Source organism: Stenella coeruleoalba (genome assembly GCF_951394435.1).
Source record: "Stenella coeruleoalba genome assembly, chromosome: X".
Lineage (NCBI taxonomy): Eukaryota > Metazoa > Chordata > Mammalia > Artiodactyla > Delphinidae > Stenella > Stenella coeruleoalba.
Genome location: NC_137152.1, coordinates 15,536,799 through 16,113,514, shown reverse-complemented (window position 1 = coordinate 16,113,514; position 576,716 = coordinate 15,536,799). Strand labels below are relative to the sequence as shown.

Genomic DNA, 576,716 nt, shown 5'->3' with positions numbered 1-576,716 from the left:
GGGGATAGAAACACTGCCTTGAAGATGAAGGAATTGATATCTGTAAAGCAGTGCTTGACACACAGTAAATGCTGAAGCTGGTTAGCCATTGTCCCTTCTGTTAGATGATTGGCTTGAGGGCGAGGCCTGGTGCAGAGGGTGACTGGATGGTCATCCTACTCCCCCTCAGAGGTTTTTGTCTTTGTTTTTGCGGTACGCGGGCCTCTCACTGTTGTGGCCTCTCCCGCTGTGGAGCACAGGCTCCGGACGCGCAGGCTCAGCGGCCACGGCTCACGGGCCCAGCCGCTCCGCGGCATGTGGGATCTTCCCGGACCGGGGCACGAACCCGTGTCCCCTGCATCGGCAGGCGGACTCTCGACCACTGCGCCACCAGGGAAGCCCCCTCCTCACAGTTCTTTCACGCAACAGGTGTGTAACTGATGTTTGGCAATTGCATTATGCTGGGAGCAGCTCCACTGGGTTGAGGAAATACTCGTGAGTTGGATTAAAGAAGTGTGTCGGTGGAGGAGCTTGAGATAGTGGAATTACAAAGCATGTTTCCTGAGGCTTGTTGAACTTTCCAGTGCTTTCTGCAGGTAAATACTGTTTACTGAGTTCAATCCATTTGCCCATGGTTCCCTGGTAAGGAGGGAATTGCTTTGAGTTGAGACGAGGTTCCCTGCTGTCCTTCCATCTGCCTGTCTTCCATCCCCCATCCTAGATCAGGAGAATGGAGGAGTGCAGACTGGAAGTTCAGGAGAGCCTCCCCCCAGGGGCCACAGTAGGGAAAAGGAAAGGCTGAGAGTAGGGCCCCAAGAAATCAGAGTTCTTCATCCTTTCTCAAAAACCATTCTTTTTTTTTTTTTTTTTTTTTTGCCACACTGCACGCCTTGTGGGATCTTAGTTCCCCGACCAGGGACTGAACCCGGGCCCTCAGCAATGAAAGCGCGGCGTCCTAACCACTGGACCACCAGGGAAGTCCCTAAAACCATTATTGACCACTGTCATCGTAGAGCTGTTTGGACCAAGAGGAGCAACTTGAGCTTGTGCGTGTGTCCTAACGTTGCAAGTCCCTTCGGCAGTGAGAAGGGCCAAGGTCAGGAGCGAAAGAAAGTTGTATTTGATCTGGGGCTTCTGGCTTTGTGGAGTTATGGCACTGAAGGACTCGGACCTGGCAGGACCTTCAGGGCAAATTCCTGAAAGTCTGACCATCAACTGTTTCTTTTCTGATGTACTGACCCTAGTGACCCGACTGGTCAAATTCTGTCATTTCTATCTCTATCCCTTCTCCCTCTCCACAATTAAAGGATGTTTTCCTCTCATTCAGATGCCCCATCTTCTGCCATGGTTCACTTTTTAAAAGAACATCTTGCCTTCTGTAGTAGCTATACTGATTGACTTATAACACAGTAGGATTTGCAGGGTTGCTTTGGGCAGACGAGAGATGTGGTTTTCTGGGGGATGCTGGTCAATAGTCTAGTGGGCTTTGTTGGGAGGATTTAACAAGGTAGAACTCATAATGGCTCAGCATAGTAGGTGCTCACAGGGCAGGTAGTCTGATGATGCTTATGATGGTATTGCCCAGTTCCGGGGGGTGGGGGAGGGAGGGTTCGCAGGCAGAGCTGACTCTGGCAGCAGTCTGATAATTTGAAAACTTTCCGTGGCCCTGCCCTCTAGGCTCTTTTGAACGAATTACACCAGAAGAAGGAAGAGGCAGTGGTCCAGGGTGGCTGCCCTTGGGGCGCCGTGGCCCAGGAGGGATTGCTCACCGCCCGGCTCATGTCTGAGGTGACCGCTTTCCAATGAGGAGTCTGCCGGCTAGGCACCTGAGGCTCCGGGGCACGCTGGGCCTCGGGATCCCCTTCATCCGCCTCTGAGCTCTGTCTCAATGTAGGCCTCCGTCTGCTTCTCTCTTGGGGAGCGGTAGCTTTCCTCTTGCCATTTAAAATGCCCAATTCAGTGGTTGTCAGTATATTCACAGAATTGTACAGCTATCACCACAGTCAATTTCAGAACATGTTCGTCACCCCGCAGAGAAACCCCATAACCATTAGCTGTCATTCCCCATTCCCCCTCACCCGTCATCCACTCCCCAGGTCCTGGCAGCCACCCATCTACACTGTCTCCATGGAGACCTCTAGGCTTCAGCCCTTGATGTGCGCACATATTGTGGTTGCCCGGAAGTTCTCGGGTGGCTCTCCATGCATCAGGGATTTAAAAACCATCGTTCTGCACGCTGCGTTCTTCAGGTCCAATACTTGCGTTCACCGCAAAGCCTTGTCTTTTCACCTCCTGGGCATTCCTCTGCTCGGGGCCTGCAGGGCCCTGAGAACCTGAATGGAACCTCCCAAGTAGTCTGCAGTCATATATTGCACATGTGTTCATTTTAGCTCCTCAAATAGTAACAGCTGCTAATTGTTGAGCACTTAGGTCCCAAGCACCGTTATAAGCACTTGTCATACGTTATTTACTTTATTCCTCATAGCCATCCTTTATACTGTTTTTATTCTCATTTTAGAGATTTGTAATTTTCTATTCCTGTGTAGCGAAACACTCCAAACTTACTATTTCTCACCATTCAGGGGGTTGGTTGGGCTCAGTTGAGTGGTTCTCCTGCTGCCTGTGCTGTCAGCTGGGAGCTCAGTGGGGTTGAAATGTTCAAGATGGCCTCTCATGGTCCGGGTGTCTCAAATTACACAAGGAGTCTGTCCTGGCCTTCCTCACAGTGTGGCAGCTGTTCTTCAAGAGCCAGGAAGTGCAGGTTGCCAGTTCTCTTATGGCCCAGACTTGAAAGTCCCAGAATGTCCCTTCTGCTGCATTTGGTGGTCAAAGCAAGTCACAAAGCCAGCCCAGATTCAAGGGGCGGGGAAATAGACTCCACCTCTTGAGGTGAGGCATGGTAAGTGCCTACTAGGAGAGGAGGAATCTCCCTTTTCGGAGATTCTCTACTGTAACAGCTAAGTACATTGACAGTAAGAGAAGTTAAGTAAGGGAATTCCCTGACTCAGCCCTTTCACTGCCAGGGCCCAGGTTTGATCCCTGGTCAGGAAACTAAGATCCTGCATGCTGTGTGGCACGGCAAAAAAAAAAAAAAAAAAAAAAAGAGAGAGGTTCAATAAGTTGGTCAAGGTCACACAGTAAGTGTGTTTGACTCTAGAGTTAAGTATTTTTAATCTCCATGCCTCTGTGCCATTCCAGATAGATTATAACAAATTCCTTTTGCACATGGGTCATGCCTCCCGCATTTTCTGTACCCCTCTCAAGCTCTAGCTCAGTACTATCGATATACATTTTATAAGGATTTTGTGTACCTTTTTTTATAGTATACAGTTGTTTTTCTCTACAGAGGTGATGAGGACCTTCATTTCTTAGAATTACAGCAAAAGTTTTATCAACAAAAATGCTTAGAGGAAGAGAAGTTTCATTTAACAGAATTTCTTATTTGCCAGGAATTAAGCCCCCATCCCCTCTGTGCCAGCCTTTATGTTGGGGTCTGGAAGATCTCCTTAGTATGCTTTCCTGTCTTAGAGCACTGCATTGGCTGTGACTGAGGACTGCGGCTCTTAGGTCATCACTCTGGAAGGCCCACGGAAGATTCTCTTATACTCTAGCCCAGTGTGTCTCTAACTCTTAAATACAATTTAAAGGACTTACTAGAAACAAAATATAAAGCACATGTAAAATACAGGTCCCAATTTTAAAATATCAGATTAGATACCAGATTCCAAGATATCAATGGGTATCACATTACTTTGTCAAATTGCTATGAATGTTTCTAAATACGTGCTCTCAATTTATGTCCTTATTGTGGACGATAATGAACAATAAGGAGGCTGGCATCTGTCCACAGGCCACACTCTGAGTAGCTCTGTCCTGGGCCAGCATTTCCCAAAGGGTGTTGTACCTAAGAGGGTTTAGGTTACACGTGGACAAACTTATCTTCTCAATTTTAGATTAATGGTCCTGTGGATTCTTTAATTGTGTTGTAAAAATACAACTAATACATCAAACCGTAATTTCATGAATATTTTCAAACTGTAATTTCACGAATATTTTCAGAATGATTAAAAAAATGAACAAAATTCAGTTTAAAGAAAACTACTAAATAATGGTATAGGTTGGTGCTGGCTAATACCAATAGAATGCTAGTCACATATGTACTCCTAAATTTTCTAATAACTGCATTGAAAAAGCAAAAAGAAACGGGAAATTAATATAATAATACAATTTATTTAATTCAGTATATCTAAAATATTGTCATTTCAACATGTAATCAGTGTAAAGAATTATTAATGAGATATCTGACATTCTGTTCTTTGCACCAAGTCTTCCAAAACCAGTGGAAGACTTTATGCTTCAGCACATCTCTACGTGGACTAGTCACAGTTCAGCTGCCCAGTAGCCAGCTGTGGCTAGTGGCTCGCATATTGGACGCGGTGATCTAGAACATTTTCCTCATGGCAGAAAGTTCTGTTGGTCACATAGGGCACCACGGTATTGAGTGTGGTATGAAGAACAGGATGTATGCTGCGGTATTCAGTCTATCTTAGATCTCTTGTGTGGAACTCAAAAGATGCTTTGATAAAACGGTCTCCCCTACAATAAGCAAAACCTCCCTGGACCCTCAGGCTCTGGAGGAGAGAAGCTGCTTTTGCTTTCCCCAGGGTGGGCAAGTGCCGAGGCCCTGGCACGGATTGTCTCGGGGACCTGGCAGGCTGTGGAAAGGGAGTGGGCTCGGCTTTGTGGTAAATGTTGGGCTGTTACGGAGGGAAAGCATGGTGTGATACTGATGGAACAGTGGGAGGAGAACGGTATTAGCCAGCGCAGGCTCTCCCAGGTTCAGTGTCGGGTCCGGTGGGGAACCCCGTCTGCGGGGTGGGGTCTGCTGGGCTGGGTCAGGATGGGCTCTGTGAGGGCAGGTCTGGTCATTTCGCCCCAGGGCTAGTGATGTGCTTTCCTAGTTCCTGTTCACAGAAGCCACACTCTGATTATGATCAACAAGTTCTGGTTGGCTGACAGGACAGACCCCCTAACTCTGGAGACCCCATAATTGGACAGTTCCAGTGAATTCAGGGGCTTGTCCCGCCTCCCGCGTCCTAGGTTTGATGATGTGGCAGAGCTGGCACTGGCTATAGGGGGACTTACTGGGCAGGGCCACTTAACCCGAATTCGCTTTCAGGGCCTGAAGGACAAGTCCCTGCCCAGACCAAGTTGTCCCCCTCCTGAGCAGTTGGTCTGTCTTTGCCTTTGACACCGAGTCTTTAAGAGTTAACGGTTGGTGGGGCTTCCCTGGTGGCGCAGTGGTTAAGAATCCTCCTGCCAGTGCAGGGGACACGGGTTCGAGCCCTGGTCCGGGAAGATCCCACATGCCGCGGAGCAACTAAGCCCGTGCGCCACAACTACTGAACCTGCGCTCTAGAGCCCGCGAGCCACAACTACTGAAGCCCGCGTGCCACAGCTGCTGAAGCCCACACACCTAGAGCCCGTGCTCCGCAACAAGAGAAGCCACTGCCATGAGAAGCCCGCGCACCGCCACGAAGAGTAGCCCCCTCTTGCCGCAACTAGAGAAAGCCTGCACGCAGCAACGAAGACCCAACACAGCCAAAAATAAAAATAAATAAATTTTTTTAAAAATTAAAAAAAAAAAGGGCTTCCCTGGTGGCGCAGTGGTTGAGGGTCCACCTGCCGATGCAGGGGACATGGGTTCGTGCCCTGGTCCAGGAAGATCCCACATGCTGCGGAGCAGCTGGGCCCGTGAGCCATGGCCGCTGAGCCTGCGCGTCCGGAGCCTGTGCTCCGCAATGGGAGAGGCCACAACAGTGAGAGGCCCGCATACCGAAAAAAAAAAAATTAAAAAAAAAAAAGAGTTAACTGTTGGTTTAGCAGGTCAACCAGTGTGCAACCCCAATTGCTATGGTCGAGCTATTGGATTAACTTCCTTCTTAGCTCCATTTTTCTATCCCACTCTTGTTTTTCTCTTTCTCACACTTTTCACATTCATTTCTGCTGTATTTTATATAAGCAGAAGGAGGGAGAGAGGAGTGCATAAATGAATACCTGAAATTAATAAATACAGAGCAGGAAATGCCCCTGCAGCTTGAATTTTTCACCAGGCACCAAAAGTCCTTTATTAAGTAGTGCTCTGTGTCTTTGTTTCACAACACCACCTTAATATTTGCCCTTAACTTGAAATAACCATCTGAATCATAAACTGGGCAAAACAGGATTCTCCTGCTGTGCTTATTTTTAAAAAGACCCCACACCACACACACACACACAAGATTCCCCTATGTTCTCCTCCCTTAGCACCTAGGCATGCATTTTCAGCATTCCATTGACTAGAGAGGCAAACGTCCCTGTGCATGGGGGCCAGGTCTCCTCTTAGGAGAATTTCCTCTTCTCTACCTTATTAACTGTGTGTGTTCGGTTCTCTTGAGCACCAGTCAGGGGTGACAAATGGTGGTGAAATATTATGACAGCCTTCAGTGGAAGCTTTCCTTGCACGTGGGTAAATTTTCCCCCAGTGTAGATATGTGTTATGAACAAAATTTCGTTCATTTCCATCAGCTAGGTAACCAGTATTATTGAAGCAGATTTAGTTACATCTTCAGATGAAAAGCCCTCTAAAAAATTACTGATTGTGGGGCTTCCCTGGTGGTGCAGTGGTTAAAAATCCACCTAACAATGCAGGGGACACGGGTTCGAGCTCTGGTCCGGGAAGATCCCACATGCCGCGGAGCAACTAAGCCCGTTATCCACAATTATAAAACGCTCTAGAGCACGTGAGCCACAACTACTGAAGCCCGCGTGCCACAACTACTGAGCCTGTGCTCTAGAGCCCGCGAGCCACAGCTACTGAAGCCAGCACGCCTAGAGCCCGTGCTCCGCAACAAGAGAAGCCACCGCAATGAGAAGCCCGTGCACCACAACGAAGAGTAGCCCCTGCTCGCCGCAACTAGAGAAAGCCCGCGCGCAGCAATGAAGATCCAACGCAGCCAAAAATAAATAAATAAATAAATACAATCTTTCAAAAAAAGGTATAAGGAATGAAATTGCACTTAACTGCAATTACAATAAGTAATTTTTTTTCTTACTGCAAAACATGTTCCTGCTCTCCTTTTTTCCCCTCCTCACCCACCTAAGTTTCCACTTCACTTGACTTTGTTTTTGTCAGTCACGAATTATTTCTAAAGAATAATTGCTTCTTATTAATGGTCCATTAATTTCTACATATCCCTAATCTTCTGGGGTGAGATTAACTCTTTTTATAGCAGAACAGTCAAGGGAGTGAAATGGACTGTTTCACTCTACCCTGTTCAGCTTTCATTTCTCTTACTTGTCTTTTACTTTCTCTCTGTTTCGACTGAACGACCCAAGAAGACATGGTGCCTTTCTACTAAGGAATGTAGACTGTCCTTTGTGGTACATAATTTTATCTTTATTAGTTAAAAATTAAAAGGATTCTTACCCCCTTTTTTAAAGGTGTGTAAAGATGACATGTAAAGGTGTGTGAAGGTGACTTCAGAATGAGTGCCTCTTATGATCAGGCCAATTCAAGCAGGAGATACTCTACGCAGCACTGTCCAATAGAACTTTCTTTTCTGTTCTACGTCTGTTCCAAATGGTAGCCGCTCGCCACATGTGGCTATTGAGCCCTGAGGAACTGACTTTTTAATTGTGTCTGATTTTAAATAATTTAAATAGCCACATGTGGTAGTGGCTCCTGAATTGGATTGTGCAGTTAACTAGATGTTCACTGACCTTGCCAGGTTAGAAATAGTGTGTTGGGCTTCCCTGGTGGAGCAGTGGTTAAGAATCCGCCTGCCAATGCAGGGGACACGGGTTCGAGCCCTGATCCAGGACGGTCCCACATGCCATGGAGCAACTAAGCCCGTGCGCCACAACTGCTGAGCCTGTGTTCTAGAGCCCGCGAGCCGTAATTACTGAAGCTGATGAGCCACAGCTACTGAAGCCCACAAGCCTAGAGCCCGTGCTCCACAACAAGAGAAGCCACCGCAATGAGAAGCCCGCACACGGCAACAAAGAGTAGCCCCCGCTCGCTGCAACTAGAGAAAGACCGCACGCAGCAGCGAAGACCCAATGCAGCCAAAAATAATAAATAAGTAAAATAAATAAATTTATTTTAAAAAGAAATAAGTAGTGTGTTTCGGGCCTCAAACAAGTTCCTTCATACCCATCTATTTTTTTTTAATTTTTATTTTATTTTGGAGTATATAGTTGGTTTACAGTGTTGTGTTAGTTTCAAGTGTACAGCAAAGTGAATAAGTTATACATATATGCATTCTTTTTCAGATTCTTTTCCCATATAGGTTATTACGGAATATTGAATAGAGTTCCCTGTGCTATACAGTGGGTCCTTGTTGATTACCTATTTTATATATAGTAGTGTGTGTGTGTGTTCATCCCAAGCTCCTCATTTATCCCATCTATTTTTGGTTTCTCCTCTACAAGCTCTGGTATTTGGTACTTGTCGTTCAGACCCTCTCAGATGTGCACAGGCCACCAAGAACAGAACTGGTACTTAGCTCCTGTGGTTCACATCAGGTCTGTAGGGCCATGATAGAACGTACTAGCCAAGACGTATCTCTGGCTCCTGGGGGCCCTGGGGTGCCTTCTCCGTCCCTGCCTCAGTTTGGGTTACACAGCATGGCTGGAGGAGAAACCAGGTTGACTTATAAGGCATTATCAGATCATGAGATGAAGCCATGAGCTATGCAGGGTATGGATGGGCTGTGGGGAGAACTTTTACAGGGGGATGTTGGCAGGGACTGAGACCGAGGCGAGGCTGGCGAGGGCATTGGGGAGCCGTGAGCAGCACAGCTGAAGGAATCAGTTCCTTCTTCTCCAGGACTGTTCACTGAAGTAGATGAGCCTTAGCTCTCTCGACCAGCTTGCTCCGCACACTGTGGCCTTGTGCTGGCCTCGGCGAAGAACTTGGTCGCTTGTGAGTGCACTGGCACACTAGGTCATCTGACTAATGCTTTCCAACTCTGACATACTGTGATCCTCCACTGCCAGCCCAGGAGGCAGGGGAAAGGGTAGTCTGGTCTTCTCCCCTCTGGTTAGCGGGATCACCAGCCACTTAACCAGCTGGTGGGCTTAACCAGCAGACTTCCCAGCCTTCCCCTCTTCCACTCCCACTACAGCCAAGGCAGGGGGCTCTGCCTCCATCTCTCACGACCCTGTCCCCATTGCCAGTGCCTGGGTCAGACCCTGTCATCTAGGTCCCGACTGTAATCACAAGAGCCTTAGGGGTCTCTGTCCAGGTCCCCCTCCCTGTCATGGATTCATCACATCGCAGTCTTGTTTGATCTCCTCTGACATCAGCCTGGCATAAGCACAGTCCAGACTGCTACTGGGGTTTCCCAGGTTGGGTGTGTTGGGATGGGACTCCCTCTTACCCCTCCAGCCCCCCTTCTCTGGCCAGTGATCACCCCCAGCTGGTAGTGTCTGGCACATTCTGCATGCACCTCGCCGCCCACGCACATGCTCTTCCCTCTGTCCAGAATGCCTTCCTGTCTGTGTCTACCATGTTCACCCTTCAGTACTTGGCTCACATCTCACCTCTTCCCTGAAGCCTTCCCTGACTACACACACTTCTGGTGGGTTTTTCTTTTCTCTTCCATTTCCATTACAGTGTTGATAACACGAATTCAGGTAAATCAAATCATGTGCAAATAAACTTGGGGTTGGCATTTGGAAACTAAAGTGCACAGATCTTAAGCATACAGTCTGATGAACGTTTACATATACACCCATGTAACCAACACCCAGATCAAGAAACTAAATATTTCCAGTACCCTGTGTCTCCTTCTAGACAGTATCCCCTAAAGGTGACCATTGTTCTTACCTCTTTTCACTAGAGATTAGTTTTGCTTGTTTTTGAGCTTTGTAAAAGTAGACTCGTAGTATGTACATTTTTATTGTAGCAAAATATACATAACATAAAATTTACCATTTTAGCCATTTTTAACGTACAGTTCGGTGGCATTAAGTGCATTCATATTGTTGTACAATCATCACCACCATCCATCTCCAGAACTTTTTCTTCAAGTATATACTTTTGTTGTGTCTGGTTTTTTCCACTCCAAATTGTGTGTGTAAGATTCATCCGTGATGTTGCAGACATCAGTGGTTCATTTCTTTTCTTTTTTAAAAAATTATTATTTACTTATTTTGGCTATGCCAGGTCTTAGTTGCGGCATGCATGTGGGATCTAGTTCCCCGACCAGGGATCGAACCCAGGCCCCCTGCATTGGGAGTGTAGATTCTTAACCCACTGGACCACCAGGGAAATCCCAGTGGTTCATTTCCTTTTATTTTTGGGTAGTATTACATTGTGTGACTAGACATACTACAATTCGGTTTATCCATTCTCTTGCTGATAGACAATTGGGTTATTTTCAGTTTTCTATTCTTTTGACTAAAACTGCTGTGAACATGCTTGCACACATCTCTTGGTGCCCATATACATGCATTTCTGTTGTGTGCATACCTAGGAGTTGAATTACTGGGTCAGAAGGTAGGCATATGTTCAGCTTTTGCATATAGTGCCAAACTGTTTTCCAAACAGTTGGAAGTAGTTCCCTATTGCTGCTGTAACCAATTACTGCAAATTTAATGGCTTATAGCAACATGAATTCATTATCTTACAATTCTGGACATCAGAAGTGCTAAAGTGAAGGTGTCAGCAAAGCCTTACTGGAGGCTCTAAGGGAGAATCTGTTCCCTTGCCCTTTCCAGCTGCTAGAGGCTGCCCACATCCCTTGAGTCGTGGCCCCTTCCTCCATCACCAAGGCTAGCAGCATAGCATCTTCCAGTCTTTTTCTGTCCAACTTCTGCTTCCATTGTCACATCTCCTCTCTCTCACTCTAGCTTTCCTACGTCCCTTGTGATTACATGGGGGCCACCTGAAAAATCCTGGGTAATCTCCCCATCTTAAGAGCCTTAACTTAATCTGCAAAGGCCTTTTGTCATAAAAGGTAACATTTTCACGGGTCCAGGGCTTAGAACCTGGACATCTCTGGGGGCCTGTTACTCTGCCTACCATTTTGTATTCCCACCAGGAAGGAATGAAAGTTCCAGTTCTTCCACATCTTTGTCAGTACCCGATCTTGTCAGTCTTTTTAATTGTAGTCATTCTGGAGGGGATATGGGGGGCACATCCACAGCTCCCACCCACAGGCAGTGTGTCCTCCTTTGCTCTGATACAGATTTATTGCAACTTATCAGTATTGTAAATATTTTTTTACATGCCTGTGTCTTGGTCAAACTGTACACTTTTTCATGAGACAAGTCGTAGAGTAGCTGGTTCAATAAGTGCTCCTTGGATGGTAAGAAATGGCTGAGGGCAGGGCTTCCCTGGTGGCACAGTGGTTAAGAATCCGCCTGCCAATACAGGGGACACGGGTTCGAGCCCTGGTCCAGGAAGATCCCACATGCCGCAGAGCAACTAAGCCCGTGCGCCACAACTACTGAGCCCGTGTGCTACAACTAATGAAGCTCGCGCCTCTAGAGCCCGTGCTCCGCAACAAGAGAAGCCACTGCCATGAGAAGCCCTCGCACCGCAACGAAGAGTAGCCCCCGCTCGCCGCAACTAGAGAAAGCCCGTGCACAGCAACGAAGACCCAGTGCAACCAAAAAGATAAAAAGAAAAAAAAATTAACCAAATCTTAAAAAAAAAAAAAAAAGAAAGAAATGGCTGAGGGCAGTTTTCAGCAGAGAAGCAAGCAGAGCTAAAGATGTAAATGAAAGCCTGTGCTTACAGTCCCATCTCTGGCTGCAGGTAGGTTTTCTCCCAAGTGAAAACAGGACCAGAGCGAAGAACCTGGTTTCTAGCTTCTACACACTGTTCTTTCCCAAGGTAGTTAATCTATAAGTGAGTAATGCCCTGGAAGGGGATGTGGGCCTCAACTCATGAGGGCGTTGGTTGGAAATGACTTCACCGTGTATGTAAATGAGAGAGGGCAATGCAGTTCCACAGGCCGCCTTCTGGGGAGTATGAACTTGGACCTTTCGCACAGACTCGGGTTTTCCTTCTCCCTGGACTCTGTTCATGTAGCAGCACGCTGCAGCTTCTCGCCTGCAGAAGGAAGACCTTCCAAGGTAAGTCAGGCGTCCTTGATCTCAGGAAATGTCGCGTGTGTAGGCCGAAACCCGCCTTGGAAACTGGAGGCCAGGATTTCCGAGGAAGGCGACGGCTGAGTAGGAACGAAGTTGTGATGCCCCTGGACGCGGCGGGGTGGGTGCAGAGGTCCTGCGCCGGGGGCTGGGTCTGGAAGGCAGGGCAGTTAGACCAAGGCGAGTGTTAGACAAAGGCAGCCAGGGTTGTGGCTCCCTTGGGAGCGTGCGGACGCAAGCGTCGCTTCCTGTGCTCAGGTCGTGCCTGCTCCCCTTGGCTGGGCGCGCACCTGGTTTCAGGAGGGCGCTCACGTTTCGAGGCCTGAGGCTTATCTTTCCAGGTGCTGGGGTGTTGGCAGTGGGCCTGTGGCTTGGCGTTACTTTGACCCTCTGGGGTGTGGCGTGTGTGTGAGGAACCTTGCCGTCCACATGGCAGAGGACTTTTCCAGCCCTTGTGGGAAGACCTGTGTGTCACTGAAGGAGTCGGTCTTCTGAGAAAAATATTATCTCAGGGTAGGAGCTCCTGGGATGGGCCAAGCAGGGCTGGGGCTGGGCGTTTGTGGTGCCGGTGACTTCCTGGATGTCTGCCGCTCTGCCTACTGTACTCAGGTGGTGGAGAAACTCGGGTGCCTGCGTTCCTGCTGAGACCTGTCCTTCTAGGACTCAGACCCTGATCCCTCTTTGCTCTTCGTCATCCTGGACCAAGGAGGCCGAGAGCCTGGCCTCTTGGAGTTGCCCTGTACAGACTCCAGGTCGGGGGGACCTGCAGAGAGCACGTGGGCTGAGCTGCCCCTGTCAGCAGGTGCGCGTTAACTTTTGTCAGGACAGAGAGTGGACCTTCACTCCATGTCCTCTGAGGCTGGAGGGGCACCCTCTCCCCGGGGCAAGAAGTCCTTTCTGTTCATACAAACACCTCTCCTCTAAATGCCTCTCCTCTTGCTGTGGCCTCTGTGGACAGGCAGAACACCCTCCCGGCACCCTTTCCACAAAACCTCCTGGTCTCCATAAAGAGACCTGGGACCTTCTACGGGACTCAGTTCCATCTACCCTCCTAATGTGACTCCTTGTCTGGCGCTTACTCCTGGGTGTTGGTGTCTCCCTTCTCTAACTTTCTGCACCAGTCGCCCATAGAGTAGCCTCTTCACCTCTTTCTTCAGCTAAGAGTTCACCAATGAGATATCACCTCACACCTGTCAGGATGGCTGTTATCAAAAAAACAGAAGACAACAAATGCTGGTGAAGATGTGGAGAAATTGAAACCTCTGTGCACTGTTGATGGGACTGCAAAATGGGGCAGCCACTATGGAAAACAGTGTGGAGGTTCCTCAAGAAACTAAAATAAAACTATCATATGATCCAGCAATCCTACTTTTGGGCATTTATCCAAAAGAATTGAAATCAGGATCTCAAAGAGATATTAACACTCTTCACAGTAGCTAAACCGTGGAAACAACCTAAATGTCCACGGACAAATGAAGGGATAAAGAAAATGTGGTATGCACATGCAGTGGAGTATTATTCAGCCTTATAAAACAAGGAAATTCTGCAATATGTGACATGGATGAGCCTTGAGGACCTTATGATAAGTGAAATAAGCCAGCCACAGAAAGACAAATACTGCATGATTCCACTTACATGAGGGTACCCAAAAGAGTCAGATTCATAGCATCGAAGAGTGTAATGGTGGTTGCCAGGGGCTGAGGGGAAATGGAGAGTTACTCCTCAATGGGCATAAAGTTTCAGTTAAACAAGATTAATAAGGTCTAGATATCTGCTGTACAATATGGTACTGAGAGTCAGTACCATATTGTACATGTAAAACTTTAAGAGTGTAAATATCATGTTAAGTGTTCCTACCACAATAAAGTAAAACTTTAAAAAAATTTTAAGAATTTACCACTTAAGACCTTCATCTGATCAGGTACTGGTGTGGCCACTAACTAGCTGTGGAGCCGTGAGTTAGTTTCTTGTCTGTTCCAGTCTCAGCTTCTTATAAGAAGAGGATAGCAACAGATTCCTCGCAGGGTCAACAGGAGGACTATATGAGGTAGTGCATGGAAAGTGCTGAGCACGGTGTCTTGCACATACATAGCTGTGCTCCACGAGGTCAGGGGCGTCACTGTCATCCTCTGTGTATTGAGTACAAGACGACTATGAGCATATATTTATATACAAAAAAATATATTTTTGTATATAATGTACTTATATTGATATATACTGGTGTTGCCTTTCAAGGACCTAGTGACCTACTGAGCTATGCATTTTCTAACTTACCTATAATCCAAGTCTAACACTGAAAAGTACCGTAAATGGAAGTATGAAAATGGACCATGAAGCCATAGATGAGCAAACAGTTAAATCTGGCTGGAGGACTGGAGACAATCTTCGTGCACATGGGAGTCACCACGGTCACTTACACTTAGGTGCCCCATGGTTAGCAGGAAAGCACTGCCAGGTACTCAGCAAATAATTACTTGGGGCCCGTTTCGGCCATGCTCTCGAGCTTCTGCACAGGAATGGTGCTGCTTTTTCTCCCACTCAGAGCTTAATTTACATATTGAATTTATTTATTTATTTATTTATTTAATTTTTGGCTGCATTGGGTCTTTGTTGCTGCACGCAGGCTTTTCTCTAGTTGTGGCGAGCAGGGGCTACTCTCCATTTGCGGTGCGCAGGCTTCTCTTCATTGTGGTGCGTGTGCTTCTCATCGCGGTGGCTTCTCTTGTTGCGGAGCACGGGCTTTAGGTGCCCGGGCTCAGTAGATGTGGCGCGTGGGCTTATTTGCTCCGCGGCATGTGGGATCTTCCCGGACCCGTGTCCCCTGCATTGGCAGGCGGATTCTTAATCACTGCGCCACCAGGGAAGTCCCAAAAGGGTGTTCACTTTCTGAAGTCTTTTTTGTACTACCTTATTACCTTGAAGCAGATATCAAGTTCTTAGATGTGAGGGCTCTGACTTTTGTGGGGTTTTTTGTTTTTTGTGGGTTTTTTTGGCTGCGTTGGGTCTTCGTTGCTGCACGCAGGTTTTCTGGCTTTCTCTAGTTGTGGCGAGTGGGGGCCACTCTTCGTTGCAGTGCGCGGACTTCTCATTGCAGTGGCTTCTCTCGTTGCGGAGCACGGGCTCTAGGCCTGTGGGCTTCAGTAGTTGTGGCATGCAGGCTCGGTAGTTGTGGCACGTGGGCTCTAGAGTGTAGGCTCATTAGTTGTGGCGCACGGACTTAGTTGCTCTGCGGCACGTGGGATCTTCCCGGGCCAGGGATCGAACCCGTGTACCCTGCAGTGGCAGGCGGATTCTTAACCACTGTACCACCAGGGAAGTCCCAAGGGCTCTGACTTTTTAAAATTATGTTTTTATTGTAGTAAAATATACATCACATAAACTTTGACATTTTAACCATTTTTAAGTGTACAATTCAGTGACGTTAAGTGCATTTACAATGTTGTCTAACCATTGCCATTATCTATCTCTAGAACTTTTTCATCATTTTAGACAGAAACTCGGTAACCATTAAATAATAACTCCCCATTACCCCGTCCCCCTAGTCCCTGGTAACCAGTATTTTATTTTCTGTCTCTATACATTTGCCTATCCTGGATACCTCCTCCCATAAGTAGAATCATACAGTATTTATCCTTTCGTGATTAGCTTATTTCACTAAGCATGATGTCCTCAAGGTTCATCCATTGTCATAACATGTATCTGAATTTCATTCCTTTTTAGGGCAGAATAATATTTCCTTGTATGTATAAACCACATTCTGTTTATCTGTTCATCTGTTGATGGACACGTGGGTTGCTGCCACCGTTTGGCTGTTGTGAATAGCACTGCTGTGAACATGGGTGTACAGATATCTTTTTGAGACCCTGCTTTTAATTCTTTGGGCTATATACCCAGAAGTGGAATTGCTGGGTCATACGGTAATTCTGTGTTTTGCCCTGATTTTTTAAACAGCTTAAAAATTATTTTGAGGTATTAGTCATATTACATAAATTTCAGCCTTGTGAAGTGTACAGTTCAGTGGGTTTTAGAATATTCACAAGGTTGTGCAATCATCCCCACTAGTCACTGATTTTTATGACCTCTTAGGAACCAGAGAGGGAAAGAGAGTACCTTGAAGGTGGCTTGGGAGTAAGGAAGGGAGCTTTCAGGATTAGTATGAGACTCTTTAAAAAAGAAGGATCATTGTACCAAATCCTTGAAATGCCACTCAGGCTTTAGCAAGAATACTCTACCCACTGCAAGGCTTTAGGACCGAAATTCAGAAAGGCTCCCCTGCTACCTGACATATTTTCAGCTACTGATGAGGCCTCGTTTTATGGAACAGGATGTTGAATAACCTCACAAATGGGTCACCCTTATCAGGAATGCTCTGGAAGCCTGGTTGCGTAGAATGAGGCAGGCTTTTACGCGGCTTCTTGCTGCTCTGTCGCACCTCCCGTGTTTGCTTTGTCAGATGTCCTTCCCTGGCTTGGAACCGGTTCTCTTCCTTCTCTAGTTCTGATCCCATATTCTGCAACTACTTGTGTTTCCAAACATGAAACAGATTGTTTACAATAAATGCCTTAAATGTTTGATTTTTAGATTTCAGATTTGCTGTGCTTTGAAGCAAACAATACAACTCATGCACTTTTGTTATTACACACCATTCATACACACCAGGGTGCTCTGATTTTCACTCGTTCTGGTTGTGTACTTGTGGTTTTTAACATTTTATGCTTTAGGGATGGTTTTATTGTGATTTTCTGGTAGTTTGACAGCTTTCTTTCTTTTTTGGGGGGGGGCGTATACCCTACAGTTCGCCCATTCAAAGTGTACAATTCAGTGGGGTTTTTTTTAGTGTATTCACAGAGTTGTGCAATGTACAACCAATATACCACAATCAATTCCAGAATAGTTTTATCACCCCAAAAGAAATCGCACACCTATTGGCAGTCACTCCCCATTTCCTCCCAACCCCCAGCCCTAGGGAGCCAAGCCACTAATGTGCTCTGTCTCTACAGATTTGGGGCCAGCTTTCTTAGATCCTTGTTTAACAGTGATTTTCCCCCTGAAATTATAGTATAAGCCACCCATTCTGCTTTCCTTCCCTGTTGCATTCTTGTCATCTCCCTTCCCTTCCCTTCCCTTCCCTTCCCTTCCCTTCCCTTCCCTTCCCTTCCCTTCCCTTCTCCTCCCCTCCACCCCCCTCCCCTTGCTTTTCTTTGGCCTCCCTCCCTCCCTCCCTTCCTTACTTCCTTCCTTCCTTGCTTCCTTCCTTCCTTTCCTCTTCTTCTATTAGCAGGTTAGCTGTAAATCCTTCTTAAGTAGCTCTCAAAGTGGATGAGTTGGTAGATGGGGCACAGCTACAGGAATTCATCCGACAGATGGACAAACAGCCATTGTTAAGCCTTGGAATGCCCTTCTAAGTCACCTGCCTTCATTCTGTCACTGTGAGGCTGGATTTCTTTTTTTTTCCCCCAGTTTTATTGAGAAATAGTTGACGTACATCACTCTATAAGTTTAAGGCATATAGCATGGTGGTTTGATGTACATACATAATGAAACGATTACCACAGTAGTTTCATCTAACATCCATCTTCTCATGTAGATACAATAAAAACAAATAAAAAAGGGAAAAAGGAAAGAAATGTAATCCTTGTAATGACAACTTATAGGACTTATTACTCTCATAGCAACTTTCCTGTGTATTGTGCAGCGGTGTTAGCTACAGCCATCGTGTTGTATGTTACATCCCTCGTACTTCTTTATCTTGTAACTGGAAGTTTGTACCTTTTGACCCCCTTCCTCCAATTCCCCCTCCCAGGTTGGCTTGCTTTTCTCTGGCTGGGCTGCAAGGACCTTGAGAGCCAGGCCAGTCAGAGCCACAGGGCCGGAAGCTGCTCTGGGTTGGATCGGCCTTGCTGTGTGAACAAGTGCTGAGACTGAAATCAAATGCGCAGTTTCTAGATGTGTAAATTCAGTCACTTGCTTCTTCTCTAACAGAAACAGTATTTAATAGTCACTAATGGTAGAGCAGTCTCAAAATCTGCAAATACCATTGACCCTTGAACAAGGCAGGGGTTAGAGGCGCTCACCTCTCCACAGTCGAAAATCCGAGTGTAACTTGTAGTCGACGCTCTGTATACATGGTTCCTCCTTTCAGGCAGTTCTTCCGTACACGCAGTTCCGCATCCGCAGATTCAACCAACGTGGTATCATAGTACCATAGTATTTAATAGTGAAAAAGAAAATCCGTGTGTAAGTGGATCTGCACAGTTCAAACTCGTGTTGTCCAGGGTCAACTGTATCAGTGTGTAACATGCTAATCACTGTTGCTGCTGGTGAGAAAATATTGGTTGCACTTGGACATAAGTAGTCTGCATTCAGCATAGCTTTTTGCTCGCTTTTTTAGCCAGATGCCCTGGGTTTGAATCCTGGTTCTGCTCCCTTTATTACCTAGGTGAGCTTGAGCAAGTCCGTTCACCTTCCTGGAAGCCTCCTCTCCTCCTCTGTGGAAGGGGAGAATAATAAATCCAACTGCGTAGCTTGTTGTGAGATTTAAACGAGAGAATGTGCGCACAGCATTTAACACGATGCCTGGCCGAGAGTGAGAGCTCTGTAAATGTTAGCTGTATTGTGCGCCTGCTGTATACAAGGTACCAGGTTAGGTTTTGCAAGAAATAAGCCAAAGCCTTGTGAATGGAATCTGAGCCCTGTTGAGGTTACAGTCATGCCCAGATGGGCAGGCAGGGCAAGCCGTCTTGCTCAGAACGAATAACCTCGACAGAAGAGGGTAGTCAGGGTCCTACTTAATGAATCTGCTAGTGGTGTTTGGTGCTTGGTACCAGCAGCAGTGTCCGTCCTCAGGCTTGCTGTTATCTGTCTCCCGTTCCGTCCCATCTCCTACTGCTGCGACGGAGCGAGTACTAGCAGGCCCTCTCTGTGGAATTTCTGAGCCACGTGAGAGAGAGTGTGGTGTACCCTTAGAACAAGACCTGTCCTGCCTTTCCTGTGCACTTTGGTTGAGAGAAATAGTATAAGCTCCTGTTTGGGGGGTTGCTTAGTTTTTAAAACAGAAAGTGGTGATCATTCTGATGGCAGAGGTTTTGTATCAGTTTTAGCCTGGAGACCACTTTTCAGCTGGCTCTACATGTCAGACTCAGCTGGAGACTGCAGGCTCATCCTTCAGACCCCCAGGAGGACAGGGGCCAGGAGCCAGGCGTTACAGCACCTCCCAGAGGCATCTTTACACATAACCTCAGCCCCTTGTGTTGTCTTGGAAAAAAATCTTTCAGGCCCTCACTTTCCTGTCAGTAAAATGGGATGAATGACACCTGCTTGTTAGGGTTGTATTAAGGATTATAAAAATACATCTGGGACTTCTCTGGTGGCGCAGTGGTTAAGAATCCGCCTGCCAATGCAGGGGACACGGGTTCAAGCCCTGCTCTGGGAAGATCCTACAGGCCCTGGAGCAACTAAGCCCGTGCACCACAACTACTGAGCCTGTGCTCTACAGCCCGTGAGCCACAACTACTGAGCCTGTGTGCCACAACTACTGAAGCCCGTGAGCCACAACTACTGAGCCTGCGTGCCACAATGACTGAAGCCCGTGCACCTAGAGCCCGTGCTCCACAAGAGAAGCCACTGCGATGAGAAGCCTGCGCACCTCAACGAAGAGTAGCCCCTGCTCACCGCAACTAGAGAAAGCCCGCACGCAGCAACAAAGACCCAACACAGCCAAAAAATGAATAAATGAATAAAAAATTTTAAATAAATATTTTAAAAAATACATCTGAAGCACATAGCACGCTGCCTTCCATGGGTCAGAGCTGTTGCGTAGCCATTCTATGCCGGGAAAAGACTGGTGAGTTTGGTTTGTGGCCCCTTCAAATGACCACAAAGACCAGGCCAGTCCATTTCTTTTTCTTTCCTTTTTGTTTTTGTTTTTTTGGCCGTATCGTGTGACATGTGGGCTCTTAGCTCCCTGAGCAGGGATCACACCTGTGCCCCCCTGCAATGGAAGCATGGAGTCTTAACCACTGGACCACTAGGGAGGTCCCAGGCAATTTCTTTTGGCCAAAATAACATCCCTCAGTTATTTCATCCAGGGAGAGAAGAAACGTGTGACACGTATGCTGACACTCCTGTATCCCGTCTGCCCCATGCCACACTCAAGTCACCACCTGATCCCATGCTCCAGGCAGACAGCTGCCAGTCGGTCAAGGTCAGTAGGAGAGACACAGTCGGGTTGTCACCCCTGCAGCATGTCGTGTGGGCGAGGCTGCTGACCTGCACCCCCCTCCTCCATGGCAGTGCCTTTTGAATGTCCTGTCTAAACCCAAGCCCAGCTGAATCACAACCTGGTAACACTCTTTGCTCTATTTTTATAGCAGCTAGTCTTTTCTGCTTGTCATCTATGTTAGTCCTCGTTTCCTTCTAGCTTCTATTTCAGCAGCATCTCTTTTAGTGTAAAAATCCCCAGAAGGTATTTCTACAAACAGCCTTTACAGAATCTAAGGACAGCACTTAAAAGCAGCTCTTGGCCCACTGCACAGACATTTATGCGTGCCTGACGTGTGCCGGCCTGTGATGTGTGACAGAGAGCCGACACAGCCCTAGTTTTCCAGAGCTCAGTCTGAAAAAGAAAAAAGTGGACAGACCATTTTTTTATGTAGTTCTTCCCTCCGCCCTGTGGCAAAGGCAGGACTAGTCTCAATTTACAAGGAAAAAGGAGGCCGAGAGAGCTGTTTCAGTTTATTCAGCAGCTGGTGCCCGGGACCAGGTTCGCTCTCAGCAGCATGCTGGTCCAGGCTTTGTTTGGGGACACCACTGGCTGGCGGCGGGGCATCCACACAGGAGGATGAACAGCGGGCCAGGCTGTTGACTGCCTTCCCAAGAGCTATACCTTCTTTCTTCAGAGCTGGGGTGTTGGGGTAGTCAGCCCCAGGGCCAGGCCTTGAGTCACCTCAAGCCTGAGTCGTTCTTGGTGGTTCCATTCCCCTTTGCCATGTATTCACTCTCCTGGCCTCCCTTGCAGCCATGGAACCCAGTACCAGCCAAGGAGACTTAAAGGGAAGACCGCTGGAGATCTTCCTGGCATCCAAGAGAAATGAGCATGAGGAGGGAGCCTCTTCCTCCCTGCTTTGATTCTTCCCCTCTCCATTCCGCCTTGCCCGGTCTCCTGCGAGAAGATAATGCTGGTGCCGTGGCGGCATCTTGTGATCAGGAGGGGAGACACACTGCAGATGGCTGAATGGAAAAGCAAAAGGATCTCGGATCCTTCATATTCCAAGCACTGAAGTCTTCCGACCAAGACTTTTCCTAAATACCTCTTGATAAACGAGATCACAAATGTCTTTGTGGTTAAAGCGTTTTAAGACTGGGCTTCTCAAGAGTGTGGTGCATGGAGGGTGACATCATCATCACCTGGGGGCTTGTCTGAAGTGCAAATTCCTGGGCTGGACCCCAGTCCTACTGAATCAGGATCTCTGGGTGTGGGGTCTAGCATTTTTGTTTTTACACGCCCTGCAGGTGATTCTGATGCAACTCAAGTTTGAGAGCCACTGGTTTAAGCCCTTGTAGCTTTCCTAAAACTGATCCCAGCGGGGTCGATAAGGGAAGGGCTGCCATTACCAGTCAGTTCTCCGTGTCCCGATGATGAGGTCCAAGTTTGTCTCCACTGGCAGCCAGTGGCTGTGACACAGATCTGTTGGCTCAGTGGCTTTAATGATGCTTTTTCTAGGTGGGGCCCAGTCAGACCTGCCTGGTTCTGGGGTGTCAGTGTCCGGATCTGCCACTCCCTGAAGAGCCCCGGAAGTATTTTGCCCTCAGAACCAAATGTGACAAATATAGGTATTTTATTGTTCTCCCTGAGTAAAAGAATTCTTTTATTCACCAAGTAGAGGATGATGGAGAAGACACCAGACTTAAGGGGCTCACACATGTGTGAATGGATTGATATCTGAGGTGTTCAGACAACAGATACCTTCTGGGAGCCTGCTCTGGGCTGAGTGCTGGGAAGACAGTGGTAGAGAAAATAAAAGGGTGCGTGGAGCTGGAGTACCACAGCTGCAAAGATGAAGAGGGATGGGGCTGTGAAGGCATGTAGAATTGTCCCTCCTGGGATACCCGGGTAGATCAGGGAAGGCTTCCTGCAGGAAGTAGCTACTCATCTGACAATACTGTGTGTGTGCTGGGGTCGGGGAGAGAGCGTTCCAGGCTGGGGGCAGGGCTTGTGCGAAGACCTGGAGGTGAGAGAGACCAGGAGATCGGTGTGGCAGGAAGGCAGAGTCACCTGGGAAACAGTCCTGTTCAAGCTCTCAGACCCAGGGACGCATCTGAGAAGCAGGTTGAGATGTAGACAGAATGATATTTAAATGATTTACTAAAGTGAACTGGCCTCTTACTGTCTTAAATGGAAATAATTTACTTACTGCTTTTTATTATGGCCCATTAAATGCTGCTCGGAGGAAGCAGGCCGTGTCGACCCCTGCTCTCACCTCCCCTCCCTGTCCTGCCCTGTTCCCTCTTCGTTTTATTGATATATACTCATTCCTGGGAGCAGAGGCACTCACTAACTATTTATTTGGGACCTTCATGTCACTAGGCCTCCCTTTCCTGCCCCCATGAAGCGGACTAAAGTGGTATTTCCCTCTGTTGTCCGACCCTAGGAACCATCTGGGCAGCTTGTTACAAATTCAGGTTCTCTGCCTCCTCCTGGGAGATGCCAGTTCGCCAGGTCTGAAGAGGAGTTTGGGAACCTGTATGTTTTAAGTTAGTTTTATTGAGTAGATATATATTTATTATACATAGATTTGTGTGTATACTTGACATACAAAGAAAATGCACCTGTTTTAAGTGTACTGATAGCTGTGCTTTAACGAATGTATACACTTCTCACTATCACAGCCCCTTGCAGACACGCTTCACCCTCAGCCCCAGGCAGCCTCTGATCTGCTTTCTGTGACCGGAGATTCGTTTTGCCGCTTTTAACATTTCATATCAATGGAGTCATGTACAGTGTACTCTTTTCTCTCTGGCTTCTTTCACTTAGTATGTTTTTGAGATTCGTCCATGTTGTGTGTATATATAAGTAATTCATTCCTTTTATTGCTGAAGAGTCGTTCTCTCACTGAGGATGTACCGGTGTTTTTGCTGCATTGCCACTTCAGCCATTCTCTTGCTGACGCACAGTTGTTTTGTTTCCAGTTTCGGGGTCATTATGGACAGAGATACTGTGAACATTCAGGTACAGACTGCTTTGTGGACACATGTTTGCATTTGTCTTGGGTAAATCCCCAGGAGTGGGCTTGCTGGGCCATGTGAATACATGAATGCTCTAACTGGGAAAGGAGCTGCCAAACGTTTCCTAGGTGCTTGTACCAGTTGACATTCTCACCTACGGTGTAGGAGAGGGCTAGTTGCTTTGCATCCTTGCAGCCACTTGGTATGGTCAATTTTTTGCTGGATTAAAATTTTTTTTTGCCATCCCAGTGGTTGTATAGTGATTTGTCACTGTGGTTTTACTTTGCATTTTCCTGCTGATTGAAGATTGAGCAGCTTTTCATGTGCTTCTTGGCATGTGAAATGTCTGTTCACATCTTTTGCCCATTTTTTTTAATTGTTTGCTTATTTAGCTGTAAGAAATTTTTGTTTGCTTATATTTTATTTCAGAATTATACATGTTTATTCACAAGTAAGATTGGTCAGTAGTTTTCTTTTTTATGTTAAATTCGGGTGTTCTTAAAAATAATTTTTCATTATATTCTGGGTATAAGTTCTTGTCACACATCTGTACTGTGAATATTTTCTCTTTGTCTGGTCTGCCTTTGCATTTTCTTAATGGTGTCTTTTGAAGAGCAGAAGACTTAAATTTTGATGAAGTTTGATTTATCAATTTTTTTCTTTTATAGTTTGAGCTTTTTGTGTGTTCTAAGAAATCTTTGCCTACCCTAAGGTCATGAAGATTTTCTCCTATGTTTTCTTCTAGAAGTTTTATAGGTCCATTTTGAGTTTTTATATATGACGCAAGGTATGGATCAAGGTTCATTGTTTTGCATATGGTTGTCCACTGGTTCCAGCACCATTTGTTGAAAAGACTGTTCTTTTCCCATTGCATTACCTTGACACCTTTGTCAACTATTCAGCTGTTCGTGTATGTGTTGGTCTATTTATGGACTCTCTGTCGTATCCTGTTGATCTATGTGTCTGTCCTTATGCCAATGCCAATACCACACTGTCTTGATTACAGGAATCTGTATTTTTAAAAAGAATCTCTAGACGGTTCTCATGATCATGTCCATTCGGGAAACATGTATTAGATTTTTCTAAGGATCCTTCTGGTGATGACAGTCTTAAGTCTGTGTATTCCTGCCAGCACAGCCTCAATTTGTATCCCAACTCCTTGCTACTCAGAGTGGGGTCTGCAGACAAGCAGCGTCAGCAACACCCAGGAGCCTGTTCAAGATGCGGACTGTGGCCTTGTCCCAGACCTACTGAGTAGAACTTGCATTGTAACGAGATCCCTGGGGTTCCCATCAAGGTTACACAGCACTTTTCCAGGTGTCACTACCCTGAAGCAGGGCTTTACAGATTTTTAGATCACGAATGACTCCACAGTTAGAAACACGTATAACAACGTACATGTCAGTGTAGCTGAAACAGGTCTTTACAAAAGAATGCTTACTCTTCCTCCCTGGTGGTTGCTTTTCTGTTCCTTTCCTCTCCGGCCCTATTCCTCCCTCCCTCCCTTTCTTCCTGTTATAGCTTTCTTGAGGTGTAATTTATGTACTGTAAACGTCCCCCATTGTCACTGAACAGTTTGCGTTTATATGGTTGTGCAGCTCTTTCCGCAATCAAGTTTTAGAATACTTTCATCATCCCCAAAGATTCCCTTTTGCCTCTTTACAGTCAATTCTACGCTATTTGAAATACTGGTAGCTACCTACAGTTTGCAAAGAGTCCCAGACTTGAGTTGGACCAGCCGTGCAGCAGCAGTGCTCAGACTTGGCTAGAAGTGTCCTCTTATTGGGCTTCCAAACGCAGAGCTACTTTGACACGGGACGTTATTTTTAGTATATTTCTGTCACATAATAATGCATCGTATATGTACACTAGCTTTAATGTGTAGAAATTAGTTGCTGAATCCATAAGTTTAAAGAACCTTGACCTTCTTAAACCCTTGAGTTGATTTATTCTACGTATGTCTGAGCCTGGACTAGCTGGTTGTGGGTTAAACCGTGACGGTTTGCAGAGAGGTGAAAAGATTCCTCGAGTATTTTGCTCAGCAGTGGTTAGTCACATGTGTCTGAAATATTGTAATTTCTGAAAATACAGAGGGCTAGCTTTCTGGTTTTCTTGTCTGAGGCAGGTTCTGAAGGTCCTTTCCTTAGGTGAGTTAGAAGCTCAGAGTTGAGTACGCGTTGTAGGTTTCTGTTGTGAATGTGGAATATATTTTCCTCTGCGTTCAGTGCCTTTAAGGCAGTGCCTTGCCTTTCACCTCTAGGCAGCTATCAAGCCCCCTGTCTGTACTTCTAGAGTCAGACGGCTTGAGTTTGCATCTCACCTCTGCCATTTACCAGTTGTGTGACCCCAGAAAGGTGTTTAACCTCTCAATTACTCCACCTGGAAAACTGGGTCAATAATAGTACTCACCTCATAGATTTGTTGGGAAAGTTAAATGAGCTTAGAATGTAACGTATTTAGGACTGGGCCTAGCACCACTGATGTCGTTTATCATCATCGTCGTCGTCATTGTCATCACCATCGTTAGTCTCCTTAGCTATTTTCTAAGCTCCCCAGATTCCTTTACGACCAAACTTACCACTTGCTATTTCTATCACCGATGCCTGTTTGTGTAGCATCTACCTCTTTGGGCTAGAACGCATTCTCCCCTTTCCGTTCCGCTCCTGTTCATATCCCCATGAACCCTCATCTGGATTATTCATTCACGGTGTAGCTCACATGGGGGGACAGGGTTTCTGTGCGTCAGGCCCTGGACCCACCTGGGTGGGCTGGGAGGACAGGACTGGGTACAGGGATGGCCTCAGCGGTGTGAAGGTCAGGGCAAAAGGGCAGTGTGCAGAGGGCTCCAAGAAGGACCAGGCTGTACCACAGGGCTCCCCTGTACTTGAACTGCCTTTAGCTTTTACATGTTCCCAGTGGACGCCTCTCTGCAAAGAGTGAAGGTCTGAGAGCCAGATGGACCGAATGCCTTGTCATCAGCTTGAATGATCACCTGGACGAAAACTTCAGAAAGTGTTTTACCCGATACCTGCTCTTTGACCTTGTTTCTTATGTTTGGTACCCATCTCAGCTGTGGTGTGGGGGGGACCTTCATACCCTGTCCTAGGCAGAGAACTCCAATTTTGAAACGTCAGAAGATTGATACTGTGCTCCATGAAAGTGCTCGGTGCCGTATTGATGAGTGAAACCTTGGGTTGCCTTGGGAACAGAGACGTCCTTCCTGTTACTATAAAAAGGGACACAGTGGCTGCAGTCGTGAGGCAACCTACATTTTACTGATTCTTTATGGTAAAAAAGTGCCCAAAGTGAAATGCTGTATTTTTAAAATAACTTTGATGAAATACGTAAGATTTCCTTTTAGTGCTGATCAAGTCAAGCAAACCCACTTTTCAAATGCGTATGGGATTTAACAGGAATCAGAGCTGCTTCATCCATCTCTCTTTCCCCCCTCTTCTCTGATCCCCCCCATAAGGGCAGGATATTTGTTGTAATTATATTGCCTTTGCCTCTCTTGTGGATTAGCACCGTGGTTTCACTGTGCTGCCGTCCAGGAAAGAGGCACTGGGACACTTTGTTCCATGATGACTGTTACAAAACCCTTACCGCTGCTATTAATGCCTTTAGCCTACCTAGGGGAACAAGTTGTGCCTGTTGCTGCTGTCAAACACCTGTAAGATATTTATGCTCTATTTTTGGAGAAGAATTTAAAAAATACAGTGGATATTACTATAAATTGCTATGGTTTTTAACAAACTTGCCCAAGTGAGAATCATGTTTATTCTGTATATATCATTTTCTAGTTTTTTTCATATTGATGTGGCAGGAACCAAGCTGTATTCAGTGTAGAGGAGGTTTTTCTACTTCCTACAGGCAGCGCAGCTTACCAGAGCAGGGTTTCTCAAACTCGGCACGACTGACATTTTGGGCTGGGTAACTCTTTAGTGTGTATGTCAGGGCAGCATCCCTGGCCTCAATGTACTAGATGCCAGTAGCATGCCTCCCCCCAGTTCGTGACAACCCAGAATGTCTCTGGACATCTCCAAGTGTTTCCTAGAAGACATGATCACCCCTGGTTGAGAACCCCTGTACTAGAGTGTAAGGACCATATAGCATGCTGTTTTTAAAGGCAGTGGTCACGTAAGCACTGGTTTGGAGTCAGCTGTAATAGAAATGTGTGTAGTGACCTTTAAAGTGTGACAATCTGGCTAATTTTAAATAATGTGAGGGGCTTTCCTGGTGGCGCAGTGGTTAAGAATCCACCTGCCAGTGCAGGGAACACAGGTTCGTGCCCTGGTCCGGGAAGATCCCACATGCCGTGGAGCAACTCAGCCCGTGCGCCACAACTACTGAGCCTGCGCTCTAGAGCCTGTGCTCCGCAGCAAGAGAAGCCACCGCAACGAGAAGAAGCCTGTGCACCGCGATGAAGAGTAGCCCCCGCTCGCCGCAACTAGAGAAAGCCCGCACGCAGCAACAAAGACCCAAGAGAGCCGAAAACAAAAATGAAATAAAATAATTTTTTCAAAAAAGCTTTAAAATAATGTGAATCCAAAACTGGGTTGCTGTGATGGGCTACCATGCTTAAATAGGATTTGAAAATACATGTATGTTTCTATCTTCCCGCCATGAGAAAGGAGAGAAACAGTGACAGCCACAGCAGGCAAGGCAGCCACGCTCAGACACAGCTGTAGAGCACAAAAGGGCATTTGTCGGGCGTTGTCTTGAATGGCAGGGGCCTCTTCCGTGAACAACCCAAAGAGAAGCCTGCACATAGCCGCAAACCTTGGGACTTCACCTCTGCAGGCCTTGTTGTTTTACTCTGCAGAACTCATTCCCAGAAACAAAGAGCAAGATTCACGTTTTGCCTTTTCTCTTGTGAGCCTCACAATCTGCAGTCTTACTGTTTTCAAAATAAACTTGTCCGCCAGCAGCAATAAGTAGAACTTTAAGATTTATGGGCCTTTTGGTTTTCTGAAGAGGTATTTAGATGGGGTGAAGTGGGGTAGATTTAATTAGCAAGCTGGAAGTCTGCAAGGCCGTTAGAAAGGCACGCCAGACTGCACTGCACGACGACATTGAGTGAGGGCACACATTTCGCTCTGCCCTTGCGACTTGAAAAGAATCTAGTTGAGCCAGGAAGCTGTTTCTGCCTCAAGGCCTCAAAGTGCCCTTGAAGATGGTCCTCGTGTAAGGACGCCAGATGCAGGGCCTGTAGGTTGGGACGGAGCCAAGCAACCCTGCTAGGCGTGCTTTTCTGGGAGAAAAGGAACAGGAGGTTCCTTTCAAAATTCAACTTGCAAAATTCTTAATATGCCTTCAAATTGTTTGCACTACAAAGAGTGATGGTTTTTTTCTAGCCTCTTTATTTCCCCTTTGTATTTTGTTGTAAACTGAGGGATCTTTTCGGAGCCACAGCCTCGAGCACCGCACTGATGCCTCTGGTTCGGTTCCGGTAGCCCTGTCAGTGGCCCCTTGTGCTGGCATAACTGGGGCCATCTCCGACGTGGGGCTGAGCCGCCCAGAGCTGAGACTGCGAATAGAGGGGTCTGCAGCGGGAGGAGGGTTCACTTGGGATGCTTGCGTTGCTCAGGAGTGGTAAAGTTCAGGTCTGGACCCTAGTGAGGTGACCGAGGAGAAGCAGGCAGCCGGGGGACAAGGTGCTGTCCTCTTGCGGGGGCCTGAAGACTCCTGCCAACCCTGTAACAGGGAGGGTGGAGAGACCCCCAACACCTGGCGCATATCAGTGTGGGAAACACTCTGGAAACAAGGACAGAATAAGGGGTTTTCTGGCCTGCCTCGCTCATGCACAAGGGCGGAGCTCTTCTCACAGTAGGGACTCGGGATCTGATGGGCACCTGGGCCAGGAGTGGCATGAAGATTGGCCAGAAGGGTCTCCAGTGACCCGTTGAGATCCTTTACACATGTTTTACTTTCATCATCATTAAGCATACACGCCACCCTGAAGAGAACATCAAATGGCAGTACTAATAATGGGAATGCTACAGTTAGTTAATTTCCCTTTACCAGCTTTTACCTGCTGGATTCAGTCCACAGTTTCAGAGAAGTTTTTAAGTTTCTTGTACTTTGTTGCTGAAAAAAGCAAATAAGAAGAGTGATCTTTTTTCCCCCGTGTCTGGCGCTCTTTGCAGATGTCCAAGGCCTTTCTGAGTCCCCAATGTAAACAACCACTTCCCCTGTGGTGTGCAACCCCAGAACCCGCCTCTGCCCACCACTGAAGGACAGTCCTGGGTTAGGCTTAGGAATAGTGATGCCTGACCTTTACTGAGCACAGCAGGCGGCGTTCTGAGCGCAGTGCGTGCGCACACACCCTCTGTCTCCGTCTCTGTCTCTGTCTCTCCCGCCCTCCTCCCTCCTCCCCCGTTTCCCTCCTTTCCCCCTCCATCTCCCTCTCCATGGTGCTCCAGGATGTCTGTGGGAGTGGAACCTGAGCCCGCCTGGTTCCAGAGCACTCACGCTCGCTCAGGCACTGAACCCAGCTTCTTCTCCATACTTGCTGGGGGATAGGAGGGCTTTTCAAAGGTCATTCTGTCTGCAGATTGGAGCCTTACCCCTTGATTGGAGCAGGTTAGCCTCTGGATGCTCATGCCAAAGCTCCCTGTGTCAGAGCTTCTCAATCTCTAAAGGACCCTGAGGCCAACCTCAGACGCCTGGTCCTGCGTGCCCCGTCCATGGGAGAAACCTCTACGCTTGCTCTGCTGTCCGTGTTCGCACCCTTTTCCGCTGCCAGTCCCCACTTCCCTCTTTCTGGGTCATCACCCTGGACTGGATGGGTTGAGTCCACATGCCTGTGGCTACAGGTGGTTCTGTGATGATGAGAGGCACACAGAGCAGGGGAGCCTGGAGGTGGAGGAGAGGAGGTTGGGAGTTTGGCCCTTAGCATGGAGCCACCCAGCTACCTCGGCGAGCCCCGCTCTTGGCTGGTGAAGGGGCGCAGGATACGCCACCCAAAATATCCTCTTTGGCATAGGGTTATTCTGAGAAACTACAGACACCAGAGAAGCTCTGAAAACAGTAAAAGTTACCGTTTTTGTAAAGGAAATCTGCATTAGCAAGTGGGGGCCTGTACTAGGAAGACAGCTATCTGAGAGAATTATCTGCATTGCAGGGCAACCTGTGTTTACCAGACACTTCCTCCTCTCACCTTCCATGAATTCCACCCCACACACACATCTTCCCTTTGTCTTTAGCTGCAGATGGTATTTAAGGTGGTGGTTCGGGCCGTCTTGGAGCGTGTTATTGTTTTCCTGAGAATCTCCTATGTGTACATGACGTATATATTTAATAAACTTCTGTCTGTATTACAGGGGGTCCCAGCCAAGAACCAGAAGGGCAGAGGAGAAATTATGTAGGTTTCATTTAACTAACGAGTCATGTTGTGAACAGAGTGTGATGTGCATATTGGGTCCTTTTGAAATGATACATATGTGTATTACGTTTATTGTAGAAACACAGGAGTCCAGGTAACTCCTGCTTCCCAGATGAGGAGACAGGGTGGGAGGGAAGTTGTGCATCTCGGTGCTCAGTAGATAATCAATCGAGTTGAATTTTTCTAGCTGTCGGTTGCCTTCTTTTAGCTACCTTTGGCTTTGTTCACCTCACCTTCTGAGTGAATTGGCAGCCCAGCAGAGCAAGTCTTAGAATGGAAACTGGGACCTCTTAGGAAGCTGTGGGGGGTTCCTGGGGGAATTTTGTGGGGTGCTTGGGGAGACTGAAGGGTGGAGCTTCAGATTCCGTGGCCTGGGGCCCGGGGCCCAGTGCGTGGCTGCCACAGCTTGTTTGGTCTGTGTCCTCATGTATCATCAGGAGAAGGGAGCCAACTGCCAACTGTGACTCCCGCTGCTGAGTGTTTTCACAGCGCCCCCCTGCCCGCTGCAACCGCAACCCTGGGAAGTAGGTGGTGATGCTCCTGTTTGTAGAGGAGGAGCCCGAAGCTCTGAGATGCGAAGCGATTACTCCAGTTCCCTTGACTGCGGCACTATTGGACAGGCCACACAGATGGAGCCTCCGAGAAGCATCCAGGACGGAGCTTTACATGTGAATGGGGAAGTGATCCAAATGGAGACAGTTCTTCTGGTGGCTGAAGAAAGAGGCAGGCCTCTTTGCACAGTGGTAGCTGGGATCTGGTGTAGGGTGGAGACAGTTAAAGGCATGAGAATGGCAGGTAAGGTGACCCTGGAAGAGAACGGCTGTCACGGCAGGGTCTAGAACTAAGGAGCTGGCTTGTTAGACCCCTTCTCTCCGAAATCACCAGGTGCTCTCGAAGAGCCCTGCAGCTCGAGCCGGTCCCTGGGCCTTTGCAGGTGACTTCCGTTCCCACGCCAGCCCTGCTGAGGTGTACCTCCTGTCTCCCATCCCATGCTGCCCTTGGAGTCCAAGTCCTCTCACCCCTTCACGGAGCTGCAGTGAGGATGCGGTTGCCTGGGAGATCCAGGGTTGTTCTTTGCAGCCTTGGGCACTAATGAAATGTGGCAGGTCAGCCAGCACTGAATTTTTGCCTTTTCTGTGTGTTGTTGCCATGGTTGTAGCGTTAAAAACAGGTATCATACACTAAAACGCACACCTTTCAGGTGTGCCATCAGGTAAGGTTAACAAATGCATACGTTGTCTTGGCCCAGGCTCCCCCTCATTAGCACGGTAGTCCTCCAACAGTCAGGGGCCCAGCCTGCCTGGGAGGGCTCGGGGCAAGCTGCAGACTGCTGATTTGAAAGCAGGATTTAAAGATCAGGGAGATCGGGGCTAGTTCTGGACTGTAGTAGTAGCCGTGCTGGTGGATGGGGGGATGGTGACAATGATACCGATGAACACTAATGCTTTCTGAGAGCTTAATATGCCCTAAGCACTTGTATTTACAGTTTCACCTAAGGGCCATATCTAGACCAATGATGACGACGATGGTGATACCGTTAGCTAATATTTATTAGGCATTTAGTATGTGCGAAGAGCTTTACAGATATTCTCCTTTAAGCTTCACATTACCCTATGACACATGTACTATTATTATCCCTATTTAATCTGTGAGAAAACTGAGGCTTGGACGCTTCCCCAGTGGTCACACTATTAAGTGCCTGCTAGGCAGGGATTTGACAGAATCCAGGCAGAGCTCCTTTTCTTACCACGCTCCTTTGTGCATCCCGGTAAGAACAGCTCCCAGTTTCTGGGCACCTAGATCCCTAGGTCAGTGCTCTTTCCTTCAGGTGGCCTTCCCTCTCAGTATTGAGTTGATGAGTGTCAGCTTGGGAGTCAGCCAGACTGGCCTCAAATCCAAGCACTGCTACTCAGCAGCTGTGACTTTGGACAGAGGTCTTAACCTCTGTGGGTCTTACTTTCTTCATCTGCAAAATGGGGGTATGTCTCACCTCCTAGGATTATTGTGAACATGAAATAACATTTGGAGAGTGTAATGCCAGGCAGGAGATAGGTGCTTAATAAATGGTACCTTTAGAAGAAAACAGGCTAGCCCATGAACATTTGTACAGTTCCCCAAACTGGGTGCACTTGAATTTTATAACTTGGCGTGTTTTCATTTGCTTCTGGGATTTTGAGTTGCTGTGGCAGGAGTTCCTGGGTTGGCTGATTACGTGTATATGAATATAACTAGGCAGTTTACTGTTGAAATGGTGAAGAACAGCGTCATCATATGCCGCCTTCACAATTAGTGTTTGTGAAATGTCATCTATGTATTCTTTTTTTAGTAAGAAGTTACTTGTCCTACTAAAGACAGGATCTCATTTCTACTGAATTACCGGAAGGGGCATGTCTGCATGTGTAGACATAAATAATGGTTGGTAACTTATAACCTTTGCAGAAGATGAGAAATCAACGGCATGTATACCTGTTTCTAGTGTAATTTTTATAGAAAAGGAATGCTGACCGTGGTTTTAGCCTGGTAGCGTTGCATGCGCTCTGTCTCATCACCCACGTTAGGAAAGGTAGTGTGGTTGGTTTTCAGGCCTGTGTGCAGGAGACCTCATTAGCAGAAGAGGGAGAGCAGTAACTAGGGACAGGCAGGCTAGACTAGCTTGATTTGCTCTGCTCCTGCTGTGTGCTAGATACGGTTCAGCAGTGCCTGCCTGTGAGCTTTTATTGCATCGTCACTGTAAGAAAGGCACTGCTGTTTCTCCATCTTGCAGAGGAGGAGTCTTAGAGCAGTTGCTATAGGACTTCGCTGTTGTGCTTTCCTTCTTCCAGTAACCCTATGAAATTGGTGTGGATTGGTGACGATTATGTGCCAGGTTCCAGGTTCCAGGGCGAGGAGGATGCGATCCGAGATCCATTATTGTTTGACCCAGTGTCAAAGTGCTATACTCTTCGTGATTGTTTGGACTTCACCCAATTCTGCACTTTAAAAAACAAAAACAAAAAACTGGCCATTCTCTGGGACTTCCCTGGTGGTTCGGTGGTTAAGACTGCGCTCCCAATGCAGGGCGCCTGGGTTTGACCCCTGGTCCAGGAACTAGATCCCACATGCATGCTACTACTAAGAGTTTGCATGCCACAACTAAGGAGCCGGTGAGCCACAACTAAGGAGCCCGCCTGCCGCAACTAAGACCCGATGCAACCAAATAAATAAATAAATATTTTAAGAAAAACAACTGGCCATTCTCATAGCTGTGCAGTTGTGATTTAAGAAAATCATTCAGGAAGCATTTAAATCATTTAGTAATACTCTTATCACATCTACATTTTTCTGGGAAATTTAATTCAGTTAGTTGTTTTAAAGGAAACTTCTAGGAATTTAGCGTATTTTATAAAAACATAACAGCAGCTTAGATTTGTGTATATTCTTATGTAGTTCCCTATTTCTCCACTTTTCTTTTCAAGGACTTTTTGGTATCTGTATACATTTTTTTTTAAGAAGATGTTGGGGGTAGGAGTTTATTAATTAATTGATTTATTTTTGCTGTGTTGGGTCTTCGTTTCCGTGCGAGGGCTTTCTCTAGTTGTGGCAAGCGGGGGCCAGTCTTCATCGCGGTGCGTGGGCCTCTCACTATCGCGGCCTCTCGTTGTGGAGCACAGGCTCCAGACGCGCAGGCTCAGTAGTTGTGGCTCACGGGCCTAGTTGCTCCGCGGCATGTGGGATCCTCCCAGACCAGGGCTCAAACCCGTGTCCCCTGCATTAGCAGGCAGATTCTAAACCACTGCGCCACCAGGGAAGCCCTGTATACATTTTTTTTAATGTATTTTGATACCTGGGTATCTACATCTTTATCCTATAATAGTCAATGGCTCTTGAACATAAATGCTAGTTCCAGGCCTGCCTCTTTACGAAGTATAAATTATGACATCATCCTTGAAAGAGGCACATTGGAAGTAATGGATTTGATGGTGATAGGGTAATAGTGACTTTTTCTCTCCAATGAAAAGAGAACTTAAGCCAATTCAGAAGATTATAGTAGGTGAGAAATGGATTAGATCAGTGGTTCTCAAAGGATGGTCCCGGGAAAAGTAGCATCAGCATCACCTGGGAACTTATTAGAAATACAGATTTTCAGGCCCCATCCAGACCCACTGAATCAGAAGCTCTTGGGGTGGGACCCAGCAACTTTTTTTTTTAATTTATTTTTTGCGGTATGCGGGCCTCTCACTGTTGCGGCCTCTTCCGTCGCGGAGCACAGGCTCCGGACGCGCAGGCTCAGCGGCCATGGCTGACGGGCCCAGCCGCTCTGCGGCACGTGGGATCTTCCCGGACCGGGGCACGAACCCGCGTCCCCTGCATCGGCAGGTGGACTCGTAACCGCTGCGCCACCACGGAAGCCCCCAGCAACCTTTTTTAAATAAGCCCTCCAGGGAATTCTTTGGATATGTGCTAAAGCTTGAGCATCCCTGAATTCATGCTCCCTACTCTGCCCCCCACCAAAAATTCTCAGGTAAGCTACTGGGAGAAATGACATCTTCCCAAACCGCAAGTTGCAGTTGAAGCCACCTAGTTCTGCTCTCATCAGAGACAGAAAATGGAATAAATGGCCACTGAAGGGTCTCTGTAACCTTGCAATTATCTTGGGGTTAGTTCCTGCCTAGGTATTTGTTTCTAAAATAAATATCCCAAATAAATACTAGAACGCCATGTGGTAGCCAAAGAAAAAGAAGTCAGTAGTCAAAAAAGAACAAAAGCAATTCAGATCTTTACGGGAGATTAGAAAAGTGTCAGAGGATTGAATTCTAACCTACAGCTCTTTGCCTATTCCCGCGCGCGCGCACACACACACACACACACACACACACACACACACACACACCACACACACACACACACACACACACACACACACACACACACACACACACACACCCTTCTGAGAGTCTCCGAAACCCTTCCTGTGCTCACCTTCCAGGCACAATTCTCCCCAGACGCAGCCTAACATGGCTCCAGACTCCCTTGTCCCCCATCTCTCAGTTCCTTCTCTCATTTGCCCCCTCATGCAGCTTTTGCTCCCCTTTCCAATGTCGACGTATCAAACCTGATTCGCTTCTTGAAGTCCTGAAACCCTTTCTGCCTACATACTTCATCTGTATAACAAAAGCCCAAGAACTGATCCACCATGTTGGATGGCAGAATGGAGGAAGCTGAGAGGATAAAGATGATTCTCTTTCCGGTGGAGGAGAAAAAGCAAACCCATCTCTCTGTCTTGAAGCAAGTAGAGGGTTGAATTGGACCCCTGAGAGCTCTTCCACCCGAAATTCCATGATTTGGGATTTTGAAAGTGCCAATCATGCATTAAACTTACTTTTTAGGGTTTTTTGAGCATCATACACTGGTATGATTAAGCCCTGGTTTTAACAGTATTGAGGATTGATTTATTAATATTCTCAGAGAGTGCCTTTAATGGTTTTGAACTTCATTTTGGAGAAAAATCACGTTTCCAGATAAGAATGTTCTTGACCTGTTAGTGCTGTGGCTTTTCATCACAGTTCACTGCATTACAGCAGTCATCCTGAAGTACGGATGGATGCCAACAGGACCTACTAGGAATGGAGATTTAGCTCCACAGTGAAAGAAATTTAAATGGAAAGTTTAGTGACCCTATGGGATTGTAACTGGTTTTGAGATTTTAATTGGAAAATATGAGGCAGGAATATGTGACACTTTCTGAACAAAAACAATATACCATTATGCAAAGATGAAAAAGGTTCTAGGTTCTGTCAACTGATTTTCAGTTCCCATTTGTAGGATTGCACTTCAGTGAGATTTCAGACTTTACCTCTTATTTTTCTAACATATTTTTGCATATACCATTACCATTACCCCTGCCTGGAGTTTCTACCTTCCTGCCCTTCGTTGATCTCAATCTGATCCTGCCTCCCCTCCCCCAGGAGAAGAGCAGAGTCTAGGAGAAATCACAGTGGATTAAGGGTCAGAGAGATAAGGAGAATCTGCCCACTGAATATGACAGTGGCTGGGTCACTTGACGTTTTTGAGTCTCCGTTTCTTTAATCTCGAAGTATAACCCCCCTCCTAAAAATAATGGCCGTGAATATTTAATGAGCATTTATTACAATGGAAAGTTCTTCACATACATTATTTCATGTAATCACAATAACAGTTTATCACAACACATTATTTATTGACAAATTTTTTTCATCCCCTCCCCCCCTTTTTCTTCACAAACAGCAGACTTGTCAACATTCATTTTTGCTTCCCAGTTTTACACAATATAACAAAGCTCTTGAGATGGTGTGGCAAAGACACTTTATGGGGATATAGATGATTTTTACATAGTCAAATGAACCACTTGTATTTATGTTACATTAAAACTGCTGGGGCTTCCTGGTGGTGCAGTGGTTAAAAGAATCTGCCCGCCAATGCAGGGAACCCGGGTTCGAGCCCTGGTCCCGGAAGATCCCACATGCCGCAGAGCAGCTAAGCCCGTGCGCCACAGCTGCTGAGCCTGAGCTCTAGAGCCCGCGAGCCACAACTACTGAGCCCACTTGCCACAACTACTGAAGCCCGTGTGCCTGGAGCCCGTGCTCCACAATGAGAGAAGCCCGCGCACCACGGCGAAGAGTAGGCCCCGCTCGCCGCAACTAGAGAAAGCCCGCGTGCAGCAACGAAGACCCAACGCAGCCAAAAAAATAAATAAATTTATTTGAAAAAAGCTGCTTTCTTGGAACCAGATATATCATCTGAATATTTGAGAGGAAAAAGTAAAACCAGTAACCTGGGAGACTTGGAAGAAGGCCACAGATGAGATTAACTAGGCTATGGATTTTAAACCCTGTTGCTGAACGCTGAGGTGGTTTTGTCTTTTTCTCTTTGAAAATTTCTTATTGCAGTATAATTCACATAACATAGCATAACATTCACCATTTTGAAGTGTGAACTTCAGTGGGTTGGGTCTTAGTACATGTGGTGTAACTGTCGCCACTGTTTAATACCAGAACACTGCGGTCATTACTGTGAATAATGCTGCCGTGAACGTTCGTGTTCAGTTTCCCTCCATTTCTACATGTACCGATGCTTTCCTGAGGGGAATGCCTCCACCGAGCTGGGGCGAGGAAAGGGGATGAGCCGTGGGAGAAACGGGGGGAAATGAAAGGTGCCACATCGTCAAGCTGACCGTGGCTGTGCAGCCAAACACGGTTGGGTGCTCGGACCCACGGGCCGTGTCCAGAGAGGGCGCGTGGCTCCCTGTGGCTCGGAGTATGTCACTGGCAGAGAGAAGGGCAGACAGTTCCTCTGTTGTCGCCTTCCTGTCTCAGTCAGAGCGAGCGCCTCGGGGCTCGCCCCTTTGTCCTCTGGATCATGTTTCCTGGCCTTGGTGGGCAGCCTCTGCAGGTCTGGCCTGGTTACCGTCCAGGTGCTGGGGTCGCTCCTTGTCGCCCGCTGCTGTTGGGGCAGTGGCGGAAGCCACTCTGGGGTGTGGTGACCGAGGGAAGCACACAGGCCGTCACTGGGACACTTCTGGCTGAGGCTCGGGTGGCTGGCTGAGGGCCAGGGTCGCGAGCAGGAGAGACTGAGCCAACTAGTCTGGGGCGTCATCTGGGTCCCACATGCTGAGAGATCAGAAAGTGCTGCTTGTTGGCTTGTGGTTCATCAGTGGACTGGTTTTCCGGCTCCATCGCTGTGTAACTAATCACACCAACACTCAGCGGTCTCGAATGCCGCCTTCTCTCTCAGGGATCTGTGTGCTGCCTGGGCTTGGCTGGGTGGTCCTCGCCTGAGATCTCTCCTGAGAGGGCAGCTGGAGGGCCACAGTGCGCACTCCGAGGCTGGCCCTTGATGCTGATGTTGGCTTGGAACTCTGCTGCACCTGATTGATGGGAGCCGTTCCCCAGGACCTGCTGTGGGACTTGGCATTCTCACAGCGTGGTGATGTGTTCCGAGAGGATGATTCCCCCAAGCTAGAGTCCTGTGTCCCTTGGAAGTGTAGGAAACCGAGGCTTCTGAAGTTTAAATAGTGGGTCAGGTGATACAGAGGCTGTGGGAGTGATTGTCCTTGACCTGATGCTGTCATAGGATTGTGGGAAATAAGCAAATATGTGTCTTAACACTCAGACTTGGCACACAGTAGGTGCTCGTGACCTCCACGTTTATTGAGTACTTAATGTGTACAGAATACTGTGCTAGGCTCTTTTTTTTTTCACACACACACACTGTATTTTATTTTTACAAGAGATAAACTGACACCAAGTATTGTAAATGGATGACCACAACAAAAGCAACAATGATTGCAATTACCAAACACGAAACATGATGTCATAATATTGACATTCAGTCCAGTAATCCTCCACTGTAACAGCTCCTTTACTCTGCAGTGAAAATTGATTTGTATATTTTTTGCCTCTGAGTCCTTGTGGGATTTTTTTTTATTCAAACAGAAAGTCACAAAAATTATAATCATCCTCATCAGTTCACTCAGTCCCATGTAATTAATTTTTTTATCTTGATCTTTTGTTAGCACTTTTATGAGTTCATCAGTTTCCCATTAGAGTTCTGAAAATGCTTATTCATTCAGTTCAGCAGTATAGTCAGTTACCAGAAACCTGTACTTGTCAGAGTCTTTTCCATGAATTCCTTGAAGATGAAACCCTTTCACACTAACATTTTTGCAAAAGCGTCAGAGTACACCCAGAACTGTCTGTAAGTGACAAAAGACTTAAAACTGACCACAGTTAAAGTTTTGATGAAAGTTCATAATAATGCAGTTGACAAGGAAATTTAGTTATTTCTGAGATATACATTTTAAAGTAATAACTAGAATTATGACTTATAACATTATACCAGAACATATAAGATTTTTAGAAATTTCATGTAGTGTCTGAAACATTTATATTAACGTATTTCCATACAAATAACCCAAAGAAAGTTTAGTATTAGTTGTTTTTTGTTTGTTTATACTGCAGGTTCTTATTAGTCATCAATTTTATACACATCAGTGTATACATGTCAATCCCAATCGCCCAATTCAGCACACCACCATCCCCACCCCACCGCAGTTTTCCCCCCTTAGTGTCCATACGTTTGTTCTCTACATCTGTGTCTCAACTTCTGCCTTGCAAACCGGTTCATCTGTACCATTTTTCTAGGTTCCACATACATGCGTTAATATACGATATTTGTTTTCCTCTTTCTGACTTACTTCACTCTGTATGACAGTCTCTACATCCATCCACGTCTCAACAAATGACTCAATTTCGTTCCTTTTTATGGCTGAGTAATATTCCATTGTATATATGTACCACATCTTCTTTGTCCATTCGTCTGTCCATGGGCATTTAGGTTGCTTCCATGACCTGGCTATTGTAAATAGTGCTGCAATGAACATTGGGGTGCATGTGTCTTTTTAAATTATGGTTTTCTCTGGGTATATGCTCAGTAGTGGGATTGCTGGATCATACGGTAATTCTATTTTTACTTTTTTAAGGAACCTCCATACTGTTCTCCATAGTGGCTCTATCAATTTACATTCCCACCAACAGTGCAAGAGGGTTCCCTTTTCTCCACACCCTCTCCAGCATTTGTTGTTTGTAGATTTTCTGATGATGCCCATTCTAACTGGTGTGAGGTGATACCTCATTGTAGTTTTGATTTGCATTTCTCTAATAATTAGTGATGTTGAGTAGCTTTTCATGTGCTTCTGGGCCATCTGTATGTCTTCTCTGGAGAAATGTCTGTTTAGGTCTTCTGCCCATTTTTGGATTGGGTTGTTTCTTTAACATTGAGCTGCATGAGCTGTTTATATATTTTGGACATTAATCCTTTGTCCATTGATTCGTTTGCAAATATTTTATCCCATTCTGAGGGTTGTCTTTTCGTCTTGTTTATGGTTTCCTTGGCTGTGCAAAAGCTTTGAAGTTTCATTTGGTCCCATTTGTTTATTTTTGTTTTTATTTCCATTACTCTAGGAGGTGGATCAAAAAAGATCTTGCTGTGACTTATGTCAAAGAGTGTTCTTCCTATGTTTTCCTCTAAGACTTTTATAGTGTCCGGTCTTACATTTAGGTCTCTAAGCCATTTTGAGTTTATTTTTGTGTATGGTGTTAGGGAGTGTTCTAATTTCATTCTTTTACATGTAGCTGTCCAGTTTTCCCAGCACCACTATTGAAGAGACTGTCTTTTCTCCATTGTATATCTTTGCCTCCTTTGTCATAGATTAGTTGACCATAGGTGCGTGGGTTTATCTCTGGGCTTTCTATCTTGTTCCATTGATCTGTGTTCCTGGTTTTGTGCCAGTACCATATTGTCTTGCTTACTGTAGCTTTGTAGTATAGTCTGAAGTCAGGGAGTCTGATTCCTCCAGCTCCGTTTCTTTCCCTCAAGACTGCTTTGACTATTCGGGGTCTTTTGTGTCTCCATACAAATTTTAAGATGATTTGTTCTAGTTCTGTAAAAAATGCCATTGGTGGGCTTCCCTGGTGGCGCAGTGGTTGAGAGTCTGCCTGCCAATGCAGGGGACACAGGTTCAGGCCCTGGTCTGGGAGGATCCCACATGCCGCGGAGCAACTAGGCCCGTGAGCCACAATTACTGAGCCTGCATGTCTGGAGCCTGTGCTCCGCAACAAGAGAGGCCGCGATAGTGAGAGGCCCGCGCACCACGATGAAGAGTGGCCCCCGCTTGCCACAACTAGAGAAAGCCTTCGCACAGAAACGAAGACCCAACACAGCCATAAATAAATAAATTAATTTTTAAAAATGCCATTGGTAATTTGATAGGGATTGCATTGAATCTGTAGATTGCTTTGGGTAGTAGAGTCATTTTCACAGTATTGATTCTTCCAGTCCAGGAACATGGTATATCTCTCCATCTGTTGGTACCATCTTTAATTTCTTTCATCAGTGTCTTATAGTTTTCTGCATACAGGTCTTTTGTCTCCCTAGGTAGGTTTATTCCTAGGTATTTTCTTCTTTTTGTTGCAATGGTAAATGGGAGTGTTTCCTTAATTTCCCTTTCAGATTTTTCATCGTTAGTGTATAGGACTGCAAGGGATTTCTGTGCATTAATTGTGCATCCTGCTACTTTACCAAATTCATTGATTAGCTCTAGTAGTTTTCTGGTAGCATCTTTAGGATTCTCTATGTATAGTATCGCGTCATCTGCAAACAGTGACAGTTTTACTTCTTCTTTTCCACGTGCTAGGCTCTTTGAGGGCTACAAGAAGAAATGGGACATTCATGGGCCCTGCTGTCGAGAGGCTAATATCCTAATTGGACTGGAAAGGGAGGCCATGAGAGAGGGCCTATAAGGGTGGAGCTTCCTGTGCTTGAGGACCATGAACTAGAGAGGGAAGGACCCCAGAGCAGTGATGGAATTTAAAGGAAAGATTCACTTCAGCTTCAGTGGGGGTGGGGCGTGTGGGGAGCTGCCTTCCTTTCTTTACCTTTGAATTTCCTGCACAGATTCAGCAAGATAATGTCTGCAAAGATGTTTTAAAATATTCCTTGTTTTTTTTAAAATAAACTTATTTATTATTTATTTATTTTTTGGCTGCATTGGGTCTTCAATCCTGCGTGCAGGCTTTCTCTAGTTGCGGCGAGCAGGGGCTACTCTTTGTTGCGTTGTGCGGGCTTCTCATTGCGGTGGCTTCTCTTGTTGCAGAGCATGGGCTCTAGGCACGCGGGCTCAGTAGTTGTGGCTCGTGGGCTCAGTAGTTGTGGCTCGCGGGCTCTAGAGCACAGGCTCAGTAGTTGTGGCTCACGGGCTTAGTTGCTCTGCCGCATGTGGGATCTTCCTGGACCAGGAGTCGAACCCGTGTCCCCTGCATTGGCAGGTGGGTTCTTAACCACTGCGCCACGAGGGAAGTCCTCCTTGTTTTTAAGGACACTTCTGATACATGGTTAAATGCTCTACAAATGGGGAGGTTTCCATCAATGGGACGTAATATTCATGGCCATTCATTCAGCAAACATTTGAATACCCTGTGCAAGGTGCTGAGGATTCGAGGGCAAGGAGCAGATGAACAGGCTCAGATAGTAGCATGTGGAGCAGTAACAACCATGGCAAACGCTGTGTGTGTGTGGGGTGCAGGCAGGTGGCCGATCTTTCCTTCTGCAGACATGTTTTGGGGCCCACTCTTTGAGCCAACACTTAGCAGAGCTCTGGATATCCAGAGAGGAGCCACAGGCAGGGCCTTGCCCTGCAGAATCAGCATAGTCTAGAACAGCGGCTCTCAAGGTGTGGGCCCTGGACAACATTCTCTGGCCGGCCCCAGGCCCGCTCCATGAAACACTCTGGGGGTGGGTGCCGTCCAGCAGTCTGGGTTCACAAGCCTTCTGGGTGGTTCTGACCCACGTTCCAGTGGGAGGAGCATCAGGCTAGGGGCGTTCTCAGTCCTGCTGCTGCACATGAGCATCACACGGGAGCTTTCAGAGCACCAGCACCCTGGCCACACCTGAGACGACAAGGCCAGTCTCTGGGAGGGAGGCACAGGCACCTGTAGTTGTTAAAGCTCCCCAGGTGATTGCATTGCGTAGCCACAGTTGAGAAGCAGTGGTCTCCATGCCCTAGACAGATCATCACAGCACAAACGAGTCACCGTGGAGGTGTGAATGCATCCCTGCCTGCCGGCCCATGGAAGGACAGGCACCCCAGAGGAGGGGGCTGGCAGGCATTGGACTTCCTATTTGATGAGCTCTTCATTCCCGGTTCCCTTTCTTTTGTCTGGACGTTGCAGTTGCATGGATGTGAGTTGTGATTGGGGACGTTACTTTAAAATTCATTTAATGCAATCAATTTTTAAAAGTTGAAAACAGCTGGCTTCCCCTAAAAACCTTGTATTTCGATAATGGTTATTACATACCATGAATAATTGACTAATATCAGCTCATTAATATTCTAGTGGGAGAGTACCCCAGGCTAATAAAATTCATTTTTAAATTAGTTTTTAAAAAATGTGTTGCCACAGCCCAAGGATAACGGGAAGTTACTCCAAGCCAGAGCAGTTCAGTGAAGTATGAAATTTTATGCTGTTCTGTTCACATAAAATAGTTGTTTGGCTGCTCAGTATCCTGTTTGATTCTCATTTCCTGTAGGGGTGAATTGCCCAGGAAAAGGCCTCCGTTTCCGGGGTGCACACTACCTGAGCGCTGTTGCCCTGGGAAGCATTACTACATCAAGACTGGGCCAGGGGTGGCTCTGACATGGGTTCCCCTTGTGCTTCTGGTAGGTAGGACACCTCTGGGAACATGTCCCTTGTTCCCCCTTTGTCTTTGGGTCCCTCCCAGGGCTTTACACTTGGGCCAGAGTTTTAAACATTAAACTTTCTACTTTGAGGTCATTGCAGAGAGACCCCGTGTGCCCTCTACCCAGTTTCCCCCAGTGGTACTAACGTGCAGCACTGTAGTCCACTCTCACAGCTAGGGTTGCAGACGCCGGCACAGTCGTCACTGCAAGGCCCCTTCGTGATGCCCTTTTGTAGCCACCACTTCCCTTCTGCCCCTCTTCCCTAACCCCTGGCAAGCACTGATCTCTTCTCCATCTGTTCTCATGGGGTTCAAGGGTAAAATGGATCTCTGGTTTAATAACAGAGAGACAATACATGTGCACATGTAATACAAGGGACAAAGGACGACTGGGTACAACACTAGGATTTCGGGCCATACAGAAAGAAGACTGCCTTGTGAGTCGAATTCAGCATTAACTCTTGACTCTACCATGTCTTTAGAGGAGGTCTCCTGGTATTGTTAGCATTTGTGTATTAAGGTCAGTTGCCCTGGGTCTGTTAATCATAGTCTACCTTGATTTCTCTGGCTGCGTTGTTGTAGTGGTAATAACAGGTCAGGTCCACGCCCTCTAACACATAGGGAATGTTTGGTTTGTGCTCTACCCTTTCTTCCTTCGGGATAAGCCCAGGGCCTCTTGGCAGGGGTCCCTGGAGGGTCATCAGGGATCACAAGGTGGAAGTTGGAGATGTAAGTTAATTATTTGGCTTCTCTTCAAATGGATGTTCTGGAAATGATTGCTTGATAGTTCTCTTTTAATCAGGAGAGGCAGATGCTGTGTGGGGGAAGGAGGCCTTACCCCGGCCTTACTCACCCAGCAAAACTCAACCCTGTTTGGACTCTGAGAGTTTCCTTATTCATCTGTGTCCCAGAGCAGTTACGTGTGAAGGGTGAGAATCACAAGAGTGAGCCTGGAGGCTCCTGGTCCAGTACTGTTCAGTACGGTAGCCACCAGCCTCATGTGGCTAGTGAGTGCTTGAAATGGGCCCAGTGTGATGGAGGAACTGAACTGTTCATTGCATTTAATTTTCATTATCTTAAATTTAAACAGACACACATGGCTTGTGGCTGCCATATGACGGCATAGACTCCAGGTTACCCACCTTGGGCTGTTTGGGTCACTCCACCCCACTCAGTGGGGCTAAAAAAGAATGGCTTGGCCCTGTTGCCCCCAGGGCCATCTGGCTACCCCCTTTCCCTACCCAGCGCCCAAACATTTCCAAACCATCAGTTTGAAGGGGAAGCAAATAATTAGCACATCTGTGCCCAGCTGGCCAGTGCCTGGCTCACAGTAGTGCCTACTTGGTACTTCTCTAATGAGTTGGACTTGCACTTCTCTCCAAATTTGCATGCACATTCCTGGGACAAGGATGGGACTTGTTCCCGGCGTACAGTACTGGGTCTCAGAAAGCCATGAAGGTTTCATTCATGGGTGCTAAGGTAGAGCTGTTAGTTTCCTCCTTTGCCAGAGAGCCGCATGGGAAAGCAGTAATTAAGAGTGTGTGTGGGTCCTGGAGTCAGGTTCTTAGGTTGGAATCTGGCGTCTCCACTTTCTGATGGTGTGGCCTTGAACAAGTTAACCTCTGTGCCTCCCTTTCTGTACCTATAAGATGAGGATCATAATAGTATCTCCGTCATCATGGGGTGATGGGGCCGAGTAAATTCAAGCAATGGACTTGGTTCGTAGATTGTAGCCTCCCGTTATGACGAAGCAGGTGATGACTAAGGAGCCTGATAATGAAGATTTTCTGGAAAGGAAATGATTTGAAGGTATGACTCTTACAAGTGCCCACAAGGGGGCAGCCTAAAATCATGCATGTCCCTGGAACAAACAGCCTTCTGTTAGTAAAGCCTCAAGGCAACATGGCCAGTTTCAAATGTGCTTGGCCCTTTTCCCTCAGTTTTTCTTTCTTTCTTCTGTTTGAACAACACTTTCGGTGGTTCTCAGGCAGTATCTTAGATCTAGAGGGTGACAGGTCATGCTTGAGCCGAGGAGTTGATGTGGGTGCTGATGTCAGCATCTGTCCAGGTGGCCTAGGCTTCTCTTTGTAGCTTTTCACACAGAACAAATCCTTATTAATCAAACGCTTAAGGTAGAGACTAGAGCTTGAAAATGTTTAGAGGATCATTGAAGAGAAACCTGGTTTTGTCTCCCTGCTCCCCTTCCGCTGCCCACGTGGCTGCCTTTGGGCTTTGTGTGTGCACCTTGAGGCCTGTGGGGGTGGGATGTGGCCCGAGCGGGCGACCCAGAGATGCACACCCGCCCTTGGTTCGGGAGCCCTTCCCTCCCTGCAGGGAGACTGAGAGCGCTCTGCAGCCAAGCAGAATGAACTTAGGGTTCCGCCAGCCAGAAACCGTGGGGTCTTGAAGGTGAGTGGGGTTTAAAAAGGTGCGAGGCAGGGAGATCAGCTCTGTGCTTTGTGACTGCCTGGAGGGGTGGGATAGGGAGGATGGGAGGGAGGGAGACGCAAGAGGGAAGAGATATGGGAACATATGTATATGTATAACTGATTCACGTTGTTATAAAGCAGAAACTAACACACCATTGTAAAGCAATTATACCCCAATAAAGATGTTAAAAAAAACCCTCATTCTAGTAGCCCCCTTGAATAAAGTCTTCCTTACTATCTTTAAAAAATAAAAAGGTGCAAGGGATGTGGGGAAAAGGGGTCAGATTGGGGAGGCCAGCATTGATGAGTTGAGAAATTGGGCCTTTAAATTCTTGATGCTGTTCATGTCGTCGGTAGCATTGTAATGATTAAGTGTTGACAAAACCCAAATGAACTTATTTACAAAACAGAAATAGACTCACAGACATAGAAAACAAACTTATGATAACCAAAAGTGATGGGGGGAGGGATAAATTAGGAGTTTGGGATTAACAGATACACACTACTATACATAAAATAGATAAATAACAAGGACCTACTGTATAGCACAGGGAACTATATTCAGTATCTTGTAATAACTATAATGGAAAAGAATATGGAACAGAATATATATATATATATATATAAATAAAACTGAATCACTTTGCTGTACACCTGAAACTAACACAACATTGTAAATTAACTATACTTCAGTTTAAACAAAAAAGAGTTGACTAAAAACAAACGTGGGGAGTGGCACTTGTAGTCAGGTTTATTTTCCAGGACTTCTCTCTTGAGCTTTAATATACCTGCTGCATCATCCAGGCTGCAAAATTAGATGCTCGTGGGGAATCGTGACAAGCCATTGTTTATCACGTGCATCCTCATCTGCATTCCTGCTGCCTGCACTGCGGTCCAAGCCTCCAGGTCCCTCTCCTGGGCAGTGGCAGGAACATCCCTAACAAGGGCACAGCTCACTGTGGCAGCGAGGCACACTATGAAGTCAGCTGTGACACTACCACGGAGGAGGGCCCAGGCGCTGGGAAGGTGAATCCAGTTGTAGTAACACTAAAGCTGATTTCTCCAGAATGCGGTCCTTGACCATTATATAAGTAATACGCATGAATGACCAGTTGTGACCAAGTGCAATAAATTATTTTTAATCCTAAAACTGCCATGAAGGTCATTTAATCTTTGATTCAGAAAGCACTTTAGGGTCCTGTAGAAGATGGGTGGAGATGCGGAGCTCCTGGGATGTTTCCCGGACTTGGGGGGAATTGCCATTTGTTCCATTTTATTTGTTGTGGATATTTAAGTAACAAGTACAGTAAGTCTCCTACATACGAACCTTCAAGTTACGAACTTTCAAAGTTGTGAACGTGCGTTCCATCAACGTCAGGCGTGAGTGAAATTGCAGCTTGCCCTCCGTCTCCTATTACTGGTGATCCTTCAGCTCTACCACCTCCCACCTCCTCTCCCTCCTCCAGTCAGTAACTCTTCCTGCGTCTTCACTCGATGCCAGCCGCTGTATGCCAGCTGTTGTACTGTACTACTGTACTTTTCAAGGTACTGTACTGTAAGATTAAAAAGGTTTTCTTTACTTCTTGTGTTTGTTTTTTATGTATTATTTGTGTGAAAAGTATTATAAACCTGTTACAGTATGGTACTATATAGCCGATTGTGTTAGTTGGGTACCTAGGCTAACTTTGTTGGATTTATGAACAAATTGGACTTACGAACGTGCTCTCGGAACAGAACTCGTTCGTATGTAGGGGACTTACTGTAAACAGGAGTACGTTATATTCCTTCTTTGTGATTCTAAAATGCTAAGACTGATATGGGAGCAAACTTAGCGGAAACGAAATCAAACTTGAGTGTTGTATTTTCTCAGTGTTCACCTGAGGAGCTCATACATGTCCCTCAGCAGTTGGCTCCTTCCAGAAAGTCAGATAATCTGTCTGTGTAATAATCGTGTCTACTTTTGTGCTTCTGCCTTCCCCTGGGAGCCGGATGGGGGGAGGCCCAGTGGGTTCTCTGCACATTGCCAGACCTGTCACTTATTGCACCTTCTGACCCCTGTGAGGCTAGGCCTGGGGACGGAGGACTAGGGAGAGGGTTGGTTCTCTGGGGCTGGCATTGGGCCACTACCAGCCCAGCTTGGTGGGGGAGCCACTGCCCCTCGGCTCTCAGGATCGGGCCGTGTGTGTGGTACGGAGCACTGCTGTTGGATGATGTGTGCGTGCGGCCAGACCCAGGGTGCAGGCCAAGGGGGTCCCTGGCACTCAGCGGACGGGGAGAGTGAAGTCTTTCATCGTGTTTTCTCTCTTGTAGGCATGGATGGATTTTTAAAATCTGATGAGAGACAACGACTAGCTAAAGAAAGACGAGAAGAAAGGGAAAAATGTCTTGGTAAGTTGTGCACTTTGGCTGTTTAGGTCTAAGGGAGTGGAGATGTGATGATGTCTTTTCTCAAGACCCTTAGAAATTTGTGACTGAATGGGAAGAGAACTGGGACAGTTGCTAGGTGAACGTGGAAAACTGGGAGCAAACCCGCACTGCCACTGGCCCGTTCACAGTTGTTATATAATTCTCAGGACAGTTGATTTACTCCCTGAGCATGCGTTGAACCTCTGTTACTGGCACTGCGCTAGAGCTGTGGGTAGGATGCTGGAGAACGAGACAGTCACCGCCCCCGGCCGCTCAGGCGGCCTCTTCCCAGGGCAGCTAGAAGGGCCATGCTCGGGGAAATGGAGGAAATCGGCACCGAAGGCCATTTCTGTATTAGGACAGGGAACCCATTGAGAAAGGCTGTCATACCTCTTGCAGGCTATAGACAGATTCGTCCAACCTGTTCCCCACAGGGTGCCACGAGGAAGGTGGAGTGGCTTCCCCAGGGCACTGAGACAGATGAGGAGCTTTCAAATCCTACTCCTTGAGTGCCTCCTGCTGGTCGGCCCAGACATTGCATCCTCCAGGGAACCCTTGCCTGCCTGGCCAGGTGGAGTTAAGGCCCTTAGTAAATGTCTCAGGAAGGAGGCCGGCCGATCCTGTTCATCGTCTTCTGTTTACCCTCAGCCAGCTCAGCGTCTGGTGCGTGGTGTGTGTACAGCTAACGTGTCCCGAGTGAAGATACCCTGATAGCTCTCATTTCTCAATCCTGCGTGTGGCCTAGCCATTGGGATGAGTCTGACTTGATGGCAATGACAGGCAGAGCTCCCACGTGCAGGGGCAGTGAGTGGCCACTTTCCGTGCATTGTCTCATTCGGTCTCCACAACACTGTGATGTTGCACATGTGACATCTCCACTTCACAGAGGAGGAAACTGAGGCAGAGAGATGACGTGGTTAATATGTCCAGGGTCACCCAGCTAGTGGCGGAGGCGCCAGAACGCTTCATCTCAGTCACTTCAGCCTACGATCCCACCGGGCTCTTTTTTGGGGGTCACTCTTCTGCGTTTTTGGTATTAATCCAAATGGTGTGGAGTGCTCTGGTAATGACACCTCTCTTCTGCCTTCCTTCCCCCAGCTGCCCGGGAGCAGCAGATCCTGGAGAAACAGAAGAGAGCCAAGCTCCAGTACGAAAAGCAAATTGAGGAGAGGTGGCGGAAGCTGGAAGAGCAGCGGCAGCGAGAGGCGCAGAAGAGGGCCGCCGTGGAGGAGAAGAGGAAGCAGAAGCTCCGGGAGGAGGAGGTGAGGGCTGGGCCCCAGCCGGCTCCGCAGTTCACGCTAGAACAGGAACAAAGAGACAGATCCATTCAACTTAGCTGGGGAGTCTGTGCTTCCGGGACAGACACGAGGCTGGAGGACGGGCTGTGAGGGTGGAGGATAACATGACCTTGTATTCACTGCTGGAAAATCAAATAGTCTACCTTCCGATACAGACATGCTAGTCTGTTTATATTTTAATGCATATTCTTGCTTTAATCATCCTTTCTCTCCAGTTATCTTTTAAAAAAGAAATGGAATGTAATTATCCCGACAGAGTCCTTTATTACTAAACTCTGAAAATATATTTAGAAAGCATATTTGGGGTACAGATTTTCTTAACAAGTGTATTTTAAGGGTGTAATCATAGCCTTGTATCAGGTGATGATCATTTTTTATTCATAAAGTATAGTGACTCATTTATTTTTATTTTTTTACCACTTGTAAAAGCATAAATGTATTGCAAATTTTAATACATGATTAGTAAGCAAAAAGGTAAATATTTATTGTAAGTAATAATAGATGGGAATGATATTTGAATGAATTACCCTTGAATGAAGGATTTGTTTAATTTTTTTTAATTTTCTAATTTTTTTTTTTTTTTTTTTTTTGCGGTACACGGGCCTCCCACTGCTGTGGCCTCTCCCATTGCGGAGCACAGGCTACGGACGCGCAGGCTCAGCGGCCATGGCCCACGGGCCCAGCCGCTCCGCGGCATGTGGGATCCTCCCGGACCGGGGTACGAACCTGTGTCCCCTGCATCGGCAGGCGGACTCCCAACCACTGCTCCACCAGGGAAGCCCCTTTAACTGTATATTTTTTAATTCTTTTTTTAAATTGGAGTACAGTTGATTTACAATGCTGTGTTAGTTTCAGGTATACAACAAAGTGATTCAGTTATACATATACATATATTCATTCTTTTTTAGATTTTTTTTCCTTTTTTAAAATCTTACTAAATTTTTAAATTTTATTTTTTTAACATCTTTATTGGAGTATAATTGCTTTACAATGTTGTGTTAGTTTCTGCTGTATAACAAACTGTGACTCATCATTTAGTATGAACAATATAGAGGTTTGTTAATCGCCAACACTATAAGATACAGAGATGTTGGTATAAATTCAGTATTTTTTAAATCTATGAATTGTTATCACTGTCTTTACCCTTTTGTCTTTTTTTAATTGAAAAAAAAACACAAAAATGCTCACATACACAGAATTAGACCCATCTTTGCCCACAGAGCACAGGCTTAAGTGGCGGCTTCTTTGTTCCTCTTAGTGAATGGAGGCCTGAGCCAGGGTCTTAGCCACAGTCGCTGTTGCTCTCGCAGCCCGATCACTGTCTGCCTTTGTCAGCTCCTGGTGCAAATCCTAGCCCTCCCACTAAGCAGCTGGCAGCCAGGGCCAAGTCTCAGACCCCTCTAGCTCGGTCTCCTCAGCCCAAAACAGAGGTGGTCATAGGAGTTAAAAGAGGTGACTTCTGAAAGTGCCAGCAAAGCACCTAGCACAGAGTAGTCGCTCAGAAATGTTAGCTTCCCTTCAGTGTCTTCAGCTGACCCCGGCTGAAGCAAGGTCAAGAGAGAGCTACCCAGGAAAGATTATGGCACAGAGTGTAGAGACCAAGAGAAAAGCCACAGTGCGTTGGGGCTGTTTCAGTGACGGGGCGGATCTCTCCTTTCTCAGCCTGGGTATTTGTCGTGAGTGCTGGACTTGCCCCTTAACTTCCCATTCTCCCTTCCTTGACTCACAGCTTCTCTCTTTTCTCCCTGCTCTCTCCATTTCCACTCCTGACCTCCTGCAGGATTGCTGATTGCAGGGAATGTGTGTCACTGCCTTTTCTAGGAAGGGGTGCTGTGAAGTCACGGGAGACGCTTCCTGAGCCTCTGCCACACCTGACAGTGTCACACGGGTCCACCTTTGAGGGACCCGTGTGACAGATGAGGGGATGTCATGCCAGGTGATTGGTCCTGATGCAGCTGACTCGTTAGTGGCTGTGCTTCGGACAATTTCCTGTTTGCTTTGTGTGCTCCCTTTCACCCCTGGTGTGGTGATGGTGGGGAGTGGGGCAGGCTGCCTGCCCGTGGTCAGCACGAACACAGATCGAGCTTGCGCCCCTCTTCTCCCCACACACGGCAGAGCAGGGCTGAGAGCTGGGCCTCCCATGGGTGTAGAGCAACCGGAGGAAGCAGTGGGCTCCCTCCACCACCTGCTCCTGCCCTCTGAGCCCCCGGAGACCCAGGTGGAGCTTAGGGACTCTCGCCATGCAGGCTGGCCTGTTAATCACCTCATCATCAGTGCTCTGCTAGTGCAGAGGTCCGATTGGCATTCTCATGGGTGATCTTTGGAGAGGACAGATAGGTCTCTGCTGCGGGAGCCCTTTCCAAAGGAAAGCCTTTGCATTTGCCCCCGTGGTTCGCTGGAGATCTTTGGGAGGGCTGCTACCTGCTTGGCACATGGCTGTGGAGACTCTCCATCCTCTTCTTAGTGCCAGATTTAAGTCCTTTTTGTCAGGGCCTGTCTCTGTCAACCAGGGAGAAGCCTCCGCAGGAAGATGGTTTGTCCCATTTTGCTTCTGTAGCTTGTTGGAAAGTGTTTGCATTGCCCACAAACTCCTGCCTCTGTGGGTCTGATATTAGGAGCTCATAAGAAGCGTGTTGACCCCTCAACCCCCCACCAGCCCTGCCCTGGCTCCATGTGCCTAGGACTGTTTCCATGATGTCGCTCTTGGTAACGCCCCACATCTGTGTGGGTGAGCCCCAGACTCGGCCTGGAGGCCTCCTCTCCACCAACACAGAAGTGGGCATCACAGCTGGCCTAGCTCCCAGAGGTGTCGAGGGCTGGAAGCTGGTCAGGCCTGTCCTTGCGAAGGAGGAGTCCAGTGTCCACTTGACACTCTGACCTTGAGCTCATTCTCGCTGGAGGCCCGCCTTCTCCTACAGGTGGGTTCTTCCAATCTTCACATGCCACACAGCTCCCAAGAATCAAGCTTCTGGAACAAGCTTTTGTCATCTGCCTGGGTTAAGGCTGACAGCACAATGCGCTTACCCCTTCTCCACTCAGGGAAGTATAGCTTCGTGACTAGGGGCCCTGGAAAATGGTATTTGGTGAAGCCACCTCCATGTTCCTCACGCAAAACAGAAGACCAGGAAAGACCTCTTTCAAAGAGCACCTTCATCTCTGTAAGTTACTTGAACACATCACAACTTCTCATATTCTTCTTGCTTGATACCTAACAAAACCCACCAGGCTGGGTGTAAAAATGAGAACTTTCTGAACTCAACTAAGCGAAAACTTCACTAAGCCGAGAGCTGACTGCTCTCAGAGGGCATTGGCTGGCATGGGGCATGGTGATTACGTGGCTTTCTGGCCAGATGTGGACGTCTGTTTGCAGGGAGAAGGGCCCTCCACGGAGCCCTGCTTAGGACCATTTGGGGGCTTGTCCCCGTGCTGTCATCCCCAGAACACATGTAGTAAGGGCAGTGGGAAAGGCACAGTCAGCCCTCCACTCCTGCCTGAGACAGTTGTCTGGGTAACAGTGGCCAGGCCAAGCCCTGCTGGAGGCCTTTCATACTGCTCGGCCAGCTCAGTGCATTACCTTGGTCGTGGATCTCCTCTCACTTCATCCAGGCAGGTCTAGGGCCAGAGCTCAAGGGGTCAAGGGTGAGTTGCCCTCATTCCTTCCTTCCACTAAGCCCCACCCAACAGAGGATATTCTAGGGACAATAATCTGCGTTGCCCTTTCCCCCTCCTCTGTTGATCATCACATGATCCTCAGGAGAGCCAGAACTTGGCAGGAATTGCAGTATGCAGCTGTGATATTTATTAACACCGTTCTTCTGATGTGATTGAACTTTCTCGCACACGCTCTCTGACGCTCAGCCTTTCCTCTAACCAGTGGTTCTCAGCACCATCCCAGCACCAGCAGCGCCCGCATCTCCTGGGAACTTACGAGGACTGCATTGTCAGCACGTTCACCTCAGACCCGCTGACTCAGAAACTTTGGGGGCGGGGCTCAGCAACTGGTGATTTAACAAACCCTCCAGGTGATTCTGATGCAGACTCACTCCCATTTGAGAACTAGTGCTCTAAACTGCCATGTTAGCAATCCTCCTCTTCAAACCTAGATTCAGTTAGCACTGGTTAAGGACTTACTATGCTAGTTGTTATCTTGTCGACTTGAATGATCTGTAATATAGGTAATATCATACCCATTTTATAGACAGGGGAACCAATGCCCAAGGATGACATTAAACGATTAACTCAGGGTCATGGGACTAAGTAGCAGGCAGAAGTGGGATTTGAATTCACATCTGCTGATCCCAAACTAGAATTCTTTGCATTCCATCACATGAAGGAACAGAAAGATACACACACATGCTAGGTAATACGGGACTATATGGGACTAACCTCTAATAAGAGTGAAGTGAACCAGTTTTGGTTTTGACATGTTTGAAACATCCCATTCTGACAGCTTGGGTTTTATAAGTTCCCTTACCGTAGAGCTTGGTTACCACCTATTTTTAATCATCTCTCCAAAAGTGGGTGACACAGAGTGACTGTGTCTTCTCTCAGGGATAGCATCATTTTCGTAAGTCTACGTACAGTTCAAAGGAATAAATCTCTAATGGTAGAATTTGGAGCAGCTCAGTGGGTTAGGGGTAGATGACAGAGGTATTTTTTCTAAAGGTAACCGAAAGGCTCAGGAGTAGGTCTGGCTTTGGATGAACATTCCCTTAAAACTATGCCCCTAGATAGCTATTCAGTGATTCGGTTGGCCATGAGTCTTGGTGTTCTTTGTTCTCATTGCCTCCTAGTAGATGAAGGACTTTTTTTTTTTAATAAATTTATTTTTTATTTATTTATTTTTGGCTGCATTGGGTCTTCGTTGCTGTGAGCGGGCTTTCTCTAGTTGCGGCGAGCCGGGGCTACTCTTCATTGCGGTGCGTGGGCTTCTCATTGCAGTGGCTTCTCTTGTTGCATGCAGAGCATGGGCTCTAGGCACACGGGCTTCAGTAGCTGTGACACGTGGGCTCAGTAGTTGTGGCCCGTGGGCTCTAGAGCACAGGCTCAGTAGTTGTGGCACACAGGCTTAGTTGCTCTGTGGCATGTGGGATCTTCCCGGACCAGGGCTCGAACCCATGTCCCCTGCATTGGCAGGCGGATTCTTAACCACTGCGCCACCAGGGAAGCCCAAGGACTGTCTTGTGAGGTCTTTCTGACATGTAGGCAATCTCCCATAACCCACTCAATACTAAATTCACTCTGAGGTGAAAGATTTCAACACTTAAATTAGGTCATTGGTGGGAGGGAGGGGATATGGGGATATATGTATATGTATAGCTGATTCAGTTTGTTGTACAGCAGAAGCTAATACAACATTGTAAAGCAATTATACTCCAATGAAGATATAAAAAAATCAGGTCATTGGTTAAATAATTGATGTTAAATCCATATAAAGGAATACTATCGAGCCCCAGTCTTGAGTGATCAGACTTCAGTCCTCAAATAGTCAAGAAGTTCTAGTTCCTCCAAGCCCTCATCTTTTCTCAGACAAACCGCTGGGGCTGGCTGTCAGAATTTAATGGGCCAGGGTCTTGAGAACAGGATTCTGCCAGGACGTGCACACTCATGATTGTAGAGTCTCAACCAAAAACTAGAGCGCAGTTAATAGCAAATACAAACCCGAGACTTACAGGAGGAAAGAAATCCCCTTTCTGCTCACAGGTCCCTGGAGAAGCTGTCTTTTAGCAAAGCGCTATTCGGAGGAAAAATTATGCAGAGGCAGCTGAGATGTGGAGAATGCTCATCTCATCCCTCTGGTGTGGACAAAAGGGATAGATCCAGGCACCTCCTAAGTGACCTTTTTGTGTTTCTAGTGAGTGAAATAAAGGAGCCTTTCCCCGATCCTTAAGTCACGGTCATTCGGTTGGTGCTGCCCTAAATTAATTTTGCTTGCTTGTTTATTTAAGCCATGAGAAAATAGCATCTTTTTGTTTTGAAGTTGGGCTAGGATTAGCCCAGTTCCTGCAGCACCTCAGGATGGGGTTTTATGAGGGTGAAAAGGTGTCTGTGTAACCGCTTACCCTGTGGGGCTTCTCCAATGGAGGCAGGGAGCGGATTTGGTATTTGCAGTGTCATTGCAGTGCCAGGGAAAGACTTGCCAGCCGTCAGGCCCAACTTTATGAAAAGAACAATTTGGTGAATACAGGGGAGTGCTTTTGATAAATGCTCTGTTAGGAGAGAAGCCTGGTGGTTTTTCTCTTCTGGCTAAAAAACTGTTTAGTTCTTCCTCCCTCCCCCCGCCCCCCCGCGTCTAGCTCTGAGAATGCATAGATGCTTGATTTTGTGGACAGAAGTTTCTCTACTTTTCTCTCTTGAATTTTGAAATATGCAGTATTATCCCCAGATACTACGTAGCAGAAAAGTGTTATAATGTAGAAAACAATTAATTCCCCTTTAAGACGTTCTAAGAGGAAAATGGGACTTTGCAAAATGGACTTCAAAGTCATGGTGTATCCCCCCAAAGAGTTATGCTTAAGGCTATTAAAATTCAAATTATATTTCGGTTTACTCAAATCATAGTCCTTGATGCTTGTCAACAAGAGAGGATGCAGTTGGTTCTAGAGCACAATTCCAGTTCTACTGGATGGGACAGGCCTCAAGGAGTTAATGCTTGTCTGGCATTATTCTTAAACAAATCAAGGCCTGGCTGCGGCAGCAGCCTCTCCCCTGAGAGGGAAGAGGTGCTGGGGCTGGGAGCCAGCGCTAGCCGCCTTGTTTACTCTCCGCCCACTAAGAAGGCGCTGGCGTGGTGGGGAGAGCACAAGTGCCTGGGTTTTGGATGCTGAGCAGAGAGACCCGTCTGGTGACTCACCTCCCCACCCCCACCCCGCGCGGAGGTGCAGCAGTGCCGCGGGGCTGGGTGGTTAATCTCGCTCTCTCTTGCGTGAACCGGGCAGGAGCGGCTGGAGGCGATGATGCGCAGGTCCCTGGAGCGCACACAGCAGCTGGAGCTGAAGAAGAAGTGCTCGTGGGGAGCATCACTGGCCGCAGGGCCCGGAGGACGCGATGGTGAGTGAAGGGCTGTCCCTGCATCGCAGGGCCCGGTGGGGAGATCTTGGGGCAGGAGGGAGATCACGGGCAGACTGGCACCCGCAGGATCTGGGGATGCTTTGTAGCGATCTGCAGGTACCTTTTTCGGATGTGATGTTTAAAGCTGCCAAGCTTCCTGTGTATGCATTTCTTGCGAAGGGGATCTGTTCATTCTTCTTGCTCACAAACAGCAGTTGATACAGTAACTGGGCTTTGAGGTAAAACAAAAGAAAAACAAAGAAAATGAATGTAGAGCCTGGTTAACCGGATCCACCTAGCAAGCCCAGAGGTAACCTAATTTCAGGGAAGGTCAATGACAGTAGGCTCAGTCATGGCTGCAGCATGACGGGGAAAGGCTGAGCAGCAGTAACCCCCCTAAAAGGAGCTGGGGTTCTTCCCTCCACATTATTTATTTTTGTTGCTCTTTCCGTTTTGTTTTAAGGTGACTGATTTATTTCATTATCCAGTTCATACTCATCTTTAAATTTTCAAATGTTTAATGTATGGATTGTTACCAGTCCCTGGGTGGTCTTGCCCTCTTTTTAGTGTCTTTTCTGTGTCTGCCATTCTGTTATGCGGGAGCTGTACACCAGCTCTTTCTGAGAGCAAATGGGTTTGCATGAGTGGTACAGTTTCTTGACTTTGCTGTATTGTGCTTTTAACCTTTTGTCAGTGAATATACTTTTCTTTTCTTTTTTTTTTTTTTTGAGACGTCAACAACCCATCTCAGTTACTTTTTCTAATTTCCTAATAGAAACTAGAGTCAACCAGCAATTGGGACTTTTTTCTTTTACCTGTCTTTGCTCTGATTTTTTTTTTTTGCTGTGTAGGTGAATCAGGAAATACCCCACCCCCTCCTCTAGGTTTAGCAGCCAGCACCCTCCCTCCGGACCCAGGGACCACTGCCGCCGCTGCTGAGTCCACCAACGGTATATCCGAGCATCACTGTGCCATGGCATTTTGTGATGACTGTCCCGGTCACCCTCCTCCATCACTGTGTGTGTCTCAAGCACTTTTACAATTGATTTCTTAGTCTGACCCCTTAGAACTTTTTTCTAGAAAGTGAATGACATGCCCATATTTCTTTGTTCGTCATCGTGGAGCGTGCATGCCTTCCATCCTAGTGCCCTGGAGACATTTCATCTTTAGCTCGCTAACTCCTGCCTTGAAAATCTTGTCAGTGTTTGACTTCTGTGCATTTAGATCTTCAGCGCTCTCATGTAGCATTGGTTTTTAGGCATTAAGTAGTAGGGTATTTCAATCACTTCTGGTTACCAGAACCTATAATTACACGGAGTTCTGGGTATTAATGTGATGGATTCCTGGAGAGGTGTTGGAGTTTACCAGTACTAACACTGTGAATCCAAACAAGGAGATAAATTGGCTTTGTTCTTGACTTCCTCTCTCTAATAGGCTCTCTGTTTCGTATACAGGCCTGGGAAAGTCTTAGGGTCTAGGTCAAGAATAGAACTAGCAAAACCTTGTTCCCATTTAATAGTGACTTTAGAAATTCAACCCATCTTTGACTGGTAAAGAAAAAACAAGATGTAAAAGGGATACGATATTTCCCAGCCACCCAGAGGGTCAAATTATAGCATTAGGAATAAATATCCTTGGTCTCCAGCATTTCTTTGACAAAGAATAATTTTTATTGGTGTTACTGAGTAGCAGAGACTTTGCCGCCTGGGCCGCGTTCACTGTCATATGGGCACTGGCCGTCCCCCAACAGAGAGGGGCAGGTAGAGTTGATAATGACACCTTGGGAATCGCACCCAGGGCCCTGGGACAGGGTGAGGTGAGTGTGGTACTCGACTGGAGCACTTAGTTGAAGGGAGTGGCAGAAATCTCAGTGATCAAGATAAAAGAATATTTTAATCAAAATTAATGAAGAACAATCTGTGATGAACAAAATATTGAATTTGCAAAGACCAGTACCGTGCTGAGCCATATCGGAGCCTGAGGCAAAGGGGGAAATGTGTACCCCTAGAGACATGGTTTTATGTAATTTCTAATGGTTATTTTTCCCAGAACATTAAAATACTCAAACTGAAACATTGAAAAGTAGGTGTATGAAACCTCATACCATTTTAAGTTTAAATATTTTATTTATACCCAAACAGACTGTCTGATAATTTTACTTCAGTCTAAGTTATTTAAAAATTATTTAGGGTCATCACTTGGTCAGGAGAAATTGTCAAACATGACACTTCTCTCATTTGAAAACAAGGTGAGTAGAAGAGTAGATTTTGAAAATATTGTTGATGAGTTTGCTGCCTTTAGAGCTGGGGCCACACATCTTTCCTTTTGCCTCAAGCTCGGTTGTGGCTTGGCTGTCACTCTCGGTGGGGAATTAAGAGTACCAAACCCAGGACCACATTTTAAAATCCTAACCATAAACAGTCATAGCCTTTGAGAAAGGGCCATTGTGACCCCATCTCGTGATAAAAGGAAGAAACCAACTGCTAAAGGTTGTTCTGCTTTAAATACAGCTCCTTGCTTTACAAATTACTTCTCTCTGCAACCTGAGCTCTAGATAACCTCAGAAAAAGTCCGGTTTCAGCTCCCCCAGTCTCAGTCAGATCGTAGAACATTTTGCAGTGGTGCTTTGTCTCTGGGTCCAGGTTGGTTTTGTTTTTGTGTGGTCTGAATTGACTTAAAAGTCCCTGGACACAAGGAAAGGGTTGGCTGGTGGGATTAGCATGGCTTTAGTTGAACAGCTGAGTGAGGTTGAACATTTGGAATCAAAGAGAAACACAAAGTTGAGCAATAGAAGAGAAGAACTTGCTTCAGATGGATGGCTGCTGTGGCCCGGGCGTTCCCAGACGTGCCAAGTGGAGGGCAGGGAGCTGGAAGCAGTGTGCTGTGCCACAGTGGTTTTGGAGGCGTGTGGATGAGGACAGGAAGAACACTTTGGGAAATGTGTTTCTTAGTCTAGAGTGGTGTGAATACCAATGTCTTTAATGCATTTCTCTGCAGCATGTGACAAACTTTCAACATCAACCATGAATTTGCCAAAGCAGACGGAGCCTCCCATGAGTAAGCGCCTGTCTTCATCCACCGCGACAATGTCCTATTCCCCAGACCGAGGCAAGTGAACGTGTAGACCTGGTCTCTCCAGTTTTCTTCTTTCTAGTGTGAGCGTGTTAACGTCGGTCTTTGGGAGAGCCCCTCTTGAGCCTTCTGCAAATAGCCCCATTCTCCTAGCCTTGCGATCTGTGTGTGGGAGCCCCAGGGCCTCACTAATGGGACTTTGGAAAGTGGCAACGCGCTCTTCACAACCAGGTCATTGTTGAATAGGGACAGGAGTTCATGCTATGCTCCCAGTCTGAAAGAGATTTCCATTTTCCACAGTGCATGTAGACGTTATCCTGGCCTGGGGTTAATTGACCAGTGGGCAGATGTGACTGTTAAAAAAGTAACTGCCCAGTTATTGGTGCGATATTGTTGATTAGCCAGAAACAGCGGGATTGATGAGGCAGAGGTACGTGGGAGACTTAGATGTGTGGAAAAAATGGGGCTCTGCTCTTGTCTGTGGTTTGTAAGCCTGCCTGTTTCTCTTTTGAAAACAGAAGTTCAGAACTAATATGAAATCTTTAAAAGGGCAAAAGGATGGGTGGCCTTTTCTGGCGCTCTGTTTTGAGGTGAGAGATGGTATGTATAGGACGGGTGCCAGTTCCAGAAACTGAATAGATATAAAACCAGCCGTGTTCTAATGGAGGCTCAGAGAAGGCACTAAAAGTCTGAATTGCTACCTTTCAGAGTCTGTAGGTTAAGGAAGGGAGGGAAGCTCTCCATGCATTAAATGCGTATCTTAAAGCATCACTGAAGAAGTGTCAGGTGCCAGTGGAGTATTTAACACATCGAGTCATCACCGGGGGTGAGCAGGAGGATGTTTGTGACTCTGAAGAGGCCAGTGTGCGTTCCTGGTCTTTTGCCACTGGCTTTGACCTTGCACCTCCAGCACAGAGGTCTGTCATGTGTGTCAGAGACCCCATAAGTGTCAGTGTTGAAGCTCGCTGATGCAGTTCATGGGTAAGCGCTGGAAACCTTGAATTAACTAGGAGCTGAATGAGAAAACATCTGCATGCTTTTAATTCTGTATAGCTGTTCCATCTGTGAGTATATCCCATAGGTTTTCATTAATTCATATGGTTACAAGTTGATGTTAAATTCATATTTGCATTGATTAATGTGTAGAGATAATCAGTATGTTATTATATATTGTTGGCAACTGAATTATCTGCTTGTGGATTAGTAGTTGAAAATTTGAAATTCCCAAGCCATTTACTGGCTAGTGGATACCCAAAGAAGACGAAGTCATTGAAAAGTTAATCCATTATCATATAATATGTTCCGAAACCATCAAAATAACATTTCAGTCACTGAATTTTAGATTATGGATACTGCTACTTCCATTAAAGCAGATAATTAGTTGGCTATTTTTTTTAATGTTTCTGATTTAATTTTTGCCCTTACTTGCTTGGGAAAAGTATGAAAGGATGCATATCTCTACATTAACAAAATCAGTGTGTTATGAAATATTTCCTAACAGAGGGCCTAAAACAAGTGTTTTGTAGGAGTAATCTTTTTTTCCAATGTTAGATCTACTTGGTGAGTAAATGGTTTCTTGAGTCCATATGACATCTTGGAATACGGGCTAATTCTCTTCGGGTGATACAGGTGATACGCTAATTCTGTAACAGCATGTTGAATGAATTCTGGCACCCCAAGAGAAGTAACACACTCTCCCAAGCTCTAAATGACACAGCGTCTGTTTTCTTTTACTATGACAAGCTCCAAAGCCATCCTTTGCTACAATATTTTTTTCTTTCCACATTCGTTCTGCCACCCAAAAGTTGATTTGCATCATGCACTGTGTTGTTTTAGGCATTTTATTTTGTTTTGTTTTAATTTCGCTTTTTAAAATTTTCATTTGATTCCGTCCCTCAGCTCATCGCACGCACCTTAGTCCCATGGAAACCTTTCTTGTTATGCGACTGTTGACACCCACACAGGCTTCTTTAGCCAGAAGCAGAAGTGCACTCATGCTCTCTGAGCAGGCCAGTCACTCAGGTAAAAGAGGCCAAGCTGGTGACACTGAGGAAAATGCCCCAAATGGTATTGGTTGGCCTTTGAGTTATTCCTGAACTTTTGTATCTTGCTTCACATTTGTTGGCTTCATGAAATGTCTTCTGTGGTTAATAACGTTTCCTACCCACCACTGTTTTATTGTTGCTATATTTCTTTTCTCTCAAGTGTCACGGAGGTGAGTAAATTATTTTATGAGTGAGGGCCTGTGGATTAGGGGAAAAAAATCCATCTCATGAGCTATGGCGGTTAGTAGACTTTTTTAAAAAGACGGTTTGGTAAAATAGCCTATAAACTGCAATCTCAGAAGTCCCATAACCAGCTCTACCTCTTACTAGCTCTTACCACTTTGGGTGAGTTAATTAACCTCTCTAAGCCTCAGTTTCCTCATCTCTAAAGTGGACTTATTTTAAATTGTCATGAGGATTAAATGAGATAGCACAATGATGGACACAGAACAGGTATCTAGAGCCTCACTACTCAAGGGGTGGTCCATGGACCAACAGCGTTGGTATTACCTGGGAGCTTGTAGGAGGGTGGACTCTCAGGCCCCGCCAGACCTACACACTGAAGTCCAAGCAACAGTGGGCCACACCGTCAAAAGCCTTCCTTGACCAAAGCAGATCAAACCATCATGGCAAGTTTAATGGGGACCAAAAAAAAAAAAAAAATTAATGGGCACTAGTTTTCCCTGTGAGTTTTGCAAGGGAGTAATGCCGTGTCCACATTAGGGCATGTCTGGTCTCCGTGTCAGTTCCCAAGATATAGTGTATTCAGTGAGATAACATATAGATGACATATTGTCCTCTACCTAGTTATATCTGTTTCCAAGTAGTTGTGCTGTTTCTGCAGAGAATATATACAATATATATGGCCAATAAGCGCATGACAAGATGCTGAACATCCTTAGTCATTAGAGAAACGCAAATCAAAACCATAATGAGATACTACTTCCCACTACTAGGATGGCTAAAATTCAAAGAAAAAAAGGATAATACAGTTGACTCTTGAACAATTTAGGGGTTGGGGGTACCAGCCCGCCTCAGTCAAAAATCTGCATTTAACTTTATAATCAGCCCTCTGTATACTTGGTTCCCTATCCGCAGATTCAACCAGCCACAAATAGTACCGTAGTATTTACTATTGAATAAAATCTGCGTGTAAGTGGACCCGTGCGGTTCAAACCTGTGTTGTTCAAGAGTCAACTGTAATATGTATTGGCGAGGATGTGGGAGAAATTGTAACCTTTATACACTGCTGGTGGGAACGTAAAATGTGCAGCTGCCTTGGAAAACAGTCTGACAAGTTTTTCAAAATGTTAGAGTTACCACATGAACCAGCAATTCTGCTCTTTGGTATAGAGTCAGGGAAATTGAAAACATACACAATGAAGTACACAAGTATTCTCAGCAGCATTATTCAGATTAGCCACAATGTGGAAACAGCCCAGATATCCAACAGCAGATGAATGGATAAACAAAATGTGTTTATCCGTAAAGTGGAATATTATTCAGCTATAAAAAGGAATGAATTACTGATACATGCTACATGATGAACCTTGAAAACATTACGTTCAGTGAAAGAAGCCAGGCAGAAAATGCCACAAGTTTTATGATTCCATTTTTATGAAATGTCTGGAATAGACAAATCCAGAGAGACAGTAAATAAGTGGTTACTAGGCACTAGGGGAGGGGGAAGAGGAGTGAGTGCTTAATGGGAACAGGGTTTCTTTTGGGGGTGTTGAAAATGTTCTGGAATTAGACTGTAGTTATGGTTGCACAACCTTGTAAATATGCTAAAAACCACTAAATTGTACACCTTTATGGTGTATGAATTCTATCTCAAACAAATACAAAATTCCTGGCAAGTAGGAAGTATCCCCATTTTGAGAATGAGAAATGTGGCAGGAGGAGCTCTCCCAGGCTCGATGATTCTCCAGGAGAGCTCAGAGCTATGATTTATTACAGCAAAAAGCTGCAGAGCAAAATCAGCGAAGGGAAAGGGTACATGGAACAAAGTCCAGAGAAGACCGGGCACAGGCTCCCGGCGTCCTCTCCCAGTGGAGTCACACAGGACACGTTCCCCCAGCAATGAATTAGCACATGTATGAAGTGTTGCCAACCACAGAAGCCCATTAGAGACACAGTGCCCAGAGTTTGTAGTGGGGGCTGGTCACGTGCGCACCCCCTGCCAGGTACGTACCCAAATTCCAAACTCAGAAGGAAAGCAGGTGTTCAGCGTAAGTCATGTTGTTTGTACAAACAGCTTAGGCACAGTGAGCCACTCTTACCAGTTAACGGTGGGAACTCTGCCCAAATCCAAGTTCCCCGATGCCGGGGCCAGCGTGGTAAGCAGGCCTTTCCAGGGAAAGCAGTTAGGCCTGCTGTGTTTTTTCTGTTATTCTCTGCACAGTTCACCCCCTTGGTCCTTGGCCACGGTGTCTTTACAGCAGAATTATTACCAATAGGAGCTCGTATAGCAGGCTGAGGCCAACCTACCGTGTGGATCTCACTTATGCCATGTAGGGGTGCTGGACTTAGACAGTTAAGACACAGACCAGTCACCATCAAGGTCTGTCTTAGAAAGCCAGCTGGCTTCCTCTGTAAGTTTCCATATGAACCTCTTCTACCTGGCCTGAGGCATCAATTCAGGCCCAGCCAGCGCTGGGCAGTAAGATGAAGCTGGCCCAAAGCCATCCAGGGCTGAGGCAGTGTCGTGATGGTACAAGTACAGTCCCCGAGAGCACACATGTCCCCTGGAAACAGAGTTTATGATGTTCGGGCACCCCACGCAGGATGTGCATTGGGCAGGCAGTCCAGGCTCACAGGGCCCCCAGCTCTCAGTCCTTGCTTTCAGAGGCACTGCCTGATGCAGTCCATTCTAAACAGTTCTGCAAGCGACACTGGCTTCATCTCCGGCCGAGCGTGGACTGTGTGTGGAGGTGTTGAGTGGGGACTGCGCAGGAGCTGGCCTGCCCCTGCCGTCTCAGGTCACGCTGTCACCTGCAATCTGTGTGAATCTGAAGCGCTGGCAGCAGCTTGCAAAGGCAGTGTGGTTTTCCTTCAGCAAGAAGGGAGAGTTCCCAGAAACAGTTCTGGAAGAGAAAGATTGTGAATGCCCCTCCCCTGGCCCTCCCCTGCACCACTCCAGTGGGGCTGGGTTTTGTTGTTTTTCTCCATTGTTATCAGCATGCCCCTTTCCATGATCACAACTTTACATTTTCTCAGTCTTCCTCTAGCATGGACCTTTCATCTGGAAGGGTTGAATGCAAGAAGGACAAGAGCATTTTTATTTTAAAAGAATGTGTCCAACTTAAGCAGAATGACACATCATGCTCAGAAACTGGGACAAAATCCTGAACTTTCAAAAAATTTCAAACTAGGTTTGCATCACCCCCTGTCTCTTCCATCCTCTTCATTTATCCAGTGAGCAGCCTAGAAAAGATCAGTCCCTTTTCAGGGACAGGTGCATTGAACAAGTTGCCTTTCTGAGGTGTGCGTAGCAGGAGAAGGGCAAGGGAAGTAGAGTCAGGCTCTCGGTCCGTTGTTAACAAACCGTAGCCAATCTGGAAAGTCAAACACCAGACGTCTTGTCTCGTCAGCAGTGGTGCATCCCCCAGAGTGGGTTGAGCCTGCTCGTCGAGGTGGACGGAGGGGTCACACTCCCTTGAGTGCCCTTTCCCAGCTTGCAGCTCTGGCAGGAATTACAAGTTAGAAATGCAGTCAGGCTCCACATCAGAAGTCGAGAGCCCACCAGCAGTTCCGTGTCGGATGGTCCCATCAGAGAACGAGCCCTTTCCTGTGTGCATTTGTCTGTGACCCGGATGGTCCAGCCAGCATCTGTGATGTTTTCTCAGGTTAGGGCCCCACGGAGGGGTGTTCTGTATCTACAGTGGTTCCGGGTTGATTTTTAAAACTTCAAAAGTGTGTTTCTGTCTGGAGATTGCCTCTCTCTTTACAACTCCCTTTTCCCAGAGGCTCCATTATGCAAAAATCACCAGGCATGGAGGCTTGTTCTGGTTCCACTACTCAGAATTTAAATTCCAGCCAAGCCACTGGTGGTAAAAAAAACAAGGAGGTTGTGTCCCACTTCCACTTGGAGGAGAAAGTGAAAACTAAAGGCATCACCTGGGCTGCACTCTTCCCCTCACTTAAGCCAGCATGGCCAAAAGCAGCCGGAGGACGGAGCAAGCCAGCACTTGGAGTTCCACGGGTCATCTTCAGATGGCTGCGGTTTCCTCTGGCGGGGGCTCCGTAGCCAGCAGGCATCAGTGGGTCGTCATCCTCCACCCCTTTCTCCTTCCTTTTACCAAACATCAGGGAATCAGGGTCTTTCTCAGGATTCCTGCTTCTGACGCCAATTGTGTCAGGGGTCCCCAAGACCACCCCGGGTTCAGTGATTCGCTAGGAGGATTCAGAGGACTCAGCATGTGGTGGCGCTCGTAGCTGAGATGTTCCAGCGGAAGGCCGCACAGCACGATCAGCACGGGGAATTGGCGCACGGGCGAGTCCAGAGGACACCAGGTGCAGCTTTCCAAGAGTCCCCTCCCAGTGGAGTCACACAGGATGTGCCTGAGTCCCCCAGCAACGAGCTGCGACAACACGCGTGAAATGTTGCCAACCAGGGAGGCTCGTTAGAGACTCAGCGCCCAGCGCTGGTCACGTAGGCACCCCCTGCCAGGCACATACCACACTCCAGACTCAGAGCAAGAAAGCAAGATCAGTCATGTTGTTTGTACAGACAGCTTAGGCGCAGTGAGCTACTCATCAGTTAATGGTGAGAACCCTCCTGAAATCCAAGCTTCCAGATGCTTACAAGGGTCAACCTTGTGAACATGCCCTTCCAAGGACAGCAGTCAGGTCTGCTATGTTAACTGTCTCCTGTACAAGGAAATTGACGTTTAGAGAGGTTAAGTCACCTACCCAAGGTGATCCAGCTATTAGGTGATGGTGCTAGGTCCATCTGGCTCCAAAGCCCAGATTTTGAACTCCTGAAATGAACTGGACTCTTGAGCATTGAGTATGGGGGTCTTTTAAGATACGGTCTATTCTGTGTACACTAGAAAAAGTGTGGTGGTATTTTGAGAATGTGGATTGCCCGTGTCACATTTTAACAGAAATGTGGTGTTCTTCCCAACCCTCTGTTCCCCCTACTTTTTCCGTCTATGCTCCCTGTGTCTCTGGGTTTTATACTGTAACTCTCTAGTATCCCATGCCTGTCCTCGTGTAGCTCCTGCTGGCCCCCTTAAATCTTCCTACAAGTCTTCTCCCACTCGAAATGCCGAGAAGAAGAAGACGACATCTACATCTGGCGTAGGAGATGCTGGGAAAGGAGCCCCTGCAGGAGCGGAGGCCTCTCCGGTAGGTTTATACCCACTCGCCCCTCAGGACTGGTTTATCTGACAGTGTGATTACTCCCTGCACTTGACCTGGGGTCTATTTCCATCTATCTCCAGGGACTGCTCAAGGGGCAGATTTGGTTTAAAACTGCACCCAACCTTTGAAAATCATTTAACTTTTTGCACCCTCCTAAATCTTAGTGCCTTGGAACAGATTCCTAAAGCCCTTGTCCTCATTATAGCCTGTCCTCCAGAGGACGGGCGTCAGAAGGAATGTTCCGAGTGCCCTTTCTCTGCTTCTTTAAGGATGTCTGATTCTGGGCCAGTCTTGCCTCTACAGGCAACTAGAACTGAAGTTCTAGGTCAACCTTCATCCACAGCAGTGGGCTTTAAACATTTTTGTCGTCATGGTAACACTATCAGTAAGGCAGATGTTGAGCAGGTGCCCCCGATTGTGTAGATTTGTTTAGAAGTTATACATGCCATACTACTTCCGTTAGTTACACTTGCTATGTAACAAATTACCCCAAACCTTAGCAGCTTAAAGCCAATGTTTATTACCTCACTGGTTCTTTGGGTCAGAAATTGAGGATGGCTTAGCTGGGTGCTTCTGGTTCAGGGTCTCTCATGAGGGTGTGGTCAGGATGGCAGCCAGGGCTGCAGTCGTCAGAAAGCTTGGCTGGGGCTCTTCCAGGACAGCTCACTCACGTGGCCGTTGGCAGGAGGCCCTGGTTCCTTACTGCATGGACCTCTCCAGACAGCTGCTTGAGTGTCCAGATAACATGGCAGCTGGCTTCCCCTAGAGCAAGAGATCAGAGAGAGAGAGAGAGACCAAACCCACGCTTGAGGAGAAGGGAACTGAGCTCCACCTGTTAAAGCAAGGAGCATCAAATGACATCCGGACTCATTTTAAACACCACATTACCATTGGGCATTTATTTTATAACACCATATTTATTTTTTTAATCCAGTGTGATCCCAAGGTTCTCACAGGAGAAGTGAATGTTTCAGACCCTAGGGTTTTACTGCTGGGTGGATTCCTGTGGAAGGGGCTAATGTATGTAGGCATGGGGGCTGCGTGAAGATTTGCTGCGGAAAATCACAATAGGGAGAGAAGGGGACCACCGTTGCAGACTGCCTGCCGCGGGCCAGTCACAGAGGCCCATGTGAGGCAGGCCATGGGGAAGACATAGAGGGATGGAGGGGTTGCAGTCCCCGTTAAACTGCGTACACTGTTAGGGTCCCCAGCTCCCTGTCTTGCACCCACCTATAGCTTTTTTTTTTTTTTAATAGTGATTGTATATCTTGGTACTCGTTCCAGCTTCTATATGTCCAGGACCATAATCTGGTTCCATTGTTAGCTTTTTGTAAGATAACAAGGAGAAGGCGGTCTTTATGTTTTAAGGCTGAGGGGTTTTTTGGTTTTTTTTTTTAGCTGAATGACCTAAATATGATGACCCCCTGGTGCTTCTCTGCAAAGATTCCCATTGTGAGAAGCAGTATAGCTCCGTATGGTTCCTTCTGAAAGAAAGCTGTACATTGCTTCTATCTGCGGTATTTTTAGAAATTGTAGAAGTAATGGCAGTCATGGGCCATGGACGTCCTATTCTGTGTCCCCTACAGACGGAGAAGATGAAGAGGGGGCCAAAAACAACAACTTCCGTTCCCAGCGTGGGCCTCATGTCTCCTCTGAGAAGATGCGATTTTCCAGCAGGCGTTTCTAAGAGGTCGTCTTCTCCTGTGACACCCAAGTAAGCATCTTTCCCCTTCTCCATAGTCGGATGGTTAAAGCAGTTTGGGGGGCTCTGCGCCGTGTGCCTCTAGCTCCCCCACGAGGTGTGGCCAGCCCGCCGAGGTGCGCTGTGTATCTTCTAGATAAATGTTGTGCTCTTGAGGGCTTTGCTGCCTGGTAAATACTGGACTCTGATTTACCAAGATGAACCCATTCGGCGTGTTTTCTTCAGGTCCATTAGTCCCATTCTACTTTTCTGGCATTCCCCTTCTTTCTCCTTCAGCTGCATCTGGAGTGAAGTGACTGCACTGCGCTTGGGCTCTGGAGCCCCTGTGCTTCACACTCGCTCTCAGGCCCTCTCTCATTTTTTTTTTTTTTTTTTCAGTATGCGGGCCTCTCACTGCTGTGGCCTCTCCTGTTGCGGAGCACAGGCTCCGGACGCGCAGGCTCAGAGGCCATGGCTCATGGGCCCAGCCGCTGCACGGCATGCGGGATCTTCCCGGACCGGGGCACGAACCCGCCTCGGCAGGCAGACTCTCAACCACTGTGCCACCAGGGAAGCCCCCCTCTCTCATTTTGTCTCTTTAACAGAGAGACAATAATAACTTCTCAGTCACCATCAGCTGTATGTTTTCCTAATGAAGCCAGTGAAAAACTGTGTAACTGGAAAACGAATTTACACTGTGTGACCACTGACTTAAGTCTTTAAAACATTTTACTGCTAGTAACTGACAAGAATGACTCAGTAAATAACTCATTCCAGCAGTAGAATGGAAACATGTTCAGTAGTACTGAGAGAGAAAGAGAAATATGATTTTAATTTGGAAAAAAGGAAACTATATAGAGAGAATCATATAAAACTTGTTTGGTGCATCAGTTTGGTTCAGAGAACATAGGATAATACACAGATTTAATGAACACTTGGGAATTTTTTTTCTTTTCTTTAACATTTCTTTTTCTTTTGTTTAATTTTTGAATTTTATTTTATTTATTTTTTTATACAGCAGGTTCTTATTAGTCATCAATTTTATACACATCAGTGTATACATCTCAATCCCAAACTGCCAATTCATCTCCCCGCCCCCCCTTCCCCCTTGGTGTCCATATATTTGTTCTCTACATCTGTGTCACTATTTTTGCCTTGCAAAGTGGTTCATCTGTACCATTTTTCTAGGTTCCACATATGTGCATTAATATACGATATTTGTTTTTCTCTTTCTGACTTACTTCACTCTGTATGACAGTCTCTAGATCCATCCACGTCTCAACAAATGACCCAATTTTGTTCCTTTTTAATGGCTGAGTAATATTCCATTGTATATATGTACCCCAACTTCTTTATCCATTCGTCTGTCAGTGGGCATTTAGGTTGCTTTCATTACCTGGCTATTGTAAATACTGCTGCAATGAACATTGGGGTGCATGTGTCTTTCTGAATTATGCCTTTCTCTGGGTATATGCCCAGTAGTGGGATTGCTGGATCATATGGTAATTCTATTTTTAGTTTTCTAAGGAACCTTCATATTGTTCTCCATAGTGGCTGTATCAATTTACATTCCCACCAACAGTGCAAGAGGGTTCCCTTTTCTCCACACCCTCTCCAGCATTTGCTGTTTGTAGATTTTCTGATGATGCCCATTCTAACTGGTGTGAGGTGATACCTCATTGTACTTTTGATTTGCATTTCTCTAATAATTAGTGATGTTGAGTAGCTTTTCATGTGCTTCTGGGCCATCTGTATGTCTTCTCTGGAGAAATGTCTATTTAGGTCTTCTGCCCATTTTTGGATTGGGTTGTTTGTTTTTTTAATATTGAGCTGTGTGAGCTGTTTATATATTTTGGAGATTAATCCTTTGTCCGTTGATTCATTTGCAAATATTTTCTCCCATTCTGAAGGTTGTCTTGTCATCTTGTTTATGGTTTCCTTGGCTGTGCAAAAAGCTTTGACATTTCATTAGGTCCCATTTGTTTATTTTTGTTTTTATTTCCATTAATCTAGGAGGTGGATCAAAAAAGATCTTGCTGTGATTTATGTTAGAGTGTTCTTCTTATGTTTTCCTCTAAGAGTTTTATAGTGTCTGGTCTTACATTTAGGTCTCTAATCCATTTTGAGGTTTTTTTTGTGTATGGTGTTAGGGAGTGTTCTAATTTCATTCTTTTACATGTAGCTGTCCAGTTTTCCCAGCACCACTTATTGAAGAGACTGTCCTTTCTCCATTGTGTATCCTTGCCTCCTTTGTCATAGATTAGTTGACCATAGGTGCGTGGGTTTATTTCTGGGCTTTCTATCTTGTTCCATTGATCTCTGTTTCTGTTTTTGTGCCAGTACCATATTGTGTTGATTACTGTAGCTTTGTAGTATAGTCTGAAGTCAGGGAGTCTGATTCCTCCAGCTCCGTTTTTTTCCCTCAAGACTGCTTTGGCTATTCGGGGTCTTTTGTGTCTCCATATAAATTTTAAGATTTTTTGTTCTAGTTCCATAAAAAATGCCACTGGTAATTTGATAGGGATTGCATTGAATCTGTAAATGGCTTTGGGTAGTATAGTCATTTTCACAATGTTGATTCTTCCAATCCAAGAACATGGTATATCTCTCCATCTGTTGGTATCATCTTTAATTTCTTTCATCAGTGTCTTATAGTTTTCTGCCTACAGGTCTTTTGTCTCCCTAGGTAGGTTTATTCCTAGGTATTTTATTCTTTTTGTTGCAATGGTAAATGGGAGCGTTTCCTTAATTTCTCTTTCAGATTTTTCATCATTAGTGTATAGGAATGCAAGAGATTTCTGTGCATTAATTGTGTATCCTGCTACTTTACCAAATTCATTGATTAGCTCTAGTAGTTTTCTGGTGGCATCTTTAGGATTCTCTATATATGTCATCTGCAAACAGTGACAGTTTTACTTCTTCTTTTCCAATTTGTATTCCTTTTATTTCTTTTTCTTCTCTGATTGCCGTGGCTAAGACTTCCAAAACTGTGTTGAATAATAGTGGTGAGAGTGGACATCCTTGTCTTGTTCCTGATCTTCGTGGAAATGCTTTCAGTTTTTCACCATTGAGAATTATGTTTGCTGTGGGTTTGACGTATGTGGCCTTTATTATGTTGAAGTAGGTTCCCTCTATGCCCACTTTCTGGAGAGTTTTTATCATAAATGGTGTTGAATTTTGTCAAAAGCTTTTTCTGCATCTATTGAGATGATCATATGGTTTTTCTCCTTCAATTTGTTAATATGGTGTATCACATTGATTTGCGTATATTGAAGAATCCTTGCATCCCTGGGATAAATCCCACTTGATCATGGTGTATGATCCTTTTAATGTGTTGTTGGATCCTGTTTGCTAGTATTTTGTTGAGGATTTTCGCATCTATATTCATCAGTGATATTGGTGTGTAATTGTCTTTTTTTGTCATATCTTTGTCTGGTTTTGGTATCAGGGTGATGGTGGTCTCATAGAATGAGTTTGGGAGTGTTCCTTCCTCTGAAATTTTTTGGAAGAGTTTGAGAAGGATGGGTGTTAGCTCTTCTCTAAATGTTTGATAGAATTCACCTGTGAAGCCATCTGGTCCTGGATTTTTGTTTGTTGGAAGATTTTTAATCACAGTTTCAATTTCATTACTTGTGATTGGTCTGTTCATATTTTCCTTTTCTTCCTGGTTCAGTCTTGGAAGGTTATACCTTTCTAAGAATTTGTCCATTTCTTCCAGGTTGTCCATTTTATTGGCATAGAGTTGCTTGTAGTAGTCTCTTAGGATGCTTTGTATTTCTGCGGTGTCTGCTGTAACTTCTCCGTTTTTGTTTCTAATTTTATTGATTTGAGTTCTCTCCCTCTTTTTCTTGATGAGTCTGGCTAATGGTTTATCAATTTAGTTTATCTTTTCAAAGAACCAGCTTTTAGTTTTATTGATCTTTGCTATTGTTTTCTTTGTTTCTATTTCATTTATTTCTGCTCTGATCTTTATGATTTCTTTCCTTCTGCTAACTTGGGTTTTGTTTGTTCTTCTTTCTCTGGTTCCTTTAGGTGTAAGGTTAGATTGTTTATTTGAGATTCTTCTTGTTTCTTGAGGTAGGCTTGTATAGCTATAAACTTCCCTATTAGAACTGCTTTTCCGCATCCCATAGGTTTTGGATCGTCGTGTTTTCATTGACATTTGTCTCTAGGTATTTTTTGATTTCCTCTGATTTCTTCAGTGATCTCTTGGTTATTTAGTAACGTATTGTTTAGCCTCCATGTGTTTGTGCTTTTTACGTTTTTTTCCCTGTAATTGATTTCTAATCTCATAGTGCTGTGGTCAGAAAAGATGCTTGATATGATTTCAATTTTCTTAAATTTACTGAAGCTTGACTTGTGACCCAAGATGTGATCTATCCTGGAGAATATTCTGTGCGCACTTGAGAAGAAAATGTAATCTTCTGTTTTTGGATGGAATGTCCTATAAATAACAATGAAATTTATCTGGTCTATTGTGTCATTTAAAGCTTGTGTTTCCTTATTAATTTTCTGTCTGGATGATCTGTCTATTGGTGTAAGTGAGGTGTTAAAAGTTCCCCACTATTACTGTGTTACTGTCGATTTCCTGTTTTATAGCTGTTAGCAGTTGCCTTATGTATTGAGGTGCTCCTATGTTGGTACATATATATTTATAATTGTTATATCTTCTTGGATTGATCCCTTGGTCATTATGTAGTGTCCTTCGTTGTCTCTTGTAACATTCTTTATTTTAAAGTCTATTTTATGTGATATGAGTATTGCTACTCCAGCTTTCTTCTGATTTCCATTTGCATGGAATATCTTTTTCCATCCCCTCACTTTCAGTCTGTATGTGTCCCTAGGTCTGAAGTGGGTCTCTTGTAGACAGCATATATATGGGTCTTGTTTTTGTATCCATTCAGCAAGCCTGTGTCTTTTGGTTGGAGCATTTAATCCATTCATGTTTAAGGTAATTATCGATATGTATGTTCCTATGACCATTTTCTTAATTGTTTCAGGTTTGTTTTGTAGGTCCTTTTCTTCTCTTGTGTTTCCCACTTAGAGAAGTTCCTTTAGCACTTGTTGTAAAGCTGGTTTGGTGGTGCTGAATTCTCTTAGCTTTTGCTTGCCTGTAAAGCTTTTGATTTCTCCATTGATTCTGAATGAGATCCTTGCCGGGCAGAGTAATCTTGGTTGTAGGTTCTTCCCTTTCATCACTTTAAGTATATCATGCCACTCCCTTCTGGACTGTAGAGTTTCTGCTGAGAAATCAGCTGTTAACCTTATGGGAGTTCCCTTGTATGTTATTTGTCATTTTTCCCTTGCTGCTTTCAATAATTTTTCTTTGTCTTTAATTTTTGCCAGTTTGATTACTATGTGTCTCGGTGTGTTTCTCCTTGGGTTTATCCTGTATGGGACTCTCTGCGCTTCCTGGACTTGGGTGGCTATTTCCTTTCCCATGTTAGGGAAGTTTTCGACTATAATCTCTTCAAATATTTTCTCGGGTCCTTTCTCTCTCTCTTCTCCTTCTGGGACCCCTATAATGCGAATGTTGTTGCATTAAATGTTGTCCCAGAGGTCTTCATTTCTTTTCATTCTTTTTCCTTTATTCTGTTCTGTGGCAGTGAATTCCACCATTCTGTCTTCCAGGTCACTTATCTGTTCTTCTGCCTCAGTTATTCTGCTATTGCTTCCTTCTAGTGTAGTTTTCATTTCAGTTATTGTACTGTTCATCTCTGTTTGTTTCTTCTTTAATTCTTCTAGGTCTTTGTTAAACATTTCTTGCATCTTCTCGATCTTTGCCTCCATTCTTTTTCCGAGGTCCTGGATCATCTTCACTATCATTATTCTGAATTCTTTTTCTGGAAGGTTGCCTATCTCCACTTCATTTAGTTGTTTTTCTGGGGTTTTATCTTGTTCCTTCATCTGGTACATAGCCCTCTGCCTTTTCATCTTGTCTGTCTTTCTGTGAATGTGGTTTTTGTTCCACAGGCTGCAGGATTGTAGTTCTTCTTGCTTCTGCTGTCTGCCCTCTAACACTTGGGAATTTTTAAAAAATGTTTCGAGATGAGAGAAGCACTTATATCTGATTTTTTGCTTCCTAACAGAGACTTTTTCGCTAATATGGTTTTGCTCAGAGATTGCTATGGTTTTTATAAACTACTACTACTGGTTATCGATGTATGTGCTTTCCATAAAGAAAATCTTTCTGTAGCGCATTACTGAATTAATAGCATCTTGGGTTTTTTTTTTCTTAAGTCCATTGCATTCTTTCTGTGCCTGTATTGCCTGTCTTTGGTTATTGTATTGCTTTCTCGCAAACTCCAAATCCATTAGGTGAGCTGTGAGGTCTCTGTTTGTCTTTGTCTTATTTCTGAGCCTTCCATTTGCATGTCAGTACTCTCCTGTCAGTTTGGGACGTTGACATTAGCAGAGAGAAAAGCCTATTTGTCCTGTTTTTTTTCCAGATTCTACCCTCTTTCCTGGGTCTTGACTCATGGTCCTTGCATCATCATTGTAAATTTCATCTTTGTGAACCAAGAGGGTTGTTGCCTTCTATAGAGATGACAATTCAGTTTTTGGAAGCAAGCTTGCAGTGGGCTCTGTGCTATTTCTTTGAAGTTGAAAATCTTGAAGGTTGTGATTCAAGAACTATTTTATATTTTTAAGGACATATCATCCGAGCTTTAAAAAGCTCTCTCTGACCAAAGATACTCAAACACAATCCCAGACTTTTAAAAATGCAGTTCAATTTAGAGAAATATTTAAAATTTCTACTCTATCTAGAACAGTAATGGGCACCTAGTAGAAGTTTTATAAGTATTCATGGAATGAATGAATGCAAGTCACTGTGCCGGATGCTCCAGAGAATCCCCAAACGAATGAAAATAGTCTCCACTTGGACGGGCCCCAGGAGAGGTGGGAGGGAGATGTGGACCCAGATGAGGACAGTTCCAGGCCTGCTCCAAAGAGAGAGCTGCCCACCTTGTACTGCTCATCCCTCAGGACTCAGCTCAGCTGTCCTCCTGTCCAGAGCTAGCCAAAGCTGACTTCGCCCCCTTCGCTGTGCTGACAGAACGTAGCTGTGTCAGTCATTCGTTTATCCAGCACCCGTAGAGCACCTACTCTGTGTCCAGTGCTCTTCTCAGCCTTCGTGGAGCTTGCCTGACAGTGAACAACAAATATAGTATCAGGTGGTGATAAGTGCTGTGAAGAAAAATGAGTCCGGGTCAGACGGCGGAGGATGGTGGAGGGGCGGAGCTAGATCGGGTGGTCAGAAAAGGCTTCTCTGAGGAGGTGACATTTGAGCAGAGCGCCCTGCATGAGGTGAGGGAGCAGGCCGAATTGATCTGTGCCTCATTGTACTTGATTATCTCCTGCTAGGCTGCCGCAAGGGCGGGGGGCTGACTCAGTTTATTGTTGCACAGTCTGCGCGCAGCATGAGTCTGTGGGACGCTAGCCAGGGGGGAAAGGCGGGCCTGGAGAGCAGAGTGGTCTGGGCAGGTCTGGGCAATGCTGGGGCCAAACCTACCTGAGGACTGAGGCCCTTTGCCTCCTCGTTCCTTCCGGGACATTCAACAGTTTATTCTCCCACTGATCAGTTTCTTAAACATTCTCTTTTCTGTGCTGTATATTTCACTTGGGGAATTTTTTTAACGATGAGGGATGCTGGTTTCTGTACCGTGCTGCACGGTATTCCTGCCACTTTCAACAAAGAGAAGTTAATGGACTGGCTTTTATTTTTAGAGCCCCATACATGTTGTGTCTAACACAGGCAGGAAAAATAGCGCATACTAACACAGCTGGACTGCCTGTGTACTGTCAAACTCCAGAATCCTTCTCTCTTTATGAGGTGCCCCGGGAATAGAAGTTGCTCAGGCACCTCTAAATCAGAATTACCAAGTTGACAGGTCTAAGGAATAGCAATCGTTTCTTGATTTTTAAAATGTTCAGAAAGAAATTTCGTTTCTCCCTGGGGTGAAAATTAGCGGCTGAACCACACTGGGTATGGGCCAGGTCTGAGAAATGTGAAAAGTCAAGTAGACTGTAAGTATATTCTGAAAATCCAACCAAACTATACAGCAGTGAAAAAGTGGATTGCAGCTGCCCGCAGCCAGTGGGTGGATCTCAGGAACGTAGCGTCGAGAAGGATGTTGTAGAAGAGTGTCAGCAGTTTGATTGCATGTATACTGAGTTCCTAGATGTTGCAAAACCAGTGTGTTTTTAAGAATATAAATGTGGTAAAATGATTTTAAGAAAATGGAAAACATAAAATGCAGAGTGATGATGGCCTCTGAGTGGGAAGTTGGGGACAGGCTCAGGGAGGGGCACATGGGAGATCCTGGCATAGTATGTCTTTCCCTTGAGCTGGTTGGTGCATGTGTGAACATTTGTTTTATCATTCTTCATACCTTTCGTATTTTATAAAAATTCTTTTGTGTACTCAATATTAAAGAAAGATGAAAAAGAAACACTTGGTTTTTAAAATGGTGTCACACAAAATAAGCCCCAAGCAAAGTGGCATTTTCAACTTTCCCTCTGTGCAGACCAAGCTTGTGATCTTTAAAGCACACTGGAAGTGACGTGGCTTTGAATGGCCTGGGGCGGGGGGCTAGCCACTTTGAACTCCCATCCAGAAATCCAGCCGGGCCATGTGATGAATGGCTCTGACAGCGCATTGTTCCCCTCCCGGATCTCAGATCAATTAAGTCACTGTAGGCGGCTGTGCATATTAATGGCTTTGCTCTTTTAAATGTTCAAGTTTATTTTCATTGTTGGTTGGCATTGTCCGGTACTTGTATGGGTTTTAAAAAACTAGCTTCAGCTAGACTCTCAAAGATGTGGATGGAGCATATCTTTCTTCTTGTAACCTAGAGAAAGGAAATCAAGTGTGGTCAAGTGCATTTACCCAGCCTGTCTCTGCCCTCTGTGTGTAGGTGCTGCCTGTACCCCTAGTTCTTCAATGTGAAATGTTCTCTCATGGTTTCAGGTTCTTAGAAATGTATTCTAAGTTAGTTTGATCGTTATGATGGGGAATGTGTCCATTATCCCTTGGTGCTGTAATAGACTGTCTAAAATTTACTAGCATAAAACAACGATTTGTTATTAATTCTCACAGCTCTGTGACTTGGGCTTACCGGAAGGGTCTCTCTTAGGGTCTTTTGTGTGGTGGTTCTGTGGCTTGACATGGGCTCACTGGGAAGTTCTCACGTCTGGGGCCTCCGTGCAATTACGGTTCAATGTCATCTGGTGCTACAGTTAAATTACAACCTAGGGCTCGACTAAGCTTAAGGTCCAAGACGGCCCATTAAGGATGATGGCCCATTAACCCCAGTTAAGGACTATGCCCCGAGTTGGCACAGCGTTCCTTCTCTGCTGTATTTTCTTGGTCAAAGCAGTGGGACCACCTCAGATTCAATGGGATGGAAAAAATAAACTCAAGAAGATCATGTGGGATGGGAGGAGATATTATTGTGGCCATCTGTGGAAAATATAATCTGCCAAAGATAATGACTTTCAGAGATAGCTTACCTGAGATCAATTTTGTGTCAGGAATCTAGGTTAATTTCATTTTATCATGCATTAGAAACAAAACAGGTAGTCCGCATGAGGGAAAAAATGAAGGCAAAGTTGTATGGACGGCCCCAAATAAGCACCTCCCTCTCAGAATCACAGGCTCCTGGAGCCAGCCTGTTTCTCTGATGGTTGAGGACATTTAATCAATCCTTGCCGAGCACCATTCTCATAGGCTTCTCTGGTAGATGGGTGGCATGGTATTCCCTGCCCACAGATGAGCATCTACAGTGGATCAGGGCTCCCTGCAGTGACAATTTAACTATTGTTTGTGTTACCACCATCCTTCTCAAATAGGCTTTTACATTCTTACCTGAAAATTTTCTTGAAAAGGATAATTGAAAATGTTAAGTTATACCCCCTCCTCACAGCCATACTTAGCTGCTCACCCAGTCCTTGTCCTGTATTTGTCCGTCTTAGTAGAGGATAATTTGAGTTTAGACCGATTTTTAAGAACCTTTTTATCTTGAAATCATTTCAACCCTACAGAAGAGTTGCAAGACTAGAACTCGACTCATCCTGTTAGCATTTAGCCACACTTGCTTCATCATTCCCATCCCCTACTCACTCTCATATAGTCTCCATAGACACACACACACACACACACACACACACACACACACACACACACACACACACACATTTTCCAAGAACCATTTGAGAATCAGTTGCAGACATCATGACCCTTTATACCTAAGAATGAAGACATTCTTTTGTATAACCACAGTACAAGTGTGAAAAATCAGAAAAGTTAACATTTGACATGATGTTGTTACTTAATTTACAGACTTAATTTACAGACCGTGTGCAACTTCTGCCTGTTGTCCCAGTGCGATCCTCTGGAACAGTTTTTTTCCTGGTCCGGAATCCAAGCCAGCGTCCCACATTGCAATTAGTTGTCTTGCCTCCTTAGTCTGCGTTAACTTGCAACAGTTCTTCAGCCTTTCTTTATGACCCTGACATTTTTAAAGAGCACAGACCGGTTTTCTGTTTTGTTTTTTTTTTTTTGAGGACTGTCCTTCGTTTGAGTCAGTCTGCTGTTTCCTCATGATTAGACTCAGGTTATACATTTGGGGCAGGAATCCCATGGAAGGGATGTTGGTTCCTTCTCAGCACATCTTATCAGGAGGCCATGATGTCAAGTTGTTTCATTACTGGTGATGGTAACTTTCATCACTGGGTTAAGGTGGTATCCACAGGTCTCTGTGGTATAAAATTGCTCTTTTTCTCTCTGGAAAGTAAATAGTAAAATGGGACCATTGACAAATAGACTTCTCAGAATGTTGGCCAAGCTGTGCTGACGAGGCCACAGACCCCTCCCATCCTGTGGGTGGGCTGTGTTCACTGTGCCTGGAGTCAAGTGGCTTTGGAAAAAATAGAACTAGATTGCAAGATGTGGAGTGAAAAAAGTCCTTTGGGGATCTGCTTTGCAGTAAACTCACGTTCAGAAGCATGACAACCCTCTCCGGAGAGTTCCTCTTGCCGCTCTACTTACAGAGGTGTTTGTTCATATTTCCTACCAGTCATGGAACCTCAAAAGGTTATATAATCCTGCCTTGTGCGTCAGGAAGGCCTATCTCTACCACCCCAACAAAATTTGTGAATTCCCTTTGTTAGATGTCTAATCACTGGAAGTATTGAACTTTTAAAACTTGGAGTGGAAAACCTATAAAAAAGCAAGATGAAAAATCAAGTGACGTGGCTCTCTCATCTGTTTACACCTCTTGGGAAAGGTCATTTAAGCACTTAGGATTTGGGCTTTCTTATCTAAAATATGGTTAATAGTAATTTCCTACCTACCTCACTGGGTTATTGTGGTGACCAAATAGACCCTTATTAGATAGACGAGACGGTACTTAAAAACAAAACTCTATGAAAGCACAGTGAGTTCCCTGATTAATTTGTGTTTAATTTCTTTCATCAGCCAAGATATCTATTTCTAGGAAATTGGGGAAACAGTAGCTTTGCCAGACTTCATTTGGCTTGCAGTAAGTGGTGTGAGCAGGAGACCAGAGAGCCTCGGAGTCTGCCAGACAGACCAGCATTGCCCGGTTCACGCTTCCCACGCTCAGCAGCTCTTGCGGGCAAGGTGCTACATCCACGTAGGGAAGTAGTGAGGCAGGCTGAGCAGGAAACTCTATGGATCTGGAGATAAAATAGGGAACTTCTAAGACTGTATTCTGTAGTTTGGTCATTCGCTGTTAAAAAAATCAATGATTTACCTACACTTCTCTAATTTGAAGGTCGTGTTTGTATTGTGCGTACGAGGAGTGTGTGTGTGTGCGTTCTCATTTATTTTGTTTATTGGGCAAGAGCTGGGGTAGAGGAATGTAGATAGACTCCTTAGTATGTTGAGTTTTATCCCAAATAATTCACCCTTACTTATCAGGTAGCAATTATTTTTAGATGTGTGCTCGTGGATAATTGGCCCAGTATTATTTAGAACAGAACCTTACAGTCTGTGGTGTGAACAGAACCTACGCGTGACTGTTCTCTTAAAGCAAGTTGAAGCAAGGCTGAGCAGGGCTGAGTAGGTCTGAGGCTGTCAGAACCTCTCACACCCAGGGCAGACCAGCTTTTTCCCCGTGGGATTGTAGTCCTGCCCTGCATGTCCCTCTTACAGGCTCCGGGCACACTGACTGAGGGTGTGACTGTCATCGGGCTCATTCCCTTCCGTGAGTGAGCCATTTAGACCAGACCCTGGGTTCGTGTTGGGATCCAGGTGCTGGCATTCTGCTACTAAGGCAAGACTATAGAATGAAGTGGGCCTGCAGCCAGTGCAGGCCTCTTACCCACTCCCCATAGTCCAGCCCCGGGGACCCTCCTGGTGGGAGTGGGGTCTGCAGAAGAGGTCCTCGCATGTCTGCCCATGCGCAGCAGAGGCGCCTGCACCAGGACCCCGGGGGGAACCCACCTCTCAGGCACCACTGAGGGAAGCTCAGATGTGCGCTCGCTGCAGGCAGGTGCCCGAGAGAACTCAAATGGACTGGGCGGTGGGTGCCCAGCACCTCTGCTCTGTCTCACCAAGCAGAGAAGTCATGCCTCACTCCTTGGGGAGGAGGTTGAGGGCAAGGAAGAAGAGCAAATGGCTTTTTGCCAGTCCTTACTATAGCAGAAGTTCCTATTTAATGAGTCAAGATAGGAATGCTTACGGAAGGAGAAGGTGTTTCTGTCTGCGTCATCTACCGTGAAATAGCAGTCTTTCCTATTGCCTCTCTCTCCAAATCCCACATCCAGGAGTAATTGTTTGCCATTGCCTGTCCCTGCACAGGGGTTGGACCGGAGCTGCACAGAGCATGCACTTGACATTCTAGGGAGTAAGTGACGTGTTTTGATCACCTCGGTGCATTAGACCAGGTCCTTTAAGACACTCTCCTGGTGGTTATAGCAGCAGTATGGCCCTAGACGACAGCATGGAAGGAGAGTGTTGCCAAGCAGAAGATCCCCTGCTGTACGGTAGTACAGGCTGTTTGAACCTAAATGCAGGTTTTTGCAGCTGATTGGAAAACGATGCTTAATGGAGCGCTGTCATCATGAGGTAGCAGGGCTTGTGGTTTCCCCCGTTTTATTTCTTCCTCCTGCTTTTGGTTCGTTCTTGTCTGTGAGGATAATTCGGATTTTTATTTTATATGTTTCACTAACACCCGATATCTAACATCTGTTGTGTGCTTACTCTGTGCCAGGTCTAAAATGAACATCTGGGGATCGTGGTGACCCCAAGCTCTGGCTTAGCCACCATTGCGACACAGGGAGTAGGGCCAAGTTGGAAGAAGTGGAGTCAGGGAGTCGTGGGCACAGACTGCGGTTCCGCGGCTTACTTAACCTCTCTAAGCCCGCTTCCTCCTCCATAAAGTGACCCTAATAATAGTACCTGTGTCATACCAGTTTTTGACAACTAAAAGAGACATACACGTATACACACATACATACACAACTACACTTAGCAGCACAGGGGCTGGTGTGCAGACAGCCCTCAGGAAGCGTGGACACAGTTTTGGAGGGTGCTAGAGGGAGTGTGAGCTCCAGATCACTGGGGGAGGGATCCAGGTGCGACCCTGGCTGTCTGAACACAGAAGGCTCTGATGATTCCCTCTCAAGCCAGGGCTCTCAGGAGACTCATAGGCGGGCCTCGGGGGGCGTGGGGATTAGGATACTACCCCTCAACCAGAGCAGCACCACTTTTACCTGCTTTATACAGATAGAAGGGGCGTGGGGGGGGGCGCTATATGTATGTCTCACCTCAGTGGTTCTCAGCTGGGGGTGGTCTTGCCCCTGCAGGGACATTTGACAATGTCTGCAGACATTTTTGATTGTCATAACCTGGGGTGGGTTGCGGGGAGTGGAGATTGCTACTGGCATCTAGCGGGTTGAGGCCAGGGATGCTGCGAAACAGTGCACAGAATAGCTCCACAGCAAGGAATGATTCAGCACCAAATGTCATGGCAGGATTGAGAAACCCTGGTACATATGCATACGTATATCGAAGAAGCAAGAGGATTCTGTGCCTGGCTTTTATGTGGTTAGGGTCTAGGAACAAAAGTAGAAAACCAAGGTTATATAGAAATGCCTGCTTGTCAAGAGGTCCCTCGGGAATGGTGGGGCCTGAGTTGGCTGAGCCCCAGGGCAGAGGGAGAACGGTCTGCAAAGAGGAGGCACCGTCCACGTGGACGAGGTGTCACGGGGGTTCTGTGTGGCTCCAGGCCTAACAGAATGGTGGCACAAGGGAAGTCGGTGTGGCGACTATGAAGTGATTCTTTCTGGGGTCACAGTGGTCCAGCTACGGAGCAGACTGCCAGAGAGGGGTGGACAGACCACCATGGAAGTGGGATCTGGACTGATTCCATATCAGTAAAATGGTTGATGCTGAAATAACTGAATTTTAAAAATTCAGATCACGTTCAAGTCGTATTCATGGGGTCATTGTGTGGCCCTCAGCCTGGCATTAACTGAGAAAACGTGTTCTCCTTGGCACCCGGAGCTGGGCTTTTACCATGAGAGCATCATTGGAAAACTGGTCTGCATCTTTTCCAGTCCACGTACCCCTTGAGGATTATTTTCCAGCTCAAGACCAAGTTTAATGTTGGTCTGATTATATTTTTTCCTTACCACCAGGATCTGATTAGGAAACCCTTTAGGTCTCTGGTGAGAAATTGGCCTTTAATATTATGTTGAGTTGCCATTTTTATTGCTGTTTTTATAGATCAAAAATGGTTGACCATTAGCACTTTCGTATGGTTCAGCCTGCTACAGGGTTGAGAGTGACGGTGTGTGATGCACGAACAGATTACTTTATGCTCTTCTAAAAGTACTCTGTACAAATGTCACACCCCTGTGCGAACTTTGGGTGCACTCGGCAACTAAAGCTAGGCTGTTATCTACGTCACCAGCAGCCAGTGGTCACCAGGAGCCAGGCCTAGGCCAGCACACCTGTAATGGACCTTCTTCCAACAGATGCAGAGGGAAATAAGCCGGACACAAAAGGGCAAATACTGTATGATTCCACTTCTGTGAGGTATGCGGAATTGTCAAATTCCTGGAGACAGAAAGTGGAAAGGTGGTTGCCAGGGCCTGGGGAGAGGCGGGAGTATGGAGTTAGCGTTTAAAGAGTACAGAGTTCTGGAGATGGACGATGGGGATGGTTGTACCACAGTGTGAATGTACTTAAGGCCACTGAACTGTACACTTCAAAGTGGTTAAGATGGTAAAGTTCATGTTGTTTGTATTTTGCCATAATAGAAAAAAATGGGAGCAGGGTCGTTCGTTGCCATATGCTGAAGCCAGATGCAACCCTGGTGCTCCTCTAAAAAGAGGAGGTAGGAAAATGCCTAACACTTTATTCTTACGTTGTCGTCAAACTTAAGTGAAATTCAGACATGACGTCATTGGCTGGGCTTCCTAAAACATTGTCCCTTCCACCAGAGACATGTTCTAGATACCATATGTTCCTGTTAGGGTGATAATACTTCAGGGACTTCTTATTTATTTATTTATTTTTGGCTGTGTTGGGTCTTCGTTGCTGCGCGCAGGCTTTTTCTAGTTGCGGCGAGCGGGGGCTACTCTTCGTTGTGGTGCGCGGGCTTCTCGTTGCGGTGGCTTCTCTTGTTGCAGAGCACGGGCTCTAGGTGCGTGGGCTTCAGTAGTTGTGGCGTGCGGGCTTAGTTGCTCCGCAGCATGTGGGATCTTCCCGGACCAGGGCTTGAACCTGTGTCCCCTGCATTGGCAGGCGGATTCTTATCCACTGCACCACCAGGGAAGTCCTACTTCAGGGACTTCTGAGTGTGTGCTCCGCCTTGCGTTTGTTTGCCTTGAAGGATGAAATTGTTCAACTTTTTGGAACCAGGTGTCTTTGGAACAGAGGGTTCTGTGGTCAGGCCCGGTAATCATCTTCTGGCGTGGTTTTGGTTTTCCAGGGCAACTTCAAAAGCATATCCGCAGTCTCCAAAGAACGTGAAGCCGCCATACCCAGGGTCTCCAGTGAAGTACCGCCTCCCCGCCTTTTCCGGCCAGGAAACTCCCAAGAAGAAAGCAGAGAAAGAGAAGAGCAACAAGGAAAGGGAGGGCTCCCTGGCTCAGCAGGCAGCCGGCCCACCTGGGGAGGAGGCCCCAGAGAAGCACGTGGCAGACAGACACGCCACCGAGAAGCATGAGGCCGCAGCAGGGAAGGCCGAGGGCGGTGGAGGTAGGCCCTCCTCGCCCAGCCGGTTCTCCCTCTGACTCCATGCACGCGGGAGTCTCGGGTATGGGGGAGAGACGGGAATTTTTCCCGGAGACAACTCCATGCCCTCGTGCCACTTTCTCAGGCTTGCATGTTGCCCCGAGTCCTTCCCCTCGCTCTCCTGAGGGTCTCCTGGCAGAGGAGGCTGAGGGGCTGACGCTGCTCCTAGCTGTGGAAGCCCACGGGGGTGGTCAGCTGCATCCAGCCAGCATCTGCCTTTCCCACAGAGAGGGTCTTCCTTTAGTCCTTGAAGCTTCCGTGACAGCTGCGGTGAGTTCATCCAGATAGGCGCAGCAGTGGTGGCTGCCTTGGGACTTGCTGGTGACCCTGTCTCTCCTTGTCGCCTCTCCACTGCCCTCCATGGTGGAATGCATCCAGGGTCACAGCCAGCCTGTTGCAGCCTCTCTGCTTGGTGGCTGATGGTGCTGGTCCTGGCAGCATTTCCCATCACCCACTGGGTTGGATTTTTCAATCCCAAGTGGTAGCTGCCGTGTGAGTGCAGTCACTGTTTCATTTCCCTTGATCTTTTCCTCCAATGCAGCCTCGTGGAAGCCCACAGCGGGCACCACTGATGCAGGAGAGGCCACAAAGATGCTGGCCGAAAAGAGACGACAGGCCCGGCTGCAGAAGGAACAGGAGCAGCAAGAACGTCTGGAGAAGGAAGAGCAAGACAGGTATGGGGGTGCTCAGGCCTTCTGAGACCGCGGAAACTCCCAGCTCCTGGATATCGGTGTTACCGACAGCCCCTGTTCTCGGCATACACTCTAGGACCAGCCAGGCCTCGTAGAGCTATCAAAGGAGTTTGAGTTTTGTTTATAGAGTGAGGTTCTCCCTGAAAAGACAGGCGGTTCCGGATGTAGACATCTTGATTCTGCTTCCTGAATCGTGTTTTTTTTCCCCCAAATTATTCTAACTTTCACCCCCAGGTAAGAGAAAGGAGGGTTGAGCAGAGGCTCCTAGCTGGGGCTGAAGCCGACCTCATAGGCCATGAGACACGAGGTACGGGGACTCCCATCCTGGAGCACGAAAGAAGATGTCATGGCAGTGGTCCCTAAAGTTTGGAGGGTGTCAGAGTCAGTCAGGGGTTGCGGTGAAAATACACAGGCCCAGGCCGTGTCCCGCTTCAGTAGCTCACCAGACTTTGAGAACCACTGCATTGACCCCTGGGGCACTTGGTCAAAATACAGACGGTTCTGCCTATTCTGGTCTTAGTATTCAGAGAGAAATGCATGTTGAAGGGCAAGGAAGATTTTATCATTAAATTGATAAAGGCAGCTCTTAGGATAATCACAGAGTACAGTCCAGTACTGTTGAGAGGATTTAACGTGACAGGGAGCCAGCCACGTTGCCGTGTTTCACTCAGCTATGGCGCTGAGTTTAATCAGTAATAGAATATTCTTCATCAAGTGACCTTGGCAAGTCTGTTGTGGTCTGTCATTACACTTCTGCTGATTTATTTCTTTGAAGGAGGAGGGGGGAGGTCTGGCTGGTTCCTTCTTCGAACTCTGGACTTCTCTGATGATTTTCCCACCTCCAACCTTTTGGTTAACAGCAGCAGGTCTTTTTACTGAGTGGTGTGTTTGGGCTGGGTTGGGTGGGCCGCAGGATGTGTGAAGGGAGGTCCCAGGAGAGGAGGATGAGTCGCAGGACCTCAGTGACAGGGCTTGGGATGTGCGGGCCCTGAGCAGGTGAGTCGCGTGCCTGTAGCTTGTGCTAAGGAAGGTGCAGCTCTCTGCCTTCCAGCCAGCACCCTCTCCCGTTTCCTTCACAGCGCAGCTCCTCAAAGAATTGACTGTACTGCCTGTCTCTATTTCCTCTACTCACACTCAGTCTGCAGACCTCACACTCACCATTCCTCCTAATTGCCGGACTCCTAATCCATTTCTTGGTTGGCTTTGACCGTGTCGCGCTTGCCCTTGCTTCTCTTGCCTCTCCTTCTCAGTCTCCTCTGTCTCCCGCTCAGCCCCTCACGCATCACCTGGGCTCCCAGCCCTCAGTCCTTGGCCAGCTTCACCTGACAAGCCCTTCCCGAGCAGCGCTGCGCCCTCCTGCCTGGCCCGCGCCCCCAATGCGCTGCCAGCTTCCTCTGGCTTCAAAAGTTTGGGGCTCGCATTTCACACAGCGTCCTCATGCTCAGCATTTGGGGTGCTAACCCAACTCTGCTCTCATCTCCCTTTCTACCCTCATCTTTTCTTTGCCTTGTTTTACCATCTATTTCTGAAGCCAATTTCATCTTGCTCTGTAAACCTTCAATACTTTCTGGTACAAGGGAGGCATTAAATCACACATGGGTACTGATGCCTCCTGAGCCTGTGCTGTCCAGTACCACCGCCTCTAGTCCCAGGTGGCCACCGAAATGGAAATACACTAAGATCAAGTCCAATTCAGTTCCCCAGCCGTATGGCCACATTTCAAGTGCTCAGTAGCTACGTGGCTAGTGGCTACCATATCGGACTACACAAATCTCTAGAACGTTTCCCTCATCACAGAAAGGTCTGTTGGCTAGCACTGGTCTAGAACCTGCAGGCAGTATTACCAACTGCTTTATGCTTTCCTTTAAGTGTGTCCCACACACATCTCAAATTGAGCATTTCCAAAGCAGACCTTACTGTCTTTCTCGCAGACTTGCTTTTCCTTTCACAAGCTCAGTCCTCCATGTCTCCAGGCAACCAGATCAGATGTGTCCGAGCCAGCTCTCAACTTCCCCTCTCCTTCCTCGTCAGTGTCCCGTCCCCTGTCAGGTCTGTCTCGGCCGCCTCTAGCATCTCTCTCGTCTCCCTTCCCCTCCAGCCCCTTCTCCCCTCCTGAGCTCTGGCCCCTGTGGTCTCTGACCTGGACTGTGTCTGTGACGTCCGCACTGAGCTCCCCGCTCTAGGTCTCGCGGAGCTCATCCACTGTCCACGCTGTGTCCCCAGTGCCTGTTCTCAGATAAGTGTCATTGTCCTGCTCCTGTCCTTTAACAAGCCGGTGACTCCCCTGCCCACAGGAGGCCTGCCACGGCCTGAGCACCCCTGTGTCCTGCAGGTCCACACCTCCTCATCTGCTTTCACGCTGCCTCCCGTGGCCTCGAGCTCCTTGTCAGCAGACACATTTTCCATTGTCCGACTCGGGTCAAGCACTGCTCCCTGTCTGCAAGCCTTTCCAGCCCTGCCCCTGGGAGAGAACAGACCTCTCCCCCTCTTCGCCCGCCCAGCCTGGCTGGTCGGCTGATCACAGAGCCTCCTCATTTGTTCACAGGCCTACTTCCCCCAACTAAGCACCTTGGCCGGGGTACAGTCTTTGGATCACTGGTGCTGGCGCTCAGTGAACATACAGGAAAGGTAGAGAAGTAGGAAGAGGCCCAAATGAGAAGCCATTGCAATCGTGGGTTAAGAGAAGGCAGCGCAGTGTGGTGGAGCTCGAGCTGGAGGAGTGAAGGCGGGTTCAACAGAAATGGGCCCATTCAAAGTCGACGCCAAGGTTTGATTCTAAGCATAGGAGAATGGTACACCCAATGACAGATAAAGGAAGGACAGAAGGAATTGATTTTAGAGGGTAAAAACAAGCCATTTGATTGTAGATAAACTAAGTTTAAGGTGCCTGCAAGATATCCAGGTGATTAGAAATGGAATTGAAGCCTGGGGCCTAGGCAAAAATGAGAGCAATACCCTTGACCCAAAATCAGCTTTCCTCTCTCTTGCCAGAATATGAAGCTTTGCTAGCACCACGTGGGAGGTGAGAAAGTACAGTACCACACAACCAGGGCCTGGAACACAGCGGACACCTCTTGGGATAAGATCATCCTCGCTCCTGTTTTGTGCTTAAGAGTCAGTGGTTGAAGCCACACAAATGTAGTTGCCAGATGAGAGAATATAGAGAAAATAAAGATACTTGAGCCAGACCGTGGAAAGCCAATCACTGTGACAAACTGGTGAGGAAAACGCCATCCGAGTCAGGGATGAGACTGCTCAGAGCAGAAGGGCTGACAAGGTGCCCAGACAGCTGGGCCCGGAAGAAGAGCAAACGCTGGTCCAGTCCCCGCTAGCAGTGACCCTGGGGCTCTCCTGGAAGCATGCAGAACAGGGCACAGTGCCTGGGCTCGTGGATGGCCCAAGATAGAAATCAGGATTCTTGGAGCAAGAAACCCTAGACCCTGGGTCCGCCCCAGGGAAGGCACTGGCAGAAACTAGAAGCAAAGAGATCTTACTGGGATTGCAAAATGAGTCATGTTAAGAAGTTAAGATAGCTGCTGTGGGCCCAAGTGGAAAGATAGTTGAGTTAGGCACCCTCCATCAGCAGGGTCACATAGCCAGGCTGCAGCTCAGTATCTGTGCGAGAGTTGGCCTGGGCCCGGCCCTTCCGGCAGAGGTCCTGGTGCCGCTCAGCCCTGGCAGCTCGTCGGTTGAGCCTCTGGGTGGTGGACTGTCGGGGTAAGAGCTGGGCAGGCAGGGCCCGTCTGGCGCGGGGGGTGGCGGCCGAGTCAGGAAGGGAGAGCCAGGCCCTCACAGGAGGGAAGTCGAATGCCGCTTGCACCTGCGAGACGTGTCGAGGCTGAGGAAAGGCCGTTGGTCTTGGGGTTTAGGACACGAATGGAGGTTTGGGGGGAAATCATGGAGAGGGGTGGAGACAGAAGCAGCTTGACAGAGGTGAGATGGCAGAGGCCCTGAGCATCAGCAGAATGCAGGGGAGAGGGGACAGAGGAGAGTTGTTTGGGATCCCTGAGGCCTGAGTGTTTTGCAGGCCGTGGGAAGGTCCGTGTAGAAGGACAAAGCGATGGAAGGAAGAGAGGGGGACGGTGGAAGGAACTCGGGTGCGGGGCTGTGTGTGGAATTAATAGTGTGGTTGGTGGCATTTATAATCCTTTGCATCTAAGCAGAAAAAAGGGGGCATTTTCTGAGCAGGAATGCTGTAGAGGAGTGAAGTTTAGGAAGCCCAGATCAGGTGGCCCCGGTCTTCTCTGGAAAGTGGTTGATGATGCCATCGACTAAAGAGGATGTGGAAGACGGTGGAAAAGTGGAGGTTTGGACTGTTCCCCTGGGGGTCTGGGAGGTGAGGATGGATGGCTGGCGTGGCGGCTGAGGTCCAGGGAAAGATGACCAGTCAGCCTTGTCTGGGCCTTACTTCAACCACTGTTGACAACCCAGGAGGGCCCAGAGTGGCCCCCATGCCATCCCACAGATGCTCAGTGGCTGGGCAGCCTGGGCGCCCTGAGAGAAGAGGGAGCGGATGCAGGGACGGCACAGAGCTGCCCGGGGCCGGTCAGGAGAGAAGGCGGCGAGGGACGGGTGAGGGCAGATCAAAGAAGGGGAAGGTTAGAACATTGAAGGTTAAGCTTTTTTAAATGAAAACTTTTAAGCACGTAAGGAAGGGAGAAAGTGAAACCCACATACTCATCCGGAGATTGAATGAGTCGAGACTGAACATGTGTCAGGGACATGGTGCAAATGTGAGAGGGTGGGACGAGAGGGGGCCGGCGTCTGGAGCTTGAGAGATGGGGGTCGTTACACAGAAGACCCTCACCGGTGGCCGGGAACGGGGATGAGGGACGTATCCACTGAATGATGACTACAGTGCACAGTTTTCTGGTACTTTCTATCTGGTGAGGAAGGGGGGTAGGTTTGGGGTGGGTGGCAGGAGCAAGGACGGGCGGGGGTGACAGAAGTACACGTGGGTCTGGTGAGCTCCGGAGGGAGCCGGTAATGACGGTAAGGGCAGTGGGGTCGGGCTGCCTGCAGCAGAGGGGCGCTGGGGAAATGACACTGCCATGTCCTCTCTGGTTCGTTAAGCAGGGAGAGAAAGAGTGTTTATTCTTGGAGAGGATTTTGAGAGACTTGGTTTCACACAGGGAAAGCCAGTTTTTAGCTACTTTGGGGGAAGCAGAGTGTGGTTAAATGGAGGGAATTTTGTCTGTAGGGGCTTACGGGCCTGTGGGGAGGAATTTATGTTGTGGGTGATGACTTGGATTATGGAGACCTAGGGGCTAAGAGGATGTGTTACTGCATAGCTATGCATCGGGCACCTCTGAAGTCCTCCTGGTAAAACGGAAGAAACCGAGTGGCTTTTCAGATCCTAAGGATGAAGTAGCTTGTGGGTTAATTTATATACGTATCCTTCGTGTATTAACTTCTCTGAGACAGTCACAACTGGCTCCTTAAAAGAGAGAGAAATACTAAAACAGTGCTCTGATTAACCTTGGGAGAAGTTTTGTTATTGACACATCCGGTTTTTACAATCCTGTGTTGGGCATCCTAGTCTTTCATTGAGGAAACTAAGAACTGGTGAGTTTCTTTCTGACTAGGCCCCATAATGCTCTTCTCCAAAGTTCTCCAGAATATTTGTTAGTAATTTCAGTTGTTCCAGCTTTTAGGCACTGCACCCTCTGTGAACATAGAATACATTGTCATGTCCCATTGTAGTTTTAGGCTAATGTCTTTGTGTATTTTTTTACCTTTTAAAATATTTCTTTGGTAGCACATAGGCTAATTGCCTCCGTGATTCCTAAAGCCAACCGTTAGGGTGGAAGGATGTTCTTTTTAAGTCTTGATCATTTATAACAATATACCAGCGCCCCAGTAAGTCAGTGGTACCTGCTTCCAAATAAAGATAATTTCTGAAAAACATACACATTTACAGATGCGCTTAAAAGGACACTGGGAATTGAAGAGAGCGTTCATTTTAAATTGTAAAACACACTAGCATTTGAGAATCTGCCCAGGACCAGGCATTGTGCTAAGTGCTTCCCATTATCTCATTTATTCCCACAGTGATGTCGAGGAGCCAGTAATATAGCTATTCCCATTTTTTTAAAATGGTCAGAAATGTTGAGTGACTTTCCAAGGAAGGGTCACACAGCAAGTGGCACAATCAGAATGCAGTCTTGGTCTTGCCCATGGGGCACATTGCCAGTCAGTAACTCGCTGCAAAATGAGTATAGTTATCCACATTTTTTCATAGAAGAGGAAAGTGACACGCATGAGCAGGAAGAACGTTAGAAATGTAAAAACAAGCACTTAGACTTTACAGAGTTTTCCCTCACTGCTTAAGCTCTTTATCGTTACATCGCTGACCATTCATCTGTGGATGAAAAATGTCTAAATGCCATTTAATTTTCATTTAGCAAAGAATAAAAGCTAAAATTTTTTTAAAGAATGCCAAGATAAATGGAAAATAGATGCTTTAATTCCTTAAATGTCAAGTTTCTGTTGAGCATTTTCTTCCATTTGCTGCTTCAGAAGTCACATACTAATTAAAACCAAAGTGAACTTTTTGAGCTCCTAGTCACTGCTCTCAAATTGCTGACTGGCACAGATGTGAGAGTCACTGAGACACTTCGAGGTTTTTTTTCTTTTTTTTTTTCTAGCTTAAGTTGTTTTTTTTTTAACATCTTTATTGGAGTATAATTGTTTTACAATGGTGTGTTAGTTTCTGCTGTATAACAAAGTGAATCAGCTATACCGTATACATAGATCCCCTTATCCCCTCCCTCTTGCGTCTCCCTCCCACCGCCCCTATCCCACCCCTCTAGGTGGTCACAAAGCACCGAGCTGATCTCCCTGTGCTATGCAGCTGCTTCCCACTAACTACCTATTTTACATTTGGTAGTGCATTTAAGTTGGTTTTAAATATTTATCCTACTCAGTTTTTAAGGAATTCTCATTCAGTAAGAATGATGGGGGCTTCCCTGGTGGCGCAGTGGTTGAGAGTCCGCCTGCCGATGCAGGGGACACGGGTTCGTGCCCCGGTCCGGGAAGATCCCACATGCCGCGGGGCGGCTGGGCCCGTGAGCCATGGCCGCTGAGCCTGCGCGTCCGGAGCCTGTGCTCCGCAACGGGAGAGGCCACAGCAGTGAGAGGCCCGCGTACCGCAAAAAAAAAAAAAAAAAAAAAAAAAAAAAAGAATGATGGGCCTGTGGTCATTTGTAAATTGGCTAGGGAACATCTGTGTCTTCATTACAGTCTATTCACAAATCAATACATTATTACTCTGGGTATCACAGAATTTAAAGTCCACTTTGCTTATTATTTTTTTTGGTAACGTTATGGACTGGAGTGGCTTTCTGAGAAGGATGTGAGTCATTTTCTTAAGTGGATGCTAACTCATATGCATGTGTCTGTGACAGTGGCAAGTGTTATGCTCTACTGTTGGCACATAGCTCTTGGTAGTTTACCTTTTGGGCACGTCGTCGTTGTCTTCTAACATCATTTATGTTCTCAAAAGGCTGGAGAGAGAGGAATTGCAAAGAAAGGCAGAGGGGGAAAGACTTCGCCTAGAAGAAGCAGCCCGTAAGCAGGAAGAGGAAAAGAAGCGGCAGGAGGAAGAAGAGAAAAGGAAGGCGGCAGAGGAGGCCAAGCGGAGGGCCAAGGAGGAGCTGCTGTTGAAAGAAGAGCAAGAAAAGGAAAAGCAAGAAAAAGAAAAGCAGGAAAAGGCCATGATTGAAAAGCAGGTACTGTGCAAATCCTTATATAGACTTTCCTTAAGGGCCTTAGTTAGTATTAGGTAAAATTAGTTAAATTTGGATGACTCATAATGTTTACTTGAAGTTTTTCTTTAACTGGGCTAGTTAATAAATATGAGTTACTTTGGGCAACAGAAGTGAAGTTGGTAGTATTTGCTGTATGTCCGTTTGGGTTCCCCCGAAGGCAGACCCTGGATGAGAACTTGGGTGCCAGTAGTTTATTTGGGAGATGATCGCAGGAAGCTGGTAGGGGAGTGAGAGGAAAGCACATTGGTGAGTGGGTTACTGTGGGCAGCTGGAACTTGCTCACTATGGAACTCTCTGAGAGACTGTGGACCATGCCTTAGGATTATCCCCTTGAGTGGTGAGGAAACTAGGTTGTCTTCCAAGTCCTGCCCCTTATGGTTGCAGGTCACTGAGGGGAAATTAACTTCCTGAAATTTCTAGCCACATGCATACTTATGGCCAGAGACTACCCTCAGACACAGAAAGACCTTGACCTTGTACGCAGAATGTCTGCAGGTGATTTGCATGGTGGACCGAGGTCATATGAGTGAGACCCAACCATGTCTGCTGTGTCGTAGAGCAGGCTGTGTAAATCCACATTGAATATTCGAGCAGCACCCACTTTTCGGTCGATGATGAGGTGGAGGAATATAGGTGCAAACCCCAGGGAATTAACTAGCGTTTTCTTCAGCTTAGTAAAGCCTATCCCTTCTTTTACGTGTTTCTACCAGAAGGAAGCAGCAGAAGCAAAGGCCCAGGAGGCAGCTAAACAGATGCGTCTAGAAAGAGAGCAGATCATGCTGCAGATTGAACAGGAGCGACTGGAGAGGAAGAAGGTAAGGGCTAAGGGATCAGGAGTACTTAGGGTGAGGCAGGGACAGGAAGTGAGTCCAGTTATGTTCTGCAGTTGTTGGGTACGGTGCTCTTAGAATTGTTATTTAGGTTGATTTCGTTGATCATACTGTTGTGTCTTTATTAGTTTTCTGTCATCTTGTTCTTTCATTTACTGAGAGAGGGGTATTGAAAGCTCCATCTGTGATTATGGATTTCTCCACTACTCCTTCCAGTTCTATACATTTTTGTTTTTATATACATAATTTGAAGCTCTACTGTTAGGTGGATTTATATTTCAAATTATTAAATTTTCCCATTGAATTACCCTTTTATCATTATGAAACGTCCTTCTTTTTTTTTTTTTTTTTTTTTGCGGTACGCGGGCCTCTCACTGTTGTGGCCTCTCCCGTTGCGGAGCACAGGCTCCTGACGCGCAGGCTCAGCGGCCATGGCTCACGGGCCCAGCCGCTCTGCGGCACGTGGGATCATCCCGGACCGGGGCACGAACCCATGTCCCCTGCATCGGCAGGTGGACTCTCAACCACTGCGCCACCAGGGAAGCCCTGAAACGTCCTTCTTTATCTCTAGTAATATTTCTTAAAGTCTACTTTGTCAGCCTTTTTGTGATTAGCACCTGCATGATAAATTTTTTCACTTTGAACCTATGTGTCCTTATAAATGTGCCTCTTATAAACAGCATATGGTCAGGATTTGTTATTTTAATCCAGTTTGACAGTTTTTGTCTTTTAATTGGGGTGTTTAGGCCATTTAATTACGGGTAAAGGGTTTAAGGAGGCTGATTATGAAGGTCCATTCTCATGGTGTCCAATCTGTGGCCTCCCCTTCTGCACCTCAGCTTGGCTTTCTTTAGGGTGGTCCTCTTGAATGGCAGGTAGTGATGTGTTGCTTTCTAGGTAACTTAAGGAGAGGAAGGAGAAAGATGGGATATAAATTGTTGATTCTAGATACTTAACTGGTTCACTCCTTAAGCATTTGACCGTGTTCGTATGGCAGAGGTGTATGTCTGCAAAATCAATGGAAAAACCTTTCTATACACATTATCCTCTGCTGATGTTTCTTTTTTACAAATTTTGTGAGGAATGTGAAATTGCATATAGACCCGGCTTACTTGTATATGTACCTGCTTCTTTTTGGTTCCCAGAGAATAGATGAAATTATGAAGAGAACAAGGAAGAGTGATGTGTCTCTGGAAGTGAAGGTAGGCATTCAGAGTACCATTTTCATAATTCATGTTCTGAGAAGAACAGAATGGTGGAATATATTCAGTGACATTGTAGGTCTCAGAGAGGATTAACCAGAAAAAAATAGGCTCTTCCTTGCTTTGTTCCTGGCTAGATTAAGGAGGCTGTAGGTCCCTGAAAGGAAAGAGGAGTCTAAGAGAGGGATTTCAGAGATGGGGTGATAACAAAAAATGTCCTCAGGGAAATGGGGGTAGGGATGCAGAGAGAAGCATTATAGTCCACAGATCAAAAAAGAGAATGGTGGCATATTGATAAGGGAAACATAGCTGATTTGTAATAACCTCAGAAAATTCAAAGAATTACCGTGGAGCAGACAGTTGGCCCAGCATGGTTCCAAATATCCTCTGATACTTTTCAAAAGCACTTACCTTTCTACATAAAGCCAACCTTCCCTCTATTTGTTTTCAGAAAGAAGACCCGAAAGTGGAGCTTCAGCCTGCTGTGTGTGTGGAAAATAAGACAAAACCAGTTGTCCCCAACAAAATAGGTGAGCGTGAGGTCTGGTTCTTAGGTTCTTCCTTTCAGGAGGTGAGGGCTCATGGCGCTTCCTGTGGGAGACTAGCACCCACGGGTCCTAAGAGCTTTATTAGTGGAAGGGGCCTGTGCACTTTCCCCTCCCTTGTGGAGTTTCCATCTCCAGCACAGTTCTGTCAGGTCCGCTTGGAAACCGGCGGGTTCCTCTGTTACTCTAATAATCCCAGTGCCGGAGCCAGGCCATCTGCTGGCCGGGCTGCTTTCCGGGAAGCTTAATTGCTGGTCAGGTTCTATTAAGAACTGACTCTGTTGTTCTACGGCAGTTTCTTCTGCCTTCCAGAGTTCTAGATAGTCCAGCTCTTTTCTATCATGTACTTAAAGCTCCTCAGGTTGGACTATTTCGTGGCAGCCAAAGTCAGAAAACGCATACCCATCTCAGAGTCACTCTTCACATTTCTCTTTAGCCTTGTGGCTCGAGTCCGGGGACCTGTACAGCATGTGACACCAAGCCTCCCGGGTGGGTCATGAGCCCTGCACAGACACTGATGATGTCATTTGTCATCTCTTCCCGGTGGGAAGGTGACTACATGGGGTTCTTTTTACAAAAGGTATTGCATTGTTGGTAAAGTAGAGGATTCATTGCCTCTATAGATATTTCCCCTGTTATTTCATCGTTTGGGATATTTTATGACTGACAGAATGACTTTGTGTTCTCCATCAGAAATCAATGGCTTGAACACCTGCCAGGAAGTTAATGGTGTGGAACGTGCTGCCCCAGAGACTTTCCCCCAAGATGTTTTCACTAACGGACTTAAACCAGTTGGGGGACTTGTTCACCTGGACGCCCTTGATGGGAAATCAAACAGTCTGGATGATTCAACCGAAGAAGTTCAGTCTATGGATGTGAGGTAGGTCCACTGCTTTTGCATTTGAGCCTCATCTCTTCCCCAGATACCTCTACCACCTCTTAGTTGATTTCTTCATCTTTTCCACACCCAAATCTTTCTACACACCTATAGTAGATACGGTTGCCATTCAGGAAAGCTAACAGTGGTAAATTAATATCCATGTTTTGGGTTGAGTTCCCTAGAAACAGAGCCTGGGACAGGGATTCTAGGGCATGGGATTTATCAGAAGAGAGTTCTCAGGAGAAAGGGAAGGGAGGGAAGCAGGATTGGGCAGGGGGAGTCACTAAGCAAGGATCTGGTCTCAGCTGGTCCCAGTGGAACTCTGGAGGATGGATTTCCACCAGAGAGCGCTCTGACTGCGGTAAGGGAGGCGGCCTTCATGGCACTGTGTTTGTCAGCCATCGACTGTGGAGCACCCAGGGTGGGGATGCTCCCATCAGCCAAAGGCAGTTGTCCAGAGGAAGGGCAGCAGCTGTGAGCCCATAGCAGCTGGGGGGTGGGTGCAACCACAGGCAAAGGGGATCTGGGTGGGCCACCAAAAGGGCGCACTCACTGTGTCCAGTGTCTCATGTTTAAGTAAACTTGTCATTGGAAACTTGATAAAGGAACTAATTTGCTTTCAGATCCTAACAACTTAAGGAATTCTTAACTGGTATATGTTTGTGGATAACATTGCCTGGCAAATTAATCCTGGACCAAAGGGGGGCTCAGTTAGCCCGGGGTTGGGGCAGAGGCGCTGGAACAATGCAGTGCAGGGCAGTTGGGCTGGGGGTCCTCTCTGTGACAGGAGGGAATGCCAGTATTTTGTACAAGCTCTGCCAGAGCTCCAGCCTGCCGGAGCCTACACTTATCTCCTTGCCTGTGAATACTCAGCCTCAGTCTGGGGGGAGGCAGGTGGGGAGCAGAGCCTTTCCCAGGGCACACTGACTGTAAATATCCCAGCTCGTGCACCCTGGCCTTGAGCCAGATATGGGAAAACCCAGGGTCCAGCCGCCCTGTCACCAGGAGAGCGAGTCCTGCGCAGCCTGAGAGTACGGCCTCGTCAGGCCTTGCCACCACCCGCCACCGTCATGGCAGACTTCCTGTAAGTGGTGCCACTCTGCCCCCGGGGGGGCAGGGAACTGCTGGGGCATCTTAAAGGATAACACAATACCTCCCGCCGCCGTGTCGAGGCAGTTGTGCTTATTCTTTCTGCCTCTGGGTGGGGGGGCGGGACGAGACCTGGCACTGGCCATGGTTCAAGGAAGTGAAGGAGCTTTGTGTGTGCACTGCGTTCTTGGTGTGGCCACCTCTGCATTGGAGAATGGTGACTCCTGGGGGCAGCGCCTAAGCTTGTGGCGCCATTCTGTCCTCCGCCTGCTCTGACCAGCTGTTCAAACCCTGGGAATGGAGGTGGGCAAGGCGGAGATGGGGCGGGTGTTCCCACTAATGAAGCAGTTTGCCCAGGCTCCGGGCCACCAGAAGTGGCGTCAGGTCAGCTGCTGCCCCTTAACTAGGCTCAGTGTGAGGGAGACAGATCATCTGAGCTTCTGCAGTTCAACTTGTTTTTCTAGATTCTTCTCTAAGCTCTTACGGAGGAAGAAAAAAAACCAGACAAACCTGACAGCAGCCCTACTCTGGCTGTTCAGAGAGACTCCTGGTGAGGGGACCTCAGATCCCGGCCCACCACTTATCTGAGCTAGGCCTCTGGTTCCTCCTTCCTCCTTCCACCTCTAGGGAGAGGAGAGAGAGAGAGACAAGGCCCGTGGTGGGGAGGGGGGGCGGGGGAGTGGAAGTCTCACTTTAGCGAGGGTGCTGTGGGAGAGATCGGCTCTGCAGGTGGCCGGGTGGGTGGCGGGGGTCCTTGCTAACGAGGTTCCGGGCCTGAGCACGGCCTCCAGGTGGCTCCGGCAAAGTCTTCCCCACGTGGTCGCCTGGGGGGAGAAACGCTTGTTGATTGCATTTTGCAGCGGAGGAAAGTGAGGTCTGGGGAGGGAAAGCTGCTCCCCAGAGGCGGTGCTGCTAGAGAGAGGCTGCACCAAGGCACCCCGTGGTGATTAGACAGCCCCCCCGCCCCCTCCCCCACCGCCGTTCAGCTCACCTTCAGCTTCTGGCATTGGCTCTGTTTGCGTTTCCCATTTTAAGGGTTTCGGAAGTGCTTGGCTTCTCTGGAGTAGTGCGCTGGTGCCTGCGGGTTTTTACTTTCTTCCCATGGGCAGCGTGACCTTGGCCTTCACAGCCCTGCTCAATCTGAAACCACACACCTCAGATGGGACTTGAACCCACGGGCTGGGACTCAAACCCACTGTCTTTTAATTGAAATCGCACACCTGGTCTCAGGACTTAATGAAGCTCAGGTTCTTTATGTCTCAGCGCAGGAGGAATTCAGCGAGAGGCAAAGTGATAGGCAAGAAGTAGATTTATTAATATAGAATGCTTGTGAGGGATACAAGTGTGCAGACAAGGGGGCTCTGCCCCAAGAAGTAAGTGGGAAAGCCAGTTTATTTAGGGAGATACACACTCCAGAGACAGAGCGCAGGCCATCTCAGAAGGTGAGAGGCCCTGGGAGATGCACGTTCCATAGACAGAATACGGTCAGTCTCAAAAGGCGAGAGTGACCCTGAAATATGGCGTGGTTGGTTTTTATGCGCTGGGTAATTTCATTCGCTAACAAGTGTGAGGATTATTCCAACTCTTTTGGAGAGGGGGCGGGGATTTCCAGGAATTGGGCCACTGCCTACTTTTTGGCCTTTTATGGTCAGCCTCGGAACTCTCATGGCGCCTGTGGGTTGTCCTTTAGCATATGCTAATGCATTATAATGAGGGTATAATGAGGCTCAGGGTCTAAGGGAAGTCGAATCTTCCACCATCTTGGGTCTGATCGGTTCTAACCAGTTTTTGTATCCTCAAAGGCTATGTCATTGTTTTAAAGGTTGTGCCCTGCCCCCTTCCCTCCCGTCTCAAATCCGTTTCCCTTCTGTCAGCGTCTCAGACTTAAACTAACTTGTATCTTTTATGATGTGTTACACACAAGCTCTGGCTCTAAATCCGTCTTCTCTAGAAAAGAAGAGTAGTATAACAAAATATGACAAATAGAATTAATAGTTTGTCTATCTCTCCATCTCTCTCTCTCCCTCCCTCTCTCCCTCTCCCCCTCCAGTCCTGTTTCAAAAGAAGAGCTTATCTCTATCCCAGAATTTTCACCAGTGAGTGAAATGATTCCTGGGGTATCTCTGGACCAAAATGGAACTGGTAATGCCCGAGCACTTCAAGATCTCTTAGATTTCACTGGCCCCCCCATTTTCCCCAAGAGATCCAGTGAAAATCTCAGCCTGGATGACTGTAACAAAAACCTGATCGAAGGATTTAACAGTCCTGGCCAAGAAAATACTCTGAACACCTTCTGTTGACAAATACAACATCTCTTTAATGAAAGGTACAGTCTTTTGATGATAGTCTAAATCTGTAACTCTCCAGCTGGGGTTTGTGAAGATGAGATAAACGTCACTCAGCCTCCTAGTCAGTTTTATTTTTACAAAAAGCAAACAAATGTGGACTCATGGTATGTACAAGAACTGAGATGGATTTCAAGTGAATCCTCATCTGAGAGCTTTCTGCGCCACCCCAGCATGCCCACCCCTGCTGTTCGGGGCCGGGGGGTGGGATGCGTGTAGAAGCACTGGCTAAAAGTTTGGCCAGCCATCTGTCTCAAGTAGCAACTTTTTACAGACACTGAGAGAATGCTGTAATAGTGGTGCAAAGTAGTGTTAATAAAATGAATTTCCCCCCTGGTTTTATTCAGTGACATCCCACATCCTATCTAGAATCACTTGTATACATTGGTGAGTGTTGGGCTAAATGGTTTGCTGTCCTGTTGACTCCTCTGTTCTTGGATCATACCTGAAGGAGTAAGGGGGGAAAGAACTGAAGTTTGTGCCCTGAAGCATTCCCCGCCTTTGGCCTTTTTTTCTTGCCGAAGTGCTTCTAGAAACACTGGATTTGTGTGTACTTAGTTATACTCACCTCACATTGGATTTACTTCAGTTTGGGGCTTTTTTTTTTTTTTTTTTTTTTGGCGGTACACGGGCCTCTCACTGTTGTGGCCTCTCCCGTCGCAGAGCACAGGCTCTGGACGTGCAGGCTCAGCGGCCATGACTCACGGGCCCAGCCGCTCTGCGGCATGTGGGATCCTCCCGGACCGGGGCACGAACCCGTGTCCCCTGCATGGGCAGGTGGACTCTCAACCACTGTGCCACCAGGGAAGTCCGGGGCTTATTTTTGAATGATGAAAAACATAATTAGAATGTGTCATCAAATACTTTCATAACTTAATTCCAATTGCTCCTCCCATTTTAGACTGAAATTTTTCTATTCTCAGCATTATCTCAGTCACCTTATTTTTTATGATATTCCACTCGTATAACAGAACTTCAGTAACTGATATGATTTAGTCCAACCTTTCTATTTCTCAAATGAGGAAACAGGTTGGGGAGGCCACACGGCTGAGGTCACAGTGTCTCGCATACTTATTTCTACCTGACCTCAGCTGTTGGCTGTAGACAGTGCATTTTGGAGTTTGCTTCTCTTGGCCCTTGGGGAAGCGGTTGTGGTCCTTTCACACATGAGAGGGAATGCATGACAGGCAGTTTTTAGAATAAACCATATCCCTGGTTTGGAAGAGCAGCTGCCTTCTTGGACACTTTAAAAAATTCACCTGAGCATTCTCTTTCCCTGACAGTTACATGGATTAATATTTAGTAAGAGATTTCTCTTGTTATTAGCATACCTTGCACCCTTCGGTTCACTGACCTCACTATCAGTTAAGGACCAGAAAATCCACAAAACTTAGAAGAGTGTTCATGGCTTCTCAAATCTATTTCCTACATTTCTAACTAAAAGAAGTGCAAAATCCTTGTCCCAAAAAAGTCTTGGCTAAATAATTGTATTCATACTGCTTGTATGTTTTCATCTGTCATATAATTCTAGTTATCAAATTCTTCTCAGCCAGAGGTGGCAACGCCCCTGCTGGAAATGTGTTTGGAAAGGTGTTGGGGGTGGCTGTCACAGTGGCTGGAGGCAGCACTGGGATTTGTGACATTAAACGTCCTGCAGGTTTTAGGACAGTCCCGCGAAAGAAAATTTGACCCCCTAAAAGAATAGTCCTACACAAAATGCTGCAGCACTTCCGTTGAGAGACTATAAGCCAAGGAAAATGCAATTACCAAGAAGGTAGAAAGTCCCACACTGCGATCATTTCAGTGAGAGAGAATAGATGCTACAACTTGCAAAATACTGTCTCTCCATTGGTTTCACCTGATTTTGGTTTTGAATTGCCACAGGTGGCGTTTGGAGAACCCATGAAGCTGCTGGTAGTCAAATCTGAGCTGCCGGCCCTCTGAAGAAGCTTCTGTCGTCCTTAACCGCTGGATTCCAAACTATTAAATCAAAATGTAACTGTATTCCTACTTAGTATGTCAAACGCTGGCCACTCTCAGTAGATCCTTGAGACGTTGGCCTTCTCGGGCTTTAGCAGAGTTCCATGTTACATTTCTATTTATGAGCTTCAGCTGCTGATAAAGCACTTCCTGTACTCTTATTAGCATAGTGATCCTCTGAATAACCCGTGTGATTTCGGCTTGGAAAGTCACCTTAGAACCATTCTTATCCCCAGACTTGGAGCATATAAACATTTAGATGTCTTTTCTTGTAAATATTCTAGACATTTACCCAGACTCTACTTAAACATATACTGAAAACTTGGGTTGCATATCTCCCTGTCTGTGTTTAGAAGGAGAAGAAATTCTGGAACATTTCCCCCATCTCTGGGGTTTCTTTGTTGGAAGTTACTATCAAGAAGCCGTGTTTCATTATTAAACTTAGCTACCTGCAAAATGTGTTGCCCCCCATTGCTCCTTGGGCGGCTAGTGGAGTGAGTCTGGCTGAGTAAGGGAGCCATTGAACAGCGTGGAAGGCCGTCTGCTCCATTAGGCATATTCCTCCAGACTTGGGCATCTGAATCTCCAAGGACCTTTTCATGTTGTACCTGAAATCCTCCAAGCTGTAGTCACTCCAGACCCTCAAGTGGCTTCTGGACTGAATGAATCGTGCACCTCCTGCCCAGGTGGTTGCTTTTCATGTTGTAGCTGTTGTTTTTCTCTTGGGTCTTGGGGCTTTTGTTTGTTTGTTTACTCAACTCTAATAAAACCAGGTACAAATGAAAAGCATAGTGCTCTGAGACAGGGGCCCCTGAACTGGACCTAATATGTCACTTTAACAGGCTTGAACATAAAAACATCTGGGCGGGGGACAAATGACGGTAGAATGTATACTTTACACGTTTTGTGCCATATAATAATGTGTTTTCTTCATTTCTTGTGGTGAAATGTGACTTTCAGATTAAAATAACCTTTTCTTCTTTGAAACCTTTTTTTTTGTCTTGTACAATAAAGAGTTTGGAAAGATCCATAATTCTGACTGAGGTTTGCAACCAGGAGATACAAAAAAGTCTCCAAAGTAATCTTGTTATGTGCTCTTAAAACCAGCTACAGTGTAAGACTGTATTAGGTATGGAAACTGTGTACGTTTGTGTATGTGTATATACTAAATAAAATACATGCCTCCAACAATACAGTGCCATAGATCTTGATGAATATCGGGGGAAAATCCCTTTTATGACAAGCACATAGAAAATGATAGCATGGTCTGACTTTCCAAAAAACGCCTTGCCATCTTTCTTATAGCCCTGTTTTGCTAAATGTCTGTTTTCTTGCAATCTGTTGTACCTCACAGCACCATTGTGATCCTGGTGATGCCTCATTTGCACGATGTGTACCTTGTGTTACCGTGAAATACATTTTCATTGAAGAGTCTGATGGTGTGCTAGTGCTTTGTTTGCTTCTGTAGGCTCGATAAAAAAAATGTGCTGAAACCAAACCAGATACCAGATTTTTGAAAACCTATTTGGAAAAAAAAAATGAAAAATCCTGTGTGGGTGTCCTTTCCCTGTCTAACTCATTAAAATTCCTCTATTGCCAGTTCCAAGTGAAACCAACTGTGGAAATAAGCTTCAGAGATGAGCTGTCCCAGGACATGATGAACTTGTAAGTATAGTAAAGTTGCTGTACGTTCATACCACTGATGCGAGGGATTGCTAGCTAGCTAAGATGCAGTTAACCTTAGTGTAATCTCCAAAAACATTCCATAGAACAATCTGGCATTTCAACAAAATTATAATGGGAATGGTGACCCCTGTTTTCCAGTAAGCTGAAACCCACACCAACTTTTTTTTTGTATCTAAATCATGGCTTGTCTACTGACTGGGAGACAATACCAGCCAAGACCAGGAGACAGGAGGGCCAGGACTGGAATGGGGATGTCGGATCCTTGTGGTAACTGCTGGGCTGCCACCTCCAAAGCCGAGGGCCCAGTTAACGCAGCTCTCCCCAGCTCTGATGACAAAGCCTCTGGTGAGGGCACACGAGTGGACATCCTCATTTTTTCCATGTGCTGGCCTTTGACAGCAGCATTATAAGTAGCTTCTGTCATCATGAGCTCTGGCCAGAGGGTCGTAGTGACGTCTAGTCACTCCTAAGAGCAATTTCTACTTTGTGAACATTCTAAATTTTTCTTAATATATACAGATTTCCTATTAGTCAAATGCTTTTGTAATTTTTTTTTCATTTGGAAAGCAAGTGTAAAGAACTAGCTTGTTTCTAGAGTTGTTATACCCATCCCCACTCCTGAGCATCACTCAGGAAGCACAATTATATAAGAAAATGGAGCGAGAGCTCTTAGGAACATTAGAAAAGAGAAAACTTTACAGATAGTCTTTTTGTGGGGAATCCATGAGAAACAACTGGGGAACTCAGAATAGTTCCACAGGGGCGCTAACTACTAAGTGAAGGAAAATCAATAGTTTTCTTACACATTAAAAGTAAACAGAAAAATGGATCCTAAAAAACTCATAAAATTCCTAGAAAGAACAAGCTTCGTCTAAAACTTGACCAGGGGACATTAGAATAAATGTAAATGGAAAGACATGCCATGCCCCCTGAATGGGAAAACCTACACACCCGAAGAAGAGTAGGTGACCCACCCTCACATTTGTGTAAATTAAATGAAGTTCCACTCCATGGGATTTCTGTTTTGCAACTTGAAAATATAACTGTACAGGGAATTCCCTGGCAGTCCAGTGGTTAGACTCAGTGCTTTCACCGCTGAGGGCCCAAGTTTGATCCCTGGTCAGGGAACTAAGATCCCACAAGCTGTGCTACGTGACCAAAAAAAAAAAAAAAGATGTAATTGTACAGTTCATGTAAGAAAATGAATACAAAGCTAAGAAACTTCTAGAGTGAGTTTTTTAAAAGGGAGGCTTCCCCCAACAAACAGTCAAATGTATGGTAAAACTTCCATAATTAAAACAGTATAGTGGTTTTTTTTTGGCCTTGCCCCGCAGCTTGTGGGACCTCAGTTCCCCGACCAGGGATTGAACCCAGGCCACGGCAGTGAAAGCACGGAATCCTAACCACTAGGCCACGAGGGAACTCCCTAAAACAGTGTAGTCTGATAGAGAAATAGAATTTGGAATAGAAATAGAGATCACTGACACATCCAAGAGAGGTGAGAATTTAGTGCATGATGGGACCGGGGTGGGTTAATCATTTGTTCCTGGAGAGAGAGAGCACGTGGTTTAGTGTCTCCTGAGGGTCAGCCAAGTTCAGTGTCTCTGATGGGCTGGGGATAAGGACCCAGAAGTTAGTGAGGAAATGATAAAGTCAGGAGCGGGGTCCAAGGTGTGGGTGCCAATTATGGTTCAGGGTTTAAGTCGGGGAAATTTAGACACGAGCCTGCAAAGACCTCCAACTGATGCCTCCCCCTCCTCGGGATATGCTGTGATCTCAGGAGGTGGGAAGCAGTGGCCTCTACTCGCCATGGTTTAAGCTTCTCCTGCAGGAATGAACCTTAACAGTCAGCACGTCCTGAGATCCTGATGTACGCGAGGTGGTCCTAAGACTTGTCCAGGATGTGAGGTAGGTAGGAGAGGGTTACTTTCCCAAGGACACACAGCTGGAACTTGGCAGAGCTGGGGTTGACCCTGGGGCCACAGCTTTGGTGCCCCCAGGGGAGCTGACAGGCTCTCCTGCCCCTGAGAGCAGAAGTGTTTTGCTAGAGCAGGTGCTTATAGTGGAGAAGGGCCAGAAGCCCCATGGAGAATTGTAGTTCTGCTTCTTTTTATTTAAAAAAACTATTGAGGTATCATTCACATACCATAAAAATTCCTTCCTTTTAAAGTATACAACTCTGTCTTTGACTTCTTCACAGTCATGCAACCATCACCACTATCTAATTCTAGAACCTTTTCATCTGAGCTCGCTTTTGCAAGGGTTATTATCCATATGTCTACTCACAGCAGCAGAGCTTGGCTTTACTGTTGGTTCAAGTTCCCATCATACCTGGAAGCAAGACCATGGGATTTGAAAATAGTATCCCCTAAACCAGTTGCTCCCCTTTTCCCCCTAGTCTCCAACAGGCCAGATTAAGGTGGTGTTTATCTAACTCAGTCCATGCCGGCTGTTTTGTGTTGTTTCACATTCTGTGTGCATAAATACTGGATCAGATGCCAAACATGGGCTTTCTATCAGATGCCCAACGTGGGCCTTTTAGGCCGATGAGAGACATGGAGTGGTGAGCGCCTTCAGCTCCGTGGTAAGTAAGTGAGAAGTTTCTGTGCAGTAGTTAGGAAATGCCAAGTTTCATTCTTCTGGTTGGCCCTGGGGGATGGTTGAGTGCTAGGGGCAAGGTCTAAAGCAGCCAGCCTTCTGGACTTCCAAGAAAGCATTAAGGCAAGCTTTCCCCATCTCACGAAATGCAAAATGTAAGGAATAGAGTCCCAAGGAATTAAACTTTTGCTTAAAGGAACTTTGTTTTCGAATCAGAGCCCACAGCTCTCTGTTGGTTGTACTTGTCTTTGAACCGCATTTTCCTAGTAGCGCGTGCAGGCTTATCTTTGAGACAATCAGAAAGTTGTCACTACAGAGGTGATAGCTAGGAAGGCACTAGGTCCTGCACAGAGGTGATAGCTAGGAAGGCACTAGGTCCTGCACAGTAGATGTTCGAAGAGCTTGTGGGGTTGAATGCAGCCCCCGCAGTGGGTCTTCATGGTTGTTTTAGAACAAACTGAATCTTGCTGGCATCACTGGGAGGAAAGAAGCGACTCCCATTTGCTCAGTGGAACTGGCCTTCTGGAAGCTTCTCAGGGGCCACCCCTGTATGGTGACAGCTCCGATGGCTGGTATGAGGTGTTCAATGTTCACCAATGGTAAGAAATTATCCAGAACGTGGAAATAAGGCCGAAAGATAACAGTGTGCCCTTACAAAGCCCTGTGACAGCATGGTCTCAACAAAGCAGCCCAAGGGGCCACTGAGTCTCAGGGGATGTGACTTCCTATGACTGCCTGTGTGCTGTGACCTAGAACCCAGTCTCCAGAGTTATTCACCTGTAGACAGAAAGTTGCAGATGACTTTTGTCCTATAGAAAAGCTACCTCCACAGGTTATTCCTGTTTGTCCCTGTAGAGCACTAAGCAATTTTGTATCTAACTTTGCAGTCTTCTCCAGCATTCTTTGCTCCACTAAGTATATGTGTGTGTTGCTGTGTGTATACTTACATCCAAGTGTGTGTCTCAATCGGTTCTGTATCCTCCCTGATCCGGCTTTGTCATCCTGCTCGTTAATGAGTTAAACACAGTCGGGGAGGAAGAAAATTTACCTCTACCCTTAACAGCTTCTTCTGGCTGATCTAAGAATTAAATCGACGTGAGACAGACTAACAGGAGAAAGTCAACTTTAATTTCATCTATATGGGAACTCCACATACATGAGAGGGTCAGAGACCCCACATTTATGAAAGGTTCGAAGACAGAAAGGTAAACTGAGGCCCCTGTGCCATCCGAGCTGAGGAGTGGGAGAGCGGCTGGGGGCTTCCCAGGACAGGAGCGTTGCCCAAAGAATGATAAGAAGAGCAGCTGTTTGGTATCAATAATTAGATGTTTGTCCTGCCATATAGATGGAGGTACTTAGATAAAATTTATTTCTGCTAATAACTCTTCTCTGGTCAAGAGAAAACAGCAACAATTTAAATTCTTCTAGGTAGTCAAAGGAGGGCAGTAGTTTCTCTTGAATCCGCAGGGTCTCAGTGACCTTTAGCTGAAAATAATCCTCGTGCGAATGTGGCACATTTGGGGGAGGCTCGCTCTGAACCTCAACAACACATTTTTGCCACCTGCTCACTGTACATTTACGTCGCAAGTATGCTTTTAACCTTTGCGAAGTTGTACTTTGACAGTGAGGATGCCTGAAGTCCTCAGCAAGCTTTGGGATAGTTTAAGCAGCTGCTCTAATGGCTTTAAAGGTTCGTATTAAATGCTAGTGTCATGGATGTCATGGTGTGCCACCTACACGGCCCTCCCTTTTAGGACTGAGGTATTTGTCTTTCGGGATGTCTCCTTCCGGATGCTGGAGGTACAGTTTGCTGAGGTTTGTTGGTGGAGTTCCTTTCTAAGAATTGCCCTTGACTGAAGGAGGCTGCCTCACCAAGGTTAAATCCCCTCACTTGGACAGCCAATGGATAGGCTGGATCCTGACTGGATTGCTCAGGTATATGAAGACCCTTGCCTCAAGGTAGGACAACTCAGAAGGGTTGTCCCAGCTTCAGAGCTCCCTGTGGGTTCACCCGAGGCCTTTGTTGAGAACGTATTGCAGCCCAAGTTCTGGCTGCTGCTTCCTTCACTCCCCTGCCCCCCTCCCCCAGCACTCCCCATGCCCTTCCTGTGTGCAACTGGTCTCAGAGCCTGTTCCTGGAGAACCGGACCCGAGCCAGCTAGGCAGTGTGCTAAGAGCTTTCCACGCATTCTCTCCCTTAGCCTTCAGAAGGGCTTTCTGAGATAAGCACTGCTGTTGCCATGTTCACTTTACCATGAGGGCCAAGACAGGTGAAGTCCCGTCATGTACAGCCAGGAAGTACGCAGCTGGGCTCCAAACCCAAGGTTTCCTTTGGAGCCTGTGCTTGCCCTGGCCCACCATACTTCCAAGTTCCTGCCTGGGAAATCACACAGGCTTATCCCCTAGAGGCTCTTGCCAGTCGACACATCTCCTAGTTATATTTGCAGGTTTCCCAATTGAGCTCAACCAGCTTCCCTCGCCAGCAGTTGTTGCTGATTTTGCAAATCCCTGGGCATCTTCTGCTGAGGGGATTTGGTCTGTCTGTTGCTCAGTTCCAGCAGAATACCTGCACCCTCCATCTGGGAACATGGACAGTTGGTAGGATAGTTTTTTTTTCCTCATCCAGGAGGAAAGCCATGTCATAAATGCTCACTTATTAAGCACGTATGTGTGAATACCTACTCCCTACTCTGTGCCAAGCAGTTTGCTAAGGATGAGGATAGAGCAGAGAACGAGACCAGATATTGTCCCCACCTTCCTGGAGCCCATAGTCTAGCAGGGAAGAGAGACAGTAGACAATTTAACAAGTTCTTATTTGCAGTTGTGATGGGTGATGAGGTCAGGTTTGCTGTTACACATTTTCATATTATTACAGTTTGCGATGAGACATTTATTTGTGTGATTCTTGGAGTAATGTCTTGTCTATCTCCCTCACTGTAAGCCTCCTGATAGCAGGGCTGCCATATTCCTACTACCTAACACAGGTATTCAGTAAATATTTGTGAGTGAGTAAACACAGTTGTTACTGAGAAAAGTTTTGGATTCAAATCCATGGCCTCTGATCTACATATCCTTCTGCCAGACCCACATTCTATCATGAGATGACAGTCTCAAGGATCCTGGTTTTTGTCTCTGCATTGGATCCTCAGCACCTAGAATGGCACCTGCCACAGACGAGCCCCACGATAAATCTTTGCTGAATGAATTTTTTAAAATTGAGAATAAGTGTACTAGTTTTGATCATTCCACTATACACGACGCAAAGTAGCTTCAATATTAAGGTTATTTAGGAATCACACGTAATATGTAAGAAGCTCCAAAGACAGCTAAATGACATCAGGATTCTGGGGCAGCACTTTTTTGAGTTTCTTGCCTCTTAGGAAGGCTGCTGTGGCACCAGCATCCCATCCTCAATGCCACTGTGTCAAAGTTGTGAAAAAGTTAGTGGCAGGCTGCCCTTTCTACTGCTTCCTCCTTCTATCAGGGAGGAAGCTCTTTCCCGGAAGCTCCCAGAAGATTTCTGCTTCCCTTTGGCCAGTACTAGGTCTTACATCGACCCCTAAGCTAATCACTGGCCGAAGGGAAGGAGATGACCACGTGTATTAGTGAAGGTAATGCTGGCTTCTATAACAACCCCACCCTCCCCGCAAGATGCACGATGTCCCAAATACAATAGAACTTTTTTCTCCCTCCTGGGAAGTCCAAAACAGATATCCTTTATTTATTTTATTTATTTAAAAAAAATTTTTTTTTTTTTTTTTGCGGTACGTGGGTCTCTCACTGTTGTGGCCTCTCCCGTTGCGGAGCACAGGCTCTGGACGCACAGGCTCATCGGCCATGGCTCATGGGCCCAGCCGCTCCGCGGCATGTGGGATCTTCCCGGACCGGGGCACGTACCCGTGTCCCCTGCATCGGCAGGGGACAACCACTGCGCCACCAGGGAAGCCCCAGATATCCTTTATTACAACTCTCTTTTGAGTGGTAATTCAGGGACTAGGCCCCTTCCGTCCTGTAGCTCCCTCATCTTCCAATTTTGTCATGTTTTTCTGCATTAAGCTGACAGAATAGGGAAAGAGAATGGAGAAGACACACTGCTTTCCAACCACCTTGGCCTCTAAGGGACATGTATCATTTCCACTCACATTTCATTGATAAGAACTAGTCACGTGGCCCCACTTAGATGCAAGGGATGCTGGGAAGTATAGTCCCTGGCTGCTTTGTTTCTTACCAGGGATAGTACTATTCTGTGTAAGGGAGAGCACCAGTACTGGGTTGGCCAAAAAGTTCGTTTGGGTTTTTCCATAAGCTCTTATGGAAAAAGCAGAAGAAACTTTTTGGCCAACCCAATATTTTGGTGGCTAGTTAGTTGTCTCTGCTATGCCATGACTGGCTGAGACCAGAGCCGTCCAATGGAAATATAGTGGGATCCACATTTGTCATTTTCAGTTTTCAAGTAGAGGGCCTGGGAAGAGAGGAGCAATAAATATTTTGACTGTATTATTATGAAATCTACCACAGGGTCCATTATGTTCTCTTTCCCTACCAGTCTAAGGGAGAGTGAAAATTGGTGTGAACATTTAAGAAGAAGTTGTGGAGTACCTAACAAATATGGAGTTAAACAAAGCAAATTTATCAGGCAGATGAAAGGTTTGAGAGCTCAGTGACTTTTGAACTGGTGTCTGGGTTGTGCCGGGACACAAAACCAGACCTGCTTATGGTAGAAAAGATATGTGAACTGAATCCATCAAGGATCTGGGCAAGAGCTTCCGGGGGAACACTAAAGATTTAAATAAGGTGAGTAATGAACTTTTAAACAATTAATCTTATTTTGCAGTAAGATTACGTTTTAAACCTACCCTCACCATTCCTTTTTTGCCTTGCATCAATGTAGGTAGTTCACATCAATCAAAAAAAGCTTTTTTCAAAATAATTGCTGACTTGTGACACCTTGTTTTAAAACCACAAATATTGTATTGCTTTCAGAACCGGGGCCAAGCTGCTTCACATACTGCATTACAAAAGAGTTCATCAGAAATAATTTATGGAACCAGAGGGCTGGTAGCAGCTACCAAATCTTGCTTAGGAATTTGTCCTCCATCTCAGTAGGAAAACAGACATAAAGGCAGTGACTAGAATGAGCAAAAAGGAATCTGCAGCATAAGCCTGTCTAAAAACATTTTCTTCCAAATAATATAAATCATTTCTGTCTGTGCTCCACTGTTGACAAAGCCCTTTAAAAAGTAAAGGTAAGGAAAGGACAGTGACCACAAAAAAGTGCCTGTATCATGGGATGGAAGAAAAAGAGGAGGGATCAGGGCCAGCTAAGCATTATACATCAAATTTCACTGACAGTATTAAGCAACATAGCCAAAGTCAGATACTTAAGGAAAGAGAAAATTCACCTGGTCTGTCAGTCCTGACTTATAAACACTAATGTAGATGCTGAAGCCATGACCAACACAATACAAACCATCTAGACAAAAACTATGAGAAAAATCTGGGCCAACAGCATTGTCAAGGGATGAGAAAGCTATTCGTCCTACTTCTTCCTAATTATCTTATTCTCACATCAGCATTTAAAAAAGAAGGCTATACAGAAGGATGGCTGGAGATACATATCAGGGCAGCTGGCAGGTTTCCCCAGAAAACAGTGTCCCTCCAAAAAATGACAATAGGCACTTGATCTAAGTCTGTATCAACGCATGATATTCATTCTCTCTCTCTCTTGCTCTTTTAATATGACTTTTTTTTCTGGTTTAAGAATTAGTAGTTTAAAAACTACTCAATTTTATCAAGTCTCTATGTCCATCTTCTGGTTTACAGGAAATACAAGCCATAGAGAAGTGGTTCTCAAACTTGAGCATGCTTCAGAATCTCCTGGAGGGCTTGTTGAAACTATGCTGGGCCCCACCCCCAGAATTGCTGATTCAGCTTTAAAGCAGAAGCTTTAAGATCCAATGTATGGTCCCACTGTTGCTCCTTTTCTTCTGGTATGACACCAGTAATGTCTCAGATAGCATCAATTTCTTCACCCTGGGTCCCAGACAGAAGAACCAAAGCTGACCCATGATGGACTTGAAATATAAGTGAAAAATAAGCATTCGTTGCTATAAGCCACTGAGATTTGGGGTTTGTTATCATAGCGTAATTTATTCTTACTAATATAGAGCCCTTGTATTAAGCATACTTGGCATTCTAGAGCAGGTTTGGCTTTGCATGAAAATCAAAGAAAAAATAAATGGAAAGGCAGATAATATTTCATTTCTCTTAGGCTTGTTCTGCCTCTGTATGTGTGTGTGCTATTCATATACATAATCAAGAGCTATGAAACCTTATGCAAACTACTTAACCTCTCTGTCCACAGAAGCAGCATGTAGGGCGAGGGCCATCTCCTTGTGCTTATTATTAACCAGTAATAAGTCTGAACAAAAATCACCTTGTTCAAAGATGAATCAAGAGAATGTATTGAGATATATATATATATTTTGTATACTTCATTATATATGTGTGTGTATGTATGTGTGTGTATATATATATATATATTTGTGAAATATAAAACCTAATCGTGGAAGAGAAAGAAGAGCATACTTATGAAAATGAATGACTACGGAATCCAAAAGAGGAATTTTATGACCGGTTTACCATCCTTTTGCAGGAAGGTAGGCTTTCTATAAAACCAGAACAGAAATTCATAAGGAAATGAAACGGTGAGATGGAAAGTCAATAGGATGAGTTGAAAGAGAAGGATGGGGTGGGGGGGAGAGAAGGAAATGACGGAAGGAAACAAAATTATCAATAATAGAAATTGAGTAAAAACAGAGGCAGAAATAATGCTTTTGGAAATCTTATCGGTAACACTGAAAGCAGATTGGAGGTCTACCAGAATGCTGAAAAACGGTAAACAGATGAAAACGATAAAACAGATGTTTACCACAAATAATTGCTCTTCCTAAAAGAGAGACCAGAACAAATGGAGCAAAAACAATTCTTGAAAGTAGAATGGAAGAAAACCTTCCTGAACTGAAGCAGATTAAAAGGTCCCACACCTTTTAACCAGACAGAAGGGATAACATGTGCAATGGAGTATTCATCTTAAACAGCAAACATTTCAGTATAGCCAGGGCATTGAGCGCAAAGAGGAGAGAAGTTAGAGAGGTAAGTATGAACCAGATAATCAAAGGCCTCATATACTATGCTGGGGAATTTCTCTCTGCAAAACAGGAAGCAAAAATCATGTATGAAGAGAGGGAAATGATCACTGGTATGGGGCTTAAAGAGAGTGGTAAGGGTTAGTAACAGCAATTACTGGAAATGAGAGTGGTCACATAAAAGGATTCCTAAGAGGCACCAAGGCTGTCCACTGCGGTGAGTCTCCATAAATTTGTAGTGGTATCATTCTATTATAGTTGTGTGGCTTTTTCCTCCCAAGTAGTGCTTGGAAACATAGACGTGGGTATGGAAAATGCAGATAACTGGAATGTTTCAAGGTGGTGGTTTGATGTTGAGACGTATCAAAGGGCAATTCAAGGGGCTCTGCCTACAAGAGTGGTTGAAGTCAAAGGCCATGGGCTTCAGTCAGGTAGAAGGTTCAGGGGATGTGAGAGCTCTGTGGTTTTTGAAGAACAAGTATATTGGGACTAAGGGAGAGATAGGACTACGAGGATGAGGATTGAGTCCAAATAAATGGGGTTGGTAAACTTAAGGTTTTAGCCATGAAGCAGTATAAAGTGATGGATGTCTAGATTTTATAGAATGGGTACCTGGGAATGTGTGGATTAAGTAGAGGTAAAGTCATTTGGACCGAGGAAGTTAAGGAAACATGGCTTAGTCATGGGTGTTGGTTTCATCAGGATGATGGCAGTAATTCAGATGGAGAGGAAAACTAATGCAGTCAGTAGACGACAGTGACAAGGGAGGGTAGAAGGTCCACCAGATGGGGTGGACCCTGAAAGAGAAATCTTGCAAGGGGTAAAAAGAACATCAAAGTGTCAAGTGAGAAAGCTCCAAGAGTGAGGATATGCTACCTTTGGGGTGATGGATGGAGTGTGGGAGGAGAGAAATCAAAAGAGCAGGTAAGGGCTTCCCTGGTGGCGCAGTGGTTGAAAGTCCGCCTGCCAATGCAGGGGACGCGGGTTCGTGCCCCGGTCCGGGAAGATCCCACATGCCGCGGAGCGGCTGGGCCCGTGAGCCATGGCCACTGAGCCTGCACGTCCGGAGCCTGTGCTCCACAGCAGGAGAGGCCACAGCAGTGAGAGGCCCGCGTACCAAAAAAAAAAAAAAGAGCAGGTAAAAATGAGTATTTTGAATTGCACGGTGGAGGGATGTTGGTACCATTAACCTATTTGGGAGGTACAGAGGGGAGGTTTTGTTTTCTGGGTACAAGCTTGATTTGAGGCCATGGGGAATAGTTAGAGATTGAGTAGGCAGGAGAGAGGCCACAGCCTTGCTGGTTCAGATAGGCTGGCTCTGGAAGGGCCTTGAGGGACAAGCCAGGGGCTGGAAGGCTGTGGCTTATCTGCTCCGCTCATCTGCACAACGCTGGAAGGCCCACGGCACCAAGCTCCTGCCTCTGACTGAGGGGTGAACTCCGATCTCTGACCCTTAACCCCGAGGATCCATGGACCAGTACGCCCAGTGTGTTCTTTCCTTCCCGGCGGGCGGGCGGCAGATGGCGCATGCGCCCTGGACAGAGAGGCAGAGGTGGGAACGGCCGGCAGAGGGCGCAGGCGCTCTTGGCCGGAGCCTCCCGGGCGGGGCAACCCTCGCTGGGAAAGAGTTGAGAGCAGAGGTCGGTGGGAAAGCGGGCTCCGCGCTGGGCAGCGGGCAGTGGGCGTGGCTAGGACGGGGGCGGGCCGAGGCGGTTCCGGAAGGAAGTGGTTCCGGGTCCCGCGGCCCAGCTGCGGGAGCTGTGGTGCGGCTCCTGTGTGAGGCGGCGGCCGTGTGAGGGGCGAGGCCTGAGGGTTCGGCGGCGGCGGCGGCGGCGGCGGCAGCGGCGGCGGCGGCGGCTGCGGGAACTTCTCGGTCGGGTGAGCGGCCCTGGGGGGCGGGCGGCGCGAGGAGGTCCCGGCCTGCGGGGAGGGCGTGTCCGTCGCATGGGAGGGGCGGTTCTTGGGTGGCGGGTGGGGCGGCGGGGAGGATGCGGAGGCCCAGCTCGGGATCTCGGGGGACTGCTCCCCTGCCCCTGCCTCTGGCCACCGGACCGGTGCCCTATTTTAGACGTGGCGACCCGGGCACCTGCTGCCGAGGCTCCCGATCCTCGCCCATTGTCCGCAGGCTTCTGTCCCCGGCGATTTGGAGTGTCTGTCATGGAGCCGGGGGGAGGGCGGGGCGGTGTCCAGGGACGGTGCCCTTTTCCCAGAGGCGGCTCTGGACGCATCGCCTGCGGGACCCGAGCCGAGGAGCCCCCGCTTTGTCCTTCTCCGGAGGTTCTCCTGCCGCGCAGCGGCATCTTCTCCGGTAACGTCCAGAATGAGTAGTGAAGGCTGCTCTTTATCCTGCATTGTAAAGTAAAACTTGTCTTTTTAGAAACGTATACTGAAAATTGGCGCATCTCCTGTGCTTCTTTAGGGTGTATTAGGAAACTGGGCCGGCCACTGTCAGGATTGTCCTGTCGGTAGGTCGGGAGGGAAAGAAACGTGAGAGAAACTTATCCTCCCAAATATTTTCCTGCCGAGGTGCTTTTCGAGCTGCCTCTTAGGTGACTGCTTTTCTTTTCTGGAATAAAGTAAAAACTACAGGTAGAAATCAAGAAAGTCTCTCATACTTCTGGCCAGGCAACCTTTTTAACGTTTTTCTGTATGCGAACTGGTACGAATGAAAGACTGGAATTTGAAAAGAAAAGGTTTTGATGTGGATTCATGGTGAGTGCTTTATTTTTCAATGGTGTTTTAATGATAACGGTATAGAATGCTTTATTTTTTCATGTGGTATTTTTTAAAATGGCTGCTAAAATGTTCATTTGAAAGCCCTGCCCTTGCACACCCTCCCCAGAAGCCTTTAAAATGTCTGATTAGAAACATTTAGTCATATTTATATACAAAATTTCTAAAATATGCAAAACCACGGTGAAGAAGGTGCACTCTTTAACCATTCAAGTATCCATTGTGAATATAGGTACACTGAGGATGCCCCTCCAGTCTTTTTCCATGCAGAGACGAATGCATGAATTTTTCTAAAGTGGATTCTTTTTGGTAACTGTTTTTCTTTTCCTGGCTACGTAGCATGCCATTATTTGGCTGCAGTAATTTATTTAGTCGGTTTTTTTATTCTCAGTTTTTCACTACTTAAACACATTGTTGGTGAATTGTAAAACCTGCACGTCCGTGATTACTTCCTTAGTGTACATTCCTAGATGATAGAATTGTTGGGTTTTTTAATGTGAATTTCCCTCTGGAAAGGATGTGCTATTTTGCACTCCCACCAACAATCTGTGAGTGTCCTTTTCCCCACCCTAGCAAAAGGCAACATTTAAAGGATTTCTATAAGAACACTTTGGGGCCACTTATATTCTTCTCCAACCAAGTACAGGTATCCTTCTCTGGCTATCACCTCTTTTTTTTTTCCTTCTTATTTGTTGATGGCAATTTGGTTTCTCATCTTCTATTTCACCTTTACCAGTTTAGTAAAGAAGGGTTATCTAAGTGGGGCAAAGGCATTATAAAGTGAACAGATTTGAAGTCCGGGCTTCCTTGAATTCCAGTATATCTGATTACCTTGAACATGTCACTTACCTTTTCTAAGGGACTATTTCCTCAACTCTGAATTAGAGATTATAGTGCCTTTGCCTTACCTTTCTTACAGGGTGATTTTAAGGGTCAAATGAGACATTTATGGAGAGTATATTTAAACATACTTTGTCTCATTGCTAATTATTGCCATCTTGTAAAAATTTCAGAGCACATAAGCATCTTGATTTTTTAATGTAAATTTCTGAATTCAGAAAGCTGTTCTGGGCTTCCCTGGTGGCGCAGTGGTTGAGAGTCCGCCTGCCGATGCAGGGGACACGGGTTCGTGCCCCGGTCCTGGAAGAACCCACGTGCCGCGGAGCGGCTGGGCCCGTGAGCCATGGCCGCTGAGCCTGCGTGTCCGGAGCCTGTGCTCCGCAACGGGAGAGGCCACAACAGTGAGAGTCCCGCGTACCACACACACAAAAAAAGCTGTTCTGTGATACCCTTTGCCCCCACTCACCCCTTAAATTTGAAGTATTATAATGCTGCCCTAGATTATATTGAAAATGATATCAGAGTTATGAAATTAGGTGAATGAATGAATCCACACATGTTGAAGGAGAAAATATTTAAAGGCACTATATATAAAGCTGAGGGGGACAGATAAAAAGCTAAATAAAACACAATCCTTGGGATCATGATAAATAAAACATAGTCTTTGTGCCCTACAGGCTACAGAATATCCAGGCAGCTAGGGAGCATAAAAGCTGCTTTCCAGATTTAGATGGCAATTTTAGATGTGTTGCAGGATGTCAACTATTCTCAAGTGTGCTAAAGTCCAATTCTGCTGACCGAGCATCTACGCAAATGACCAGGCAGTCTCTTCAGAGTCATCTTTATGAAGGTAGGAGTTGCAAGGTGGGGAAGTGTTAGTATTGGAGTCTGAGAACCTGGATGCTGATTTTACGTCTTTCTCTTGGGGCAGGTTGGTTAACTTTTATGAGGATTGGTCTCTTCACCTGTGAAATGGAGGTAATTCCAGCTTCCTCAAAGGCTTCTGAGGATTAAAGGCTTGAGATAGTGTTTGCAAAACACTTAGTGAACTAGGAAGTACTGATACTCATGTGATCCTTCTTAGCTAGTGAAGACTGAGCTTCTCTAGTGAAGAAACTAGGACTCTTCCAACTTTGTGTGGCTTGCCTCTAGCAGTCACTGGCACTCAGCAATGTTTGCCAAATTAACATAAAATGTGACCGCTGATAAAAATTCAGTCTGGACCTTTGAAGAAGGTAATATGTAAATGTGGAATATTGGGAGAGGTTGACTACATTATTTGGAGTTGATATTAGGAATCAAAGGAAACATTGAACTAATTGGACCTAGACTCATTCCTACTATGACTGTCATTCTACATTATGTCCCCAATGCCATGCACATAGTCTCTCCTTAACAACATTAAACCTGCTCAAGTTGCTCCCATTTCAAAACCTCTTCCCTAGACCCCTGTCACCCAGCTGCAACCCAGTTTCTCTCCTCCCATGCCAGACAAACTTGTTAGAAGGCGTTGGTATTAATTGGCTTTCTCAGTTTCCTTACCTTCCACTTAGTCCTCAAGCCATGTATTAACACTTTTCATTTCTTTTATTGGGTCTCTATGCAGCTGTTGCCATAAAAGTCTTCTATTTTTTTTTTTTTTTTTTTTTGCGGTATGCGGGCCTCTCACTGCTGTGGCTTCTCCCGTTGTGGAGCACAGGCTCCGGACGTGCAGGCTCAGCGGCCATGGCTCAGGGGCCCAGCCGCTCCGCGGCATGTGGGATCTTCCTGGACCGGGGCACGAACCCATGTCCCCTGCATCGGCAGGCGGACTCTCAACCACTGCGCCACCAGGGAAGCCCAAAAGTCTCCTTTCTTGAAACATCCTTCTATGCTCTGGGGTTCCCTCCTTCCTCAGAGGATGTTCTTTCTCAGTCTTCTTGGCTGGTTCATCTCCTTGAAAGGTTGATGTTTCTGTAGGCTTGATCCTTCTAGTGATATACCAGCTCTGGAATAATTTATAGAGCATTGAGGCAATCTGATGTTTGAAGGTTTGGTAGAATTCCCCTGTGAAACGATCTGGGCCTGATGCTTTTTTATGGGATATTTCCTTAATAACTTTCTCTGTTTCTTTTATGGAAGTTGGTCCGTTTAAGCTTTTTAATGCAGTCAGTTTTAGTAATCTCTATTTTTCTAACAAATTATCCCTTACATCTGGGCTTTTAGATTTATTGGATATAATCTCTTACGATTCAAAATTTTTCTTCTATTTCAGTGGTTATTTCCCCTTTGCTCTTTCTTATTTTGTGTACTTGTGCTTTCTCTCTTTTTTCCTAGGCAAGTTATATAAGTTATTTAGTGGTTTATCCATTTTAATTTTTCCAAAAACTACAGAATTTTGAATTATTACTTAGATCTAGTTTTCTATTCTCTTCCTCTACTTTTGTTTTTATTGTTTCCTTCCTTGTGCTTTGTTATTTTTTAGTTTCTTTTTTTTTACCTTGGAAATAAATTTATTTACTTTTATTCTTTCATTTTTATTGATAAATATGTTTAGTGCAATGAATTTTCCTTTGATCACTGCTTTAAATGCATCCCATAGAATCTGATATGTAGTGCTTTTATTGTCATTATTTCTTTAAAAATTTACCTTAGAGTACCCAGGAGTTGTTTAATAAGAGGTTTTAAAATTTCTAAGTGGAATTTCTCTTTTTTGTTTTTATTAGTAGATTCTAGTTTTATTGCATTATGATCAGAGAGTATTGCTTGTAATAGTTCTATTATGTGGAGGTTACTGATGTTTTCTTTGTGACCTAATATATGATTATTTTTGGTGATGTGGTGTGGGCACTTCAGAAGAGTATTCTCTAGTATCAGAGTGTAGAGTTTGATAAATATCCTTAAGATTTACCCTGTTGATCATGCTGTTTAGATCTTCTATCTCATTTTTGGCTTACCTAATCTGTCTAATATACCACTGAAAGTGGTATATGAAAGTCTCCTATTATTAGTGTTTCTATCTGTGTCTCCTTGCATCTGTTGTAGTGTTTGCTTCATAAAGGTGGTTGCACTGTTATATTCATGTAAATATGTGTATTTTTATTTGTTCTCTCTTCATCGAGGATTGTGGCTTTTAGCATTAAAAAGTGTCTTTCTTTGGCATGATGAATGCTTTGGGGCTTGAACTGTGCTTTTGCCTGATTCTAGGTTTGCCACCCCTGCTCTCTGTTTCCATTTGCCTTGTATAATTTGGCCATCCTTTTATTTTTAACTTTTCACAATCACTTTGTTTTAGATATGTTTCTTATACAACTCCTTGTTTTGTGAGCCAAATTGTACCTGTTTATTTTAGTAGATGAGTTAATAAGCCCACCACATTTATTGTTAGGACTGATATATTTGGTCTATCGTAATATTTTATAATCATGTGTATTTTGTTATATTTGCTATTTCTTTTTGCTATGAGGTGTAGTTTTTGCTCTTTTATTTTAAAAAGAGGAAGGTTTTTATTTTTGTTCTAATGGTTAACCTTTGTACTTACACCTTTTAAAATGCCCTTACTCCCCTGTTTATTTAGCCTGTTCTGTGTGTGAGAGAAATACACTTCATCGATGAAATCAAAGTAGACTAATGGTAGGCAACAGTGGGGTTCTGTATCCACTTCCAGCTCCTCACTACTGAGGAACTGTGACAGCATCCAGCCACTGTGGCTGGGAGAATAAGTCATGCCCTGCTCTCCTGAGGTCTGGCTTCCTCTGAACTGCTGATCGCCCTCTTGTTCTGTGGGCTCTAACTTGGTCCCGTACTGTGCTGCCAGTGTGGCGTCTTTGTTGTAAGGGCTTTCCTGGGCAATTCTTTGCATTTGTAAATGCTGAACTCACATTTAGTATGGGATCTCTGTCAGTTGATTTTTCTTTTTTTTGGTAACAGCTTTACTGAGATATAATTAACATACCACACAATTTACCCATTTAAAAGTCTACAATTCAGTGTTTTTTTAGTATATTCACAGAGTTGTGTAACCATCATCACAGTCTAGTTTTAGAACATATTCATCCCACCAAAAAGAAACCCTGTGCCCACTCCCCCCAATGCCCCCCTCCCCCCACCGCACCTAGGCAACCACCAATCTACTTTCTGTCTCTATGGATTTGCCTATTCTGGACGTTTCATATAAAGCAATCATACAATATGTGGTCTTTTGCAACTAGCTTCTTTCCCTTAGCATAATGATTTCAAGGTTCATCCCTGTTTGACTGTGTGTCAGTACTTCATTCCTTTTTATGGCCAGATAATATTCCATTGTACAGGGATACTACATTTTGTTTATTCATTCATCTCTCAATGAACATTTGAGTTGTTTCTACATTTTGGCTCTTGTGAATAATGCTGTTATGAGCATTTGTGTACAAGTTTTTATGCAGACATATATTTTTATTTCTTTTGGGTATATACCTAGGATTTGAATTTCTGGGTCATATGGTAACTCTATGTTTAATTTTTTAAGGAACTGCCAGACTGTTTTCCAAAGTGGCTGCATCATTTCTTTTGAGTTTATTTTCCCCTGGGCACCTTGTAATTTATTCTTCACTTCTGAGAAAATTTAGTCTTTTTCTCCCATTCTTTCCCCTTAGTTTGATTATTTTTTTTTCTGTCATATCACTATGTTTTTTTGGTATGTTTCTGTTCTTAGTTTTTAAATTTCTGATTCAAGGTGCGTTTTTTAAAATATATATTCCTAAATGCTTTTGGATATATTTAATTCTGTTTAGAGTATACAGTTAGAGTTTTCTTCTGCTTCATGTTTTTTTGGGGGGAGGAATTTTCCTCAGTTGAGAAATTCTCTTTTTCCACTTTCTTGTAAACACATGGGGATCATCAGACTAAAATTTTTGCAAATCTAATGAGTATGAAATGGTATCTCTTCGTTTTAATTTTATCTTCCTAGTAGGTAGTGTTGAATATCTTTTTGTATGTTTATTGGACAGTTATGTTTCCTCTTTGTTGAAAACTCTAAGGATAGAGTTGCCATTTATTGAGGTGGAACAGACCTTGGGAGGAGCAGATTTCGGAGGAAGGTCAGGAGTTTGCTCTTGGACATGTTTACAGCATCCAATAGGCTTTTGGATGTGGAAGAGTGCAACACAGAGGATAGGTGAGGGCTGGAGATGTCAATTTGGGGGTTGTTAGTATATAGAGAGTATTTAAAGCCATGAGACTGAAGGAAAGTGCAGACTGGGAAGAGAGTGTAGACAATGAGAAGTCAAAGACTGAAGTCACTATTTAGAGGAAGACTGTGTTCACTATTTAGGGGTCAGGCTGCTGAGGGGGGAGGTGAGGAAAAACCAGCAAAGGAGACAGAAAGCATTGTTAGGGGTAGGAGGAAAACCAGGAAAGTGTAGTATTCTGGAATCCAAGTGAAGAAAATGTTTCTGGGAGGAAGGTGTGATTGACCATCAAGTGCTGCTGGTAGATCCAGGAGAAGGAGGGAAAATAGCCATTGGATTTAGTAACATGGATTTCGTTAGTGATCTTGACTGGAGCAGTTTGGTGGAGTGGAAAGCTAGATTGGTGAGGGGCCAAGTAGAATGGGGGGAGAAGAATGGGAGAGAATGACTGTGGTAAACAGTCAGCCCTTTGAGGAATTTGGTTGTAAATGGAGAGAGAGGTAGTAGGGTGATGGGAGGGACCTAATGGAGAGGGGGAAGTGATGTCATGGAGGAGGAGAATTGCTTTCAGCTGGGTGAGCGTATGTGTCCAGTGCAGTCCTGGTTGGGGTGGCCTTTTTTGACACCAGCATCCCCTTCAGCATCCTCCTGGGAGTGGATGCCCCTGCTGTCCATTCATCTTTCCATGTCCAAGGGCACACAAATTCACTCACTGCCCCTACACAGTTCACTCCAAAGGAGCAGTATAAATGAATTTCTCTTTTGTAATTGGCATCTCCTTCGCCCCAGTCACAAACGCTGCTGGTGTTTCTGCCTTTTCTTTTTTTTTTTTTCTCGCCCTCTCTGTCTTAAAGCATCCTTTGATTAACTTTGCTAGTCACAAGTAAGTTAGTTTAAATCAGGGATCAGCAATCTTTTTTGTAAAGGACCAGATAGTAAATATTTTAGACTTTGTGGGCCACATACAGTCTCTGTTGCATATTCTTCTTTTTAAACAACACTTAAAAAATGTAAAAACCGGGCTTCCCTGGTGGCGCAGTGGTTGAGAGTCCGCCTGCCGATGCAGGGGACACGGGTTCGTGCCCCGGTCTGGGAGGATCCCACATGCCTCGGAGCGGCTGGGCCCGTGAGCCATGGCCGCTGAGCCTGCATGTCTGGAGCCTGTGCTCCGCAATGGGAGAGGCCACAACAGTGAGAGGCCCACATACCACAAAAAAAAAAAAAGAAAAAAAAAATGTAAAAACCATCTTAGCTCAGACTCTAGGATTTAAATTAACTCTCCTGTCTTATGCATTAAGCCCCTGAGCTACTACTGTTCATTACTAGCTGATGCACCCAAAAAAGCAAATGCAAATAAAGTTAACTTTAAAACAAAAGCTTTATTGAGATATATTTTACAGGTTTAAAATGTACAATTCAGTGATTTTTGGTACATTTGCAGAGTTGTGCAACCATCTCCATAATATCTGCTCTAATCTTACAGCACTTACATCACCCCAAAGGTAACGTTTTTACAGCTTTGAGGTGTAATTTATATGCAAAAAAATGCACCCATTTTTGAGTGAATAGTTTGAATTTTTTTTTCTTGTTAGTCATCCATTTTATGCACATCAGTGTATACATGTCAATCCCAATCTCCCAATTCATCCCACCACAACCCCCACCCTCTACCGCTTTCCACTCTTGGTGTCCATTCGTTTTTTTCTCTACTTCGGTGTCTCAATTTCTGCTCTGCAAACCGGTTCATCTATACCATTTTCTAGATTCCACATATATGTGTTAATATATGATATTTGTTTTTCTCTTTCTGACTTCACTCTGTATGACAGTCTCTAGATGGATCCACATCTCTACAAATGAACCAATTTCGTTCCTTTTTATGCCTGAGTAATAGTCCATTGTATATATGTACCACAACTTCTTTATCCATTCGTCTGTGGATGGGCATTTAGGTTGTTTCCATGACCTGGCTATTATAAATACTGCTGCAATGAACATTGGGGTGCATGTGTCTTTTTGAATTATGGTTTTCTCTGGGTATATGCCCAGTAGTGGGATTGCTGGGTCATATAGTAATTCTGTTTCTACTTCTTTAAGGAACCTCCGTACTGTTCTCCATAGTGGCTGTATCAATTTACATTCCCACCAACAGTGCAAGAGGGTTCCCTTTTCTCCACACCCTCTCCAGCATTTGTTGTTTGTAGATTTTCTGATGATGCCCATTCTAACTGGTGTGAGGTGATACCTCATTGTACTTTTGATTTGCATTTCTCTAGTAATTAGTGATGTTGAGCAGCTTTTCATGTGCTTCTTGGCCATCTGTATGTCTTCTTTGGAGAAATGTCTATTTAGGTCTTCTGTCCATTTTTGGATTGGGTTGTTTGTTTTTTTAATATTGAGCTGTGTGAGCTGTTTATATATTTTGGAGATTAATCCTTTGTCCGTTGATTCATTTGCAAGGAGACAACCCATTCTGAGGGTTGTCTATTCGTCTTGTTTATGGTTTCCTTTGCTGTGCAAAAGCTTTGAAGTTTCATTAGGTCCCATTTGTTTATTTTTGTTTTTATTTCCATTACTCTAGGAGGTGTATCAAAACAGATCTTGCTGTGATTTATGTCAAAGAGCGTTCTTCCTATGTTTTCCTCTAAGAGTTTTATAGTGTGAGGTCTTACATTTAGGTCTCTAATCCATTTTGAGTTTATTTTTGTGTATGGTGTTAGGGAGTGTTCTAATTTCATTCTTTTACATGTAGCTGTCCAGTTTTCCCAGCACCACTTATTGAAGAGACTGTCTTTTCTCCATTGTATATCCTTGCCTCCTTTGTCATAGATTAGTTGACCACAGGTGTGTGTGTTTATCTCTGGGCTTTCTATCCTGTTCCATTGATCTCTGTTTCTGTGCCAGTACCATATTGTGTTGATTACTGTAGCTTTGTAGTATAGTCTGAAGTCAGGGAGTCTGATTCCTCCAGCTCCGTTTTTTTCCCTCAAGACTGCTTTGGCTATTCGGGATCTTTTGTGTCTCCACACAAATTTTAAGATTTTTTGTTCTAGTTCTTTAAAAAAATGCCACTGGTAATTTGATAGGGATTGCATTGAATCTGTAAATGGCTTTGGGTAGTATAGTCATTTTCACAATATTGATTCTTCCAATCCAAGAACATGGTATATCTCTCCATCTGTTGGTATCATCTTTAATTTTTTTCATCAGTGTCTTATAGTTTTCTGCCTACAGGTCTTTTGTCTCCCTAGGTAGGTTTTTTCCTAGGTATTTTATTCTTTTTGTTGCAGCGGTAAATGGGAGTGTTTCCTTAATTTCTCTTTCAGATTTTTCATCATTAGTGTATAGGAATGCAAGAGATTGCTGTGCATTAATTGTGTATCCTGCTACTGTACCAAATTCATTGATTAGCTCTAGTAGTTTTCTGGTAGCATCTTTAGGATTCTCTATGTATAGTAACATGTCATCTGCAAACAGTGACAGTTTTACTTCTTCTTTTCCAATTTGTATTCCTTTTATTTCTCTTTCTTCTCTGATTGACATGGCTAGGACTTCCAAAACTATGTTGAATAATAGTGGTGAGAGTGGACATCCTTGTCTTGTTCCTGATCTTCGTGGAAATGCTTTCAGTTTTTCACCATTGAGAATTATGTTTGCTATGGGTTTGGCGTATGTGGCCTTTATTATGTTGAAGTAGGTTCCCTCTATGCCCACTTTCTGGAGAGTTTTTATCATAAATGGTGTTGAATTTTGTCAAAAGCTTTTTCTGCATCTATTGAGATGATCATATGGTTTTTCTCCTTCAATTTGTTAATATGGTGTATCACATTGATTTGCGTATATTGAAGAATCCTTGCATCCCTGGGATAAATCCCACTTGATCATGGTGTATGATCCTTTTAATGTGTTGTTGGATCCTGTTTGCTAGTATTTTGTTGAGGATTTTCGCATCTATATTCATCAGTGATATTGGTGTGTAATTTTCTTTTTTTGTCGTATCTTTGTCTGGTTTTGGTATCAGGGTGATGGTGGCCTCATAGAATGAGTTTGGGAGTGTTCCTTCCTCTGAAATTTTTTGGAAGAGTTTGAGAAGGATGGGTGTTAGCTCTTCTCTAAATGTTTGATAGAATTCACCTGTGAAGCCATCTGGTCCTGGATTTTTGTTTGTTGGAAGATTTTTAATCACAGTTTCAATTTCATTACGTGTGATTGGTCTGTTCATATTTTCTCTTTCTTCCTGGTTCAGTCTTGGAAGGTTATACCTTTCTAAGAATTTGTCCATTTCTTCCAGGTTGTCCATTTTATTGGCATAGAGTTGCTTGTAGTAGTCTCTTAGGATGCTTTGTATTTCTGCGGTGTCTGCTGTAACTTCTCCATTTTTGTTTCTAATTTTATTGATTTGAGTCCTCTCCCTCTTTTTCTTGATGAGTCTGGCTAATGGTTTATCAATTTAGTTTATCTTTTCAAAGAACCAGCTTTTAGTTTTATTTATCTTTGCTATTGTTTTGTTTGTTTCTATTTCATTTTTTTCTGCTCTGATCATTATGATTTCTTTCCTTCTGCTAACTTTGGGTTTTGTTTGTTCTTCTTTCTCTAGTTCCTTTAGGTGTAAGTTTAGATTGTTTATTTGAGATTTTTCTTGTTTCTTAAGGTAGGTTTGTATAGCTATAAACTTCCCTCTTAGAACTGCTTTTGCTGCCTCCCCGTAGGTTTTGGATCGTCGTGTTTTCATTGTCTTTTGTTTCTAGGTATTTTTTGATTTCCTCTTTGATTTCTTCAGTGATCTCTTGGTTATTTAGTAATAAATAGCCTCCATGTGTTTAGCCTCCATGTGTTTTGTGTTTTTTACGTTTTTTTCCCTGAAGTTGTTTTCTAATCTCATAGTGCTGAGGTCAGAAAAGATGCTTGATATGATTTCAATTTTCTTAAATTTACTGAGGCTTGATTTGTGACCCAAGATGTGATCTATTCTGGAGAATGTTCTGTGCGCACTTGAGAAGAAAGTGTAATTTGCTGTTTTTGGTTGGAATGTCCTATAAATATCAATTAAATCTATCTGGTCTATTGTGTCATTTAAAGCTTGTGTTTCCTTATTGATTTTCTGTTTGGATGATCTGTCCATTGGTGTAAGTGAGGTGTTAAAGTCCCCCACTATTATGGTGTTACTTTCAATGTCCTCTGTTACAATTCTTAGCAGTTGCCTTATGTATTGAGGCGCTCCTATGTTGGGTGCATATATATTTATAATTGTTATATCTTCTTGGATTGATCCCTTCATCATTACGTAGTGTCCTTCTTTGTCTCTTGTAACATTCTTTATTTTAAAGTCTATTTCATCTGATAGGAGTACTGCTACTCCAGCTTTCTTCTGATTTCCATTTGCATGGAATATCTTTTTCCATCCCCTCACTTTCAGTCTGTATGTGTCCCTAGGTCTGAAGTGGGTCTCTTGTAGACAGCATATATATGGGTCTTGTTTTTGCATCCATTCCGCAAGCCTGTGTCTTTTGGTTGGAGCATTTAATCCATTCACGTTTAAGGTAGTTATCAATATGTATGTTCCTATGACCATTTTCTTAATTGTTTTGGGTTTGTTTTTGTAAGTGTTTTTCTTTTCTTGTGTTTCCTTAGAGAAGTTCCTTTAGCATTTGTTGTAGAACTGGTTTGGTGGTGCTGAATTCTCTTAGGTTTTGCTTGTCTGTAAAGCTTTTGATTTCTCCATCGAATCTGAATGAGTTCCTTGCCAGGTAGAGTAATCTTGGTTGTAGGTTCTTCCCTTTCATCACTTTAAGTATATCATGCCACTCCCTTCTGGCTTGTAGAGTTTCTGCTGAGAAATCAGCTGTTAACCTTATGGGAGTTCCCTTGTATGTTATTTGTCGTTTTTCCCTTGCTGCTTTCAATAATTTTTCTTTGTCTTTGATTTTTGTCAGTTTGATTACTATGTGTCTTGGCGTGTTTCTCCTTGGGTTTATACTGTATGGGACTCTCTGCGCTTCCTGGACTTGGGTGGCTATTTCCTTTCCCATGTTAGGGATTTTTCCGACTGTAATCTCTTCAGATATTTTCTTGGGTCCTTTCTCTCTCTCTTCTCCTTCTGGGACCCCTAAAATGTGAATGTTGTTGTGTTTAATGTTGTCCCATAGGTGTCTTAGGCTGTCTTCATTTCTTTTCGTTCTTTTTTCTTTATTCTGTTCTGCAGCAGTGAATTCCACCATTCTGTCTTCCAGGTCACTTATCCATTCTTCTGCCTCAGTTATTCTGCTATTGATTCCTTCTAGTGTAGTTTTCATTTCAGTTATTGTATTGTTCATCTCTGTTTGTTCTTTAATTCTTCTAGATCTTTGTTAAACATTTCTCACGTCTTCTCGATCTTTGCCTCCATTCCTTTTCCGAGGTCCTGGATCATCTTCACTATCATTATTCTGAATTCTTTTTCTGGAAGGTTGCCTATCTCCACTTCGTTTAGTTGTTTTTCTGGGGTTTTATCTTGTTCCTTCATCTGGTACATAGCCCTCTGCCTTTTCATCTCGTCTACCTTTCTGTGAATGTGTTGTTTTTTTTTTTTCCTTTGCGGTACGCGGGCCTCTCACCGCTGTGGCCTCTCCTGTTGCAGAGCACAGGCTCCGGATGCGCCGGCCCAGCAACCATGGCTCCCAGGCCCAGCCGTTCCGCGGCATGTCAGATCTTCCCAGACCAGGGCACGAACCCGTGTCCCCTGCATCAGCAGGCGGACTCTCAACCACTGCGCCACCAGGGAAGCCCCGAATGTGGTTTTTGTTCTACAGGCTGCAGGATTGTAATTCTTCTCGCTTCTGCTGTCTTCCCTCTGGTTGATGAGGCTATCTACTAGTTTGAATTTTAATAAAGATAATGTTAATATTAGCAGAGGAAAATATTCTAAGTAATACTTTTTTTCTCACATAACCAGTAAATCTCACTTGTAAACATTTTCTCCCAAGTGACCTACACCTTTCTCTTTAAATCAGTAGTTTTATAGTCCTGGGGCCAGCAGAATCCGCATCACCTGGGAACTTGCTAGAAGTGGGGCCACCCCAGAAGAGAACCCAGCATTGTGTGTTGTAACCAGCTTTTCAGGTAATTCTGCCGTGCACTAAAGTTGGAGAACCACCACTCTAAGGTCTATCCCTTAGTGGAACTGCTGGGTCATAGGATATGAGCGTGTTCAAGTTTAACGGGTACTGCCAACCCCTTCCAAAGTGGTTATACATGTGTATACTCACCTGCTTAGCAGTATACGAGAGTCCCCATCTTGTTCCCATCTTTCCACAGCCTCACCAATACTCTGGAATATGCAACTTCAGGGCTTTTTGGTTTGTTTGTTTTTTGTCATTCTGACAGGTGTGGCATGGTTATGATCTGAATTGGTATTTCCTCAATTACTACTGAGGTTGAACGTCTCAGATGTCCATAGGTCATTTGAGTTTTCTGTTCTGTAATGTGCTGTTTGGTGTCTTTTGCCTGTTGAAATAAATACAATTATGTAAACAAATAATCACAATGTATTGAAATAATTGCAGAATAAACTCAGAATTCCCAAGAAGAAAGAAACTCAGGGGGAAAGAAAGAAAGTTAAAGAAAGAATTTCAGGGGAGATTATGGTCAAACAGTCCTGAAAGCATAGGGATTTGTCAGGCAGAGTGAGGGAAAGCCATCTATGTGATATGAACAGAACAGCCTGATCAGGGAAAAGCAAGTAGTTTGCTGTGGTGGACGAATAGGATATATGGAGGAAAAGACATATGTAAGGCTAGGAGAAAGGTAGGGAGTGACTAGACACATGTATTTTAAATTTGTTTAATCTTTTACTGATTGTTGGGCATTTGGGTTATAACTAGTTTGGATGGATTTTTTTCTTTCCTATTATAAATGAAGCTTATATAAACATCTTAGTATATATAGCTGCTTTTTTCTTTTAAATTATTACCTTAGAATAATACATTTAAACTGAAATTATTAGTTTAAAGGAAAGTAGGCATGATTAGTTTCATAATTTCTTACATATTTCAAGGTTACCTATCATTAGGGAAATGCAAATCAAAACTGTGGTGAGGAACCACTTCACGCCCACTAGGATAGCTATAATTGAAGAGACAGACAATAACAAATGTTATTGGGGATGTGGAAAAATTGGAACCTTCATACATTGCTGATGGGAATGTAAAATGATGTAGCTGCTTTGGAAAAGTTTGGCAGTCTCCCAAGAAGTTAAACGTAGAGTTATTGTATGACCCAGCATTTCTACTCCTAGGTTTATACCCAAGAGAGACGAAAAACTGTGTCTACACAAAAACTTGTACACAAATGTTCATAGCAGCATTATTCATAATAACCAAAAAAATAGAAACAACCCAAATGTCCATTGAGAGATCAATGAATCTCAAAATGTGGTGTACCCATACAATGGAGTATTATTCAGCCGTAAAAAGGATGAACTAGTGATACATGGTAAAACCCTTGAAAACATTATGCTAAGGGAAAGAAGCCAGTCACAAAGGATCACATATTTGTGTGATTCCGTTTGTATGAAAGGTACAGAGTAGGTAAATACATAGGAACCGAAAGTAGATTAGTGGTTCTCAGAGGCTAATCTAAGGAGGAGAGGAATGGGGAGTGACTGCTAATGGGGTTTCTTTTAGTGGGGATGAAAATATTCCAAAATTAGATTGTGGTGATGGTTATGCATCCCTGTGAATATACTAAAAACATTGAACTGTACACTTAAATAGGTGAGTTGTACGGTAATGTGAATTATGTTTCAGTAAGTGTTCTTCAAAAAATAAAATGGATAAAAAAATTACCCTCTGGGAAAGATATACTTTTTCATCATCACCAACAGTATTTGGTGTCTCTCGCACAACCTTTGGGTTTATTATATTTGTTCAATTTAATAGGTATATGCCCAAAGCTTCTTTAATTAAATTATAAGTTCCCTCAGTAGAATGTAAGCTCCAGGAGGGCAGGAATTTTTGCCTGTTTCTCTTCACTGCTGTCTCCCCAGAACAGTGCCAGGCAAATAATAGGTACTCAGTAGCATTTGTTAAATGAATACTTTTTTTTTAACATTTTTATTGGAGTATAATTGCTTTACAATGGTGTGTTAGTTTCTGCTTTATAATGAAGTGAATCAGTTATACATATACATATATCCCCATATCTCTTCCCTCTTGCGTCTCCCTCCCTCCCACCCTCCCTATCCCACCCTTCTAGCTGGTCACAAAGCACCAAGCTGATCTCCCTGTGCTATGCAGATGCTTCCCACTAGCTATCTATTTTACATTTGGTAGTGCATATATGTCCATGTGTCCTCCCCGTGTCCTCAAGTCCATTTTCTAGTAGGTCTGTGTCTTTATTCCTGTCTTGCCCCTAGGTTCTTCATTACCTCTTTTTTTTTTTTTTTTTTAGATTTCATATATATGTGTTAGCATACGGTATTTGTTTTTCTCTTTCTGACTTACTTCACTCTGTAGGACAGACTCTAGGTCCATCCACCTCACTACAAGTAACTCAATTTCGTTCCTTTTTATTGCTGAGTAATATTCCATTGTATATATGTGCCACATCTTCTTTATCCATTCATCTGTCGATGGACACTTAGGTTGCTTCCATGTCCTGGCTATTGTAAATAGAGCTGCAATGAACATTTTTTTATTTTTAGTTACTAAGAAAACACTTTCCCCTTTACTGTCTTAATTTCATAGTACATCTGAACTAATTGTTCTTCCTAGCCTCACATTCTTTTTGGAAAGAAGCAGTGTGTAACTAAATGAATTGAATTGAATGTACTTCTGGTGAGTGATCTAGTTCAAGTCCTTTGATCTTATATGCTATTACTTCCTTCTGAAATTTATTATAATAGTAGTTTTCAAATGTTTGACTATGAGGACTCCCTTTTCAAACCAATGCCCACATAGTTATAGTTGTACTTTTTGTATCAGTCAGTGGAAAAACTACGTAGTGACAAGAAGCCATTTATATTTTAACAGTGGCCATAGTATCTTCAGAAATTTGCAAAATAGAGGTTCTAATATATGAGACATATACTTATTCATTCTACAGTCTGTGTATGGTGGCTGTATGTATTATTCATGGGCCCATGGCAGTAATTTTGAAAGCCATCAGGGGTTTGGAGACAGTAAGTTGGGCACTATGTAATTATAGTATCAAAACCGAGGAAGACTACTGAAATGTAAATAATAGTATGAAAGTTTATACCCAAATCATATTTTTTTAATTCAGCTCCTAAACCTATCAGTTTCTTTTAAAGACTGAAAAATATTTTAAAAATCAAGTTTATATATCTTTTAAAATTTACTTATTTGACATTATTTGTTTTAGCAAAAAATCAGAAGCAAACTAAATGTCTAATCATGCTTAATTAAGTTTTGGTATGTTTATCTGATAGAAGTTAGGTGGCAATTGAGTATGATTATTAGGCATTGTAATTCTTATTATCTGACAGTTTTAAAAGTAGGATATATCATCAAGTATTCCTAAAGATGTTGACTGTGATTATATGAACGTAACTCCGATTATATGTACATAACCAACAGCGGAAGTTGGGAAGGGGTAGTAGTGGTTGTGCTCAGATAGAGGAATTCTGGGGAAGTTTTTCCTCTTTTTGAAACACTTATTTATCAGTTGCTGTGTGCCAGGCAATATTCTAAGCTCTTTTCATGCCTTAACTCAGGGATCATGAAACTACAACGCATTTGGAGCCCTTTGGGGCCTGTTTTTTGTGGCCCAAATGGTTTTTATATTTTTTAAGCATTTTTTTAAAAAGAAGAAGATAATGTGATAGAGACCTTATATGGCCTGCAAAACCAAAAATAGTTACTCTCTGGCCCTTTACAGAAGAAGCTTGCTGACCCTTGATCTAATTCATTTTATCCTTACAAGATTCCAGTAAGGTGGGTCCTATGAGGAAACTGAGGCACAGAGGGCTTAAATTACTTTTTGTCAGTGGCGTTCACTGTTTTTAGAGCGGGTTGCAGGCCATTTCTACAAACTTGCTAATATTGTGTTTCTTTGCAGTGTAAAAAGTGGATAGTGGCTCACATGTCAAAGGATGGCACGGTCACGCTCTAGATCCCCCAGGTGGAGGCACAGGTGAGCAGTCCTTAGTTTAGCAGCGTAAGCATGGGTTTGGGATGTGCTTCGACTTTCAAATTCACCAGTATTGTTAAGAACCTATTTTAATAAGCTCGTGGACTTGGTTATTCACAGTAGCTGCTTCATAGTGATCGACCTTATATTTCTAGATTCTAGGACCTGACAGCTTTCTTTAATTATGGCTGGCAGCTAGAATTAATCCATAATAAAAGAAATGCAATGGCCACAGAAAGGAAGACTGAGAAACACCTTTGAGAGTGTTATATATTTTGCATCAGTAAGTGGTTTAGAACTCTTCAGTGTATATTCAGTTTAATTATTTTCATAATCAATATGTTTGAAGAAATTGGGAGTTTCCTATGTCTTCTTCTTCATGGCAGAGTAATAGAATTTTGAACAACTCAATTATAAATCAACTCTCCTCTTTGCTTGTTGGTAGTATCAATAGTATATATAATTAGATTGGAACAATTTAACCAGTTTTTACTGTATACCTGCTATAGGCAGGTTCTGGGGCTACAAAGGCAAATTTGTGTACAGGGCCTCAGCAAGCACGCAGCCTGACTGGGCAGATTGACACCATAGGCAACTATGATACTGTAGGAAAAGTGTTGTGCTACTACTGACTGGGACAAGGTATTCTGGATCCACAGGGAGGGAATAGTTCTGCTTTTGTGGAGGGGAAGGAGAGATACCAAGAAAGTCTTCAAAGAAGAGATGAGATTTAAGGATGGGTAGAATTTTTTTTTCTTTTTTTTGGCCTCATCGTGTAGCTTGTGCACTCTTAGTTCCCCGACCAGGAACTGAACCTGGGCCCTTGGCAGTGAGAGTGCGGAGTCCTAACCACTGGACTGCCAGGGAATTCTCAATGATGGGTAGAATTTTTAAATGCAGAAAGAGAGAAGAAAAGTATTCCAGTTAAGGGGATGACAAGAGCAAAGGTGCAGAGCTGTGAAAGTGACTAGTACATTTTAGAACTTTAAAGAGGACCACAATTACATACGCAAAAGACAGATCAAGATTTTTCATGTTAATACGGCTTGGTCATGATGCTTGTTCATTATGATTCTCCAATGACTAATCAATCATTTCTTCAACAGTTTTCATTTTGTAGTTCACAAGACCAAATTGTAATGGGGAGGAACTTCAGAAAGAAAAGGGAATGCAAAGAAGCAAATGGCTTGAACATGGAGGGCCTCACAGAGGTCATTTTGTTTCACCCTTTTGTGGTAGGCTCTGGTGAAGGGACGCAAAAGACCCTGCCAAGCTAGTGCCTGATTTCTGGATGCCTTCTCAGGACTCTTTGTCACCAACTGTAAAGGGTCTGATATCTTACCCGACTTGCAAGCTAGCACATTAGTGTGTCACAAGGCACTTTTGGATCAGAGACAAAGGCCTTTATTACTCATATGCAGCAGGCGACTTGAGCTTCGTGTTCCTGTGCTCCCCTTACCTCTAATCCCCTGAGGGTGGGCGATGCTGACATAGCTGAGGAACCCGAGCCCCATTAGGGACAGCAAGCAACCCTGCCCAGCCTTTGCCTTGGAGGAGACATTATCTTGTTATCCTGGACAGCAAGCACATTGGCCCTCTGCCCCTTAGGGAAGCCCTATCCCCATCTTCCCAGGCAGTTTGCCTTGGAACAAAAGCTCAGGAGGCATGCAGAGCACAAGACATCCAAGGAGAATTGTCTCCCAACAGACTCTTTGGGTCTCTTTTGTCCCTTTAGGAGAACTAAAAATAATAGCCACCATTCCAGCAATCTCCTTCAGAAGAAAGGGGCTCTGTACAATAGAACCCTGAGATGAAATATAATATCAAAGCAGTATTCCATGTGAGGTAAGGATTAAAGTAAGAGATTGAGTTTTTCATCAGTCTGGAAGACCTCAGCCTCTGGCTGCCAGCTTTTCTCCTTAGCAGTGGAAGAGATGAAGTCTTCCAGGAAGTCCTCGGAGGCTCCAGTTGCTTCTTCCTGTGAAGAGGTGCAGCCAGCTGGATGACGGAGTTTCTACTTCAGCTAAATAATGCACTTGCCAGTACCTCTAGCTTGGTGACTCTAAAGGGAGATATTGGCAAGTCCAGTGTATAAATCCCAGTATGTACGTGAGGAAGATAAATCAGCCTCGTTTCTCGTAGGAAGGACCCAGACATGTCACCAAAAGGAAAGGCTTTTGCTCCTGGTTACTCCAACTCCGTGGCAGCTGCTGCAGAGGGGGCGATAACAAAAGCTGCAAGGGTAGCTGCCTCATTGGTTAGAAGACATTAAACCCTCAGGGAGGAAATTGGAAGATTGGACAGGTCAGATGGGAGGAAAGGTCCCCAGGTGCCAATTTGAACTTTGTTGTGTTCCAGATAGTGTCACTCCTCTCTCTTAACCTGAAGTCTGGGTAACTCAGGCTGTTTCCCCAGATACTCCTAGGAGCCTTCCTCCTCAGTTGGAATGAAAGGCTCCATGTTGGCAATGCTGAGGTATTGGAGAAGGTAGTTACAGAAAGGATGTGCTGTCCCTGGAGAGCATTATAGCTGCATTAAAGCACACATTCACCAAAGTTACAATCTCTGGTTCAACAGCACACCTTTCATTTTATATGTAAGGGGACAGGTCTGGGAAAGAAAACTTATTTATGTTAGTAGTATTTACGGAGGGACTAAGCATGAGGTCCATGTCTTTTTTTTTTTTTTTTACATCTTTATTGGAGTATAATTGCTTTACAATGGTGTGTTAGTTTCTGCTTTACAACAAAGTGAATCAGTCATACATATACATATGTTCCCATATCTCCTCCCTCTTGCATCTCCCTCCCTCCCACCCTCCCTATCCCACCCCTCCAGGTCACAAAGCACCGAGCTGATCTCCCTGTGCTATGTGGCTGCTTCCCACTAGCTATTTACCTTACGTTTGGTAGTGTATATATGTCCATGCCTCTTTCTCGCTTTGTCACAGCTTACCCTTCCCCCTCCCCATATCCTCAAGTCCATTCTCTAGTAGGTCTGTGTCTTTATTCCTGTCTTACCCCTAGGTTCTTCATGACATTTTTTTCTTAAATTCCATATATATGTGTTAGCATACGGTATTTGTGTTTCTCTTTCTGACTTACTTCACTCTGTATGACAGACTCTAGGTCCATCCACCTCATTACAAATAGCTCAATTTCGTTTCTTTTTATGGCTGAGTAATATTCCATTGTACACATGTGCCACATCTTCTTTATCCATTCATCTGATGATGGGCACTTAGGTTGTTTCCATGTCCTGGCTATTGTAAATAGAGCTGCAATGAACATTTTGGTACATGAGTCTTTTTGAATTTTGGTTTTCTCAGGGTATATGCCCAGTAGTGGGATTGCTGGGTCATATGGTAGTTCTATTTGTAGTTTTTTAAGGAACCTCCATACTGTTCTCCATAGTGGCTGAACCAATTCACATTCCCACCAGCAGTGCAAGAGTGTTCCCTTTTCTCCACACCCTCTCCAGCATTTATTGTTTCCAGATTTTTTGATGATGGCCATTCTGACTGGTGTGAGATGATATCTCATTGTAGTTTTGATTTGCATTTCTCTAATGATTAGTGATGTTGAGCATCCTTTCATGTGTTTGTTGGCAGTCTGTATATCTTCTTTGGAGAAATGTGTATTTAGGTCTTCTGCCCATTTTTGGATTGGGTTGTTTGTTTTTTTGTTATTGAGCTGCATGAGCTGCTTATAAATTTTGGAGATTAATCCTTTGTCAGTTGCTTCATTGGCAAAGGCCCTCTTCCTCCCACCCTCTCCACTTACTGTTCAAGGATGTAGTTTTTGCTTCTTGATATAAACTTAGTAGAGAGAGTAGACAATCAATTGGGGAAACTGTGGGGTCAGTTTTGGGTCTGAGTTTGGATTTATTGTGCATCATAAACTCTTGGAATCTAATTTAATTTCAGAGGTTATGTTCAGTTTTCCAGAGACTCCTACATATTTACTTGTGTGAATCTAGCCCTCCTTCTGCTTATTTCTTACTTGACCATTGAACCTGATGTAAGCTTTTGTTGACTGGCCCTTTTGCCAGAACTTTGCTGTCAGCAATCTTCCAAAATAGATCCTGCTGCATACCTAAGCTGGTCCTCCTCCAACAGGATGGGTGTGCTCAGCTCATTTTGATATGCACATGGGGTACATTAGTTAAGATGAAAAGAGTATGCTTGTTGAATCGGGCGGAAGCATAATCAGACTCCCAAGTGAACAATTTCGAATGCAAATATCACAAATTGATGAATTTAATTTGAGTGGAAGAAGCAGGGAAAAGCAAATGTTTTATTTGGGTAAGTCATGTTAAGACAAACTTAGTCTATTGTCTTTGAATGGACTAAACTTTTCTGTATTTGTTTACATAGGTCTCTATCACCAGTACCTAGAAATTCTGAACACTACAAGCAAAGACCTGAGCATTATGGCTATGAATATAGGAAGGATCCAAAAAGACCTGTCACTTGGAGAATGGACAATGAGAAACATGGACAGAGTAAACCAAGGATTCCTTCTCGTGAAACTCTACATTACCGATCTTATGAACATAGATCATCTTCCCCAAACATAAGAAGAAACTCTTTAGAAAATTTTTATACTTATAAGCCTCCCCAAGTATATTTACCAGGAAGAGGGGATGATAGTAACAGAAGATCTCAGTATATGCCCAAATACTCAGAAGGTGTACTCTACAAGGAGCACCAGAGGAATTGTTATCCCCAGAAAGTGCAAGGAAGGTATTTTCCTGATGACCACAGAGTTAGAGGAAGTGGAAAAGGAGGGAAACCACCTCTGAGGTCAATAGCAGATTCTTTTAGATTCGAAGGACAGTGGCATGAAGATGAATTGAGGCACCAGAGGATACAAGACGAAAAATATTCTCAGTCACTTAGAAGAGGCTCTGAAGATTTTGAGAAAAGGAGCTCTTTTCAGACGAGGTATAGGATAACATTAAACCTGGGTAATTTGGTATAAAGACTCAAGTAAAAAAAGTCTCTTTACTTTGTGGTTGAAGATAACCACCTTGAAAAGCTTTTGTCTAAAAAGATTAAAAGCATTGTAATGTAGTTTTGGTCCACTGGTAGTAGTGAAGTGTTTATTTTTAGAGTGAATCATGTTGATGGCTAGAATATTAAAAAAAAATGATGCTATTTTCCTAAGTGCCTTGTGCATCTATGAGTTGGCTTCAGGGATTATAGGTTAACTTGCCACTGTGCTCTGCATTTAAAGCCATGTTGCCCAACATTCCACACACATAAATTCTCACTTCTCTCTAGTGCAAGTGTAAACTGCTTTATGTCAACACAGGTATCCTGAGGATCGTGATTTCAGAAAATATGGACACACATCAAAAAGACCTCAAGACGTGGAGAGGTATGAAAACAGAGAGCCTCCCAGGAGCCCGCAGTGGAAGTCCAGGCATTTTCTCCCTTCTTACCAAGAGAAGAAAGATCAATGGAACCTTGGACCCCAAACTCTTCGATATGCTCCGAGGGAATTCCCAGAGACCAGTTCAGCAGCCAAGGTATCCTGTGACTATCGCCACAAACATCGTAAGACCTCAGATGGGGACCAGGACTTTTATGATGGAAGAACTCAGAAGTACTCTAAGGAGGAAGATAGAAAATTCGGTTCTCAAAAAGGCCCTGTAAATAGAGAGTCCGATTGCTTTAATGCTGGAAGAGGGAGAGAGACTGAAGGTGGGCAAGTCAAAGAGCCTTTTAAGCCATCTAAGAAAGACTGCACTACCTGCACTCATTCAGATAAAAGCGACGTTGGTTTGAGACCCTGTAATGACAAACGGAAGGACAAAATAAAGAAAGAAGGGGCTGGCAGAAAAGAGAGCAACTCTTCCCATAACCGACTTGATAAGAGTAAAAAACTTTCTGACTCGAAACCTTCATCTTCCGTTCTTCGGAAGAAATCACTTACAGTTAAAGTAGATGTGAAGAAAACATCCAGGTATTATCTTTGTTTTTTTCTATAACTGTTTCTGCCACCTTTATTTGAACCTTTGAAAATAGAATTAATGATGTGTTTAGAGTTCGAGCTGGGGGGTGGGGATTGCCTGGATATTTCAAAAAAGCCCTCTAATGGGGATGAATCCCATGATTAGTAACATGGGGTGACGTCATGTCTGTTCGTTTCCACGTTTGTATCTCAAGATGCTTTTTGAGTGAAGGGCATTCTATGGAGTTGTTCCTCTTCATGAATTTACATGTTTTTATGCTGCCAGATTTTCTATATCCACGGATAGGCTGGGTGGTGCTCAAGGAGACCCGTTCCTTGCTTAGTTTCTCAGAGCCTGTTGCCTGAAATTCAGAGAATTTTTGACCTGGAAGGGACCTTAGCAGACCCTGATTTTATAGAGGAAGAGATTGAGGCAGTGAGAGATGAAGTGACTTATCTAAGTCCGTGCCTGGGGCTCAAATTCACATGTCCCCTTGTGACTCAAGGAGGTGGATGACTTAATGTGGTTCTTGCTGCCGTCTCAAAAGGAGTGGTGCTCAACCGACTAGCTTCTCCTAGGTAGAGGCAATTAGGCTAGAGTCTAGAAAGAGGCCTATTTATAAGACATTTGGTTTAGCTCTTGATTGTTTAACAAAAATGACTACTTTTGTAATAAGTGATATTCTCCTGCAGTGGATTGCATGCTTTTTTCTATTATGAATATTACCTCTTTATGGATTCTGAGAATAATAAGGCACTGACACTTGGATGTGTCAGCTAAGTCTTTTTGTTACCTTAATACACTACCAGTATGTGAATTAAAAAGTGAAGGACCATGTTGATTTGGTGTATTTATGTTCACCATTGACTCATATCTGTATTTGAATCAAAAACTAGAGGGAACAAAATGTGATGGTGAGGGAGGTAAACCCACAGTCTTTTTTTTTAAACAGAATATATTTTACTTCTTTCCTTAAAGTTAGATATGGCAGTCCCCCTCCCTGATATTTTTCTTACATTCATTGTACTTGCAACAAATATTTTAAAATATACATATGTATATTTATATGTACACAGAAAGAATTTATAAATATGATTATATTAAAGAAAGTCGGACAAATAGAAGGGCGGGGGAAATCACCCATAATCCTACTATCCTAGGACAATTTTATTAATATTTTAGTACAGCTCCTTTTTTTTTTTTGTGGTACGCGGGCCTCTCACTGTTGTGGCCTCTCCCGTTGCGGAGCACAGTCTCCGGACGCGCAGGCTCAGCGGCCATGGCTCACGGGCCCAGCTGCTCCGCGGCATGTGGGATCTTCCCGGACCGGGGCACGAACCCCGTGTCCCCTGCATCGGCAGGCGGACTCTCAACCACTGCGCCACCAGGGAAGCCCTACAGCTCCTTTTGTTGTTTTTCTATGTATACCTGGTTGTCATAATGTTGTATTAATAATTTTGTATTCTATTTCATATAATATGTCTTAAGTCATTTTGTGCTATTATATTTCCTATTAGTTCTTAGTCTTAAGAGCACAAAAGCTGCTGTAAGCATCAAGTTTAAGGATGTTACCTTAAGCTTTTTTTCTTTCCAACATTATATTATGAAAATGTTCAAACATACAGAAAAGTTGAAAGAATTGTACAGTCAATACCTATATACCCACCACCTAGAGTCTACAGTTAACATTTTACTTCTGTAATCACATATCTGTTCATCTATCATTCCATCTTATTTTTTTGCTGCATTTCAAAGTGAAATGCAGATATGAGTACATTCCCCTTTAAATATTTCAGTATTTAATATTTGTTTACAGTTTTTTTCCTTTTGAGGTAAAATTACATACAATCAAATCACAAAAATCTTGAATTTTTAAACAAAAGTAAAAAAATTTAAAAATCTTGAGTTTTTCAATATTTAATAAAGTGTTTTATACTTAAATTAGAATTAATAAATTGGCTGTAACATTTTTAAAGAATGCTAGAAGTACCAATTTTGAAGGATTTTATTTTAGTAGACCTCATTAGAGATGCTAAACACTGTTAATTTTATAATTTGATATTGAGAAATAGAAGCTTGATCTTCATCATGTGTCACCAAAATGAGCTTCCTAAAATTGAGGCTGCTGTAACTTTTGTTTTAAATTTATAAACTGGGGCTTCCCTGGTGGCACAGTGGTTGAGAGTCTGCCTGCCGATGCAGGGGACGTGGGTCTGTGCCCCGGTCCGGGAAGATCCCACATGCCGCGGAGCGAGCGGCTGGGCCCATGAGCCATGGCCGCTGAGCCTGCGCGTCTGGAGCCTGTGCTCCGCAACAGGAGAGGCCACAGCAGTGAGAGGCCCGCGTACCACAAAATAAATAAATAAATAAATAAATAAATTTATAAACTGTCCTTTTATGAATTTCATGACCCATTAGTGGGGCCTGTCAGTACGTGTTTGAATTACCTGTCAAGGACCTGTAGAACGGCTTGTGTAATAAAGAGCTTCACTGTAAGTCCTTTCTATTCAAAGACTTGAAGAATAAATAATTTAATAAATATATGCACCTTTTCAGTATGGCAATGCATCATAGTCAACAAAAATCTTTCTCTCTGATTATAATCATTAATTGATGAATGAGTTGTGGAAGAATTTTGTGGGGTTGGATTTAGTTATATGTGGACTGATGAAGTGTCCATAAAACAAAGGTAGTTAATACCCTCAATAGAGCCATGTTCTCAACTGCTAACATAAATTAGGTTTTCCTCTGCTTAACAAGATTAAAATAATCATAGAGTGCAGAGAGGTTATTTGTTGGTTAAAATCTAGAGAGGTTTATGCACTTTTTTGGAAACACTAAGATGGTTCATTTTATGCATTTGTTTACTTTCTTAGCTTTGGTCAAGTATTGATATATGTTCTTCCAGTTATTAATGCAGTTGAAAATGTACGTTTATCACCTAGTGGTTTTTCTAGATTCTAATTTGTATCTAGAATAGCAGTAGGCAGACACAAAGCCGATATTCTAGTGACCTACTTTGTCAGAAACTGCGTTATCAGAGGTAGAAGTTACACAAGAGTCATAATTATATATTTTCGAATGAAATTAGGGAGTCACAATATGAAAATCTGTACTAAGGTTGTTATGAACCCCAAACACTCACTGTTGTATACATCTGGAAGTCTTGGGGCAGGTGAAGGGAGTTTTGGTTTAATGTTGGGTGGAGTAGGTGAGAGACTGAACCTTGGTCAGGCTAGGAAGGAGGTGAGAGGGAGGAGGAGAGCCTGCCAGTCTCCGGAGAAGCGTAAGCTGGGGCAGGTGGACCTGGACCGAGGCTCCTTTGACTTCTCAGGTGCTGGGACTAGGCATCTAGGATGAGAAGGTTGGCTAGTGAAGTTGATGTTAGACTGAGTGCCTCAGCCACATTTGCATTTAATCCTTTATTTCTCACTGAAGAGATATAGAGAGGGCCTCCCTACCCCCCACCCGGTCTTTCCCCATACTGAAAGGGGGATGAGGCGGGTGATGAGCCCCAGAAGACACTGGAGCCCACATGCTCTGAGGAAACAGCTGCTGCCTAGGCTGCAGAAGAGTGAAAAACCACAGCGAGCATTGAAGGAAGGTAGCCTAATCACACAAGTTTACCTTTGATGGGCATTTGGCTGGAGGCAAAATAAGCTGTGGGTGGAGATATTTTTGTGATACACATACCTGCTACCTTGCTGTTATGTATCACAAAAAAACTAAGGGTTTTTTCCCCCTAATATTTCTCATATACATTTTCGAAAATCAAAAATTGAAAGAAGTTTCCCTTTCATTCCTATGTTTCACCCTAGCTTCTCTTAGTGTCTCTTAGGGGTCCTAGTATAGGGAGATAAACATTCTGTTTGATGTTGGGATGCATAGCTTTTTGTCTTCCAGTGGGTCACTGAGCAGCTCTGTGACATTGGGCAGGTCACCTGGCAATGACTTTGGGGCCCAAATTAACCGGTAGTTCTTCCTGGCTCTGCGAGTCTGCTTCAATTGGTCATATGTTGATAACTGTTGAAGCTGGCTTGACAGGTTCATCATAGGATCCTCTGAACTTTTGTATATATTTGAGATTTTCTATTATAAAAAATGAAAAATTTTAAATTGGTCTAAACTAAGTAAAAAATTTTAAAGTAAGCTAAGAAAGTTAAAAAACAAAATTAAATTGGCCTCACAATTTTAAGTCTGTCATCTTTTTAGCTGAAACTCACCACTTCATATTGTCCAAGTCATTTTCCATTTTATCATGTATTCCTTCAGCGGGTATTTTTTGAGGACCTACCCTGTGAGACAATCTGTTAGGGTGCCCTGGGACTATGGATCCACATAGGATTAGGTTTCTTCTCCTCTGGTCTGATAGACCATGGGATGACGTTGGTAATACCACGGCACAGTGGAGTGAATGTGTGAGGTGGTGTGCGACTCCACCATCCAAAGAATTGAGATTTACAGCTGCTAGGGTTCTTCATGATGATGTTTCAGGCTCTGAAGATAAATCCAGAAGAGAGCCCTGAGATATGTCTTAAATAGCAGCACCACAAGAAAAAAATAATACCTCTTCATATAACAAAAATCAATCAGATGGATACATTTTGGGGTGTGGGTGTACACGTGTATGTATTTACTTATTTATTTACGTCACTAACAGCCATATATCCAAAACCGCTCCACGGTTATGAGGGGCTTACAGATATTCTTTAAAAAATTAAACTCCTCTAACAAGATGGTTTTGAGTGCCTATTTTTAACTTCTCAGAGGAAAAGCTTCCATCTGACTTTTCATGCTCCCTGCTCTCAAACCAGACCTGTCGAGACGACTCCCTGCCAAGGCAGAAACATGGAGGAGTGATTATGCCGCAGGTTGATGCCACTGATGTGGTTTCCTTGACTCATCAGAAAGACTTTCATTAGAAGGCCCATATCCTTTCTCTCCTCCTAATTTGCTCCAAGCTTCTCACTGTGTATCTGATAACTAGTAAGAGACATTTAGTGAAATGTCTAGAAGCTAGAATGCTAGAAGCTAGAATGGCCCTGTAACAACCTCCACTAACAAAAGAATTACAAATGCTCTCTGTTTAAAGGGGTTTAATGGTACAAAAAGCATGTTCCATACCCAAAAAACAGCTTTAAAATTTTTTTTACAGGAGAAAAATAAGATGTTTAAATGGAACTATAAAAATGATCTATCTATAAGGGGAAATCAGTTGATAATGGTTTTTATTGCAGTCTCAGTTTCTCCCAAGACGAAACCAGCTGATAAAGGCTTCTAATTTTTCACCAGATAATTAGTAAAATTTACTTCTAATTTTTTATTACTGGCCTAACTCTCATCCCCACTGCAAGTCCAACTCTCAGTTCATAGGAGTGCTGTGGTATACTCTGAAGCTACACTTAATTCCTGAAATTTTAGTGTTTAAACTTGTTATCAGTTAAAAAATGTGCTCTAGAGACACCCCACAACAATATTTTTAATAAAAAAATATCAGTGATCATCCTTCGAGAAAATACACATGAAAATAGTATAACCTGAAATTTAGTCTTTTAAAAATAATTATACTTTTGCTATAAGGAAAAGTTTCTAGAAACTTTAGAATGCAAAATGTTCTAGGTATTTCCATTTATAAATTTAATCACCTCTTTGTTCATATTTTCCTTTTTATATTTCCCATGACATTACTGATCAACAAGTTAACAGTTTCACAAAATACCCCCAATACAATAGTTAAGCTGAAAAGATCAAATGTTCTCATTTGAGATGCATTTTAGACAGTTTTAAAAATTAAAATATAGCCAACACCTGTATTCTAATACTACATCTACTTCCGGTCTGATTAAATCTTCCAGGTTCTCTGTTCCCTCCCACCACTCCACCCCAGTTTTCCTTCTCTGTTTAAGGATATTTCCCCTGACATTCACTTGAGTGTTGTGCATAATAACTAAGAAAACATTAAAAAGCTACATTAAACCTTAATTTCCTCTTCTACACATTAAAATCCATCCACAAAACCAACTGCTTGGCAAAACAACAGTAACAAAAACCCAACCACCAAAACTAATGGATAATCCCCTGCCCTCTGGAAGCTTATAATAGATAACAAAATCTGTATGACACATGTAAAGTTTTCCTTTCTCGGTTTTCTTCCAGCTAATAACTATCACAAAGCACTTTCCGAGTCATTAGTTTGCTCATGTCTTCCTAAGAACACATGTAGAATTTTTGGAGTTGAGGTAAAAGGATTAGGGAGACTGACACTCCCTTAATTCAGCATCTCATTACTTTTTTCACAAAAGTCCCCTAATTGGCCTTGTCAACTGCAACACCCTTCCAAGACACCTGATAGAAGGCAGTCCTCTGGCGGCCAGAACTGAGCCTCCCACCCTCTCCCATCAGCTAATCCTGTCACATCAGGCTGGCAGTGTGGCGTCTTACCTTCACACCTCCTGCCCTCCTACCTTTCCCCAGACTGCTCAGATCACACAGCTCAAAGTTCCTAGGTGTGTTTTCTGCCTTTGTTAACCTATAAACGTAAAACGTCTTTCATCTCATCTCCACATGTCTAAAACACACCAACCTTCAAAGCCTAGCTCACACGTCAACTCCTGAAACTTGTGTTTCGGGAAGAGCCAAAAGCTATTCAGAGTTAAATGCAGAGGAGTAAGATGGGTATAAGCTGGTTAGTGCCATTTTGGGTCCAAAATGAGGAATAAATATAAATAATGAGGCATTTTCTTCTGTGACGCATAAACTGCCTCCAGATGAAGAATATGAGTAGTTTTAAGCAGGAGTAGCATTATTGGAATAAAGTAAACTTTCCCACTAAGACATTTGGAAGGATTATGTTCATAGGAATGCTTAACCTCTGGGATGAAAAGCAAAACAACCAAGACATCCATTGTCTCGATATCATGACACCTCCCCATAGAGCTATTGCAAAGATTAAATGAGATAATGTTTGTAAGCTCTGAGCCCCTTTGTTTGGCATGAATAATTGTTAGTTATATGTCATAATCATGGCTTTATAATGGTACTTAAAGGTCAGGAAAGCTCTTAATGAAAGTTGTAAAGATTCAGAAAGCATTAAAATGGTAAGATGGTTGGGGTTACATAATAAATGGTAGTATTTCTTTAAGGATATATTTAGGGTAAACACTGTCATTGCTCCTAATGATCATAACTGTGATAACAACTAAGACTATTTTCTGAGAGTTCAGTGAGACTTTGTAAGTGATTAAATTAATCTCAACAGAATTTGATTTCAAAATACTATTCTCAGCTTCTCATTACTGACATGGAGCTTTAAGGACTTTTATGAAGTCAGAGACGTTATTATGTTTGATATCAGCTTTTAAAGTATGGTAGTATTTCAAGATAGTGTAAGCTTGCTGGCTTTACAATTTTATGGACATTTGGGAGTAGAAAATAATGATTACTTTTTGCATATTGAGTGTCTTCAATGCCTTGCTGTATTTTTTGAAGTAAAAATTGTTTAGCTTAGAACTTTGAGGATTTTATTATTAAAGTGGCAAATATTTAATGATCTCTGATTTGAAAAGGAGAACTCAAAACCGTGTACCTATAGCTATTTTCTCCTACTCATTATTGTACATGTTTTATGGCATACAATTTAGTGCCTTAATTATAAGAAAAGATAGACATCTTTTTAGTTTTATAGCTATCTTGATTAACTTTTAAAGTTATTTTCTCAGTAAAATAGTCTCAAATTTAGTTAAACATTTACAAATTATTCTAGGGTTGCTTCTAGCTATTCCACAGAGAGACAGATGTCACATGATTTGGTTGCTGTTGGCAGGAAAAGTGAAAACTTTCATCCAGTGTTTGAACATCTTGACTCAACTCAGAATACTGAAAACAAACCTACAGGAGAATTTGCTCAGGAAATCATAACTATAATCCATCAAGTTAAAGGTTGGTATATTTCACACATACATTAGGGATAACACAAAAATAATGTACTGACTTTTCACGAGACATAGGTAAATATCTGTGATATTGTAGTAGTAATTAATATTTCATTATAAGTTAGATCATTAATTAGGAAATCTGGTGAAGAGAGTAGCACGTATTAATTCAAGCCTAGTTGTTCTTTATATGTAGTTCCAATAACTTGATGCTTCAACTCATAGTAGATTACAAATTGAAAGTTATAAAGGAAGAGGTTGGCTACTGCAAAAGACAGGTGTACTGAGAGCAGAAAGAAACAATAACTGATAACTGAATAGGAAGGAGGAAATAACAAAAACCAGATATGAAACTCAAGAAACTCAAGAAATTTGGAAGTATAGGTCATTTGGTCGTATTCTTAAAGCCCCTGAGGGCATTACTGGGACTTTGTGCCATAAGGGTGATGCTAAGCGATCAATAGAAGATTCCAGTTTGATTTGTTATACACGATGACATCAGGACATTGCATAATAAATACTTCAAAGGTTTACATTGAGCTGTTGTGTTTTGCTTTTGCTTCTGGCCAGTTTCCATTAATTGGATAATTTAGTCATGTAAAATAACTTTCCTTATTGATGCTGCATAAATAAGGCAGTTGTGGGTATTATAAACTGGGGTCTTTCGAGAATTTCAAAATTTATAATTTTATATTTCTTACTAGATAACTGTGTTAATCTTTTTTACCTTCATAAAACATATTTTGCAAATGAATTATTTTCTTTGCAGCCCTCAAACTAAGGCACATATTTACTTTAAAGCATGCAGTTTGAAACAGTTCACCTTCTCAATTCCAGCCCCTCTTACCCAAAAGAAGTGTGATTCTTGGCAGACAGGGAGCTGGTATTGTAGAAAAATTCAGGAGATCGTCCCGGAACAGGAACAGTAAGTTAGGGAAAAGGATTGCTTTAGCATTCTCATGGGTCAAGTGTACTATCTTTCTCTTTATTCTGTTAAAAGCTTGTAGCATAGCCGCTTTCAGAATGTCTTCATGAACTTCAGTTAATATTAAAGTAAAATGGCATTAGGAGGCCTTCTGTGATATGTAAACATAACATTTAACATTTGTTCAGAATTGTTTTGATGTTTCAGGGTTGTTTTTGGAGTTATTTTTTACTCTAGGTGAAGAGTAGAGCTGTATACCAGCTTTACTTCCCAGATGTAGGAAGATCTTACCTAGGAGAAGAAAGGTCCTGTCCTCTCTTTGAGAGAGCCACTGTCTTTTCCCCCTGGCAAGTAAGCAGACATGTTAAATAGGAACAGAATCTTTGGGTTCATAAATCCGTTTACTGTTGCTTGGGCTTGGGAAAGTGTGTGAGCACTACAAATTAGTCTGTGGAATAAGCTTAGGTCCCATATGTTTTCAAGAGAAAACAGGTTGGATGTTTTTTAATAGTCCCTTCTTCCTGTGCTTATTATATATAATCTTTTAAGTGGAATCAGTTTTACATTGAGATAAAACTTTTTTTTCCCTTTTGCAGCAGATTATTTTCCATCACTTGGAATTACTCTACATGAGCGTTTCTCAAAAATGCAAGTTACACAAGCTGCAGATGTAAATGAATTTAAATTGAACTCAGATCCAGAAATTCACAGGTAATGAGTGATTATTGTATGCCCATTTAACTCATGGGAATGAGCCTCAGAACAGATTGTGGGAAGGTGCTGCCTGCCTCCTGGGCTTGTTGTAGACTCTAGAACTGCATTTCCTGCCTAAAAACAGGACTAACCCAAGCAGGTACTGGGCCAGTGCACTTTGATAGACTAGGTTATATTGAAGCCATGACTAGCATTGTTTAAATGTGTAGGACTTTGAAAATATTTACCTACCTAACTTTGATTCTGCTGTGTCTATAGTAATTGCCTACTGAAGTTATCACTGGAAGATGAAAGACAGTTGTCGAGCCATTGAAATCATGGGTTGCTTCATGTGGTCAGAAATGGCTGTTCTGAGGGCAGCCGGATGAAAACCTATGTCTTCTTCTGCTGGCACCTGTCCAAACAGGTGGTGCGCCCTGTCTTGTGAGCTGAGTTGAATCAATGTTAGAATGCGGTAGATCACCGGAGCCAAGTTTAAGGTTACACAGACTAGTGATTTGAGAACCACTGAGGCGTCACTGTGATGTTGTTTACAGGATATGTATGTCCTGGGAGACTGCCATATAGGTGAAAAACTACCTGGTAGCAGATTTCTTTTTCTTCCTCCAAGACACACCAGCGTTATTTCAAAATCCATTCTGTAATAATGGAGTCAAGATTTCAGTGTATAACATAATTATTTAATTGTAATATGCCTTTATTATTTTAGGAGAATAGATATGTCTTTGGCCGAGCTTCAGAGTAAACAAACTATGGTATATGATTCAGAACAGGTAAGTGAATATAATTTTTGATGAGAGATTACCTTATTGTTGGTATACTAATGGGAAACGGAACTGGTCATTGGGAGTAAAAAAGGTAGTTAAAGTGGTTGAGGAAGAATGATGGAGACCCAGGAATCTGAAATTTACAAAGCTCTCCAAGTGACTCTAGTTATCAAAAGATTGCAGAGAGAACACTGGCAAAAGACAAAAATATGCCCTAAGAGAGACAATCCCTAAGGGTAACAGCTTTGTAAAATTGACATAAAATTGTAGTGTTTAATGTTCATTCCAAAACTTCACACTGTAAAGCTTGCAGAAAGTATGTTTGATACCTGTTTTTTCCAAAGCAGTCATGTGGGATATATTTTTAAGTTGTATGTAGAATGAATGCAAAGGAACTTAGTTTCATTTGACACTGCTCTTCTGTTTACTGAAGATTGTGTGAAACATTCTATGGAATATGAACTAGAAAAATAATGGAAATAATACTGAATTTTTACGCGGGCCTCTCACTGTTGTGGCCTCTCCCATTGCGGAGCACAGGCTCCGGACGCGCAGGCTCAGCGGGCATGGCTCACGGGCCTAGCCGCTCCGCGGCACATGGGATCTTCCCGGACCGGGGCACGAACCCGCGTCCCCTGCACTGGCAGGCGGACTCTCAACCACTGCGCCACCAGGGAAGCCCCTGAATTTTTTTAATTGTTCCCACCCTTAACACCTCCCTCCCCGCCATTTCTTTGCTAATTAGAAAAACTATCTTAACTAGCCCAGGGGGAAGAAAACTGGCTCTTGTTTTAGAAGAAATATATCAAGTTCTAAAAGAACTGCTAATTTATTCATTGCGAGTGAAGAGTTTTTATAGAGGAGAGATTTTAATACATTTGTGATAGAATATATAAATAATATTTTCACTTGTGAATGGTTACAGTTTTATTGTACTTATGGAGATAGGTTAGTTTATTGAATAAATGATACTTTCAGAAAATTTCTGCTCATCAAAGTACTATAATAAACTTATAGGAAATTTGAGGATTTAAAAAAAATCACCCCTAATTCAACCACTTAAGACAAAATCTTATTTGATCATCTTTCCTTGCAGTCTTATGTCTAGCGCTTTAACATACACTACCACAGTACATGTAGTTTTGGATGCTTTATCTTTTTACTTAAACTATAGTAACATTCCTTTTATGTAAAATCTCTGAACTCCCAATGACCTTTTTATAATTGAGGCTTTGTAAGTTTTAATTAACTATTCAGTAAGTGTTTTTCCATGGTTACTTACACATAGTCTACATTATCATAATTTAAATGCTTGTACATTACTCCTATGACTTAAATTTACCATAAAATTATTCTTCCCTTCTCCTTTAAATTTTTTTTCACACTTAAGTTACTTTCATTTTATGGTTATTTTTAAAATATAATATTTTGAATATACTTGGGTAGATAGACGTTTCTTTGGTATAGAATCCCAGAAGTGGGATTCTTGGTTCAGTGTTATGAACTTTTCTGACTCTGTATTGTCAATTGTGTCTCAAAATATTTTTATCAGTTTACACTAGCATGAGCAGGATGAGTACAAGGTAACTTATTTAGGACTTTTACTTAAGGTTCTTGTTCGATATGGTCTTTGTGCAACTAACAGTAATGTGAATGGTTTGTCTTCTGTCAAAATTCCTCAGACTCTGGTCAAAATAATAGATCCAAATGACCTACGACATGACATTGAAAGAAGGAGAAAAGAACGGTTACAGAATGAAGATGAGCACATTTTTCACATAGCTAGTGCTGCAGAGAGGTAATCAGTAGATGAAAAACATCCTGTTATCAGACAGCTTTTGGTTTTAGCATATTTTCCAATTTTCTGTGTGTGATGGTAATTTTCACTTTAGTGTAGGAATTTAATTCCTCAAATCCATTTTACATGTTTAAGTGAAATCTGTTAAAATGTTTCAAAGTTATTCAGTGGTCATCATATGCTATTTCATTGAAACAATAAAAATTATGGGGTAGGTGAGTATTTGATGTCTTTGTAATCTAGAGAGAAGTGTAGTAGCTTTTTTAATATTAGCAGGAGCCAAGACCAGCAAATTTATGGACTGTTTGGCTCGAGCTGATTGAAACTCTGACACATTCTACCCTTTAGATTCTGGTAGTCTTTGAATGTTGCAAAATTTCCTGAGGTCAGTGCCGTCCTCTTTCAGAACTCTTTGTGGATGTCTGTCCGTGAAACAGAGGCAGGTGTAGTAGAAAATGCAGAAGAGACCTGAGTTTGAATCCTACTTCTGCCAGTTTACAAGCTGTTTGCTCTTGGGCAAACTTGCCTAGTTTCTGGAGCCTTTTCCTCTATAAAATGAGAATAACCAATTTACGTTGGACAGGTTATAAATATTAAATGAACTGGCACATGTGAAGTACTTATGCCATGAGTGGCAAATTGATTGTCAGTAGATCCTTGTTTTTCTTTCCCAACGCTGTACCTCTTTTTAGGGGCTCTGAGTATTCTAGATTGGTCCCAGTTTATCCCTAGTCCTGAGAACTATGTAGAACTCATGGCAACTCTGGGACCTCATATGATTATGAGATATAATTTAATGGGAAAAAATTTCCAGTTCACTCAAGGGTCCTCAAACTATTTGGATCTCCCAGAAGGTGGGAATGTATGAATAGAAAGGACCAGTGCTAATTCTCTTTCCATAGTCCTTAGTTTCAAAAATTAAAATACTTGACTAGACTTATAAGTCATGTCTATGGCTAACTAGGTCAAGATACGTGGAGCTTGTTTAAAACTGGACTTGATACTGACAATAAGTTTGGGACTAATTAAAAGATAGCAAAACTGTGTGCTGAGGCATATGAAACAATTGAAAATAGTTAAAATCTTGTCCCTTGGTGGGTGAGTCTCCAGTTTCCTAATATGACACGGCATGACTGTGCTCTTTAGTGACACAAGCTCTCAGTCATGCTTTTCTTGACTACTCAGCAAGTGTGAGAAACTCAGTGTACCAAGAAAAAGGTTTTTTAAAACAGATTTAAGATAATCAACAAATTATAAAGACCATGTATGGCCTCAGAATATATCTTTACCCTTTGAGGTGATGAAGAGCTTGAGCAATGGAGTTAACACCTGAGTTCAACTCCTGGCTCTGTAGATACCTAGCTATGTGACTGACCTTGGGCAAGTTACTTAATCTCTGTTTCCTCAGCGTAAAATAGAGATAAGAATTATACTTACCTCACGGTAGTGGTGAAAATTAAGTAAAGTGATGCATGTAAGCTACAGAGAAGTTGGTCAGCATTAAGTATTATTAATGTTAGCTTTGAGGGTGGCGTTGTAGGGTGCAAAAATGTCTTCCTGCAAGGTGTCTTTTTCTGGGTCTGTTGAACTGTTTTATTCGTATTGGATGGCTGGTGTGGCATGGTGGAGCTATGAAGTGTTTTTCTTTAATTCAGATATTACTGACCATAAAATTCACCTTTTGAAAGTGAAGAATTCAGTAGTTTTTAGTATAATCACAAAGTTGTGCAACTATCACCACTATCTAATTTCAAAACATTTTCATCACCCCCAAAAGAAACCCTGTACAATTAGTTGTCACTCCCTATTTCTCCGTCCTCCCAGCCCCTGACAGCCACTAATCTACTTTCTGTCTGTATGGATTTGCCTATTCTTGACATATAATTGCAATCATATAACAGGTGGCCTTTTGTGACGGGCTTCTTTCATGTAGTATGTTTTTTACGTTGCCCCATGTTGTAGCATGAATATTCCTTTTATGGCTGAATAACTTTCCACTGTGTGGATACACCACATTTTGTTTATCCATTCACCGGTTGATGGATATTTGGGCTATTTCCACTCTTTGGCTATTGTGAATAATGGTGCTGTGAATATTTGTATGCAATTTTTTGTGTGGATATATTTTTCACTTTTCTTCTGTATATACCTAGGATTGGAATTGCTGGTTCATATGATAACTATGTTTAACTTTTTGATGAGCTGCCAGGCTATTTCCACAGTGGGTACACCATTTTACATTCCCACCAGCAGTGTATGAAGGTTCCATTTTTAACACATCCTCACCAGAAGTTGTTATTGTTTATCCTTTTAAAAAAATAATATGGAAGCTTTAATCTCTCACTTTATCCTAATTCAGTTTCCTTGTTAACATAAGAAAAATATTTTATCCTTTTATCTTAAAAATTCAATTTATCAAAATTGACCTCATTAATATTTTTGCATAAACCTTTTAAATCAAGTCAGTGTATAGATTTCCATAGAAATACAGAAGAAGTGAAATACAAGGAAATTATAAATCATAGGATGTAGCTCTTTCCCTTCTGTGTGATTTTTTTTTTCCCCCTTAAAAGTTGTATGCAGACTCTGTGTCTATGTTGGCTCACCATTGTATTCCTACTGCCTTGGGCTCAATTCATCTTTGTTGAATGAATGAAGACTTCCCAAAGGTGTAGACAGGACAGAAGATACTGAAATTGTAATGCATTTAGATCTTGATCACTTTTTATTCCCTGATACCTTAAAACCTTTCCCAAGCAAGTCTCACACCGGGGCATTCTGTCTTGTCTCTAAGACCCTGTTGTTCTCTATTTTTTCCCACTTCCGACCAGCCTCTTACCCTAAAGTCTCCGTGTCTCCTCCTGACACACCGTTTCTCCCTCTTGTCACCAGCATTACTAAGTTCCCTACACTGTCATTGAGGTGCTGTGTTATATGGGCGTGGTATGTGTGGGATAAAGCAGCTTCAAAATAGTATCAGTAGACTTCAAGAGGGCATCAAACTGCCTAGATTTTCTTTTTAGCTAGGCAAGTTATAGAAAACATCAGTTTTTATTTTTGCTGTTGTAACAATCTGTAATCTACTGAACTAGAGTTAACTTTATAAAGATCATTTATTCATCTATTCAACAAATATTTATATATTAATGTCTATGTTCTAGTCAGTGTTCTAAGCACTGACTTAGAACACTGAATTTGCACCATTTTAAGCATACAATTCATTGGCATTAAATACACTCACAGTGTTGTGCAACCATCACCACTACCCACGTCCAGAATTTTTCATCTTCTCAAACAGAAATTCAGTACCAATTAAACAGTAACTCCCAACCCCCAGCCCCTGATGCCTCTATTCTTTCCATCGCTATGAATTTGCCTATTCTGAATACCTCATACATATATAAGTAGAATCATGCAATAATTTTCCTTTTCAGTCTGACTTATTTCACGTGGCATAATGTTTTCATCCATGTTGTATCATGTGTCAGTATTTCATTAAAATAATTTATTCCAAAAAAAAAAATAATAATTTATTCCTTTATAAGGCTGAATAATATTCCATTGTATGGATACACCACATTTTGTTTATCCATTTTTGTGTTGATGGACATGTGGGTTGTTTCCATCTTTTGGCTATTATGAATAATGCTGTTATGAACACCGGTGTTGTCATTTTTTTGATTATAGCCATCCTAGTGGGTTTTAAGTAGTTTCTTGTAGTTTTGATTTGCATTTCCCTGATGACTAATGATATTGAGCATTTTTTCATGTGCTTTTTGTGTGTCTTCTTTGGAGAAATATCTATTCAAATCCTTTGCCAATTTTTAAATTGGATTATCATATTTTTATTATTGAGGTGTAAGGGTTCTTTATATATTCTGGGTACTACCCGTTCATCAGATATATGCTTTGCAAAGAGGACTTTTTAGAGTCTATTGTTCTGTTTATAGAAGTAGTACATGTTAATGGTGAACATTTGGAAAAATATAGTAAAGTATAAAAACAAAAATATAAGGCATTCTTAATTTCACCAGTCAGGGATGATTACTGTTAATATTTAGTACATTTCATATCATTTTTTTTTTCTGGCCATATATGTGGTTGTTTTGTTTTTTTTTTTTTTTTGGGGGGTACGCGGGCCTCTCACTGTTGTGGCCTCTCCCGTTGCGGAGCACAGTCTCCGGACGCGCAGCCTCAGCGGCCATGGTTCATGGGCCCAGCCGCTCTGCGGCATGTGGGATCTTCCCAGACCGGGGCACGAACCCGTGACCCCTGCATCGGCAGGCGGACTCTCAACCACTGCGCCACCAGGGAAGCCCTATATGTGTATATTTTAAACAAGTGAAATTATTCTCAGTATTTGACTTCGCCCCCTACTCTTTTGACTTACTACCATATCATGAACATTTTGACAGAATATGGGTTTTTTTAACATTTCAAAAAATCCCGAGTGGCTATTCCATGTCAGATTCTAGGGTCAGAGCTGGGACCACAGAACGAACCATCCGCAGTGCCTCCTGTGAAGGGATCGCACCTTGCTTGGTGAGAAGGTGCACCATTAGTTACAAACACTTGTGAAGACCCCAAAGTGCCACATGTGCACATAGCAGGGACACCTAGTCCACCTCAGAGGGGTCTGGGAAAGCCTTGGAACAGGTGCAAGTGGGGCTAAATCTTGAGGTTGATCTGAGTTGGAAGGAAATTACAGCAGAAGGCACCCAATGGGCCAGTGCGTAGAGGCAGGCAAGGTTGTGGTGTGTGCCGAGAGCCGCATGGAGGTGATGTTCCCGCAGCTCGGTGTGGGTGTTGCAGAGATTGGGATGGAGCAGCCGGCAAGGCTGCAAGGGCGTGCGCCGAAAGAGTCTTGGGGGTCAGTGAGGAGGAGTGTGGATTTTGTCCCCATGTCACTGGGGTCCTGTGGGAGGAGTGTAGCAGGGCCGAAGCCGTGAGCCGTTTGTTCGCCACAGAGCAGGAAGGGTCTGAGGACCACTGTGGGAGAGGTGGGATGTGACAGGGAGAGGACCCCCCAAGGGCTGTGGGAATGAGGCCCCGGGGTTAGAGGAGAAAGAAGCCCAAGGAAGGAGCTCCCTCCCAGGTAGGGCTGGCCAGGAATAGCCCTTGGCGGCCTCTGGGCCTCACTACAACAGGAGAGGGGAGCCAGCAGTATCAGAGGCCCCAGCTCTGCCAGTGAGCAGGCCTGAGCCACTCACTGGCCTCTTCCCTGGAGCTTTCACCACTGAGTCTCTTGGCAAGGGGGGCTGTCCCGTGCTGCCAAAGGTTCAAGAGCCGTGACTATCTTCCCTCAGGAAACATGTGTTCTACATATGTATGGTTTCGGGGGTTACAGCCCCAGGAAGCCTGTCCTTGGACTCCAGATTAAGAACCCTGGTCCTAGGAATATGGTTTTCCCCCTATCGCTAACTGCCAACTTGGCTAAATAATGTTTTTTGAAAAATGAGAGTTTTAGCCCTGGTAAATATTATTTGTAATTTTAGTAGTGATAGATCATTGAGATTTTTTTTTTTACTGTTGCGCTGCTTTAATTGTTTCCAAAGGGTGTAATTTGATTTCTCTTGTTTATTTGTCGGATAAATGTAAACTAATAAAAGATTCTTATTTTCTCTCTTTCATTTTATTAGGAGTGATCAGCATTCCAGTTTTACAAGGTTGAAGAATACTCATGTTGATGGATTCCAAAAATCTACATGTTTGGTAAAATCAAATTTTAGAAAATTTATTCAGAAACCTTACTTGGTAAGATTGCAGTTCCAACTTTTTTATTTTTGTATGTTCCATTTTCCTTCTCACATGTATCTATAGGTACAGGGATCACCAATATTTTTCATAATGTTTGTAACTGTTCATTAAGTAAGTGTTATGATTCTGTTGTTCAGTGTTAAGATTCTGTTGAGGCTTATAGTTATTATGACCAAATAAATGATCATCTCATTTGATTTATCAGGATTTTATTGCACTTATTATAGTACTAGCTTTCTTAATTTTTTTTAAACAACTTTATTAAGGTATATTTTACATACCATAAAATTCACCCATGTAACGGTGTAAAATTGAATGATTTTTTGTAAATTTACCAAGATGTGTAACCATCACCATAATCCAGTATTAGGACATTTTCGTGACCCCTATTAGAACCCTCAGGGCTATTTATTTATTCCGTGTTCCCACCCGCAGCTAACAACTAATCTACTTTCTGTTTCTAAAGATTTGCCTTTTCATAGGGCAGTTCACAGAGTGGCAGCTGGCTTCCATAAGAGCGAGCAAGTGACAGCTAGAAAGATGGAAGCCAGAGTCGATTTGTAACCTAATCTCAGAAGTGACATCCATACTTCGACCATACTCCATTTGTAAGAAGCAAGTCACTAGATACAGACCACACTCAAGGGAAGTGAATAGCATAAGGGCCTGGCTACTGGAAGGTGGGGATGATTGGGAGCCTGGTCAGAAGCTGCCTGGTACAGTCTTCCCACTGGCCCCCAGTGACTGACATCCCTTCATGTGCAAAATACACCCCCTCCCTCTCAAGGTCCCCCAAAATCTCATTTCATTACATGTGTCTTTATGCACTTATTCAAATGTATAGGCTTAGCATAAACTCAAGATGACTACTAGGAAAAGGGTTTTATATGACTTTTCTTAACTGGGGAGAGAAATAAAGGTGTGAAAGAGGAAGATTTGTGAGAAGTACAGACTCCATAGCAAATGGAATAAATAGAAGGTTATAAGACTGTTGATTTTGGAGAAAGAAACCATCTTCAAACTGGGCCCCATCGGGCTTCCTTGGCAGCGCAGTGGTTAAGAATCCACCTGCCGATGCAGGGTACACGGTTTCAAGCCCTGGTCCGGGAAGATCCCACATGCCGCGGAGCAACTAAGCCTGTGCGCCACAGCTACTGAGCCTGCGCTCTAGAGCCCATGCGGCACAACTACTGAGCCTGCGTGCCACAACTACTGAAGCCCACGTGCCTAGAGCCCATGCTCCGCAACGAGAGAAGCCCCCGCAATGAGAAGCCCGCGCACCTCAACGAAGAGTAGCCCCCATTTGCCGCAACTACAGAAAGCCCGGATGCAGCAATGAATGCCCAACGCAGCCCAAAATAAATAAAAATAAAAATAATCAAAAAACCAAAGGAAGCAACCACGACCTTTAGGGAAGAAAGCGTAGAGCTCTAGAAGCTTAGAGAAAGGCCGGTGTGAGCTGGGTGTGGACCTCCGAGGAGTGGGGGCTGCCCAGCTGGAGCTGGCTGTGTCAAAAAACTAACAAACAAACTGGAGGCTGAACCAAAGGACCACTGCCAGGATGAAAAGCAGAACAACAAACATACAGGAAGGAGCAACCCCGCCTCCTCTCTTCCAGCCTTCTAGTCTCCCTCCAGTGTCCCTGTGGGTGGGATCTAAGTGGGAGCTGGCTTCAAGGACTGACTCCCAGTCCAAACCCCAAGTCGAGTATAGAGTGTGAGTTGGGAGTCTGAGACAAAGCTTAGGTACTAAGCAGCACACATCCCATCGGGGTGCACTGGTAAATGGAATAGACAGAGCAGCCCCCAGGAGCCCACAACCAATGATCCCGTCCCCTCACCTGATGATGAAGTGTGACCCATATTAATGCTGACTGAAAAGATACTTCCTATTTGATTGAATGGCTTCCTGAATGGAGGAAAATCAGCCTGCGTGGATGCCCACAACGTGTAAATATTGTACCAAGAATGTTATCATATGCATCCTAACATTTAATCTTTACAGAATAGTCAGTTCTGCTACAACGCAACATAGGCATTCCTTTTTTTTTTTTTTTTGGTTTTTTTTTCTTACATCTTTATTGGAGTATAATTGCTTTACAGTGGTGTGTTAGTTTCTGCTTTATAACGAAGTGAAGCAGTTATATATATACATATGTTCCCATATCTCTTCCCTCTTGCGTCTCCCTCCCTCCCACCCTCCCTATTCCACCCCTCCAGGTGGTCACAAAGCACCGAGCTGATCTCCCTGTGCTATGTGGCTGCTTCCCACTAGCTATTTACCTTACGTTTGGTAGTGTATATAAGTACATGTCTCTCTCTCGCTTTGTCACAGCTTACCCTTCCCCCTCCACATATCCTCAAGACCATTCTCCAGTAGGTCTGTGTCTTTATTCCTGTCTTACCCCTAGGTTCTTCATGACATTTTTTTTTCTTAAATTCCATATATATGTGTTAGCATAAGGTATTTGTCTTTCTCTTTCTGACTTCACTCTGTATGACAGACTCTAGGTCTATCTACCTCATTACAAATAGCTCAATTTCGTTTCTTTTTATGGCTGAGTAATATTCCATTGTATATATGTGCCACATCTTCTTTATCCTTTCATCCGATGATGGACACTTAGGTTGTTTCCATCTCTGGGCTATTGTAAATAGAGCTGCAATGAACATTTTGGTACATGACTCTTTGAATTATGGGTTTCTCGGGGTATATGCCCAGTAGTGGGATTGCTGGGTCATATGGTAGTTCTATTTGTAGTTTTTTAAGGAACCTCCATACTGTTCTCCACAGTGGCTGTATCAATTTACATTCCCACCAACAGTGCAAGAGGGTTCCTTTTTCTCCACACCCTCTCCAGCGTTTATTGTTTCTAGATTTTTTGATGATGGCCATTCTGACTGGTGTGAGATGATATCTCATTGTAGTTTTGATTTGCATTTCTCTAATGATTAGTGATGTTGAGCATCCTTTCATGTGTTTGTTGGCAGTCTGTATATCTTCTTTGGAGAAATGTGTATTTAGGTCTTCTGCCCATTTTTGGATTGGGTTGTTTGTTTTTTTGTTATTGAGCTGCATGAGCTGCTTATAAATTTTGGAGATTAATCCTTTGTCAGTTGCTTCATTTGCAAATATTTTCTCCCATTCTGAGGGTTGTCTTTTGGTCTTGTTTATGGTTTCCTTTGCTGTGCAAAAGCTTTTCAGTTTCATTAGGTCCCATTTGTTTATTTTTGTTTTCATTTCCATTTCTCTAGGAGGTGGGTCAAAAAGGATCTTGCTGTGATTTATGTCATAGAGTGTTCTGCCTATGTTTTCCTCTAAGAGTTTGATAGTTTCTGGCCTTACATTTAGGTCTTTAATCCATTTTGAGCTTATTTTTGTGTATGGTGTTAGGGAGTGATCTAATTTCATACTTTTACATGTACCTGTCCAGTTTTCCCAGCACCACTTATTGAAGAGGCTGTCCTTTCTCCACTGTACATTCCTGCCTCCTTTATCAAAGATAAGGTGACCATATGTGTGTGGGTTTATCTCTGGGCTTTCTATCCTGTTCCATTGATCTATATTTCTGTCTTTGTGCCAGTACCATACTGTCTTGATTACTGTAGCTTTGTAGTATAGTCTGAAGTCAGGGAGCCTGATTCCTCCAGCTCTGTTTTTCATTCTCAAGATTGCTTTGGCTATTCGGGGTCTGTTGTGTTTCCATACAAATTGTGAAATTTTTTGTTCTAGTTGTGCGAAAAATGCCAGTGGTAGTTGGATAGGGATTGCATTGAATCTGTAGATTGCTTTGGGTAGTAGAGTGATTTTCACAATGTTGATTCTTCCAATCCAAGAACATGGTATATCTCTCCATCTATTTGTATCATCTTTAATTTCTTTCATCAGTGTCTTATAATTTTCTGCATACTGGTCTTTTGTCTCCTTAGGTAGGTTTATTCCTAGATATTTTATTCTTTTCATTGCAGTGGTAAATGGGAGTGTTTTCTTGATTTCACTTTCAGATTTTTCATCCTTAGTGTATAGGAATACCAGAGATTTCTGTGCATTAATTTTGTATCCTGCTACTTTACCAAATTCATTGATTAGCTCTCGTAGTTTTCTGGTAGCATCTTTAGGATTCTCTATGTATAGTATCATGTCATCTGAAAACAGTGACAGCTTTACTTCTTCTTTTCTGATTTGGATTCCTTTTATTTCCTTTTCTTCTCTGATTGCTGTGGCTAAGACTTCCAAAACTATGTTGAATAAGAGTGGTGAGAGTGGGCAACCTTGTCTTGTTCCTGATCTTCGTGGAAATGCTTTCAGTTTTTCACCATTGAGGACGATGTTGGCTGTGGGTTTGTCATATATGGCCTTTATTATGTTGAGGAAAGTTCCCTCTGTGCCTACTTTCTGCAGGGTTTTTATCATAAATGGGTGTTGAATTTTGTCGAAAGCTTTCTCTGCATCTATTGAGATGATCATATGGTTTTTCTCCTTCAGTTTGTTACTATGGTGTATCACGTTGATTGATTTGCATATATTGAAGAATCCCTGCATTCCTGGAATAAACCCCACTTATCATGGTGTATGATCCGTTTAATGTGCTGTTGGATTCTGTTTGCTAGTATTTTGTTGAGGATTTTTGCATCTATGTTCATCAGTGATATTGGCCTGTAGTTTTCTTTCTTTGTGAAATCTTCGTCTGATTTTGGTATCAGGGTGATGGTGGCCTCGTAGAATGAGTTTGGGAGTGTTCCTCCCTCTGCTATATTTTGGAAGAGTTTGAGAAGGTTAGGTGTTAGCTCTTCTCTAAATGTTTGATAGAATTCGCCTGTTAAGCCATCTGGTCCTGGGCTTTTGTTCGTTGGAAGATTTTTAATCACAGTTTCAATTTCAGTGCTTGTGATTGGTCTGTTCATATTTTCTATTTCTTCCGATTGAGTCTTGGCAGGTTGTGCATTTCTAAGAATTTGTCCATTTCTTCCAGGTTGTCCATTTTATTGGCATAGATTTGCTTGTAGTAATCTCTTATGATCTTTTGTATTTCTGCAGTGTCAGTTGTTACTTCTCCTTTTTCATTTCTAATTCTATTGCTTTGAGTCTTCTCCTTTTTTTTCTTTTTTTTTTTTTTTTTTTTTTTTGATACACCTTAATTTATTTAACAATCAATTACCAAAAGCTAGGCTATTTTTAATTTTTCAATATTATGTAGAGTTTAACAAGCACATAAAAAATTGATTTCCCCTAAATAGATTTATAAGTTCAATGTGATTCCAATTCACACAATAAATAACAATATAACTTTATAAACCTTGACCAAAAATCTTAAAGTTAATCTAAAAGAAAACAATGAGAATGCTTTTTTAAAAAAAATAAAAGATCATGAAGAATAAGAAGAGGGACTCACATTAGCTGATAATAAAATATTTCTTACAATTTCAACAATACAGATATGTAGAAAGAAGTCTTAAAGAATATCATACACCAAAAGTTGGGAGTGTTGGGAAAAAATGATGAATTATAGGGCCTATTTATTTCTTTGGGTAACTCCCCTCACCTTCTTTTTTTACTGATGATATATTACTTTTTTTTTTTTTTTTTTTTTTTTTTTTTTTTTTAACATCTTTATTGGGGTATAATTGCTTTACAATGGTGTGTTAGTTTCTGCTTTATAACAAAGTGAATCAGTTATACATATACATATGTTCCCATATCTCTTCCCTCTTGCGTCTCCCTCCCTCCCACCCTCCCCATCCCACCCCTCCAGGCTGTCACAAAGCACCGAGCCAATATCCCTGTGCCATGCGGCTGCTTCCCACTAGCTATCTACCTTACTGCGTTTGTTACTGTGTATATGCCAATGACTCTCTCTCGCCCTGTCACAGCTCACCCTTCCCCCTCCCCATAACCTCAAGTCCGTTCTCTAAGAGGTCTGCGTCTTTATTCCTGCTTTACCCCTAGGTTCTTCATGACATTTTTTTCTTAAATTCCATATATATGTGTTAGCATACGGTATTTGTCTTTTTCTTTCTGACTTACTTCACTCTGTATGACAGACTCTAGGTCTATCCACCTCATTACAAATAGCTCAATTTCGTTTCTTTTTATGGCTGAGTAATATTCCATTGTATATATGTGCCACATCTTCTTTATCCATTCATCTGATGACGGGCACTTAGGTTGTTTCCATCTCCGGGCTATTGTAAATAGAGCTGCAATGAACATTTTGGTACATGACTCTTTTTGAATTTTGGTTTTCTCAGGGTATATGCCCAGTAGTGGGATTGCTGGGTCATATGGTAGTTCTATTTGTAGTTTTTTAAGGAACCTCCATACTGTTCTCCATAGTGGCTGAACCAATTCACATTCCCACCAGCAGTGCAAGAGTGTTCCCTTTTCTCCACACCCTCTCCAGCATTTATTGTTTCTAGATTTTTTGATGATGGCCATTCTGACTGGTGTGAGATGATATCTCATTGTAGTTTTGATTTGCATTTCTCTAATGATTAATGATGTTGAGCATTCTTTCATGTGTTTGTTGGCAGTCTGTATATCTTCTTTGGAGAAATGTCTATTGAGGTCTTCTGCCCATTTTTGGATTGGGTTGTTTGTTTTCTTGTTATTGAGCTGCATGAGCTGCTTGTAAATTTTGGAGATTAATCCTTTGTCGGTTGCTTCATTTGCAAATATTTTCTCCCATTCTGAGGGTTGTCTTTTGGTCTTGTTTATGGTTTCCTTTGCTGTGCAAAAGCTTTGAAGTTTCATTAGGTCCCATTTGTTTATTTTTGTTTTTATTTCCATTACTCTAGGAGGTGGGTCAGAAAGGATCTTGCTTTGATTTATGTCATAGAGTGTTCTGCCTATGTTTTCCTCTAAGAGTTTGATAGTTTCTGGCCTTACATTTAGGTCTTTAATCCATTTTGAGCTTATTTTTGTGTATGGTGTTAGGGAGTGATCTAATCTCATACTTTTACATGTACCTGTCCAGTTTTCCCAGCACCACTTATTGAAGAGGCTGTCCTTTCTCCACTGTACATTACTGCCACCTTTATCAAAGATAAGGTGTCCATATGTGCATGGGTTTATCTCTGGGCTTTCTATCCTGTTCCATTGATCTATCTTTCTGTTTTTGTGCCAGTACCATACCGTCTTGATGACTGTAGCTTTGTAGTATAGTCTGAAGTCAGGGAGCCTGATTCCTCCAGTTCCTTCTTTCATTCTCAAGATTGCTTTGGCTATTCGGGGTCTTTTGTGTTTCCATACAAATTGTGAAATTTTTTGTTCTAGTTCTGTGAAAAATGCCAGTGGTAGTTTGATAGGGATTGCATTGAATTTATAGATTGCTTTGGGTAGTAGAGTCATTTTCACAATGTTGATTCTTCCAATCCAAGAACATGGTATATCTCTCCATCTATTTATATCATCTTTAATTTCTTTCATCAGTGTCTTATAATTTTCTGCATACAGGTCTTTTGTCTCCTTAGGTAGGTTTATTCCTAGATATTTTATTCTTTTTGTTGCAATGGTAAATGGGAGTGTTTTCTTGATTTCACTTTCAGATTTTTCATCATTAGTATATAGGAATGCCAGAGATTTCTGTGCATTAATTTTGTATCCTGCCACTTTACCAAATTCATTAATTAGCTCTAGTAGTTTTCTGGTAGCATCTTTAGGGTTCTCTATGTATAGGATCATGTCATCTGCAAACAGTGACAGCTTTACTTCTTCTTTTCCAATTTGGATTCCTTTTATTTCCTTTTCTTCTCTGATTGCTGTGGCTAAAACTTCCAAAACAATGTTGAATAATAGTGGTGAGAGTGGGCAACCTTGTCTTGTTCCTGATCTTAGTGGAAATGCTTTCAGTTTTTCACCATTGAGGATGATGTTTGCTGTGGGCTTGTCATATATGGCCTTTATTGTGTTGAGGAAAGTTCCCTCTATGCCTACTTTCTGCAGGGTTTTTATCATAAATGGGTGTTGAATTTTGTCAAAAGCTTTCTCTGCATCTATTGAGATGATCATATGGTTTTTCTCCTTCAATTTGTTAATATGGTTTATCACATTGATAGATTTGCGTATATTGAAGAATCCTTGCATTCCTGGAATAAACCCCACTTGATCATGGTGTATGATCCTTTTAATGTGCTGTTGGATTCTGTTTGCTAGTATTTTGTTGAGGATTTTTGCATCTATGTTCATCAGTGATATTGGCCTGTAGTTTTCTTTCTTTGTGACATCCTTGTCTGGTTTTGGTATCAAGGTGATGGTGGCCTCGTAGAAGGAGTTAGGGAGTGGTCCTCCCTCTGCTATATTTTGGAAGAGTTTGAGAAGGATAGGTGTTAGCTCTTCTCTAAATGTTTGATAGAATTCGCCTGTGAAGCCATCTGGTCCTGGGCTTTTCTTTGTTGGAAGATTTTTAATCACAGTTTCAATTTCAGTGCTTGTGATTGGTCTGTTCATATTTTCTATTTCTTCCTGATTCAGTCTTGGCAGGTTGTGCATTTCTAAGAATTTGTCCATTTCTTCCAGATTGTCCATTTTATTGGCATAGAGTTGCTTGTAGTAATCTCTCATGATCTCTTTTATCTCTGCAGTGTCAGTTGTTACCTCTCCTTTTTCATTTCTAATTCTATTGATTTGAGTCTTCTCCCTTTTTTTCTTGATGAGTCTGGCTAGTGGTTTATCTATTTTGTTTATCTTCTCAAAGAACCAGCTTTTAGTTTTATTGATCTTTGCTATCGTTTCCTTCATTTCTTTTTCATTTATTTCTGATCTGATTTTTATGATTTCTTTCCTTCTGCTAACTTTGGGTTTTTTTGTTCTTCTTTCTCTAACTGCTTTAGGTGCAAGGTTAGGTTGTTTATTCGAGATGTTACCTGTTTCCTAAGGTAGGATTGTATTGCTATAAACTTCCCTCTTAGAACTGCTTTTCCTGCATCCATTTTGGGTCGTCGTGTCTCCATTGTAATTTGTTTCTAGGTATTTCTTTATTTCCTCTTTGATTTCTTCAGTGATCACTTCGTTATTAAGTAGTGTATTGTTTAGCCTCCATGTGTTTGTATTTTTTACACATCTTTTCCTGTAATTGATATCTAGTCTCATAGCGTTGTGGTCGGAAAAGGTACTTGATACAATTTCAGTTTTCTTAAATTTACCAAGGCTTGATTTGTGACCCAAGATATGATCTATCCTGGAGAGTGTTCCATGAGCACTTGAGAAAACTGTGTATTCTGTTGTTTTTGGATGGAATGTCCTATAAATATCAATTAAGTCCATCTTGTTTAATGTATCATTTAAAGCTTGTGTTTCCTTGTTTATTTTCATTTTAGATGATCTGTCCATTGGTGAAAGTGGGGTGTTAAAGTCCCCTACTATGAATTTGTTACTGTCGATTTCCCCTTTTATGGCTGTTAGTATTTGCCTTATGTATTGAGGTGCTCCTATGTTGGGTGCAGAAATATTTACAATTGTTATATCTTCTTCTTGGATCGATCCCTTGATCATTATGTAGTGTCCTTCTTTGTCTCTTCTAATAGGCTTTATTTTAAAGTCTATTTTGTCTGATATGAGAATTGCTACTCCAGCTTTCTTTTGGTTTCCATTTGCATGAAATATCTTTTTCCATCCCCTTACTTTCAGTCTGTATGTGTCTCTAGGTCTGAAGTGGGTCTCTTGTAGATAGTAAATATATGGGTCTTGTTTTTGTATCCATTCAGCCAATCTGTGTCTTTTGGTGGGAGCATTTAGTCCATTTACATTTAAGGTAATTCTCGATATGTATGTTCCTATTCCCATTTTCTTAATTGTTTTGGGTTCATTATTGTAGGTCTTTTCCTTCTCTTGTGTTTCTTGCCTAGAGAAGTTCATTTAGCAGTTGTAGTAAAGCTTGTTTGGTGGTGCTGAACTCTCTCAGCTTTTGCTTGTCTGTAAAGGTTTTAATTTCTCCATCAAATCTGAATGAGATCCTTGCTGGGTAGAGTAATCTTGGTTGCAGGTTTTTCTCCTTCATCACTTTAAATATGTCCTGCCAGTCCCTTCTGGCTTGCAGAGTTTCTGCTGAGAGATCAGCTGTTAACCTTATGGGGATTCCCTTGTGTGTTTTTAGTTGTTTTTCCCTTGCTGCTTTTAATATGTTTTCTTTGTATTTAATTTTTGACAGTTTGATTAATATGTGTCTTGGTGTATTTCTCCTTGGATTTATCCTGTATGGGACTCTCTGTGCTTCCTGGACTTGATTAACTATTTCCTTTCCCATATTAGGGAAGTTTTCAACTATAATCTCTTCACATATCTTCTCAGTCCCTTTCTTTTTCTCTTCTTCTTCTGGAACCCCTATAATTTGAATGTTGGTGCGTTTAATGTTGTCCCAGAGGTCTCTGAGACTGTCCTCAGTTCTTTTCATTCTTTTTTCTTTATTCTGCTCTGCAGTAGTTATTTCCACTATTTTATCTTCCAGGTCACTTTTCCGTTCTTCTGCCTCAGTTATTCTGCTATTGATCCCATCTAGAGTATTTTTAATTTCATTTATTGTGTTGTTCATCATTGTTTGTTTCATCTTTAGCTCTTCTAGGTCCTTGTTAAATGTTTCTTGCATTTTGTCTATTCTGTTTCCAAGATTTTGGATCATCTTTACTATCATTATTCTGAATTCTTTTTCAGGTAGACTGCCTATTTCCTCTTCATTTGTTAGGTCTGGTGGGTTTTTATCTTGCTTCTTCCATCTGCTGTGCGTTTTTCTGTCTTCTCATTTTGCTTATCTTACTGTGTTTGGGGTCTCCTTTTTGCAGGCTGCAGGTTCGTAGTTCCCGTTGTTTTTTGTGTCTGTCCCCAGTGGCTAAGGTTGGTTCAGTGGGTTGTGTAGGCTTCCTGGTGGAGGGGATTAGTGCCTGTGTTCTGGTGGATGAGGCCTGATCTTGTCTTTCTGATAAGCAGGTCCACCTCTGGTGGTGTGTTTTGGGGTGTCTGTGGACTTATTATGATGTTAGGCAGCCTGTCTGCTAATGGGTGGGGTTGTGTTCCTGTCTTGTTAGTTGTTTGGCATAGGATGTCCAGCACTGTAGCTTGCTGGTCGTTGAGTGAAGCTGGGTGCTGGTGTTGAGATGGAGATCTCTGGGAGATTTTCGCCGTTTGATATTATGTGGAGCTGGGAGGTCTCTTGTGGACCAGTGTTCTGAAGTTGGCTCTCCCACCTCAGAGGCACAGCACTGACTCCTGGCTGCAGCACCAAGTGCCTTTCATCCACACGGCTCAGAATAAAAGGGAGAAAAAGTAGAAAGAAAGAATTAGTAGAAGTAGAAAGAAAGAAAGAAAGAGAGGGAGGGAGGGAGGAAGGAGGGAAGGAAGGAAGAAAGAAAGAAAGAAGATAAAGTAAAATAAAATAAAGTAAGATAAAATATAATAAAGTTATTAAAATAAAAAATAATTATTAAGAGGAAAAAAACGGATGGATAGAACCCTAGGACAAATGGTGGAAGCAAAGCTATACAGACAAAATCTCACACAGAAGCATATACATACACACTCACAAAAAGAGGAAAAGGGGAAAAAATCATAAATCTTGCTCTCAAAGTCCACCTCCTTAATTTGGGATGATTCGTTGTCTATTCATATATTCCACAGATGCAGGTACATCAAGTTGATTGTGGAGCTTTAATCCGCTGCTTCTGAGGCTGCTGGGAGAGATTTCCCTTTCTATTCTTGGTTCTCACAGCTCCCAGGTGCTCAGCTTTGGATTTGGCCCCCCTCTGCGTGTAGTTCGCAGGAGGGCGTCCGTTCTTCACTCAGAAGGGACGGGGTTAACGGAGCAGCTGATTCGGGGGCTCTGGCTCACTCAGGCCTGGGGGAGGGAGGGGCACGGAGTGCGGGGTGAGCCTGCGGCGGCAGAGGCCGGCGGGACGGTGCACCAGCCTGAGGCGTGCCGTTCGTTCTCCCGGGGGAGTTGTCCCTGGATCCCGGGACCCTGGCAGTGACGGGCTGCACAGGCTCCCTAGAGGGGGGGGTGGATAGTGACACTGAGGCTCGCACACAGGCTTCTTGGTGGCAGCAGCAGCAGCCTTAGCGTCTCATGCCCGTCTCTGGGGTCCACGCTTTTAGCCGCGGCTCGCGCCCGTCCCTGGAGCTCCTTTAAGCAGCGTTCTTCATCCCCTCTCCTCCCGCACCAGGAAACAAAGAGGGAAGGAAAAGTCTCTTGCCTCTTCGGCAGCTCCAGACTTTTCCCCGTACTCCCTCCCGGCCAGCCGTGGCACACTAACCCCCTGCAGGCTGTGTTCACGCCGCCAACCCCAGGCCTCTCCCTGCGCTCCGACCGAAGCCCGAGCCTCAACTCCCTGCCCCGCCCGCCCCGGCGGGGGAGCAGACAAGCCTCTCGGGCTGGTGAGTGCCGGTCGGCACCGATCCTCTGTGCGGGAGTCTCTCCGCTTTGCCCCCCGCACCCCTGTTGCTGTGCTCTCCTCCGCAGCTCCGAAGCTTTCCCTCTCCGCCACCCACAGTCTCCGCCCGCGAAGGGGCTTCCTAGTGTGTGGAAACCTTTCCTCCTTCACAGCTCCTTCCCACTGGTGCAGGTCCCGTCCCTATCGTTTTGTCTCTGTTTATTCTTTTTTCTTTTGCCCTACCCAGGTACGTGGGGGTTTCTTGCCTTTTGGGTGATCTGAGGTCTTCTGCCAGCGTTCAGTAGGTGTTCTGTAGGAGTTGTTCCACGTGTAGATGTATTTCTGGTGTATCTGTGGGGAGGAAGGTGATCTCCGCGTCTTACTCTTCCGCCATCTTCCCGGAAGTTCTCCATAGGCGTTCTTAAAAAAAAAAAATGGGCCCCCTCTTTCCTGCTCCCATCAAAGGTTTCAGGTTCTTTGTAGTTACAGTCTTAATACTCTGCCTTCTGATACTTACCTAGTCATGGCAGGAGCATCTACTCAAAGCAGGTACCTGATTCAGCAGCACCTGCCTCCTATAGCATTGAGAATTTGTGTTCTCAGACAGTGGCAACTCTTTAGCAACTCCTAGTAATAATGGGTTTGTTTCTCTTCTGGATGCCTGAATAAATGCTAGATTTACAGTCCATTTTCTAAAAGTTACCCATTGTGTTATACAGGAGTATGTATTTTGTTACACTTCTCACATTCATGAATTAAACCAACCCCTCACAAACTAGCATGGGTTACATGAAGGAAGATGTGTGTATGTTCATACAGCTAAGCTACATGCTACATGCTTTGTGTTCTTAATCCCATGCATTTAAAACGTGTATTTTTGTGGGACTTCCCTGGTGGTCCAGTGGTTAAGACTCTGTGCTTCCAATGTAGGGGGAGTGGGTTTGATCCCTGGTCGGAGAACTAAGATCCCATGTGCTGCACAGTGTGGCCAAAAACGAACAAACAAAAACATGTATTTTTTGAATGGTAAAATGAACTTTTAAAAATAAAATTTAAAGTATATTAACCATACTAATACTTTTTTCATGCAGAATTATCATACTATGCAGAGAAAAGACGTCATTACTCACAAACCATTTGGAATTGAGGGAAACCATCAAAATACAAGAGGCTTTAGAAGAACTTTTAAGGTAGAGTGTTATTCTCCATCCAATTCTAGCTTTGGGTTTTTGCTTTGAACATAATGTTCTAAGTGTTAGTAAATTAAAAGCTCTTTTTGTTATATTTCAAATAGTAGCTTTAAATTAATATTTCTGGATTATAGTTAACTGTAATCAGGTTAATGATGACCCCTTTCCTCAGGATTTGATTTTCAAATATATTTTTTACCAGTGGAATCCTTTTTCAAATATTACATGGAAACTCAAATACATAAAACAGATCCAGATGGAGTGGCTCTAGGTGGAGAGGTGGGCAAGGTCCCAGACCTTCCCTTTAAGCCTGCCTCTTTACCTCTTAAGATGTAAGTGCATAGCTATAGAGCCTTCTCCAGGATTCAGTGATTGAAAAACCCTGCCCATAGACACACAACCCTCAGAGGCCTTCTGGATCATCAGAGAAAGACTCTGGTCCAACATGCTTTGTTAAAGCATATTTCATCACGTTCTAATTATTTGTACAGCTATGTCTGATGTCAGTGATACTTTTAATCAGTGAACATGTTTGTTTTTCCAGAACACTTCATCCCCCAAACATATGGAATAAGAATTATAGTGCAAGGTATTATGTTTCTCTCTCCTTGCTCTCATAAATTGAGGTGCTTTTTAAATCCATTTTGACTGAATTTCGTGCTTATGATAGGTCCTTTTTTTCATATTTTTCCACTCTACAGTGTCTCTTTCCCCTCCCCCCAAAAAGAAAAGAAAAGAACCTGTTTGGGGTTTTTTTTTGTACTATTTATTTATCGTTAAACCTTTTTATTTATTACTATTATTTATTATTTTTTTTTGGCTGCCTTGGGTCTTTGTTGCTGCGCGCAGGCTTTCTCTAGTTGCGGCAAGCGGGGCCTATCCTTCACTGCGGTGCACAGGGTGTGCAGGCTTCTCACTGCGGTGGCTTCTCTTGAGAAGCACGGGCCCTAGGCGCACAGGCTCAGTAGTTGTGGCTTCAGTAGTTGTGGCTCACGGCCTCTAGAGTGCAGGCTCAGTAGTTGTGGCGCACGGGCTTAGTTGCTCCGCGGCATGTGGGATCCTCCTGGATCAGGGCTCAAACGCGTGTCCCCTGCATTGGCAGGCGGATTCTTAACCATTGTGCCACCAGGGAAGGCCAAGAACCTGAGGGTTTTTTTGGTGAAAGTAGCAGGCAGTCTGGCTAGAGTGTTTAGCTCATTAGTAGGAAGTTAGTATGAGCAGAAAGGTAGTATAAATGATCTCCAAACCATAGACTAGAAGTGTACTTGAGTGATCTTCTGTTAATACCTTGGCTTCCTGAGTCAAAATTCTTGATGTCAAAAGATTTTTTTCAGGGAATTCCCTGGCCATCTAGTGGTTAGGACTCCACCCTTTCACTGTGACGGCCCCAGGTTCAATCCCTGGTCAGGGAACTAAGATCCCACAAGCTGCGCGGTGGGGCCAAAAAAAAAAAAAAGATTTTTTTTTTTCAGTGGGAGTAACACAATTTGTAGCCATTGCATAGATAATATTTTTAGCCAGTGGTTCATGTACCTAAAAGCATGTGTGACATTAGGTTTTCAAAAATAGCTAGGGCCATAGGCTGTATAAACATGTTTTGGGACTTCCCTGGTGGTCCAGTGGGTAAGACTTTGCGCTCCCAATGCACAGGGCCCGGGTTCGATCCCTGGTCTGGGAACTAGATCCCACATGCATGCCGCAACTAAGAAGTCTACATGCCGCAACTAAAACATGCCACAACAAAGATCCCACATGTTGCAACTAAGACCCGGTGCACCCAAATAAATAAATATTTTTAAAAAAAAAAACATGTTTTGTACCATCTTTTAATCTCTTAAGTAATGAGGCATAAAGTCAACTAAAAATGTAACGTCTATATAATTTAGATATGGTGTAGGTGGGCATTCAGATTTAAGTGTTTCCTACATGTTGCACTTCTCATTGGTCAGATATAGTCAGTTGTAGTAATTTTTCTAAGACTGTTATAAGATCTATTTCCTGTTACCCATTCTCCTTAAGGGAAAGGTCTTTAACATTAACTTACTTAAAAAATGTTTTTCAAAATATGTGCATTAATCTTTCCTTTTGACCAATCATTTAAAGCTGTGTAATGTTATATGGTTGTTTAGAAATTCACAATTCTTTATAGTAAAGTAGGGGGAAGAAATAATCATTCCTAAGAAAGGGAGCTCTTTCATTAAAATTTACTTTTTACATAAATTGGATTAATTCAAAGCAAGGTAGTAATCACCTTATTAGATATGTAAAAATGGGCAATGTAAATCTCAAGATTAGCCCTGATGTATCAAGTTGGTGCAGATAGTTTTAACAAAATTACAGTGTCTCATTATAATTCTGTTTTACCTGAAATTGTTTGTAGCCTTAAGAAAATAATTGGAAAATAGGCCTGGCATAAATACTTTTTAATAAACTTTTGTGTATCATTATGCATAACATACCCATTTGTTAAATCATTGTGGAAAGAAGAATCCACTTAATTTTTATAATTACTCCTTTGTAAGATACCATTTGTACATGTCCCACATGGGACACACATATTCATTGTTCTCTATGTCTGTTGTAATATTGGGCAGTATGCAGGTCAGGAAATGTCTTGTTAAGTATAGTTCTTTTCTTGAAAATATGTGCTGTAGTGGGATTTTTATGGTAAAGAAAGATTGACTCAAAAGTACTGACAAGAGGAACTTCCCTGGTGGTCCAGTGGCTAAGACTCCGTGCTCCCAGTGCAGGGGGCCAGGTTCGATCCTTGGTCAGGGAACTAGATCCTACATGCCACAGCTAAGACCTGGCACAGCCAAATAAATAATTTTTTTTTTTTTAAAAAAGGTACTAACAAGAGTAAAGTTAAGAGAGTTTTTGATTCTTTTTTTCAATTTTTAAAATTTATTTGGCTGTGTCGGGTCTTAGTTGCAGCATGCGGGATCTTTCATTGCAGCACACAGGCTCTTCATTGTGGTGCACGGGCTTCTCTCTAGTTGTGGAGCGTGGGCTGTAGAGTTCAGGCTCAGTAGTTGTGGCACGTGGGCTTGGTTGCCCCACGGCATGTGGGATCCTAGTTCCCCAACCAGAGATCAAACCCTCGTCCCCTGCATTGGAAGGTGGATTCTTAACCACTGGACCACCAGGGAAGTCCCAAGAGAGTTTTTGATTCTTAAATAAATGTTGATACTTAATATCTTCCCCCACCCAGTTGGGATTTGATATACTTCACTATGAATCAGAAGGATAATTCTGAGGTTTTTAAAGTTGTCTTTTTCTTAGTATGATAAATTTCAAGAATTTCAAAATTTAACTTAATAGTTTTAAAAATTCATTTATATAAAATAGTTTTTAAATTATTATTATACAAAATAAACTAGGACGCTAGTTTGAGGAAAACATGCTTTATTACCATCATTAACCTTTTCCCTTTAAATATCTGTAGTACCTAGAATTAAGGGAAGCTCTACATTCCAGACCTTTTCCCCTTTCTTTTTTTTTTTTTTTTTTTTTTTTTGCGGTACGCGGGCCTCTCACTGTTGTGGCCTCTCCCGTTGCGGAGCGCAGGCTCAGCGGCCATGGCTCATGGGCCCAGCCGCTCCATGGCATGTGGGATCTTCCCGGACCGGGGCACGAACCCGTGTCCCCTGCATTGACAGGCGGCCTCTCAACCACTTCGCCACCAGGGAAGCCCCCCCCTTTCTTATACTAATAAAATAGACTTGGAAGCTATAGTTTTAACATTTAATTTTTTTTTCCTTTACAGACCAACTTTAGAGGTGGCACATTTCAGCCCCAGTATAAATCAGGCCTACTACAGAAGAGCTTGTGCATTCAGGCTAAATATCAGCGTTTACGGTTTGCTGGTCCAAGTGGATTTATCACTAATAAATTCAGAGAAAGATTACTGAGGAAAAAAAAGGTTAGTTGGATTATGATCATTTAAAAATGTTGACCGACTTTTGAACTCCTAAAGTATCTATGTTTAATAGATAAATTCAGTTTGTAATGTAATTTTGACTTAAGAAACAACCTAGATATCAGTGTTCTTATTGCATGATAATTGAAGAATGCCTTAGCTATTATACCTCAAATACTTTGAATATGCTAGCTGTTTGAACTTTTTACTTTAGAATTTCTGTTGTATGGTTAATCTTTGAAATGGAAAATCAGGTAAAGTCTTTTAGCTGATATATTTTAGCCTGATACAATGTGAATTTTCTAGGTACCAAAAAATATTGAACTGAGTACATAAAAAGGGTACATAATTACAAAATACACTAACTTATCTTTTTTTCCCATTCATTTATGTTTTTTAATTGTGATAAAATATATATACCATAAAATTTGCCATTTTAACCATCTCTGTACAATTCAGTGGCATTAATTACATTCATAGTGCTGTGCAACCGTCACTACTATATGCTAACTCTAACTATTAATAAAAAGTTTCATTACTTGATAATTTGGATTGCGTACTCTTTGAGTTGTGGATTGATTTTATTTAAATTCACCATGTTGGTATTTGAAAATGCAGCATAAATATCATATAAAAGTAACGTCTGCAAATTATATTTTAAATGAGAACAATAGCATTACATCTGTTGAGGCATGTTTGTCAATGTTTGACTCATTTTTGTTAATAATTTGGGGCTAATATTTTCTTCTGAGTAGATGATGTATATCTAGTGTTGCTATCAAATAATCTAATTGTGGTTTTATACATTTTCTAACCTTCAGTGTTCCCATAAGTATTCATGCTTGTGAAGACTTTACACTGAGCTTACTTGGTGATTTTAGTAAAACTTATTTTTCAAAAGATGGACCAGTAGAATGGAGTTGACAACTGATTTTTTTTTTGAAGTTTTAGCGTTGAATAGAATATCTTCTGTAACTTCTCCCACCCCTCAATTTTAACTGAGTGCCTTAAAAGAGGTTTTTAATTTCACTGTGTATATCACTCTTGGTGTTAGGAAAGCTATCTCTTGTTTAAAAACATGAATGTAACTGGAGTCATTTTCCCCTCTCATACACCTCCCTATGTTGGACCAAGGTGCTGCTTCTCTTCCTGTCTCATGTGGCAAGTTTCTTTGCAGCAGGTCTTCTAGGCATTCATCCCCAGTCACAGGTGACAGCCTGGCTGTTCTCAAGGAAGCTGGTCATTGATCCCCACTCGAGGAGGAAGGGTGAGGCAAGCCTTTTCCTCAATTGCAAGGTTGGGTTTCAGGTACCTATTGTGTGTTTTTCGTCTGTTAGCTCTGTGCTGAACTCTGATTGTTAGTTTCATTTAGCTCCATTTTTACCTCTGTTTTTTAGATGATTGGGGGCTCCTGAGTGCTTGCCTCAGCCTGCAGTTTCTATATTCTCATTGAACTTGCTCCATTTCCTCATCCTTTTCTTCTCCTCAGCTTGCCCCATTCCTGCTGGCTGCCCAGTTCTTCCAGACCACATTGCCCGCCAGCCTCACTTAACAACCAGTAGAAACCAGACATCAAGCCTTCATCTTAGGACATAACAAGTGTGTCCTAGAAAGAGCCACAACCTGCTATGGGTCTCCAGGCTTTAGGGCCTAGGCTTCTTTTTTTTTTGCGGTACGTGGGCCTCTCACTGCTGTGGCCTCTCCCCTTGCGGAGCACAGGCTCCGGACGCGCAGGCTCAGTGGCCATGGCTCACAGGCCCAGCCGCTCCGCGGCATGTGGGATCCTCCCGGACCGGGGCACGAACCCGTGTCCCCTGCATCGGCAAGTGGACTCTCAACCACTGCGCCACCAGGGAAGCCCCTAGGGCCTAAGCTTTTTGTATCATCTAGAATGTAGCAGTTGCAGTTAGGGTCCTGGGCAGATCACAGTCTCACCTTCCTCTTGCCTTTTGCTGCCAACTGAGAGCTTTAGAAGTCGTCGCCACACACTAGATTTTTAAGGAACCAGTGTCTACTACTCTTTCTTGGGCCTACCATTCTGGATGCTGCTTCATAGATGTTCGTGTTGTAGCTACTTTGACATGAGCTTTTCCACCCTGGCTACTGTCAGTACCTGCAAGCAAGGCATAGCCAGGCTTTGTATAGATTTGTGTTTGAACTAGGCCCACCTCTATGAGCATGGCATGAATTCAGGCACCCTACTGTTAGCACCCTTCTGAACAGTTGGGCTCCACACTCTCCTAACCTTTAGGGAAAGGAATGAGACATCACATCTGCTCTGTTTCTGCCAAGGTCTGAACTAAGGTACTTTTTTTTTTCTTATTAGTTATCTATTTTATACATATTAGTGTATCCATGTCAATCCCAGTCTCCCAATTCATCCCACCACCCCCCCACCAGCACTTTCCCCCCTTGGTGTCCATACGTTTGATGTCTACATCTGTGTCTCTATTTCTGCCCTGCAAATCGTGAACTAAGGTGCTTACGGCTTACTTGGCCTTAGAGCTGTCCTAGTAGTATTGTGCTACCCTGGAATCCCATTCCATATGTACAGACTGACAGTTTAGACCTATTACTCCGTTTTACCTTGGCTTTCATGCCCTAAAGAAAAGAGGTGAAGGCCTGGAATCTTTGGTTTCTTCCAGGGTTGCTTTATCCCAAGCTTTAGCATTGTTGGGGGGAACTTTGAAGGTCCTGCCCTGGAGAGAAGTCTTAGTCCAGGCAGCATCTGTACCCTGCTTTGGCTTTTTGTCCTACTAAGGAGTTCATTGTTTTCATTATTAGACCACCGACTAGATTAAGGATGCATGGTTAATTAATTAATCTAGGTGTCCTGGAACTTCTTGAACCTGAAATTAGATATGAACCTTTGTATTTCCACATGCCTCAAAGTCCACCAGGAAAGTTTAGACTGGTCTTGTCTGGATTCCTCACTCCCCCACCACATTGAAATGTCTGGACTGATCAGTCATGGCTTGAATTTCTTATAATGTTCCTCTGTAGTACAGTCTGTTTACTGTGCCATCAGACATGTGCTTCTTGTGTCCAGTGCCAAACAGCTTCCGGGAAGAGTTGGGGAGATCCTAGACGTGCTCCTGATATGTCCTATTGTCCACTTACCAGAATAATCGTGGCCTCCCTAAAACTGAATTAGCTCCCCAGCTGCCTACAAGGTAGTAAGATTCCCAAGCAGTATTAGTAAAGTACAGAACTAAAATGCTTCCTCCTCATTCATCATGCACTTGTCATATTAACCCCATTCTGGCACCCAAATTCCATTTTATTATGTTTCCTTTCTCTTGGATTCTGTGCTTGGGGTGGAAGATGAGGAGATGGGAGAAATGTCTATTACCCCCTGGAAAGAAGCTTGTCTTTTATCCACTGTCATTCACAAGCACCCCCATGAAATATTCTCTGCTCATATAGGACGTTTTCAGAAACTCTTGAGGATCTGACTATGGACCAGACTAGGATGGAGAACCTATTCAGAATTCATGAAGTCCCCGCTGGGAACATTGCCTCTGAAAAACTTTTAGCAATTGTGTGTTTGGTCAGGAAAACATGGAGTTCCTCAGCATCCTAGACTCTCCAGTAGTCCCCAGGTACCTGTCAGCTCGGTGCCTACCAGATCTCTGCCCCTGGATAGAAAGGGGGGAAGGAGAGAGCAGAAGGACACTGTGAGAAGGAAGTTAGAGACCAGGATTCATGGCTTTTGGGGTTGGAAAAAACTATGAAAGTCATGGGGTACAAAGATAGAACAGGAACCAAGATCAGATGAATCAGCAAGAACCTGTTATACTGCTGCTGTGTCCCTCGAGCTGAAGGATGCTGGGGCACAAAAGAAGTGATTATTGTGATGGTTGCACAACTCTGTGAATACACTAAAAACCATTGAGTTGTACACTTTAAATGGGAGAACTGTATGGTATGTGAGTTATATCTCAGTAAAGCTGTTAAAAATAAAGTCGCACTTGCTCTCTTCCCCAGACCACTGATATCTCCTCAGGGTCTGTAGCTCTCACAGCTAGCCAGCCAAGCTAGAAACTTGTCGTACTAACCCTCCCAGTTTTCCTTCTGACTGCGATTGTCCCAGGTGTTCTTATCTGTATCACTCATCCATTGCTCCATCCAATTCATTCATCTTAATAGCCGCATATCATTCCACTCTATGGATGTCTTATTTATTTCAGTGCTTTTCAAACCTCTTTTGCTTACATACCCTAAAATTATGAAAAATTATCTACCTCCTTGTACATTTTTAGGTTGGTATCTAATACTTTTTAATCATAAGTTTAACTTGTTATAAAGGATAGAATTTCTGGCATATTATAAATAGAGTCTTAAATAAAACTGTTACATCATTGTTTTAAATCTCTTCAGTGAACCTGCACACCACAGGAATTTGGTAACATCCATTTTTTAAAGTACGCAGATGAGCTCTTTTAACAAGTGGGAAACTTTACATCATTCCTTTTTTTGGCCTTGAATTTGGATTCCATTCTGTTTGCCCCATAGACTTTTATCTTTGAAAGTCTTTTATTGCTCACCAAATCAAATTTGACACATAATATTAATAGATTTCTGTGACTCTTAGGTGTTCAATATTTCTCTGGACTGAATGACCATTACAGTTGATCAAAATAACGTAAATGTATTACAGATTTTGTTAAGTATTGATCAGATAAAAGTTTTATTGGAAATGCATTTCTCTTTTCAATTAGTTTGGGTATTCATAGATAAATATTACTTATTAGTAGTAGAATAATAGTGTTCAATTATCAATTCCATTTTTTCTTTTTATAAATGTAAGTCCTGAGAAACCTTGTTTATATGATTGTATAGATGGGAATGAAAGAACTTTTATTATAGCAATGCCACTCCGTTCTTTGGACTCACTCTGAATTATAGGCCAAAAAGTCACTTAGTGATCTATCCTCAAAAAGTATTTTGAATGTTCTTTTACTGACAGCTTGATTTTGTCCTCCTACAATTAAACGAAAGCAAAGAAATGGAAAGCATCCGACTTGCAGAAGTATGCTATTTATTACTAGCTGCTAAGGTTGGTTCACTTTCTTGGCACCGTCACCAGTATTTCCAATTTCCCCCTCTTTTGGGGGGGTCCCCAGGTAATGCAAAGTACTAAGATTCAGGATGAGAAGGTGTATCTTCCTAGTATAAAAGTGGGAGGTAGGGAATCAGCCTTAACCGATTGTACAGGCAGGTTATTTTGGAAAGCAAACATTGAGAATTTGAAGATCTGGAAATTGATTCCCTCCAAACTGTCTGTACCCACATACTCACTGGAAAGTCTTCATATACTCCTAAGGGTATGTGTAAACCAGTTTGATGATTACTGACTTACTTAACCAAGCGTCTGTTGATGACTTCAGGATAGTTTACAGGTTTTCATAATTTCCTTTAAACCACTGTGCACATTGACATTTTGGTACCTTGCCATAGCTCCCTTTTTACTCATTTTTGTTCTTACCAGAAGTACATGAAAGTTCCTGTTTACCTGCACCCTAGCCAGCACTCCACATTATTAATCTTTATTTTCTGTTGTCAGTTTAATAGCAGGAGATAGTTCTCATTTGCCTTTCTTCAGTTATTAATGATGCAAACATATTTTTTATATGTTATGTGTCATTTGTATTTCTTCCCTCAATTTCCTTAGTTCTATGTTTTACCAATGTTTCTGTTGAGGGTTGGTACTTTTTCTTACTGATTTTTAAGAGCTCTTGATTTACTGAGGGTATTAACCTATCATATATTTTGCTCCTATTTATTTCATGTTAGTTGGCTGTTTATGGTGGCTTTTACATTACAGAACTTGTCAATTTTCATGAACCTGTCAAGTTAATCCTGTATGGCTTTTAGATTTCATATCATGTTTGTGCTTATTAAAATTCCTTAGTGTGTTTCCTTTAAGTGGTTTTATGGTTACTTTTTTCAACATATAAATACTTGTTCCTTTTAGAATTTGTTTTAACGATACAATATAAGGGCAGGATCTGATTTTTTTCCCAGGAGATAGTCAATTTTTCTAACACTGCTTACTTATTGAGTAATTTGTCCTTTCCCCACTGATTGAAAATGCCACCTTTACTGTATGCTACATTCGTAGGTATTCCTGGTCTGCTTGGGGAATCTTAGCAGCCTCTAACTTGCTCCCTTGCCTCCTGTGATTTGCTTATTCTGTCCCTTCACTAGTAACACAGTTATTGTCCCAAAACACAGTCGGAGTCATATCACTCTTGTGCAGACACCTTCCAAGGAATCTGTTGCCTATCAAAAAAGAGACCAGACTTGTTAGCCAGGTCCAGCCCTAAGCTGCCTTTCTAACCACATTTTTCCATGCACCCTCTGTTTTTTGGAGCATAATATATGTTTTCATGTATTTTTAAAAAATTTATTTCTTTTATTTTTGGCTGCATTGGGTCTCCGTTGCTGCCCGCAGGTTTTCTCTAGTTGTGGTGAGCGGGGGCTACTCTTCATTGCGGTGCACAGGCTTCTCATTGCGGTGGCTTCTCTTGTTGCGGAGCACGGGCTCTAGGTGCACAGGCTTCAGTAGTTGTGGCACACGGTCTCAGTAGCTGTGGCTCGCAGGTTCTAGAGCGCAGGCTCAGTAGTTGCGGCGCACGGGCTTAGTTGCTCCGCGGCATGTGGGACCTTCCCAGACCAGGGCTTGAACCCGTGTCCCCTGCATTGGCAGGCGGATTCTTAACCACTGCGCCACCACGGAAGCCCGTTTTCATGTATTTCTATCTTTGTTCCTGACGTTCTCTTGGCTAGAAATAGCCTCCTGATCCCCATCCTTTTCTTATTAAACCCTGCTGTCCTTTTATGATCCACTGTAAAGCCTTACCAAAGCCCCCTCTTTAGCTCTTGTTTCATTTGGTCTCTAACTGTTGCTGTTTACCTTCCTATTTCCCCAAATAGTTGATCAACTCCTTCACAGAGGGTACCTCATTAGCGTCACATCTCCCCCATTACCTTTCATATGGTCTGTCTTTAAAAATGCTTGTTGAATGGAATCTAATCTAATCATACACACATAGACACATACACACACACACCCATCCATAGCTCTAAAAAGTTAGTGAACAGCAGCAATTGTGTCAGGGGTCCCCAAGACCACCCTGGGTTCAGTGATTCGCTAGGAGGATTCAGAGGACTCAGCATGTGGTGGCGCTCATAGATGAGATGTTCCAGCGGAAGGCCGCACAGCACGATCAGCACGGGGAATTGGTGCACGGGCGAGTCCAGAGGACACCAGGTGCAGCTTTCCAAGAGTCCCCTCCCAGTGGAGTCACACAGGATGTGCCTGAGTCCCCCAGCAACGAGCTGTGACAACACGCGTGAAATGTTGCCAACCAGGGAGGCTCGTTAGAGACTCAGCGCCCAGCGCTGGTCACATAGGCACCCCCTGCCAGGCACATACCACATTCCAGACTCAGAGCAAGAAAGCAGATGTTCAGCATGGACCATGTTGTTTGCACAATTTATGCACTCATCAGTGGTGGAAACCGTCCTGAAATCTAAGTTCTTAGATGCCAGCCAAGGGCCAACCTTATAATCAGACTTCTCAAACAATAGCGGTCAGGTATGCTATATTAACTCTTTTCTGCACAGCCATATTTTTGAAGAGCTTATTTTCACAGATGGTAAGTGCCTACAGAGAGGTGGAAAGGATCAGTGTATTAGAAATGGTCAGGGAATGTATGCTAAGTACTGTGATTTCTACTCTCTTCACCAAAGAGGTAGGTTGTAAGCTGAGTCATGGAGAGTAGGACTTAGAATGGGCTACAGCCAAAGATCCATTTTTGGGAGTAGAATGTGGAGTTGGGTAGAGACAGGGGTATGCAAATTATAGAGGACCTCAAAATCTGGGTAGAATATAGAGGATGTGATGTGGTGACAGTAGGACATCTTCCTAGACTGAGAAGGAGAAAGTGGTGTTTGAGGCTGATGGCTGGGTGAGCAGGTTCTGGGAGGAGGCGAGGTGCAGGAAGATCAACAAGGAAACAGTTGACTCAAGTGTCAAGTTATGAAAACCTAGAGGAGGGTGATGCTCGTATGTCTAGTTCAGCATTCTGCTTATAATAGGTTTTCAAATAATTGGAAGAATGCAGGGATCAATCCAAGAGATAGTGTAGAAGAAGCCATGTCAAGGGTGAATGTGATTCAGAATAATTCCACATTTTTATAAACAAGATATTTCAGTTGAAAAAGTTTTTCAGAATTATTATAGTTAGCGTTTCCTTTTACATTTGTTAGTAGGCAACAGATATTTTATTTGAAGATCAATGTAAATGATGTTTATATTATATAATGAGTAAAGAAATAGGATACAATGTATTCTGGCTCTGTTTAAAGGAATGATGTTGACAAAAATATATATGCATGTATTTTGAACATTTCATTAACCAAAATAGAAGAATTTTCTTCAGTACTGTTTTTGTTTGGAATTAAACGTTTCCATACTAATATAAGTGCCAAAATATAAATCAACTTTTAAATTTCTTTCAGTTTTAATAATGTAAGATCCTAGTAAAAGGTAAGGATATATGTATTAATAAGTTTTTTAATGTCCCAGAAAAACATGTCATTCTACCATTTTTGCTCTTTTATTAGTTGCATGGTCCTATGTCCAGTTTGTGGTTGGTAATTTAACATTTTGCATAGCATCACAGTATAGAATTCACATTTGTTATCCTTTAATCATAGTCTTATTGTTATTGTGAATTCCTTTTCCTGTGTTTATTGAAGCCATACATCTTCGTACATTGTAGGTAACCATCCAAAAGCAGGAAAGCTTTCCCCCCTCTAATAGCTTTCTCTGCTGTTACCAGTCATGCTAGAAGAGTCCATATAGTTTTAGAATTAGATACCATATGATGACAAAGATAAAGTACCCATTTGAGGTTGTGCGTGTGTCACATCAGGCTCTGTTCTTGAGGGACTACGGTTTAAGAGTCTTGAGTTTTTGTCAGTGATGTCCCCAGTGAAACTCGCCCAAATAGCAGAATGCTGTTTTCATTAGCTTACTAATACCAGCCTATCAAGTGCCATATATATTTTTTGTCCTACTGACTTATCATTTGATATCCGCGTTGATGTGTTTTGTTGTTACTTTGTGTCTTTGGGAATCCAGATAGCTTTGTGGGGATCTTGAGTGCAAGCGGTAATACATTAATTAAAATATTTTGAAAATTGCAATGTAAACAAAACTCTAGCTCAGATGTTTTAACCAATGCTTCTTTTGAAGTCTGTATTTCTTTTGTTTTCTCTCAATAGGAATATACAAACATTGCCCCAGCAATCTAATCTGGAATTGTTACAAGTGGAAATGAATGACACTACAGGATGATATTTGGGAGCATCTTTTTGTCAAGAGTTAGAATTGGCACTAAAGCACTAATACTGTAACTATCTTGATAAAATAACTTTATTTTTCCGTAGTGGAATGCTGCAACTTTTTTACCCTTAACAATTGCTTTTAAATTACAGTATTCAATTTAAAAGTCGTATTAACTACAGCTTCTTTTGCAAAAAGTCTCAAAAGGGCATTATTTGTTGATGCATTTTTCTCTGAGCATGGTTTCATAGAGAACTGAGTTATATCCAGACGTTTCTATGTTGAAAGTTTTGCTTATGTAATAAAAACAAAAACAAAAGTACCTGAATTGTATAGTGTCTGTACATGAAAGAACTTTAAACAGTGGCCTTACGTAGCAATTTTTATACCAGATTTTTCTTTTTCTGATGACATTTTGGCTTACAACTTGAAGTTTTCTTAAGCTTCTGAAGATCAAGGTCTATATAATTCATACATTTCATATTATGACATAAGAAGACATAAGAAAAGGTGCTTCAAATTTTCCATCAGGTAGTTATGAGTGTACTGAATTTTGAGTAATTGGTTCGTTCAGTTTTTTTCCACAACTATTTGCTCTTTTCCAACTTCAAAATGCTATTGTGGAAAATACATAAAGATTTTATAATCTGTATTCCATCTTACTTTCCCTCAGGGTAAGCTCATGCATATCATATTTTTAAAGGCTTTTAAAAAAACTGACAGACAAAATCTCATATTCAGAAATTGTACTTTACTACTACAGCATTACACATTTTGCAAGCACATATTATAAAGTGTTTATTTTCAGTTCAGTTGTATTGAGTACCTACTATGTGTAAGATAACATTGGTAGGATTTTAAATGATATTTTAGGTCTCAATACCTTATTTCTTTATGTTTTCTGTGTTCTGCTTAATAGTACATATACATTCCCAGTTAAACTTTTGTGAAATGTTTAATTGTAATTAAATAAAATACTGTTGCTCCTTCTGCTTGAAGCAGTTACTTGCCAGTTTGTGAGAACATTATTTTAATTTCATGTGAGAATTATAGCCCTTGGTAGGAACTGTTGATTTTTAAACCACTGTTTTGCACTTACAAAGACAGAACTTTCTGCATCAAAATCTGGTAAGAACTTAACTTTTTCATGACTGGATTATGAAAAATCTTATTGCAAACGTTTAATTTTTTAAACATGCCTTTAAAAGATAGAGTAGCCATTTCCTTAGTGGGTCAGCAGTAAGGGGGCAAGAGTGCTTGATGCATTAAAATTGGGTAATAAATTTAGATGGATGGCCTGTCTTATGCTGTGTACTGTCTCTATAGGTCAGGTTTTTTTTTTTACATTCCACTTATGGCAAGAAAAAAATGCATGCACACAGCAGTATGACAACTTTGTATTGTGTTAAGTACCCAAAACATCTGCCTTAAATTTTAAAATAATTTATTTCATTTATTCCCATACTCTGAGGAACAGTTATAAACCTCGAATAGTTCATCATTAGGTTAATGCATATTTATTGCACAGATTCTGTGCTAAAATTATAGCAATGAACAAGAGAGCAAGACACATAGAGCCCGCCTTTATGGTACGTACAGCCTGATAGGGAAAATGGACATTAAACATAGAAATGTAACTTGGGGACTTCCCTGGTGGTCCAGTGGTTAAGACTCTGCACTCCCAATGCAGGGGACGCAGGTTTGATCCCTGGTAAGGGAACTAAGATCCCACATGGTGCTGGGCGCGGCACAGTGCGGCACGGCCAAAAAAAGAAAAAAAAAATGTAACTGACTAAACAAAGTTGGTTCTCTAGCTCTATTTTTACTTATTGTAGCACTTAAGGGTAAAATGGTTGATTCAATATTAATCATTCCACAACCGGTTTCCTATTTAGGCATATTTGAATATACTTTTGGTACTGTCTCAAAATGCAAAAAGCATGTTATTTGCAAAATACCTATTTGTAGCATGGATGTATTTAGAAAATATTGAGTGCATAAAATCTAATGGCTAAAAAGAAGGGCTTGCTTTATAATTTAAAGTATAAAATAAGGAGAGGGACCATGTCTGTCTTGTTCACCATAGCATTCCCAGCTGCCAGCATCCTACTTGACAAATGGTAGGAACTCATTAAATATTAGTTGCATGAATGAGTAACAAATAGACTATGTCTATTAGGAATTAAATATCTAATTTTTGTGTGGAGGTTGAACAAAAGGTTATCCATAGCACTTTTTATTGACTGGAAATAATTTGAATTCTTGAATGTGTAAGACTTCAGAAGAAAAGTTATTTTGATAAGTCACATATCATTGCCTTCTCACCTTCCTCCTCTGTGTGGTAGGCCCTCCTCTGGCCCTGGAAGACAAAGGTAATAAGACACAGTTCCTGCTCTGAGACACCTAATCGACTGTTGGGGAAGACATTCACAGAAACAAAGAACTGCAACCTATAGTGTGAAGTGCTATACCGAACATAATATACTAAAGGTTGAGAGAGAAATTGGCATTCCTGGTTGAGCATCCCCTGGTCACATTTCTTTCTTATTGGTTTCACAGACCTCAAGAGGCACTATTCCATTGGTGGTTTTGCTGGTTTTAAAATTTGATGGGTTGGGGGAAATTGGGTAAAGCATACATGGGATCTCCGGATTATTTCTTATAGCTACATGTAAATCTACGATTATGTCAATGTAAATTTCAGTTTTTAAAAAATCAGCCATAATCTTATCACAGATAAAACTACTATAAATATTTTGGAGGATACATTTTTTTCTGTTGGAAAAAACTATTATATTTACATTATAATAATTTATGTAGATGCATCATGTGGACCATCTTTTACCCAATAAATCCTACATTTTTCAGTAGTTTTTAGAAAAAGGATGGGGATACTTTCAGGTGGAAGGAAGCAGGAAAAGTAAAGCTGGATCAGAAACTCTCCTTTTCCATTATCTGGCAAACTCAGTAACCGGCAGCCACAGATTCACCAGCAGCAACCGAACAAGGAAGCACGGAGAAGATGCCAATGCAGCAAGGTGAGGTGTGACTCGCAGCCCCCCTCCACCCCTTAAGTAGCACTGAGCGAAGAAACTGGAGTGATGTGGAGCCCTGGTATGTACAAAGGGACTGGTGCGGTGACCAGGTCATACAGAGGAGAGTCAAGGAAAATCCTTGGGAAGGTGAGGGCTTTGCTTCTGTCTCAGGACTTCAGGGAAAGGGGAAAGATTCACCAGGACAAGGCGTTCTCTGGGTTGCAGAGCAGCCTGGGGAAGCCAAAGCTCACAGGATAAGATACACCTTTTGGTCCAGTGAGCACCAGTTCTGGACACTTAATGGGAACCCAGACGAGAGAGGATACCAGGTTCCCCAACGAAGTCCCACCAAAAGGAATGGTTATTAGCTCTGAATCCGTTAAAATATACAACTAAGGTTTTAAAACTGAGGAATCAGAGATGTAGAATAGAATGTAAATGTTATAAATCGTGACAAAAATGGAAGTACGTTAATCAGTCGGGACATGGTGGAGGTGGGGTGAGGTGGGGTAGGGGAAAATGGGATGAATTCTAAGAACTAACCACCTCATCTTTCATGGGCAGGTGTCATGTCAAGTTATGGTGTCTAAGATTGTATTATATAAAATAGAAAAAAACGTAGTGTCCAACCTTAAGTTTTTCAGTCTTTTTCTTGACCTTAATGCAGTGGTTCTCAAAGTATGGTTCCCCAACCATCAGCATCACCCGTGAACTTGTTAGAAATGCAGATTCTTGGCCCCACCCCTGACCTACTGAATCAGAAGCTCGGGGGGTGGGGCCCAGCACAGTCTGTTTTTTTTAAAAACGGATATTATGGATGGATGGATGGCTGGCTGGCTGGCTGGCTGGCTGGCTGGCTGGCTGGCTGGCTGGCTGTGTTTGGTCTTTTGTTGCTGTGCGTGGGTTTTTCCTGGTTGCAGTGAGTGGGGGCCACTCTTCATTGTGGTGCTCAGGCCTGTCATTGCGGTGGCTTCTCTTGTTGTGGAGCACAGGCTCCAGGCACGCGGGCTTCAGTAGTTGTGGCATGTGGGCTCAGTAGTTGTAGCTCACGGGCTCTAGAGCGCAGACTCAGCAGTTGTAGCGCACAGGCTTAGCTGTTCCGCGGCATGTGGGATCTTCCCGGACCAGGGCTCGAACCCATGTCCCCTGCATTGGCAGGCGGATTCTTAACCACTGCGCCACCAGGGAAGTCCCCAGAAGTCTGTTTTAACAAGCCCTCCAGGGAATTCAGATGCTCGCTCAAGAGTTTGAGAATCACTGGCTTACTTAGGTCTTTTAGGAACCAGTAGACCTTATGATGAAAAAATATTAATCTGAAGTTGAGCAGCACCTTCAGTTTCATTTCTAATTTTTTTCTGTAGCATTCAAATAAATTTAACTAAAACTTTTAAAGATAAAAAGTATATCAGTTTTCACCATCAGTAGTGTCTGTACATGAATAGAGAGGTCCGGACATATGCCCACCCACTGTTAACACAGATGGTTTTTTAAGTGGTGGGATTATGAGTGACTCTTTGTGCTTTTCTGTATTCTGGTTGAATATAATGAACATTGTATCATTTTTATAAAATAAAGCCATTTTTTAAAAAAAGTGGTAAGAATATCCTATCCATTGTGTATCTGTTACTAAAAATTCATGTAAACAAGCTTTACCTCCAAGGGCTACCTACTTCTCCTTAGTCCAGAGGGATTTTACTGCCTGTGTCCCTCCCACATCATCAATGTGGATAAGCTTATTTATGTGTTGTGTTAACTTTTTAATAAAAATTATTGATTTCTAATAATTTATAATTACATATAATTTAAATTCACTTAGAATAGTATGTAAAAGTAAGAAAAATTCATTCATAATAACACTGCTCATATATATTTAGTGTCAACTAACTTTTGCTATTTTTTATTAGTCTTTTTTTCTGAGCTTTATCTTTTTGGTAGCTGAGATAATATTTTATTTATGTATATTCAACCTTTGCAGATAGTCACATACATGTTTAAAATGTGTTTGCAGTTTGTATGACATTCAAGTTTACGTATTTTAGAGGGCATGGGATAGAATCCTATTCTCAGGAAGCTAAAAATGTCTTCTATCTATCTATTTATTTATTTTTGGCGGCACTGGGTCTTCGTTGCTGCGTGTGGGCTTTCTCTAATTGTGGCGAGCAGGGGCTACTCTTCATTGTAGTGTGCAGGCTTCTCATTGCAGTGGCTTCTCTTGCTGCAGAGCATGGGCTCCAGGCACGTGGGCTTCAGTAGTTGTGGCACACGGGCTCAGTAGTTGTGGCTTGTGGGCTTAGTTGCTCCACGGGATGTGGGATCTTCCCAGACCAGGGCTCGAACCCATGTTCCCTGCATTGGCAGGCGGATTCTTAACCACTGTGCCACCAGGGCAGTCCCCTAAAAATGTCTTCTAAAACCCTGACTTATTAACGTTAAGAAAGCTTGTTTTTGCTGTACGTATCATTTAAGCTATTAAAAACTAGATTAAACTTTACAGGTAATTTTGTAAAGTAAATTCTTACCTCAAATTTTAATCCCTTGTAATGACATTTAAAATAATATTTAGTAAAGAAGAAATTGACTCCAATGTTGTGAAGTTCTTGCTGATGACAATATTCTGCAAGGGATTGTAGGGAACACAGTGTGACTAATTTAATGGTCTCTTAACAACTATGGTGAAAAAACGTTGCCTTAGAAGTTCCTCAAAAAGCTAAACATGGAATTACCATATGATGCAGCAATTCCACTCTTAGGTATGTATATACCCACAAGAATTAAAAGCAGGGACTTATAAACTTGTAGTTGCAGCATTATTCACAAAAGCCGAAAGGTGGAAACAACCCAAGTGTCCATCAACAGATGAATAGATAAACAAAATGTGGTCTCTCCATACAATGGAATCTTATTCAGCCATGAAAAGTAATAAAGTGCTGATATATGCTACATCGTGCATGAGCCTTGGAAACATTATGCTAAGGTAATAAGCCAGTCACAAAAGGACAAATATTATATGATTCTACTTATATGAAATATCTAGAATAGATTAGAAATAATTTTCTTTCTATTTTAAAAACGTTTCTCCATTGCTTTGGCTCCTACTCCCGTATATGTGAACTGTTTTTTAACCTCGGAGAGATTTAGAACTTTCTCTTTTTCTCTGATCTTCTGAAAGTTATCAACGATGGGTCTTTTGAATGGGTCCTTTGTTTAGCTGAGCTCCTGTTGGGCCCCTTCTGCCTGGAGACTTAGATCCTTCCATTCTATGATAATTTTCCCCTTCCACCGTCTCTATTTTCTGAAGCTCTGTCCAAACCTCCCAACCCTCAGGGCAGCACCTGGCTATCTGGGCTCTTTTTTCAATTGTTTACTCTTTTCATCACCTTTGCTTTGTTTTCATTCATTTTTGTCTGTCTTCCAGAGCCCCCAGCTGTTTTGGTGTTTGTTGAATTCAATTCTTCTCTCTTCCCTTCCTGGCCTTCTCCCTTGGACCTCTCTTCTCTGTCTCCTCTGAGGCCTCTCACCCTCTGTCTGCCCCCTTGTGCTGGTGATCCTGAGGGCCCATTCCCTGGCTCTCTTCTCTCCCTCCACATTTTTCTTGGATGATTTAATTTATATGCATGTCTTTTGATATCATGTGTTCATTAATTTTTTTTAAAAAAGTTATCTCTACCCCTGACCTCTCTCCCCAAGCTCTACACACTTACTTCTATTTGTCACATAGAAATTTCCACCTGAATGTCCTACAGCTATCTCAAACTCATCCTGTCTGAAACTGAAATGAACCCCAAAAGTGTTTTTCCTCTGTTCATGATCTCGGTTAATAGCCCCTGGATTCACAGAGAGACTCAGAATCCAGGCAGTCCTCTCAGATGCTGCTTTCTCCAATTTTTGGAAAAAAAAACCTATCCTTGAATGACCAAGGCATTACTTGATCTCACCTTTATCCCATCTGATCTTTGTAAGTACCCAGTGTGGTGTACAAGGCAGGTGGGGGGTAACACTGCCACAACTTTGAGATTACCAGAGGTTAAACGACTTTGCCAAGCTTACGTAGTTACTGAGTGGTGGAACTGGCAGCCAAGCTTTCAGACTCAGACTCGTCTGTTCTGACCCTAAGAATAAGAGCTCACGGGCTTCTCTGGTGGCACAGTGGTTAAGAATCCGCCTGCCAATGCAGGGGACATGGGTTCGAGCCCTGGTCCGGGAAGAACCCACATGCTGCGGAGCAGCTAAGCCCGTGCGCCACAACTGCTGAGCCCCCGTGCCACAACTACTGAAGCCCACGCGCCTAGAGCCCGTGTTCCACAACAAGAGAAGTCACCGCGATGAGAAGCCCACGCACCGCAACAAAGAGTAGCCCCCGCTCGCCGCAACTAGAGAAAGCCTACGCATAGCAACGAAGACACAACGCAACCAAAAAACAAGAGCTCCCAAGTACTAAGCACTTACTCTGTGTCAAGCAATGTCCTAGCACTCTCCATGTATTAACTCATTTCATCTTCACAGAAAGACTATGAGGTAGGTACTATTATTGTCTCCATTAGGAAACTGAGGCAGAGAGGAGGTAAGTGATTTGCCCAAGGTCACCAGCTAATAAGTGCCAGAGCTGGGATTCAGACCCAGGCAGAGTTTCTTTCTTAAAGTCAGGTGTACTAAGGTATGACTTATATACAGTAAAATTCACCTTTTTTAAAAAAAATTTTTGGCCATGCCGCATGGAATGTGGGATCCTAGTTCCCCAACCAGTGATCAACCCCCCGCCCCACCGCCCCCGCATTGGAAGCACGGAGTCTTAACCACTGGACAGCCAGGGAAGTCCCTAAAATTCACCCTTTTAAGGCATACAGTTCAATAGTTTTGACAAACGTATACAGTCATTTAATCACCACCACAGTCAAAATATAAAATACTTTTATTGCCACCCGAAGTTCCTCTGTGCCCCTTTGTGGGCAGTCTCCTCTCCCACCCCAAGCAAACATGGATGTGTTTTCTATCCCTATAATTCTACCTTTTCCAGAATGCCATATCAATGGAATCATGCAGTATGTGGCCTGTTGTGTCTGACTTATTTCAGTTAACATAATGCTTTTATGATTCATCCTTGTTGTTGTATATATCTCACTAATTCATTCCTTTTTATTGCTAAGTAGTATTACATTGTCTGGATGTACCATAATTTACTTATCCATTCGCTACTTGATAAGCATTTGTTCCTTCTACCTTTTGGCAATTACAGATTAAGTACAGGTCTTTACGTAAGCATATCTTTTTATTTCAATTGGGTAAATGCCTAGAAGTGAGATTGTCGGGTCAAATGGTAAGTATATGTTTAACTTGATAAGAAATGACCAAACTGTTTTTCTAAGTAGCTGTATCATTTTACACTCTTGCCAGCAAAGTATGAGAGTTCCAGTGGCTCCACATCCTTGCCAGCCTGTCATTTTGTGTTTTTAGCCATTCTAGTAGGTGTGAAATGGCATTGTCACACATTTCAACCAATTGTCTCTCCATCTATCTAAAACTTTTTTAGTTGGAAATACACTTACAGAAAAGTTGCAAGGATGATACAAGGAACATCATTTGAAATACAGTTGGGATTTTTTTTTTCAATTTGCTTTCAGTTTTGGCTTTTTCCCTTTTCATCCTTGTTCATTTGATTTTTTGAATATATAGAATATTAACATACTCCCACAAATCAAAGCTATACAGAAGGATACACTAAGAGAAGTGTCACTCCGTCCCGTATTCCTTCAACAACGTTCCCTCCCTCTCCTTGTAGGTGACCAACTTCCAGCTTCTCCTGCCTGTGTTTTGGGGAACGACAAGCAGATACATGTATGTTTTCTTACTTCCCCTTTTTCCTTACGCAGAAGGAAGCATCTTTTATATCCTCTTTTGCACTTGGCCCTTTTCACTTAAGAAATCCTGGAAGTCACTCCCTGTCACTTTGTGAGGTTGTCCTCCCTCTCCTTTACAGTTGCAGTCCTCCACTTGTCCCTATGCCATTATTCAACCACACTCATGTTCAGACATTTCGGTAGTCTCTGATATTTTGCAGTTACAAATAATGCTGTAATCAATAACCTTGTGCATATTTATTTTCATCTTGTTGGAGGTGAATCTTCAGGGTAAATTGCAAGAAGTGAGATTGTTGGATGGAACGGTAAACTATATACGGAATATTCTTAGATACTGCCCGCTCTACTCCACAGGAGTTGTACCAGTTGGAATTTCCCATAGCCTGGCCAGTGGAGTGTGTTGACAAGCTTTGAATTTTTGCCAGTCTGATCCATAAAAGTGCTATCTCAGTGTTGTTTTAATTTGCATTTCAACCAGAGGTATTTTAATTAACTAATTAATTAGAAGTACAGTTGATTTACTATAATAGTTTCAGGTGTATAACATGGTGATTCAACATTTTTATAGATTGTACTCCATTTAAAGTTACTACAGAATAATGGCTCTATTTCCCTGTGTTGTACAATATATCCTTGTTGCTTATTTATTTTATACATAGTAGTTTGTGTCTCTCAATACTCTACCCCTATCTCCATACTTCCTCTCTCCACTGGTAACCCCACTAGTTTGTTCTCTATGTCTGTGAGTCTGTTTCTGTTTTGTTTTGGTAGCTGGTATGATCTTCAGGTACTGAAACACATTTTACAGACTCCCAACTTGGCATTCTCTAGAAAACTCTGGAAATAGTTTTCATCCTTGAAAAATTTTAGCACACATGCCTCCCAAATGGACAGAGGTGACTTCTGAGCCCTTGTACCAGTTTTTTTTTTCAGTTTGGTCTCTTCCTGTTCATGTATTAGCTGGTAGGGACTCTTCTAAAGCTTTCTTGCCCCACCTAATGGGCAAGGAAGGGAATCGAGCTGTTTTTTCGACTGCTGCCTGGAAACCAGTTGAGACTCAGTGCCCACTAAGATGTTCTAGCCTAGCAGACCTTAGCACAGAACAAGATTTGAAAGAGAACAAGATATGGAGATTTATAGTCATGGCTTCAACATACTCCTAGAGCATGGATAGCTAAACCATGTTTGGAGAGTGTTAATAAAGGTTGTTAACATCTTTTCTTAGCTGTGCTAATTGCTACATGTGTAATCTTTGGTCACAGCTGTTGCTGTAGTTAGTCTCTAGGCCCTCAGATGCTCATTTTAAAAGTTATTTGTTTATGCAAAATGAAAATAACTTTTTTTCTGGTTATAAGAGTAACGCATGCTTGATGGGGGACAATATCCTAGAAAGTAGGAGAAGGCATAAAGAAGAAAATGCAAATTTATTGTATGTATTCCTACCACTCAGTGGTAACCAGAGTTACCAGTTTGGTGTCAGTCCTGTGGGCCTTTGGCACATGCACTCACTGTGCATGCACACACACACACTCACATTTTCCTACTCTCTCTGTATCTGTCTCTGTCTCCCTACATAAACTCACACGCACATATGTACATACATACGTGCATCACAAAAACACATTTTTCTGCACATAATACACCCACACTTTTAAAAAATAAAAATTAGATAGTAGTGAACTTACTATTTTGTCTTTTTCTTTTTTCACAACATACAGTGAACATCTTTTGCTATTCATCATAAAGCTCTATAGCATGGTAGTTAATTGCTACATAGTAGTCTTTATAGCTGTACCTTAAACCTTTTTATCATGAACATGTATTTGTTTATAATTTTTCAGCATCATGAACAGTGTCTATGAACATAAATTTCTGTACATATGACTAATTATTTCACTAGCATTAATTCCTAGAAGGAGAATTGTTGGGTCAAAGAGTGCATGTTTTAAAAAATATTTTTAGGGAATTCCCAGGTGGTCCTGTGGTTAGGACTTGGCGCTTCCACTGCAGGGGCCACGGATTCCATCCCTGGTTGGAGAACTAAGATCCCGCCAGCCACGTGGCCAAAAAAAATTTTTTTTAATTAAATTAAACATAGACGCCTTGGGGTAAGCATAATAACGCCACTCCACCAAAGATGTCCACGTCCTCATCCCTGGAAAGTGTGACTGTGTTACCTGGCAAAAGGAAATTTGCAGGTGTGATTAAGTTAATGATCTTGCACTGGGGAGATTGTTCTGGATTATCCATGTGGGCCAATATAATCACAAGGGGTTTTATTAGCAACACAGGGAGACAAGGTAGTTACAGAAGGAGCTGTGATGATGGAAGCAGAGTTCAGAGAGATGTAATTGCTGCCGGGAAAAGGGCCACGAACTCCGGAACGCCAGCAGCCTCGAGTCTCTAGAAATGGAAAAGGCAAGGAAATGGGTTCTCCCGTAGAGCCTCTGGAGGTAGTTCAGCCAGGCCAACACCTTCATTTCAGCCCAGTGACCCCCATTTTGGACTTCTGACTTCTGGAATGGTAAGATAAATTTGTGTTGCTTTAAGCCACTCCGTTCGTAATAATTTGTTACAGCGGGGACGGGAAAGTGCTCTACACACATTGTAAACAATTGTCCTAAATAAGGCTTCTCTCGCTATGCGTGGACCCCTGCTTTCCTCCCTTGTATTCCTCAGTTCCATTCCCCAGGGGGATCCACTTTCAAATCTTATACCTCTGTCTTCTGGATTTACCTCCTTATATCTAAATAACATAACCTGGGCTTCCCTGGTGGGGCAGTGGTTAAGAATCCACCTGACAATGCAGGGGACACGGGTTCAAGCCCTGGTCCAGGAAGAACCCACATGCCGCGGAGCAACTAAGCCCGTGTGCCACAACTACTGAGCCTGTGCTCTAGAGCCCACGAGCCACAACTACTGAGCCTGTGTGCCACAACTACTGAAGCCCGCCCACCTAGAGCCCATGCTCCGCAATGAAGAGTAGCCCCCTCTCACAACTAGAGAAAGCCCGCACACAGCAATTAAGACCCAGTGCAGCCAAAACTAAATAAATAAATAACATGCCTATACTGCTATTTCTTGACATTAATTTTAGGCACTATCTATTGAGCTCCTCTTAGAATCACCTCCATTACCCTTCCCAACTTCTCACCCCAAAGTCACCCACTATATTATTATCATATTTTTTGGTTAATCAATATATTAATTGCTTTACATTTTATGACCACATATTGTTTGTTAAATGAACCACATAGTTTATACTATAGATTGTTTTCCTTTTTTTTTTTTTACAACTTGTTTCTCCCGATGTTAATAACTGTCTTGACTTTCTTATTTGCTGAGTTTTTAGGCCTCATTCCAATCCTCTGTATTAGTTTCCTATTGCTGCTATAATAAGGCCAGAAGTCTAAAATGGGTCTCACTGGGCTAAAATCAAGGTGTTGGCAGGTCTGCATTCCTTCTGGAAGCTCTAGGGGAAAAGCCATTCCCTTGTTTTTCCAGCTTTCAAAGGTTGCCTGCATTCCTTGGCCCCTTCCATCTTCCAAGTTGGTTACAGCTGGTCCCGTCTTTCTCACGCTGCACCACTCTGACTCTTTTTCTGCCTCCCTGTTGCATATTTAAGGACCTTTGTGATTACATTGGGCCCACCTGGATAATCCAGCCTCCTCGCCCCTTCCCAAGGTTGGCTGATGAGCAACGTTAATTCCATCTGCAACCTTAATTTCTCTTTTCCATCTAACTTAACATATTTACAGGTTCCAGGAATTAGGATGTGGGCATCTTTGGCTGCGGGGGGCATTATTCTCCCTACCACGTCATCCACCAGATCTGCCAAAGGTAATGAATAACATGTTCCGCATAGTCAATGAAATCAGAACTCCCTCCTCGAGTTCTCCATGTTGTTTCAGCTGAACCGATTGCCCTCTGGTCTTGCTACACAGCGTCATCCAGGGGTCGTCCTGTCACTGCTCTCTTGGGTGGCACCCTTAGTTTCCTGGGTCTCGTATCTTCCGTATTCTTAGTGTACTCCTTTCTCTGCTGGGGCACATCCTTCTGACGTTTCTGAAGGAAGAGTACATGGGAGGCATGCATTTGGAGTCCTCGCATGTCTGGAAATGTCATTCTTCCACTTTCATATTTGATTGATGGTTTGGTTGAGTGTAGAATTCTAGGTTGAGGGTCATTAACTCTCAGAATGTGGAAGGTATTGCTCTGTTATCTCCCAACTTCTAGAGACCTGATTGAGACGTCTCATACTATTCTGATCCCCAATCCCTTTGTTAAGCAACTTGCTTGTTCTCTCCGGAAGATTTTAGGATTTATCACTGGTATGCTGAATTTCATGAGACTATGTCCTGGTGTGAATCTTTTTTTGTTCATTGTCTTGGACACCTGATGGGCCCGTTCCATGTGGAGACAATTGGCCTTCAATTTAGGGACTTTTTTTTGTATTATTAATTTGATAATTTCAGTCCTTCCATTTATTTACTTGTTTCCTGGACTACATATAAGTTGGATATTTGACCTTCTGGAATGATCCTCTATATTTCCTATCCCTTCTGTTCTATTTTCTATTTCACTGTCTTTTATTTTACCTCCTGGGAGATTTCCTTGACTTTATATAACAACTCTTTTATTCAGCTTTTTAAATTTTGGCTATAATATTTTGTATTCCAAGATCTTTCTCATCCTCTTGATTGCAACAACTTTGCCTCCTCTTCCCCCTCCTCCCCCCTCCCTTTCTCTCTTTATCTCCCTCTTTCTCTGTCTCTCTATTTTTTATTTGTGTCCTGTCCTTGTTTCATGGATACAATATCGTCTCTTCACATTTTGAGAATCTTTTAGTGTTTTTTTCCTCCTTATATAGTATTTATTTTATTTTATTAAAAACATTTTAATTGAGGTAACATTAGTTTATAACATTATATAAGTTTCCTGTGTACAACATTGTATTTCGACTCGTGTATACCCTACAACGTGCTCCATGGATCACCATACAGTTGACCCCCTTTACCCATTTCACCCTCCCCCTCTCCCACTCTGGTAACCACTACTCTGTTTTCTGTATCTGAGTGTTTGTTTTGGTTTAGGTTTAGTTCACTTATTTTGTTTTTCTTTCTTTTTTTAGATTCCACATATCAGTTAAATCATAGTGTATTTGTCTTTCTCTGTCTGACTTATTTCACTTAGCATAATACCCTCAAGGTCTCATCCATGTTGTCACAAATGGCAAAATTTCATTCTTTATTCTGGCTGAATAGTATTCCATTTTGTGTGTGTGTGTGTGTGTGTGTGTGTGTGTGTGTGTGTGTGTATACACACACACATACTGCATCTTCTTTATCCATTCATCTGTTGATGGGCACTTAGGTTGTTTCAACCTTTTAGTGTTTGGTTTTTGATGAAGTCTTCTTTTGTTCCCTGTATACTTGTTTTTTTCCCTTAGTTCCTTTTTTTGGTATGTATTTGTCGCTTTCCTTCACATGGAAATGTTTCTCAAATGTCTGGTGACCTTTGACCGTTGGTATTGAACACCAAGACACCTACAAACCTTTTGGCCATCCTGTGAGGCTGGCAGGGACTCTGGTGAGGGGTGATGGAGCAGTGTGTCAGTTGTGGCCTGGCAGGAAACAGATGCTGCACTTAAACTGGGCCATGGAGAAAGGTTTAATAAGGGATCATTTATGAAGATGTGGGCAGGGTTCAGGGGGAAGAGCAAAGATTAGATCAGTATGCTGTGGCCCAAAGGGCAGAAGGAGGGAGTCATGTTTGGAACTCCCTGAGGGTCTCCACACGGAAGGGCAGGGGTCAGGAGCTGTGGTCTTCAGCACAAGAACACAGCCGGTCGGTGACACAGAAGGGAGGGCGTGAAGGGACTATATGCCCTGACTTCTCTCTCCTCCTGCCGTTCATCCCTGCCAGTGCCGTCCACTGGATGAACTTGACACAAAGCCATCCATACTTCCAGTGCCCAGAGTGGGCTGGAGGAGGACCAAGGATGGAAGAGGAAGGCCTCCTTCACAGCCTGTATCAGTCTGGGTCTGTCAGGAGAACAGAAGCCACTCTGCATGTTTCAGGTATAAAAAGTCGAATGTAGTATTAGGGGCTTGCTTGGGGGTTGGAAGAGCTGGAGTGGGTGGTGAGCATAGAGGTCAGAGTTGCTGCCCAAAAGGTCAGAAGAGCTGACACTTGAACGCCTTGGCCCAAAGCTCCAGAATTGCATGCTACGGCAATTCTCAAGAATCTCTGAGAAGATTCTCCCACCAATCGCCCCAGTTTACAGTGGCAAAGTGTTCTCAAAAGCTTAACGGGAAGCCGCTGTGAATCCCATCCGCCCACGTGTCTGGTTTCCACAACCTCCAGGGAACTAGTGTTTGGTTTCATTTTCTTGCACGTTTGCATCCGGGGATCTTTCCTCTCGGCCCCCTTGGTTTTCTGGAGAAGGAGCCTCCCATTCCCCACCCGTGGCAGGGAGGAGCACCAGGCTTGGTCACTAGGGTTCCAGGAACTGAATCCTGTCGGGGTTACTGTCTGGCGGGGCAGGGTCAGGAGAGGACCGAGCGTCCAGCCACTCAGTGTGCAGACGGCGACACTCTCGCCTGAATTCTGCTCATCCAAAGTGCTCGCTTCCCGGGGTCCGCTGAAGACCTCTATTTGGCAGCTTCCTGCTAAGCCTGATACCCCTCCCAGGCTGCTGTTTGAACCCCACCAGCGCCTTGAAATGTCTAGTCCTGTGCTGTTTCCTCTCCTGTTCTCCTTGTCCTTGTGGGTGGAGTCCCTTTTTATTCCTTTATCATCATTTTCCTGGGATTTGAGAGGGAAAGATGGTGACACATGTAGCCAGTGTGCTTGGATGAACCAGAAGCGCCTATTTCTTAAGACTGCTACAAATTGTCAAATTAGATGCTCACTTTAAGGTCCTGTAATAATAATCTTGGAACGTTTATTTGTTCAATTATAGTCATTATTTATTCTAAGATATTCAAATAAATAAAACTATGAAATCGTATAACAACCTTTAAAAACAACCTTTTTTGTTACTAAAATGATGCTCATTAAAGAAAATCTGGAATAGTGCCAGACACTAGCTAAGCACTTTGCAAGCATTAGTCCATTATAGCCTCAGGCCAATCGATTTTCCAGGTGAGGAACCTGAGGCACAGAAAGGTTCAGAAAGCTCCCAAGACCGTGAGCCAGTTAGTCCCGGGTAAAGCCTGAATCGTTCATTCCCAGGCCAGTGGCTGCACCCACATCCTCTGCTGGTTCAGAAAATAGAAGGAAAAATGACCAGATACAGCCACGTGATTCCAAGATGGCCTTTTAACATTTTGGAGTATTTGCTGCCATAGTTTTTAATGTATTTTCTAAGTTAAAAGGCAATTTTAAGTATAGGGTATGTGAAGATATGTATTCTGTGTTTTATCACTTGGTGTTATGTCATAAACATTTTGTATATATACAAATTTCATACCAAGCAAAACACTCTTAAGGATCCATTTACATTTTATATTAAGGCCACTGAATAGGAATTTTAAACCATGAAAAAAAATTGGATTGCTTTGTTCAACTTCAGACAACTCTGTAGTTTCTAATGCGATCAGACACAGCTGTCTTTACATTGCCAGACCTCCCTGCTGAGGGACATGGGGCATTTAGCTTCTCTGAACTTGAGTCTCCTCACTTGTAAAATGGGGATAGTAACATCTTACACTGTTGTCATGAGAATGTAAACGAGGATAGAAGAGTATCAGAGCTCCCTGCTTCTCCATAAACGGTAGTGATTATCTTAAGGTAGATTTTCAAAAGATAGGTAACACGCTGTGTTTTTGTGTAAGGTTCAACCTTTTTACTCCTTTATTTGGCCGTTGAGAAAAGGTCTGGTCTCTACTTGATAGGCTACTGGTGTTGTTTACAGTTAGGAAAGACTGAGGCATATATAAAACTTCTCCAAAAATTTAATTATGAACACATGGCAATGTTCCTTTAAAGATTCCCTTTTGTTCAGGACATTTTCTGGGAAGCGACTGGTTAGATAGATGATTGTCCTTAGATCATGCGGGGGTGAGGGGGGAGAAGAATGTCAGGCTAAAGATCACCACACTTACGACCTGAGGTCAGCTGAGAGAGTGGGCGGCTGGGGAGGTAGCTAGTTTCCCGAAAAGAGCTTTGCCTCATTAAAGAGCGTCAGAGAATTCCTTAAGCATTTTTATCAGGAATTCTAATTTATTCCCAGAAGGTTATGAAATATGTTCTCAAAAAGTTCTGTTCCAGACAGGTTTAATATTTCACAGTCGAATTTATGAGAAAAGGAAAAGGTGTTTTGGGAATCCTCCAAGACAAAAGTCCTTCCTCCCCAAGGTTCTCATTTTCTATCATTAGAGCACCAAAGAGAGTCACAAACTAAAAAAAAAAATACAATTATAGTGTGTGGAAATCTTCATATATCTTAGTATCATTACACATTTAGAAAATGCCTGAAGGAATATTCCATCAGAAGTTAATAGTGATTATCAATTATCTCTGTAATAACCAATAATTGTGAACTTATGGAAGATTTTCACCTTCTACACTATATCTTTGTTTTATTTTAAAAAATTAAAAAAATAATGACCAGTTATTACTTTTGTAATGATAATAAACACCAAATCCGTTTTCCCGGCTCAGAGGTGTGTATCGCTGGTAGCTCCCTTGAGACCCTTTTCAAGGATCAACCAGTTTGTCAGATGACCACACAGGTCATCTGGGCTCCAGGGAGCTGAGGTCCAGCGAGGTTCTCACACTTGAGCTGGATCATAATTCCCTAGAGGGCTGGTTCAAACTTGGATCACTGGGTCCCCCACAGAGTTCCAGATTCAAAAGGCCTGGGGAGGGGTCCACAGTGTGCATTGCTAAGTTCCCACGTGCCGCTGTAGCAGCTGCTGCTCTGGGGACCACACTTTAAGAACCCCTGTAGCCCAGGGAAAAAAACTTCAACAGGGGACTCAAAGCCAAACAAACACGTACATAGACTCATTTGTCTTATTTTTTAGATTCTACATATAAGTGATATAATATTTGTCTTTGTCTGACTTACTTCACTTGGTATGATAATTTCTAGGTCCATTCATGTTGCTGCAAATGGCGTTATTTCATTTTTTATGGCTGAGTAGTATTCCATTCCATTTTATTTATATATATATATATATAAATACATATATATTTTTTTTTCTTCACATCTTAAACCAGTTGTCTGTTGATGGCACTTGGGTTGTTTCCATGTCTTGGCTATTGTAACTAGTGCTGCTGTGAACATTAGGGTGCATGTATCTTTTTTTAAAATAAATTTATTTATTTATATTTATATAAATTTATTTATTTATTTAGGCTGCGTTGGGTCTTCGTTGCTGCAGTAAGCAGGGGCTTCTCTTGTTGCGGAGCACGGGCTCTAAGTGTGAAGGCTTCAGTGGTTGTGGCACACGGGCTCAGTAGTTGTGGCTCGTGGGCTCTAGAGCACAGGCTCTGTAGTTGTGGCGCACGGGCTTAGTTGCTCTGCAGCATGTGGGATCTTCCTGGATCAGGGCTCAAACCCGTGTCCCCTGCATTGGCAGGCGGATTCTTAACCACTGTGCCACCAGGGAAGTCCTGCATGTGTCTTTTCAAATTAGAGTTTTCATTTCCGGATATATGCCCAGGAGTGGGATTGCTGAATCATACAGTAGCTCTATCTTTAGTGTTTTGAGGAACCTCCATGCTGTTCTCCATAGTGGCTGCACCAATTTACATTCCAACTAACAGTGCAGTCCCTCCACACCCTCTCCAGCATGTATTATTTGTGGACTTGTTGATGATGGCCATTTGACCCATGTGAGGTGGTACCTCATTGTGGTTTTGATTTGCATTTCTCTAATAATTAGCGATTATTTTTTTCATGTGCCGTCTGTATGTCTTCTTTGGAGAAATGTCTGTTTAGGTCTTCTGCCCTTTTTTTTTTTTTTTTTTTTTTTTTGCGGCACGCGGGCCTCTCCCTGCTGTGGCCTCTCCCGTTGTGGAGCACAGGCTCCGGACGCGCAGGCTCAGTGGCCATGGCTCACAGATCCAGCCGCTCCATGGCATGTGGGATCTTCCCGGACCGGGGCACAAACCCGTGTCCCCTGCATCAGCAGGCGGACTCTCAACCACTGCGCCACCAGGGAAGCCCTTCTGCCCATTTTTTGATTGGGTTGTGTTTTTCAGTATTGAGTTGTGTGAGCTGTTTGTATATTTTGGAAATTTGCATCATTTGCAAATATTTTCACCCGTTCCATTGGTTGGCTTTTTGTTTTCTTGATGGTTTCCTTTGCTGTGCGAAAGCTTTTAAGTTTGATTAGGTCCCATTTGTTTATGTTTGCTTTTATTTCTTTTGCCTTGGGAGACTGATCTAAGAAAATATTGCTGCGATTTACATCGGAGAATGTTTTGCCTGTGTTCTCTTCTGGGAGTTTTATGGTGTCATGTCTTAAATTTAGGTTTTTAAACCATTTTGAGTTTATTTTTGTATATGGTGTGAGGGAGTGTTCTAATATCACTGATTTACATGAGGCTGTCCAGCCTTCCCAACACCACTTACAGAAACAGACTCAAAGATATAGAAAACAAACTTATGGTAACCAAAGGGGAAGGGGAGGGGGGGAGGGATAAATTAGGAGTATGGGGTTAACAGATACAAACTACTATACATAAAATAGATAAACGACAAGGGTCTACTGTATAGCACAGAGAACTATATTCAGTACCTTGCAATAATCTATAATGGAAAATAATCTGAAAAAATATGTATATATAAGTGAATCACTTTGCTGTATACCTGAAAGTAACCCAACATTGTAAACCAACTATACTTCAATAAAAAAGTGAAAAAAGTAGAAACAAACAAACAGACAAAAAGCCAAACAAAGATGAACTTGATTTACTTCCCACTTTTGCCTCCGGCTAGCCTGTGATTATTTTTGAGGAGAGGAACTTGATTTGACTGGCTCTATATAACAAGAAGTTGTGCCAGAAAAGGGTTTCACGCTACCTTATTACAGGCAGACCTCAGAGATATTGCTGGTTGGGTTCCAGACCACAGCAATAAGGCAAATATCTCAATCAAATGAGTCACAGACATTTTTTGGTTTCCTAGTGCATATAAGACTTACGTTTACACTATACCGTAGTCTATTAAGTGTGCTATCGCATTATTGCTAAAAAATGCTAACCATCAGCCTCCAGCAAATCCTAGTAACATCAAAGATCACCATAATAAATATAATAATAATGGAAAAGTTTCACATATTGTGAGAATTACACAGACATGACACAGAGACATGAAGTGAGCAAATGCTGTTGGGAATGGGGGTAAATGGACTTGCTCGAGGCAGGGTTGCCACAGACCTTCAATTTGTAAGAAATGCAGTATCTGTGAAGTGCAATAAAGCAAAGTGCAGTAAAACGAGGTACACCTGTAACTGGGCGCCTTGTTCAGAGGCTTTTCAATTAAGTCCTGTGATGTCTGGGGCTTGAGGACCCATCTGGGTTGGCTGTGTTCACAAGCTGGAGTGTGGCCGTGGCTCATCACCCTCAGCTCAGGTCACTGGCTGTGGTTTCTCTTGAATCCTGAAGAGGTGACACTGAGGGTGATGGGGTAGCAGTTATTGCAATACTGATGTCCTGTTTGGGAAGTAATGTGGGGCTGTTAATGGAGGGGGCAAAACACAGGGAAAACCATCCCCACCAGGCCCCACAAATGCAGTAACTCTCTCTTTTTTTTATTGTGGTAAGATAAACATAGAATTTAACATTGCAACCATCTTTAAGTGCATAGTTCAGGTGGAACAATGTGAATGTAGTGTACATTCACATTGTTCCATCCATCCCTGGAACTTTCTCATCTTCCCAAACTGAAACTCTGCCCCCATTATCACTCTTTTATTTTATTTATTTATTTACTTATAGGCCGCACCAAGTGACATGCGGGGATCTTAGTTCCCAGACCAGGGATCAAACCTGAGCCCCCTGCAGTGGAAGCAGAGTCTTAACCACTGGACCGCCAGGGAGGTCCCACTCTTTTCAAATATATAACAGTCTTTGTTGAGATATAGTTCACATACTATCAATTCACCTATTTTAAGGTATATAATCTAACAGTTTTCTAGTATCTTCCTAGAGTTGTACAACTATGACCACAATCAATTTTAAAACGTTTTTGTTACTCCCAAAGGAAACTCTGTACCCATTAGCAGTCACTCCCCAATTCCCCCAATCGTCTCCCCCAGCCCCTCATCATCTTTCTGTCTCTTTAGATTTGCCTGTTCTAGACATTTCATGTTAACAGAATCACATGATTATGTGTCCTTTTATATCTGGCTTCTTTCAATTAGCATCAGGTTTTCAAGGATTATCCATGCTGTAGCATGGATCACTGCTTCATTCTCTTTTGTATTCACTCTTAAGAAGATTCAGATTTGAACTCAGTATCTCCTCCCCACCCGCAATGACTTCCTCTTCCACTTGATTGATCTCTCCATCTACTCAGCTTCCAAACCAGCTTACAAAATCTTTCTTTCAAATCCTCCATCTGTGTTCCCTACCCTCTCTCCAAATCCACTGCCTCACCAGATCTGTCAAATGTGGTTCACAAACAACTCTAGAATGTGACCTCTCCTTGCAGTCAATGTCAACGCCATCACGTTTCTTGCCTTTAATATCTCTGGCTTGTCCATGGCCTCCTGTTTTCAGGCTCTCCTTCCTCCAGTCCCGCTTCTGTGGGGTGATCAGTTACCTTCCTGAAATCAATCTGCTTGGAAACCTGTGCTCCTCCCATGGCCGGCAGGGTCTTGTTCACACTGGGCCTGGTGCAGAGACCTCCTCCAATCAGACTTTTGGCCACACTCCCGCCCTTTCCACACAAGCTGCCTTGCAAGATCATCTGTTCCCCAGACTCTGAGCATTCTCACGTGTCCTTCCCTCTGTCTGGAGTGCCGGGGCTCCAATAGAACACCAGTCTGTGATGGGGCCTCTGAGCAATCCCTACTTTTAAATCTTCGTTACTGGTAAGATCAAAAGCTCCCTATTGGTTTTTTTTTTAACTTTTTATTTTATATTGGAGTATAGTTGATTAACCATGTTGTGTTAGCTTCAGGTGTACAGCAAAGTGATTCAGTTATACATATACATGTATCTATTCTTTTTCAAATTCTTTTCCCATTTAGGTTGTTACATAATGTTGAGCAGAGTTCCCTGTGCTATACAGTAGGTCCTTGTTGGTTATCTATTTTAAATATAGCAGTGTGTACATGTCAATCCCAAACTCCCAGTTTATCCCTCCCTCCCTGCCCCCCACCCTTACCCTCTGGTAACCATAAGTCCGTTCTGTAAGTCTGTGAGTCTGTTTCTGTTTTGTAAATAAGTTCATTTGTTATCATTTGTTGTTTAGAATCTGCATATATTTGTTTTTCTCTGTCAGACTTACGTCACTCAGTATGACAATATCTAGGTCCATGCATGTTGCTGCAGATGGCATAAAGCCCCCTATTGTTGATTAGCTCCTATTTTAAAAAATTGGCCTGTCGGGATGGTTTATTCTGATGTTAAACGCCAATTACTCTATTTAAAGTTGTGTATATTTATTACAATGCATATTTCACACACATGATCTTAAATTAATGTCCAATGCTTTTGGAAGTTTTTTGGGAATATCACTTGATTCACTTTTTAATTGTGAAAATGCCCTTCTTTGCACAGGACCCCTTGTAATCTTGGGGGCAAGGAGGCCAGGTAGAGTAGGTAGAAAATAGTAGAAACCATACTGTTTGTTAATCTCCTAGGACTGTTCTCCCAATTTCCTATTTTCTTAGACAAAGCAGTGTTGTGAAAAGGATGGAAAATGTTCTTGGCAAGTTAGTCTGTACACTGGGGCTCTTGTTGTGTGTTTTAGATGCAAGTTCCTCTGACTGATCAACTTTGAAGTCAGTTACTCAGGCATTCTTTGGATTTGTTAACAAGAACACCTATTCCTGTTTTATGGTCTGGTGGGAGAGCACATTTCGTCTCCTACTTACTTCCTTTGTGTTTTCCTTTACAAAGCAAGCCTTTCCTACAAACTTTGTAAAAATAATCATAGTTTAGTTTTTTAAACAATCTGCTTCTCTGAGTTGATTAGTTTTTATCTCCGTAGAGCTGGTAAAACCAGTTTTCTTAGATGTATTGCGAAGGATTCAATGAAAAAGATAAAATGGGCGATGAGTGGGTCATTCTATGAGTGGTTATCAAGCGGAGTCAACCGGATAGAGCGAGAAGTTATCTCTGTGGCTTGATCTGGGCAGGTGACCTTTAACCCAGTATGCATGATGCAAAGGAAGGCGGGAAAAGCCTGCCTCAAAACTGTGAGCACGGAGCCTTGACCGCTTGCTCAACATGCTGTCTGCAGGGTTTCTCCTTAAACTTGCACCCACCCATTTGAGAATTTGAGGGGCGTCATGTCCACATTAAACATTACTGTGGTGTTCTCAATGGTGATTTTCTCTTTCCCTCATTTCTTTCTATTTATTAATTGGAATTCCTCAGTAAGGAAGACTTGGCCCCTCTCCCTGACATATTTACTTATTTAGTCAATTATTTATTTATATCCATAGGGACAGGACTTTTATTCTTTGGGTTATAATCCAATAAAATCGTTATTTATTTTGTTCCTTGGGTTGTTCCAGCTTTGGCCTTTGGGAGCTCTTTTGATGCCCTTTTGACTTGCCCCGTCATTTTTATTGATCACTTCCTATTTTCTGGCACCATGAGGTTTCTACATTTCTCCATAAAGCTCGTCAGAAGCACCAGATAATGACTGTCTTTTGTAAAGCACTCTGCATGTAATTTATATTAATGTAAAGATGATATTAAAGGTTATCAAAGCAAATTATCATTCATCACATGCAAATTACAGATGTCAAGTCCAAGAGCGAGAGCGTGACAGGCTTTGAGCGCTACACAGGCAGAGGCTCAATGCCTTCCACTGCACCCAAAATGTTATCCCCACTGAGTGACACAGTGGGGCCTTTTCAAGTGACGGCATTTTTAAGTGTGACAGTTCAGCTACTCTCCATTCCCCCAAATGCCTCATTTACTCTGGTAGAAATGGGAGTTCAGTGGGACAAAGATGTGGTATTAAATACGATTGTATTTCTCTAGTCATATTCATGAGATGAATTCACATAATTTGAAATAGTGCACTAATTATTCTGTTAAAAGATACTTTTGTAAGAGGGAGGCAGGATGAGGAATTATACATCTACTCTTATCAGCAGCTGGATTTGAATCTTGATTTTAACTTTCCTGTGCTAGTCAGCAAAAGTTTCTCAAAGGAGAAATGAAAGGACAATAGGAATAATTCAGAAGAACCAAACAATAAGTGGGGGGAGGTGGAGGGGAAGGAATGTCCATCTTTATAATTTAGAGCAATTCAAAATGAAAAAAGTCTATAGTGTTATGGATAGAACTGATACAACTTAGTTTACTTAAGGCATTAAAATGAGAGCACAGCTCAGGAATTTTCAAAAATATTGTCGCTGTCAGTTTTTCTTCTGTGATAAAATGACAAATTTGTCCGTGTAGGAAGCATACCCAGATCAAGGAGTAGGGACACAGGACTCTGGGTCAAGAAGGAAAACATATGTTCTGAAATAGACCAGAGCCAAAACAAGACACAAAAGTTCAGGTCGTCTGTCTTTGCCGGTCTGAAGCTGGGAGAACAAGTAAAGAAGATTGTCTTCTCCAAGTAGGACAGAGGTGAATCAGATTAAGACAGGACATAAGACACGCTACTGATGTGTTTTTGTTTTTTTGCCCTACAGAGTTCAGCCACCAGTTTGCTGTTTTAGGGTGGGGTTCAAGGAACAAAAGTCCCAGTAACAGTGGGCCTTAGCCAGGCTCTATGAGTTTCAGTGTTTGTCAGCTCTAAGATCATATCACAAGGTCTCATCGCCCTGATATGCAAGGCATGTAATGAGCGAGGTGCCATGGCGCCTGGAGCAAGTCTAGCTGAGTATTCATCTGTGCCTTCAACGCTTCAGATTCTTAATTTCCATGTTCTTTGATCCCTTCCATAGGAGTCTGTCAGTGATGTCACTACCACTTTCTCAGGAGCTGTGTTGGATGGGTCTTCTGCCCCTTGATTAGTCTCTTGTTTAGATTGCTCTGACACACACACAAAGTATTTAGAAAGATGATGCTACTGATCTCTTGTTGGTAAAGACCCTGACTTTGAGTATTTTTTTAAGCTAATGAAACAATTATAAGTACACCTTTCTGCAGAAATCCCAGGATGTAACCAATTTACAAGAGTTGCCCCAACATTATAGGTGAGGCATGGAGACAGCGTATATTGGGTAAGGGGTCAGCTTTTATTTGTCACTTGTGGATCCACTAACCTTCAGCCTCCTCCATTTTTCAGGGGCGAATAATTTAATTTCTTTAAAAAATTTAATTTCTTTATTGTCTTTATTTTCTCTCTTCCTGAATGTCTCCCATCTATTTCACTATCTCTTCCTACCACCAGATGGTGGAAAGGGAAAAGGAAATAACGAGACGGTAAATGAATGTGATGGCTGTCGGAGTATGGTGAAAAGTGTGGTAGTGAATGGACCCCAAAAGGAGCTTGTGAGTTACCCGTGAATTACCACGAATTCCGTTTTCATTTTAGTGCCCACTCAAGGGTAGCCAGCCCAGGTCTGGGGGTCAATATGGCACAGTGATGCCTGTTGGGGAGGAACTGCCTCAGTGGATTCCTCGGAACATGAGAGCCTGGGAACATCGCTGAGCAATGAACCCCACCTGACCCAGGCATTCGGGTGCAGGGTTAGGGGTCCCTATGAAGGTCGGTGTGGGGCGATGCAGCCCACCGGCTTCATTTCTCTTTCTGCATCTCCATCCCACCACCTCCTACAAGCCGAACTCGCACCTGGCCGGCCGTACCCACGCTGCACTGAAGGGAAATAGCGTTTCTCTCCCTCCATGGGATGAACCCCTTCTCCTTCCCAACAGCCCCCTCTGTGAAGCCTTCTTCTGGGTTGCCTCGACACCCCGGGGTTACCTGTTAGCACACTCAGCAGGTGTTCGACCCCTCACCTTCCCATGGTTTCTCCTCCCCCAGCCTGTCCTCCACCTCACATCGCACCTTCGGGGTCGGCTCCTTCCACCTCCTTTCCCACGTGCCACTACACTCGGACGCGCCCTCCCCCGCTCGCTCCCCTCGCTCCTCTCCCTCCCCTCCTCTGGTCTCGAGGAGTCTCGCGGCATTTCCCGGGGCGTTAGACGAGCCGCCGAGGGTGGGGGGCGGCCTCGCGGAGCTGGGTCCCTCCCCACTGGGCGGCAAGGGGGGCGCCGGAGCGCAGCAGTCACAGGGACGCCCCGGGCGCCAGCCCCGCCCTTGAAGGCCCCGCCCCTTGAGGGCCCCGCCCCTCGAAGGCCCCGCCCCCGCCCCGGCGGTCGCGCGTCCCCGGCAGGCGGAGCCGCAGGAGCATCGCGGCGGCGGCGGCGGTGAGGAGGAGGGGAGAGCGGGCGGCGCGGCCGCGGCTGCCGGGCGCTGGGCTGGGCGGCGCTTTTTTTTTTTTTTTTCGCAATTTCCACTGGCGGGGAGCAGGAAACCCGGCGCAGCCGGGCGCAGCGGGCCGCGATGCAGCAGCAGCAGGAGTCGCCCCGGGCCAGCAGCGGCAGCAGCAGCAGAGGCAGCAGCGGGCGGCGCTGAGCCGCCGCGGCCGTCGCTACTAAGGAAGAAGCCGGCCCAGACGCCGCCGCGTCCCTATCCCTGCGCCCACATCCCGGTTCCCCGATTCCCGCGCCCGGGTCCCGGCGCCCCGACCCCCGCGTCCGCCTCCGCTAACTTTCACGCTGCCTCGGCGGCCAGGCCCGGCTCGACGCCAATGGGTGAGTGGGGGGCGCCCGGGTGCCCACCTCAGCCTGGGGGCGGCGCGCCTGTCCCGGGACCGCGGAGCCGAGGAGGGCGCCCCGGGAGCAGGGCCCCAGCGGGTGACACCGCGGTGGGCACCCTGCCTGCGTCGCGCACCCCCCATTCACTCCCACTCGCGCCCGCGTCCCTGCCGAGCCCGAGCGGCGCCGACGGGAACCCCGCGGGGGCTTGGGCGGAGGATCGCGGGGGCCGGCCCGGGGCGGCTGGGGCTGAGGGATGCGGGGGGTGTGGTTGGCTTTTCGGGTGGGCGGGGAGAGTTTTGGCCATTTTTTCGCCCCCGGCGCGCCTTTCTCTGCGTTGGGGACGCAGGTACCAGGAGCTGGTGGGCTCCGGCCCTGCGCAGGGCTTGATGTGTCCGCCTGGCCTCGCCGCAGGGGAAGCCGGAATCGCGGGGTCTCGGGGCGGCCGGGGGCCGGGTGCCTTTGCGGGGGGATGACGTGGTGGGGGGCGGGAAACGCCCCAGTACCCGGCCTGGCGTGCGGTCCTCGGGTCCGGAGCGCCTGACCCGCCTCCCTTAGCGTCCCTCTTCCTCCCAGCCCTGATCCCCTCTCTGCCAGCCTGCATTCCTCCAGCCTGGCAGGCTCTCCGCTCGGTGATGCTCAAAGGCCACTTTCCACATCCTCTAAGTCTGCAGGCTTGGGGAACTGGAAACGGTGATTTAGTCCTTGATTTACTGGTCGAAGATCGGTTCCAAGTAGGCAACTAACTGTGAGGCCCCCTGGGTCCCATCTGGTATAGACCCAGGAGTATTGGAGCCACGTTGCCCAGAGGACCTGGCACTTTATTGGGCAATGGGCTTGAGAGTGCCAGGGCTAATGTTTGGCTCACCCAGGTAACATTCTTGCTGGCAGCCAATCTGTTTTCATACCTCTGGCAGATTACTTTAGGGTGTTTCTAGGCCAAGCATAGGAAGACTGTAGATTATAATAAATCATAATGAAGTGAGACCTTTCTGTGTTCAGGTCATAGGATTTTAGGTAGGCGAGTCAGACAGTGATCAGCCAGCAGTCTTGGGAGGCTCGTGAAGACAGATGTACTGGAAGTGGGGAGGTTTAACCCTGTCAGTTGTTGACAGGCAAAGTTCAAATCCCATTTGTGGTCATTTGCCATAAATCGTTTTCCTTTTCCAAAGTGGTGACGATCTGACGGCCTCTCAACTTCAATGTCACTTTTTTCTCAGTGCCCTTCTCTGATCCCTGCACCACTCCCAGTCTAAATCAGTTCCTTTCTGTTACCCTTTCTCCTTAAAAAAAATTGGCAGTATTACATATTTATTTGAGTTTAACATTTCTGTCTCCTGTAAGCTCCATGACCATGGGGACATTGCTGTGTTGCACTGTTTTGCTCAGCACTGTTTTCTTTGGTACCTGGCGCAGAGCAGGCCCTAAATAGATATTTATTGAATCAATGAATGAATGAGTGAATGAATGAATGAGGAGGTAGGAAACCCTCCTGCTCTATGGAAGGCAGAACACTTAGCTTGGCGCTCTTGTTTTGCTTTGGCACCTAATAAGATGATTTAGTTCATTAACGAAGTATATACTTTAAACATCACCCGTTACTTTCACAACAGATTGGTTTCTCCTGAGGTAGCCAAAAATGCTGTTTTGATCACCTTTCGTTTTGGGTGGGTCACCTAAAGGCTTGCACACAAAAAAAGATGTTAGATCCAAATGTCTTCTCCCGTGGCTGGACTCTGTTTTCTGTATCTCAGTGGGGGAGAGGACGGAGTTCTGTTTAAGAAGAAACAGACCTGTTTATCATTCAAGTCTGAACTGTTTTCATTATCAAGAACCTCCTAGGAAAATTAGAAAGTGCTTCTGCAGTTTATAGCCGTTTCAGGCTTAATCTTTTTTTTTTTTTTTTTTTGCGGTACGCGGGCCTCTCACTGTTGTGGCCTCTCCCGTTGCGGAGCACAGGCTCTGGACGCGCAGGCTCAGCGGCCGTGGCTCACGAGCCCAGCCGCTCCGCGGCACGTGGGATCCTCCCAGACCGGGGCACGAACCCGCGTCACCTGCGCAGGCAGGCGGACCCTCAACCACTGTGCCACCAGGGAAGCGCGGCTTAGTCTTTTTTTACTGTAACCATTACAAAGTGTGGGGGGGGGCGCCGAAAGTGATTTTCATTTATTTCAGGTGTTAATACTTTGAGGCGCTAAGAGTAAAATGGATGCCGTCATTTAGTTCATTAAAATGTTTAGAGTGGGATTTGAGATGCTGGTAGTAGTTTGGGGGCTAAAGATCACGTGCTGTTTTCTTAAGCATCTTCAGCAGTGTATTTATGATGAAGTACAGGTATTTAACAATTTATTCTGTATGTCTTCCAGTGGAGACACCTAACAGTGCTGTTTCTGAAGCAGGTGTGTGTGTACACACAGGCACACCCCCCCCTTCCCCAGTCTCCCGTATCTCTTTGGTTTTCAGAAGATTTGTCCAGTTTATCAATTTGATATACTTCCATTCTTACCGGGTCTGATAAGGATTTTTCCCTTGATGGATAACACAGTAAAGCTGTATTACATAGTCTTTGATCTGAAAAACAACTGCAAAGTATCAAATCTCTAACACTGAAATGAAGCCAGTTAGCTGTGAAATGGCCTCTTACAAAAGCCCAGTCAGAATGTGCCATCTGAGTTTGTGGGGAGATGCCTTCAGTGCCAGATGCAGGGAAAGGGTCTTGTAATTACAGCTGCACAAATATTATTACCAGTGAAATTTGTGAGTCGTGGAGGATGTGCAAACCTAGCGAAGGATTTCCATTGAAAGAATTCCAGAGTAACAACAAAGTTTGGACTGTCGTTAGCACTGTATCGTATTGGTGCTGCTTTATGCTAAATCAGCTAAAGCTAAAATGAGTATAACGTTTGCCTCCACAAACAGGCTCCAGTTAGAAATGGAAGAAAAGACTCCACCTTTATCAATCATGACCTTTACTTTACTACCTTCCATCCATCATGGCTGGGGCAAAGCCTTGCTACCCTCCTGGTTGCACAGACCTTGCTTATTTCTTCTCAGACGGCTTCAGTTCTTCTTGTGTTACTGACATTCTCTGATTAACCTTCGTATTTGTAATTGTTGGGTTTTTTTAAAAAATATATTTATTTATTTATTTTTGGCTGCGTTGGGTCTTCGTTGCTGCACGCGGGCTTTCTCTAGTTGCAGCGAGCGGGGGCTACTCTTCGTTGCAGTGCTCAGGCTTCTCATTGTGGTGGCTTCTCTTGTTGCAGAGCATGGGCTCTAGGCGCGTGGGCTTCAGTAGTTGTGGCACACGGACTCAGTAGTTGTGGCTTGCGGGCTCTAGAGCGCAGGCTCAGTAGTTGTGGTGCACAGGCTTAGTTGCTCCGTGGCATGTGGGATCTTCCTGGACCAGGGCTCGAACCCATGTCCCCTGCATTGGCAGGCGGATTCTTAACCACTGTACCACCAGGGAAGTCCCTGTAATTGTTTTGAAGTCGGTTGCACACAGTGGTCAGTATTCATCCATTTATCCATCTATCCGTCCAATATTTATTGACCTCCTGCTTTGTGCCCAGTGTTGTGCCAGCGGCAGGCACACAGCACACACAGACCTGCTGGCTTGGGCTTCTCAGTCTAGTGGGAGAGGTAGGCTTGAGTGCAGTGCTTACAACGATGTGTGTAAGCCCAGGTGGGTCTCCTGAAAGGAGATTAGAGAGGGGGGATCTGACTTAGGCTGCAGAGGGGTAAGGACAGTGTCTTTGAGGAGACTGTGTTTGAGTTGAAATGTGCAAGTTGGCTAGGAGCCATCACTGCCCTCCATCTCCCCGCCCCCCCCCCCTCAGGAGCACCTGCAGTGGAACAGCCGTGTACCATGGGGACCCGTGGGGCATCACAGCGAGAGGGGGTCAGGAAGGACCACACGTAGCAGTGGGGCCTGTGTCTGGTGCTTTGGGGAGCGTTTAAGGAAGCCGGGTGTCGCTCTGGATTGGATGCTGTCAGGAAGCAGGGGTGAGTCCTGATCAGGCGTCTTAATCTTCTTACCCGAGAAGCGGGGAAGACCAGACAAAGGCTGGAATTGGTGAAGAAGCAGCAGTCTCTTCTAGGAGCCGGGACCCAGGGACGTTGGGGTGACTTTGGTGGTTTGGACAAGTTCCTGCTTTGTCCGTGTTTTGACATGATTACGGAGTGGTCTTGTCAAGTACGTGATGAGTGGGGGCAGCGAGTAGGAGGTGGTAGGGTGGGGAGAGTGGCCATCTAGGTATATTCGGGGGTGACTTCCAAAACATCGGCCACCTCCAGTCTGGGGACTGTTGTTCAGCATTCAGAGAATGGACAACTCACATGCTCTACCCGGGGTAGATCCAGAGGAACAGAACAAGCTGCTGAGAACCAAGAAGCAGCACGGCCCTTAATGGGAAAGGTGCAGGGCAGCAAAGTACTGGAATCCTTTCAGTGTGAGAGAAGGAGGGTCTCTAATGCTGTGGTTCTCAGAATGTGGTCCCCTGGTCAGCTGCTTCAGCCTCCCCAGATCCTGTTAGAGATACCAGTTCTCTGGCCCCAATTCTACCCACTGAGTGGGCAACTCTGAGGGTGGAGCCCAGAAATCTGTGTATTCATGAGCCCTCCAGAGGGTTCTGATGCGTGGTCAAGGTCAAGTGTAGAACCTCATTGCCTTGCAGATGAGAAAGCTGAGGTCCAGAGGGCGCAGGTACACGGGCACTCTGGTCATAAAATAAGATGCTGTTATAAGTGACATAAGACCTCAGAGAAGGAGAAAAATGTGCTCCTAGTTCAGAACAAGCCTCTCCTGGAGTTACTAGAACAGTTCAGTGTTGATTCATCCATGAATCCAGTCCAAGCCAAACCACCTCCAGCATCTGGGCATTAGTGACGCTAGCTGGCCCATCTCAGTGTTAGTCACTTGGAGTATCACACAGGTGTTTCCCATCATCCCTTTTTTCCCCTCCGTCATCTTTACAAGGGGCATTAAAAATATATTATTAGCATTATGAGGGTTTTTGATATTTGTTTGTGATTTTCTATACCTGGTTGCCTGTATTAGCTTCCAATTGCTGCTGTAACAAATTACCACAAACTTGGTGCCTAAAACACCACAGGTTTATTATCTTGAAGTTCTGGAGTTCAGAGTCCAGCAAGGTTTCATCAGGCTAAAATCTAGATGTTGGCAGGACTGCCTTCCTTCTGGAGGCCTAGGGGAGAGCCCCTTTTCTGTTTTTTTTTTTCCAGTTTCTAGAGTCTGCCCACATTGCTTGGCTCATGGCTTCCTTCCACCTCCCAGGCCAGCAATGGGCCAGTCACGTCTCTCTCAGTGTATCACTCTGATACTGATTCTTCTGCCTCTCTCTTCCACGTTTAAGGAAGGCATGAGCTGCATTTGTTTGGTCATTGTGTCCCTGTGCCTGGCTCATGGTAAGCCTAAAATTAAGATTGGTTGAGTTCATTATTATTCTTGACCACCTAGCTAACTTCCCCCAGGTGTGTCCTAGACATCTCAAACAGAGCCTGCTGCAAACTGAGCTCAGCATTTCTCCTCCATAACACCCATCCTGACTCATTCATTCCCCATGTCGTTGCGGGTATTACCACCTTTCCTGTCATTTCCATCGGTATTCTGCTCATTGCCTTGCCTCTTCTTCCTTCCCCCTGCCCCTATCTCAGCCCCTTCCAAAGGGCAGTCAAGTCCCAAATGTTTCTGGAATTGACCCCATGCCTTGACTGTTCTGCAGATGCTTTCCATCCTGAATGCCTTAGCAAAGGTTTCATGAAGCTGAGTAGTCACCCTTGCCTTCTTCTGTTCCATGCTTGTTCAGGCCTCTGAGCCTCTCCCATGTCATTCTCTTGATGGGGAATAGATTTCACTCTCTTCTCTGCCTTGTAGTGTCCGTGTATTAGTTTCCTCTTTCTGCTTTAACAAATGACTACAAACCCAGTGGCTTAAAACAACATAAATTTATAATCTTACACTTCTGGGAGTCAGAGATCTAAAATGTGTTTTACTGGGATGGTATCAAAGTGTTGGCAGGGATGAGTTTCCTTCTGGAGGCTCCAGGGGAGAAATCATTTCCTTGCCTTTTCCAGCTTCTAAAGGCAGCCTGCGTTCCTTGGCTTGTGGCCTCATCACTCTAGCCTCTGCTTCTGTCCTCACATCTCCTTCTCTCTTACTCTGACCCTCTTGCCTTCATTTTATAAGGACTGTTGTATTATACTGGGCCCACCCGATAATCCAGGACACCCTCCCCATCTGAAGACCCTTAGTCACATCTGCAAGGTCCCTTTTGCCATGGAGGGTAGCATATTCACAGGTTCTGGGGACTAGTATGTGGACATTTTGCGGGTGAGTATTATTCAGCCTACCACACCCCTTATTCATCTTTTGAGGCCTGTTCCAAAGGTTTCTGTACAACACTTCATCTTGTATTAAGTCTGTTCATCTCTGATTGGGTGTCCCCAACTACACTGCCCTGGCTCATTGCCTGGCATACGGTAAGTGCCATATGTTAATGAATGAATGAATAAATGAATAACCCTTTCACCCAAGTACAGTTGCTATTTGAAATTCTCTGAGGCTATTGGCTGCCAGGAGTGTGTGTGCACTTCTGTAAAATCCCCCAGGCAGAGCGTGATGACAAGGTCTGTTTGCTGACAGTTCACGGTGGCCTGCACTTCAGTGGGTGAGAAGGGTAGTGCCACATGTGTCACATGGCTTCAACAAAGAGCTACAAGTTTAAGATAGCAAATTCTCTCTGGAAGTGATTCTGAACCAGGGGCAGTTCTGCTCCCCCCTCCCAGGGGGACATTTGGCAGTGTCTGGAGGTGGCAGCTGGTGGGGAAGGGGCAGCCTACTGGCAGCCGGTGGGCAGAGGCCAGGGACGCTGCTCCACGTCCTGCAAGGCACAGGTAGCCCCACCACGGTTATCCGGCCCCGAGTGCTGGGGAAGCCTGCTCTGGGCGTTACACAGATGGTCAAAGCATCGTTTCCTTCCTTCATCCTCAGCTGCTCTGGAACATAAGGTTTTCCCCTGTGGCCACAGCCTTTGTTTTATGAATGAACCAAGAAGTCGCTGGAGAGCAGGACTCTTTGGCACTTCTTCACCATCACCGTTTTGTCCTTTGAGTAGAAAGTGTCTTAATACAGCTCTTGACCCCCTTCTGTCCATACCTGGGTCGTGAAGTTGTTGAACTTGCTTCTTCCATGTGTGGCTCCCCTGATGTTTTGCCTTCCTAGTGGGATGTGCTTATATGCTGGGTGACAGATGATGAGTCCTTTTTGCCACCCACGCATTGGGTCCCTGGAACCGAAATGCTGGTAGGGCCCTTGGCAGTCATGGCCCACACCATCAGATGATGGAACTGAGACTCAGAGAGGTAAAGTGACATGAGCCCCCAGCTGCAGAACCCAGCTCCCTTTCAATATGAGAGAACCAGCCACCTGTATAGGTGCTCAATAATTATCAGGCTCCCGCTTCCCCCCAGTGAGGTGCTTTCTGCAGCCTGTTTCCCTGGTAAGTTTTTTTAAACAGCTTTATTGAGATATTACTCAGATATCATACAGTTCACCCATCTAAAGTGTGCAATTCAATGTTTTTTTTTGTATATCACATTCATTTTTATTTTTAATTATTTATTTTTGGCCGCGTTGGGTCTTCGTTGCTGCGCGCGGGCTTTTCTCTAGTTGTGGCGAGCGGGGGCTACTCTTCATTGCGGTGTGTGGGCTTCTCATTGCAGTGGCTTCTTTTGTTGCAGAGCACGGGCTCTAGGCGGGCTTCAGTAGTTGCAGCATGTGGGCTCAGCAGTTGTGGCTCGCGGGCTCTAGAGCGCAGGCTCAGTAGTTGTGGTGCACGGGCTTAGTTGCTCTGCTGCATGTGGGATCTTCCCCACATTCATTTTTAAAATTATGGTAAAACATACATAACAGAATTTTCCATTCTAACCATTTTTAAGTGCACAGCTTAGTGGCATGACGTACATTCCCAGTGTTGTGCAACCAGCGCCACTATCTATTTCGAAAACTTTTTCATCACCCCTCCCTGTGAGTTTCTAACTGGAAGGTTAGGATCTGTGTCCCCTGGAGGGGTTCCTGGACCACTCAGCCATTTTGGGGAACACATGGTAGAAGCCCAAGGATCCCAGTTAAGATTTCAAAGGAATACAGGAAAAGAGAAAGTATGGTTTTGTTGTTTTTTAATGGTTTTCGCTGATGTTTCCTCTGGGGCGGTACTTCATTTTTGCTCTGTCCCTCCACACAGCTCCGTTGGTTCCATCCCTTTCATCCTGTGGGGGAATTCTGATTTTCTTTCTACATCCTGAAGCACTTGTGAGTTAGTTGCTTGGGCAACTTCCTTGGCAGTTACTGGGCTCCATTAAGAATATTTCAAATGTGGGAGAAAAGACTGCGGTGCCAAACTGGTCTCTGGAATCCACACGTGGAGACTTGATGGGGTGCCACGTTTCTTTGCTTCTGTTCCTTCAGTTGGCAAAGGTACACCGGCAACTGGTTGGTGATGAGCGCTTGGTTTTCAACTTGATGATTCTTTTATGGGTAAATATCTTACAGGCAGTCCTGTACATTAGGGGACACTTAAACAAAGCCAAATGGAGCTCGTGGACCTTACCTCACTAGTAAACTATGCTTACAGTTAGGCTCAGCAGGAAAAAACACTGATAACAACAACAACAAAAAATCCTGGGATATTTGTCCTTCCTGAATGGTATTCAGTTGGCAAGAAAAGCCCAGTAAAGGCCTCAGCTTATTTCCTTCCAGTGGCCTGGGAAGTGGTGGGGCCACTGCAGGAGTCTGGTCTGTCCCCAGACTCAGGGGACAGAGCGGCAAGATGAAGTGCTATCCAATTCATGCTGCTGGTTCTTCCTCAGTGTCTTGGATTAAATACTATAAATATTTTAGTACTGATTAATTACTCATTTTGCATAACAAATCTAAGTCCTTAAGCACCCAAGTGCAGCATGTATAAACAGTTGAAAATACCAGCTCTTTAAACTTCAACTTCCTACCAGTCAGTGTTCAAACATCAGCCCTTGTGTTTTTGCCGGATTTTTCTGGACTCTTCTAGACTTGGAGGACTTGGGGCCCAGTTCTAGGTCTGGTCCTGTGGGGCTGCACCAGTTTTATCCATCGCGCGCCCACTCCCTGTGTGAAAAGTCTTTAATTAGTTTAGTGTCCTCTCTAATTATTCCAGCTAGTTCTCATTTTTGTGCCTGGGGCTAGAAGGAGGTGCTTGAACCTTGTTTGGGATGAGAGCTGGGAAGGTCTGCCCTGGCTTCGCTTTTCCCCGCCCCACAGCCAGCTTCTCCGTGGATCCGCATCTTCTGCGCCAGACCCTTCTGGATGCTACCTTTGGCTACCTTCTGCTTGAGTAGTTCCCGTGCTCACTTGGCGAAATTCACTGGTCATGAATAACTTTGTAAACGGGCTTTGCCTTTCTTCTATTTTGATTATTAAAAACACACACACACACACAAAAACCTCTTGACAACTTGAACAAAATGGGACAGTTTTCACCATTTAACCAGTGATTTCTCAGTGGCCCTTTGTTCTCAATAAAATATTAGATGGAGCACAGAGGTGCAAACCCAAAGACGTCTGTCAATTAGCTCATCAGTGGTACCTAAGGCAGGTTGGGCAATGTGTTTGTTAATTGACAGTGACTTTTTTTTTTTGGCTTAATTGCTACCTTTGTCGGGAAAGAAATGAAATGAAAGTAATTAGCTTTGCGTGGGTGGGGGGTCGAGAGGGGAGAAGGCAGGTAGGTGTGTCACCAGTTGAAGAAACAATTTGAAAGGGGCTGCAGTTTGCCCTGTTTCATGTTTGCTGGGCAGAGACACTGCAGCTGCTTGCCGGAGAAGTGTTTAAATTGTTTTTTAGAGTTAGTTTTTAGAATAGGTTATACATCCACATGACTCAAAATTCACAAGGTGAACAGTGGTCACTAAAAAGTCTCCTTCCCATCCCAGTCCTCTGGCTATCCAGTGACTCTCCCCATATACTGTTGATATTTCCTGTGAATTCTTCCAGGGAGACTTGGTGCCTATACCAGCAGATAGGTATTTCTGTTATCCTCCCGCCCCCTCCACTTCACTTCTTGATTAATTGACGATGGGAGGACTTTCTAGCTGGTGATCTTTTCCCCTGGGGATGTGCATGGGAACCCTGTGCCTGGGTTCTCCCCATCCGACTTTGGTGGGGAGACAGGTGGATTGTGGAAGCGTTCTCCAGGAAATTCTGCCGTGCACTCCTGATCTCAACTGAGCTGGGTGCTGAACCGGTAGAAACTTGATCCTGGATCTTACAGATCTCGACCTCACTTCTGAACTGAGTTAGGAGATGTCTTCCCACTTTGATGTCGTGTGTGTAGTAAGGACTTTCTTCAAGTGAGGAAGCCAAGCAGAGCCTGCTAACCTGAAAAAGGGGCTTATTCTGGGGCCACAGGGGCCTCTCATGCAGCCCAAAGGCCCCAAGGAGTCCCAGAACCAGGGATGGGCCAGCTGCCCGGTGTGCCCTTCTGCCATCTCTCCTCCCTGCCCCTGTCCCCTTTCTTTTTTTTTTTCTTTTTATTTTTTTGCGGTACACGGGCCCCTCACTGTTGTGGTCTCTCCCGTTGCGGAGCACAGGCTCCGGACGCGCAGGCTCAACGGCCATGGCTCACGAGCCCAGCCGCTCCACGGCGTGTGGGATCTTCCCGGACCCGGGCACGAACCCGTGTCCCCTGCATCGGCAGGCAGACTCTCAACCACTGCACCACCAGGGAAGCCCACTGTCCCCTTTCTTTGTGCAGTCACTCACGGGGCACGTGCCACAGTTCCAACCTCTTGTTCAGAGTTACTTGATTCGATCCCAGTTCCAGATTCCCATTAGGGTGACTCCGAGCCCCATGGAGGGTGTCGCCCCCTGGAGACACACAAGCGGCTGCTGTTCTCCCACATCTGTGAGGCAAGGGACTGCCCGGTTCCAGTCCTGTGTCAGTGTTTAAGGAGGGCCTCCTCGGTGCCAGGTGAATGCTAGGTGCTGGGACAGTCCTGACCAGAACGCAGCCCTGTCCCTCGGGGATGGGGATGTCTGGGGGCCACTCCTGGGGCAGGTGCTATACATGCGGATGCTTGAAAGCCATAAGCCGGCATACCTGAAGGTGCCCTGTGCCCCCTTTTCTTGGCTTTCTCTTGACAAAGGGGCGGTTGGTGTGAGGTGGTGCCTTCAAGGGTGATCCGGCCACCTTTGGAGTCCCCCTCACAAGGCTCCCCTGAGGGGCGGCTCCTGGCCTTGCTGGGCACCGATATGCTTCCGAGCAAATCACGGCTGTTTTTACCCTTTGAGACCCTGAGTCGTGTGACTGATCTTGGTTTTTCCTTTTGAGTTGGCAGCACTTAAAAAAGTGTGGATGTGACTTTGGGGGCACTTGGAGGGGTCGATGCATTTGTGACAGGGGGCAGGGTGCATTTGTGACATTGTCTGGCTCTTTTAGGGAGCCTGTGGGTTTTTAAATGGAGGAAAAGATGAAGACGTGAAAAACAGCCACCGCCTGGCCTGTGAGTTAACCGCTGGAGCCGGTGATGTCGGTGAAGGGGGCAGGGGACTGTGGCTGCTGTGTCCGCTGTCCGCCTCTCTCCACCCTCCCGCCTTCTCTCTTCTCTCTTTCTGCTCTGTCCCCTCCCCTCCCCCACCCCTCCCCACACCTCTGTACCCCCACTTTCCATCTCTCCCCAACTTTCTCTTCCCTCCAGCCTTCTCTCTCCCCTCACTGCCCACCCACCCATGCCTGACCCTCCCTCCTGCTCTTTCTCTCTCCACTTCCCTTCGGCCCCCCGTTTTTGCCCCTCCCCCCTCTCCTTCACTCTCTCTTTCTCACACCCTCCCCCCTCCTCCCCACCCCTCCTCTCCCATCCCCGTGTCTGTCCCCCTTCTCTTCCAGGTCCCTCTGTCCACACCTTCTCCCCTCCTCACCCCCTGCTTGCTCTTCCCACTTCCTACTAAGTCCCTCCTCCTCCCCCCACTTGCTCCTCCCCCCACTTGCTCCTCCCCCCCACTTGCTCCTCCCCCTTCCTACTAAGTCCCTCCTCTTCCTCCTCTTTCTCCTCCCTGTCTTCCCACCCCTCCACCTCCCCATCCCCCTCTGTCCCCAAACTCCCCCTCTCTCCCCCTCTTTCTTTCCCTCAAACCCTCTCTCTTCTCTCCTCTCTCCCATCTCTCCCTCTCCCAGCTCTCTCCCTTGAACACCCCCCTTCCCTCTCTGTGGTCTCTTGCCCCCCTCTGCCTACACTCTCTCCCTCAAGACCCTTTCTCTCCTGAAATCCCCCCTGTCTCACAGCCCTCCCATTTCTCCCTCTAAGCCCTGCCCACATGGTACTGCCCCTGCCTCAGCATCTTCAGCTGATAGCACCGCCTCCTTTGCGCTGCTGGAGCTGGGTGAAGCTCGTGTATTCAGTGCAGTCTAAGGTCAAGATGGCCACATGAGGATGTGGGGAAGGGCTTCTGCCCACCCCTCAGGGACCGGGTGACCAGCTCCCCTGCCATTGAGGGCGGTTGTCTTAAAGGATAACCTCTTCTCCTACGATGGTATAGAGGGCTCCATCCCTGACCGAGGGGAGGGGCAGATTCTAGGATGGGTGTGTCTTATTCTAGTTCCAATATTCTCTAACCTTGAAAAAAATTTTTGTTATAAATATATAGTGACTCTATAATAGAGTTTAGAAAATAGGAAGTGGGAAAATTTATTATTTTTTGCTGTATGCCTAGTTCTTCCCTTCCTGTTACCCTCTAGACTCAGTAAAATCCTCTTTAAATAATGTCTTCTGGTCCCAGCCACACGGCAGAGTATTAAGGGGAGGTCATGGTGGTGGCCATGTTGATGCTTAAGAGCCCTACAAAGTCAAAGGAGTCTGGAAGCAAGAGAATTTAAATCAAGCCCTCATACAGTCCCCCAGTACAACCACTTTCATTTTATTTTAGACTTATTACTATATACTTGAAGATAATGTAATATATGGATAATATTAATATATGTAGTATATATAATTGTACATCCTGGTTTTTTTTGTTTGTTTGTTTGTTTTTACTTCATAGTCATCTCCAAAGCTAGTGTTTGTAGTAGGTGAATAGGTGAGTTCCTGAATCTTAACTTATGTAACCATTTCCCTACCATTTGAGTATTTAGGTTGCTTCCATAATCTTGATATTATAAGTAAGGATGGCGTGGACACTATTTTCCTTTTTATCCTTTAAGGAAATCAGGTTGTACACAGGGTGACATTCCACATCCATTCTTTGTTTCCGTAGCCTCCAAATGACTGGAATGGCCCATGCTGATGAATATGATGGTAAGTCCATGAGAGTCATTACATGTGCATTGGCAGGGTACTTGCCATTCCTGTGTTTGCTTTCAGTTTTAGTTCAAGAAACTCCGCTCATATGGCTTATCATCCCTTCTGTGCTGTGTGTGTGTGTGTGTGTGTGCGCGCGCGCGTGTGTGTGAGTGACAGAGACAGAGAGAGAGGGGAGAGAGGGAGACATCTCTGAAGGAGACTGCTGGTGGGGCTTTCCTATTCCACAATGCGTTCGTATTCATCACGCCATTCTGAGATGATTAATCCTGGTTCAGTGCTCAGGCATGAGAATAGGGAATACACAGTGAAAGGTAAAACCCTCAAGGACTTGGTTCCTTCTCTTCTCTTTCTTTCCCCCTTCCCTCCCTCCCTCCTTCCACTTCACACCCAGACTGGCATTTTAAAGGGATTTTGTTTTCCAGAACCACAGGGAAAATTGCGTCCCAAAGGCCCTGTGTCCTCAATGGGACTTCACGTTTGGCTGGGATATGGGTCCAACTCCCATGCTGACGAGGGAAAGGTCGTGGCTGTGATAACCGTCCTGTGATTTCCTAGCTTAGCTTTGTGTCATTGTGATACACTCCCCTGAAAAAATTGGGCTTTTGGCTTCAAAGGGCATCAGATAAGGGTGGCTAGAACCCCAGGATCCAGGCTGGGAGAACCATCTCTAAGCCTGCCTTCTTGACGCATCAGTTTTGTTAATGCACAGCACTGTGTAAAGCATTCGTTCCTCAACCACCATGTGCGTGTCAAATGCCTGCTCGTGTACCTGGCCAAAAAGGAGCTGAATATTCATGATGCCCTTTCAAGGCCAAGTGTCTGTGAAAGTTTTAAACTTTATAATAACACGTGTTAGGAAACCTTGGTAGCTAAAGGGTACCGTATCCTTTCTCCCTTTGTTTCAGTTTCAAATTATGAACATAACTGGCCTGCACTGGAAGGACAAACAAGACACTTGATTCAGTACTGCCGTATATTGGAATTCAGTTAGATTCTACAAGTCTTTATTGAGCGCCTGTTAGGTGTGAGATCCGATAACCTGAGGGACTTGGAGATATCTAAAGCTCCCCTCAATGACACATTTTCGCTAACTTTCATTTCCCTAGTCGCGTGGGAGATTGTGATGTGATCATTTCATGAACCACACGGTGAAGTAAGCAGTTAAACCAAAGGGTGTTCGTTTGAACAAGTTTTGTTTCTCCCCAAAGAAGGAAAGATATCCATTTGAGGAACACACATCCAGTTAGAAGACAGCTCTCTGAGATAACAGTTGTTAGTCAGTGTCTCTGAAACTCCCTCCTCACTGCAGGTCTAGAGAAACCAAAGAGAACAGTCTTTCTCAAATGAGTAAGGCTGAAGTTCCCTTCACCAGGGAAGTATTTACCAAGAAACCCTCTTTTGCCTTGAACTTTAAAAAATGTTGATTAGCTTTTATTTATTTATTTACTTAATTGCAGTAAAATATACATAACAGAAAATTTACCACTGAAGTCTTTTTTTTTTATTGTGGTAACATATATGGAACCTAAAATTTACCATCTTAACCATTTTTAAGTGGACAGTTCAGTGGCATAAAGTACATTCACATTGTTGTACAGCCATCACCACCAACCATCCACAGAACTCTTTCCATCTGGCAAAGCAGAGACTCCGTATCCCTTAAACAGCAACTCCCCGTTTGCCTCTCCCCCCCAGCCCTTGGCAACCAGCATTCTCCTTTCTGTCTCTATGAGCTTGACTCCAGGGACCTCATTTAAGTGGACTCATACAGTGTTTGTGCTTTTGTGTCTGGCTTATTTCACCTAGCGTGGTGTCTTCAAGGTTCATTCATGTTGAAGCGTGTGCCAGAATTTCATTCTTTTTTAATTACCTTAAACTTTTCAATAATGATGCTTCTTGAAAAATAGGCACTTAACTAGATACAGACTCCTTTTGCTTTTAGCTCATTTGGAAGTATAAACCTGTAACAGATTCACAAATTAAGGATAAATTAACCCAATAAAGCTCAAATCAACACTAATAAGAGACACAATGACATGCTTCAGTGATGCCATTGTTGCTGACGAGGCGGCAAGGCACACATGCTGTGGTGCAGTCCTTTGAGTTCACTTGGTTGTCTCGTCTCTTCTCTATTCGAACCAATGTGAGAATCCTTCCTTCACACAGTGCTCTCTGAGACCTTTTCACGGGGGTGCTGTGCATTAGAACCGGTTTTGAAAGCTGATAGGATATTTGATACACACAGACCACATGTCCTGTGGACAGCGTGTAGCATCAGTATAAAATACGTACTCAGGCACCCATCCCTCAACATGTGCTCTGGCTCCGTCCTCTCCTCCTGCCTTCTCTGGAGGACACAAGTATCAGGAGCCTTTTAAAAAATCATCTTTTCCTTCTTTTTAAGAAATAGTTTGATCATTTCCATATGTATCTCCTAAAAACATATTGTCTGGTTTTGCTTGGTTTTAGTTTTATATAACTGGCATCCACACCACACAGAGACTTGTGACTTGCTGTCTCTCATTTTGTACTTCATTTCTTTTCCCTGTCTGATCTTCCGTTGTTTGAATGTGCCATTGTATCGTTTTCCTTTCTCCTGGTGATGGACTTTTGCATTGTTTCCCATTTTTGCTACTATGAATGGACGTCCTTCCTATCACCATGCTGGTCAATGTCTCCAGGTGCCCGTGTGAAATACGTTTTTGAAAGGTGTATGACAAGGAGTGATTTTGCTGGGTTGCAAGTTGCTGGATTTCCAAAGTGGTTGTGCCAGCATGTTCCCAACAAAGGAGTGGACGAATAAACTAATGAATGAAGGAGAGAACGCTGTATTCATTGAAGGAGAGAGGATGTGAGCTTTAGAAGAGAATGCCTAATTGGTTTTCACAATGTGTGTTCCCAGAGTGTAAACATTTCTGCTGCTCCCATTCTGCCCAGCATTTGGTGTCCCTGCCTCTGTCGTCATGTCTCCTTTTCTGGCTCTTCAGCCTCCCTCTTCCATCTTTTAAAGACCCTTGTGATTACACTGGGCTCACCCAGGTAATCCAGGATAATCTCCTCATCTCAAGATCCTCAACTTAATCGCATCTGCATAGTCCCTTTTGCCAGGTTAGGTCACATACTCACAGGTTCTGGGAATTAAAATGTGGGCATATTGCGGGGCGGGGGGAGGAGGCATTATTACATCTACCATGGAGGGAGGGAAGCGTTCCATTTCTAAAAGGAGGAGGGCGATACTGGGAGATAATGATTAGTCTCTGCTGTATTATGTGACTGTTTTTGCCCATCTCATGCCTGTGGATAGATTTTAAAAGTATTAAATTGTCAGAGCTGGCGAACTTGCTGAAGATGGGACTTTGTTTTCTCATACTTTGTGGTTCTTGGGGTTCACATGTCTAAATAATCACAAAAGCAAACTGTTTTTAAAAAAATACATTTATTTATTTATTTATTTATTTATTTATTTATTTACTGCTCTGTTGGGTCTTCATTGCGGTGCGCGGGCTTCTCATTGCGGTGGCTTCTCTTGTTGTGGAGCACGAGCTCTAAGTGCGTGGGTTTCAGTAGTTGCAGCATGTGGGCTCAGTAGTTATGACTCATGGGCTCTAGAGCACAGGCTCAGTGGTTGTGGCGCACGGGCTTGGTTGCTCTGCGACATGTGGGATCTTCCCGGACCAGGGCTCAAACCTGTGTCCCCTGCATTGGCAGGTGGATTCTTAACCATTCTGCCACCAGGGAAGTCCGACGCAAACTATTTTTGAGGCCTACATCCTTTGTCACGAGTGAGTGTCCTCTGTGCATCTTCCGTTGGCCGCATTCCTTTCCTGAAGGCCATTTCCAAGTGCTGTTCTGCTTGTAGTTTCCTCGGAGAAGCTAACAGAGCCAGAAGCATCACTAGGATTAAATAAATGGTGAGTGTATTTATTGGCACAGAGTAGGGGCTCAAATGAGTTACACATATATAACAACAAAAGGCCACACTGGCACACTGCCAGAACCCCCTCATGTATAAAGACCCCCTCATCATACATTTTATGCACACAGTAGGTGCACTGATCAAATACCTTCCCGGTACCTTTTGACCCTCCATCTTGTGTGTTCATCTGCTTTCTGTGTGTGTGTCTGTCTGTGTGTGTGTGTGTGTGTGTGTGTGTGTGTGTGTGTGTGTGTGAGAGAGAGAGAGAGATACAGAGAGAAGCAGACAGAGACAAAAACATACACACACATACACTCACAGATTTTCTTGGCATGTGCTATGAACTGAATGTTGAATGTTTTTGTTCCTATAAAATTCATATGTTGAAACCCTAAATCCCAAATATGATGGTATTTGGAGGTAGGGCTTTTGGAAGGTTATTAGGTCATGGGGCTGGAACCCTCATAATGGATTAGTGCCCTTTCAAGAAGAGACAGGAGAGAGCTTGCTTCCTCTCTCCCTCTCCCTCCCCCACCCACCTCTCTCCCACCCCTCCTTCCCCCTACTCATCCCACCATATGAGGGAACCAGGAAGATGGTTCTCATCAGAACCTGACATGCTGGCACCCTGATCTTGAAGCGTAACCCTCCAGAACTGTAAGGAATACATGTTTGTTTAAGTCACCTAGTCTATGGTATTCTTGTTCTAGCACCCCAAACTGACTAAGACAGCATGGAGAGAAGGGGGAACCAGGAGAACTATGGTGGGATCTATTTGCCAGTCCCTGAATTTATCTCTTTGGTGGAAGGCTGCAAATTTTTATATCACTGTTAAGAGATACACAGAAGTTTCGGAAAATAGCCCAGTTTGAATCATCTGAAATGATAAAAGTCTTCTTCTGTCAGAATGTAGAAATAACATAAAAACAAATCAATACTTATCTCTCCAGTGAATTCAGAGCATCTAAAAATGGTGTGCTGGACTCAGTTGTGTGGACTGAGAGTGGGGGCTGAGAACACTGGGCTTGTGAGTAACAAGGTTGTGGGAAGGGTGTTTGCTGTGGGGAATGTCGTGGAAATTCAGTGTAGAAAATAATCTTAGGATCATTAGGGGCTGTGAGAGCCACACCAGCTGTCTCAAAGTGGCCCGAGGTGTTTTACAGATCTGGAACCACTCATGTTTGAGAATCAGATTGAGCTTTCACATAATATTTTATTTATTTATTTATTTTTGGCTGCCTTGGGTCTTTGGTGCTGCACGCGGGCTTTCTCTAGTTGCGGTGAGCGGGGGCTACTCTTCATTGTGGTGCGCGTGCTTCTCACTGCAGTGGCTTCTCTTGTTGCAGAGCATGGGTTCTAGGCTCGCGGGTTTCAGTAGTTGTGGTACGCAGGCTTCAGTAGTTGTGGCTCGCGGGCTCTAGAGCGCAGGCTCTGTAGTTGTGGCGCATGGGTTTAGCTGCTCCACGGCATGTGGGATCTTCCTGGACCAGGGCTCGATCCCGTGTCCCCTGCATTGGCAGGCAGATTCTTAACCACTGCGCCACCAGGGAAGTCCTCACATAACATTTTAGATCCCTGGCTGCTCTGAAATGCCGTGTCTTGTGGAAAGCTTGGGTTGCCGTTCCTGCTTGGCTGCAGTGGTGGCAGCTCTGTTCACATGGCGAGCATGTGGGTTCACTTTGCCATGTTCTCTACCATGCCCTTTTGCCTCCCAGACATAAGCGAGGACTGACAGCCAGTTGGTAGAGATAATCAGGCTCGTGCCGTTGTTTCCAGATCTCCTTACCCTCTTGGGTGCCCTCAGGAGACCATTGAGTGGGCCTTCAAACACCCCTAACCTCAAGAGTTTGAATTCTTTCGTGAAATTACAACCAGATTGTCTCTACTTGGTGGGGCTGAATCATTCTTACAGAGGGAGTTGCTGAAAATTTGCAGGTCACCAGGACTATGTGAGCCTCTAGGTGGAAGTGCTCTTTAATGATGGACCCCAGGTCACTCTCCTTTGAATGTCCCATCACACCCAGCAGTGTTGATATGTTGGTTTTCATCTGATACCCTTGGGCCCACCATGTGTGTGCCTGGCCCACGAGTAAGAAATACCAGTAGTTGCCAATATCCCAGGCTCTCCCCACTCACCTGAGATTTAATTTGAGCACCAAACACCACCAGTGTCTGCTGCAGTTTCTTTAGACCATTGTTGGCATTGGCTGCTGACCCGTGTGTGTTGGCTCTTGGCTGAATGTGCCTTGGGAGCCGCTGTTTTAAAATAGATTGTCCTGTCAAGAGCACCGAGGTGGTGGACCTTCTGTGGTAGGAAAAGATATTTAAAGGCACAGCATGACTGGAGAGTTCTGAATCAATCCATTTAGGGTGGGATATAGAGAAGTAAAACCAGGGCCAGTTTGGGGAGTGCTGTGGGAAAGCAAGTTCCCATGCTTGTTGAGGAGGTGGGGGGCAGGTCGGGGTGTAGGGGGGAGGGGCGGGGGCAGAGCAGGGCCTCATCTGATTTCTGTGTTAGCTCAGCCCCCCTCAGCTGGCAGCTTGTTTTAGGAATCTTCTTTGTTTTTCTTTCTGCCATCGATTGCTTCCTTCTGATAACGGGGGGGTGGGGTGGGGTGTGTGTGCTAAGTCGATAATTTGCCAAATTTCTGTGCGCCGATTTTGGTATGTAAGGTAGGGAAAACTTTCTGTGGTGATGACTTCGAAGTCTTCAAGTCTCATGGCCCCGTGATACTTAGTCTGCTGGCTCCAATAGTGCCATCCTGGGCGCCTTCCCATCACTTCCCTGCCCTCCTTGGGCTCTGCTAGGTCTTTATGTGGTCCCTTCTGTCCATGTTGTCCCAGGCCCTGTCCTGGGAAATCTTGGCTCTCAGCCTGGAGCTGACAAGTTCTTGCTTAGGAGGTGGAAGGGAAGAGCACGCTGGGCTGGAATAATTCATGCACGCTGCCGTCATAAGTTCACTTCCCAGAGTTTGTAGTTATGAACGGGAAGAAACCGCCAATTGGGGATGAGTAATTTATTCTTGAGGAGAGATCATGAGACATCTTATTTATCTTCGCGTTACTTGGTCTGCTGGAAGACACAAGGAAATCCGATTTGTTGTAGCCAGACATCATCCCCCTTCCCTTTCCTCCCTCCCTCCCCACTCCTAACTCGGATGTGAATGCTTCCGGGTGTGCAGGAGAAGAAGGGTCACCGCTTGAGGAGAGGGCACAGGGTACGTGCTGGCTCAGGAAGCCCCACCAGGGACCACAAGGACCCCAGAAATCATGCTCCGTAGACTGCAGTTCCTTCGGCGCCAAGGTAAAGACCATGGCCGTCTCCTCCACGCTGGCACCCCTGCACCTGGCCTGGTGTCTCAGCCAGAATGAGCAGCAAAAGAAAAAATATTTGTTGAATGAGTATAAACAACGGATGATGTATGACTCTCAAGCCAGAGTCTCGTTTCCCCAAACTGGGCCGGAAATTCATCTTTAATGGTATCGCTTATTCACATCTCCTGCACACACTACACGTCGGCAGGAGCCAGGGAGAGAGTCAACGCCTCTCAGAGTCTTCCCTGCCATTGGCCTGTCGTTTTGTAAGGTGTATTCACATTTGAAAGCATATGTCTTTTGAAAGACCTCAAGAAATGGATCAAAATGATCCGTGATGTGGTCTCCGTAGAATTTTGCCAGCACAGCAGCACTTGTGCCCAGACCCCTTCGACTGCACACACAGGAATCTTCCTGTGGCTCTTGATCAGCCATTAGCGACATTTGTGTCACACTGAACTTGTCAAGAGAAGACCAGTGGTGGCTCCTGGTGCGGGGCGCGCTCTGTCATTAGGGCAGCTGGCAGGCTGGCTTGCTTTACGGCTCCTCCAAGGTTCCTTGCCCTGGGCCCACCACAGAAGAAATCTTCTCCTTGATCTTTCTCAGTTGTGGTCCGCATTCAGGCTTGCCACACTTCCGCCCGGGGACATGATGAAGTGCGTGCCTGTGCCCTGGGCTGTGCAGAGTAGAGCTGCGATAAGGGAGCCTGCGGGCTCGTTTCTGCAGGGCTCTCATCCTGCGTTTTAGGGAAGTGTCGCCAGTCCCCTGTGCGCCCTGAGCCGCGGGATGTTTTTCTTTGCTTTTCCTCTTGCTGGACTTTTTCGTTAGCCCGACCCCAGTCCCCGGCGTTTTGCTTCAGGATGCTTTTCTTCCTCTCTACGGAGTAATTGCTTAGAAAATGCCCTCCTGTCAAAAACATAAAGTCTCCAGTATCATAATTTGGTAGTGGAAATGCCTGTCATTTGGCTTCATCGTTTAACCGTGGTTAATGGGGACGAGATGGCAGCATGGTGGCCAGTCCCTGTGGAAGCCGATGGGGTCGAGCATGTGAACACTCATTGGGGGCCCAGCCCACTTTGGGCAGGCACTTTAATCTCTTAATGCTTTCATGCTTTGGAGAATTATAGGAGCCATATGCTGCTGCCCAGGTAACTGAGACTTGCTAAAAACAGAGCTTAAATGGCCTCACTATTCTGGCACTGGAAGGCATGCCTTTTTATTTTTAGGCCAGCCTTTGTTAGCCCCAATTATTTTCAAGCCTGGGGAAGAAGAATCACTGAGCAAGACCGTAGTCAGTTGGATGCTGTTAGAGTTTGAACCTTCATTCCCAGCCAGTTGGAAAGAGGATCCAAATCCATGGAAAGATAGAGGCTGACTGCCATGTGGCTCCCCTTCTTTACCCCCATCCTCTATTTGGGAGAATTCCGCTTGCGTTTAGGGTACTTGCTGCAGGAAAAATAGGTCGAAAAGAGTGACATCTGGCTCAGTTTATAGCACTGGTCAAACCCAAAACCGGAACAGATTGGAATGCACCAGTTTCGAGGCCATCGGAGAACCACAGTGAGACTCACACCCACACACTGTGGGATTGGGGTGGTCTCAAATGGAAATTGTCATCACTATACTTAGTTGCGAATTGATGAATTCAAAGTTAGGTAAGAATAGGCTTAACTTCCATTGCTCATTTCATAAGTAATAATCTCATTTTACTATCCCCATTCTTGCCCACCTTCAGTTACAGAAATAACTCTGAGTGGGTTTTCTTTTTAAAGATCTGTGTCAAGTAGATACCTCATAAAAATGGCACAGGCAAACTGTTCTATTTAGAATTGCCCTGTGACACGAAACCACGTGTGCTTGCCGTCCCCGGGCACTGGTTTCTTTGGAGGGAAGGCCTAAGAGAATGGAGGCCAATGGCAGCCAGTGGCATGGAGCCAGACCTTCAAGAGAGGCAACTAGAAGTGCTGTGGACTTTGCATAGACAGGTTTACTTAGGTAAGAATCACATATTCATTAGGTCTGAAACAAGCTACTATTATGACATTTGATAACCAGTTGTCTTCATTTCCTATTGCTGCCATAATAAATTTCCACAAAATCACTGGCTTAAAACTACCCAAATTTATTGTCTTACTGTTCTGTAGGTCAGGAGTCTGATGTGGCTCTCCCTGGACTAAAATCAATGTGTTTCCAGCTCCTTTCTGGGAACTCTAGGGAAAATGTCATTCCCTTGCCTTTTCCAGCATCTAGAGGCTGCTCGTCTTCCTTGGCTCATGGCCCCCTTCCTCCATCTTCAAAGCCTGCAGCAGTGGGTCCTGTCCCTCTCACACTGCATCACTCTCACCCTTTCTTTGCCCCCAACTTAGATTTCTAAGAAGCTTCAGGATTACGTTAGGTCTACCTGGTTAATCCAGGCTAATGACTCTATTTTAAGGTCAGCTGATTGGCAACCTTAATTCCATCTGCAACTTTAATGTCCCTTTGCCATGTATTCACAGGTTCTGGGGATAACGATGTGAGCATCTGGGGGAGGGTGGGCACTGCTCTGCCGACCACACTGGGGACATTGTTTTTCTTGATCTCCATGTCAGGTAGGGCCAAAGGGGCAGTCGTTTAGGTGGCAGTCTGCGTGGGAGACAGCTTCCATCTTTGCAGAATTTGAGGAAGTTGAGAAGGTTTCCCTCAGCCTGGCAGACTGTGAAGTTTGTCAGATACCTTGTTTCTTTGTAGGCCCCTCCTGGAGTTTTGATGATCCCAGCTGGGTCTGTCACCGAGGGCTCCCCTCCCAGGGCTGCTGGGGTCTGGGGTGGCGTTGAAGGAGAGCAGGGATTCGGGATGGCTGGGAACAGCATGGGCAGAGCGGCAAGAGAGGAATGAGGAAGCAGGGGGACGGGGACAGGAAATGACAGACAAATTTGCCCCTTGGGAGGAAGAAAATAGAAGATGGGGTTGATTACATCTGGCCCCAAAGAAAACAAAAGCTTAGGCTTTTTTGTCGTGTGCTTTGCGATTGATTTCACTGTTGAGTCAACTTGGAGACCTGGGTCACGTTTTGGGCATCCAGTACACTCCAGCCCCAACAAGCCCGAGGGGTTCGGTGTGGACACTTGGTGGCCCAGGGGAGGCTTGTCACTGCCCAAACGGTGCTCTCTGGAGGGAGCAGCAGCCCAGCTCGAGACCCCGTCCCAGGAGGGCTCCGCTTTGGAGAGTGTAGACCCGGCCTGGCGCATGCTCACAGAGCGGCAAATGTGTTCTCAGGAATCCTAAGAAATGATCTGTTGTGAACTGACCTAAACTGGTTTGACGTTTGAAGAATTGTCAGATTATTTTGGGAAACAGTTGATGAGAGCTTTGTGCGTTCTTTCCCACAGTCCCACGACTGGGAGGTATGTGACAGGGAGAGCAAGTCTCAGACCAGTTTGGGCCACTCACGCAGCCACTTGTTAGCAGGCAGGCACGGGGAGAGCCTTCCTCCTGTTCCTTAGGCTCGAGCTCTCTGGCCAAGCGAGAGACAGTCAAGGCAGATGTGATGGTGCTCCAGTGGGAGGATTCCATCAGCCCCCTGTGGGGGGACAGGGCCCTCCTTTCATGGCCGACCGTGCGCCCTGACGGAGTCCTGGCCCCCTCCCCTGTGAATTGGGTGGACTGCTGGTCTTCTTAGAATATTCTACGTGGTTCTTACTAAGGTGGAGATGCCAGCACAATGTTTCACTCCATCCAGAGAACAGGGAGATAATTGCTCGGTTCCATTATGCTAATTGACCAACTCCCATGCAGATGGACTCTGCTTAATCTTTCAAATGCTGCCCACCCATCCCCCCATCCTTGGAGTGTTCTTTTCTGATTTGGGTTCTTCACATAGGAACTGACCACCTCCAGGGTAAGGATTAATGACTGTACATCTGTATGTTACACTATTTATTTCTTTTAAAGGATAGATTGATTTAAAAAATTGTTTTTTACTTTTAATTTCCCTTTAGACTTAAGGAAAAGATACAAAAATAGTATAGAGAGTTTCCATAGATCCCTCACTCAGCTTCCCCTAATGTTAACCTCTTAACATGATCATAGTACTGGTATCAGAACCAGGAAATCAACATTGGTGTAATACTCCCTACTAAGGATTTTATTTAATTTCACCAGTTTTCCACTAATGTCCTTTTTTGGTTCTAGGATCCTACTCAGGGTCCCATCTTGCACTCAGTTGTTATTTCTCCTTCGTGTCCTGTGATCTGTTGACAGTCCCTCAGTCTTCCCTTGTCTCTCATGACCTTGACACTTTGGTTGAACGTCCCTCACATTGGATTTTCTCATGATTGGACTGAGGTCATGTATTTTTTTATGGTGGCAAAATATCTATGACATAATGGTTACCATTTCAACCATACACTCCAGTGGCATCAAGTACATCCATGATGTTGTGACACCATCACCATTCTCTATTTCCAGAACTTTTTCATCATCCCAAACACAAACTAATTAAGCAGTTATTCTCCATTACCCCTCCCCCCAGCCCCTGATAACCTCTCTCCTACTTTCTGTCTCTGTGATTTTGCCTGTTCTAGGTACCTCATATAAGTGGAATCATATAGTATTTGTCCATTTGTCATTGGCTTCTTTCACTTACCTAATGTCCTCAAGGGTCATTCATGTTGTAGCACATGTCAGAACTTCATTCCTTTGTGTGGAGAGACTACATTTTGCTCATCCATTCATCTGTTCATGGACACTTGCTTCCACCTTTGGGTGTTGTGAATACTGCTGCTATAAACATGGGTGTATAAGTAATTGGTTCACATTTTCAAAAGGAATGTGGAGAAACTGAGAAAGATACAGGCTGGAGCTGGCAGGAAAAGTTACTCTTCTGTTTCTCCCATCATGCCCTGTGGGATGAAGGCTTCCACAGAAGAAAGAGAGATTGGGGTGGGGCGGGGCAGTGAGAGGGAGGGGTATTCAGAGATGGATGCCAGAAGGCTGAGGGGCCAGCAGGAGAGAGGGAGCCAGACTGTCCTACTTGCCCAAAGGTGCCGCCACTGGGGGAAGGTCTAGAAGGTTCCAAGCAGGACCACTGGACAGAGTCAAAGGCCGAGGGGAAGGACCGGTGGAGGATGGGTCAGGACCATGATGCGGTGCAGTAGGGGCGGTTCATTCCTTACCACCCGGAGCCAGGCAGGAGGGAACAGGCGTGGGCCGGGCTGGAAATTAAGTCCACTTACTATCTCCTCTTGCTCTTTTTCAGATTTTTGTGACCATGTCTCCCAGTAAGAAATGTATTTTACATTGCATCGTGGTGCACACACTCATCCTTAGTTACGATTGAAATACTCATCTCACAGAAAACATTTACTTCTGCTACGTGAAATGTACTCTGATATTTTTGATTCAGTACTGTTCCATTAAAAAAAGAAAGCCTATTGTGATTGCCCTTGGCTTGAAAACACAGTGCTATATGAAGGCCCACATGTGAAGTTCTTTGTGCCAGTTTGTTTTCCTTTTTCTATGGGTCTGCCACCCCCACCCCATGAACACTGTAAACCATGTAATTGATCATGTTTCCCTTTTTGATTTGGCTCTTAGGAAACTCAAAGCCAAATTGGCTTGACCAAGCGGTAGGTCTCTATACGTTGTCATATATCATACCTACTGATACCTTAACTTTTCCTGGCTCTTCACATTTTAACTGTATTTATTCCGATCATAATTATTCAATATATTTTTGCTTTATTGCATGAATTCTTGGGACCTGCCACAACCTATGTGGAATGTGTTAGGATGTGATGATGGAATACCTAAGAAATCACTGAGAACTTTTGATCTTGAATGAGAAAAGCTTTGGAGTGAAGTCTGCCTCTTTAGAGACTTTTTTTTTTTGAAGCGAGGTCTGAACTTTATAATTTTCCTTTAGCTCTGTGACTCTGATTTATTTTTCTGGCCTTTGATTCTTTGTTTCAGATTATCTAGGAAGCATCTTCCCTCCCCCACCCCTTTTTTAAAAGGAATTTATTACAGTTGCAAAGGTAGAATTCGGGAAGTTTGGTATTGGTGTGTAGGAAAGATGTCATTTTATCTTTAAATAGGACTGTTTTAACTTTCACTCACATTTCTTAGAATGCCATTTGTTTCTGTAGACTTTTTAAAAAAATTTATTTATTTATTTTTGGCTGCGTTGGGTCTTCATTGCTGCACATGGGCTTTCTCTAGTTGCGGTGAGCGGGGGCTACTCTTCGTTGTGGTGTGTGGGCTTCTGATTGTGGTGGCTTCCCTTGTTGCAGAGCACGGGTTCTAGGTGCGTGGGCTTCAGTAGTTGTGGCTCACGGGCTCAGTAGTTGTAGCTCGCGGGCTCTAGAGCACAGGCTCAGTAGTTGTGGCGCACGGGCTTAGTTGCTCCGCAGCATGTGGGATCTTCCTGGACAGGGCTCGAACCCTTGTCCCCTGCATTGGCAGGCGGATTCTTAACCACTGTGCCACTGTGGAAGTCCCTGTAGACTTTTTTTTAAAATAGATTTTTAAGCTCCTCTTGAATGCAATAAAGTATTATGAACATTTCCTTTCCCTTTTTTAAAAAAATGAAGTATAGTTGATTTACAATGTGGTGTTAGTTTCAGGTATACAGCACAGTGATTCAGATATATGTATGTATATATACATATGTGTGTGTGTGTGTGTATGTATATATTCATATTCTTTTTCAGATTCTTTTCCCTTATAGGTTATTATAAAATACTGAGTAATTGAGTATAGTTCCCTGTGCTCTACAGTAGGTCCTTGTTTGTGTAGTTTTTTTTTTTTTTTTAATCCCAGGAATGCCTCTTAATCAAGCACCCTGTGTCTGTAGAGATTCCCCAGCCTCAGCTCTGGTCCTCATCCCCCTTCTTGCTTGGCCGTCTAACTGCTTTCTCTGCCACCTGCAGCCTCTGCCCGTGGGTCCCGCTCCTGCCACAGGTATCTTCCAAGAACCCGTGTGTATGGTTGTATCTCCCCTCTGCTCCCAAACCTCTGGTCCCTTCCCAGGCTTGCGGATCCTGCGGTCTCTTGAGCTTGTATCAAGGCCAGAACCCACCTTGCCCCGTGGATAGCACTGTCACTTTCACCGTGCTCCACCCCCCCCACACACACACCCCCCCCCATGCCCCAGGTCAGAAGGCTTTGGAAGGAGGGTGAAACGAGCAGCCATCGATGCACCTGGACTTCTCAAGAGGCAGTGAAGGCTAGGGAGGAAGAGTTTGGAGTTGAGTCAGTTATTGGATGAACTTTTCACTAAGCTGATGAGCGTTGCCTGTGCTGCTCTGGCCTTCGTTTGAGGTGATAAAAGGAAGTGAGGACTGTATGGGTGTGAAGTCACTCTCGCCAAGAAGCGAAGTCTCGGGCTTTCTGGGACCTGTTTATCGTTTCATTCTGAAAGAGCATAATTATTTTTTAGCTCTGGGATCTACCTTAACATATTCAAAAGCAGGATTTTTTGAGGGGGGCAATGTAGTTGATTGTGTATTTGAAATTCTTCATAAGATGTTTACTTTCTTTTCTCTCTGTTCTCAGTTATTGATTTAGAAGTAAGCTAGAAGCATCTGACAGGAACTGTCACTAACCCACTGTGAAGTTAATTTTATTTTGGTTCCACGTAATTATTTCATGTTTGCTTCTGTGGGGAACAGCGGCAATAGATTTCATCTCCTTTCCTCCCCTCCCCAAAAGCTTCCCTTTTACCTGTGCAAATCTTTCTCTCTCCATGTTCCCATGGAATGATGGGGGGAACTCTGAGTGCCGAAGTGGACATCTGCGGAGAGCCTGCTGAAGTCCTGCCTCTGATGTCAAATAACTCGTGGAATGTGCCAGTTTGATAAGTCACTGGTAGAATGAGGGTATTAAGCCATCTGTAGGAACGACTAGAAAAAACAAATCGGACATAAGAGCTGACCGTTAGAAAAAATACTTTATGGCACACAGTTTAAATTAGTACTTAGAAATGAATACTTGTGCCATCAGTGTACACACTTAAATGCCAAATGAGTCCAGTTGTGATATGTGGCCCATCATTCAACATATACTCAAAGGCTATTTCAGAAAATGTGTCTGTTCCTTCTGTGTGTAGCACTATCGCCAGGTAGGGGTAAGTGTAAATGAAAATATTTAATACCGGCTCCCTTCCTTTATAGGAACTTAAATCTGTTTTGGGGTGGCACGACATACAATTTATGAGATGAATTAAAATAACAGTCTAAGACAGGGGTCGGCAAACTATAACCTACAGGTGAAGTCTGGCCTGCTGATTATTTTTGTAAATAGGGTTTTATTGGAACACAGCCATGCCAGTTCATTTCCGTGTTGTTCAAGGCTGCTTTCTTGCTGTAATGACACAGCTGAGTAGTTGGAACACCATATATGGCCCACAAAGCCTAAAATATTTACTATCTCACTCTTCAAGAGAAAGCTTACCAACCCCCCAGTCTAAGACAGTATTTCAAAAGATGTTCAAGGCAGTGTCTGATAGTTAGAAGTGATTTAGGTAGTTAAAGCTGTAGTTAGTAAGTCTGAGAATATAGTGGTGGGTGTCCCAAGATGGGGCTTGAAGTTGACCTCAAGCCATGAAAATGGAGGGCGCTTTGGGATGCGAGGAATAAGAAGCAAGGTTCGTGGGTGAGAATATACACCATGCCCTCTGGAGAAGAGTGGGTGGGGTGACAGGGAGCAGTACTGTCCAGTTGGGGTTGGGCTTGGAGGCTTGTCTGCGTCACACCTGTACCACGTGGTGGTGGCCTTTGAGTTTCCCCAAACGTGTACTTTCTTTCAAAGACAACATTCACTTACACAATAGATACTGATTTCAGACCTGTGATGTGGTTGACCCCAAGGGGATGTTAGCATTCATGGAGGCTTATTTGTTTCATGTTGTGCTACTTCTAGGTGTGTTGGAGAAATAGCTGTCATTTCTAAGAGAGGTTTAACCTTGAGATCCCCCAAAGGCCGCTAACACTAGGAGACTTGTATGGACAGGCGTCTCCCATTCCATGGTGACAATGTTCTGGAGAGTCTTTTGAGACGGGAATTCTGGAAAGGAATGTTGTGTAGATGGAAGAGGTTGGGAGGGGAGAAGGAAGAAGGAGGACACACCCATCCTTGGCTACTTCCTTGTCTCTTGCTTTCCTTTAGAGCTTCAGTACTGTCTGCCATTTTGTCTGGGTCTGTAAAACTCCCTGCACACGTCCTCACAGGGTGTGTGCTTTCAGCCTCTGGATCCCCAGCCCTATGCAGCTGGTGGGTTATCATAACCTTTCCAGCTGCCACCATCTCCCCTACTCCGTGACCACCCCCTCCCAGCCTGTATCCTGCCATCTTGGCAGCTGGTCGGCATCGAGCTCCCCCACTCCCCCTAGATCAGTAACTGGAGGCCACTAAGCTCAACCCTGAATCCTTTCTCTCCTCCCTGGGCAAGCCCCAGGGCGCCCATGCCATGCTTGTCTCTGGCCCTGTCGTGGACTCTGGAGAGGTGGCAGGGGTGGGGCAAGGGGCTGTTGCCCATTCTGCTGGGTCCTCACAGCCACCCACCAATGCTTCCATTGACCTCTCATCCACTCCTTTGTTTTCTTCTGTAAATTAACACACACACACACACACACACTATGCAAAAGAAAATTCCATGTGCATTTTGCACTGAGCTTATTCTACAGACTGTTTTCTCAAGCTCCTCAGATTCTTTTCTCACACCTGACTGTCACCAACAGATGACCTTGATTCCTATGTGAGGGAAGGTGTCAGCTTCCTCATGTACCTTCATCTTTATGTCTTTTTTATTGCTGTTGGAACACGTATCCCCCTTTATCCTCTTTTATCTAATGTCAGAGAAGGAAATAGCCTTCCTTCTTTTTTCATCCTTCTTTCCTCACTTCTTTCCTGTGTTGGGTCCCTGACTCATATTCATGTCGTCCAGCCCAGTGCCCCTTTCCCCCCAGACTCTCAATAAATACGTACTGGATCAAAGAGCTGTTCTGTCCAGGAAAATGTCAGCTAAGGATTTATGTGGGCAGGCTGGCCTAATCTGGCCTGGTTTCACATTTGGGCATACTACCTGCATTCATGTGTGCCCTTTGGTGTCTTCATGTTATTATCTGTGCAGCCACAGTGTCTGGAGCTTACATCTCAGAAAATCTTCACTGACTGAAGAAATATGAGCAGGAACAGGGGCAAGAAGACAGGCTTTGAATTCAGACTGGCTGTAGCTTGGATATCAGCTCCCTACCCTTGAACAGGTTATCTGATCTCTCTGGGAACCAGATTCTTCATAAATTTGGAACCACAATAGACACATCATAGAGTGTGTGTCAGTTACTACTGCTGTGTGACAAATTATTCCAAACTCAGCACCTTCAAACAGCCATTTTATTATGCTCATGGATTTTGTGGGTCAAGAATTTGGACAGGACTTCCCTGGTGGCGCAGTGGTTAAGAATCCACCTGCCAGTGCCGGGGGCATGGGTTTGAGTCCTGGTCCGGGAAGATCCCGCATGCCGCGGAGCAACTAAGCCCGTGTGCCACAACTACCGAGCCTGCACTTCTAGAGCCCGCGAGCCACAGCTACTGAAGCCCACGTGCCTAGAGCCCGTGTTCCACAACAAGAGAAGCCACCGCAATGAGAAGCCCGCGCACTGCAACGAAGAGTAGCCCCCACTCACTGCAACTAGAGAAAAGCCCACGCATAGCAACAAAGACCCAACGCAGCCAAAATTAAAATAAATAAATTAAAAAAAAAAGAATTTGGACAAGGCATGTTGGGGATGGCTTGTCTTAGCTCCACAGCGTCTGAGGCCTCAGCTGGAAAGACTTGAAGACAGGGGGTGACTTGATAGCGGGAAAGCTGGAATCATCTGAAGCCTCTGACACTTCCATGTTGGCCTGGGCTGGGATGATTCAGCAACTCAGTGGTGAATGCCTACGTGTAGACCCTCAGTGTGAGTGGGCTTTCTTACAACATGGCTGTCTTTGGGGTATTCCAGCAAGTGGGTTGGAAATTGCATATTAGCCTTCTTTCACCCAGCCTCAGAAGTCACACAGCATCACTTCCCTGCACTCTCCTGGTCAAAGTGCTCACAAGCCTGCCCAAATTCATAGGCCCAGGGAGCGAGATGAGATTTCCCTTGTTGATGGCTGGAGTCACATCCTAGAAGAGCATGAGGGATGGGAAAGTCTGCTGCAGCCATCTTGGAAAATACAATCTTCCACAGAGTGGTTGTTATAGTTAAATGATGTGATGAGGATAAAGGCAACTGGCACCACGAAATTAAGAATATATTTTCATTCAGCAATTATTTATTATATTCCTACTATATGCCAGGTGTTAGGGCAGCACTGGGTCTGTAGGGGCAAACACAGCAGTTGTGCTCTCTGCCCTCCTGTAGCTTTCACTGAGGTGGCACAGGTGGCAATCCAGTGTGATTAGATCTGTGATAAGGACTTGGGATTCCATTTCTTTCAGGGAGAGGGACTGGTTGAGCGTCTGGATTTGTTTGTTTCATTTGAAGTGAGAATGAAGTGAATTTCCCCCCATGAATGCTGAAGAAGGGTGGTCTGCCCGGCATTAATGATCCTGCTCGCTGCTGTGTTGTTATTGGTACTTCTGCGGACCTGTAGTCTCGTAGCCATGAAAGATGCCTCAGAAATCATCAGGCCCAGGGTCTGCCAGCATCCCCTGACCCTGCCATTCAATGTAGACTTATGTTCCTCCTTCCTAAAAAGGGGTTTAGGAGAGTGGTGGAGGTGTGGAGTCACCTGAGGGACCATCTTCAAACTAGATGTGCTCCCCCCCTCAATTCTGATGTGGCCCAGGCAGGCTGAGAGCAGAGGTGGGGGAGGCTGCACAGGTGATTCTGACCCCTGGGTAAGGAGTTCATGTGGTATAGACCAGCACTTCTCAAATGACACTGTGTGTGTCAGTCCCCTGGGGATCTCGTTACACTGCAGCTTCTGATTCAGTAGGGCTGGGTGAGGCCAGGGCCAGCAGGGGCGTGGGTAGTACCAGCAAGGGACAGGCAGAGATGCCTATTGAGGCCTGCTCCCGCCAGACGAGGGCCAGCTCGCAGAGAGAGTGAGTCGTCGAGGGCTAGGCAGGTGACCTACCACATTTCTGCCATGTTTCAGCACATTTCTTAAAGATGAGGACTCTGTCAAAAACCATAATCACGATATCACTTTTACACCTAAACAACCAAAACCACAGCCTTCCTTATACAAAACCAACTCAAGAAACCCAAAATCAGAATGTAAATTGGTATAACCACTATGGAAAACAGTATGGGAGGGGTTCCTCAAAAGGTGAAAAATAGAATTATCATATAATCCAGTGATCCTACTGCTGGGTAGGTATCAGAAAGAAATGAAATCATTATCTCAAAGAGATATTTGCACCCCAATGTTCATTGCATCATTATTCACAATAGCCAAGGAAACGACTTACATGTCCATCGATGGATGAATGGGTAAAGAAAATGTGGTACGTATTGGGCTGGCCAAAAGGTTTGTTCAGTTTTTTCCATAACATGGCTCTAGTAGCACTTAGTTGTCTTTAACTTCATTCGAAACAGTTTTTTAGGTTGTATGTGACAGCTGTCATATCAGCGTGCATTTAAAAAAAGACATCAAAATTGGTGACTTTTTGTGTAGCCATTTTATTTTATTAAAAAATTTTTTTAAATTTATTTATTTTATTTTTTAAACATCTTTATTAGAGTATAATTGCTCTACAATGGTGTGTTAGTTTCTCCTTTATAACAAAGTGAATCAGTTATACATATACATATGTTTCCATCTCTTCCCTCTTGCGTCGCCCTCCCTTCCACCCTCCCTATCCCACCCCACTAGGTGGTCACCAAGCACCGAGCTGATCTCCCTGCGCTATGTGGCTGCTTCCCACTAGCTAGCTATTTTACATTTGGTAGTGTATATATGTCCATGCCACTCTCTCACTTTGTCATAGCTTACCCTTCCCCCTCCCCATATCCTCAAGTCCATTCTCTAGTAGGTCTGTGTCTTTATTCCCATGTTGCCCCTAGGTTCTTCATGACCATTTTTTTTTCTTAGATTCCATATATATGTGTTAGCATATGGTATTTGTTTTTCTCTTTCTGACTTACTTCACTCTGTAGGACAGACTCTAGGTCCATCCACCTCACTACAAATAACCCAGTTTCGTTTCTTTTTATGGCTGAGTAATATTCCATTATATATATGTGACACATCTTTATCCATTCATCTGTCGATGGACACTTAGGTTGCTTCCATGTCCTATTGGAAATAGTATTATTTAATACTTACAGCTATTGTAAATAGTGCTGCAATGACCATTGTGGTACATGATTCTTTTTGAATCATGGTTTTCTCAGGGTATATGTCCAGTAGTGGGATTGCTGGGTCATATGGTAGTTCTATTTTTAAGGAACCTCCATACTGTTCTCCATAGTAGCTGTATCAATTTACATTCCCACCAACAGTGTAGGAAGGTTCCCTTTTCTCTACACCCTCTCCAGCATTTATTGTTTGTAGATTTTTTGATGATGGCCATTCTGACTGGTGTGAGGTGATACCTCATTGTAGTTTTGATTTGCATTTCTCTGACGATTAGTGATGTTGAGCATTCTTTCACATGTTTGTTGGCAATCTATATCTTCTTTGGAGAAATGTCTATTTAGATCTGCCCATTTTTGGATTGGGTTTTTTTTTTTTGATATTGAGCTGCATGAGCTGCCTGTATATTTTGGAGATTAATCCTTTGTCAGTTGCTTCATTTGCAAATATTTTCTCCCATTCTGAGGGGTGTCTTTTCGTCTTGTTTATGTTTTCCTTTGCTGTGCAAAAGCTTTTAAGTTTCATTAGGTCCCATTTGTTTATTTTTGTTTTTATTTCCATTTCTCTAGGAGGTGGGTCAAAAAGGATCTTGCTGTGATGTATGCCACAGAGTGTTCTGCCTGTGTTTTCCTCTAAGAGTTTTATAGTGTCTGACCTTACATTTAGGTCTTTAATCCATTTTGAGTTTATTTTTGTGTCTGGCATTAGGGAGTGTTCTAATTTCATTCTCTTACATGTAGCTGTCCAGTTTTCCCAGCACCACTTATTGAAGAGACTGTATTCTCCATTGTATATTCTTGCCTCCTTTATCAAAAAATAAGGTGACCAGTACCATACTGTCTTGATTACTGTAGCTTTGTAGTATAGTCTGAAGTCAGGGAGCCTGATTCCTTCAGCTCTGTTTTTCTTTCTCAAGATTGCTTTGGCTATTTGGGGTCTTTTGTGTTTCCATACAAATTGTGAAATTTTTGTTCTAGTTCTGTGAAAAATGCCATTGGTAGTTTGATAGGGATTGCATTGAATCTGTAGATTGCTTTGGGTAGTATAGTCATTTTCACAATATTGATTCTTCCAATCCAAGAACATGGTATATCTCTCCATCTGTTTGTATCATCTTTAATTTCTTTCATCAGTGTCTTACAGTTTTCTGTGAACACACTTTTAAAAAAATTTATTATTTTTTTTATTGAAGTATAGTTGATTTACAGTGTTGTAGCAATCTCTGCTGTATAGCAAAGTGACTCAGTTATACACATATATACATTCTTTTTTTAATATTCTTTTCCATTATGGTTTATCAGAAGATATTGAATATAGTTTCCTGTGCTACACAGTAGGACCTTGTTGCTTATCCATGCTAAATGTAATAGTTTGCATCTACCAACCCCAAACTCCCAGTGCATCCCTCTCCCTCACCCCCTCCCCCTTGGCAACCACAAGTCTTAAAACACACTTTTGATGGTGCTTGTTGCTTATTGTATTAAGTAGTTGAAAGTATATCGTAACAAAGGAATTAGGATTAAGCATTGTACACCCTCCAAAGTAAACAGTTTACATCCCAGGTGCCTCAGGATTTCTCTTACAAAGCATGCCTTGCAGGGAGAGAATCACAGTTTTGGTTACTGGAGGTATATTTTATAATTATTCACAGAGAATAAACTGTAGCACTAAAAAGGAAAAATACTTTTGGGTCATTTGTTTATTTAAAAATATCTGTAGATGCTTAGTGCCCTTAATAACAAATTCAGGTACACACACACACACGCACACGCACACACGCACACACACACACACTTTTAATGTCTTGTTGCCTTTATAAACCCCATCTTCCTTTTCAGGTGCATTGCTGTGTATAACATGGTTAGCTGAATCACTTGTGAAACTACTGATTGCACCAGCTCAGGTTACACCAGCATTAAGATTTTTCTCTTCATCTTTTAGGTTCAGTGTAGAACGTTATTCTTCTCCTTGCACATTTAGAGCATTTTAACAATCCAGAAGTGTTTCAGCATGTATTTCTTTTTTTTTTTTTTTTTTTTTTGTGGTACGCGTGCCTCTCACTGTTATGGCCTCTCCCATTGCGGAGCACAGGCTCCAGACGCGCAGGCTCAGCAGCCATGGCTCACAGACCCAGCCGCTCCACGGCATGTGGGATCTTCCCGGACCGGGGCACGAACCCGTGTCCTCTGCATCAGCAGGCGGACTCTCAACCAGTGCACCACCAGTGAAACCTCAGCATGTATTTCTTAAAGATAAGGACTCTTTTCAAAACCAGAATCACAGTATCATTTTTATACTTACAGCAACTAACAATGTTTCCTTATCATCAAGCAGCCAGTTCAAATGTCCAATTATTACACATAGTTAAAATATTTCAAAAGGCATTTATTTGAATCTGGATTTGGAAGGTCTGAACTTTCTAATTGGTTGCTCGTCTCTGAGTCTCTTTTAATCTAGGTTCTCCCGTTTCTTTTCTTTTTCCTTTGCAATTTTGTTGTTGCTGTTGAAGAAACTAAGTCGTGTTTGCTTGTGGAGTCTCCTACAGTCTGGATTTGGTTGACTGTACTTTCAGGAGCCATTGAACATCTTCCTGGACCCCTGTCCTCCCTATAAACTGGCAGTAAATCCAGAGGTTGATCTGACTTAGGTTCGGTTCGTTGGCAAGTGCGCGGTATGGGAATGGTGCGTACTTCCCTAATGAGGCTCTCGAAGCCTGGCTGTCTCCCTTTTTGTAATATTAGCAGCCGTTAGTGACCACTGCCCATGTCCTTGATTACATTAGATGTTGTGAAATGTCGATTGTCTAATTCTCTCATTCGTTCTTCACTTACTGGCCAGAATACTCCTGTAAAGAGAAGTTTCTTCTCATCAACAATTCGGTTTATCCTGAATTCATATGGAAAAAGCAGGATAAACGTTTGGTTCTTTCCCTGAATTTACCACTTTTCAGAACAGGGAGTCGATTCCCTAGCCTTGATTTAAAAAAAAAAAAAATCACTCTGCAACATAGATTCACATTAACATGTATCAGTTTGAGACATGGAACCTATTTGATGTGTTTCAATCCACTGCAGTTATTCTTACTGATAGTCATATTGTCCCATTTGCGGCAAGTGGGAGCCTTTTCTCATTCAGTTCTGAATCCTTTTGACATGACTCTGTTAGTCTTTGATGGCTTCCTTGCTTTGACAAGATGTTTCTTGTTTTTGACAAGGTGTTTGTATGCCAAAACATTTCAGGCTTGTCACCTTTCCTGCCCAGACCTGGAATCAGCCATTTCTCCAAGGCTACCTGGCTTTTTTTAAAAAATGAAAAATAATATTTAGAGACAATGTAATTATTTCTGAAAAAAATACACATTGATCTACTCAGATCATCCTAGAGGTCTATTGATTTGGGGATGTTGATCCTTTTAGTTTTCTTTATTTTTATTAACCTCATGTTTCAGTTTTGGAAAAGGTTTCCAAAATTTTAAGCCTCAGTCCAGTTTATTTAGGTATTTTTTTCTGTTTGTCCAACTTTAAATTATAACCTTCAAAGGAAAGAAAAATGTTGGGTTTTAACTTTACTTCCATTTTTTGTTAATCTACAATGCATACTTACTAAGTGGTTTTCTGGTATCGTGACAAAGTATAATTTAGTTGATTATGAATGTTCTTGAAGTGGATACTTGACTGAAAACTTTCAATTCAAATTGTTGTCCTACTATTAAACATGCCAATCAAAAAGACTTGGAAACTGTTGGTGGTTATAGTGTGGAAAGATTCACAATTACTGTATAACATCATGTATGAAACCATGAAATGTGCCAGCCCAAATAACCTACACATTATGGTGTTGCAAATGCTCTAGGTGTTATCTCCCACTTGGCTGTTGGGGAGTTCAAAGTAGTTATGCTTCTGACAGTTTGGAAGTCTAGACTGCTTTGAAGAGCTGCTGTTTTGCTGTTATGTTCTGCTCTCAGCCCTGTGCCTTTGTCTCAGATCCCATCTTCTTGGATTCTCAGCTTCTTGTCAAAATACCCTGGTAAATTTCTCCCCACCCAACAACAAACATTTCTTGAGTGAGTGATGGGGCCAGTCAGCTCAGCACCTGAAGGAGGAAGATATGTTGGGCAGTGCGACTTTTCTTTTAGGAGACCCACTGCTTCAGCTTTACACTTCCCTTCTGCCTTCCAGGGGCTCACAGTTTAGCAGGATTATTATACCTGGGGTATAAACGAAGCCTGAAGAGGGGCACTAACTCGGCAGCAAAGGTTCGCTGTGGTTTCCTGTCACCTCTCTGTCTACTTTCTCCCTTACCAGACAGTACATTTCTTGTTAACAGAAGGCCAGGCGGTGACTCAGCCCTCGCCCCCAACCCGCGCCCCCCACCCCCGGGCAGACTGACCATGTTTTTCTCTGGAATCCTCTTCACTTCCCTCCTTTTGACCTTGTTCTCCACTCTTCTAAACATTCTTGCCTCTTAAAGCTGATTCAGCTTAGCTACACTGAAATCAACGGAAAGGCTTTTGCCTTTTTTCTTTCACACGTGTCCAACTCTGAAGCCGGTTTCCCATCCGCCCCATCATGTATTCTTTTACAGTTCTTACAAAGGATCTTGCACTATAGGGCTCTATAAATTAATATAAATTAATTTTTAATAAAGAAGTTCAAGCAAACCTTTTAGATACCTTATCCATAATCGTGTTTCAACAATCCATGTAGTGTCTGTTGAATAAAATTGGTTCCTGAAAAGAGGGGGTGTTGGGGGAAAAGCAGTATTTTCTGTTTTTTTTGGGGGGGCTACATTGGGTCTTTGTTGCTGCGCACGGGCTTTCTCTAGTTGCGGCGCATGGGTTTCTCATTGTCGTGGCTTCTCTTGTTGCGGAGCACGGGCTCTAGGTGCGCGGGCTTCAGTAGTTGCGGTACAGGGGCCCTAGAGTGCTCCGGCTTCAGTAGTTGTGGCATGTGGTCTCAATAGTTGTGGCACGTGGGCTCTAGGGCCCCTGGCTTCAGTAGTTGTAGCGCACGGGCTCAGTAGTTGTGGCACTTGGGCTCAGTAGTTGTGGCTCGCAGGCTCTAGAGCACAGGCTCAGTAGTTGTGGCGCACGGGCTTAGTTGCTCTGCAGCATGTGGGATCTTCCCGGACCAGGGATTGAACCTGTGTCCCCTGCATTGGCAGGCAGATTCTTAACCACTGCGCCACCAGGGAAGTCCCAAAAGCAATACTTTCTGAGTATTTTATTTTACATAATCTCTAATTAAATTAATACATAGTACAAGCAGACATTTAACTGTTTCATCTTCTCTTTTAAAGTTAGGTTGGCCCCAAATCTTTTGGATCTTCTCACTGGGGAAAATAGGGGATCACTCTGGAATCAGGCACCTATCTTTGGATACCCTTTGAGTCTGAGAACCAGGCTATCATTATAAAGTCAGGGGAAAAAAATAGCATCTCTACTTATCCTCAAGCCATTTTATTACTTAAAACTGTTAAATATTTATAGAAAGCAACATTCATGTGCTTTCTCTCTTTTGCTTAAAAAAAGGTTCTGTTTTCTTTAAGTGGCTAAACCATTTTGATTTAACTGACTTTTTACAAAATTGGTTTTCTAAGAGGCAGTTTATTTTCCCCTCCATGACTGTTATGCAGAGTCCTTCTTTGTACAGGGTTATCTAACTCTAATCAATTGTCTTTAGTCTTTACTTTTTTTTTTTTTTTTTTTTTTTTTTTTTTGCGGTACGCGGGCTTCTCACTGTTGTGGCCTCTCCCGTTGCGGAGCACAGGCTCCGGACGCGCAGGCTCAGCAGCCATGGCTCACGGGCCCAGCCGCTCCGTGGCATGTGGAATCTTCCCGGACCGGGGCACGAACCCGTGTCCCCTGCATCGGCAGGCAGACTTTCAACCACTGCGCCACCAGGGAAGACCTTCACTTTTGTTTTTTAACCTGCACAACCGTCTGCACGCTTTCTCTGTTTCCTTTTTCATTTGAAGAGTCTTTTTCTGGCTAACTTATCCTCATCCAGTCTGTCTAATGCATGCTCTTAAGAGAGCTGTGCATGAGGTGTGCAAGGGTTAATTTTAGTCGGGAAGTGTTTAATAACTCATTGTTCTTAGCTCCTTGGGTGAGGCCCTGGTGAGTGTAGGCTTCCTAGAGCAGGCTGTGAGGGACTTAACCCCCGGCTTTGTGAAACGCTTCCCCATTGAGGGAGCGGGGCGGCCTGGCCCAGCCCTGGCCCTGCATCCCGTTCTCAGCTTTCATCCAGTGCCCTTCTGCTGTCAGGGGCAGTGGTCCGGTCATGGCAGAGGTGGGGATGGAGTTGAGGCTGATCCCAGTAGCACTCAATAGGCTTGGCCCAGTGTGCCATACTTGTTCTGTGGCTGTCTGGTCATCCCGATCTTGGACCTTGTCTAGCCTTCCAGCCAAACAACTAGGCTCCCAGTGGCAACTGCATTTCATTGTGCTGAGTGATAAGCTCTGTTTTGGGGGGTCACACTTTCTCCGGACATGTACTCAGTCACCAACATTTACCGAGCACCTACTTTGTGCCAGGCGAGGGATGGGGACACTCAGATATGCCCTTTAAGGGCTCCCATTCCAGGGGGCAGACAGGGAGGACGGGCACAGGGAAACCGTCACAGCACAGCATGATAAGGGCCGGTGGGACTAGTGGCTGTCGTTCGTGGAGCAGCTTCTGTGTACAGGAGGTTACAGGCATCGTCCCTTCTCCTTGCAGCTACCCAGTGGATAGATCATCTCCCAATTTTAAGCACAAAGGAAGTGAACTCAAGCAAGGTATCCAGGTTCATGTCACACAGCTAGTGAATGTCTCAGCTGGAATTCAGTCCCAGGCCTCCCAGACTCCAAAGCCTGTGCTCTTTCTCTTCTATCTCACATCCTCTGTAAAGACACTTAGAGATGACAAGAGGGGGGGAGATGGGCTGGGAGACCTGGGTTCCTTGGGCTGTTCTAGAAAGCAGTGTGACAGGAGTGGCCTTAGTGCTGGCTGTGGCAGCCGGTGGTGGGCCTTCGTTTGTCTCTCACAGCTGGGTTTCTCCTTTCTCGTCTTGATTTCTCTCTTTCCCACTTCCCTGCTGATGCCCAGTTCTGGGAGCTGCTCCTGGCCCGCTATAGACAACGGTTTGCTGCCTCCTACCCAGGGAGAGAGTTCAGGCCCAGTGGCTCTTTGTTCACTGAGGTCTGCGTTCTGAGCCTGGCTTCCTCGGGGGAGCTAACACTCAGTTTTTAAGTTTCAGGCCTTAGGAATGACCCCTTGTTGGCCTGGTGCCCCTTAGTGGTGTGTTTGTGAAGACACTGGAAAACATGGCTGGTGTCAAGGTCAGCTTTGTTGGACTTGAAAGCCCTGCAGCGCCTGTGGTCCTCACCTGGGAAGTTCAGGTCCCCAAACCCTTAGCCCTGACACTACCGAGAAAGCATGAGGTGGTGAGAACTGGGCTTCGTGCAGACTCGTGTTGGGAAGAGTCTGGTTTTTTAAAAAGTCGATGCTTGGACTTCCCTGGTGGTCCAGTGGTTAAGATGCCGTGCTTCCACTGCAGGGGGAATGGGTTCGATCCCTGGTCGGGGAACTAAGATCCCACATGCTGCCAGCAAGGCCAAAAAATTAAAAAAAAAAAAAAAGTTGATGCTTGAGTGTATCCATTAGGGTTCTCTGGCCGTAAGCAACAGAAACCAACTCCCCTTTAACTAAAATAGGGAAGAGGATTTACTGGAAGGCTACGGGCTGGTTTACAGGGTGGAAGGAAAAGCTGGAGGATCAGGTCTGGGAAAGATGGCACCCAGGCAGCCCCGGGGATCACTGCCTCATCTGGGGGCCCTGCTGGGGGATTTGCCACAGCCGGTTCCAGTCTTTGTCACAGCTGCTGCTGTGCGACATGGTTGAGTCCTGTGCTGGTAGAGGGCAGGGCATGTTGATGGACAGTCCCATCAGACTGTATCTCATCAGGGAGGGGAAAGTCCCCCAAACGGCTTCCCCTCCCCGAGTGGGGAATGGTTTCTCCCTGGGACACAGACACAGGCAGCCACCTCGATGCATGAATCTTTACAATCATAAATTCCAAAATATGCATTACACAAACTCTGTATTTTTAAAAGCTATATTGAGGTATAAAATTCTGCCCGTTTTAAGTGTACAGTTCAATGATTTTAATAAATTTATAGCATTGTGAAACTCTCACCAGAATTTAATTTTAGAACGTTTCCGTCGCCCCCAAAGACATCTCGTAGCCATTTGCAGTCAGGCCCCGTTCCCACGCCAGCCCTAGGCAACCACTCATCTGTTTTCTGTTTCTGTAGATTTGAACATAGGTTCCTGACTGGTGTAATTTTTTCCGGGTATCCTGCAAACTATGCTATGGGTGAAAGAAAGAAGGACAAAAGGCCAACGGTGTGGAAGTCTGGACCTCATGGTGTCAGTTTTCCTTCCTTTTTGCTTTAGATTTTCCCTTCTCTCACCTGGACTGTAAGATGGGAGAGCTTAGTCCTAGTCTTGATGCTGCCATTATTTAGCTCTGTGAGCCTCAGTCATGGAACCTTCCAGGCCTCAGTTCCTCATCTGTATAGTTAAGAAAAGGGTTTGACAAGATGATAACTCATGTGCTTTCTATCTCTAATGACCAGCAGTTGTGATCTTTTTTGGTGAAATCTTTCTTGGTGAAAAATTACATGTATCCGTATAGCTGATTCACTTTTTGCTGTACAGCAGAAAATAACACCACATTGTTAAGCAACTATACTCCAATTTAAAAAAAAATCTACCCCGAAAGAAAAAAAGAAAAATTACTTCTTGATTGTATCTGCTCTCTTCAATCAGAGGGCTGGAATAAAACTTGATGCTGGCCAAGGGAGGTGGAATCCTGAAAAAGAGAAGGGCTTTTCCCAGCAAGAGCTCATAGTCTGATTGGAATGAGCCGCAGTGAACGCTCACGCTCACGCTCACGCATTGTGGTGAGCTCCCGGGAGAGATCAAGTTCAGTGCACAGAGGTGGGGAGGGGCCGGTCACAGAGACAGAGCGGGGCCTCTGAAACGCCACCGCCACTGTGAGAAGTTTGCCCCCGTGAGAAGCTGCTTGGCAGCTGGCTTAGCCAACCACGGTTAAAACCACCCATTTCATCTTTGTGGGGAGGAGACATCCCAGCAGGTTTGAAGGCGGAGATGGGGAGGTTGAAGCATTTTGCATTTCGAGGCAGATCTCTTATCTCCTCTGGCTCTGCCTCTATCTCTCTGTGCCCTCGGGTTAACTGTAGCTTTGGCTTTTGCAGCCATGGTAGCTGGAGCCGACTTGTGGAGGCAGGCAGCTGGAGGGTGGTATTTTCTGACAGGGAGACTTCCTTAAGTTTTGTAATTTATGGTGTCTTTAAATATGGGATTTTGTTTACTGTTGGCCTAATTACACCTCTGTTATATTTTATTTAGCTTGATGTTTTAATTTTGTGCTCATGCCCAGAGGTAGTTTCCCAAAGGGTACTGTTAAAAAAATTGTAGGTCGGGTTTTATCCTTGCTGCAGCTACCTGCAGCTTCCTGAAGGCAAGGAGATGGGTTTTGGGGCCACACACTTTCTCATGGGCCCTTGTGAATATTTTGACTGTGTTGGTGCCGTGTGAGGTCTAGAGCTCCTGTCTGCCAAGTATTCTCCTCAAGCATCTCTGTAAAATAGAAACGTAATACGGGCCGCAGAAGTGATTTTGAATGTTTTAGTAGCCACATTCAGAAAGGGAGAAGAAACAAGTGAAATTAATTTGAATAATGCTTGAAATGAAATTGAGGAATTTCACCCAGCATATCTAAAATAGGATCATTTCAACATACAATCAATCTAAAAATTAATGAGATATTTTACATTCTTTTGTTTCCCTCATAAGTCTTTGCAACTTGCTGTGTATTTTACAGTATGTCTCAATTTGGACGAGCCAGACTTCAAGTATTCAACAGCCACGTGTGGCAGGTGACACTTTAGTGGACAGCAAAGTTCTAAACCTTTCAAAGGCTTACAAGGGACACAGGAAGAGCCCTTAGAAGGGGTAGGAGAGACATAGTCTCATGTTTTGTGAGCTCTTAATAAAGCCATACATAGGTTTCCTTCTCTTAGAGAAACCTGATATGTAAAAATTCTTCTTGACAGGAAAGGTAAAGCAGGAAGTGATTATTCATGTTACAAAAGAATTAACTGCAGGATCCTTTAAATAGCAAGCTCCCTTAGTGCACTGAAGATCTGACTCAATTTGCAAAAATGTGATTGACACTTGGCATTTTAGTAGCATCTTTGTTGGGCAGAGAGAACTATCTGCCATTATAAAATGCAAATGCAAGCTGAACCGTCAGCTTCTCAAGGCTTTGTTGAGTACCTACTGTATGTCAGGGATGCTCGTAGGGCATCCCTGACAGAACTAAGGGAGATCTGTACCCAGAAGCCATTTAGAGGGTCACTGGGAGGGTGAGACACACATGCAGCCACCACAGTGTGGAATTGCCTCGATACCAGGGCCCAGGGAGGCTTGGGGGCTGGATGAGCCAGGAAGGAGCTAGGCTGCGTGCATGTGATGAAGTGTCCCGGAGTTTAAAGGAAGGGTAGATCAGGAAAGACCAGCTCAATAGTATATTGGGAAGACTCGAAAACTATGCAGTTATGCTTTATATATCCCTGAGTCCCCAGTCCCTAATCCCCAGCCTTACTTCTAGCAGCCATCAGTTAAGCTGTGTTCTTGGACTCCTCATAAGAGGGAGACGGAAGCAAACCCAGGATGTGCTTCTCTCCAGTTTTCAACAACAGGCAGCAGCTGTTTATTTCTTAGGACCTATCTTCTTGAAGCAGATTCCTTTGCCCTCGTCCAGCTTTACCTTGATAGAGCCCACGTGTAGAATGCAGAAAATGAGACTTGCTGTTGAGGAAAGGAGAAGCAAGGTTGTGTGCTGGAAGTGGATGGGGTTCTGAGTTCCCCAAAGTACACAGGGTTTAAGTTCAGCGCCGAGATGGACCCTTGACCAGATTCCTCCCCCGGCTCCTTCAGGCAGGCCCCATGTGCTGCTTCCCCCCAACTCCACTTAGGGCGATTTTCTGTCCCCATCAGAAAAGCTATGAGCTTTCATCTCTAAGTACTAAGATAGGAGCAGCCTTGGGGAGCCTAGGTCAGTATTCCAAGCCTTTTCTTGTTAAAAAAATAATAATACCTGTTATTTAAAAAAATGACTATCTCCATACATATATTTATTTATAGATCATGTAATATATTGCTGTACTAGTTGATTAAGAAAACCCAAAAGAAGCTTCTAAATATTTATTATTAGGTTTAATGAACTTATGGAAAACATAAGATTGACTATTATGTGGTTTTAGACATTGGTGAAAAATGGACATTTGTCTTCATGGCTCAGGTACATAGTTTTGAATATCTTGCTAAACCCAATAGTTCCATATTATAATTAGATAACTTAAACACCTATATCAAGGGTGGGAGAAAACCCATATTACAAATTATCTTGATAACTCAGAGTGTTTTGTGCTGATTGGCTTGTCCTCGTGTTCACCCCCCAACATGGCTGACAAAGAGTTCCCACCCAGGGGCTGAAGTGGCAGCTCCACCATTTTCTTGTTGACTTGGTCGTGTGTTGAGTATTATCTACAACCCCTACTTTCTTTACCCAAATCTTCTCAAGTCTCTCATCCATTTAGTGAGGGTGATTTTAGTTAAAAGGGGTAATAGTCATAAAGAGGCTCTACCAAGAGGCCTCCCAGAACTGCAGGGTGCCCCATGGAGCTGAAAGCTGGCCCTGGCAGCCGCCCTTGTCTAGGGGCACAGCTGTCCCTCAGGCCGCTCCATGCCCTCCGAGCACCCCTGACTGCCTGACCTAGAGGCTGGATGAAGGAGCTGGTGTCATTCTGCAACTGGAGCGTTAGAGAAGTTGAATGTTTCTCTTTTTAAAATGAAAACAATGAATAGATGTTTTCTTTTTTTTTTTTTTCATCTTGTTCACTAATTCCTGAAGTGAGTGCATCCCAGTTTGGAGGGCACTGGCTCAGAAAATAAGCTTAACTGCTTTGCTAAGCTTCAGGTTCTTTAATTGGGAAGGTGGGCATCATAATACTGTGAGGATTAAGTGAGATAATGCAGGAAAAGTGTCTGGCACATAAACAGTGGTTACTGTAATCTCCATTCCGATAGCAAAGCTTCAATAGATCCATGTCTAGGTAATTTGAAGAAAGCTGCTTTTTAATCGACCTGGTTCTGATTGTTATGATGACTCATTTTACCTGCTGGGGTGAGAATATGATACAAGAAAATTGGAGTGTTTCTGCCTTTGTACTTGTCAGGAACCAGGAGAAATCTGAAAAGGTTGCCTTGTTTATGCTCTTATGCTTCTCCTTTCTGTTGATAAGTGATGAAAATGGTTCACAACTCAACTTCAGCCTGGGCAGATTTCTGACAGCAGAGTCAGCCAGCTAATTTTGGAATGCAAAACTAATCTCGGAAAGCAAATTCTGCTTTGAGTTGCTTATGAACTGTCTGGGTTAGCTGACATTATAAGTGGACAAGGTGAGCACACCAGTCTGGGTGGGCGGGGTCGTTTGATCTGGAAACACTTTGAGAGTGTATCCCTAATGGATATGCAAAGTGCATTTGACAAGGAGCCCCTCACCTACCAACCTTCTTCCTGGAAAACCTACCCCAATATATTGAATTTGTAAAAGTCACTTGTGCTTTCTTTGTCTCCTGTTGGAGAAATCTTTTTTTATATATACATTTATTTATTTTTTATGTTTGGCTGTGTTGGGTCTTCGTTGCTGCATGCGGGCTTTCTCTGGTTGCGGCGAGCCGGGGCTACTCTTCATTGCAGTGCGTGGGCTTCTCATTGTGGCAGCTTCTCTTGTTGCGGAGCGCGGGCTCTAGGCACGCAGGCTTCAGTAGTTGCAGCACGTGGGCTCAGTAGTTGTGGTATGCGAGCTCTAGAGTGCAGACCCAGTAGTTGTGGCGCACGGGCTTAGTTGCTCCGTGGCATGTGGGATCTTCCCAGACCAGGGCTCAAACCCGTGTCGCCTGCATTGGCAGGCAGATTCTTAACCACTGTGCCACCAAAGCCCCATTGGAGAAATCTTTGCCGAACCCAAGATCACTAAGATTTTCTCGTATGCTTTCTTACAAAAATGTTGCAGTTTTAGCTCTTACATTCAGGTGTATGATCCATTTTGAGTTCATTTTTGCGTATGTGTTCTTTATAGAGCTCACTTATCTTTTCCACTTCCATTCTTTTACTGTAATTTCTAAGTTGCTAATTCGCTGCTTGGGGTTACACCTAATTTTCACTACCCTTGTATTTATTCATTCTCCCTTTGTCCATCCGTCCGTCTGTCCATCCATTCATTCATATTAAGCTGCAAATACAAAAGGAAAAGGACAGGAGATTGACTGAGGTGGGCATGAGGCGAGGCCCAAAGACACATGAGTTGTTTAATCCATGTATAGATAAACTAACCAGCCTCTGGATTGGTTGGCTCTGCTAATTTGCATCGGTACCAGAAGACCCGTCTGCCTCATCTGTTGCCTCCACCTATTACCAAGTATACAAAATCACCGTGGATTGGGAGAACAGTTTAAAATGGTATTGCTGCCTAAGAAGCCATCTGTTGTGAAGGCAGTTGTGCCCGCAGATGTGAGCGGTCTGAGTTGTTGGTTGGGCTGGCGGGGCCCTCTGTTATCGGCTGTGTTCACACGAGTTGTTGCTGAGAGGCGGGCATTATCTCTGTAGGGTGGGAATGATCATCACCCACATTTTGCACAACTGAGGCCCAGAGAGGTTAGCATCACGTAGTCTTGGTGAAGGAGAGGGCATCTGAGAGCCGAACCTGCACCTGTAGTTATCTGCCACCTCTGCACTTGGGGAAATGTTGCTGGACTCCGTCTGGGGGCGGGGTGGTGCACAAGTGTTGTTGGCCTTCTGTCATTGTGTGGTTTCCCCTCTGAAGCCCCTGCTGGCCCTGAGACCTGTAGGCCACTCTGCCTGTGCCTGACCGCAGACCAGCACTTTGTGGTTTCTGTGCTACAGGCCTCAGGTTAACCGAAGTCGGGCAACCATGTGTGGCCCTGTTATTTTAAGTATTGGTAGAGGGGAAGCCCCTTGAATATGACTTTCCTGGCCTTCCAGGGCTGCTGGGCTTTGGACTTCTCCAACATCTGATCTAAAGTGCTGTTTTGTTTTGTTCTTGTTTTTGTTTGGTCCCTGTTCCTTCCAGTGGAGGCCATAGTGGAGTTTGACTACCAGGCCCAGCACGACGATGAGCTGACGATCACCGTGGGTGAGATCATCACCAACATCAGGAAGGAGGATGGAGGCTGGTGGGAGGGACAGATCAATGGCAGGAGAGGTTTGTTCCCTGACAACTTTGTAAGAGTGAGTACAAAGCGAAACCCTTTTCCTGTCTCCTGTGTGGGTTCTACTGCCCAAAGCTGTGGCGGCACTTGAGGAGGAATTTCATGGGACTCTTTAAGAGCTTGACCTCTTGTATGCTGTCAAGAGGAGCACGTATAGCTTTGCCCTTCATATCGGGGGATACTTGTTTTGAAATCACTTTCTTAAGGCCCGGAATATTCTCTTTCCAAACTGTGTATCACTTAGAAAATGCTGGAAAAATGTCAAGCTTGTCAAATTGTTTTATTTGTGGACTTTTTTTATGCTTTGATAGTTTCAAAGACTCTTGCCCTTTACCATTCCATTCAAAATGGAGGTGAAACTCAGTTTTGACCACTTAAATCAAGAAGCAGTCAAACTAAATGCAGAATTCCAATTATGCCATGTTTCTAGCTTTGTATCATATTGCTTTCTTGATAGGAGCAGTATTATTTTCTTTTTCCCCTTCATGGCCATGAAGCATTGAGTAAAATCTGTTTTTTCAGTAAGGTTTTGAAAATTATGCTCTTTGCAGAAGGGTTAATTACAAAAAATGTAACTCAGTCGTGTTAAGAAATTTCATACCACACAGTTGTAAATAATAGTGGGAATTAGGTTAAAAAAAGGGGGGGGGGCGGGAAATCACCTGCAGGCTGATCCCAGAGGGAAATACCAAGTGGGTCTAAAAAGTCCCTGGACTGTAGCCTTCCTGCCCAGCGCTGGGCCAGATGGGCCTGTTCTTGGTGGGGAGAGCTGTGTGCAGGAATCCCCGGGGCCCCTGCTGTAGTTCCGGTGGCACCAGACCATGCCTGAGACCTGGGGCCATAGGGGGCAGGTGGTGTAGGGGACGCTGGGCCCAGAGAAGCAGGTGCCCCCCTTAAAGAGCCGTGTGGGCTACGTGGGAGGGTTTTATGGAAGGGGGTTGTTGAGGAAGAACAGTGATATGCTCCAGGCTTCACCCCCTGGGCCCTCTACCGGTACCCCGCCCCCAGTCTAGAACAAATAGAAAGCCAGTTTCATCTTTCTTCAGGATCTTGCCTCAGAGGATCCTGCTAACTTTTTCCTTGTCCTTTCTTCTTGGTGTGCAGAAAGCTGGGGAGAGTTTTGTGGGTTACATGCTGATAAACCTTGCTTTCTGTGAACAGTCGTGGGAGGATAGACATTTTTTCTTGGACTACAGTTGAACCTGGCAGCCCTCTCTCTCCCATTTTAAGAGGAGGAAAGTCTCACATCTGGGTCCCCTTGGGTTGAGTCTACTGATGTGTAAATGAGGGTGAATCCTTTTGCCCTTCCAAACAAAATCCCCAATTTGGGGACAAGGACCATCCTTGAAGTTCAGCCAAATTCTGGGTTGGAAGGGGGACTTTTCTGGATAAAAGAGGCAAAGCTTTCAGTGAAGATGAAGGAGGAAGGAGTGAGAGGGGAGGACCGTGGGAAGGAGAAGGGACTCCAACTCCAGTTTAGAAGGTGGGCCCCGCTTTGGAAGCCTTTAATGTGTCCTGTTGGCTTATTCCAAACCACAGATCCACAGCCTCTGAAACCTCGAGGTTGGCCTTTGCTCAGGGCCGGGGCACCATAAGCGTTTGTGGAGGCCAGGGCAGGGAGGGCAATGCGGGAAGAGCCCTGGGAGCACCGGGGAACAGGAGCTCGTCACTGTGACCAGGGCGGGGTGATGTGCTTCACCGCCAGGACCTCTATCCAGCCCGCTCCATTCGCTCGGCCTTGGGCTGGGCCAGCGTGGGCCACGGCAGCGGATCCTGCCCCACGGTGGCCCACGCGCTTTGTCTCAAGGGGAGGCTGGTGGGAGATGGCGGGAGGGAGGGGGAGGCCAGCAAGGTCAGGGGTTATCCCGCCGGCTCCCCGCTCTAGGCTTGCCTGGGTCTGGCTGTGTCCCTCTGCCAGATGGTGGCTGCTCCCATCAAGTCCCTTTCTTCTATACGTTCCTTTCCCCTCATCCCGGCAGGCCTGGGGCTCCCTTGTCTCTAGCCCTCAGCTGCCTCCCCGGAGCGTCTCTCTACCTCACCTACTTTGTAAAAGCCTCTTTATTAATCCCACCTCAGATTACCTAACTCGAGTGTGCCATCTGGGTTTCTCCCCCTCCCGAGCCCGACTGCCTCATCAGGCTAGTCTGAGGATTAGAGGAGACAGTGCGTGGAAATCACTTAGCATGTGGCCGGCCACCTTCCGAGTGTGCCGCTGTCCCTGTGGTGAAGGAAGGGACCCTCTCCCCTGGCCTGGAAGCCCCTGCCCTTGCCTAACACTTGTCTCACCTCGGCTAGAGCACCTCCAGGGCGGGGAAGTCTCATGCTTGGGAGGTGCTTGTTCCACCTGGGCCAGAAAGGATGTGGCAGGACCGGCTGGGGCTGTACCACTTGTGGCTGTTAGACTTGGCAGAAAAAGAAACTTCTCTTCTTTCGGATGGCTGAGTCTATCTTCAAGTCTTCACCCACTGGGAATGTTTTAGGCCTATTATTGAAAATCCAGTAGGTGGAGGCCGTAGGGTTTAACAATAAAGAACACTGCCATAGAGAGTTCTAGAAGCTGAAAATACATCTTTAGGTACTAATAATCATATTGGCATAAGTTCACAGTTTTGGAAGTGGGTTTACACATGCCTTATTTGGCTTAAGAATCATCTGTCCCCAGACTGAATTGGGTAATCTTGTGGCATCCCGTTGTTTATTTGTGTACCTTTATGCCAGTGTTACCGCTGTCAGAGAGCTTACCTTAAGCATTTTCTTGATTCATTTATCGGATCCTTAAACAGTGTCCCAAATGAACCTGATCTCCTAAAGTTTGGGGATTCAGTACCCACCCGCAACTCTGTATTGTCTCAATTTCTCAAAGGAAAAATACCAGGCAGTCCGGCCATCCCATCGTTAAGAAGATGCCTGGGCTTTGCCAGCTCTGGGGCTGAAATTTGTTGGCACCCGTAAATGTACCTAACCAGGCCCCGTGGCTTTTTGGGTTTGTTCCTCTTTTTCTTTTATTTAGTTAGTTATTATTTAATTTATTTACTGTACATGTAGAAGAAGAATCTTTTAAAATCCCTCTTCCCTTTCTTCTCTATACCTCTCTCTCATCCACTTCTTTTAGAATACATTTTTCTTTATCCCTCCTCCTTTAAAAAATTTATTCATTTTCAGGTGCGATTTACATAGAGTAAAATGTTGAAGTCATAATTGTATGGCTTGATAATTTTTTTAATGTAAGTGTGTGCCTCTGTAAGCATCATCCAGATCAATTTTATTTCTATCCCTCTAGAAAGTTCCATCATGCCTTTTCCCAGTCATTCCCCCTCTCATAGGCAATCTGTCCTCATAGGTTAGTTTTGCCTGTACTGGAGCTTCATGTAAATGGAGTCATACAATATGTGCTCTCTTATATATGGCTACTTTTGCACAACAGAATGTTGTTGTGTATAGCAGTGCTTTGTTCTTGCTGTATAGTATCCCATTTTATGAATAAACTGTAATTTGTTTATCTACTCTCCTGTGGAAGGACACTTGGGTTGTTTCCAGTTTGGGTATTTTATGGAGACAGGCACTCATTTCTCTTGTGTATATACGTGTAGGAGTGGAATTACTGCCCTCCCTCACTTTCAACATATATGTTTTTCTCTGTTTACATATGTGGCCTCTGTGGAGGAGGGGTGTCCCACCTGTGCTGGGGCCTCATTTGTGCCTGAATGTGCTGGTCTTTGCATGGTTGACCTTTTGAGTATGACCGCTGAGGGGTCCTTAAGCACAGAACTCAATGTCCCAGGGATCATTTGATTGTTGGGCCCATGAACTATCAAAGGCTCATTCTTAGATTGTTAAAAACATGCCAGTAGAGAGCATGTGTCAAAGTTTTATTGAACTCATCTAATGAGAGAACTAGCATAATAACAAAACTGATTCAGTGAGGATGTGAGGAACTGATTAAAAAGTCCATGGAAAGAGGAATGTTCAAAGAAGATCAAAATGAAAACAACATTGTAAATTCAACTATACTTCAATAAAATTTTTAAAAAAAGGACAAAGAAGATCAAAATGGGTTCATGTCTTAGAGGACAGTAAAGTCTTAACCTCTGGGGTTATCATCTCTACCAGAAAAGAAAAAGAGGCTATGGCGTACCTTATTGTTTTTCTACATGTTATCCTCGGACTTTTATAGAGTTGTAAAATGTCCTAATAAAGTGTTGGTTAAGTCAGGTTATGTTTTCAGAGGGAATCAGATGACCCTTCGTGGTGCGGGGGGCACACTTATCAGAAAATGGATCAGCATGACGTTAAAAGTTCACACGATGATCATTTTTGGCTTCATTTCCAAGTTTTGGATATTTTTTTTCTGTATAGACCACAATAGAGCATAATATGGGATATAATAGTGGGAGTCACTAGGATGAAATCCTCAAAGTCATTCATTTAAAAAAAAAATGGCTGCCCTCCTGAGACCTGAAACTACCACCTAGAACAGAAGGACAGCCACCAATGAGAGGCAGATGTGGGCTCTTTCACAGGGGTTCATTTTCCCCATGTTGGATTCACTGACCAGTGTCCCCCTTTCAGAACCTTACCTCAGAGGCAGACAACAGTGGCCATGAGTCCAGCAAAGGATTTATTAGCAGCCTTTTCCTGAGTTCTCCTGACATGTATCCACAGACAGACAAAGGAATTTCAAAAGGCAGAGGCCTTGAACCCATGGCTTGGGCTGCCATGCACGGGTCTGCCTGCTTTGGGGGGCGACCTTTGGTGAGGGGCAGCGGGACCCAGGCTCTTGAGTAGAAAGCAGGAAACTGCAGCAGGGGTTAAAAGAATGTGCTTGTTGATCTTTAAGTCGCTCTGTGGGCATAACACTAGCACGCGCCGCAGCCACAGGCCGCTTTGTCGAAGGCCGAGGTGTGTTTACTTGTAGTTGCAGGTCTTCTGCTGAGTGTAACCGTTTTCAGCTGTTTCCTATTGCCTCAGCTTTCATCTGCTAGGTGTTTTAGATCTCTCTCTGGCGTATCCAGAGCCTTTTTTGTATTTGTGTAAAGTGGCTGGTGAAAATGGTCATATTTTTCATCGATGAGGTGGAAGGTGAGGCTTTTGCCTATTTGCACCAGTCTGAGACAAAGCTCACGCTTACTTTGCTTGTCTTGATTTCAGAAAGAATCACAAATTTACTTCAGCAAGTGGCATAACAGAGAGATTTCCAAGTTGCTATTCTATACTCAGAGACCCTGAAGTAGATCTCTTGGATCCCATTTCACTTTGCTTTTTCACCCCAAGGGCCACTGATTTTGTGAAGTGTATGGGATATTGTCTTCAAGGTACTTGTGTCTCTTGGAAAGGCGGCGCGAGTTTTCCAGGCGTGTTTCATAGTGTGCGCAGCCTCGTCCTGCGCACGACTCTCGTGGTGATGTGCTCGGGGGTGGGGGTCAAGCCGAACTCCTCAGGGAGCGTTTACCGGGCTGCGACGTGCTGGCACCAGAGGCTGTGAGCACAAATGAGACGCCTGAAAAGGAACAAGGTATCATTACGAATGTAACTTCTTCCACAGGAGGACAGTGTTAGCTCCTGTGACCTGGCCTTTGGTCACACTTTACTCTGGGGCGCACATGTTAGACATTGTTCTGCAAATATGGTCCTGATTAAAATGCCACTTGTGAGGGTTTTGACTGGATTCATCAGACAGCTCTGTTGGAACACGCTAAGTGAACCTACAGTTATCTTTTGGCCCTGATTGTTGTGTTACTTTATGGAATAATAATGACAACATTCTGGCTGCCTGGCTTTGTATGCATTATGTATAATCTGCTCGTGTCTGTCTGTGTACAAGGACTAAAATTTGTTGAACACTTAACGCCAGGCAGGAGTGAGCCTAAGCCCTTCACATGCTTTATCTCATTAAATCCTTTACACCCGTCTATGGCATAGATACCATTTTTTTTATCACGCCCATGTTTTAGAAGAGATAACTGAGGCATCTTAAGGTTAAAAGACTTACAAGCTATGAGGAGCAGAGAACTTTGGAACTTGAGCAGACTGGCGCCAGACCCTGAGCTCAAGCAGGCAGCATTATCTGGGTGTCCAAATTGTCCTGATGGGGTTAAGCCCCTCACCATTATTACCCGCTGCATCCTGCCTTCCCCAAGTGTCCTGTCAATATTTTGCACATTTGTACCACTTGGAGAGAAGTCTCTCAGTTACTCTGCTAGTCTTTTTTTTTTTTTTTTTAACTTTTATTTACTTTTACTTTTGGCTGCGTTAGGTCTTCATTACTACACACGGGCTTTCTCTAGTTGCGGCGAGCGGGGGCTACTCTTCGTTGCAGTGCGCAGGCTTCTCATTGCGGTGGCTTCTCTTGTGGAGCATGGGCTCAGCAGTTGTGGCACGCCAGCTCTAGAGTGCAGACTCAGTACTTGTGGCACGCGGGCTTAGTTGCTCCGTAGCATGTAGGATCTTCCCGGACCAGGGCTCAAACTCGTGTCCCCTGCATTGGCAGGCGGATTCTTAACTACTGCACCACCAGGGAAGCCCCTGCTAGTCTTGAGTTAATAAAAAATTACAAAGTTACTTTACAAGTGGCATCAAGTAGAGATTTCCAGGTTGCTATTCTATATTCAGAATCATGGTTGTGAACTTGTTTTCTGCATTTTAAAGGATTCTCTTCAGAAATCAGGTATTTCAACTCAAAAGAGCAATCTTTGCCTGGATTTATGGGCTGGTGCTGTTTTTCCTATGAATTCTGAAAGCAAGTCAGTTCGGGAAAATATTTCATTTTACTCATTTGTAAGGAGGCTTGTTATTTTGTGGTGTTTAGGGTATGCTTTTCAGAAGGATCTTGGTTGTCTTTTCTTAGAGTGGTAAATAATCCAGTTGTGTGACTATCTAGTTGTTCCCCATCCGTGGGGTCCTTGCAAACAACCAATTCCAACTCGAATTATTCTTTAAACTTTCAATATATAGTTTTCTTTTAGGGAACAAAATCTTAAAATTAACAACTGGAGCCTGTTAGATGCTGTTATAAAAAATGGTACTCGGGCTTCCCTGGTGGCGCAGTGGTTGAGAGTCCACCTGCTGATGCAGTGGACACGGGTTCGTGCCCCGGTCCGGGAAGATCCCACATGCCGCGGAGCGGCTAGGCCGGTGAGCCATGGCCGCTGAGCCTGCGCTTCTGGAGCCTGTGCTCCGCAACGGGAGAGGCCACAGCAGTGAGAGGGCTGCATACCGAAAAAAAAAAAAAAAGGTACTCCAGGAAGGGTCCGGAGTAATTAAAGACAAGTGTGTTGCCAATAAAAGCCACACCAGTTGGCTGATTCCTCAGGCTTTGTCACTTGCAATGCAGGAAGAGAGTGTGTGTGTGTGTGTGTGTGTGTGTCTGTGTGGAGGGGTGTCTTGTGACTCAGGGAGAGTGGTCCCCTGACCGAGTTGATCTTGCTGATTATGCATAATGGAGTTTTATTTTCTTAATGACCGGATTATCGAATCTGAGCTTAGAAAGGGACTTGGGAATCATGTGTTTCAACCCCCAGCTTTCTAACAGGTCAAAATCTAAACCATGTAAGATGTTGCTGTGATCATTACTGGACACTTAAACTTGTATAGTGTGGCTGTCCCACAGGGGACCCTAAACCAGTGAGTCTCCAGTCTGGCCCTGCTCCAGGCACACTGCATCGTCAGAAGTTTGGAGTAGGGGCAGGAGTTGGTGTAGGGGCCTTGGAATATTTTTAAAAATTCATGTGACTTGCTGCTTGATGAAGCTTGGGCACTCCTTTTGTACAATGGGACTGACGGGCAGTGTCATCCTCTTTAATATCTTTTCTCAAGCACATGGCTTGGTAGCCTGTGACCTGTAGTTCTACATTTGAAAATATTATGTTATTTCTAAAGTATGTTTATGAATATATAAGGAAACATAATCATGCTAGAAATTGTAAAAACAAATGTGTACCACAAATACAAAAACAACGCACCAATATGTAAACAGTGCTCTATGTGAGTCCATTAGAATTAACACATGCTGATTGCAGATACTCTGCATTAACTAGACACTGGACTAAACGCTGCCTTCTACCCAGTGGTAGTGAGGTGGGCAGAATTTCTAGCAATGGTCCCCAAGATTCCACTCCTTGAATCCCCAGAACCTGTGAATGTGATGAGCTATCATTCCAGTAATTGTGTTATGTTATATGGTGCAGTTGACTTTACAAAAGAGAGATATTCAGGGGGGCTTAATCATAGCACGTGAGCCATTAAAAGAAGAGAAATTTCTCTTCCTAGTGGCAGAAGAGGAAGTCAGAGAGGTTGAAACTGTGAGGAGGACTTGTGGCTTTGAAGATGGAGTGGTCATGTGAGAAGGCATACAGGCAACTTTATTGGAGCAGAGAGCAAACCTTGGCTAGCAGCCAGCAAGGAAATGGAGACCTCAGACCTCCTGCTTCAAAAATTGGATTCTGCCAACAACCTGAGTGAGCTTGGAAGTGGATTGTCCTCCCAAGCCTCTAGATAAGAGTCCAGCCTGGTTGTGTGTGGCTTAAAATACAGATAGCAAACTGTATCTGGGGCAGTTTGCTCCTTCCCTACTGGCATATTGTCAGTGGAGACCAAATGGGAAGTCTGGACTCTCACCCTCTGCCCTGGGCTCAGCAGTAGTAAGTGGCCCCCCTCACCCTCTCCACTAGATAGTGGGGAAGATGTTGCGGAGGAGGGAGCTGGAGAAAGGGATTCATTAAACCCATGTAGGAAATCTTGAGCAAAATCCTGACCAACACGTACATGAATCTGACCAGAATTAATGTGCCGAAAAGTTTGAGAAAATAAACTACAGTGTGAAATGCCACCCAAGTTTTCAGAGTGACCTCTAGGTAACACAAATGAAGAAGACCAGAATAGCCTTGCAAGGGCTCTAGAAACTAAACTGTCATGGCATCACAGCCCACAAAAGTAGCCCAGGATCTATATGCTTAATCTAAATAGGGTCAGTGCCTGCTAAATTTAAATAGGATCCAGAGTCTTATAACATAATAGCTCAAATGCCCAGGATACAGTAAAAAAAAAAAATCACCTGTCATACCAAGAACCAGGAAAATTGGAACTTAAATGAGAAGGCAATCAACAGATACCAACACTGGGAAGACTCAGATGTTGGAACTGTCTGACAAAAGCAGCCATCAGAAAAATGCTTTAATGAGCAATTACAAACACTATTGAAACAAACAAATAATTAGAAAATCTCAGCAAAAATTAGAGGTATTAAAAAAATGGAAATTATAGAACTGAAAAATAAATCACCATATTAAGTTCACTGGATGAGCTTAATAATAGAGATGACAGAGGAAAGAATCAATGAAGTTGAAGACAGATCAATAAAATTTACCCTGTCTATCTGTTGTCCAGACAACAGATGGAAACTAGTCTAAAAAAAAACAATGAACAGAGCCTCAGAGACCTTTGGTACAATAACATTAGGTCTAACATTTGTGTCACTGGAGTCCCAGAAGGAGAAGAGAAGACTATAGAAATAAAAAGCATTCGAAGAAATTATGGGTGAAAACTCTCCAAATTGGGCAAAAGGGATAAACCATCAGAATCAAGAAGCTGAGCAAAACCCAAACAGGATAAACCCAAAGAAATCTATGCCAAGACACATAATAATCAAACTTCTCAAAACTTCTTTGTCTTTAGACAAAGAAAAAACAGAGAGTGAGAAACAATGTTTTACCCATAGCAGCAGAATGATTTGAATGACAGTGGATTTCTAATATGAAATCATGGAGTCTAGAAGGAAGCGCACAGCATTTTCAAGTGCTGAACAAAAAGAACGTTCCACTCTGAGTTCTACATCTGGTGAAAATATCCTTCAGGAATAAAGAGAAAATAAAAACACTCTCAGACGAAGGAAAACAAAGAAAATTTGTCAACAGCAGACCCACCCTTAAATAATGGCTAAAGAAAGTTCTCTAAACAGAAAAGTAAATGATAACAGGAGGAGGCCTGGAACTCCAGAAAGAAAACAAAACAAAACAAAACAAAAACAGTGGATGGGTAAAAATAGAAGTACGTTTAATAGGCTGTTTTTATCCTCATTAGCTTTTAAAATTATGTTTAATGGTTGAAGCATAAGGTATAATATCTGGTGTGATGTCAATATATGTAGAGATACTATATGAGAAAATTATGTTTAAAAAGTGGGGAGAGGGGACTTCCCTGGTGGTCCAGTGGTTAAGACTCTGTGCTCCCAATGCAGAGGGCCCGGGTTTGATCCCTGGTCAGGGAACTAGATGGCGCAACTGGGAGCCTGCCGCAGCTAAGGCCTGGTGCAGCCAAATAAATAATTAAGACCTGGCGCAGCCAAATAAATAAATATTTTTTTAAAAGAATATTAAAAAGTGGGGAGAGAGGGACTTCCCTGGTCACACAGTGGTTAAGAATCCACCTGCCAATGCAGGGGACACGGGTTCAAGCCCTGGTCTGGGAAGATCCCACATGCTGCGGAGCAACTAAGCCCGTGTACCACAACTACTGAGCCTGCCTGCTGCAGCTACTGAAGCCCATGTGCCTAGAGCCTGTGCTCCGCAACAAGAGAAGCCACCGCGGTGAGAAGCCCATGCACCGCAACAAAGAGTAGCCCCCGCTTGCCACAGCTAGAGAAAGCCTGCGTGCAGCAACGAAGACCCAAATGGAAGTAAGGTTTCTACACTTCACTTGAAATGGGAAAGCATTGATACCAGTAGTCTCTGGTAAGTTCCATATGTATATTGTAATAACCGAAAAAAAAAACCCAAACCACTAAAAAACTAAAAACCAATAAAAAACTATACAATGAGATATACTCAAAACGTCTATAGATAAATGTACAAGTAACTCACAGGAAGGCAAGAAAAAGGGGAAAGAGGAATGATAAACAGGAAACAAAGAGAAAACAAATAATACAATGGCACACCTAAGCCCTAACATCAATAATTACTTTAAGTGTAAATGGTCTAAATATACCAATTGATAGAGATAACAGAATGGATAAAAAATGTGACTTAACCATGTGCTGTTTACAAGAAACTCACTTTAAATATATTGCTATAGGTGCATTAAAAGTAAAAGGGTGGAAAAAGGTATACCATGTAAAAATTAATTTTAAAAAAAGCAGGAATGGCTATGTATAATATCAGATGAAGTAGACTAGAGAGCAAAGAAAATTACCTGAGACAAAGAGGGACATTACACAATGATGAAAATGTCATTACACTAAGAAAACACAACAATCCTAAATATGTATGAACCAAACAACAGAGCTGCAAAGTACATGAAGCAAAAACGGATAGACCTGAAAGACAGACACATCCACAATAATAATAGTTGGGAACTTCAGCATCTCTCTCTCAGCATTTGAAAGAACTACTAAATAAGGTATCAGCAAGGATATAGAAGAACTGAACAGCATTATCAACCAAGCAGTTCTAATTAATATTTATAGAACACTCCACTCAAAAAAGAGCCTAAAACACATCTTTTTCAAGTACTCATGAAACATTTACCAAGTTAAACCATACCCTGGGTCATAAAACTGACCTCAATTTATCTAAAGGAGTGGAAATAATACAGAGTATGTTCTCTGACCATAATGTAATCAAACTAGAAGCCGACAACAGAAAGATAACAGGAAGATCTCCAAACACTTGGAAATCAAATAACACACTTCTGAATAATTCATAAGTCAAAGGGGAAGTCTCAAAGCAAATTTTTAAAAATACATCAAGGTGAATGAAAATGAAAACACAGCATATTAAAGTTTATGGGACACAGCTAAGGTAGTGCTGAGAGGAAATTTTATAGCACTAAATATTTAAGTCAGCATGGAGGAAAGATCTGAAATCAATAATCTAAGTTCCTACCTCAAGAAACTAGAAAGAGAAAAGATCCCCTGCCCCCACCAAAGCAAGCAGAAGAAAGGAAATAATGAAGATAAGAGCAGGAATCATTGAAGTTGAACACAGAAAATCAACAGAGAAAATCAGTGAAAAAGCTGGTTCTTTAAAAAGATCAGTAAAATGGTTAAATCTTTTTGTTTTTTTTAAAATTTATTTATTTATTTTGGGGGGACTGCGTTGGGTCTTCGTTGCTGCACGCGGGATTTCTCTAGTTGTGGCGAGCAGAGGCTACTCTTCGCTGCAGTGCACGGGCCTCTCATTGCGGTGGCCTCTGTTGTGGAGCACGGGCTCTAGGCACGCGGACCCCAGTAGCCGTGGCATGCGGGCTCAGTAGTTGTGGAGCGCAGGCTCCATAGTTGTGGCGCACGGGCCCAGGTGCTCCGCGGCATGTGGGATCTTCCTGGACCAGGGCTCGAACCTGTGTCCCCTGCACTGGCAGGCAGACTCTCAACCACTGCGCCACCAGGGAAGCCCGGTTAAATCTTTAAGATGACTGAAAAAGATAAAAAAGAAGATATAAATTGCAATATTAAGAATAAAACAGGGGTTATCACTACAGATCCTGCAGCTATTAAAAAGACAGTAAGAGAATACCACAAAGAATTCTATACACATACATTTGACAATTTAGATGATATGGACCAATTTCTTGAATATCACAAACTACCAAAACTCATCCAAGATGAAATAGGTAATCTCAGTAGTCCTATAACTGTTAAAGAAATTGAATTCATAATTTAAAAGCTTCCAAAAAAGAAATCTCCAAGACTAGAAGGTTTCTTTGGAGAGTTCCACTAAACATTTAAAGAACAGGCACCAATTCTACATAATCTCTTCCAGAAAATACAAGAGAGAATGCCTTCTTGTTCATTTTATGAGGCCATTACAACTTGATACCAAAACCAGACAGACAGTATGAAAACCCAACAAACCAATATCCCTCAAGAGCATAGACACAAAAATCCTCAGCAAAGTAGTAGGAAGACAAATCCAGCAACATATAAGAAGAATTATGTACTATGACCAAGTGAGGTTTATTCTAGGTATGGAAGGCTGCTTCATTGTTTGAAAATCAATGAATGTAATCCACCATATCACCAGACTACAGGAGGAAAAAATAATCACATAATCCTATCAATTGATGCAAAAAAATCATTTGACAAAATTCAACACCGATTCATGATAAAAACTCTTAGCAAAGTAGGAATATAGGGGAATTTCCCCAGCTCGATAAAGAGCATCTACAGTTAACATCATGCTAAAAGTGATGAAAGACTGAATGCTTCCCCCGCCCCCGGAACAGGAACAAGGCAAGGATGTCTGTTCTCACTAGTCTTATTCAGCACAGAACTGGAGGTCCTAGTCAGCACAATGCTGAGAAAAGAAATATAAGGCATACGAATTGGAAAGGAAGAATAAAACTGTCCCTGTTTGCAGATGACATGATTCTCTATATAGGAAATCCCAAAAATCTACAAAATAACTCCTGGAACTAATAAGTAAATTCAGCAAGATCACAGGATACAAGGTCCACACACAAAAATTATTTCTCTGTCCTAGAAATGAACACATGGAAACACAAATTAAAAGCACAATACCATTTATAATCAATCCTAAAACAATTGAAATACTTAGGTATAAATCTAACAAAACATGGACATGATGTGTGTGCTGAAGCTACAGAATGTTGATGAAGGTATTCACAGGCGATCGAGATAAATGGATAGGCAGATACCATGTTCGTGAATTGGAAAAGTCAACAAGGTAAAGATGTTCGTTCTCCCCAAATCTATAGGTTTACTGTAGTTCCTGTCAAAGTCCCAGTAAAGTGTTTTTTTGTAGACTAGCTTATTTTTCAATTTATATGGAAAATCAAAGGAATTAGAATAGGTAAAACAAGTTTGAAAAAGAAGAACAAAGTAGAAGGCGTCTATTCGATTTTATGACTTACTTTAATAGCTAAAGTAATTAAGACAGTGTGGTATTGGTGGAGGGATAGACACCGAGGTCAATGGAACAGAATAGAGAACCCAGAAATAGACCCACACAAATAGGTCCAGCTGATCTTTGACAAAGGTACAAGAGCAATCCAATAAAACAAAGAGTCTTTTCATCTAATGGTACTGGGTCAGTTGAACAGTCAGAGGCAAAACTGAACCTCTACCTAAACCTTATACCTTATAAAAATTATCTCAAAATGGATCATAGATTTAATTGTAAAACATAAAACTATAAAAGTTTGAGAATTAAACACAAGAGAAAATCTTTAGGACCTAGGCCTAGGTGAAGAGTTCTTAGACATCACACCAAAAGGACATTAAAGAAAAAAAAATCAGTCAGATTTCTTCTGTCAGAAGAAATTAAAAACTTCTGTGAAAAACCCTGTGAAGAGGATGAGAAGACAGGTTACAGACTCAGAGAAAATATTTGCTAACCACATGTCTGACAAAGGACTTGTATTCAGAATGAATCAAGGACTCTCAAAATGCAATAGTAAGCAGTCAAAAAATCCGATTAAAAATGGTTAAAAGATGTGAACAGCCATTTCACTGAAGAGGATATACAGATGGCAAATAAGCACGTGGAAAGATGTTCAACATCATTAGCCATTAGAGAAATGAAAATTAAAATCACAATGAGATAGTACTATGTATTCTAATATCTATTAGAATGAGCACTAGAATGGCTGAAACAAAAAAATAGTAGTAATGCCAAATGCTGGCAAGGGTATAGAGAAACTGGTTCTCTCAGACGCTGCTGGTGGGAATGTAAAAGGGTTCACCCAGTCTGGAAGATAGTCTAGCAGCTTCTTATAAAACTAACTTTGCACTTGCCACGTGACCCAGCAGTTGTATTCTTGGACATGCATCCCAGAGAAATAAAAATTTATGTCTGCACAAAAACCTGTACCGGAATGTTCGTGGCAGCTTTATTTATAATAGCCCCGAATTGGAAGCAATTTGAATGTCCTTCAGTGGGTGAATGGTTAAACACACTCCATTGTTACACAGCAGAAACTAACACAACATTGTAAAGCAATTATACTCCAATAAAGATGTTAAAAACAAAAAACACACTCCAGTCCATCCATTCAATGGAATACTACTCAGCAATAAAAAGGAATGAATACAGGCACCAACTTTTGGATGAATCACAAGGGCATTGTGCTTTGAGAATAAAGCCAATCTCAAATGTTATATACTATATGATTCCATTTATATTACATTTTCTAAATGACAAAATTACAGAGTTGGAGAACAGATTACTGATTGCTGTGGGACAGTGACAGGGAGGGGAGAGGACTGGTGGAACTATAAAAGGGTAGCACAAGGGAGTTACTTTGTGGAGATGGAACAGTTCTGTATCTTGATTGTGATGGTGGTTACGCAAATCTATACGTTGGATCAAATTGCATAGAGTTACACACACACACACACACACACACACACACACACACACACACACACACAGTTTTTGCATCAGGGCATGCAAAAACTGATGAGAGCTGAGTAAGAGGCATAGTGTAGTTATCAGTATTATACCCATGTCAGTTTCTTCCTTTTGCTATTGTACTCTAATCATATAAGATACCATCACTGGAGGAAGCTGGGTGAAGGGTTCATGGGACTCTGTGCACTATTTTTGTAAGTTCCTGTGAGTAAATAATTATTTCAAAATAAAAAGTTAAAAAAATAATGCCACTGGGTTTCACCTTTGGTTGTACCTAAGCATCCACTGAGGAGCTTTATAAAATCCCGACATCCGGGCTGTACCCCAGACCCACCTGTATCTCTGCTCGTGAGTCCCAGCATTGGTATGTTTTAGGATTCCTAACTCTTGTTCTTGTTTTCCATTAAATTAAAAACAAACAAACAGGGACTTCCCTGGTGGTCCAGTGGTTAAGGCTTCGCCTTCCTATGCAGGGGGTGAGGGTTCCATCCCTGGTTGGGGAGCTAAGATCCCACATGCCTCGCGGCCAAAAAACCAAAAAACATAAAATGGAAGCAATATTGTAACAAATTCAATAAAGACTTTAAAAATGGTCCACATTAAAAAAAACCTTTAAATAAAAGCAAACAACCAACCACTTTCCCATCCTCTTTTCCTTACGCCATAGTTCTCCAGCCTGTCCTGGGTGTTCCAGTCATCTCTCCCGTGGTCAGATTCTGTCATCTGCATTGTGTTGTGTTGGGCATGGCTGGGATTTAGGGGAGCCCCGCCCACTGTGCAGGTACAGGGAGGTGTCACCATTTGACCTGTCTGTGGTTGGCCTGGAGAGCGGCAGAGCCAATGAGAGAAGCAGAACGGGAGGAGAGAAGAGTGGAGGAGGAAAGAAGTGGGTGCAGGCGAGAGGAGGTGGAGGGCCTCGGAGACAGTGTTGATGAAAGGGCCTGGGTGTAGGACACCGCCTGGCACGTCTCCTGGGGCAGGCTCATCCTGGGACTGCTCTGACGGCCGTCCTGCTTTTGCCTCACGTTGAGGCTCCAGTGATGATCCTGAAATACAAATCTGATCACATTCCTTTCCCCAGGCACTGCACATACTTTAAAGATCCTTCCTTGGCCTTTCCCTTGGTTTAAGCTGGAGACTAAACTCTTGAACGTGGTCAGCCCATGGGCTGCCGACCCCTACCTTTCTTTCTGGCCTTGTCTCCCACCTCCCCTCCCTGCACCCCATTAATGCTTTCTCTGCCTGGGAAACCATCCTCAACCTCCTGACTCTTATAAACACCCGTTTTCTGTGAGTCTTTGTGGTGCGATATTTCTCTCCTCAGTAGCACTTGTCACTCTTGGGATTTAAAATCTGTTTTTGTGGCTATTTGACGATGTCCCTCTTCCCTATGGCCTCTGTGCAGCATTGTGTCCTCGGTGCCTGGCGCACAGCAGTGCTTTTCCATATTTGTTGAATGGGTGGCTATCTTTGTTGCTTGTTTCCCCACACTTGTGGTTATTGGCACCGTTGGAAACTTAGCCCTTACTCTTTGCACGGTAGTGGCAGTGGCCACTTAAATAACCCGTGGTCTTAAGCTGTGACTTCCAGAAGCGATATGGCCCGAGGATTGCCAAAGGAACTGATCCTCCTGGCCCCTGGGAAATGCAGCTGGGTCAAGTTCAGTGGTGGAGCTAGCAGTCGATTTGAAGATGGCATGATGAGCAGCGGTCTCAGGCTTCCATGTTGAATTGATGCTTATGTTCTTTGTTTTTTTACCAGCTTAGAGTTCATTGCCTGCTGACAAGATACCACATAGCCTTAAATTTGGGGGCTATAAGGATGTACGCAGTAATATAGAAAATATGTATGCTGTGAGTGAAAATGCAGGGTACATAATTGTATATGTAGCATGTTACACAAACTACCAAACAGTGTGTATAGGGGGCAAAAATGCTAAAATGTTAATAGTAGGGGTTTTGGTTTCTTTATTTCTCAGATTTTTAAAAGTTTATTTAAAATGGAAAAGTATGTATTTTGATCTGATTTGTTTACTTCTCCTCAGGGATTGAGGTGCATTCATCCTTCAGCTTCTTGTGATTGGGGTAGCTCCCAGGTGTATGTTACTTTTTCTAAATTGTTGTTTTTTAAATCCCCCTAGTCTTCCAAGAGAATATCAGGTTAATGAAAGCAGCAAATGAGCTGGGTTAATGGACCCCTCGCTATGTAACTTGGTTTGAGTTTTTATCAGGTCTGTAGGTATCTGAGTGTGCAGTGATAAAGCATCTTTACTGACAGGGCGCGGGGCCCGCAGGGGCCGCGGTTGGACGCGATTGTGACGCAGGCGTGACGCGGGCGATTGTGACGCAGGCGTGACGCGGGCGGGCGTAGCCGCTCCCGAGGCGCTCGCGCTGCTCCTGTCGCGCTCTGAGGCAGTCGTAGCTCCGCCCGTAACACCAGGCCCGGGCCACCCCCAGGCCTCTGCCGCCCGCTGCCCGCCATGGACGACTACGCGGCGCTGTCAGACACCGAGCTGGCTGCCTTGCTGCGCCAGTACAACATCCCACACGGGCCCATCGTCGATTCCAATCGGAAGTTCTACGAGAAGAAAATCTTCGAGTATGAGACCCAGAGGTGGAGGCTCTCGCGCTGTAGCTCATCGTCCTCCTCTTTGTCCCGTCGGTCCTCGGACTTAGATTCAGCGTCCGTGGACTCGGATGTGTACGATCTGCCCAAGAGAGAGGACGCCTTACTTTACCAGAGCAAGAGCTATAATCGTGACTACTGTGAGGAGAATTACTTGACCACCACGACTTACGGGGAGCCTGAGTCTGCGGGCACATCCGAGGGCTTCCGCCAGCCCTCGGCTTCGCTCCGTGGTGCTGACACCTTTCAGCACCAGGGTCGCGATGACGGTCTTTTCTCTTGTGAAGAGGAGGGCAACGATAGGGAACGCCCCGTGTATGGCCGGGACAGTGCCTACCAGAGCATCGCACACTACCGCCCAGCTTCCAACATCTCCAGAAGCTCCCTGGGCCTGTCCCGTTACCCCAGCTACTCCTCCACCTCTGCCGTGTCCTCGCCTTCATCTCCTCTTTCGTGGCTGGACCGCCGTGCCATCCGGCCAGAAGAGTGGGCCCCTGAGGCTGCAGAAGAGTGGGTCCCTGAGGCTGATCTGGGCGAGGATCACGAGCTCCCACTTTGGAGCGACCTGCTTCAAGTTCTGATATTTACTCTAATATTGTATCTTGTCTATCGCTGCTTGCTGGTCTAGGATAGCGCCCCCTTCCGGGCGGAGCCCTAATGCTCTGGCTTTGTGGCTTGGGGCCAAGTGATATTTGAAGTCCTACATGACTGCCTTAGCAGTGTTTTCTGGGGGAGGGGGGTTATGCATGTTCTAGCTTGGGGGTGCTGGGACAGGGGCAGTGTAGCAAACACTGCCTTCCCCGGCCTTGTGCTGTCAGGGAGGCAGCAGGCCTGGGCCTCTGCAGCATGGTGCGCCTGGACAGGTGTTCCTCTGGAGCCTCCTGGCCCTACTTGCCTGTGACCCTTAGGGCCTAGGAGGGCAAGAGCCTTCTCCCGGAGAGAAGAACATGGGTGTCATCATTGCATGCCTCCTATTCATTCACCTCATTGGGGATTAACCAAAGGCCACCCTGACATTTCCACAGGCAATAAAAAGACCGTTCACTTAAAGAAAAAAAAGAAAGCATCTTTATTTTATCACAGATGGTGACTCAGAGCGCAGGTTTTGGGGTCAGAGAGCTGAGAGCTGAGCTCTCCCACCTTGGGCAAGTTATTTAAGCTTTCTGAGTTTCTTTCATTCATTTATCAAATGTTTATTTTGTGTTTGCTGTGTTATAAGCACCAGGGAAGACACTGAACAAATCAGACAAAAATCCTTGCTCTTGTGTGACTTACATATAATGAATAAGTTATATAGTATTTGGAGGGAAAAAAAGCAGGGGAGGGGGAATATGAATGTTGGGAATGGGATTGCAGTTTGTGATAGGGAGGCCAGCAAAGGCCTCACTGAAAAGGTAACCTTTAAGTCAGGAGTTGAGGAAGTGAGCAGGGGAGCCCTGTGGGGATCTGTGGGAGAGCCCTTCAGGCAGAGGCAATAAATAGCACATGCAAAGGCCCTGAGGAGGGAAAGTCCCTGGTGCATTGGAGAAACAACAGAGACCACTGTGCTGGAGAGGAGACAACCAGGGAAGAGCAGCAGAGGATGGGCTTAGAGGTCACGGGGCCACTGTAAGCCCTGGGACTCTGAGTGAGATGGGAAGTTTTCACGGCAGCAGTGGAGTGATTTGGCCGGGGATGCTCTCACTGGTTCCTTCTGGCTGCAGTGTTGAGAACAGACTGCAAGGGGCAAGGGTGGAATCAGGGAGGGCAGTTTGGAGGCCAATGCAGGAATCCAGGGGAGACCAGTGGAGAAGTGGTCAGATTCTGGATACTTCTGAAGTTAGAGCCCCCAGGATTTGCTGAGAAGGCTGGATGTGTATTGTGAGAGAGGGAGAGAGGAGAGAAGGGTGACCCTAAGGTTTTTGTACTGAGCCCTGGCAAGCAGTTTGAGGAGGTGAGTCTGGATTTCAAGGGGCAGGGCCAGGCTAGAGATAGGAATTTGGGGGTCCTTCAAAGATCAAGATCATCAGGGGCGAGAGTGTGGTCAGAGGCGAGAGGAGTCTTGGGTCCTCCAGTGTTGAAAGTGAAACCAGAATTGAGACTGACAGGGAGTGGTCAGAAGGGGAGGAGAAGAGCCAGGCAAGTGAATGTTCTGGAAGGTAGGAGGAGAAGGTGCTTCAGGTCAGGGGGAGAGAGTGGTCACTTGGGCCCGGGCCCTCTCCGCAGGTGGCTCCCAGCGTGGGGCATGAACGGCAAGGGGGGTTCTGGGTGGGGGGAGGTGGCTGGGCCCAGATCGCTGCCCATGGCGAGCAGTGGAGCAGCCTCGGATGGTTCCTCTGCCTCTGACGCAGCTGCTGCTTCTTTTTTTTTTATAATTTTTCTTTTGGCCGTGCTGCGCGGCATGCAGGATCTTAGTTTCCCAACCAGGGATCGAACCCACGCCCCCTGCAGTGGAAGCAAGGAGTCTTAACCACTAGACGGCCAGGGCAGTTCCTGAAGCAGCTTCGTCATCTGTGAAAGGAGACAGTACTCAGATCCTGGTAGAGTTTTTGTAAGGGCTGCAGTTATTTTCTCACGTGCCAGGTACTGGGGAGCTCTGGGAACACAAGGATGAATAAATAATAATGTATGTTAAGTCCAGCTACACATTATGAATATTGTTATTAATAATGATGAGCACCTGGCATAAGGGGAGCTCAGGGTAGGGGCTTTCCCCCCCACCCTTCCAGAATGAGTCCAGGTTTGGGCATATAAATGAAAATTGCTACTATGCTTAACTGCAAAATATAACACTCTCCTATTATGTTCATGCATTTAAGTACAGAATGTCTCTAAGGTTTTAAAAAATGTGATCGGTAGTACTGGAGCTCTTAAATCATATTGTAAGAGTTAGAATTGAAAAAAAAAGTTAGGTTCACATGCCCGCCAAATGTACGAATTCTTCAGGCTGATAAATTTCGAGGTGAAAAAAAAGTTGGCGTCTCCAAAAACAGGGAGCAGAACATTCCAAGTTTATAGCACAAAGTAAATTTGATGCATTGTATAAAATCTTTATTTAAGGAGCCCTTAAGGAATGTATACCATCTTCCAAAGTTTATTGAAGAACATGAAATGGAATCATTGGTAGTTGTTTAAAATAAAAATGGTAATTTTTAGAATAAAAGTTTTCATATGTGAACAAGTTGCATGATAACTAAACTTCTCCGTTTTAGATTTTCAACTCATCCATTTGACTTTTATTTGATGATGACCTTTTTAAAAAAATTGTTTATTTATTTTGGCTGCATTGGGTCTTTTTTGCTGTACGCGGGCTTTCTCTAGTTTCAGCGAGTGGGGGCTACTCTTTGTTGTGGTGTGTGGGCCTCTCATTGCGGTGGCTTCTCTTGTTGCGGAGCACGGGCTCTAGGCGCACGGGCTTCAGTAGTTCTGGCACGCGGGCTCAGTAGTTGTGGCTCGCAGGCTCTAGAGCACAGGCTCAGTAGTTGTAGCACACAGACTTGGTTGCTCCACGGCATGTAGGGATCTTCCTGGACCAGGGCTTGAACCCGTGTCCCCCGCATTGGCAGGCGGATTCTTAACCACTGCGCCACCAGGGAAGTCCCGATGATGACCTTTTAAAAATCATATTTTCATTTAAGGTTTCTTTATATATGTAAAAACGTCTGTAGCATGGGTAATATTGAAAAGCTGATCTTCCCCCTTCCCCACAATACATTGTGTGCTGGAAGAGAGCCTGTTGTTGTGCCCTTGTCTTTCTACTAAGTCATTTCATTCAGCCTCTTCTGCTGTGATCTGTGAGCCTGGTGAGGTCAGCCACATTCAGCACGTCCTTACTGCGGTCTGTGCCCAGGACTCAGTGGGCTTTGACCTGGAGCAGTTTGTGCCCAGTGATCTAGAAGCCGGAGTCTGCATTTATTAGCCCCAAGACCTTGGGGAACCTATTTAATCCCTATGCCCAGGTATCCATTTATTTCCTCCTGTGAAAAATGGGAAGGCCACAATGGTATACCTCTTTGTTAGTGTCCTTGGAAGGATGCATGAGATCACATGTGTAGGGCAACTCACAGGAGTGTTTGATACTTATTAATCAGTTAACAAATATTAGCTATTAATAGAAGTATTCAACCACTCTGAGAGACTGGAAAAATACAGAGATGGTGTTTGTCAGTTGGATGCTGTGGGCAGCCGTGCTGAGCTGGAGGTAGGGGTGCAGGTTTTCTTTGTGGTGGGGGAAGTAGCAGCCCTGGAAGATGGAAGGGTGGGGGAGCTGTGCAGGGAGGGCCACAGTCTGCGATGCCCTTCGTCCCAGTCAGCCTGGCAGGGAGCTTCTGAGCCAAGGCTGCCCAACGGAGGACCAGAAATGGGCAGAAACAGGCAGAAGTGGCCAGGCGCTGACACTCCCTGCCTGCCCCCCAGGGCAGTGATTGGCAGGGGCTGCCGGGGGGAGCGCGACCTCAGCTTGAAAGCAGCCTAGGATCTGGGGCAGATGCTGAAGACAGGAGGTCTGTCCTGAAGGGGCATGTGGGCAGCACACCTCAAGGGCTGCCCAGGAGATGTTTCATTTCACTTTAGTTTCTTAACTCCCAAGGGGCTTTGAAATAATGTGTTTCCCCCTGCCCCCAGGCTCAGGGGTAAATTTCATCGTCTTTCTGCCACTGAGGAACATGAGACAAGAAGTTCTCGAGGGAGCTTCAGGGAGAGTAAAGGTGAAAATGTGAATGTCTCTTTAATATGTGGTCACCGCATACGTTAACACGAAAGCCACACACAGATGTATTTAGCTCCTTGTGGAATGAGGTGCATGACGTTGGCCCCTTTTCGCCCTTCGCTGCCTGTTTTGCTCGTCATGAAGGAAGGAGTGTTTCATTTGTTGTCATCCTCCCTCTGGGACCACCACGTTTGTCTCAAGAAAACCGACAAAGAGATGATATCCTGTGTCTGGGTGTCCGGGTGGAAAACAAAGCGGGCTGGCCTGCGTTTGTGAGCCAGGAGGTTGTCCGAGCCAAACCACATCCTGCCCCGGCTTTCTTGAGGCAGGTGGTCCCAGATGGAGGCCTAGAGCGAGGAGCCGTGGACCTCGCTCCCCCGAGAGACCTGGGACGCCGCTCCGTTCCCAGGTGGTGTGGGGACACTGTGACCGCTGTCTCCTCTTACACCCAGCCTTTCTTCGAAGGAGGCAGGACAGCTCATTGGTGGCCGTGCTGAAGCTCTCAGGGCTGTAATTTTCCTGGCTGTAAAACAAGGCCATGGTCAAGATCTGAGATAACTAGTTTCAGTACAGTGGGGGGCCAGGTTACAATGAAAAAGGACCGGTTTTTGCACATCATGGAAGAAAAAAATAAATTCAAATTGTATTTAAAAGATTTACCATAGATGTGCATTTTAGTCATGACTGTAATAACTATAATTGGCATTGATGTGTTAAAACGTGAATATGTTCTTAGCAAGGCCGTGCGTGTTTGGACAGCATCTCATTGTCTGCAACATGATGCCAGCTGCTGAAGGCTTAGGTTACTCAGGATTTGTTTTCTGACCACATACGATTCATAGTAAAGAAACGGCATTCAAATCAATAGGTTGGCAGATTATGGGCAAAAGATTCACCATGAGTGTTTAGCACCATAATCATTATCAAGTTATAACTGCTAGACCTGTAGTCACACTGTACTATTGAGGCCTTCATGGGCACAAATAGAAAAGGAATCAGGTTTATTGCTGTCGTTCTGTAACTGCTCACAGCTTGCCTTGTATTCAATCTTTAACTATTCCTCTCAGTGGCAAAATCGTGAGTGTGTGCACAACTTTTTTCTCTCCAAATCTTGAAACTGGAATAATTGCCAACCTGACTACAAAAAAAGTACATCTGCCATATGAAAGTAGCTTCGGCTATTCTGTGTTAAATGAATAATTATGACACTAGGCTCTGGTGGCACATAATATGAATTTTGAAACACATTTGAAACTGGAGCATGTCAGGTTTGTGTGGTTTCAACTGTTGAGAAATTGCTTCTTTGTGCTTATTGATATTTTTTTTCAGGGAACACTCTGTTATTTGGTTCAAAATGTCACATGACAGATGATCTCTTTGGTACATATAATCCGTGCAATTATAGTGTGAGCTTCTCCTGTCAGTGGTGGTTAAAAATCCATATACCTTTCTCTTACCTCTGATATATATATATATATATATATATATATATATATATATATATATATATATATATATATATATATATATTGCTGTACGCGGGCCTCTCACTGTGGTGGCCTCTCCCGTTGCGGAGCACAGGCTCCGGACACGCAGGCTCAGCGGCCATGGCTCACGGGCCCAGCCGCTCCGAGGCATGTGGGATCTTCCCTGACCGGGGCACGAACCCGTGTCCCCTGCATCGGCAGGCGGACTCTCAACCTCTGCGCCCCCAGGGAAGCCCCGACCTCTGATATTTTTAATTCAGTTTAACTCATCCCTTTATTAAAGCTTGAATTTGAATGGGTTCCATTAACAGGTATTTTTAAAAAATATTTATCTTTATTTTTGGCTGCGTTGGGTCTTTGTTGCTGCTTGTGGGCTTTTCTCTAGTTGCAGCGAGCGGGGGCTTCTCTTGTTGTGGAGCACGGGCTCTAGGCGTGCAGGCTTCAGTAGTTGTGGCCCTCGGGCTCAGTAGTTGTGGCTTGCGGGCTCTAGAGCACAGGCTCAGTAGTTGTCTCACACGAGCTTAGTTGCTCCGGGGCCTGTGGGATCTTCCCGGAGCAGGGCTCAAACCCGTGTCCCCTGCATTGGCAGGCAGATTCTTAACCACTGTGCCACGAGGGAAGCCCCATTAACAGGTATTTTAAGGTGACCATCAGTCTGGGGTGCTGCCAACTGTCAGCCTAACATCATCCCCAGCCCTCGAGCTGGAGGTGCAATTTAATTTCGAGCCTGTTGCAATGCAGGGATGTAGCTGTTGTGTAAACAGCTCTGGTAACGACATAGCACAGTTGACAAGCGATGGTTCTCAGGCAGGGGAAAGTGTGTTATTTAGCTGTCTAACTGGTCACTCTGATTCCAGTTCTACCTGGGGTACATCTAACAGAGCCACACATGGTAATTAAAGCTATAGATTGATCATTGGTGGAGTCATCCCATTTAAGGCTCATTACAGCCAAACTTAGGCCTGTCTTCATTCATTACAATAAAAGCCAAACGTATCCACCTTACTTAAAATAGTATTTCCTTTTTTTCCTTTTAATTGGCATGTGCAAGTGAATACTAAAGCATAAAATTAATTAAAAGTCAACCTCTTTGCTAATGCAACGTACCGTAGGGCCCTTCTTGGCCTGTGCCAGGCATTTGCCATTCCCAGACTGCGTGGTCACGCAGGCTCCTCTCAGCCCTGTAACCCACCATGGGGTCTGTTGTGATGGCAGAGATTGGTAGGTTATTCATGTCTACCCGCTTTTTCCCCAGAGTGGCTAGAATGGTCGTAAGTATAGAGAAGAAGTGTGTTAAATATTCATCTAGTTTAATTGAATTTAATGTACAATCCTTAAGATTAATCTGAAGTTTTGGAGTCATTAATGGTTCATTCTTTTTCATAGCGTATAATTTACTTGCTATTATCTAAGGTAGTGAATTATTTAAGTAAAAGGGAAAGTTCTTTGCATGAGATGGATCTTACCAAGCCATTGCTGCTTTCATTCATATGCGATTAACGGTTATATTAAATTAGGAATGCAGGTAAGGGGAGGTGTGGCAGTCCGAGGTTTGCGATGTTAGCTTCCCACGTGTTGCCTGATATACTGCAGCCTGGGATCCAGCGCTTGCGGAATGACCTATGCTCCACAGGCACATGCATTAGTAACTTCAAATTCCCATGAATATGAATAATAATGGTTGGCTATCAGTTTAAAGGACAGTGAACCAATTAACATGTAATATTGTCATATACTTTGATTTATAAACATGCACAAATTGTTCTCTTTCAGGACATTAATTTTTCTATTTTAGTTTCTTCTTTTAGTTCTGTAACACTAAATTTTAATGGTATTGGGGTGATTTATGTATTTTCATGACAGTTTCTGAAGTGTTGCCAAAAATGATGGTTGTTTTTTAAAATTCAGGTGATTTCTATATATTGTTGAACAAGAACCAAATGTTGTATACATATCTCAGTCTATTTATACAATAGTGGTGTTTTCCACCGTGGCCACCCACACCTTGATCTTGAAATGTCCCTGAACTATTAAAATAATAGAAGGGCACGAGAATATAAACAACATCTACCTACCCACCACCTAGTTTTATCAAATGTTACCATTTTGTCATACTTACTTTTGATTCTTTAAAAACCAGTGAAGAGACTTCTGGTTTCAGCTCAGAGATGTAGAGAGCTGCAAAAACGTCCCTCCCACGCTTATAAGAAAAAATCTGGACAGACTAGAAATTAATAGAGAACTGAGTTCGCAGAGCAGACGGCCATTTCAAAATCTGGAGAGAGAGGGGGGCACTTTCTGAGACAGAAGACTTTTGTTTACTAGAGACAGAAGCCACCAGACACCATAGCAGTAGGTAGAAAGATGAAGCTGAAGTTCTGACAGATTGCCGGAGGCTGAGTGTGGGCTAACCTGAGTGTGAAGCTCCTGGAGGCAGCACTGGGGTAGAAGGGGGTCCCACCCTTTTGCAGGCTTTCCCTCCAGGAGCCCCACCTGGCTCTCACAGGGGAGACTGAGGAAAATCCAGAGAAAACTCACGGTGTGGGCTGGGGGTACTGGCTCAGGAGCCACTGAGAAATCCACTCAGACCCTTGTCCCTTAAGGAACAAAAGGCTTATTCTGCAGGGGGAAGGACATGGTCTGAGGGCACTGGTGAAATGCCATTGCAGCTGGGGGAAGGAATTCCACTCAGCCCCAGCCCCCCACCTCACCTAAAAAAAAGTCTTAATCTGCATGGAGAAGGGCATCAAGGCTGTGGACTAAGAACGCTGGAGAGCACCCCCTGCAGCTGGGGAAAAGGGGTGGCGGAGCTCTGTCCCCGGAAGAGGGGCAGAAGCTGTTGTGAAGGGGAACCCTCACCTCCCAGACACAGGCCCCGGCCCCATGTGCACTCCAAAGACTGAGGAGAACCTATTCTCCCCCCCAGCATGCTAACAAGCCTTCAGGAGTAACAACAATGGATCATAGCAGGGAGAGCTGCTAGAGACAGGCTCTCTCTGGGGAGCAGTACAAAGGGAAACCCCAAAGCCAAGAGGGGGACCAAAAAAAAGAAGATCACTAGAGGAATTTGAAGTTTCTGATGTCCATAGGAACAACCCACGTCAACATAGCTGAACTGTTGACTAGATTAACATAAATCCCCATACTAAGGGCTCATTGACCTCAGTAGTTACTGCTCTATACAAAATGTCTGGCTTTTAACCAAAAAATTACAAGCCATGCCAGAAGGCAAGAAAATGCAGTCTGAAGAGACAAAGCAATCATCGGAACCAGACGCAGATATGACACAGCTGTTGAAACTATCAAACACATATATTACCTAGCTCTGTACACTGAATGCCCTTCGTGTGCCAGGTGCCATTTTAGGAATGTGCTTCACAAGGTCTGTGCCCTTAGAGAGCGTACATTGTAACAGAGGAAAGAGAGCCTAACTGCAGACAAGCAAAAAAAAAAAAACCCAAACAAACTGTAAACCATGAAACATGCAACAAAGAAATACAGGAGGGGGAAAGGATAGAGTGACTGACCGGTGGAGTGTGAGCTGTTTCAGCCAGAGTCATCAGAGAAGGCCTCTTGGGGGAGGTGACATTGTAGTTCACACCTGAGTGATGAGGAGGTTCCTGTCATTACTCGGGCCATCTAAGTCGAGAACAGCCAGTGCAAAGGCCCTGAGGCATGAACAAGCTTGGCTCCCCTCAGCTTTAGAAGGTCACAGCGCTAGGGAGATATTGCTGATGAGAGCGACCCTTGCAGCTGAGTCACTGTCAAGGCTAAACCCAGGGAGGAAGTAGTGGGTGGGTTCCCTCCTGCTCTCATTCTTCTTCTCTTTTTTAAACACAGACAGTAATTACTCCTCTCCCCTACCCCGCCCCATTTTGAGGGACGGGGAGAGCCTATTTTACCTTTTTTATAACCACTTCAGGACCTGGCACAGAGTGAAAAGGAATGTGAATTTGCTGTTGTGAGTAGAGGCCTTATTATTTATCCAGTAACGGTGTATTACTTACTCCTCTCCTAATTGTAGGGAATGTGCATTAACTCAGCTAATCCTCACCCCAACCCCACCCCAGGTAGTGATTATTCCTGTATTACAGATAGAAAACTGAAGCCCACAGCAGTTACCTGACTTGATGGAGATTGCAGCTGTATTATAGGTCAGGCTTGGTATCTGAACACCAGTAGCCCGACTTCTCATGATTGCCTCGTAAGAACTAACTGGAAGGATGGGTGTTCTGAAAATGAGCCTCTGGTGGGGGGAAAAATAAAGGAACATTACTGTTTAATTCTTAGGGCAACTCAGTTTACGTTAAAGTGTTGGCTAGTGAAACTGCCCAGGGAAGTGGATTTAATAAATACACTGAATGATCTATCATTTGTTCATTTGTTATGAGTGCTTAAAAACAGATGAAAATGGGTGGCTTAAACAGTTTCAACATCCCAATTCCCTCTGCTCTCTTACTACTACATATATTACTATGTAGTATTAATACTGTGAAGGCAATTGTCTGGCATTTGCCTACCCAGACGTTCTGGAAAGCAGCATTTGTGATCTCAATAAGTGTTATGTCATTGGTACCAGTCTGCTGTTTTGTAGAATGCATTTTTCACCTGCTCGAATGCTTTTCATAATTTTTTCTATAATAATGCTTATCCACTGAGAATAAATGTCATAATATAAATAAACCATATTAAGTACACGATTTGAGGGGGAGAACTTTACATATTCATTGATTTCTTCCTTTCTTTTCTTTTTTTTTTTTTTTTTGCCATTAGAGGAAAGAAAAAAGGACTTTCCCGCAAGCACCTCTCTTGATACAACCAGAAGGTTGCTCGTGTTGGGTAATGAAACATTCGTTGAAGGAAATGCAATCTGGGTGGAGTGTTCTCTAACCAGTAGTAATAATTGAGCACCTCCTGTGTACATAGTTCTCTTATCTGTATCATTTATGGTACTACATACTGGGAGGGAAAAACAGCAAACTCCTATACAACATTTCTTTTTTTTTCTTTAACATCTTTATTAGAGTATAATTGCTTTACAATGGTGTGTTAGTTTCTGCTTTATAACAAAGTGAAACAGTTATACATATGTTTCCATATCTGTTCCCTCTTGCGTCTCCCTCCCTCCCACCCTCCCTATCCCACCCCTCTAGGTGGTCACAAAGCACCGAGCTGATCTCCCTGTGCTATGCGGCTGCTTCCCACTAGCTATCTATTTTTACATTTAGTAGTGTATATATGTCCATGCCACTCTCGCTTCGTCCCGGCTTACCCTTCCCCCTCCCCATATCCTCAAGTCCCTTCTCTAGTAGGTCTGCTCTTATACAGCATTTCCCATGGACCAGAGAGTTTAAGTAACTTGCCCAGGGGAGAACAAATACTCAATGCCAGAGCTGAATTTGAACCTGTTGGTGGTTTAATTCGAGTCCATGCTCTCTCACTCCTGATTGTACTATGGTACAGGGGTACAGGATTGTCTGGGTGGCCTTGGCTACATTAAAACAACAACAACTGGACTTCCCTGGTGGCGCAGTGGTTAAGAATCCGCCTGCCAATGCAGGGGACACGGGTTCAAGCCCTGGTCTGGGAAGATCCCATGAGCTGCGGAGCAACTAAGCCCGTGTGCCACAACTACTGAGCCTGCACTCTAGAGCCCGTGAGCCACAACTACTGAGCCCACGTGCTACAACTACTGAAGCCCATGTGCCTCGAGCCCGTGCTCTGAAACAAAGAGAAGCCACGGCATTAAGAAGCCCACGCACCGCAACGAAGAGTAGCCTCCGCTCGCCACAACTAGAGGAAGCCCGCGCGCAGCAGTGAAGACCTAACACAGCCAAAAATAAATAAATAAATAAATTTTAAAACAACAACAACAACAATGCAGAGCTTAATTAGCATGAGGGGTACCGGGTACCATAATCTGTCAGGTTCTAAGAACCTGCTAGAAATCTTTGCTGAGCTGGGTGTTAGGCTACTGAGAGATTTTTTTTTTTTAATATGCAGCTACATTCACTTGGAACCACGACTTCCTGTGAAGGCCTTATGATGTTATTTGAACAAGAGAAATAAGCTTATGAATTTTTAAAAAGTTTCTTGAAGTATATTGATTTTTAAGAATGGATGCAATTAATAGTTCTCATGAGTCCTAAGAATTATTCACCTTGGCGTGCTTTGGGTCCACGTAGAGCTCTTTAATATTCAAAGACTTTGCAGGTCCTGCTGCTGTGCCCATGTAGGAGTCGAATGTGGCTGGTAGCTTTAAACATGCGCAGTAATGTAAGTGTTGACGCTGCCAGCACAAATGGAAAAATGTATTGCTTTTATTGAAAAAACAGGCTGTGTCTAGTCTTTTGACTCCCTTTACATTTAATCTAATAGTTTCTGGGAGGGTGGGAGGGAGGGAGCGGGATTTGGCCCTTTTGTCGTTCATCAGTAAGATCCTGACAAACTGTGGGATGTGAATTCTGATGGTGATCTCCCACTGCTGCGTCTCTCACTTGTGAAGGGGAAACAAATAAAACACAGCCTAGGAGACTGTGAAGCCAGGTGATGGTATAGCCCGAGCTTCTCAAGCTCTATCGTGCCTTCCAGCTTTCCAGATCCGTCCTTTCCCATCTTGTTAAAATGCAGATTCGGATTCAGGGGGTCTAGGCTGGGTGAATGGGGGAAGGCCGAGATTGATGCTTCTTTTAGTAACAAGGGTGTAACTGACCCTTTTCACCCAGCCCTCTATTTTGGGGCTGTCTTGATCCCCTGAATCACCTGGGGGAGTTTGAACACCATGGATTCCCAGTCCACACACCAAACTGATTGGATTAGAGTCACAGGGGCTGAGGCTAGGCAGGTATTTAGGGAGAAAAAAAAAGCTACTGAAGTGATTTGGTAATAAATCTGTCACCTTTGTTTTTCTTTTGGTAGGGGAGAAGGGGGATAATGACAGCTTTGAAAACTTCACTGTTGGAATCAGATTGAGATGTTTAAAGACAAACTATCTGACGTCCCAAGGGCTTCCTGTTTGATCTAAACTCCCTGAGAAAGCCCGCCCACCCCGGCCCGCCAAGGGAATTGACCAGTTCTTGATTGTGCCCAGGCTGGCTTAAATCAGGGAGCATAGAGAAAAAGGAGAGTACTTAACGGTTGGTTTGCTGACCTGCTCAGCATTAGATAATGTCTGTGAAGGTTCCCGGAGTGTGTCCAGGGAAGCTGGGACCCAAATATGGGAAAGAGGAGTCATGATTATGAGGTAGGAGTTGAAATCACCGTTGTGAATATTTGAAGTGTTGTTTCAGCTCTTTCCTCGCTCCTGTGTTGGAGTTTCATTTGTGGTGGTGTTCCGAGAGCGAGAGCCGGGACAAGCAGGAGGGCTGGGCCGTATCTTTGTTGTGATGGAGCGCCAACTCCACGGTGGGTTTCTGCAGGTTGTTCCTTTCACAGAGTGACTTTTTCTTTTTTTTGAACACTGAGACTCTCCAGGAACTGGCTTTTTAACATTTCTTAAATTTTGCTATTAATCTTTTCCCCTGAGATCTGCAGGAAGATCAGACACCAGGTGGAGACGATCTTGCCAACATTCCTGCATCTATTGGGTCCCTTTTAAAATGTGTAGTCTTGCTTTAAAACCAAGTGTTTCCCATTCTTGTTGCGTTTGTGACTTTTGGTACCCCAGCTCCTTACCTTGTCTAAGGGTTAAAAATAAATAAGGACACCCCATAATCAGAAAAAATAGTCAGACATTCCTGCCCTTCCTTTGCTTGAAAGCTTGTACACAGTGAGAGAGATGCTGTGCACTGTCACCATTACCTTCTGCATCAGGGAGCGTTTGAGCCAAGAAGCAGAAGTGCTCAGCATGGTCGGAGACAGGGATTTCTTACAGGGTGGCTTGTACATGTTGTGGGCACCTGTGTCCCTTGCTGAGCCTGAAGTCGCTCTAGGAAAGTGGGTGTGGGCGGGAGCCAGGACATGCGGGACCTACCTCTGGCTCTCCCACCCCCAATGTCAATGACACAAGGGACCTATAGGAGAAGCTGGTGTCCTTTCCCAAAGAGAAAGCTCAGACCAGTTCAGTGGGTGTCCATCAAGTGTCTGTCATGTCTGGAGTGCTGTTCTAGGCCCTGGAGTCTAGCCTGGTGGGAGAGATAGACCCAGAAACATACTTTTTCAACCCATTGTGACAAGCAGTCAGTCTGCTCAGGGAACCCAAAGGGAGAGGACCTAAGAGCTGGGGTACGATAGGAAGGACTAGATCAGTGAAGAGGACAGCTAGAGCGAGCTAGGAAGCAGGTGCCGTGTGAGCAGAGGCAGAGGGGAAGCAATTTGATGAGTTTCTGGAAGTGAGCCTCGCCTGCGAGTAAAATGGGAGCTGGGGAAAGTGAGGTCGGGAGGTGACAGGGACCTTGCGTCCCTTTGTAAGGAACTTGGATTCTACCAGGAAGCACTGAAGGAAGGATTTTAAGCAGGGGCGTGCTGCCATCAGGTGTGGATGGAGGAAAAGTCTCCTCAACCTGTGACTTCTCCTGAATGAGCATCTGCTCCCATGTAGCTTTTTTTTAAAATAAATTTATTTATTCATTATATTTATTTTTGGCTGCGTTGGGTCTTCTTTGCTGCGCGCGGGCTTTCTCTAGTTGCGGCGAGCGGGGGCTACTCTTCGTTGTGGTGCGTGGGCCTCTCATTGCGGTGGCTTCTCTTGTTGCGGAGCACGGGCTCTAGGCGCGCGGGCTTCAGTAGTTGTGGCTCGTGGGCTCTAGAGCGCAGGCTCAGTAGTTGTGGCGCACGGGCTAAGTTGCTCCGCAGCACGTGGGATCTTCCCGGACCAGGGCTCGAACCCGTGTCCCCTGCGTTGGCAGGCGGATTCTTAACCACTGCGCCACCAGCGAAGTCCCCCCCTTTTTTTTTAAACAGCTCTATTGAGATCTAATTTATATACTGTAAAATTTACCCATTAGAAGTGTCCCATTCAGTGGTTTTTAGTATATTTACAGAGTTGTGTAACCATCACCACAATCTAATTTTTGAACTTGTCCATCACCCCCAAAGGAAACCTTGTGCCCATTTGCAGTCACTCCCATTTCCACGCCCAGCCCTAGGCAACCACTCATCTTTGTAATTTCTCCCTTTTCTTTAACATTAAGCGGAATGTTTTCTGTGAGTGTTTTATTAACTTTAGAGGAGTCTCTTTTGCCAAATTACAAACTCTTGCTCTTGGCTCCGCAGACCGTTCCTGTCAGCGGTGCTTTAGATCACATGTAACAGAAACCTCTCTGGGACTGGATTAAACATGGATATTTGTTATCTCAGTAATCGGGAGGCTACAGGTAGGGTGGACCCTGAGGGCAGTGTGATCAGCTGCTTAATGTGATATCATAGACCTGTGTTCTTGCTGTCTCTCCACCATGGTATCGGTCTGGCAGTAGTTTCACCCAAGGGCTGGTTTCTCTGGTTGTAGGATGGCATCCTTTGGCGGGGAAGCGGGGCCCTCTGCTTCCTTGTTCATAGCTGGTATGTAGGAGGAGGCCTTTCCTGCAGTCTGATTGGGTGAGCTGAGTTCCTGTTGCCCACCCTGAACCAATAATTGGTTTGCAATTAATTAGGCTGCCACTCCGGAGCTGGGAATGGGCTCTATGGGGGATAGGTGGGCACCTGTGACCAAGAGTGGACTCTGCTGGGTAGGCTTGTGAGTAATGGTACCTGAGCATTTTTGAAGCTGACCCTAGCCTTACGTCTCTGTGAAAAGTGTCATCAATTCAGATCTCACCAGTTCAGGAGTTCCTCACAGTCTGGTCAGGGAGTGCTCTGAAGTTTACCTTTGGATGATGTAATAGTGTGGGCAGTAGTGGGAATGGTGGTAACATTAACTTATGTGGGATATTAATGATTTAAGTCTCTTTAGAAAAACCTGTTTGCTTTAGGATAGAAATATTTAAATGTCACTAGTAGTAAATAATAGAACATCATTCTTATCTAGTTATTAAGTTAGCCCGTTGGAATCTCTCCTGGAGGAAAAAAAATAAAATCCTGTCCTGAATATGTCAGTTTTCGAGTTACTATATGAACTTGGAATTAACAAAAATTGACTTTCTTTCAAGTGTAATTCACACTTCACTAAGCCAAATAGACATTCTGCCAGTTATCTGGACTTTATTAAACTTTGCTTTATATGTAGTAGAAAAATCAAGGTAGGCCTCTGCTTTGCACAGTCATTTATTTGATTATGAGCTGTATTTTCAAGTCTATTTTGGAGTGAGGTTTGTCCTCATGTAAGTACTGAGCGTTTGCTGGTGCAGCTCTTAATGGTGAGAACGGATGTTGAAGAAAGCAAACACCATATGCCCTTTGTTTCCCGTGCATGTCCCCTCCTGGAGGCTGGGTGGAGTGTTTCAGCTGTCTCGAATAATCTCCATTTTGCTGTGACTGCAGACTTTGTGGTTCTCCAGCTCTCCTCTCTGATGTTAGTTACAACTTCTTCCTAATTAGGTGGCTCTTTTTCCTCTTTCTCCCCGGGGTCATAAAGGTTCCACACTCTCAAGTGCCAGAGACTGGATTCATTTTGAAAAAAAACGCATTTCACTCGATTTGTGAGAGAAATAAGCACAGAGAGAGAGAAAAAAAAAAAACCCACCCAGTGTGAATATGTAGCGGGAGGGGCGGGTGGGCTGGGTACGGGACAGGATGCTTAGAATAATTCTGCTGCCAAGTGAATCACAGGGACTTGCAGTTCTCGGCGAGCACGGAACACACTCCTGCCCAGAGTTCAGACACAGTCAGCCCGCTCTCACCATTTCATGCTCCGCGGTATGGAGCTTTCGGCAGCCAAAGCCCCGAGTGCTGCCGATGCGTCTGAGATTGTAAGTAGGCCATACATCTGTTTCGATTGTTATTATGTCTGCATCTTTTGTAGCCTGTTGCCCGACTGCTTCGTAGGCCGGGAGGGAGGCACGATAGGGAATTTGGTCCTGGCTCAGTCCTTCCGAGATGGTGAGCAACACCGTTTTCCATTTGGACCCAGGTGTTTCAGTTTTCTTGTTTGCGGAGGAAGGGAATTTCTTTCCCCAAACCCTCCTCAGTGACAGAAGTGGCTTTTGGCTGAGCCCCTTTGGTAGCGGCACCTATAAAGATTTGGAACAGGTCTGTCATCTGGCGGGATGGCTCTTTCCTTCTCCTGACCGCTGTCAATGAGTTTTTTCCAGGGGACACGGCACACGAGACAACCCCAGACAGCCAAGCCCACCCCCGAGTCCCCACGCCTGCAGATGGCCCTTTCACGGGTGAAGTGTCCCTGTCAAGGGTTGGGAGTAGGTAACATTTCTGAGGCAGCTGACAGAGTTGGGAGGCTGGGATGAAGCCAGGTGTGGAATCCAGCTTTCCTGTGGTGGGAAGGAATAAGGGGGCAGGAGAGGAGAATGACAGGGAGGCAGGACAGAAAGTTAGATCGGGGGCTTTTCATGTCACTGTCCTGTTGCTCGATGCCAGCCCAGGTGGCAGGCAAGGCTCAAATCCTCACTCAGCTCACTGTAGCCTGGGGCCACTAACAAAAATCTCTCCTGGTCTTACTTTTCTCACTTGAAAATTGTGATCACTGCACTTCATGGGATTGCTGTATTATTTGGAGTGATGAGCGTGAAAGCACCTGGCACTTGGTCAGCACTCCCTAAGTGATGTATTTTGCCCTCCTTTACCCCTTCTCCTTCCTCAGTGGGATATTAGACCATCAGTGCAAGCAGTGTGCTGGGCTCTGAAATGCCACCCATGTTGCTGTCCCCAGCTTGTTTGCGGGCAGCCTTTGTGGCCGTCGCGTTCCCTTGGTTGGTGTCATAGGTTTATCTTGAGGCCGGGCAGTTGGCCTGGTTGCCCTTTTATTCATGGGTACATGACTCCCCAGAACAAGGAGGTCTCGGGGAGAAGGTGTGAGTGTGTTGCACTCATGTCTCACAGATCTGTTTGCCTTAGAGATCATGGGGACTGGGGAGGCTGTGCTAAGAGCCCTAGATGGAGAGTGATCATTCAGAAGAGCCATTTCTGCTTCAGCTTTGAATTTCCAAGTTATCAATACCTATGTTCAGCCGGCGCAAGGGAGAAGAAAAAGGAATGATAAACCTCGAAGAACACTGCTCAGCAATTTATCTGATTTCTGATTCAGAAGTAGGTGTAGAGCTACTTCGCCGTGACTTTACATCCAGTTGTTTCAGTCATCCTGTTCATGGATTCAGCCAACCTCCATGCACATGGGTCAATTCCTAATTGCCTTCCCACCATTAGGTGTGTTTGCTTGTTTAGGGGGATTTTCTAGAGCCTGTCTTGTTAATTAGTTTTACCGGGTGCTTTATATTTGCTGCCTGTGAGTTAATTGCTAATAATAGTGTTCCCTTGTCAGTTACAAGTTCTCCCACCCCTTTGCCCCCATTGAATTCCATGTATTTCATCTCATATTTAGGCTAAAACAGTTTGTCTCTAGCTGGCAAGACTCCTTAATAACTGTACTCATGAGCTGTAACACAATGGTAATTTTTACCCTTGATTTTGGAGACATTGTATCATCTGTACATTTTGTTTTGTGTGCAATGATTTAAGAGTGCCTTTTTTTCCTTAACCAACATCAAAGTCATGTATCACAATGTACCAACCTTCAGTAGCTCTCTGTTGCTCTTCATTGGAACCCACCTTCTTGCCCACCACCGGCTGTGCCTTGTATGATCTGGCACGTGCCTATCTTTGCAGCCTCATTGTGGTCACCCTCCCACTTGGCCACTTCCTCCTACCATACCACCGCCCTGGCCACCCTAGCACCTGCTGAGCCCCTTCTTGCTGCTGGGCCCAGGCACTTGAGGTGCTTTCTCCTGGGAGCACCCTTTCTTTGGCTCTTGCTTGGCTCGCTCTTGTTCTGCTTTCAAGTGTTACTCAGAGAAGCCCTCCTGAGCCATCTTATCTAAAGGGACTTCCTCCATCTTAAGTTTCCTTCTCCCTTCCCGTCACATCACCACATCTATTTCTTGCAGGGCGCTTACATCACAGCCTGTAAATCCCTTGTTGCCTCATTGATTTACTTGGCACTTGCTGTCTCCTTCACTGGAATTTCAGCCCTGGTGCGGGCAGAGGCCTTGTCTGTCTTATTCCACTGTATCCCCGGCGCCTAACTCAGTTCTAGACACATAGTAGATGCTCAGCAAATATTTGTTGAACGAATAGAGGCTTTGGATGACTGATACAGTGGATGCCTTTTAAGTAGTGTGCGACTGCAAGCTGATAAAGTTAGTTCCCTCTTTTCTGTGCCAGACCCTCCCCACCCCATGTGCCTCCGTCACTGCTCTGGCACTTTGGGAGCACTCCAGACCCCAGGGCCCCGTTTCCCTCTCCTGGCAAGCCCATGGCTGGTATCAGGAGTCACCCTCTAACTGTTTTAAGCATCACTTTTGTTCTCAAAATGAAAACCACCTGTCTTCAAAGTGATTTGCTTAAAACAAATGCGTATTTCTTTAACAAGGCCTTCCTCCCCTTCTGCCTTTCCCCACCTCCTGCCAAGAAGAATGGGAAAACACTCTTATCTTGGAAAGTGATTTTTTCCCTCTGGTCACAACCCACAGCTGGATGATTTATCAGCCAGTGTGCTGGGCAATAGCTTCCCCACCCTGCCGTTCTCAAACGGTGATGATTTGTTCTCCTGAGAGGCTTGAAGGGGGTCCTGTGATGGGGGCTGGGTGTTGACACTGCCCATCTTTGTATATTTCCTTTAAACGTCCTTCCTACAGGTACGGAACCTAGCCCCGGGCACCATGTAAATGGCGGCAGGGGTGGGGATGGTGTCTAAGTGCTTTCTGGTGGACTGTTTGCCAGCTCATTGATTCCTTAACACCAACTCGGGGGAGTAAATAGTATTACCCCCATTTTAGAGGTGGTGAGATGGAGGCTCACAGAGGTTAGATAGGTCATAAGCAGCCAGAATCAGAACCCAGGTCTTTCTGGCTTCCAAATCCACGTATTATTTGTTGGTGTACTCAGTGTTCCTTAGGCTGTTTTTTTTTTTCCCTCACTACGCGGCTTGCGGGATCTTAGTGACTCGGCCAGGAATTGAACCCGGGCCCTTGACGATGGAAGCGTGGAGTCCTAACCACTGGACCACCAAGGAATTCCCTCTTAGGCTTTTATTTTAATATAAATTTATTTATTTATTTTTGGCTACATTGGGTCTTCGTTGCTGTGCCGTGGACTTTTCTCTAGTTGCAGCGAGCTGGGGCTACTCTTCATTGCGGTACTTGGGCTGCTCGTTGTGGTGGCTTCTCTTGTTGCAGAGCACGGGCTCTAGGTGCGTGGGCTTCAGTAGTTGTGGCACGCGGGCTCAGCAGTTGTGGCTCGTGGGCTCTAGAGCGCAGGCTCAGTAGTTGTGGCGCATGGGCTGAGTTGCTCCGCAGCACGTGGGATCTTCCTGGACCAGGGCTTGAACCCGTGTCTCCTGCATTGGCAGGCAGATTCTTTTTTTTTTAAGAAGATGACTTTTAAATGTATTTATTTATTTATTTTTTCTGTGTTGGTTCTTCGTTTCTGTGTGAGGGCTTTCTCCAGTTGCAGCGAGCGGGGGCCACTGTTCATCACGGCGCGCGGGCCTCTCACTGTCGCGGCCTCTCTTGTTATGGAGCGCAGGCTCAGTAGTTGTGGCTCACGGGCCTAGCTGCTCCGCGGCATGTGGGATCTTCCCAGACCAGGGCTTGAACCCATGTCCCCTGCATTGGCAGGCAGACTCTCAACCATTGCACCATCAGGGAAGCCCCGGCAGGCGGATTCTTAACTACTGCGCCACCAGGGAAGCCCCAAGCCTTTTTTTTGACTATGTCTTGCCGTTAAAAAACAACCTGGCAACTTAGCATACATGTACACATACAGTACACATGTGCATATATGTACACATACATGTAGCTGCAAAACACTTCCTGAAGCAGTGGTTGCCTTCACTGTGTGTGATGCACTCTTTCATTCTCTGTTCTTTTCAAAGAATGCTGGTCAGCATATAGCAGGATTCCCTTCTTTTTAAAGGCTGAATAATATTTCATTGTATATATATGCCATGGTTTCTTTATCCATTCATCCATCAATGGGTGGATGTTGTTTCCATACCTTGGTTGCCAGGGGCTGGGGGGGAGAGGGAAATGGGAAGTTGCCATTCAGTGGGTATAAAGTTCCATTTATGCAAGATGAATATGCTGTAAAGTTCTGCTGTGCAGCAGTACTGTGTTGTGCACTTAAGTTTTAAGAAGGTAGGCTCAAGTGAAGTGTTCTTACCCGCCCCCTCACACACACACAGAATGCTGGTGAGGACCTTATAAATTTTTTTTTTGGAACTCAGCTGTTTTTATTTCACTCCTTTTTAAAAAAATTTTTTTGGAGTATAGTTGCTTTACTGTGTTAGTTTACTGTGTTAGTTTCTACTATACAGCAAAGTGAATCAGCCATACATATACATATATCCCCTCATTTTTGGATTTCCTTCCCATTTAGGTCACCACAGAGCACTGAGTAGAGTTCCCTGTGCTATACAGTAGGTCCTCATTAATTATCTATTTTATACATAGAGTCAATAGTGTATAGATGTCAATCCCAATCTCCCAATTCATCCCACCCCCTCTTTCCCCCTTGGTTTCCATATGTTTGTTCTCTACATAATACAAGCCACAGGCCGGGAGAAAATATTTTCAAAAACACATTGATAAAGGACTCATGTCTAAAATATTAAAAAGAACACTTAAAACTTAGATATAAGAATACATATATCCCAATTAAAAATAAAATAGCTGAACAACACTTCACCTCTGCTTATGAGGTTACAGAGCAACCATAATTTTCATTCATTGCTTATGGGAGTGCAAAATGGTACAGCCACTTTGGAAGGCAGTTCGGCAGCTTCCCAAAAGGTTAACATACTCTTACAAAGCTAAATATATATGACTTAGCACTTCTGCCCCTAGATATTTCCCCAAATGATTTGAAAACTTATGTTGACACAAAAACATGTACATGAATGTATAGTAACTTTATTCATAATAGCCAGAAACTGGAAAAATCCAAGATGCCCCTCAGTAGGTGAATAGATGAACAAACTGTATTACATTCATTGTAATATTATTTAGCTATAAAAAGAAATTAGCTACTGAGCTATGAAAAGGCCTGGATGTATGTTTCATACATATTGCTAAGTGGAAAATGCCAGTATGAAAAGGCACAATAATGTATGACCCCACATTATAGGAAATTCTGGAAAAGGCAAAACTATAGAGGCAGTAAAAAGATCAGTGGTTGCTAGGGGTTTAGGGAATAGAAGGAGAGTTGACTAGCTGAAACACAGGTAATTTTTAGGGTGGTCAAAATATTCTGTATAATACTTGGATGCTAGATACATGACATGCATTTGTGAAAGCCCAGAGAAGTTTGCAGAACAAAGAGTAAATATTAATGTATGCACATTTTAAAAATCATTTAAGTAGTTGGGTGATCCTAGGAAGGAATGCATACTGTGACAAGATAGTCTAGTTGTTTTATAATTGCATAAAACAATCTTAGTGAAGCGGATGGGGGATAAGGCGTGGCCCTAAATGACTTTGGAAATGAGTAGAATCTGTAAGAGTAAAGGCAAAAGAAATTGCACGTAAGTGCTGTACTTTAGTTGATGACGCTGTTTCCCCTGGGGGTACAGGTTAGAAATTCTGATACTGTTATACGTGTGTACTGGAATTTAACAGTTAAGTAAATGAATGGCAGATGGGAGAGCCAAGTTTCTCACTGATTGGACGGGAGGTTATAGAAGTGAATAGGCTAGAATGATTCTTGTGGTTATGATTTATAGTTGAAGACATTAATTTGAACTCATGTTTAGCTGAAAATAGATTCAGATGATTTCTATATGAAATATTTATAGATATATGTATATATACAGGTTAGTACACACATGTACTAACATGCTTCATGTTCTAGCAGCTGACAGGACCTAGAAGAAGTGAATATCCAGTAGCAAAAAACACACCTAGCAGTCAGATTTAGGTTTCTAAAAGCATTCTCTAGCAAAGTAACCAAGGTTCCTTGGAAAAATGATTCCAGGGCTGAAGCAGGAAATATACAAGATGAGACAGAGCATCTTGTAGTGCCAGAAAGTGATTTTTAAAAAATCTACATTGATGGAGGTATGTCAAAGGGACAAATTAGCCACCTGAAGAGGTCCCGGTGGCCAAATCTGAAATACTTTGAATAACAAAATAAATTAGTATTGGATTAAAGCCTAAAGTATAAAGTAAAATTCCATGAGTCCATATTGATGTAAAGAAGATTGAATAAGTAAATAAATGGGGCACATAAACAAATACCCCTTGCCAAAGAATTCCAAATAATTTAAGTAGATACTTTGACCTCAAGGAGAGAGAGCCTAAATCCCCATTCCTTAAGTCTAGGTTATGCATAATGACTTCCTTTTAAATTATGGAAGAAAGGAGACAAGAATAACTTCATAGTGGAGAAACCTGACAACCACTATCTCAGTCAGGTGATGGAAGTCAATATCAATGCCACGTTGATAATATGTACCCTTGACATGATGTGTTGACTGTGGCACTTTACCTCTGCAGTCTTCTGCGCAAAATACATAACTCAATCTAACCACTGGGAAAACATCAGACAAATCCCAAAAGAGGAAGTGATACAAAATATATAACCATTACCCCTTAAAACTTTCAGGGTCATCAAAAACAAGGAAGGTCTGAAAAACGATCACAGAGAGAAGTATCCTAAAGAGATATGACACTAAATATAACATGGACCTTCTAAATTGATTGCATGACCCACTAATTGATGGCAACCGGAACTCTTTTGGAAACAGCTTGACAAACACTAGTGTAGGTGAGATGTAATATATGCTTACTTTACATAGAGCTTTACATGATGTAAGCTACTTTCTAAAATGTCTGTGGAAGTATAACATACATATATAAAATGCACATGAGAGTAAGCTTGTTGAAGTTTTGCAAACTGAACATATCTGTGTAACCATCAAATCAAAACACACACCGCTAATTAAGCTTCTTTGAATCAAGACAGGCAGGCATGGAGTACAACAGAAACAGATATGCCCACGATTTGTTCTGAATTATGCACATCTAGCTTACTTGATAGAATTTCTCTTTTTAGATCGATGTTTTGTGTTTCCAGTGATGGGGCCTGACTGGTACTTTAGATCTAACAACCACCCAAGGAATGGAACAAGGCTTCCGTAAGGGCTGTCAGAAATGGGCAGAAAAGGAGGCTGGCTGAGCATGGGCCTGGCAAAATATGAACAACGAGGAGGAGGGGGAAAGGGCCAGGCCCCGAGGTTGGATATGGAAACATTCAAGTGTGAGGATTTATGGTGATAGTAATTGAGACCAATTTTACTGAAATTTGGGGGAGGGGTGTGAATGGGAAGGAGGGAAGGGAACTTGTGATTAGAGTCCCAGGCCCCTAGAAGCCAATGAACTTTTGTGTGAAATAAGGAACTTCTACCTCTCATGGTGGGTATTGACTTTTTTTTTTTTTTTTTTTTTTTTTTGCGGTACGCGGGCCTCTCACTGCTGTGGCCTCTCCCGTTGCGGAGCACTGGCTCCGGACGCGCAGGCTCAGTGGCCATGGCTCACGGGCCTAGCCGCTCCACAGCATGTGGGATCTTCCCAGACAGGGGCACGAACCCGTGTCCCCTGCATCGGTGGGCGGACTCCCAACCACTGCGCCACCAGGGAAGCCCCGGTATTGACTTTTAGAGAAAATTGTTTTAGCACACTGAAGCAAACTGCTTATTTCTTGGCGAAAGACATAAATGCATCTCAATACAAACGCAAGCTAGAGTAACTCAGCTTTCGTAATATGTGTGTCTGCAAGGCTGTCTAGGTGGACAAATTGTCCATAGTTCGTTGTAATGGGATGTCCGCAGAAATGAAAGAGAGCATTTACTGGGGTTTTAAACATTACATGCTGTTACAAAATTTGGGTAATCAACGCCCTTGGTGAAATGCAGTGATAGCAAATTTTGTCAAACTGCAGCAGCTTCCTTGAATCAGGGACTTTGGGATAATAATAAAATCCTTTAGTCATTGTGGACTAGATAAGCTCTTGACCTGTGGTGCTCACTGTGGGTTGGTGCTTAATTCTGCATGTGTTGTGACTGTGCTTGTGCAAAAAAAGTCCTGGGACTGTAACACACACACACTGTGGCCCAAGAGGAGGCACCCCGCTGGGGATAGGGAGCGGCTGTATTGGGACTTCCCTGGTGGAGCAGTGGTTAAGAACCTGTCTGCCAATGCAGGGGACACGGGATCGAGCCCTGGTCCAGGAAGATCCCACATGCCGCGGAGCAGCTAAGCCTGTGCACCGCAACTACTGAGCCTGCGCTCTAGAGCCTGCAAGCCACAACTACTGAAGCCCGCGTGCCTAGAGCCTGTGCTCTGCAACAAGAGAAGCCACCACAATGAGAAGTCCGCGCACCACAATGAAGAGTAGCCCCCGCTCGCCGCAACTAGAGAAAGCCCGCGCACAGCAACGGACACCCAATGCAGCCAAAAATAAATAAATAAATAAATTTATTAAAAAAAAAAAACAAAAGAATGAGTTACTGTTCCTTTCTTGGAGCTGAGCGTCATGCCAGGGCAGTAAGTACTTGCTGGATGAATGGAGGGAGAAAGAAAAAAAAAAAATCATAGCTAGCATTTACTAGTGTGTACTATGTGCTTTGCCTCTTTGATCTGATCTAGTCCTCAGAACAAGCCTTTGACGTAGACACTGTGAATATCCTTACCTTTAGAGTGAGCTTATGTCCCTGTTTGCCAGGGGACTGTCCTGGTGTTTGCCTATTGTCCTAGCATTGACATCGATAACCTCCTTTTCATTCCAAAATGTCCTGGTTCAGATGATAAATTCTTTTTAAAAAAATTTGTTTTATTTATATACATTATTTATTTTTGGCTGCATTGGGTCTTCGTTGCTGCATGTGGGCTTTCTCTAGTTGAGGCGAGCAGGGGCTACTCTTTGTTGCGGTGCGCGGGATTCTCATTGCGGTGGCTTCTCTCGTTGCGGAGCACGGGCTCTAGGTGCGCGGGCTTCAGTAGTTGTGGCTCGCGGGCTCTAGAGCGCAGGCTCAGTAGTTGTGGCGCACGGGCTTAGTTGCTCCGCGGCATGTGGGATCTTCCCGGACCAGGGCTTGAACCTGTGTCCCCTGCGTTGGCAGGTGGATTCTTAACTACTGTGCCACCGGGGAAGTCCCGATAAATTCTTTCACTCTGAAACTTCAGGTCTTGTCATTTGACCACTAAGTTCTACTGCTTCACAATTTAGGTCAAGGAACATGTAGTATTAAAACAGCGTTCTTGATGTTTTCTAGTCCCCGTCTTCAGTGAAAATCACTGCCGTGATGTGTGACTAAGGGCAGTAGGAATGTGCTAGGCGAAGACCCATTGAAATCCTCTGTGTGAGCTCATTGCTGAATCTAGACGATGAGTAGCCTGGAGTGATAATACTGTTCACAAATGCCTGGTGCTTTATTATTTACAAAACCCTTTCTCCTACTGTATTGCGTTGAAACTTCTTGGCCCTGTGGTGTGGGTGGTGGTATTTCCATTTTCGGAAAGAGGATGCAAGGTCAGCAGGCCGACGTGGTCACCTGCCTGAGGTTTTACAGCCAGAAAAGGAGCTGATCCCAGATTCGACGCAGATATTCTGCCTCCATCAGCATTTTCTACCCTGCCAGACATGCCTTATGCAGCTATTCGACGGTGCTGTGGGGTTTTTTTAATTTTATTTTTTTAAAATTGAAGTGTAGTTGATTTACAATGGTGTGCCAATCTCTGCTGTACAGCAAAGTGACTCATTTATACACATATAGACATTCTTCTTTTCATATTCTTTTCCATTATGGTTTATCACAGGATATTGAGTATAGTTCCCTGTGCTGTACAGTAGGACCTAGTTGTTTATCCATCCTACATATACTAGTTTACACCTCGAGGGTGCTGCTTATGGAGCATTAGGACGTCACCTGGAGATTCATTAACCCCAACACAGGATTCCACAACCTCGACACTGTTGACATTTTCGGCTATTTAAGCCTATTGTGGGGCTGTCCCATGCACTGTAGGATGTTTAGCAGCATCTCTGACCTCTACCCACTAGATGCCAATACACACACCTCCTTTCCTCCCCCAGTTGTGACAGTGAAAAACGTCTTCAGGCAGTGTCAAATGTCCCCTGCAACACAATTGCCCCTGGTTACACCTGTCATTTCCCTCTCTCTCTAGTTTCTAAAGCATCAGAAACACTATTGAAAGCCCCACAAAGGGGCAGAAAAGAGGACAAGCAACACATTTCACGTGAAATTCGCTTCCACAAAAGAACATTGGGTTCTTATCCCAAGGAAGGATAAGATAGCCACCATTTTTTAAAGTCAAAAATCACACAATTAAAAATGTTTTGTAATAGAAAAGTTAGAATAGAGATCAGCTGAAATATGCACATACAAAATCTCCTGTGATCCAACTGCCCAGAGATAACTATTGATACAATTCACATTATGCTTTCGCTCCTTCTAACCTTTTTGAACACAAGTGTATAAATATGTGTATCATTTTTCAAATAGGGCTGTGCCACAAATGCTGTTATAATCACTGCAGATATATTTCTATGTCTATGATATAGAGCTGCAGAGCGTTTCATTGTATGGCTACAGTATAATTTATTCACTCAGCCTCCTGTTGTGTACATTTGTTTTGTATCTACTTTTGCTTTTGCTTTTACATGCAGAGCTCTGTTGAGGATTCATGGTGTGCATCTAAGCCTTTCACAGCTTTTTTTTCCTTATAGAAATAAGGAAATTTTAGCATCTAATGAACAAGTATCCAGGTCATAATGTGCTGGATTGTATTTTGATTATATTACGTACTTTTGCCCCTTAAAATTATGGAAAGTGCATTGATAAAATTCTGTTTATGCACTCAGCTTGCAGAATGGAGTGTGGAAAGTTCTTTGGTTTTCTGATTAAATGATGATTAATGAGAAACCATTTAGGTTTCAGGCCTTGCTCATGAAAACCACTCTTAACTCAGGCTACTTCCTGAGTAGGAATTACAGCCCATTGACAATCAGTGAGTCTTCCTTTAATACTGTTCACTTCTGAGACTAATTTAGGGCTATGTTCTCATGAATTCTCATTGCTCAAGTATTTTTCTTATACGTGTTTAAAATGGAAAAAAAAAAACCTCGTGGTAAAAACATTGAAGCAGTACAGAAGAGCTTAAATATTCCCTACTTTACTCCCCTCTTGTTTTTTTAATTCCCTAGATATTTTTAATGCAACTACAAACAATAAAAACATACAAAAAATTTTTTTAAACCCCACAAACTAGACAGTATGCAAGGTCTGATCCGAATGGCTTTTTTCAGTTAAAGTTTCCTTCTATGTCTGCACCTTATTCTGTGCAGTTGGTGCCCTATTTGGGGTTCTTTCAGGCCTTTCTTTTTCATCAGCAGCAAAGCACCCTATTTATGTGAGTGCACCTGAAGGATAAATGTCTAGCAGTGGAGTTGTTGGGTTAAGAGTCTGTCCTTAGAATTTTCATAGATACTGCTAATTGCCCTTCTACCAATCGTATATATATATATACACACACACACACATATATATATATATATATACACACACACACACACATACATACATACATACATACATATATATCCTGGCTTGCTTCCAGCAGGCATTTTTTTTTTCTGCCTGGCATAAACTATGGATTAATAAACCCTGTGGTTGAACCTCATCTATGGGAAGGGCCATAATTGGTTAGGAGGAGCCCACAGTCTCCCTAGTGACCATTCTAGGGATTGACTCCTGGCCTTGGGGGAACCAAGGGGGAGATTTATTTACTGACTTTCTCCTGGAATTGGTCTGGAACTGGCTTTTACTTTTGTCAACCGTGGAGTAAGAAGTACATGTGTAAAGCTGGGAGATGATACCCAGGTAGGTGACTTTCTGGTGATGTTTGACGGAGTGTCTCAATTAGAATTGAGGTGGTTAGAAATGGACCTTTGTTACTAAAGAGGTTGCAATATTTACTTCTCAGTGAGTCTCTGAAATAGAAGAGCATGTCATTTAGCATTTGGTACAATGTACTAAATGTAACATGTCAATATAATAAACGTAACTCTAATGTGATACAGTCATTTCATAGCCATTTTCACTCCCCTTACGTTTTCTGTAAAGTCTTTTCTGATGTTTCTCCCTTTTCCGTCTTTGTCTACTCCATATTGATAATTTTTTGTACTGTCCTTTTTTTTTGTGGTACGCGGGCCTCTCACTGCTGTGGCCTCTCCCGTTGCGGAGCACAGGCTCCGGACGCGCAGGCTCAGTGGCCATGGCTCATGGGCCCAGCCGCTCCGCGGCATGTGGGATCTTCCCAGACCGGGGCACAAACCCGTGTCCCCTGCATCGGCAGGCGGACTCTCAACCACTGCGCCACCAGGGAAGCCCTGTACTGTCCTTTTAAAAAACTGATAATTACGGTCAGTGCTGCATTTTGGACCTTTTGTTGTTTTATTATCTTATTTGTGACCAGCTTTGTCTCCCTAATCAAATGTTCACCACCCTTTGGTTTCTAGTCCTCATCGCCCTAGCACAGTGTTTGGCATATACGTATTTGGGTTGGGTGCTCACTTCAGAATCCTCATTTTATGGGGTCTCTGGTAAAAGAGGACCATCCCTGGACGGCCCCCCTTTGGGCCCCAGGACGGTGATCATTAAGGTCTCTGTTGCCTCACTCTTAAGGGCCTTGCTTTCCTGCCCAAGGGAGGGCACAGCAAGGTGCCATATTTTATTGGTTTTGTATTTGAAGCCACGGAGGTTGGCCAGTGTTTGAAGGTGGTTCCATGACCCCTGGCGGGCGCAGCAGCTGCCACAGCCCTGGATAACAGTGAGGGGCCTGTATTTTCTGAGAAGTCGGGGGGCTTTCTGATGGGCACTTCAAATGTTCACTCACTGCAGTCTTGGCCAGAATTTTTTGAGTCAGCCTGGGGTGAGCCACCCCGAGGCTGAGATACAGAGAGGAAAGCAGGGCTGAGGAAACTGACTTTTCCTGTCAGTGAGCCTGAAATGGGGGCAACTCTTGATATGCACGCCGTTGTCCAGTGCTGTAGCTAATGCTAGGAGATGACCTAGGAACTCGGGGCAGGGGCCCCTGCCCTGAAGGCGGAAGCTGACGGCTTTTTAGGTTTGGCCTCCAGTGGGGCTCCTTGGGCTCTCCTCTGCCTTCTCCTCATCCCTCCAGGGCTTACACCCGGGGCCCTGCTGACACTGTTCTCCGGGGAGCTTCCAGAGGCATGGCCTACACCTCAGCAGGGAGTCTTAAAAAAGAAACAAGCCAGAGAACTTTATTTTTCTTATTGTTCAAGTAATAGATTTTCTTTTATAGCAAATAAAGAGAACCTTTTAGAGGCAGACAGTGTGATCCAAGGAAAATGGCCTTTGGAGCCAAATGGTTCTGGGATGGAATGTGGGCTCTGTGACTTTTTCCTTAAGGAGCTGTTATGAGCTGAATTGTACACCCCCCCAAATTCATATGAGGCTAGTCTAACTGGTGTCCTTGTAAGAGAAGGGGCCTAGGATACGGAGAGACACCAGGGATGCGTACACCAAGCAAAGACCATGTGAGGACGCAGTGAGACGGTGGCAGCCTGCAAGCCAAGGAGAGAGGCCTCTGATGAAACCAAACCTGCTGACACCTTGATTTTGGACTTCTAGTCTCCAGAACTGTGAGAAATCAATTCTGTTGTTTAAGCCCCCCAGTCTGTGGTATTTTTTATGACAGCCCTGGCAAATTAATATAGGTGCTTTTAGCAAGTCAGCTCCTCCAATTTTGCTTCCCCCATCACTAAAGAGAAGACCACAATACCTGCCTTTCAGAGTCTATGTGAGGGACAGACATAATCCTGGCTTAGAGCAGGTACTCATAAATGGTGCCGGTGATTTAATAGTATAATGATAGAAACCACCACCCTGTCCCCCACCTAGGTTTTCTGGCTTCAGCCTGATTTGAGGGGTTTTTTCCTTTCTTTCTTTCTTTTTTTTTTTTTACTTTCCTTTTAAGTGCTTTTCAAACAGGGTTGCAAAGAACTCCTGGGATCAGAGGAAGTGGGTACTTCATGGGTTTATAACACGCAATGAAATATTTTCTTCTGATTAATCCTTTTCATCCTTTTAATCTCCTAACATACTGGTGTTCCAGGTACAATTTTATTTAGGACAAGGATTCTGCTGCTAAAATTAATTGAAAGCACCTTTGGGTGTGGTATAAATATTTCCTGTACCTAATATCCACTGTATTAGTTTGCTAAGGCTGCCGTCACAAAGTACCACCAACTAGGGGTACTTAAACAACAGAAATGTATTGTCTCACAGTTCTGGAGCCTGGAAGTCCAAGATTGTGGAGTGGGCAGGGTTGATTTCTTCTGAAGTTCTGAGGGAGACTCTGTTCCAGGCCTCTCTCCTAGCTTCTGAAGTTCTGAGGGAGACTCTGTTCCAGGCCTCTCTCCTAGCTTCTGAAGTTCTGAGGGAGACTCTGTTCCAGGCCTCTCTCCTAGCTCCTGGGGGGTTTGCTGGTGAGCTTTGATGTTCCTTGGCTTGTAGATGCGTCACCTTGATCTCTGCCCTCATCCTCGCACGGCGTTCTCTCTGCGTGCGCATCTCCATTTCCAAATTTCTCCTTTTTGTAAAGATGTCAGTCATGTGGATCAAGGCCCACTCAGATGACCTCATCTTAACTTGATTGTCTGCAAAGACCCTATTTCCACATAAGGTCACATTCACAGGTATTGGAGAGTAGGACCTTAAACGTCTTCTGGAGGATACAATTCAAGCCATAACAGCAATGATACTGGAACCCAATTTGCCATCTGTGTCCCTCTGCCTGCAGCTGGCAGCTTCCCAGGAGAAGTGTCCTCGCCTGGTCTACAGCTTCCATTCGTCTTACAGGTTTTAGCTCAGAAGTCACCTCCTCAAAGAGCTCTTCTGCAGCTACTCTCAGTATAGATTGATTGAATGAATGAAATAGATTGTGGAGTAAAATTGAAATGTGACTGAGAATTATGCCGATATTTTGCCCTAAAAGTGTGAGGGAGCTTCTCTCTACCCCCCATAAATGTTACTTGTAGCTTTCTTGTATATCTTGGCTGTGTCACCACTACAGATGCTATTTAAGTATCATTTTGTGCCTGTGAATTGAGATGTCGGGCACCTCCCGAATGTCATGATGTTTCCTGTTCTGTGTGCAGAGCATGCCAGGAGGACTCAATCTGTTGGATTTTAATTTTTTTTTGCAGTGAATTACAACTTAATTATGATTTTACAGTAATTCACAGAGCAAAACTGGCTAGAACCCTTCTCTGAAAGACCTCTCAGGTCTAGAAAACCTACAAATTACGAGTAAGGGAAGCATTTACTGATTCCAGTGAATCGGTTTGTGTTTATTGAGTATGCTCTATTTGCTAAAACCTTGCTAGGTGCTGTGCAGACAGTAGGTAGTATAGATAATAGTTATGGCCTCCAGCGCCACACAATTCATTTGCATCAAACATTCAAAAAATAAACAACAATCCACGCAAAGTTGAACGAGGATGTGTAGTGTAGAAATTAAGAAGGAAAGAGTGCTCACCGTGGGCCAGAGGGTCAGGAAAGGCCTTGTGGACAAGCTTAGCTTAAGCTTAGGCTACATCTGGAACTGGTAAAGATCCGAGGAGAAGAGGAAAATTACTAGTCCAGAATAATAGTAATGCACCGTGGAGGTATATAATAGTCCCAGTGTATATTGAGCGACCTTGTTCTAATAAGATTAATTTTGTTCATAGCATAGGTATGATCTGGTTTATAATAGGGAAATATTGGGAACAACTAAGCTTCCCATCAACTTGGGAAGAATAAATTACAGTACATCTCCATACTATATGGGATACTCCACAGCCAGAAAAAAGAATGAGAACACTTTTTACTGACATGGAAAGACCTCCCAAATATATTGTTAAGTGAGAAAAGCAAGGTTCGGGAGAGCATGAATCATACACTAACCTATGACATTTGCTTAAAGAAACTGGAAGATATGCAAGAAACTAATTACAATTAGGAGCAGTAGTGGTAACTGGGGTAGTGGGAGCTAGATTGTGTGTGTCTGTGCGTGTGTGTGTGTTTTATTTTGGAGATTTGAATGATATAAGTGTATCCTATTCAAAAGGGTAAAAAGAAAGCTACGCATGCTGGCAGCAGTGTTAGCTCACACTGTTGCTACTCTGAAATTGATTGCAATGTCTCGGGGGCTTTGCCTTGCTGGGACAGAATGAATGAAGATTACCAGCTACACTAGACATCTAAGGGATAAGCTCTTGCATTTGCTCAGACGAGGAAATTCTCTTAACCAGGTTTTCACTTTTATGGGTTATCACTAGAAATGTTTCACATGTGCACTAGAGTAGAGGGAATAGTATAATGACCCTCTTTGTACCCATCGTCCAGTTCCAGCAATTACCAGTGGCTGGCCAATCTCATTTCATTGGTTCTCCCTCCTCCTTACTCTCCCCCTCCACCCCGACCTTGATTCTTTTGAAGGCAGCACCTTTCTCATTGTTTTATTTAGAATTATGACTCAGACCTCATGGATCCCACCATGGCCCCAGACATGCAGAGAAAATTGGATGCTTGAGGTGGAAAAAATTGTCTTTGACTGAATTTGGCTCATCTCCTTAGGTGCAGTTTTTAAAAATTATGGTAAAATACACATAACATAAAAGTTATCATCTTAATCATTTTTAAAGGTATGGTTCCGTAGTGTCAAGTGTATTCACATTGCTGTGCAGCTGATCTCCAGAACTCTTTCATCTGGCAGAACTGAAACTCTAGCCATTAAAGAACAAACAACTCCCCGTTCCTCCTCCCCCCAGCCCCTGGCAACCACCATTCTACCTTCTGTCTCTCTGAATCTAACTACACTAGGTACCTCATATAAGTAGAATCATGCTGTATTTGTACTATTGTAACTGGCTTATTTCACTTAGCAGAATGTCCTCAGGGTTGATCTGTACTGGAGCATGTGTCAGAATTTCCTTCGTTTTTAACAGTGAAGAATATTTCATTGTAGGGATAGACCACATTTTTGTGTATTCATTCATCTGTCAACGGACTCTGGGGTTTACTTTATGCCCCCATTTAGAATAGAGTGTTTTGTGGCTCATAATAATTTCATGCCACAGCACCATGATCTTCCAGTTAAGAGAATAATCCTGAGCAGTCTGAGAATTTTTATGCCAAAAACTTGACCTGCAAAGACCAGCAAACCTTCGCTTCTGCTCTTGTGACTGAGGGCACCTTTTTTTCTTAAAGCTCTGGTATTGAATTTTGTCTCTCATTAGACTAGCTTATGAATTTAGAGAGAGCGGGACAGAGGGTGGGGAGGTATCTCCCTTTGCCTGGTACCTGGCGCTGTGCTTGGTGCTGGTTGGGTGCTCACGAAATGTTTGTTACAGAATGAACCATACTTTGGACAAGTCACATAACCATATCTATGTATTTAGGGAGTTGAACCAGATGAATTCTAAGGCTCCTTTTGGTTCTAGCACTGTTTGAGTCCATTATTAAATCTCATGCTGAAAACTTCAAACTCTGGAAGACTGGAGAGTGGGGATGGGGGACAGGGATTTTTGGGTAGATACGTTTTCAGTGCCCCTTGAATTATACCCCAGAGGCAGTCGCCTCCAAATAGAACCACCCCAGGATAGAGTGTTTCTTAAAATAACAGTTTGGATTTGAGATTTCCTCTTTGTGTGGTGATAACATTCTTCGAATAACAAAAAGGCACCAGCTAAACAGTTATTTTGAGTTTAGCTTAATTGTGTACCACGTTTCTTAGACATACACGAATAGAAAACAAACCTACTCTTCACATCATCATCTTTTCAAAGAATCTCAGAGTAAGTTGTAGTTATAATTTTACCATGAGAAGAAGTCAAGGGAATAGCGACTAAGGAAAATGAAGCTTCCAGAATCAGAGATCAAAAAGCTGGTAAATGGCTTCCCTGGTGGCGCAGTGGTTGAGAGTCCGCCTGCCGATGCAGGGGACACGGGTTCGTGCCCCGGTCCGGGAGGATCCCACATGCCGTGGAGCGGCTGGACCTGTGAGCCATGGCCGCTGAGCCTGCGCATCCGGAGCCTGTGCTCCGTGACGGGAGAGGCCACAACAGTGAGAGGCCCTTGTACCGCCAAAAAAAAAAAAAAGCTGGTAAAAAACTACGGAGGGAGATGTGATTTGAGTATTGAATCTTGTTGATTTTCTGAACTATGTGCTGGTTTCTGCATTTTTGTTTTAAGCCTGGTTTCCAAAAGTCTCTTGCTGGCAACCAGATGGTCGTCAGATAATTGATATATGTTCATTTTAAGCCCATTTGGGGGAACAGTGGCCTGGATTTTCCAGTAGGAAGATTTAGTAATTCTTTTGGTCTTTGAATGCCAGCAGGGTTTTTTTGGAAGTTGAGTTCTCTAATGTCTTGGAAGTAACCCATGGAAAATTGGAACCAATGAATTGATTGCATGATGTACTTGGGATAGAAAGTTAAGGATATGGATATAGTTATTTTAGTTACAAATGTCCAGCTTTAAAAGTGGTAAAATTTGTAAAATTAGATGAGAATTTTTTTTTTTAGTGTTTACAGTTTTTGCCCATTTGTTTCCCAAAACTTGAGTTAATGAATATGAATAGACATCTAAAATACACTCATCTGATTTTATGCCCCATTTTCAGAGAGTTGTTCAGAGTTCTGGGGTCTGTTATTCTATCATCCTAATGAATGCTTTTCACAGAAAAATTCTTTAAAAAATAGTGGGGTTTGCAATGAGAAAAAGGGTCGTGAGTCAAGATGCTTAACTTACTTACATCTTCAGGTTCTGGGAATGAGGATGTAGACATATCTTTTGGGGGGCAGTCACTATTCAACCCACTATAGTGGGAGCACCAAGCCAGGATGGGGCCCTTGCAGGAATCATACTGTGGGCCTCAAGAAGGAAGCAGAGAAAGAAACACTTCTTTGGCAATACTTTAAAGCAGCTCCTGTTCATGTTTAGGTATTTTATTATTATTATCATTTTTATTGTGGTAAATAGTATATAATACAAAGTTTACCATTTCAGTCATTTTAGGTGTACAGTTCTGTAGCATTAAATATATTAACATTGTTAAGCAGCCATCACCATGATTCATCTCTAAACCTTTTTCATCTTCCCAAACTGAAACTCTGTACCCATTAAACATGAACACCCCACTTACTCTCCTCTCAAATTATTATTATTTTAAAATAATAAATAATTTCAGTTTTTTTAGAAGTGCTATGTGATCATTTAAAAAAATCTGCCTGGTCATTTAAAAAACACTTAAAAATGATTTTTTGAGGCATATTTTACATATATAATGCGCTCATTTAAAATATACATTTCTGTGATTTTTAGTAAACGTACACAGCTGTACAACCATCACCATAAAATGCTTTAGAATATTTTCACCACCCCAACGAGACCGTTCATGCCCATTTATAGTTCTTTCCCACCCCCCAGGCCCACTGCCTACTGTCGGTCTCTATAGATCAGCCTTTTCTGGATGTTTCATTGAAAACTTAAAAAAATACTTTTTTTTTTTTTTTTTTGCGGCACCCGGGCCTCTCACTGCTGTGGCCTCTCCCGTTGCGGAGCACTGGCTCCGGACGCGCAGGCTCAGCGGCCATGGCTCACGGGCCCAGCCGCTCCGCGGCATGTGGGATCTTCCCGGACCGGGGCACGAACCCGTGTCCCCTGCATCGGCAGGCGGACTCTCAACCACTGTGCCACCAGGGAAGCCCCAATTTTTTCTGATTGTAAAATGTGGAGAAATACAGTCCCGTCACCTGGGAGCTCATTAGAAATGCAGAATCTCAGGCTCCACCCTAGACCTATTGAATCAGAATCTGCATTTTAACAGGATCTCCAGGGGATTGTTATGCCATTTAGATTTATAGAAGCCCTGAAACATGGTATTTACTATATTGATCCTTTGTTCCCTTAGTGTATTAGGAGAATTTCCCAAAAATCATTAAATCTCTTCTGAGAACATTTTAGTCCCATTGTAAGAATATACCACAGTTGTTTAACCAGCCGCTTCAGGGCAGACATCAGGTTTCCCATCTTTTTTGCCACTGAAAATAAAACTACGGTGGTCATCTTTGTATGTAAATCTTTGTGTATAGTTTCACATCCACTGTGCCAGTAATTCCATTTCTCGGAATTTGTCCTAAGGCAATCATTATAGATATACTGCTAAAATTTAGAAAGTGTGTATAAATGCTGATCGGTGTAGTTGGTCATTTAATGCACCATTTTCCTGGAAACTGGACCTCAAGCCAAGCAGATAATGGGAAATCTGGACCCCAGTGTCTGATGTTAGAGCATCTTGCTAACTCTCACCTCCATCTTCTTGAATTCAGCTTCACTGTTGAATGAGATGGGTGAATGAAAATGTCACCGAAAGGTGAAGTACAGGTTGTTACTAAGCAGCGGTGAAATAGAAAGTGGCAACAAACTGGACCTGTGTGTACTAACTTTCTCTTTTGTTAGAATCCTATCCTCCGTAACCTTACAACCTCCATTCGTTAGTTCTTCCCTTGCAAGGAGCCAACATGTCACTCCTGGAAGCCCCTGCTGCCTGTATAGTCTATAGCTCACTACTCCTCCAGGATGGAAGGTCACGGTCATGGGAGTGACGGTCTCTTCCTCAGAATGTACTAGGCTTTCAATTCAGTTTTCCCACTTGTCACAAGGATCGTAGTCTCTTAAATATTTACTGCTCTCCCTCGTTCCTGGGTCCTTGGGAAGTAAGTGAGGAGATTAGGCCTCGCATATCTGCCTCTTATCTGCCCTCTTACCAGGGTCATTAGACTGAGGAGGAATTGGATGCTTCTAAGAGGGGGAGTCAGAATTTTGCCGTTTCCTTTTCTGTACTGCCATGTGCTTTGAGCTTTCCGTGGCTATAATATTTCCTGGCAAGAACCAGTTTTTTTCCTGGCAGGTAGGGAGTAGAGAGGAGCACGCTATGAAAGTGCTCATTCCTGCAAGTTCAGATTCAGCTCACCACTTCGGAGGGTCTTGGACCTCCTGTAACCTTGCGGTGCGGGCAACCTTCTTATTCCTCTGGACAGTGGTTCTCACGCCAGCGTGGGTGTCAGCACCTCTGGGACGGCTTGGTGGAACATAGACTGCTATAGGCCCCACCCCTGTGACTTCTGATTTAGGAGGTCCGGGGTGAGGCCAGAGAATCTGCATTTCTGACAGGTTCCCGGGGGATGCCGCTGGTTTGGAACTCCCCTTCTAGAGCCACTGCTTGGGGCCTCCCTTCTTCCCCGGCGATCACTTACAAGTTGGTGAAACAAGACGCTGGAGGACCTGGGTTTTTAAGCCTCCTGCAGCCAAGAATCACGTCCAGACGTCCAGATGCAGCGCCTTGCTGTGGGAGTGCTTGCTCGCTGGGTTGGTGAAATTTGGCTAATGAGTGAGGCTTTAGATAGGCCCTTCTGAGTATAAGGAGCATCAGCTCATTCAAGTTGCTTCACGTAGCTGGACTGGGGTTACTGAGTCATTTAGGGAAATAGGGGACTCGGGGGATATGAACAGGAGCCACAGGTCCTTAGGGCCTTGAGGGAACTTGATCCAGAAAGCCAGCAGGCGCGGGACCCTTGCATTTCCCTTCATGCGGGGCTGAGCTGCACATTACAACCTTTCAGCCCCAGCTCTTTCTCTTGACTTCCTCTCCCCAGCGTAGGATTTTCGCCTCAGCTAGGGCAGGGCGGCTTCTCCTGGAAGGGCCCCGGTGGCAGCAGGCTCTTTCCCCACACAGCCCCAGCCCGCTGGTGGTGGAAGCTACGGCCCTTAGCCAAATGGGGAGGGAATGGGCTGTGGGGCGTCGAGGGCTTAGCTTTTCCATTTACCCCAAAAGACTTGAGGACAATTACTGGCTTAGGGGAGATGGAGGGCATCAGTCATCTCTTGATGGGCCTTTGCAGCCTTGGTGGTGGCCGTGTGCTGTTTCAGTACAGGTTTGGGTGGCAGGTGGTTGGCAGTTTGGTATAAATCAGGGGTACATTAAAATAGTTAGGATGGCAAGGGCTCCTGTGACAACTAATGGAGGGATTGGCTCAAAGGGCCCGGCTGTTAAGCTAGATTTACACTTAACTCTATTGTCCATCACCCCATGGCCCTCACTGCCTCGTGGCCACGTCAGCCGCCCCCCCCCGCCCCCGCCTACCCTTATTCTTTCTGGGAGTGTGTGTTCCACAGAGTTGCGTCTGTGAGGTGGTGTTTTCCCTACTCCCCCAGCATCCTCTTCTTTTTTTTAAATTTTTTTTAATTTTTGGCTGTGTTGGGTCTTCGTTTCTGTGCGTGGGCTTTTTCTAGTTGCGGTGAGCTGGGGCTACTCTTCGTTGCGGTGTGCGGGCCTCTCATTGTGGTGGCTTCTCTTGTTGCGGAACACGGGCTCTAGGTGCGCAGGCTTCAGTAGTTGTGGCTCATGGGCTCAGTAGTTGTGGCTCGCGGGCTCTAGAGCGCAGGCTCAGTAGTTGTGATGTACAGGCTTAGTTGCTCCGTGGCATGTGGGATCTTCCTGGGCCAGGGATCGAACCTGTGTCCCCTGAATTGGCAGGTGGATTCTTAATCACTGCGCTACCAGGGAAGCCCCTCAGCATCTTCTTGCTAGACCACCTGAGCAGGGATCTGCAGGCCCAGGTCAGAAAACATTTCTGTATCAGACTCCCTCCAACAGCAGGGGGATTCCAGCTCCCACCCCGAGGAAGTGTGACCGGTTATAAGTGTGTGGTATTTTGAGAGTTCTGACTTTAGATCATTTTGAAGAAAGTGTCTTCTGAGGTCTTCATTTTCTCTAAACTGAATGGAAGCAGCTAAATCAGTCCTTTTCGGGGGGGTGAATTCTTGGCCCGCTCTGTCTCATCCTTTGGGTTAATCATGTTGCTGCTAAATATCAGCTGAGCCCCGTGAGGACACTGTGGGAGGAGGACACCGTCTTACCATTGCCAGTGTGCAAGGGGTAAATTAGGCTGCGGTGCTTGAGAGTGAAATTATTAAATATCGATGGGGGATAATAAATGTGAGGTAGCTTGCAAATCTTTTGATATTATAACCGTTTCAGTGAAAACACAGCTGCTAAGATACTTTCCTAGCTATAAGCGAGAAGGTAATTTTCTTTAAGGCCATTTAAGCCGGATCTTCAGTGCCTTTGGGTCATTAAGACGCACAGATAGGGGTGAGTGAGTCTCTGAAAAAGGTGAATAAATGTGGAGCAGAGGTGCCTAAAACACAGAATGGCACCATCAAGGGCCCAGGTATTCTGAACAGACCAAGGACTAATTTGTTGTGTGGTTTATTAATGGACCAGAACCAACACTTGACTAATACAGCTAATTGTTCTATTTGGAGTTAATTACACTAAATTTCCCCCAGTAATGAGGATTTCGAGTAAGCAGGCATGTCGGTTTAAGATACAGTGCTAATATTTCACGAGCAACATTGAATGAGGCATGATGTTTAAATCAGTAGTTGAAAATGTGAGGTGAAACTTTCCCCAAAAGACTTATAGGCTGAATAAAAGCAGTGAATTGGAAGAAAATCAAGCCTACCCAATATTTCAATCGTTGAGAAGCCAAGCGAATGTGAAGGAAAAGAAACCCTTCTCTGGTTCCGTGATGTTGCCCCTTTCCTGGTATACGGCGGAGCTTCTGCCAGTGGCGTGGAGGTAAAGGCTGACAGGAACGGAGGGAGCCTGGCTGGGCACTGGCTTCAGCCTTTCAGGGAGGGGAGTGGGGGAAGAGCTGTTCAGCTGTCGGCTTTACTCACCGCCCCCTCCTTCAGAAGCCCGGCTTGGAGCACCGCTCAGATGGCCTCTTGGCAGGTCTGGTGTGTTTTGAGGTCTAGCTTTGCAAAGTAGGATGGCCCCTGCAATTATTACTTTTTTCTAGCCAGGACCTTGCTGGATTTCTCTAGAATTTGAGAAGATAGCTTTTAAAATGTAAAGTTGAAGATTCGTTTTTGGAGGTTTTAACACATTTTCTCAGTTTATTGGGGAAAACAGTATGAACTAGAATTTCCTCAGGTTTAAGAGTTAACCAATTTAGCATCTCTGAAGATTACCAAAAGGATATAAGCTGAAAATTTTTTTCACTTTGCTCAAATGGTTGTTTATAAAAGTTAGGATATAAAAACCAAACCACACACTACAGACTAGGAAATCAAGCAGTTTTATTTATAGCAGAAAATGGGAAAAAGATAACATCAGGGTCAAACCCGTTAAAAAGACAATAAAAAAAGACCCTACAGTCAGGACTATGGGGATATGTTTTTTGATCCATGAGGCCCATTTGACTTCAGCGACAGTGACTGATTTCCGAGGATTCTGCCTCTTCAAGTCGTGTAGCCTTTGCGAATGCTGACGAACAGCTGCTAACTCTGTTTTGTACAGAAGAGTAGCAGTGGGTGACAGGGTGCTCTCAGGACATAAGCCGCTCCCCAAAGCCACATGCCTTTCACATGGCAGTGCCATCAGCTGGGGCCTGGGGAGGAAACGCCGGTCCAGACCCTCCCTGGATGTTCACTTAGCTGTTCTGAAGATGATGGTTCGCATAGATGTGTGTGTGCGTGCACACAGGACTGCAAATTGCTTGGTGAAATTTGCATTTGAGTTCAGAGATAGGAGCTGACATCTGTGAAAGCAGCAGGCAAAAGAAGACGAGTGAATGTGGATGACTCAGATATGCACCTGACCCTGTGGCTTTACAGTTAGAGAAAAGAAAAATACATTTTCTGCTCAATTTGAATAATTGGAAATGAGGTAGAGTTCCAAGGAGCGAGTTGTGATCTAGGACAAAGGAGCCCCTAGAATGAGCGACAGCTTGGTAAGCTAGAGGTGGAGAGAGGAAGGAAACACAGCTATTAAGGTTACCTTCATGATGGATCGCCTCTGGGGCCTGAAGGATGTCTTCTTCTGGGTGTCTCTGCTCTCTGTGTATCTGTGTGTGTGTGTGTGTGTGTGTGTGTGTGTGTGTGTGTCTGTCTGTCTGTCTGTATTTCTCTATGTACACATCTGTGTCTGTGTGTCTATGCCTGTTTGTCTGTGTCTATCCATGTGTGTCTGTGTGTGTCCATCTGTACGTGTCTGTGTCCATCTCTCTGTATGTCTGTGTGTGACTGTCTGTGTGTCTGTGTCTGTCTGTATGTCTGTGCCTCTGTGTGTCTGTGTGTGGGTCTCTCTCTCTCCTGGAGTAAATAGGCTGCTCCAGGAACTCTTGTCAGGCAGAGTGAGCTGGGCTGAGTCGAAGCCATATCTGGTTTCTGACCAGTGCAAAAAATGCTACAAGCAGACAAAAATAGGTGCGCCTCAAAGCCCCACCCAGTGAGCAGGTTTCCTCATGGTCATGTGGCACCTGTCATGGGGGTGGGGGGAAGGTGAGGAGGAGGAGAGAGCTGGAAGTTTTGGGATTGTGTGTAATTTGGAGCTCACACCCCCTGCCCCACCCTTTCCCTGACAAACCACCCCGCACTTCTCATTTTGCATTGCTTTCACCCTCACCCATCTCCATGGGATATTCCCAGAATTCTGAATGCTTTCTTTGACTTTCTCTTGTGCAGAAACTATTCCTCCTGGGAGTCATTATTACAGCTCCCATTAATTTTCATGTTCAGTGTTCAGTGTTGCAAAGGAGAGGAAATGAGGGAGTGTGGGTGGTGACTCAGGAAGCTGAGAAAATATCCCTTATTATGTCTAGAATTTTCCCCTTGAAAATTTAAAACTGGCCCCGAGCTGTTCTGGCCTGAGTTTTCTGATTGCTATCTTTCCTTTGACCTCTCTCCTTCCATTTTCTTCCCCTTGCTTCTGCCTTGATGGTCCCAAAGCTTCCCAAAGCTGTTAGAGGTGACTGGGAACTCGCTTTATTGAACGATTGCTCTTCAGCTATTTGAGTTCACCACTAGCAATGGATTTCTCCTCACATCGCTCTCGGAAGCAGAAGGGACTCTCTTATTGTCGGTAATAACCTTGAGTGTTAAAAAGGACACTGTCATCAAAAATAATTTGAGTAACTTTCCTGAGCTACTTTTCCCTCTTTTTCTCTTCCACTTTAATCAGTGTTTCGAATTTCTTTAATTTTTTTTTTACCACCGACACAGGTATTTTCTTCCTTAATGTACATATTTAAAATTTATAAAATGAAGAAAGGAACGTGAGATGAAAATAATCTTCATCCCTCCTTCTAGAGATAGCCATGGTTGAGAGTTCACTTTCTCACTTTCCAGTCATTTGTCTTAAACATGGATAAGTATTATTTTTCTACAAAAATGGGATCATACTGTAGGTGGTGTTTTGTAGCCAATTTTTTAAAAAAGGTTTTAACTGTGGTAAAATACACATAACAAAATTGTAACCAATTTTTAAAAGTCTTCAAAACTGTTAATATTTTTAGAATAAATAAAACAACTAAAGTAAAACAAATGCTTAGCAAAGGAAAAAAATAAAAAATAGTGCACTAAAAAGATACACTCTTAAAAGAAATAACGTCATTTTACCTGGATACCAAGTCTTCACTATAACCAATTTTTCAGTTTAACATAGTATCACTTCATTTTCTACAACACTGGTAATGTTTTGCAAGCTTTTTGAAGTTGCAGAACCCTCTCTTCAAAGGCAAGTTAGATGGAAGCAGAGCCGTACCATTGAGGCAGGGGTGGGGAACCCAGGCCGATCCTCTGAAGGTCACGGTCCATGGTTACCCTCCCCATAGCCTTTGAGGGGTCCTAGGCATCCCGGCTACTCTCAGTAGTCGACTTTGAAAACACAAAGCCCTACCTCATTGTGTCCCAATTGTTAATATTTTAGATTGCTCTAATTTTTTCATAAAGAGCAAATTGTGATCCTTTTAAATCCACCTTTGAGCACATCTGCAAATACTTCCCTTGGATGAGTGCCTGTAAGTCGAGTTACTGGGTTTAGAGCATGAGTGGTTTTTGCTTCGTTTTTTTCCCCAAGACATATGATCCCTGTTGCCAACTGGTCTTCACCAAAGTGTGCCAACTTGGACTGCCACCAGTAGCATAGGAGAAGGCTCCATTCCCCATTCCCTGGTTAAAATCTCCCTTACAAATTCAGTGTCTCCTGCAGTGTATCTCATTGTTTGATATTTGCATCTCTGGCTACTACTAAGTTGATATTTTCATATGTCTGTTGACCATATGTAGTTCTTCTCTGGTGAACTGTTATTCATAACTTTTGCCCATTTTAACATTTAGATGTTTGTCCATGAATCCCAGGGTCATAACCCTTGGTCTATACTGTATGTTTACATTTTAAGTGGGCGAGGAGGATTGTGGGCTGTGATTATTATCATAGTTGGACTTCAACTAAGAACTTGGAAAGGATAACATTCTGGATTTTGATCTCTGATTATATGATACTGTATGTCTTATCTGCCGTTTAGAAATGCTTCATAATATCGATTAGAGACAAGATTAAAGCCAATGGCTGCCTTGTTTGGAGACTTTCCTAGGGGTTTCGTTTATCTTTATTACTCCATGCTCACGCTGGAATGTGAGTTCAATCTTTTGACTTATTACAAGCATACACTGTATTAAACATCTTCTACTTGAGAAAGACGTGAAGTGCCCCATGTGCATTTTGGCATTTATGTCATGAGTAACGTCAGCCTTACAAATAGCACCGTGGCTTTGGGTGTTTTTGCCTAGAAAGTAGTTAAGACTTTTGTTTCCTTCTGTTTGTTTGCCAAGTGATGCTAAATCAATAATATTGATTTGAAAGGGAGCAAAAACATGCAGTGATTATTTGCAATGAAAATAAATGATAAATAGAGTGGAGAGCCTCTTTTTACTTACCAAGAGGTTTATCTATTTTCGAGATAGGAAACTTTACATGGATCTTACTAATTAACAAACTCTGTACTGAACTTGGGCCGACAGGAAAACAAGATGTAAAATGCTGAGTTCTCTCTGACATTTCAACCCGAATGCTTCAGCAGTCACATCTAGGCTTTTGTGGATGTTGGAAGTGTCTGAAATAATTAATGTTGTACTCCTGTGTTGACTCATAAATCAGGCCATGGGATTACTCATCAGAAAATGCAGAATTGGGTATCAGTCTTGGAACACTTTGGCTTCATTTTAATCTTCCTATTGTGAACATCTATTTCATGTTGAAAATTCAGCATATTCTGTTTCTTCCGAACATAGACACCACAAATAAGTACTTTGTATGTTTCTTTGCCTTCAAGGAGAACACAGTTCTTTGCTCATATTGTCTGAGCTCTAAGACAGATGCTAGCCAAAATTGTTCCGTGCGTCTGGGAATGCCCATGATACATGCTATTTGGTTATGGGGCTGAGTCAGTTACGTTGGATGGATTTTAGCCTCACTCTGAGTGATTACTGGGGTCATGGACAACATGTATTGAGTTCAGATCTCTCACTTATAAGGTGGGGGTATGATTATAAAATGATGCTGTTAATTTTGGTTGAACCCTACGTATTACCGTGCACTTTTTCCCCTCCAACATATCATGGAGCCTTAAAACAGAGTCACCAGCATGCCCTTTATGTATTGAACCTTTTGGCGGTGCCTTTTATTGTTGAGCTGGCATGGTTATAGCTGATTGGCCCAAATGGACGGAGAACAACAAGATGGCTCAGGAGGATAATAAATCCTGCAGTTCTCTGCATCTGTGTTTGTGGCTGGGTAAAAATCTCATAAATTGCAACCATGTGGCATGTGTGTTTTATGTGTCTATGTGTTTCGTGTTTGATTGCAGTCAATTGGAAAATTGATAAAAGTGCGATGCATTGTTATCAACACGTCTCCTACGTGTGACCAAAAACCACACGGCTCATTTGTCGGGCTCCCCAGTGTGCCCTGCGTTCAGAGCAAATTAACCTCCACGGAAGAAATACCGAAGCTCTGCTGGAACCGAAGCTAAGTTTCTCTTATCAGTGGTGGGGGCAGGGAGAAGGTTGATCATGAGAGGACAAGGGCAAGTTGAGAAATTGTTCAACACCTCAGCCAGTTAATTATTGCAGCTTCCCAGCATGTATGAAAGGAGAAACGAGAATAACTGCAATAGAGATTATTTTCCTTCATTGTTGCATCCACCTGCTATTTACTGTGAACATTCCAGGGAGAAGAGCTGCCAAGCAGAGGCTAGCTTTAAAAACCCAGAGTCTCAAGCATGCTGTGCCTGCCTTTCTGGTGTTGAGGGATGAGGGTGGGGCAGGGCTGTCACCAAATTTTTAGATCAATTTTTGAGCTTTAAGGACAAATTTTATAAATATGAGCTGCTGCCGATCCTTTAAAAAAACTCCCTTTCTACTCTAAAAATAGTTTGCTGGGAAAAAGTTTGTGAGTTGTTTATTAAAGAGAGACTCAGAAATTCAGCTGTGTTTCCTAATAAATAAGTAAATTAAAAAGTATATATACATATACATATATATGTATATCAATCACCGTGTAGCTCCTGTCTGAAAGCAGATGTGGCTTCTTGGGAAAGAAACAAGATTTCTGAGATGTTAATGCCAGTGTAAGAATGTGGAAGAAAGTTCAGAATGTTCCCTTTTGGCCTCCCTTTTCAGACCCTCCAAATCCTACTCATTTCTTATCACCAAATTGGTATGTTATTCCTTTTGGGAAGGCATTTCATTCTCCCCAGGCAGAATGAATGGCCCCAGCTTCTATTCTTACCCTACCCTTACTCTCCTTTAGCACTTTGTATTGTTTTATAATAACCTCTAACATTTACTGGGCATTGTTCTAAGCTCAGTTCATGTATTATTTTATTTAGTTGTCGTAACAACCCTTGAGTTATATACTGCCATTATTCTCATTTAAAAGATGAGATAGGCTGAATAATGGCTCCCTGAAGACATTTACATTCTAATCCCCAGAACCTGTGAATATGTTAACTTATGTGGTGAAAGGGACTTTGCAACTATGATTAAGTGAAGGCTCTTAAGATAGGGAGATTAAAATCACCAGGGTTCTTATAGAGGGAGGCATAAAGGCACCAAAAATAAAAATAGATAAATTGAACTATATAAAAATTAAAAACATCTGTGCATCAAAGAACACAATCAACAGAGTGAAAATAAAATGAAATGGGAGAAAAGATTTGCAAATCATATGTCTGGTAAGGGGTTAATATCCAGAATAATAAAGAACTCTTATAACTCAGCAACCGCAACCCCCTCCCCCCCAAATAGGCTGATTAAAAATGGACAAAGGGCCTAAATGGACATTTTTCCAAAGAGGATTTACAGTTGGTCAATAAGCATATGAAAAGATGCTTGACACCACTAATCATTAGGGAAATGCATATCAAAACCTCACACCCATTAGAATGACTGCTATACAAAAAAGTAACAAGAACCAGTGAGGATGTGGAAAAATTGGAACCCTTGTGAACTGTCGGTGGGAATGTAAAATGGTGCAGTAAATATGGAAAACAGTATGGCGGTTCCTCAAAAAATTAAAAATAGAATTACCGTATGATCCAGCAATTCTGCTTCTGGGTATACATCCAAAATTATCGAAAGCAGGGTCTCAAAAACATATTGTATACCCATGTTCGTAGTAACATTATTCACAATAGCCAAAAGGTGAAAGCAACTCAAATGTCCATCAATGGATACATGAATAAACAAAATGTGGTATATCCATACAATAGAATACTATTCAGAAGAAGACACGTGCTACAATGTGGTTGAACCCTGAGGACATTTTGCTAAGTGAAGTAAACCCGTCACAAAAAGATAAATACTGTATGATTTTATTTATATGAGGTATCTAAAGTAGTCAAACTCCTAAAGACAGAAAGTAGAACAGTGGTTACCAGGAGCTGGGGGAGGGTAGAGTGGGGAGTTGTTGTTTAGTGGGTACAGAGTTTCAGTTTTGCAAGATGAAAAAATTCTGGAGACTGGTTGCACACCATGTGAACGTACTTAGCTCTGCTGAACTGTACGCTTAGAAATGGTTAAGGTGGTAAATTTTGTTATGTGTAATTGACCACAACTAAAATTTCAAAAAACAGAGGGAAGTGGGAGGATCAGTGTCTGTGACGATGGAAGCAGAGATCAGAAAGAAAGAGCTTTGACAGTTCTACACTGCTGGCCTTGAAGGTGGAGGAAGGGGCTATAAGGCAAGGGATGCAGGCCACCCCTAGAAGCTGGGAAAGGAAAGGCACGGCAACCATCTCCCCTAGAGCTTCCAGAAGGAACTCGGCCCTGCCAGCACTTCGATTTTAGCCCAGTGAGACAGTTTCTCGACTTTTGACCTCCAGAACTTTAAGAGAATAAATTCACTTTGTTGGTAAGAAAATAGTACAAGGACTATTCGGTTCAGGGAGGTTAGTACCTCGTTTGAGGTCACCCGGTGATTAAGAGCTGGTGTGCATGCCCACTCCATTTGGGGTTCCAGCCTTGCTAGGTGGTAAGGCCCTGGAGATCAGGGGCCATCTTGAACCCCACTGCATGATGAAGGGCCTGGCACATAGTTGGGACTTAATAACCTTGGCAAAAGGATTTAAAAGTGATGTTGCATGCCCTTCTATTCTTGTTACTGTGTCCTGGATGCCATAGAGTTAAATCTAGGAGATCACAGGAAAAGAAAGTCAAATGGATGGTAAGCATATGAAGAGCTGATCAACCTTATTTTTACTAATTAAAGAAATGTAAATTAAATATCATTTTCTCTTAACACACTGGCAAACATTAAGAAGTTTAAAGATACCCAATATGGAGAAACCAGCACTCTTTCATGCTATTGTTGGGAGTGTAATTGAGACAAAGTGTTTGGAGGCCAGTTTTAATTTATCTGTTAAAAGTAAGGATGCACCAAATGTTTGACCCAGAGCTTTCAGTTTTTGGGAATTTGTCCCTAATTACACTTGTGTACGTGTGCAAAGTTACAGACACAGTGATGCTTGACGTAGTATTGTTTGTAATTGCTGAAGACTGGAGACAACTGCATGGTTTTATGTGGGTTATATCCTGGAGGAAGGAGGACTGTCTTCAGCCCCTGGTTCAACTAAGTTATCCATTTAACCAGCCAAAGATACAGAACCTTAGCAGAAGGGGGATGGCCTCAGGGCAGGAGCAGATGAGGTATATATTGACGTGAGGTGTATATTTTATGCTCCAGTCTCTACCCCCTGAGTCCCCATGGCATACGTGGCAGTGGAGATTCTGCCAGACCTCAGAAACAGCCGAAGTTTGATGTGCCACAAGTCTTTTTCTCCATCAGTGTGCCAGAGAGCCAGTGGTGACAGTGGGTGTACTTCTGTTTATGGTATGGTGACAAACACGTGGCTCCCCATGCGTCCATCTGGGGGAGTGGAAGGCAGAGGCAGTGTCCGCATGTCCCCAAGGAGGTGTCTGCCCTCTGATTTCCCACCCTCTCATTTCCCCAGGTTCCCCTTGCTCCCAGCTCTGATTTAGCGCCCTTTAATCTGGGTGTTTCTGATTGGTCAGACTTCCATGTTCTGTAATCTCCTTTCCCTCACAGCCAGATCGTCTGCTCTGATACTGGTATACTCTAGAGTTGGATTCTGTGGTGCTTCAACAAAGGAAACACTGCATATTGTATGAGTCCATTTGTGTTAAAAACAAGTATGGATGCACCTGGGGACACACACACACACACACACACACACACACACACACACACACACACACACACACTACTCATTAATGGTAACTAGGGGAGGAGGAATGAGATTTTTCGAGGAAATGGGTATACCTTTACCTTTTGCTTTATACCCTCTTTTACTGTTTGATTTATTTTGGGGAGACAAGCATGTATGCCTCTAAAATTGTTAACTTTTTAATCAAAGTTATATGGTATATATAATGTATATGTATAATCTTTGTGTATAATATATACGTGTGTGTGTATGTGTGTGTGTATATGCTTTAAAACTCCTATTTGAGTAAACAGCAGCTCCTTGTCCCTTCTCATGTCCTTGTCTTACTTTTAACAGACAATCACTTTTCAGTTCAAGCTGTTGTTTCTAGTATTTGCTGCTCTACTTCTAAATTATAGGCAAGTGCTGCTATCTCTTGCTTTGTCAGTTTTAAGACATTATCTGTTACGTATGATGGTAGTTGAAGAATTTAGCTCTTTCACCACCACCCCCATATGCCATCCTCCTTGTATGTGCTCATATCGTAGGTTTTGGTTTAATCTCTATTTAATGTTTTCATTACTATAGCGATGGTGACATTTATTGAAGCATGAATATACTGTAATTAATTTCCCTACATAACTTTTCATTTTCCCTAGAGATAATAATTTTGTTTGTTTGTTTGTTGAGTTGTCCTAGGATATCCAAATCTTCTCATACCTTGAACGGAACAGTTCTATGAAATGCCTCTTAGTCCCTCTCGCCCTCTGTCTCTCCTCTCTCCCTCACCGCCTCACTCCATCCCTCTATTCCCCCCTCCTCCCCTCCCCTGCCTGGAAAAGTACCAGTGCCTTCCAGTTGAACTGCTCGCTCTTGAAGCTGCTGCCTGGTGGTCAGCCAGGAAGTCCCCATCACCTCTCCCTCATTACTGCCTACCCTGGGTCGTGGATCCTTCTCTCTCTCATTTTACTCGCTTGATTTGGTAGAACACACTTCCTAATAGCTTTCTGAGAGAGAGCACATGGAAGTACATTAAAAAAATTTTTTTTTTAATTTTATTTATTTTTGGCTGTGTTGGGTCTTCGTTGCTGTGCGTGGGCTTTTCTCTAATTGCTGCCAGCGGGGGCTACTCTTCGTTGCGGTGCATGGGCTTCTCATTGCATTGGCTTCTCTTGTTGAGGAGCACGGGCTTAGGCACGCGGGCTTCAGTAGTTGTGGCACGTGGACTCAGTAGTTGCAGCGTGCAGGCTCTAGGGCACAGGCTCAGTAGTTGTGGTGCACAGGCTCAGTAGCTGTGGCACATGGGCTTAGTTGCTCCGTGGCATGTGGGATCTTCCTGGACCAGGAATCAAACCGCTGTCCCCTGCATTGGCAGGCAGATTCTTAACCACTGCGCCACCAGGGAAGCCCGGAAATACATTTTTGAGAGTTCTGCCAGACCAGCCGCACTTAGGATTTGTTATACTAGGAAGTTTTTCCCTTTTAATACTCATCACCCCTCAGTACCTGGCCCTGTACAGGTTGGTGGGTGGGGTTCCCTCTCCTGCTGATAATCAGGGCCTGCAACCTTGGGACCCAGAGGCTCTGCCTTTATCCACAAGATCTCATTTGATCTTCAGAATATTTTAATCTCCCATTTGACAGCTAACAGAAGTGAGGCACCAAAAGTACGCCCTCGGCAGTGTCAGAGCCAGAACTTGAGCTGAAGTGTCAGCTTCCTGAGCCAGTGCCGCTACCTTTCCAAGCCCAGCTGCTCCTTAATGGAAAGAGAAGTATCAGTAGTGGGGCCTGAGTGCCAAATGCGTGGTCATGGCTGTACAGTGAGTCTAATTATGAGTGCCCGCCTGTTTCTCATTGCTGATGACTTCGGCCCTAGTTAGCCATCCTTTGCTAGAAGTATCTTCCAGTCTTACTGACTGTGTGTGCCATGTGCACATGTGCGCGTGCATGTGCGTGTGTGCGTGCGTGTGTGGGGGGGGTGGGAGAGAGAGAGAGAGAGAGAGACTGATTTGTAGTTATGCTTCTAACTCCTTGTGATAATTAAAATGCTCCACCTATCATTCCTGTAAGCTTGGTATGATTATTTTTATTGCTACAGTATCTGTTTCCAAGAAATGTAAGAATTTCACCCCCCTCTTCCCACTCCTTTTGTAATATGAAATGCCTCATTACTTAGCAGTTTTCTGCTGATTGTACAGTTTAGCATTTGATCTTTTTGTTAACCACAGTCAGGTGACCACACACAGGGTAATTAGATTAACCTGCCCCTCCTCCTCTTTACTGAAACAACATAAAATCTGGTATTCTGTTGGCACATGCTTTCCTTAGATTAATGATCTTGGAGTTGCTGCATGGAAATTTGCATAGCTCCCTACAGCTCTGAGAAATGAGAATGCCCAGCTGTCTAAAAGCTTTAATCAGGAAATGAGCAAGAAATGACATTGTCTTGTCACAGGCTTGGAATAATGTATTCTTGACAATCGAGTGATCCTGGATGGAAATGTGTGTAAACAATCTTTCAACAACCAGTAAACAGGTGCTTTTTTGTTGGTAAAAATTCAAGGATTTCTTTACTTGGGAGTGGCTTTCAAATCGTTGGCTCTCACACTAGTCCCTTCTGGAAGTTTACTCTATGGTCATTTTCCTTGTCTCTCCTCTTTTAAATGGCAGTTTATGGAAGTTGACCTTTTGGAGCAAGGGAAGGGAAGCATTAGGAATGTACACGGTTTGTGGGCAGAGCGTGCTGTAACTGTCAGGCTTGGCTAGAGGACTGCCCGGTAATCAGTCCTCACCCAGCACTTCCCCTTTTAAAAATTGAATAAATTTGGTGTGTAACATTCTGTAAGTTTAAGGTGTACAACGTGTTACTTTGATACATTTGTGTATTGTAATATGGCGGCCAGTGTAGCGATATTTTTCACATTACATAATTATAGTACAGTATTATTGTCTGTATTCATTATACTATGGATTAGGTCTCTATGGCTTATTTACTTCTCATTACAAACTTGTACCCTTAAACACTGTCACTCTTATCACTACCCCCTATCCCCTGGCAAGCATCATTTTACTCTCTGTTTTTTATAAGTTTAACTTTTTTATTTTTTTAATTTATTTTTTATTGAAGTATAGTTAATTTACAATATAATGTTAATTCCTGCTGTATAGCAAAATGACTCAGTTATACGCATATGTACATTCTTTATATGTTCTTTTCCGTTATGGTTTATCCCAGGAGAGTGAATATAGTTCCCTGTGCTTTAGGACCTTGTTGAATTTTTAGATTCCACATATAAGTGATATCATACAGTATTTGTCTTTGTCTGACTTATCTCGCTTAGCATCACGTGCTCGAGGTCTATCCATCTTGTTGCAAATGGCAGGATAGCTTCCTTTCTCGTGGCAGAATAATATTCCATTGTATATGCACCACATAGTTTTTATCCATTCATCTACTAATGGGCATTTTGGTTGTTTCTGTAATCTTGGCTATTGTGAATAATGCTGTGATAAACATGGGAGTGAATATATCTCTTGAAATCCTGTTTTCATTTCTTTTGGGTATATGCCCAGAAGTAGAATTGCTGAATCATATGGTAGATCTATTTTTAATTTTTTGAGGAACCTCCATATTGTTTTCCATAGTGGTTGGACCAACTTTAGATTCTCACCAACAGTGTATGAGAGTTCCCTTTTTACCACATCCTCGCCAGCACCTGTTGTCCCTTGTCTTCTTGATGATAGCCATTTTGACAGGTGTGAGGTGGTATCTCATTGTGGTTTTGATTTGCATTTCCCCTATGTTAAGCATCTTTTCATGTGTCTGTTGGCCATTTTGTTGTCCTCTTTGGAGATATGTCTGTTTAGTTCTTCTGTCCATTTTAAAATCAGATTCTTTTTTTGAGTTGACTGAGTTCTTCATATATTTTGGAGATTAACCCCTTATCTAATATATGGTTTGCAGAATTTTTCTCCCATTATGTAGATTGTCTTTTGATTTTGTTAATTGTTCCTTTTGCATTGCAGAAACTTTTGAGCGGTAGTCCCATTTTTTTTCTTTAGTTGTTTGTACCCAAATTATTGCCAAGACCAGTATTGATGATTTTCTTCCCTACATTTTCTTCTAGGAGTTTTATGGTATCAGGTCTTATGTTTAAGACTCACTTCACTAATATGATAATCTCTAGGTCCATCCATGTTGCTGTTAATGGCATTATTTCATTCTTTTTTATGAGTAAGTAATATTCCATTGTGTGTGTGTGTGTGTGTGTGTGTGTGTACACACACACACACACACACACACACACACACACAATGGAATATTGTAGATATGGTAGAGAAGAGATGGTGTATATCTTACACCGTATATACCATATCTTCTTTACCCATTCATCTGTTGATGGACATTTAGGTTGCTTCCATGTCTTGGCTATTGTAAACAGTGCTGCTACGAACATTGGGGTGCATGTATCTTTTTGAATTAGAGTTTTCTTTGGATATATGCCCAGGAGTGGGATTGCAGAATCATATGGTAACTCTATTTTTAGTTTTTTAAGGAACCTCCATACTGTTCTCCATAGTGGCTGCACCAGTTTACATTACCACCAAGAGCATAGGAGGATTCCTTTTTCTCCACACCCTCTCCAGGCATTTGTTATTTGTAGACTTTTTACTGATGACCATTCTGACTGGTGCGAGGTGATACCTCATTGTAGTTTTGATCTGCATTTCTCAAATAATTAGCGATATTGAGAATGTTTTTTTAAATTAATTAATTAATTTTTGGCTGCGTTGGATCTTCATTGCTGTGCAGGCTTTCTCTAGTTGCAGCGAGCGGGGGCTACTCTTCCTTGTGGTGCGCAGGCTTCTCATTGCGGTGGCTCCTCTTGTTGCAGAGCACGGGCTCTAGGCACACGGGCTTCAGTAGTTGTGGTTCACGGGCTCTAGAGCACAGGCTCAGTAGTTGTGGCGTGCGGGCTTAGTTGCTCCGTGGAATGTGGGATCTTCCCGGACCAGGGCTCAAACCTATGTCCCCTGCATTGGCAAGCAGATTCTTAACCACTGTGCCACCAGGGAAGTCCCTATTGAGAATCTTTTCATGTGCCTGTTGATCATCTGTATGTCTTCTTTGGAGAAATGTCTATTTAGGTCTTCTGCCCATTTTTAGATTGGGTTGTTTACTTTTTTGATATTAAGGTGTATGATCTGTTTGTATATGTTGGAAATTAATCCCTTGTCGGTAACATTGTCTGCAAATATTTTCTCCCTGTCCATAGGTTGTCTTTTCGTTTTGTTTATAGTTTCCTTTGCTGTGCAAAAGCTTTTAAGTTTAATTCAGTCCCGTTTGTTTATTTTTGTTTTTATTTCCATTACTCCAGGAAACTTTACTGAATTCATTGATGAGCTCTAGTAGTTTTCTGGTACTGTCTTTAGGATTTCCCATGTACAGCATCATGTTATCTGCAAACAGTGACAGTTTTACTTCTTTTCCAATTTGGATTCCTTTTATTTCTTTTTCTTCTCTGATTGCTGTGGCTAGGACTTCCAAAACCATGTTGCATAAAAGTGGTGAGAGTGGGCATCTTGTTCCTGATCTTAGAGGAAATGCTTTCAGCTTTTCACCATTGAGTATGATGTTAGCTGTAGGTTTGTCATTTGTGGCCTTTATTATGTTGAGGTATGTTCCCTCTATGCCCACTTTCTGAAGAGTTTTTAATCATAAGCGGATGTTGAATTTTATCAAGAGCTTTTTCTGCATCTATTGAGATGATATGGTTTTTGCTCTTCAGTTTGTTAATGTGGTATATCACATAGATTGATTTGTGGATACTGAAAAATCCTTGCATCCCTGGAATAAATCCCACTTGATCATGGTGTATGATCCTTTACGTGTATTGTTGGAGTCAGTTTGCTAGTACTTTGTTGAGGATTTTTGCATCTGTGTTCATCAGTGATATTGGCCTGTAATTTTCTTTTTGTGTGTGTGTGATATCTTTGTCTGGTTTTGGTATCACTGTGATGGTGGCTTCATAGAATGAGTTGAGAAGTGTTCCTTCCTCTGCAATTTTTTGCAATAGTTTAGGAAGGATAGATTTTAACTCTTCTCTAAATGTTTGGTAGAATTCACTGGTGAAGCCATCTGGTCCTGGACTTTTGCTTGTTGGGAGTTTTAAAATTACTGATTCAATTTCAGTACTGGTAATTGGTCTGTTCATATTTTCTATTTCTTCCTGGTTCAGTCTTGGGAGATCATACCTTTCCAAGAATTTGACCATTTCTTCTAGGTTATCCATTTTATTGGCATATAGTTGCTCGAAGTAGTCTCTTATGATCCTTTGAATTTCTGTGACGTTGGTTGTAATTTCTTTTTCATTTCTTATTTTATTTATTTGTGCCCTTTCCGTCTTTTTTTCTTGATGAGTCTGGCTAAAGGTTATCAATTTTGTTTATCTTTTCAGAGAACCAGCTTTTAGTTTCATTGATCTTTTCTATTGTTTTTAAACTCTCTATTTCATTTATTTGTGTTCTGATCTTTATGATTTCTTTCCTTCCACTAACTTTGGGTTTTGTTCGTTCTTCTTTCTCTAGTTGCTTTAGGTATAAGGTTAGGTTGTTTATTGGAGATTTTTGTTGTTTATGAGGTAAGCTTGTTTTGCTATAAACTTCCCTCTTAGAACTGCTTTTGCTGTGTCCCATAGAGTTTGGATCATTGTGTTTTCATTTTCATTTGTCTCTACGTATTTTTTTGAATCCCTCTTTGATTTCTTCAGTGATCCATTGGTTGTTTAGTAGCATACTGTTTAGCCTCCACATGTTTGTGTTTTTTGCAGTTTTTTTCTTGTAGTTGATTTCTAGCCTCATAGCGTTGTGGTCTGCAAAGGTGCTGTTTTGCTGATAAAAGCATACTTTTTTTGCTGATATGATTTCAGTTTTCTTAAATTTACCAAGGCTTGCTTTGTGGCCCAGCATGTGATCTATCCTGGAGAATGTTCCATGTGCACTTGAAAATAATGTGTATTCTGCTGCTTTAGGATGAAATACTCTATAAATATGAATTAAGTCCATATGGTCTAATGTGTCATTTAAGGCCTGTGTTTCCTTATTGATTTTCTCTCTGGACCATTATCTACCATCCTTCTTTGTCTCTTGTAACAGTCTTTATTTTAAAGTCTGTTTTGTCTGATATAAGTATTCCTACTCCAGCTTTCTTTTGACTTCTATTTGCATGCAATATCTTTTTCCATCCCGTCACTTCAGTCTGTATGTGTCTCTAGATCTGAAGTGAGTCTCTTGTAGGCAGCAAATATATGGGTCTTGTTTTTGTATCCATTCAGCCAGTCTGTGTCTTTGGGTTGGAGCAATTAGGCCATTTACTTTTAAGGTAATTATTGATATGTATGTTCCTATTGCCATTTTGTTAATTGTTTCGGATTTGTTTTTGTAGGTCTTTTTCCCCCCTTTTTTTTTTGTTCTCTTCCCTTGTGACTTGATGACTATCTTTACTGTTATATTTGGATTCCTCTTTCTTTTTTGTGTGCACATCTATTATAGATTTTTGTTTTGCAGTTACCATGAGGTTTTTGTATAGGAGTCTATATTTTTATGCACTAGTTTTAAGTTGTTGATCTCTTAATTTCTGAGACCTTTTAGATACCCTGCATTTGTACTCTCCTCCCCTCACGATTACTATTTTTGATTTTATATTTGACATGTAATTGTTCTGTGTATCCCTTAACTGCTTATTGTGGATACACATGATTTTACTACTTTTGTCTTTTAACCTGCCTACTAGCTTTGTGTGTGCATAATATCCTACCTTTATTGTTTGTTTGCCTTTACCAGTGAACTTTTCCATTTTGTAATTTTCTTGTTTCTAGTTGTACCCTTTTCTTTTCTGCCTAGAGAAGTTCCTTTAGCATTTGTTGTAAAGCTGGTTTGGTGGTGCTGGATTCTTTTAGATTTTGCTTGTCTGTAAAGCTTTTGATTTCTCCATCGAATCTGAATGAGAACCTTGCTGGGTAGAGTATTCTTGGTTGTAGGTTTTTCTCTTTCATCACTTTAAGTATATTGTGCCACTTCCTTCTGGTCTGCAGAATTTCTGCTGAAAAATCAGCTGATAGCCTTGTGGGAGTTCCCTTGTATGTTATTTGTTGCTTTCCCTTGTTGCTTTTAATATTCTCTCTTTATCTTTAATGTTTGTTATTTTGATTACAATGTGTCGTGGTGTATTCCTTGGTGGGTTAATCCTGTATGGGACTCTGTGCTTCCTGGCCTTGGGTGACTGTTTCCTTCTCCAGGTTATGGACGTTTTCAGCTATTATCTCTTCAAATATTTTCTCAGGCCCTTTCTCTGTCTCTTACCCTTCTGGGACCCCTATAATGTGAATATTAGTGTGCTTGATATTGTCTCAGAGGTCTCTTAAACTGTCCTCATTCTTTTCATTCTTTTTTTCTATTTCCTGTTCACCAGCAGTGATTTCCACCACTCTTTCTTCTAGCTCACTGATCTGTTCTTCTGCCTCATTTAATCTACTATTGATTCCTTCTAGTGTATTTTTCATTTTAGTTTTTGTATTCTTTAATTCTGTTTGGTTTTTCTTTATATTTTGTAATTCTTTGTTAAAAACTTCTAATTTCTTGCTCTGTGCATCCATTCTCCTCCCGAGTTCTTTGATCATCTTTACGATATTACTCTGAAGTCTTTCTCAGGTAGATTGCCTTGTATTTTTCCATTAAATTATTAGTCTTAGAAGTGGTTGTGACTGTAAAAATTAACATTCAGCTAGATGCATGTACTGTTTTCACTTATATCTGACACACAGTAGGTACTCAAGTAATGGTTAAAAGAATATAGAGCTAATGATAATGGCTAACATTTATTGAGTGCCTGCTGGCCAAGATTTAGTGAGTGTCTGGGGATGAAAGATGAGTGAGACCTATTTCTTACCCCTGAGGCACTTACAAAGTAGCTGAGAGAGAGACTTTTGGACTCATACAGTGGTCAGTGCTGTGGCCGGGAATCCAGCAAAGGGCCACAGACGCACAGGCTCTTAATCATCATCAAAGCTGTTAAAAAGATGACAGGAAAAAAAGATGGAAGAAATGGCTGTTGGACCTTGGATGTCCCTTCTTCTTTTTTTCTTCAAGAGCGAGCTGTTTACCTAGCAAAACACCCAATAATTTATGTGTTTCAGATAGTACTGCTTCATGGAGTAGGTATGATGCTATCAGAAACATTTAAAATTTTTTCTGGAAGAGATTGATGGAGAAAGTGCCCACTCCTTGGGGAGCTCAATTTGACATTGTTTAATTAACCTTTTTGAGTATAATTAACCAATCCCAAACTGTTTAACTCTTGTAACTTGAACTCTGGGCACCAAAGCAGAATGTATTCTTCCCATGATAAAACTACAAGAAAGATTTAATATCGCCTCTTTATATGCATTTTATTTGTCTTTATCGGTTATTGTCATGCCATTAATTATAATTATATTTCCATAATGTTGAATTTTGTATGAAATAATTGAAAAAACAATTGATTATTGGGCCTGGCATGATTTCTCTCACATCTTAACTTTCCTGTGTCCCCTTCTTGATGAAATATGTGGACTGAAGAGCTTTCTTTAAAGCTTTGTATCTGTTCATATATACTGCTCTCACTGTGACTGGTTATGTTGGGATCTTTCAAATTAGCAGTGGAAATGATATAATCAAATTATATTAGGGGGCAGTGTCAATTTATCTCTTGTTTGCAGAAAAAGTAGCAGTCAATAGTCTAATGATTGGGAAATACTAAACACATTTTAATTATTAATTTTTAAGTCAGTTAAAATTTTGTCTAGCTAACAAAGGCACATGGTACCAATTAAAAGGGACAAAATATGTTTTCCCTGTCTCTCAGCCACCCTGTTTCCCCCTCTGAAGGCCTCAGTTATCAGTTTGTTATTCTGTATTACACAGTGAGGCATGCATACAAACTCACACAAATGCTTGCATACATTATTAGGCTTTTTACCTAGTAACATGTCTCAGTGTATATTCTTATTGGCACTTATGGACCAGCCTCATTCTTGGAGAGAGTTGCATGGTGTGGATTCATGGAACCAGTTCTCTAACTGACACACGTTTACATTCTTTCAGTCTTTTGCTAAGTTAAGCAATGCTGTAACCATTAATCTTGTACATATGCCACTTTGCACATGTGCAAGTGTATTTGCAGTTTGAATTCCTAGAAGTGGAAATACTGAGTCAAAAGGTGTAGGCATTTAAAATTTTGATAGATAATTGCCACATTGCTTCCCACAGAGGTTGTACCAATTTATACATCAGTTTATACTCTCAGTGGAAAGTACAAGTGGGTATCTTTCTCTACATCATTGCCAACATTATATTACCAATTTTTTTGATTGTTGCCGATATGACAGATAAAAACTATATCTTGCATATCAGTAGGGCTAAGAAATCCACTGGGTATCAGAGAGGTCCATTGAGAAACTTTATGATATTTAATATCAAGAAGAAAAGGTATCTTGTAATTAACAAGTTATTTACATCCCTCCCTATGTAGACTGTCAGCTTCTGGAGAGTTTTGTGCTTGCTGTTCTCTGTATCTCTCATACTTATTCTCTGTGTGAGTACCAGTTGTATGCCAGGCATTGTGCTACGTGCTGTGTAAACATTCTAACACAGAAGGTACAAATGCTACAATTTTCATTTAAGAAAATAGCCAAAAGAATTCAGGGTTGTTCTGTGTAGTGAGTACTGCTCAGATATGGTCAGATGAATCCCACTGTAATTTGCATTTCTCTTATGAGCATGGTTAAGCATCTTTTCATGTGTTTGAGTCATTTTTTTCTATGAATTGTCCTTTGCTATTTTTTGTTGGGTTATTGATCTCTTTGCTGATACTTTGTGGAAAGAGGTCTGTCTTTATAACAGGCAATATTCTCGTGCTTTGACTTTTGTCTTTCTTGATAAAGACTTTTGTCTTTCTTGTCTTTCTTGTCTGTCTTTCTGTGTTGTATTTATAGTTTTCTGTAATTCATCAACCCTTTCTTCTGTGGCTTCTGGATTCTGTGTCAGTGTCAAAGAGTCTTTCCCACTCTGAGATTGTAAAAATCTTTCTCTCATGTTTTCTTCTAGTGTTATTAAGGTTTACTTTTTAAATGAGTAAATTTATTTTGAATATCTAATATTCATAGTCTAAAAAGAAATGGTATTGCTTGTTTAAATAAATGAGGCACTCTGTGAATTTTCTTTTCTTTTCTTTTCTTTTTTTTTTTTTTGCTGTACGCGGGCCTCTCACTGTTGTGGCCTCTCCCATTGCAGAGCACAGGCTCCGGACGCGCAGGCTCAGTGGCCATGGCTCACGGGCCTAGCCGCCCTGCAACACGTAGGATCTTCCCGGACCGGGGCACGAACCCGTGTCCCCTGCATTAGCAGGTGGACTCTCAACCACTGTGCCACCAGGGAAGCCCTGAATTTTCTTACTCTATCTTCTTCCTACCACTCTTAAGCCAGATCTGTATCCTCTTAGGTGAGAAGTTGATTGTGATCCAGTGAGCACCAGTTGTATCATTGTAGGGATGATACAGATTTCCATGTTGTCATAGCTTTGGGCTGAACTGAAAATACTCCCCCTTGCCTGTAGATAGCTATCTTGCCCATAACACTCTGTGAAATTGGCCATTCATTTGACAAATATTTATTAAGTGCTCACTAAAGCATGTACAAACAGTTGGTTAGTATTGATACCCTTTGATCCAATGGTGGTAATCTAGCTGTTTAGCAGGGCATGGGCATATATAAAGGCATTGACTGTCATGCAGGTAATTGTGTCTTACATCAGGAAGCTATGTCATCTCTTCGGAACGTGAAGGTAGCCGGTCTTATATTTGTCCGGAATCTAGCACTGGCTGAGCTCTTTGCAGCATTCATTCCCATCCTGCAGGTCGAGAGCCTCTTGCCTGGGCTTGTGCTATTGGTGATTCTTGGGAGATAATACTACAAATATATAATAGTGTAGATAATGCAGTTGAAGATTTACATAGAGACATAACAATAGGTATCCTGTTACTTTAAAAGAATTAGTTTTGAGCTGAAAATATCTTAGGTGTCTTTATGATGATATTTCAGAGCACTTTTCTAAGTGGCAATGAAATTTGGAAATGTAAGAAAGCCATTGTGATATGAGACATCAATGTGGTTTCACTATGTACTTTTCAGGGGAAGTTATGAAATATTTCAAGCATTGGAAAAAGAAAGTGAATAACAAATACCAGTGTGTTCACCACTCTGCTTTATCATATCCTCATATTTTGCCATATTTACTTCAGATATTTTATATACATTTTCTTTGCAATTGTTTCTAATGAACTTGGCGCATTTTGTGGTTCAGCGGCATGGGTATTTCAAAAAATATTGTGGGGCTTCCCTGGCGGCGCAGTGGTTGAGAGTCCGCTTGCCGATGCAGGGGACACGGGTTCATGCCCCGGTCCGGGAAGATCCCACATGCCGCGGAGCGGCTGTGCCCGTGAGCCATGGCCACTGAGCCTGCGCGTCCGGAGCCTGTGCTCCGCAACGGGAGAGGCCACAACAGTGAGAGGCCCGCGTACCACAAAAAAAAAAAAAAAATTGTGATAATGAGATGTATTTTTTTAAAGAAATGGAGTCTTACAGGTAGAGCTGAAGCTCCCTTGGTGTCTACTATTACTTTCTGGATACTTGCCGTGTCTTCCCAGGTGTTTTGAGACTGACTAGCCTATTGTGAAGGGAGCCAAATTCTGGGAAAGCACAGTCTCTGCGAGCAGGGAATGTTCATGGGGTGGCTGCTTCTTAAACTTGCCCTTTGTGTGCAGAGCGGGCAGAAAGATATCATGCATGTGTGTGACGGGGGTGGGCTGGCGCTGTGCTCTTCCAGGATTCTGTATCTATTCAAAACTCTCTTGATCAGTAGATTTGGGGTAAGGGTTTGTTTCCTTTTATTTCCTGCCAGTGGTAATTTTGCAGAAAGATCTTCCATGAACTAGTGTAGGGGGCACTAGTACTAGTGATCCCATACCCACATCTAGCTCTAAAGGAAACCTTACCCTTCAGAAAGAAACAGACCGTGCTTGAGGGCAGGCGAGGGCAGGCTGACAAACGGTGCCTCTTCTCCCTGCCCTGCATCAGCCCTGAGCTTTAGGGGACCCTGCCCAGCCTCACTCTAATGCCAAGGGAAGCCCGGGACCAGCATTTCTTGCTGGTCAGGGCATCACCGAGCTCCCCTGGTATTAGTGGCACCAGCCTGCTCTGTGTGCCTGTATTCTTGGTGGCAGGAGACAAGGAATTATTGTGAGATGTGAGGAAAGCAGCTGAGGTGGAGAGGAGGGGCGCCTTGGAGGGAGCCGAGCCACTCAGCTGATTGTGTCAATTAGATGAGATGCCCCTTGGTTCACCTACTTGGTAGGGTGCATCTGGCATGTTCTGACCATTTATCCGCTTAATATTGATCCCAGAAGGCTTTCCACCCCCTGAGATGAATATTAAAACACCCAAGCACTAGCTTTTCTGGTTTTTGACCTCCTAGGATGAAATATTAGCACATTTTGATTGAAAAGAGTCTGTATTCTTCTGGTTTACGCATTTATGTTGTTCTTTTTACATTGAAATAGCATACAGTGAAGCGCAGAGATCTTAGAAATACAGCTCAATGAATTTTTAGGTGTTTGTACACCTGTGCAAACCATCACCCAGACCAAACTGTAGAACATTTCCATCCTCCCAGCAGGTTGTCTTGTACCCCTCCCAGTCAGTACCTTCCCAAGGGTAACTGCTATTCTGAGATCGCTCACCATTGATTAGTTCTGCCTGTTGTTAAACTTCACATAAATGGAACTGTACAGTATGTGATCTCTTGGGTGTGGCTTCTTTCACTCAGCATTCTGACTGTGAACATTCATCTGTGCTATTAGGTGTAGATCTCTCTTTTTTTTTTTGTAGCACTTACTATTTAATGGTGACATTAATAATGATAATGAGTGATCCATTTGTATACTACTCTCCAATTCACTCTTTAATCCTGAAGACACCTCTATGATGGTGCCAAACCATTCAGCATTAGGCTTCTTTTAGGGATGACAAAGAGCTGCTTAGAGGCTTTCACTATTGCCCGCAAGGTCACCCACCTGATAAATGATGATGCCAGGACTGGTTCTGTTTTTTTGACTCACAGCAGCGTTCTTTCCATCCACTGTGATACCTCTGTCTTAACTTGTGTCAAGGTTGGTAGAAAACATAAAGGATGAGAGGAGGGAGGGGCCCCCCGACCAGACCTTCACTGATGTTTTACTGTGTAGTATCTTGGTTAATTGAAAGAAGTTAAGGTTCAACTGAGCCAACCCTCTAGCACCTGTATAGTATGTAATGGATGGGGGAGGGAGAGGCAAAGAGGTAGTTGACTGGGCTTGTCTACCAGCCACATCCAGGCAGTTCCACTTATCAGAAAACAGACGGTGCTAGTTGAGCTCCAGTTGTGTACAAATTATGCCTTTGCCCAGTGAGGCTGCTGTTTGCAGGCTGCTAAATGTGTCACAGAGAATTTTTGCTAGAGTGGCATTATTGGGGCTTCTTGGCCTCCAGATGTGGGTAAGCCATCTCAGACTCTGATCAGCATTCTGCTTTGGGAAGCAGAAATGGTGTGAATTCTCCTCTCCTTTCCCTCGGGGGGTCCTTGCAACAACAACTTGAGTGTCATTGGAGCATCGATAGTTTATTGATGGCCTCAGTTTTACTGTACAAGCCGAGTTTCCATTGTTAAGACATTAGCTTTGAGATAAACTGGGTTTCCTTTACCTCCTAAAGAGGTTTGCTGATACCCCGACTATTCTGTTGTGTTTTAAAGCAAGTAGAATCATTGCTGATTTATATATGTGGGCAGGTATGAATTTCTGTAAGCCCCCTTGGCCCACAGCTCTGGTCCAGGGTGTAGTCTCTACCAGTGAGATAGTAGGATCCATGTTCTTAACAAATGGTTAAAAGTCTAGGCCTTGTGGTTAGAAAGCTGAGACTGAGGGTTGGGGGCAAGGAATGCTCATACCCAGGAAGTCTATAGAGTCCCATGACCTGGATCAGAACCTCGGAGAGCTCCAGGTACAGGGATGCTGGCAGCTGTAGGCAGGCAGGAGTTAGTGCACTGCCAAGTCCACCCTCTTTTGCAGCAAAGAGCTTTTTTGTGTGGATGATAAGGGTCTTCAAGGATTTCAGCCTTTGTACTTGTGGGCTTATGGATAAAGCAATAAATCAGATTCTTTAGATGTGGAGGAAAGTGAAATTTTCCACTGGAGCCACCAGTGGGGTGATTTCGACTGTCCCTGCTATAGCCATGACACTAGTTCTTCCTGGGAGGTGAGGTGTAAGCAAGAGAGCTCTGCCTAGAAGGCCTGCAGCTGGATCCCACGGCCTGCCCTGCCCCCTACTAGCCTTGTAGCCTTTGGATGGTCTTGCATCCTCTCTGACTGAGTCTCATGATTCTTGTCTGAAAAAATATATCAGTCTAGAAAAAACAGGATTTCTTTCAGTAACAAAATGAAAATGTTATCGTGAGGAGCAGGCGAAAAAAGATCTGTTAAAGCACTTTAATTTATATAAGGCCTTGCGAGTGTAAGGTTGTGTCATTACCGGCATCGTCACCTATTTTTGGAGCCTACCAATAGGAGTCCATGACATCAGATGTCTATGAACATCAGGGTGTTCAAAAAATGCACTCCTACCTTGCATTTGCATGGTAATTGGTACCCTGGGGTCAGCATGTATGTCAGATAGTTTGAGCCAGAAGTGAGTACACAGGGACATGTGGCTTGCTGTGCAATTTGAAAACTTTTTGAAGGAAAGAGCTTGCCCTGTGGTCTTTTGGAAGTAACTGGAGGGTTTCAGTAGGAAAGTGACAAGAGCAGACAATTGTTTTAGGAAAGTGTCCCTTGAGGCAGTGTGGAGGTTGAGAGGGGAGGGGAGGGACTGGAGGCAGGCAGGACTTGGGGGGAAGAGTGGTTAAGAGATGAGCTCTGAAGCTAGACAGGTTGAGTTCCAATTCTGGCACCTACTTGTTTGACCTCGGACAGATTTCCTTAGCTCTCTGTGACTTGGCGTGTGCATCTGTGAATAGGGCTGTTATGCAGGTTAAAAGTTGCAATCCAGGTGCAGCTCTTAGAGGAAGCTTTGGCACATGGCAAGCTCTCAAATGTAAGCTGGTATTCATGTGTATTTTTTACTGTGGTAAAAATATATCTATAACATAAAATTTGCCATTTTAACCATTTAAAAGTACAGTTCAGTGGCATTAATTACATTCACAATGTTGTGCAACCGTCACCACTGTCTGTTTCCAAAATTTTTCATCACCCCAAACAGAAACTCCATAACCATTAAACATTAACTCTCATCCCCCCATCCCCTTACTCCCTGGTAACCTCTAGTCAATTTCTGCTTCTATGATTTTGCCTATTCTAGGTGCCTCATATACGTGGAATAAGACAATATTTGTCCTTTTGTGTCTGGTTTATTTCACTTAGCATGATGTTTTCTAGGTTCATTCATGTTGTAGCATTATCAAAATTTTATTCCTTTTTAAGGCTGAACAATATTCTATTGTATGTATATACCACATCTTGTTTATCTGTTCGTCTGTTGATGGACACTTGGGTTGTTTCTACTTTTTGGCTACTGTGAATAATGCTGCAGTAAATGTTGGCATACAAGTATCTGTTTAGGTCCTGCTTTCAACTCTTTGGGGTATATACCTGGGAGTGGAATTGCTGGGTCATACAGTAATTCTGTGTTTAACTTTTTGAGGAACCATCATACTGTTTTCCACAGTGACTGCACCATTTTACATTCCCACCAGCAATGTACAAGGGTTCCAGTTTCCCCACGTCCTCATCAACACTTGTTTTCCTTTAGAAAAAAAACCCCCAAAAACCTAGCCATCTTAGTGGGAATGAAGGGGTATATCGTTGCGGTTTTGATTTGCATTTCCCTAGTGAATTATGATTTGAGCATCTTGGCGTGTGCTTACTGGCCATTTGTCTATTTTCTTTGGAGAAATATCTATTCAGGTTCCTTGCCTGGTATTCATGTTTTTAAGGCAGCTTGGGAGGAAGGAGAGAAACAGATTGAGGAAGTAGATAGAGCCCAACTGGGTGGCTGGTTAGATACGAAGGTTAACGCTGAGTTTTCCAGCCTGGGTAAGTGGGTTGATGATGGGCTGTCAAGCAAGATAGCTCCCGTCTCTCCCAGAGAAGGGGCCGGTTGGAGGGACGATGTTGGGTTTGGGTGGGACTGCGTTGAGCCTGGTGTACCTGGGTGTTGGGCAGATGGAGAGTCCAGGATGCACCGCCATGCCTACATGTCTGATTGGTGTCTTTGGAAAAATGCAGGGCATATTTTAAGTTTTCTCCTCCCTGCTTGAATCTAACAAGCAACTTAAGAAATTAGGTCATCATGAGGCTTACGTACCTGGCAAATGGGAACAATCATTGGAGGGACAACAGAATCTGAAACTTATGAAGCAACCTCTCTCCTGTTGCTCGTTTCTCAGCCCTTAAGCACCTGCATGATGAGATCAGTCCTTCAAAGCTCACGGGTTGCTGCTCTGAAGCCTTGGGTGTGAACATTCTTGGCAACCATAGCTTCTCAGGCCTTCTCCAGTGACTACCGTAGTCTGTCAAACATCTGCACCCCCTCACCCCTGCCTAACTGCATCGTGGTTAGTGCTAAGCAAGTGCTTACCATGTCACCTGCAACCCACTGAATTTCTCTGAATTACTCCTTGGCAAAATTGGATGTTGTATCACTGCGTTATGTTGTGTCTAGGTGGGAAATTTGTGTTTGCACAGTCATACCCGCCCTACAGTGGAGAGTGATGTTTGAGCAACTTCTCTACCCCCAAAGAAGCAACGATTGGGGAATGAGGCCCTGTGGTGCCTTGTTTACTTCTAGAGCCATAGCAGGCTGGCAGCCATCACTAAGAAAGCATCCTTTCATGCGGCTCAGGCTGGCAATGTTTGCAGATTGTCCCCTGATGCCATCTGCCTGTGAGGCTGCAGAAACCCCCAGCAACTGCTGTTCTAGCAGGTGCCGGGGCTGCTGAGGTGGGAGTGCGTGTACACACACACGCATGCACACCGCTTTGTGCTGGGTTGGCCTGAGCCGCCAGCTGAAACTCTCAACCCAGCAGAGCACCAACCGCAGTTGCTGGTTTCCGGTGAGGCCCTCATGAGGGAGAGAGGGCGAGGCTGTTGTGAACAGAGCCAGCAATCGGGGAATTGGATACGGTAACTAACGCTCGGGTGTGTAGGAAGCTGCCAGGCGGTGGCTATGTTTTGACAAGCTTTTGTTCTGTTTTTTCCACCTCTGCCCAGGCCAAATTGTAGCCTCCCACCAAATTTTCCATCTTCATGTTCATTCATAGAAGGACCCATGTCCAATTCTTGTCCCAGGCTCTTTCTAGAGAACACATCTCTCATCTTTGAGTCCTTCCTGCCACCCAGCCGTGCTTTGGCTCTAGCCCCTTAGCTTTCTCTTTTTCCCAAGTCAGTGTGATCATGGATGCAGACAAGCCCAGAACCCACCCTGCCCAGATCCGCACTTTGTGAGTTACTATCATTTCCGGCTATTAATGCTTTTGGAAAAAAATATGTAAATTATTCGAATATCAATAATTTGAAATAATTGTATCAGGCATCAGGTTTTAAAAATCCAGATCTTAATGGAGCTTTGATAAGAGACCACCTGGTGTAAACTTTTTCTGTAAAGGGCCAGGTAGTTTTCGCTTGGATGTCTGTTCCAACTACTCAACTCTGCCGTTGTAGCATCAAAGCAGCCATAGGAAATACCTAAACGAAATGAAGGGGATTGTGTTATAATGAAACCTTATTTACAAAAACATGTGGTGGGCTTACTTTGCCGACCCCTGGCTTAGAATGATCGTCTTTATTTTATTTTATTATCTTTTATAGTTTTCTCTCTGAGGGATTAAAAAGCCAGAGGAACTTGGTAACTGTAAATGAACTGAAATCATCTTCTTTTGGGTTTAGCATAATTGTGAGCACAATGGTGATTTGGGAATATACTTCTTTAAACCCCTGTTGGGAAGAATAGAAACCAGAAGACCTTTGAGGGGCGATTCTGCTTGGCCAAAGATTGTCATTGTTCAAAAAATAGAACAGGCTATCATTTGGAGCTGTATGGTGGCCTTTTTGATCCCTTGGAATGACCATAGTCACAGAAGGTTGCATTGTATTGGACATTATTACATTTTATAGGACCAGGTGCTTGTCTAATAAATGTAAGGAAAACAAACTACAACATACAGGAAATGGTGTTTTAAAAACGTTTTGCTGACAGGGAGATCGGCTCAGTGCTTTGTGACCACCTAGAGGGGTGGGATAGGGAGGGTGGGAGGGAGACGCAAGAAGGAGGGGATATGGGTATATATGTATAGGTATAGCTGATTCACTTTGTTATACAGCAGAAACTAACACACCATTGTAAAGCAATTATACTCCAATAAAGATGTTAAAATAAAATAAAATAGAATAAAATGTTATGCTGAGTTGAGGTCACTATAGTTCATTTCCAGAAAGCTGAAGCTTAACATAGTCAGAGACATTCTAAAATGTTAAACTACAATCTTGTTTTCCTTTTCTCTGTCCTCACAGGAAATAAAGAAAGAGATGAAGAAAGACCCTCTCTCCAGCAAAGCTCCAGAAAAGCCCATGCACGAAGTGTCCAGTGGAAATGCGTTGCTGTCTTCTGAAACAATTCTAAGAACCAACAGGAGAGGTATGGCAAAGAAGAAAGAGCCCCTCCCCACACACAAACCCACACTGGAAACTTCTGGGTGAACTGTATCACATTTTGCATTGCTGGAAAATTGAATGGCGTTTGCCCTTTTGTTTTTGATTTTTGTATAAATTTGGGGTGCATACACACTCACACACACGGCAAGTAATGATCCAATAACTATACTAAAGGGAACTAATAAAAAAATTTTCTTGACAGTGGGAAAGTAGACTAAATTTGTAAACGATGATTTTTCTAGGACTTTAGCTTTCGCTTTCGTATCTATTTTTTTTGGCTGAAGGGTGACTTCAGAGAACACTGTGATGCCAGCTGAGCCGGGCACGTCTGGCCATGCTCTCTTTTTAATGTAAGGGCAGGCTTTAGCAGGGTCTTTCTCTCTCTAACCGCTGGGCTCCGCCTTGTCTCTCTCGGTTTAGGAGGCAGTATTTACAGAGATATAGCTCATCCATCCATGTGTCTAACCAGGAAACCTTTCACCATCTTGTTTCCCCCTTCTGAGGCCTCAAGGCAGATTTTTCAGGTATCAGCTTGTTGGAGTTTTGTTTTCTCCCCTATCTGCCCTTTGTGACATTGTTGTGTGAAATGGTAGGAGAGATTCTATAAGATGGCAGAGACAACCCGACTCAATTCTATACTGAAATGGAAACTGGATTGCCTCAGTTTCTCCCGAGCCCATCCTCCCCATGGACCAGGCCGGGTGCACACTGAGCACGCCCGAGGTAGATTAGCTTTCAGCTGCAGGCTTTTCAGGGGCTTATTACTTCCTTAAAGAGAAACATAGAGCTGTTCAAAAGCAGGAGCCGGAAATGTATTAGCAAAGAGTTCCATTAAAAGGAAAAAAAAGGCAAGTTTACATAACCATGGGGAAGAACAGCTAATCTTTCATCAAATTTAGGCTGCAGAAGAATTTGTCCAATAAACTGTCCATTGATCATAGTGCTTGAGACTTCAGCTTTGTGTCTGTCTTCCTTCCTGCTTCTTCCTCTACCCCCTCCAGCTGCCCTGGGTTACATTTCCTTTTTTGAATTATTCAGATGAAATATTGGCTGGAGGCCCACGCTGTTTAGCAGCTATAGGATTTTCTTTCTTGTTTTTTTTTTTTTAAACCCCATCCTGCCAATGGAGGGGATTTCCCATGTTAAGAATTTTTAGGCCTACCTAGCTCTAAAACTATAGTCATCCCCCAGAGCACCTCCTGCATTCTTGCAAATAGGTTCCAGAACTCCTGAGGCCTGCCCTCGTTGGACTTGGAGAGCTAGAGTTCCCTTGCTGATCTGAGCCTCTCCCGTTTCTCCTGATGCTCCTTGGGTCAGTGGGCCGAGGAATGGCATACACGTAGACCAGCGGCAAGGCCTCTCTGGCCAGCCTTGTTTTTGTAAAGCAAATAAGAGAATTAAGGTAATTCATTAATTTAACAAGATAAGGGATTAATTAAGTTAAGGAATAAAGGTGATTATCCAGGTAAGTTCGACAAAATTACCTGAGAGCTTTAAATCAATGAAGGAATCGAACTTTTTAGATAATTGTCTCTTTACAACGAAAAATCTGACCTTTGAGGTCCCCTACAGAATTTTTCAGTAACCAGAAAATGGCATTAAAGGGACCGGCTTACTGACTTAATGTTTTCTTTCTAAGCCTCCACCTTAGGCCGACAGCCTGATTATGACCAGCTTTTTACTCTTAGGTCCTAATCTGCCAGTGGCTCTGAGACCATAGCACATGGGGGCGTCCTGTAAATGTGAAACACATAACAAACCATCTTCATTCTGGCCCAGGCTTCATACTGACCCCCGGGTCACCTGGGCCACACATAAATTTCCAGTTGAAGGGAAGAATTGTGTACCAGGGCCAGTGCCGTCTTTGGCCCCGCCCCCACCCACCAGAGCTAACAATATCCTACTGCTCCTTATAATAAACAGCAGGCTGGATTGATTGGCCTTGTCAGGCCACATAAATAGTTCATTGTGCTGAGCTCAAAAGCTACATTTTTTTCCCACCCCAAATCAGTGAAAAACCACTTTTTCTCCCCCTTAGAACAAGGATCAGAGGCTAAATCTGTGGGACGATTCTAGTCACTTGTAAACACTTCCGTCCAACTAATTTTTCAAGTTTTATGAGTTATCATAAATGACCGAAGCCTCCTCCTTCCCTTTGTTTCCATCAGGCTTTGTCCCTAGAAATCTCTTGGATGTTTTTGTCTGTTGCTGTTGTTATGGAGGGAAGTTGCTTTCAGAGTTTAGTAACAGGCTAATTTGATTCACTAACATGGGATTTTCTTATAGTATATGAGTCCACCTTGTGATTCAGCCTTGGACCCTGTGTGAATTTGGTAGAATTAACACAGGTTCTTTTTCTTCATCTTTATCAAAGATGAGATGACTGTTCACTTTATATGGGCCATATCATTTGATGCAGGCTTAGCAATGGTTTAATAAAGAAAGATTGAAGTCTATTTCTATGAAAAGTCTGAAATTGAACCATTTCATTGCGTCCTGAACTTGAGATACACTGAGCTGAAGAAGTTTGCCCAATTGTGTCCAGCGATTTTTGCGTTGGGGACGTGCCTCACTTTGCAGCAGGGGTGAATGGGTTGTAGTAGCTCACAGTGTGGGATGAGCTCGCCCTCCCCAGGCACCTGCATAAGGTCAAAAGATATTCTACATTTGAAGGAGGCTATTCATAGCCTTGAGAAAAGGCCAGGACCATGGAAACATTAGTTTGGGGACCGATTAGTTTCAGTTTTCAGCTTTAACCTTTGCAGATCTCTACAGAGTTGATTTAGGGAGGTACTGGAATGACTCCACAGGCTTTTTATTTGAGAAAAAAGATGTGACTGAAATTGAGAGAAAGAGAGAGAGAGAGAGAGAGGGAGAAGATCATCCAGTTGGCTTGGCAGCCATCAGCTATATATTCCAGACATTAGCACTGTTGAGGACAGTTATGTCTGCTCTCACCCTTGGCCACTTCTCTGGGCTTTACCCAAGTCACAGTGAAGGAGCTTCCTGGTTAAGACAAGCTTTCCGCAAGGCTTAAGAGGTCATTTTTAAATTTAAACTTGCAGCATGGATGTTGTATATCCTAAAGTTATCCCAGACTCCAGAATGTTGACAAATTGCAGCCAGAAAATCTAAAATTTTTTCTTAGAGCCAGAAGTCATTCTCATGAACCAGAAAGAAAAACGTTGTCTGTTTCCTTCTGAGAATGATTTATTCTTTTGTTTCTTCTATCATTGAACCCATATAAGAGAGTGATGGGCCCTTCTAAAATGGAACTTTGCTATATGGAAGAATTTTTTTAAAGATATTCATACCTCGCGTTTCAAACCAAAATTGAACAGAATAGGTACTTAGCAGTTAACAGCAAATACAATAAATATATCCTTAAAAATGAGCAAGGAGGATTTTGTTCATTTGAATATGGACTCTTTTCTACTTGAAGTAAAATGGAATAAAAAAATCTTTTGGTTTCATCCTTATAAGGGTTTCCCAATCAACTTTATCCATGTGATAGGTTAAGTGTCCAGGCTGGAATCAATACCCTGCTGGCCTGTGTGAGGATCAGCTTCTATTTCAGGGCTGTAGTTTCCCAGTTTTTGCACTGTTAGCAGACCTCATGGGGCAGCTGCCTCTCTCTGAACCCCTCCTGCTGCCTATAATTTTGGACATTGTTCCTTACTCACTTTGGGGTGGGTACTAACAGACATTCAATTACACATGTTTACTGTGTGCCTACTATGGCCCTGGCCCTGTGCTAGGTGCTGGGGCAGATAGAAAAACTAGAAAACACCAGCTGGTCCTGCCTCTAAGCAGTTCCAATCTATTGTATCACTTGGGAAATGTTGAGAAAGTGCTGCACATTCCTTGTATCTTTTTCCTGGCAAGGTGGGGATATGTCTCTTATTTACTTCTGTCATTCTGAACGTGAAGCCACTCTGCGTGTTTCTGGTTGGCTTTATATGTCCTTGTTTCTATTTCCAGTTTATCATGAATTCAGTGTTTGGTAAGTCTCTATTGTATTTTGCACATTTATTATTCTTTGCTACTATTATTATTGTTGTTGTTATGCTCTCCTGATATACAGTGTATTTTATAATCATCTTTTTAAGTCGCTCTGCTACTCTGGCATCTGCCTTCCGAAAGATAATCTGCTTTCGCCATCTTTATTTAAGGTTTGTTACGCATTTGCATTTTACTGCCCCTTCCGGAGATTAGTGCTGAAAGATCTGATGGCTTAAAGGATATTATTTGTAACAGGTACAGCACTGACGCTACGAGATAAGATTCAAGTTGAGATGGGGGAGAGTTGCTCTCTAAGTTGGTATGTGGATATGACTGTGATTGTAGAACATGACTCTTTGAGGCTCATTTCTCGTGTGTTTAGTCCTTCAGACGGGTTTAATTCAAAAGTTTTCCTTGACAGAGAGACCAACAGCTGCTCTGCCTCCGGTGACACATTGTTGCTTTAAAAGTTAGTGCAGAAACTCTCCAGAATTCATTTTGTGTGTTGATGGGTGATACATACATGCCCCTCAACATAATATGGGCCTAGTGTTTGCGCACAGAAGGGCTCTCCATTTTGGTCTGCTGCCTGTAGCTGTCAGAAGAATTTTACCTACTGTTTATCTTTCTTTCTCTCATAGTTTCAGCACTTGTCATTCAATCCCTAAACACATCCGGCCATAGTGACCTCCCTCCCTTGACTGTACTGAAGGGGAAACGTTTGTTCGAGCTTTCTTGTCTTTAGCATTTACTTAGCAACTTGGAATAATATCCTTGAGGTATCCATTGGCCTGCTCATCAGAACGTGAGTGAGTGTGTGTGTGCGTGTGTCCGTAAATGTGCACGTGCTGCCATGGCACTCTTGCATTGGCTCAGAGACAGTGGCATGGATCCTGATAGGCTGTGAAGGATGGAAAATGTCAACCACTTTGGTTTTCTAGTGCTTTGTTGTTTAAGGTAGATGTGAGATCTGGGGATTTGTTTCTAGAAACAAGACTTTTTTCCTTCCAAATTTCTTTTTGGAGAAGCAAATGTGAGTTACCTCGAGTTAACTAGGAATCGGAAAATGTGGTGTGTTGGGTCAGATTTTTCTTCAAGTTTCCAAATCATCTGTCATTTTTACCTAGATTGCTGGCTTTTATGCACAGATAGAAGAGTAAGAGTTAAGAGAAGGCATTACTATTCTGTGGAAGCTCTTGGCTATCACCTGTGCTATTCTTTCGCATGGGAAGATAAAAATAAAGCCTGCCATCTGGCAGTGAACGTGGATGAGTATCATATATAGTCATTCAATAATACATATGCCTGTGTGAATGTATCTGCACGTGCATTTATGGTTTTGGGGGTTTTTTTTTTTACACCCGTGAGCCTTCATTCTTGAAAGTTTGAGAGTAAAGGGGCCATAAAGATCTTGTACAGTAAATGATCCTTGGCTGCATTTCTGTTTTATTAGGAGCCTGTGTTAGGACCAGTAGTTGATGTTAGAGTATGTTGCCCTTGTCCATTTTCTTATCTGAGTAGTACTGCCTGTTGGGCTTAGGGGTGGGTGTGAAATGGGTGGAAAGAAGCCATTCTAGAGGGATGTTGCTTTCATATTTTTTCTATAATTTTTAGTGTGTGGGTCATTGACAAAATTGTTTTTAGAATTTTTCTTCTATTATATTTATCTCCTTTTAATCTCTGTGTCTTAGTGATAAGGCATTAACAGTGGAGTCATGAGTGTTGCGTGGAATAATGATTTAGACTTCCACCCAAGTCCACCCAGAGGACCATCCCTGAAGTGGTTTTGTGATGGTGGCTCCACCTGGTGGCTCTCCTAGGAAACTCCTCCTCCTCCCCACCTTTTCTTTCTCCCGGGGAGAATCTTGAGCAGGATGCCTTTGGTTCCTCTGATTTAGTGTTCTCAGTCCACGCAATTCCATCTCAGACCTACGGCCTCTCACATTATACACATGTTCTCTTTAGCTCCTTTCCTTTCTCTTCTAACGTTTGCTCCTTGAACTCGTAGAATCTGTTTCTCCATCCTTGTTCCATCTGTTTTACCCCAACTGACCAGGATCATTGTTGATAAGCATAAAAAAAAAAGAGACTCCTACAGGCACGACTCTAGTTATAGATATTAATTTGGACACAATAAAGAATTACACTGAAATCCACGTTGGTAAGCCATGGTCTCCTCCTTAATAGCTCCAAGTACCCCTAACTACTTCTTCACTTCTTGTTGAACCCAGTTTTCGTCAAAGGAGCAGTATTTTATTACTGATGTTGTTTCCAGTTGTCAGCAGGTGGTGAAATAAAGAGCCAACTGGCCTTGCTGGCTTCATTATCGTTTGTCACTTCTCTACAGGATGCCCCTTCCTGCTTAGTAGGCACGGGCTGCCCCCCTGCCCCCCTGCCCCCCTCTGGGTATACCACCGAGCATAAGTGTTCTTGATAAATAAGTTTGTTTCTTCTTTAATTTCATTGTTTAAAATTTTTTTTACTTGATGACATTACAGATGTGCCTTGTTTTAGCTGCATTATGGGTTAGTCTGGGAACTTAATCACCACTTATGACTTTGTTTCTATGGGAAAAAGATTTGGAGTTCTAAACACTGTGCATAGTGCATAACCCACTTGTAAATCTGACTTGATTTTTTATTTTGTTTTTATATTGCTGGCATAAAGCCTTAGGTACCTCTTAAAAGTCAGAGAGTCCATATAAGTGGGGATAACTGAAGTTTTCTCATGTCGTAGAGGAGTTTACGATTCACATGATGCAGAATGCTGGAATTGTACAAGCTCTGTGCAATACACCAGGCTCCAAGGATAGCTCTGGGTTCAGCCACATTGCACCATTGTACGCAGTGCTTATTTTCACAAGTTGTGAGTTGGACCTTGGTGTGCCCAAGTTTGCATGTATAAGGCATGTTGTAATAAAAGAGGGTGCTGTTGTATATTTCCATCTATTGGAGAGGAGACGATGCAACAAGCTCAAATGGATGTTGGCCAGCATTTCCCAGCGCATGTTGTGCAGAATTGTAGCCCTAGAAAATATTCCACAAAAGGGGGAGAAGGAGAGAGATAAGGACATAAAGAGAGAGAGAAAGTTGGCTGTCTGGACAAATAACTTTTGGGTACAGCTGCACGCACAAGCACCCTCTTAGAGACTAACAAATGAACTAGCGTCTCGCAGGCTCTCAGATGTCCTATGTAAGGAAACCTGCTTCACGTTGACCACCGAACCACGTTTCACTGAAGACTAGTTAGGACTCTGCTTTGGGGTATGCTGGGCTTTAAAATGCAGAGCAAGGAGCTGTCTAAGCACGTCCAAAATCATCTTCAGAGTCTACCTTGCGCAGGTAATGTTAGAGTGAGTGAGCATAGGTGGTGGTGCTGGCACTGCAAGAAATGACTGATGATGCTTCTCAAGCCCATGGCCGTGAAAAAACAAGTTAGATGATGCTACGAGAATATTCCCCAAATCTAAAACTTGAGAGCCAGTCTTTTTTGGTAGTTTTTCAAGTGACAAGCTGAAAGAGATTTTTTACCTTGATCATTTTTGGGGTCCTTGTATCTAGGAGTGTCCCCCTGGTCTGGGCTTTGGCAAGGAAAGTGGGCTGAGTGGGCGGACCCAGTGAACTGCGAGGCCAGGTCCACCTGGGACTTGAGTCAGGACAGAACCTAGGAACCCAGGGGCGGATTTTATAATGATGACAGAATGGTGGTCCCCCATAGTCAAAACATTCCCATTTCCTTCTCCATCTGCTTTGATAGAAATGCAGGGAATCTTAGCTTTTCCTGATACCATTAAAGCGTGATTCGACATGGAGAAGAGCTCTGTTCATTCTCTCCCCTTCCTCATGAAAGAGGCGGCCATTTTGAGTTCAGGTGATGAACCCACCTGTGGGACTATGAGGACAAGCCATGTAGCCTGATGTTTCAGAGTTCTGGAATCATAGAATTCCTGATGTGGCTGAGGTCCCTGATAGTGACCCAGCCTTTGGCCTGATACAGGGACCCATGGAGTCTCTGCCCAGGGGACCTGAAAGGACATGCCTGTGGTCTGGGGGACTGACCTTTGCTAAGGCCCACATGAGCTTCTCCTTTTCCAAGGAGGGGGGAGTGTTCTCAGAAGAGAGCTGGTAGGTTAATTGAAAATAGTTAATTAGAGGTATTGTACTGGGACAGTAGCTGTCCTCACTTGTGGAGAAAGCCCTGGAAAGGGGGCCTTTTCTTCTGAAGTTTCCTTATTCTCTTTTAATTACACAGATTGGTCCTCCTGGTCTGTCATCACAGCCTGGTCCCCCCATGTCACCTGCAGGCTCAGCTTAGTCTTTGGACTTGCGGCTTTTGGTGCTTGTGAAGCTCTGGGACTGTTATGCCCTGAACAATGAGGACATTTCATGGCCCATCTTCCTAACCCACTGTCAAGCTGACAGCAGGCCCAGTTACAGTGCTAGGTGGGCCACCCTTTTGTCCCCACCGAGAAAGGGAAAGAAAGAACAGCTTAAAGCTTCCCCTGGGTGTGTGTGTGTGTGCATGTGGTGGGGGAAGCACATTAGAAGAGGACTAAACTGCTTGTTCCATTAGTGTTTCTCTGGAGACCTGAATAAGCTCAGTGGCAGCAGGGCCTTGTTGCAGGAAAAATGGCTGTAGGCAGAGTCCAGACCCCCCTTCTGCTACACCCCCAAAGTTTCTGTAGGACTTTGGGCAACTCTCATACTCTGTTTTCTAATCTGTAAAATAAGGAGATTACTCTTGTTAATTTCCTTAGGGAAATTGTGAGGATAAAAATTAGGAAAGAGAATAAATTTAGGGACAGAGGGTGGTAATAGATTGAAGTAGGGTGGGGAGTCACTCCCTGAATATAGTAGTAGTTGTTATTAAAGATGATAAACTGCTAGTAAGGCCCCAGAGTGTTGGGAAGAAATTATTGATATCTGGAAACGAATAAAGTGTTGTTTCCATGAAGCAACCAGTGATCAGATGTGCACAGAGGATTCTCCAGGATAGACTATATGCTAGGCTATAAAAGAAGTCTCAGTAATTTTAAAAGGATTAAAATCATGCAAAGTATGTTCTCCGGCCACAGTGGAATGAAATTAGAAATCAACAACAGAAGGACATTTGGGAAATTCACAAATATATTTGTGAGAAATTAAACAACATACTCGTAAATAACCAGTGGGTCAAAGAAGAGTCCACAAGGAAAATTTTAAAATACTTCGAGGGACTTCCCTGGTGGTCCAGTAGTAAAGAATCTGCCTTACAATGCAGGGGACGCAGGTTCAATCCCTGGTGAGGGAACTAAGATCCCACATGCCATGGGACAGCTAAGCCCGCGTGCCACAACTACTGAGCTCACCTGCCTCAGCTAGAGCCTGCGTGCCGCAAAACTACAGAGCCCTCGCGCTCTGGAACCCACACGCCACAACTAGAGAAGAGAAAACCTGCACGCCACAACTAGAGAGAAGCCCACGTGCCTCAGTGAAAGATCCTGCATGCCTCAACGAAGATCCTGCGTGCCGCAGCTAAGACCTGACGCAGCCTAAAATAAATAAATAATAAGTAAATCTTTTTAAAAAAAGGAAAAGAAAAAAATAAAATACTTTGAAATGAGTGAAAATGAAAACACAACATATGAAAATTTATTGAATGCAGCTAAAGCAGTGCTTTGAGTGAAGTTTATAGCTGCAAATGCCTATATTCACAAAGAAAACAGATCTCAGATCAATAGCCTAACTTTTTTTTCCAGCTTTATTGAGATACAATTGACATACAACACTGTGTAATTTTAAGGTGTACAACATAATGGTTTGATATACATATATATTGTGAAATGATTATCATAATAAGGTTACTTAACACATCCTTTACCTCACATCATTACTTTTTTTTTTTTTTTGGTTGTGGTGGTGGTGAGAACGTGTAAGATTTGTCTTTCTGTGATTTATTTCACTTAGCCTAATGCCCTCAAGGTTGATTCATGTTGTCCTTATTTTTTACGGCTGAATACTATTCCTCTGTGTGTGTGCACGTATGTGCATGTGCGTGCGTGTGTTTGTATCATATTTTTAAAATCCATTCTTCCATCAATGTACACTTAGGTTGTTTATGTCGTGAATAATGCTGCAGTGAACATCAGGGTGCAGGTATCTCTTTGAAATAGTGATTTAATTTCCTTTGGATATATACTAGAAGTGGGATTGTCAATAGCCTAACTTTTTACCTTAAGAACTTAGAAAAAAGAAGGGCAAACTAAACTCAAAGCAAGCAGAAAGAAGGAAATAGTAAAGATCAGCGTGGAAATAAATGAAATAGAGAATAGAAAAACAGTGTAAAAAATCACTGAAACCAGAAGTTTCAATTGGCTCTTTGAAATGGTCAATGAAACTGATAAAGTTTAGCTACACTGATCAAGAAAAAAGGAGAGAAGACTTAAACTACTAATACGAGGAACTAAAAAAGGGACATCACTATTTATCTTAGAGAAATTAAAAGAAATATGAGGGAATACTACGAATAACTTATACACTGCTGGTGGGAATGCAAAATGGTACCTCTGCTTTGGAAAACAGTGTAGCATTTCCTCAAAGTTTTAAGTATAGTTACCATATGACCCAGCATATCACACCCAAGAAGAATGAAAACATATGTCCACACACAAACGTGCACACAAATGTTCATAGCAACATTATCCCTAATAGCCAAAAAATGGAAACTACCCAGATGCCCATCAACTGATGAATGGATGAACAAAATGTGGTTTAATCCATACAATGGAATCTTATTTGGTGATAAAAAAGAATGAAGTACTGATACATATTACAACATGGACGGGCCTTGAAAACACTATGCTAAATGAAGGAAGATACAAAAGATCTCATATTATTTGATTCCATTTATATGAATGTCCAGAATAGACAAATCCCTAGAGATGGAAAGTAGATTAATGTTTGCCCAGAGCTGGGTGTGGGGATGGAAAGTGACTGCTAATGGGCGTAAGGTTTCTTTTTGGGGTGACAGAAATGTTCTAAAATTAGATTGTTGTCGTGGTCGTAAAATTCTGTAAGAACATAAAAACCATTGAATTGTACACTTAAAATGGGTGACTTTTATGGTACATAAATTATATGTCAGTAAAGCAGTTTAAAAGAAAAAAGATTACCGCACAAATTAGTGTTAAAATGCAGCATCTGGTTGTGCCTGTCTGTCTGTCCATCTCTTTCTCTTTTCCGTCCTCTGCCATTACCCCCTCCCAGCTGAGGGACAAGATGTGTCATTCCATTTATTCAAGTCTTTACAAATTATATATTTCTCAGTGAAGCTTTATTTTTTCCTCATCCAATCAGTTGCCTAGGAGATGGTGAGTCTGAAGGATCAAAAAGACACTGTTTTGCTAGAGATGACCTAAATATTAGGTAATCGATTCGAGAAGGGTAGAGAACTGACAGTGGCATTCTGTTATTCATTTCTCAAGGAAAAAAAAGAAAAAGAGTTTCCTGTAAATCAAAAGCCAAACTTCTTATATTATAAGTTCTGTGCTTCATAGACAGCCTTTGCTGGAAAGGAAAGAATCCATTTATGGTTCCAGTTTTTCTTGCCGTTGTCAGTAACTCTGCGTTGGCCATTTTTGCTCCTAAACCTTTATCTGCAGCTCTGATGATTTCTTTAGCAAAGATTCTTAGATGTGGAATCACTGGACAAAAGCATGTATATATTTTCTGGGACTTTAAGTTGTTATCAAATCGATTTCTTGAAGGCTTACCGCACCACCAGAAGTGGGGAGAGTGCTTATTAGTGTTTTTAGCTGGAATTTCTTTGATTAATAGGGTGCTTGAACATTTTTTTCCCTCTGTTGTTCGTTGGTATTCTTGGCTCTTACATTGAGGTCTGGGTATTTTTCTTACTGATTAGTGTGTTATTCCTTTGTCATTCACGGCAGATTGTGCTTCCCAGTTTGTGGGCTTTTCATTTTATTTACAATTGCTTTTGATGTACAGAAATAGTACATTGTTATGCAGATTCGTATATTGATGTTTTCTTTGGAGATTTTCTCTGAATAAATTCTCACCTAATTTTTTGTCTCCTTTATACTGGCTTCATTTTTTACTTCCAATGTTTAATTGATATGGAATTTTGATATATAGTATGGGGTTAGTGTGCAAATTGATTTTTATTTTGCAGTAGCTACTTTTCCAGGACCATTTATTAAATATCCAGCCCCCCATTAATTTTTGATACATCGTTTATCATATAAACTCTTTTGGACTTTCAATTCTATACCATTAATTTGTCTAACCATTCTTGTATCAATATAGTTAACTATGGTGGCTTTATAATATGTTTTAATATATGGTACGGCTTTTTTTTTAGATAATCAAACTTCATCTATTTATTTGTTCATTAATTCAAAAATATTATTGAGTACCAGTTTGTGCTAACCATTATGTTAAGTGGTGTGATACAGTGGTGAGTAGAGCAATAGTAGACACCCTCCCTCCCCTCCTTCAATTCTTTTTTTTTTTTTTTGGAAGACCACAACAAAAGCAACAATGATTGCAATTACCAAACACGAAACACACTCATACTATGTCATAATATTGACATTCAGTCCAGTAATCCTCCACTGTAACAGCTCCTTTACTTTGCAGTGAAAATTGATTTGTATACTTTTTGCCTCTGAGTCCTTGTGGGATTTTTTTTATTTATTCAAACAGAAAGTCACAAAAATTATAATCATCCTCATCAGTTCACTCAGTACCATGTAATTAATTTTCTTTTTCATCTTGATCTTTTGTTAGCACTTTTATGAATTTCATCAGTTTTCCATTAGAGTTCTGAAAATGCTTATTCATTCAGTTCAGCAGTATACTCAGTTACCAGAAACCTGTACTTGTCAGAGTCTTTTCCATGAATTCCTTGAAGGTGAAACCCTCTTATAGGAACATTTTTGCAAAAGCATCAGAGTACACCCAGAACTGTCTGTAAATGACAAAAGACTAAAAATGACCACGGTTAAAGATTTGATGAAAGTTCATAATAATGCAATTGACAAGGAAATTTAGTTATTTCTGAGATATACATTTTAAAGTAATAACTAGAATCATGACTTATAACATTATACCAGAACATATAAGATTTTTAGAAATTTCATATAATGTCTGAAACAAATTTTTTTTTTTGCGGTACGCAGGCCTCTCACTGTTGTGGCCTCTCCCGTTGCGGAGCACAGGCTCCAGATGCGCAGGCTCAGCGGCCATGGCTCACAGGCCCAGCCGCTCCGTGGCATGTGGGATCCTCCCGGACCGGGGCACGAACCCGTGTCCCCTGCATCGGCAGGCTGACTCCCAACCACTGCGCCACCAGGGAAGCCCCTGAAACATTTATATTAACATATTTCCATACAAATAACCCAAAGAAATTTTAGTATTAGTTGTTTTTTCTGTTTGTTTGTTTGTTTTTATACTGCAGGTTCTTAATAGTCATCAGTTTTATACACATCAGTGTACACATGTCAATCCCAATCACCCAATTCAGCACACCACCATCCCCACCCCACCACGGTTTTCCCCCCTTGGTGTCCATACGTTTGTTCTCTACATCTGTGTCTCAACTTCTGCCCTGCAAACCGGTTCATCTGTACCATTTTTCTAGGTTCCACATACATGCGTTAATATACAATATTTGTTTTCCTCTTTCTGACTTACTTACTCTGTATGACAGTCTCTAGATTCATCCAAGTCTCAACAGATGACTCAATTTCGTTCCTTTTTATGGCTGAGTAATATTCCACTGTATATATGTACCACAACTTCTTTATCCATTTGTCTGTCGATGGGCATTTAGGTTGCTTCCATGACCTGGCTATTGTAAATAGTGCTGCAATGAACATTGGGGTGCATGTGTCTTTTTGAATTATGGTTTTCTCTGGGTATGTGCCCAGTAGTGGGATTGCTGGGTCATATGGTAATTCTATTTTTAGTTTTTTAAGGAACCTCCATACTTTTCTCCATAGTGGCTGTATCAATGTACATTCCCACCAACAGTGCAAGAGGGTTCCCTTTTCTCCACACCCTCTCCAGCATTTGTTGTTTGTAGATTTTCTGATGATGCCCATTCTAACTGGTGTGAGGTGATAGCTCATTATAGTTTTGATTTGCATTTCTCTAATAATTAGTGATGTTGAGCAGCCTTTCATCTGCTTCTTGGCCATCTGTATGTCTTCTTTGGAGAAATGTCTATTTAGGTCTTCTGCCCATTTTTGGATTGGGTTGTTTGTTTCTTTAATATTGAGCTGCGTGAGCTGTTTATATATTTTGGAGATTAATCCTTTGTCCGTTGACTTGTTTGCAAGTATTTTCTCCCATTCGGAGGGTTGTCTTTTTGTCCTGTTTATGGTTTCCTTGGCTGTGCAAAAGCTTTGAAGTTTCATTAGGTCCCATTTGTTTATTTTTGTTTTTATTTCCATTACTCTAGGAGGTAGATCAAAAAAGATCTTGCTGTGATTTTTGTCAAAGAGTGTTCTTCCTATGTTTTCCCCTAAGAGTTTTATAGTGTCTGGTTTTACATTTAGGTCTCTAAGCCATTTTGAGTTTATTTTTGTGTATGGTGTTAGGGAGTGTTCTAATTTCATTCTTTTACATGTAGCTGTCCAGTTTTCCCAGCACCACTAATTGAAGAGACTGTCTTTTCTCCATTGTATATCCTTGCCTCCTTTGTCGTAGATGAGTTGACCATAGGTGCGTGGGTTTATCTCTGGGCTTTCTATCTTGTTCCATTGATCTCTGTTTCTGTTTTTGTGCCAGTACCATATTGTCTTGATTACTGTAGCTTTGTAGTATAGTCTGAAGTCAGGGAGTCTGATTCCTCCAGCTCCGTTTTTTTCCCTCAAGACTGCTTTGGCTATTTGGAGTCTTTTGTGTCTCCATACAAAGTTTAAGATGATTTGTTCTAGTACTGTAAAAAATGCCATTGGTAATTTGATAGGGATTGCATTGAATCTGTAGATTGCTTTGGGTAGTATAGTCATTTTCACAATATTGACTCTTCCAATCCAAGAACATGGTATATCTCTCCATCTGTTGGTATCATCTTTAATTTCTTTCATCAGTGTCTTATAGTTTTCTGCCTACAGGTCTTTTGTCTCCCTAGGTAGGTTTATTCCTAGGTATTTTATTCTGTTTGTTGCAATGGTAAATGAGAGTGTTTCCATCATTTCTCTTTCAGATTTTTCATCATTAGTGTATAGGAATGCAAGAGATTTCTGTGCATTAATTTTGTATCCTGCAACTTTACCAAATTCATTGATTAGCTCGAGTAGTTTTCTGGTGGCATCTTTAGGATTCTCTATGTATAGTATCATGTCATCTGCAGACAGTGACAGTTTTACTTCTTCTTTTCCAATTTGTATTCCTTTTATTTCTTTTCCTTCTCTGATTGCCGTGGCTAGGACTTCCAAAACAATGTTGAATAATAGTGGTGAGAGTGGACATCCTTGTCCTGTTCCTGATCTTGGAGGGAATGCTTTCAGTTTTTCACCATTGAGAATGATGTTTGCTGTGGGATTGTCGTATATGGCCTTTATTATGTTGAGGTAGGTTTCCTCTCTGCCCACTTTCTGGAGAGTTTGTATCATAAATGGGTGTTGAATTTTGTCACAAGCTTTTTCTGCATCTATTGAGATGATCATATGGTTTTTCTCCTTCAATTTGTTAATATGGTGTATCACATTGATTGATTCGAGTATATTGAAGAATCCTTGCATCCCTGGGATAAATCCCACTTGATCGTGGTGTATGATCCTTTTAACGTATTGTTGGATTCTGTTTGCTAGTATTTTATTGAGGATTTTTGCATCTATATTCATCAGTGATATTTGGTCTGTAATTTTCTTTTTTTGTAGTATCTTTGTCTGGTTTTGGTATCAGGGTGTTGGTGGCCTCATAGAATGAGTTTGGGAGTGTTCCTTCCTCTGCAGTTTTTTGGAAGAGTTTGAGAAGGATAGGTGTTAGCTCTTCTCTAAATGTTTGATAGAATTCACCTGTGAAGCCATCTGGTCCTGGACTTTTGTTTGTTGGAAGATTTTTTTTTTTTTTTTTGCAGTACGCGGGCCTCTCACTGTTGTGGCCTCTCCCGTTGCGGAGCACAGGCTCCAGATGTGCAGGCTCAGCGGCCATGGCTCACGGGCCCAGCCGCTCTGCGGCATGTGGGATCCTCCCAGACCGGGGCACAAACCCGTGTCCCCTGCATCGGCAGGCGGGCTCTCGACCACTGGGCCACCAGGGAAGCCCCTGTTGGAAGATTTTTAATCACAGTTTCCATTTCATTCCTTGTGATTGGTCTGTACATATTTTCTGTTTCTTCCTGATTCAGTCTTGGAAGGTTATACCTTTCTAAGAATTTGTCCATTTCCTCCAGGTTGTCCATTTTATTGGCATAGAGTTGCTTGTAGTAGTCTCTTAGGATGCTTTGTATTTCTGTGCTGTCTGTTGTAACTTCTTTTTCATTTCTAATTTTATTGATTTGAGTCCTCTCCCTCTTTTTCTTGATGAGTCTGGCTAATGGTTTATCAATTTTGTTTATCTTCTGAAAGAACCAGCTTTTAGTTTTATTGATCTTTGCTATTGTTTTCTTTGTTTCTATTTCATTTATTTCTGCTCTGATCTTTATGATTTCTCTCCTTCTGCTAACTTTGGGTTTTGTGTGTTCTTTCTCTAGTTCCTTTAGGTGTAAGGTTAGATTGTTTACTTGAGATTTTTCTTGTTTCGTGAGGTAGGCCTGTATAGCTATAAAGTTCCCTCTTAGAACTGCTTTTGCTGCATCCCATAGGTTTTGGATCATCGTGTTTTCATTGTCATTTGTCTCTAGGTATTTTTTAATTTCCTCTTTGATTTCTTCAGTGATCTCTTGGTTATTTAGTAACGTATTGTTTCACCTCCATGTGTTTGTGTTTTTTACATTTTTTCCCCTGTACTTGATTCCTAATCTCATAGAGTCGTGGTCAGAAAAGATACTTGATATGATTTATCTCAAATTTACTGAGGCTTGACTTGTGACCCAAGATGTGATCTATCCTGGAGAATGTTCCGTGCGCGCTTGAGAAGAAAATGTAATCTGCTGTTTTTGGATGGAATGTCCTATAAATATCAATTAAATCTATCTGGTGTATTGTGTCATTTAAAGCTTCTGTTTCCTTATTTGTTTTCATTTTGGATGGTCTGTCCATTGGTGAAAGTGAGGTGTTACAGTCCCCACTGTCATTGTGTTACTCTCGATTTCCTCTTTTATAGCTGTTAGCAGTTGCCTTATGTATTGAGGTGCCCCTATGTTGGGTGCATATATATTTATAATTGTTATATCTTCTTCTTGGATTGATCCCTTGATCATTATGTAGTATCCGTCCTTGTCTCTTGTAACATTCTTTATTTTAAAGTCTATTTTATCTGATATGAGTATTGCTATTCCAGCTTCCTTTTGATTTCCATTTGCATGGAATGTCTTTTTCCATCCCCTCACTTTTAGTCTGTATGTGTCCCTAGGTCTGAAATGGGTCTCTTGTAGACAGCATATACATGGGTCTTGTTTTTGTATCCATTCAGCAAGCTTGTGTCTTGGTTGGAGCATTTAATCCATTCATGTTTAAGGTAATTATGGCTATGTATGTTCCTATGACCATTTTCTTAATTGTTTTGGGTTTGTTTTTGTAGGTCCTTTTCTTCTCTTGTGTTTCCCACTTAGAGAAGTTCCTTTAGCATTTGTTGTAGAGCTGGTTTGGTGGTGCTGAATTCTCTTAGCTTTTGCTTGTCTGTAAAGCTTTTGATTTCTCCATCGAATCTGAGTGAGATCCTTGCAGGCTAGAGTAATCTTGGTTGTAGGTTCTTCCCTTTCATCACTTATGTATATCATGCCACTCCCTTCTGGCTTGTAGAGCTTCTGCTGAGAAATCAGCTGTTAACCTTATGCGAGTTCCCTTGTATGTTATTTGTCGTTTTTCCCTTGCTGCTTTCAATAATTTTTCTTTGTCTTTAATTTTTGCCAATTTGATTACTATGTGTCTCAGCATGTTTCTCCTTGGGTTTATCCTGTATGGGACTCTCTGCGCTTCCTGGACTTGGGTGGCTATTTCCTTTCCCATGTTAGGGAAGTTTTCGACTATAATCTCTTCAGATATTTTCTCGGGTCCTCTCTCTCTCTTCTCCTTCTGGGATCCCTATAATGCGAATGTTGTTGCATTTAATGTTGTCCCAGAGGTCTCTTAGGCTGTCTTCATTTCTTTTCATTCTTTTTTCTTTATTCTGTTCTGCAGCAGTGAATTCCACCATTCTGTCTTCCAGGTCACTTATCTGTTCTTCTGCCTCAGTTATTCTGCTATTGATTCCTTCTAGTGTAGTTTTCATTTCAGTTATTGTATTGTTCATCTCTGTTTGTTTGTTGTTTAATTCTTCTAGGTCTTTGTTAAACATTTCTTGCATCTTCTCGATCTTTGCCTCCATTCTTTTTCCGAGGTCCTGGATCATCTTCACTATCACTATTCTGAATTCTTTTTTGGAAGGTTGCCTATCTCCACTTCATTTAGTTGTTTTTCTGGGGTTTTGTCTTGTTCCTTCATCTGGTACATAGTCCTCTGCCTTTTCATCTTGTCTATCTTTCTGTGAATTTGGTTTTCGTTCCATAGGCTGCAGGATTGTAGTTCTTCTTGCTTCTGCTGTCTGCCCTCTGGCGGATGAGGCTATCTAAGAGGCTTGTGGAAGTTTCCTGATGGGAGGGACTGGTGGTGGGTAGAGCTGACTGTTGCTCTGGTGGGCAGAGCTCAGTAAAACTAATCTGCTTCCCTGTTGATGGGTGGGGCTGGGTTCCCTCCCTGTTGGTTGTTTGGCCTGAGGCAACCCAACACTGTAGCCTACCTGGGCTCTTTGTTGGGGTTAATGACTGACTCTGGGAGGGCTCACGCCAAGGAGTACTTCCCAGAACTTCTGCTGCCAGTGTCCTTGTCCCCACTGTGAAATAGAGCCACCCCCCGCCTCTGCAGGAGACTGTCCAACACTAGCAGGTAGATCTGGTTCAGTCTCCCCCGGGGTCACTGCTCCTTTCCCTGGGTCCCGATGCGCACACTACTTTGTGTGTGCCCTCCACGAGTGGAGTCTCTGTTTCCCCCAGTCCTGTCAAAGTCCTGCAATAAATTCCCACTAGGCTTGAAAGTCTGATTCTCTAGGAAGTCCTCCTCCTGTCGCTGGACCCCCAGGTTGGGAAGCCTGACGTGGGGCTCAGAACCTTCACTCCAGTAGGTGGACTTCTGTGGTATAAGTGTTCGCCAGTCTGTGAGTCACCCACCCAGCAGTTATGGGATTTGATTTTATTGTGATAGCACCCCTCCTACCATCTCATTGTGGCTTCTCCTTTGTCTTTGGATGTGGGGTATCTTTTTTGGTGAGTTCCAGTGTCTTCCTGTCAATGGTTGTCCAGCAGCTAGTTGTGATTCTGGTGTTCTCGCAAGAGGGAGTGAGTGCAAGTCCTTCTACTACACCATCTTGGTTCCTTCTCTGTGGTATGGCTTTTGTCCTTCCTGTTATCACTCTTCATTTTTCAAAAATATTTTAGCTGCTCTCACTTGTTTATTCTGAAATCATGTTATCAAGTTAAAAATTCCATTGGTATTTTGTTTTGAATTGCATAAAAGTATGTCAGTTTAGAAAGAACTGACATTTTCCTGACTTTTTTTGTTTAAAAGTTTTGTATTGTGTCATATAAATTGTCTTTATGTACGGGTGCATAAGTGAAACTCTTTTCTCCCCTCACCCCTTTACCCCAAATGTCACAGGGGTCCAATTCTTGCCAATATATCACCACATTAAAACATATATCTACTTCTGAATTCTAAGCAGCTGATTCTAGTGATTCACTGACATATAGGATATTACTGTTTAATCACGTTATGGTTTAATTTGTGCTGCCTTGCTTACTCCTTATAATCCTTTTCCTATATAGATTGTGGTTATTGTTGGCTTTTGTAAATAGGATCGTTTCCCCTTCATACTTTTTTCTTATTGCCAATCCACAGAAGAATTTAACTTTGGAATATTTCTGTCATAATAGCCATTTGCGGAATACTCTTGTTAATTAAAAAAATATTCCCTTTTGATATAGGAGAATTGCTAGTACTTATTAGAAGGTGGATGAGTAGAAATTACAAAAATTCTATATTTGAACAAATGACATTTTTCTCTTTCTTTTTTTTTTCTATTGGGGTGTAGCTGTTTTACAAAGTTGTGTTAGTTTCTACTGTACAGCGAAGTGGAGTTCCCAGTGCTACACAGCAGGCTCTTATTAGTTATCCATTTTATACATTAGTATATATATGTCAATCCCAATCTCCCAATTTATCCCACCACCACCCCCACTTTCCCCCCCTTGGTGTCCATACGTTTGTTCTCTACATCCGTGTCTCTATCTCTGCCTTGCGAACTGGTTCATCTGTACCATTTTTCTGGGTTCCACATATATGCGTTAATATACGATATTTGTTTTTCTCTTTCTGACTTAATTCACTCTGTATGACAGTCTAGGTCCATCCCCGTCTCTACGAATGACCTGATTTCGTTCCTTTTTATGACTGAGTAACATTCCATTGCATATATGTACCACATCTTCTTTATCCATTCGTCTGTCGATGGACAGAACAAATGACTTTTTTTTTTTTTTTTTGCTGTACGTGGGCCTTTCACTGTTGTGGCCTCTCCCGTTGCGGAGCACAGGCTCCAGATGCGCAGGCTCAGCGGCCATGGCTCACGGGCCCAGCCGCTCCGCAGCATGTGGGATCTTCCCGGACCGGGGCACAAACCCGTGTCCCCTGCATCGGCAGGCGGACTCTCAACCACTGCTCCACCAGGGAAGCCCGCAGAAATGACATTTTATAAACAAAAATTCCTTGACTTCTTTTTTTCAGTAAGATTAATTTATTTGATTTCCTCTCATTAGTTTTATTTATTTTATTTTATTTTTTAAAATTTTATTGGAGTATAGTTGATTTAAAAATTCCTTGGCTTTCATAGAGCTTTACAGTTTACATAGAGAGAGAGACTGAATGACTCATTCACTTCTGAGAATTACCCTGTGAAGGGTGGTGAGAGAAGCATCATTATCAGTCCATTTTAAATATAAAGAAACTGAGGTGGGGAGAGGTGAGAACTGATTTTCCCAAGGCACCAACAGAGGCAGACACCGAAGGTCTCTTGCTGCCTTCATCTCACAGAAATATATGCAGTAATACAAGTAATAGTGTCAGAAAAGCCTTAGTGAGTGGCTGATCTTTAATGATTATTTTTGGGCACTTGTGACTGTTGACTGCATTTCATTCTATAGTACACTTATAGTCTTCTTTTTCCGTGTGTGTGTGTGTGTGTGTGTGTGTGTGTGTGTGTGTGTTTAGATTTTGATTTTCTTTCCTAGATTGTAAACTCCTTGAAGGAAGAAGCCACATTGTATTCATCTTGGAACCAACTTTAATTATTGGATGAAAGCACACTTGACCCTTGAACAACGTGGGTTTGAACTGTGCGGTCCACATAATATACAGATATCTTTCAACAGTAAATACTGCAGTACCACATGGTCCATGGTTGGTTAAATCCCTGGATGTGGATTAAATCCGCGGATATAGAAGACCGACTATAAATTATACTCAGATTAACCCACACGTCGTTCAAGGGTCAACTGTATGTAGTTCGCAAACACCCCAACCTTTTTGCAAAATAAAATACCAGAAGGAAAACTATCAGAGGGAGAACATGCTTATTAAGTTATATATTTAGGGAGAAACTGTTGAAATTCTGTGATTCAGAGAAATTGTCTTTGGTGACTGAGTACTGAGGAGAGAGGAGACTTACTAAGTATCTGGTTTGGAAAGTGGATTATGAGAATAAGGACTACATTTAGCTCTGGGCCTGATAATGGGCCATTAGTAGAGAGTGAGACAGCAAAATACATTTCCAGAGGAGGAAATTTGAACCAGATCTTGAGTAACAAGATTGAAAGTAGAATTAAGTTATAAGGGTAAGTGTGTTTGTGTGAAGGCTCCTAAATGTTTCATGTTTCCTAGTATAACATGAGATGAAATGTATCCGGGGTATGGGAAGGTTTAGATTTTATGTCATCCTTTTAATCTGTGTTTGATTTTACACCCTTCCCCAAGGTTTTCTAAATGCGACTATCGCGTTCAGTTTATTTTATGTCCAACAGTGTATCCACTCTTCCCTCCTTTCTGGACTCCTTCCTCTGATATTTGAGTGTTCAGCATCACCATCGACAGAGCTAGGGAGAGAAAGTGAAGATACTCATCAAAAGAGATGGTTGGATTATGTGTTAATTTTGCTTGTGTGGAATCCCATATTTATTATGCATTACCAGCGATTAGTATCATGTTTTCAGATTTCAGTTTAAGTAAAATCTGTCTGTGTAACCACCTCTTGTTGACTCGCTGAAGATGCCGGAACTTTGGAGCAGGGAGCCCTCTTCCCCACTCCCCCTTGGATGGGTTCTTCAGTATTGTCATTGCTTGCAAAGGAAAATCAGATTTCCCAAGGTTTTGTTATTGAGTTTTCCCCTTATTTCTTTTAACCCTTTTTTCTAGGTCCTGGTATTTGACAGAGTAAAGTGCGCGCACGCGCGCGCACACACACACACACACACACACACACACACAAGAACTGTTGTGAATAGTTCTCTTTTTAAAAAAATGTTGTTTAGGGAAAAAAATGATACCAGTTGTTTTAAGTTTAACTTTTAAAAAGCTTTAAAGCAGCTCTTTGATAATATCATTGGGAGTAGTTTGTTTCTTTTGAAGAAATTAGCTTCCTTTGTAATTTACTTTTGTCTAAATCATTAAGATAAAAAGTAAGACACTTGAAGTTATATAGGAAGAGAAAAAGTAACTAAGTTGCCAATGTGTCTGACACTAGCAAACCCAGATGAGCCAGGAATGGAAATTCTGATTCTATTTTGTACTTATATGTACACTTCAAAACATACTTCACCGGCTTCCCTGGTGGTGCAGTGGTTGAGAGTCCGCCTGCCGATGCCGGGGACACGGGTTCGTGCCCTGGTCCGGGAAGATCCCACATGACGCGGAGCGGCTGGGCCCGTGGGCCATGGCCGCTGAGCCTGCGCGTCCGGAGCCTGTGCTCCACAACGGGAGAGGCCACAGCAGTGAGAGGCCCACGTACCACAAAAAACGAACAAACAAACAAACAAAAAACAAAACATACTTCACACTTGCCTCCTAAGCTTGGGCTCTGTAGCCCTGACCTTCTTGCACAGAATTTGTGTGCAATTCACAGTTGTGCTTAAGAGCCTCCTTCCCGCCTTCTCTCTTTCCTTTCTTCCTTCCCTGTCCCCCTGGCTCCCTCTGCATCCTCCCTCTGTGATGTCTTACTCTTTAAGCTCCATCTCATTCTGGAACTAGGTCCTGGGGTGTGCATATATCTGCGTATATTAAATGTGTGTCACCAGCTCTTATTTACATTTGTGGAGGCTTGACTGGAATAACATGGATCATTGAAATCCACGTTAGACCCGCAGACACCCTTTTGCAGTTTATTAGAAAGGCTTATGTAGGATGCTATTTCACTTTTCTCATTCCTTGCTGATCATCTCAGGTGGAGGTGTTAATAAATTTAAAAATCACCAACCTAAGCAGCAAGAAGGAAGAGAGGAAGAGAGGCAAGCCTCAGTTGGGTGGTTCCGCAGGATCAATCTCTCCCTCTGCCTACATCTTCATAAATTATGAACTGTATCGATCTGTTCATATTGACGTATGGACTCATTCTATCAAAAGCCCAAGTTGAAGTGGAAAATGGAAAGTGATCATTTATTAGAGCTGAGGAGTGTCAGCTTTGTATTGAAACCAAACCAAACCAGACCGACTCTCGGACGGCCTCCCTTTCAACCTTTAGATTGCATATTGCCAGAGGCAGGTGGGGCCTGGGTAACCAGCAAGACTTGATAACAGTTGACAAATATCCTATCCATTTTCGGGGGCTTAGAACTTGACTGTGAGTTCACTGAGGCTGGAAAACCATTTGTGTGCCTTTTTCTCCCTTATACTTCTGCCCAGGATGAGTCAGAGACCTTCATTCGAGGACTTATGAGACATTCAGATAGTTCACAGCTCTCACAGCCATTAGCAATCTTGGGAAGGTCATTTCACCTTTGAAGCATCAGTTTCTTCCTCTGCAGATTGGAAGGTTGATTGAGAAGTTTTCAGTATTTTTTAAGTCTGGGGACTCTTTCTAAAAGTTTTTGACTCTTTGGATGACAAATTTCCTTATCTGCATTAGCACATAACTAGGTCTTCAGATTAGGGTCATGGTACCGTTTATATATAGTCCTGTGAAACATTTTAACCTGTGTGCCCTCATTTTGGCTATTAAGCCCTTTGGAATGTTAAAAAGCTAAAGGATCCCACTCTTCTCTTTGCAAACGCTATCCAGGGTCCCCAGGAAGGAATATTGGGATCCATTCTACATATTCCCCACAGCCCATTCGAGCTCCTGTGGCCAACAAATGTTTGTTGGATGAATCAGGTTCCCACATGCCCTGTCAGAAATTTCTGGAGAGCTTTAGAGGATTTTGGTTCTTTGCTGAGAGAGCCCCATGGTGGTTTTATTGGGTAATGAATTTAAAACAGCGTTTCTGCCTTTGGTAAGCCACTTGTTCTTGCCCACTGTACGGCAGTGCAGGTTCTTTACTCAGCTTGATTGTGCAGGGTTGAATGGGTGGTGAGATGTGTATTCATTTTGCGTTCACATTAGCATGTTTCAGAATCCTGCCTCCCCCAAAAGGCTTTTTTCTATTATCTCCATTTTTATATCAGTAGGTGTAGGATAAAATCATCCATGGCAAATTGGGTTAACTTGCAAACTGTGGGTACCAATTCCATTCCCCCAACTTGGTTAGATGATGCGTGAAGACTGCTAGCTAAGTGATGTAGGTCTTTTAGCCTGTTTCATATTTCAAAATAAGGTTTTAATAAAGATATGTAAAATCAGCTCAAGAAAGGACTTGAACAGGTATTTATACACCTATGTTCGTAGCAGCATTATTCACTATAGGCAAAAGGTGGGAGCAACCCAAGTGTCTATCAATGGATGAATGGATAAACAAAAGTGCTCTATCCATGCAATGGAATATTATTCAGCCCTAAAAAGGAAGAAATTCTGATATGTGCTACAACATGGATGAATCTTGAGAACATTATGCTAAGTAAAAGAAGCCAGTCATAAAAGGACAAATACTGTATGATCCCACTTGAATGAGGTCCCTAGAGTAGTCAAATTCATAGAGACAGAAAGTAGAGTGGTGGTTACCAGTGGCTGGAGGGAGTGGGGAGATGGGCAGTTCTGTTTAATGGATATGGAATTTTAGTTTGGGAAGATGAAAGAAGCTCTGGAGATGACTAGTGGTGATGGTTGGGCAATAATGTGAATGTGCTGAATGCCAGTGAACTGTGCCCTTAACAGTGGTTAGAGTGGTACATTTTATGTTATGTATGTTTTACCACAATTTTAAAAAAGAATCAAGAATGATATGGCAAATACTCAGCACCCTTCTACCTACCATCAGCTAAGAAATTTTTAAAATTAATAATTACCATTGAAATGTCGTATATGTTACCCTACCTCAATTGAATTGTGTGTTTTTTGAGGAGTAAAGGATGACTTGGGTGATAGAATTCTGGGGCAGGAAAACTTTCCTTCTGCTTTGTTTCCCGCTTGCATTTGTTAGCTAAAGACAAACATACTAAACAAGTAGGAAATTAGTAACCTTTTCCTGGCCTTTAAAATTAGTGTTTCTAGAAACTTCTAAAAAGAACTCTTTCTAGAAACTTCTTTTACCCTTTGGGGCTGGATGAATATGGAGAAACAGTCAAGGGAAATGACACTTAACTTACCAGGATAGAAGAATGATAGTGTATTTGCAGCCTTTATCTTTCCTGAGTGTGTGTGTGTGTGTGTGTGTGTGTGTGTGTGTGTGTGTGGTGTTTTTTTAATTAGAAAATGAATTTATTAAATATAAGGCCAGAGGTTGAAGCCACTGACAGATAATATGCAACATCACTGTGGGGAAAGGGGCTTCTTTAGTGAAAAGACCTCTGCCACCACTGACACTCAGAACTAGATGTCAGAAATTCCATTCCTGCCCCCTCCGAGGAGTGCAGTGATGGTGACATGGGAGATGAAGGTGAGGATGCAGTGAGGAAAGAGGCAGGGTTCTGCTGAGGAGGGTAGGTTTGAGAAGGGAGCAGAGGAGGAGGCTCAAATCTTTCAGAAGCAACCACAGCCCAGCCCTGTGGGGGCCCTCCTAGGACTTTAGCATCTCAGGGGAGCACAGTTGCCCAGCTCTCCTGGAGCCTGTTGCAGCCATTGCAGGTGCTGATGCAGTCCTCCTTATCCAGGAAGTTGTTCTGCTTCCTTCTGCATCTGCCGTAAGCAAAGGTCTTGCAGAGCCTGGAGCTGGCGTTGTAGAAGTACCTGAACAACAGGGCCTTGCAGGGACCCATGTAGGGAGGCTCCGGGCAGAAGGTAGGCTGCGGGGCTTGGGCAGGGGTGCTGGTTTCATCCCTCTGGGTGCCAGCCGCCAGGGTGCCCAGGAGGACAAGAAGGGATGCAGAGAGGCAGAGCCGGCTCATCTTCATGGCCTTGCAGGAGGGCTTCTGAGTGTGTGCATTTTAAACATTTTTTGAGGACCTGTTCTGTGCCAGGCATTGTTGTATCAGTTATCTCTTGCCACAGTAATGCTGCATAACAAATAACCATAAAACCTCAGTGGCAAACAACAGTAAGCGTTTATGGCTTCTGAATCTGGGGTCAACTGGGAGCTAGCTGGGTAGTCTTTACGGTTTTGACTGGGCTTCCTCGTGTGTCTGCAGGGCCGCTAGCGTTTGGTTCGGCTTCAGCTGCAGGCCTTCGGCACCTCAGCCCCGCTCTGTGTGTCTTGCATGCTCCAGCAGGCTAGCTTGAGCACATTAATACGGCAGTGGTGGAGGTGCAACAGAGCAAGTTCCCTTGAGGCCTGGGCTCCAAACTGGCACATTGCTACCTCCAGTTCACTTTGTTTTCTAAAACAAGTCACATCGGGTGGGGAAATGTACTCTGTCTTTAAGCCTCCTTCCTCCATGCTGCCCTGCCTGACTCCACAGCACCTTAGATTGCTGCCTCTTTCTGAAAGCACTTGTTTTGCCTTCTGTGTCTTTACGCCTCTCACCCCTGCTCTACCTCTTTCTCTGTTATATTTTGCCAACTCCTCAAGTGTAAGCTATTTTTATGGTTCTGTCTTCGGCATCTTCGATTCTGTCTAATTCCTGGGCTCAGCCACTGCCACAAAGCACACGAGCCCCCAAACCTCACCTCTGGGCCGGACCTCCCTCCTTGCTTCCCTCACCCTCACCTCCACTCTCAGCCAACCTGTGCTGGTTAGTGGTCTCGTGGCTGCAAGTCACAGACACCCTGGTTTCACCTGGCGTAGGTTGTAAGGAAACGTCTGTCTTGTACAACAGGAAGTCCAGAGGCAGAGCAGACTCCTTGGGGCCCAGGTTTCTTGTCCCTCCACCCTGCTTCCCGTTGAGTTGGCTTTGTGTTGTGGCCAGCAAATAGGGCAGTGGGCGTCCCTGGTTATACCTAGTGGGGGGAGGACAGGGGCTTCTCTTCTTTGAGATGCCCAGGGCAGACCCATCTCTGTCTCTCACTGTGCCACCCTGGCTTAGGGCTGCCCACCCATCCCTGCACCCATCCCTGGCTGGACCTAGCCCGGGCTTCGGTTGTCTGCCGTGGAACCCCCAGCTGTCCCCACGTGGCCGAGCCTCAGATTCTCCTGCCTGTCAGACTCCCGCTTCTGCTTGCTTCTGTATTTTCATTGGCAGCATCATGCCAGCCTTCAGTTCTTCCCATCAACACTTCATTTTGTTTTTGAGATTATTACTAAAGGCTTGTTCAGGGCTGGGCTCTGGGCTAACCTCTCATAATCTACAAGGCGGCCAGCTCAGCTGCTGCTCACAGGAGTCTAGGATTTGAGAATCCAAGAGTCCCGGGCAGCAGGGGCAGTGGGGGCAGTGGGATCAGGGTGAAGAGAGCATTGTGCTCTGGGTGCCGTGCTGTCCCATGACGGTGGTGATGGGGGCGCTTAGCCCTGCCTCAGAGGTCGTCAGGGAAGGCGTCTGAGAGGGGCTTGCTTCTAAGCTGACAATGCAAACTTAGCAATGTTTCTTGCTCTTCCTTAAAAGAAAAATCATCCCTGGTCCCTGATTTGGACCCTGACCTCGCCTTTCTGTAGACCAGAGGTTGGCAAATCCCAGCCCATGGGCCACATCTGGTGCTACCTATTTTGGGAAATAAAGTTTTATCGGCACATGGCCATGCCCCTTCATTTACATACGGTCTGTGGCTGCTTTTGTGCTACAGCCACAGAGTTAATTGGTTGCCACAGAGACTGTGTGGCCTGCAAAGCCGAAAATATTTCCTCTGGCCCTTTACAGAACAAGTTTGCCAAGCCCTGCTGTAGACGGATAGGAAAACTCAATTCCTGCCCTCCAGGAAGTTTCGTCTTGCAAAAGGAGACTTACTTAGGTATAGTATATAGAAAACTTGATCATGAAGCCTGTTGACGTAAAGATATTTAAGTGCTGGGCTTCCCTGGTGGCACAGTGGTTAGGAATCCGCCTGCCAATGCAGGGGACACGGGTTCGAGCCCTGGTCCAGGAAGATCCCACATGCCGCGGAGCAGCTAAGCCCGTGCGCCACAACTACTGAGCCCGCGAGCCACAACTACTGAAGCCCGCGCGCCTAGAGCCCGTGCTCCACAGCAAGAGAAGCCACCGCAAGGAGAAGCCTGCGCACCGCAATGAAGAGTAGCCCCTGCTCGTCACACTAGAGAAAGCCCGCGCGCAGCAACGAAGACCCAACAGAGCCAAAAATAAGTAAATAATTAAATTTATTAAAAAAAAAGATGTTTAAGTGCTGAGGCAAGCGGTGCAGGCAAAAATCAGCATTGTTGGAGGAATCCATGTGCACTTATTTCTCTCTACTTCTCTCCCTCTGCTCTTCCTTTCTCTATTCCACGAATGAATCTACATTCATTTTATTGCCTCCAAATTTCTAGATTAACACCTTCTAGATTTACAGTTTCAAAATTTATACTTTTCATGGCACTCAGTTCCCTCCAGGGGGAGAGGAAAGGTGCAGATCGGTGTGGAAAATGAAAAGTCCGAGTGTGAGATACCATTTTTTAAAATGTACCTTTGCTACTCTCCCGCATTTCCAAGGAAAGTAGGACTTGCTTCAATAAAGGAGAAAAACCTTTATTTGCCTTGAACAAAGAGATAACTATGTGTATCAGTAAACTGTTTGTTTAGGGGAAAAAATTATCTTTAAAAACCTTTGCTTACAGGTAGCCCAGTCCCTTTATCTGCACTGCTCATTTGCCTAGAAACCCATCCTTTTCTGAATGACACTCCTCCAGAGGGTCCTTGGCAGCAAAACTCTTTGTAGCCCCTAGAGGAAGCCCACAGTAACGGGTTTTGTTCTGATCGCAACAAAATCACCTGCTCTGACGTAGAGAATGGACTTGAGGACACAGGGAGTGGGAAGGGTAAGCTGGGATGAAGTGAGAGAGTGGCATGGACATATATACACTACCAAATGTAAAATAGATAGCTAGTGGGAAGCAGCCACATAGCACAGGGAGATCAGCTCGGTGCTTTGTGTCCACCTAGAGGAGTGGGATAGGGAGGATGGGAGGGAGGGAGACGCAAGAGGGAGGGGATATGGGGATATCTGTATACATATAGCTGATTCACTTTGTGATACAGCAGCAACTAACACAACAATGTAAAGCAATTATACTCCAATAAAGATGTTAAAAAAAAAATTGCCTGCTCTGTAAGGCAGCTTTTGTGCTATAGTGTTGTATAGACCTCACTGCTCTTTTCTTAAAATTTAAGTTGTACATTTTATTTTAGATTCACCCTAAGTTTTCTTTGTTAGACTTATTATAAAAATAATACATGCTCAGTGTGAAAAATTAGTAAAGGAATGTCATGGTAACAAAAGTCAAAAAGTAACTTAAAATCCCTTTCCTCATTCATATTCCCCAGAGGAGACCTGGCTCGTGGTCAACTCCTCAGAAGATCTCCACCCATGTCTATTGCGATGAACCATAAGAAATTGCAGAGATTTGACCACAGAAGTGTCAATTTCACATGGTACGACCTAATCTAAGCACATAGTGATACAGGCATATTGGTGTTTTAAAAAAAATACAGATAGCATCGTGCTGTTTATAGTGTATTGCAATTCGTGATGTTAGGTTGAAGGGAATCTTGGAACTCTTGGCATAACGGTCGTTTAGAGCAGTGCCACTGTTTAATAGTCCACCTGTAGATACACCGTGACTTGACTAACTAGTCCCCTAACTGAAGGACGTTTAGGATGATTCTGGTTTTTCACTCTTCTGAACAGTGTAGCACTGAGCATTATGCATATATCTTTGTACATTTCATGTAAGTTATCTGGAGCATAGCTTTGTAAAAGTGGAATTGCTCTTTTCTGGATTTTAATTTTTTTTTTTTTAAGAACTGGTCAGATGCCTCTGGTCTCAGTTGGACTTGCTGACCTTAGGGTCCTTCATCCTCCAGTGATACCACAAAGATGGGACCTCGGTGGAAGCCAGGCAACGCATCCAAGCAAATCCTGTGCAGTTATAAACATTGGCACAAACTTCCCTCCCTTCATGGAACATTCGTGCACTGACTGCCCAGCCGGCACTGGGTACATGCACGCAGAGAAGACAGTGCAGCTGACTCGGGCTGGGAGGAAGAGGTGTATCTGGAGCTCTGTGGGTGCACGGAAGCCCAAGTGACCTCTTTATCCTGGGGTGGCAGGGGGACCTTGTGATGCTTTCCATAACTTTACTGGTTTGAAAAAGGAGAGAAACGCAGGGCTTGGTTGGAGGGGGGACATTGAGGCGGTGGCAGGTGGCAGTCTGCAAATTAGCTGTGCTGGCCTTCGTGGAAGGGAGCAATGGGCGTTGAGCTCAGCTGAGCCAAGGTGCCAGATGACAGAGCAGGGCTCTCGCCAGCCACTGACCCGGGTAATAAGAGGGCACTTGGCCAGCAGCCTCCTGAACACTGTGCCGCACGGCTGTTCGTGGATCAGGACCTGTCAAGTTGCCCAATGTGGTTCTTCTTCTTTTTTTTAATGTATTTATTTTTATTATTTATTTTATTTTTGGTCACGTTGGGTCTTCGTTGCTGCACATGGGCTTTCTCTAGTTGCGGTGAGCGGGGGCTACTCTTCGTTGCAGTGCACGGGCTTCTCATTGCGGTGGCTTCTCTTGTTGCGGAGCACAGGCTCTAGGCGCGTGGGCTCCAGTAGTTGTGGCTCGTGGGCTCTAGAGCTCAGGCTCAGTAGTTGTGGCACATGGGCTTAGCTGCTCCACGGCATGTGGGATCTTCCTAGACCAGGGCTCGAACCTGTGTCCCCTGCATTGGCAGGCGGATTCTTAACCACTGCGCCACCAGGGAAGCCCACCCAATGTGGTTCTTCTGTCATGATGTGCTGCTCCAAAGCCTGTGAAACATTATGGCAGACAGGGTCCAAATGTCATGTTTACTGCTTTATTTTATATGTGTGTGTGTGTGTGTGTGTGTGTGTGTGTGTGTGTGTGTGTGTGTAATTCCCCCTTGCACCTTTGAGTTTCCTTGCAAACCATAATCTTGAGAGCAGGGATTAGAAGTTCTTAACTTTTTAAAAAATTGCTTGGGAACCTGTTTGCCAGTCTGGTGAAGCCTGTGGACCCCTTCTCAGAATAAAGTTTGTAAATGAATAAAATAAAATACATAGGATTACAAATGAATACAGTTATACTGAAGTACAGGTATCAAAATATTGCAAAAGCTTGGGCTTCCCTGGTGGCGCAGTGGTTGAGAGTCCGCCTGCCGATGCAGGGGACACAGGTTCGTGCCCCGGTCCAGGAAGATCCCACATGCCGCTGAGCGGCTGGGCCCATGAGCCATGGCCGCTGAGCCTGCGCGTCCAGAGCCTGTGCTCCGCAACGGGAGAGGCCACAACAGTGAGACGCCTGCATACCGCAAAAAAAAAAAAAAAAAAAAAAAAATATTGCAAAAACTTAAGCAATACATATTCCTTTACTCATGCATTAAATAGCAAGATCCAGCAGTGAGTCTAGAAGCGATCATAATTTTGAAGTCGGGATGAGGGTAAATGATATTTCAAGGTAGCTGCAATGACCATGATGTGAACTGAAAATATCTCTCCACATAATAGGGAATAAATAAAATCCACAGGTGCTGCTAATCCCAGTGTGGCTTGTTGTCTATATGCAGAGTGGAAAGAAAGACCAGGTTTCGCATAGAGGGTAGTGACAATAAAGATGTACTTTTCTTCCCATCTGTGTTGAGACCCACTGAAATCTATCCACAAACCTCAGTTAAGAATCTCTGCTTTTAGATACAGAAGAAGGAATTGGGATGCAAACCCCCATTTGCATCAAGAAAATTTATAAAAACTTACACTTCCCCCCTCTTTATTCTGATAGGGATGAGAAAGGAAACTATATTAAAAATGAGTCATACCCCAATAAAGATGTTAAAAAAAAATGAGTCAGAATTTAGCAAACATTTTGATTACCTGCAATAAAGATCTTTCCCCTACTTCCGAAAGAGAAAGATATGTGGAATTTTCTGTCATTCTCTAAATCTCCCAGGGCCATTTTTTGGTACTGATTTTGAGAACTGGGATACTCCAGATTTGTTTATGGTGGGTATTTTCCCCTGAGAATTCTCTAGGCAAGAGAGGTGGACCCCAGATGAGGGTTTCTGGGATTTCCTAGACCTTTGTTTCTGTTCTTAATGTGCACGTGCACGTGAGTGCTACCCATCACTCACTCTCCCCTCATCTTGTTCCCTCTGCCTCCCGCTTCACTGTAAAAGTTAGGGATCTCATAGGTCCATTTGTCAGCAACAAAGTTTGAGAAGGCCTTTAAAAATAGAGATGGTAGAAGGAGTGTGTTGGACAGAAAGGAGAAATCTTGTTTATGCTCAACAAATCACTTATATTTAGAATTTTCCTTCAGTTTTCCCTTTGAAATTCTGTATTCTTATTTCACTTGAATGACTCTGCATGGAGCATTTAAAAGGAGATCAAACAAAACTCTATAAATAATGTTGAATTCTTTTGGGCATTTTGCCCAAATCAGCCTTGCTAGAGCAGAGAAAAGCAGTGTGCTTTTGTATCAGATTTTCTCCTCTGAACATGCAGACTCCCTCCCCCAGAGAGATGGCGGCCTGGGCTGGGGGAATCGAGCCAGGGATGCTTTGGAGAAGTGTCCCCCAGTGTGGTCTGCTGTGGGCCTGGTCATTTGGATTAAGGACTGTGCTGAAAGAGCAAACCAAACCCTGGGACCAGCCTAAGGAGAGGGGAAAACCAGGAGGATGTTTAGAGGTGCCACTGAGTTTGTTTTCCAGTGTGATTCCTTTACCTCACGCTATTGGGAAGGGAAGGTTGGCAAAAAGAAAATTGGTTGAACTGGTATAAATAATGAACAAGGCTGCCTTTTAGCATATTCGTTCATGTAAAGACAAGTGGAAAAAAGGGCAGGAGTCAGGTGGCAGCAAGCCCTTCTGCAAAGTAGGTCTGCCCTCATCATTCTAATCTTATACATGAGAAAAACTGAGGTTGAGAGCTCAAGTGGGCTGCACGGTGTGGTCGCAGTGCTGGGGCCACTGGGTTATCTGTCTTTTCGGTGTTGTGAGGCCCAGGATTCTCTTTATGTGCCTTAATGCTATCGTTATGAACCACGTGTCCATGAGCCGGAAAATCAGAGTTCGTGTTTCCTTTCAGACAGCTAATTCACACCAGTTTTATGAGTCAGTTTGAGGTGGAGGCCATTGTGTTTGAAGGAGTTCTTTGTGCCCCTGGCGCCCATATTATATTATGTGGCTTCTATGGAAATATCAGGTGACAACGTTAACATTGAAAATATCCATGTGTAGCTCCTCTTAGCAGAAACTCGGCTTGTTAAATGGATGGCCCCTTTCTGTATTTCGCTTGCAATAGAAACTTGATTTTTTTTTTTTTGGTCGTGTGTTAATTGGCTGGTTTTAAGACTGCTTTCAGTGGCTTCTTTAAACAAGGCATTAGACTCTGAAGTTTCTAGGACTGAGGGAAGGAAGATCAGGGGTTTGCGTCCCTCCCTCAGTTTCTAGATACCTGGCACCTGGGCTCACAGATTGATGGCGAGTGGGCATTCGTGATGAGACAGCATCCTCAGAACCCTCGTGAGGCACATGTGGGTGTTGGTAAATGAGTTGCATTTGTTGAAAAAGGTGTGCATGAAAGCGCTGAGAGGTGTCAGAGCTGAAGGAGTGGAGAAAAACATACACTGACACTCAGAGATATTTCAAATACAGTGGGATGCAGGCGGTGCTAGAGAAAAGCGATGGTTGTTAGAGGAACCCAGAGAAGGGGCCCCAACGGCAGAGAGTGTATGTGTGTGTGTGCCCTTCCATACCATCTTCTGTGCCTACACAAGTGTGTTCGTGCACACACACTCTCCTTCTCTCATTCATTTAATTGTATTAGGTCCTAACATATCACTTGAATGTTGAATGAATCCATTTATTCATTAATAAGCATTTGTTGAATGCATACTCTTGATAGGTTCTGGATAATAGGAGTAAATAAAAGAGTCCCTGGTGGGAGCTAAGGAGGGAGGGAGGTGGTGTGTGTGTGTGTGTGTGTGTGTGTGTGTGTGTGTGTGTGTGTGTGTGCGCGCGCGCGCGCGCGCGCGCGCACACGCAAGCGTGCATGCGTTTGCAATGTGGGGATCATATACATATTATGTGATTTGGTCTTTTAACTTAATGTACGATGGGCACCTTTTACACATCAGTACACACAGAGCTGCTTGCCCGGTTTAATTGGCTGCTGAGTTGCCCATGGCCTGGATAAACCATGATTCATGGAGCCATTCCTTCGCAGTGGACCTTCAGGATGTTTCCTGTGTGGGTCTCTGTGTGTGTATGCATTTGCTATTAGAAGAAATGCTGCCCTGAACATGCTTACACATATATTTCTTCCTACTTGAAACAAGTATTTTCTGTCTTAAAGAGGACTAAATTTAAAATCAAATATACATCATTTCTTGTTGGGATCTAGCCCTGCTCTACTGTTACGTAAAATTGACAGTGGACCATAAATTTGGAAGAAGAGAGCAGTTAGGAGTATCTCAGGCACTGTTTAGTATCACCGATGCATCGGGCTACAGTGTTAGTGGAGAACGAGACACCTTCAGCACAGTGGCGAGACTACGGGGGCCACCATCTTCCCATCCCCGCAATAGGTCAGGGTGGCATTGTCTTTTTTTTTTAATTGGTGAAATGCACATAACATAAAATATAGCATCTTAACCATTTTGGCATTGGCCTTTAATGGGCACCCTGCTTAACATCGAGTTGAGGCTTTAACTCTTTTCCTCCGCCCTTCTGGTCCTTCTTCAGTGCTCCTTTGGGAATTTGTGTTCACAAGATCAGGGATTCACAGTCCACAGAATGTGGACTAGGTGCTCATTAGTTCGTTCATCCATCCATTTAGCAAGAATGGATCACATGTCTGCTCTAACAGACACTGAGCTAGGTACTGGGATCAAAGACAAGTAAGGAAGGGCCATTGGCCCCCAGTATCGCCTGATGATGATACTGTGTATCTGCCTTTCCTTCCCTGCGTATCTCATTCCTCCCACCATGTTTTTCAGGCTTTCTCTTTCACTGTCCTCTGTTGGGCCCTCTGCCTGCTTCTAGGCTCCCGCCCCCGAGCTGTTCTGCATACCCCTTCGCATCAGCCACTTCTCCCTAGGTCACTGTCCTCCTCACATCTTCCTGTCACTTCTCTGCCCAGAAACCTCCTCAGGGCAGGGTCTCATAAAATTAAGTCCTCATCCTTCGTTTGGTATCCAAAGTCCCCCGGAAACACACTCCCGCTGTGTCTTCCTGGTATTATCTTGGGTTGGTGGAAGAAGAGGGCTGCAGACCACAACTTATTTTACTCATGGGCCTCGTACAAGTTATCCAGGCTTTCTGGGCCCATCCATCAAGATGGGGCCAGCACCCCTAACCTCACAGTGCTGGTGTGAGGACTCGAGGGGACGCACACGACATGCCTAGCACGGTTCTTGGCACATAGCAGACACCTAGTCAATGTTCATTTCCTTCATCTCCAAGATTCAGTTGATTTTCCTTATGTGACTTTTGACTTCACCCACCTCCCTCCCTGTCCCCTGTGACTCAGAGGCCCTACTAAATGGTTCCCTCTTGGGTCTACATTTTCCTCCTGTATTCTGGTGGGACTTGGGAGCAAATGAGCACTGGCATAGCTGTAACCTCTTTTCAGATGAACGTTGCCTTTGAAGGAGAAGGCAAATGGATTTACTGTTTTCTGCCATGCAAAGATGTTGATGATACACATCCCTTGGAGAATCGAGCAGGCGCGTCTCCAGGGACCAGACAGTGCTGGTTAATTAAATACTGTACATTTCCACTGCAACAGTCCAGCCACAGCCGAGAGAGGTCTGTAAGGAAAGACCATGAGTTCCTTTTTTCCTGGCATGCCATCAGCCTCTGAAGTGGCCTCCTCTTCGTCTGAGTTACATTACATTGGAAACAGGGTGATGCAAGGGAATTTTTCCGGGAAAAGGTATGATGCTGGGCCCACAAAGTCAGTGATTCAGCTTTCTCTTCCCGTGCACCCAGAATGTACTGGATATCCCGAGTAAAATGGGTGATTCTCCACTTTTATTTAGTTCGCTTTGTATTGTTTTTCCATCCTGAAATAGGAAACCTGGCCCCTTGCATAAATTGATGTTTCCGACTCAAAAAACAGCTTCTTCAAGAATCCGGAATGCTGCTCAGTAACTTGGGGGGTTGCTGCACCCCTGGCAGTGTTTGCTACTTAATGATAGCAGAGACTACCATCTTTTCCATCCCCCGGCCCCAGGAACACATTTCCAGAGCTAGAGACTGCTTAGTACAACTGTCCCAAAGGCCTGTGAAATAAAAATCCCAGCACAGCAACATTCACCTGGGTTATGTATTAGGATAACATGGACAAATAAGTATGATTTTTTCCCGCCTTTGGGGAGAAGCCAAATATAGGGCCTGTATAGCATGGTCTGGAAGAGTCCCATTTATTTTTTGGCAACTGACCTGTCTAGATGTCTCTCAACCCTGGCTCTATGCTAGAATCACCTGGGGAGTTCCTAAAATTCAGATGCCCAGGCTGCACCCCAGATCGGTGACTTCAGAGAATCTAGGGTGGGGCCCAGGCATCTGTTTTTTTTCCTTTTCCCCCTAAATATTTTATTTAGAAAAATTTCAAATGTACAGGAAAGTTGTAACAATAGTACAATGGACACCCATCTAGATTCACCCGTTGTTAACATTTTGCCACATTTGCTTTCTCTCTCTCTCTTTCTCTCGCTGTATGTATATGCGTATACATATGTGTCTGTATGTATGTGTACACACACACACACACACACACACACACACACACACACATTCTTTTTGTTTTTTCCTTAAACAACTTGAAAGTACATTAAAGATATCAAGACACTTCATCCCTAAATACTTCAGAACAAGGACATTCTCCTATGTAACTGCAATAGAATTTTTTTTGCAATAGAATTAACATACTCAGGAAATGTAACATTAATATAATGCTATTATCTAGTATTAGTCCATATCCAAATTCCCCCATTTCTTCCAATATTGTCCTTTATAACCTTTACAAGAAACCCTGAATCCAGTTAAGGATTGCATTATATTTAGTTGTTAAATCTCTTTACTGGTTTAAGATCTAGAACAGTCGCCTAACCTTTAAAAAATCTTATGCGATATTGATTTTAAAAAGATTTTTTTAAACCAGGTCAGTTTTTCTCAACTGTCCCTCATTTTGGATTTGCGTGATCTGGATTTGCATGTTTCTTCACGGTCAGATTTCAGTTAAACATTTTGGGCGGGAGCGTTCTGTAGGTGATGTTAAGCCCTTCTCAGTGCATCACATAAGGAGGCACCCGATATTAATTTGTCCCATCATTGATGACATGAACTTTGAGGCTGTGTCTGCCAGGTTTCTCCATACTCAGGGGACCATTTCCTTTTGTAATCAATGAATAAGCTGTGGGGAGATACTTTGAGACTCTCTAAATATCCTAATCCCCAACTGGATTTCACCCAGTGGTTTTAGCAACCATTGATTCTTGCCAGAAACAGTTGTTGCCATGATGGTTATAAAATGGTGATTATGTGTTTCTATCATTTCTACATGCATTAGTTGACATTCTTTTGTAAAGAAGAGCTTTCCCGTCTTGGCCCACAAACCTATCTAATCTTATCCATCCATCTAGCTGGCTCTCAACCTAGCTACCTAGTGAATGTATCATTATGGGCTCATGAATTTTTTTTGAAATGAATAAATCCTTTAGTACATGCTGTTGTTGTCCCAGATTTGGCCAGTGGAAGCCCTACCAAGCTGAGCCTTTTGTCCTTTACAAATTACCCCTCAAGCCTTAGAGTGCGTCGTTAATTTTGTCATAACCACATATTCCAGTCTCACTTTGTATTTTCTTTGCCCCAGCCCTGGAAGAAGCCATTTTTCTATGGAGACCTTGTTCCTTAGGGGCTGCTGTTCGGACATTATGGGGAGTTTTATGAAAGCTCCCCAGGTGCTTTCAGGGTACAGCCAAGATTGAGAACCACTGGTTAGTGTCCTCCAAAGGGAGACCACTTGTTCCCAACAAGGTATTTTCCTGTTCTCACCTGTAATTAGTGGCTCTGATTCATTGTTGAGGTTTAGATTTTTGTGGGCAGTGTCACTTGCAGAGTCAGGTTTAAATGCAGGCCCCTGGCCTCAACCTCAGAGAGTGCAGTTCCGTAGGTCTGCCTTGCAGGTCAGCATTCTGACCCAGGTGGACCCCAGGCCATGTCTGGAGAAAATGCCAGAAGTAACCCTGAGAATTAGGGGCTTCTTCTGATGTTCCTCTTTGATTTTATAAATGTTTTCTCTTTTGTAAAATGACATCAGGATACTGCTGTGTTTCCTAGGCATGTGGTGAGGCTCCATTTGATTAATTTAGTGAGTTTCTTGGAAATATCAACCCTCTTAGTTATACTCTTGTTCTGTCAAGGAGGATGTGGGATGAAAAAAAAAAATAGTCTGTATGAGTGTTGAAACTTTTCAGTGTACCCAAAGGTTTTTCTCAAGCACTGCACTATTGTTATATTTTTGTGGTCATTGAATGAATTGACCTAGTAAAGTTTTCACATGTTGTAAGACCCGGAAGGCTCTAAAATATAGATGTGTGTGCTGTTTCTGAGGCTGGGTCATGGCATCCTTTGCAGTTTCTGCTATTTCATTTTTAGAGAATGTGAATATACGACATTTCCTCCCCATCCAGCCAGCTTTATTTCATTAAAATATGGGCCCCAGTTGCCAGCAGCTGTAAGGAAACGCTCCTGATTTGTGGTTTGTCACTTCCTGGTTTCACAACTTAACCATGTCCCATGTTAGCCCAGCTAGTCCCTTCTGTAGTCTCAAGACTCATAGCCGAGAATTCTTCTTAAGAACAGTCAGACAGGGGAGGCAGTCTCTGGAGTTGCATCTCCTGACTTGAAATCCCTGACGCTTCTAGCACTTTCTAGCTGTAAGACCTCTGGTAAAATACTCAGTCTCTTTGTGCCTCCTCCGTCTCCTTGTCTTAAGGGAGGGTCCAAGATCTACCCTTGACGTTCAATGTGAGAATTAAATGCACTAATACATATAAAGTCCTTAGTAGTCTCTGGCACACAGTAGGTGCTCAGTAAATGTTAGCTGTTACTATTTTATTAAACAAAGCTGGTCATGAATGGAAGGTGGTTATGAGATCTAATGAGGGAGTTGAGGGTGCCTGCCTTGTCACCTGTGTTTGCCTGTGTTCCTCTTTATGAATGCATGTTCATGCATGTGTATTTTGTGGCCGTCATACAATATGGCAGTAGAGAGACGTGTCAAGTATGCCTTATGAAGTCTGCCTCAGTCATACTTTTTTTTGGTAAGCCATGTGCATGTGCCCATATACATTTGCTTGTATGTCCATAAAATTCGTGTCCGTTACTTCTTTCAGTTATGTGTAAGGAGTTAAGTGGTCCTGCCTAAAAAACACACACAGTGGCAAACAGAAAAAAGCCCGATGAAATGTATTAAAACTTGAGTTCATGTGGACGGGGCTCTGGGCGTGAGGGTGGTAGCTTAAACGAAAGGATTCTGAACCACAGCCTTGGGCAAGTCATGCATTTTTTTCCTGCAGTTTATACCAGCTACTGAAAGGAGATGACATTGTTGTCTACATACCTCTTCAAGGAAGGTCAAGACCAACTAGTAAACATCAGTGAAATACCAAGAAAGGAAAAAATGGCAAATGACATCCTTAAATTCCCTTAAATTTAAGATGGACAGAAGCCACTGAAATGCAGTGTCTCCTAACATCAAATATCCCCCCCGAACTGGGTCTTACATTGGGTGGAACTGGCAAACAAGATTGAAACAGTAATTTGCAGAAGTGGAGGACTGGAAAGCAGCAGTGCAGGAGTTTGGAAGTTATCTGTAATGTGAAAGCCGTGGAGAAGCCCTAAGGCTGTGTTATGCAGTGTTGTGGGAAGCAGCTAAGTACAGATTGCAGAGAACTTGGGATGAGGTGTGAACTAAATTGGTTCATCCAGCATTGGAGTGAGAGCTCTGAACTCAGGCCAATGACATACTGCCACTTACTAGCTTGGTGACCTCGGGTAAGTCACTGAGCCCTACTTGCCTCATTTGTAAAATGTTTGCTCATTCTGGCTCTTTTCTTTTTAACTCATGTGCTTGGCAAGATAAGTTAGGGTGATGGGTATCAGGTGTGCTTTAGAAAAGATCACAAACTATCCCAGTGTCAGAGGGAATAATTGTTTCAGCTTGGGATCATGTCAGGTGACCTTTTCCACCAGTGACCTCTGGATACCTCCCTGTCGGGCTCACTTTTCTTGGTCTTGTACGTTGACAGTGTGCTTTATAGGTCTTTGTGCCACCAGTTGAATAACCTTAGAGGTAGTTAAGAAATACTGACTTGTTTGTGCCCCGATCCAGGAAGATCCCACATGCCGCGGAGTGGCTGGGCCCGTGAGCCATGGCCGCTGAGCCTGTGCGTCCGGAGCCTGTGCTCCGCAACGGGAGAGGCCACAACAGTGAGAGGCCCGCGTACCGCAAAAAAATAATAATAATAATAAAATAAAAGGGGAGATACTGACTAGCCTGGCAGAGAGAGATTAGTAAGTGTGCTGTTCTTTCTGATTCCAGACAGGGCGTTATAGAATTCTGATGGAAAGATTTGGTTCGAGAGAAATATTATTCTGTTCTAGGTCCTGACTCTGCTGGGTTAGTCTTTTCTCGAAGGATATATCACCTCTCCTTCACCCTTTGTGTACTGTTGGGTTAGATACTACTTTTTACAGAGGGTTCTGTGAAGATACGAACTTACATTTAACTAAGTTTTATGACTTCAGCTAACAGTAGATCTTTAGATGTTATTTTTAAGTCACTTTGGTCAGGACTTTGGTGACCTCTGTGGTTATGAGTGTCGAGTTTCAGACATTTGTCATGTTTACTTGTTTCGTGTTCAGATTGTATCTGCAGAGTTTGTTTTGAACGTAACATATAACAAGTAAAGCTCTTAAAGATTTATACAGCTTCATCTAAAGAGGTGTGTATGAGGGCAGGGGAGTCACAGGGGGTACGAGACAGGTGCGGAGATCACCTCGTCATCGAGGCTTTCTTGGCTAGAATGAGCAATCTGTATCCTTTATGATAGAGGGCTTGATTTCCCTTCCTTTGTGTTGGAAGCCAGGGAATAGCGGTGGAGTTCTTTACCCTGGAGACCGTTCTTCCTGACTTCCCGCCTGGGAAGAGCTATTTGGGGTGAGCCCTCTGTCCCTGGAAGAGCCCTGGGCTGCCCTACTCTGCCCGCTGCAGTTAGCGCCTGGGAACTGGCCTGAGAGCTCTGCATTTGTTCTCATCGAGACCAGCCAGCTCGTGATTTCGCACAAAGAGGTAGAGCGTATTCACGTTGTCACCAAAGATGTGATTAGACGAGATATTGATTCTGAACTTCTGCCCTCTTCCCTCTGTTCAACTCTGTTCTTTCTTAGTGAGGTTCAGGCAGAAAAAAGATGGAACAGAGAGAACTAGGCCACTGGCTTTTGATAAATATTGATCAGTGAGCACGTCAGATGTAGCAAAGGCCTGCCCCTTTGTATGATGTCACCCTGCATGGGGGTCTCAGTGTGGCCTGTGATCACTCCTGCGGGGACTTGCTTTCTCAGGGAAAGGTTAGAAAAGGAAAAGAATCCCTGTGGGCAGCATCCAAAAATAATGTAAGCATTTCTAAATGCGTTTCCTTGAAGTCGTTGATCCCTTTGGTTTTCAAGGCCATGCGGTGGCAGGAAGGGATGAGGTGAAGTGGTCAGCCTTGAATGACAGACTTCTGAGCACCGCTCGTCTCGGTTCCTCTGTCTTATCCACCTCTTCCCAGCTTTGGCCTCCACTGCCGTCTGTCTGTCTCTGCCCCGCCGCTCCCCGAGCCCCGTCACACGCACACCATATGCGTGTTCTTTCCCCCTGTAGTGCATGTCTGTGGCGTGGACAGTTGCATCTGTACTTGAACTGCTCTAAGCCAGGACCTCCCTGTTGGGCCACACTGGGTGAGTGAGATGCTGTGACCTTGAGGGTCCTTCAGTCAAGTGAAGTGTGGCCCTGGTTTTTATCTTGATGTGCCTGGGTTGGTTCTGTGTAAGCAGCCAGCGATCCTGTTAATGGATCCCCTGGGACAGAGGGAAGAGGACAAAAGTGGATTTGCTGAACTCCTGTGGGACATTTGAAATGGTACCAAGAGGAGGCTGAAATGTAAATCAGCCCTTGCTTATCAGCCTGAGTTCCAGCATGTTAAAAGGGTGATGATTAGTAAGAAGAAGGCCAGGATACTTTATCTTTTCCTTTGCACGTTTGGGAAAAATTTCCTCTGCCCTGCTAGCATTAGAAGCAGACCATTCTTTTTCCTCTACCATATCACATCAGCTTTCATTAAAAGTCACCAGCAGCAAATACAAAGCCCTATCCACGGAAAACCGTTTAAGGCAACACTGTGCCCCAGCGCTTCAGGGGTGGGGTTTTGCCTTCTGCACAATGGATCGGTTTCTCATATCCATGCCTTTCGGACCCAGCAGCTTTTAAAAGACCAAGAAGCATTGCTCTGCTTTCTCCTGCCTCTCTCAGAGACCAGAGCTGCCATGCCTCTAGCCATGTCCCAGAGAGCATATGTGAAGCAAGTCAGCTTAATTTGCCTGCATGCCTAGGACGCCTCTCTTTAAAATCTAATTTTGAGACAAGAGCTGTGTCTGAATATTTTGCTTTTCCCATGCAGGCGAGCGACGGAGGCGCCGGTGCCAGGTGGCGTTCAGCTACCTGCCCCAGAACGATGATGAGCTTGAGCTGAAAGTTGGCGACATCATAGAGGTGGTAGGAGAGGTACGTGTGCCAGGCGGGTGGGCGCGGTGGGCTCACATGGGCTGTCAGAACCCACCCCTGGCTGGTTGGCCTTGCTGTGGGGGGCGTTAGAACTCAAGAGACCTTGGACATCACCTGGTTGAGTCTCTTCCAGAGGAAATTCCTCCAGAGAGGCCTGCCACCCAGCAGGGAAGGAAAAAGAAGTGGCATTTATTGAAGACCTAGTATGTGACAGGAGTGACGAGGTTCTTTACGCATGGGCCCATTGACTCATCGTAACCACTTTATTTTGTAGAAAAAGAAAGAGGCTCAAGAGACCCTAGAAGAGGCAGGGCTGAGGGTTGAAGCCAGGTCCACCTGGCTAGAGGCCCTTGTTCTTTCCACTGCACTACATAACCTTGTTCCTGTGTGGTCCTGGCTGCTCAGAGCCAGCCCTGCTGGTGAAGTGTCCCACCAGACACTGGCACGGGCTTTTCAGGCTCCACTCCCTCAGGCCTGGGGGATCCTGGGCTTCGAACTTAGCATCTGATCATTCATTCTGATTCGACACATGTATCTGTATATAGAAGTACAGTTTTCCAATTGCTTTGGTTTCCTGAATACCATTCAACCTTACAGAAACCCACGATTCCCCCCTGCCCCCGCCCCGCAAAAAAGGGAAGCCAGAAGTCAAGGAGGAGGTTAAGGGTTAAATGAACTATGATGTGGGTAGAAGTGGCAGGGCTGATGCTGGCAGCCAGGTTTCTTGACTCTCATATAAACATGAAGTGAGCATGCATCAAAGCTTTACGTAACTCACTAATGAGGGCACCTGCAAGATTCTTGGTAAGGCTGGCTCAAAGAGAACGGCGAAAGAGCAAAGTATTCATAATGACTGAAAGAGAAAAAAACTTGAGTAAGATTGCTAAGTTAGATGCACAACTACACAGCGTCCTGCAGGGCAGTGAAACTGTAACCTCTGAGGTTATCTTTTCTAGGGGATGAATCTCTTGCATCTCTGCTGGTCAAAGTTTATTTTCATGGTTATCTGACAAGACTCATTTGTTTTGCTTTTGGTTTTCTACTGGTTAACATCTACACTAACAGAGTTGTAAACTATCTCATAAATAGTAAATAGTGTGTCAAGCAGATACCTGTCCCTAGAGGATCAGTTAATGGGGCTCCCAGCGTGATACTGGCAGGACATGCAGTGGCCCCTTTTGCCTATTTCCCAGCTTTGGATAATTTGTATTAGTATGTCATTCATTCACCATTTTTTTATTCCTGGTGCCAAGCAGGGCACATAGGAGACATTTGTTGAAAGCTGAATGAGTTAAAAATGAATGCACAGCAGAGAAGAACATTTGTGCCAATGGTGGAAGGGCACAGTTCATGAGACTGACACCATGGAAGAAATTCCAGAGGAAAAAATAAACAGTTGTGACTAAAAATAAAAGAGAGTTAAAATTTTGGTATGATTTGAAGAAAGTTTAGCTAAACAAAGAGGACAACAAACAGGAAAAAAATTTGCAATAAATTAAGATGAAAAGTTATTATATATGTAACATATGAAAATATTTTAGAAAGCTACTATAATAATGATAAAGTATAGATAGATCTGCTATAAACACACATCCCACAAGGGGAAATAAAAATCTTAACCATGAGAAAATGTTCTGCCCTGCTATTAATTAATCAAATTAAGACAATAATGGGTACCTCCTTTTGAAAATCCTAAAACAGATTTAGTGGTAAGACTTGGCAATGCTTAGAAGAACTGGTGACTTTGTATATCTTTATGATCCTTGTATGAAGCTACTTAACAAGCACATCAATAGCTATAAAAATCTGAATTAATACCCTTTGACTCCGTAATCTTACTCCTAGGAATTTATCCATGGAAATGGTCAACAGAAAAAAATATGTGAAACATGTTAATTGCAGCAATGCTTGTGATAATGAAAAGTCATCAAGAAAGGGAATAGTTGTGTGAATTAAGTCATATTATCCAGCTAGAAGACGTGAAGCCATTAATATGGTAAAGAGGCCTTTAAATCTGTACTTATTACAATACTGTGCGTTGTAATTATGTTACATTCCACTAACCTGAGAGCTTTTCAACAGTAGGGATCTGGTTTTTATCTATCTTTATATTCATAGTACCTGGAATAGTGCCTGAAACCTAACATATACTTTAATAAATGCTTATTGAATAAGTAAATGAATAAATGGAAGTATGAAAAGTTTTTTTTCCAAAATAAATGAATATATCAGCCACAGATTTGCATACAGTAGGATACAGTCGTCTGAAATCTATCTTTGTGCATGTGATCAAAAATGGAAAGGGACCCAGAATTGAAAATGGTTCTGTCATAGAGATGATTTTTCCTTTAATGTTGTAATAATATTTTAAGAAATACAAATTAAGGTGAGGAAAATTATTAATAAATTTCTGGGAAATAGTGCCCATTCTCAACTGCCTGTTGGCTCCAGGGAAACCGAACGAGGGTCGCTAAAGGAGAGGAATGATTGCAGGGCTGTTATTCTCCTTGCCTGGGAGAAGAGCTTCACCACCATCTACGGTCCCCGCCTCCTTTCCATCCCTGCCAGCTCTGTGCCAGGCTTCATTTGGGCTTGCTTCAAGCAGGAAAAAGGAAAATTAACTGTGTAGCCTATGCTATTTGTGTAAAACAAAACATAAAGGTTTACCTTTTAATCCATATTTTTTAAATTATATCATCAAAAATTAATTTCCCTGTTGTTGAAATTTACTTGTCATATTGCAGATCCTGGGCCATTGTCACTGTATAATATAAAATCTGCCCTTCTCTCTTATAATGGGTGTTATATAAATGCCAAACGAAAATCCCAAATAAACAAAAACCCTTAAACCACAGGAGCAGGTTGAGATAAGACCATAGTAATAGCTTTGCAATACTATAGAATCAATCTATTGGTCAATAAAAATATAACGTATTGTATTGTGTAGGTGTGTGTATATATTTTTATTGATTAATTAATAGATTAATTCTGCAGTATTCCAAAGCTATACACACACAAATGCCCATACTCCCTCCCACCCCAAGAGACAATTCCTAGGAAGGTTTTGAATGTATGGACCGGTTTTTTAGAACAGTTGAATGAAGTAGAGAATCCTAAAAAATGATACACATATATCTTAACATGTAATCTTAGCTTAAAATATAAAAATGTGTATTTGTCTGCCATTTGTCAACACAGCCTCGTAGAGCCAGGGCATCTCCCTTAACTATGGGTTTGCTGGTTTGAGTTCTATCCTCTCTGCATCCGTGATGCATCCTCTGCTATTCCCACTGGTTTCTTTAAAGTGGATTGAGGACAACATAAGTGAAACAATCAGGGTTAATAATTCTTCTAAAATTCTACACTCCCTCACCCCTAATCTCTTTTAGTTGTCTTTTTCTATACCTGTTTTGGCACCTTTTTTTTTAAACCTTCAAATTATTATCCTATTCCTTCTCACCACTAGCTTTTTCTCTTCAAACCTACATATTTTGTACTCTTTAACCAAATGGTGTGCTAGCAGGACGAGCAATGGACAGAAACAGGTTTGGGTGCACACGGCCCTGACCCTTGGTAGGGTGAACAGCCCTTCTGGCAGAAGTTAGCAGCTCAGCTTGGATGGGTCTCTGCAGCGTGGCTAGAGGAGAAATGGAGAGTGTGGGGCGGTCCAGGGATGAGTGGGGTGAGCAAAGTGAAGGTCGCTCAGGAAGCGCTCACCACACTTCTGCCTCCTGGCTGGTCTGCAGGGAGAAAAAAAAAGTCACTGTGCACTTAATGGGACAGGGCTGCCAATCCAGAAGGAAAGCTAACAGGCTAAATCCCCGGTAGGCATTTTTAAGGAAATCATTGTAAATACACACTTGTGACATTTTTGTCCAGCGTGGGGAGGATTGATCAATGCAGGCGAAGTTCTAATGATAAGAACAGAGATGGCACATGGACAGGGTTACGAGGAGAAGTGGCATTTGAGGGCCGCTGAAGTTTTGAAACTGGCTTGCTGGCCTATTTTTGGGGTTTGGTTTTTGTTTTAAAGTGCTTTGAAACCTCTTCGTTTTCCTATCTATGTTGTCTAGAGCCTGGGAAAGGCGCTGCATTTCCTCTTGTGCTAGATGAGCTTGGTCTCATCCAGTCTCTCCTCGTGGTGGCCCAAGGGGTGTTCAGAGATTCTGGCTGTTATTTGTTCTTTGTGGTTAGTTTTTGAGGTATTTCCCAGTGGTCCCCAGTCAGGCTGGCTAGATACTGAAGGCTTCACTTTCTGACTTAGAGCTTAACTTGGCCTTGTCGTTTGCAAAGAAAGGTCACTTGCATTTCCTAGAAACTTAGGCATCTTACTTCTTGTGCCATGGAGAGAGATTTGGTTCTCTCAGCAGGAGTTAAAGAGGCCCTTGAAATTCTTCAGAACTTTTAACTCAATCAGACAACCTCTGTGTGTGTGGACGGGCAATTTATCCTCATTTCATTTTTGGTGTCAGAACTCTGAGAACTCGCATGTGCAAAAGGAGGCCTTTTTGTTTTGTGCTTGCCCAAAACTTGACGGGGAAGTCAAGTTCCTTTAAAAGCTGATTAATTAATAGGTGATCAAAGCATACCTGAATTCTTACCCATTAAGGCACCCTTTGCTTTAGAAGGGTTTGTATCCTTTTTCAAAAAAAGATAACATTAATGTAAGATTTTTTAAATTGCAATTTGATAATCTAAAGAGCCCAGGCTGCTCTACAATTATTTTTCCAAATAACTTTGGGGTGTACATCTCTGATTCCCTAATGCACAGAGATGGTAGAACGTTCATATTAAGGAGGGGGAAGCCACGTTTAGAAGCAACGATGATTAGATTAGAATCATTGGCATACAAAACAGGCGACAACCACATAAAAGTAACATCTTTGCAAGTTTAAATGTATTTATAATAGATTGGCATAGCTATGGGAATTATCAAATATTTGAGTGCTTACTTGGTAAGAGAAACTGTGCTTATAGAGATCCAAAGATTTATTGAACAGAACTCTGCTTTGAAACATGCTTGGTATAGTCGGGGAGGGTAAGATATACTCAACTAAGAAGGTGACTAATAACCCGAGATACTGTTAGAGTGGCAAATAATGGCGTTGACAAATGAGAGAGGAATTTGAAAACAAAGGTACTCAGTGAGAGGGAAGAAGATGCTTCCTAGAATAGGTGACATTTCAACTGGACATGTGGAAGGTGAGGAGTATTTGGATTCATTCAGCAAGCACAGCTGTATTGTGTAAGGCGCTGGGCTAGTCCCGAGGAAGGAGGGCAGGACGTTAGTACAGCTTTGCTCTGAGGTTGGGGATGACCTGTGAAGCTTTGGGCGCAGGTGTGGAGTACAGGAAGCAGGAGCTGGCAGATGCAATCAGATGGGGTGGAGGGAAAAATGACACTGCTGCCCACACTGAACTTTTATTTTTTAACATCTTTATTGGAGTATAATTGCTTTGCAGTGTTGTGTTAGTTTCTGCTGTATAACGAAGTGAATCAGCTATACATATACATATATCCCCATATCCCCTCCCTCTTGCATCTCCATCCCACCCTCCCTATCCCACCCCTCTACGTGGTCACAAAGCCCTGAGCTGATCTCCCTGTGCTATGCAGCAGCTTCCCACTAGCATCTGTTTTACATTTGGTCGTGTATATATGTTAATGTTACTCTCTCACTTCATCCCAGTTTCCCCTTACCCCTCCCCGTGTCCTCAAGTCCATTCTCTACGTCTGCACACTGAACTTTTAAAGGAACACCCCCTTCAAAGTTTCCTTACGTGTGGCTGTTCTAAGGTGAACGCGTCCCCATAGACAATTCACTCACCAGGGAATAGTTACAGGATAAAGCTTCAGGATCTTGATTCATCAGAAAGGTTATCTTTCTGGCTTGATTTATTATTTGCTCATATTTTCAAGCTGGAATGGTAGTAAGGGTAGCCTAGAGTCATTAGGAATCTGGGGACCTGTAGACTAGCCCATAGGTGTATTGAAGGACAGGACTTTCAAGCATTGCTGAAGAATGTCTGTAAGAGCCCTACCAGAAACCCTTGCCACTGTCAGGAAAATCGTGGATGTTGCTCTGTCTCATTGGACAGAGCTTGCTTAGGTCCTAAATAAAATCGTATATATATTTTCTTAAGTCATTTCCCTCTGGATGACCCTACAGATTTCTCTTTTGAGGGACCCCCCCCTCATGTGGAATAGGCTTATTCTCAAAAGAATAAGGGGAGGGGATAAAAATCAACTTCCTGTGTGTATGGAATGTTCTGGCCCTGCCTGGAAGAGGTAATTAGACAATGAAGGACATAGGAATTGGGGGAAAATATTGGCTCAGGCATTTAGAAGCAAGGTAACACTTGTTTATAGTTGGCATGACTAGCTTTCCATGTCCCCAGATCAACAGGGATGGTTATTTAAACCAATAAAAATAGAAAATAATGTAGGTATTTATGACTTCAGGAAGTGGTTCCCTCAAAAATATTTTCTCCCACTAATTCCACAAGTAGAAAAGGATGTTTTCTGAAAACAAATTGTATTTTTTTCAGCAATATTCAAAAGGTAAAACTATGTCTTAACACATTTACATGAAGTTCTAAAAGAGGCAAAACCAATCATAGGTGATAGAAATCAGATTAGCGGTTGCTTGGAGGTAGATTGACGGGGGAGGAACACTAGGAAATTTTCTGGAATGATGGAAATGCTCTGTATGCTGGTAGAACTATGAGTTACACGAGTGTATGCATTTGTCAAAACTGTTCGACTTGTACCATTAAGATCTGGACCTTTAAATGAATTATATCTCAATTTTAAAAACTTTAAAAAACTATCTTGATATTTTTCTAGTTTAAAACATTTTCCAAAGTGCTTTCCCCTACCTCTCACAGGTAGGAAAAAGGACTGGTATTGAAATTCTCATTTAACTATTTCTGAATACATTTTTCAAATTGAGAGATAATTAACATATAACATTGTATTCCTTTTAGGTGTACAACAAAATGATTTGATATATGTATACATTGCAAAATGATCACTACAGTGAGTTTAGTTAACATCCATTACCACACATAGTTACAATTTTTTTTCTTGTGATGAAAATGTTTAAGATCTACTCTCCTAGCAACTTTCAAATATACAGTATAGTATTGGTAATTATTTACATTACATCCTCTGGATTTATTTATCTTATAACTGGAAATTTGTTTTGACCCCCTTCACCCATTTTGCTCACCTTCCCCACCCCCTGCTTCTGCCAACCACCAATCTGTTCTCTATATCTATGAGTCTGTGTCTTATGTGTTTGTTTTTGTTTTTTTTTAAGATTCCACATATAAGTGAGATCATACAGTATTTGTCTTTCTCTGTCTGACTTATTTCACTTAGCATAATGCCTTCAAGGAACTAGAAAAAGCATAAACTAAGCCCAAAGTTAGTAGAAGGAAGGAAATAACAAAGATCAGCAGAAATAAATGAAATAGAGACTAAAAAGACAATAGAAAAGATCAGTGAAACCAAGAGCTGGTTTTTTGGAAGGATAAAACAGACAACTCTTTAGCTAGACTCACTCAGAAAAAAAGAGAGAGAGAACTCAAATAAATAAATCAGAAATGAAAGAGGAGAGGTTACAACTGATATCACAGAAATATAGATGATCATAAGGGACTATTACGAACAATTATATGCCAACAAATTGGCCAACCTAGAATAAATGGATACATTCCCAGAAACATAAAACTTACCAAGTATGAATAAATTTTGAGGAAAATTTTAGTGATGTTGAGGTGTGGGCCTCTCCTTAGAGCTTGATTTGTCCATTGTTCTTTTTGGAAAGAATGGTAAAACAGCTCTTGAAACAATGAAGCTGACTCCATTTGCCTGTGTGCCTCTCCCTCCCCATGTTCCCTCCTCCCTCACACCCGCCTCTCCAGTGTGCTTCTGACTGAGGTTTGGGTAACAAAGGGCAATTGGATGTGAAAAGCTATAGCAACCCTTAAATGGATTTTTCTGTCTTGCTGCTTGTACCCTGAAGTAGACTTTAGACTTGATGAATCTTGTTCCTCTTCCTGGTACAGTTGACAGGTAAAACTTCAACAGTGGAAAGTAGGAACTACAGGCATATCTCAGAGATATTGCGGGCTGGGTTCTAGACCACTGAAATAAAGCAAATATTGCCATAAAGTGAGTCACACAAAGTTTTTGGTCTCCTAGTGTGTATAAAAGCTATATTTACACTGTCCTGTAGTCTATTAAGTGTGCAATAGCATTATGTCTAAAATAATGTACATATCTTCACTAAAAATTACTTAATTGCTAAAAAATGCTCACTGTCATCTGAGCTTTCAAGTCATTGTAGTAACATCAAAGATCATTGATCACAGATCAGCGTAACAAATAAAATAATAATGGAAAAGTTTGAAATATTTGAGAATTACCAAAATGTCACACAGAGACACGAAGTGAGCAAATGCTGTTGGGAAAGTGGCGTCGATAGACTTGATGGATGCAGGGCGGCCACACACCTTCCATTTGTTAAAAAAAAAAAAAAAAAAAAAGCAACATCTGTGAGGCACTGTGAAGCAAAGTGCAATAAAATAGGTGTGCCTGTGTTCTGGGTAGTTAGGTACCCCAGACAGCAAGGTCATCTTTGTATTCACAGGCATCCTGTTCAGTGCCTTACAGATGTAGATAATGTTTGTAAGATTGGGTGGAGGTGGAGATGTTGAAATTCACCCAGCCTCTTCCCCAACTTGCAACAGGGCTAAGAACTAGAAACTACTTCCTTGGGCCCTGAACCACTTAGAGGCTGGTGATTGTGAAGACTTAAGAATTGCAGGGCACACAGACACAAACTGTTTAAGTGGTTTTACTGCATCTTTCTTTCTCAAACACTACCATGTAAAGCTGCCGTGCTCCCAGCTCTGGGCTGAAGGTGGGGTTCTCTCCTGGAACACAGCCATGGGCTCCAGAGCTGGCTGGGTTGCTCTCTGAGGAACACAGGGGTTTGTTCTCAACCTAGAGCCAAGGCCTGCAGAAGCCTGTTGATGAGTATGTGTTGGTGGGGAGAAGGTAGGTGTCTGTCCCCTTTAAATGCTTTCCTTGGGAAAGAAATCATAAGCCCTTGGTAACATCCATAATCCTCACTTTATTACAAAGGGATGCATTTCTCTCTTTAAATATAGAAACATAAACATAAGCAACTTGATTTCTAAGCAGGTAGTGTGCGGACTCTGTATGTTCCACTCTTGTAGAAGCTTTTCAAGGATGGGGTCTTTATCTGTTTTGTTCACCAGTGAATCTGTCCCGAAGTCCTAGGGCAGTGCGGAATATGTGCTCATTAAATATTGGTGGAATCGGGAGGGTCACACAGACCTGAGTGTGGTGTTACCTAATTAAGAACAGTGTGCAATATAGTCAGGGTCTCCTGGTCCCTTTTGCTCCTCACAGGAAGGAAAATTCCTTTTGTGGGGGAATCAGGGCTTCATAGGCCCCTATGGAGGATTTCCCCCAATTGATTTCCCTGCCATGCATTCATTCATCCATCCATCCATTCATGAGTGAATGTAATCACTATGGGCTGCAGTGTCATCATCTTTATGCAGGAAGTTGAACTAGAATTTCGCTGAAGAGGGATAGTGTGGGGCTGGGGATCATTTGTCTCATATCACCAGCCTGAATCTTGCAACCAGAGCAGCAGTCTTTAGGAAGAAATAGCACCGAACAGCTCTCTCTGCTACGGGGGACAGACGCCCGCCCGCTCCATGGTGCCTGTAATGGGAAGTGTACCCCCCAGGCGATGAGCAGTGGTTTGATTGTCTGCCCCTCTGCGCCCCGTGAGGCTAAGGATAGACGTCTGCTGGTTCCCTGTTGGCCATTCCTCTCAGACTGTGCTGTGACAGGGATGCGGGCATGTGGGGACGTGGCGAGGTGAAGACACCCCTGTTTTCCCAGCAGGCAGCCTGCCGATCCCACACATCAGGAGCACTTCCTTCAGGGATCTCGGGCTGGAGCCACTCATTACTGGGAACAGGAGCGTTTTAGATACTGTCAAACTGAATCAAATGGAATCGGCCCAGCCGCCCTGCGCTGTCAGGGATTACGCCAGGGACTGCTCATTTGTGGTGCGAGCCCTTGGTCTTTCCCTCCTGACTTGTGATTTCTGGGAGAAAGAAGGTCATTTTATGGTTCCTTATTCAAGACAAGCACAAAGGACCCCACGCTACAAATCCTGTGACTGTTTATATTCAGGCTTATGGTGCATCTTCCTAACCATTCTAATCCTATAAAAAGCTCCTTGAAAGGATAGTACGTAACGGTTGAGTTGACATAGACACATGGAATGATTTCAACAGAAACGTTGTGAAATGCCGTGATTTGGTATTGAATAAGGATAGTCATGCACGGGTGCCATTGTCTGGATTCTTTCCCGAAGATTCTGTGATCACACAGATATGATGGCCACTCTGTGAGTCTGTACCCCCATGAGCTCCCCAAATCGTGCTCTAAAATGCCATTCTGGTTGTCTCCATTCTGAGGCTGTGTCAGCACCTCCTGAATGTCTCTCACACACCCTCCCCTACTTATATCTGGCATTTCTGCTCTTCAAGGCCAACCTTAACTTTGATTCCTTTTTTTCTCCAAGCCTTCCCTTAGCATCCCAGATCTCGGCGAGCTCAACTTTGTGTAACACATTTGGTTTGTGCTAAGGCATGGTGTTTTCTTTTCTATTTACCTTGCATTGCTAGGTTTTGGTCATGCCCACCTTCCACCATCTTTAAACCATGTGTCCTTTCTACCTTGGTAGATTGTCCACTTCTTGAGGGGGAAAAAAAGGGTATGTCCTGTACAGTCCTGTGTCCCTAGCCGCTAGTGTAGAATCATAATACATCTATTTCTAACACTGATCAAGTGTACTAATTATCCCACTGTACAGAGGGAAAGCCAGGGTTGAGTTAGTAGGACATTCGACGAGTCACAAGATACGATTTGAACTGGGCTTTTGACTCTAATTTTCTTTTCATTTTAATTATTTAAGCTTTTAAATTGTATTTGTTGATTTGAAGAAGTAATACATGTACATGGCCAAAAAAAATTCCAAAAAGTTTCTAGGTTTCTTTCTATTATACTACACCATACTGGTAACTAAGTGCTTCCTTGTTCTCAAAATGCCCTGTTATTTTCCTCCGAGAAGCCAGTTCACTATTCTCACTTCTGCTGTTCTGTTAGTGGCTCCATCACAAAGTTTGGGGATGACTTTTTTTTTTTACACTTCCCTCATCTCAGCTAATTGGTTGCTGAAGACCAGCTTATCCCTCACAGATTCTCAAATCCGCACCTGCCTTGTTCATTCTCACCCCTCCCCAGATGCCGCCTTCAACTCCCCCACCCAGATGACTGCAGTCTGGCTGCCCTCCCTACCTCCCTTCATCCCATATCAGTTCATCTCAGGGTAATCTAGAACCTTCAAGAAAGCTACAGGGAGTCGTCCTACCTTCTGGTTGAGTTTTTATTCCACAGATTCTTAACTGTTTTTGTTAGGCTATCAAGTTAGGTTTGGTAATCCGGGAAAGCCATTCTCAGTTTTTAAATAATGGTTTTATATGCATAAAATAAAACACATAAGGTTACAAAAGGAACCATTTATATTAAAGTAGCTATCAAGCTATTTTAAAAACAAATTTTGGTATACTAATCTATGTGCACTTCTTTATTATAAATAATAAATAATTCCTTATTAATACATTAAATAACAGGGTCTCCCAGCAGGTGTGATAACTACCACCACTTAAAGGTAGCAAAGAGTGCAAACGATATCTTGAAATACCCACAGTATCTACGATGTGATGTAAAAATACGATTTGGTTGGTGTCACGTCACAGGTCCTTCTATTACTCTGGTGTGTTACGTATATTCCTAATCAAAGGAAATGCCAAATTTCAGTTGGATGTTAGTGGAAATGAAGTGTTAATTCTTTTCCACTTGCGTTTATGGTCCCTAGGTTAAACCCCACTTCCTGAGTCTGAATCTCGAGACCCTGTGAAGTCTGCTTTCTCATTCCCTGTTAACCTGTAAGCTTTGGGTCCTGCAGCTCTCCCTGTGTGGGCTGTGCACTCGGCACTGTACAGATGGGAGAGAAAACTGGCAAGTACCACATCTAACCTGAACCCTGCCTCTGTTCTTCTGTTCACATCTGTGCAGGTAGAAGAAGGATGGTGGGAAGGTGTTCTCAATGGAAAGACTGGAATGTTTCCTTCCAACTTCATCAAGGAGCTGTCAGGGGAGTCGGACGACCTCGGCATTTCCCAGGATGAGCAGCTCTCCAAGTCAAGTAAGGAAGGAAGTCCTCCCACCATGCAGGACAGGGGTGGGGGCACCCACGGGTGCCGCTCCAGCCTCCCCTTGGTTCCACTGCCTGTGCTAAGCGATTGTGACAGAAGCTCATGAATATTTTCTTGGTTATGCTGCCTTAACCCACCGTGGTTTAGTAGGTTTATCATTGTAAAGGTGTGAGGTGCATACCTTTCCCCCCAGTGCGCAGATGCACACTGTGAACATCTCTGGATAGGTGACTGTCGGCCTTCATAGTCCCCCATGGATGGCCCATGTTGCTGTGCTTCCATATACTTCTAAAATGTCACTCACTGCAAGTTGATAATTATTTTTAAAATGAACCAAATGAGATGGTTAATATTTCTCAGCATCTCTTGAGGAACTTGGAGAAAATGGCACACACACCCCCCCCCACACACACACCCCACACACAAATCATTGGTGGGAAGAAAGGCAATGTTCAGGACGCGTGTGTGCCAGCTCCCTTGAAAGTCTGCCAAGCCAGCTGAGGGCCCAGCCCCACCTCGGGTGAGCATGCGTGTCCGTCTGTGATGGTGAGAACGAACTCCAGGTCTTTCTCTCTCCAGGGCCTGAAGCTCTCCTCCCTCCAGCTTCTCTGCTGCCTTTTCCAGCTCATGGAGCAAAAGGTCAGGACCGGGAAACTTTGTTCTCCCAGTCGCTAACCCAACTTCCTACGTGGACGTCTGTGTATCTCTTGTGCCGTCTTGAGCCAAGGTCATGGGTGTGAATGTCGTAGAGGCTCGACTGTGTCTTAGCGGTTCGGCACTACCTGGGGCTGCAGACTTTCCTTTCTAACAAGAAGACAGCTCAGTCCTGTCAAAATAATTCTTAAACAGCTTTCTTTTCCATTTGGAAAAATCTGACTTGAGTGGTATTTTCAAGTTAGTTGTGTCTCTTTAACCAGTAGCATGATTGGGCAAATCCCCAATTTGGAGGTAAAGCCATTTCTGGAGTCGTGCTCAGGCCACCTCCCTCACTTGGTGTTCAGTGGCGCTGGCCAATTGGCTCAGTGGTTTCCAAAGTCTGGGGCTCCCCATCCCTGAACCTCATTCCATCCTGGAGTCTGTGATAGGAAAGACAGGAGGTGATTTGGGGGCAGAGGAAGCATCTTGAAGCTCCTGCTGCCTTCTCTGGTATGGGGCAAGGAGGTTCTCTGCTAACATGGGCCAACTGGTGGGTGTGGCCGGGAGGGGAGAAGGTGTCCTTGACCCCATGATAGTGGGACTTCTATGGCTTCCAACTTGCACATTAGAATTCTAACTGCCATAGTGTCTCCTTTCATACACTGGAGTAGTATTGTACCTGGTAATTGAGTCCCATAATAAGAATACTATATCTTAGGGATATGGTGGATTAAATGGGCTTTCTCGGAGGGAGGACCAGATCGGGTCATTTTACCATTATTTCTGTGGAAGTGTGTTATGAGTTCCAATAGCAATAATGTATATAAACCACCTCACCTATAGAAGACCCTCTATTAAGTGGTCACTTTCATTGTTAATCATGATGAATTCTTGGGACACAGCCAGCTAGTAAGTTGAGGCTGCTTGCACACTGGTTAGTACTATGCTCACTGAAGCATTGTCTCTGCATTTGGAAATTACTTTGGGATTCCTGTACTCAGGCAGAAAAGGAGATCTGGAGAGGTATTGGACCACATCTTTGGGAGAACCTTGACCTCTTGTTATCCTGCCATGTTAGGTATGCTTTCAGAGCTGGAGCTCAGAGAAGTCATACCTCTTGTGTTTTTGGAACTGTTGAAATAAACTGTCTCCTCTTACTCCAAGTCAATAATGTGGACATTTGACCCTGCTTGACCCCTTAGCTCAAAGCACACAGTGCTGGAATTCCTGGGACAGGAGGTTAGGAGGCGGAGTGGAATGGTCTTCCCAATCACTTCGCCTTCTGTCACATGCTCTGAAGGGGCTGTTTCTCTCATGGAGACTGCTGTCCCCAACGCTCATTCAATTAAAACCTGCCATTTCAGAGCTAGGAGAGCCTAGTAATTCCGGCAGCCATGTTTAGTTACCACAGGAACTGTCCCTTGTCAAGGGGGTTTCTGAGGTCTCTGGAGAGGCATGTTCTCCTAACAAGGATGGATGCTTGTGAAATAAGTACATGGCTTTTGTAATCTTCCTGTATGTGCAATTAAGGAGAAGAGGGCCCATCTATTGATCTTTCTACCTGTCTGTCCATATCCATCCATCCTTCCTGCTTTCCTTCTTTTTTCTATTCTTCATTCATTCAGCTTTACTTGGCCCCTGTTGTTACTAAGATGCTGTACAAGGTACTGAAGATATACAGAGACAAATCAGATAGGGTCCCTGTCTTCAGTCAGTTCGCACTGTGGAAAGGGGGTGCACAAGTCAGCGACAGTTCAGGAAAGCACCACACGTGCTCTGCTAGCCGGGTATCTGAGGAAAAGTGGGATACACAGGCAGAGAGAGGCCGGTCCCATGGGGATGTAGGGACAGCGGTGGTCACAAAGGGCTTCATAGGAAAGCAGATGTGATTATAATGTCCCTAGGGCTTGCTAAATTGAAATAATCCCCTGAAAGAGAAATACCATCTCTCAGTGTTCTCACAGGCTGTTCAGTAACTGTTTACACTCTGATGGTAAAATATATATAATTAGATCAGATCACATGCAGAAATTATGTATACTGTTAGGATTTGTCTACGAGGAACCTTTGGTTTTAGAGCGAATCTGCTCATTCCCTATCCCCAGAGAATGGTGTTAGTAGTTTCAGTGTACTTTACTTTACAAAAGAAACACGTTTTTGTTTTGAAATAATTATAGGGTCACAGAAAGTTGCCAAAAAACAAAACAAAACCAAAAAAAAAAACAAACAAACAATGTACAGGGCGGTCCCATGAACCCTTCATGCAGTTTCCCCCAGGGATAACATCTAGTATAACTATAGTAAATGCGTATTTACTTTTATCATAGAACTGAGAAAGACAAATGTAGTTAGTGCACAAAAGATATCTAGGTTTTTACTCTGGTATGAGCCGAACTATAGTTAATAAAGGTCTTTGTTAGACCAGCCCACTTAATACCCTTCATAGATTACAGTTTTCACAGAGGGTGCTTAATTAATACATGGCTATGGGGCTTCCTTGGTGGCGCAGTGGTTAAGAATCCGCCTGCCAATGCAGGGGACATGGGTTCGAGCCCTGATCCCACATGCCGTGGAGAAACTAAGCTTGTGCACCACAACTACTGAGCCTGTGCTCTAGAGCCTGCGAGCCACAACTACACACCCCGCGTGCCACAACTGCTGAAGCCCATGTGCCTAGAGCCCGTGCTCTGCAACAAGAGAAGCCACCACAATGAGAAGCCCGCGCACCACAACGAAGAGTAGTCCCTGCTCGCCGCAACTAGAGAATGCCCACGCGCAGCAACGAAGACCCGCTGCAGTCAAAAATAAATAAATTAAATTAATTAATTAATGTTAAAAAAATACATGGATCTGGGAGTAAGTCAAACTCCTAATGTTTACACCATTTTGGTAATTTTTAGAGATCCTAGTGACATCATATAAAAATCCTCTCAATTTAAATGCTAGTAGACATTGGGGGAGGTTTTTTTTTAAGACAGATAAAATCTGTATCCTGGTACATATGAAGAAAACTTTGTGTACAGTGTATCCTCATACATCTCTTTGTTATACACACACACACCTACCTCTGTGCACACACTTCTTTGATATTTGTAGTCTTCACATTGCTACTTCCAGAAGGTTTTTGAGGATACTTATTCATTTGAGTTTTGTTAACCAATGGATGAATGCAATTGAAGAAACATTGCATTTTATTTATAAGGAAGTGTGCCACGACAGCTTGACGCATGGTGGGTGTTCAGTAAATGCTTGCTGAATCCTTCTTACTCTGAGGAGGCATTTTTAGCTTTGAATGAAAGGTATAAATTGCTTGAACTTGCTTTTCTTTTACCCTGATGTATTTTTATATGTGGTAGTTGGTTATGAAAATCTCTAAACTTTAGATCTTTGTTCAGGGTAATCTAATCTATCAAGGAAAGAGTTACAGCAGTTCTGTTGGTTGATATGTTGATTTAGACATTTTATCTCAAACAAGAAAATTCATTGTCAGGTAGTGGCAGAAACTTTTTGCTGTATATTTAAATGTGAAAGCATCTTTACCTTTCATAGCATTTATGGAACTTTAAAGGTGCTTTTTCAAAAAGATTTTTGTCAACTTTTTATTATAGAAATTTTCTAACGTACGCAAATCGAGAGAATAGTATGATGAACCCCTGTGTACCTGTTACACAGCTTCAGCAGTTAGCAACCTGTGGCCAATTCATTGTAATTATACCACTACACAATCCTCCCCTATATTATTTTGAAGCAAACCCCAGATATCCTATAATTTCATCCATAAATATTTCAATATGTGTCAATAAAAGAGTATCTTAAATACTGTTATCACTCCGAATTGTAATAATAATAATAATAATTGCAATTCCTCAAAGTAATTACCTATATGGTCAGTGTTCACTTTCCCCTAATAGTCTTCTATTTTTTAATGCAATTTGTTAGTTTGAATCTGCACCCAAAGAAGGTACATACCCTGTGATTGGTTGATATGTCTCAACTCTCTCTGAATCTCTAGATTCTTCTTCCATGTTGCCTTTTTTCGTTGCTACTTTTTGCTGAAGAAACTGAGGTCCTTTGTGCGTTACTTTCCCACAGCCTGCCTTTTGCTGATTTCATCTCTGCTGTGTCGTTTACTCTATATTCCTATAAATTGATAATTGGATCCAGGGCCTTGGTTAAATTCAGGTTTGAGAGAGAGATTTTTTGGGGTGGGGGGACAGAACTGCTTCATAGGTGGTGATGGATAGTCTATCTGGAGGCTCATATGTCTGGCTATCTTTGGTTTTGAATATTAGCAGCCACTGATGATTATCACCCAGATCTATGCACTCATTAGGGCTTGCAAAATGGTACCCAAACAGGGAATTTTTTTAAAAAAGAGTGAAATGGGCTCCCATGTAGCAGATCAATAGTGAAAAAAAATGTTGAGTAAATTAGGTTTTTAAAAAACAAAACATCCAAGGGTTTGCAATAATTGTGCGGGCAGGATCTTACGTTAGGGATGGAAAGGAATTGAGAGCTCATCTAGCCTGGTGTCAGATGAGAACACTAAAGCCCAGTGAGATGAAGTCCTGGGTGTGGCCTCGCTTCTGAGTGATGAAGCCAACATTACATGCAGGCCTTCCTGCATATAATTTGCACATACTTTGGTATTGCTCCCATTACAGCTTGTAGTTTAGCCTTTCACGGAGCATCTGACAAGTTTCAAATCTGAGTACAGTTTAACTTATTTCTTCTTATGATCACAGATTATGATGAATTAATTACTTTTTCAGTTATAATTTTGCACATGCGAGTATTGACTACATGGTGTGAAATAGAACTAATTACAAATTATATTGATATTATTGCATTGAATTATAATCAGAAAATATCTTGATCTATAAGATTTATTTGGATGTAGAGGCAAAGAAATCCAGATATGACTACTACCCAGTTTCAATTTCATACATACTTTGCTTCACATTTAAGATATAAATGTGACTTTCCTGTTTCCAACATCTTTTTTATATTATTTAATTTCTTAGATTATAAAATAATTCTTGTAAAACTAAAAAGTATTCCTGTTTTCTTGTTTTAAAGAAAAACATCTTTTAGCTGCAGAAACATTTTAAGCTATTTCCCATAGTTTTCAGAGGGAGAAGGTTTGCATTTTCTTTCTATAACCATTAATAACCATGATATTTAAGTTTGAATTGACTTTATTTTCCTAATTCCTTATGTTTGAATTTTAGGTTCAGATACTTTAGTGACTCGTCAAGTGAAGGCAAAGATGGAGATGGCCTTTTAAAACTTAGGGCAAACCACTCCCATGATATGGAAACATTTTATTTCATTAGCTGTAAGAAATGGATTGCTTGTGCCCCTTGCCTATAAGAGCTAAAGCCAGGCTGGCACCCCCCACGCACGCTTTGGTGTCTCTACACTTTTTAATATTAAATGTTATTTGTTTTGTGTATGAGGTTCTGTTGGCAGTGAAGAGCAATTAGCAAATTGATGAAATAGCGTTTCAGGCAAAATTAGATGCTAGCATAAGCATATGATTTTGTGTTGAAATTTTAAAATGCTTCCCTTTTACAGTGTTTGCTGCCTTCAAGTACTAATATTTAATAGTGACAGTAGAATATTCCTCCCCCCCCCCCCAAAATAAACAGCACTCATATTCATGGACTTTCCAGTTGCCCATCTCGTCTGTTCTCTAGATGGAACGTGTGTGTCCTCACTCAGCCCCAGCCCAGGCTCCATTTCCAGTCCTCTTGCTGCCAGTGGACGGGGCGGGGGGTGGGTATTTTGCAGAAATGCTTGGCCTTTCAGAGACAGCAGGGCCATGTCTACCTCAGTGATGCTCAGACTTGATCCTGGGGAAGAAGAAAGGGAGGTTCTCTTGTACTTGGAGGAACTTTATTGAAATACTGATTCCTTTTTCTTCCTTTTTTCTGACATGAAAAGGACTGCTGCCATTCAGTTCTGGGGGGCCTGGCTCACAAAACAGCTGTATTCCTTGGGAGTAATGTTACCTTAGTGATGGAAGTTAGGCAGAATAAAAATTCACCCAAATAAAAACTAGCCACTGTTACGTGCTCCACTTTGCCATCAAAGTCCTCAAGAGCTACAAGTCTAAGGAGAACATGTGAAACACTTGTTTCTTTGGATTATCCTTATGTAGCCAGTGATTTGAATATCTAAGTTTTTGCTTTAACTGGACAGAGCACATCTGTCAAAAAGGGCAGATTTCAAAGCGGTGGTATACCACCATGTCTGCAGGACACAGAAATTGGCAATACCTGATTCCATTTAATTTGTTGATCTGATCATTTACAATCCCTTTCGTGTTATTAGGAGTGACATGGCCCAGAAGTTTACACGATGGTCCCTAGTGGAATTTCCCATTTTCCTGAAGAATGTTTCTAAAAAGTTAGACAAGTTGCTCTCTCTCACTCAGTTCCACTCTCTGTCTCTCTGTAAATGTAGCCTACCTTTTCATCCCTCAGACTTATTATGAGGGAGCTATGTAACTGGCCTCCAGTTCGATATTCAGCTCACAGCCGTAATAGGACCTATTTTTTGCATAACTTAGAGTAATGCATATATTAATTGAGCTTGTCTTTACCAAACCATTTTACCTGCTGATGGTACTCTCTGTAGGGTGTGTGTGTGTGTGTGTGTGTGTGTGTGTGTGTGTGTGTTCACCCTCAAACTGGGGCAGAGTGTGTGTAGTCTATGTACTTACTCGTGGTTCCAGAGAGATTTGGGCTTTAGCCATGTGTCCAGTCTTATGCTATTGATAACCTCTACTTGTAACAACAGAAAAGAAGATAATTTGCATTTGACACTGGGTGAGTCCTATGTCCTCATGCTTAAGTACAGTCTCATGACTGATATGGCAAAACCTCAATTAAGATGTTTCAGGAAATAGGGTTTTCTGGTGTCTTTGCTGCTAAGCAGAAAACCCCTTACATTGACATGGAAGCCACGATTGGTTTCAAACCTCATTGGTGAAAACCCCCCTCTAGAATACTTATACGCTTTCTTGCTTCAAGATACTAAGAACGAAAAATCTTTTAAAAGGGATTTTGTGCCTTGTTTAGACTCTTGGGGTCATGAGTATCAGTTTGTATCATACTGGGCTCTAGGGGTAGAAGATAAAGGCTAATGGACCAAAATCTATAGTATGTTCGGGTCACACTCTCCAAAGAGAAGAATGAGTTAACTAAGGAATCCGATTGATTGGATTTCCTCTGGTTGAGGTTTTCCTACTCTTGAGGTATAATGTTGAAGTGGCTTCCAGGTTTAAATTGGGCATAATCCACATGCCAGGCATTTGCAGAGGTGAGCCCTAATGCCAGTGCTCATTGCCATCATGGTTGCATGGGGACTTTGGGCTCATTCTGTAACATTCTTAAATTCTGCCTAATGGTTTCTAATTAATTTTGTGGATGAAGCTCTTGCAGTGGATTCATTGAAGACAAGTTCAGTTAAAGACTCTCCCTCTTCCTTCTTTTGCCATCATTTGCTCCCCTTCCCTCTCTCTTGTTTTTCTCTCCCCTTCTCTTCTCTCATTCACTGTCAGGAAAGACTACCTTTGAAGGGACAATTCTGTACCGAGCTGCACCGGGAAAGACGGAGGGCCACAGACGCTATTACAGTGAGTGACCTTAACAGCAGGAGGCAATTGTAAAGATAAGATCTGGGTTCTTGTGTTTTTTGATGCAGCTGCACTTTCCTGAGCTGCTCATGCTTCTGCCAAGTGTCTGTGAATTTCTGATCCAAGGACATGGACTTATTTGCCTGCGATAAGTGCCGTCTCCTTGGTGTGTGCTGCGGGAGCATTCCCATCACCAGCCCCTGGCGCTGTCTTGTTTGCTTTGTGCCTCTGTCATGTGTGTGACATGCGTGCATGAACCATGCGTGCAGAGAAAGGATCAGTAACATTGGTCATGGCATATGTGTTTGTACCAGTATCTCTGCGCCTCTGGGGTGGTGTAAGGTGGCTTCCTGTGGAGATGTCAGCCTCTCGTGGTTATTGCTTTTACTGAGTGGGTCATTGGAAACCAATAAGTCATTTCCTCATTGCGGGGTTCAAAGAAGTAAGATTTTGGTAAGAAAAGTCCGTGCCAGAAATGGTATTTTGCTTTGCGCATTCAGCCAATCACCACACGGCAGACTTCTTTTGGCAGGACCAGTGTGTAGCCTTTTGTGCTGTGAAAGAAAGCTGCCAAAAGTTGAGGGGAAGGAGATGAATGAGGTTAATGAATGAATCTCGTGAAGTTCGTAGAACAGTCCTGCCACACAGTAAGCACTACACGTGTGAGTGTAAACTTGAAAATAAACAAAAATGGCTCACGGCCTGGAATATTAAGGAAATTACTGGCAATGACTTTTGTGTAATTTGGCCAGTTATGTGAGCGGCCAAAGCAAACTTGAGGAAGCTTTGTTCTTTTTTCACTGCGAAGGAAAAGCATCCACCTTAGTGTGCACGTACACACATGTGTACATAGAGACGTACACGCAGTGATGAAGGAGAAGGTTCACGCGTGAACACCGGAGCCACACGTCTCAAACTGTCTGCAGTGAAGTGTATTTTTATTTCCATTCCCCTGCGGACAGACATCGGGTACTGCTGGCTTGCCTTCACTGCGCATGCGCTGCACCACCCGCCCCTCCCAGCAGGAGCAGGCAGACAGATGTTGGTCTGTGCCCTGTTCACCCAGACGCGTCTGTTGGCCGCACGTCCGGAAGTAGCACCAGCGCACACTGCTATAAGCATTTCCAGACACGGACACTTTCTGTGCTTGTCTCTCTGTGTACCGGGAACGAGCCCTTCATGATCTTGGCTCCAGTCCACAGACCTCACTTTGGGTTGCACTGCCCTCGAGTGTCACCTGGCATTCCGAGCATGACACAGGGATAGTTTACATAATAGTGTGTGTTATGAGCACCAGTGGCTAAAAGATACAGCACCAAAAAATGAAAAGCCACCTTTCTTTTCCTCTGAAGGGAAGGAACTAGATTTTGAGTTATTTCGTCAACCCAGATATTCAGACATTTAATTTCATAGTACTTAAGAGTGATAGAAGCAACCTACCAGAATATCCAGAAGAAAAATCTGCCATGTGTTTCCTTCCCAGCCCATGCTTGTGTGGTTGAATGACCGTGCAACCTTTCCCTGTGTAACATAAAGAGTATTTCTCACAGTGATTAATATGATATTATTAAGATGAGCCCGGAAGGTGGCAAATCCCTAAAACCAGAAGCTCAGTGAAATCAGGATGGCAGTGGTTGAAAATATTGTGTTTCTAGCTAATGAGGTATGATAAAAGAATCCTTCAAATTCTTCTCTTTGAAGAACTAAAACAGACTTGCCCAAATCCATTTGCCCTGCTGCCTTCTGCTTGTGGTGCTGGTGGTGGTGGTGGCGGGGAAGGGGAGCAGTGATGTTTTCTCTTCACTAACCATTTCTTTATTCCGCCCTCAAATGCTTCTTTCCAAACCAGAAAAGAATATACAAGCCATTTATCACACAGAAAAAATCCATACGGCAAAATGAGAACATGTTAAAGGGGAAATGACACAATATTTAGACTCCAAAATTATATCTCCAGCAGGGGTATTTCCAAAAACAATGAACAGATAAACACACGAATGGATAGCTAATCCAGGGAGGTTCTCCATGTTTGCACACTCGCATCCAGTCCTGTAAACTGGAGCCGACCCCCTTGTCGTGGGCTGTTCCTCATTGTTCTGCCCTCTGTTCTTGCTCATAAATGCTGTTCTTTAGTTAATTAAAATGTACACCAGGCATCTTCCTCCCCACCCCCTCCTTTTTGGCTTACAAATACCATTTTATTGAAAACAGCAGCAACGACAAACACAGCCATTGTTTAAAGGATTTGATTTTGAAACTTGTTAGCAATTTATAATGACCTTTCTATATTTTTCTGTTTCCATTTAACAGTTTCTTCCTGCACTGAGACTTCTTTATTTGAATGACTTCAACATTTTGTGACATTTTATGTGAGCAATTATTTGATGTATCATTCTTATGTACTAAGAGGCCACCTTACATGTAGGAAGATAATGCACAGTGTGGCTAATAGAGAACAAAATTTGATGGTATACTTTCATCCCAAGGGCATCATTGTCGTCAGGAGACACATAGTCAACGTTCAGGAGCTATTCTACACATCTAGAGGCTTTTAGAGACAGGCTTAATGGCACTTTCCATAAGATATCCTTTTAATCCTGCCCTTTGATGGCATGACTAATGTACTGACCATCAAAGTAAGAATGTACACCCAGAAATTAACTAGAAACAGGCTCTTCCTTTTAGGAACATGATTGTGGGCAGAGCCTGGGGAAAAAAAGAATCTGGGGAGGTAAGTGTCCGTGTTGTCTTGCTGATATCTATTTGATGACTTCCAACTCATGCCACCAGAGGTCAAAGGAAAGGTGTCATGTCCCCAGTGTTCTTCTTTGGAAAGGAGTTCAGCTCTGGGGAGACGTTGGTGTCAGAGGAGGGAGGAAGAACTGTAGGCTTGGGGGATTCTGGCCTCCTGGAGGGCAGCTTCCTTTCCCTCTTTAACAAATATAATCATCTTGCCAGTGAAAGTGTTTCAATGTCAAGTTTGGTTTAATGCTTTCCTCGAGAAACATGTCTGCGTGCATTTATTCCTTGTGAAGCCATCCAAAGAGATTTAATTCTTTGGCAGTCATAATTTTGTGTGGTTTCTTTAATTGCTAATTTGTTTAAATGGCTTTTAGCTTTACAGTTTCCCTTTAGGAAATGTTACTTTCATTGCTAATTGCTAACTGACGTGAGTCATAGAAATGGGAGGTACAGTATGTGGTACTGACTAGGTGGGGAGGCGAGGAGGGGGCGGGAAGAGTTGTTATTGCACAGACTGCAGCAAAACAAATTTGGCTGAGAACCAGGCTCTGGCGGAAAAGAGGTGAAATGTCACATTTACGAAGAGATCTGCTTTGAAATTAGATTTCCTGAAAAGTTTTGATTCACTTCTTAAAATTAAAAGCTGGGCACAGAGGGTGGGAGGGAGACACAAGAGGGAGGAGATATGGGGATCTAGGTATATGTATAGCAGATTCACTTTGTTATACAGCAGAAACTAACACACCATTGTAAAGCAATTATACTCCAATAAAGATGTTAAAAAAAAAAAGCTGGGGGTGGGGAGATGGAACAAAACTCAGAGCCGCCCCCATGCAACATATTCACACGCTAAACGAAAAACCGCAGTGCAAGTTATCCCATACCCAGTGACACTTGTAGCAGTGGTTCCTGGCTGGCTATGAAGTGCTTCACGGCTATGGCTGATTTCTGAGCTCTTTCTTTCCCCGTCCCCGCTCTTGACAGGTTTAAGGGAAACCACAGGCTCCGAGAGTGATGGGGGTGACTCGAGCAGTACCAAATCCGAGGGTGCCAACGGGACAGTCGCAACGGCCGCAATCCAGCCGAAGAAAGTTAAGGGAGTGGGCTTTGGAGATATTTTCAAAGACAAGCCAATAAAGCTAAGACCAAGGTCGATTGAAGTAGAAAATGACTTTCTGCCTGTGGAAAAGGTATGTTCGACAGTTTCTGTTTTATTTCAACGTGATGTTGTGTATCCAAAAGTACCTTGTAGGGCTTGGCATCTACGGCTTCCTATGCCTCTTCTGAGGTTTCATGGTCCTCGTGTGCAGCTCTCCTTCTATATAGGAACAGCTTTCCTCGAAAGGCTCATGCTCTAGTTTGCTGTTGCTTTTCTTACTGATCTCTCGATGGAACGTTTCTCAGGATGACTTTTCAAATAGACCGGCCCTTCTGTATTTCCTCCTCAGAAAAGCCACTCCTGCCTGGACCCAGCTAAACACATAACCTTGGTACTTTTCAACCTCTCTTCTATCCTGGTAGGTTTCTCTTGTGATTTGTGCTTGGGTGTGTTGACTGGTTCTGCAGTAGAGAGAGGGGTTGTGTTTTTTTTTTCTCAAGGTATTTGGTGGAAATGATTTCATACTACTGAAAGGAAGTCTCCTGCATGTGTGAGTGACAGAGATGGCCCTCGCTGTGAATCCCTGAGTTGTTACCATCAGGAAGCTGGCTGTTTTCTCCTGCCCCTGGTTCTGGGTTGGCGAGAGGCGGACAGCGTGTTGCTGCTGAGTACACGGTTGCCAGAGCAACACACCCAGAGCCATTGTGCTTGTGGCTGTCAGTGACGTCTACTGTGGTACACTTTTAAGCATCATAGCCTTGCTTAGGATTTGATAAATACTGTGGAGTTTTCCAGATTGTAATAAGCTACACTCGTGCTGTGCTTAAAGAATGTTTGTTAATTTGATTTAGTGCTGAAATTTTTGCTTTGACGTTTGTGCCAGCAGGCTTGGGGGATGGGGGATGGGGCATGGGCAGAATCTCTACTGCAGGTTTATCGACGGCTTTTAAATGTTTTTCATTTCTCTGTCAGATGAATTTTTAAAAGTTGCATCATCTTCTGCAGCTGTAGAACTTCCACCCACCTCCCTCCCGCCATCCAGCAGCAACCTTGCCCAGTGTCATCATGCATTAGAAACAGAATCGGGAAAGGAAACTTTTTGGACCCTTAACACCCTTAGAGACGAATAAGGCAGAAAGGGCAGATACTTAAAAAGGAAGGACTGTTTCACTTAAACTCTTCTTTTGTGGAAGCTTCTCTAGTCGATTTGCTATTTCTCAAGATCTGAAAACTATCTAGTTACTGTCCCAGCTTGTGAGTTCATTTCTGCTTCACATGGTCACTCTCAGAGTCCCATAAATGTTTACAAAAGAGCAAGTTCCCATCTTAGAAAGGAACGATGAATACAGTTTTTCTTCATTTTATTCAAGTGGTTGAAATGAACATGACCATTGACTCAGTCAGCAAACAGTTTATTCCTTTTGTTCGTTTTATGATTCTCAGTCTTATTCTTCTCTGTGTAAAAGGACGTTGTGTGTGTATAAGTTTCATTATTGCTATTAATAATTGTCTTAACCGCTAATAATAAATTGGGTTGTTACTAATAGAAATATCAGCGACAAATATAATACTCCCAAGTTTGTACCTCAGCACACTTCTCCTCTGAGCTCCACAGCCACGTGTCCAACTGCCGTCTTGAACATCTCCACTCGGAGGTCCTAAATTCTTAGCAGCTTGTCCAGACCTGAACTCATCCTCGTCCCCCGGAAACCACTCTGCCCACAGCCTTCCCCATCTCAGGTGAAGGCAGTACCACTCCCCCTCCCATGACTCAGAAGAAAAGCCCTGGGGTTGTCCCTGACTCCCCTCTTTCTCTTACATCCCATGGCTGATCCATCAGGCAACCCCATCAGCGCAGCCTCCTAAGTGTGCCCAGCACCTGCCATGGCTCATCACCTCTGCTCTCCCCCTGCTCTCGCCATCGCTGCAGTGGCCTCCTAATTGGTCTTCTTGCTTCTCCCCTTCCTCCTACGGTCTAGTGTCAGTACCAAAGCCAGGAGGGTGATCCTTTGAAACCCGAAGTCAGGTCATGCCACTCCTCCGCTCGCACACCTGTAGAGGCTTCCCTGTGAACCAAAGTGAAAATCCACCCTGAGTCCCAGGAGCTGGGATGACCTGACTCCCATTGCCGCTTGGACCTCCTCCCTCACTGTTCTCTCCCTGCTTGCTCCATCCTGGCCCCCTCGCTCCTCCTCAAACATGCCACGCACGCTCCCACTTGGGGGCCTTTGCCACGGTGGTGTCCTCTGCCTGGACACTCTGTTTCCACCTGCCCGCTGTGGCTGCCTGCCTCTCCTCCCTGACGCCTGCTCATTCTGAAACCTGCCCCCTTGGCCCATCCTGCTTACTTGCACTGCATTTTTTGTTTGCCCTAGCATGTGCCCCCTTCTAACGTGTTTATTTTTTATTATGCTTATTCTTTGTTTTGTTCACTGATGTATGCTATGTGCTTAGAACAGTGTGTGGCATATAGTAGGTGCTCAGTAAGTGTTAGTTAAAGGAATGATATTCAAACTATATTAATATAACACTTTAGAGGTTACAGACATCTATAAAATGAGGGAACCGGGGGGGATAACAGTTATATAGTTGGAAATATAGTAGTTGTACGGTTCACTGCACCTCTGTGAAACAGAAGATTTATTGCATTGGTCTTAGAGACAAGAAATGTTAACTTCATCAGAGTAATATATTTATGTACGGCATGTGTATGCATCTTGATTCATGATTTGTTTGCAGAATGAAACCATGTGCTGGCAGCTCCCTTAACCTGCTTCTCATTGTGAAGCCTCTGGGGAAAACTTAAGCTTCCCAGCCTGCTTTACTGGCTGCGGACAATTTTTATAGCATCTAAGAGGATTCAAAACTCTCTCCACCCCCTGTTGTTGGCGCCATGGATAGTTACATAGATTTATGGATCCATTATGCTATTGCACAACCTGGCATGGGAGCTGATGAGTGTGATAATGTTTTACTTGTGTACAACCTGGTTCTCATCGCTTTTGAGATGGTTTTGTGTCTAAGATTTATGTTTAAGGAAGGAAGTTTCCTATGAGAGTTGAGCTCGCTGTTGCGATTTTGCAGAAGCACAAACTGGATCTCATGTGGCGGCATCTGTGTTAGGTGAAGCCGAAGCAGGTCTTCCACTCAGGCTGGGGCAGTTGACCTGTTCACATGACTGGTTTGATAACTCGCATGAGGGAAAAAAGGTCTATGATCATTATTAACAGCTGCAAGCATCCTAGTGTACTTTCCGTTCAAGTTTGCGAAGTTTTGAGACCCACTTTTCTGAGTCAGTTGAAACTTTTGTGCTTACTTTCCCTGTGCTTTAATCCATATCGCCCTACCCAGAGTGGTTGAATGCTGATGGTTATACACCAGGAGAGATACTGGTGTATCTGTAACACTCCCCCGACCAACAAGGAAATAATTAGTATTCTTGCTTCTCTTACTGAGCTCTAAGGAAGGACCCCATTTATGAGTCTTTTTAATGCTACCAACCTGATATGCCTGTGAATGATGTGTTTAATGTACCATTTAACTGGAAGATTTATAGGTGAAATGATTTAACGTCTGGGATTTTGCTTCCAGTAATTTGGAAGGTGGAAGAGTAGGTGGGGCACAGAGGAAACCAGGTTGGTCATGAGTTGATAATTGTTGAAACTATGTGGTGCATACATGGGGTTCAGTACACTGTACTCTATTTTTGTATATGTTGGAAACTTCCCTTGACAAAGGTTAAAGAAAAAAGAAAAGAACCTTGGAGAAAAATGTACCATTTAAACTAAGCCCAGAGGTACGTATGTGTTATATCAAAACAGTGGAAAATACGTTGTGGCTAAAGATGAACCAAGTTAAATATCATAAGATTTTAGAAGGGCATGGTACCATTGTCCTAGCTGATTGACCTTGACAAAGTCACTTAGCCTCAATTGAACCATCTGTAAAACGGGAATACTCTTTATGCCTATCCTACCTCATAGGACTTTTTTTAAAATGCTACATAGCTGAAAATACTTGGAAATTGTAAATGTAACTCATTTCAGCTAGTATTTGTTCAGTACTCACTATATGCTCGGCACTGAGGATACAGTGGTAAACAAGACCAGGTCACTGCCCCTCAGGGAGCTGCAGAAAAGTAAACAAGCAATAATAATACAGTGTGGGGAATGCCGTGACCAGGCTGAGAACACAGTACTGTGCCGTAGGAGCCCTTGGGCATGGCAGGAAGTAGCGAGTTGTTAGGGAGGCTGGAGAGTGTGTATTCATGTGTGTGTACCTACTTCCTACAGGAAGTGGTGTTTAGACCTGTAAGAAGTGATGTTTTTAGACCTACAGGAAGTGATGTTTAGGCTGAGAACCATGGGTCCAGTACACATTCATCAAGCAAAGGAGCATAGAGTTGTCAAGGTGGGAAGAGCAACATGTATAAATGCCTCGAAGGGAAAAGGAAATAGCACAGAGCATGTGTCGGGGCTCCAGCAGGAAGTGGGGAAAGATGAGAATGGAGAAGAAAGCAGGGCCCACATCAGGAAGGGCCTGGTGAGACTTGTTAAGGAGTTTGGACTTGACTTTGAGGGCAATGGGGAGCCATCAATGGGGAGCAATTCTCAGTGAGAGAGTGACATGATCACATAGGTGGTTTAGAGAAAGTATTCCTAGCTGCAGTGGGAGGAGTGGATTACAGAAGACAGGATAACTAGAATTCAGGGGAGAAGTTAACAGAAACTTGTATTGGCTCTACCAGTAAATCCCCGTCCTCAATGTAGATTCTAAACCAGTTAATGAGTCAGTGGATGGAGAATCAAAATATTATTTTTGTTCACTTTTTCAGTATGGATATCCAGTTGACTCAGCACTGTTTATCAGAAGGATCATCCTTTCTGCAGATCACCTGTTTATCAAAAAGGTCACCTTTGTCATAATTTAAGTGCTTGTGTATGTGTGGGTCCATTTCCAGACTCTCTGTTCTGTTGGTTGGTTTGTCCCTGTGGTCATTCTGTACTACCTTAATTACTGTAGCTTTGTAGTCGGTCTTGACATCTGGTAGTGTAAGTCCACAGTCTTTATTCCTCTTCTTCAAGATTTCCTGTGTTGTTGTATTTTCATATAAATTTTAGAATCAGCTTGTCAATCCCTACTTTCTTCCCCCCACCCCCGCAAAAAAACCTCCTGGATTTCGAATGGGAGTACGTTAACTATAGATACTTTTGGGGGAGAAATGACACCTTTCCGATCTATGAGCATGGTATATCTATTTATGTAAGTCTTATTTTACTTTGTAAAAATTTCTCAAGTTACATATTTATGATTTGTACACCTTTCTCTACCTATGTTATACTACAGTGTTGTTATTGATGAAGGCGAAGTTGGAAGATATAGATTAGTGTGAGAGCCAAATGGGCTTAGCAGTTGATCTCCAGAATTAGACAGACTCACCCACCCAGTCTCAGCAATGCTGGACTCGGGCAGACCCATGTGAGGTAGAAGGGCCAGCTCCTTGGGGAACAGCAGAGAAGGCCAACTTCCAAGAGGAGGAAAGAGAAGAGCTGAGCTAAGCATGCCCAGTTTATTTTTCCTAAATTCACGTATCAGAGAGGTCATTTCACTCTCCCAGGAGAAAGTGAATAGGGAGATAGAGAGTTCCAAGAGTGTTCAATTCTGCCCAGAGGCCAAGTGTGTCCAGAGAGTGTCCATTTGATCTCCCTTTTTTTTACATGGAAGGAAATATCAAGATAAGACAAACAGCTTTTCTAACAGCTTTGAATTATTATCATAAATGTTTGGGGGAAATATTTTAGAGATAGAATCAAGAAGTTTGATAGTATGTGGGAGATAAAGGAGAGGAAAGACTTGAAGAGGATGCCTTGGGTCCTTATCGGTTAGAGAACACTGGAGGAGAAAGATATCTGGGGAGGAAGGTCATGGGTTCAGCCTTAGACTAGCTGGATTTTGAGGTCCTTGTGGAACCATCAGGTGGAGGCATACAGCAAGCAGTTGGATAAATAAGTCTGGTGATGGGGAGAGAACTGTAGATGTAGGTATTGGAGTCATCCACCTAGAGATTGGGTTGGGAGACTGTAAGAAGGCAACCCAGACAGGACCTTATTCTCATGAATATGGCTTATACCTTGTCTCCCAGCTGTGGACCTGAGAGAGAACTTCCTCATCAGGCTGCTTCCCTGCAATCCCAGCCTGGCCTCACCCTTTTTCTGAACTCCTTCCCTTTTCATGAGTCACTCAGATGATCACTCCTGGCCAAATACTCCGGGAAAGGAGTGTCAGATATTACACGTGGGTGGGTAAATTCCAGATGCTCAGGTGAGTCCCAGGACCTACCTAAGCTAATATGTCTTTATGTAGAATAATCCTGGCTTTCGGGCGCCAGCTTATTCCGTGCTTAAGTGCCCTAGGCACAGCTAATCTTGGCCCCCTTAATTATTGAGAAAAGCAGTCTTTTTGGCCTGGGCTCTTCAAACAGCCATATTGGAAAAGATATTTTTCCAGATTGGTTGTTTGCTCTATTGGAGTCCCTACAAAGAAATCCTTCAAGAAGTTCCATGGTCTTCCTGTCTTAGTTGATTTCCATTAGTGACTTCTGATCTCTGTCTCTTGAAATGATTCTGTTTTCTTTCTCTGTTTTCTACTATGTTCCACAACTAGACATTGTGTTTGTGACAGTTGCTTTTTCAGCTCTCATCATCTTGAATCTCAGTTATAGAACCACAGTCATCCAAATTAATGCCTTTATGATATCAACATTGTAGCTTTTACTTGTAACAGAGAATTCAAATTAAAATCATATATAAATGAGCTACTAATCAATTTTTTTAATCAGCCAAATTGCAGCAAGAGAAATTCTAATATCTTCATATGTACCTCAGGCAGTCTTTTTATCCATACTAGTAAAAATTCGTCAAGCTGTATACTGATGTAAAATTAAAACATGTAAACATTGAAAGTGATGATCTTAGTTCCTTAAAAATGAGAGATTTATGTCTCTAATCCTTTGAAGACTAGAAATAAGCTCTGGGGAATCCCAGAAGCTAATGATACATACTTTGACTAATGAAACACAACTGGATCGAACCTTGACATGATTATCTGAGACCTATAGTACTGGATGTCTCTCATAGTGGTTGAAAGATAAGATTTTGTGACATCTCTTGAGCAGTTGAAAGACCCGTGATTTTTAAAGAGCAGGTGGTGTTGAGATGCCCACTGGTCACCTGGGCTGAATGAGGTGTCTGGGATTTTCAGACTTGGGTTTATGTGTTATCTTTCCTTATCTAGGAGAAGTGAGGAGAGGGCCGGTGGTAGGAAAAGGGAACCAGAAATAGTATACAGGGTTACTGTTTGACCTATTAGGTACTGTTTACTGTTTTATGTATGTTTGATATATACCTTCTAAAACAATCAGCATAGTGTATTTTATTTTATTTTATTTTTTTGTGGTATGCGGGCCTCTCACCGTTGTGGCCTCTCCCGTTGCGGAGCACTGGCTCCGGACGCGCAGGCCCAGCGGCCATGGCTCACGGGCCCAGCCGCTCCGCGGCATGTGGGATCTTCCCGGACCAGGGCACGAACCCATGTCCCCTGCATCGGCAGGCAGACTCTCAACCACTGCGCCACCAGGGAAGCCCTGTTTTCTTTTTCTTTTTAAAATCAATTTATTTATTTATTTATTTTTGGCTGCGTTGGGTCTTCGTTGCTGCGCGGGGGCTTCCTGTAGCTGCAGCGAGCGGGGCTACTCTTCGTCGCAGTGCGCGGGCTTCTCACTGCGGTGGCTTCTCTTGTTGCAGAGCACGGGCTCTAGGTGCGTGGGCTTCAGTAGTTGCTGCACACGGGCTCAGTAGTTGTGGCTCGTGGGCTCTAGGGCGCAGGCTCAGTAGTTATGGCACACGGGCTTAGTTGCTCCGCGGCATGTGGGATCTTCCCGGACCAGGGCTCGAACCCGTGTCCCCTGCATTGGCAGGCAGATTCTTAACCACTGCGCCACCAGGGAAGTTCCAGCAGCATAGTGTATATTCTATGAAATGTTTAATTGCAGCCAGATGGTCACCAAGAATCACATTCCCAGGAGGCCTTAAAATTGTGTTTTTAGGAATATAGTTATTAAGCATGCTGGATAGACTGCCCAGGTTCACATCCCAACTCTGCCTCTTCCTGGGACAAATTACTTAAGCACTCAATGCTTTAGATTTCCCATCTGTAGAATCAGAATAACAAGAGAACCTGGCCCATATGGTTGTTAGGAGGATTAAGTAACTCAAAAAATGGGTAAAAGTGCCTCGTGTAGAATAATCACTAGATTAACGTTAGTAGTTATTACTGTTGCCCTTCTGGTTATGAGAACAGAAGGAGTGCCTATAAATAGCAGTGCAGTCTCCGGGATCATTTCTTTAACTTTTTATTATGGAAATTTTAAAACTCAGAGAAGGAGAAATGAATTTTGCTCCGTCTGTGGTGGCTGTTTGTTTGACATCACCAAGTCTTCAGTATTGGCCATTGGGGAGCAAGTGCCATGCAGAGGATTTTAGGGCAGTGAAAATACTCTGTGTGTATTCTGTATGATACCATAATGATAGATACATATCATTATACATTTATCCAAACTCATACAGTGTACAACGTAAGAGTGAACCCTAAGGTAAACTACAGACCGTGGGTGATAAGGAGTCAATGTAGGTTCATCAGCTGTAGCAAACGTACCATTCTTTTTTTTTTTTTTTTTTTTTTTTTTTTTTGGCGGTACGCGGGCCTCACACTGTCGTGGCCTCTCCCGTTGTGGAGCACAGGCTCCGGACGCGCAGGCTCAGCGGCCACGGCTCACGGGCCCAGCCGCTCCGCGGCATGTGGGATCCTCCCGGACCGGGGCACGAACCCGTGTCCCCTGCATCGGCGGGCGGACTCTCAACCACTGCACCACCAGGGAAGCCCCGTGCCACTCTTATGTTGACAGCAGGGGAGGCTGAGCATGCAAGGAGGCACAGGGTATCTGGGAAATCTCTGTACCTTCTTTTTCTTTTTCTGTGAACCTAAGACTGCTCTAAAAATAAAGTCTTAAAGAAAAAAAAAGAAAGTAAGTGCCATGATTTTTGAGCTTGTCTTTGTTAGTCACCATTGTATTTACAGTTCCTTGGAAATCATTAAAAACTATAGTTGGCCTTCAATAAATATTTTGTGACTGGATGCATAAATATGTTTTGTCCTAATCCAATCACAATCATAAAGGAAGACTCATTCTGTTTGGGGTCTGCTTGTAGTCTGGCTATAGATTTCCTCTTCCATTTGTTCATTAATTGGCTCGTTCCTTCATTCACTGAAGCTTTATTGAATGTATTTTATGGACCAGCAGTGGCAGCTCTGGAATCTCTAGATAAATGAGCTAAGGAACGGCAATCCATTTGGAAAGGGATTAGCTAGGTAGCATGTTTGGAGGCTGTATTAGCATAATGTGTGCACATTTTTCGCCTGGCAGGTTATTTGTTTGCGGGGGGTCTGGTGTAGTTAATTGGAATGGAGTTAACACCTCCACTCCCACATCACACCTTGGATCAGCTGTCACATACAGACCTCTCACTTAGCGCTTCAGATTGTCCCTACATGGGAGAGAAGTGGGTACGTATTAAAAGTGATTATGATGCAGGGGGAAAGGACCAGCAGAGCTCTGTCCAAAGCATCAAGGAGGATAGGGAGGAAGGAGCTGCTCACTTTTCCTGGAGGTCTAGAAGGAGGGGATGGCTTATCAGGGAGAACTTTTCAAGGAAAGTGTTATTTGAGCAAAGTGTTAAAAGATAACTGGGGATTCATGGTACTGGCAGTATGCACATGGGCAAGGGGAGAGTGTGGTGATGGACGAGGGCTGGGTTTGGCTGGGCTGCAGGGGACTTGGGGGCAGGGAGTTGGAGGGGAGCCTGACCCTCTTCCCTTAGGTCTCTGCCAGCCCACTCACTAGCTGCACTTCTGGGTGGGCTGGCACGTTGGTGGAGGGGTTCCAACGGGCAGTGTCATGATCAGATTGGCACTTTAGAGAGAGAACTGGGGAGGTGCCAGGCAGTGTGGACTAGAGATGGGAGAGGAAGTAGCTGGGAGAGTTGCCAGTCCCGGGGCTCTGTGGTTGATGACTAATTGGCTTGGAGCTCTTGTAGCTAGTAGCTCTTGGAAAGGGGCAGATGGGCCCACCTCATGCACACTCTTTGAGTTGGGCCGCCGTAGCCTGGGTTGGCAGCAGAACTGACAGAAGAGCCAAGTTTCCTTTCAAAGAAAACTCTTTTGTGTATTATGGAAAGCAAAAAGCCAGGAGTCAGCATTCAACTATCTGTGTTCATAGCTAGGCTAAGGATAAAGAGATTAAAAAAATTAAGCTGGGAGGGCATTGTTAAATACATATATATTTATACACACTCATGAACATCATCATGTGTGTCTATAAATCACATAAGGTATATTTATTTATGTATATATACATTCAGCAGGCTCATCTTCCTAATTTGTTTTCTAATAAACTTTTAATTTTAGAATAGTTTTAGATTTATAGAAAAGTTGTGAAAATAATACAGAGTTCCCACATACCCCACAGCCAGTCTCCTCTGTTGTTAATATCTTACATGAATATGGTACATTTGTCACAATTAGCCAATATTGCTTACACGATTATTAACCAAGATCCATCCTTTACTCAGATGTCCTTAGTTTTTACCTAAAGTCCTTTTTCTTATCCAGGATCCCATCCAGGAGACCACAGTACATTTGCTCGCCCTGTCTCCCTAGGCTTCTCTTGGCTGTGACAGTTTCTCAGACTTGCCATGTTTTTGATAACCTTGGCGATTTTGAGGAGTTTTGTAGGATGTCCTTAAGCTGACATTGGTCTGATGTTTTTCTCATGATTAAGACTGAAGTGATGGGTTTGGGGGGAACCACAGAGGTAAAGTGCCGTTCTCATCCCATCAGATCAAGGGTACATGGTCTGAACATGACTTCTCACTGTTGATGTTGACCTTGGTCACCTGGCTGAGGTCTCTCCACTGTAAAGCTGGTCTGTTTTTTCCCCTCTTCTACATCAACTCTTTGGGAAGAAGTCACTATACACGCCTCACTCTTAAGGAGTGGGGAGTTAAGCTCACCTCCTTTAGGGCAGAGTATCTATGGTCGTTGTTTGGAATTCTTCTGCACAGATGATTGTCTCATCCCTCCCATCCTAATTAGGTTTTGATAAGGTGATTTCTTATCTGTCCTCTAAATTCAAAATGCTAATTCTCTGGCACTTGGATCACACTTGCCATTTTCAGCCAAGTGACATTTCCCACATTTGTTTTCTTGTGTGACACATAAACAGATCTATGTGTTATTTATCCAAGCAGATTGCAAATTTCTTGAGGACTGGGACAGCATCTTATTCAAAGCCCCTTACACGCTGCAGGTGGCTAATAAGTATTGAATAAATGGTTTTTAAATTAGCTTAATTTAAAAACTAACCATAGTTAATAACTAAAACCGGTTATCAGAGTCTCTGTACATGAGAACTGTGGTAAGGTGAGGATACTGTTGACGTGGCATCCTGCTTTGTGAAGTGGTCCTGAATTTGTAATAGTAGCTCATAGGCTGCTTCCTGTGTGCCAAGCACTTTTATAAACACTTTACATATATTACTTATTTAATCTTCCAGACAACCCTGTATCTTGGTGCTATTATCCCCATTTTCTAGATAAGGAAACTGAGGTGAACAGAGTCCAAATAAGTTGCTTAAGCTCACTCAACTAGGAAGTGGGCCAGCTGGGATTTTGATCTCAGACACCCTGCGTATAGAGTTTTGAACTCTTAACCACTGGACTCTGAATTCATTACAATGGTAATTAAAATGGTATCTCACGTGGGTGAAAAGCAAGATTGCTATTCAAACACTTTATTCCGATCTGTTAGGTTACTACCGATGACATGGCTGGCAGCAATCTTGCTGTTTTTTTCCTAGGGGAAGTGTTTCTATAAAGGCATGGCTGCTTTTCCTTCTTCAGTTTTTTTCTTTTTTTAGTGAGTAATTTTTGTGTGGTACAACTGATTTTATTTCTTTAAAATACAGGCACTTTCATGATGGGCTTTTCGTATACAAACCATATTTTAGACATCTCTTGCTTCCCATCACAGTATCTATTGAAAGATAGGGGGCTTTTTATTTTCTCTCTGACGTTTTTAACCAGAAGTGCTTGCTGGGTCCTGCCAAATAAACGTTCCTTGAGTGTGTTCCTTGTGCGAGCGGTCACACCTGTGGGTCCGAGGAGGCAGCCTAGATTCCTGTGGCGACGTAGGCGAGGAAGGAAGACTTTTCTCGAAGCCACCCAAGCCATGAATCGGCCCTGGCTTCCTGAGCCATAAACAAATGCGAGCTTTGTTCTGCCCGTTGCTCATTTGGTCCCAAGTATGACTCAGGGTTAGGCTGGGTCCTTCAGGCTCCATGCCTTTGGCTGTTGGAAGGAAGTGGGAGGCTTCCAGAGTAGTTCTGGGACCTTTTCAAACTGAAGAGAGGAGGCTGCCTGCATGATGGGAGAAGAGGTATTTCTTTTTCTTTTTTCTTCTTTTTTTTTTCTTTTAGAGATGGAATAAATTCTCTTAACTTGTATCTTATCTATACTGTTCTGTTAACAAGATTTGTGATGGGTTTGCATTGGTAGGTTACAATGAAGGGGTTACCAGCGGGGACCCCCCACAGAGGGGGGCTGTGGATAGGCTAAGGAGCAACCTATAACGTGGAGGATTATTTTCTCAAGTCAAATGTTGCGCTGGAACTATTTAGCTGTTTTAACCAGCCCCCCACTTTGGTTAATTCGGCCATTAATTTTTACAGATGTTTCCAATTTCTCTGTGTCTTGGGTTTTCATGTGCTCATACTGCAGAGAGTAATTTGGATGGGCAGTTTGCACAAGCAGTAACTGTTACCCCATGTCACTGAGATGTTTAGCAATTACAGATGTTTGTGCAGTAAACAAATCCAGCTTGCTCTTCAGGTTAGCTTAGGAGAGAACACGTCCATGCAGAGCGCGCCAGCTGTGGGGCATTTCACTCTTGGGGGGCATGGACGTTGGAGTTTTCCTTGCGAGTGGAGAAGCTGTGAGTAGTGATTTCTGGGTGCTGTTGAAGTGCTTTTTTATTGAGTTAAAGATATTTGGCTAATTTTGCAGTCCTGGACATTTATATTCGTTTGCTCATATACAGAGTAAAATAGAGACACTAAATTATTTGATTCTCTAAAAGCTTGCTAGTAATAGGTGCTCTGCTTTCTCTCTGTGAGTTGTTCATATTTGTCTACCTAAAAGCAGAAGTCTGTCATTTTCCAAACACAAAATAAAATTCCCTAAATAAACCACAGGGTAAGTAAAGCTTACAATGCGTCATATGTCTTCCACATTCCTGTTTCTTGTTGCAAAAAAAATTTTAAGGGGAGAGTTGATGGTATCTGTAAAATATATCTATGTCTTTTTCTGTTGCCTTTAACTTATAATATTTTCAAATTTTCAAAAAAAGGAAAATAGCATGACAGAAAGGAAACACATTGTTTTAACACATTATTTTAAGAGTAGGAGGACTTCTTGAAAGTTTTTTGAATGGTGTCTGTTGCTTGCCTAGAAGGGAGCAGTTGGCTAAAATAAAGATATATTCCTCTGAAGTGGCTTGAGAGAATTTTCCTATTGAAAGATATCTGAAACTTGCTGATTGTTATTATTGCTGGGTGTCACTGACCTGAGTTCTGAAAAGTAAAACACAGAATTAGGTCCTTATATGCAAAATTCAGATGGTGACTCTTCATTTGGGAAATGAGTGAAGGCTTGATGGAGTGTAACTTGTGAAACGTGGGAGTCTTGGTAATGGCCTCTCTGGCTCCATCAGACTAGGGCCTGGAAATGGGGCAGGAAGGGTGGCCCCTGCAACCCTTAAAGTTAGTGACCTGTAAACTACACATTGTACTGCTGAGTGCCCCCCAAACCCTTTGCTTGTTTGTTTCTCAAAGTGGAAATAACTCTGTTACTTCTGACTACAGGAGCTCTTTGCAAAAATTATTATAATAATAAAAACTCAAAGTTAAAGAATATGAAGAAATAAATAGAAATTGCCCTTTTTTTTAACATCTTTATTGGAGTATAATTGCTTTACAGTGGTGTGTCAGTTTCTGCTGTATAACAAAGTGAATCAGCCATATGTATACATATATCCCCATATCCCCTCCCTCTTGCGTCTCCCTCCCTCCCACCCTCCCTATCCCACCCCTCTAGGTGGTCACAAAGCACCGAGCTGATCTCCCTGTGCTATGCGGCTGCTTCCCACTAGCTAGCTATTTTACATTTGGTGGTGTATATATGTCCATGCCACTCTCTCACTTTGTCCCAGCTTACCTTGCCCCCTCCCTGTGTCCTCAAGTCCATTCTCTGCATCTGCGTCTTTATTCCTGTCCTGATCCAGGAATAATCGTAGTCAACATTTTCTGTGTATCCTTCCAGACTTTTATCTGAGCCTGAATGTGCATGCAGTACACACCTCACTCCTCATACAATAATGAGGTCATGTTCAATGTCACCTGTTTTTAAAACTTAACATATTATGGGTCCCCCTTTTCTGTCAGAGAGGTGTATGATCATTCATTGTCAAGATGCACCACCATTTATTGAACCAATCCCTGTGTGGTAACTATTTATGTTGCTTCCACAATTTTACTATTAAAAACAACATTCTTGGGGCTTCCCTGGTGGCGCAGTGGTTGAGAGTCCGCCTGCCGTTGCAGGGGACGTGGGTTCGTGCCCCGGTCTGGGAAGATCCCATATGCCGCGGAGCGGCTGGGCCCGTGAGCCGTGGCCGCTGAGCCTGCACGTCCAGAGCCTGTGCTCCGCAACGGGAGAGGTCACGACAGTGAGAGGACCGCGTACCGCAAAAAAAATAAATAAATAAATTCTTATATATACATTATTGTACCTTCCCTGATTATTTCCTCTGGCTGAATTTTCAAATTAGGAGCTTCCAGGTTATAAGCTGACTTAATTCTGGTTGGTTTTGTTTTTAATGAAACTAACCCAAGTATATGATAAAAGATTCCAGCAGAACAAAGCTAAGGCTTTCTCAGTCCCACACTCAGCTTTACTTCCCAGTGGAAATCCCCATAAAAGCTTTCTGTCTACTCTTGTAGAAATATAGAATCTTTTTATTGTGGTAAAATATATATAATATGATACCATTTTATTCCTTTTTCAATGTACAGTTCAGTGGCATTAAATACATTCTCATCGTTATACAGCCATCATCACCATCCATCTCCAAAACTTTTCCGTCTTCCCAAACTGAAACTTTGTACTCATTAAATACTAACTCCCAGTTCCCCCTCCCCTTAGCAATTACCATTGTACTTTCTGTCTCTCCAAATTTGAATACTCATGAGAGTAGGGTCATAAAATATTTGTCCTTTTGTGGTTTATTTCATTTAGCATAATGTCCTCAAGGCTCATCCATGTTGTGGCATGTGTCACAATTTCCTTCCTTTTAAAGGCTGAATAGCACTCCATTGTATGGATATATCACAATTTTTAAAATCATCCCTCCATTGATAGACATTTAGGTTGTTTCCACCTTTTGACTACTGTGAATAATGCTACGATGAACACTGGCATACCAACACCTGCTTTCAGTTTTTTGGGGTATACCCCCAGGAGTGGAATCACTGGGTCATCTGGTAATTCTCTTTAATTTTGGGGGGAACCGCCACACTGTTTTCCACAGAGGCTGCACCATTTTACATTCCCCCCAGCAATGCACAAGAGTTCCAATTTCTCCACATGCTTGCCAACACTTGAGATTTTCTGTTTTTGGGGGGTTTTTAATTATTTATTTATTTATTTATTTGCCTGAGCCAGGTCTTAGTTGCGGCACGTGGGATCTTCGTTGCCGTGTGTGGGTTCTTTAGCTGTGGCATGCGAACTCTTAGTTGTGATGTGGGATCTAGTTCCCTGACCAGGGATCAAACCCGGGACCCCTGCACTGGGAGCATGGAGTCTTAGCCACTGGGCCACCAGGGAAGTCCCTTTTTTCTTTTTTTAATAATAGCCATCCTAATGGGTGTGAAGTGGTGTCTCATTGTGGTTGGAATTGGTGTTTAACGTGTGTTCGTGTTGCCTATCACTAATAGGAAAGGATATTATTCTTCCCATCTTAGAATGAGGAGTTGAGGAAGAGGTCTTCTGTCTGAGAACCCCCATGAACTAGCAGATCAGTTACACGACCCCAAGAGATTGCAAATTGTTTCAAGGAAGGACTAGTTCCCCCTGTTCCTGCAGCTCCTGGAGAAAAGATGAGCGGAGAGCCTTGGTGTTGCTTGGCTTCAGAGGTTTAAGGGTGACAGGACTGCGGCGTCTCACTTAGCCCCTCACAGGTTTATGGAGAACGGATTCAAAACCATTGTTTTGAGAAAAGGTGAATTTCTCTTTTGCGCTATTTTAATTCTAAATGATAGTACTCGTTTCATCTTACGTTGTGGGGAAAGCCAGTTTTATGATTGATTTGCTCTCCTCACTTCTGCTCTGGAATTCCTTGGGGACAGGAAATGAAAGTCCTTCTTTTTGTACATTGTTTGCCAACATGTTCATTTGCTTCAGTTGACGTTCTTCAGTGGGGTGGGCTGAGGTATCTGTACGTATTTCATTGTGGCCCTCTTTTGTTCATGTATTAACAATTATTTCATAATATTTATAATCCTAGAGTTTGCAGATGCTTTTGACTCCTGAAATTTAAGGGTTTAAAATTTTCTGTGTGGCCGTTAAAATCATCATGCTTCAGCACCTAGCTTGTCTTTTTCTCTCAGAGATTCTCACTGGTTGTAAAATGATGTTCTATGCAACTAGAACAATGGGATGGATTAAGTTTAATGCTCTATGAAAGCTGGCAACTTTAAAACAAGCTATCCAGCTTACTTTGCATGGTGATCTGTCTTTGCTTCCGTTGAAAGAATTTAGATCACAGAGATCGTTCAGTTAGTCAGCAACCTGTTTTGTATTTTTCTGTGGCATCTGAGGCCATTTAAAAATTATGACATGACAGCCTTATTCTCAGCTCAGGCTCTTGATGTTGGAGGCCAGATCCTAAATAAATGTATACCCATAAATGCTCTAGAAACACCTGGAAGCATAAGTACAATAACCCCTACCGACACCTCTAATAGAGATTTCTCTCTCTCTCAACTTGGGCTATAAAATGAACAGTTTACAAATTAAGAGTTTTCCAGAATTGCCTTACAAGCCACTTCTTCATCAAAAGGCTATCGTTAAGCCATTTCACAGATGGCCTGTGAGTCAGGAGTGTCACCCCAATTAAACTCATCCTTGAACTTTTAGGAATAAAATAGGCAATGTTTGGAAAATTGAAGGCAGATACTTGGAGTCTCTATCATGCAGAAGCTGTATTTCTGTTTTGCTCATTTAAGATGAAGAAGTTAGAAGTGGTAAAGATGGATTTACTGCCTCATTTTCTTTTTCTTCTTTCACTTGCTAAGCATTTTCACCTACCAGTGATTTTAATATGTTTTGCTCCATTTGTTTTGGTAGCATCTGCTCAGTCTGTTCTTTTTATTTTGACTTCTTAGTTGCGTTTCTCATTTTTTCCTTCACTAGAGGCAGCTTTTCTGAAACTTCTTGGGTACCTTTTCTTGACAATTAACAAAACTGATAATAAGAGAAGTAGTGATGTAAAATGTCAAGCCTTTAAGATCCTAGAGTTGTCCAGATTCGTCCTCTTGGTACAGTGCTTAGCAGTTACTGCATTGGGAGAGCTGGACACGTTTTCTGTCTTTATATGTCTCAATTTTAGATTTAGTTTCTTTTGCTTCAAACCCCAGTATCCCCTCTGCATTCAGGTGTTGTTAGAAGCAGAGAAAGTAGACTTGTTCATAATTTAGAATCCTGTTTTTTCAAGTGACGTGAATACAGATACTGCTATTTTTGACTCAGAAGAGGCTGAAACATTACAAAGCTGGTAACTCTATGCCCATGCGTGGAAGTAATCTGCCTAAGTGATGCATGTCACATTGTCGATTTGCAGTATAGCGGTGAGCAGAGTGTAATTGATGGTTGACCTTACTGTGCTTACAGTCAAGGGTTATAGCATCTCTGACCTTTTGGTGTAATTTTTGTATTCATTGCCCAAGAGCTCAAACAACTCCAGGTTTTTCTGGCTAGAGCCTTCAGTCATAGGTCGTTAGGCAGGAGAGGAGAAAAGCAGTCCAGATAAGAGATGACAAAAGGTCTTGAGAAACCAAAAGAGATATAGCCAGGTCAGGAAGGCATCATAGTTTCCAAGTACTAAAAGTGGTTTTATGGGGCCAGAGAGCAGTATGTTCGTGGGTAGCCCAACCCTGACATTAGTCTAGAAATTCTGTGTGAAACGAAGATCTAACATGGGTTGATCGTCTTGTCATGAAACTGAATGACTAGAAAGAGGCAGGGGTACTCTAAGAGGCGATGACAGAGGCAATGAATGAAGATGGTCAAGAAACTAGAACTCAGGTAATTGGTCGGGAGTGTGGAACAGTGATGGTCACCGTGGCAAAGAGAGAAGGCTAAACAGAGTTGAGGAGGAGATGAAGAATTATGTTGGGGGTGATGGTTGACCGTTCTCTGGTCCCATTGATGGCTGAAAAAAGGGGAGCCCCCTTTAATTTGAGACATGGTGCCAGCCTGGGAATAAGGGAGAAGTAGCCAGTAGTGAGCACTGATAAATTCTTCCTTGTCCTGTGATGGGAAGGGTGTGGAAATCTTTCCCTGAAAGCCCCTGTAGATGGCCATCTGAAACCCACCTGTCTGAAATAGATTAAGTATAATAACTCAGGAGTAGGGAATGGGTTATAAACTCCAGAAGTACCATCACTGGTCTCTGTCCTCCTTTGTCACCATCTTCCGTGAATCTGTATTGTTTTCCCTGTGCTGAGTCTATAGCACATCTTTGTGGAAGGCACGAAGAGGAATTGCTGCTCTCAGGAACTCAAACGTGGAGAGCACTGAAATGAACGTTCTCCATTGTAATAGAAAAGGGCAAGGAATTTCTCAAGACCAGAAAATGCATCAATTGGGATATTTTCTGTGCATATTGTCTTCCCCACGCCCCCATAAAAAACCAAAATATGCCTTTAGAAAATAGCATATAACCACAAAAAGTGCCATTTAAGGAAGCACATGATTAAAATAGGTGATTTCGTGATTTTTGTTGTTGTTGTTTTGTTTTGTTTTTTTTGTGGTACGCGGGCCTCTCACTGTTGTGGCCTCCCGTGTTGCGGAGCACAGGCTCCGGACGCGCAGGCTCAGTGGCCATGGCCCACGGGCCCAGCCGCTCAGCGGCATGTGGGATCTTCCCGGACCGGGGCACGAACCCACGTCCGCTGCATCGGCAGGCGGACTCTCAACCACTGCACCACCAGGGAAGCCCGTGTTTTGTTTTTTAAATGAGGGTTTTCTTCCCCTCTATTTTGTGTGGTTTGGAGTCTTTGTATATGTTACAGAGAAAGACAAAGAGAATGGGGGAATATTTCAGTACAGGAAAGAGAGATCATGCCAAGTGAGTAGTGAAAGACATACCATTTGTTCATACGGTGAAGATGTGCTTTGCCTAAAACTCATCAGGCATCGTAAAGATAATTTATAGCCTTAAGAGAACTCTTTTTCCTCCAGACACTTGCTATGAAACTAAAGTTAGAATAAATGAATGAATGAATATAACTGGCAGCCAAGCACAGACTGAACTGAATTTTTGCTCCAACGGACCAGAAGTTATTCTACAAAAAGTTTCCTCTTAAAAGTGCACTTATTCAATCTGTCCACACCCCAAACTTGAATCCCATTAAAAATTTTTTTTTAAATTTTATTTATTTATTTATTTATTTATTTATGTATGTATGTATGTATGTCTGTCTGTCTGTGTTGGGTTTTTGTTGCTGTTGCGGGCTTTCTCTTAGTTGCGGTGAGCGAGGGCCACTCCTCGTTGCGGTGCACAGGCTTCTCACTGCGGTGGCTTCTCTTGTTACAGAACACAGGTTTTAGGTGCGTGGGCTTCAGTAGTTGTGACACACGGGCTCAGTAGTTGTGGTGAGTGGGCTCTAGAGCGCAGGCTCAGTAGTTGTGGAGAGCAGGCTTAGTTGCTCTGCGGCATGTGGGATATTCCCGGACCTGGGCTCAAACCCATGTCCCCTACATTGGCAGGCGGATCCTTAACCACTGTGCCACCAGGGAAGCCTTTGAATCCCATTTTAAAAAAAGGAGACGCAAGAGGGAAGAGATATGGGAATATATGTATATGTATAACTGATTCACTTTGTTATAAAGCAGAAACTAACACACCATTGTAAAGCAATTATACTCCAATAAGATGTTAAAAAAAAAACCCACATCACAAAGGGGATGAGAAAAAAAATGTCAGGCTTGATTTTTGAAAGTATGTTCACATTAAGTGGGCTCACAATTTGGGGGGCCTGGTTCTCATCACACTTGGTTTTTCTCACATTTGAGAAACTGTAATAAATTTCTTTGGTTTGTGTTTAAACGAGTTTTTGCTTACGAAGAACTAGAGAACTGGTAGAAAACTGAGAACAGTTAAGCTGTGGACCCTGCACAGATAGGTCACACCTCTTAAACCAGTACTTCTTCAAATACTGGGAAATGAGGGCTCCCATAAAAACAGTTACAAAGTAAATTCAACTCTTTTTTCAGTCCCCTTCACATGTATGAATAGGAATTCATGGGTTTAATTAGAAGAGCAGGAAATATATATTTTTGACTTTGAAAACATTTGATAAAATGACTCAATACTTTCCTTGGAACAACATTAATTGAAAATGACTTTATATCATCCACTTAATCACTGAGGATGTGAACTGATGAATAACTGTAAGTAAAGTGTGATGGTAAATGACCGGGGATGCTCTATATATATGGGTGGTATCTTGTGAGTTACCATCATGACTCATTTTACATCTGATGTTCTTAACATCCTTACTAATGACTTGGAAAAGGAAATATAATGACACGCTAATGGAAGCTGCATGTGATTTCTAGTTAGGAGGTGTTGCAAATCAAGTCAGACCTGAAGAAAGGCATTAATAATGTGAAGAGGTGGGCCATCCTTTCCACCTATGTTAGTGTGTGCTATTTTCTTAAAACTTTGCTTGTAAAAGTAATCACTGGTTTGTAGAAACACTGGAAAGTTGAAAAATATAAAAGAAAGTAAAAAGCACTATAATTGAATCACCCCGGGGCCTACACTGTTGACATTGTTTCATATTTACTTTCACTCCTTTTGCCATACATTTTTAACCGGTTGAGATCATACCACATGCATAATTTTTTTTCGCACACATAATTGTGTATTTTTTTCCACTCAGCATTATATATAATTTCCCATGTCATTACAAACTTTCAGTAGGCATTTCTTTAGAAGGCTGTGGAATGTTCCGTTTTGAGGCTCTAGATACCTAGAGGATCTGGGAGATCTGGAATCTGGTGGTTGCATTGACTCCTGTCAACACTACGTTTAAATCTCCAATATTATAGCCGAGAACACGGCACTTTCTTGAAAACGTAAAGGTAAAAATAACGTGGGAAAACCGTTTCGCTTTGTGGGCTGTGTAGCAGTAAGCATTCGTCAAGGTTTGTTGAAGTTAATGTACTACCTATAGGATCCGAACAGAATTCCAGTTGTCCCTTCCTTGCTGGTGTTGAAAGAAGCCTTTAAGAGCAGCGTTTGGCAGGAAGTCTTGGCCCGTTCCAGGTAGAGGCCTGTGAATCCAGCTTTTCACGTCTAAGTGTCTGTCAGTAATTTCCACTAGTGGCTTTAGAAATCTGTATCACGTGAGTTTATGGTCTCATTTGGCCCCGATTCCTGAACCGCCTGGGAGGAGTATCTGGCCGAGCAATTTAGGAGTTTTTCATCCATTGTTGAATGGATGCCAAGCTTTGTAAGAGATGGCGTGGGGTGATTTTCTGTGGTGGTGCGTTTGCTCCTGAGTATCAAAATGCTCAGTAAAAGGCTTTCTGTTCTCTGACAACGGGCCGTTTTCCCCAGACACACGCCTTGTTGTTTTTCCGTCGTTAACAGTAGATAACAGTTTGGACGCGGCCAGAAGCAGTCGGCATGGGCTCCTACTTGAGGGGCTTCTGGAACGGTCTTCCGGCCACTCACTGTTGGGCGCCACCTTAACCGAAGCTTTATTGACCTGAAAGCTCTGTGGGTTGTCGGCTCTGGGCCTTGTCGTTTCTCCTCTTTACTTTGTTTTGTCTGCCTTGCCTCCTGAGCAGCGACTATATGGCGATGGCTCTTGCTTTTCTTCCTTGATCTTTTTTCAGAATTATCACTTTCCTCTGAGCCCGTCTCTGCTGTGCGACTGTCTTGTAAAAGTTGCTTCATGCTCTCCAGTCCCCAAGCAAAGGAGTGACAGTTAACCTGCTGTTTTTAAAAGATGTTGTAATTGAAACAGTCATTCTTTGTAACTAGATTCATAAAGAGGCATTATGATGATTGTTTTTATTCGGTAAAATTCAATAACAGTAGTAATGGTTAAGCACTTTATATACATTTTTTCCATTTAATCTTCCAAGCAAAATCTATGAGGTACCTATTATCTCCATTTCAGGCAAGGAAACTGAGGTCTAGAGAGGTTAAGTAACTTGCCCAGGATCACATAGCTGCTAAGTCTGATCTTAGAGGGGAATTCCTACTCAGTACTAATTCCCTCTTACCACCAGATGCTGTCGTGAAAGAGGAAACAGGTTGATTTGTTCCATTGTTATATCACTCGTGCCTAGAAAATGCATTGCACACAGTACGTTCCCCATAAATGTAAATGTTTTGGTTGAATGTTGAACTTATTGTTGACTGCAGTAAATTATGAATATTTAGTACCTCTAGTGTGCAAGGCACATCAAAGAATACAGAGATTACCAAGACACTGCCCTTGCCCTCCTGCAGCGTTTAAAGTCCCCGTCAGTGAAACAGACACATACATAAGTAGCCATAATCACAAGGCAGAGGGTGGTGAGTGCTGTTCTCGAGATTCAAAGCAAGTTCGGAGCGGGAGGGGGCGGTGAGAGAGAATTCCAGCAGTTGGCATCTAGGATATTTTTATGGAAGGCACACAATTTGGGTTCACCCCTCATTGTTAAATGTCTTAGTAACTAGTCATTGAAGTACCCTGAGTTCAATTTGATCTCTTTTTGAGAATCTCCATTGTTGGAGCACCTTGGGGTCATCTTTCTAAGTATTCCTCTGGAGGTCTAGAAGATGTAAGTAATGTGTACCTGACCTCTGAGTGTACTTTGGAAGTCCCTGTTTTGCAGAAGTGCGTGATGTAAACTTGTTCTTTCTAATAAAAATAAAATATAAAGATAATATCATTGAGTCTTTAACCTTTGATGCTGTTTTCTCTTCCATTCTTCTATAAAGCTGGGGAGTCCGGATGATTCAAAAAAGGAATAAGTGTTATTCTTTGGGAGTCTGTGGAACAGTTGATGAAAGTAAAGAATGAGTCATACAGGATTAAAGCCAGAGCTCTTTAGCATCAGCCAGATTTAGAGATTGTCTTTATGGGATCAGTAGGTTATCTTTCCTAGAAGTGTAAGGAGTGTTTCCCAGTAAGACTGAGATGAGTTTCTGGACAAAGATGGGTTTGTTCTCTAACTCACCTCATTACATGCTGTCTGCACCCCCTGATTATTTTGTGTTGAATATTAAATAGCAGGATATCAGAGCCTCGTGAGCAATTTTTTGCCATTTTAGTCAATATTCCTACATAAAGAGAGGCTTGTAGGGAAAGAGGAGTATACCCTAAGCCTTTTTAAAAATTGTGGTAAGATATACATAACATAAAATTTACCATTTTAACCATTGTTCAGTGTACAATTCAGTGACATTAAATACGCTCACGTTGTTACGCAACCATCACCACCATCTGTCTCTAGAACTCCTCTCATCTTGTAAAACGGGAACTCTGTACCCAACAACTTCCCATTCCTCCTGCCCCAGCCCCTGACAGTCACTATTCTCCTTTGTGTCTCTGTGATTTCTACTACTCTGGGTGTCTCATATGGGAGGAATCATATAGTATTGCCCTTTTGTGACTGACTTATTTCACTTAGTGTAATGTCCTCAGGGTTCATCCATGCTATATACCATGTGTCCGAATTTCCTTCTTTTTTAAGGCTGGATAATAGTCCATTGTATGCCCTAGCCTTTTAAGTAGCAATTTTACTTGAAAACCAAGCAACAAAGCATTGCTCCAAGTATCACCTCTTTTCAAACAGTTTGAAACTGTTTCATTTCCTTTCCTTACTCTGAAGGAGAGAAAAGCTTCTCTGGAAATTTCTTTTGGGGAAAAGAAATTTCCCATTTTTGTCTCTAGCTTAAGACATTTTTGGAGACATATTTGACTAAACTGTTTACTTGAAATTTGTCAGATTAGAAAGATGCTTTTTCGTACATGTCCAGAGCTTCTTATGTGCCTCTGTTTTAAAAAAATGTTTTTGTTTTCAAATGGTAGATTGATTAGTGTTTTAACAGTAAGGTAACTGTTCAACACTATCACAGGCCTACTATTTTGTCACTAATGTCACCACACCAGCATCAGCGACCTGAGAAACACATCCACTGTGATTCTTGTCATTAGGATAGATTTTCCATGATGCTTCCCTGAGCCTGTTGAGCTCTTTTGCGTCTCTGGTCAGGGTCTGAACTTAATGTTCTTTGTACACCATTGGCACTCAATACCTCTGTAGAATACATATATGTTGACTCAAGAACATAACAGAGTTTGGGTATTTTTCCATCTATATTCACACCAATTCACAGTCACTGATTTATCCCTGTCGTGATTGTGGAATATGGACAGGTTGGCAGTCTGCGTGTTTCTCCAGCCTCTCTTCCGCATCCTTAGTTTCACTGCCTCAGTTGGATCATTGCATCAACCTCCTAATTAATTATCTCCTTGACTTTCACATGCCCTTTCCTTTCTTCTTCATTCCTCCCAATGCCACCGGATCATTGGTCTTAAAGTCACATGTGATCATGCCACACCTCTGCTAACTACCAGTTGCCTTTAAGATAAAGCACAAACGGTAACATTGGCTTCCATTTACCTTGCTGGCCTCCTGGCCCGAGCAGCTCTTCCTCCTTTCACCCCACCTACAGGATCCCCCCTTCCATTGTCCCCGTTCTGTGCTGCGAAGCCCCCATTCCCTGCTTACATTCTCACCTTCACTCCTGCTTTTCTTTAGCTCGAATACTCTCTCTACCATTTTCTACCTGGCAAATTCCTACTGATTCTTCAGAAGTTAACTCAAGCTGCATCATTGCTGTGAGGCTTCTTTCCCCATGTAGACTTGTTAATGGCTCCTTTTCTCTTTTCTATGCACACTTTTATTGTAGTGTTTATCCCTTGGACTGTGATGCTTTGTTAATTAATCTGTCTCCACAGCTAAATTTTGAACTTATTTGAGATCCAGGACTCCGCCCATCTCATCTTTGTATATGCAGCTTCCAGCATAGATCATGGCTCATGGTAGTTCTAGAAAAGAATGCTGAATAAATGAATGAGTGAGTGAGTGAGTGAGTGAAAGAAAGGAAGGAAGGAAGGAAGGAAGGGAAGGGAAGAAGGAAGGGAGGGAGGGACGGAGGAAGAGTGGTTGAGGCAAGCCTTCACTTTAAATGCAGAAAGGAAAACTGAATAAACGTGGTTTTGCCCTCAAGTATCTCATACACAGAAAAATGTCATGATCAAATGTGGGCTGCATGTCAGTAGAAAACATTTAGCTAGCTGGACTTTAGTTGCCCCTTAAAGGTGAGACAGGATTCAAATATACTGCAGGAGAAGGTACCATCCCAGGTAAGGGGGATAGCCTGGACTGTGTTGGGACTGAGTAACTCAAAATATTGTAGAGCTGGAAAGGATCTTTGTATGTTAATTGAATTCATACCACTACTTTATTAGAAAATTAGGACTTGGTCCGTGTATGTACAGCCAGTTTCATGTTAAAGCACTGGATGAACAGAACTCAAACTGGCCCCGTGATATTCCCTGCTCCCATACCATCCTTCTCTCTTTCTTACCCACGCTCTTCTTAAATTCTCCAAATGCATCTAAAAGGAAAGCATTATTAATCAAAAGATAAAACTAATCCTCTGGTAGAAGAAAGGCTTGAGATTTCCTTTTATCTGTCATAATAGCAGAAAATAGCCTTTTGAAAGCGTACTGGCGAACTGTGTTTTGCCGAAGTACTATATGAAATGGAAATTTACTCTGGCTTGTTTATCCTCTGTGAATAAGATGATCCGACAACAAAATAGCATGCAGGCTCCTCTCTTGGGAACAGTGGGGGAAAATAGAAACAGCATTTTCATATACTGTCAGATGTTTGGAGAGCTGCCTCCTATGATTTTAATGTGGTCTGAATGTACATCCTCCACCTCATTGAGCACTTAAGTAGGTTTTGACTCCTCCTTCAGCACTGCATTTCCCCAGCACAAGCGGAAGCCCCTACTACACCTTCAAAAAGTTATTTTGCTTTGACAGAGAAAATCCTATTCCTCCTGTGAGTGCATGTGTTGGGTGGTTCTTTCCAGCTTTCTAGGACATGGTCTCCTGAGGTATTCAAAAAGCAAACAAATAAACCAAATGATCAGATCCTGGCAGAAGTTAAAGTGCATGGTAAATTCTAGAAATTGGCTCAAATTCTTAGGTACATCTTTCTACTGAGGCACATGTGTCAGAGAGAGAGAGTGTGCATGTGTGTTTAATATACAAATATAAAACAGACTTCATATATACATGTTCAGTAAAATGATAGATACTGAAGTATCTATTGGACAGATAGAAAGAGTAAACCCTAGAAGATCTAATGGAAGCATCTAAGATGGAAATAGGTGTCTTATAGTCAAAGTTGGCTACTCATCTTAAGAGCACAAGAGAAAGATGCCAGCCATTGAGAGAGCTGCCAAGTTGCAGCTATCAGAAGTAAACCCTCGAATGTCTTCAGGGCTTTGGGAATTACATGAATAGCCATTGAGAAACAGTATATATTCTGAGTGTTTTGAAATAGATATGGTAAGGGGTGGTGGTGGAGGGTGATTAAAAGTTGCGTCTACAGGAGAGCTAATGAAGTGGCTTGAATTGGAGAATAGGATCCTCGTCTAGAAAACTGTGGAAATAGTTCCTGTGTTAGTTACAAAGCCCACAGGCTGGGGTCAAAGAGGAGGGGATGAAACTGAAAGCAGGGACTGGGTGGTGGGTTTGATATGGGAAGGTGCAGTAAGAGAGTAGTCAAGGGTGGGTTCCACGTTGTGAGTCTAGGAGCCAGAGAGGACGAGCCAAGAGAATTTAGGAAGCAGAAGTGGTGACCTTCACCCACCTCTTCTGAGGACTGCTCGTTCTCGTGATGTGTCCATAGGTATCATAAGAAGTAGGACTTCTGTGTGCGGATAAGTTTAGAAAACAATGAGAAAATGTTAAGGATAAAATTAATCTGTAACTGCAGGACTTCTCAGAGCCTTTAATATGCTATTATGCAAGGATTAGACCAAGCATCTTGTGTTTCCCAAATTTACCAGATTGTGGCATTAGGTGTTTTGGTATTTAGTTGGTTGGTTGGTGGAACATCTTGGGAGTGTGTGTGTGTGTGTGTGTGTGTGTGTGTGTGTGTGTGTGTGTACACACATACCTGGATGATAATATACCCTCCAAGTGAGGGCCCTTTGATCATAATAGGAACCTGAGAAAATGTGAGGGATCAGGCTACGAAGAGTATTTGGACATCATAGGCAGACAAAAGTCCACCAGAAACATGGCTGAGATTGGATTCTTCCTTATGGCAACCAATAATTAATCGGAGGTCGGGGTCATGTGCATGAGAACAGGGGAGTAAGGCAGGGGCCATAGAGGTCTAGGAAGACATCCTGGACAATGTGCTGTCACCAGAGATCAGCCTGGAAGAGCTGATACATGACAGTGACAAACAGTGGGGCTCCAAGAGGAGTCTGGTTTGTCAAGGAGGACAGCTCCCTTCATTTACATGTTGTGATGTGGTAGGATGCTCATGGTAGGGCAAAGGATGAGGGGATGGTGCCCCCAAATTCCTGGCTCCACTCAACAAACACTTCCTAACCCTTCACTTTGTGGAGATAAGAGAATAATGAACATCTAGGTCCCTCCCTCAAGGAGTGCACCGTTTCTGAAGAGAAAGGAGGAGAAAAGCCGTTAAACTTCTAAGTGGAATACAGCTAACAAATACTTCTAAAGCAGCTGTGAATCTGACAAGGTCTTTAACTCTGGTTGGGCAAGGAGGTTTAATGTAACTTGAATTATCACTAACATTTCAAGACAACCAGGGAAATAAACATTATATGAATAACTGTAAGTCTTAAGCCCAACTTAATAATCAGAAGACAGCTTTTTACATTTTAGCTTTTCTTATAGCCAAGTTTAGAGGAGACTTACTTATATGAAGCCTGCCCCTTTGGAGACGTCAGAATTAACACAGTGGTATGTGAGGTATTGCAGAGGTAATACCTCTGTCCGTAGAATGGAGCTCCAAATATATTTTTTCTTTCACTGGACCATGCATTTGATTTTTAGAATTTGGAGTTGTATTTTACTCTGACATATCTTCTGTCGATAGCAAGTCGTTTAGGCTGGGCCAACCAAAGGCGGGTGAATTGACAATTGCTAATGTAAATTTCCCAGCGAGTAGAAAAGCCTTCCTTTAGAAGTGCGCAGGCACTCCATTGTATGGACACTCTTTTGTACTAGTTCTCTTCTGGCTCAGACAGGAGCTGGCTACATAAGGGGCTTCTGCCCTGCTCGTACCGCTCCCTGCTGAGCACCAAGCAGACTTCTCCTAATACCATCAGTCATAGATGTTCATGAAAGGAGCATGTAAGGATAAATATAAAAAGTTGACAGTGAGTTTTAATAGCAGTTTGTATAGCTCTCTGATTTGTGGTGGAAAAGGAAAGCTGAAAGGTTGTGGATATGGTCATATACAGTTACTGTTTTGTTTCTCTCCTCATCGCTCTCTCCCGTAGCCTGTATCTCTCTGTTTCCTGTATATTGACTGGGATTTGGGATAACCATGCTGAATGGCTGGGCACCCCTCAAAACACCACTCTGGGGCTTCCCTGGTGGCGCAGTGGTTGAGAGTCCGCCTGCCGATGCAGGGGACACGGGTTCATACCCCGGTCTGGGAGGATCCCACATGCCGCGGAGCGGCTGGGCCCGTGAGCCATGGCCGCTGAGCCTGCGCGTCCAGAGCCTGTGCTCCGCAACGGGAGAGGCCGCAACAGTGAGAGGCCCGCGTACCGCAAAAAAAAAAAAAACACCACTCTGGAGAACCCAGCAAATTGCTGTTTCAGTGTGTGCAGTGATGTTCAGCGTCCTCTTGCCTTTCCATCTGCTTCGCTGTCTCACATCGAACGGGTATTTAACAAAGCTGTACTGAACAGAAAAGGAAGGTACTGTCAGATACCAAATGTAGTCAAAGTCGTGCCTCGTGCCTTCAAAGAGCCGTCCTTTATCTTGTATTTTACCAGCTTTTTGAAAAGTCATGTCTTGTGTTTGGCTTTGTGTAAGCACTCGAGTGATGTTTCCGTATAGCTTCTCAGAAGATCACCCTCTTCTAGAATAGGCATCAGAAAGCCTGGTCTACCAACAGGGGGGCTTCACCAACTGCTAGGATGCAAGGAGCTCTCTCACTCCTCCCCCTACGCAGCGAACCTGGTTGCCTTTGTGATTTCAGAGTTTTCTGTAGTATTATTGGAGAAGAGACTTTCAGAGATAGGACGTAAACTTTGTTCTCCTTAGCATTGTCCTATGACTGGAAACTTTTTTACACTCAAAGGAGCTTGCATCTGAATTAGAATAAAGTCAGAGGAGTGATTTTGCACTTGGTTTGAGCAGGATCCTGGTCTCACACTCCAGCAGTTGCGAAGAGAAACAGATATATTAGTCATTAGGGAACTGGATTCCACTGGAGTCCAATCCAGTGATTGTCTTTCCTACAAGCATTAGTTTCTTCATTTTGGCACAGAAAAGAAAAGAAATGACTAGCTCTACTAACTGAAATCATATGTGTGTTATCTGTCCTGAGGCTGTGTTATCAGATCTTACAGAGCTAGGAGTATATATGATGCCCCTACTGTACACAAAACCCCCCAAAACTTTACTTAGTACTTTTGTCAAGAGAGCTAACAGCAGAGGGACTTCTGGTATTACATATTCAAAGGGAAGAACTTTTTGAATTATTAATTTTTAAAAATCAGGTTTTAAATGGAGATTAGGGTGTGACAGGAGAGACAAAAATTGACACCAACTTGGTGATTACTGTGTGTTGAAGTGGGTTGATAGTAATAGTCTGTAGAGCTTTCAGCTCCATAGATTTCATACATACATTTCATACATTTCAGGTCCATATGTACATGCACTCCCAGATCAAGCAGCAGCCTCTGAGTTGGGGGGCAATCAGAGCAGAGTGTCGCGGATGTGGGTCCTGGGAAGTCTTTAGCCACAGCATGGAGTAGAAGAGGACATGTTGGGCTGAGCTATGGAGCAGAGCCCAAGAGTCCCTCCATCGAAGGCATGTCGTAAAATGGGCCTGTTTGCAGATCTCTTAGGAGCTGAAAGAGCTGTGTCCTGAGCAGGATCAACACAGCCCCTAAGTGTGTGGCTCGTGCTTGTCCTGGATAACACCTTCTTTGTGACACCCAGGAAGGCAGGAACTCTGAGCTCTGCCAAGGAAGCCACAAGTGGAGATCCCGAATGCTCTTCCATAGCCTCTGCAAGCCTAGCATCCTTCTTTACTGCCTGCAAGGTGGATGAGAGATGCATGGATGTGATTCCCCAATTTGTCCGTCCACGCAGGCCTGCACTGTGGCTGACCTTCAGCTATGTGGGACCTGTGTGTGTACTGGAACTTGGCATTGCTCTCATGATGAATGCCCTTTAAAAGCTGGGGTTTCTGTTCACATTTAGCCCAATGGATCAAACATGTTTTCAGAGGTACAGGAAGCTGGAAGCCTGGTGAGAACGCAGTAATTCACTACATTTGTCTTTGTTCTTATATTTAGAGGAAGGGCAAGGGATAGAGCTTCTCAAATGAGGTGTTTGGAAAGGGGTGGGGTGTTTGGGGTGGATGCAGTAAACAAGGAGCACTACAGGCTGTTAGTGAGCAGGAGAAAGTGTTGCTAACTGTCCTTTAGTGTGTGAGAGTCTTCTCCAGTGAAGAAATGTCCCGCCCCAAATGCCAGTAAAGGGGAGCGCCACAGAGGAGCCGCAGGGCTTGGCTGTCCCTGAAGGTCGACCCCGTCATGGGGATCTGCCCACTTGGCCTTCACGGTAGTCTGAGCCCAGAGAGGCTAGATACAGTCTTCCACTTTTGGTTCAAAGCGGTCTTACCATCCATTCATCCATCTGTCCATCCATCCATCCATGCATTCATCCTTTCAGTACTCCTTTGGTGAAGGGTCTCATGGCCACCTCTGCCCCCCTCCTCCCTCAGTGATATTGTCACATTGTCTGCTCTACTAAACTTCATTGCCTCTCTGAACCGACTCATTCAGTAGCAATGACAAGTTCTTATGCCAGTGAGAATAGAGAAGGGGGAAGGCATTTAGTGGAAGGAGGTAGAGAAGAGAGGAAGAAGAGTGAAAAAGATGTTTTATAATTTGTCCAGGTATGAGAATAGGCGCCCGAGTTGTTAATCCCAGAAAAGGGATTTGGTTAATGCTAATGGAATCCCTCCTACATCTAGGTTGGTGGTTCTCAAACTTGAACGTACACCAGAATCCCCTGGAGGGTGTGTTCAGACAGAAGCTGCTGGGCACCATCCCCAGACTTTCCGATTGAGAAAGGCTGGGGCGGGGCCTGGGAATTTGACTTCCTAACAAAGTTCCCAGGTGAGGCTAGTGCCGCAGGTCTGGGAACCATACTTCTCCAGGTCTGGGAACCATACTTCTCTAGGTCTGGGTCCTAGAGAAGAGAGAGACACCTGAACAGCTCTCATCTCTGGGACACCTGGAAGACCAGGCTGAGAAGGGAGGAACTGGCCTTACTCTAGACCTTCCTCAAGGCCCATGAGGAAGAAGGAGGGAGTTAAGGTCTAGCATCCCCAGAAGAAGAGGGCAATATCAGGTTCACCCCCACCCCCCGATGCTGGGATCCACGCAGAGACCAGTGCGCTGTGTTTTCTCAAATAGCAAGAAAAAAAATAATAGAGTAAGCTTTGCTTTCTTATGTCTTTCTGCTCAGAAGTAAGTATATTTAGTTGGTGGCCTTTCTTGATGTCTGTTAGCTTGGACGCACTGGTAAACCAGGACATCAGAGATGGAGGGCAACACTTCCTTTTGTTACCAAGTAAGGGGGTGTCGTAACAATATACAACCTGTGAAAGTTTCTCTAAAGGAAGGCATCTGGCTTAAGGCCCAAACCATCGGATGTGTGATTTCTTTTTCAGGAATGGAAGCAAAGTCAGGATTGGACATAGTTCTTACCGCTGTATTTTCCTCTCTCTACTGTCAGCAATAACTAAAGGATGAATCACTTTTGTTTTCTTCTTCCTAATGTGTTAACAGCAGCGATGGTTTATTCTGGTCCACAAAAGGGGAAAACAAAGAGAGTGATGGAGATGCTGTTGGAAGTGTGAGCAGGAATGCGAATGACACTGAGTGCATCTGTTTTTACTGTCAATTCCTGATTTTTCAAGATGATTCTAAGAACAGTTTTTCATCAAATGTGACCTTATGGCCAAATAACAACAAGCTTTTTTCCTCCTTGATGTTTCCTCGGAATCACAGTGTTATTAGCTTGAGTATTTAGTGGCGGTTGAGGAACGGCATAGTATCTTGGGTTTCATTTTTTATCCAACATAGAAAGCCCTGCAGCACTAAATAAAAATGTCACCGTGCAAAATGTAAAGGCTTTCTGTCACAAATGTTTTTAAAAATTCACTAAGGGCTGAGGATTAGATTTATCTTACACTCTTTCTGTGATTTATTCATATTTAATGTTAGTTTCAACATTTGAAGCATGAAGAACTTCTTCAAATTAAAAACTGTGGTGAATCAGTCGTATTAGAAGAAAAATTCCACCGTGCCAGTATGTCAATTACGCAGTTCATTCCCCTTCATGTGTTCAAGGAGGAGATATGTTTGGTTTTCCCAGTGGCCGAAATTCTCACTGGGGAAACTCCTCATTGTTGGGGAGATTCACGCAGCTGCTTGGTTCTGAGAGCTGTTTCCCTGGTATCAGTCGACGTTTTCCTCGGACGTTAATCACCATCACACAAACGTGATGTCCAAGGACAGGAGGCGGGGACAGACCTCACCTTTGGAACCGTCATTTTGCTGCTCGTCTCGTTTTTCATTTTTGTTGCTTTGAGCCGCTGAGTTGCCTGTGTTTGGGGGAATATCTTTAGTTAGAGACAATATCCAGTCTTTTCTGTGGATGGTTCATAAATAATGGATGATAATAGAATTAGTTCTGAATGAAAGGAAGAAAATGAACTCAAAACAGATTCTTTTTTTGTTTTTAACTACTAAATAGCTGCCTCGGGTCTGCAGCATTGGCCTTTTTCAAAGCCCTGGAGGGTTGAAAGGCTGGTGGGAAGGAAGGGAGCTGCTGGCCCTGCTTGTTCCACCTTTGGAGCTAGTTGGCTTTTAGATGGCTAGAAGGAAACATGACTAGGCACAGTTGCCCTGGACACTCTGACTTCTGCCTGTCCTTCAACCTGCCCATCATCTGTCTGTCGTGGCCTTCTATCCTTCCATCCCTTCCTTCTTTCTGTCTTTTTGTGCCTTCCCTCTTCCTGCCCTTCCTTCCAAGCTGCAGACACTTTGAACACCTCCTCTGGGCCATAGATTGAGTCAGCTTCTCATAAACTGAGGGGAAATGTCCCTGTTTTCTCTGCTGAAAGTAATCAACCTTCTAATAAGAACCAAGGAAGAGGGCTTCCCTGGTGGCGCAGTGGTTGAGAGTCCGCCTGCCGATGCAGGGGACATGGGTTCTTGCCGCGGTCCGGGAAGATCCCACATGCCACGGAGCTGCTGGGCCCGTAAGCCATGGCCGCTGAGCCTGCGCGTCCAGAGCCTGTGCTCCGCGACGGGAGAGGCCACTACGGTGAGAGGCCCACGTACTGCAAAAAAAAAAAAAAAAAGAACCAAGGAAGAATGGGAATAAGAGATATGGAGTGCCTACAAGGATAAAGCCTTTTTAACTTGGTTTTCCCACCTATCTGTCACTGAGGTCCAGGCCTAATGGAAGAATGGCAGCCAATACAGAGAGCAATACCAAAACTTAAGTATGAGGCTTTTAGGACCAGTTGTGAGCATTTCGTCATCATGATCTTGATCTTTTTTATTCCTTTGCTTGATGGAGAGAATCATATTGATGAGTAAAGATCATCTTTTTTCCCCTCAGACTATTGGCAAGAAGTTACCTCCGACTGCAGCAACTCCAGACTCGTCAAAAACAGAAATGGACAGCAGGACAAAGGGTGAGTTTCCTTGTGTATCTGTTTTATGTTTGAAAGCAGTGAAGGATTTTATAATCATTGAAACGCTTTTGAAAAATCCTTACATAATCTTAATGGCTTTTTTAAAGCACATGGGGAAAAAGTGCACACAAATGTGTTTCATTAGGCTCTACCAGTAGGATGGGCACAAGTTCCTCGATGGAACAAGATGCTTTTTTTAAAAAATAAATTTATTTGTTTATTTATTTATTTGTGGCTGCGTTGCTGCGCGTGGGCTTTCTTTAGTTGCGGCGAGCGGGGGCTACTCTTCATTGCGGTGCGCAGGCTTCTCATTGCAGTGGCTTCTCTTGTTGTGGAGCACGGGCTCTATGTGCACAGGCTTCAGTAGTTGTGGCTCACGGGCTCTAGAGCGCAGGCTCAGTAGTTGTGGCGCATGGGCTTCGTTGCTCCATGGCATGTGGGATTTTCCCAGTCCAGGGCTCGAACCCGTGTCTCCTACATTGGCAGGTGGGTTCTTAACCACTGCACCACCAAGGAGGTCCAGGATGCTTTCTTGCCATTTGTTTCTCACCCACGTTGCAGAGCCAGGGCTTATCTGTGTATACCCAGAGCAGTTTGCGTAGTTCACGAGGCAGGAGGATTCTAGACGATGGCAACTCAAGCAGTTTAGGGATTCATAGGCCTTCAAATCAAAGAGGCTTTATCTTTTAGCCTAACCACTCAACAGACACTCCCAAATGATGACTTTCCTGCTACTCTCCTCAGCACATCTCTACTTGAATTCCTATAGTTACAAATGTCTTTCTTCTGTTGAGCCGGATATGCTCTTCCTGTAATTTTTACCCATGGGTTCTAGTCTCTGGGTCTATATTGATATTAGCCCATTGTTCTCCTAATAGTCCTTTAAGTATTTGAGGACAGTTGTCTCCCCCAAAGCTTCCCACAGGTCAGTATTCCCCATTTGAGAGTAGCCAGATAATACAGAATGCCCACTTACATTTGAATTTCAGATAAACAATGAATAATTTTTTTTTGTTTTTAGTATGTCCCATACAATATTGGCTGTTTATCTGAAATTCAGATGTAACGGGGCATCCTGTGTTTGTATTTGCTAAATCTGGCAACTCTCCAATTCCTTTAGTCATTCTTCCAATAATTGGAACGTTCTGAACATGCTCTAGTCATAAATAAGTGCTTCAGTTCCTTCTAGGGATTTTAACCTTTTTTTTTCCAGCTTCAGATTTCCTTGTGAGGATAATGTGGACAGACTACTAATCTAGTTTGGAAAGCCAAAGGTTGAGAGAAGATATATTGTACATATGTAATTATGACTAATATAAGAGCAAGCATAGATTTATTCTTTTTGTTGCAGAAAAATATACCAGGAACTCCTTTTGCAGTGCAAAACAGGTAGTTTTGAGAGCAAATAAGGGATACTGCCTTAGGCATTAAAAAATGAATTTATGGGACTTGCCAAGCCCAAAATGGTGGTTTAGATAAATACGTTCATGGATGTTACAGATGCAGCCGCTAGAGCTCAGTCTTAATGTTTCAGGTTCGGATGAGGTTTGCATGCCTTCAGTCTGTTAATGGTACAGTCAGACTGTGGCTAACGGGGGGGAAGCGCACTAGTCTAAGGCTCTGATCCAGCAGTTCTCAAACTCGAGTGTGTCCCAGAATCACCTGGGGAGCTGGGCCTCACCTCCAGAATTTCGGAGTCAGCAGGTCTGGGGTGGGGCCTGAAATTTTGCTTTGCTAACAAATTCCCAGGTGCTTTGGTGCTCCTGGTTGAGGGCCCACCCTTCAGGAAGGGTTCTGAGCTTCTAGATGTTCCCAAAGCCAAACTGGCCCCGCAGTAATTCACGCGGGTTGTAGGTTTTGCATGCTTAAACGTTTAACTACCTTTAGACAGTAAAACCTTCAAGATTCTTGAAGCGGCCTGAAATTTTTTTTTCAAGAATTCACAGTTAAACCACTTCTGATAACATTTCCTGTTGTTGGACAGTAGCCTATCCTTCCTTCCATTGAACTACTCATTTTGTAGTTCTGGCTGTTGACAGGTTTATAAATGATCCAGGTTATTAGGCAAGTTTGCTGGGATGGGTGGAGTGGGGGGTGGGCGGGAGAAGGGAAAGACACATCAACCTCCAAGGTAACTGGAATGGAGTCCCTGGGACAGGCTGTCCTCGTGACATGTGACAACCAGTGGCCTTCACCAACCTCACTCTTGTTTGCGGAAATAATAATCTGAGAAACAGAGAAATTTTTTTAATGGAAAAGAGTTTCAAGAGAAGTGAAAGAGAAATTCCCTATAGATTGCTCCTCTCTCTGTAGAGTAAATAGTACCTTGGGTGACCGGTGAGTTGCTTTTGGGGGAGACTAAGCAGGGGGTACCTGAGTGTCACTTGTAAGGTTGTGGCATAAAACAGGACAGTCTGCAGGGCATGCTTAGGTGACTAATCAATCCTCTGGCCTCAAGAACTGACCTTAGGATAAGCGCACATCCGTGATATATTTTTTTAACCCTCTGTAATGTCTGCAGGCAGGAGACTCGAGTCTTTTTTGGCAGGATTAGGTGGTGTGGATGGAAGGTGTTTTAGAGCAGAGCTGGCCAGTAGAAATACTATGTGAACCACATACAAGATTTTACACTTTCTGGTAGCCAGAAAAGAAACAGGTTTAAAAAAAAAAAAGGAAACAGGTGAACTTAATTTAAATATATTTTATTTAACTCAGTATATCGAAAATATTATCCCTTCAACATGTAACCCATATAAAATTATTAAATGAGATATTTTCATTCTCTTTTCATATGAGTCTTCACAACTCAGCGTGTATTTTCCACATATGCCACATCTCAACTTGGCCTCGCCACATTTTGAGTGCCCAATAGCCCCATGTGCCTAGGGGGCCACCATATTGGACAGCATAGTTTGAAAGTAATTCTGGGATCTAAGATGGGCTTCCTGGGCCTGGATTTTAACACAGTTCATCATGCTCAGCTCCCTTGAGCATGTGGGAGGATCCTGAGTCTAGCCCAAGCCTTTTTCACTCCTACAAGTATCTATTAACTGCGTCCATCTCTAGATGCATCACAGAGTGGGGATGAGTTGTTAATAAAGAGAGGTTTTACAGGGCTGGGTGGTGTGTTTTGGCTAAGAGTTAGGAAGCACAGATTCCAGGACTAGCTCTCTTATTAGCTAGCTGTGTGACCTCGGGCAAATAATTTTATTTCTCTGGCCTTGTGCTCTTCGTGGTCTGCCTTGTCTGTGAAGTCAGAGGGTTGTACTAGAGTGAAGCCCTCAGGTTTCTCCCAGCATCTTCACTCTCTGATTTAATTCCGAAAGCTTTACAATTCAGAGTGAAAGCTTTCTGCATTCAAAGAATTGAACAGCCGATGGGAGAGACAAAAGGAAGATGCGAACGACTGAGTTAGGAATATGAGAAGATGTCATTTGGCAAAGATGCCATGGATATAAATATGTGTGTAAGCGGGTGGTAGGTCGGGAAGAATTATCACTGTCAGTGAAGACTTGAGAGATATTTATTGACAGATGTGTTTTCGTGGACCCAGAGTAAGAATTGCTGCAGTTTAATCTCACGCCTCACACACTCTCTGGCTTTCACTGTAAAGAGCAAATTCTGGGATAATGGTTCTCCCACGATTTCCACGAGGCACCCTAGTTCACTAGAAAGCCCCTTCCGTTTGGAACCTTTCGCTGCTTCTGGATTTTGATGCAACACCCAAGTTCAGGTGGAAGGACAGAGAGTGCTGACCCACTTTTAGAAATGACTCGGAGCTTGGGAACAACACAGCCTCCTTCCTTCTGGATGGAAGTCACACCCGTAACGAAACTTGCCCAGAGGTACAGAGGAGAGAAGCCCCTTCCCACATAGCTGTCTCCTCAGTGCGCTCAAATACAAGCTCACGTCACGAGTAAGTTATGATGATTCAAAAAATGTTCATGTGGATTGATATCTTCTGAGGGAAAGTGAAACTCAGCTGATCAGGATTTATTTAAACAACTAACATCATCTCCCCTCCCCCAATGAAGCTTTTATGATACTGAAATTCATCGGAAATGTGGGCGGAGGAGCAGATTGCCGTAATTTTCATAACAAGAGGAAAACTGTTTAAATATTCATAAATGAAGTGCTCTGAGGTATTTCCAGCTCCCCACATCTGGAGTTCCCCTCTTTCTTACTACAGTTGATGCAGATGATTTGTGGCCTCGGTGGGATAGAGAAATAGCCCAGAGAAATGATTATTTAGCATCTTCTTGAACAAACAGTTCAGTCTTAGAGATTCAGAGGACCAGTTGAGCAGGTGGGTTGGGGAAAAAATAGTCCTTGACAGAATGTGTACAAAGGCAGGTCAGGCTTCTGAATAAATGATGGCTGGGGGGCAAAGGCTAAACTTTCTCTGTTTAACCTCCCCTCACATTATCACCAGACACTTGTACCACCTTTCTGATCACTTTGTCCCTTGACTTGCTTCTTAGGAGCTGTCCCCTGTGATGGTGACACATAGTGCCTTGTGGCTATCATTGATCCCTCGTGGAGGGGGCTGTGTCTTCTACCTGACATCCCCACCATCCAGTCCGGAAAAGTGCCATGGACTCAGTGGGCACTGGCAACAGTGGTGGTTGGGCAGATGGAGAATTAGAAATGGTTTCAATTTACCAGGCTGTCTATCTAACAGAGTCTTGTAAAAGCAGTGTAGAAGCCATGGGTCTCCTTTCCCAAGTTCACAGTCACCGGGAAGAAAAGAACACATTTGTTGACCCTCGAGCTTATTCCGGATTTCTGGAGGGTCGCCAGTGGTTGCTCTGTGGGGCTTGACAGACCCTTGTTCTTTGTAGCCACTGTCCCAGGCCAGTCAGCCCAAGAGCGCCAGGGACAAACTAGGCTAGTCTGACAAAGTCAAGTTTATGGGCTCATTGCAACGAGGAGACTGCCCAGGAGGACCTGTGGAGCATCGCACCAAACAAAAGAAAACTGAGCAGTTACAGATTTGGAGGAGAAATGGAAGTGAGTGAAATGTAAACGAAGCAGCAGTGTTTTGATAGGCCCCAAGCAAAACAGGGCTGTGTGAGTCGGGCCACATCAGGCCTCTCTGTGAGCTGGACCACCACCAAGTTAAGATAGACGTGCAGGGCTGTGTCCAGAACCCCTTACATGAGGCCCTGCACTTGTGTGGGGATTCAAGGCTTCTCTGTGTCACAGTGACTTGTTTCTTTCAGCCAAGGGTGAAACATTTCATTCTTACTAATACAGTATAAAAAAGCAAAGTTTCTGATAGTCTGTGGTCTTAGAGGACAGACTTTCTCAGAGAGTAAGAAAGCAGTCGTCGCTCAGAGAAGGGTTGTTAGGACCCTTTCCAGCTGTAGTGTGTGTGCTTGGGAGAAATGCTATTTCCGGTTCATTCTGCAGCTGGCTCTATCTGCGTTTGTATCCGCATTTGCAGATTTTTACTTTCTCAGTCTGAGCTAATTTTTGCTTTGTCACCACATGTTTGAATAGGAGAAAAAAGGGTCAACTCCCTTATGTTGGGATTTTTATCAGCCTTACCTAGGGACTCTTTTAATCTATTTTGCCAGGATAGGTGTTTTTTGCTCACTTATCTTCTCCAAAGCTCACTCACCCTCAGACCTGGGAATTTGGGCACATCCAATATGAAACATGTTTCCTACCCAGCCCTTTAGCGCCTCCCGCACCTGTTATGTACTAAAGCCCTCAGGCTCGGTGTCTCAGGTCCCCACTGTCCCTAGGATGCACCTTTCATCGAGTGCCCCCAGCACAGACCTTGCTGTCTGGATTCAGAGTGAGGGGTCCTTCTGCGAGGGTGCCCAGCCTACCCATGCTGCAGATGACCTGGATTTCAAATACAGCCCGCTTGCAGGAAAAAAGTGAGCTCCCTTTCTGCTATCCTGGTGGATTTCCTTCCTTCCAAAGACTCAGCGCTTCTCCCCATCTGAGCAGGAGAAGGTGCCATTGAGACGAGCCATGATCTACTCCATACTAGAGAACAGGAAAGCTTCCCTTGCTTCTCAGATTTTGATTTCTTCAAAAAAAGATTGTTTTCTCTTTTTAAAGTGAGAGAATAGAAAGTGGCATAACTCGTAGCTGTGAAGTAATTTGAAAGTCATATTCCCAGCAACATCCAAGACCAGAGGGGTCACAGTCAGCTTTCTTGTGGAGGAAGGCGTTTTGTGAAGACCGGAGTTGACAATGTAGTGACGAATGCATTGTGTTTTGTTTCCCTGTCTGAGTTTAGGTAGAGACCAGGCTTTCTCCACATTGGCCCTGTTAACATTTGGACCAGATCATTCTTTGTTGGGGTGCTGTCCTGTGTCCATTGTAGGATGTTTAGCAGCTCCCTGGCCTCTACCCACTAGATGTCAATTATACTTATTACTGCCTCCCCCCTGGTTGTGACAACCATAAATGTCTCCAGGCATTGCCAGTGTCTCCTGGGAAGCCAGGTCACAGCAGCTGCGAACCACTGGTGTAGACTGTCGTACGCCCCAGGAGGGCACTCCTATATCTCTGCTGCCGGGCGCACACTGGACACTTAGTTAATATTTATTGCACAAATGTATTCATCTCACCCCTCCCCACGAGCCCTGGATCCTCAGACTGACGCAGAACTGCATTTCTCACTTAAATCTCTCATACGGCACAGACAGCCTCGGCACTGCCGCCACGCTGGCCCACCCTCCAGGTCCCCACGGTTGTTTTGCTCCTTCCTGGCATTGACATTTTGCTAATACCCATGGCTAGATCAGTGTGGTCCCCAGACCAGCAGCGTCAGCATCCCCTGGGGACTTGTTAGAGATGCAAATCCCCAGGCCCTGCTCCAGCCCTATGGAATCGGAAACCCTGGGGTTTCTGTTTGTACACGTCCTCCACCTGATGCCAATGCCCACTCAAGCATGAGGACCACTAACCTAGACTCATGTTTCTTAAGCATCCCTGCTGATGAGAATCACCCGGGGTTGGGGGACGTGGTGCTGGTTGAGCTGCTGGATTCCTGGTCCCACCTCAGAATCCCTAGGGAAGGGATCTGGGAAGGCATAGAAGAAACAGGTGCCCTACATCATTCTTGTCATCGGGAATGGTTGAGAAACACCCCTCCTCTTCCTCCTCTGGTCAAAGTCCTAGAACATTGTCCAGGCAGGGGCCAGTGCCGTTTTGCTCTTCCCAGAAGGGACCCTGTGTCTCTCCTTTGGGAAGTAGTTTCCCCATTTCGGAATCTCTGAGGCTTTAAGGCAAACACATCACTCTCATTCTCTCCTCACTGCTGCCTTGTCCAGAGCTCTGTGTATACATGCCTTATTTCCTCTCCTTGATTATAAGCTCCCTGGGAACCAGATAACTAGTCTTATTTAACTTATTCTCTTTTCCCCAGAACATGATAGATGTCAACACCCTTACTGCAATTCCAAAATACAAAAAGCTCCCGAAAACCAAAAGGTTTTATCACTCCTTGGGTGAGAAAACTTGTCCTGGACTAATGCGCATTTAGGTATAGTCTTTATTTATCCCACTCGGGGTGACGAATCATCCATTTGCTGCAAAATTTTAATGTATTTGATGGTTGGGTGCAGCCCCAGACTCCAGCTGGGGATGTTACATATTATATGGCATGTGCAATGTATTTCCTTTCTAAAATCTGAAAAATTCTGTCCCCAGGGCTTCTGGATAAGGGCTTATGAACCAGTAGTGTCTCTGATAATATTTGTCAGTTTCATGAAAGAATTTTCAGATTTTGATGTTGGTGAAAGTAGACACCACTGAGCTTGATGTGTTTGTTCTGGTGTCCCAAAGGAAAAGAAAATTGTCAATTCCAGGCATGACCTGGTACTTTCCATCCCTGCTGAAAGCTCTGGAAGGCTTCCTACCAGACTTTGTGACACATGGGGTTTTGATCTTCATGTCCTAAATTGAGCCCAGAGAATTGTTCTAAATTTAATGTTATTTTCTTGGTGTGTGTTTATATGTTCTCTTTGCTGATATGTTTATTCTGTTTCTTCTGCTTTTTTTTTTTTAAGGTGAGGGTATTTGCTTAAGTTTGTTTGTTTGTTGTATGAGTAGATTATAGAGCCAGCTGAAGGGTGTCTTCGGATGTGGTCATGTGATTTCAATTCTGTGAACAATCTGTTTTTAATCTCATGTAAATTTCTAGAAATTTAGAGATTGACATAATGGGTTTTTTGTTTTTTTGTGTTTTTTTTTGGAGGTGGTGTGAATCATGACTGGACTTCTTGGTGTATCTTAAAATTTGAATGCCAGTCATCATTTAGTAAGGGTCTCTTGATTGGGAACTGGGCAAGAGATTCAGGGTTCTGAATCTGATTTTGTACACCACATTTTCTCTGCACCTTTGAACGTGTCTATGTTTTTGTTTTCCTTTTTCTGGAAAGACAGAGTCATTGCTTTTTTATCAGATTCTTAAGGGACTCTAAGACAAAAAAGCTTAAGAACTGACTTAAGGTTTCAGTCTTACGCTAATTTATTAGTATTTTTAAATCTTTCTAAGGAAAAAATAGAGGCAAAATCATCTTAATTACTGGATAAATTGTGCCTTTATTTCTTTATGTGTCTGTGTGTATTCATTCCTGTTTGATCTTGGACTAATTAAATCCATCTAATTGATGAATAGATGGAAAATGACTGCCTCCAAAAATTAGCTTCAGTCCTTTCCTCTCTACCTCTGTCTGCTATTCATTTAAAATTTATAATCTTCGCACGTTCAAAAAGGATTTGGAATTATACTCTTCTTTCAAGACATATCAAATGCCTCCTCTTTTGTGATCTCTCTCCTGCATGCAATCTTGCCTTTCTCTGAAACACCATGACAATATTCAGTCATAGTGAGTTGATGCTTATTCGTGTACTTGTCTTTTCTTACTGTCGTTCTTCTCCCCTTGCCTTTCTCCAGGCATTAGGTTGTCACTTCCGTGCGAGGGTGGGAGGGCGTGGTTGGACTGACCTGTATATCACAGGCCCAGGAACTGACAATATCTTTTTCATGGTGGTGACTCAATAAATATTTGAATTAAAATGGGGAACATCTTCGTTCCATATACTATAAAGTTAAAATCGTATTTTCAGAGTTGATAAAGTTTTTTGCATTTGAATTTTTTTGAGTATCTTAAAACCATTGGAACATCCAAACCAACATAATGTTCTTATTTTCCAATACTGCTGAATTAGGGCCCGAATGCCTCAGAAGTAAAAACAAATTCTTATTTTCAAATGTATCTTAATAACTTAACATGTGAGGCAAAGGGTTGCCATATTTGGTCAGGAGTGTTCTGAGTTACGGTGCTCATGACTAGAGCTCTGAACTGTCAGAGCCGGCGAGGACGAAGGTATAGCCCAGTGTGCTCCTTGACGCCTCCAGCATTTCACTGGGATGTTTCTGGGGACCTGGGTGGGAGATGGACCAGCCCCACTCTCTGATTTAACCAGACAGCTCTGTTTTTAGTTGTTTTATACTGGAGCTCTGGAATAAGTTTAAATTTGCTGAAAGTGTCCTGCTAAAGTTAACCAAACTCTCCTCTTGGCGCTCCTTGGCCGGCCTCACTTTTACACGTGAGGACATGAGGTCCAGAGCTACGGTGTGATTGCCTCAGGTTGTGTGCTTGGGAAAGATCGGGGGGACCAAACCCAGTCTTGACTCTCCTGACTTCTAGCCCAGAATCTTCTCTTCCTACTTTGCTGTCCCACAGATTTTCCTCTACTCTTTAGGTGTTGCTAGAGGATGATCAAGAAACATTGAGTGGAAGCTATGTCAGGTTCTGGGGAAACAAAGAGGGGCGAGGTATGGCATGGGAACCTGCTTTGCAGAGAGAGGTAGTTGATGGTAGCCACTGGCACCTTTATCTCCTCCTTTTATCTAAAATTGGTAGTTTTGTGTCTAAGGCCTCACATATAAAACAGCAGAGCTACATGGTGGAAGTGTTCTAACACTGGGTTATGGTGATGGCCACACAACTATATAAATGTATTAAAACTCTTCAAACTGTACAACTAAAATATGTGAATTTTATAGTATATAAATCATACATCATTAAAGCTGTTTTTTTAAAAAGACAGAGGGACACCTACCCTCCTTTAGCTTATAGGAAAACTGTGGGCATAAAACAAAATGGCCCTGTGAAACATTTTAAAGGCATGTTAGTACTTTCTTGTAAATGTTTTCTATGTCGGTTACAAGTCAATTCCATAGTCATTTACCAACCTCCTACTAGGAGGCCAGGTCTTAAGGTAGCAAGGGAAGAGTTGGGGGAAAAGGGAATGACAAAGATACATGGCAAGAAGATTTGGTGGGGGAGGCAGATTATAGTGGAGTGTTTCAGAGGAGGTTACTGGAAGTGTCCTCTTTCTTCTACTGAGTCCCTTCATGTTAGGGAACCTTCATGTGAGGGACGGCTTTGAGTGATAAATACCTACCTGACCACAAAGTAATGGTAAGCAATAGAGTTATATTAAGTCAGATAACAGGAGATCCAGAGACAGGTGCCCTGAAGTTGGTTAATTCAACAGACATCTCAACAATGTCAGGGCTTAGGGTCACCTCCCCTTTGATTTTTTTTGGCTTTCCTTTCATGGGTGAAATGTGGCTGCAACAGCACCGAACTGTGTACTATCTTCCAACAAGGATGAAACAGTGTTAAAAGCAAAAAGGCAGGGGCAACTATTTTCCTCATGTATCTTTTTTTTTTTCTGGGAACAAAATCTAACTGCCCCCCCAGCACATTTCCTCTCACGTCTCATTGGCTGGAAGTGGATCACATGCTCACGCCTCAACCAATCACCAACAAAGGGGAGAGAAATTAATATTATTTGCCTAAGAAGACGTAAATTTGCCATTTCTCCGAAGAAGACATACAGATGGCCAACAGGCACATGAAAAGATGCTCAATATCACTAATTATTAGAGAAATGCAAATCAAAACTACAATGAGGTATCACCTCACACCAGTCAGAATGGCCATCATTAAAAAGCCTACAAATAACAAATGCTGGAGAGGGTGTGCAGAAAAGGGAACCCTCCTACACTGTTGGTGGGAATGTAAATTGGTACAGCCACTATGGAGAACAGTATGGGGGTTCCTTAAAACACTAAAAATAGAGTTACCGTATGATCCTGCAATCTCACTCTTGGGCATATATCGAAGAAAACTCTTAATTCGAAAAGATACGTGTGCCCCAATGTTCATAGCAGCACTATTTACAATAGCCAAGACATGGAAGCAACCTAAATGTCCATCGACAGAGGAATGGATAAAGAAGATGTGGCACGTACATACAAGGGAATATTACTCAGCCATTAAAGAAATGAAATAATGCCATTTGCAGCAACATGGATGGACCTAGAGATTGTCATATTAAGTGAAGTAAGTGAGACAAAGACAAATATCATATGATATCACTTATATGTGGAATCTAAAAAAATGGTACAAATGAACTTATTTACAAAACAGAAATAGACTCACAGACATAGAAAACAAACTTATGGTTCTGAAAGGGGATGGTGGGGGTGGGGGAGATAAATTGGGAGTTTGGGATTAACATATACACCCTACTACATATAACATAGATAACCAACAAGGGCCTACTGTATAGCACAGGGAACTATGTTCAATATCTTGTAATAACCTATATGGGAAAAGAATCTGAAAAAGAATGTGCGTGTGTGTGTGTGTGTGTGTGTGTGTGTGTGTGTGTACCTGAATCACTTTGCTGTCTACCTGAAACTACCACAACATTGTAAATTAACTATACTTCAATTTTTTAAATGATTATAAAAATTATTATTTGCCTAGATGTACTTGACTCATCCCTAGGGCTGTGGGAGTGTTCCCTATTCCTGAGTATAATGGCTGAGCAAATTAGGATTCTATGAACTGGGAGGGGAATGGGGAATGGTGGCCGGGAAGTTAACCAACAATGTCTACCACACTTAATTGACTTTTTTTTTAAACATCTTTATTGGAGTATAATTTTGCTTTACAATGGTGTGTTAGTTTCTGCTTCATAACAAAGTGAATCAGTTATATATATACATATGTCCCCATATCTCTTCCCTCTTGCATCTCCCTCCCTCCCACCCTCCCTATCCCACCCCTCTAGGTGGTCACAAAGCACCGAGCTGATCTCCCTGTGCTGTGCGGCTGCTTCCCACTAGCTATCGGTTTTACATTTGGTAGTGTATATATGTCCATGCCACTCTCTGACTTCGTCCCAGCTTACCCTTCCCCCTCCCCGTGTCCTCAAGTCCATTCTCTATGTAATTGACTTTTTTTGATGGAAAGGAATAAAAACATGACTTGTTCCTCTTCTTTGTTGGCCATGGATGTCTTATCTTCTGTGTAAAACGTTTCCATGATTTTGATCCAACAAATTATTCTTAAAGCCAGGACTCTGCAGGGCAGTTCTTCAATAATACTGTATTTATTTCAGTGTTGCTGTAAGTTTTGAGGTTGGGTAGTCATATTTCACTAGCACAGTCAGTAGGAAAATTGGTAAGGAGCTGTCATTATCCAATTTAAAGATGCTTAACTTTTTCCCTCCCTTTAGAACATTTGGGCCAATTCAGAGTTTGGGAGGTTTGCTGTAACGAATTTAAGAGGGATGGAACTATGTGGGCTTAGGAATATATGGGCGGATTGGTATTGATGGGATTTAGAACTAGTGCCTCTTAGCATGAGTTAAGGAGCAAAAGGCATCAGCTTCCCAGAGTACCTAAGACAGAAGGTTTCCAGCACTAGGATAGGGGGTGTAACTGATATCTTCAAGCCATTGGACAGAAAGCAAAAGCATCTGTAAACAAAGTAAGTCCCTCTCTTTCCCTCTCCCCTTTCGTCTCTCCTCCCCTCCCTATTCTCTGTCATATCCCAACGCTAGACCACAGTGTGTCTGTGTTATAGACTTTTTATTGCATTGATTTTATATATCACTCTCTTTGATTGATGTGACATTAACCATAATAAAAAGAATCCCACATTTTAGTGATAAAAATTATTCTAGGAACACTGTAATTGATACTTATGTATATAGCTCTAGGCTGTAATCTGTCTGCAGGAACGGCCTAATCGTTGGGCAATATTTAACGCCGTTCAAAGCCATTAGGGTTGTTGACTTTGATGCAGACTAATAAATACCTGTCCAGGTAGATACTAATTCTCTTGAATTTTTCTTTCCACCTTCTGTCCTGTGTCATTAAACCTGTTCTCTAAGTCTTAGTTTCCCAAATACCTTACCAATGTTTTCAGTGTCTTCTAAACAGGTGCTTTTGTGTACATAGAGAAGGTTTTAATATCAGGTAGCCTTTCAAAAGCATATAATTCAGGGCATATTTGAATGGATTTTGAGTGGCCTTAGTGTTTTTCTCTCTTTGGTGAAAGCTGGTGCATTTCCTTGCTGATGAACAGTCGTAGGTTCCTGAGTAGGCAGGTTCCCACAGAGAGACCATGGGACATATTTGAAAAGTTCGCCCCCCTGACACGCGTGCGAAGAGCATTTGGTCAGTATTTGTTGGCCATTTGTGGTTGACACATGTTCACATACAATTCCATTGACATCTGTCTCTTAAGATGGACCGTAATGGAGCCTTTCTCATTGTTTTGAGTGCCGTGTCAGCTTTGTAACATACAGATACCCTGTTTCTGATTCAGTGATGTGTGGAAGAAGACAGGGCAAAACTTAAGCTTTTTGCTCTTTGTAGATTATGTCTACTTATGCATTCACCTGAAGAATATATAAAATGGTATGTAAATGCCACGGAGCGGCTGGGCCCATGAGCCACAACTACGGAGCCTGCACGTCTGGAGCCTGTGCTCCGCAACAAGGGAGGCCGCGATAGTGAGAGGCCCGTGCACCGCAATGAAGAGTGGCCCCCACTTGCCACAACTAGAGAAGCCCTCACACAGAAACGAAGACCCAACACAGCCAAAAATAAATATAAAAATAAATAAATTAATTTTTTTAAAAAAGACCTAAAGAAGAAATACATGGCAAATATCTTTTAAAAAAATGGTATGTAAAATAAAGAGTATTCAAAAATACACATTTATTTTCTGAGACCAAGGAAACCTATTTTGCTGTTCTGCCTGAGAGAAGCAAAGCAGTCATTTGCTTTCATGATGTCATGTGATTTTTGAGGGAAAAATGAGAATAAATATGCATGAACCAAAAATGAGCAATCTTGGGTAGTTTTCCGAGGGTGACCCTGCTTTCTTTACGCGGTAGTTGTGTTCTTTCTGTTAAGCGTGCTTTTCTCTGAAGTTAATGTAACATATCCTCCTGGGCCAGCTCATTAGATAAAGCATTTTAAGGGTTGTGTTTTCTTTTCTTCTTACAGCCAAGGATTACTGCAAAGTAATATTTCCATATGAGGCACAGAACGACGATGAATTGACAATCAAAGAAGGAGATATAGTCACTCTCATCAATAAGGTAAACAAAGGTTCCCTCCTGCCTTCTAAACTATGGACCGCTTTGAGGTGTTGACTGGATAGTACGCGCTTATATTTTAACCCTTGAAGCAGTTAATTTTCATGATCCTGCATTCCCAAGGAAGAATCTTATATCTTTCCTCTCAATCAGGCTAAGGCAAATGTAGCCAGGTGAATGAATGAACTTGAAACTCCAGTAGATTCCGTTTGCCTTGGAGCCAGCTGCAGATTTGCATGGCCCTGTCCCAGAAGGGCTAACCCGGAAGGCGGAAGGCGGCCTGCTTGGTCAGAGAGCCCGCCCTCCACAGCAGCCCTGGCTGCAAAGCTCTGTGCCATGAGGTATCCAAGGAGGCGCTTCCAAAAGGCGAGGTCGTACATCACAGGCAGAAAAGGCTTAAAGAATGTTTACTGTACAGATCAAAGACAGGTAGCATGCCTGAGAGAAACTTGCCCGTCTTGCTGGGGCTGAGAAGCTCGGATGATTTTATTATCACTACAGGCAGTGATTTTAGGCTACGTCTGTATGAAGTGATGCAGCTTAACAGGGCCTGGACCATGTACTGTGTATGCTTGCATGCAATGGTACTCACCAAGTGGGTGGTTGAAAGATCCATGGTTTAAGTAATTCCTGGAATATATGGCCTTTTCTCTGAAGTATAGGGTTTTTGTGATGGTTGACTACGACAAAAAGCTGAGCAGTCTTTAGGATGTATAAGGTGCTTTTAGTCTTGTATCCAGGTAAACGGCAAGCAATGTGGAATTCCCTTAGCACGGGCGTGACTGGAGGATCACGTGGCTGCCTGTGTTCATGCGGGGCTGGACAGCATTGACAGGGTGGAGGGTGCAGGGAAAGGGGAAAGAGAACAGGGGCTTAGGGTGGGAAGCAGGCCCTGGGTCCTGTTGTCTCTGGCCGTTACTGAGAGGCAAGGGACCATGGTGTTGCCCATCCCCCATTCCCCGGCCCCGAGTGTGTCCATAAGTGATTGGTAGGATTTCCCTTTATGACCTTATAATCAAGGACAGTTACCTTTAAGAAATGGCTATGGAGGTTGTGTGTTTTCAGAGCCTGAGCCATAGATGCCAGGGAATGCGTGACCCCAGAGGTTAAGGAGATTGCCAAAGGTCAGATTATTTTAGGGAGAAAGCTTGGCGCTCTCACCCTCTCCATCGAAAGTGGTGTGCTGGACAATGCTAGGGTGACTTTCTGGACTAGTACACTATTCCCTGCTTTGCTGATGGCCCCAGAACTCATCCATCTTTTCACCTGTAAAATATTCTCCCATGAACTTATTTCAGTACATCTCTGTAGGTGTTGAATGTGGCCGGAGGAAATCAGAGGAGGGGAAACGCTGCCCTTCTCGTGCTTTTCAGCTGAGGATGCAAAGCGGTTCTTTCTTTGCCACCCTTCCCCTTGTCCTGCGGGCGGGCCTCCTCCGGGATGCTTTCCTAGGCACGGTGCATTTCCTATTTTAAATCAGACCCTTAACCAAATACATGAAATGGCTGTGAAGCATGATAAAAATACTCTGATAACTGGCACAGAGACTTGGTTCCACTACCACAGGGGAAGGGGTAGAGCACTTTTCCCCGTGATGATATAGTGACCAGAGGATTAAACAGCTGCCACTCTTTGTAATGGGGAGGGCTCATTTTCCTGTTTTTGTTTGGGGGAGCACCCTCTTTTCAGTTGAAAACCGGATGTACAATAACATTTACTAAGGTTTGGGGGAAAGAAAAGCCCACCACGGATGGTCTCTTGTCTGAACACATGTATTTCTACCTTAACATCTTATATTCCAGTCCTTGTCATTTGATTATATACGATGAGAACACGTTCATTCTGATGATGTCATTCCTCCCTGCCAGGCTGACATCCAGTCCAATAAAAGGAATTGAAGTTTCTTGAAGAGCTTATTTAGTCAGAGAGGGACTCTCTCCCGGTCCTATCTACACAGTAGGGAGAAAGGAACGGGGCGGAGGTGGAAGGCTGCTTTCAGGAGTGTCCTGAGGGTTGCATCTGATTTCCCCAGTTCCACAGCTGAATGTGTTTAGAAGCAGTCTGGACCTGTGAAGCAGCTTACAGATATCACAATTACACTTGCAAAGCGAGCACTTGGCACCCTCCCTGTCCCCTTGGTCCCTTGTCCTGGCTCGCACACTAATTGTGCTGCTCGGGCCAGAGCGCCCGGGTGGCTCATCTTGGCACTTGCTCCTCCTGGTCTCACCCTGCCCCCACCCCCAAGCCCAGCAGCGCCAGCCCCCGAGGATCCTGCCTTCCTGCCTCCCTGCCACTTCTGTCCCTGGCAGAGCCAGGCCCTGGTCTGCACCTCCAGGGCCTCATCCCTCCTCCTTTCTCCAGCACCTTCCACAGAGCATGCTCCACAGGAGAGCCCTGGGCTGACCAATGGAGGGATGCTTTCCCCAGCTCCAGTTTCCACCTGCTGCATCCCTATCGCCCTAGCCCCTGCCTTTTATCATCCCATAACAGCCTCTGCTCGTGTAACCTCTCTGTTCCAGCGAAGGACTTTGGTAACTTTCTCTCCTTCATTGTAAGATTGGGCTAGATATCCGGCCACGTGGTCTGGCCACAGACCCTAAAGCCGACCTCACAGGGCAGCCGTGAGGATGTACTAAGATGCTGTGTATAAGTGCCTCTCGCAGGGAGGGGTCCATCACTGGTACCTGTAATCCTAGGAATTGTCAGTTCATCTCCGCTCTTTCTCTGACCTCAGAAATGGGAATGCAGGGGCTCTTGTGGCTGGGCCCAGTCTATAGCTGGGGCTGGAATGCTGTGATATCAAGTAGGTAACAGTGGTAAAAAATATATATACCTAAAATAGGTAAGAATTTGCAGTGGGTAAGAATTCACAATGGGTGAGATTTCAGCAAGAATTTGGAAAGAAAACATGCCATAAATATTTTGCCTGCTGAGGGTGGGAAGGATGGAATCTGAGTCTGTCAAACCCTGCTTTATAGAAAAGTCTTACTCTTGCTCTGAGTTTAGGTATCGCCCAGAAGTTCATTTAGATGACCGTGTGCTTTTCCTATTGCAGAGTGAATAGTTTCGCCACAATTTGTTTAATATGCACTTTGATATGCCTCTTTATTGTATTATGAGTTGAGATGAAATAGCTCTTCTCTAAATTTGATGGCTTTTGCTGTAGACGTTCTTGATTTACCCCCAAATTCTGGTGGTGGTTTCATTTTATAATCATTTAAGGTGGTTTCCCTTTGCCCTGCTTCTGTGAGCTGTGGCAGGAGTCATAGGGCAGACGTTGCCCTCATTGTTAGCCCTAGATTGTCACTTCATATAGCTTTCTAGAAAATGAGTCATACACCTTTAGTGGGTGCCTATACGCCCTCCTCGGTTCCTGAAATAATGCACAAAGGCCCGAACTATTTGTGTGTGTCCCTGGAAACTAGGATGAAATGTGGCAACCCGAATGGTTTCTTTTTTAGTTTATTTATAAAATAGAATTCTTGTGGATTTGGGAACATGTCCACGGGTGCAGAACACACCTGTGTTTAGCTTTTATTTCCAGTCACTCAAAAATAGCTCCTTAAAAAAATTAAAATAGCTCCTTCGTCTGTGTTCCTGCCACCCCCATCCCTGCCTTCCTGATTTGTGCTCAGAGCGTGGTTGAAAGGGTTCAGAAGCCTCTGGGTCTCGTTTCCAACCTGAGAAGCTCCCTGGAGAAGGGGTCAGGCGAGGCTCTACTGTGAAGCATGCGCCTTGCCCTGACCACTGCCGCTTGGGGCAGAGCGAGCCCAGCTGTGCAGAGGGACGATGTCCCTGCCCTTGGCCAACAGCCTCCTGGCCTCAGAGCAATGGCCCTTTCCTCCCAGCCCCCGGTAACCTAGGAGGAAGGGCTTCTCACGTGACCCCTCTGTAAACAAAGATCTTCGGGTATTTCTTATCAGAAGGCTCCCCTGAGTGGCTGTGTCTTTGACCCGTTACAAAGCAAACAGAAACCCCCTTTCTTCATGGTTATAAAGTCTATTTGACAACATCAAGGTAAACACAGAGAAAGGTAATGTTATTGACTAAAGTCACGGTGTGGTGGAGTCGGAAGGAAGGAGAAGGGGACAGCATTGATGTTCGGGGGAGAAAACCGATATATGCGCCTCTCAAGAAAGAGGGAACCCAGTGGAGTAGCTAAAGGTAGACGGTCACCACTACGAAAAAATACCAACTAGGAATTTCGCCTTTTCTTAGGGATGTATCAAACCAGGGACCCCAAATGTCTGAGCTAGACCTGCTGCTGTGAGGGCAGAGTTAGGACTGATTCTAACTCACCAGCTTCCTCCAGCTCTCCCTCAACGTGTTTTCCTCCCTCCTTTCCCAGACAGTGGTTGAGCATTTAACTTAATAGTAATAGCTCCGGGCTTCCCTGGTGGCGCAGTGGTTAAGAATCCGCCTGCCAGTGGAGGGGACACGGGTTCGAGCCCTGGTGCCGGAAGATCCCACATGCCGCGGAGCAACTAAGCCCATGCGCCACAACTACTGAGCCTGTGCTCTAGAGCCCGCAAGCCACAACTACTGAGCCCGCGAGCCACAACTACTGAGCCCGCGCGCCTAGAGCCCGCGCTCTGCAACAAGAGAAGCTACTGCAATGAGAAGCCCGCGCACCACAACAAAGACCCAACGCAGCCAAAAATAAATAAATTAAATAAAATAAACTTAAAAAAAAATCTGAATCATGAACAAAAAATAGTAATAGCTCCTGCAGGACCAGAGCTTCCCAGCGCAGGACCCTTCTGGGCAACTGGCAGCAAGAGTCCGGGACCCCTCAGCACCCCGCCTTTTCATGCATGCTCACAGCAGCCCTGGGAGCTAGGCGGGACCATGGTGTTCTGTCCAGATGGCAAAGGAGGAAGAGGCCCAGAGCACGGAAGTGACTTTCCCAAGGGCCTCACAGTAATCAGTGGCCGAGCCAGGGCAGGGTCTCCTGACCCTGAACGTGGGAGCTGGCAGGGCGGGATTGCTCTGTTTCCTGTGGGGCTGTGGATGTTTGCGGTAGGTGCGGCTCAGTCACTCCCCGAGGTGACTCTTGTCTACTTATTGACTCACGCTCTGTTACCAGGTATATCTAGGGCAGGTGCCTGTGCAATTTTCTTTTTAAATTAATGACATTATCATTATTTTATTAGGAAAACAGTATTACCACGCCATTCCCCCATCCATGTGTTTCCGACATTTTTGTGTCCATGTCTCTGACCTCGTAGGGTCAGGAGCATGCAGGACTTTCTGATTCCATTGTCACATCTACAGAAATGGATTGGTAGTGCAGAGGACATGACGAGCTCAGCTCAGGGCTAACGTTGCTTCTTTTTGGGCCTAAAGCCCTCCTCTCCCACTTCTTTCTTCCCACGCCCACAGCCTACTTTGCTTTCCTCTGTTCTTCCGGACCCAGGTTAGTTTTCTGCTTGCTGTCACCATTGAAAGAGGGGTGGGGGGAGAGGGAGAGAGGCGGGGGAGGGGGAGGGGGGAAAGGACAGAAAGAAAGAAAAGGCATCCCTAGCTCCTTCCTAAGTCATTCTGTGATGATATGTTCTTTTGTTTGTTCTAATGTTTATTTTCCCGTCCTGCCTCCCTCCCATTAATTTATTAATTGAAACATTTATTCACGAGAAAAATGTTTCCAGACTTCCTTGCTTCTCTCCCCACAGGAAAGTGGCTTTAGAAATCTCATGAAGGGTTCTCAGCTTGGTATAAGAAAGCCGATCAACTGTGTAGATTGCTGGCCTTGACCCTTTCTCTCTCAACTGCTGAAGCTTTTAGCAGAGCTAAAGTGTAGGATTAAATGTGGTTTCAGGGATGAGGAGTAAATTAGCAGGTGTCACCCTGAAAGTGATGACACACTGACAGAGCCATTAGAAGGACATGTTTTATGAGTGAATGAAGAAGTTAAGTGTAGGTCTGGGATCATCTGGGTTTACACACATTTGAAAAATGTCAGCGTTCAGCAGATGAGTCATTTATGTCATAGGATGTATTTCTTGCAGTATAGCCCGTCTTGTTAGACTGCATATGTCCCTACTGGGGACAGCAGTCACAATATATCTCCTCCTCAGAGCATTAGAAATCCCAAGGAATACAGTTTGTTGCTGTTTTGTCTTCCTCTTTAAAGTAACCTGGACACCAGGACCGATGGGAAGATTCCTGACACCAGAAACACATTTGATCAAAACTCTTACTCCTGGGACTTCCCTGGTGGTCCAGTGGTTAAGACTCCACCTTCCAATGCAGGGGTTGTGGGTTCCATCCCTGGTCAGGGAGCTAAGATCCCACATGCCTTCGGGGCCAAAAAACCAAAACAGAAAACAGAAGCACTATTGTAACAAATTCAGTAAAGACTTTAAAAATGGTCCACATCAAAAAATCTTTTTAAAAAACACACAAAACCCAAACTCTTCCTCCTGAGCGTGTTTACCATCACATAGACACAGTTTTTAAATTAGATGAGGTTGGTGAAAGTAGGACTTGGCGGTGGGAGAACACTTCGCTTTAGTTTACCAGTAGACAGTCAAAACAGTGCCACCCAGAAATTTTGATGATTGTAGATTTCTCATAGACAGATGAGTTCGCAGTTGATGCAGATTCTCAACTTTACATGCCTCCTCAAATTATATAAAACTGTCTAAAGGGACCCTGTGTTCGTTCAGCCTAATTGTAATCTCTCTCCCAAGTGCTGTGCTTTAGTAGCAGGACATTAGTAATCCTTGCTACAGCATCCTGGGATGCTTTTCTCCTGCAACACACAGAAAACTCTGCAGGTGTCTTAAGGATTTAGAGAAACACTTTCTGTTTTCTCTCTTCACTCTTTCTATTTCTATTACTCTGAGAGGGCTGTTGTGAGGATTACGTGAGACGTTGTGGCTGAAAGTGCTTTAGAAATTAAAAATTACAGCTATTGCTGTGATAAGTTATGATCGGAAGAAGAAAAGACAAATGCCCATTGACTGGGAGTTCTCTCTTGGTATATTGAACTCTCCTGAAATTAAGGTCAGTAGTTTCCCTGAAATGCCCCTGTATTATTTATTTTAACTTTTCTTAGGATGAAAGTAATTTATTATATTCAGTAGTTGTGTAGCCCCTGTCTTCTTAAAGTATCTCAAAGGTCTTACATTCACATTTGCATTTTATTAAAATATACTTTTCTGAGATGGCATGGGATGCACTTTTAAGTAATACTTTAAAATTAAGTAAGTAAAACTTACTCTTAGAGAATGAGAACAAAACAGATAAATACGAAGGAAAGTCAGAATCACCTGTGACTGCGTCACCGTCAGATACCTCTCTTAATATTTGAGCTGTGTTCTCCCAGACTTTATACACACACAGAAACACACACACAATTACAGTTAAAAATAAGGTCATATCATATACACTCTTTTGTTTACCCCCTTTGCCCCCAATATATCTTGCCTATCTTTGGCAGCACGGTTAAATGGTTCCTTAGCATCCCAATGTATGGAGTACCACGATCCTCTTTTGTATTTGGCTTGTTTCTGGTTTTTCCCTATTTTACACCATGTTGCATGTAGTCATCACCTTGTTTGTAGATCTTCATGAACGTAATTATTTCTGCCACTTTCTGCTACTTGTGTAACCTTGGGCGGGCTGCTCATTCTCTCTGTGCCTTAGTTTGTTTCCACATCTGTGAAATGGGGATGATAACAGTACCTACCTCCTGGTGTTGTAAAGATTAAGTGAGTTAAAGGAGATAAAGCACTTGGAATGCCTGGCTCCTAGTAAGTTCTGTATAAATGTTAGCAGTTGTTATTATTTCCTGATGATCAATTGCTAAATGTATTGATGCCTCAGTGCCTTTTAAAGGCATTTAAGTGATGTTCTGAAAGATTGTGCCAATTTAGTCTCCCCCCAGGAGCCTATGAGAATGTTTCCCTATCCTTGTCATGCCTGGATATTATCATTCTTTCTAATCTCTGCTAATCTGATAGGCATTTGCATTTTTTTAAATGATTACTCAGGTTGAAAATGTTATGTGTCATTTTCCAATTGATTTTTATAAAAATACTTTATATTCATGACATTAACCTGTCATCTTTCACATTACAAATGTTTTTTCTCAGTTTATGACTCATAGAGATATTTAAGAAAATATCATTAAAAGTAAATACCTTTTAGACTTAAAATTTCCCCATTTTATAGTTAACTACATGGTGCAGTAAAATTCATCCTTTTAAGAATAGTTTTACTTAAGGCTTTTATATTTTAGTCCTAGTTCGAAAGGGTAGCTGGCTATTAAATGCATTCCTTTTCTGCCTTCCTCAGGGCTTTCAGAGTTTCTATTTAAAGCTTCTGTCCTTACAGTATTTTCTTTATAGCGGCATTCAGAGAACCCCCGAGATTTGGCGTGGATAAGGATCCTCATATCCTAGACCAGGGCTTCACAAACTTTCTCTGGAAAGGGTCAGAGAGAAAATATTTTATATTTTATGGACTATACAGTATCTATCTCAACTATACAAAAGCAGTCATAGGTGTAAATGAATGGGTGTGGCTGAGTTCCAATAAAGCTTTATTTATGGACACTTAAATTTGAATTTCCTGTAATTTTCATATTCTTTGAAATACTATTCTTTTGATTTTTAAAAACCATTTGAAAATGTAAAAACTATTCTTAGCTTGAGGTCTGTACAAAAATAGGTAGCAGGCCAGATTTAACCCATGGGATGTAGTTTGCTAGCCCTTGAAATAGAATGTCTAGAAACAGACCCATGAAAATATAGGCAATTAATTTTCAACAGAGGTGCAAAGAAGATTTAAGAAAGAAAGGATAATCTTTTCAAGAAATGGTGCTGGTACAATTGAACATACCTAGACAAAAAAAAAAAAAAAAAGCCCTAACCTAATCTAACACATTATGCAAAAATTAACTCAAAATGGACCACAGATCTGCATAGAGAAGATAAGACATTAAAAAGTTATTTATGAAAACAGGGCTTCCCTGGTGGCGCAGTGGTTGAGAGTCTGCCTGCCGATACAGGGGACATGGGTTCGTGCCCCGGTCCGGGAAGATCCCACATGGCCACTGAGCCTGCGCATCCGGAGCCGGTGCTCCGCCACGGGAGAGGCCACAACAGCGAGAGGCCCGCGTACCGCAAAAAAAAAAGTTATTATGAAAACATAGGAGAAGAGAGTTGTTATACAATCCATGAAAGAGAGAACTGCTGCAGTGGACTCTGGCAAAATTAAAAACTTTGCTCTGCAAAGATACTATTGAGAGAATGTTGTTTGTTGGTTGGTCTCTTTTTCTTACAAGGTCATCTGGGCCCCAGTGTTTCGTAAATAATTGCTTGATACGTAATTGCATGAATTTCAAGGACCTTGGTTTTGTTCTGAGTCTTCCTGGGAATATACTTTGTAAGACAAGACCATGAATCTCCCATAGCAGAGCCGTCCCCGGCACCCCACCTCTGTACCCCTGTGCCACTTTCTCCCCAGGGTGGCGAACGAGTGCAGCCATATTCCACTAGTCAGGCCTGGACTTAGATGAGCTGCCTGAGAACTGAGATTTGACCTGGGAATTATATTTTTTCACTCACTGCACAGGCCTAGAAGCTAAATTTGCTGTGTATAGAGAAAAAGACTCCAAACAAATTTTCATGCCAAGGAATAAGCTTTCCTAAAAGAAAGACTTAAAAGAAATGTAGATTTGTCTCGTAAGAAAGGGAGATGGAAGGCAAGAATTCACCAATAGCTGCTGCAGCTGGCTTGGATGTTCTTGACCTTCATAATGATCATGGCTATGCCCTTCACTTTTTATTCCTTCCTGATGCTTATTTGGGAAATGAAGATTCCTCCGCCCTCACCCTAACAGCCTTCTTTGTATCTCTTAGAGGTGGTGCAGGAGCTAAGAACAGCTCTTAAAACATAATGAAAGATGCTTTATCAATGCTACTGTGTTTGTAATGAAGCAAAATGATTTTGTATTATATCTACTATCCTTTTAATGGAAGAAAGGCATGTATTTGGATGCAGAATCAATATATTTCCCTAAACATAAATGAAAATGAAATCTCAGCTGTAGGATGGACAGCCTTGAGAGGTAAATTATGCCATTAGCCATAAGCTTTGGATGAGCTGAAGGCGCCATTAGAAACAGCTTCTAATATTTAGCATTAAGTGGTCCTTGCAGTGTAAATGACGTAACAAGTAGAAAATGAGAAGTTTCTATGAAAACATATTGTTACATAATTTCACATGCTTGATTATATTCAAATGGACAAAAAAGTGCAAAAGTGCCAACTTGATGATTTGCATTTGGTGTTTGACTTGTCCACCTGCCCTAATGTCTCTGGTCATTCTTAAAGCCAGATTATAAGTACCCAGGAAAGGCCCTCCCTGCAAACATCTCCTTTTCACATGATTACTGATTTTTGAAGTAGAATTTAAGGGGGTAGAAAGTCTTTCATTCTACTATTAGGAAAAAAAAAAGGCTAAAAGCATAAACATTTCCTAAGACTTAGGACTGTATAAGCTGCAAATGAAATAACGAAATCAGTAAGCAGTTCTTATATACACATTGTGACAAACCGTACGGCCATGTCCCACAACTCCAGGACATGCCCAGTGTGAATGATGACCCTGGAGTTGGGCCAATATGGCAGCATCTGTTGGGTGCTGTTCTCTGAAGAGGCTCCGGATAGAAACATCTTTTTCTAAGAGGGAAACAGTCTATGAGCCCGGAGGCCTTTGGGGCTTCCGCTCTGGGTTGTCTCCTATTAAAGTCCCCTCAGGCCTCCCTGATTCCTGTCTGCCTGCCTCTCAAGATGCCTGTGAAAGCTCTGTTCTCTTTCGGGGGACTGAGATTGGGTTTCAACTTTTTTCTCATTTCTTAGTGACATCTGGACTCAAACGTTACTTCTGTAGCATTTCCTAACCCCTGTGCTCTGAGTGGGTTCTAGGAGCATAGGACAGTGATCCCCTCAACTCTCCTGGGTGACAGTGATCCCCTCAACTCTCCTGGCTGGGTGGGAAGGGCCTTAGGTGGGTGGAAGAACCCCCACCGCCTCCCAGTTGATGATGTCCAACAACATCAGGCCTCCAGCAGCATGTCATCAAAATATTATCATTTTATAGGGGTGCCATTATCTGGAAAAGGTTGGGTGGCACTACCTTACTGCATTGTATTTAACTTTTCCATATAAAGATGTTTAACGGTAACTCTGCTTTTCCTTAGGGAATATTCCGCCTTCCTTGTTAGAGAAGAGTGTATATGACTAGCAAAGGAAACTCCAGGATAATTAAAATCCCTTGTATGTGTCTTCATTTCAGAAATTCTTTCTCTAGGACCTCTTTTGGGAATTAGACCTTGAAATAGCTCAGACTTTTAAAGATAGAGCTTAAAGTTCTATTCTATCTAGAATAGAATAAAATAAATTCAGTCTAATTAAAGAAACAGTCTTTTAAGGTGAGAATATAACTCCTGGTTGCAGCCATGATGGAGTAAAGCGCATTAGATTTAACCTCCTGCCATAGACAACTTTAAAATTGGACAAAATACATGAACCAGCTGTTTTGAGGCATTGGACAATGCACAGCACAGGGATGTGATCCTTGAGAGAAGGGAAGCATAAAGTGAGTTCCCTGTCAACCCTGGCTTTTTGCCTGGGGGCACTTTCTACATTGCAGCACAGGGCACTGGAGCCTAAACAGAGAGCAGAAGACTCATTGGATTGAATCAACGGAGACTATAACTCACGGCTGCCGAGGTGGATGGAATTTTCAGGGCAGGGAATTGCAGAGGAGCACGAGCTGTGCAAAGAAAGAGCTCCAAAAGTCTATCTATAAGGGTCCCTTGAGTCTTTGGCCACAGCACAAGGCTGTGCATCAGTAAGGCAAGACTCCACAAGACCTGGCCGAAAGTAAGTTGGGGGAGGAGGGTGTGTGGGTGGGCTGTGAGCTGAGTGGATATCCCAGAGGTCACCAGTGATAGGAGATGTTGGAGTTCTGGCCAAGCAGAATGGAAAAACTTTGTTGAACACACTTGGCATCCAATTGACAACTCAGAAAAGTTAGCCATAGGAATAGCGCTACCCTAGACCCACCCTAAATGAAGCGCAAAACCAAGCCTTGACAGGTCAAGCTGACCTGCAAGTAACATGCCCACCGTAAGGAAACTCCACACTCTTGCAAGGAAAACAACAAAATTCAGTCCTTCAACAACGTAGCGTGCAGTGCATGGCTGTTGAGAACATGCAGTCACACGTTACCAGATGTACGAAGAAGCAGGAAACTGTGAGGTATGGTATGGGTAGCTTGTAAAAGGCATGTGGTCATTTCTGAATACAGTGTTCAGGCATCACGACATGCTTTAATCAATATCGACATAACTAAAAGGAAGCTTGATTACGGCTTTTTGTGTGTTACTCATCCAGTTTTTTTGTTACCAGTTATACAATATGTAAAATGAAAAAGTCAGCAGTTAGTATAGCAAAGCCTGTAAGTTGTTGCCCAATAAAAAGTCAGGATTTTTTTTACAAGTAGACAATCTCTTTGAGGTCATGACTTCCCAGTATCACAAAACAGTGAATGACTGCCTAAACCTCACCTATCCCAGATGTTGATATTTGGAATGTGACATCTTCTTGAGTGGGCTTGTCCCTGGGACGGTCTCCTCGGCTTCCCCCATTAACCGTGGTCTGCCAGGCATTTCTTCTACCCTGAGAGAGAACCCGTGGTTCTCTTTTTCTCCTGTTACCTCATAAACTGTGATGTTGACGAGCCTGCTAGAGTAACTGCCTTATGGGATGCTGGAAATTCTGAGCAGAAATCCCAGCCATGCAGAATGATCGCATCTCTTCGGGAGGTGTTAACGAGCAGCGGTAGAACTGAGTGCTCATGGGCTTCGGCTTCCATGGAGCTTCCTCTCAACAGTCCCCCTGAAGCTCCATGCAGAAGGTGTTTATTAGTAAATATTAAACAGCACTTTTCATACTGTTCGTGGGATGTTGAGGGTGTGAGACCCGCCTCGGGGCACTCAGAGGCTCACTTGACAGCCATACCGAGGTCAAATAACACTCACTTTCTCCTCTAGTGATATTTCAGTCATCAGAGAAGGTCGTGAAAACAACCATGCTGGATGATTTCTGGGAAATCGGTACTAGGGAGTGTGGGGACAGCTGACCACCAGGGGAAGTGACCAAGCAGAGTGCTTTTCTTTTTCAAGAGGACCAGGTGGTGAACCCATCATTTGGGGGTTTGCTGTGGCGATTTCTGAGCTATACGTTCCTGTCCAAACTCGAACAGGGCACTTATGATGTCTTAGAAAATGTGACCTACCTTTTCAAGGTACTTTTTAAGTTGTTACCACAAATATGAACAAATATTCAGTACAGACCAACCGGTAAGCCTGATTGAATAGATGAAGCTTTCTTATATAGCTAATCTAGACCTGCCTCTTCCTCGTTCAACTTGACGTCACTTCGGATGTTTGGAAATTGTGGGAAGTAGATTAGTATTGTGGGGGCAGATTGGGCCATCCATCGATTCATCCATTCAGCCAACGTGTATTCATAATCAATATTTTCCAGGCACTGTGCTAGGTATTTGGTGGATACAGAGATATAAATAAAAGATCCTTTGTTTTCAAGGAGCTTACCATTTTTGAGAACCTTTCTACTCAAAGTGTGGTCCAGTAGCATTGACATCACCTGGGAACCTGTTAGAAATGCTGAATCTCTGACCAGCCCCAGACCTAGTGAATCCGAATTGTCATTTTCACCTGATCTCCCGTGGTGTGTCTGCAGGAGAAAGAAACAGGACTAGTATTGCAATGGAGCTTATTACTGATTCATCCATCTTGTTCCTGGATGAGCCCACAACTGGCTTAGATTCAAGCACAGCAAATGCTGTCCTTTTGCTTCTGAAGAGAATGTCTAAATAAGGACAGACAGTCATTTTCTCCATTCATCAGCCTCGTTATTCCATCTTCAAGTTCTTTGATAGCCTTACCTTGTTGGCCTCAGAAAGATTAATGTTCCACGGGCCTGCTCAGGAGGCCTTGGGTTACTTTCCATCCACTGGTTACCACTGTGAGCTCTATAATAACCCTGCAGACTTCTTCCTGGACGTCATTAATGGAGACTCCTGTGCTGTGGTGTTAAACAGAGAAGACACAGATGGTGAAGCCAGGGAGACTGAAGAGCCTTCCAAGAAAGATACTCCGCTCATAGGAAAATTAACTGAGTTTTATGCCAACTCCTCCTTCTTCAAGGAGACAAAGGTTGAGTTAGATCAACTCTCAGGGGGTCAGAAGAAGAATATTTCAGTCTACAAGGAGATCACCTATGCCACCTCCTTCTGTCATCAGCTCAGATGGATTTCCAGGCGTTCATTCAAAAACTTACTGGGTGATCTCCAGGCTTCTATAGTTCAGATAATTGTAACAGTCATCCTGGGACTGGTTATAGGTGCCATTTTCTACCATCTAAAAAATGATCCTACAGGAATGCAGAACAGAGCCGGGGTGCGCTTCTTCCTGACCACCAACCAGTGTTTCAGCAGTGTGTCGGCCGTGGAGCTCCTGGTGGTCGAGAAGAAGCTCTTCATACATGAATATATCAGTGGATACTACAGAGTGTCATCTTACTTCTTTGGAAAACTGTTATCTGATTTACTCCCCATGTTACCAAGTATTATATTTGCTAGTATAACATACTCCCTGTTAGGATTGAAACCACAGGTGGAGGCCTTCTTCATCATGATGTTTACCGTGATGATGGTGGCTTATTCAGCCCGTTCAATGGCGCTGGCCATAGCAGCAAGTCTGAGCGTGGTATCCATAGCAACGCTTCTCATGACCATCTCTTTTGTGTTTATGATGATATTTTCAGGGCTGTTGGTAAATCTCAGAACCGTTGTGCCTTGGCTCTCGTGGCTTCAGTACTTTAGCATTCCTCGATATGGCTTTGCGGCTTTGCAGCATAATGAATTTCTGGGACAAAACTTCTGCCCAGGACTCAGTGTAACAACAAACAGTACCTATAGCTATGCAATATGTACTGGCAAAGAATTTCTGGAAAACGAGGGCGTCACTTTCTCACCTTGGGGCCTGTGGAGGAATCACGTAGCCTTGGCACGCATGATTGTTACCTTCCTTACAGTTGCCTACCTGAAATTATTATTCCTTAAACATTTTTCCTAAATTTCTCTTTAATTTACATGATTTACCCCACCTTAAAAAGGGAGCATCTTGATTTCAGTAAAAAAAAAAAAAAAAAAAAAAAAAAAGCCAGAAGTGATTCTAACTGTGCAGCCAGCTTCGAGAAGCACTGGTCTAAGATGTTGCTTTGCACTCTTGACGAAATGGAGCCCCAAATGAGGTTGCAGCTGGGTTTGCAATTTACAAGGCAAGTGGCAAGTTTGTCTTTTCTAAAGATTTAAAGTGCCTAGACGAGAGGCAGACACAGCAGAGCTCACAGGTGACTCCCTGCCGCCAGGTTGGATGACAGGGAGCGGCTCTCAGCTGACCCCCAGTGCGAGAGCTGTGTGCACTGGTGGAGTGCTTCCGCCACGTTCCCCAGGGCCTCTGTGGCAGGATGGAGCAAACTAAGGCCTGACACTGAGGTCTGGGCCGGGCTTCCCTCCTCAGACACACCCTGGGGGCTTCACATCCCTCCCCTGAGCCCTCCAAGTGTGTGAGCTGCTGCCAGGGGGTTTCACCGGAAGATGGTGCTGAGTCGCATGACAGATGCATGTGTGCTTAATTAAGACACTTTCCTGGCCTCATTATCCCTCAAGGTCTCTGGGACCAGCGCCTAGAATCACAGTAATGACGACAAACCAGCAGCAGTTGTGTTACTCTTTACACCTCAAACATCTCCTGTGTATCAAGGAACTGAGACCCAGAGTTTTTATCACTAGTGGACCACTTAAGTATCAGATGGCCCAAGTTCGCTCTCCTTCTCCTCTCTCTGAGATATCTTGGCTAACCCAAGATAGTGCAGAACTGGAGTACAGCACACCTAAGGCTCTGTTTATTCATTCCTTAAAAGGAAAAACATTATTTGTATTTTACAAGGAAAAATATATTTTACGCTAATATCTGCCTGGCGATGAGGCATAGAGAAACCATTTTGAGGACTTAATCATAGAAGAGTGAGCATTCTATGTCAGAAGTATAATTCTTTCCATACTCTTTGACTCTTGATAAGGGCCGAGGTCTACTTTCCTCTGCTTACATGTGAATAGATCTTATTTCTAATCATCATTGTTCTGGAAACTTCCATCTACATGCTGATCTTTAACTCTTTCCCACTGCAAACTCCTGCCTCATTTAAAGGCCATCCCCTCACCTGCAAACGCTGCCCTTTCCTCATCCTTATTGGAATCTCAAAATCCACTAGGGTAGATCTTGGCATAACCATCGTGGGTTGTGCCTGTGGTATAATTATTAGTAGTGTCCCAGGTTTGGAAATAAATTATATGGTCACCCTAAAATCTTCCAGTATTTTGCCAACACTGCGTCTCTCCTTAGTGGTCACCTACTGCCTCATTCTCCTGCCTTCACCCACCTCCTGCCATCCTCCTTGGGGACATTAACTCCATCCTGATGATGTTCTGGCCTCACAAATCATTGACTGTCCATTCTCCCCCCCGCCACCGTCACTCATGGTTGCCATCTTGCCTCACCCCTCACATCACTCTTCAGTAGAGGTTGGTTGGAATCTCCTGGGAGCCAAACATTGCCTTCACTCTAAGTGCCAGTTCTTGAATGTTCTCTTCTAGGACCCCAGCTTCCCACTCTCCCTCTTCCCTTCCTTCACACTTGGTGATCCCACCCTTGACCTTTCTCATTACCTTGATTCTTGCCCTCGTTCTCTCCTTTCAGGCTGCCTGGTTTCTCTTGGTCCCACTTGCTGTTAATCCAGCCTAGGACTCCTGCCGGTGTTTCGGTGCCATGTTGATTCATTGTGTCTGCCTCTCCCATTAGGCTCTGAGCTTGGGAGCCCCATAAGGACATGATGATTTTCTTTTTCCTGCTGAATTCCTCTCCTATCCTGCATGTTTTAGGTCCTCATTAAATAAATTGCATTTGCTGTTCTTTCACACTTCTCGAAGCAGAGCCCTCATACAAATAATTCTCTCTTCATCTCTGCCGCCAAAAGCCTAGTTCTTTTGTCTGGTTTGTTGAAGATGACTTATTTTCATTTCTCATTTTGCTGTCAGAATTCTTCCTGCTTCCCTTAAATTAGCTTCTATTGCTAGGGGAAAAGAAGTCTCAGTTCTCTAAATCTCTGTCCCACTCCAGGCATCTTGACCCTGTGGCCATTTTCTGTCCTGCAGCAGACTCCCTTTCACTTTTCTTAGTATTCTGTCACGCTGTCAGTTTTCTTTCTTCAACATACTTATCTCATCCGTGAGCTTTGTATTTGTTCTTATACCAGTCAGAACAATTAGACATACTGTGTTCTATCTTCATGCTTTCCCTCTCTTACCTTGAATCACACAATGATTAGCACTGTTCATGTTTTCCTTAAAAAGCAGAACATAGATGAGCCATTCGAGCTACTCACCACTGATGGGAGGTATAATAAAGGTAATGTCACACGCACTGTTTTCCCCTGTAGGCGTGCGTAAGTTCTGAAGTTATTCTGCATATGCTTGTTTTGTTTTGTTTTGTTTATTAAAATTTTCTTTGCTGTTTTTCTCACATATGAAGCAGGAGGCTTCATTACAGTGGTTCTTGGGTTGCTGATTGCTTAAGGCTAATGGGAAGCATAGCCTTGAACCATTTAGAAAGTTTGAAAGAAAGCCTTCAAAAGAAATATAGCACTAAACAATATTTGAGTGCCTTTTATGGACATAATTCTGTATCAGATGATCTGAAATGAATGTGGAGAAAAGTCCACTCCTCACATAAGCAAACCCTTCACACATGAAAAGATTTAAGATTATTTGAAAAGCTGTTAATGATTCTCTCCTCTTTGGTACTAGATCTCATGGTTGATACCTGTTATAAAAAAAGGACCTTGTATGTTACGTGTGTGCATGTGTGCGTGTGTGTGTTTCACACAAATCTCTAAGCTCCCTGGAATTAGGGATCATGTTCTTTTGCATGTTTAATGTTTGGTGCCTACAGAATGAATTTAAATATACTTTACATATAATAGTTGTTTGTTGAATGGGATATCGTGAAATGCAAATTAACACAGTTCTGAGCGTCAGAGAAAAGGTAAAGCTTCCATTATAGTCACTTTCCTAAAGATGAGTTTCAAGTTGGGCTTTGAAGATGAGAGGGACTTGTCCAGAAAAAGAAGAGGAAAAAAAATTATGCCAGGAATTTCCTCAGAAACAGAGGCTCTGGATCGAAAGACTTAATTTCCAAGGATTAGGAGTAAAGAAATTCCACCCCCTCCTCCTTCATAAGTTTTTCTGATATCGTTGATGCCATAACAGTTTCTCAGGGATGGAAGAACGTCAGAAGTCATCAGATTCTGCCACCACCACCCATGTTCATGAGTCCCTTCTTAGGGACTACCGCTAGATTGGTTAGGGCGCGACGTGACGTGGGCAGGAACAGATACGTGCCTGGGCTCCTCATTGGCACTTTCCAGGAAAGATAAGCATTCTTTCATATTGTAAGTCTCCTGAACCTTGATTTGTCCTGAGTGCATCTGAACTTGATGCTTCAGGTGTCTTTGTCTCTTGGTGTTGGTTGCGACTAGAATTTATAGTGTGATTAAGGACTCAGGTCAGTCTATCCTTATAACAGATACCACTGGGGTAGAAGATGATGCTGAGCATTTACTTCTCACCTGAGGTGGCCCGGTGTTAACTTCCATAGAATTCTCACAGGCTGGGGTAGATGGAGGCTATCTTGTCCTGCAGTAATCCTAGTCTTGGGCTGTGGGAGATCACAGAGCTCAGGGTTAGAAAGAGTCTTCTTTGATTCCAGAAATATTTATTATATTGTGCATTGGGCTGGGGGTATAATGGTGAACAATCCAGGTGCGTTTCTCTTTTTGCTGGAATGGATGCTCTAGCAGGGCACATAGTGAGTCACGTAAGCCAGGGCCTCCAGAGGCTTATCCCCAGGGCCTAGGCCAGCTGCACATCTGCCGCTTGAGGCCTCGTCACCCCTTCCCCAGCCCCACCGGTATTGTGGAGGGCCATGAGTGCGTCTCCGTGGGCCCTGAGCAGGAATTCCTCACTTTCCTGAGCATTTATTTTCAAAGTCCTCTGTGTTACTAGCATTTTTTGGAAAGCCTTCGCTCATTTCAGGCTTTAGCTGGAAATTGTTGACCGCAGTCTGAGAATTGGGTTTTTACTCAAGGACCTGTACTTGACAGTGGTGTGTGTGCTGTACATACACTGGGAAGGAAGAAATGCCCAAGTGAGGAGGTTTACAGCAGGACAGATGGGTCTTGGATTGGGGTGGGAGAAGTGGAGTTGGACCCAGAGGACAAATGCGAGATATATTATCAGACTAGAGCAAATCAAACTTCCAAGCAGTTGGGGATGGGGAAAAATAGAGGTGGTTCTGTGGCGTGAGGGTGAGTGCCTGGGAGAGCCACGAGGCCATTAGGCTCAGCATAGAAGCTTGCAAAGGCTGAGCTCTCACTCTCTCCCTAGCACTTGGCACAGAGTAGGTGCTCAATAAACGTTTGACAAGTGAGTGAACAGAATAGGGATTATTCAAAGGGAAGCAGTTTTGATCTGGAAGAATGAAGAGATTTATTCATTCATTTAGTGAGCAAACATTAAGTTCTGTAAGGTGGGGGGGAAGGGCTCTTCATGATGACAGCTGTGCCCCATCAGCACGGAAAGGAGAGGGTACATTAATGAGCTTGCATACACTGTGAGTTTTCTTGCCCTTGCCTGCCTGTCGCAAAGCCCTCCTTAATTTCGACAAGCTTTGTGACAGGCTAATCAGAGAGAACATTTGTGCGTGTGATGTTTTCTAACCCACGTTTTCAGTTAATGAAATAATTTTATTTCAGGAAAATTAAAATGAAGAAAATACATATCCTCCTATCCTTAAGGGAAAAACAGAAGATCTTATTGATCTTAAGGCATCTACAGGCAACACTGGGTTTTGAATCCCAGCGGACAGCTCTAGCGCACTTAAGCTTTTGTTCTCCCATCCGACTTTGGGGTTTGTGCTGATTTAGTCTTAGAAACCGTTGATAGCAGCCTCAAGGAAAGCTCCTCGATCTCTCTAGAAAGGGTGTCAGAGCTCCCTGTAGGGTGCTTACCCCATTTCTCACTCTGCTCTCCTGTTTCCTAGGACTGCATCGACGTAGGCTGGTGGGAAGGAGAGCTCAATGGCAGACGCGGAGTATTCCCCGACAACTTCGTGAAGTTACTTCCTCCGGACTTTGAAAAGGAGGGGAATGTAAGTCTCTGTGGCTTGGATCTCAGTGCTCTGCCTGCTGTCAGAATTGTGGCTTCCATGACGGGGCTGGGGATGTGGGGTGGGGAAGTTTATTGTTGAAGAGCCCTGGCATTTTAGTTTCTTTGTTTTTTTTTTCTTAATCAATTTATTTTATTTTATTTATTTTTGGCTGCGTTGGGTCTTCGTTGCTGCACGCGGGCTTTCTCTAGTTGCGGTGAGCGGGGGCTACTCTTCATTGCGGTGCGCGGGCTTCTCCCTGAGGTGGCTTCTCTTGTTGCGGAGCTCAGGCTCTAGGCATGTGGGCTCAGTAGTTGTGGCTCGTGGGCTCTAGAGCGCAGGCTCAGTAGTTGTGGCGCACGGGCTTAGTTGCTCCACAGCATGTGGGATCTTCCCGGACCAGGGCTCGAACCCGTGTCCCCTGCATTGGCAGGTGGATTCTTAACCACCGCGCCCCCAGGGAAACCCCAGCATTTTAGTTTGATGGACCCGGGTTCTGAGCCCTCGGCTGCTCCATACCTGATATGTGTGAACAAGTCCGTTAACTTCCACAAGCCCCAGTTTCCTCATCAGTGCGCCTTATTCTAAGGGTTGTCGTGTGACTAAACAAGGTAATGTGGGTAAAGCACTTGGTGCAGTACCTGGAACGTCTAAGCACCCAAATAGACAGCAAGAACCATTAGGTGCTCCATTAGTAAGTGGATGGCCTGCATCCTGCATAGCATGTCCTTGGGGGTAAAGTGGCCAATATTGTGGAAGTGGCTGAAAAGCACGTTGTTAAGCTGAGGATACAGGGTGAGGCCTACTAAGCTTCCTAACTCTGTGTGGTGTGTGTGTGTGTGGTGTGTGTGTATGTGGACATGAATACACATGCATGCCCGTGTGTGTGTGTGTGTGTGTGTGTGTGTGTGTGTGTGTGTGTGTATACACACCTCTGATCTGTGCTTTCTTTCTTTGTGGGAACCCATTTTACAACGCTGTGGTTTAAATGAGCCAGTCCATCTTTGTTCGCCTCACTCCAGGCGTGTTGTTTCTCTGATGACAATGTAACAAAAAATGTTGAAAAGTTAGAAGCACTTTACATTCTAAGGGGGCAGCAGTTTGGTCTTTTCCAGCCAGTTCTACACCTCAGGGCTCTTTGGTCAGGCTTTCATGTGACTTCTGCCCACCTTTCCCAGCCTGCATTCTGTTCCTGCCCATGGGGGCTCTATTACTGGACCATGAACCTTGACCCATCACCATTCCCATGGAGCTGAGGTTCGGGAAAGGTAACTACAGTACTGGTGGATTGGTTGCCAAGGATACTAAACAGCATTGATGGTGTATGCACTGCTTAGATGAATGCATATGATTGTTCAAGGAGCCAGATGGTGTAGGTTCCCACCAAGATTATGGCCTGTAGGTTGGTTTGAAGCCAAGGGCCACACCTTTTAGGCTTTTTGATAGCTTTCTTTCTTGTATTGTTTAGCTGAAGGATGCTCTGTTCCACATCTGTTATTCTCTCTAGGAATTAAGTTTGAGGTTCAGAGAATCTATATTCTGCTTCCCAGTGTTTTCTAGATCATTGAGACTTACTGCTGGTCCGTGGACCACACTTTATCAGCATCACCTGAAGCTTGTTAGAAATGCTCTGACCCCACCCTAGACCTGGTGCCTCAGAACCTGCATTTTATCAAGATCCTCAGGTGATCTGTTTACACATTACAGTTTGGGAAGCTCTAGTGTAGATACAGGTATCTGTCTAAGTGATGACAACCCCACCTTCTAGTTTCCAGCCATATTTTCGGAGGAGAATAAATCCACAGAACAGAGAAGGGCTCACCATTCAGTAAAGACATGTTCCACCAAGCAAAATCATTTGACCCATTTTTGTTGATAATGATTGCCGTGGTGGGTTATCAGCTGACAGAATTCATCCTCGAGAAAAACAGACGCTAGCACTTAGTAATGACTATATAGTAAATGTTTAAAACAGTAAGACACAGGAATGAGGTTTGGCAAACATTTATGGAGTGCGGTGGTTGTGACTCTAGGCCGCGGCATTGAATAGACTTGGACTTGAATCCTGGCCCTGTCACTTAGCTGTTCTGTTCAAGGTCAACTCATTGAATGTTTCCTCAGTACACTCAGCCCTCGGTATCTGCGGGTTCTGCATCTGTGGATTCAGTCAACCTTGAGTCAAAAATACTAAAAAATATATTTCAGGAAGTTCGTGAAAGTAAAACTTGAATTTCTTGAATTTGCTGTGCAATGACAACTATTAACATAGCATTTACATTGTATTTGCAACCATTTATATAGCATTGACTTTGTATTAGATATTATAAGTAATCTAGAGATGACTTAAAGTATAGGGGAGGATGTGCATAGGTTATATGCAAATACTTGCCCATTTTATATGAGGGACTTGAACTTCTGTGGAATTTGCTGTCTGCGGGGGGTACTGGAAGCAATCTCCCACAAATACTGAGTAACGACTGTGTCCTCATCTGTAAAATTGCAAGAATAATCATACCTACCTTGTTAAACTGTTGAGAAGATTGACTGAGATGATGCATATGAATTCCTTAGCACAGCGCCTGGTCCTTTGCAAACGCCCCATACGTGTTAACTATTCTGGTCTTTGTAATAATGACTATTAGCACAAGTTTTAGCTGGAAGGCTCCAGCTAAAACATTCAGTAATGATAGAAATCTGACTGTAGTTCATCAGATCAGCACGGAGTTACCTTGGTGAGCTTCCCTGGGGATCCAGATGCATCTAAGAACTTTGATGAATAGCCTTTAAAAAGAAATCTAGTGCCTTATAATATATATTTGCAGAGACAAGCAAGTCCAGGATAGCATAACCTTCACGTCATTTTGCATATTTGGGAGGGGGAAGATCTGCTGCCTGACAGTGATGTTTTATGTTTATTCATGCATTCACTTTGTATCTGTTGGGTCCCTTCTTTGGGCTGGCTGCTGTGCTGGTTGATGGGAAGTGAAGAGGACACACATGGTCGCTGTCCTTGTGGGCTTAGTGTTGGGCAGCAGGGGGCCACCCAGACTACCCGCTTCACCCTTCTCCCTCATCTTTGCGAGCCTGGTAAAAGGTGTTCACATCCAAAGCATTTGGATACCAAGACCTTCATGGTGATGCCTCTCCCTTCAGCCAAGGCATCTTAAGAAGCTCGCCCTCCTGCCAGACATTTGCCGCCTCCTTGGTCCTGATGGAAGTAGTATGATTTTGAAGGCTGAGGTAAATCTGGATAATTCTTTCCACAAATGGGCAAAGCCTGTGGTTGCCTACGTTGTAGCGCCCTGCCTTCTAGTCCCCAGCCATATTTCAGGGGGCAATAAATTCACTCAAGTGAGAGAGACTCCATGGCATACTTTTCTAGAAGCTCTGCTCTGTTACATAAGGTATTACAGGAGGACTCCTGCTAAGAGAGTGATGTTGTCAGTGATGAGCGGACTCGTCTTGGTTTGCTCAGAGGCATGCATGCTCTTTGGGGCCCGTGGGCATCTTTCCCACCCCAGACAAGCAACCACCATCTCTTTGATAGGTCTTTTAACCTTGTTCCTAAGAAGCAGAAAACTCAGTTTTAGGGAAACAGTAGTTATACCTGTCAGACAAAGTAATACCTACAGCTGAGAAGCAATTGTATAATGTGACGTTTAGCTTTTAGCAGATTCAAAGTATTATATCCTTTTCGTCCCCTCTGGCCTATAAAACCCGCCAACCAGCTTTGCATTGGTTGTTACACCAGCCTTTAGAACTGCACCTGGAGTGTTGGTGAGTTCGTGACACCATGACTGGAGACAGGGCTGTTGTGTGCTGAGTTGACTGTGTAAAGATGATTAGAATCATTAACACAAATGCACTATGTGAATGACAGAGTCTGAAACATTATTCTGCCATCAGTGTCAGCAGATGTCATCTTATCTTGCCAGTAGCTGGGGTTGCAGTCATTCATCCAGAAAAGAGGACGATGTGTGATGATTAGGGTAGACTGGAGCAAACAGCATTATTCAACGGCAGACCTCTTGAATCCGTAGGCATCACCGAAGCATTCTGACGAAGCAGGTGTATTCTCTGCTCCGGTGCAGATTCAGGTGGTTACTACGGGGCCTTTTGGAACTCCTCGAGGTCTTTCTTTCAGAGGGTGCTCAGCACATTCTCTCTCACCGGGGTAGTAAAGACTTTGGGGCTTTTCCCCAAGATATTCCCAGAGAGCACCAGTCGATCTCTTGGTGCAGATTTTAGAGCAATTATATAAGCTATTTATGTGAGAACCTAGATTCAGTGGCTGCCTGTTTATTTTGAGCCTCGACAGTAAAATTGAATATTAGAATGGAAAGATTAAATATTCTGAGAGCTCTGATGAAGCGACCTGCATGCTCTGTTGTCAGGACTGAAGGAAAGCAGGGAACTTGGACTCTCTGAACTGCTGAAACAACATCTTCCTGTCATTAAAAAAAAAAAAAATAGAACAGGTATCCTGAAAGATGATGTTTCTGAAAGATAGTGTTTTAAGAAAGTCTCAGGATCCACTTCTTTTAAAAGAAAGTGTTCAAATCACCAGAAAATGGTACTGTTCTTGCATGCACTGATTTGAGGGGCTCTTGTGAGCTTGTGCCATGTTGAAAACCAGGGCATTGCTGAGATTCCCAGAGGCGTTTCCCCAGTGAATGCTCTACAGTGGAGGGTCTGCCTCTCGGCCTCAGGGATACAGAACCCTGCCCTCAAAGACTTCTAAGGATGCCTGTAACTGTGATGCAGGCTCACATTTGCAAACTCACAGATACTTACCCGGGGAGCAGACTGGCAGCTTACTAATCGCAACAGGAACTGAAATGTCAGCCCATCGGAAGCACATAGGTCTGCCTGCCCTGGGCATTTGCTCCCTCTCAGCCTGATTCCTTAAAAGCCAGATTCTATAGGAAACCACATTTACTTGGTGATTTCCGGGAGAGCAAGGAATGAAAAGAAGAGGAGCTAGTTATTTTCACGAAGGGTCTTGCATGTCCAACTTGAGGCCCCGTCAGGCACCAGGGGGAAGAGTGAGCCAAGGGAACTGTATCTTGAGTTCACTAAGCGCAGAGGATGCTGGCAAGAGCCCCGCACCTGTGACCTCGGCAACTCTCCATTTTTCTCTCTTTTCATGGCTGATCAGTCCCTTGCCATCCATTGTCCATCTCCAGACATATCACGGTTCAATCAAATAGATTTCCCACATTCTCCATTACAGTTGAGTGCCAACCTTAAGATCGTTCGGCGGGAGTTTTGTACGTTCCAAACTTTTATAGGAAAGGATGTATCTTTTTTTTTTTTGACATTTATCATGGTTTATTTTATTTTTTAATACGTTTGCTTTTTTTAACATCTTTATTGGAGTGTAATTGCTTTACAATGGTATGTTAGTTTCTGCTGTATCACAAAGTGAATCAGCTATATTATACATATATCCCCATATCTCCTCCCTCTTGCGTCTCCCTCCCTCCCTCCCTATCCCACCCCTCTAGGTGGTCACAAAGCACCGAGCTGATCTCCCTGTGCTATGCGGCTGCTTCCCACTAGCTCTCTGTTTTACATTTGGTAGTGTATATACGTCCATGCCACTCTCTCACTTCGTCCCAGCTTACCCTTCCCCCTCCCCATGTCCTCAAGTCCATTCTCTACATGTGAGTCTTTATTCCTGTCCTGCCCCTAGGTTCTTCAGAACCTTTTTTTTTTTTTACATTACATATATATGTGTTAGAATACTGTATTTGTTTTTCTCTTTCTGACTTACTTCACTCTGTATGACAGACTCTAGGTCCATCCACCTCACTACAAATAACTCAATTCTGTCTCTTTTTATGGCTGAGTAATATTCCATTGTATATATGTGCCACATCTTCTTTATCCATTCATCTGTTGATGGACACTTTTGTTGCTTCCACGTCCTGGCTATTGTAAATAGAGCTGCATTGTGGTACATGACTCTTTTTGAATTATGGTTTTCTCAGGGTATATGCCCAGTAGTGGGATTGCTGCGTTGTATGGTAGCTCTATTTTTAGTTTTTTAAGGAACCTCCATACTTTTCTCCATAGTGGCTGTATCAATTGACATTCCCACCAACAGTGCAAGAGGGCTCCCTTTTCTCCACACCCTCTCCAGCATTTATTGTTTGTAGATTTTTTGATGATGGCCATTCTGACCAGTGTGAGGTGATACCTCATTGTAGTTTTGATTTGCATTTCTCTAATGATTAGTGATGTTGAGCATCCGTTCATGTGTTTGTTGGCAATCTGTATATCTTCTTTGGAGAAATGTCTGTTTAGGTCTTCTGCCCATTTTTGGATTGGGCTGTTTGTTTTTTTGATATTGAGCTGCATGAGCTGCTTGTAAATTTTGGAGATTAATCCTTTGTCATTTGCTTCGTTTGCAAATATTTTCTCCCATTCTGAGGGTTGTCTTTTCGTCTTATTTATGGTTTCCTTTGCTATGCAAAAGCTTTTAAGTTTCATTAGGTCCCATTTGTTTATTTTTATTTCCCTTTCTCTAGGAGGTGGGTCAAAAAGGATCTTGCTGTGACATTTGTCATAGAGTGTTCTGCCCATGTTTTCCTCTAAGAGTTTTACAGTGTCTGGCCTTACATTTAGGTCTTTAATCCACTTTGAGTTTGTTTTTGTGTATGGTGTTAGGCAGTGTTCTAATTTCATTCTTTTACATGTAGCTGTCCAGTTTTCCAAGTACCACTTATTGAAGAGGCTGTCTTTTCTCCATTGTATATTCTTGCCTCCTTTATCAAAGATACGGTGACCATATGTGTGTGGGTTTATCTCCTGGCTTTCTATCCTATTCCACTGATCTATATTTCTGTTTTTGTGCCAGTACCATACTGTCTTGATTACTGAAGCTTTGCAGTATAGTCTGAAGTCTGGGGGCCTGATTCCTCCAGCTCCTTTTTTCTTTCTCAAGATTGCTTTGGCTATTCGGGGTCTTTTGTGTTTCCATACAAATTGTGATATTTTTTGTTCTAGTTCTGTGGAAAATGTTATTGGTAGTTTGATAGGGATTGCACTGAATCTGTAGATTGCTTTGGGTAGTAAAGTCATTTTCACAATGTTGATTCTTCCAATCCAAGAACATGGTATATCTCTCCATCTGTTTGTATCATCTTTAATTTCTTTCATCAGTGTCTTATAGTTTTCTGCATACAGGTCTTTTGTCTCCTTAGGTAGGTACTCCTAGGTATTTTATTCTTTTTGTTGCAGTGGTAAATGGGAGTATTTCCTTAATTTCTCTTTCAGATTTTTCATCATTAATGTATAGGAATGCAAGAGATTGCTGTGCATTAATTTTGTATCTTGCTACAGTACCAAATTCCTTGATTAGCTCTAGTAGTTTTCTGGTAGCATCTTTAGGATTCTCTATGTATAGTATCATGTCATCTGCAAACAGTGACAGTTTTACCTGTTTTCCGATTTGGATTCCTTTCATTTCTTTTTCTTCTCTGATTGCTGTGGCTAAGACATCCAAAACTATGTTGAATAATAGGGGTGAGAGTGGGCAACCTGGTCTTGTTCCTGATCTCAGTGGAAATGGTTTCAGTTTTTCACCATTGAGAATGATGTTGGCTCTGGGTTTGTCACATATGGCCTTTATTACGTTGAGGTAAGTTACCTCTTTGCCTAGGAAAGGATGTCGCTTGCTTGATTCCCGTAATGGCTAATCCACTGTAGGTGAATTTTGCTGGTTTAACTCAGACCACATTCTCTTTACTAAGTTCTAAGGAGGCCCCTTACCTTAGTCTCCGTCATCTGACAACCCAGTTATAGCACTGTCCTCGGCCAAAATTTTCTTTATTCCTAGTCACGTCCTTCAGCCTTTTGAGAACCACTCTTCTTCTCATTTTTGAAGATGCCCAATGAATTATTTTCCTGTTTTTAGTGTTCTAAAAAGGAACAAATTTGTGCTTATAATAAGCAACATTATGAATAAAACTCACCTTTGACATTATTTGTCTGTACATTTAATTTTCTGGGTAATTTCACCTGCAGAGATGGGGATTGTCAAGGTGTTGATATTGCCCAAGTATGGCCTAATGACAGAGCCCCAGCTGAGTTTCCCTGACATGGCCTGGATGGCACTCCTTCTCCCTTCTCTGTTGGTACTTATAGCCTTTACTCTCCCAACTGAGCACCTCATTCAATATACTCTTGCCTGAAGTGATTCTCTCTCATCATGCCATCTGAACCGTAATCTCTTTGAAGGCAGACCTGCGTCCCAAGCTTCTCCTTCATAGGGTCTAACAGTGTGTGTCTTCGTTCAGGCTGGTGTAACAGAATACTATAGACCAGATGCCTTATAAACCACAGAAATTTCTCACACTTTTGGAGGCTAGGAAGTCCAAGATTTGGCGTCTAGTGAGGGCTCACTTCCTGGTTCATTGATAGCTGTCTTCTTGCTGTGTCCTCGTGGTGAGGGAACTCTCTGGGGTCTACTTTATAAGGGCAGTAATCTCATTCATGAGAGCTCCACCCTCATGACCTAATCTCTTCCCAAAGGCCCCATCTCCAAACACCACCACATTGGGGGTTAGGTTTCAACATAAGAATTTTGTGTCCATTCAGTGGACAAATATTCAGTCCTTAGCAGCATGCTTGGTATATGGTTGGCACTCAGGAATCCCTTGTCCTTTGGTCGTTTGGTGACAAGGTGTACCTTCCTCTCCCTCTGTCCCTCCCCTCTTACTAGCTGCTCGCTCCTGTAGTAGTATGAAAGAGGAGCAAGAGTAGAGGGAGGGGCAGAAAGAAGCCAGGTCCCTTGTCAGATTTGTCTTCCCAGACAAAGGGGGGCCCAGATCCATCCATCCGCGTGTGAGGTCTGGGCATGGAGTCTAGGCACCGCTTTCAGGGTGGGGTAGATGGCATGAAGAGGTAAGCCAAGGGAGTGAACTGAGAGAGCATCTTAGAGAGAAACCGAACACCAAAGCCTGGGTGACCGCCCGACAGGCCGGCAGTCTAGATGGGTCCAGCCAAGAGGAAGACCATGCATGTAGGCCACCAGCCCGGAGGCCAAGGAGAGGAAGAGAGAGAGACCCTGCCAAGAGCAGGTTTTGTGGTAGCCCCTGGTGATCTCCTGTGCTGGGGACTCTAGGGTGCAGAGGGGCATAGCCCCAGACGCACTCTTCAAACGTGCTGCCAATCCACCAGGGACAGGAGAGAAAAGGGCAGAGTGGAGGCCCCTATGTGTTTCTAGAGCCATGAGGGGTACCCTGGTCAGGAACTGTCCGTTTGTGTCACCTGTCCGGCCTCACACAGAGACACCTCCAGAGAACTTAGCTAGATGCCTGGAGGAGGGCTTCCCAAGACTCAAAATCAAGCTGAAAATTGCTTCCAGAACCTTACCATGTTCCTCTCACAAAGCTCCCTGAACGGTACCCAGCCATGAGGAGTCTGCTCCTCTGGTTATTTTCAACAAGTCACATGTCTGGGCCCAGAGCTCTGAAGGCAAACTGGCTTGAGAGGCCAAGTGGCAAATCCTAATTCCTGCCAGGGAGGACAGTTGAGCCAGCTGATGTGCTCCTTCGCTTGGGGCTGGCCAGAGTTGCCAAACAAAGGGCAGAATCAGTTATGAAATCCTTTAGCAGGAAGCAAAACTTGCCTTCCTGCTGTCTTCACTCCAGAACATTCAGATCTATTTCCTTCCCGGTAATAACGGTAAGAAAGGAAATCTAGTCCTTATATCCTTTGAAGGATGGTGTTTGCTTCTGTGTCCAAGCCAACAAATCTACACGCAGGGAAATGCACACGCACGTGCACCCAGGCCTGTGTGCCCTGCACGTGTGAAGACCATGGAAGGCATTCTGCTCTCCCAGAAATCAGAAAACGTTCGCCCATTGACTTTCTTAAGAACATTTTCATGTTTTGCCAGTCTGAACACTGAGCGATGTGAGTTCTGGGGCCATTTTAGCTCCCACCTAGCTGTTAACATGGCCCCTCTAGGCCTCAGTTTTCTCAGCTAAAGGGGACCCTCTGATCACTCAGAGCTCTGACGTCCTCTGTTCTTAGCACCGACCTGCCAGTTGAGCAGGATGACGCCACCTGGGCCTGGAGCTGGAGTGTTTTATTTTCACTGTGGAGGGAGGAGAATAAATAGAACAAGTGCCTCTAAAAAATTCATGACTTATAAAAAGAAACGAAATTGAGTTATTTGTAATGAGGTGCATGGACCTAGAGTCTGTCACACAGAGCGAAGTGAGTCAGAAAGAGAAACACAAATACCGTATGCTAACACATATATATGGAATCTAAAGAAAGAAAAAAAGGTCATGAAGAACCTAGGGGTAAGACGGGAATAAAGACACAGACCTACTAGAGAATGGACTTGAGGACACGGGGAGGGGGAAGGGTGAGCTGTGACGAAGTGAGAGAGCGGCGTGGACATATATACACTACCAAACGTAAGGTAGATAGCTAGTGGGAAGCAGCCGCATAGCACAGGGAGATCAGCTCGGTGCTTTGTGACCACCTAGAGGGGTGGGATAGGGAGGGTGGGAGGGAGACGCAAGAGGGAAAGATATGGGGATATACGTATATATACGTATAGCTGATTCACTTTGTTATAAAGCAGAAACTAACACACCATTGTAAAGCAATTATAGTCCAATAAAGATGTTAAAACAGATTCATGACTTAAAATACTTGACTGAGTTGAAAGGATGTTTCTGTCTGCGCACCTGCAGGAGCGAGTTAATGCTGGTAAATTCAACAGAGAAAGCCTTGACCTACTGCTTAACCTGGAAAATCAATCGCGTGATGTGCTCATGTCTTTTTGTTTGAGAATCATGAACTCCCGTAATGAATTTTCTACTGCCACATTTTTGCTACCGATTTACCCACTCTGCCTTCTCAGTTCTCACTGCTCTGTCTTCCTGTGGCATTAAAAGAAAAAAAAAAATCAGGGGAATTCCCTGGTGGTGCAATGGTTAGAACTCGGTGCTCTCACTGCCGGGGCCCAGGTTCGATTCCTGGTTGGGGAAGTAAGATCCCGTGAGCTGCGAGGCACGACCAAAAAAATGAAAAAGAAAAAGAAAAGAAAAAAGATCATTGTCAGCTCATGTGAATACTTTATTAATCATTTGTGGAGTGGTCTAGAGCTACAGGGAACCCTGACCCTGGTTTTTGTTCCAAATTACCTTAAAAGACACTGCTTTGAAAAATGTGGCATCATTTCTCATCTAAGGAGGCAGGAAGGCTAAGTTTGATGGAATCAGGGCCAAAGTCAGTCAAGGAAAAAAAAAAAAACAAGCAGGACAACTTGTAAACCTCCTCTGCTACTAAGCAAAGCAGGCACCTGGCCAGCGTTGATCAGGCCTGGTGAATGCTAGCCAGGCAGCTCACAAACTGCTGCTTCCTTTCCAAACTGCCCCACCTGCCTCCGCAGCTGCTAGGGCTCCCGACACAGCCTCACACCCCTGCCTGCTTCCTCCGCCCTCCGGGCAGGCACTTGGCATGACCACGCTCTCCACACGCTGTTGGGGAGCACAATACTTCCCGTCCCCTCTCTCGGTGCCCCTCCGCCCTGCCCTGTTGCATTTCGTGTATTACATGCCAAATCTGACACAACACTAAGGGTTTTTTTTTCTTTGCACAGTAATCTTGGAAAATATGATGACTTGTAGTTGTCTTTTTTTATTTGAGGCCCTGTGGTTTGAGGCAAGGTCGCTGGGGGAACGGCCTCAGTAAGAGGAGGCTCATGTGAAATTGGTTAGAAAAATGTTCCAACAACTGAGAGTGAGGAAGCCGTCCAGGGGGTGGGCATTGCTGGGGCTGAGCTGGGAAGAATTAGGCCACGGGGTGTTGGCAGTTTCCTGCATAAGAAATTACTCTGATCCAGAGGTAAAGGAAGGTTAATTGGCAGAGTTTCAACTTCATTAGGTAAACACAGATCTGCCCCCAGTCTAATTTCTACAAAGACAGAGAAGAGAGGAAGGAAAAAGGAGTCAGGGTAGACAGCTGGAAGGGGCTGGCAACAGGGGAAGAGTCGTAAGCTCTGGGTGGAGGGCCTGTACCCATGCGGAGGTGGCCCTTGGAGCGTCCTTCTTTCTTTTTTTTTTTAATGAAGTTTGGATGCATAGAGACAGTACAGAAAAATATTAAGAAGGAAACACATATGCACTCGTAATTCTACAAGAGATCAGCCCTATAAATTTCTATCTTTCCAGTCTTTTTCCCTTTCTGAATATACTGTAACATGGTTGAGCTCATACTGTAGCTGCAATTCAATACCCTTTTTTTTTCCCCTTAATGTTGACATACTACAGTTTCTTGTGCTTTTGTAAACTCTGTGTGGTTTATGGCCGTGAGATGGTTTGTCTTGTGGATGCCCTCTGGCAGGATGGCCCCTTCACCGTGGTTAAGAGCATTCCTGTGGGGCAGATAGCCCTGGACTGGACTCTTGGCCCCCTGCCCCGTCTACTAGCCTGGTGACTTGGGGAAATGACTTCATCTCTTGAAGCCTCAATTATTTCATCTGCAAAATGGGCATAATAATATCACTCCTTATAGAGTTGTCACGAGGATTGGGCAAGGCAGTGCTTACTGACTCCCTCTGTGAAACCGCCTCCTCCTAAGAGGGAAGTAATATTATTGTTTTACAGATGAGAAATTTCATCTAGGTGAGGTCACCTGCCCAGGGTCCACGGCTAAAAACTGAGCCAGATGTGTGATGGCAGCCACATTCTGCAGCCCCGCCTCTTGCCCACCATATTATACTCTTACTTGGGGTCACTTGGCCAAATCACCCAGCTAGTAAAGAGCAGAGTCGAAATGTCAAGTCCAGAGCCTACGTGCTGTGATGCTCCCTGAGACAGTTCTCTGTGGGTCTCGTATTCTGTGGGTTTTACTTAAAACCATTTCTTCCTGTGTCCTGGTGCTGCATCAGGCACCGGGAGGCACTGATGGGCCGGGCTGAGGATGGTCGGGTGTTTTGCTGGTCACATCAGTACTTTTTCAGCATGCAGAAGAGAGTCCATGGAGCTTTTTATACCCAGAGAGGGTCAGGACAGGTGTCAGCAGCAACATGGATCATATGCTCAAACCCTCCCCCATTTCCAACTTTCCTTAATGATGTTGATGATGAGATGTTTCTCTCCTTGCCTCTGGTCCCCTTTTCCCCTGTGCAAGAATGGTGCCCAAGAACTGTGCCCTGGCTGGACTCTCGGCCCTAGGACATTTGCCAAGTCCAGCCTGTCTCCCACCTACAGCGAATCCTGGGTGAGCAAGGAGATGCCATTGATTGCATTGCTGCCTCATTCCCTCCAGAATGATAGGGTGTGAGAGAAAAACAAATAGTGGCTGATATGCAAAGAAACTCCATTCCAGTTTCCAGGGTATGACTGGTCTGTGGGGGAACCTCACAAATGGCCTACCAGCCTTGGGGTGAAAAGGGGAAGAAAGCTTAGAACCCTACCCAGCCACCGGGGCCCCTCAGCCTGCATTTCGTTGCAGGTCCCACATCCAGAGCGGATCTAATTTAGAGCCATCCCAGTGACTCTTTCTGAATCGCTTGGTTATTCAGCAGATTAAATCTTAATTGCAAATGCGGTTTCAGCGTAGGAGTACCATTGTGCTTGCTGGTTTCAGGCCATTTTTGCTGAGCCGCGCTTTTCCAGAAGGCTGTTACAAATTTAGAAAGGGGGAAATGGTATTTCATTTGTCCATCAGAGCTTTGTTTTGCAGACTGAATTTATTTTAGTGCCTGTTTAAAGGTGCCAAAACCTGACATCCCTGGAGAGAGAATTGCTCAATTTTTTTGGAGAGCTTCTCTGGACTGTCCAAACTACATCTAGAAAACACTGTCTGTGGTCCTTATGTGAGAGGCCAGGCCTGCCAACAATCTCATGTGGTATCATTTTGATTAATTTTTCAGAGACCCAAGAAGCCACCTCCTCCATCGGCTCCCGTCATCAAGCAAGGGGCAGGTAATATACCTTTCACTTCCCGTCAACACACTGTCTTTCTCTTACTGTTTTCCCTAACAAAGAAACATATCATTAAAATGTATCCCTGATACGGCCTCCCAAAGAGAATGACCAGAAAGACTTTGTTTCGGAATAAACCAGTTTTGTTTGCTTTGTTTTTATTTTTATTTCTTTAATAAACCCCTTTTGTGGAGAGAGGAACTGGTTGCTTTGCCTGTGCCTGCCCATCGAGGGTCAGCCCGGGGAGAGCTGCTTCCCGTGGGTCACAGCTTCACTGGGCATGTATAGCAGTGCTGAATTTTCAATTTCTGTCCCGGGTGGTTAACCAAAATTTGTACTTACTTCACTTGCCCCAAGCAACAAAAAATGTTTTTCTAGCAATACTTTCCCTCCCTCATGATGCTTTTCTATTCTAGAAAAGAATCCAATTAATTCACTTTTTCTGTGTGGCTCAGATGTTAAGGTTGAATACTATAGGAAGACTTGATGTCGTTGGACACTTGGTAACTCATTGTACACTGGCGTCTCATACATAAAGATGAGCATTCCTAGTTCCCAGTAGAACTCCTCTTTATCATTGTTAAAACAAATTTTAGGGAGAAACTCCTCCGTGAATAACTAGTTAAGTGGCATTTTAAAAAATTAACAACTAAAACTGAAGAAGAGTAGGGGTATTTTTAATTCTACACATGCATAGTTATGATATTTCTGTAGCATTTAAAGTATGAATACATTTCCAGATTGGTTTATTCAACAGATTTATTAGGAGTGATTTTTTCCCGTTCTTTTGGCCCACCAAGTTGGGGGGAAAAAATCAGCTTGACCTCACATTCCTTTCCCATTCCCTTCAGCATAGTTGAGAATTACAGAGATTAAGCCCTCAAATGGGATGTTGATTACATCTCCTGCTCAGCCCCCATCCTTGTTTGTGTTGAGTAGTTTAATTTTGCCACCTAGTGGTTCTGGCTGGATAAATATTTTATTTTGCTGAAATTAAAACAGACTATTGATTTGCTTTTTTTCTGAAGATCCTTTTCCATAGAAGCCTTGGTGACAGGTTAGAGACCAAGGAGGTGAGTTGAGTGGTCCCAGGCTCCGGTGGCCTAGAATGTAACTAGGGTTGGATTCTTCATGGTAGTAGGACCGTCAGTTCCTCCTGTGTCTCTAGGAATGGTACTGAAATTCTTCTTTAGCGTTAGGAGACCAGAGTGTAGCATGGTAGGCAAATTCTTATCCTTTTAAGACAATTTGAATAGGTTGTGCTGGATCTCTAGGGGCAAAGCATGATGGCATTTAATCTTGCTAGATTACTACTACTGCTCGTTTATCCTGCTGTATAATCTTGGGAACTGCTTTGTAATGGGGAGGTAGATATTCCTATTTTCCTTGTGTTTGGTTATTTGACGAAAAAAATCAGATACAGAATTGATAGAAATCAGATACAGTGTTTAACTTGTAGTGAGTCATTAAAGAGTTAAGGTAAAGTGTGTGTTCAGTGGGTTTTATTTTCAGTTCTTTTGGCTTCTGATGCTGTGTAATTGAGATTTTAGTACCAAGCACACATCCATAGGGTTGGTCATATAAGGAGTTTGTCAAGCACTCAACCAAGTCCATAAATCAGAGGAGTACTTGTGATGTGTTTCATGCTTTAGCTATTTTCCAAGTACTCTTACGGACCTGAGGCCGCTGACACTGATGAAGTTCCCTGGTGCGGGAAGCAGCTGTGGTCCAGGCGTGTAAAGAGGAAGGGTGAATTGGCACATTTGGGAAAATGTAATACCTGAGGGATTCAGATGCAAAGGACCTAGGGAGAACCACCGTATCTTCTCTGTACATCCCTCCACTTAAAAATGTGTTTAAGAGGTAACAAACTACCAGTTATAAAATAAATAAGTCACAGGGATGTAATGTACAGCATGGGGAATATAGTCAATTATATATATATATATATATATATATATATATATATATAAATTTTTTGTTTGTTTGTTTGTTTTTTTGCGGTACACGGGCCTCTCACTGTTGTGGCCTCTCCCGTTGCGGAGCACAGGCTCCGGATGCGCAGGCTCAGCGGCCATGGCTCACGGGCCCAGCCACTCCACGGCATGTGGGATCTTCCCGGACCGGGGCACGAACCCATGTCCCCTGCATCGGCAGGCAGACTCTCAACCACTGAGCCACCAGGGAAGCCCATAGTCAATAATATTTTAATAACTTTGTATGGTGTGTAATGTATAAAAATATTGAACCACTGTGTTGTACACCTGAAACTAATATAATATTGTAAGTCAACTAAACTTCAATTTAAGAAAAATACACGTTCTAGTTACTATTGCTGCATAACAAACCACTCCAAATTTGGTGGCATAAAACAGCAATCTTCTTATGCCCGTGGATTTGCTTATTTATTTATATACATTCCCCACCTACACCAAGTGGTCTCCTGTGACTACTTTGATGCATAAGGAAGTCAGATTTAAATATCAATAAATATTAGTGGTGTTCTTGTAAATGAAGGATGCATAGGCAGGCAAACTTAATGACATATGCCAGAAATGGCTTCTGCTCCGTTTCTAAGCAGCTTGTGTTTGCCAGATAACACCAGCACTCAGCTTAGGAAAGAAAAAAACCTATTGACTCTGCTGTACCTGATAAATATTTAAAACGCTAGTGCATCTAATAAATGGATGGGGGAAACATTTCCTAATCGTTGCCATCCTTTCCCCGCCAGGTACCACTGAAAGAAAACATGAAATTAAAAAGATACCTCCCGAAAGGCCAGAAACGCTTCCAAATAGAACAGAAGAAAAAGGTATGAGATCAGGTCTTCGTTGGCACTTCTAGAACGGCAAGAGACAGAGCTGTCTGTCACAGGGCTAGGTCCCTATTCCCCACAGAATGTGCTTTTTCTTGGGAATATGGTGATTATGGTTTTGTTTTGATTGCTTTTAAATTTCCTGTTTCTAAAGAAATAGGAGAGAGGGTTATATGGTGCTTCTTTGGGCTGGCATTTCTCATCAAATGAAAAACAACCAGCCTAGTCACTTAACACATTGGGGCTCTTCCATCCCAGTCTTCCTGCCATCACCGCCCTCCCCACACCAGCGGCATCCTGAAGCCCGCATGCCGACTGTAAGTTCCTAGAGGGCCCCGCTGTACCGGCCACGGTTCCCAGCCAGCCTAGTGCCCCAGGTGCTCATTAACTGCCGATGGGTGGGTGTGGCTTAGAGAAATTCCCATCCAGACCAATGAAAGCTGTCAGTCACTGCTGGGCCTTTGACGCTGGCTACTATATTGCAGACACATGTCCTCGGTCAGGAATGTTGAGGGAGGGGGTGGCATGGCAAAACTGGGAGAAGCAGCCCAGTGCCCACAGTCCCCTTAACGGGGTCAAAAATGTCATTTTCAGGGAAGTACCGTAACCTGTATCACACAGTTTTATGAATGTGTTTGACTCCTATGGTCTGCGCGTCCCTCCCAAAGAAATCTGCATGCTGTGGAAGGACTCATTTTATTAGGTGTCTAAGATTTGATTGATCACACATTTTTACGGGGAAAGCGTTACGTTATTATTATGAACAGGAGGCAGAGCAAATTCCATTTTAAAAAGCAGTTATTTGTAAGTCACAAGAGAAATGCTGAATTAATGAATGTAATTATTTGGAGATGCTCCTGGGTGGCCTCATGAAATTTTATTGTGAAATTTAATATTTTATATCAGCCTGCCAGAAGTTTTGCCAACATTGCGAGTTCTTAGGAAGTTACACCTCTTTCCTTCACAGTGAACAGTTAAAACTTGAGTTGTGGAAGCTCATTGTGAAGGCCAGGTCTGCGTCACAGATCAATGAAAAAATAGCTATTGAGTGTGTACCATACAAATAGTTCTTTGACAAAAGTGAGCGTGTTGTGACATAACCAAACACCGCCTCTGTCCTCACGGAAGACACATGGCTGGTTTGGGCTCATAGCCAGGCTCTGTGATGAGGACACTGCCTGCTCTGTTCCATGGTGACTAGCATATGTACTCGGCTTACGTGTGAACAACCGCCCTAGTTGGTTGGCCAAGTGGCCACACACTTCTGCTTCCTTCCCCTCCCGTGATGCCTTGTTCTGTGCCGCAGTGGGTCAGGAGACAGAAGCCCTGGTCAGAAGCAGCAGGGAAGACAGCAAACCAGCCCCACCTTGAGGCTTGGCCTCCCTAGTAGGTGGGCACGAACCCTCTCTCGCATTCGTTCTGCAGGCTGCTGGAGCTCCCGTCCATCCCAGGAGGCAGGAGGAATCCCCCCTCCTTTGTATTTTAGCGGAGCCCTTCCTCCTCTGGTGCCTCCTCTGGTCCCTGCGGACCAGTAAAAGCGTTCCCAGCATTCCTGGATGGAGCAGGTTCCCTTATTGAAATATTGTGGGGATGAGCAGTGATGTCTGTACAATACCTGATGGGCTTTTTAAAGCTTTGCCAATCTGCCTGGTCACCCAAACGACGTGAGTTTGTGTTTGCAAGTAAAACGTGTTCACAGTTCCAGCTTCCAAGTGAGCACAGGGATGCTGCCTGTCCTCCAGTGGGCAGCTCCCTGAAGCTCTACCTTTACAGAGAAACATGGGGACATAAAACATGAAGCTGCCGCCAAGCACTGCCCAGTTTGGCACCAGATCTGGCTTTAACTTCATTCTAATAGCTCCGACACCCAAAACCCTCAGAAACCAAATACCTGTGCAGTCCCAGTCTACCTTCCAAGGTGAAACTGTGCACAGGAAGAATCCAGAACTAATTGCTGGCTCCTGGTGCTTTACACAGGCTGACCTGGGAGACGCCAGGCCTCTTTCCTCTGCACACCCAACAGGTCCCGCGGGTCATTGACCAAACCCATCAGCCATTTACCGAGCACCTGCTCAGTGCCAGGCACCGTGCGGGTTCTAGAGAGATGGCCAGACGTGGGCCCTGCCCGTGGGGGCTGACTGCCTGCAGGCCATGGCAAGCATGCAGACACCCAGAGAGTACTCAAGTGGAGCCCGTTTATAAGGGGCTGTCCTTCGCAGCTCAGGAGAGGGAGTAGGAAAGTCTGCCTCTGAGGGTGGGTCCAGCCATTGAGAAGGGAACATGACCGTGTCACATTTCAGCCAGGCTAAATGTGAGTAGGCCCCATGAAGTATGAGTAGGAGTTTTCCAAGGGTGGGCAATGGCCGGAAGGGCCCATAGGTCTTTTTCTAACTTGACCAAGAATAGATGATGCTCTTCGCCTTCTATCCTGACCTTGGCAAACAGCGTCAGTGATTTTTTTAAGCAGAAAACAGGCAGTCTTCAGTACTGTCACTTACACTAGTTCTATCTGTCTTCTTTATGCTTCTTTAAACAATGACTTAAAGAAAGACCAGAGAGAGAGCCAAAACTGGATTTACAGAAGCCTTCTGTTCCTGCCATACCGCCCAAAAAGCCGCGGCCACCCAAGACCAATTCTCTCAGCAGACCAGGTGCGCTGCCCCCGAGGAGGCCGGAGCGACCAGCGGGTCCCCTGACCCATACCAGGTACTGCTCCGCTCTTGACGCTGGGGTGGGGGCGGGGGCAGGGCAGCCGCAGGACGCTGGACTCCAGCCACTTGGGTCCTTGCTCCCATGCTCAGGCAGAAGCGGGTGTGAGGCTGGGGGCCGCAGCGTGGGTTTCAGGATTAGAGATGAGAATCCAGGTCCTGGCATCTAGGCCCTGCTCACGCGTGGGGATTTCCCCCTGTGCTTCCTTAGAGCAAGGCCAGCTGCCCTTCCGACCGGAAGTGCGGGTGGCGTGCCCGCCTTCACTCCGAATGTCCTGCTGGCTTGGGTGCGTGCGTCTCACTGGCAGCTCCATCTCCTGGCCCTCTCCCTGCTCTGGGGTGGCCCCCTCCACACTCCCAGGCTCCCTCTGCTCTTGCCTGTGCAGCCCTATTGTGGGACCCAGGACCCAGTCTGGCAAATGTTGTCTTAGTGTCCATGTCCACGAACTATGAGACCCTCAAAGGCAAGGGGCATGCTTCGTTCAGGCACGAGTTCTGAGACGGGCCTGGCAAAACTCAAATTTGTTCACTGGCTGGCCGGACACCTGGGTTAGTGATACGGAATCAGAGTTGGACATTGTGCCTTCCAGACCTGAGATGCCCACCACAAAGGACAAGGAAGTGTCACGTTCTCTCCACAAGTTCATTGCTGGAACTTTCTACCATTACATGCATATTATACGTGTTGATGTAATATACTGGAGCAAGTCGGTGGCCTAGAGGTCTTTACATGGACCTATCAACACACAGTCACTCACCAAATTTTTGTTCTTCTGAGCTAAGTTTGCATGGTGAGAATCTTATGGGGCTTCAGTGTCCTCGCGCTAGAGTCAGGCAGGCTTCCAGGCTCACGTCATAGTAGGAGTGGGAGCCCCAGCAGGTCGCTGCGCCTCTCTCCTCACCTTCCCTGTCTGTACATTGTGGAGGATCATGGAATGCATGTAAAAGGATGGAAGGATATAATTTCCGAGTATGTAGCCTCGGGCCTGTAAATCAACTTTACTTTCACTGTCTTATTTATGATTGTGTATCAAACTGGGTATACTGGAGTGAAACAAAAATAGCTCATGTACATTTTAGAAAAAATTTTAAATCGTGGTAAAATACACATAACACAAAATTTTCTCAGGTATGTGAGCCCATTGGAGGAGCGGCTGGCTCACTTGTGTCATTCGGCAGGTGTCCCCCCAGATCCAATCAAACAACTGCTCCCCTATGATGACCCCAGGGGAAACTAACGGGACCAGGGCCACTGTTGAGTGGGTCAGGCCCCTACGTGTTGTGTCCTCTTCTGCTGACGGACATCTGCACAATGAGGCCGCTTGCCAGCCCCAATGACCTTAGCAAGGGCCACTTCAGTAGCGTGGTCGGCCCAGAGCTCGCACCTCAGAAGGAAAAGTTTATGTAAACCTAAGTGCTTCCAAAGAGAACACAAGCTGCACAAACATGGAGGAGGGAGCAGCAGGGGTCGTACATCGCTTTGTGGTGGGTGAAAGGAGGGCAGAAGCCACACTCTGCCAAATTCTTATAGTCTTCCAGGGACCACAGGCATTTCGATGAAGTCAGTAACGATTTCCAGAATATTCCTGCTGCTCTAATGATCCGATCCGAAGCGAAGTGCAGTTCCAATGGCTTCTGCGCCTTCAAAGGCTGCTCTCAACCGTCTCGTTAGGAGATAGGTGCAGGCCTTGCGAGCCATCGATTAGACCTGCACGGGAGCGGGGAATGAATGATAACCTCCGACCCTCTGGGCTCACAGAAGCCCCATTTTCCTCCCGCCTCTGCTGAGCTCTTCCCCACCTCCAGCCCTCCCACGATCCAGCTGTGGATCAGAATGAGCCACCGAGGAAGATGCGTGAGAGGGGTTTGTACGGAAGCAGTGGGAAGCGTAACTGTTCTTTACATTGTGTGTGGCATCTGAGCGGCCTGGGAGAGGGTGGGCAGTCCCCGACCTCCCAAGCTCCCAGGGCACTGGTTTGCAGAAAGGAGGGAGTGAGAGGCAAGCCCCACGCTTCCTTCCTGCCAATCCCTGGGCAAGGCTGGGAGCATTTGAGGAGCCGGTACCTTCTCTGCCCGCTTGCACAGCCAGTTGAAGGGAGGATGGTGCCTGCTCTAACTTGGTGGTTCTTAAACTTGAGCGTGCATCGGCGTCACCTGGAGATCATGGTCAAACACATTGCGGGGTCCCACCCCCACGGTCGTTGATCCGGCAGGTCTGGGAATCGATGCTGCCGGTCCACATCCACGCTGTGAGAATCTCAGGTTTTTGACAGTGCCACCCTCCTTCCCTGGCTGCTTTTCAGGCATCCGTTAGTGCTCCCTGACTTAAGTGCCCAGTTAGCACGCCCCTCTTCTGGAAGCCTTCCCTTATCTCTCACGATTGCTCTCTCCTCCAAACGCCTGACACCCCGTGTTTAGCCTGGTGCGGGGCCCCACGCTGTGCCACTTGGGATGCTCACACCCCCGGACTCCTTTACCAGATTTAAAGCAGATCAAGAGTGTGTTTTGTCATCTCCACATGGTTTACGGGGTTGAGCATATGGTAGTGGCTCATTTAATACACTTGTTGAATGCCATGGTTCCTAAGAAGGGGGGAGGTGCCAGTGCTTACATTTTGTTCACTTTTGCTCTCCTGTCATCCTTCCCAGCCCCTGTGCAAGCTCTGTAGCATGTGCATCTTATGTTCTACGTCACCTAGTGTGCCATGGATTTCAACATAAAAAAATTTAAGAAGATCGAAGAAGGGCTTGCTGTTTCTCAGTATCTCATGCACTTCATATTTTTTGCTAAGCAGTTACATCGGACAACCAACCTGTATACTGGTTTATGAACTTGTTTTGTTCCGCCAAGGTAGTTCAGGTAGGAATGTTAACAGTCAAACAGTTTTGTGTCGGTAGTCCTCCAAGAAGGGGTATTGTCTGCTGTGCAAACCCAAATCCTCGCCAGGATTTACCTGACTGGATGGGTAGATGGGCGGATGGATAGACAGATGTTTGAACACATGGACACACGGTCACCGTTTGCTGCTCTTACTGGGAATGAGGCATGAGGCATTGCCACTCCAGCTGCAATGTCTGGGCTCAAGCTTCCTCTCACCAGCCAGAAAGCTCGCTGCCAAATGTGGCTTCCAGAAGAGATCAGCTTCTTTCTATTTAAACAGGGACTAGCATCTTTTAGAAAAAGGAATACCTAAGTTTAGGAAAAGGGGAGTCATTTTTAGATGCATTTACTTAACAGAAATGGATTGAGGGATTACTGTATACCAGGCACTGTTCTGGATCTTAGTAACGGTGGGGCTCGGCCATTATAGATTCTGGTCTTCAGGAATCATGTCGAAAGGAACTAGGACACCTGCGCGATTTTGTGTCCATCTGAGCAAGTAGCAGCATGCCGTTAACATACTTACTTCCAGATAGTAAATGTAGGTAGAAATTTAACAGAAAGAAAGAGACTTTTTCCAAAAAAATTTAGTACCAGAGTTGATTTAAAAATTGAATGATGTTAGGAGATTCCCCTAGGTCATAAGTGCCTTTGTTTGAAAGTCTGTGCTTTGGGGATGCATCAGTCATTATCTCACAGCATAAAGACAGTGTCTGCTGGTCTCGTCCAGCCCACCATATAACTAAGGTAGTCGTGGTACAAAGAGCATTCTGTCTACCTCTATCTTCACGCTTGAGAAAGTGGAGTCTCAAAAGTATAGCGCCTACTCACTTGTTTTGATATTTGATCATAAAGATATTTCAAATGACAGAATATACCTAAACTTGTGTGTGTGTGTGTGTTGTATACACACACACTGACATGTGACGTTATATATCTCATAATGTGCATTATCGATTTAATAAAGATGGGGTCAGAAACCCCCATGAGAAGAGGCCCTGAAACTTGGGAGAAGGGTCCAAAAGAAAAAAAAATCCAAGGAAAAGCTGGAAAGAAGCAGGCTGTCCTCAGCCCTAGCAGTTTGCATGCAGCTGGAGGCAGCGAGCCAGAAACCTGAGGGGCAGAGCAGGTGTGTGCCTTCAAAAGAAAATAAACCCGATGGGGAAAGAGGTAGAAGCAGGCTGAAGAGACCAGAACAGGTTTGTTAATCTTCCCAAACATGGACACCCAAGTTGTAAATAATCTCATTTCCTTCCCAAAGAGCGGGCAAGTGGGAGCAGGACCTTTGGCCCAAGTTGCCAGGGAGCCGTGCCTGTTGTCCGCTGCAGTACAGAGCAGCCAGCGCTCTGAGTGGAGGGGCAGGCAACTGGCAGGGCGGGGACGGGCGGGGCTGGTGGAGGCGGGGCTTGAGTGATGGGGCAGGGCTGGTGGAGGCGGGGCCTGAATGATAGGGGCGGGGCTGGTGGAGGCGGGGCTTGAGTGATAGGGCGGGGCAGGTGGAGGCAGGGCCTGAGTGATGGGGCAGGGCTGGTGGAGGCAGGGCTTGAGTGATAGGGGCAGGGCTGGTGGAGGCGGGGCCTGAGTGATAGGGCGGGGCTGGTGGAGGCGGGGCCTGAGTGATAGGGGCGGGGCCGGTGGAGGCGGGGCTTGAGTGATAGGGGCGGGGCTGGTGGAGGCAGGGCCTGAGTGATAGGGCGGGGCTGGTGGAGGCGGGGCCTGAGTGATAGGGGCGGGGCTGGTGGGGGCGGGGCTTGAGTGATAGGGGCGGGGCTGGTGGAGGCGGGGCCTGAGTGATAGGGCAGGTCTGGTGGAGGCGGGGCCTGAGTGATAGTCAGGGGTGGGGCTGGTGGAGGCGGGGCCTGAGTGATGGGGCGGGGCTGGTGGAGGCGGGGCTTGAGTGATGGGGCGGGGCTGGTGGAGGTGGGGCCTGAGTGATAGGGGCAGGGCCGGTGGAGGTGGGGCTTGAGTGATAGTGCGGGGCTGGTGGAGGCGGGGCTTGAGTAGTAGTCAGGGGCGGGGCTGGTGGAGGCGGGGCCTGAATGATGGGGCGGGGCTGGTGGAGGCAGGGCCTGAGTGATAGGGCGGGGCTGGTGGAGGTGGGGCCTGAATGATAGGGGCGGGGCTGGTGAAGGCAGGGCTTGAGTGATAGGGGTGGGGCTAGTGGAGGCAGGGCTTGAGTGATAGGGCGGGGCTGGTGGAGGCGGGGCTTGAGTGATAGGGCGGGGCTGGTGGAGGCGGGGCTTGAGTAGAAGTCAGGGGCCGGGCTGGTGGAGGCGGGGCTTGAGTGATAGGGCGGGGCGTGAGTGATAGGGCGGGGCTGGTGGAGGCGGGGCTTGAGTAGTAGTCAGGGGCGGGGCTGGTGGAGGCGGGGCTTGAGTGATGGGGCGGGGCTGGTGGAGGTGGGGCCTGAGTGATAGGGGCAGGGCCGGTGGAGGTGGGGCTTGAGTGATAGTGCGGGGCTGGTGGAGGCGGGGCTTGAGTAGTAGTCAGGGGCGGGGCTGGTGGAGGCGGGGCCTGAATGATGGGGCGGGGCTGGTGGAGGCGGGGCCTGAGTGATAGGGCGGGGCTGGTGGAGGTGGGGCCTGAGTGATAGGGGCGGGGCTGGTGGAGGCGGGGCCTGAGTGATAGGGGCGGGGCTGGTGGAGGCGGGGCTTGAGTGATAGGGGTGGGGCTGGTGGAGGCGGGGCTTGAGTGATAGGGGCGGGCTGGTGGAGGCGGGGCTTGAGTGATAGGGGCGGGGCTGGTGGAGGCAGCGCTTGAGTGATAGGGGCTCTGGGACTGAGAGGAAGGAAGTGAAGCTAAAAGAAGTAAGAGGAGGTGAGCTGAGCAGGGATGGAGTGGAAGCAGGAAGTGGGGAAAGTCGATGGCCAGAAGTACTGGAGATGCTGGTCAGGAAGGGGAGGTTGGTGCCCACAATTTCAGAGGCAGAGTGGGTCTGAAGATGGACATATCCACAGAGGGAGGCGCCCTGAATGTGGGTGACTGAGGATGAATGAAGGTCGTAAGGGCTGAAGGGACCAGGGGAGGGAGGGGATGGATTGCCCACATGGCTCTCATAGGCTCAGGAAGATGGCAAGAGCTGAAATGAGGTGAGGCTGATGTTCTCGAAGCCAGTGTCCTCCCAGGTGGATGTCGGGGTGTTCTGGGAGTTGATGACAGTCAATGATAAGAAAGTTTCAATAGTCAGGGCGGTAGCAGGTCATTAAGTCAAGAGGTTCCAGATGGATGGAGTTGCTTACTGTGGCTCAAGCATCGCAGAGGGCACTGTCCACTGACTTCAGATGTGGAAGCCTGTGTCAGAGGAGGAATCTCAGTGAGAAGGTGGGCAATTGGGTCTTGGACACCAGGCTGAGGGCAGGAGGCCTAGTGGCTTCCCAGACCTGTGCCACTTGCAGATGGCCTATTGCTTTAAATCTTAAACACACCAGGTACATTTCCCATGAAAGGCTGAAGGCTATATGGAGAGAACTGGAACACGGATCCAGGGAGAGCAACAGTGGAATTGCACATTTTTTCCTTGTAATGAAGAGGGAGCCCTGGATACCAGGGAAACACTGGGAGATTAGTGACGAGCCCTGAGACATTTTAGCTTGAGGCAAAGATTAAGTAAACATTTATATGCCAAATATCAACTAAGTGCTTAGGGAAGGGCAGATGTCTCTCTGGAGACCAACTTACCCACACGGAAGTTAATTTTTCTTTAGATTTACATAGGCATCCCAGCTGCTTCAAGCCCCTCAGGATACAAATTAGCAGAAAGTAAACTTCTAGGTCCTGGTGGTTCTGTGAGGTGTGTGGTCCCCATGCCCACCAAAAGAACGCACTAAAAAGACCTTTGCTCTTATTAGCTCTAAGCTAATCAATCATTTAATTTTAAAAAAAAAAAGGGAAAGAAAGATAGCTAGAGTGCGCACAAATGTTCCCTAAGCAGGCAGATAGAATGTGTACCTGGGTGGTCAGGCCATCATTTTGAGTTTGGATTGCTCAAGTATTCTAAATGTCTTTTCAAAGATTCCTAGGGATGTGGCATGTGGTGTTTGAGTGTTTCCCTTCTTTTCTACAAGTCAGGACCAAGACATGTCTTTGGAGAGTTCAGGAGAGAGACCTTGGCTAGAAATTACAGAGGTGGGTGTCATTGGCTCACAGATGGTAGTTACACTCATGGAATGGCTATAATCACTCCAGGAGATTACAGAGAAGAAGAGGAGAGAGTACAGGCAACAGCGGGGAAAACCATTACTTACAGGGCGGAGGAAGGACGAGGAGCTGTGGAAAAGGGTGAGTGGACTGCAAGGCCGTGGAAGCCACGAGAAGGGAGGGTGGAGCAGCTACCGGCCAGTGGGTCTCACGCTTGAGTGTACGTTGGCATCACCTGCGGTCTTGTTAAAACACAGATCGCTGCTCTCCAAGTTTCTGATTCAGGAGGTCTGGGTTCAGGCCTGAGAATTTGCGTTTCTAGCAAGCTCCCGGGGCTGCTGCCGCCGCTGGTTAGCCAAGCCCGCTATGAGAACCTCCACCAAAGTGATAGCCAGGGAGACTGAAGGGGCTTTGGTCACTAGCTGGCCCTTGATGATCCCAGTCAAGTGGTTTCTATACAATTGTTGGGGGTAAGAGAGAGACTCAGGGTTGAGTTGAAGAAAGAACAGGTGGGCTACCAAGCACGTGTAGACTTGTCTTGTGATAAACTCGGCCATGGGGGAAAGGTGGAAATTGGGTGCTAGATATGGATCCAGTGTGTATGTGTGTGCTCTGTGTGTGTGTGCGTGCGTGTTTGTGTGTGTGCTGTGCGTGGTGTCGTTCGTTACTTCAGAAATTCATCAAGTGCGTCCATTTGGCTAGGCCCTCTTCTGGGTGGTAGTAACTACAGTAACCAGGCAAGACATGCCTCCTGCCCACCCACTGCTTACTGGGCTTCAGAGCCAGGCCCACCAGTGTGGAAAGCCCACCCCTCTGCTTCCTTACCCTGTAGCTTCAGGCAAGGTACACACCTCTCTGTGTCTCAGTTTCCGTTGCCACTCCCAGGGCACCTAGTTCTCCTGGCCCTTGTGAGGCCCTCAACCAGTCTTTTTTCCTCCCTTGAGAGAGCTCAGTGGGTGACCTTGTAGGGAGAGGAGTTGCCACATGGTGACAAACAGGCCATGCTCAGCAGCCCCGAGGGAGCGAGGAAACACGGACGCCCTCAGACCGCACATCGAGAGGTCTCTAGGGAGTGGAAGCAGAGCCGCAAGAGCGTCAGGGAAGGCTGGGCACTGAGGGAGGGTGGGTGGTTTATGGAGCATAGGAATCCCACAGGGGAAAATACCTTGTCACATTGTAGAAATGTCTACCTTATTTGCCGGCCTCATTCCATTTGTATGTATAACTTTCTCTCCATACGTCTTTCCATCCTCACCTAGAATAAATTTTATTCCCTGCAGCAAGATCCAACAACAGTAGTGATGGGCTTAGCCTCAGCTCAGTCTGAGCCACATTGATTTTCCTGCCAGTGACGGCCAGAGGCAGGCAAGGAATCAGTAGGGGATATTAACGCCCCACACGGGCACAGGTACTAATTGGTTCATATAACGCTTTTCCCATGGGCTATTTTTTTGAACACTCTTCCTCCAGGTGACACCCCACAAACTTTTCTCAGAGTTGTGCGCTGATGAGATCCCCTCCTCCAAGCATCTAAAGCCCCTTGCCCCTCTGAGAGGCCCAGCTGTGGGTTTGCCGATGGGAGCTGCGGGTGTCATCGTCCTTCGGCCTTAAGGGCTTGGGGCTTGTGCCCTTGGATGGGCTCTAGACGGAGGCCTGTTGCCACCCACACTTGCAGAGTCTGCATAGAGAACAGAAATTTGGAGGGGAACTGAGTGGGCAATGCCCCATCACCTTCCAATGTGTCTTCACCAACCATAAATAGCCCAGCCTGTTTGTGCTCATCCAAACAAGGACACAGTGCAAGGGGAGAGCTGCCAGGAAAACCACTCCGGTTCCCGCTTCCTGCGCCCCTGGCCTCGCTCAGGCTGCCCCACATTTAGACGGGAAGTTTGTAGTCAAAAAATGCCTGTGATTCCTGGGACATTTTAGGCCGTGGGGTGAGTGTGTAGGGGCTCCACGGGAGCAGCAGAGCCTTCGGATCCACATTTCTGGGAAAGGGGAGCGAGGCTGCTCCTGCCCTCCCGCTGATGAGCAAAGGAAACTGGGCTCATTGCTGCTGCAATTTTGTCCTTTCCTGAAGGAAGGATTCAACCTCCCCGGGCAGTAATGGCCCCTCACAGAACACTTCTGAAGGACTGGCTTCATCTCTGCTCCCTCCACAGATGGGCGGAGCCCTCTTAATGTTGCTTATTTGCAAGAGAAAAATCTCCAGAAGCATCAAACATGTGCATTTTGATTATTACCGCCCCAAGCGTGGTGGGCAAATGCAGGGCTGGGCGTCAAGAAGCTTCCATCCAGTTTTAGCTTTGCTACCAATTAGCTGTGTGGCCTTGGGCTCATAACTCCCAGCCTTAGAGCCCAGGACCCTCGTCTGTAATAAAATGGGGGCCTGAGCCAGGTAATCTTTACCCAGTTGTTTTTTTTTAACATCTTTATTGGAGTATAATTGCTTTACATTGTTGTGTTAGTTGCTGCTGTATCACAAAGTGAATCAGCTATATGTATACAGATATCCCCACATCCCCTCCCTCTTGCGTCTCCCTCCCACCCTCCCTATCCCACCCCTCTAGGCGGTCACAAAGCACCGAGCTGATCTCCCTGTGGTATGCGGCTGCTTCCCACTAGCTATCTGTTTTACGTTTGGTAGCGTATATATGTCCATGCCACTCTCTCACTTCGTCCCAGCTTACCCTTCCCCCTCCCCGTGTCCTCAAGTCCATTCTCTACATGTGCGTCTTTATTCCCGTCCTGCCCCAGGTTCTTCAGAACCTTTTTTTTTAGATTCCATATATATGTGTTAGCAGACGGTATCCATCGACAGAGGAATGGATAAGCAGATGTGGCACATGTATACAATGGAATATCACTCAGCCATAAAAAGAGACGGAATTGAGTTATTTGTAGTGAGGTGGGTGGACCTAGAGTCTGTTATACAGAATGAAGTAAGTCAGAAAGAGAAAGACAGATACCCAGTTTTAATAGTCAGAGCCTAAGTCTGAGATGTTGTGAGCGGGCAGCCAGGAAAGCAGGGAGGGAGAGTTCATCTCCATTGACCTCGCATCCTCAGCACATGATTGGACCAGGAGCAAGGGGTTGGAGCAAGAGAGAAGAGAGGGTATCTCTAGAAACTTCACATCTGCCATCTGTCATCGTCCCTATGAGTAGATAACTCCCTGGTGGGATGAAAGCTGGGGAAAAATGGAGGATGCAAAGGGGGCACCTCAGTGGTTTTCTGAGTACAGGGGATGGGGCTTTTCTATTTCTTTTTCCTTTCCTTTCTTTCCCAACCTTTTTTTTTTTTTGTGCCCATAACAATTTTTAGGCACTTAAAACCCAGACATTTACATTATGGTAATAGATCCTTCTGAGGGCAGGGAGCGGAGACTGCAGAAAAGATTCATCATCTGGACTTGGGATCTTCTGCTTGCTAGGAATCAGTCCACTCTTTTTCCCTTCACCCCCCCACTCACCTCCAGAAGCGTGTGAGGTCTTTTTGGTGGTTTTTAGTTGCTGCTGTCAGTGCTGCTGTTCATTTATTTATTCACTTGTTTGCTTGCCTCGGCTTCCTGTGCACTTCAGCATCTTTTCCAGGCCACATGTCTTGGCTTAACTGTCCCAACTTGGGCTAAATTGGGGCATGCCACTGGCTGAGCTCATGTTCTCAAGGGATGCACATGGCGCATCTTCCACATTTCCAGCTGTTCACATGCCCCATCTCACGTCTCAGGTCTGAGTGGAAGGAGCAGGCCCCCCTGGGTGGGTCGGGTATGGGATTTTTGTTTATTAGTAGCACTTTTTAACTGGGGGAGCAAAGGCGATTTACCCAGCTGGCAGTGAGCTGCAGTGACACAGGCTGTCTGGCATCCTCGATGACTCAGCATCTCCAGGACCAAGAGGCTGAGTGAAGCAGCTTTGAGAAGCGGTCAAGAGCTTGGGCTCCGGAGGCAGAGTTAGTAGGTTCAAATCCAGAATCCCACCGTTCAACTAGTTTTATGACCTTTTGTCAGCAAGTGACTTCATGTCACTGAGCCTGAGTTTCCTGATCTATATAATGAAAAGAAGGGCCGCACAGGTGGGCTTCTCCAGGAAGCAAATTTTAGTATGCGAGACCTGTGTAGGGTTCAGTGCCTGTGGGGAGGGAGAAGGAAGCCGCTTTGGGCAGAGGGAGAAAAGTTGTGACGCCGGCTCCCCAGAGCCTCGGCCAAGTCCATGGGGGCTTTGGGGCTAAAATGGCCCCTCCGAGTTGTCTTATGTTGGGCTGAGATGGCTGAGACTTTTATACCGTGAAATGTGGGCCACGCTGGAAAGGCCAAGGAGGCTCTCTGCAGCTGAGGTAGTCCCTGGAGGGGCCAACAGCATTTCCACCGGCGGGGGCGACCAGCCCTTCACAGAAGGGGGCTCTGGGTGCCATGCAGAGTAGCTACTTCAAGGCGCAGTTGGGGCGATTGAATCATACACGGAAGGAGCTTATCCTAGTGCCTGGCTTGTGGCAGGCAGTCAGTAAAGCGTAGGTGCTGCTGTTACTTCTGTGGGATTGTTGGTTCCACTTATTGCTGCTGGGTGTCCTTGGGCTGGTCAACCTGTTCCCTGCGATTTAGGGTCCCTGGCCAGAGAAGCAAGGAGACTCTTAGTTGCTAGTTGCCTATCCAAGTCACGTGTTTTAAATATCCATAACCAAACCTGCTGAAGAAATACAAGAAAATACCATTATTTTGATTTAACAATCAGAGGTGAGTGAGGACAACCATGTTCCAATATCTTTATTTAACAATACCTTTATTTAACAGCTGTGGGCATAGAAACTCACCATAAAAAAAAAAAAGCCCTCGCAGGAGCTAGTAAACTACAAAAGTATGAGCTTTTTCCTCTTTTGTTGAATTTAGTAACATCCTTTTTGCCAAAATGGTACCCATGTGTTGGGCAGACTGGAGGAGAACAGGGACCATCGAGGGCTGCAGCCTCATTGGGTGTCACCCGCTCCAAACGTGTGCTTTGAAGAATTTCAGAACTTCTGCTATTTTTCGGAACTGACATTCATTAGCTTTGTTGTAAACGTCTATAAATACAGTGAAAGGCATTTACAAATAGACATTGTAAAATGCTTCCACACCCACAGTCTGAACACTGTCAAAACACCAGCTGCAGCTTCCCTACTTGGAAGGATCAGAACCTTTTTTAAACTACACCTACTGTGTTTTCAAAATAGGCTTGTTTCTGGCCCTGTGTAGAAGATAATTTCAGCCGAAAGCCTGTGTCTGCTCTTGGCATGAGGGATCAGGACTTATTCAGAGAGACGGGAGGATCCCAACCTCCTTCCTTTCAGAATATGGCTGGCGCTTCAGAATCTGGGGAGCAGTCACTCACAGCTGCTGTTTCCTATTTCTTCGGGTGGGGGGATCCCTCATGACCTGGACCTCTCAGTGTAGGATTTGTAACTCCACCCCCCCCAAATGGTTCCCAGGTGAGTTCCAGGTGTGGTCACAGGGGATCACAGAGGCACCTGTGGTGGGGGAGATCCTTAAAGGAGAGTTTGTAGGTAGGGGCCAGGCAATCTCATCTTTTACCTGGATGATACTGTTGGGGAGAAAGGAGAGCGAACATAAGCTGCCTGAATTGTACAAATCTCTGTTATTAAAAGTGAAGTTTTGGGCTTCCCTGGTGGCGCAGTGGTTGAGAGTCCGCCTGCCGATGCATGGGACACGGGTTCGTGCCCCGGTCCGGGAAGATCCCACATGCCGCGGAGCGGCTGGGCCCGTGAGCCATGGCCGCTGAGCCTGCGCGTCTGGAGCCTGTGCTCCGCAACGGGAGAGGCCACAACAGTGAGAGGCCCGCGTACTGCAAAAAAAAAAAAAAAAAAAAAGTGAAGTTTTTAGGGCTTCCCTGGTGGCACAGTGGTTGAGAGTCCGCCTGCCGATGCAGGGGACACGGGTTTGTGCCTCGGTCCGGGAAGATCCCACATGCCGCGGAGCGGCTGGGCCCGTGAGCCATGGCCGCTGAGCCTGCGCGTCCGGAGCCTGTGCTCCGCAACGGGAGAGGCCACAACGGTGAGAGGCCCGCGTACAGCCAAAAAAAAAAAAAAAAAAAAGTGAAGTTTTTTTAAAAAAGAGTGAACTTTAAAAGGAATGAAAAATTTACCTATAGGCTTATCCCAGAGACAACTGCTATTAACATATTGGGCTGTTTCTTGCCCATCTTTTTCCTATGTATATTTTGGTTTGTTTTTCATTGATTTTACATAGGTGTGATCATACTGAATGTCATACAACTTTATGTCTTTAGGGAATAATGCAGTTATTATAAATACATAATGCATTCCCATTTCAGAAAAAAAGGCAAATGTTCATTAATTCTACAAGTATTTTTGAGCTCCTGACGTGTACCAGGTGCTGGGCTGGTGCTAGAAATCACCCATCAGACTCCCCAGGAATAACCACTATAAAAACATGTTCTTCTAGCCTAAAAAAAAAACCCCTCTTCCTAATATATCAGAAGGGCATGTGGGTGCATGTGCAGTGAGGTGTATGTCATTTTTAACTTGTATTTGTCGCCTTGACATTGTAACATAAGCATCTGTCCCTGTTGTCATTAACTGTTTATATGTATCATTTTAATGGCTGTATAAAAGTCCATCATGTATCATAGGTTATTCAACTGTTCCCCTATTTATGAGAGACTCCAGTTGTTTTCAGTTTTTCTTTATTACAAATAATGCTGTGATAAACATCTTGATCCGCAAAACCCAGTTGGGTATTTCAGACTATCTCTTTAGCGAAGACCCGATGAACGTTTTAAATGCTATTGATATACACCCTGTTCTTAAAAATTACTTCTTTTTACCCTGCCCTGTTCCCCAAGGGCTTGGAGGTAACTTTCAAAAATGCATATAAAAGAATAAAATAGTTAAGAGTGACAGTAAAGGGGAAATAAGGGCAGAAAAGTAATACAGCCCAAGATCGGATAAGCACCACAATGGGCATAGAGTTCTCTACGGCCCCCCTCGAGAGAGAGGCTCACATTGGACTAGAAGCTTCCAGGTATCAAACCAAAGAGGGAAATGGTAGCTCCAAGATCCACAGTTACTAAAATGCACGAATAAGCCACATGTTCAGAAGCAGCCGAGTTGTTCTGAGATACACATGGTTCACTGACATGCAAATCTCCCCATCCACGCCTCCAACCCCTGCCCCCATGACGTTCTCCCCAGCTGCCCACTAGGGCGTCACCTCCAACCATCCTCACCTTTGGCCAAAAAAAAAGGTCAGTGGAATTAACTGGACTTTCCTTGCCTGAGTGACCTCTCTCCCTGGACAGAACATGTGTTTTCGTAAATTTTAATCCTTGATGTGTTTCCAAAAGGACAGAGCTGTCTGGCTGTGAGTATAACTTGAGTTCGGTCTGTGAGTTGGGAAGATGACAGCACCAAATCTTTCAGGCTCTGTAGATACCAAGTAATAAGATTAAGAGCCCTCAAGAACTTTTAAAAATGAAAATGCTGGGCTTCCCTGGTGACACAGTGGTTAAGAATCTGCCTGGCAATGCAGGGGACACGGGTTCGAGCCCTGGTCCGGGATGATCCCACATGCCGCGGAGCAACTAAGCCCGTGCGGCACAACTACTGAGCCTGCGCTCTGGAGCCCGCGAGCCACAACTACTGAGCCCACGAGCCACAACTACTGAAGCCCACATGCCTAGAGCCCGTGCTCCACAATGAGAGAAGCCCTCACATCGCAACGAAGAGTAGCCCCCGCTCGCCGCAATTAGAGAAAGCCCGCATGCAGCAACGAAGACCCAGTGCAGCCAAAAATTTAAAGAATAAAAAAAAAAAAAAAGAAAATGCTTTCTTACTAATAGTACCACATTTCTAAAACATTTCATTCAGAAGTTTACATTCAAATTAGCAGATGCTCGGGCCCTGCCAATAAAGTTTTGAAATAAACATCCTTAATCCTGCCATTCCTGTTGGCTCGCTGTCTGTCCAAGGGAGTGTGCCCCGTGGGGCCTGAGCTTCGGTAGCCGGTGGGGTGGAGAGGGGGTCTGCTACAGAAATTTGGCCCGGGGGTCCCACAGCCTTGGGAGGTTGAGGTGAGGCAGTCTCCTAAGGCACATGCACAGTCTTAGAGCCGTACTTTCTCTTGGTGGAGACGAAGCCATTGGGCCCAGCCCTGGTTCCCTGGAGTTCTCACCTCTGCTTGTCTTCTGGCCGAGGGTGCTTGAGGTTAAGAGCCAGTCTTGTTCACTTGGGAGCTGAGGGAAGCTGACCTCTGTCTACTGGGCCTTCTCCACTGTCACAAGGATACGCATGTCTCGCTGAATGCCACCCCCATCACCCCTTCTTGGGTGGGGAATCCAGAAGTCTGCCCCTTACCTCCAGGTTTACAGGTCGCCAGCTTCTGCTTTCCTCTGTCCCCATTGCCTCCAGGACAAACTAAACCCCGAGGGACTCAGCCCAGCACCGTCTGACCTTTGCCAACCTTTCTCCTCTCACTGCTCTCTGAGGATCTCACACTTTAGCCCGGCCACACTGGGCACTCCCAGCTACCCTTGGGTCCTTGCTCCGTCATGCCTCTTACTGATACGTCCTCTGTCCCTTTTCCTCCAAGGCCCAACTGTGATGCCGCCTCCTCTGTGTGCTCCCAGTGCGCCCCGCAGATCTCTGTCTTGACCCAGTTCTTGATTCCCTTAAGACCTGGATGTGCCTATATGTTACCCAGCCTGTGCCATGTGGGCCCGGGGCTGTCTGTCTCCCATTTAGACCACGAGACCCTCCGGAGTAGGTACGACCTGGCTTGGCCCACTCATCACCCCCAGCATGGTGGGTATTTGACAATACGCACCTGGAATAAATCTGTTACTCGTTGTGTAGTTCGGCTGCCTGGTGAGCACGGGGGGCTGTGAGATGGACTATTTCTGTTGCTTTCCCGGGAACAACTACTTGGCTTCTCCCTCTCATTTCGTGGACAAGAACCTCTCATTTTAAGGGCAAGGATCTTTTCCTATTTCACTTGCCATCACAGACCTTGGATAATCTTGTTCAGGGCTCATCCGCCTGAAAGGGTCCCCAGAGCTGCCCGTTTGGAGGGATTTGGAGGAACCTTCTGCCCATGCATGAGTGGCTGCTTCTCTCATCGTGTTGGAGGCCTGTCCCCATCATCCCAAAGGGCTGCTCCTAGCCCAGATAGAGAGGGAAGTCTCTCGTGTCCTGATGGGCACAGGGCCACCCACCCAACAGCTGTCTGATTTTACAGGCCCATGCCCCAGCGCCAGCTTTCAGGCTGCCAGATCTCAACTTGACACCTTGTGCCTGTCAACAGCCTGGGTGGTGCCTCCGCTCCAGGCCAGAAACCCTTTTTCTCAAGGTTAAAAGTAGCCGACCTTTGACAAGCAACATTGGCTAAATTCCTGGCTCCTTAAAAGGGAAGCTCCTGGGTATCGTTTGCTGGTGCTTATTTGGCCATGGGGCAGGAGCGGGCCCTACGTCGCACCCTGTGGACCAACAGGAGGGTTTGTGGTTGAAGGTGCATTGCTGAACAGTCGTTATTAAAATAGCCGTCTCTGAAAATGTGTGTGGGAGGGGAGGGCCTCCAGTCTGTCGGCCGGTTTGCACCACGGCCCATGTGGCTGGACAGCTTGTCAGCCCCCGCTGGTCAGCCCCAGAGGCGACAGTGTGACCCATCCCCCATGCAGCGTACTCCTTAACTTGTGTGCAGCGAGAAAGCTGACGAAATGACAAGGACACACGCCAATTATTAAATGCCCGGACTTGTGTCTTTAATGTAGGGGTGACGGTCCAAAGATCGACTTGGCGGGCAGTTCGATCTCCGGCATCCTGGACAAGGACCTCTCGGACCGCAGCAATGACATCGGTGAGTAAGGAGAGCATTCTCGCTTCTCTTTGCAAAACTTTAAAAGAACCACAGAGCTTGATTTGCCCCTTCCACCAGCCTGATGAGAACGAACACAACCATTTAAATGCAAGGCTAACAACCCTCAGTTGGTTTTAGATATTGCAGTCTCGTAAAGATGGGAAGTAATGGTGGTTTCCACGTTAAAACAGAACGCCTGGGATTTTTACTCTCCCCGGCCTTAGGAAAAATTCCTCGCAAGGTCTAATGAAAAGAAATGTTGGGGCTTCCCTGGTGGCACAGTGGTTGAGAGTCCGCCTGCCGATGCAGGGGACACGGGTTCGTGCCCCGGTCCGGGAAGATCCCACATGCCGCGGAGCGGCTGGGCCCGGGAGCCGTGGCCGCTGAGCCTGCGCGTCCGGAGCCTGTGCTCCGCAACGGGAGAGGCCACAGCAGTGAGAGGCCCCCATACCGCAAAAAAAAAAAAAAAAAGAAATGATGAACAGACCTTTTGGAGAAGTGGGGATTAGCACTTTATATTCATATTTTCCAGCAATTTATGTATTTAGTCTAAAAAGGTGAATGGGTGGACATGCAGCATGGCGGAATTCACTGTAGACACAGCACTAAGTGTTTTGACTTTGAGTTAAAAATGAGCTTTGATGCGGTAATTGCCACTTAGTTCAGAACGTGAGTGAGTTTTCCTGAGGTCAAGATACCACCATGTGACAGATGGGAAGGTAGCTCGAGTCCGTGGGTAAACAGGCAGAGGGCTTTGGGGGGATGTGCGTGGGTGGAGTGCGGTCAAGTGCGTGCTGGTTGAGGCCTCTGTTGGTGTGACGGGGTGACAGCCCTTTTAAGAAATCCAGATTCAGGGACCACATTTCTTTCAGCTTTACATCTTTTGTTTGTACCTGTCATGGTCAGAAGTTAGCACTCTCATATTCTACATGACAGAGAGGGATACATTTTGGACTTGGCCTTTCATAAGTTACATTTTTTTATTTTGAAATAATTAGAGATTCACATGCAGTTGTAAGAAACAGTGCAGAGAGAATCACATACCGTTTGCCCGGTTTCTTCCAGCAGTAGCATCTTATGAACTATAGTGCAAGGTCACAAGCAGGATATTGACATTGATACACCCCACCAGACTCCTCAGTTGTAGTGGTACTTATGTGTATTTAGTTCTCTGCAGTTTGGTCACGTGTAGGGTTGTGTATCCACCACCACAGTCAAGATACAGAACATTTCCCTCACTGCTAGGATCCATCATGTTGCCGTTTTATAACCACTAACCACACGTCCCTCCCCACTCCTCTTCCCTAACCTCTGGCAGCCACTATCAAGGATTGATTTGTCATGGAAGGTTCCAGCATGATTTGCATTGGCCGCTCAATTTAGAAACAAACGTCCGACAGCTGGCAGGCCTTGTAAGAGAATGCTCACTAGGGCGCCCAACATGAGCATTCTCATCACCTGGGGTTACTCTTTCTTGGGTGCAGTTTTCTTCTGAACCTGCTAATAGAGTTGCATCTTTGCAACTGCTGACCTGCAGTGTCTGGTCTGATCTTATGACAGCTTGGGAGTAGGATATGTCATGACCGTAAATACCAAAAGTGTTTGCCCTGGTTCCAGAAACTGTTTTACATCCTCGCTTAGCCTTTGAGAAGCGCAGTCAAGAAGCGTGACCAGGAGCTTCTGACGGCTTGGGCTGATGCAATAATAGAAACACTAGCCTGCTGTAGCTTTGGACTTGGTTAAAGGGCAGAGGAGAGCAGAGCAGCGGTTGGCCGTGAATGAGAAGGAAGCACCAGAATGAGCCTGATTAAGTTCTGGTTTTACTGCTGTGGTTCAACATTTGGGCCCCATTTTATGGCAGGCTGGCCCGTTGGCGAAGTGACAGTGAGGGTCACACGGGGCCCGCCACAGGAAGGGAGGTATCACCCGCCGCCAGGACGCACAGGGCCGTGCCTTGCTTGTCAAGAGCGTTGGCCTCTGAGCCTTGTTTTCTTTGGGTCTGGAGATGGCTGAGGTGGCTGTCACGAAAACACTGACAAGCTGGTTGGGAAACGTTGGGGACGTTGATGGGGGAGGGTTAGCCTATGGAAGCTCTTCGTACTGTGTATGTATCTGGGCGCCCAGAAAGAGATGCTGAGGTGTGGCTCACTCTCATTTTGCCAAGAAGACATTAATCCCAGGAGACTATAATTCCTGAAGCTAATAATTTAGTGTATGTATTATTTGCATTGCCAGAAGTGATGCTTGGCAGCCTTGTAAGCAAGCACTAAATCCTTGAGTACCTACTGCTCAAGTGCAAGGTTATACTACTCATACACAGGCCCTGCTTTCCAGGGGCTTTGGGTCTGTTGCGGCCCCTAAGACGGCAAATGGAAAGTGTAACACTGACGGTCTGTCTAAATGCTGACGGAGTGGTAGAAAGTAAGACTGATCAGAGTTGGGGCTGCTCCTTGGTGCCTAGGATGTCAGGGTAGGCTCCCTGAAGGGGGACAGACTTACCTGGATCTGGAAGTTGGATTCGCTTCGGTAGAGGCAGAGGCAGGGAAATCACAGGGAGAGGGCTGATACCTGAGCATAGGTTGGCCTGGCTGCGGCAGAGAGCTTGCGCTGACGTGGAGGGGTGGTGCTGACCCGGAAATGGAAGTCGGGGCTGGATTGAGTTTGAGAGGGATGGATTTGTAATTTTTTCTGCAGGCAGTGGGAGCTCTTGATGGTTGACACTGAAGTGACATGATCGGGTCTAAAAATTCAGATAATAAGCGATGGAGCTTTGTGGGACCAATCAGATGAAGGGAAGGTGGGTGACAGGGAGCCAGGTTATTTGATAGTTCGCCTGAGAGGTAGTGAGAGGGAGCCAGAGTGGAGCTGCTCAGAAGAGGCTTGTGAAACAAGGGGTAGCTGCGCAAGCAGCAATGCGAGAGAATGAGCGCTGGTCCTCGGGAACAGATGGGATTTGGGAGGAGGAGAGAATGATTTGTTAGCTCTGAGGTTTTAGGGTTGGGTGACTGATTGGTGGGGGGAAATGACTTGGGTAGAAATAAGCATATCCGGAGGAGGAACTGGTTTGGGGGGAAACGTGATGAATTTACGCATGTTGACACTGAGATTTGGGTGGATGTCCCATGTCAGTGCTGGACGAGGACTTGAAGGTGGAGCCTGAGGCCAGAGCGGCGGGCAGAGCTTGGCGTCTGCAGACCTGGGTTTGAGTGCTGTTGATTCTGCTGCTTCCTGGCTGGGTGACCTTCTGTAACTTACACCAGCTCTCTGAGCTTCAGCTTCGTTCTCTATAAAGAGTTCTAACGTCTCTCTAAGCTTCCTCACCTTGCCTTCCAGAATTACGTAAAATCTGTTGATGAGCTGCCAAAAGACAGAGGTGCTTATTATTAACGTTGTTGTTTGCTTAAAAGAGATAAAGTCAAGAAGATAAATAAAATCCTTACCATGAAAAAAGAGAAAGAAGGACCTAGAACTGAAGACTAAACCTTGTGCAAAGCCCTCATCTAAGGGAAAAGTGGGCTCTTGCAACATCACAGGGGCCAACGGAGGAGAGGATTTTAAGCAAAGTGTCTTAGGTCCAGATGCAGAAATGTTCTTTGCAGATGGGTCGGTCAAGATTAGGACATTGCCAAGGGGCTGGCTCTCTTCAGGGCTGCTTTTGTATATCTGCTTTTGTAGCATTTGTTCATTGTTTTGAATCAAGAAGGAAATTATTTGTACCAGAATGTCTTGTTAGTGTTTCAGACAATTGAAGCTGTCCAAATGCGGGCCGCTGCGAATAACAGAATACAGCCTTGAAAGCCATTGGAAATCATCGTTGTTAGCTATAAATAAATCTGTGTTTCCTCTTAATAAAGCTATAATTTTAAATTATTATCATATTAAATTAGGGAGCATGGCTTTTTCAGATCTCGTGTGGGCAGCTACCAGCATCTGTCAGCCCGAGATAATTTAGAATGAAATCAGTTGGTCCAAAGCTAACTTGTTGATGTCAGTTTGAGATACTGTTTGTATCAAACTATGCGGCCATATTTCAAGTAACATAATAGGAAGCATGGGTGAGCTCCAACACAGGCCTGCACATGAATAGAAATGAAAATTAAATTGTCTGGTTTTCTCTTGCTGACGGAAGAACCTCTGTTCCGATTGAATGGGAGATTAGAGGCCGCAGAGTCAAGTGCCGTAACATTTACTTTTATTATGTGCATATTGTAGTTCCCATGGCATGGTGGGATTTACTGTTACACTTCAATGCTACGGAGATTTTCTGTTCCTTTCACACTAAAGCACGTAGCAACAGGCCTCCAGGTGCGAAGCAGCCTGGGAACTGAGCCATCTAGTTTCAACTAATTGACTTCAAAAAAAAGCCCTTCTCATTCCTCCTAAGTTGCTTGCCTTCTTTGTTTTGACTCTTGTTTTCCATTCTATTCAAATCTCATCATACCTTTCCCACTTCCGTCTCTTTACATGGACACCACCCCTGTTCACTTGAGGAAGCTGATTTCCCCTCTATCTTTTCAACTGACCCCACAGACCCACACTTCACATGCCAGTCAGTTTGGGGCCAAGTATTACCAGCTTTACAGTCTATGGTCTTAGGATGTGGAACTGGTTTGGAAGCTTTGAAGGCAAACTTCAGCTTGTTCTCGGATCTCTCACCGATGCCTCGGCCTGTGGTTCATTCAGACCAGGAAATGTAAAAGCACTTCCCTGCCTGTGCCCTGGGAATGCTATTAAGAGCTAATTGCTTGTGGCTGGGGTGCTGGAGAGCTTCTGAAGCTGGGCTGTGCTGATGGTTGCACGCTCTGTAAATACTAAAAATTATTAAGTTGTACTCTTAAAATGGATGAACTTTATGGTATCTAAATTATACTTCAGTAAAGCTACTGAAAAGAAAAGAGAGCTAACTGAAATTTTCTGAGCATTCACTTTGAGGCCTCACTTTATAAAACAGCTTTGTATATCTATTTAATAGCCACTGTGTTAGTGTTTCTGAGTTGTCTATAAACCAACCTTTTATAAATAGGATTATGTTTTAGGTGTGTTAAGGAAGCTCTCTAAAAGCTTGTAGTGGAATCATTTTGTAATACGAGTAAGTTCCTTCGAGGTGTTAAATAAGTGTATTGTTTTACACAGTTTTCTTAAATTGGGGTCCACCTGGGCATTGATACGTATCGTCACAGCTGTGGTGATAGAATAATCACAAAGCGTTTGGAAGACTTAGGAGTGCTTTTCTAAGAATATTTGGGGGTAGAACAGGCCTTTATAATCTTTGATTCCTCTTTGAGGTACAATTTGTGATAGTTTCTTCTGAGTAACATAACTGTGGGTATTCCGTCCTAGTGTTAGAATCATTCCTCCAGTGCAATGAAGAGCATACGCTCTCTCTCTTCATCTCCCTCTACTGTTGTCCTGAGGTTATAGTGGTGAAATCATAGCAGTGGGAGCGAGCAAGCAAAAGGAAAGAAGGAACTAATAGTCACTGGGTGCCTACTAGACGTTTGGTATATTTTATATATTTCTCATCATCACCATCCCTGTGAGGGAGGTGTAATGTCTCTTGTTTTACAGGGACTGGACAGGGAATGAAGAAAGTCAGGTAATTTGGGCAAGGTTAACCAACTGGTAAATCACAGAGTTGGATTTGAACCTAGTTCCCCCTGACCCGTGGAGCCCAAATTTTCCAGTATATGAGGTTGGTCTATATCAGTGGTTCTCAACCAGTCTCCCCAGGGGACATTTGGCAATGCCTGGAGACATTTTTGATTGTCCCAAATTGGGGGTGGAGGTGGGAGTGGGGATGCTACTGACATCTAGTGGGTGGAGACCAGAAATGCTGTTAAACATTTTACAGTACACAGGGCAGCCCCTGCAGCAAAGACTGATCCGATGCCACTGTCAATAGCACCGAAGTTGAGAAAGCCCAGTCAGTGCCAAGAATCCAGTGGTGAGTTAGGAACAGCTGGGATAGGGACAGTGTCCCCTCAGTTGAGTGCAGCCTTATGGTCCTGGGATGGCCCATCTAATTTCCTGAGAATCTCTATAAAACGGAGTGTGAAAATGGTTTCAGAGCTCTTGGAAACTTGTGAGTTTATATACAAAAAAGTAAATATATTTAAGTTATTCACCTAAGCACGGACCAAGGAAGTTGCCACGACCTTTGAGAGAACGCTCATCCTCTTTCTCCTTGCCCTAGAAAAAAATGATATAATTTGCATCTGGTTTTCATACAGAAAGGGTGTTATGTTTGGGATTAGATACTCTGCCAAGATTTAATACCCAGTGTTTAAGTGGATGTTAAATGAAAGGACAACAACAAACATGAAATTTAATCAGTGCTAAATTAGAAATCTGTGTGGTAAAGCTTAAGCCTGTATATAGTATAAAGCAATTTAATAGTGACCAGTAACAAAATTTTTGTCAATATGACACCAAACCTCTATAAACAAGTGATTAACATTTTAACTTATTTGAAATTTCTGCCTTATGCCATAAGAAACCATTTCTTGGGATTTCTTGGACAGATTTCGGGGAAGAGTTAGATCCCAGGCTTTGGGCTGTTGGTTTTTCTGTCCCCATTTTTATATTTTAACTTTCCCCTTTTGGAACTAGAGAGCCAGTTATTGGGCCTTGTAGCATTTCAGGTCATTGAGCAATTTCTCGGGTTTAATAGGACAACATATACTGTGTCCTGCCTGTCTTAAAGAACACCATGGGTGACATTTGGAGTGTTCCAGAAGGGCTGCTGGCTGAGCATGTGTGTGAACAAGCCGCACCTCTCGGCTCTCTTGGGGTTAGTTGCTCTGACGTGAGAGCTTTCATTTGAGAGCCACAGCTCACTGTTACAGACAGTGTCCCTTTACCAGTGACCTTCAGACATGGTCTTTGGGATCAGGAAGGTGGCTGGCATTACCCGTGCAGAGGAGAGGAAGATGTGGTCCCTGCTATGTCACCATCGACTCTGCACATGAGGCTGTGGGGTGTGCATGTGTGGGGCTCTGGCTCCTATTCAGGGACACCAGTCATGACCAAACTTCAGTTTGTATCAGGATGATTTGAGAAGCACTATGCATTTCTCAAGCGTGGTGATAGAAGGCAAAAGAGATTGTGCTTAGGGTCAAACGCTTTATACCAAGGAAGTGAAACAGGTTGAGCTTGTGATTGCTGGGTCTTGAACCTAGTCAGTCCCTCTGACCGGTTTTGGTTTCCTCCCCGCCCTTCAGGACTTAGCCTTGGCTCAGAAGAGGTTCTCCGCCTGGACCTCCCCGTCCAGTGCCCCTTCCCCTGGTTCCCGACCTCTCGCCTAAGATTCTAGGTTTGTGCTGAGTAAATGAGGCCAATCTGGCCACCGGCATTGGTTTCCAAATCACCTCACCGTCTTAGAGAAGATGGGTTGATGGCAAGCCCTTGTCCTTCTCAGCACTTCCGAGAGTCTGCTGTGTCAGGGTTCCACTGACACATCTACACAGTTAGAAACATCGGTCCAGACCAAAACTGAGGTGCTCACCTCTGCCTGCTTGGCCCCCGGCAGGGCAATCCTGGCCTTTGGCAGTCTGTCGCATGGATGAGGTTCATGCTTACTTTTCATGGGTTCCACAAACTACTTTTACCCCATCCCATCCGATAAGCACAAAAACAATAAACATTCAAAGTGCCAGTGAGAAAAGTTTCATGCCAACTGTACAAACACAGGTGGAGGTTAAGCAGATCCAAGTGGGGGTGACGATCGTAAGTGTTGCATAACCTCCTGGAAGTGATGTATCTGGGGGTGTGAATTATTCTAAAACACAGAGAGCGAACAGTGTCGTCCTGCCCAAGCCACCCACAGCCATCAGCCTGCCCTGAGCAAGAGTGAGTGACTGGTGAGATTGGGGGGGGGGGGGCATTTGGGTGTGCAGCAAGCGTCCTTCAGATGGCTCTTGGCTTGGAGAGGGTCGCAGTGCCCACTAGCTGTGTGGACTTGTGGCCAGCCCCAGAAGCTCACCTGTGTGCAGGGGTGGTGTGCCCTCCTCTGGTACTTCGGTCGCCTCCCTCTCTGTGGTCAGGGCCGTGGCATTCTTCGTTCAGCCCAGCTGCTTAAACACCTCTGCTTTTGCTATACTCTGAGACCATTTTCAGCTTTAAGGATACAAATGCAGAGGGACACCTAGTGGATTCAAAGTAGTCTATACACAGCAAAGAGGCGTACGTAGTATCCCGTGTTACATCCGCAGTGGGCCCCACTGAGGCCTCTGAGGTGGGAATGAATGTGGAAGCAAGAAGGGAACAGGTGACAGTCAGCTCTCAGGTTGCACGTGGCATTTACTTGGCCTGCGATGCCCCCTCCACCCACTGGCTGTGGATTCAGGGATTGGCAGAGCCCTGTTATGGCTTCTCTTTGACTTGTAAATATCCAGAGGGATACACAACCTGCCAGAAAACGATGCTCAAGTACCCCTTTGTCATACTAAAAGCGTTGTAGACAAACTCCCCTTTATTAAGGAGGAAAGTTGAGTTATCAGACTCCTTGTAGCCATGGACTCTCGCTAGGGCATGGTCTGGGAACCTCAGCCCACGCTGCTTCCCACTGCCTTTGGTTCATTAAAAGAGAAAAGTGCTGAGCACTTGCAGAGTGAGGTTGGGGGCCCCATTAGAAGGGAACTGGATCTGGTGGTGACAAGCTAAGATGAGGTGTCAGTGAACAGGGAGGCCTGATTTCAAGCCAGAGAATCTTTCTTTAGCTTCCCGATGCCCTGTGGTAGCACTCTCCGCCTCCCCAGGCGGGAGTCCTTTCTCCCGGGGTGGTGCCTGATCTTTGGAATTTCCCAGGCTCACTTACCCCCAATCCCCCCCCCCAAAAAGCCTAATTTGAGGGCCTGCTGGTTTTTATTTTACTAACGAAGCACATTTTAAAAAACAAATGCCATCGCCTGTAGAAAGGATATAATCTCCAATTTAAAAATTGAACACATTTGACTTACTGAGAGACTCTCAATGTTGACCTTCTTTTTCTTGGCACTTTATGTATGCATTGGGGATAACTTTGTCGTGAATGCATACTAGTGCTTCGGGTGGCTTCAGATTTGAATTCGTAGCTCCGCAGTCCAGGTTGAGTGAGTCTCAGCTCCTTTTTCCTCTTCTTTATGACAGGGTTAGTTACTAATGCCCACCTACCTCAGAGGATTGTTGTAAAATATAGACATGGTGTGACGTGGCTGAGACAAAACAGGCGCTTTCTGAGTTGCAGTTGGTACAGCTGCAGTTCAGATAGAGAGAAGAACCAAGTATCAACCTACATTCTTGCCGTGACTACTGTTCTTGGAAAATAGGAAAGTTCTTGAACACATAACATAAATCAGCTGAGATTTTGACAGCTGTATCGGATATCGTTTCATATGATTTGCTCAGTTGGCTTTTTATATTAAAGAGCTGCTCCCCACCCCCCAATTACAAAGGGAAAAGGTGCTCACTTTCAAAAAATGAAAGAACTCAGGACGTTAGACAGTGAAAGTCCCCAGGTATCCCAGCCTCTCCCTGAGGTAATCACTGTTAATTTGTCGTACACACCTTTAGAAGTCTTTCTGTGACTGGATGGATGGATGGATGGATGGTTGGATGTTTTTAAAATGTGATCATGTTAATACAATACAGTTCTAGTCCACACTTGTTCTTTTGTACTAAATAATGTATGTTTGACATCTTTCCATATAAGTCACGTAGGTCAACCTTATACTTTTAAAGGCTACGTGATATTCCATTGCATGACTCTACTGTAACCAATTCACTAGGAGCAATGCTGCAAAGACCACCCTAGGACAGTGATCTGCAAATAGGATGACATGCACCTTGGGGGACCATGGAGACTTCTCAGGCCACGGACAGTGCCTCATCTTCTTATGTGCTCTTTCTTCAAACTCATCTCCTGAGAGCCCCGGTGCCATGCTGCTTTTCCCTTCTCACTCCCCTTTCCCACCTCACATGGCACAGCCAATCTCTTGCCCGCTCCAGGGGTATAAAAACCCCTGGTGCAAACTCAGAGACAATTCTGAGATTGGTGTTAGACTTGAGAAACTGAAAGACTCTGTTGACTGGACAAAAACTCCTTTTACAAGTCGTTGGTTTCTAATTATTTGCTTCCATCAAAACTGAAGGAGGCACCCACTGAGTTGTCCATCGATAGATAGTTAAAAATAGTTCTTGATGATGCTAGACCACTGTCTGATTTTTGGTATGTAACTTGGAAGGACTTCACGGAATTAAGTGACATTGTGATAAGAAAATTCTTTCCATTCCTATCTACTTATTTTTGTGTTAACAAAGTTTCTTGGCACTTACATCTATAAAATGAAAAATAGGAATAGAATCGATACCAAACCGTGTCATTCTGGTGATAAGAGTCATACAGATAAAAATGAAGTGATTGTGGGAGAAGCCCAATAAAATTCTACTTTGTTATGCTATTAAATTCCTTATCAAAATGAGTAGTATGTGTATACATATGTTTTGATCATTTGCATAGTAATAATAATTGTAAGGATAACTCAATCCAGAAAAAAGTAATTTTTACACCCTAGAGCCTTACGATTTCAGGAAATGAAAAAGTTATAATTCTCAATTTATATACATGTTCTTATAGCAGAAAAAGATGAAAAAATTAACAATGGACAAAGTTAACAAAAGCATAAAACATTGCGTTAGAATAAAATTCAGTGGTGGAAGTATGATGGAAATATGAATTCAGAGAGGGAAAGGAATGATTCAGAATTTCCAACTGTTAGAGAAAAGCTTATTAATGATTTTTTAAAAGTGGATGGTGGGGCTTCCCTGGTGGCGCAGTGGTTGAGAGTCCGCCTGCCGATGCAGGGGACATGGGTTCGTGCCCTGGTCCGGGAGGATCCCGCATGCCGAGGAGCGGCTGGGCCCGTGGGCCATGGCCGCTGAGCCTGCGCGTCTGTAGCCTGTGCTCCGCAACGGGAGAGGCCACAACGGTGAGAGGCCCACGTACAGCAAAAAAAAAAAAAAAAAAAAAGTGGATGGTGGCGGTCATTAAATTGCTGTGGTATTCAAATTTACATTGAATATACTCAAGACAGCAATAGCTATATTTTAAAATATCAATATTTAGAATATAGCAGAAACTATATCCTTTGTGACTAAAACTTGTGTAAAATTTTAGATGTCAACTTAACCTGTTGGGGGGAGTACATAGTTTTTTAAATTTATTTTAGGAGGTACGCTGGTAAACAGTTCGAACACCACTGGCCTCATAAATATGTCATTCTATGCGTACACAAACATTGCCGTGGGTTAAACGGCATTTAAAAAAGGCTGTGCCTATTTACATTCCTGTGAATGACAGCGTAAGTCTGATTTCTAATAAATACATTATTTATTTACTAAATCATTTTCAATAGCAAATTTGGGCCTGTGGTGAGCAATGTTTATGAAAGGATGCTCAACATCACTAATCATTAGAGAAATGCAAATCAAAACTACAATGAGGTATCACCTCACACCAGTCAGAATGGCCAACATCAAAAAATCTACGAGCAGTGAATGCTGGACAGGGTGTGGAGAAAAGGGAGCCCTCTTGCACTGTTGGTGGGAACGTAAACTGATACAGCCACTATGGAGAACAGTAGGGAGGTTCCTCAAAAAACTAAAAATAGAATTACCATATGATCCAGCAATCCGACTACTGGGCATATACCCTGAGAAAACCATAATTCAAAAAGTCGTGGACCACAATGTTCATTGCAGCTCTATTTACAATAGCCAGGACATGGAAGCAACCTAAGTGTCCATCGACAGACAAATGGATAAAGAAGATGTGGCACATATATACAATGGAATATTACTCAGCCATAGAAAGAAATGAAATTGAGTTAATTGTAGTGAGGTGGGTGGACCTAGAGTCTGTCATACAGAGTGAAGTTAAGTCAGAAAGAGAAAAATACCATACGCTAACACATATATATGGAATCTAAAAAAAAAAAAGGTTCTGAAGAACCTTTATACTCCAATAAAGATGTTGTCAAAAAAATTAGTAGCCAATATCAGAAGAAAAAAAAAGAATGCAAAAGTGAAATGTTACTTTTCCCCCCTTAACACTGTTTGCTATAGATGCACGTGAAACTTCACTTCTCAGCGCTAGACTTCAGTAAGGTGCGCCCCAACCCCTTCCCAGACCCCTTCTGCTGATCTAAATTAGGTCACCATGCTATCATTGCTAATTTCATCTTTTACCTGTCTCTCATAGTAGCTAGCAGAATTTGTAATTATGTCTGTAAAATTTGGTCCCTCTCAGGGGGCTCTGAACTCTGTGAGGCGGGGACCATGGCTGTTTTGTTCACTCCTGCATCCCCCTCCATGCCTAGCCCAGAGCCTGGCTCATAGGACGCACTTAGGAAATATGGACTGAATGAAGCAACTGCGCATATATGAGAAGAAATAGTGTGATGTAGGATCACGTTAGAGATCTTCATTGCCACTAGCCCCATGTGGCTATTTAAATTTAATTTAATTGAAATCATCACACTTAGCTGTATTCCGTGTGCTCAGTAGCCACATGGGGCCAGTGGTACCATATTGAATAATACAGATATAGCCGGTTCCATCATCACAGCAAGTTTTTTTTTTAACATCTTTATTGGAGTATAATTGCTTTACAAGGTTGTATTAGTTTTCACTGTATAACAAAGTGAATCAGCTATGCATACACATATATCCCCATATCTCCTCCCTTTTGCGTCTCCCTCCCACCCTCCCTATCCCACCCCTCTAGGCGGTCACAAAGCACCGAGCTGATCTCCCTGTGCTATGCGGCTGCTTCCCACTAGCTACTGGTTTTACATTTGGTAGTGTATATATGTCCATGCCACTCTCTCACTTCATCCCAACTTACCCTTCCCTCTCCCTGTGTCCTCAAGTCCATTCTCTACATCTGCGTCTTTATTCCTGTCCTGCCCCTAGTTTCTTCAGAACCTTTTTTTTTTTTAGATTCCATATATATGTGTTAGAATACTGTATTTGTTTTTCTCTTTCTGACTTACTTCACTCTGTATGACAGACTCTAGGTCCATCCACCTCATTACAAATAACTCAATTCCATCTCTTTTTATGGCTGAGTGATATTCCATTGTATATATGTGCCACATCTTCTTTATCCATTCATCTGTTGATGGACACTTAGGTTGTTTCCATGTCCTGGCTATTGTAAATAGTCCTGCAATGAACACTGTGGTACTTGACTCTTTTTGAATTATGGTTTTCTCAGGGTATATGCCCAGTAGTGGGATTGCTGGGTCATATGGTAGTTCTATTTTTAGTTTTTTAAGGAACCTCCCTACTGGTCTCCATAGTGGCTGTATCAGTTTACATTCCCAGCAACAGTGCAAGAGAGCTCCCTTTTCTCCACACCCTCTCCAGCATTTATTGTTTGTAGATTTTTTGATGATGGCCATTCTGACTGGTGTGAGGTGATACCTCATTGTAGTTTTGATTTGCATTTCTCTAATGATTAGTGATGTTGAGCATCCTTTCATGTGTTTGCTGGCAATCTGTATATCTTCTTTGGAGTAATGTCTGTTTAGGTCTTCTGCCCATTTTTGGATTGGGTTGTTTGTTTTTTTTTGATATTGAGCTGCATGAGTTGCTTGTAAATTTTGGAGATTAATCCTTTGTCAGTTGCTTCATTTGCAAATATTTTCTCCCATTCTGAGGGTTGTCTTTTCGTCTTGTTTATGGCTTCCCTTGCTATGCAAAAGCTTTGAAGTTTCATTAGGTCCCATTTGTTTATTTATTTTTTCATTTCCATTTCTCTAGGAATTGGGTCAAAAAGGATCTTTCACAGCAAGTTTTAATGGATAGTGCTGATATAAAGTGATGGTACTTTTATTCTCAGAACTTTCACTATGCCTGGCACACAGTAGATATTTAATAAATGTTTGATTAAGTGAATGAGTAAATAAACTCCATCTCCCTCTCTTATTCTTGAGCTACAAGTTTCCATGTAAAAATTGCTTTGTACTGAATCGCCAAACATTCCTCCTTTACTTGCCTAACACCTTGCATTTCTTGCCAGAGATTTCTTTAAGGAAGCCAGCCCCCTTTTTGGTCCTTTTAAAAACACATTTTAGTAAAATAGAACAAAGGCAGCTTGTTATCAGAACATAGAGTGGTTTCTTCACACACACACACACACACACACACACACACACACACACACACACACACACACACACACTCTACATTTCCTGGCATCTTTTCTTGTTCTTGATGTAGAAACAGTTCTCAGAATCACTATCAGTTGGCTAAGAAGGAAAGTCAAATGTTCCTGCTGTCTGTCCAGTGCTCTGTAGTGGGAGGAATTCCACCAGCGTGAATCTGAGTGTGGGCCCTGCCACTTTCTGATTGTGGCCTTGTTCACGTTGTCTAACCTCTGAGCTTCCATCTCTCCCTCTATGGCATAGAGTGGCCTGCGCGGCCTGGGTTTTTGTGAGGATTGAATGAGCACGCACGTGTGAAGGGTGGAGGAGTTGGGTGGCTGAACGGTAGCCCAAACTTGTTTACTCCCAGCAGCTTGTGTCTTGAAAACTTCACACCTGGTTGATAAATGAAAACACAGCAGCAAATCTGCTGTATCCATACACATTTTGGAGGGCATATTTTCCTGCAGAATCTAATCATTGCTCGAATGAGAATTTTTCAGTTGGTGACTCAGCTAACACAGGTGTTCACTGACCCCTAATAATGGGCCCGTCTTTGTAGTCTGCACAGATTTTCCACACTAGTCAAAGGATTTACATGCAGGGTGAGATTTTCTCCTTTCCAGACTACCTTGAGATGCTTCTTCATTGTAGAGGAAGTACCTGTGGCCCTGTGGGTTTAGGGTTTTCTCATCTTAAATCTTAAAAGAAAAATTTTGTTCACGGGTTATTTTTTTTTAAGAGTTAGACTTGCTCTTAAATCTCTGCTCCCAAATCCCACAACTGCATCAATGGTGTCTGAAAACAAAATTCTACCTGCGTGATTTGAAAGGGTTTTCACATAATCTCTCATTTACAAAAGAATAACCCTGCAAAGCTGATAGCTCAGATAACTCTCTCCTTTTTTTCTGGTGGGAAAACTGAAGCCCAGAAAGGTTGTTTGTTCATTTATTCAATAATCATTTCTTGAACACTCACTGCAAGCCAGGTATGATGCTAGGCCTGGGAAAAACAGAGATAAGAACCGCGGCTTCTTCCCTGGCGGGTAAGGGAGACAGATAGGTCGGCAAGGACTGTTAGTTCAGGGTGCTAAATGCAGAGATTGGTGTGAGTGTCTAGGGAGTGCTCAGGTCAGTTTTAGGGTGCAGTCTGCATTCTTGGAAGAGGTCTTAGTTGCCAAGCCAAGCCTTGATGTCTCCAGGGGAAGGGAGGAAAGGAGGGGGAGGGGAGAAGAGGAAGTCACCCAAGGGGCAGAGGTGTGTTGGCCATGCTAAGGCACTGGGATTTCGTTGGCACCCAGGAAGGACTTGAAGCAGTGAAGGGACGTACTCAGATCTGCACTTTACACATCTCTCTCTGGTGGTAGCCAGCCTGTGGAGTGGTACAGGACTTGGACTGAGAAATCCATTACAGTGGTTCCAAGCACGAAGTTCCAGCAGACTTAAGGATCCTTGACAGAGACATGCAGGAGTTGAGGTGGTTTCCAGAGATATTGGGAGGGAGCGACAATGCCAGGCTTCAAATGTAGGAAACTTCCATTCTAGGACTCGTTCTCAAGCCCAGGGCAGCGAGCTACAATAAATAAACAGAGCCATTTAGGAGCTCACAAGCAGTTCCTTTGGTGACAGCTGGCCCGTCTCAGACTTTTGACTGTTTCTCGTCCGGGTTTTCAGTGGATGTGTTTTAGGTCACCTGTGGTCACTGGTACCATCCCTCCCATTGATGGAAAATGGGCCCACATTTTCTAATTGAACTAAATAGGCTGTGACTTAAATTCATGGAAAATGGGCAACTGTGTGCCATGAAGAGTCAAAGGCCTTTCCAAGCCGACTCTGTGTCCAACATGAATTATCCCTGTATGTCTGCAGAGGGTTCATCTTCCAAGTGTCAGAAGAGCCAAGGGCTTCTCATCCGTATGAAACTAACTTTTAAAAAATACCCGGCATTTGCCAGTTCAGAGTTTTGGATTGGCTTATGGGCATTAAAACCATTTTTTATTAAGGGGAAAAATTCCTAGCCAGGCGAGAAAGCTCATATCAAGTTTCAGCCTGATTCATTTCAAAACTACCATGAAAATTGGGACATTTTCTTTGCACCACAACGGGTTAGTCATGGAAATTCTGTTAATCTCAGCTACTGCGACCACAGTCATGAGAGCATGCTCTGTGCCATTGAAAATTTGCGTTACAGTGCTGAAGAGTTTCCCCCTTCGCTGTCAGAAAGCAGAAGTGAGTCGAAGTTCAAGGTCTGAGGTTCCCGTTTCATCAAGTGACCTCATCCTTGGTGCGTCTTTTTCTTTCTGGCACTTTGGTTTTGTTTGTTGTTTCCCAAAAGTGTTTTTTATGAGCTCAAATGTAGAAAGTTCAGTGTAGCTGAGTCTGCATGAGGAGGTTAAGAGTGCGGCTCCCCTGCAGGACTTGGCCCTCTTCTTACTCTTTTATTTATTTACTTACATACTTATTCATTCATTCATTCATTCATTCATTCATGGCTGTGTTGGGTCTTCGTTGCTGCGCGCGGGCTTTCTCTAGTTGCAGCGAGCCGGGGGGCCACTCCTCGCTGCCTTGCGCAGGCCTCCCACTGCAGTGGCCTCTCGCGCCACAGAGCACGGGCTCTAGGCGTGAGGGCTTCAGTAGTTGTGATACGCGGGCTCAGTAGTTGTGGCTCACGGGCTCTAGAGCGCAGGCTCAGCAGCCGCAGCGCACGGGCACGTGGGATCCTCCCGGGCCAAGGCTCGAACCCGTGTCCCCTGCACTGGCAGGCGGATTCCCAGCCACCGCGCCACCAGGGAAGTCCCTCTCCTCTTACTCTTGAGTGACAGAGACGAGGCAGTCCTCTGGGCCATCTGTTGTGGAGACTCCGGCTGAGTGTGCTCGCTGAGTGCGGCCAGGCTTCAGCATGTGCAGGACTTTTTAGTGCAGACCTCAGCCAGTGAAACGAACTGGGCCGGCCAGGCTTCCTCTGCAGCCCTGGCATAGAAGGCTGCCTTCCACCCCGAAGCTGCTGCCTCACTGCCCGCTAGCAGCCACCTCTGTAAACTGCACGCCTGCAATCAGAGTTCTTTCTTCAGAGTTGGTCCATTCGTGGGTGTGTTCATTTGTTCCTACATTCACAGAATGTCAAGCATGTTTGCCCCAGGAAGGCGCTAGGCTATGAGAGCGCAGAGATGGGTCCCTGCCCTCCTGGGGCTCACAGTCTAAGTGCGTCACACAGACACCAGGCCACCTCTGAGTCATTTCGAAAGTGTGATTTAGGAGAGACCCCTCTCTCACACGTTGTCAAACCCTCAGCTCCCCCTGGGACTTCACTGTTTCAGGGGGCCCAGGAGGGTGGGGAGGGAGCCCAGATGGAGTCCAGCAGAAGTCTCCTGGCTGTGACCTTGTCTGTCGCTGCACACCAGGGGATGTGCTGAGTTCATCTTAAGGGGAGCCTGCGGCCATCCCAGCCGCTCCCCTCCCCCACCCCGCTCTGCATGCTCGGCCCCCTCGAGTGCCTCCTTCTCTCTCCAGCCGCTGTGTTTCTGACTCGTCACCAGTGGTCACCCAAGCCTTTGGTTGCCACTTGATCGCCTCTGTTGCTCACACACCAGGTCGGCAGGGGACTCACCCTGTGAGGAGCCTTGCTGCCGATGCCTCACCGGGCCGGCCCTGGGACATCTGCCGCTCACCCGATGGCCCTCGGCCCCAGCGCCCTCTCCTCTCCTCCGCGTGATCAAGTCCTGGCTTGTCCCTCCCCACCCCCAGCCTCTTCTGGAGCAGCGCTCCTGCGTGGCTGCTACTAACAAACTAATAAACCTGGGGAGACGGAGAGCCTGCCCTGCCCTAGACGGCGCCCCAGACTAATCCAGTCAGTCCCAGGGTGGGGTCCAGGCAGGAGCCTTTTTTTTTTTAATTGTCCAGATGGCTCCACTCTGCAGCCAAGGTGGAGAACCGGAGCCAGCAGGCTTTTAATTGTTCTTTCATCACTTCAGCCTGCTCCGGTTTTGCCTCCTGAGCTGGCTTCTGTTTCCAGGATGGAGCCATGACCTAGGTGGTCGGTCGCAGCGCCCAGCCAAGGCCCTCAGCACTGGCACAGCCCCTCCCCAGCCCCGTGTGCTTCGTGTCCTCCACCCCCCTCACACCCACCTCCCCACCAGCAGACCTCCCTGCCCTGGGTCTTATTCCCTCCTTCCAGGGCCCCGCTGGGGAACCCGCTAAACTCACGGATGCAGAGTGCATGCAGGGATATTTGTGCAGCCCTTTTCCTTAATTAAAATAAAAAAAGAACAACAGAGAGAGGGGGAATGATTTGAAAACACTTACCCAACGATAGGGGATTGATTCACTAAATCATGCATTGCAATGCAATAGAAGATTCTACAACAATCAAAATACTGATGAAGGATTTGCAGCCTCATGGCATATAATGTTTAGTGAAATAAGCAGAATGAAATACTACATAGCATGTGAAGGAGGCTATCTATTTATAGAAAAAAGCCTGAAGGGAAATATACCAAAACAGTAATAGTACTCGCCTGGGGGTGGCAAGATTATAGTTGACTTTGTTTTGTTGTTACCATTTTATGGCTTTTAAAAAGTATGCATTGTGCACGTATTACTTTTGTAATCAGAGAAAAGTCGATTTAAAAAAATTAATTGGGGGGACATTAATGTCAGATAATGGCTTTTGGCATCAATCCAAGTGTGTAATTGGTAATTTCAATTTCAAACAAGGTGGAATTGGTGGAGGCGAGTCCTGGGGTGGGGTCTCAAGGGGAATCTTTTAGAAAAATAAGATTCTCTTAAAGGGAAGGCTCCTGAGAGGGTCAGGCCAGTGAACGGGCTCTAGAGAGGCCTGCCCTGAGCCTCTCTGAACTGGCTGGCCAGACGGGGCCCTTTTCAGGAGCCTCGCTCTGGCGTTGGGTGCTGACTGGCTCCTTGGCCTCAGAGCACCACTGATACTTCTCTTGTGCTGTCTCTTCAGAGAGTTAACCTTTGGTTGCAGTTGCTTTGCCCTGATACAGTGAGTTCATGTTGAGTAATTATTCATTCACCAGGTGCGGAAATAAAGTCATGTAATATAATCCCAGGTGTAATGTAATGGTTTGTCCTGACCAGTGACTTGTGCTTGGTTTTGCATACTTCCACTAAAGGAAGTAGTTTGCAGACAACACCTGAGTGTTCATTAATTGAATAAAGCTGTCACACGGCCAGACCGTCTATGGTAACGCTCAACAAAAGAGCTCTCCCCAAAATAAGGAGGGAAGAAGAACATCATTTTTATCTTTTCTGTCCTGAGCCAGCATGTTTGCAATTATGGCAGTTTAAGATGTTTTCAGTTGCAAATAAAGAATATCTGACTAAAATTAGCTGAAATAACAGGGGGCTATTCATTTCACACGGTGAGAAACCTGGTCACTTGGTCATTCAGGGTGGGTGAGTGGCTCATTGGGGCAGTCAGTCACCCAAGCTCTTTCCATTTGTTTTGCTCGGCTGTCCTCAAGATCTCCAAGAGCATCCATCTCATGTGTTAGGCATTCGCACAATGGCAGGAAAAAGGCTGAAAACTACTGCCGCAAGAAGTAACAGGAAGAGACTAGAAACAGGCCAGATACACAGGTGGCGGCTAGTGGTGGAGCTGGGAGTTGAACCCAGACAACCTAGCTCAGGATTCATGCCTGTCTTAGTCTGCCAGTTCTGTCATAAGAGAACTCAAACAGCAGACATGTATTTCCTACAGTCCTGGAGGCTGTGAAGGCCAAGTTCAAGGCACCAGCAGATGCTGTGTCTGTTGAGGGCCCTCTTCCGGGTTCACAGGCACTGTCTTCTTACTGTGTCCTCAATGGTGGAGGAGGTGACGGGGCACTAGTCTCTTTCTCCTCTTATAAGGACACTAAACCTATCCACAGCTCCAGGCATCCTATTCTTACACAACAGCTTCCCAAGCAGGAGGGAAGAGGAAGCAGCAACACAAATGACCTTCGCCTCACTTGCCTCTCTCTAGACAGAGAGGAAATCTCTTTCCCAGTGGCTCTCAGTAGACTTCCTTTTATTTCTCAGTGATCCAAATTGGGCTACATGGCTACCTCTAAACCAGTCACAGGCAAAGAGGAACAGGATTGCCATCATTGGCTTAGACCAGACGTGCCTCTGCTGGGCACATTGTCCTGAAAGAAAACCGGGGCTCTGTTAGGAGGGAGAATGGGAATGGTTTGGGAAGGCAGCGCCTGGCATGGCGAATGAAGCAGTCTCCCTGTCAGGAAGAGATGGCGTGTCCCCATTCACCGGCAGTAATGAGTCTCAGGGTCTGCGCCTATCTGCCAGCCATCCCTCTGTGCATGATACACAGATCTACACTTGGTTTGTAAATCCCCAGGACTCTGTAGGACCAGGTGACTCCCTTGGCCTGATCGTTCGTTGAAGGAGGTGGCCAAGTGAAGACAAAGGCCTTCCTCCTGGACACATGCCAGGTGCAGTGATGATCTGGCTGAAAGAGGCTCCGTTCATCTGTCAGTCACAGAGGTGGGCGCTCTCTGAGGCAGGCCCGTTGCTGCCATGCGCACTGGGGTAGCCTTAGTATCTAGCTCTGTGTGCGGCACAGAGTAGTTGCTCAGTCATAATGGAGTGAGTGAGTGAGTGAGCAGACTGATGACTGAAGAAGATATTGTCTCCATTGAGCAATGCTTCTGGAAACAGAATGGTCCGGGGCTCTGGGTCATCTGGAGAAACAGAAGCTTGCTCTCCATCTCCAGGGGGTTAAGAATCTAATGGTAGGGTGATGGTCAGAGTATTGCGGTACAGCCAGAGAAGGAGGCTGCCCTCTCTTGTCTTCTGGAACCAACGACCAGCATTCACTTGCGCAAGGATATTGTACCTTGAGATAACTGCTTACAGTATTGTGACTGCAAGAATGTTTTATCTGCCAAAATGGACTTGGATTTGTGGAAGAAAGAGGATTCCTCCTTTACTCATCTTTCTGTAGCTTTTAAAGATTTATGAATATAGCTGTTGAAGGGGGAAAGAAGAATCACGTTTCTCTTTCCTCCATAATAGCTTGTTAGACCGAGGAGGAGGTGATTTCTTTCATTCAGTTTGAATCACGTTGATGGGATAACCAAAGGATGTAAACAGCCTTCATAAATGATGAAGCGTAATCCAGACCTAAAGGATGATTATTAAGGAAAAGAGGTGCTTATGGCATAAGAACCTTCCCTTACTCCTGTTGATGCTCTTTAAAAAATCTGTTTTACTTTTGTTTTAGACCTAGAAGGGTTTGATTCCGTGGTGTCATCTACTGAGAAACTCAGTCACCCAACCACAAGCAGACCGAAAGCCACGGGGAGGAGGCCTCCGTCCCAGTCCCTGACGTCCGTAAGTGCCTCCTCGCTTGCCGACAGCTGGAAGGCAGGAAAGATCAGGGACTCTAGCTACGAACTGTTCTGCAAGCAGCTGATTCGAGGACACGCTGGGAGAGGGCGGTCATGAGATGCGCTGCTGACCAGAAGTGATTTGAGAGTCTTCTGGAATCAAGCAGTGATTCTTTCTTTTTGTTCTCTGTGTATCTGCCAGCGAGGTGGGGAACCCCTAGTCCCACTTTCCTTCTCTCTCCTTCCAGACGGATTCTTGTTTGAACCCAAAATGAAATTGGTAAGAACAAAATGGCATGTTTTCTGGTGGGAAAGGAGAGCAAGGCTGGTTTGGTCTGTGAACAAAAGAGAACTTTACTTAAAAAAAAAAAAAAAGCAAAAGAAAGGGATCTGCCGCTCTACAGCACTTGGCAGTGGCCCAGGCTTTTTCTCCCAAAGCCCCGTCCTTGGCATTCCTCCACGGAACCCCGCACAGACCTTTAGGAGATGGGTTTTAAACATACGAGGCACCTGGTCGTGCAGGAGACAACAGTCAGAACGCTCCGGATAACCCATGGAAGTTTTTGTTTGGGTCATTTTGAACAACTTTGTTTCTTATTAGAAAACCTGTAACACATTTATTGTACCACATTTGAAGCAAGAAATGCATAAAAAAGCAAGTAATAGAAGTAAGTAATCCTGCTACCCCAAGCTAAGAACTGTTAACCTCTTGCTGTATATCTTTTATTTCTTCAAAAATGGGATCACACAGAACACGTGGCTTTAGAAGTTGCATTTCCCCCTTACACTGTACACCTTTCCCCTGTCATTACACATCCTTCCGTCACGTCACAGTGAATGGCTGCCTAGAGTTCTAGCCTGGGAATATATGAGCGTTTATCTAGCCAGTGCGCCGTCACTGGACATCTATGTTGTTTCCATTCATCATAAACACTGAAGTGAATGTCACTGTAGAAAAATCTTGGTGCTTCTGCAAGCAGTGTATGTGTGTGTGTATATCTCTGTCTGTCTATCTATTTATCTCTATATATCAGATTGCCTTGTCCTTGCTGGGAATGCAGGACTAAGGCCTTTGGACCTTCACCCAGATGCCAGGGAATTAACCTTTTTCAGGTTTCCCAGGACACTTTTTACTAACTCTACCTAAGGGATCATCATTTAGAAGAAAAAGAATGCCACTTCCTTTGAACGTCTTCTCTCATATCCACTGGGTCTGGAAGTGTGGTTTGAGTCATCCTATTTTTCCTCTTTGTAGGAAACATATCTGTGTATTACCATCTTTGGGGGAGAAAGACTTGAAACAGTGGCTTACTTTTTCACTCTTATATAGAGTACTGTGTCAATACCACCTTCTTTCCCCTTTCCCTCTCACCTCTCCCCACCCTCGTAAACACACAGCCTATTTAATTGCTTCTTAGTATCTCTGTATTTAAATTTTTAATCCTACCTCCCATATCTTCTCTATAAATCCTTCATCATTTTTGTTTCCCCTCCAAATCCTTCCTAACTTTTCAAGATCTAGAGGGCCTTGAGGCATCAGAATTAAATACAGAGAAATTTGAATTACCACCCCCCATCCCACCCTTGGTCCCTACATCCCGTGTCTGAGAGTTTGTATATATTTGGGGGAGACCTGGTAAAGGCATCTCATCTTCTCTGCACTTTTAGATTACACATTGATTCATTCACTCATTCAACAAACACTGATGGGCATCTCCTATAGGCTAAGCTCTGTGCCAGGTACCAAGGCTGCAACTGGGAATGAGGTACATGGTTCTTGACCACAGGAAGCTTATGGCAATGGTGGCTCAAAGTTTGACATTTGATGTGGAACAATTTTACTCGTGGACTTAAAACAGCAGGATACATTTGTGCTTTAAAGAAGTATAATTACTGTACTCGCTTCCCTTCATTCCTATCCATCCCCATATGGATATGTACATTGAATTCATGTTTACTCTTCTTCCTGTTAGCACCTGTAGGTTTTTCATAGCAAAATGGGATCGGTGGATGTGGACATATTCCTAAAAGGCCATTGGAGGGAATGATCGAGGAAATACATTAGTCATGACTCCCCATCCTGGGGCCTCTCAACCTAGTTTGAGCTGTTTATGTTTATCAGATTCAAAGAGCAAGCTTTGATTGGCAGCTCATGAATCATAGATTATGTAGGAGGAAACTGCCTTTGGAATAAAATCTCAAAATGAAAGGATACAGGCATTGTAAGGTAATTAAGCTTAGATTAAAAGAAAGCTTGGTTGGAGGCGGGTGTTATTCTAGGTAATTGGATTTTCAGATTAAATGAAGATTAACAAACAAGACCTTTTCATTTTAAAACATTGCTTTAAAATTCCCTACATGTATTGCTTAGTAAGTAAACAGAAGGAAACAAACAGTATTTGTAACTGGGATTTTTTTCTATAATGGTGCCAAGCAGTGACTCTAAATATGATTATTTTCCCACCACAGGGATAGAAGGCATAGAGGTAAGGCTGAATATGAACTCACCTAAAGATATCTCTGGAAGATTCTTCGTTTAAAAAGATTCCTTGCCACAGGAACTCTTATTTTCCTCTGCTTTGTCCTAAAATAGGGAAATTCTAGTACAGTAATCATTTTTGACCAAGTGATTCCAGTGAATTGGTTTACATTCATCCAGCTTTTGATCTTCACAGCGAGGCAGAAAGAGTAGGAGTGTTATCCCCATCTTTTACCAAGAGATGCTGCCATTCTGTAAGTACACCTTAGCAAAGATGGAATCCAAAATGGATAATGATTGTCCACAGCAATGAGGGCAGCGTTGTAGCCGCAGGCACCAAATTAGACGTGAGCTTGCTGTGCTGGCAGGCAGGGCTGTTCTCTGGGGCTGCAGAAACGCTGGTCACTGATCCGCAGGGGTAGTGATCCTTTGCCCCCGGAAATGGTTTCCTCTCAGACAAGTCCTTTTAGACACTTCACTATGCAATAGACCTGGTGGTTCTGGAAAAGGATCCGGAGGGAATGGAGGAGAGGCAGGTTAGAGGCAGCTTCCTCTCCACCTGTGTGTCCTTCCCCACTGGACTGTCAACCCTGTGAGAGCAGGGACCATGTCTGGCATGTCACTGTTAAGTTCAGTACCAAGCTGAGTGCTTGGCACACGGCAGCAAATGTTTACAAAAAAAGAGAGAGGCTCTGAGCAGGAAAAGATGGATGACAGATGCTCACATGGATGAAATGACCAACGGGCATCAGTGGAAAGATCCCATAGAAAGATCCCTGGTCTAGGAAATCTTAGTCTCAGTTCTGCCACTCTCTCTAGCACACAGATAATAGCACACTTTCTGCCCTGTGGTTATAATGAGGAGACAAACAAAATAGAAGTGTCAGTGCTTTGAAAGGCACACTGCATTATGTTAACAAAAGCTATGTCAGCTAAGGTGTAATTCTGACAAGAGCATTTTCTTTTGGCTTTATCCAGTCTTCCCTTTCAAGCCCTGATATCTTTGACTCCCCAAGTCCTGAAGAAGATAAAGAAGAACACGTTTCGCTTGCACACAGAGGAGTGGACGCATCAAAGAAAACTTCAAAGACTGTTACCATATCCCAAGTGAGTGGCCAGCCATGGCGAGGGTGTCCTGACAGCACGGGATCCCTGCCTTTACGTGTATGCTCTGATGATGAGTTATAAACCAAACAAGGATAAACAGATGTCTTAGTCATGTGGGGCTGCTAAAACAAAGTGCCATAGATTGGGTGACTTATAAACAATAGAAATTTATTTCTCACATTTTTGGTGGCTGGACGCCCAAGACCAGGGTGCCAGCATGGTCAGGTTCTGATGAGGGATCTCTTCAGGGTTGTAGACTGCCAACTTCTCATTGTGTCCTCACATGGAGGAAATAGAGTGAGAGAGCTCTCTGGGGTCCCTTTTAGAAGGGCACTAACCCCGTTCATGAGAGCTCCACCCTCATGACCTAATCACCTTCCAAAGGTTCTATCTCCCAATACCGTCACAGCGGGGGTTAGGATTTTCATATGAATTTTGGAAGGACACAAACATTCAGTCCGTTGCAACAGGCAACACAAGTTTTTGTCATTCTTGGGTGACAGTGACTTTGGTAATCAAAATCCCTAAGGAATGTGACAGTCTCCAAAACTGGGCAGAAACCCATGTTTTTCTCTTGTGGTTTGATCTCCTCGTCATACCATCAACCATACATACACACACACACACACACACACACACACACACACACACACACACACACACACAATGCCCTCGCACACCACCACCACCACCACCACCACCACCACCACCATCACCATCACAAGAACCAAAACAACTTTAAAAACCTAGAGGTGTCTAGAAAGACTACATTAAATATATTAAATGCTGTGCCCTCTGCCCACAGATTGTGACTTTTATGTTCAAAACTGGTGGTGTCACAAATTATGGTTGGCAGTTCATGAATTTGAATAACTAATGGGATTTCTTAAAGAAAAGCTCATTTGGATTCGTTTATTAGGATAAATCTATAGTCATTTTAATGTTTAAAATGTTTAAAAACATTAATTTCATTGCACGCCCAGGGGATGGTATAGCTCTTTTATTACTGACTTGTGAGGAACAAAGAACACATTGTTTACCAACTGCATGTGGCTTCTGAAGGGTACCCTGTACAAGTTCTGTTCGTCCTATGATTGTGAAGTAAGATTTTAAAATTCCATTTTCTCATGCTAAGAGAACCCAATCAATTGGACTTATTTTCTGTAAACATTAGCAGCTGCCTTCTGTCTAAAAGCAGAAAATGGAAGTCATTTTTAAAGCACTCGAAGCACGAATTAACACAAAGAAATCAAAGGTGATGTGGAATTTTCTTCTGATAGATTTAAGAATTTATATGTATAGCTTTTCTTAAAAATCTGATACAGTCAGCAAAAACATGATCCTATAAAACAGATCGATTGTAATTATTCACAAAACTGAAGCAGTCTTCCTTTATAAAAGGCTTCCATTTACAGAAATTGGATTTAGATCCGTCTTTTCTGATGACCATAGGAATGCCTATAGTTGCAGCCTCTCCGACGTCCCTAGGGTGTCTCTATAGTGACATCTACTGGTGGGCAGTGGCTCATCACGTTGCTGAGTTGCACTGTTCTATCCCATTAGCCTATTTCACTTGCCTGGAGTTGTCATGTCTTGTTTATTGCTTCTAGAAATTCCACCTGAACTAATTTGATCAGGGCATTTGGTGGCCTATACTCTGTGAGGGCTTATAACGAGTGCTTGTTAGCTGAAATGGGACGGGAGAGCGAGTCACGTAGGAAATGCAAAAAGAAGCGTTGATTGAAAAAGTGCCTGGAAGTCAGTCAGTGTGAGCACATCGGTGGGCTGAGGGAGGTGCGTGATAATGCAAGGTGGGAAATGGGGAAAAGTATGAACCCAGGAATAGAAAAGAAGCGAAGGAAATCAGGTCAGGAGAGCACGAATCTTCAGACTCAGGCAGCCACGGTCACTGTACCAGGCCTGAGGGTCCAGCTGATGGGGAGGGAATTGAATCTCAGTTCTGCTGCTTATGAGCTGTGAGACTTGGGGAATTTCTCAGCCACATCCCTAAGCCTCAGTTTCCTGCTCCGTCAAGCTGTGTGCCAACTAATCCTCATTTCAGTTGTCCAGCCCGCGTCCGGCATGTAACCAGAGCTGCGTAAATGTCAGTCCCTCGCCCCTCTGACTATGACTCCTGCTAACAATAAGCACAGGATGGTGGATCGCTCTCCCTGGCAGCAGAAAGTGATTTTCCTCAATGATAAGTTGGCAGAGAAAAGGCGAGCAGCAAGGCTGGGAATGATGGCCCATCTGCTTCTGGCTGACTCTGCCCAGTTTCTCCCTGTAGCACAGCCTGAATCCAGACTCTGCCTCCTCACTGTGCCAACCCAGCCTCGTCTTGGCTCCCGGCCTGGGCGCCGGCAGCCTCAGCTCCCTCCCCTCCCCCGCTTCACCCCCCAATGTCCCGTCTACTACCTGCCCCCATCCGCCGCACCCCACCTGTGATCTCACCTTCCCTTGCAGCTGCCGCCTCCCCTAGGCCTGCTTTGTGCCCCTGTTCCCCCGACCCATGACCGTCATGTTCCCCGTGCCCTCCAGGCCCCCTCAGGGCACTTCTCCATCAGGCCTCCCCTGCCTGCCTCCTCCGTCTTCAGCCTTGGCTCTTACCCTCAAGACACCTCCCAGCTCAGGGTCTCCCCCATCTTTGAAAGCAAACAAAACCCTTCCTTGATCCTGCCTCCTCCTGAGGCTTCTCCACGAACACCCTCTCCCTTTCTCCCATCTTCTTTCCTCAGCCGAGTGTTTGGAAAGAGAGTTCTAAACTTGCAGGCCACGCCCCTCATGTCCCGTGCAGGCGCTCACCTGCCTTGATCAGATTTCAGTCTCCCTTGGCTCCACCAAATGGACTCCCCCCTAATTCTCATCTCAGCATCCTCTGGAAACTCCTCCAGGAGACTTCCATGACCCAGGCCCCCTCCTGGTCTGGCTCCATCCCCTCTCAGCACTTTGTCCCAGTCCCCAAGGGCTCTCCCCTCTCCCTCCACCTCTTCAACTTGGGGCGTCCGCAGGGTCTGTCATTGTGCCTCTTCTCATTCTTCGTCATCCACCCCTATGGCTTGCACTGCCTCTGGTGATTTCTCTGGCCCAGCTCACTTTTTCAGTCATCGGCTCTACCCATTGGCCTTCCCCCTTGGCCATCCCTCAGGCTCCTAAAATTCCGTGTGTCCAAAACTGAGATCACTGTTTGGGCCTTCAGTCTGTTCTTCCTCCCATGAAAGGGTCAACCCTAACGCCTCCTTCCTCCATCCCCACCCATGGCCCTTGATCCGTACTTCCTCCTCACCCACTACGGCCTGTCCAGGACCACATCCTCCTGGCCTTGGGGTGCCTGCTCTGGGAGGGCAGGGACTGCGTCTCTTGGTTGGATGAGCCTGCCATTGCCGCATCTCTCAAAGCTGTCTTCTCTCTATCCTCTTGGCCGCCGCCTGAGTCAAACCCTCACCATTTTTAGCTTTCACCGTATGAGTCTCCTAGCAATTGTCTAGACCTCCAGACCCACCAGACCTTCAGCCCTTCTGCAGCCACAGTGATCTTGAGCTCAGCAGGCGATCTTTTTAACCCTTTCCACAAGCCCCCTGTGTGCGCCCTACATCTCTCTTGCCCCCCTGACATTCTGGCTTCCCGTGAATGCAGTTCACTCTCGGGTCTCCAGGCCTCTGCTAGCACGCTCCCTCCTCTAGAACTTCCCCCGCCCCCCCGCCCCCCACTTACTCTTCTCTGACCTCCTCCAGGATGAGGCTGTGGGCTCCTGCCTGATGCCCTCCCTCTGGGATGCTTGGTCCCTTGTGTATATTCTGTATATATATTCTGTATATACTTCTGCGGCGCTGTGTGCCTCCCACCCTGCGTGCACGCTCCCCCCTCATCTACAGTGTGTTGGTTGGTCTGTCTGTCTGCACCTCACTGGGTTCTAAGCTCCTTGAGGGCCAAGAAAATGTTTTGCTCACTTCAGGGTTTGCAGAGCCTAGCGGGTACATGGGCCTCTGGATGTGTACATTAAACCAGTCAGGAACTACCTGTTCAGAAAGGTGGTCAAATTTAAAATTCATAAGGGGATGCCTGCACCAAGTAGGCCCTGGGGGCTTGTGGATGAAGGAATGAGCGAGTGAGTGGAGTATACGGAGGGCTGCGGGGACGGGGATGTAGATAGCGGGTTTTAGTAAACAGGACGGGGAGGTGCAGCACACGAATCCCTAGCCTGAATCCTCTCTGTCCTCACTCATCACAGGTGTCCGACAACAAAGCCTCGCTGCCGCCCAAGCCGGGGACCATGGCTGCGGGCAGTGGCGGGCCGGCGCCTCTGTCCTCAGCAGCATCCTCTCCCCTGTCGTCCTCTCTGGGAGCAGTTGGACACAGAGCCAACTCCCCGTCTCTGTTCGGCGCGGAAGGAAAACCAAAGATGGAGCCTCCAGCCAGCAGCCAGGCGGCCGTGGAGGAGCTGAGGACACAGGTCCGGGAGCTGAGGGGCATCGTCGAGACCATGAAGGACCAGCAGAAGTGAGTGTCTGCGGCCCCTTCTGTAACTGCCTCCGGGGGTTGCTTTCCACCGGCTCAGGGCCTGGTTCTGCCACCTTGGGGCCCAGCCTGTCCCTGAGGGTGGGCCGCCTCCCTGGGGATGGTGGCAGCAGGGCTGGGAGTGGGGGTGTGAACCCGAGGAGCTTCACTGAGCTCGGCTCCACGTGTAAACTGGCCCAGCTGCACACGGGCTGGCGCCGGGGCATAGGGGGAGGAGTCAGCTACAAGGGACGTGCTCAGCAGGCTGCGAAAAAGAAAGATCTTCAAATCCCCAGAAGACACCACGGCAGTGGTGCATACACCACTTCTTAATAATCCCAACAGCCAGCTTTTCTTCTAGCACCAGAAAAATGGCAATTCCTTCAGTTAGCTGCCCCATGAAGGAATTGGCTTGCGTTTAGGGGTACAATGTATGCAAAAGATGCAGGGACTCTTTAAACCTGAGGCTTGACACTCATCAAGATGTTCTTACCAGGAGACTCGAGCGGCCTCTGTGCGTGCCTGCCCACACGCGCTCCGCATCTCTGATCCTCAGGGGGCGCTTAGATGGGGAGAGGGACCTGCAAGCCAAAATAAATACCACACGCATATCACCCAGGATGCTGTGTGCAGTTCAAAAATAATGGCAAAAGGATTAGAAGTCAGGAGGCACTTATCTGAATAAACGGAGGCGCAGAGAGTTTAGGGATCCGTTGGCTCTTTCTGGAGGGAACGGGGGAGGCATCTCGAGGTGTTTCCTGAGTAGGATTTCGAAAGCCGACCTAGCATTGCCAAGAGCAGAGCACCCCAGCAGAGGGCACAGCACGGGCAGGTTCACAGGCGCATGGAGCGGCCCGGCAGGTCAGTGCACTCCTGGTGCCTGGCCGCCCGGATCGGGAGGAGCCCGGGGCAGTGGCGGGCAATGGGGCCACAGACCCGCAGTCACACCTTCGGGAGGATGCCTGCAGCTGGAGGGCCCTGAAGTGTTTTGTGTACTTTGGGGAATAATTGGGTTAAACAAAGTTACTTTCTTCTCCGAAGGACTGCTCAGAGCCTTCACTGTGCATGGGAAGATGGAGGATAACGTATGCAGTGTTTCCCAAACGTACCTAATCACGGAGTCCATTTTTTCCCTAGAACATTCTAGGACAAGGCTTCCATGGAACTCACTTTGAGTACTATGGCTCTATTCGCTTCTGTTCCACTCAGGCTGGAGGTGTCATATGAATTGGGGGCCTCTTGGACTCACCCCCTGCCTGGAAGGGGCTCATCAGATAAATATGCAGAACCACAGGATGGGACTAGAGCGGGTCTTGAGGGGCCAGCCAGGCTGCCCCTAACTCTTCCAAGTCCCCAACTCGTATCTGACCCGGCACAGTATAGCTTTGCATACCCAAAGGCCCCATCCGTGTCCAGGCGACAGGTGTCCCCTGCCTGGACAGTGACCCGACAGCACCAGTACATCCCAGAGCACTGGTTCTCAGCCTTCTGAACAAGACGGGTCAGACACTCCTGGATCCAGGGCTTCGTCCCTTGGGGCCCTCGCTCTGAAAAGTGCCCGGAACTTTTCTGAAATGGCCTGTGCCTGAGTCTGGAGTGCAGAATCGCCAGTGCCTTGGGGCCACTCCACCCCTTTGTTCCTCTCTCCACTGTGAACCCGGGCATGGATGGCTGCACTTGTCCTTCCCCAGCCAACATCTTCTTGAATCAGACATCACAGTGGCCCCTCTCCAAGGCCTGCCCTTCACAGCCTTCCTCAGCTTGGCCCTCACGCCCAGGAGCACTGGGTCCCCCCCAGTCTTCCACCTTAGCTCTTGACGTCACTTTCCTTTCAGCCTTTGGCTCAGTCTGTGCTGATTCCCGTCATCCCCAAACATGCAGTTCTCACCTCCCTGCTTCTGTCCTGGCTCTTCTCCATCAACTCCCCCATCTTCCTCCCTCCTCGTAGACGTACCCTTTTTTACTAGTTCAAGACTTAGCGACTATCTTCGCACCTCCCTCCCCAGCTAACTCCCCAACCTGGACTGCTGGAGCATAGCGTGTGCTTGAATAAATGCAGGAACGCAGCACAGGTGGTTAATATCAGAGAACCCAACGTGTTGACAGCAGTGCTGGGACACTGACCCAAGTGCAGGGACCATCGTGGTGCTCATCTGAAGTGAGCAAATGCTACATAACATCGACCTTGTTTCTTGTGCTGGTTCTGCGGTGTTTGTGTTTTGATTTTCCAGTCCAGTTTATAAAAACGTGTGCGTAAAATGGAGTGTCTGATACCCTAAAATGGAGTACAGCTCTCTGACCAGAGTTAGGATGGTTGCAGTGTCCTAAGTGTAGAGCCTGAGTTTGCAAGATGATTAGTTTTGTTCTACTTCACTGTTTACTGTTGGGAAGGGCACTGGGCTGTGTGTTCTAACTCGTGTCTACTTTCTCTATGACATGATTACCATATCGTTAGTTCAGTTCTTTTACCTCCAAGTTTTCGGGTGTTACTATTTGCACGATTTTGTGAGAATCTCTGAAAACGTACCAGTAACCTTTCAGTAATGTAAAACTCTGTGAAAATAAAAGAAATATATATGGAGTGGTAAAAATGTCTGCAATGAATATTATTATGTAAGTCCATGTAAAGACCAGTGATTCTATAATAAAGGACTAGTTAGAGGGAAGATGACCGAATATGAGCCTGGATACCTGGAGTGTCGTCATTGGGCAAGTCAGGCCACCTCTCTGGGCCTCAGTTTCCCCATCTTCTTTTAGGAGAAACTTGCACTAAGGGATTTCAAAGGTCATTTCAGACCTACTATTTGATGGCTACATATTTGGGGAGCCCAGAAATAAAGGCCTTTCCATCTGCAACAGGCTTTAAGCAATAGCCGTGCAAAGAAAGTATAATGTAATGTTCTGTCCACACTTTCTTTGTAAAAGGATCAGATGGATTTTGTAATGATAAGAGACTTCATATCTCTTGTCGGGGAAGTCTGGGCTTTTGTTTAACTTTGTCATTTGCTTTCCAGACGAGAGATTAAGCAGTTACTGTCAGAGTTGGATGAAGAGAAGAAAATCCGGCTTCGGTTGCAGGTGGGTCCCTTGGGGTCCTGTTGCCCCGTGAGAGGCTCATTTGGGGGTGGGAGCAGAGTCCGGGCTTTATTTTGAAAATAATTGAGGGAGGAGATATGGGGCTATATGTATATGTATAGCTGACTCACTTTGTTTTAAAGCAGAAACTAACACATCATTGTAAAGCAATTATACTCCAATAAAGATGTTAAAAAAAAAAGAAAAGAAATGATAGTTACTTCTCTACCAATTTCGATGCGCTTCCTGTGAGAATTTTCTTAGAACTATATAGCCCCCCTTCACATCCTCTCCTGGGATCCAGGAAGTCTTGGGGAAGGGAGGCATTAGCAAACGTGCCCCAAGTTGGGTTTCTCATTTGGAATTTATCTGAAACATCTCCTCTGTGAAAAGTTCCCCTCAGTTTTCAGAGGCCTCATTGTCGTAACTGCCAGAGGGCATATGGTGCCAGGGAGACCCCATTGGCGCTTCTGTCATGCCGCTATTGGGACCCCAAGGACCATAGCCGGCCACACTTGGCACTTGCTCCTTATCTCTTTACTTCTCCCTGACAACCGTGTCAGTCCTGCAGGGCATCAGAGCTGTGTCACCCTCTCTCTAGCCTCCCTCTGATCTAACTCAGCCTTTACCAAAGGGTAGAGAGTGTATAGGAGTTGGGAATGGTAGGCTTTCAGCTCTCATGCAGTTGGTGCCCTTGGTGGTGACTGGGATCCATGGTGCTTAAAGGATAGGTAACTGCTTGTCATCACTTTGCGGGTGCTGATAGACACCCCCTTGGGCCCAACCACAGCTGCCTTCCAGACCTGCCAAGTGGTCAGTGTGTCAGGACACGCTGCTCCACCCTCTGGCCAAGGAACTGAAATTACTGTTGTATCATTGCTTTTGACAAATTTTGGATACTGGTAGCCTGGGAATTCAAACATCCCCCCTTTCCTAGCACTTCGAGTTGGTGTGCCTGTTCTTTAGGTTTATGTCAATTTCGGGCATCATGATCAACTCTTCATTCAGATGTCATTTCACCCATTTCCCCTTTCAAATTGTCAGGTTGACTGTTTGCTCTCAATCAACCAGGTTGCTTATCTTTCAGCTTTTATCCAACCAGCCAATTCATTGTGATTTTGTTCGGCTCTTGTTTTTCCTTTATAGATGGAAGTTAATGACATAAAGAAAGCTCTTCAATCAAAATGAATACTTGATAAATGAAATGTCGCATTATTCATCCCAAGTCCAAGACTCAAATTTTCCGCCCCAGCCAAAATAACCTTGTGCCAAAAGATGAAAAATTGCCTCAACATGTCCCTGTTTGAAAGATCAGCACAAAAGTCTTGATAGCACAACACAAATTCCATCCAAGAGGAGACTCTTCCCCATGGTATAGTCCTGGGTCTGGCACTGGTTGTGACTTAAACAGAGAAAATTGTGCTAAAGGCTTTTTTACTATGAGATCTCACGTGAAACGAAAACTCAGGCAGTTTAGTCCATAGTGGTACTATTTTGATGATATTTTCCATTAATAAAATGTAATTTTAGAGTCTTCGTTTACAAGCTTTATAATTTTATGATTTTTTTAATCGTGTTTTGCCACAGATTCCCCCAGTGTTTGTATCACACATAGTCCAGAGCGAGCATCCCATTCTTTTGCTTTAGGCGGAAAGCTGCCTCGCTCTGTGTCCCCCTCAAGGAGTCTATTACATATGCAATTTTAGGTCCAACCTGTCCCTCCTCCTGCCAGCAAACCCCACCACCCTAAGATAAATTTTAGCTTATATATGATGGTATATTTACAAAAAGAGAAAGAGAAAATCTGGTATTTGCAATGATCTGTGCCTTCTTCTTACCACCCTCTTGATTGGAGCTTTTGTGATGCAGCTACCATGATTTAAAAAACACACACACGCATTTATTTTTTTTAGTCACTTATCAAAGTCTACTAGAGGCCACTGTCTTCAAAGCTTCTCTCGCCTAACCAAAGGTCCTAAGAGGAGACAGCTGTGAAGTTGGGCGTGCTCTTTGGTACCAGCTGTGACTTTTAAGTTCTCCTAGTTTTAGGTTGTTCATGAACTAGAAATGTCACCCCTGCTTGATTTTTCATCAGCCAAGTTAAACCCCTGCTTCCTGTCCTTTGCACCTTTTGAGTGAACGGAATATGCATTATTAAAGCAAAAATAAATAAAAGTAAAATGCAAATGAAAACAAAGGTGGGGGGGAGTTGTATTATTTCCTGCACTAGGCTATCCACGTGTGCTGTTGTTGAAGGTGTACTCACATGATCTCATTTGCCTTGCTCTCTTGTAACCCCTTCCTCAGGTCCAAGAGAAAGGGGGGAGGCGCTTGTTGAAGCGTAGCCATTGGATCTCTCTTGCATTCACGGAATTGCTTTTTCCGACCCGAGGAAACTGGTGTTTGCTTGTCCGCTGTATCTTTGTAGCCAATGAAGAGTTCAGCTTTAGACTAATGTAACTGTTTTCTCATCCTTAGCAGAAAATAAGGGGAGCATACTGTATTGCAAGATAGTTTGGGGATTGGGGGGTCGGGGGGATGGTCCCTTCATGGCCCCTGAAGGTGTTTTATGTGTTTCTAAAAAGCTGCTTTGTCCATTCCCCGAGTTTTAGAGCGAAACTACTAAATATGAGTAGATTTGTACAACCACAAAGAATGAGAATTGATAACACTGAAGGAGCGATGCAAAAAAAAAAATCATCACACGTTCTTGATCGTCGAAAGTATTACAAATGAATGTCTCTGCCTCGCTCCCTTCCGCTGCCTTCCTCTTACCTACTTGTTCAACCTTGTTGCCGGAGGCTGCTGTTTCCCTCCGAGTATTTCCAGAGCCCTGGACATCCTGGTCCTCCAGGTACGGTTCCAGGATGATGGCAAATTTAAGGGAAGGGAGTGTGTAAAGAAAGAAGCCTCACACCCTTCACTCTCATATCTGGACATACTGCCTTTCCAGCAGCCTTGCCCTCAGTTTGCTTGGGGCCAGGAGCGCCAAGTTTCCAAGGGCAACATAAAACATTCCTATACCCCTTGACTGTTCTAGGCATTTCTACGTTAAACTTGAAGGCTTTAGAGATTTCCCACCACCAAATATAAGAATGAGGATTGGATTCTTTGACATTTGGATTTCTCATTCACTCATCATGAAAATCCCTAACGGTATAGTTTTATATAATGTGTATACAGAGAAAGATTGTGAATAAATTAACTTGAGAGGTGGGAGTGCCCTCGTGGGGCACTGGCGACCTGAAAAATAGAGCCATTGGCTTTCTTTGTATCAGGAGAGAGAGGAGCAATTCTAGAAGGAGAAGTTGGCGTATCCAGCTTCATTACTGCCCTGTGGGCTAGCCAGCAAGAGGACTCTACAGTCATGGAACTGGATGAGCCACTGCCCGAACAGCCACCATCTTCACTCTTTACAAAATGGGCCTGTGAAGAATATTGAACAGCTTGCAAGTATCACTTTTGAAAAAATTCTTTTGCTTTCAGCATGGACTCGACCAGCATCTGTGGAGATTATTTTTTTGCTTCATTTTCTAAAGTTGTATTTAGAAAAGTCTTAAGTATTGTGCTTTGTAAAGAAGATGATTAAAATGAAGTTTTGTGGAAATATTTTTGTCCAAAGTTGTCATGGTCCAAGAGGAATGATATCTTGGAAGTAAAGTCATTTTCCTCCATTTTCCACAATTCGGTTACTCTCAGAGAAGTGTCTTAATGTCTTCAGAAGAAATGGAATATAGTGCCCCCCTTCCCATCTTTCCCAAGTGAAGAGAAATAATCCAGTAAAATCTGTAGCTGTGAATTCCATTTTTAAGTTGTTCACTTTTACATTCATATTTACGCAGAAAATTCTAGTTAGGTCTAAATTCTTTTTTAGTGTAAAGATCATTAAATTATTATCCAAATAATTGTGTAAAGCCATTTTTATTCATCCACAGCCGTCTAGACAGTATACTCAAGCACATGATTTGTTTCTCCCATAAAGACAGCCTGTATCTATCATCACATGTGTGTCTTTGGTTACTAATGGCAGGCTTTTCTTTCCTTTCGTAACCAGCTCCTTGATGGGAAAACCACAGGGAGTATAATTTACTGCTTACAGTTGCCATGGTCTGTATAAAAATAATCCCCACGTCCCACAAAGGTCTTTGTATTGTAACCTGAGGTCATCATGGTCTCTTTTTTTGTAGTAGATTAGGTTTTAGTCCTCTAGTTATTTTAGCACAAATTAATGTCAAGATGTTTTAGCACCAAGAGGGTTTGGTAAAAAGCTTTTCTCTTTGGTTTTGTACAAACTGTAACAAAGCAACGCGTGTGCGGGTGATAGGTGCTCAGCGTGGCTGATTGCAGTGTCCAACAGAGGGAAGGCTTGGCGCTTTTGACCCAAGCCAGGGGAAGAAGACGCTGTTCCCAAAACTGGCTCTAATGAGGAAACACAATGACCTAGGCAGAGAAAACACTTTCCCGGCCAGAAATAAATGTTTGTCACTGGTGTAAGGACAGAGAGGGGTCATGTCTCTTAAGGCGATGAACCTTTGCTGTCATTCCTAGTTCTGTCCCTAGGGTTTCCCAACGCGTGGAGCAGAAGGCAGCCCGTGAAGCCAAGGAGAATCCACGAAGCAGATGAAGATTCCTAAGAGGTAGTTTTATTTCATGCCTTTTTAAGTGACCCCAAATTGGAGTGCCTGTGAGGGCAGCCTCTTTCCATAAATGAAAGTGTGTGCTAATCGTATTTGTGAATCCAGGTTTCACAGTAAAATGGGCTATTCTTTTTTTCTTGTTGGAGCATTAGGTGATAAAAATATTTGAACCAAACAATAGAACAAGGTAACCTAGTAGGTTGTAGCTAGAATTTTCTAAGGAAAAAATAGATGGGAAAAAAAACTGACTAAAAAAGAAGAGTTGAGTTCCTGGAGAACCAGCTTCATGGGGCAGTTCTCTTTAAATGGCAACACGTTTAATTAAATTATACAGATAAACAATGTCATTTAAGTCGTGAATGCTTCCCTTCTCTCTCACTCCTATAGAATATGACCAGTGCTCCAAGAAACCAAGATTTGTTGGCAAACTTTGAGCGCTTTGATGAGAATGCGCCCTGGAAATGCAAAACTTCATTATTTGTTAATTTTTTTTTTAAGTTTTAAAGGGTTTTCAAACCAATTTTTAAAGCTAAAAAGAAAAACCACAAAGAAGTCAATAGCATTTCCAAGGTTATTCCCCAGGAGAAAAACAGAGATGTCTTAGGAGAAAGGGAGAGGATTCTCTTCAAGCTTCATGAGGGTTTCTTAGTTTGGGGCCTAATCTGAGAGGACCAGGAACTTGCCTGGGGCTGAAGCTCTGCTGTTGAATGCTGACAGGAGGTAGATGAACTGGGACCCTTGTATGAAATACCCACCTGCCCCCCTGCCTTGGCCCCAGGAGGCTCTCGTGAAACATTCTTATTTGTTCTCAATCAGGGCAGTCTCCCTGGAGGAAGTGAATCTGGAATGAAGAGAGACAGAGAAGTCTCAGAGGGAACTTCAGGCCCGGAAAGATAAATGCCCCAGTTTTAAAGGGACACATCTAGTGCTGAGAATCTGGCAGGGGGTGATGAGGAAGACAAAACGGGGAGGCCAAGCGGAGCACGAGAAGCTTCAAGGTAATGGAGGACAACACATGCCAAGGAGGGGCCTGTTGACAAGAATCCTACCAACGAATCCTCTAAGGTTTAAAGGACCAGAGTGATGACTGTAGGTTCAAATGTAGAACCCAGTCAGGCACCTTGAGTATTTTTAACTAACTTACTTTTTTTCTGATTATGAAGCTATTATTATACCCAAAGTGGAAAATAAAAATGATAAAGACAAAGGCAGATTAATATTTCCACATGTCCACCACAGGGACCTGGTAGGATTGTACCCTCTGGCCTTCTTGTGGTTGGGCGGGGGCAGTTCCTGGCCAATATGTCTGCATGGTCTGGGCAGTGAGATTAATTTAGAGAATAAAAAGAGATGTGAAATGCTTTGAATTTAAAAAAATAGAAAGGCAGTAATTGTCCGAATGTCATTCAGATGCAGCCTTTAATAATTTTGGAGTCTCGTAATGGAGGTCATTCTGTGTCTATAGTTTTATAGTCTGGTTTTTATACTTGGTATCATCATTTCTTTGGCATTGCTTTTTTTTCAAAAACATGATTTGTAATGGCTGCATAATACTCTGTCTCTAGATATGCCAGAGAGCATTTAACCAGTCTTTTCTGGAACACGTATTGAGTGCTTAACGATGTGCCGGACCCCGTGATGGGTGCTGAATGCAGCGTAGACCCTGTCCTCAGGGAGCTCAAATGGGAGAAAATAGACAGGTAAGCAGGCAAGTCTTCCACAGGAAGAAAGCATGACCACAGAGGGAAGTCCAGGGGCTTTGGAACTGCAGAGCAGAAGTGCCCAAGGGAGCCTTGAGTGTGGGGAGGTCAGGGAAAGAAGGGCATTCTTGGTAAATTCCAACTTTTTTATTTTATAAAGCTATGATGAGCATCTTTGGGCATAAATCTATGTCCACATTTCCAATTTATCCTTAAGACAATTCCGAGAAGTGGAGTGTGAGTTACCTGATATTTTTAGCAAGAATAGTTTTTGCCTGATGATAAACATAATTGAATTAACGTTAGTATAAAAAAGTGACTAACCGCCCATCCGCCACTGAAGTTGTAGTTGCCTAAACCTCCATGGGTATCAAGTCTGGGTCTCTTCCTTCTGGCTAGTCACTGCTCAAATGTCACCTCATCACAGAGGCCATCCCTAACCCACTAAATACAAGAGCAACGTTAGCCTCCATCTTCCCTCAGACTGTCCCATAGGAGAGTCTGTTTCATTCTGTTTCATTCACTTACACACACACACACACACACACACACACACACACACCACCTACTTACCTGTCTGTTTTCTGTCTCCTCTCCCTAGAATGAAGCCGCCATGAGATAGTGACTTTATTTTCTTCACCGCTATGTCCCCAGCACCTAAAACATTGCCAGGTGCATACTAAGCACTTGATACATGTTTATTGACTGAATAGATGAACTGGTAATTGTGACTGATGCCAAATGGAATTTATTCTATAAATTTGAGCAGTGTAGTTTTACCTTTACTAAAACTCTAAGCACAAAACTGTAGCATTCTTGGGGATTCATGACATAAGAAAACAGTTATGAAGAAAGCCTTGAGGCGCTTTACTTGTACCTGAGTCTTAGCCAACACCTGGACCCAAAGGAGTGTGCTTACATCACCATGGATCTTAGAACAAATTCACATGGTCTGTACACCATTAACTCTAAGCCTTTCATCGACTATTAGAAAACCGTGGCTACCTCTGTTTTAAGACGTAAAACATTATTTTTTACTTAGCTTCACTCTGGAGAAAGAATGAACTCAAGGGTGAGCATATCCCTGATCCTTTACTCCTGACACTTCTCTGAAGTCAGATGAGAGCCCCTCAGAGCTGACCATTTGCCCTCAAAGTGATGAATAAGTAGGACATGTAGATGAGCCCTGAGCCTCTGAGACATGCCATAGGGTTCTTGGGGTGTGATCCCCAAAAGAGCAGTAGTAGCATCACCAACCGGGAAGTGGTAGAAATGGAAATTCTTGGGCCCTGACCTAGACCTTCTGATTTAGAAACTCTGGAGAAGGACCCAGCGATCTGTGTTTTAAGAAGTCCTCCTGATGATTCTTATGCATGCTCAAGTTTGAGGACCACTGTCATGGGGGGATCATCTCACTCTCGATGAATTGTGTGTAGAATAACCCATAGCAATCTTTTCCGGAAATCTCTAGTTAGACTTTGGCTGCAGCAAAACAAGGTGCACTGTCCAGAAACTATGCCATGGTCTGTTAGGTTAAACCATATGGAATTGACATTTGTAGGTCAAATATGGTTGATTAGGGCTTCCAGTTTCAGCTCAGAGACACAGAGAGCTGCAGGATGTCCTTCCCGTGCTTACAACAAGAAAAAAGCTGGACAGACCGGAAAGTAAAAGAGAACTGAGTTTTCAGAGCAAACAGCCATTTCAAACTCTGGAGAGAGACAGGCACTTTTTTTGAGACACAGGACCTGAGCATTTGCTTACCAGGGACAGAAGCCATCAGATACTATGGAAATGGAAAAGAATATAAACCTAGAAGAATTAGCAAATTGCTTGAGGCTTAGTGTGGACTAGCTTGAGAGTATGATGCTCCTGGGGAGAGGGGTTAAACCTTTTTGCAGACATTTCCTCTAAGAACCCCTCCTGGCTCTTACAGGGAGGATCAGGGAAAATCCAGAGAAAATTCATGGTGCAGGCTGGAAGTGCTGGCTCAGGAATCACTGAGAATTCCAGTCAGATCCTTATCCCTTAAGGAGAAAAAGGCTTTATCCTACAGGGGGTGGACATGGTCTACGGACACCGGTGGACACCGGTGAAATGCCGTTGCAGCTGGAGGAATCAATTCCACTCAGCCTCAATTCCCATCTCACCTAAAAAGATTTAATCTTCAGGGAAAAGGGCCTCAAGGCTGTTGGTTGAGAATGCCGTTGGATACCCACTGCATCTGGGGAAAGAGAAGGAAAACTTTATCCCTGGAGGAGGGACAGAAGCACTTTTGATGAAACTGAGGCTTAGCATATTAGAGACACCTCTCCACCATGCCCCACTAGCACACTAGCAAATCTCCAGGAATAACAACAGTGGGTTACAGCAGGGAGAGCTGCAAGAGGTAGACAGTCTTGGGAACAGCACAAAGGGAAGCCCCAAAACCAAGAGAGGGGACCAAAAAAGATCACTACAGGAATTCTGTGTCTCTGATGTCCATAGAGACAACAAACCTCAACAGTACTACAGTATCTGCTGCCTTATACAAAATGTCTGGCTTTCAACAAAAAATTACAAGACATTCCAAAAGGCAAGAAAATTCAGTCTGAAGAGACAAAGCAATCATCGGAACCAGACACAGATATGACACAGCTATTGGAAGTATCAGAGAATGAATTTAGAATAATTATGATCACTATGTTAAAGGCTCTAAAGAAAAAAGTAGACAACATGCAAGATCAGATAGGTAACTTCAGCAGAGACAGAAACTGTAAGAAAGATTCAAGTGGCTGGAAGTCAGAAACACAATAACAGAAATGAAGAATGTCTTTGGTTAATCAGCAGACTTAAATATTTATATTTACTTAAATAAATAGCAGGACTGACAGAGATAAATAGAGAAGGCACAAATCACCAAATCAAGAATGCAACAGGGAACATCATTACAGATCCTGTAGCCATTCAAAGGATAATAAGGGAATACTAGGAACAAGTTTATGATCATAAATTCAACATATTAGAAGAAATGGACCAATTTCTCAAAAAACACAAACAAAACTCAACCAAAATTAAATAGACAATTGTAACAATCCTATAACCTTTGGAAAAAATGAACTTGTAATTCTGAAGCTCTGAAAAAGAAATCTCCAGTTCAAAATGGTTTCACTGGAGAATTCTATCAAATATTTAAAGTTTTTTTTTTCCCCCCTGTGGATCTTTTTTTTTTTAACATCTTTATTGGAGTATAATTGCTTTACAATGGTGTGTTAGTTTCTGCTGTATAACAAAGTGAATCAGCTATGCATATACAGATATCCCCATATCCCCTCCCTCTTGTGTCTCCCTCCCAACCTCCCTATCCCACCCTTCTAGGTGGTCACAAAGCACCTAGCTGATCTCCCTGTGCTATGCGGCTGCTTCCCACTAGCTAGCTGTTTTACATTTGGTAGTGTATATATGCCCATGCCACTCTCTCACTTTGCCCCAGCTTACCCTTCCCCCTCCCCGTGTGCTCAAGTCCATTCTCTACATGTGAGTCTTTATTCCTGTCCTGCCCCTAGGTTCTTCAGAACCTTTTTTTTTTTTTTAGATTCCATATATATGTGTTAGAATACTGTATTTGTTTTTCTCTTTCTGACTCACTTCACTCTGTATGACAGACTCTAGGTCCATCCACCTCACTACAAATAACTCAGTTTTGTTTCTTTTTATGGCTGAGTAATATTCCATTGTATATATGTGCCACATCTTCTTTATCCATTCATCTGTTGATGGACACTTTTGTTGCTTCCATGTCCTGGCTATGGTAAATAGTGCTGCAGTGAACATTGCGGTACTTGACTCTTTTTGAATTATGGTTTTCTCAGGGTATATGCCCAGAGGTGGGATTGCTGTGTCGTATGGTAGTTCTATTTTTACTTTTTTAAGGAACCTCCATACTGGTCTCCATAATGGCTGTATCAATGTACATTCCCACCAACAGTGCAAGAGGGTTCCCCTTTCTCCACACGCTCTCCAGCAGTTGTTGTTTGTAGATTTTCTGATGATGCCCAATCTAACTGGTGTGAGGTGATAGCTCATTGTAGTTTTGATTTGCATTTCTCTAATAATTAGTGATGTTGAGCAGCTTTTCATGTGCTTCTTCGCCATCTGTATGTCTTTTTTGGAGAAATGTCTATTTAGGTCTTCTGCCCATTTTTGGATTGGGCTGTTTGTTTTTTTGATATTGAGCTGCATGAGCTGCTTGTATATTTTGCAGGTTAATCCTTTGTCAGTTGATTCGTTTGCAAGTATTTTCTTCCATTCTGAGGGTTCTCTTTTCATCTTGTTTATGGTTTCCTTTGCTGCGCAAAAGCTTTGAAGTTTCATTAGGTCCCATTTGTTTATTTTTTGTTTTTATTTCCATTTCTCTAGGAGGTGGGTCAAAAAGGATCTTGCTGTGATTTATGTCATAGAGTGTTCTGCCTATGTTTTCCTCTAAGAGTTTGATGGTGTTTGGCCTTACATTTAAGTCTTTAATCCATTTTGAGTTTACTTTTGTGGATGGTGTTAGGAAGTGTTCTAATTTCGTTCTTTTACATGTAGCTGTCCAGTTTTCCCAGCACCACTTATTGAAAAGGCTGTCTTTTCTCCATTGTATATTCTTGCCTCCTTTATCAAAGATAAGGTGACCATATGTGCGTGGGTTTATCTCTGGGCTTTCTATCCCGTTCCATTGATCTATATTTCTGTCTTTGTGCCAGTACCATACTGTCTTGATTACCGTAGTTTTGTAGTATAGCCTGAAATCAGGGAGCCTGATTCCTCCAGCTCCTTTTTTCTTTCTCAAGATTGCTTTGGCTATTCGGGGTCTTTTGTGTTTCCATACAAATTGTGATATTTTTTGTTCTAGTTCTGTGAAAAATGCCATTGGTAGTTTGATAGGGATTCCATTGAATCTGTAGATTGCTTTGGGTAGTATAGTCATTTTCACAATGTTGATTCTTCCAATCCAAGAACATGGTATATATCTCCATCTGTTTGTATCATCTTTAATTTCTTTCATCAGTGTCTTATAGTTTTCTGCATACAGGTCTTTTGTCTCCTTAGGTAGGTTTATTCCTAGATATTTTATTCTTTTTGTTGCGGTGATAAATGGGAGTGTTTCCTTAATTTCTGTTTCATATTTTTCATCATTAATGTATAGGAATGCAAGAGATTTCTGTGCATTAATTTTGTATCCTGCTACATTACTAAATTCATTGATTAGCTCTAGTAGTTTTCTGGTAGCATCTTTAGGATTCTCTATGTATAGTATCATGTCATCGGCAAACAGTGACAGTTTTAATTCTTTTCCAATTTGGATTCCTTTTATTTCTTCTTCTTCTCTGATTGCTGTGGCCAAAACTTCCAAAACTATGTTGAATAATAGTGATGAGAGTGGGCAGCCTTGTCTTGTTCCTGATCTTAGTGGAAATGGTTTCAGTTTTTCACCATTGAGAATGATGTTGGCTGTGGGTTTGTCATATATGGCCTTTATTATGTTGAGGTAAGTTCCCTCTATGCCGACTTTCTGGAGGGTGTTTTTCATAAATGGGTGTTGAATTTTCTCAAAAGCTTTTTCTGCATCTATTCAGATGATCATATGGTTTTTCTCCTTCAATTTGTTAATATGGTGTATCACGTTGATTGATTTGCGTATATTGAAGAATCCTTGCATTCCTGGGATAAACCCCACTTGATCATGGTGTGTGATCCTTTTAATGTGCAGTTGGATTCTGTTTGCTAGTATTTTGTTGAGAATTTTTGCATCTATGTTCATCAGTGATATTGGCCTGTAGTTTTCTTTCTTTGTGACATCTTTGTCTGGTTTTGGTATCAGGGTGATGGTGGCCTCGTAGAATGAGTTTGGAAGTGTTCCTCCCTCTGCTATATTTTGAAAGAGTTTGAGAAGGGTAGGTGTTAGCTTTTCTCTAAATGGTTCATAGAATTCGCCTGTGAAGCCATCGGGTCCTGGGCTCTTGTATGTTGGAAGATTTTAAATCCCAGTTTCAATTTCAGTGCTTGTGATTGGTCTGTTTATATTTTTCTATTTCTTCCTGGTTCAGTCTCCGAAGGTTGTGCTTTTCTACGAATTTGTCCATTTCTTCCAGGTAGTCCATTTTATTGGCATATAGTTGCTTGTAGTAATCTCTCATGATCCTTTGTATTTCTGCAGTGTCAGTTGTTATTTCTCCTTTTTCAGTTCTTATTCTGTTGATTTGAGTATTCACCCTTTTTTTCTTCATGAGTCTGGCTAATGGTTTATCAACTTTGTTTATCTTCTCAAAGAACCAGCTTCTAGTTTTATTGATCCTTGCTATCATTTCCTTCATATCTTTTTCATTTATTTCTGTTCTGATTTTTATGATTTCTTTCCTTCTGCTAACTTTCGGGTTATTTTGTTCTTCTTTCTCTATTTGCTTTAGGTGTAAGTTTAGGTTGTTTATTTGAGATGTTTCTAGTATCTTGTGGTAGGATTGTATTGCTATAAACTTCCCTCTTAGAACTGCTTTTGCTGACTCCCATAGGTTTTGGGTCATCATGTTTTCATTGTCATTTGTTTCTAAGCATTTTTTGATTTCCTCTTTGACTCCTTCAGTGATCTCTTGGTTATTTAGTAGCATATTGTTTAGCCTCCATGTGTTCGTATCTTTTACAGTTTTTTTCCCCGTAACTGATATCTAGTCTCATAGCACTGTGGTCGGAAAAGATACTTCATACAATTTCAGTTTTCTTAAATTTACCAAGGCTTGATTTGTTACCCAAGATATGGTCTATCCTGGAGAATGTTCCATGAGCACTTGAGAAGAAAGTGTATTCTGTTGTTTTTGGATGGAATGTCCTATAAATATCAGTTAAAGTCCATCTTGTTTAATGTGTGATTTAAAGCTTGTGTTTCCTTATTTATTTTCATTTTGGGTGATCTGTCCATTGGTGCAAGTGGGGTTTTAAAGTCCCCTACTATTATTGTGTTACTGTTGATTTCCCCTTTTATGGCTGTTAGCTTTTACCTTATGTATTGAGGTGCTCCTATGTTGGGTGCATCAATATTTACAATTCTTATATCTTCTTCTTGGATTGATCCCTTGATCATTATGTAGAGTCCTTCTTTGTCTCTTGTAATAGTCTTTATTTTAAAGTCTGTTTTGTCTGATATGAGAAATGCTACTCCAGCTTTCTTTTGATTTTCATTTGCATGGAATATCTTTTTCCATCCCCTCACTTTCAGTCTGTATGTGTCCCCAGGTCTGAAGTGGGTCTCTTGTAGACAGCATATATACGGGTCTTGTTTTTGTATCCATTCAGCCAGTCTGTGTCTTTTGGTTAGAGCATTTAATCCATTTACATTTAAGGTAATTGTCGATATTTATGTTCCTATTCCCATTTTCTTAATTGTTTTGGGTTTGTTACTGTAGGTCTTTTCCTTCTCTTGTGTTTCCTGCCTAGAGAAGTTCCTTTAGCATTTGTTGTAAAGCCGGTTTGGTGGTGCTGAATTCTCTTAACTTTCCTTGTCTGTAAAGGTTTTAATTTCTCCATCGAATCTGAATGACATCCTTGCTGGGTAGAGTAATCTTGGTTGTAGGTTTTTCCTTTTCATCACTTTAAATGTCCTGCCACTCCCTTCTGGCTTGCACAGTTTCCACTGAAAGATCAACTTTTAACCTTATAGAGATTCCCTTGTATGTCATTTGTTGCTTTTCCCTTTCTGCTTTTAATATTTTTTCTTTGTATTTAATTATTGATAGTTTTATATAATATGTGTTTTGGCGTGTTTCTCCTTGGATTTATCCTGTATGGGACTCGCTGTGCTTCCTGGACTTGATTGACTGTTTCCTTTCCCATGTTAGGGAAATTTTCGACTATTGTCTCTTCAAATATTTTCTCAGACCCTTTCTTTTTGTCTTCTTCTTCTGGGACCCCTATAATTCGAATGTTGGTGCATTTAATGTTGTCCCTGAGGTCTCTGAGACTGTCCTCAGTTCTTTTCATTCTTTTTTGTTTATTCTGCTCTGCAGTAGTTATTTCTACTATTTTATCTTCCAGGTCACTTATCCATCCTTCTGCCTCAGTTGTTCTGCTATTGATCCCTTCTAGAGAATTTTTCATTTCATTTATTGTGTTGTTCATCATTGTTTGCTTAGTCTTTAGTTCTTCTTTTTCCTTGTTAAACGTTTCTTGTATTTTCTCCATTCTATTTCCAAGATTTTCGATCATCTTTACTATCATTGCTCTGAATTCTTTCTCTGGTAGACTGCCTATTTCCTCTTCATTTGTTTGGCCTGGTGGGTTTTTACCTTGCTCCTTCATCTGCTGTGTATTTCTCTGTCTTCTCATTTTTTTTAACTTAACTTACTGTGTTTGAGGTCTCCCTTTCGCAGGCTACATGTTCATAGTTCCCGTTGTTTTTGGTGTCTGCCCCCAGTGGGTGAGGTTGGTTCAGTGGCTTGTGTAGGTTTCCTGGTGGAGGGCACTGGTGACTGTGTTCTGATGGGTGGTGGGGCTGGATCTTGTCTTCCTGGTGGGCAGGGCCGTGTCCGGTGGTGTGTTTTGGGGTTTCTGTGAACTTAGTATGCTTTTAGGCAGCCTCTTTGCTAATGGGTGGGGTTGTGTTCCTGTCTTGCTACTTGTTTGGCATGTGGCGTCCATCACCGGAGCTTGCTGGCCGTTGAGTGGAGCTGGGTCTTAGCGTTGAGACGGAGATCTCTGGGAGAGCTCTTGCCAACTGATATTACGTGAGGCCGGGAGGTCTCTGGTGTCCAGTGTCCTGAACTCAGCTGTCCCACCTCAGCGGCTCAGGCCTGACAGCAGGCCAGAGCACCAAGACCCTGTCAGCCACACGGCTGATTATGGATACTGAGAAGTTCAACAATCTGTGGCCTGGGAGCTGGAGACTCAGGAAGCCAGTGGTGTCGTTCCAGTCTGAGTCCAAAGGCCTCAGGAGTGCCAATGGTATAAGTCCCAGTCTCTAATATTTTCTGGTGATTCAAGTGGGAACGCCAAGGTATTCTTGCTTCCAGTCTGATTCAACCTGCAGATACGGATCAGGTTTGGGGCAACCTACTTAACAGGGCTATGATGAATCATTCTTGATACACGCCGAGTTGGATATTGTGCATAAGTAATTTGAAGCCTAGTCATATGGAGAGCGCTTGAGGGCTCTAGGGAGTCTGGTTTGGAGAGGCGTAAACACAGGAAGGACGAGCACCTTTTAGAAGAACGCAGGGTGAGGGAGTCAAAATGGATTTTAAATGTAAAACTATGAAACTTTTAGAAAAAAAGAGGAGAAAATCTTTGAGCCCTAGGTCTAGGGAAAGAGTTCTTTAACTTGAAATCAAAAGCACCATCCATAAATGGAAAAACTGATAAATTGGGCCTCATCAAGATTAAAAGCTTTTATCTACGAAACAGAAACAGACTCACAGACGTAGAGAACAGGCTTGTGGTTGCCAAGGGGGAGGTGGAGAGAGAGAGGATTGGATTGGGAGTTTGGGACTAGCAGATCCAAATTATTATATATAGTGTGGATAAACAACAAGGTCCTATTGTATAGCACAGGGAATTATACTCAGTATCCTGTAATAAACCATAATGGAAAAGAATTTTTTAAAAAGATTAAAAGCTTTTGCTCTGTCTATTAAAGAGGATAACAAGACAAGCTACACACTGGGAGAGAAATATTTGCAACCCCCATATCTGACAAAGAATTGCTATCTAGAATATATAGAAAACACTCAAAACTCAACAGTAAAAAACCAAACATTCCAGTTAGAAAATGGGCACAAGATATGAACAAATGTTCACCAAAGAAGATAAACAAATGGCAGGAAAGCACATGAAAAGATGTTAAACATCATCATCCGTTGGAAAAATGCAAATTAAAACCACAGTGAGATATTACTACACACTTATCAAAATGGCTAAAATTTTTTACAGTGACAACACCAAATACTAGTAAGGATGTGGAGAAACTGGATCACTTGTACATTGCTGGTGGGAGTGTAAAACGGTGCAGCCACTCTGGAAAACAATGTGGCAGTTTCTTAAAAAATTAAACAGGCAACTACCATATGACCTAGAATTTGCACTCCTGGGCATTTATCCCAGAGAAATGAAAACTTACGTTCACACAGAAACCTGTACATGAATGTTCATCGCAGCTTTATTCATAATAACCCAGGACTGGAAACAACCCAGGTGTCCTTCAATGGGTGCATCATTAAAGAAGCTGCCATGCATCTATGCCATGGAATAGTGCTCAGCAATAACTGGAAAGCGTTACTGATGCAACAGTTTGGATGAATCCCAGGGGAATTGTGCTGGGTGAAAAAAGACAATCCTTAAAGGTTACATATTCTATGGTTCCATTTATATAACATTCTTGAAATGACAAAATTATAGAAATGGAGATCAGATTAGTGGTTGCCAGCAGTTAGGGATGAGGGGTGAGAAGGGAGATGGGTGTGGCAGTCAAAGGGCAGCAGGAGGGATCCTTGTGGTGATGAAACTGTTCTGTATGTTGACTGTCTTAATGTCAACATCCTGATATCTTGATATCAGTATCCTTGATAGCGTACTACAGTTTGGCAAGATGTTACCATTGGGGCAAACTGATTAAAGGGTACACCAGATCTCTGTATGATTTCTACAATCATCTCAAAATAAAGTTTAATTTTAAAAAAGTCTTTTGTACGCACAGAACAGCAATAGAGACAAATAGGGACTCTTCCTGAGGAGAATCATCAAGGTGGTGAGTAGCCTGGATATTGTGTCATGGAGAAATGATCGAAGGGTGTGGGAGGTGGGAGAAACCTGAGGGCAGTACTTGGAAAGCTGCCATGTGGAAGGAGAATTAAATTAGAATAAATGGGTGGGGGCTTGCCTGGTGATGCAGTGGTTAAGAATCCGCCTACCAATGCAGGGGACACAGGTTTGAGCCCTGGTCCGGGAAGATCCCACATGCCACTGAGCGGCCGGGCCCATGCGCCACAACTACTGAGCCTGCGCTCTAGAGCCTGTGAGCCACAACTACTGAGCCCATGTGCCACAGCTACTGAATCTTGCGCGCCTAGAGCCCGTGCTGCGCAAGAAGAGAAGCCACCGCAATGAGAAGCCCGCGCACCACAACGAAGAGTAGCCCCCGCTTGCCACAACTAGAGAAAGCCCATGTGCAGCAACGAAGACACAAATCAGCCAAAAATAAAATTAATTAAATAAATAAAATTTTAAAAAAAGAATAAATGGGTGGTAGTTATAAGAGAAGATTTCATTTAAATATATGGAAGAACTTTCTAGAAACTAGTTATGTTTAAAAAATGAGATGATGGGATTCTAAATATCTAGAGATTCTGGCCTTGCTGTTGCTTGAGCATGCTAGGATGCCTTAGGGCCTTTGCACTGGCCCTTGCCTCTGCCTGCAATGCTCTTCCTGTACATATCTGCATGGCTAACACCCTTATCTCTTTCAAGTTCTTCTTCAATGTCCATTTTAAGTCAAGTGGGGGCTTTGGTTCATGTTATCATCATCTTCACTCCAGGCCCTAGGCTGATGAAGCAGGTATCATCTGGAATGTTACTGGCAGCAGAAAGTTGATGGCAGATAGAAAAGAGCGCTCTGGAAGGTCTCGTACCAGAAACAAAATAGTCATTTTCACGGTGAGGCTGGGCATTCCCAGAAAAGAGAGTTGGAAATTAGAAGAGTGTTTTGGAGAGAGATTGGTGTGCTGGTGAGTTCCTCTCTGCCAATGGAGGTGTTGGAGAGTTGCCTACTACTCACCATGAGCCTAGGGAAAGGACTCAAAGATGGCCTGCTACGTATGTTCCCAAGAAGTTGTCAGGACATGGAAGACAAGTGTGCCGTGAAGGGTATGCATTTCCCCTGGACCGGGTATGGTCCCAGCATGAGCAGCCCATAAGTGGGGTTGCCTTAGCTCCTCTCCCTACACACCCGCATCTTGGAGAGGTGGCCGGCATGGCGGAAGAGGGGAGAAGCCAACACCGCTCCTCCTTTTCCCGCTGCAAGTGGGCAGCCTGGAGCGGGCCTAGAGTGGAGAAGGGAGAAATGCTTTTCTTTTTAATGTTGAAACTTTTAAGTCTTCTCATCTTAAAAGAATTCTAGACTTTTCCAGAAAAAGTTGCAAAAATCATATAAGGAGCGCAACACAGGACAGAGATCTCAGAGAAAGGGGAAACAAATAGAGCCCTGCAATTTCCCAGTTTACGGGCCTGAGAGAGTTTCCAGGCCATAGAACAGAGAAAGGGAAGCCGAGGGGAGCCCAGTTATCATTCGAAGTTGAGCTTATGGAGCTGGAATGCCAACGAGGCCACGGTGTGAGTACTGGGGAGGAGAAGGCTGCACAGAGTTCCAGAGGTGTGTAGATCGGGAATCTTCAGTAGAGTACGGACCAGCACCTGTGTGTAAAGAAAATACTCAAGGCTGGGGAAAGAACTACCTGAACGGATTAGAGGGAACAATCCTTGGAGGTCCCACAGGGCCCAGATAGTTTCTGTTTCCACTGGCCAGAATGGAAAACTTCATAAATCCCAAGACACTGGGTAGAATATTCAGAGAGGCATTGCCTCAGTAGTAGGGATTAATTACCCCTAGCCTAAAGGCTGCTCTGATCCCATTTAAAACAAAGCTTAAAAGGAGGCCTCAGAAGGATCAAACTATTTCCAAATAACTGTGTCCCAGAACAAAGCTCAAGAATATTTATAGGAATACAAAAATACACAGTACTCATTAAGGTAAAATTCACAGTGTGTGGCATCTAATAAAAAATTACCAGGCATGCAAAGAAGCAGGAAAAAAATGACCCACAATGAGGAGAAAAGTCAACCAATAGGAAAAGATCCAGTAATAAAACAGATAATAGTATTCATAAACAAGGATATTAAAACAGTTATTATAACTCTATTCTATACCTTCAAGAAGATAGAGGGCAAATGTGAGACCAGAATGGGTGGTTGATTTAGGGGTGACATAACTGTGAGTTCAGAGATTGCATGCTCATACCTAATGACTTGGTCTTTCCATTCCTATCTATTTGTAAGTGATAGTCTTGTTTGTTCCATCATATATTCCATCTGCAACATGTCGTAGAGGGAAATAACTTATTGTTTTAACTAAATCTTATGAAGTCCACCTTTTTCTCACAATCTACTTGCTCACTCATGGTGTATAATTAAAACATGCTATGGGGACTTCCCTGGTGGTGCAGTGGTTAAGAATCCGCCTGCCAATGCAGGGGACACGGGCTTGAGCCCTGGTCCGGGAAGATCCACATGCCGCGGAGCAACTAAGCCCGTGCGCCGCAACTACTGAGCCTGCGCTCTAGAGCCCGCCACAACTACTGAACCCGTGCACCACAACTACTGAAGCCCACGCACCTAGAGCCCGTGCTCTGCAACAAGAGAAGCCATCGCATTGAGAAGCCCACGCACCACAACAAAGAGTAGCCCCCCACTCAACGCAACTAGAGAAAGCCCGCGTGCGGCAACGAAGACCCAATGCAGCCAAAAATAAATAATTTTTTTAAAAAAACATGCTATGAGTTTCACCTATATTTCATAAACTAGTATTTTACATATAATCTATGCTTAATGCTTCTTATGAGTTTTATCCACCCTGTTTGTTTTTCTTGTACTTTATGGCAGATTATAATATCTATGTCCATACAATATTTATAGCATTTATACACAGGTATATCTGTCTATCTACTTATAACATAATGGCAGGGACTTTGGCTGTCTTGTTCACTATGATAACCTCTGCACCAAGGACAGTGCCTGACACACAATAGATGCTCAAGAAATCCTTGTTGAATTACGACATATGTTAGAGTTTTTCCAAATACATATACTATTGTGCAACCTCGTTGTTTCCCTTTTGTCACTATTTGCTTGGCCCTTGGGTACACTGTATTTTCTTAGGAAAAAAGTAATGAAATTGCCACTCAAGTGGTAACTAAAATATTTACAGTGTTTACAGTGTGAGTCAAAGAACTAACTAGTGGGACCACAACTGGTATGAATAACCAACCTAAAATAAAATGGAGGAAATGAGAAGAACACCTAGATTTAATCTTACCCTTTAGCTACAGTGCCTCTACTCTATTCTTCAATTCCATGTGCCAGTCCAAATGACATCTCTGCACTGGGGCAAAGTGTTTTCCAGGATGTGCACTTAGTAAGGGGCAAGGCGGAGGTAAGAACAAACAATTGTTCAACTAAAAGGAAAAGACTAATCCAGCATTTTGCAATTTTCTCATCAGTGGGGCTGAGGCAGGGGAGGTAGGAAGGACATTGGGAGAAGGGACTGGGACATGTTTCAGGTGTGCGAATTACTAGAAACAATGAGAAGGTGGGCTGTGCATGCCAACTGCAAGGAAGGCACCTGCTAGCCAGGTTCTTTACTCGGCAGGGGTTGTGTTTAAAGAAAGATATTATTCAAGCCAGAATTCACATCTCCTATGAGTCTCACTTAGTCAGTAGGGCCTAGTGAGAGCTGGAAGAAACAGGAAGATTGAAGTGCGGGCAACAGCAAGACATTGGCAAGCAATTGTGAAGTGGGCATCTCTGCCCTTCTGAAGGCTGTGCCAGTCATTGAAATAATCTCAGATGAACAGCCATATTAGGAAAATTACTATTATTATGCATTACAAGGTTACAAAGAAAATGTGTCCTTTTATAGCATCGTACGTTTAAAAAAAATCTTAGAAGTGTTGGAAGTTTTCTCTAGATTCCCTCTTCCTAATTCTGGCCTGTGTGTTTTGTCAGATTTCCTCAGAGCCCATTTTCCATTCATTGGCTACAAAAGAGGTTGCACATTGATATCACTTCTGAAATTGCTAATTTCTACCAGGACAGGAATTAGAATTTCTCCAAAGATTTATGCTGGCGGTTTCTGCTTTCTTTTGGGGGTGAGGTAGAGGGTGGACTATATTATTGCTGAAACATGAAGAGAAGGCAAATTTTTGTTTTATAAGGTAAGTCCTATCCTGCTTGTGTCAAAATGGCTTGTGATATGCTGCAAAGGACACCATTAAGAAAGTAAAAAGACAGCCCACAGAAGAGGAGAAAGTATTTGCAAATCACATATCTAATAAGGGTCTTGTATCTGTAATATATAAAGACCTTTTGCAATTCAATAATAAAAAGACAAATACCCTGTTTTTAAAAGGGTAAAGGGTCTGAATGGACTTTTCTCCAAAGAAATTATGCAAATAGAGGATAAGCGCACGACAAAATGCTCAACGTCATTAGTCTTTAAGACAAACGCAAATCAAAATCCCAGTGAGATATCACTTCACTCCCACTAGGATGGCTATAATCAAAAAGACAATAACAAGTGTTGGTGAGAGTGTGGAGAAGTTGGTATGCTTGTACACTGCTGGTGGAAATAGAAAATGGTGGAGCTACATTGGAAAGCAGTGGTAGCTTCTCCAAAGCTTAAACATAAAGTTGCCACATGACCCAGAAATCCCATTCCTAGGTATACACCCAGAACAAATGAAAACCTCTATCCACACATTGTATGATTCCATTTATAGGAAATGTCCAGAACAGCCAAATCTATAGAGACAGTAAGTAGATTGGTGGTTGCCTGGGGCTGAGGGGTGTTGTGGGAGGTGGAGAGAGACTGTTGTTGATGGGTACTGGGGTTTTCTGGGGGGTGATGAAAATGTTCTAAAACAGTATGATGATGGCTGCTCAACTCCACGGATAAACTAACAACTATTTAAATGGGTTAATTGGATGGTTTGTGAGTTATATCTCAATAAAACTATCATTAAAAATGAAAACGGGCTTCTTTGGCGGCGCAGTGGTTGAGAGTCCACCTGCCGAAGCAGGGGACACGGGTTCGTGCCACGGTCCGGGGAGGTCCCACATGCCGCGGAGCAGCTGGGCCCGTGAGCCATGGCCGCTCAGCCTGCGCGTCCGGAGCCTGTGCTCCGCAACGGGAGAGGCCACAACAGTGAGAGGCCCGCGTACCGCAAAAAAAAAAAAAAAAAAAACCCACCAAAACCCCAAAACCTTGCGACAACGTCCAGTGCATCCTACCTTTTAAATAAATACAAGTACTACCTGCAGTGGTAATACTACTTTTTAATACTTGGGCCTAAAATCGTGAGGTGGGTAAGATCCAGAGTAAAGAGCCCTTTGG

The 576,716-nt window shown here is 44.1% G+C and overlaps 4 protein-coding genes and 1 pseudogene across 20 annotated transcripts in view; all 5 read left to right on the top strand.

Moving 5' to 3' along the window:
* The window catches only part of MAP7D2 (MAP7 domain containing 2), a 107,787-nt gene extending 3,383 nt beyond the window's left edge, over positions 1-104,404 (top strand). The window contains exons 2-18 of one of the 5 annotated variants that reach the window (XM_079910758.1): positions 48,718-48,795; positions 49,912-50,075; positions 57,050-57,161; positions 58,046-58,111; positions 60,159-60,269; positions 62,133-62,255; positions 67,476-67,630; positions 69,232-69,359; positions 85,292-85,560; positions 86,138-86,270; positions 93,793-94,018; positions 94,768-94,872; positions 96,033-96,089; positions 96,541-96,619; positions 97,328-97,514; positions 100,654-100,929; positions 102,833-104,404. In XM_079910758.1, coding sequence (XP_079766884.1) covers positions 48,718-48,795; positions 49,912-50,075; positions 57,050-57,161; positions 58,046-58,111; positions 60,159-60,269; positions 62,133-62,255; positions 67,476-67,630; positions 69,232-69,359; positions 85,292-85,560; positions 86,138-86,270; positions 93,793-94,018; positions 94,768-94,872; positions 96,033-96,089; positions 96,541-96,619; positions 97,328-97,514; positions 100,654-100,903 — 2,243 coding nt within the window. In that variant the 3' untranslated portion in view covers positions 100,904-100,929; positions 102,833-104,404. Of the gene's footprint in view, positions 1-48,717; positions 48,796-49,911; positions 50,076-57,049; positions 57,162-58,012; positions 58,112-60,158; positions 60,270-62,132; positions 62,256-67,475; positions 67,631-69,231; positions 69,360-85,291; positions 85,561-86,137; positions 86,271-93,792; positions 94,019-94,767; positions 94,873-96,032; positions 96,090-96,540; positions 96,620-97,327; positions 97,515-100,653; positions 100,930-102,832 lie in introns of all 5 variants that reach the window. The other 4 variants (XM_079910757.1, XM_079910756.1, XM_079910760.1 and 1 more) reach the window with 4 other exon arrangements.
* An 11,730-nt stretch (positions 104,405-116,134) lies between these two features.
* BCLAF3 (BCLAF1 and THRAP3 family member 3) lies at positions 116,135-185,976 on the top strand. 6 transcript variants are annotated; one of them, XM_079910432.1, is made up of 13 exons: positions 116,135-116,238; positions 130,070-130,178; positions 134,136-134,210; positions 138,583-139,152; positions 139,523-140,176; positions 147,928-148,103; positions 149,618-149,732; positions 150,445-150,508; positions 152,185-152,300; positions 157,940-158,054; positions 171,502-171,600; positions 175,367-175,522; positions 184,817-185,976. In XM_079910432.1, the coding sequence occupies exons 3-13, from the start codon at positions 134,170-134,172 to the stop codon at positions 184,844-184,846; spliced, it is 2,136 nt and encodes a 711-aa protein (XP_079766558.1). In that variant the 5' UTR covers positions 116,135-116,238; positions 130,070-130,178; positions 134,136-134,169; the 3' UTR covers positions 184,847-185,976. The 6 variants fall into 6 exon arrangements, with proteins under 6 accessions (XP_079766558.1, XP_079766561.1, XP_079766560.1 ...); XM_079910435.1 differs by lacking the exon at positions 116,135-116,238 and adding an exon at positions 116,538-117,072 and having other exon boundaries at positions 147,988-148,103; XM_079910434.1 differs by lacking the exon at positions 116,135-116,238 and adding an exon at positions 116,538-117,072 and having other exon boundaries at positions 157,940-158,012.
* Positions 185,977-211,390: 25,414 nt separating this feature from the next.
* SH3KBP1 (SH3 domain containing kinase binding protein 1) lies at positions 211,391-556,730 on the top strand (the record flags this gene model as incomplete). 7 transcript variants are annotated; one of them, XM_079910179.1, is made up of 20 exons in its annotated part: positions 211,391-211,680; positions 259,824-259,981; positions 347,582-347,705; positions 391,259-391,362; positions 403,558-403,687; positions 404,277-404,336; positions 411,901-411,975; positions 415,702-415,907; positions 450,279-450,354; positions 464,708-464,802; positions 485,063-485,170; positions 499,074-499,125; positions 501,857-501,937; positions 504,487-504,646; positions 521,443-521,528; positions 542,951-543,060; positions 546,514-546,642; positions 550,871-551,139; positions 554,151-554,214; positions 555,358-556,730. In XM_079910179.1, the coding sequence occupies exons 1-20, from the start codon at positions 211,677-211,679 to the stop codon at positions 555,397-555,399; spliced, it is 2,133 nt and encodes a 710-aa protein (XP_079766305.1). In that variant the 5' UTR covers positions 211,391-211,676. The 7 variants fall into 7 exon arrangements, with proteins under 7 accessions (XP_079766305.1, XP_079766304.1, XP_079766299.1 ...); XM_079910173.1 differs by lacking the exons at positions 404,277-404,336; positions 411,901-411,975 and having other exon boundaries at positions 211,561-211,680; XM_079910178.1 differs by lacking the exons at positions 404,277-404,336; positions 411,901-411,975; positions 555,358-556,730 and having other exon boundaries at positions 554,151-554,289.
* On the top strand, positions 277,595-278,920 carry EMD (emerin). Its single transcript, XM_079910350.1, has 2 exons — positions 277,595-277,661; positions 277,692-278,920. Exon 2 carries the CDS (start codon positions 277,801-277,803, stop codon positions 278,572-278,574), a length of 774 nt encoding a protein of 257 aa, XP_079766476.1. The 5' UTR covers positions 277,595-277,661; positions 277,692-277,800; the 3' UTR covers positions 278,575-278,920.
* Positions 477,907-479,960, top strand: LOC307180169 (broad substrate specificity ATP-binding cassette transporter ABCG2-like; annotated as a pseudogene). The gene is made up of 2 exons: positions 477,907-477,931; positions 478,527-479,960. The product of its transcript is annotated as a broad substrate specificity ATP-binding cassette transporter ABCG2-like (transcript).
* Positions 556,731-576,716: the final 19,986 nt, after the last annotated feature.

Excerpts from the sequence above, each read along its gene's own strand:
- BCLAF3 (XM_079910432.1), top strand. The coding sequence starts at position 134,170 with ATGGCACGGTCACGCTCTAGATCCCCCAGGTGGAGGCACAG. Across the intron at positions 140,177-147,927 it reads GATGTGAAGAAAACATCCAG|GGTTGCTTCTAGCTATTCCA; the intron begins GTATTATCTTTG and ends AAATTATTCTAG. Across the intron at positions 148,104-149,617 it reads TATAATCCATCAAGTTAAAG|CAGATTATTTTCCATCACTT; the intron begins GTTGGTATATTT and ends TCCCTTTTGCAG.
- EMD (XM_079910350.1), top strand. The coding sequence starts at position 277,801 with ATGGACGACTACGCGGCGCTGTCAGACACCGAGCTGGCTGCCTTGCTG.